This window comes from Lissotriton helveticus, chromosome 12 (assembly GCF_964261635.1).
Source record: "Lissotriton helveticus chromosome 12, aLisHel1.1, whole genome shotgun sequence".
NCBI classification, from domain to species: Eukaryota; Metazoa; Chordata; class Amphibia; order Caudata; family Salamandridae; genus Lissotriton; species Lissotriton helveticus.
In genome coordinates this window covers 759,119,305-759,696,020 of record NC_136073.1, presented here as the reverse complement: position 1 = coordinate 759,696,020, position 576,716 = coordinate 759,119,305, and the positions used below count along the sequence as shown (strand labels likewise).

Genomic DNA, 576,716 nt, shown 5'->3' with positions numbered 1-576,716 from the left:
TGCTCCGTTCCTATAATTTCATTTTGAATTTTGCAGCATTTTTCAACCTGAGATAATATATAGGCAAGTCAACCATTGTAAATACACAGGGGCATATTACCAACGATTAGCGATATTTAACGCTAACTAGGCTTAGCAACAAATTTTTTATCGCTAAGCATCGCCAGAAATTATCGCTGAGCAACGTTTATCTCCAACGCGATACATTTTCCGGCGATAGCGTGAATATTGCTGAGAATACAGCGATATTCATGCATTAGCGACAAAATGCTCTTAGCCATGTTATCCACCTCATATTGGATAACATGGCTAAGAACTGGTCAGAGCAGGCATTAGTTTTTGGCTATTGCGGGAATATTTCCATCGCTACACCTGCCTTGATAATAGCCGATAGCGACGGTTGGGTACGCCCACTTTGCATGTCATTAGCGATAAATATCGCTGACATGCAAAGCGGGACCCAAACCGCTCGCTATCGCCTAAAGCTGTCGCTAACTGCTGTTAGCGACAGCTTGCTAATAGAGCGATAGAATTATCGCCGCTTAACGGCCGGAAACGGCCGCTAAAGCGGCGATAATTGCCTATCACCCTGCTTGGTAATATGCCCTACAAACCGTCTATTAGTTTACAACTTCCTGGCTCTAGAAATCTATTTGGCGATAAGTGTGCAGCGCATAACAGTCACTCACAGGCGAGTCACTTGGCCGCAGAAAACACATTTTCCAAATAACAGTGTCTGTCTTCGCAGTTTCATTTTATAATGAGATATTTTCACGACTTGGTTACAGCTATGACATGGGTTTACCCAGTAAGGTTTGATGTACTGAGCAGTCAACATGGCCCTTTCCATGATTCCATGATGAAAGTTGCATGTATGAACATTGGACAGGGAAGACAAAGAAAAATGTAAAAGAAAGAGAGGATTTAGAGGAGGAGAGAGATAGAAAAAGTAAGAGAAAGTAAGAAAGGAGCCAAAACCAGTAGAGAGATGGAGAAGAAAGCAGACGAGGGAAATACAATAAAGGAGAGAGAGAGAGAGAGAGGGGGGGAGAGAAGAACGACAGACAGACAGAAAAGAGAATGAAGAGAGAATAGACCAGTGTCAGAAAAACAGAAAAAAGGAGGAAAATAAAAAAGAGAGAGAGATTGGGAGAAAACAGAAGATCGATCCAGAGGAATAGAGGGTTTACCCTCGGTTTTATCACATGCACAATCTTGCACTTTATGAGTTCCTCCTCCAGACGATGCCACGTACTCAGTAGCGGTCGGTTGTGGGAGTGATGCCAGGCGGTGACGTGGGGAGGGGGCGGGGCAGGGTATGGGTAGTAAACAGCGGAATACGGACAAATACAGGTACGTAAACATAAAAATAAATAAAACAAATTTTGTTGCGCGCACTGCATCGCCAAATGCAATGCAGTGCGCGCTACGAAATTCGTTTTATTTATTTTATGTTTACTTACCTGTATTTGTCTCTATTCCATAGTTTACTACCCCCCCATCCTGTGCCTCCCCCTTCCCATACCACAGCCCGGCATCACTCCCACTACCGACCGCTACTGCGTGTACTTACAAGTGGTTGTTGCTTACCTGTGGGGAGGTGTGGTGCAGCGGCCAGGGCAGCTGACTTCAGGGCACAGGATTCAGAGTTCGATTCCCGGCTCCGGTGGTAATTCAGCTCAGCACTGTGTGACTCTGGGCAATAGCTCACTTAATTTCCACGATGGCCCCCAGTGCCTTGAGACCCGTAAGGGTGAGTAGTTTGCGCTGTATAAATACGGATTAAACTTTTTTTTTTATCTGGGTGATTTCTAGGGGGCTGCAACGCTCAAAACGGAGAGACTAGATAGTGGCTAGGCAGGGAGACCTCAAACAAAATCATGCCCAGGCCTTTCAACTTGTGGGTATAACCTAGGGCCTGATTGGGAAGTGGACCGCCCGACTAGCTGTTGGCGGTCGCGCCATTGGCATTACAATGCAACTGCCTTCAAGGCGGTTGCAATGTGTTGTATTGCGGTGTGTGCTGCAGGCTGCAGCACATGCCTCAGTACAATATATACACAAATTGAATATCCCTTCACTATGTGGCAGGCACCATGTGGTGCCTGCCACATGGAGCAGGGAAATGTAGGGGGCACATAGGTGCCCCCAGAACCCAAGGCTGAGGGCAAGGGAGGAAGGTGGCCCGCTAGGGGCACCCAAAGTCCGTTTCCGCCTGCCTTTTCATAGCGGGTTAGCCGCCATAAAACGGCCGACGGAAAGGGACATTGTAATCTCTACGGCAGTGCCTGAGCAGGCACCACTACTATTGTAGGGATACAAGTCCCTCCAATGGTTCGACGGCTCCTAGAGCCCGTCGGATCTGTGGCGGTCAGTCTCTCTGACTAAGAAGCATCCGCCCGTCATAATAATGTGGCGAGCGGTAATGCTGGCTCTGTAAAAACAGGTCAGGGACAATCAATATTTGCCCGGCGGTATCGCCTCTTTAACCCACAAAATATTAAACAATGAAGAGGCAGGCGCTGGAGACTGGAAGGCAGGAAACAAGGTTTATTCTCTCCGGAGGAGAACACATCAGTTCGGACAGCCAGTATCGTCACGAGGTGCTCTAACCGCATCTCTGAGGCCTGGCCTCTTATACACAGTTTATGAATTTTATTGCAGGTAACACATTCTTGCAATGCTTTGAAGTATGAAAGGACATCCTCGGAATCTCCCCTTCAGGCCCGTTCCCACACACATTTACAGTTGAAGTCCCCACCCCGGTCACAATAGGTGATGATTCTCGCGCAGCTGGACATTCCGCCGATTCACGGAATGTGGGGGGTTGATCGGATCTCATAGGGTGGGGGCTTTGATCAACTCGAGGGTCCTTTAATGGGGGAAGCTTCCTACTGTACGGGGGGGCAATAAACAGTATCCGCAGAGCTAGGTGGCGGCCTGGGAACGAGGAAGACAAATGGGCACACAGGAAAGGGGTTTGTATCAAAGGGCCTGGGACCATGAAAGGAATGAAGGGAGGTGTCGCGCTGGGAACAGGATGGGGTTCTGAGGCAGAGCTGCGCTGAAGAGGGGTTTATGACCCAAGGCATGTGAGAGTGGGGGGGGTGGCCAGTGCGTGGGGGGGCTTGTGAGGGCGAAGGGCTGTGCTGGGGGCCAGGGGTGTGCAGGGGGTGGTTCTGATCGAGGCACCTAAAATGGCGGGTGCGCACGACAAAAAGTGTGGCATCAGGGGAAAAGGCAAGATGGCGCAGATAATGTTTACCAAAACCGTACTAATTTTCCACAGTCCTCCCTTTAACATTTCCAAGACATCTTGCTGGCCTATTTCCTATCCATGTCTACTGTGGTGGTCATAAGTAAAGAAGTAGGAACCCAGGTGAAGGAGCTACAAACATTACACTTAAAATCTTTCGTCTTAGGAGGCGGGCCTATCGATAAGCTCGTTTGCAGGAAAGTCATAGTAATGCAATATCGGACGAAAACGATTCTGTTGTGAGAGCGTTGAGTACATTTCATAGATGCTTATAGTCATTCGGAATATGAACTGATAGGTTATTACATATGTAAGTTCTTTTCGCATTCGGTTGGAGCACAATCAATACAATGGTGGCTGGGAGAGAAATGAGACGTAGTAAAAACGATAATCAGGGGTGTCATTGTTCGAAGGGGAAGTCCTATGGTCATGGACCATTATTAGTGAGTTCTCAGCATTCTTTGTAGTTTTCTGTTGGCACTGTTGAGCACCGGCAGTGGAGCTATGGGTCCAGCTCTATTCTAGGTCCTGTGTTGCAGGGCATGACCTTTTTCTCGTTTTCCTGGTCAAAAAGGTCCTTTTTTCGCCCTGTGTTGAGTCGATTGTCAAAGAGTTCAGGTAGGAGAAGGGTGTGTGTGAGTAGTCCTTAGGATAGGTCGGAGGAAAAGGGGATGGAGCAGGGCCAGATCGGGAACAGACCAGGGGGGGCGGAAAATTTCAGGTAGGCGGGCCCTTGACCGAGTTCAGAGGGCAGGGACTTTTCGGCACATGTTGATCATCGAGCAGGGGCATCAGGTCAGCCCTTTCCTCTCATTTTGTCGAAAACAGTGCCTCGTCCTGCGATTCCTTACTGTTGCGGTCTCGCCTTGGCCAATGTCGCAGATGTCCCACGATCTGCAGTCAGGCCGCGTGCTCCCACATCCGGTCTTTCCCTCCTCCGACAGTGGTACCCTTAAATGAGTTTGAAAAGACAGTCTTTAGAGAATTGGCAGAGGAAGGTAATCACATAAGTCTATTTCTCTCCCAGCTCCAAGCAACTGAGAAACATCCGTTACATTGGGGTTTACAACCAACATACAAATAATTGATGATGGGCTTGCTGGATTTCCTATAACTTTCCTTCGTAACTATTTCTTTGGTGTTTGTTGGTGTTACATTCATTGTCGTGGTACGAGATCTGGTACTTATTCATTGCATTTTGTTTATTACAGTTACGTCAGTTCTTCTGGCGGAGACCCACTTTCCTAGTACGAGCCTTACGAAGCTATACCGTTCTCCAGGGCTTTATATTTTACGAAAAAGTGCAACGTGCTATCACCATGGTCTGACAGGTATCTTTCTGAGGAACGAACATAGGCTAAACAATTTTCCATTCTATCAATGCATCCTCCCTTTCAGCTAAACATTTTACTTGAAACAGGGTTTATTGCAACAATTTCTTCATTTCGGTCTAATCTTAACTTTGCAAACATCATTCTAATTCCTACATAGTCTCTTACAACCTGACTACTTCATTAAAAACCAGGGGGCTTGCGATAACTATCCGACTCATTCCTTGGGGTGACCGGGGTCTTATGGAAAACAACTAGGAACATAGCAAACTGGGGTGGGGGACTATCGTCTTGCTTTGTGTCATGAGGGTGTTATCTAGCAGAAGGCCACAGTTCAGTTGGTAAGCGTTCAGTGACATTTCTCGAATTCTAAACTCTGTAGCTTGCTCATCGACAAATCATTTCTAGGAACAATGGCTGGCCTGTGTTAGTTGCAAGTCGACCCATCTCTTACAACCGGGGGTGAGGGACATTTATTTAAACTCTCGTCCGGGGCAGCTGATACAAAACTGGGGCGTTCTGGGAAGATGGGGATGTTTCGATCACTTTTACTGTTTGGGTATTGAGACACTTCGGGACGGGGGGGGGTCGTGTTACCTGAGGCATTTTTATCATAAAAGCCACTGACATGTAGTTCCCTTATTACGGGTCAGATTAGGGAACCTCAGTCGTTTTACCTGTCCTTTCCCTTCTGGCCAATTCTAGGTTTCATCAATATTTAGCAGAAAGGAGAGGTAGTAACATGGCATCAAGGTGATTTTTATTTGAGACAAATTTGTGCAAATACTTGCGGTATATGGAGCCAATTGGGTGGTGCACCAGGGGTGGCGGTTTGCCAATTTAGGTGTCAGTCATTAGGTAGGAAGAGTGAGAGTGTGGAGGAGAGAGAGAGAGAGAGAGAGAGAGAGAGAGAGAGAGAGAGAGAGCGAGAGAGAGAGAGAGAGAGAGAGAGAGACGTGCAACAATAGGCTAAATAGTACACGTGCGACATGGAGAGTGGCCGTGTATCAAGATAGGCTATTCAGCGCATTACACAACATGAGACATTACGGGTCTGTGTTAGAATTTCGAAAGCATGCAGTTTGGGACGGACGAGCATTAGGCTGGGTACAGGGGACATGCATTGAGTAAAAGGCACCATTGTGTCGCACTTCTCGCACTCTCGGTCCTTTGACTAGTTGAGTCAACGCTTCAGTCGCATAAAAACATTTTCTCATAGTTTCAGACATACGTGACATGTGCCCATTCACGCAACACGGATTAGGGGTGATCGTGTTTCATCATTTCATACAACTTATTGGTTCTGTCGTTACAAGAGCAGTTTGTGGGTGTGCTTAGGTGCCACCTTGCAGCGTTAGTCCGCTCCATGTATCAGACATGGCGAAGTTTCAGACCTTCTCCATACCTCAGTCGTGATTCCATTGTAACCTGTAGAGGGAGAGAAAAGAGGGGAAGGGAGGGGGACAACATTCGAGCATATCAAATGTACGGGCACGAAAGTCCTTTACTTACCACCTACTCGTCTTATCTCCTCGGGATATAATCCCTGGGGGCTTGGTTTCTGAAGCCAGGGGGGCATCAGTGTGGCAAGGATGGCGGGCGATAGGTTGTTCACGAGGGAGACGGTCAGAGGCGCTTAGTGCGAGGTATCTAGTTTGTAGATGTATCTAGCTATCGAGGTCCTTAAATTTCTTTTTTCAATGCTGTGATTGTCCTAAGGCATATCCTTTCTTCGGCCAACCCTGTTCCCTAGTACCTTTGAGTACCATACCCTTATAACATTCTATCATTTACACCACTTCACTTTACCCGTCCTCAGAAGTCGAGGTCCTTCTCCATGCGTTAGTTCCTGGGCCAGACGCATATTCGGGGGCAGAGTATCGTGCCTTAGATTCGATCCTCAATCCGGGGCTGAGCAACCGTCTTTTAATAACCTTAAAAAGAGAACAAAGCAGGGTGCACAGAAAAACTCTACCGCCGGTCCCACATTTTTTTAAAAAACATGCAATACCTGTTCATAGTTTGGAAAACCTTTATTTGCACAATCGTTCAGCATGTAGATATGAGGGTGCAATCGTATTTGGCCGGACACGGCGATGGCTAAAGTGCGTACAGTAGGGGGGGGCTATTTTGCAGCATTAAAACATGTAAAAAAGGTTTATTCATTCATTTGCAGGAAACTAAAAACGTCTATCAATAGTTGAGGGATCAAGGGGCATTCATTTCATAATTGGAAGCACAGTCGGACTAGTTGCAATCAGATTTCCTATATGCATACCGTGGGTGTGTGTCATAAGCGAGGTTAGGTATCAGTTACACTAATATCATAATAAATCGTACATTGAAACCAACAATTTTTAACGGGGTCCGTTTACATGTTCGTCGAGTGAACCCTCCCTCTTTTTCGTCAAGTGTACAAAGGATCATATACATATCTCAGAGCATCAAGTCTTATTAACTAAAAACACCACGAGGTGTTCGTAAGTTCTCATTGACACCGGCGCCATTTTGGGCGGGGCCGGGTTAGTCCGGAAGTAGCATCAGGGACAAAATGTTTCCCACAAACGGCGGTTGGACCAGAGTCCTTTTCGGCAGTTCAAAAAAACTCGTGCTAACAGAAGGGGTGGCTATGTCGTGGTTATTTCGTTAGCGATCAAGGCAGTTGTTCCTCACCGGAAGCCTGCAGGGGCCGAGGGCTCCGGGGACTTTTGTAGAATCTTCAAGGCTGTGGAGATGCTGTCGGAGGTGGGGGCTCGTGCCCCGGTGGGCAAGCGTCCGAGTTATACTGCAAAGTTACTTTAGCGGCCTAGACCCGCCTTCCAGGGGGCCCAGACGCCATTTTGAGGCCCTGCAGCAGCCGCCCTTCGTCGAGTCTGCAAGAGTGGAAGAGACCTTTTGGGGTGAAGAAATGGAACACTGTGTCGTAGGAGCAGGACATTCGGCTAGGGTGCAACTGTGGCGCCCCCACCTGGGGGGGCGAGGGAGACTCGTTCGCGCCGTCTCCCTCTCCCGGTGCACTCCACGCTGCCCTCTTTCATGGGCATGCATGATGGCCACTCCACATCCCGTGCTCCACAAGTACACTTGAGGGCCATCGTATGTCTTGTGCTGCGCAAGTATGGCCGGCGCCATCCCATGTCCTGTGCTGCGGAAGTATGGCTGGCGGCCGTTGCATGTCCCGTGCTGCGGAAGTATGGGCGTCGCGGTGGCATGTCCTGTGCTGCGGAAGTATGGCCGCCGCAGTGCATGTTCTGTGCTGCGCAAGTATGGGCGCCACCTGGCTGGAAGATTTCGGCGCCGGGCCGGGGCTGGGAAACCTCCTATCCGAGGAGGTGGGAGAGGCTCGTCCGCGTCGCCTCTCCCTCCCAGCCCAACCTGGACCAATTTCAGCGGAGGTATTTGTGATGGCCGGACCGGGGCTGGGAAACCTCCTATCCGAGGAGGTGGGAGAGGCTCGTTCGCGTCGCCTCTCCCTCCCAGCCCACCCCACGAAGAAGAGGATGGGACGGCCATTTCATGCCGGGCCCGTGGTGCCTCCTGGACATCCCACTGGCGATTCGATCGATGGCTGTCAGCAGGCCCCGCCCCACACGTGCTGTGTGTTTCACCTTCCGGATGGGCGTGACCGGTGACCTGTGGCATTTCGGGAACTTCCGGAGTGGGGGTAGGTATTTTGTTTGGACAGGCATGTCTGGGTAATGGGGGTTTGTCTATGCAGGCCTGTAATTGCTTCCTTTTTTACAGAGTGGGGGGGGGCAGCAGAGAGTAATCAATCCCATTGCACTCGAAGTTTGAGTTCATTAATGGAATGTATACTAATCTGTCCGAGACTACTCTGTGTATTGTTTCTGTAGGTTATCCGAAAAGGGTGGCTTTTTGTGTTAGGGAACAGTAGCGGTAGTACGGGGTTCGTCACCGGGTAACTTAGAGCTAGACTGGGTTTCCCGTCTTAGCGTTGTTCGATCTATGAGGACTCAAACATGTCGCTGAAATCGGTCTGGCGAAATCTGTGCCATCGGGCATAATCAAACGTGGTGGTTCTGTGGAAAATTAGTACGGTTTGGTGAACATTATCTGCGCCATCTTGCCTCTTCCCCTGATGCCACACTTTTGTCGTGCGCACCCGCCATTTTAAGATGCCCTGATCAGAACAAACCCTTTTGCATGCCACTGGCCCCCGACATAGCCCTTCGCCCTCACCAAGCCTACACGCTGACCAACCCCCTGCTTACACCTGCCTTGAATCGCAAACCCCTCTTCAGCGCTGCTCTGCCTCAAACCCTCATCCTGTTCCCAGCGCAACACCTCCCTTCTTCCCTTTCATGATCCCCGGCCCTTTGATGCAAACCCCCTTTTCCCCGTGTGCCCGTTTGTCTTCCTCGTTCCCAGGCCGACACCCAGCTCTGCCGATACTATCCCTTGCCCCTCCCCATACAATAGAAAGCTCCCCTCATCAAAGGACCCCCGAGTTGATCAAAGCCCCCACCCCATGAGATCCGATCGAACTCCGCATTCCATGAATGGGCGGAATATCCAGCTGCGCGATACTCATCACCTGTTGTAATCAGGGTGGGGACTTCTACTGTAAATGTGTGTGGGAACGGGCCTGGAGGGGGGATTCCGGGAATGTCTTTCCGTACATCAAAGCTTTGCCATGAGAATGTAAACTGTAATAAAAACCGCAAAACCCCGTATATAAGGGGCCAGGCCTCAGACATAAGTTAGAGCACCCCAGAACGATACCTGCTGTCTGTTTTGCTGTGTTCTCCTCCGGAGAAAATAAAACCTTGTTTCCTGCTTTCCAGTCTCCAGCGCCTGCCTCTTCATTGATTAATAATTCGTGGGTCACAGAGGCAATACCGCCGGGCAAATATCGATTGTCCCCGACCCGACCCAGGTTTTACAATTGGCGTCCCAAGCGTGGGGCCCATCAGCGACTCGTGGATCCAGTGGGAGAGGTCCCGACGACAGAGTGAACGACTGCAACGATCGGGAGAGCTCTTGCCCAATAGACCCTCGTCTGGCAGCCGATCATCCGAACTTCACTAGTTCCGAACAGACCTCTCTCGAGTGATCTACGGTCCTGACTGGGGACCATTAGGAGTGCCGTGAGAAATACGAGAAAAAGAGGACGAACGGGCGCTGGATTCGGAAGACAAGAAACTGTCCATACGGTCCGGGTAAGGTCGTGTAAACACGACGGATTGCGAAATAATTGATTGCTTGATTGTTTAAAAAAAAATACTAGTATTACTCTTTGTTAACTTATTTGGAGATTCACTGTCTGCACGCGGAGAAACAGTAGGCTCTTTCCCTTTTGCAAACAGTGAAGGATAGGTAACGCAACCGTCGCGCCTATTTTTCTCCCCCACTGACTCTATTATTTCTTAACGGTTTTTGGGAGACTCCCTCTCCCTCACTGATTAACTGGGTTCTTTGACCCCGAACTACTGTTCGCAGATTGTCTTCTGGAGATTCTCTGTCTGCAAACCAGAAATAACAGATTCCTCTTTGCGGATAGTGAAAGGGTAGAGGACGCAGACTTTTGCGCCCTACTTACTCTCCCCATTGATCCTACTCTATCTTATTTATTATTGATTGTTCCTCGTTATTAGTTACTCTTTTTTTATTTTTGTTCATGAGGTATTCACTGCCTGCAAACAACGTAGAATAGGAATATTCTGTCTAGTCTTTGCGCCCAGTGATAAGATAGGCAGTGCTGACTTTAGTCCCTCGTTACGAGCCGTCATGTCTGTCTTCTCCCCACTGATTGATAATTGGTTCAGCCCGGACCGTGTATTAGAGGTGGATCATATAGCTCCACTGGAAGGCACCCCTAATAAGGACATGTTCATAAACTATGGATTAGTTACCATAGCCTATAATAAATTGTGGCACAGGTATACCAAAGAAAGTCAAGACAAACAGTGGCCACTGGCAGGATCCTTTGACCTTGATAAAATAGAAACGTTGGAAATAGCCCTTCGCAATAATAAGACAACGCCTATTATGCTCGACAGTCTCGGTATGTGGCGCAGAGAGGCTATGCAACGACAGAGAAAAGACGAGGACAAACCAGGTAGAGAAATATACCGACAGGACAACCCCGGGGCACCACGACCCAAAAGTTATCTCCCGACACTACGCAAAAGACGGCCAGACTTAGGGCAAGACCAATGCGCTTTTTGTAGATATGTCGGACACTGGAAAGCCCAATGCCCGACTCTACTGAGCGTGAGTAAGGGCAGAGGGCCGACAGGAATGACAGGCCGACAGAATGAGAAAAAGCGCGAGACAAAGAAAAATCCGACTCGCACGGACAGACCAGATAGAACTACCACGTTTGATTATGCCCGATGGCACAGGTTTCGCCAGAACGATTTCAGCGGCATGTTCGAGTTTTCCTAGGTCGGACAATATAAGAACGGGAACCCAGCCTAGCTCTAAATTAACAGACGGAGAAAGATAACTTTGGGCAAATAATCACTGTTTTATGTTTGTCTTTGGATCTTGTGTGTCATGCTTTTACTGCCCCCCCCCCGTCTGAGTTTATGTGTACGTAAATCTGCGTCATCCCCCTGCACGTGCTTCCATGTTACATAAACTATGTTAATAGAAATTTTAGCATGAAACAACCTGGAAAGAAAGAAATGGGAAACGAAATCAGTAAGCCACTGATAAACACGAACTTTTATTTTAACATAACAAGCAAAGAAAAACACAATAACGCTAGAAAAACAAGAACGGTAAACTGTAGAACATGAAAGTCAACAGAACATTCGCCCCCCCCACCTTCTGGAACCTTCCAAAGTAGGGTAGGGTTACGGCTACGCCCAACCGGCGGCAACCCATATAAGGCGGGCCCTGCTGCCAACTCTTGGTCAGGAAATCTTAACGTATGGGGGAGCCGGAGAAGAGGCAGGGGCCAGCGGCCTGGGCAGTTACAGGTAGTCCCGCCACATGTCTCCTCGGCCAGCCGCAACGGGCCTGGATAGTCTTAGGTAGTCCCGCCACATGTCCAGAGAAGAACGAGACACCCCTTTCTTTTCCCTTCCGTAACAGCCGCAGCAGCTCTGGACGGCGGGATGTCCTGCACGTACCTCCGCAACAATTTGTCCAAGTTGGGCTGGGAGGGAGAGGCGACGCGGACGAGCCTCTCCCACCTCCACGGATAGGAGGTCTCCCAGCCCCCGGCCCAACGCCGAACACCCCCAGCCAGGCGATGGTGCCCCCTATTTGCGCAGCACAGAACGTGCAACGGTGCCCATATTTTCGGAACACCGAACCTGCAATGACTGCACCGATACTTGTGCAGCACCGAATGTGCGCCACAGGTGGCCATACTCCCACAGCACTGAGCACACGACTTGGGGAGCACCGGATGGGGAGAGACCTTCGTGCGGGCCGATGAAAAAGAGCAGCATGGGGTGCACCGGAAGAAGGAGACGGCGCGAACGAGTCTCCCTCGCCCCCCTAGGTGGGGGCATCACAGCCGCACCCCAGCCGAATGTCCCGCTTCCACAACACGGAGTTCCACCCTCTATTGTTGTCCCCAAAAAGGTCTCTTCCACTCTTGCAGACTCGATGAGAGGGGACTGCTGCAGGGCCTCAAAATGGCGTCTGGGTCCGCTGAAAGGCGGGCCTCGGCCGCTAGAATAACTTTGAGCAGCAATGTAACTCGGTCGCTCACCCACCGGAGCACGAGCCCCCACCTCCGACAACATCTCCACAGCCTTGAAGATTCTACAAAGGTCCCCGGAGGAACCCTCGGCCACTGCAGGCCTCCGGTAAGGGACAACTGCCTTGATCGCCAACGAAATAAACATGACATTGTCACTCCTTCTGTTAGCATGAATTCTAGAACTGCCGAAAAGGACTCTGGTCCAACTGCCGGTTGTAGGAAACATTTTTCCCTGATGCTACTTCCGGACTAACCCGGCCCCGCCCAAAATGGCGCCGGTATCGATAGGAACTTACGAACACCTCGTGGTGTCCCTTTCTACTATACCAACTTAATGTTCTGAGACATATATGACCCTTTTGTACACTTGACAAGAAGAAAGGAGAGCTCGCTCGAGGAACATGTAAAAGAATCCCGTTAAAAATGATGATTATAAATGTACAATGTATTACATTTTTATGTATAGCTGATGTATAACCTCGCTTATGACGCACGCACACGGTATGCATATAGGAAATCTGATTGCAACTAGTATGACTATGCTTCTAAATTATGAAATAAAACGCCCCCGAGCCCCCGGCCAACTGATAGACATTCTGGTTTGCTACAAACAAATTGCTAAAACCTTCTAACGTTTTTATTGCTCCAAAAAGACACCCCCACTGTACGCACTTTAGCCATTGCCGTGTCCGGCCAAATACGACTGTACCCCCATAAATCCACGTGCCATGATTTTGCAAAAATAAAGGTCTTCAAAATAATGAACGGGTATTGCATGCTTATTTTGAAAATATGGGACGGGCGGGAACGTTCTTTTCTGTGCACCCTACTATGCTCTCTCTTTAAGGTTATTAAGAAGATGGCTGCCCAGCCCTGGAGGACGGATCGGATCTACGACACGACACTCTGCCTTCAAGGTACGCGACTGACTCATGAACTCTCGCGTGGAGGAAGACCTCGGCTTCCAAGGATGGGTAAAACGAACGGTATAAACGAGGGAATGTAAAAGAAGGGTAAAATAACACGATGTAAAATGTTATAAAGTACGATGTTCAAAGGTATTGGGGAACAGAGCTGACCCGAGAACCGAAGAACCCTAGAACGTCACAGCGTTGAAGGAGATTTAAGGACCCCGATAGTGAGATACATCTGCTAACTAGATACCTCGCACTAGGCACCTCTGGTTCCCTTTTCACGTTTCCCCGCCCACGACCTATAAGGACACACTGCCCCCCCCGACTCCAGAAACGATATCCCCGGGGATTCTACCCCGAGGAGGAAAGACGAGTATGAGGTAAGTAAAGGACTTTCGAATCCATGTATTTGATATGCGCGAATGTTGTCCCCCTCCCTTCCCCTCCTTTTTCCTCCCTCTACAGGTTACATCAGGGGCCGCAGCCGAGGTATGGCGAAGATCTGAAGCCTTGCCATGTCTAATACACGAAACAGACTAGCGCTGCAAGGTGGCACCTAAGCACGCCTGCAAACTTACTCACTTAGCAAACAAACCCGTAGAACTAGTATGATCTGATGAAAAGTGATCACCCTTAACCCAGGCTGCGCGAATGAACCTATGTCACGGATGAATCAAAACTATGAGAGAATGTGCATGTGTGACTGAAGCATTGACTCAACTGGTCGAAGGACCGAGAATGCAAGAAAGTGCGACACAATGGTACCTCCCTTTTCTTTTTCCTTTTTCTCGAAGCATGTCCCCTCTACCCTGCCTAATGCTCGTCCGCCTCGGACTGCATGATTTCAAGATTCTAACGCAGACCCGTGAATGTCCTTTGCTGTGTAATGCACTAAATAGACTTTCGTAAATACACTGCCACTCTCTCTGTCGCACGTGTACTATTTAGCCTGCCGTTGCACCCTCTCTCTCTCTCTCTCTCTCTCTCTCTCTCTCTCTCTCTCTCTCTCTCTCTCTCCCCTCTCTCTCTCTCTCTCTCTCTCTCTCTCTCTCTCTCTCTCTCTCTCTCTCTCTCTCTCTTTCACACTCCCACTCTTCCGAGCGATTAGCCCCGAAATTGGCAGACTGCCACCCCTAGCACACCACCCAATTGGCTTCAAATACCGCCGGTATTTGCTCAAAACTTGTCTTTAATAAAATCACCCTAATGCTGTGTCACCACCTCTCCTTTCCGGAAATATTTTGATGAAACCGAGAATTGGCCATAAGGGAAAGGACAGGTAAGCTGACTGAGGTTCCTTAAATCTGACCCGAAATGAGGGAACTACATGTCAGCGGCTCCTATTATGAGAAAAAAATGCCTCAGATGACGCGCCCTTCCCCGTCCCAAATTGCCACGATACCCAAACCATAAAGGTAACCGAAACCTCCCCGTCTTCTCAGGACGCACCCAGTATTGCATTCAGTTGCCCCCCCGATAAGAGTTTTAACTATCCTTCATCCCCCGATTGTAAAAGGTGGGTCAACTCGCGACTCACACAGGCCAGCTGTGGCTCCTAGAAATGATTTTTTTTATATATAGGCAAAATTTCAGAGTTTGGAATTCGAGAAATGCCACTGGATGCTCACCAACTGAATTGTGGCCTTCTGCCGACAGTACCCTTAGAACCCAGAATGATATGGTGCCCCCTCCCCCCCCCCATCACAGTTTTCTATGTCCCTAGTTGTCTTCCGATGAGACCCCTGTCTTTTCTAATTTAGTAATCAGGCCGCGAGAGGCTGCATAGGGACCAGAATGATGTTTTACAAAGTTAAGGATTAGACCAGAGCAAAGAAAACCATTACAATGAACCTTGCCGAAAGTGAAAATGTTTAGTTAAAGGGCAGGATGCATTGGTAATAAAAAAAAAATGTTTAGCCTTTTTAGTACCATGTTGATAGCTCACACCACCTTTTTGTAAATATAGACCCCTAAGCGAACGGTTCAGCAGTGTCAGGCTTGCATTACAGAGGTGGGTCCCCCATCAGATGAACTGTCGTGACTATATTAAACAGTTGTGAAGGAAAGTCATAGTAAATCCAGCAGGCCCACCATCGATCATTTATATGTCAGTTGTGAACCCTAATATAACAAACGTTTCTATCCTCATTTACCTGGAGCTGGGAGAGAAATAGACTCATGTGGTTACCTTCCTCTGTCAATTCTCTAAAAACTATCTTTTCAAACTCCTTCAAGGGTACGGCTGTCGGAGGAAAGAAGGACCGGATGTGGGAGCACGTGGCCTGACTACGGACTATGGAACGTCTACGACATGGGCCAAGGCGAGACCGCGACAGAACAGAGCTACAGGACGAGGCACTATCTCCTACAAAATGAGAAGAAAGGGCTAACCTGATGCCCCTGCTCCATGTTCGAATGTGTGCCGAAAGGTCCCCGCTCTCTAGACTCGGTCATGAGCCCGCCTATCTGTAATCTCTTGTTCCCCTAGTTTGTTCCTGATTTGGCCTTGCTCCATCCCCCTTTTTCTCCGACCTACCCTATGGACTATTTTGTACACTCTTCTTCCACCTGAACTTTTGACTATTGATCCCAAAGGACACCGGGCGAGAAAGACCTTTTTGACCAGAAACGCGAGGTAAAGGTCGTGCCCTGCAACACGGAACTTAGAATAGAGCTGGACTCGTAGCTCCACCGCCGGTGCTCCACAGTGCCAACGGAAGACGAAGAATTGCTGAAAACTTACTAAACCTCGAACATTCCTGATCATTTCTGCCACGTCTCGTTTCTCTCCCAGCCAACATTGTATTGATTATGTAACAATCCATCAGTTCACATTATGAAATGTACCCACTGCTCTCACTTCGAATCACTTTCTGCATTGCATTACTATGACTTTCCTGCTAAACAAGTTTATCAAAGTTTATCACTAGGTCCGCCTCCTAAATACTAGAGATCTTAAAATGTAATGTTTACAACTCTTTCGCCTAGGGTTCCTACTGCTTTTTTTCTTATGCCCACCATGATAGAACTGAGTAGAAAATGAACCAGCAAGATGTCTTGAATATGTTAAAGGGAGGACTGTGGAAAATTAGTACGGTTTGGTGAACATTATCTGCGCCATCTTGCCTCTTCCCCTGATGCCACACTTTTGTCGTGCGCACCCGCCATTTTAAGATGCCCTGATCAGAACAAACCCTTTTGCATGCCACTGGCCCCCGACATAGCCCTTCGCCCTCACCAAGCCTACACGCTGACCAACCCCCTGCTTACACCTGCCTTGAATCGCAAACCCCTCTTCAGCGCTGCTCTGCCTCAGACCCTCATCCTGTTCCCAGCGCAACACCTCCCTTCTTCCCTTTCATGATCCCCGGCCCTTTGATGCAAACCCCCTTTTCCCCGTGTGCCCGTTTGTCTTCCTCGTTCCCAGGCCGACACCCAGCTCTGCCGATACTATCCCTTGCCCCTCCCCGTACAATAGAAAGCTCCCCTCATCAAAGGACCCCCGAGTTGATCAAAGCCCCCACCCCATGAGATCCGATCGAACTCCGCATTCCATGAATGGGCGGAATATCCAGCTGCGCGATACTCATCACCTGTTGTAATCAGGGTGGGGACTTCTACTGTAAATGTGTGTGGGAACGGGCCTGGAGGGGGGATTCCGGGAATGTCTTTCCGTACATCAAAGCTTTGCCATGAGAATGTAAACTGTAATAAAAACCGCAAAACCCCGTATATAAGGGGCCAGGCCTCAGACATAAGTTAGAGCACCCCAGAACGATACCTGCTGTCTGTTTTGCTGTGTTCTCCTCCGGAGAAAATAAAACCTTGTTTCCTGCTTTCCAGTCTCCAGCGCCTGCCTCTTCATTGATTAATAATTCGTGGGTCACAGAGGCAATACCGCCGGGCAAATATCGATTGTCCCCGACCCGACCCAGGTTTTACAGTTCTATCTGGCCTGTCCGTGTCAGTCTGATTCATCTTTGTCTCACGCCTTTTCCCTTTCTGCCGGCCTGTTATTTCTGTCGGCCCTCTGCTCTTACCCTCGTTCAGTAGAGTCGGGCATTGGGCTTTCCAGTGCCCGGAACATTTACAAAAAGCACATTGGTTTTGCCCTAAGTCTGGTCGTCCTGTGCGTAGTGTCGGGGGATTACTTTCGGGTCGTTGTGTCTTAGGGTTGTCCTGTCGATATATCCCTTTACCTACTCTGACTTCGTCTCTTTTCTTTCGTTGCATTGCTTCTTTGCGCCACATACCGAGACTGTCGAGCATAATAGGCGTTGTCTTATTACTACAAAGGGCTATTTCTAACGTTTCTATTTTATCAAGATCGAAGGATCCTATCAGTGGCCACTGTTTCTCTTGATTTTCTTTGGTATACTTGTGCCACAGCTTACTATAAGCTATGGTAACTAATCCATACTTTGTGAACATGTCTTTATTAGGGGTGCCTTCCAGCGGAGCTAGATGGTCCAACTCTAATAAACGGTCCGTGCTGAACCAACTACCAATCAGTGGGGAGAAGACAGACATGACGGCTCGCAACGAGGACAAAAGTCAGCACTGCCTATCTTATCACTGCGTGCAAAGACTAGACAGAATATTTCTATTCTACGTTGTTTGCAGGCAGTGAATACCTCATGAACCAATAACAAAACAGTCAATAAACAATCAGTGGGGAGAATAAGTAGGCCCGCAAAAGGTCTGCGTCCTCTACCCTTTCACTATCTGCAAAGAGGAACCTGTTCTTTCTTGTTTGCAGACAGAGAATCTCCAGAAAACAATCCGCGAACAGTAGTTCGGGGTCAAAAACAATTAATCAGTGTGGGAGAAGGAAATCTCCCGAAAACAATCCGTGAACAACCAATCAATCAGTGGGGGAGAAAGATAGGCACGCTGGCTGCGTTACCTATCCTTCACTGTTTGCAAAGAGAAAGAGCCTGTTGTTTCTCCGTTTGCAGACAGTGAATCTCCAAACAAGTCAACAAAGAGTAATACTAGTATTTTCTGAACAATTAAACAATCATTTCGCAATTCGTCGTGTCTACACGACCTTACCCGGACCGTATGGACAGTTTCTTATCTTCCGAATCCAGCGCCCGATCGTCCTCTTTTCCTCGTATTCCTCGCGGCACTCCTGATGGTTCCCAGTCAGGACCGTAGATCACTCGAGAGAGGTCTGTTCGGAACCAGTGAAGTTCGGATGATCGGCTGCCAGACGAGGGTCTATTGGGCAAGAGCTCTCCCGATCGTTGCAGTCGTTCACTCTGTCGTCAGGACCTCTCCCACTGGATCCACGTGTCGCTGATGGGCCCCACGCTGGGCGCCAATTGTAAAAACAGGTCAGGGACAATCAATATTTGCCCGGCGGTATCGCCTCTTTAACCCACAAAATATTAATCAAGGAAGAGGCAGGCGCTGGAGACTGGAAGGCAGGAAACAAGGTTTATTCTCTCCGGAGGAGAACACATCAGTTCGGACAGCCAGTATCGTCACGAGGTGCTCTAACCGCATCTCTGAGGCCTGGCCTCTTATACACAGTTTATGAATTTTATTGCAGGTAACACATTCTTGCAATGCTTTGAAGTATGAAAGGACATCCTCGGAATCTCCCCTTCAGGCCCGTTCCCACACACATTTACAGTTGAAGTCCCCACCCCGGTCACAATAGGTGATGATTCTCGCGCAGCTGGACATTCCGCCGATTCACGGAATGTGGGGGGTTGATCGGATCTCATAGGGTGGGGGCTTTGATCAACTCGAGGGTCCTTTAATGGGGGAAGCTTCCTACTGTACGGGGGGGCAATAAACAGTATCCGCAGAGCTAGGTGGCGGCCTGGGAACGAGGAAGACAAACGGGCACACAGGAAAGGGGTTTGTATCAAAGGGCCTGGGACCATGAAAGGAATGAAGGGAGGTGTCGCGCTGGGAACAGGATGGGGTTCTGAGGCAGAGCTGCGCTGAAGAGGGGTTTATGACCCAAGGCATGTGAGAGTGGGGGGGGTGGCCAGTGCGTGGGGGGGCTTGTGAGGGCGAAGGGCTGTGCTGGGGGCCAGGGGCGTGCAGGGGGTGGTTCTGATCGAGGCACCTAAAATGGCGGGTGCGCACGACAAAAAGTGTGGCATCAGGGGAAAAGGCAAGATGGCGCAGATAATGTTTACCAAAACCGTACTAATTTTCCACAGCTCCGGTGACGAGCTGACTGTCCCACCGCCATCGTAATGAGGCCCCTAGTGTGGTGTAAAGCTTGGTTGGACCCCAGGAATGACACCTGCTAACTTTCCCCACGTGTAAAAGTCACATAACACTGTTAAAGAGGAAAAATTGCTTTCACAGTCTGAATGTATGAGCATCACATCTAGCTATTTGAATGCACCTTTTTAACCAGGGATATGTATGGAATCGGATGGATGTACACATGACGTTTACATGACAGAGGGCGGTCTCCATTTTGCAGTGGCACGCATCCACTCTGAAAGTGTGATGAAGGCCTGTTTGCCACAATGACTGCTTACTCCAATATGTGGGTACAAATCACAACAATTTCAGTATATGTGCTGCCCTTTATGAAGTTCAAGAAAAAATGTGACATCTGCTTGCAACAGAAGAAGGAACCGTCTACCCTACTTGTTGGGGCATAAACTTTGGACACTGAATTGAATATGATTTTTAGTGGGCTTCTGTTCAAGATTCCACTAAATCACTTGAACAAATGCAATAGTACCGGAATCAAGTACAAGATGGCCACATAAATATGGGGAAAATACAATTAATCCCACTGACACAGCCAGTTAAAAAAACTTTTTAAAAATCCACATTTTGTACACACATGATAAAGTATTTGATTAGCCTCGATAACAATCGCTCATTGGGACTTTTCAAGAGTATACTAGAACTGTTTAGGAATGAGGGACTGATATATTATGATGTACTGATTGTATAACTGTAACTTTCAGAAACACGGGGGCATATTCTCAAGCCCCATCGCCACCACAACGTCATTTTCAGTGACGTTGTTGTGGCGATAGGGGCTTAGCCCTATTCATAGGGCAGTGTTAAGCCAGGTTAAGTGGCTTAACACGGCTTAAAACTGCCTTGTGAATAGGGCCCCCTTCACGCTGTTTTTAACGTGAAATGGGCGTGCAGTGGGTGTTGCAGTGGGCGTTCCACCGCAACACCCATTGAGTTTGACACTACGTCCTATTCACAAGGGCAGCGTAAATAGGAGGCAGCACCAAACTTAAGACCAGGGAAAATCTGGTCTTAAGGTGGCGATATTAGGAGAAATGCTTTATTCCTCCTCGTTTTTGCTTTTGCCATGTGTGCTGCCTGGTGCAGCACACATGGAAAAACCAAAATGCCAAAATGCCATGGTTTGTTTATGTACAGAAAGGTGTCCCTTCCTGTAAATAAACAAACCTTTTTTTAAAATGCAGTGTTGTAACTTACCTGTATGCTGCATAAAGCAGCACACACGTAAGTTACAAACTGGCATTTAAAGTGTGTTTATGTGCAGGAAGGGACACCTGCCTGTACATAAACCAACCTCCCTGCTAAGCTCCAGGACTGATGTTTTGCTTGTCAGCTCCACTTGCTAAATTGGGAACTGACTTTTGGTCCTGATTCCTGATGGAAGCAATGTCCAGTAGTGCCTTTTCAGAAATGAGCCTTGCTTGCTGTGGAAGGGGGTACAAATGTGCTGCTGCTGAAGGCCACCGCTTAGAAGAGGTGCACGTCCCAGCTGCCCAGTGAAGAAGTTTTGCACGAAAGACATAGATTTTTCACCTACCTGATGAAAGTGCACTGTGAATGTGAGATGCTTCTGCAGTGTGTCTCTTCAACAGCTCATGCTCACATACTCACACTTTAATTTCGCCCAGGCGAGGTCCCTCTGAAATGGAAAGCGGCGGTACTTCTTCCCCTTCAGAAAAAAACCTTCTGCTGACCCTATTGTAATAGAAAATCGACATCCTATTTCCCTGCTACCGCTATTTGCCAAAATCACATAGAAAGCGGTGAATAAACAACTTACTACTTACATTACTGCGAATGGTTTATATCACCCTACACAGTCAAGCTTTAGAGCTTCCTACTCAACGGAATCTGCCCTTCTCCTGGCCACTGAAACTTAGAGAAGGGGTGCGGATGCAGGACAAACAGCTGCACTAGTATTATTGGACTTAAGCGCAGCCTTTGACACCGTATCACACAAAATATTTCTTCAAAGGCTAAGCCAATGCGGTGTTGGGGGCCTAGCTCTGCGCTGGCTTTTACCCTTTCTTCATGAGTGTAGCAAGCAAGGGGTTCCACAGGGCTCCATATTGAGCCCTACCTTATTTAATCTTTATGTTGGTCCCATTGCAGAAATTGTGGAAAAACACAATGTGACAATTGTGTCTTATGCAGACGATACGCAAATTACTGTTATTCTATCTCAGGACATCGAGGCAGGGGCTTCCTGTTTTTCACTATGCTTAGAGGAGCTAGCCTCCTGGATGTCCAATAATTGCTTAAAAAGTAATGGCAATAAAACCGACGTACTGAGAGTTGGGAAAGCTCCCACTATCTGGTCTTCAGCCTGGTGGTCTGAGACCATGGGGCAAACCCCTACCCCTAAAGCAGAAACTAAAAGTTTGTGGGTATGGTTTGATCCAAAACTGTCATTTGATAATCAAATTAGGAAAGTATTTGGCAAGAGTTTTGGAACTCTTAAAGTCCTATGGTACCTTCTTGATCTCTTACCTATAGGGACCAGGAAAACAATTGTCTATGCCTTGGTCACGTTTCAATTAGACTACAGCAACATTTTATATTTAGTAGCATCTAAAGGCAGTCTAACTAAACTTCATTGCATTCAGAATGCAGCTGTGCTTCTGGTTCTCAATCTCCCAAGAAGAACTTCTGCCTCTAAGGCCCTGTCTATTCTTCACTGGCTGCCTGCGGAGAAGAGAATCATTTACAAGGCCATGTGATATTGCCATAGAATTTTGTGGAATAAGAGGGAGGTTCCGTAAAAATTATTACGACGTTCTGGGCATTACCGAATATGGACGAGTTTGGTATCTACGAACCGTAAATGACGAGTTCGACAAGTGTGCGAATTTTCGCTACACTACCTGCCAGGGTTCGTCTAATATTACGCGTTCATCATCTGAACCCTCGGGTTCCATTTTAGATACGGCATCCATTTTGTTTCTTGCCCTCACGTAGTCAGCGAGCAGGTAACTGTTCGCTCCTTGACCCTCTAGTTCCCAAGCCTTGCGGAAGACGCATATTCCTTTTCTGCGCCTTTATGGCCGAAGGAATGACACAGCAAAGGCAGATGGCACAGCTTGAGGGTAATCTGGTTGTACCGGTCTATTGTGACAGCCTTGCAGGCGATGGATCCAACTCTTTGATCCCACGATCATGCTTCCGATATTACCCCCACACTCTTTTCTCTCCACGTGTCTGACTTCCTTGCAGCTGTTCTTGTCTCTTCTTCTTTGTCATTTACAACTCTAATGGGCATGCCTAATGGTGGGGAGGTGTACTTTTACAGTTGGGAACCGGCATTGCTATTGTAGACATGTTCCGGGATTCTGAACACATGAAAGCGACCTTTTTGAAGTTTACTGTGGGAACTGGATTGTAATCTTTTGTCCACATGTTATGCAATGGCAACGTTATGTATAAAAGAGAGCGACCTACAAACGCAATTTGAAGCAGACTCTCAGAACCTACACACTGTTGTACTTCTTGTGACTTTTGCCTCCCTGCAGTAATAAACGCTGATCTTTGACGCCGAAGGAAGTATCCCGTGTCTCTGTAATTTGTGCGCCGAAACAGGTGTCCCATGAAGGTTATAGGTGTTGTTCCCTGGCACCGCTGGTACTGTTAAAAGTCCAGTCCTTCAGTTGGCGCCCAACGTGGGGCGACTTCAGCGGTACCGGTCCAAAGCCTGATGATCGTGAGGAACTTCGTGTGAAATCTCCGAGGGAAGGTGCACCCCGCTTCATCGATCCTGTTGTCGAAATAAGTGGCCCGAAGTTTTTCCCTGCGAAGATTCCCGCCTCCTGACGGCTGCGACGGACCGATGCCCTGACTGTCGACCTGTCTTCGACGCCTGGCGCAGACCTTACGTACAAGCGAGACGATAGACGGGCCTTCCTGGTGACGCCATTGAAGTTCTGAGTTAAGTATTTTGTGGGTCACTCCCAGTCCTTAGTGGTTGTTCTAGCTTTTTGAAAGCTTTGTTGTTAGCCTTTAAGGCTTTGTTGTACTAGCTCACCGAGCTTTGTAATAGCCTCCTCAGGCTTTGTGGTTAGCTCTCCGAGCTTTGTGATAGCCTTAAGGCTTTGTTGTATTGCATGGTTCCATTGCATTTGTGGTTCTTAGTATTGGTCCTTAGTATTATTTGACAGTTGCAATTGCCAAAAACCGAGGGTTTTGACTTACACGAGGTTTTATTGCTTCGGTAATCCTTGAAGTTTGATACTAGGTTAGTGTGCACAATGCCTAGCCATAGTGGTTTGTTTCGTATTTTCAAATGTTGCGCAATGGACTCCCGGTTGGAGGACTCGTGTCCGATACCTCCAGTTGGAACTCCGAAACATGATCTTTATAGTCGACATGGGGTGGGTCCTATAGTATATAATGATTACTGGGTTCGTTATACAAAGAAAGACGGTGACCTTAGATGGCCACCACATGGAACTTTTGAACTTTCGATTTTAGATAATCTTGAGGCTAAATTATTTTTAAAGAAAGCTAGGCCAGCTATGTTTGATTCTTTTCGGATATGGCGTAAAGAGGCCAAGCAGAAAGAAATCAAACAACTTAAAAAGGATCAAAAGCAAGGGTTTGTTCCGATAATGCAAGCTATACGAGAATGTAAACAGGACAAAGAAGAAAAGGAAATGGAAATCTCTACTAGATTGCATCATATGAAAATAGATAAATGTTACCCAGTTTTGCCAAATAATCTAGAAAAGAAAGAAGAAGATTTGAAGGAGGATTCCTTGCTGTCGTATTTGATGAAATCACCACCTCCTTATGTACAGGGTGCTACTGCACCTGTAGTTCCTCCTGTAGTACCTCCTGTTGTACCCCTTGTTGTTCCAGCGGCTGTGGGTCAGCCCGCTGTTAACCCTACGTTTGTTCCACCACCTGTCCTTGTTCCTACTGCTCCTGTACCTGTATCTTCGCAGACTGTTGTTTCTGCTACTCCGACTACCTTGTCCGTTCCTACTATGCCTTCCTTCACTTCTGGTGTTGTTGCCCCTGTTTTTCTTTCCCCTTCTGTTCGTAATCGTGTTCCTAACTCTGTTGCTACCCTTTATTCACCTCTTTCTGGTCCGTTATTTTCGTCTAATTTATCTGAAACTCCTCAAAGACGGAGTCAGATCCCTAGTGGTAGGGAGAAAGAGACATTAGTAACCATGGCACATAGGTGGATAAAACATCCTGCTAATTACACTCCTCGTGTAGTCTTCGATACGTTTTCTCAGTTTAATGAGCCTACGCAGAGATTCGTATTTGAGGAGATGTGTAACTTTTTGAGGGAAGAATGGTATAATGATGATGTAGATAATGTACCGTCCGACATAATTGAACTTCAGAGTCACTTTTCGAACGGTATGATTATAGGAGACGATGTACGACGTGCCGTGGAACGCTTATTAGCGTTCAGATCCACAGCACATTCTCGGGCGTCATTAGATGATACCACTGAGAATTGGAAAGCGGCTCCTGGTCAGTATCCCATGAGAGAGGTTCCGCCACTGTGGGTGCCTGGTGATCCTAATGCAAACCCTCCGGTTCTACCACATTTTCGAAGGGTATGGATACATCTTCCATGGAAACGATCGGAAGTTTTGCAAGTGAAGCAATCCTTACCCGATCCGCGTAAAAATCCGGCTGGTTATTATAAGGAGTTATCACAACTGGTGGAAGCTTCTATTATGAACCTTGCCGACATCGACATGTTGTTTGGCAATGTTGTACCGCAACCAGTTTGGGCCAAAATTCGTCAAGCCAATCACGCAGTTGAATTAGGGGGTGATTGGGCTGCACTGCTAGCAGCTGATGCATTACAAGTTGGTGGGGCTAAGCCTGACCAGCTAATCTTAGATTTGCCTCAGAAAATCATTACGCTCATGAAAACTCTCATGCCAGCGATGAAGGTGAACTGGGATAAGTTATCAGCTTGTAAGCAAAAGAAAGACGAGAGTGTCTCGGATTTCTTTACAAGGTTTGAGGAAGCGTTTGTCGACCACAGCGGTCAGGACATGGGCACTGAGGGAGGCCAGCGGTTATTTGTTGACAAATTTGTGTCGAATTTGTTGCCTGAATTAAGCAACAAATTGAAGAATTCAGAGAGTGCGTGGGCAGTTTCAACCCCTGCGCAAATACTAGCAACGGCCCAGTATTATGAGAATAGGGAAAAGGAAGAAAGTGATCGTGTAGAAAAGAAAACGAAAGAGCTCAAAACAAAGGTTTTGTTGCAGCAAGCATATCCTCCACGATCGAACCAAAATGATTTACAACAGCAGTATCGACCACGAGCACAGCCCGATAGGATGCAGCCGCGCTCTGACAACTTTGAATATAGATCTTCACTTGGGTATAATCAGTGCGCATATTGTAGGAAAGAGGGACACCTAAAATATGATTGTCTCGCCTTACGGGACCGTCTGAATGGTGTGTCGACACGTGGAAATCGTGGTAGTGGTCCTCAACAGGCATCACGAGGTAGAGGTCGTGGTTCATCCCACAATCAGATTGATCGTCATCAAAATCAATCAGATGCGAATAATTGTTTCGACCAGCGGAATGCGGGGTCAGTCCGATCTGCACAGTATAATGTGGACGATTATTACGTAGAGCATGAGACTGTCGTAAATGACCATTACTAGGACAGCCAACGACAAAGAGAGGGAGTAGTGTCAGTTCCGGTCGATCAGAGTGGGCCTTACGTTGCAGTGGCTACATCGGGTGTAGTTGAGCCTTTTCTGTTAGACACTGGTGCGACGAAAAGTTCCATCATGCATTCGAAACTCCCTGGCGCACCTTTGTCTGGCTTAACAAACGTTTCCGTTGGATTCTCCGGCGCCCCTGTTAGCAACCCAGTCTCTAGTCCTTTGCCTCTTATGATTGGACCTCGTGAGCTGACGGCTCCACTGATTCTATCTACAGGTTGTGGTGAAAATCTTTTGGGCCTGGATTTGTTGAAACGATTATATGCAACATTGTATTGTTCCCCCGAAGGAGTGGAGCTTACATTGGGACGGAGAGTGATCTCTCCAGTGTATTTATCGGTCGATAAATTCCCACCGGAATTGAGTTCCCTCCCTGCGTCCTTATGGGCCACAGGTCCCAATGATGTGGGCCTGTTAGACATTCCACCCTATGTGATTCAATTGACACCAAATGCGCGGTTACCGCGTTTACCTCAATATCGTATTTCTCTTGAGGGCGAACGAGCGCTGTTAGCAATCGTTCATGATCTCATTGGAAAAGGTGTTGTTGAAGAAACTCGTGGAAACGTGTGTAATAGCCCTGTATTGCCAATTCTAAAACGAACTGACCCAACTAAACCTCCTGTGTATCGTTTCGTAATAGACTTAAGAGAGGTGAACAAAATAGTGGTTCCACAATTTCCTGTGGTCCCTGACATTACGGCCTTACTAACAATGATTCCGGCATCTGCCTCCTGGTTCACAGTAATCGATCTAAAGAATGCTTTCTTTAGCATTCCGGTTGCCGAGGAAAGCAGAGACCTATTCGGATTCTCATTAGGTGGTCGCAGTTTTAGGCTAAAACGCGCTCCACAGGGCTACTGTGAGAGTCCGTCAATCTACAGCCAAGCACTTAAAGGTCAACTTGATGCCTTTGTTTTACCTAAAGGTGCAGCTTTGATTCAATACGTTGACGATCTTTTAGTGGCAGCCGATACAGAAGCTATTTGCAAAACGGCTACGGTATCATTGTTACACTATCTACATGACTTACACCACAAGGTATCGCCTTCAAAGCTACAGTATTGTTGTCAAGAAGTTACCTATCTAGGTCACTTATTGTCAAAAGAAGGGAGAAGGTTGACCTCAGAGAGAATTGCAGCGATTTCCCGAATGACTGTGCCAAAAACCCAAAGAGATGTTCGCGCCTTTTTAGGTATTACGTCCTACTGCAGACAATGGATCCCAAATTTTTCATTGTTGGCGAAACCATTGATAGCTCTTACGTGCAAAGATATTCCATCCCCAGTACCTTGGTCTGAAGAATGTCAGAAAAGTTTTTCGGAATTGCGTAATGCGTTGTGTTCGGCTCCTGTGTTGGGCACTCCTGACTACAGTAAGCCGTTTACACTATACGTTCACGAGAGGGATGGTTGCGCGTTGAGTGTTCTGACACAACCTTTTGGTGGCAAGCAGCGCCCATGTGCCTATTTTTCTTTGACTTTAGACCCAGTAGCAAGAGCCTTGCCAAGTTGTTTAAGGGCAACAGCGGCAGCTGCGGCGTCCATTCGACAGTCCGCAGGTCTAGTCATGGATAACATGCTCACGGTAATGGTTCCGCATGCAGTTGACACTCTATTGAATCGAACGAAAACTCAACATCTGACAAGCGCAAGGTTGTCTGGATATGAGTTGACATTGCTGGCCAGTCACATACGGATAAAACGATGTAATGTGTTGAATCCAGCAACATTGCTGCCGATCGACACAGAGTCAAGTGGTGAAGCAGTACATGACTGCTATCTCAGAACTGAAGAGGAAACTAAGGGTCGTATTGACCTAAAAGATACTCCATTGACAGATCCCGATGGTACTTTGTATGTGGATGGTTCTTGTTTTAAGTTGCCGAATGGTGATGTGACGACTGCGTATGCTGTAGTAACATTGAGAACGATTGTGGAAAGTGAAAGACTAAGTCAGAATTCGGCTCAGGCTGCCGAGTTAATCGCTTTGACGAGAGCGTGTGTGTTGTCTAAAGATAAACGGGTGAATGTGTTTACAGATAGCCAGTATGCGTTTGGTGTGGCACATAGTTTTGGACGATTGTGGAGAGAGAGAGGATTCCTTACGTCGCATGGCACGAAGATTCAACATGGTCAGCTTGTAAATGATCTTTTAGATGCACTCACATTGCCTAAACAAGTGGCCATAGTCAAATGTAGCGCACATCAGAAAGTAACGGATGATGTGGGTCGTGGTAATGCGTTTGCGGATGAAACGGCTAAAGAGACGGCTAAAGATTTGACGAACAGAATGTATGTTACGAGCTCAGTGAGATGGCCAACAGAGACTGGTATGTGTGAAGACACATTTGAAAGCGTGAAAGGAATACAGAATGAAGCCACTGAAACGGAAAGGACTAAATGGAGAGAGAGCACGGGAAGATTGGATGAGAATGGATGTTGGGTTGATCTATCAGAAAAGCAGAGATGGATGTTACCGGATGCGTATGTGCTCGCTGTTGTTACAATGGCTCACGGTATGGCGCACATCAACACGAAAGGCATATGCAAGTTGTTGTCTCATGTATGGAAGAATGATGGGATTACTAAGTGCGCCGAGAGAGTGGTTAAGAATTGTATGGTGTGTTTGATGCACAATCCTGGTAAGGGCACCCCCACTCCACCTGGTCATTTTGCCCCTCCTACGTACCCTTTCGAAGTTATCCAGTTGGACTTTATCCACATGGAGAGATGTAATAATTTGAAGTATGTGTTGGTTGTGGTGTGTGCATTTTCTAGGTGGATTGAGGCCTACCCCCTTAAGGATAATACGGCTTTATCCACGGCGAAAATTTTGCTCAAAGAATATTTTCCTCGGTATGGAATGCCTCGGGTCGTATGGTCGGACAACGGAAGTGAGTTTGTTGGGAGTGTGATGAAGAGTGTGTGTCGCGGTTTAGGGATTGTACAAAAATTTCATAGTGCAAACCATCCACAATCAGCAGGCTTAGTGGAAGGATATAATGGCACTCTAAAACTGAAATTGGCTAAAATTCAGGCAACAACTGGTTTATCATGGCCCGACGCTTTGCCTCTGGCTCTCCTGTCGACCAGGGCAACTGTACACTCTCGAGTAGGGCTCAGCCCATATGAGATTGTGTTCGGTCGTCCTGCTAATGTATGGGGAGTCCCAAGACCTAAGGAAGTTGACAGAATTGAATACCCTATGTTGATTGATTATCTCTATGATCTGACTGCTAAATTGAGTTTGATTCATCAACAGGTCTTTGAGTCTCTGCCATCACAAACAGAGGGTCCTGGTCATCGACTTCAACCAGGGGACTGGGTCCTCGTCAGGAACTACGGACGAAAGCGAAACCTTGAACCAAGATTTGTGGGCCCGTTTCAGGTACAGCTGGCTACGAGGACGGCGGTTCGACTACACGGACGCCGGAACTGGGTACACGCTACCCACACTAAAAAAGTCCCGCTTCCTTTGCCATCGGACACCTGGATAAGAAGAGGTCTTTCTTCATCTGAGACCGACACTCCACCACGTTTCGTTCCATTCAGCGAAGCTCGGCTTGTATCTGACACTGTTGTTGACTCCCCTCAAACAATTTCCTCCACGTCAACCTTGGAAAATTTGACTGTTGAACAATCGCCTGAACAATTGAACACTCCTTTGCCGTCCAATCCACTGTTTGAAGATCAGACTCGCCCTGGAAATAGCCGATATTTTCTTCGTCCACGAACAAGCCACAAATAAAAAGATTTTTTTGTTTCTAGGTTCTACATTGCTCTAAAAAAACAGTGGACATTATATATTGTGTATCTTTTTCTTTTTTCGTACAGCCAAGAACATTATTTAGCTAGAACCTACCATCCAGGTTGACCGTAAGGCCGTGCGGGTACTTCCTTCTGTTTAGCAGCTATCGACACAAGGTTGATTTCTATTATCAATTTCTGGGAACTCCCGGGAATTGATAACCGCTACTCAGAACAAAGTGCGTCAAGAACGTCGCGGACGGTCGTTAGGGGATGGAATCATCATTGTCTGAGCTGTCGAAAAGAGAAGAAATGTTGGCGCAAAGATCTGCATTACAGAAAATATGTCATACAAAATGGTTTTTCTCACAAGTAATCATACTGTTTCTCACCATATCTATGCTATTGGTAGGGGGAATATATTATGGGTCTCAATTCTTATTGTCTTCTGCTACACCTACTCTTCCATCTCATGATCAAAATTTCGTTTCTACTGTTTCTCCACACTCCTTTTATCCTCTGCCTCAACACGAACAAATCAGACGTGCGGAATTCAGAAACAACTCTTTTATTCAACTCCTGCATCAGCATCAGTTAGTGGTAAACACTACCAATTGTTGGGTGTGTGGGTTAATGCCACATACCATGGATAAGGGTATTCCGTATTTAGTTCTGCCTTATAGTGCACAAGGGTCAGCTCGAGCATTACAAACTATGTTCCGTAGCGCACTAGACTCCTACCCCCATCGAGAACCACGCTCAGCAAACTCTGGTCCTGGCCCGTACCACAAGACTCTGGCGAGAGCTATTGCAGACTTAGATAGAGATATTTTTGACGCATCGCTCATCCCAGAGGAAGAGATGCGAGCATATAAGGAACTAAGTGAAGCTGAGTACAGCTTATCAGTGGGTGAGAGGCAGCTTAAAAGTTCGCCACCGATATGGATTGTACCTCACCTTGGTAATTTCTGCTTGAAAGGTCTTGGTCGAAATCCGAGAGCTCAGTTTGGGGAGAGTGCTTGTACCGAGACATATGTCTTACCGACACTCTCCTCCCCTGTCTTCCTCCTGCCAAGGGTACCTACTTTGTATGTTATGATCGAGCCTATACGTGGTTACCTCATGACTTCTCGGGTACCTGCTATATTGCAAATCTTTTGCCTCCGACCTTCACTGTGGCCTCTGATTATCACAGAAATAGAATTGTAAGAGGTGTGATTAGCAAAGAAGATACTTCCGGACAAGAAGCGGGAGACTTCTTTAAGGGTTTCCTACCGTTCTGGGGACCGATGGTTAATAGCAGGAACCTGAGACAGTTAACTCGTGTAGTAGAATCAACTGCCAACATAACTGCAAATGCCCTTGGTAATTTGACAGCCGAGCTCCAGGCGGATAGACTGATGACGTTGCAGAACCGTATGGTTCTAGATATCGTTCTAGCAGATAGAGGTGGGGTTTGTAAAGTCATCCATTCGAGCTGCTGCGTATTCATACCTGATAATGCTCCAACGGTTTATCAAGCCATCTCTAAGTTGCACAAAATTTCGGAGTCCATACACGTGGACGAAGGAAATTGGACGCTTCTGAGATGGTTTTGGGGTCTGATATCGACTCGGGGTTGGAAGATTCTGATGATCATAGGAGTTTTTGTGACATTTCTGTTCTCGTGTTATCTTTGTGTGCAATGTGGTCCTGCCTTATGTGGCCTTTGTGCTACGACGTGTATAAGACAGCCTGTTGTCACCAAAGAGGCATTGAAGGACAGAATAATGTATCAACAACATCTGGGTGATCTGATGAGTATCGAAATCGATTATGATTCCGACTAGTGCTTGCCTACATGAGGGCAAAAGGACCGTCTGAGGTTCCGTAAAAATTATTACGACGTTCTGGGCATTACCGAATATGGACGAGTTTGGTATCTACGAACCGTAAATGACGAGTTCGACAAGTGTGCGAATTTTCGCTACACTACCTGCCAGGGTTCGTCTAATATTACGCGTTCATCATCTGAACCCTCGGGTTCCATTTTAGATACGGCATCCATTTTGTTTCTTGCCCTCACGTAGTCAGCGAGCAGGTAACTGTTCGCTCCTTGACCCTCTAGTTCCCAAGCCTTGCGGAAGACGCATATTCCTTTTCTGCGCCTTTATGGCCGAAGGAATGACACAGCAAAGGCAGATGGCACAGCTTGAGGGTAATCTGGTTGTACCGGTCTATTGTGACAGCCTTGCAGGCGATGGATCCAACTCTTTGATCCCACGATCATGCTTCCGATATTACCCCCATACTCTTTTCTCTCCACGTGTCTGACTTCCTTGCAGCTGTTCTTGTCTCTTCTTCTTTGTCATTTACAACTCTAATGGGCATGCCTAATGGTGGGGAGGTGTACTTTTACAGTTGGGAACCGGCATTGCTATTGTAGACATGTTCCGGGATTCTGAACACATGAAAGCGACCTTTTTGAAGTTTACTGTGGGAACTGGATTGTAATCTTTTGTCCACATGTTATGCAATGGCAACGTTATGTATAAAAGAGAGCGACCTACAAACGCAATTTGAAGCAGACTCTCAGAACCTACACACTGTTGTACTTCTTGTGACTTTTGCCTCCCTGCAGTAATAAACGCTGATCTTTGACGCCGAAGGAAGTATCCCGTGTCTCTGTAATTTGTGCGCCGAAACAGGTATCCCATGAAGGTTATAGGTGTTGTTCCCTGGCACCGCTGGTACTGTTAAAAGTCCAGTCCTTCAAGAGTACTAGCTACCTTTGATTCATGATCTTTCCCTACACTCCTATACGGAATCTAAGATCAAGAGGGACCCATCTGGTCAAGAGGCAGAATGGGAGCTCGATCATTTAGCTATCTTGCAGCAAAAAAATGGAGCACTCTACCTCTGAATCTGAGATCTGAATCAGTGGAATGAACCCCCTGGGGGGCAACTAGCCCACCAGGTGCTTTCAGTAAGCACCACTGCACTGCGTTGCAGAGAGGTGTTCAGAGGCCACGCCCCTTTTTACAACACTCTGCAACGCAGCTTCGTGGCACTTACTGGAGGTACCTGGTGAGCTAGTTGGCCCCCAGGGACCCTCAGGATTGAAGAGGAATTAATTCCCCAACTTAAACCGCGCCACAGGATGTGTTTGCACACATGTGAATTCAGGGCCCGCCCCCTCCCTTCACCACTGTGCCAACGCGCCCCGTGGTGCGTTTTAAGTTGGGGGATTAACTCCCCTTGAATCCTGAGGGTCCCTGGAGTGCAACGAGCCCACCACCTACCTCCACTAAGCGCCACAGAGCTGCGTTGGAGAGAGGTGTAAAAAGGGGCGTGGCCTCAGAACACCTCTCTGCAACGCAGCCCCCTGGCGCATACTGGAGGTTCCTGGTGGGCTAGTTGGCCCCCAGGGACCCCCAGTATTCAAGGGGAATTCGTGCCCCATCTGCAAACGTGCCAGGGGGCGCATTTGCTGAGTGATGAAAGAAGGGGGTGTGGCCTCCGGCGCGATGCTGGTCTTTTTTTTTTAAGAAGGGGGGCCACATATGGCCCCGTGGACCCCATCCCCCGAGGCCGGCCTGTCTATTTTAAAAAAACTTTTGGGGTGGGGGGGCCTCAGTATCCTCAATTAGCTAAAGAAATCTGCTGGTTCAGACATCCCAAGTATGGTGCTGCCGAGTACCTTAGTACTTTTGATCTGACTAATTGCTACTGAAAGATCACTCTAGCACCTGTCACCAAGGATAGAACAGTGTCCTCAAACTTAGAGGGCCTCAACCAGTTCACATAGTGCCCTATCATGTTGCAGAATGCTCCGGTCACTTTTCAGTACTTGCTCAGCCGTGTGTTTTCAAGATTGGAAGAGTTCAGTATGGCATATCTACATGACAATGATGAATTCTCTGAAGCATCACAACTACAGCAGGTTTTCCAGTTGAAGTTGGACATATTGACCATTAAGATAATGATCTGCTTCGTTGGTCAGTCCCCTATTGTCTTGCTGGGCATCACTTAGGCAATGGCAAGATTCGTCCCCTATAGATAAAGGTAAAAGCAGTACTTTATTGGGAGACTCCCACAACACAGAGACAGGCGAGAGACTTTTTGGGGCCTCACTGGCAACAAATGAAACTTTGTGGCTAACTGTGAGACCACAGATGCCTGTTTCACAGCCCTGATTTCTAGGAAGAAGCTCCTGAAAGTAACCTGGACTGAAGAATGTCAGATGCCTTCTGATCACTTGAAGGCACCACTATACAATGCACCTGTGTTGAGAGTTCCTGATTATAAGAAGTTCTTCATCTTGCAAAGGATGCTTCCTGTCAGGGAGTCTGTGGTAAACTCACAAAATTAGAAGTCAGGAAAGTATTTGGCGGCTTTTATCAGTTTCAAATTACTTCCTTGGGAGCAGAATTTGGGTATCTTTAGCCAGAATGCTTTCCCATTGTGTGGTTCAGACCTTACTCATTTCATGAGTGGCACCTTCCTAGTAGGCCTGTGGGAGCAGAGTAGCTACCAGCCAGACTGCATGGACGCTTATTTGCTGTAACACAGTCCCATTACCCAGATTAGGCTGATCATGAATACAATAATCTTGTTTTATTTGATATGTAGATCTGTTTGAATTATTGGCAAACTTTTCCTTCGGGTATGCACTCTTTTTTCACATTCTATGACCTCCACTAGTACAAGCTGGGAAATACTCTTAATGCAAATACCAAGATTCATTGATTGATTGATTGAATGCACTTCCACACTCCTTGGAATCCAGGAGTATTCTGCGTGGAAGCTCAAAATTTCTGAAATCTTGTATGAATGTATGAGATTTCAGAAATCTTGTAAGACTTGGTGGCCATCTTGGGTGCAGCCCTATTAACCCCTTCGCTGTGGGGGTAATTCCCCCGCTGTGCTGGGGGGCGAGCACAGCGCCCGCATGCTCGTCATGAGGCACGGCGCTCCTGTGCTCATGACGAGCTGAGCTCGTCACAGGTTCACCGGCTCCCGTGGAACGCTCAGCACAGCAGGGGAATTCTCTCCGCACCTGAGCGTTCCACGGCTCATGATGAGCTGAGCTTGTCATGAGCACCGGAGCACCGTGCCTCATGATGAGCTCAGCTCGTCATGAGCATGATAAAGGCTAAAATTGCACCTATTGGGACCAAGTTGCTTGGCTTCCTGATCGCTTGCTAAAGAGGATACACTTGTTTCTCTGGCATTATGTTCATGTCCCAAATCTTTGGGTCTTTCTGCCATGTGTCACTTCAACCGATCTCTCAGTTTCTAAAGACAGCCAGTTCCAGATGTAAAGAAAAGATCATGGTAAGAAGCGATTCCACTTTTCTGAAAAAGGGTGTCACACGCACATAGGGTATAGCCGAAAAAAGAAAATTTAACAAGGTGAGGACCACCATTTTTTATCAATGCCACCCTCCCTAAAAAAGTGAGAGGGAGCGAGTTCCATTGTGCAAGCCGTACTTTAACTTTTAAAAGTAGGGGAGCATGATTAGGATCATATAGATCTTCAATCTTTGATGACCCCCCTAGTATCCAGACGCCGCTTCGACTGCTTATTTACAGAGGTGGCCATATCTGGGAGCACAATATCAGCCCCGCAATTGCTAAAAATCACGTTGGTTTTCTTCTTGTTAATTCTATAGCCCTCTAACTCCTGATACAAAGAGAAAACTTCAAAAACGTACTCTTGTGACCTCCGACTAGGTTCAAGAAGAATCATGTAATCCGCGTAGAGCTTTATTTAAAAAGGGTTTTTGGGTCATCCACATCTTGCATTTTTTATTTAACTGACCACATTCCCCGAGTTAAAAGAAGAGGGTATGGGGCAGGCTTCCAACATATTACAATTACATCTTTTATTTGGCAGAATGCAACTGCTCAATTAGCACTTAGTACTTTATACAAGCAAAGGAAGGTGGTTTGGCACTCCCCAACCTGCGAAATTAATACTTTGCGTATTTTGCACAATATATGTCCAGATTTATGGTGAAACACGAGCTAGACTCTTAAAATATATCCACGATTGAACGTGTCTTGCCTTCCCCTCGACTGATATTCTGGTTTAAAAATAAGTTGAATCTTAACATCATATTGTTTATTAGTTATTTCCCTGGTTCTACAATTCACCGTATTTATGGGCTCTTTCTTTCATGAACTCATATGCTTATTTGTCGTTTCTATCAATCCAGATGATTACGGATGCGCACACCTTTTTGTTCTATTATGGGACAGCCTTAGGCTTTGTTGAATGTTAATTGTTCTTTGTATTGTGTGTATTTGTTTTCCCATAGAGTTTCCATCTCTATCGTCGTTCTGATCTTCCTTGTTTTTTTCCCGATCATTCAATCTTTTTTGTTTATGCAGCTTTTCTTTTTTGTTCACCCGGCTTTTTTGCAATTTATGATTCATGCGGGCATTCCTCTCCCCTGATGGTGTATGGGCCTCACACAACGGGGCTTCTCTCTGTGATCCAATCATGTTCACTCCTACTCTGTCATTTTTAAGGGCAAACAGTTGTATTCCGCTTGGTCATATTTTTGATGGCTCATATTGTTGTAATTCACTTAGGTCGCTATTTTCCTTACTTTGATTAGTGAGAATCTTTTTCCTCTGATCTTTGCAGAATAGTGGAAAATACTTTTTTTTTTATTTGATTTTGGGGAGATGATTCCCAGTTGTTTCTTTATTTGGGTTGGGACTGATTATGCTATCTGTCAGTCCTAACAATTGTTTATAGGGTCCAATAGTTATTGAATTACTTTTGTTCTTATTTCTTGCCTTACGTAATCTTTTTCTCTGCTTTTTTGTAAGGGTAAATGGTGGAGAATTTGATTGCTCATCTCCTTCATCCACTGTATTCTCTTCTTCAAGCAAAACCATACATTTTTTATTAATGCTAGATATCTCCTTTTCTTGCTGATCGGAACCTTTTACCGCCAATACGATTTGCATTTCCTGTTGTCCAGCCTGTAAGTTCAATGATTTCGGTTGTTCCAAATTACTGGGGAGTTTGGTGAGGGATACCTACTAGGTAATTGCATTTGTACAAAGGACAGCATTGGCAGGACAGTGTGTAACCATATTCCTCCCACCCCACAGGTGACAGTGCGTATGCGGTCCGTGATTTCATACTGACTCCCTACTTGAATCCTGATATCGCTGGGGAGCGGAGGTACAACAGTGCCCACATAGCAACCAGATGTACCATTGAGCTGACCTTCGGGATACTCAAGAGCAGATTCAGATGCCTACATAACAGGGCACTACAATACAGCCCCCAGACATGTTGTAAGATAGTGGTAGCATGCACCCCCACGATGAACCACAAAACAACTGACAGCACACACGTGGGGATCGACCCGCTAGTCGTCATTGTGGTGTTGGGGCCCTAGGCCCACATGCTGCATGAATGACCACACTGACACAGTTGTAGGGTACTGGAACTGGCCCCGCGTCCGTGCGCCCGGACCCTTTTATTTGCAGGGACACCTGACCGGTGATGCCTATGAAGGATGTGTGTATGATGTGAGGTGCAAACACAGACAGAACACTAGAACGTGCCCAGCAGGACATTACAGGTGTGACGTGCAATGTTCCTAAGGGCATTTAGTAATTCCCTTCTTGCTGAGGAAGGTAGCTCTGGCCACCTGACAGGTTCAAACTTTAGGCTCCATGACAGATTCGGGACAATCTGTAGGCTGTAGTGTGCCGCAAAAACACACCAGCCCTCTGTTATACTTTATCAAATGGAGATCAGCCAACACCCCCCTCCTCCCCACCCCACAGAGGGTCACTTAAGATGCACAATGCAAAGGGATAGGACTGTAGAAGGGGAAGTCGAAGTAGCACCTAGACAAAGCAAATTCTAGAAAACGCATGGGGACAAAAGCACAGTGTGCTGCTGAAAGCACATGGGAGAAAAAGTAAAAGTATAAGTTAGCCAAAGAAAAAATATAATATATTCATTTAAATGCCCCGGAATAAAAACAAGGAGCAAAAGTGTGGAGACGCATTGAAAGAAGAGTGGTGCAGAGCAAAGCAACGAACCAAGTATAGTATGTTTGTATTGCGGCGGTGCAGGGCTTATTTATATTTTATGTAGCGCGAACATTACCCAAAGGTGTCAGAGCGCTTTACAATAGAACGAAGCAAGTTACATAAGGTATTGGTGATGAAGTTTACAGGACTGGCGACTGGCGAGGAAGGGTCGAGGCAGGGAGCCGCAGCAGATGCCCAGACTCCTGTGATTCTCGGCAAATCACTTAATCTCCCCGTGCCTGAATGTGTAATGTAAATAATACGATGCTCACATAAAGCGCTCCAATACCTTCGGGTCGAGCTCGCGCTATATAAAATATGCAACAAAAAAGAAAGGTGAGGCGGGGCACCTGATGTACGAGGAGGGCGTGAATCGAGCTTTAATGGCACTTTGAGAATGTGGGGAGACAATGAAGCCACGCACAGTGTTCGTGTCGAAAAGTTTGGGAGGCGCAGCCTAAAGAAAAGGAGGTGTGCCCGAATGTTGGGGGCGTGTCGGACAGCGGAGAAGCAGGAGTAGTTTAGAAGTGTTGCATGCAGTCCGCGCGCATGCGCCTGAGGTGCTCAGATCGCAGCGGTTGCTGAAAGGCTGCGCACCATGGCACCTTTGCTGAAGCTCGACACCCTGGTCCTCCTCGGTTTATGGTGTTTGCGCAGCAGGGTGTCCCAGGCGGCGGCTGCGAGCCCCCGCAAGGGCGCAGCGGAGCAGTGCGGGCCGAAGGTAAGCCGGGCGCGCTGGCACTTGATGGCATGTCTGTCCTGCACCAGCTGGGGAAGTCCGCTGGCCCGGGCATGCCTTCCTTGGATCACCTGGGGAAGTCCACAGGTCGCGGCTGTGCATAGCGCTTTGATAGAAGGGGTGTTTTGGGAGCTATGTGCCCCGGCTGTGCAGAGAACACCCGGACTGTGGGACACGCAGAAAGAGCCCGGTAAGTGGAGGGGGGGTGTACGTGCGTGTGTCTATGTGTGTTCCAGTGTGTCCGTGCGTGTGTCTGTCTGTGTGCGCGTGGGTCTGTTTAAGGGGGGTGCGTGTGTGTATGCAGTGTGTGTGTGTCTGGGTATGCGTGTGGCTGCATATGTGCGCATGCGTGAGTGTGGCTGTGTGAGTGTTGGCACACGGGAATATGAGGCACGAGAGGGGCACTGCGCCGTGCGCGCCCACAAGGTGAAATCTGCACTCGTGCCCCTCTCGTGTCTACATTCCCAAATACGGGCAACAATAGGTCTCTCGATGCTCGACCTAAAAATGGTGTTTAAACTTCAAATAAGCCATGCTAACTTAACACGCAAGCAGAAAGAGGCCCATAAACCATACTACAGTTCCCTTTGTTTCAGATGGTGCTGTGGACGTAAAAGCACACATTAATGTTATGTCCTGACTTGCACTTGTCATGCATTAAATTTCACTGATTGAAGTTACATGGGTCCCATCTGTCTGTATTTTATCTTTCCTGATGCGCACATACTGTAAGGGGCTGGCTGGGTGTAAATGCACCACTGTAATGTGCATGTGACTCCATCTCCCATAATGCATTGCTGTGTGTGCTTGTGTACCTGCACTGGACTTTTAGTTTTGTTCTGACTCTGGGTTGCTCCTGGGTGTGTGAGGGTAGGAGGGGGGTATCAGGAGTATGATGGCATGCTTCTTACCTTGTCTTGGTACTGGGGGTTCGGAGCTGTCCAGGTCAGCCATGCCCATCACACTCTCTGGAAGCAGGGTCCCCTCAACCAGTTCCTCTAGTGGGTGGAGTCAGTGGCAGTGGAGGTCCCAGCACCAGTCTTCTTGGCCTGCTCCAACCTGGCAGCCACCTTCTCCTAGGAGCACTGGCGCATATTGTACCAGCGCTTCCTTAGATCTTCCACGCTTCTGTGGGTGACGCCAACTGCGTTTACTTTGCGCTGGATACCAACCCAAATCCTCCGCTTGCGTGTCTCAGGCACCCGCAGGGACTTTTTTCCAAAGAGGTGCTCATGGCTTATGACCATTTCCTGGATCAGGACCTCCAGCTCAGTTTCAGAAAACTTTTGGGGGGTTTTCTCTGTGTTTCCCCCTGCTGCTGTTTGTCTTGGCTGGCCCTGTCTCCAGTGTCTGCCATTTGTTGCACTGCAGAGATCCCTCACCTCCACTCCTACTCTCTCACTGTGCTTCAGAGACTCAGGTGCAGCATGGGTAGTCACACTTCCTGGTTGTGATGTCATCAAGCTGCACCTGAGTATCCGATTCTCAAATTTGCGATTTTCGCAAAATTGCGATTTTTGGGAATAAGGAATCACTATTTGAAATGTCACAATGAAAATAGCGATTTTTACGGATTCGCTGTTTTTTTGCGATTCTTTATTTACATACTGTTTTGCGATTCTCAACTTGCGATTTACGAAAAATCGCTAATTGAGAATCGCAAAAGGGGAGTTTCATACATATGCCTAAATGCTAAGTCATTCCTTTTTGCTAAGCTTTTCTGAGGTTGCTTTTTGGCAGATGCTATTGATAAAAAAATATGTTTGCATATTTGAAGAAGGTTGTCAGCAATGTATGGTTTAACACATGTTGAAAATCAAGCACTGGCCTTGTAGCCATGAATATACATTAGAGACTGAATATTTTTTACATTCAGCATTTTTTCATCAGGGAGCAATCACAAGCAGGCAGTGCCACCTATCGCACCACCTTAAGACATGGTTACAACTATATGGATCTGGGGGGGGGGGGGGAGAGTGAGAGGGAGAGCGAGAAAAAGAGAGAGAGAGACGGAGAGAGAGAGAGAAAGAATGAAAGAAAAAGAGAGAGAGAAAGGGGAGAGGGGAGAGAGAGGGGGAAAGAAAGAAAGAGAGAGAGAGAAAGAGCAAGAGAGAGAGAACGAGATAGGGAGAGAAAGAGGGGGAGTGAGAGAGGGAGAGAGAGAAAGAGAAAGAGAAAAAGAAAGAAAGAAAGAGCGAGAAAGCAAGAGAGTGGGAGAGAAAGGGAAAGAGATAGGGAGAGAGTGAGAGAGAGAAAGAAGAGAGGGTGAGAGAGAGAGAGAGAAAGAGATAGAGAAAGAAAGACAGCAGGAGAGAAAGAGAGGAGAGAAAGAGAGAGGGAGAGAAAGAGATAGGGAGAGAGAGAGAGAGAGTCAAAGTCAAAGTCAAAGTCAGAAGATTTATATAGCGCGCTACATACCCGGAGGGTCTCAAGGCGCTTGAAGAAGGGTGGGGAGTTACTTGTCGAATATCCAAGTTTTAAGTTGCTTTCTGAATGCTAGATGGTTCTGAGTGAGACGAAGGTGAGTGGGGAGTGAGTTCCAGGTTTTAGCTGCGAGGTAGGAGAAGGATCTACCTCCCATGGTGGTTTTATTGATGCGAGGTACGGTAGCAAGGGCTTGGTTGGAGGATCGTAGCTGGCGGGAGGGGGTGTAGAAGGAAAGTCGTGTGTTGAGGTATTCGGGTCCAATTTCGTAAAGTGCTTTGTGTGCGTGGGTTAAGAGTCGGAAAGTAATCCTCTTATTGACGGGGAGCCAGTGGAGGTTTTTCAGGTGACTAGAGATGTGGTCTTTACGCGGGATGTCTAGTATGAGTCTGGCTGATGCGTTCTGGATGCGTTGGAGTTTTTTCTGGAGTTTTGCGGTGATACCGGCGTATAGGGTGTTTCCGTAGTCCAGGCGGCTTGTAACCAGTGCATGGGTGACCGTTTTTCTGGTTTCGGTGGGGATCCAGCGAAATGTTTTTTTGAGCATGCGAAGAATGTTGAAGCAAGATGATGAAACGGCGTTTACTTGTCTGTTCATAGAGAGTGAGGAGTCCAGGATGACGCCCAGATTCCGTGCGTGGTCCGTCGGGATGGGTGCTTTTCCAAGGGCCTCTGGCCACCAAGAGTCATCCCAGGCGGAGGGGGAGGTACCTAAGATAAGGAGAGAAAGAAAGAGAGCAGGAGGGAAAGAGATGAGAGAGAGGGAGAGAAAGAGAAAAAGACAGTAAGAAAGAGAGAGTGAGAAAGAAAGAGAGCGGGAGAGAGAGAAGGAAACAAAGAAAGAGAGAGCGGGGGAGAGAAAGAGAGAGACGGAGGGAGAAAGAGAGGAAGAGAGACGGGGAGAGAGAAAGAGTGAGAGAGAAAGAATGAGAAAGAAAAAGAGAGAGAGACGGCGAAAGAGAGAGGGAGAGAGAGGGGGAGATAGAGAGAAAGAGAAAGAGAGAGGGAGAGAGGGAGAGAGAGAGAGAGAGAGAGGGGAGAGAGAGAGAGAGAGGCGGGAGAAAGAGAAAGAATGAGAGAGAGAGAACGAGAGAGATAGAGAGGAGAGAAAGGATGAGAGAGAGATAGAGATAGAGAGAGAGAGAGAGAGAGAGAGAGAGAGGGAGAGAGAGAGAGAGAGAGAAAGGGAGAGGGAGAGAGAGAGAGAGAGAGAGAGAGAGAGAGAGGGAGAGAGAAAGGGAGAGGGAGAGAGAGAGAGAGAGAGAGAGGGAGTGCGGTGGACGGCGAGAAAGAAGGAGAAAAGTCGTCATGGAAGAAGAGGCTGAGGTAGGCAAAGAGAATGAAATAATAAAAGTGGAGAAATAGAACGGCGGGAAAAAAAGATTTACCTATTGGTGCCAAAATAGAGTATCATACTAAAGACATGAGCCAAAAAAAATCATAATAAAAAAAGGCAACAGTAATATTAATAAGTAACATAATAATGCCGATATAATAATGATGAGACTGCAATAATTATTTATAATAATGATAAGTAGAAGAAAAATGTAATGATGATTCCACTATAAGTAAAGATATTTTATCTTTCTATTTATTATTTTACTGGTTTTTTTTTATAACGTTCTAATTCTTAGATATGAATGGGTTCAGGTCTGATCTAATCATTGAACCCGAGCGGCGCCTCAAACTATTGTGAAATCAGACGGGTATTCAAAACAAGCGTTTTTTCTCTTCATTTCTTCATCAGTGTCGCGGTAGGGTCGATATTCTGTTCGTCTCGGAGTGGTGTGCCAATGTTTACCACTGGCACTGCCCACTGTGGTAAGCAGTAGTGCCGTGCGTGGTATCCATGGCTTCAAGGCGCCGCGTCAATGTGAAATTCATATTTAACGCATGAAAGAGGCTGGCAGGCGCCCACATCACTGCACACGCACAATCCCTTCCAGAGGCCGTGTGCCCCTGCTCGGTGGGTGCGACCCCCGTACACAAAGGCCGCAGATGTCCCTGGGGCTGGGGGGTGCCAGGCAGGGTTGGCACGGAGCGCGCTGGGCTTTGATCCTGTGCCCGCACATGCCAGGCCTGGCCTGCGGGGCCTAGACAGCTGCACAGGTCCCGGAGTGTGGGCAAACATATGCTCCATTTGGGCGGGCGAGGGCCCTGGCCCGGGGTAGCTGGCAATGCCATGGGGGCTGGACTCCGCTGACAGGCAAATGTGTTTACATGTATTCCTCGCAGAGAGCGTCTGCCGATGTGGTCTGCGCGGTGCACCTCGGCGGGCTCCTCCCGACCTGAGCAGGGAGACGGTGCCCCTGGGCATGGGATGGCAGAGTGACGGCAGCAACCTTACACAGACACACGGGCGAAAAGTGCACCCCAAAAACACGATTTAAAGCAAAACCAAGACCCCTGCTGCGCTGCTGAACAGCCCCTTTCTGTGTGAGCACATCGCTAAATTCCTATCATTTGATAGTTATATCATTATTACTGTATTTGTTGATATTATCATCTTTTTTTGTTAATAAGATTATTAGCACTATTCCATTTAGTGGCACTTATTAAAAAACGAGTTATAATAGCATTTGTGTTACTACCGCTCAAAATGCTCTTAGTATGTTTGTTTCTATTATTAATATTGTTCTATTTATTATTAAACGTATTGTGTCCTACTATTAATATGAATAGTATAGATGTTATTACTGTATTTCTTAAGATTATTTCTAATTTTACTTTTTTTGTCTTCTGAATTATTTAGACATTGCCTTTGTTATTTGTATTGCTAATCCGTACTATTTTATTGTTATTAATATATGTGGAATTAATATAGTTACGTTATTAGTTTGATTGTGTTATTATTACTTTAATTATTCCTCATGATATGTTTGTGTACGCTCAGAGATGTTAAATAAAAACGTGTATTTTACGCTCGACTGAAAGAAACTGGCTTTCAACAGGGGTCATATACCATAGACACACATTGCTATTAAATAATACAGGTTATAGAACGCGGTGCATATTGAAAGGTTAAATTGACGCTGGCGAACTTTCTAATATCGCATATTTGCTTGAGCTTGGAGACTTGAAAACGTCATAAGTGAGATTAAACTGGACATGAATCCTCTGATTGCTCAATGTCGGGGAAAAACATATGATTCGCATTCAGTTTTCGAAATATTTTTTTGTTTGTTTGATTTTGCATTGTTTTCAAGCCTTAAAAAAAATATACAGATGGGGAAAATGCATACAGTCTACTTGTAAATGTACGTGCATATGTTAGGGTTCTATATGGGAAGGGCACGCACTCAGACACGTCCAAAACCCAACGACCGGCTTCATCACAGGTGAACTATAGATATGATTTGAATTATATTCATTTTCCTCTGACCGTTTGCACACAGCGTGCCACACACGTAATTTCCGCTGTGCCTTGAAAGAATGGGATGCTTAGCTTTATCTATTTATGGGCAAAGCAGTAACCCTCTTACAATTCCATATTTTTCATTGAGTGCGTTTGATTTTTTTATGGCAGACTGAAAAAATATTTTGGAGAAAAAACACATCTTGTTTATACCTGACAATAAAAATGTCCCTGCACAAACCCGATCCAATGATTTTTTAGTGCCTTCATTTTCATTAGCACGGCGTCTCTGATCGGTTCGCGTGAGTGCACACACATAGACAGTGTGAGAACAATCACGCACACATATACACTTACAATTGTTTTAATTGATTTCGTACATAACGTATACACATAATTTGGAAAAGAGCGTCCTATTTTGTCCTTTATATTTTCACTATACCATGGGAATGTAGTTATCTTTCTAAAAAAAAAATAATGATAATGTAATAAAAATGTCGCGACGTTTCCCCGAAAAGATTAGAAACATTGGGATTTTTTCTGAGTAATAAACACTATTTGCTACTTTGACAGTGCTTAATTCTTGAAAATTCATTTTTCTCTACTTCCTTTTTTTCAGGCTGTAACATTCTTGAATGGCCACTCGGTGGCGCCAAAGGCTTTGATTCTTCCAAGGACGCACCTGCGGGTTTGACCTTTAAAAGAGATTATTCTGAGCGGAAGCTCGTTTCCCATGTCCACAATTCTCGGTTTGCATCGTCTTTGCAATTGGGATCGTACACACACAATCAGTTTAAAAGTTCGATTTATTGTAGATGTTAGTTGGAGACTTCCAATGATCATTTCATAGTTCACACAGCACGGTATTCGTGACGTCCAGTTTTCCGTGCCTCGAGCGTAAACACGTGACGTCACATTGCCGAAACCTGGCTGCTGGATGTACGGATGCCCTCAAGGGTACACGCCGAGCACTTGGACTCATGGGAGTGACCCGCGAGAATCGGTGAATATAACATACTTTACTAGACACAGAGAAATACAAAACACTCAGGGCCTCATTTATGAGAAATGACGCATCGCTGCGTGAAAGCAGCGATGCGTCACTTCGCAGTGCGCACTCCTTGCGACATTCCTGATGCGTCATATTTAATGTATGACGCATCATGTCGCAAGGAGTTACGGATACGTCAGTATTTCTGACGTATCTGTAAGCGCAAAAGTGACGCATTGCTGGAGTGTGTCACAAAAGTGACGCAACTCCAGCAATGCGCCCTTTCACATGGGGCAAACCCCATGTGAAAGGGCCTGCATCAGTCTTACGCCTGCTGTGAGGCAGGCACAAGATTTTGTCGCAACGGCGTCCTAAAAGTGACGCAGTGAAATCTCATAGATTTTACTGCGTCACTTCTACGACCCTTCCTTGCGTCAATACGCCCCCCTTGCATACATTATACCTGACGCAGGTTATAATGTGGCGCAGGGGTTTACAGAGTGACGCATCTACCTAGATGCGTCACTTTGTAAATATGGCACAACTAGGCTCATTTTTTACGCCACTGGTGCGTCACAAAAAGTGAGGCACCGGCGGCGTAAAAGTGACGCACAGCCTCATAAATGAGGCCCTCAGTATTTGGTGTGGCTACCTCGATTCAGATGAAGGAAACATAATAGCAGTTCTAAATTCTGTAGAAGACATCCATATGTATATGTCTAACCATGACAGAATGCAATAAAGATAAAAACATCAAATGAAGAAAGTAAAACGAACGGAGTGGCGAACTGACTAGCAGGTACTGGAGGAATGAATTGTGAATTGTAATGAGCCATAAGACAGTATCGTAGATAGATAGATAGATAGATAGATAGATAGATAGATAGATAGATAGATAGATAGATAGATAGATTTATTTATTTGAGGGCGAGTAGACAGACAGATAGACAGATAGATAGATAGATAGATAGATAGATAGATAGATAGATAGATAGATAGATAGATAGATAGATAGATAGATAGATAGATAGATAGATAGATAGATAGATAGATTGATTTGAGGACGAGTAGATAGATAGATTGCTTCATAGATAGATAGATAGATATATAGATACATAGATAGATAGATTGATTTGAGGACGAAGATAGAGAGTTCGATAAATTGATTGATTGATAGACTGACAAACAGACAGATAGATAGATGGATATATTTGAGGACGAGTAGATAGATAGATAGATTGATTGATTTGAGGGCGAGTAGATAGACAGCTAGATAGATAGATAGATAGATAGATAGATAGATAGATAGATAGATAGATAGATAGATAGATAGATAGATAGATATATAGATTGACTGATTTGAGGACGAGTAGATAGATTGCTTGATAGATATATAGATAGATAGATAGATAGATAGATAGATAGAAAGATAGATAGATAGATAGATCGATAGATAGATAGATTGATTGATTTGAGGAAGAATATATTTATATATATATATATATATATATATATATAGAGAGAGAGAGAGAGAGAGAGAGAGAGAGAGAGAAAGATTTGAGGCCGAGTAGGCAGTCAGTCAGTGGTGGAAGATTCCCAGGCTTTAGATAAAAATAGACCGGTCCATTCAGCTCAGATGAATAGAAGCACCCTATGTGCTGTTGCTAAGCGACCTTCCTTCATATGAAATACATGCATTGATATCTATTGCCACCAAATTGAAATCATGTATGTGTGCACACGCCCATGCTTGTATGAGGTACACGTGCACGTTTGTTTAGGGCAGGACAGAGAAAACGCAGGTGGTCCAATCACTCCTGTCATTTAGGACGAGTGCAGTAAGACATATACTTTCACAAATGGATTATCACAGTTTGAAGGTCATTAGAGCGTCATCAGTACAGGTTAAGTGAAGAAATGATTGTTCAGTGCCTGATAAAATTAAATTTTCAGGCTATTTAAAATGGAGGAAAAATAGGTATATGGTGATAAGGCCTTCTTAATTTAATGTTATCTCACTGCACGACTTGGTATCCGACTGTTTTCAAATGCCTTTTCATAACCTTAACACATTAAAAAAGAAACAAAGCAAAAACCATGCATACAGAAACACAGAGTGTAGAATGCAATTAATCACCACTGTCAAGGAAGGGAGGCGGTCTCACGAAGCACTGAAGGCTGCACGTCTCACGAGAGACATCACACTGGCCGCATCTGAGTATAGATCGATTCACTGGAATAAAAACAACAGAGTTAAAAACCGAGTTATAGCTCTGGCGCAGCCTTCAGGGCCCCTAAAGGCGGTCAGTTACGGCCATGGACACACACAACACTCAGTGTAACTCGGTGTTCATCATAATGATTCCTGTCAAATGTTTTATGTGTCGATGCTACAGGCAAGGAAGAGTTTTGTTCCTGGCGGGCAATGTGAGTTGTGTGTTAAAAACCCAAACCGGCGAATTTCAGTGGTTTTACGCATCTAACCAGATGCATGAGTCTGTTTTTAGCGCTTTTTCCAGAGAATCTCAGAGGCATATTATCAAGGACCGGTGTTAAAATTATCGCCGTTTTATCGGCAGGAAACTGCCGATAAATCGGTGATAATGGGCTTGATAATACGTCCTTGCTAATTCCCATAGAAGCCCATGTTCTGATGTTAACATGGGCTTCTATGGGAATTAACAAGGGCGTATTATCAAGGCCATTATTGCCGTTTTATCTGCCGATAAAACTGCGATAATTTTAACACCGGTCCTTGATAATATGCCCCTCAGTCTTTGATATTATATACTTGATTTTGTACCCTCAGTGCAGGTGTTCGAGGAAGCCAGGGCCCCGCCCTTAAGCCCAGTCAACTGTGGCTTGCCCTCCCCTCCTGTGCATGGCTTTCAGCCATGAAAGTGGCGGCTTGCGGCCAATGGAGAAGCTTTAAGGCTTTGGCAAAGTGGGCAATTGTCGTGGGAGTCCACCTTTGGAGAGGCCCCTTGGTAAAGTGTGTTGAACACTGAAAATTCCTGCTGTGATAAAACTGCACATCAAACCAACTTTTTTTTCAAATTTGATGGAGGAGCAGGGGCGGCTTCTCCGCTAAGGTGGAGGAGCGTTGCCAGGGGCGGCTCCTTCACTAGGGCAGAGGAGCGTCGCCCCACTGCTTTCAGAGCAGCGCAGAGGAAAAATAAAATAACCGGACGATATCATTTTATTTTTCCTGTTCCTAGGTGTGGGGAGGACGGGGCTGGCCAGAGTAGGGGCCAGGGGGCGGAGTGGTGAGCACACGTTTAGTAGGCATGACTGTTTGGCCAGCTGTCTTGGCCCAGCCAAACAGTCCTGCGCACTTAACATCTTAACTTCTGCACTGTGGTGCAGCATAGGTTTCAGCCAGTGCAGTGAAAGCATGAAGAAGAAGGCCATTTAAAAAAAAATAATCTCTGCGCTGTTTTTACCCTTTGCGCAAATCAGCTTAGCATTCTTTGGTTGCTGCTCTGCTTTCCGCTAAAAATAAATTCCCCCCTAGCGTGCACGCCTGACAGGCTTACCTATACCCCTCACACTTTAAACTGAAAAATAATGTTTCATTGCCAATTCTCCCTCCTTCCTTCACCTCACCTCTTAATCTCTCTATCTCTACTTCTCTATGTACCTTCATCCTCTCTCGCTTTCTCAGCTTTCTCTACTTCATCTTTGTCTACTCTCAATACATCCAATATATTTCACTCAATGTCCTCTCTCTAAATCTCTCGCATGACCTCGCCCCTGCCCTGTCAATCTCTGTGCCTACATCTATATCACTCTTGATCCCATGTCTCTACCTCAACTCTCTCCCTCCACCTCTTCCTTCTCTCTGTAATTCACTGCACCTTTTCCATCTGACTTCCCTGAATCTCTCCTCCTGCTTCACTTCTCATACGTAAAAAGACAACAGGAGTACAACCCGTAGACTAGATTGAGATCTGGATGTACATGTGTAAAGAGCAACAATATCTCAATAGGTATCACTATAGTAACAGAAACATTTGTATGTACAACATTACAAAAGATCTGGGCAAAGAAAAAAGAGAGACTCAAATTTTTGGTTTGATTTAGAAGTGCATATAGCATCATATAGCATCATATATTTAAAGACATATTTAAACAGTCAAAAAACTGTTTATGATATCAGCACTAGAGGCATATAATGCATTTGGCAACCCAAAGGGGCTTGTGCGCTACGTGTTTATTACCCCTCACCCTATCCCTCCCCCGCCCCGCCCCACAGCACTCCCTTCGAGCCGGTGAACAACCTTTACAACAAAACTTTTACAACGCTCTACCATTACAACGCGGTCATTACAACGCAAACCATTACAACGCATTGCACTGGGGGGGGGGGCGCTCTAGGATAGGGAATATATTTAATTTACTATCCAACACCTTCCCTACTATCCACGGGGACTGGAGTTGGAATAGTAAATAAATAAATCACTATCCAGCGCCTAAAAGCACCATGCGTTGTAATGGTATGCGATGTAAAAACCGCGTTGTAAAGGCAGGCGTTGTAATAGCCTGTGTTGTAACGTCATACATCCCTTCGAGCCACTACTGTTTCTATCTCTCCGTCTACATCATGTCTCTCACTATATTGTTCTCTTTATAGCTCCATCAATTTCTTGTGTCATGCCATGCCCCGTTTCTCTTACTCAGAAGGGCCATAGGTAACCGTCTAGCCAGAGAAGTTCACACAAATAACAAGGAAAAGAGACACAAGGCAGAGTAGGTGAAATTATGAGAAAGTTATTAGATTGTAACCAATGGAATGCAGAAAATTCTCGAAGCTCTTCCATTTTCACTGCTGCAGCAAGAATGCAGGTAGTGAAGGGGCACATATTGGTGATTAGAAATATTCAGCAACTAAAGCTATAATTTGAAGCGCTATATGGGATATTGTACTTTAATATTGTGCACTAGTTCATTAAGTTCCTCACAAGTCTTTAAAGGGAGTAGTGTGCAAGTTAAACATTGGATTCAATATAAAATGCTGTTGCAAGTAAATAACTTAGATCTACATACAAAACGAAATGGTATTAGTGGGCTGGCACACACCAAGCAGCTTGAACTTTGTCCTTCACCCATCCCGTCTTGGTTGCCAACCTCTGCTCTGCCTGGGCTTTCACCTTGCCCAACAGGAGTTGGGCGCAGGACCTAGCCTGCAGCCAGACCTGTACCATACATGTCTGGGGTGTTGCACAGTGAGGTTTCGGCACAACCCTTTGCCATACTTCTGGCCTTCCAAGCAAAGCCAGACACTCATTTTGGTGTTTGGCTTTGCTTGTGCTTTTTTTAAACAGTACATGATTTCAAGAGTTGGCTCCATTTGACAAAATGGTTCATAATGGCTGCTGGCAAGCTTGCGAGTTGCCTCTGGTCCTCGAGTTGCGGACCTAAAAGGGAATTTATTTTTGCTAATAGTGCCTTATATTTTCAGGCATCTATGTACCCCTCACCGCTGCCCTGGTTTCACTCATCCTTCAGATTCTCTTTTGAATGGAAAATGGAAATAAACCATAACTACAGAGAAGCCTATTAATTTTGTGGCATATGCTTGCAATAAATAATAAAAAAATTAACCGTTGTACCAGCTCTTAACTGCCAGACCAGTAGGCTGTACCAATTCTTGTCTTTCTTTTCCTTTCCTTTCAACTGCTTCCTTGCACTTGCCTTAATTCTCTAGTGTTTCTGTCAAGACTTGCTCTCTTCAGCCTCCACGCCTACTTCGTAATTTGTTCTTCCTTCTTTTCATTTTCTCCCCAATCATCCATTAACCAGCCCTCCCTTCATTTGTTAATTTTCTTTTTCCACTCTCTCCGCTCACATTCCCCCCACATCCTTCATCACCACAAATTCTTCGGCATCTACTCCCTAGGGTTCCATTCCCCCCGTTCTGTTTTCCTCACTATCTCATTCCATTACTATCCTTTTCAACTGTCAAACTTCTCTTCCTCTATACCATCCACTCTCCATCCACCATCAATCCTTTCTCACAACTTCCAATCATATTCGCCTTCTCTTTCACCATGTCACCATCATCTCCCTCACCCTTCTTCCCTATGTATCACCCCTTTACCTCATCCCTCAACTTTTAACCATGTATTTACTTTCTTTTTCTCCTTTACTTCCCATCTCTCAGTACTTGTGACCACATCTCTCCCCCACACTTCATCACCATCCCCCTTCTTAGAGCCTTATTTATGAAGGCTTGTGACACTTTTATGCGGTAGTTGTGTCACTTTTCGTGACACAGCAGCGGCGTAAACAATGTGCCACGTTGCGCCTGATTTACAAAGTGACGCATCTAGGCAGGTGCGTCACTCTGTAAACCCCTGTGCTACATTATACCTGACTGAGCTACAATGAATGCAGGGTGGGTGTTCCCCTGCAAAAAAAGCCTTGTAGAAGAGGCGCAGTGAAATCTATCAGATTTCCCAACGCCACTTCTATGACACCACTGCGTCAAAACATTACTGTCCCATGGCAGGCGTAAGGGTGACGCAGTGCAATGTGAATAGGCCTACCCCACGCATTGATGGAGTTGCGTCATGCTTACGACACAACTCCAGCAATGCATGAGTTTTGTGTCGACAGATACGTCAGGATTCCTAACGCATCTGTCATTGCTTGCGACAAGGAGCGCCGTACAGTAAATACAACGCATCCATGGTGTCACAAGGAGGGCACAGTGAAAAGTGCTGCATCACTGCTTTCACCCAGCGATGCAACACTTTTCATAAATTAGTCCCTTTGTTTTCTGTTTCCTTTCATTTACCCCGTCAGCTCATCACCCTCTTGCGTTTCACTCTGTCTTTTTCTTGTTCCTATGGCTGCAATTACCGTAGCCAGTGGTATCTCTGCATGGAACACCACTTGTTAGACGCTTTGGAATTGGGAATAACTAAGCAGACATGGAATGACCATTTAGAATTCTGCCGAGTTGTCCCTACTCCGAGGGGTTTAGCTCTCCATTCACCACCTGCTCTCAGCATGAGGTAAATGGGTGCAGTGGCGTCTCTCTAGGGTGGGGCTGGGTGGAGGGTGCCTGGGAAGGTGATGGAGAGAAAGCAAAGAAAATAATATATTTGACATGAGGTAGCAATGCTCCTCCTGTCCAGAGAAAAAACTTGTCAGGTCAGGGACCTGACATCGAGCAGCCAGAGTCTCACTTGATTTCACTGTCCGGAATTACCTTCAAATAAAATAGTGCCTGGCACTTGCGAAACACTGGCCCAGGGCGTGATGGCGTCCAGTGCTCCCACTCTGCCCAGCTCCTAATCAGGATCTAGTCTTTTTCATTGCCTCTTTTCTTTCCTCTTCACTGCCCCCTGCCCCCATCTGAGCTCCCCTTCTCTCTCCCTCCTTTCCTTTCTCTCACACCTTGGTACCCCATCGTCCCTAGGTTAACGCTCGGCCTCCTGAGCTGACAGCACAGCCAAGGAGGGGCAGGTATGCACATTTATTTCTCGCCGAAGAGTGCACGCTTGGTCACAAAGCAGTGCTTAATTTGTGCCGGTGCTTCCCAGTGCTCAGCACCGGCAGTTAATTGTGAACACTTGCGCATTTATCAGTCTGCACCATGGAAGCACTGTTTGTGTAATTTGGAGACAAACACAATAGCAGCTGTTTATTAGACTAATATACATAAAAAACAACTAATATCTGCCACCCAAGTTATTTTTTTTAGCTTTGGGGGCCTTGGAATATTCTGAATTGCCACACTTGTAGCAGTGTAACGGTTAGTAGTTGTGTTAATGGCAGCGATGGCAGGGGCAATGGGTGGCGCAAGCCGCAGTGGCGTCCTAACGAGAGCCCTGGCACTTATTTTTGTAACAAATTAAGCACTGTCACACAGAAGTGCGGTTGCTTTTCTTCGGGGTTCCCCGTTTCAGGAGCCATTCTCACAGCCTCGTTCTCAGGTCGTCTGCTGTTCCCAGATGGCAGATGCGCGAAGGTGCGCGGTAAACCCGCATTTCCCACAGCTACTTGTCTGCAGGAAAGAAAAAAAAACATCAACAGATGCACCAGCTTTCCCGGGCACAAAGGCCCCATTGTACACAAGCGGGTCCTCCCAACACTCGAGGCTGCTGAAGCAGCGTGTGAAGGGCGCCCCGCCCACTCGGACCTGCCGCCACCACTTCCGCCGCGCACCCCCAATCAATTACAAAGCAGACGTACCTCGTAAGAACGCCAAGTGTTTGGCTGGCTTTTATTCACCGATCACGGGACTCGCAGGTAAGAAACCCTGATAACGTAACATCGCACGCTTGGAAATATCTTTCCGGCCTTGTTTGCAGCTACTGAGCAAAATGTGCTTGCTGTCATTTTTTTTAAAACTATGGGGCAGATTTACAAGCCCCTTGCGCAACTTTTGCGTCATTTTTAACATGGCAAAAAATGACGCAAAAGTGGCGCAAGGGGCTTGTAAATCTGCCCCTATTTTATTATGTCCCCCCCTAAAATTGGAAACCCAAATGTGAATTCTTGAACCACAAATCCAATATTATCCGTCTAAAATAAAGGAAAAAAAACGGGTGATTGTTTCCACCAGCGCTGTATTGAAGTTGTTATTTTATATATTTGGTTAACTGTAATGCGTCACGTAAAATAAGACCACCCCATCCATCACTTAAGTTCTTACGGCAGATTTACAAGCCTCTTGCGCCACTTTTGCGTCACTTTTCCCATGTTAAAAGTGACGAAAAAGTGGAGCAAGGGGCTTGTAAATCTGCCCCTTAATTAAGTGTTCACTGTGTCAGACCCAATCTTTATAAACTGACTAGCTTCCTTTCCTATTTGTTTATCATAACAGGGACCCCCTGAATCCAACTGGAGTTCCTAGGACAGGGCAATAACAATTTAAATGAAAATATTCCTAGGCAACCACTAACCTGTCGAGAATCAGGTTAAGCATGGACATTTGATGAACAGAAGCCTCAATATACTGACAAAAAAAAGTTTTATATAAAAAAAAATATATATATATATTTATTGAGTAACAAAAACCATGTAATAAAAAACATTAAAAAAGATGGCTTCCTTTCCTGCACAGTGCCATCAAATGTATCTGATGTGGCGGTTGGAATAGTGAGTTAGACAGGGATGAATTTCAGCAGGTCCAGGTCCTGTTGCACGAACCCTAATGTGTGTGTTTCCCTTTAAAGCCTTATGCTGCAGAACGTTACATTATTCTTGTCTATAAAACGTAAAAATGATGACAAGAATATCAAAATCTGCATGTAACCTGCCGGTCGCGATCAAAAAGGGTGGCAGCGTCCATTCAACATTCATCCTTTCGAAGTTGATGAAACGAGAAGAGGGTGACTAGGTGACAATCAAGCCTGACTTTTGTAAGTGCCTATGGAAGGATGTACGTTGTTACAACGCATGCTTTTACCACGCATGCTTTTACAACGCAGGTTTTTCAACGCAAGTCGTTACAACGACTTGCGTTGGGTGGTGCTGAATAGTGAATAGTTTAATTTACTATTCCAACTCCAGTCCCCGTGGATAGTAGGGAAGGTGTTGGATAGTACATTAAACTATTACCTATCCTAGAGAGCCCCCAGCACAATTCGTTGTAATGACTTGCGTTGAAAAACCTGCGTTGTAAGGCACTGCGTGGTAAAAGTTGCGTCGTAAAGGATGTTTCCCCCTATGGAAATATGGCACGGTATGGACAACAGGATATATCACTATATAACAGACAATGCTTTTATTAAGCTTCCGCGTTTGTTTCTGGCGTTCCAAAGTTCGACCTTGCAAGCAGAAGTAACCAGGAGGGAGTGGCATGTGAGCGAAGCAAAAAATGACTTTTAACTTATGATAGGGTGACCAGAGTTTGAAAAACAAAATCTGGGGCAGGCCCGACAAAAAAGTAGGACTAAAGGATGATAATGAAAATTAAATGGAGACATAAAAAAGAGTGTATGTAGATATGCGTATACTGGATATTTTTTATTTTCCTCTTGTCAGTGTTTTGCTTCTGGTACAGATATGTCACTCGTCACCTTCTACAACCCCCTTTTTATTCGTCAGTCATTGGGTACAAACATGGCAACAAGTGCAGAAGCTCTCCCATTGACCTTTTTCCTGTGAAGGGAAAAGGTCACGTTAGTCAAATACATTCAGTAAATAACTACATTTGCTCCACCTGTCTTCATCCACCTTCTCCTCTCCCTTGTCACCATCCGGTTGATAGGTTAAAGAAAAAAGGACAAAACAGGTTAGTGGCCCCTCCGCCCCCCACCAGGTAAGGGCAGGGGCTCCCCCATGGGTGCTCAGGTGTCGTCGTTGTTGTCTACATCTGATCTGTCCAGTGCAGCATAGTCACGCAGGAGGCTGTGGATCATCTTTCGGCACACCAGGGTCGATATCTCCTTATTCCCTATGACCAGGCGGTTTCTGGAAAACAGAAGAACATCTTTAAAACAGCACAGGAGCCTCCAGCAGTCCTGGAGGTCCCCCAGTGCATGTGTCCCTGGGAACAGACCATACTTCACAGAGTCCATAGTGATGCATGACATAGGTATCCAGGCCCTAAGCTCCATGCCTAGGACCTTCAGCAGGTTCCGTGCCCACGCACACTCCCAGAAGAGATTGTAGGTTGTCTCGTCCACGGTGCATCCGCTCGAGCAGGATCTGTATCGGTTGATTCCTCTTTGCATGCTTGAAGGCTCACACTGGAAGTCCTCCTTGGATGGCCACCAAGGCAATGTCTTTGTGCTGGTTGGTCAGGTGATTGGAGGCGACGTTCTCTCTCAACTGGTCCACTGTGGTAGAGGGGAGGGCATGATCGGTTCGCTGATGTCTCTTGCATTTATCTGGCATTGAACCATTTTCTGAGACCACGTGGCTGGTGCAGCAGCTTCCAGCCCGAACTCCTTGATGAACTTCTCCACTTCTTTGTAGAACCACGGGGTCTCCCAGTTGTAGGGGATGGCACTCACCCACTCTGCCCATTCGAGGAGCCTCCAAGTCAGCAGCAAGAAGAATCGTGCTATCAGAAAGCCAGCATGGCTCTATTTAGGTCCTCAGGTTGCTTCTCACGCAGTGGCACATAAAGATTCCCCTCAGGATGGTGGCAATGTCTTGCACTCCCTTGCCTCCCTTGTCATGGGTCTTGAACATCACCCTGTCCATCTTCAAGCTCCAGATGAAGTAGAAGATTATTCTAGTGGTGGCCTTGGCCGTACGGGTCAGCAATGGCCACATTTGAGCGACGTACTAGAGCACTGGCAGGGTTTTGTTCCACAGGACCAAAAACTTCCCTTCGATCGTCAGCTTCCGGAGGCTCCAAAGTCCCAGCTTATGGTTCGCCTTAGCCAGTCTCTCTTACCCTATCGCAGAACCAGACTCCAAGGATCTTCAGGAAGTTCTGCTTGATGGGGAATGGAAGTGAGTCTCTGGGTGGGGTCCGGTGGCCGAAGAATAGTGTTTCTGGTTTGGCGCTGTTGATCTTTGCTCCTGATGCCTTTTCAAACTCAATATAAGTCCTCTGCAGCTCTTTCACAGATGGTCCATCCGTGCAGAAGACAGAGACATCGCCCATTTAGAGGGAGCACTTCACCTCGCCCTTTCCGTTGCTTCTTGGCACTGCCACTCCTTTATTTATTTATTTATAAAGTTTTATATAGCGCAAATTTGATCCCGAAGAATATCAGAGCGCTTTACAAATTGAGGGAATTAGGTAACATCAGTACGAGAGTCAAATAGGGAATATACATAGGCAATGCAAAAATTGTGCAAAAGAAAAGACCAATATAGGCCATGGCTAGGCATATAATGTGCTAGGCATTGAAAACATAACCGCAAGAGGAGCAAATACAATAGAAAAATACCAGAGTGACATCCATTCTTGAGGTGTGTCCGAAGTGCTAAGAGCTGACAATCGCTCTTCTTATGAAGGTAGGTATTTGTTCATGAGGAATCTTTTTGCTTCCAGTTTGAAAGCGCCCTTGGAGGAGATTCTCCGGATTTCCGGTGGAAGAGAGTTCCAAAGTTTTGGAGCAGATCCCGAGAACGCTTGTTGACAAGTTCTGTTTTTGCGGAAGACCTGGGGTTTCAGGAGGAAGGAATTAGCACTCCTTGATGGTCTCCCGCCTCCGTATAGTTTTAACTTTTGCGTCAGGTAATTGGGGGTTTTGAAGTGGAGGGCATTGTGCGATAAGCATGCAATCTTTAGTCGAATTCTAGCTTCATAGGGCAGCCAGTTTAGAGATTTCATGACCGGGGAGATGTGGGCCTTTCGCTTGGTGCCCGTAATCAGTCTGGCCGCAGCGTTCAATGAAGCCTTTAGCGGAGCCAAAGTGTATTTGGGGCGGCCGCATAAAGTAGCACTGCCATAGCCAAGCCTCGGTAGAACAAGCGATTGGACCACCTGCTTGAAGTCGGCTTGAGGTAAGAAAGGTTTGAGGTTCCTGAGAGTTCTCAGAAGGTGGTTAGCTCCCTTGCTTATGTTGCTGATATGGGTCTTCATATTCAGGTGTTTCTCCAATGTGATTCCTAGCGATTTAGCTGAGTCAATAATGCGGGGGGAGCAGTTGAAAGCTGTGAGTTCGTTGATCCAGAGGTCAATATTGGGAGTGTGTTTCGGGGTAGAGATTAGGAGGAATTCTGTTTTGGTGGTGTTTACAGGAGGTGGTTCTCTGTTAGCCAAGTTTGAGTAGTCAGTAGGGTGGAGTTGAGTGAAGTGATGTTGTCTGGGTAGGAGATTTTTTGATGTTCTTGTTCTGTCGGATGCATTCGGCGAGGAGCTCTACCATGCAGATGAACAGAAAAGGGGAGAGCGGGCAGCCCTGCCTCACTCCCGACAGGATAGGGAAGGGGTTGGTTTTTCAGCCAATTACCAACGTTGTGCTAGAGATATCTCTAAACATTGTAGTCAACACGTCTCAGAAGAAGTCTCCCAGTCCCAGTGTTCTGGCTGTCTGGTCCATGAATTCATGGGAAACGTGGTTGAACGCCTTTTCCTGATCCAGGCTGACCAATGCCATTGGAACCTTGCAGCTCTTGAAGTACTTGATCGTGTCCCGGTCCAGGGCCAGACTGTTTGCAATTTGCCAAACAGGTATCCCACAGGACTGGTCAGGGTGAACTATCTTCGCTATAACTCTCTTTAGGCAGTTGGCCATCACCTTCACTAAAGTTCTGTAGTCCACCTTAAGGAGCGAGATGGGTCTCCAGTTCTTGAGGTCTTCTCTCGCTCCCTTCTGTTTGTACAAAAGTGTTATCATGCCTTCACACAGGGATTTTGACATACTGCCCTGGCGCACCGTTTCCTCGTAGAGGTCCAGCAACTCCGGCCCGATCAGGTCCTACAGTTCGACATAAAGTTCCACTAGGAAACCGTCATTTCCAGGCATTGTGCCTTTCTTGGAGGTCATAGCAGCCAAGTACAGCTCTACCAGGGTGAAGGGCGTGTTCAGGCCCTCTCTCCCTTCCGGACCCAATGTCTTCGAAATGCCCTATAGGAAACTATCCACCTGGGATCTCTCGGACTACTTCGGTTAGTAAAGCTCGCCATAAAAGTCAGTTACAACTCTCATGACTTGCTCTTTCTCACTTTGGAGGTTGCCCTCCGAGTCCTAAAACTCTACCTGCAATGTGTGGGCCAAGTGAAGTTTCTTGAAGAAGATCGAATTGCACTTCTTGTCCTTCTCGAGGTTCTCGGTTCTGGTCCGGAAGATGGCTTTCTTGGATTCCTCCCTACAGTGCTCTGTGAGCCCTTTTCCGGTTTCCTCCAGTTTGGCATCCATGTCCCATTCCCTGAGCTCGAGTTCATACAGTTGCTGCAGTTTGATCTGCAGCTTCCTCAATTAACTCTTCTTTTCCCGTGCAGCAGCTCTGCTTGCATCCTGGAAAAAGCTCCAGAACCTATCCACCCAATCCCACCACTCGCTGGTGGAGTGAAAGTAGTCCCTCATGTCCCTCCACTCTACATATGCGACTCTGATGTTTGCTACTAACTCCTCTTTTTTCCAGCCCCACCCACCATCTCTACCAACAGCCTGGATGTCACATACATCCCTGCAGAGTCTGACCCAGTGCGTCCATCCATCTCTACTATATAGTTGAAAATACCACCCATCAGAATGGCCCTGGAGGTCATGAGTTGCATCCTGAACATCTCAAGCCGCTCATTCTTCTCTGGGGAGGGCATGGACATTGATGAGGTTAACAGGCTCATCAGCCCATGTGCCGTCCACAACCAGCACTTTGCTGTTGACCTGCTCAGTGACCTTCTCGGTGGTGAAATGCCTCCCGTTGATAAGAATGGGACTCCAGATGATTTGCAATAGTTTCCTCCGGACCAAAACAATGGCCCGTGCGTCCAATGCCATTCGAGCTGGCTGTACGACTGGGGTTATGGAATCCTGCATTCCTGCAGAAAACAGATATCTCGATTCTGGGTGGCCAGGAAGCTCAGTGTACCGACCCACCAGACCTGATCCCTCCCACTCCTGATGTTTAGGGTGAACAATGATACATGTAGTAAAAAAGAAAGGTTTCCCTTTAGGATCGTTTAGCTAGAGGGCCAGTCACGCCACACTAATCAACTCGCATACACGACAATTCACCGATCAGAAATAGAAACAATAAAGCACTTACAAAGAAAATAGCAGCTATATTAAAATATATCGCAATATTTATTTCTTATTAAAAAAACAGCAATGAACCCTAATACACAAATTCATTAAAAAGTTTTTACAGAAAAGGTTTTTATACAACACCAAATTGAGAAAATTTGAGCTCTTTGAACGAGTCGCCGCCATAGTACATGGGAAGCCGGCATCGGAGCAAGCTGGTTGTAGGAATAAAAAGCCATAACCATATCGTACTCTGGGCCCAGAATTAAACAGTACATTGCGACAAGGTCCGTGTGATTTTAATAAGGTGAATTTCGTGAGAATATTGGAGATAGAAACATCCCTACTGGTGGATAATAATATATAAACACCGTGTATCAAATAAGAAGAGCTAGCTTCTAGGTGGAACGATTGACCGCATAAGGAAATCGATTCAAAGAATAGATACTTTATTGAGAAAAGATTCTATTTTCAACATTGCAGTACCCTCCCTCTTTTAATTAAATCGAGGAGTCTTTCACTTATGTGCGATTGCACGGGTTACGCCAGCCAAAAGGAGATAGATATTATATTTGTCCTGAAGAAGGTGGTCCTATAGATCTAATACCACCGAAACGTGTTGACACCTTAGCTTATGTTATATTCGGAAAGGCCAACAGTGTCATGGTGATAGGGAATCAAATCTCTTGCCATCTGTTGTCCTAAATGTATCTGAAATAACACTATCAAGACAAAGTTTATTGTCTGAATGTCTCCTGTCCTTCTATGATTTTTTTTTTCTCAGTTTGGTGTTGTATAAAAACCTTTTCTGTAAAAACTGTTTAATGAATTTGTGTATTAGGGATCATTGCTGTTTTTTTAATGATAAATAAATATTGCGATATATTTTAATATAGCTGCTATTTTCTTTGTAAGTGCTTTATTCGCCTTGGTCCTCCTCGATCTCTCCGCCGCTTTCGACACGGTGGACCATGCCATCTTACTTTCCCGTGTCAGAGCGGCGGGAATCAAGGGCTCGGCCTTGGTCTGGCTATCCTCCTGAGTGGCCGCACTCGAGCAGTCCGCTTGGGTGACTATTCGGCGGACTTCCGGCCAGTACAGTACGGGGTTCCCCAAGGATCCTCCCTTTCCCCTTTGCTATTTAATCTGTACATTGCCCCTCTTATTTTTGCTCTTCAACAGCTGGAGGTCTCGGTTTATAATTATGCGGATGACCTCCAGCTCATTTTTTCTTTATCCTCCTCCCCTTCATCAATATCCAATTTTCACTCTGTTATGACCTTCATTCAGGACTGGATGAATCACAACCACCTGAAACTCAACCCCGATAAAACGGAGTTGATGTTGACGGGTGATTGCTCCAGTCCATGGTCCTCTCTCTTTTGGCCCCCTTCCTTAGGTCCCCCACCTACTCCCTCCTCCTCTGTTAAAACTCTCGGTTTCAAACTCAATGACCGTCTCTCCCTTCACTCCCAAGTCAGTGCGGTTGTGTCTTCAGCTTTTCTTTCCCTCCGGACAATTCGCAAAGTCTCTAGGTTCTTTTCCCCTTCTGCTCTCAAACGTATACTCCTGGCGATGGTGACATCCCGCTTGGACTATGGCAATGCCCTTTATTGTGGCATGCCGGCGTACCTCGTGAGGCGTCTCCAGCTGGTCCAGAACCAGGCGGCCCGCCTGGTTTTTAACTTATCTAAATCGCATCATGTCACCCCCCTCCTTAAATCCCTACACTGGCTTCCCATACAGCAACGTGCCCAGTTCAAGCTGGGCTGCATCATTTTCAATGTTCGGGCTGGCTCTGCCCCTGCCTTCATCACTTCTGCAATTCACTCTTACACCCCGTCTAGGGAGTTGCGCTCATCCACCCAACAATTCCTCGTAGTCCCCCGCTTCAAACGAAAAAAATGGGGAGGCTCCAAATTTTCTACTCTTGCCCCTGCCTTCTGGAACTCTCTCCCGATCCACTTGAGATCCTGCCCCCAGTATTCCCTCTACCGCAAGGCACTTAAAACTTTTCTTTTTACTCAGGCCTTTCCTTCTTAAATGCCCCCCTGGCTTCCTAGTCTTTTCTGTCCTTCGGGTTTTGTAGTACTGCATAGCGCCATGGAACCGCTTGGTGGACGTGCGCTCTAGAAATATTTTTAAACTCACACTAAACTCAAACTTTATTGTTTCTATTTCTGATCGGTGAATTGTCGTGTATGTGAGTTGATTAGTGTGGCGTGACTGGCCCTCTAGCTAAACGATCCTAAAGGGAAACCTTTCTTTTTTACTAAATGGTGTTTGGGCACTCTATTCCCTTTGGCTGAAAAGAGCCCCTCCTTGTTTTTTGATGAACAATGATACAGCCATTGACTCAGCGCTAGCAGTCAGTGTCTGGTTTCAGAACCTTTCTGAGGGGAGGGCTACTAAATCATGGGGTGCTGGACCGCCTGCAGGCCTCCTGTCTCCGGTGCTGCCTCTTGTGGGATCATGATGGAGATCTCTGCAGCAACTTCTTCCCACTCAATGGGATCCTCTTCGTCCTATTAAATAAACATAGGAGGGACCCTGAGAGAGCCAATTCAAAGGGAACATCCCACCAGGGGAAGAAACGTACTATGTAACGTGAAAAGGATGTCCCCAAAAATCTATAAAAATAGGACAACAGTTCCAAAATATAGAAAAATTCCACCCACAGAACAGCTCAGTTGAATTTCATTGTTTATTTTTCACTATTCAATATTTTATCATTTATCTTCTTTTGTCTTTTTTGGAAAAGATATAAAACAGAACACATAGTTCAAATTTAGTACAAATACAAAAAACTTAACAGTAACCTAATCTCATCTAAATAGCACATAAAAGTTCATCCCAGCCCATAATTTACAATATTCAAAGAGATATACAAATAAAAGTTCACACTATATAGGCCCAGCAGCCAAGAAACAGTCACATGAAAACCAAATATCCTGGAGGCCATTCTCTGCCAACCATCACTGGCCTTCTACTGAGAAGGCCCGCGTTTGCGCCGTTCGTTGACATGAATGATCGAGTGTAGTATCCATCACCAAGTTAAAGTCCCCTCCCACCAGGATTGCTGCATCGGGTGACGTCAGTACCTCCCTTAAGGCCTTAAGGATAAAGGGCTCTTGTTGATTATTGGGGGTGTAAATGTAAAATGTATGTTTCCCAAGTGGATTCTAACTGCAAGTAAGCGCCCTTTTACCTCTGCTTTTGTAGAAATGATTTTGCCGGGGAAATTTGCCCCCAGTAGTATTGCAACGCCATTCTTTTTAAAGGAGCCTGAGGACCAGAGTTGTTGGGGGAAGCAACGCGAGCATCTGCGTGCTGTGTCCCCCGATAGCAGATGCATCTCCTGCAATAAGCATATGTCCCCTTCCGAGTTCTCCAACAGTGACAAGATCGATGTTTGTTTGACAGGGTGATTGAGGCCTCTAGCATTAAGGCTTACTATCTCTAGATCTCTATCTATAGTGTGTTTGTAGACGTGGGGGTATATTCACTATGCTTGGTCTATTGGAGCTGCATATCAAGGGACAGAAAACAAACACGCTGGCCTGTGGTTGGCTCAGGGATCTTTCAGAGACTGGTGCTGGCAAAAAGAAAAAAAACTTGTTACCCAAAACTAAAGTCAAACCCCCAAAGCTCCCAATTGTAATTTCGTGTCAACAGTTCATCATGATAGGATAGCCCAAGGGAGTCATGGGCCGATGAAGGCCCAATGTTTTCTTATTCTTCTATCCACTCGTGAGTTATTATAGAGTTATCCATAGTGGATTGGGCGTAGGGTTAGTGGGTCCCCTAGACCCGGCATGGGCTGGTATTTCCTAACAAAGATGTAGGTAAGTTCAAGTGGAGACCAGTCGTTCTGATGATATGGTTAGCAAATTAATGACTGCTTCTCTTTCTTTGGTGATCATTGCAGTGTCTGGTTTGAGGCTGGAGGAGGGCTTCCCAACTTTTTGCCAGCGAGGGTATTCGTTCTTATAATTCTCAGGGGTTTGCTATTGTGATCATGTTCGGTGGAATCTGTGATGCCTAGGACCTCCTGGGCTTCTTTCAGGAATCGGAGCTATCTCAGCTTCCCCTCATACTGAAAGATGATCCGGAAGGGGTGCCCCCATGAGTATGAAATTCCTTGCTCTCTTAGATGATTTGTAATTGCACGGAATTCTTTCCTTTTATACAGCGTGGTCAAGAATAAGTCTTGGAAAAAGGTTGGTGAGTGTCCTTGGAATTGTTCTGGGTGGGTGATCCTTGCTCTGCGTATGATCAGCCCTTTAACTTGGAAGTCATGAACACACGCTAGTATGTCTGTCGAAAGGGCTTTGTTCCGTCTGGTTGGGGGGCACGCGATGCACTCGGTCTATCTGAATGTCAGTACTGTGTTCATTACTCCTAACATAGCAAAAGAGGGCAAGAATGTAGGCCCTTATATCCTCTTCCTCAGCTCGAGTCGGCACTCCTCTGATACGAACATTATTCTTCTAGAGCGATTTTCCAGATCTTCAGTATGAGCCTGGAGATCTATGTGTTGTTCCCTCAGCCGGATGATTTCTTGTTGCATCATTTCAATCTCCTCATCCCTGTTAGTGCCTTGTTCCTCCAGGGCTGCCACGCGGTCGCCCACCTCTCCCAGGCCATGTCTTATCTCCTTCAGGTCGGTTGAGAGTTACCCTTTCATTCCTTGGAGGTCTTCCCTAAGGGATGTGAACAGCGCTGTCATGAATGCTTTGGTAGCAGGCCCGTCCGCGCCTTCAATTATGCCCTGTTGTCCATCTTTGCTGTGGGCTGCCCCTGCGGGGGTATCCAACCCAGGCTGCTTTAGCAGCATGTCTTTCACCGATCTTTCTTTTTCCGTCAGGGCTGTGGCCATGGTGGTTTCTGTTTGCTGCGGATCTCTCCCCGCCCTTAAAAGAGTGTCAGTGTGGCTGTGGTCTCTCAGCCCCTATTTGCTACAAATGGCATTGTCTGGTGTAAGTGGATTTTGGTGGGTGTACCCGCTTAGCAATGCTTGGCAGCACCATATCCAGATCAGGGAACTCTGATTGCTGCCTTGGAGTTTGGCGTGCTCCTGTGCTCAGGTCGGCGATTTGTCCCCCTAGGTAATTTCAAGTGCCCTTCACTGGCAGCCTGCTAGCCCTCAGGTATTGGATGGGTAGGCCACTGTTGTATCTCATCAAGTGGGGATTCTTACCTCGGGCCTATTCCGGCACTCAAGAGATTATGTCACCGGCAGCTGTTGATGGCTTAGCAGGCGTAGGGGGAGAGGCCTGTTCTCTCCTTTGTTTGTTTCAGGTAGTATGTTTACCCTGGGATGGCGCCACTCTGTTTCTGGACTTGAGGTCTTTATCTGTGGGCTATTTGTGGCAGCAGATCAAAGGTTATTGGGCCTCACCGGCCTGTCGTTGAACTTCAATCACGGTCACTGTTTCTCAGAGGCCCAACGCTCAGATCTGGGGCCCACTGGTGTGCCTCGAGGTAATCATTTGAGAGCTTGATTCGGTGAGACTCAGAAGAGGACAGAACAAATTCTTTCTCGCAGACGCTCCGTACTTGTTGGCCCAAATGCACACTACACTCCTTCAAGCCCGAAAGCTGTGAAGCTATGTTTCCCATCATAGGCCTTGTTGGAGCAGATAGAGCACCCTTCACCCCGTCAGCATCTCTCAGGGGGAAAGCCTTTGTTGCGGCGCTCCACCGCTGGTGTTACCCCGCTTGCTCTCACTCTCTGGAGGGGGCATTCATCACGGAGCTCCGTCACAGACATGGCTCCACTTGCTCTCAGTCTTCATCTACACTCACCGCCAGGATTGGGATTCCTGATCCGAGGCAGTGGAGGGGTCCTTACTCATTGAGATTGGGGCCCCTTTCTCCTGCTCTGTAACGCTGTGTCAAGACAGGCTCAACAGATTTTGTTCACCACCATGGGTGCCCATCGCCTCACGGCCTACGGAGCTGTGCAAGCCACTCCCTCTCAGCGCTGCAACATTGGCTGAAACTGGCATCTCTGCACTATCATGTTGGAATCTGAGCTCCAGCGACAGGCTTGTTTCTCTGCTTCTAATATTCTTTAGGCTCATTATCAGCTCTATCCTGGTTGCAATATCATCAAGACGCCTCTGGGCATTCGTGCTTCATAAATCACATCATTCATCACACATTTATTTCTACGGTTCGTGTTTCCAGACTCCATTTTCAAACTAGTTCAGGTTGCAACAGCAAGAAGATCAATGCAAAGTTTCTTTCTCTGCCTTCCACTGCTGGACAACAAAGTTCATATACGGTTCCTCGAAGATGTGGAAACAGTTCAATTACTTCCTTAGCCCTCTTTCTTCTTCTGTGGAAAAGTCCCTCATTTTATTATTTTTCCACTCAGGACTAGATTATCTTCTTTTGAACAAAAGCTTTTGTTTACAGTTCACAATTTACATCCCTTATAAGATCAGAGCAATTTCCTCAATTACAGCTGCAAACGTTCAAGATGGAACTCTGCAATCTCTTGAGCTGGTGGCTGATGTCCAAAAAATGGAAGTGTAAGATCTTCCGGAATCAAGTTTCGCAAACCACTCAGTCTTGGCGGATTTGGCACAGTCAGTGTCAAAACTCCTTTAGCTTCTGCTCCAGGGACCAACAGTTCAATTTCAATGATCAGACCTGATGTTCCGAGCCTCACTCTTCCAGAACTCACTCTCGCGGACCTCACTGTTCCCGGCATCTGTAACCAGGTAAGTTCAATCCAGGGCAGCATATCTACGGCACGGTACTCTCGCCTCCTACATCTCCTCAAGCTCCCCTCTGATTGTTTTGTGTCACTCTGCTCTGATTTGGATGTTTCAGATACGGGAGCAAGATCTCTTTCAGGTGCAAGTCTCAAGGTCTGCCTCCCCTGTCTCACAGGCCACGATTCTCTTGCGACTGCTGCTCTCTTTCACAGCACTCAACCACCTTCCACAGTTTCTTCAGCTGAGCCAGACTCTAGACTACTTGCAATGTTGCCATCTCCCTCAGAGTCAATACGTGGGCCTTGTGTAGCGTGACCCACCTCAGCTTGACCTGGTGGGTGACCAGCCTCATCAGGAACCCCCACAGCTAGGCTTGCCCCCTCCTGTGGTCTCACAACCACACCTGGATTTCCTTCGAGGAGAGGAGCTATTTCTTCCAAGGGTCCTGAAACTCTGGGTATAGGAGGCGTGAATCCAGCTCTTCAAGCCTCCGCACTTCACAGCAGTGTTTATTACCAGGATTACCTGATACGGACCTCGCAAACAAGCATCAAGACAATTCTTCCTCACATTTTCCAGACCAAAACCCAGTCTCCTGGACACAAGTCATGACAGAGGTCCTTCAAGGTCTGTGCAGTCGCAGCTTCAACCCGATGAGATACAGAATGGACTACGTCTGCCAGTCCTTTGTAATAATCATTTTTATCAATGCTGTAGATGGCACTGCAGGCAAGCGCACAGCCCTTCCCATCAAAATTTCATGCAGGGATAAACCAGACCTCCTATCTGGGATATTGCGCAAACTCATCAGTACCAAAGGCAACGCATCAGGCCAACTCAGTGACGTCGAGGAGCACACTTTTGCCATTCTCATCTTTAAGGTTCCATTGACCTGCTCCACAATGCCAGACACCTCCAGCCTGTAGCTACAGTGTAATCTTTAATAAACCTCCAAGGCAGTACACAACAGCTTCATGAGCGCACTATAGAAGTGAGTCCCTCTGTCTGACTCCAATGAAGTTGGAATTCCGAACCACGGAATCAACTCTCTAAGTAATAACTTGGCTGCTGTAAGGCTATCATACCTCCTAGTCGGGTATGCTTCCACCCACCCTGAAAAAATGCACACCACAACCATAATGTACCTCAGCCCATTGCACCTGGCCATCTCAATGAAATCTAGCTGAATTTGTTTGAAAGGACCCCGACCTCCCAATGTGACTAAAAGCAACCGCAGTTTTCTTTCCAGCATTCATCTGTTGGCACGTAACACACTTGTGACATACTACCTCTGCAAGCACACAAAATGTTGTGTTAAACCACGTTTGAACACTTGCACCATGGCATCTCTCCCAATGTGAACTGCTCCATGAATCTGTCTTGCAATGGGCTCAATAGACAAACTTACAATACTGCTCTCCTATCTGTTGAAACCCAAATGCCATCTTCTCTCTTTTCACAACCTGCTTTATTCCAGCCAGCTTCCTCTTGATGAGACACTTCTCCCTACAGACGCTTGATCTCATCCCAAGTGTAAGGGTGGGCGTAGTTGGCAACTGGAAATTTTCGCTCCACTAACAAAGACCTCATATATTTTTGGTCAAATAACAAGTATCTCTGTCCTTACATGCTAAAATACATATAGTCATTTCACAAAAATGAAAGTGATAGTTTAGCAAGCAGTGAGAGATGTGATGATTTTGTAATCCTCCCTAACCTAGGGAGAGAACCAAGCAGATGCCTTGAAAACAAAGAGCACATCTTGCTAAACGTTTCAGTGATGGTCCCATCCTCCTAGGACCACCCCAAGCACAGTTATTATTGGGCAAAAATACAATCCCAACCAAAGGCCCTGCAAAGCATTATGGGACAAGATTAGCAGTGGGCAGTGAATATTATAGTGTCCAATATCAAAATAATTCTACAAAGTCAAATGCAAAAGCATTGAATAAAGCTGCAGTTCCACTAGTCGTTACTAGATGTCCCTCACATCTAGATGTCCCTCACGAGTCAAATGCAAAAGCATTGAAATTATTACATCAAGCTGCAGTTCCACTAGTCTTTACTAGATGTCCCTCACAAGTCAAATGCAAAAGCATTGAAACCATGAGCTGAGAGCTAATACTAAAAATTCTACAAAGAGCTGAACTGTAGCTTCATGAAAGGGTTTCAATGCTTTTGCATTTGACTCGTGGGGGATACATAGTAACGACGAGTTGAACTGCAGCTCTTTGTAGAATTATTTTGATATTGGATACTATAATATTCACTGCCCACTGCTAATCTTATCCCATAATGCTTTGCAGGGCCTTTGGTTGAGATTGTATTTTTGCCCAAAGTAACTGTGCTTCGGGTGGTCCTAAGAGGATGGGACCACCACTGAATCGCTCAGCATGATATGCTCTTTGTGTTCAAGGCATCTGCTTGGTCCTCCCCCTAGGTTAGGAGGGACCCCAAAATCATCACCTCTCTTGATATTTCAATTTCAAAGTCCACTTTTGTGAATTGGTTAAGTGCTTTTTAACATCTGCAAACTCAGAGAGAGGAGTGGAGTTCATTGCCCAGGGTTACCCAAGTGTCTGCTATGGCTAACATCATGCTGAGCTCCGTTCTTTCACCTGAGTTATCCCCATTAAAGATGCAAGCATGAACAGCACAAAAGCAGGCAACTTCATTTGCGTACCTGTTACCCACAGTGATAAAATCCTCCCCCATCCCATGAGCAGCACACTTTACCACAGCCACTTTCTTTGGTCACTGTAAGGCTTCCAACACTCGTGTTACATAGTCCCCATTCCTGATAGGAGATCCTGATTAAGTTAAGACCCCCCTCTGTGACCATAGCTGTCCGAAGTCATGAACCACACCAAAACTGTACTGGCTATCGGTATAGATGATGACTCGGATTTGATCAGAAACAAGGCATACGCGGGTCAAGGCAATGATTTAAGCTACTTGTGTAGAGTGTAATCCCTGTAAACAAGCAGCTTCCAAAACTCCAGAAATGGTACAATCAACAAAGGCTGCTCTCAAGTAACCCTCATTGTCTCTCAGACATGAACCATCAACAAAAAGGACTTAGACAGATGCAAGCAGTGGTTCAACAACAATGTTGGGTCTCTGTAAAGAGTTCAGTCACATCCAGACAGTCATGGTCCTCACAATCATCCCCCTCAACACTTGGAATAGTGATTAAGGTAGCAGTATTTAATACAGATCATCTTTCAAGGTAACATTCTCGGAGGCCAGCAAAATCTGTTCATACCGGGTAAGCCTGTTATTAGTCAACGGTTGTGTTTTGGTTCTCGTCATCAGCAGCTCAACCGACCCAGGGACACCTTGTGTCCATTCTCTGCCAAGTGATTTAAGAGAGCGATGGTATCATCCCTACAAGCCTCCTCGGTCTAAGACGCAATCAGGAGGTCATCAATGTACTGCACAAGCACTGAGCTTTTCGGCAGCACCAAGCTCTCCAGATTCTTTTTCAAGATCTGGTTAAAGATAGATGGACTCTGAGTATACCCCTGTGGAATATGGCACAATGTTAATACACAGTTCTCCAGCCGGAAAGCAAATCAAAATTGGCTTTCCTCATGTACGGGTATTGAAAAGAATGCTTGACACAAATGAATCACTTTAAACTATTCAGCTTCACAAGTAATTTGGAATAGGATCACAGATGGATTCAGTGCCACAGGACAACATGGAATCACAATCGCATTGACCCTTCTCAGGTCCTGAATAATCCTGTATTTTCCATTTGGTTTCTGCAATCCCATTATAGGAGAATAGCACGGACTTCCCATGATCTTTAGAATGCCCTGTTTAATCATGGACTCAATCACTGGTGTAATTCCCGCCACCGTTTCCGGGGTCAGGTTGTGCTAAGGCATTCTTGGGAATTCAACATCTGACTTGATCTGTATACGAACTGGCTTACCTCCTCGAATTAGTCCTATCTCTTCTCCTGGGAACTCCCACACCACAGGAGAGACAGTGTCTCTCAGATCATATGCCATGTCATCCACTGTTAGCACAGGGTACATGTCTACACAATTTTTATTTTTTAATTTTTTTTATTTTATAGAGTTTTATATAGCGCGAACTGGACCCAAATCGGGTATCAGAGCGCTTTACATAGCACCAGTTGCATTACATGAGGTCACATTCATTTTTTGTTAGGCACGGGGAGATTAAGTGATTTGCCCAGAATCACAGGATGTTCAGCATCATTGATCGAGACTCGAACCCAGTTCCCCAGATTCGAGGTCGGCCGCCCTTGCCGTTAGGCCAACTCCTCTCCCCTGAGCAACTCCTATTCTACCGTTGCGGAATGAGGGGAAAATAGGGCAATTAATTCTTCAGTGATAAACAGAGTTTAGATACCACATTTGGGAAGAAGGCAGTAACAACCCTACAAAAGAGTTTACTTGACATGGGTCGAAGTAGGTGCAACCAGAGCAATGTGCCTGTAGTTCCCCAACCCTACAAGGAAATAAGCTCAAACCAAAAACAATCTCCAGAGTAAGCAGCTGCACAAAGAATACAGGGTCTCAAACATCATTCCAAATACATATCCTACACGGTTTACAACCATTACAACGCAACTTTTACCACGCAGTGCTGTTACAACGCAGGTTTTACTACGCATACCATTACAACGCATTACACTGGGGGGCGCTCTAGGATAGGGAATAAGTTTAATTTACTATCCAACACCATCCCTACTATCCACGGGGACTGGAGTTGGAATAGTAAATTAAACTATTCACTATCCAGCACCCCCAAGTGTAATGCGTTGTAATGGTATGCGTAGTAAAACCTGCGTTGTAACAGCATGCGTGGTAAAAGCATGCGTTGTAATGTCATACATTCATCCTACACAGAAGAAAAATTGTTGAAGGAAAGCTTTCATGAGATCATTTAAGTGTAGCAGCACAAGGGGGTGCAAAACAGAAACTGCTCCAGGTCAGATTCATTGTGCCTAGTTTATCACTCATTGGTTAACGAGACAGCACCATTAAGAAAATACTGAATCAAAGAAAAGAAAATACCTAAGACACTTAAATCAAAGTAGGTCAAGGAAAGACCAACTTCACCGAAAGGTTGTCTAGCTGCCAACACACCACTTTTGCCAAATACCAATTTGCTTAGGTCTTAAACTCCAAGTGTGAAGAGAGAGCGCAGTCGAGTCAATACCACTCTCTCGTTGCTGCCAAAGAAGATCTTTCATGTAGAATATATTAAGAGCCTGCATGCTTTTGGAATTCAGGCGTGGATGGCAACCAATGATGGTGTGAACATCCATCCCTGTGTTTGGAATGAATATGGACATTTTTATGCCACTTTTAAATCACAGACAGGAGTTCAGAATAATATTTGGAATGGTGATGAATGGCACATCGCTTTAAGATCGCTTCCAAGCTGTGTTTTTGAGCGTCTGGATTTTCCAGCACTTGAGTGGAGGTTGTGAAAACAATGAGGAATTAGACAGAATTTCACCTCAAATCCACGTGTGGGATACCGCACAGCATGGGATAAATAAGAACCACACTGATAAAGTTATGATGACAAAACAAGTTGGATGGGCTGATCGAGTGCTTTTAAGACATATTTCTTCAATACAAATATACGATTTGATAAATGAAGAGAAGACTCTGTCCTGGTGATCGTTTTGGAAGTTTAGAAGAGGGACTGTTCCAACATGAATTATATTATCGAACTGGACGGATGTGTGATAGAGATACTTATGGTGTGCTTCTTCCACATCTTTGGTATTTCGTGAGAGGAGGCAAATACTGAACTCTAGAAAGTGCAAGAGCCATGCCGTCCTGTGCTTTGGAGAGCATCCAAATGACTTCTGTGAATTATTTCTATTAGATGCATCCATCCAACTCTAAAACAAAATGGCGGTGTTTATTTGGAGCAACAAGCAGAGATGTGATATAGCATATTCCAATCAATCCACAACACCTTTGAAATCTTTACAAAGCGATCTACTTGCTTATACCATTCAGCAGGTTTCTCCCTCAGCCGAGGAAAGTCATTTGTGAATGCTCCTAAATCACCCCTCCTCCAAAGCACATGTACATACCCTCGGCTAGGTACCTCTCGCAATGGGTAAGCCTCAATTCTTGATATGCCCCCTCACAGCAGAGGTGTTTCCCCTGTCACCTTCTAACATTCTTCTTCTTCGACCTTCTTTCTTCCCATTTATCAAGCATGCTCCATGTGCTTCCTCCTACGATGAACTCCCAAATGTGTGTCTTCAACCTTATGACCCTTTTCTCTTCTAGTTCCTGATCAGTGTAAGTCAGCCTGTGGTTTCCCTGGAGCATTTTCGTCTTAGACAAATCCACATCATAATTTTGAGCCAATTCTGTCAGTTTCTCATGTGCCCGCCTTGGTTTACGGTAGGGGTGGGCGTAGCGCTCCGCTCCGTCCACGGAGTGTGCGTGGTGTTGCCTACTTCACGATTCGCAAAGTAGATGTAGTAGGCAACACTACGTACACGCCATGGCAGAGCGAAGTTTCCTGCCACCCGCCTCCCTCCGATGCGAGCGCCCACACATGCGCATTTGTCAGGAAGAAGTGGCGAGAAACTAGGAAGAGGGAGTCCCGGGTCGTCGCATGTCAGGTAAGTCGTTTTAATTAATTTTACAATGTTTAAAATCATTTCGAGGGCATTTACAAGAGGGCGGGAGGGAGGCGGGCGGCGCGTAGTGGGGCTACGCAAAGTGTGTGGGTGGGCGTAGATTTCCCCCCACTTCGTGGTGCTTCGCGTAGCCCCACTACGCCCAGGGTTAGTTTACGAGTGATCCTTTGCGACAAATAACAATTCATCCTGTTCATAAAGTTCTATCCTTTCTAAAAGCAAGCTTCCACTAATTATCTCATCCACTGCTGCTTTTAGCCTCACCAGATCTAACAATTTCACTTTCACTGTAGCTTTAATCGTTCCCTGACTTGAGACGCTACTCTGTCCTTTTTTTCCACTACTCTGATTCCCTTGTCGACCCCCCCGAAGCTGTTGTGCAGAAACAGAATATTGAGTAAAACATATAGAGTAGCACAAATATCGAGTCATTAATATCGTTGTTCAGAAATATTGACAGCAAGAATATCGTGGTCAAGAATATCAACTTAAGGTAAGTAATATCGATTTTAAAAATATCGGAATGTTTATTATTGTTTACAAAGATATATTGGTTACAAATATTGTTTTTTTAAATTAATTTTATGCATTTTAGTATATATTTTATATGTATGAGATGTATGTTTTTTGTATAAGACTTTTTTGTATTTTTAATAATGTGTTAGATTTTTAGTAGTTATGCATTTTTTTAAATTAGAATTTCAAATTTTTAGTTCCGTAGCAGGTTGTTGGTTTATAGGGGAATAGGGTGGGAAGTCATTTAATTATATTAAATTCATTGATTATTTCTTATTTATTAATATTTGTTTAATTGAGATGTTATAGTGTAAAATGTGTAAAGTAATGTATTATTAATTAATAATTGGTTGTTAATTAATTTTAATTAATTAATTGGTAATTAATTATGGTCATCATGTAAAAAAATTTAGGTGTGTGTTGTGGTGTTTATAGGTGTAAAGGGTGGGAAGTAATTTATTTTTAGTTTATGAATTAATAATTGGCTGTTAATTCATTAATTGGTAATTAATTATGGTAGTTGTGTAAATAATTCTAAGTGTGTGCTGTGGTGTTTATAGGTGTAAAGGGTGGGAAGTAATGTATTCGTTAATTTATTAATTAACAATTGGTTGTTAATAATCTTAATTAATTGGTCATTAATTATGGCAATTGTGTAATTCATTTTTGGTGTGTATTGTGGTGTATATAGGTGTAAAAAGAGGAAAAGTATATTATTTATAATTTATGAATTAATAATTGGTTGTTAATTAATTTTAATTAATTATTTGGTAATTAATGTTGGTAATTATGTAAATATTTTTAGGTGTGTGTTGTGGTGTTTATAGCAGTAAAGGGTGGGAAGTAATTTGTGTTTAATTAATTAATATATAGTTAATTAATGTTAAATATTTGATAATTACCTTGGGTAATTGTTTATTTTTTTGTGTTGTTTTACTTTTAAAGGGGTAAAGGGGTAAAGGGTGCGTATTACATACATTTGAAATATTTAATTATTAGTTGTTAATAGTAATAGTTTTTAATTTAAAAATACGTTTTAATTGTGTTTTATTATTTTATAGTTGAATTTAGGTGTGTGTTGTGGATAATATAGTGTTAAAGTGTGTGTAGTCAATGTTTATTAGCTGTGTTTAATTAATAATATTTTTAATTGATTATTAATGATGTTAATTATGGAAATAAATGTAATTAAAAATGTTGAAGTGTTTTCTTATCAGTGTGGAGTTGTAGGGATGTAGGGTAGGAAATACAATAAATATATTCATGTTTTAATATTTTTTTTGTTTATAAATATTTTCTAGTTTAAAATAATATTTTTTTATAAATTTACTTATTTTATTTTATATAATATGTGTAGGTTTTTGTTATATGTAATTAATATTATAATGTGTTCTTTTTATATGTTTATTAGATTTGATTTTTTAAATATTGTTTATTGTTATGATTTAAATATATATATATTTTTTTTTAACTGTTTGAGTGTGCATAGTAATTTTTGTTTCTTCGCTATCCAACACTTTCCCTAATGTTGCACTCACTGGAGTGGGAATAGTAATTTTTACCTCTCCACTATCCAACACTTTCCCTACTGTTGCACTAACTGGAATGGGAATAGTAATTTTTACCCCTCCACTATCCAACACTTATCCTATTGTTGCATTCAGTGGAGTGGGAATAGTAATTTTTACCCTGTCGCTATCCAACACTTTCCCTACTGTTGCAGTCTTTGGAGTGGTAATAGTAATTTATACTCCTCAGCTATACAGCACTTTCCCTACTGTTGCACTCACTGGAGTGGGAATAGTAATGTTTACCCCTCCGCTATCCAGCACCTTCCATACTGTTGCACTCCCTGGAGTGGGAATAGTAGTTTTTACCCCACTGCTATCCAACACTTTCCTTACTGTTGCACTCACCGGACTAGGAATAAAAATGTATACCCCTCTGCTATCAAAAAAGTATCCTACTGTTGCATTCAGTGCAGTGGGAATAGTAATGTTTTACCCCGCCGCTATCCAACACTTTCCCTACTATTGCACTCTTTGGAGTGGGACTAGTAATTTTTGCCCCTCCACTATCCAACACTTTCTCTACTGTTGCTCTCACTGGAGTGGGAACAGTAAATTTAACCCCTCCCTTATCCAACACTTTCCCTACTGTTGCACTCACTGGAGTTGCAATCGTAATGTTTACTGCTTCGCTATCCAACACTTTCCTTACTGTTGCACTCACTGGAGCGGGAATAGTAATTTATACCCCTCAGCTATCCAGCACTTTCCCTACTGTTGCATTCACTGGAGTAAGAATAGTAATTTTTACCCCTCTGCTATCCAGCACTTTCCATACTGTTGCACTCACTGGATTTGGAATAGGATTTTTACCCCACTGCTATCCAACACTTTCCCTACTGTTTCACTAACCGGAATGGGAATAAAAGTTTGTACCCCTCGCTATCCAAAATTTATCCTACTGTTGCATTCAGTGAAGTGGGAATAGTAATTCATACCCCTCAGCTATCCAGCACTTTCCCTACTGTTGAACTCACTGGGGTTGGAGTAGTAGTGTTTTCCCCTCCGTTATCCAGCACTTTCCATATTGTTGCACTCTCTGGAGTTGGACTAGTAAGTTTTACCCCACTGCTATCCAACACTTTCCCTACTGTTGCACTCACCGGAGTGGGAATTAAAATGTTTACCCCTCGCTATCCAACACTTATCCTACTGTTGCATTAAGTGGAGTGGGAATAATAATTTTTACCCCGCCGCTATCCAGCACTTTTCCTACTGTTGCACTTTTTGGAGTGAGACTAGTAATTTTTACCTCCGCTATCCAACACTTTCCCTATTGTTGCTCTCACTGGAGTGGGAATAGTACATTTTACCCCTCCCCTATCCAACACTTTCCCTACTGCTGCACTCACTGGAGTTGGAATACTAATTTTGACCACTTTGCTATCCAACACTTTCCTTACTGTTGCATTCACTGTAGTGGGAATAGTAATTGTTACCCTGCAGCTATCCAGCACTTTCGCTACTGTTGCACTCAATGGAGTGAGAATAGTAATTTTTAACCCTCCGCTATCCAACACTTTCCCTACTGTTGCACTCTTTGGAGTGGGAATAGTAATTTTTACCCCTCCGCTATCGAAAACTTTTCCTACTGTTGCACTCATTTCATTTCATAAAGCTTTATTCGGATCATAAAAAACATGTCCATAAAAGCACATACAGTTACAAGGCAAGCATTTCATTTAAAAAGAAAAGAACACACAGTACATTATTTTCCAGTGCGGGATGGAATAAATAGTTAAAAAAGAAAGTTAAAAACACATACTTTTCCTAACACCAATAGCCTTGAGTAGGAAGGTAGCCGTAAAAAAGCAAATGTCCGGATGATGCATATTAAAAAGCAATTTCATAGATTCAATAATTGTTCTTACTCCAAATCTTTTCAGGATGGGCTTTAGGTAGATTTTACGTAATTCGCTGTATAGTTTACAGGTAAAAAGAAAGTGCATAGTACTCTGTTCCGTCTTATAATCACAAGCACAGGGTCCAGTAGGGCGTATTTTTACATTAGGGCACGCAACCAGATGATGTGCTAATCCCATCCTCATTCTTGTAAGTACAAACTGGTGTGAAACTCTGGTCACCTGCGTCAGATACGGATGAAATCCAGTAAACACATTCAAGCTATTGTACAGCTTACACGTAGTTAGTTTTATTTCTTCCAGAGCGCGCCTCTCTATACAGAAATTCAAAAACACAATTTTCAAATTTGATTTGGAGTTGTCAGATGCACAATACCGATCATTGATCACATTGTATCCAAAGACTTTTTGAAAATTATCAATGATATATTTGATCCACGGGATCTTCAGGTGCTGGTCCAAGGAGAGGCAATCCTCAATGATAGCTCTGTTTAGTGAGGTGCCTTCATTCAACCAAACAGAGCGCCACAATAATAAAGGTCTTAACATGATTAGATCATTCAGAAAATGGGTCCCCGTTTCCTTATGAACCAAGATGTTGGAGGTAGATTTGGGTAAGCACAGGAGCCTTTTCAAGAAGTTATTCTCCTCTACCTGTAGGCACCCGACAGATGTCACACCCCAAACCCCTGCCCCATAAAGGGCCGCAGATAGACATTTTGATTGAATTTTTTTTAGCATATCTGCTATGCGTCTATTCCCCAGCTTCTTGGCAAATACAAAAACCCCATTGGCACTTCTAATCATCTTAGTTTTAACTGCTTTGTGTTCAATATCCCAGCTACCATTTTTTGAAAAATTAATCCCCAAATAACAGAAGTTGTCTACTTTTAAAACCTGTTCGCCTTCTATAAAATAATGAGAGTTGACTTTCGTTTTGGCTCGGCCTGGTCCACACTCCATCACATAGGTTTTAGTCCTATTAATCACCAGTTTCCTGTTTTTGATGAACTGAACAAACCTGTCCATCAAACGTTGGAGACCCAGGGGGGTCCTGGACAGCAGCACAGAGTCGTCCGCATAGAGTAACACTGGAATGTTAAGGTTGTTAACTCTAGGTACGTCTGCCGAAACTGTCTGCAGGACAGAATCCACCTCATTTATAAAGAGAGTAAAAAGTAGGGGTGCTAAAACGCACCCCTGCCTGATTCCCCTCCCGATCCTAAACTTGCTTGTACATTCCCCATTAGGCCCATACCGGACACTGGTACTAAGTTTTTCATACAGGCGTGCCAAAAAATAGACTATACAGTCGGGAGCTCCCATATCAATCAGTTTAGCCCACAATAAGGCGTGGTCTACCATGTCAAAAGCACTGCTTAGGTCAGCAAAACATAAGTATAATGACCCTTTTTTGGCCTGGGTATATTTCCCGACCAAAAGTTCTAAATTTAAGCACTGCTCAATTGTGCCACGTCCTTTTCTGAATCCAAACTGACTATTAGTTAAAATCTCATTCGTCTCTGCCCATTCCTCTAATCTGGCTAATAGGACTCGACTCATAACTTTAACAGATGAGTCCAGTAGGGATATTGGTCGATAGTTTTTTGCTTCGCCCCGGTCTCCCTTCTTATAGATAGGGATGATTATTGATTCTGCCCAAGTAGATGGTATTTTAGAGCTAACTGCTGCATTAAAGATCTTAACCAATACGGGGCCCCAGATCTCCGGGGCGGTCTTATAAACATCTATGGGTACCCCATCTGGTCCTTGGGCCTTCCCTCCCTTGCTAGCTCTTATACTGATCATAACTTCCTCTACAGTGATGTTTAGGGCAGCTATAGTAATCTGGGTTGTGGGGAGCACTCCGGTATGTCCAACTTTTTTAAGCTTTTCAAATGGTGCTATGATTAATCAGGGAAGTCACTCCTGGGTGCTGTAATCACTAGTAATGGTGAGTGATAACTCACCTAATCATGCACTGTTCACTTAGTGCTCCGCACTTTAAATAATGTCAAATGTTTCACCACTTTACACTTGGTTTACACATATGTTTTCACATTTATTAAACATATTTCAATCTTGTTTTTCAACCTTTTTGGTATTTGTTATTGACATTCTTCATAACAATTTCCATATATATACAAATAAATCAATGGTACATTGAAATTATACATATAACATGCTTCTTTTCATTTTTCAAGTGTTTGTCGTTTGGCCCAATGCATTTCGGCACGCAGGTGGTGCCTTCATCAGGGGCAATTCTAAAAGAAATGAAAAAGTACTGTGTGTGAATGACTGGTGTTTAGTGGGTCATGTTTTTTTTTTATATATTAAGTCAATAGCGTACCTGAAATTCACTGTTGGTGTTCTGGTGTGATCGGCTAATGAATTCTATAAGCAAAAAAATGCTTGGTTGGTGGCTGTTTATTTATACACGAATTATGAGTCAAAATGCCATTATTAATTGAGACACATACCTGCTTGTCGTGTTCGTTATAGCTGTAATGACAAGCATATCTCAGAGTCAAATTACCGGTGATATGAAAAAATTCAAGGTAGCAGTGTTCTAAAAGTTAGACACCCTACCTTATCTTCGTGGTGATTCTTCATCTAAGGGTTTAAAAACGGAAGCGCTATGTTATTAACGCATATCAGATAAGTCTTTCCCAGTACAAGAGAAACTTTCGTTTATAACCTGTACCTGAATTCTCCAAAAATATCGTCCGTCACGAAAAGTAACCGCTGCCCTGTGGGAACGCGTTCAAATAAGCTGTGTTGGTAAACTCCATTAAATTGTGGCGTTTTGCACGCTGTTGTATGTCTACCGAAAGTAAAAACGGACTTCATGAGCGAAACGCTCAGAAAGATCATCATTATGGCCGCCATATTAAAATGGTGATGCTATCAGTGATATCACTTGTGTTGGTTATTGTATCACTTGTAAATAAATGAAATGTGCTTAGAGTAGTTTATAACCATTACGGAAGACAGATAGCCAATATGGGTGACCATCTAAAGATGTTCAAACGCGATTTTGGAAGATGTTGGATTAAGGACGAAGCATAATGGCATTGGTGTTTACGGTGTCCTGATTGTGCATCTGTCATAGCGTGATGTGTTTAGGGTATATGTGTCGTGTCCATAGTTGGCATAGCAATAAAATATACTTATGATTTACTCGACAATAATCTGCACTAAGTGAACAGTGCATGATTAGGTGAGTTATCACTCACCATTACTAGTGATTAGGGCAGCTATAGGCCATCCTTTTCCATTGGAAACTAATTTGTTACCAGAGTCAAATATGGTGGAAAAATGTTGTATCCATGACTCTATGCTCACAGATGTGAGCTCTGGAGCCTTCTCATCCTTGAGGAATGGGCTATTTACCGTGGTCCAGAACAAATTACAATTCCTTTGTTCTGCTGCTTGGCTTAAGTTGTCCCACGCTTCCTGCTGTAGCTCAACCTTTCTGAGTTTAAGGACCGATTTAAAATCTTGCCTAAGTTGGATCACTAAACACTTGTCTCTTGGTTTGGCTGCTAAAGCTTCTTTAAGATCTCTCCGGGCATTAGAACAAGCATGGTCAAACCACCCCCTATTTTGTCTATTCGTGTGCCCTACCCTTTTGGTAAACTTCTTGCTGATGATTGAATTAATTCTATCAAAGTGATCAATACTGGCAACCACTGTTCCCTCCTGTTCGAGAATTGCCGAGATTTCCATCAAACAGCTATTAATGATAGAATCAGATGTTTCATCGGCTTTTTCTCCCTTCCACCTCATCCTGACACCGTTTGTTCTGTGTGGTTCAATATTAACAATTGTACCCGTATCAGGAGTGGTGGTAGGTTTCCAGATCTTAGCTTCAGTGGTTAAACAGTTATGGTCACTCAGCATCACATCGACCACATTGACCTCAGAGCACATAGGGGTTAGGTTGGAAGACATGCATATAAAATCAATAACAGTTTTAGCCCCCCTCCCTTTGAAAGTTGGGATACTTTCTCCCAGATCATTCTTTACATTGTCCATGATTTCCATGTCATAATCTATCAAAAAGTTATTCAAGGTTTCACCATACAAATGATGAGGAAAATGAACTTCAGCATCCCCTGAGTGATTATAGACACCACATAGATTCTGGGATGATAAGGGGCAAACAGATACATTAAAATCCCCCACAAAAATAAATTCATAAACACCCTTAAAATTCTCTACAAGATTACACACTGCTTTGTGTAAATCCTTAATAACTGTGTGCCTAGTACCATCAAATATATTATTGTAGAAATTAATCAGCAATATATTTCTACCTGCTTCTTGTGCAAGCCATAGGATTTGGGAATGAACCCCCACTTTTACATACTTTTTTACTAAAATAGGTAACTTCACTGAAATTAAAACTAGCAGTCCTCCTTTTGATCTGCCATGAGGCGAAGCCAAGGCGGGAGCTCATAAGAAACAAAGCCATCACTGCCCTTGAATTCTTTACACCATGTTTCCTGTAGGCAAATGATGTCAAATAAGCCGATAAAATCTTTCCATCCCAGCATTTCCTCTTTGGCCATCAGACCTGCAATATTCCAGCTAGCAAATATAGCAAGTTACCTTAGCCCTTTCATGGCTGACACTGGGCGTTCCATCCATAGATACGGACATGTTGTCATCTACATTAAAATGCTCTATGTTAAGCTCTGAATACTCCTCTTCTCCCCCAATAGACATGCATTCTACATTCACATTATTAGTCAATTCAGCTACGGACATAGTTGGTTCTCCAGTATCATCTCTCACCTGAACTGAGTTACTCTTATGTCAGTCATTTTGATCCAGAAAACTCAATGACTGAAACCTATTCTGGGTTGGAACTTGGTAACACATCCCGTTAACAGGTGACATGATACTATCGCATACTGATGGAAAATTAGGAGCATGTGTTATAAATCTATTCCCACCAGGGACCGAATTCAACATATGCATCGGCGAAATAAGAGAGCCATCCTGGGGACCGAAACAAAAGGTGTGTGGCCCTGGTCTGTTTACCATAGATTGATAGTTATTATTATTCATTAGCCCCTCCCAGCTATTTACTGAGTGCAGCCTATTTAAATGGTTGTAGAAATATCCCAGTGGCCTTGCAACGACATCTGTCTCTGACTGCGTGATTGAGGCCGCTCTAAGGAGGACCGTCGCAACGTGTTGCGGATGTTTAAAGTTAATAATCACGCAGTCACCCCCACAGGTTTTTCTGGTGTTACCAATCCAGTTGACTCTTCTGATAGAAATGATTTGATCAGAGTAGCCAACTGGATAACCACAGTGTCGATTTAGCCAAGAGATAGCTTTATTTTTTAGTGAATCCGCCGGCTCTTGGGTGTGAGGGGCCTGTGTTATGGATGGGACATTAGTTAGAACTACAACGTAGGGTACACATTCAGGTGGGAGGTCTACGGTGCGCTTGCTTGTTCTAACAGGACCCCTAATACTCCTCCCTGTGGCAGCTACAGGAGCTGTCACAGCTGGTACTAGACCTGTCTTCTCCCCGTTTAAAGATAGTGTTAGTCTTCCTTCCTGGTTAGGGATAATCTGTCCTACACTAGTTGATCCTTCTCTCTGCAGCTGGGAAGGTCGACCCTTATCCTGAACTACAGGGCATGTCGATACAGGTCGCTCTTTGGATGGTTGTTTCCCAGCAGTAACTATAGCAGGTGAACTATTTATGTTTCGTGGTTGAGCCCTTTCCGGTGTCGTTACTAAGATTGGGGGTGTTATATCTTTAATAATTGACACGGTTTTATCCAAAATGACAGATTGCTGGTCAACCGCGTCTCTTAATCTCAACACTTCCCCACACAAACCCTCGATTTTGGCTAACAAGGGCTCTACGATCATTTTAAATTTATTATCAATAGTGCTCACCAACAGATCTAATTGGTCGGAATCAATGGAAACACAGCTTTCTTTAATTAGAGCCCCAATATCCTCTGAATTGTCCTTGTGAATTATGTCCTTTTTGGATTTTCTACCTGAGTGATGGTTTCCCCTTTTTGGAGCAGTTTTCCCACATGCTCTCATTAATCTTGTGGCCCTCATAGACTGGTGGGGAGTACCCACACAGGTATCACCCAAATCATCTTGTGCCACAATCGCATTATCGGTAGCCTCAATTGGATCTACAACGAAACTGATATTGTCCGTCTCAGTTGCTATAACATGATCTCTGGGTATATTAATGTCCACATTGTTAGAGTCCAGAGGCACAACCAAAGGGGGGATTTCCGAGGTACTTTTCCCTAGAGATTTCCTCCTATCAGTGTTTATTCTGTTTACTACCTTCAGTAGATAGTTATCAGGTAAAGTGGATTGTATAGACATATTGGGTGATAGTTTAGGAGATTGTCAGCAATAAATATAAAATAAGATGAAGTTAAGTTCACTTGAGGGTACTCACTAGTAAGAATAAGGGGGGTGACCCGTCCCGTCCCTGGTCGTCCCCGGACGGCCACAGACGGCCCGCCCTCTGCCCGGGCTCAGCCCGGCAGCGCCCGCGTGCGTCCGCGATGCGGAGAGAGCCTCCGCCTTTTTTCAGCGCCTCCGGGCGCGTGATGACAGGAAGCGGGTGGGCTGGCCTCGTGAAGCCTGCTGGGAGCTGCAGTTCCACCTCGCAGCGTCAGGGACCCAGCAGCTTCAAAGGCAGTAGCAGCGGCAACTGTGGTGGCCCCCCGGCGTCAGGTACGAGTTTTCAAAAATGCCCTCGCTCTCCAGTGAGAGCCTCCGCCTTTTACAGCGCCTCTGGGCGCGTGATGACAGGAAGCGGGTGGGCTGGCCTCGTGAAGCCTGCTGGGAGCTGCAGTTCCACCTCGTAGCGTCAGGGACCCAGCAGCTTCAAAGGCGGTAGCAGCGGCAACTGTGGTGGACCCCCGGCGTCAGGTACGAGTTTTCAAAAATGCCCCCCTCTTTAGAGTGGGAATAGTGATTTTTTTTCCCTCCGCTATCCAACACTTTCCCTACTGTTGCACTCACTGGAGCTGGAATAGTAAATGTAAATCCTCCGCTAGCCAACACTTACCCTACTTTTGCAATCACTGGAATGCGAATAGTTATTTTTACCCCTTTGCTATCCAATACTTTCCCTACTGTTGCACTGATTGTATTGTGAAATGTAAGTTTACATATTTTTCTAATAGTTTAGTGCTTTAATTTATTATACATTTTTGTTTTTTATATTTTAAATCATTAATATATATATTTATTTATTATATTATTTTACATTTTCAACATTAATAAAAATAATAGTTTATTCATTGTTTTGAAGTAAATATATGTATAAATTATTGTTTGTGTGTTTCTTTTTTAATACGTTTATTTGTTGTTTTATTAAAATGTATATTAAATGTATTTTATTTTGTTAATATTATATTTAATATATATTATTTTATTGTATATTTATATAAAAGTCGATATTTTAAATATCTATATTTTGTACACCAATATTTTTTAGTTGATATTTTTTTACTTACCTGTTTAAGTATAGGAGTAAATATTTTTGTTGTCTATATTTTTTACTCAATATTTTTAACATCAATATTTTTTACATCGATGTTGTGTCAGTGAATCCGAAGCTGTGGTCTGCAAGACATGCTGTTTTCCAGAAACTCCCTGATCTGTACCTACCTCTGATATCCTTACCATGGGCCCTCTAACTGGAGCTTCCCCCATTCCCAGATCTGAATTTGAGTTTGCTAGGGACACTGATTGTATTGTACTAGACCCAACTCGCACCCTCGTAGGGTCTGAGGTTGCTGGCAATGGGGTACTACCTTCTACAGGGACCAAAAATGAACCATTTCCATTTGAAATCATATTTTCTTCTGGAGTGACCCAATCCTGACTCACATTTTCTCCTGAACTCAGATCATATACCAAAACTACAGGTCTGATGGTGACCGGTACCATAAGGACTTCCGGCAACTTTATGGCAGTGTTAATTCCACTTGACTCTGCACCTCCAATTACTGATATCCCTGTCCCTTCTGCGCCTGTTCAAATCTTCCTCAATGCTCCTGCACTATGGCCTATCTGTTGTATTACCATTATTTTCATACCCGCATTTGCCAATTGCCGTCTTCCTTCTTTTGAATGTGGATTAGATGGTGGAGGACGCTCTGCGAATATTCTGTCTACAAGCTGTCACCAGTATCACCCCCATCATCTCCATCTAATTCCTATTCCCAGTGACTCCTTCCTTTACCAACAGTGGGTACAACCTCTCTCCCTCGAAGGTGTCTACTCTCCACCTCTTCAACTGTGCATCTTATCATGCATCCTGATATGCTTTCATTGCCTTCCTCCTTCTTCCTTGACATGTTTCCCTGTTCTTTGCCTGAGCTGCTCACATTCAAGCATCTAGTGCCCCAAACTTTGTTGGTCTGGATGGAGGACGTAATGAAGACATCACTCCTCTCAACTGATACAAAACCTCTAGTCGAAATGACCCATAATGTGGAAAAGCCAAATCTCCTTCCTTCTCAGTAATCTTATGGCCAATTTTCCGTGATCTCGGAACTCTACTAAGTCAACCTTGATCATGGCTACAGAGGAGATCCGCAAAGTGATGGATGGAGGGGGTAGAACCGTTCTCATCCTGCTTGACCTGTCCACGGCATTTGATACCATAAACCATGCTGTACTGTCATGGTAGCTGAAAGCAGTAGGTATCAGAGAAAAGGCTCTAACCTCATTAATATCCTTTTTGGCATCTAGGGAAAAGCTGATTCATTGGGATGGCCTTAAGTCAGGTAACCTCTGCTTCCCATGTGGAGTCCCTCAGGGCTCTGCCTTGTCCCAGACACTGTTTAATTTATATGTCACACCACTGGCAAGACTAATTAAAGACCACTCTCTCGTGTTGGTGTCGTATGCAGACCACACCCAGCTGGTGGTATCAGTCATGGAAAGTGTGGACAACACAGCTGTCAGGTTCCATAATTGTCTAATCCCGAAAGTCTAAATGCAGTGATGTCATGGATGAACTCACATTTTTTAAAGCTCAACACTGAAAATACTGAGGTCATTGAATTTGGTCAGAAGCCTTCCGTATGGAGCCAAATTTGGCGGCCTCTAGAGGCCAGGAACTGTCCTATCCCCGTGACCAAGGCTAGGTACCTTGGATTTATGTTTGATAGGGATCGAAAACTCGCTCAACAAATTAATCAAGTATCTTCCGCTTGCTTTTTCACACTGAAAGTTCTGCGCAAGTTCCTGCCATTCATCCCACTTACCCTAAAGAAAACGGTAGTTGGATCCCTGGTTCTTTCCAGAGTCGACTACTGGAACGCCTTCTATCCGGGGGGCAGATAAAGGTCAGATTACCAAACTCCAATCACTGCAGAATGCGTCTGCTCGTGTATTACTTAATCTCCCCAAACATCACCCCACGTCTGCCAGCATCAAACAGCTTCATTGGCTTCCGGTGCGGCAGAGAGTGGATTTTAAGGCCCTCTGTCTTGTACATAAAGACCTGTATGAAGGAGTAGCTGTGGATATTCAGCATCTATTTCTACGGTACTTGCCACACCGTTGTATTAGGTCAGCCAATACTGGGCAGATCCTGGTCCCTAGGATAAAAAGAGACAAATAGGGAGGAAAACTGTTCTCCTACAAAGCGGCCAAACTGTGGAACTCCCTCCCTCCCCACCCAGATCAGAATGCAATCTAACAGAGTTCTTTTTAGAAAATCGATAAAGACGTGGCTCTTTCCTTAGCCTGATATACATTAGCGTAGGCTTTGGTGCTCATCTTCCTCAGCGCTAAGATGCCTTGGCAATAGTGTGCTTTATAAGATATCAGTCAGTCAGGTATTACGTGACCTATGTAGGGGAGACAGGGGAATGGTGACTCGAGAGGGTGAGGAAGCACCACCCAATGTTACCCAGCACATTACATGGCAACGAATGTAGGACTCCATACTATAGGGTTGTTAAATTAAAGTGGACCGCCCTATGGTCAGACCAAAATACAGGCAACACGCTAACCATTTCAATGTGTTTGTTGTTGGTGTATATACCGTCCAGCGTGTGACCAGCTATATGGGTGTGTTCATCTACAATCTGTCTCAGCCCATGGCCTGCGAGATTGTCGTTCAGCTTAGCAGTGTCAGAGTCATTGTTCACTTCCAAATGGAAGTTAAAATCCCCTAATACCGTAAAGTTGGGGGTATCGAGGCAGTATTCCAGAAAGGTCTGCAGTGCGCTGATGAAAAAAGCCCTTGTCCCTGGAGGCCTATAAATAAGTAGCCCTGGAAATAGTTCAGAGTTGTTAGCTTTAATGCTAAATGTCATCGCCTCCGCCTCCAGTGGCAATGCTGGCTGGGTCCTAACCATCCTTGCAGATCCCTATCCTCTCTGCATGTGAGACAATATAGCCAGATGTTACAGCTACATTCCAGTCTGGCTCTAATGCAGGGTTAGCCTAAGTTTCTGTTAGGAACACAAGATCCGGATTTGCAGTTTGAATCATACATTCCAATTCATATTTGTACCTTAAAGCATCGCATGATTAAAACAATTTTCTCAAGCGACTCTCTTCAACTTTCCTGACGATCACCAACCGATCCCAATGCAGTGATACACCAACTGACCCATTGCAGCACGGCATACTCTGATGTCACCCTTTTCCTCCTCGCAGCGGCTCACCCTCCTTCACAATCTCCCTTTACACATTCGCTCTCGCAATCATCGAAGAAAGTAATTGTCTGCCTTTCTAAAAGATCAATAGAATTCAATCACTCAAGAACATCCACGCACCGTGACCCTCAACCTGCGCTGGTCACTCGAATCAATGTAATCCACACGATTCTAACAAATCCACTCACACAAAGTTCCTTGTCTCAGGCGGATTGTCGATAGTGCTTCACGACTTCCCAACAAACCAGTGGTCAGACAATTACAACTAATCGGTGTTCTCTACACCATAAATATAGAGCCCAAGATCTTAGGTTACTCTTGAGCCCGATAACCAAAACAAAACAAAATGTTTGGACCACGCGCGTCTGGTTTGAAACCACATTCAGTCGGCTCTCATCCCAACTCCGCAAGACATCACGCAATCAAATCATCAATGCAATCTATCACACAACGCATTCCTATTGATGCTCACTCTTCCGTTCACCGCTGTTCTTTCCGCACCATCATCTCCATCGCTCTCCGCCAAAATCCGTCGTTCTTTGTTCTTGATCATTGGGCAATTTCTTGGGCTCTACGGGTCTAAATCTTTTCTAGAGTTTTCTAGATTCTCTCCTCACTTCAAGAGACAACCATCCTACACTGCTACCAACTGAAGGAGCTGGGTTCGATGTTCTAGACTTACCCTGGAACCTCCTGGCCGATGTCTCTTTGCTGTCTGCTTTAAAGTGAGGAGGAGAGAAAATTATCATTAGCCCAATTATGCATTACAGTTCCAATGAACCATGATTCAGAAGAATCACAGACTCCTGATTCAAGTTTAGTTATTTTATTAAAAAGCAAAGAACAGCTGGACATACAAACACCTCAAAATGAGGATGTAGAAATACATTGGAACTAATACAAAGCCAAACCTACGATTGAAGTTAAGACGATGCAGCATACACAGAATAACCAATTCTAGAATCAGGACGCAGAATATAATTACCCCGACATCAAGAGGCCCCTTCATCGGAGGTTCGTAGGTAAAGAGCATTAGTCTGTCCCTAGTCTATCATTAAAGTGACATCCCTACTTAGCATTTCCCAGGCAAGTACTGAAAAGGTGTCAGTACGTGAAGGCTTCCTAAGAAGGCAATTCACTTTGGATGGGTCAGGTAGCATGAACCTACAGAGCGAGCTCTAAGATGCTTTCTCTCTCAAGGCAAGGCAGATGCCTCCGGACTCTGTCCCTAACCCCAGTAGAAGGATCGATTCAGACGTCCCATCAGACTATGCAATATCATCCCTCCCACTCAAGACACCTCCTTGTAGGTATCTTTCCATCCAGCAGCGATGCTCCTGGCCTTGGCTCGATTACCTTGATTCCCAGGCTCTCTCCGGCGAGAAAAGAACACCGTCCCACATTATCAGTATTGCTGTGCAATGTATCTTTTCCTCCCTAAGCGACTTCTAAAACAAAGACATTATTCTAGATAACAAAGATGTGTTTCCCAACCTGCAACAGAAACGTGATGAAAGAACAGGTTCTGCATACACATGAATTCTACTAGCAAATGTAGCTCAAGAGCAGCAGGGAGAATAACACATTGGCCTATAGAAATCGGCCAACATAAAAAACAACACATTCTTGCATTAAGCACACATATACATGATAATTGTTACTGAGCACATTTAAATCAGTGTGTTACATAAGCAAACAAATAATAAAGTTCAATAGTCACATATATAATTCTTCACATTAAGATTTTTATCTAATCATGCATAATTGAAATGCAGCTTTCTCCACGGTGTACGAAAATATGCCTATCACTTCACTTTACACGTTATTACAATACACAATCTAGGGGCACCAAGGTTAACACGATAAAATATAAAATGTGTGTGCGGACTCCCCATGATTATAATTCACCCCTACAGCGACAGAGCAATCTGCGCTCTATCATGATACAGGCAGAGCAAACATGTATGCTCCATACGTGGATGGCAAAACACACAAGATGATGGACGGAATGTTGCACAATGGCAAAACATTCACCCCCAGCCACAGATCTGGGTTTAATCCATCATTATTTTGCTCACCAAGCCACCCCAGTTCAGACATGGCCATATGCAGATCAGTCTTGACCCTGTGCCTCATGGGAAGAGTCCAGCCCGAACTGCCAAGTCATGTCTTCCCTGGACTGGAATCAAGCATCCTAGGACTGGTTTCTGGCTATCAGCCGTCTTCAGCCAGGATAGCTTGACTCCAGTGGCGTAGTGAGCATGGGACCCACGTCTGGGCATACCCTTCCCACATAGGGTGAACAGCAAAACACACAAGATGATGGACGGAATGTTGACCAAGCCGGTTTTATACCAACGCGAAATACGACAACGAACATACGCCGACTGATGCGGCTCCTTGAGGGAGACCACTTCGGGGCCCCCCACCCAATGATATTATGGGTGGACATAGAGAAGGCGTTTGACAGCCTCGAATGGGAATACCTCTATAAAGTGCTGAGGCGTTTCGGTGTGGGAGAGGATTACTTGAGATGGACAACGATGCTATACACCTTGGCGGTGGCCAGAGTGAAAATGGGCACACTAATATCGCCTCAATACTCGGTGGAAAGCGGTACGAGACAGGGATGTTCACTATCTCCATTGCTCTTTGCATTGGCAATGGAGCCCCTGGCGATGACAACCCGGACGGGGGGCCACTATGGGGGATTACAGAGTAGAGTTGGGCAGCAATACATATCGTTATACGCAGACGATCTCCTGCTCTTTCTCGAGGACGCCGAGGGGTCCATGGTGGGAGCCGACAATCTGTTAACAAGCTTCGGTGAAATCTCCGGCCTAAAAGTAAACTGGACCAAGGCGTGTTTGTTTCCAGTACGCCAATGCGAGACCCAGCCCTCCATGACCAGAGAGGTCAGATGGGAGCCCTCTTGCCTGAAATATCTGGGAGTGTACATCTATCACACGCCAGCCGACGTATTAGAGGGCAATTTTGGCCGTGGAATACGAGTGCTGAAGAGCAGTATGACCTTTTGGGCTGCTCTCCCACTGTCAGTGGCGGGCCGAAGAGCGCTATTGAAAATGATGACGCTCTCAAGGCTACTATATTGCTTCAGAACATTGCCAGTGTGTATTCCTGCTGCTACTTTCTGACTTCTGAGGTCCATGATAGTATCCTTCCTTTGGGGGACAGGACGACATAGAGTGGCGCTAACAACGCTAATAAGACCTAAGACGGAGGGGGGACTAGCGGTCCCCGATTTCGAATTGTATTACTTGGCAGCTCAATTGCAGACCTACACGCAGGAGATTGCACGTGAATTCTGGGGACCGGAGCATAAAAGGGGCCTAGGCATACCTCGTCACGTTCTTTCTTTTACAGTGCTGCAGCAGAAATTAGACCTTCGGGATCTCACACAAGAAGAAAAAGCGATTAGATTATGTTGGAACCGCTCGCAGCGTAGAGCGGGGGTACTGCACCCATACACCCCTGAAATCCCTCTAGGGATGCTAACGGCATTGCCGCATGGCGGCGATTGGTCGCAGCTACAGGATTGGGAGGAGGCCGGAATCCAGGTGCTGGGGGACCTTGATGAGGACGGGCTGCTATTGTCGTTCCCAAACACTCCTTGAAAGGTTTGATCTACCTAGAGGGGGCTTTCTGCTGCATTCAGCACTAACGCAAGCAATACAGGCACATTGGAAAGAGGGCTTAACAGAACCAAGAACAACAATGGCTTGCCAGTATGCTCTGATGGCGGCGGGAACGTTCAAGGCGGTCTCGTGCCTTTATTCCAGGATGTACACTAAAGAGTAAGTAAAACTGCACACCTATGTTTCTCAATGTAAACCCTGTTGTGTTCCAATAAAATAAATGTTGTGTTTATGTGCGTGCTACCGCTATGTTGAGTGATTAGACCACTGTCACTCAAGTATATAAGACATAAAGAAGGCTCTGGATCACCACAGCCTGAAAACGGTGTACAGCAAAACAGACGACAATCGGGTCGTCTCAATATTTGTAAGGATTAGTTGAACATGTTAGCTATTAACAAAATTCACAACATTTTTTACCATGTGTAAACTTATTCTTTTATATGTACATTTTGAATGAAAAACTCAATTCATATGATTTATTTGCTGTAATCACAACAATACAATGACATATCAATGTGATGCTGTCTGCGATACTTGTTTGAAAAAACAATTCAATCAATGTCTGGAAAAAGAAATAAGAACAGAAGTGAATAAAGGAAAATCCCAATGCATTTCAGGTTCTAACATATGAACCCTTCTTCAGGGGCAAACAAGTATAGTTCAGAATCCAGCAGTGTATTCACTGATTACTCCACAGGAAAACCTACAACACAAAAATCAGGGTCTGTCAACTCGTAGTTTTAAGTGCTGCAAACATGCAATCTACTGAGACAATTGCCTTTTACACCGTTTTGAAATAGAATTTGCACTCATGAAAAAAGAACTGATAGAGAAAGACAAAGGAGTTGAAAGATTTCGAAAAAGGCCAAAACGGTGTGAATGTATTCGTGACTTGCGTCTACAGAATGCGTGATGTTTAGTGATGTTATATTCCAGATAAACTGTGACCCGAGTACGTGCCACCAAGATAATCCCCAAAAAAGTTATTCGATAAAAGACATGCTTACCAATCTTCACGATTGGTAGACCGATGTCGAGGGAAAACCTCTGCAATGCAGTCAAGACGCTATAATGTCACCCCGGTTAAAAAATGTTCAAGGGGCTGAAAACAGTTTGTGCTCTGTAATCCCAAAATAAATAGACACTCAAAACCTGCAGATTGAGCCAGAACTGGAATCCTAGTAAAGTGATATGTAACGCTTACCGCTTGTGAACAATGTGAGGCTCGCACTAAGGGCCATATGTAGGTAATCTACATTTACCGATTCTAAAATACCGAATTTTACCGATTCGGTATTTCAGAATCGGTAAATGGTATGTAGGAAACAATTCAGTAAATATTACCGAATCGGTACGATTCAGTATTTAAGATTCGGTATTTACTGATTCGGTAATTCCCATTCATTTCTATGGGCCTGGAGGCCCATAGGAATGAATGGGAAGCCATTCACAATTACCGATTCGGTAAATACCGAATCAGTAATAGGGGGCACATATTCAAGGGTGGCAGGGTGTCACATTGACACCCTGTTGCACCCCTGAATCGTGCATGTGTGCACATGTGGCAGACATACATGCCCTAAGGGCATGTATGTCTGCCACATGGCACTTTAAAAAAAGCACATAACGAATCCTGAATGCAAGAAGGCACTCACTAGAGTGCCTCCTACATAGCTTTTTGGATTCGGTAATTACCGATTCCTTAAAATAAGGAGGGCCAGATGTAGGTAAATATATTTTACCGACTCATAAATACCGAATTTTACCGATTCGGTATTTATGAATCGGTAAAATATAAGGAGGGAGATGTAGGTAAATCCAGATGTGGATTTACAGAATCTGTAAAAGTCGGTATTTACCGATTTGGTAAATACCGACCGGTAATGCCCATTCATTCCTATGGGCTTTGAAGCCCATAGGAATGAATGGGCATTACCGATTCGGTATTTACCGAATCAGTAAATACCGAATTTCACAAGGGTGCAGGGGGTGTCACTTTGACACCCTCTAGCACCCCCAAAACAGGTTCGGGTGCCATGTGGCAGGCATACCTGCCCTAAGGGCAGGTCTGCCTGTCATATGGCATAGGTGTGCATGCACACATGTGCATGCACACCGGAATCGGTACTTTACCATCAAATTGAATTTGATGGTAAAATACCGATTCTGTAAGGCTTGTGGGACTCAGAAGAGTCCCACCTACATATCAATTTTACCGAATCGGTAAAAATACCGATTCGGTATTTTACAGAATCGGTAAATTTACCGATCGGTAAATTTACCGATTCTGTAAAATAAGGGCCCTACATACCATTTCTCACATACCGGTCGGTAACGGCCGAAAATACCGATTTTCGGCCATTACCGACCGACCTACATCTGGCCCTAGATGTCTGAATGTGTCTGAATCAACCCCCACTCGTAGTTGGTATTCTTGAGTGGAATGCTAAAGGTGAAGGTAAATCACCATCCTAAACACGAAATATAAATAAAAAGTCGCGTTAAAGAAACTAAGCTGAAAGGAGAAGATAAATCTTTTGTTTTAGTTGCTAAATATAGTACTAGTGAATTAAATTTACTGTGTGTCTTTCAGTAATCTTCCCTCAGTTCCATGTAGGCTTCTCCGCCGCATTAACTAACAAGCTATCCCAGCGTGCACTGCGTACTTAAAGACACATTACCGCTGTTGCTCTGCAAGTGACAGGGTTCGAGACCCAATACTAGGAGATGGTGTACTGTGTGGTGGAGGAAAAAAATAAATAAATGAAACTCCGTTTACTGGACATTGGCAAACACATGCATAAAAATAACCTACTAACTGACCAAATGAAAGTGACACAGAAGTGTAGTAATACAATCTAGTACTAAAGAGGTCTACCTTTAATGAAAACTTTATTTGTCCGAATGAGCACACGATCGGTGAACAGGGATCAGCCAGTACGAGTGTGAATAGTCTGTTATATGGGTGAATATATATGCAGATTATAATGTTACATGAGTCCCCGCGTGATAAAGGGAAAGTTTAAAGAAAACCACTATTTAATAAAATAAATGAATTAGGTAACAGGAGGCTAATATGTGTGAGACTAATTCATAAAATGCTATGAAATTAAAAGAGGATGGTGAATAGAAAATGAAAATGTAAAAGTTGTAGATAGATAAGGTGGATGAAATCACGCGAGTGCAAAATCTGTACAAAGATACATATTTAAAAGCAAATCAGTATATTCGCCTCACAAGAAACATAACATTTCATAATGGTCATTCAAACCCGCTGGTGCTATTGTTCCCAACAGTTTGATCCAGTGTGTTTCTCTGCGTGCTAGAATAGTGTGAATGTCTGTTCCTGACTGTGGAAAAATACGTTCTAATACTGTGAAGCGAAGTTGTGGTATGGAATGAGATGCTTGTGACCAGTGGACTGCTAGTGGTGAGGTTGTGTTATGATTTCGGATGCGACTTTTGTGCTCTACTATTCTGGTCTTGATCTTCCGGCTGGTTCTACCAATGTATACTAAACCACAAGGGCATTTAATGGCGTATATCACTTGATCCGTGTTACAGTCTGATGTGTGACGCAATTTTAACTGCTTGCCTGTTTGTGGATGTGCAAACGCATCTCCCAATATCACGTTGCCACATTGTGCACAATTGTGGCATTTCCTCATCCCCATGTATTTGACTGTTGGTTTTGTCTTTGATTTGAGTAGTTCCCTTAGATTTCTAGGTCTTGTGTGAGCAAACAGAGGGGGACCTAGGAATAGATCTTTGAAGTCAGGTTCCTGGTCAATGATATCCCATCTATTTCTTATGATGTTCTTGATTTTACTGGCTTCAGTTGAGTGCTTTAGTACAAACACTTCACGTTTCTGAATCGCTCTTGACTGTGGCTTTAATAGTTCATTCCTTGATTTAGATGCGATATTTGTGACCGCTTCTTCCAATATTGTTGAGGGGTACCCCCTTTCCTTAAATCTGAGGCATTGAGCTTGTATTTCTTTGTCACACATGCTGTTGTCAGATGTTATTCTCTTAATTCTCATGAATTGGGATAAGGAAAGATGTTGTTTTAGTGTATTGCACTCGTAAAATGCAGAGCGCTGTTGACGTCTGTGGGTTTTCGGTAAACAGAAGTCACTAATCCTTCATCAGTTTTTATGATTTCTATATCCAAAAAATGGATACGTTGTCTTTGTATGTCAAACGTGAATTGTATTCTTGAATTTTGGGTATTCAAGGTTGTAATGCATTCTTCCAATTGCAATTGTGTGCCTTTCCAGATGACTAGGATGTCATCTATATATCTGAAGAATGCTACTGTATTTGCCTGCCAGTTAGGGTTTGTGAGGATGTGTTTATGTTCAAAGAAAGCCATGAAAATGTTCGCGTAAGACGGGGCTCCAGGAAAGCCCATGGATGTACCAGTACGCTGTAAATAAAAATGATCCTTCCATTGAAAAAAACTGTGAAATAGTGCAAAAATGTAAAAGTTCCAGTAGAAAAGTTGAATGTTCAATGCTCATGTCTGAGCTTAGAAGTCTCCATTCGACCGCCTCCATCCCCTCTGCATGGGCTATGGACGTGTAAAGAACAGTTACATCGATGGTGCATAAGAGAATGTCTTCAAGAAAAGCTGATTTGATGTTATCCAGTTTCAGTAGACAGTCAGTGGTGTCTTTCACATACGTAATCCAGTTTTGTACCAAAGGTTGTAAAAAGTGATCCAAATAGTATCCCACTGCTTCATGTATCGAGTTGCACCCAGCCACAATGGGTCCAGTGGCGTATGCTCAGACGTGAGTCCCGTGCTCTCCACACCACTGGAGTCAAGCTATCCTGGCTGAAGACAGCTGATAGCCAGAAACCGGGCCTAGGATGCTTGATTCCGTTCCAGGAAAGACATGGTTTGGCAGTTCGGGCTGGACTGTTCCCATGAGGCACAGGGTCAAGGCTGATTTGCATGTGGCTATGTCTGAACTGGGGTGGTGTGGTGAGCAAAAGAACGATGGATTTAGGCCCACATGTCTCTGCTGGGGTGAATGTATGACATATCACTGGAGTCAAGCTATCCTGGCTGAAAACGGCTGATAGCCAGAAACCGGTCCTAGAATGCTTGATTCCGGTTCAGGAAAGACATGGTTTGGCAGTTCGGGCTGGACTTTTCCCATGAGGCACAGGGTCAAGTCTGATTTGCATAAGGCCATGTCTGAACTGGGGTGGTGTGGTGAGCAATAAAACTATGGATTTAGGCCCGGATCTCTGTACTGGGGTGAATGTATGACATTGTTCTGCATTCTGTCCATCAACTGTTGTTTTTGCATTTGTAACCCCGAGTGGGACGGGTATGCTCAGACGCCAGCCCAGTTCTGTCCATCAACTGTTGTTTTTCCATATGTGGATGGAGCAAAGGTATTGTGCGAGGGGACTAGGCAGTGATTGTCCGGTAGTAGGAACAGCCTGGATCCATTCCTGCTTTGAAGGTGCTAAGGGACTATAATCTATTCCTGGATAAACAAAACAGGGTCTTGACTCCTAACCCAGCAAGGCTAAGCCAAATATCAAAAATAAAATAGGGTACCCAGTAATTAGGTTCTAACTAGATAGGCAATGGAATACAGTCACACTGTGGGATTTATTAGGGTACATAAATTGTACATCTAACTGTGTTTTGTTGGCAAAGGGCCATACGTTATTATCAGTATTTATGTTTGATGTATGTGTATGTTTGAGTATAGGGTGAATGGAATAGTCAAAGTTTTGAATGGTTGAGTTGTACAATTGTAAATATGTATAGTGAATATATGTTATTGTAATTGTTTCTTGATTGTATATTTTGTATATGCACAAAAAAGTGGTTCTCAGAAACAAAAAAGTAACAAGAGAAGTGACTAGTGAAACAAATAAATAAATAAACTAGTGACGTTATATATAAAAAACAGACCGTTATGTTTTAATTCATATTGGTCGAAAAAAGTAAATCCTTTAAGTTAAAGTCCAGTACTGGCATTTGTGTTGTTTATTATTTTTTTTTTTATAATCTATTCCTGTCACCACTGCCAGTCTTTCCATGCATGATTAGAAGATAGTTGTCACTCTAAAAGTGGTGATGCACTTTCTGTGCTGTTCCTGAGCTCACAGCTATATCCTGGGGTCACAGCCTCTTACACAGTAGGTCCGCACCCAGTGAACACACATGGTTTCCATCATTAGGGAGGCAAAACTAAAAAGAACTGCAGAGGCAAAGCACAACTTTACCAGTAGTCTAGCACATATCAGGGGCACCTGCTCTCCAAAGCCACTTCTGTCATAGCAGTTTCCTTATGCCTCTGCATTCAATGCCAATCACTGCTCCTTAGCGCCTTGACCTCATTCACACCCTCCAACTTACACATATGTTATGTTATGTTATGTTGTCTTGTAAAGCGCATGGCTACCCCAGCAATGGGGCGTCCCAGCGCTGTAGACCACTGGGGAACCCGTCCTGGCTTTCCCTGTGAGATGATCTCTGCTGGGTATCTCCAAGGTGAAACCAGGCATCCCCGGTGTATGTGGGGGGCCGTTGTGGAGATGAGGCAAGCTAATGCCCAGAGTTGCCGAGTGTGATCCCTGGTTAGAGTAGGCACCGAAGCGAGAATTATCGAGTCCGCTGACCCTGGTCCGTGACCCTGCCGCATCGGGAATTGAACCCTGGTCCCGGGCCGTCCTCTGCTTCCAGGTCTGCCGCCTCTAACCAGTGAGCCACACCACATATATATAAAAGTGCATACACACATGCACGCACACACCCATGATATTCTCCACATTTTTCCAAATTGTCAGTTTCATGATATATTCTTTACTATCAGCTTACAAACATTTATTTTTCTTTGGCATAATATTGACAACAAATATATTGTGATACCCTAAAAATATTGAGGACACAAATATCGACTTGACATTCTTTGTACTACAAAAATATCAACCTCAAAAATATAGTAGACCAAAATTACATGAAAGACTATAGAATTTAAATTATTGAGCAATACATTAACTTGAAAATAAAATGGACAAAAAAAGCAGACTCAGCACCAATCAATTTGAATTACTGATAATAGTTCAAATAGCATCAAGTGTCCATGATGACTTGCAATTTGCAAGATCCAAGCGGTGTCTTTGTAGTATTAAAAAAAGTGTTTTCTTTATTGGTCAATGGTCATTTAAAATCGTTTTGCGAGCATACGCCGAGTCTATTGCTGCTGCCCACCTTGCCACTTTTCGATGATGTATATTGAGCTATCTTCATTCTAAGATGATGTATATTTAGTCATCTCCATTCTAGGACCAATACTGTGTCATTAGAACTTCACTTGATCTTATAAAATTAATTGTGAACAAAATTTGATTCTGAAAAGAACACAATTTAGAGCCCTGAAGAAGTCTCCTATTAGACAAAATGCGTTGGCTACATGGGTTAATGAAATTTGTTAATATTGGATTTTAAATTGCAATTGACCAATAAAGAAAACACTTTTTTGAATACAAAGACAACGCTTTTATATTGCAAATTTCTTCAAGTCATCATGGACACTTGATGATATGTGAACTTTTATCAATAATTTAAATGGATGGGTGCTGATTCCGCTTTGTTTTTCCTTGTTTTGGGGGTTCTTCCCCAATAGGAAGTGTAGGGAAGGTGCACTTCCTGGTCTCTGAGTACCATCACAAATACCAGTTAGCCTCGTGTAGTGACAGGTGCAAACTTTTGCCTCAACCCTCTTTTTGTGCTTTTTCATTGAAAAGAAAACGACTTGTATAATATATACGTATGATAAAAAAAATGCATTTTAACTTAAAAAATAAAATAAATATGTAACTTTGAAATTAAGTAAGATAATAAACATAATATATAAATAAAACAAAGGTTCAGTAAACAGGTATAATAAATCAGAATGACTAATAATGGTTAAAAATTGTTTTAATCGGCATGGCCGGGCTCCAACGAAGTTGGCTTCCTGACTCGGGAGCTCCGCCGGGGCCGAGCTCTCACCCGTGAAAATCCGGACATAATCCTCTTGTCGACCATTCGGCTAGTGGCCCCAGCCTGGCGCTTCGTGGCGGCATCGGGGTTGCCCACTCCGGGGCCTCTACCCGCCCGCGGCTCTGTGGGAGCGCCTTGGCCTGCTGCATCTGGAAGGCCGCCGGGAGCATTGGTGCCGCGCCTCCGGCCCAGGGAGATACGCGAGGCCCCAGCTTGGCGGCCTGCGCGATGTACGTGAGGCGTGCGCAAGGGCTTGCGCCGGGACCTGCGCTGACTTGCTGAGCATAAAGGGAGTGATGGCGGCGGCACGCAGCCTCCGGGGGGCCCCAGCTACATCGGAGGCCGCTTCGGAGGCGCCGGAGACCCTCTGAACAGGGGAAGCGTGGACCGGCCTACTGTCTGCTTGGGTCTGTGGCTGCCGCGAGATGTGTTCACCCTGACCCGGGTGCCTGGCAGTCCTGCCCAGCCCAGAGGGGCGGCGGGAGCGGAGAGTGGCGAAGAGGGTCTGCAATGGCGCCCACCAACCTTGAGGGGTTCCTCCACGCTGCACCTGGGCTGCTGGGGTGCCTTTGGCGGCATACAGGAGAAGTGGTGAGTGCCTGGGTGGAAGCGCACGGCGGATCACACCTGAATCCGGCCCGAGACTCTTTCGAGCCGTGTGTGCAGCATTATTGATGGCCCTGGGCCCAACACAACGGGCAGAGGCGGGGGCGGAGCGCTGCGGGACCCCGGCGTGGGTGCGCAGTCAGCTTGAGGGAGTGAGGCGAAGGGTGCCGACGGGATCTGAGAGGCCGCCATGCAGGAAGGCGCTGTGGAGTAATCTGGAACGCGCACCGTGTATGGGAGCAGGCGGACGAGCCCACAGACTGGCCGAAGAGGTCTGCACCAATTTTCGCTGACTGAGCAGCTGAAGGGAGGAAAGCTAAGAGTTATGGCCACCGGCCGGAGTGAGGGGGGCCCCTGGAGCTGGTCTGGTGCCTGGCTGCTGTCACCTGGGAGGCTCTTTGGTGAGCTGGAGTGTGACCTTTGACAGTTGCGGGTGGGTTGAGTGGGCCACCACCATGAGACCGAAAAATACTAGGGCCGCACAAACTAACAAGCTGGACAAATACTCAGTCCAGTTGGGGACCCCTCAGGCCGGCGGTGCATCCGGAGACCAGGCTGCGCCTAAGGAGCCGTCCCTGGCCTCCATAATGACGGCGATACAGACGCTGGACACTAACCTAGAGACTAAAATCGACAAAATCTCCATTGAAGTCAACCTTCTCCACACACACCTCAGTAAGACATCGGAGAAAGCCAAGACAAATGAAGCTGACATAAGGGAGCTCCAGGCCTCCTCGAGGAAACTCGAGCAACGGGTGAACGAACTGGTGCATCAGCGCCGCCAGGTGGCCCTGAAGTTGGAGGATCAAGATGGGAGGGCCCGCAGAAGCAACATCCGCGTGGTTGGCTTCCGGAGGACTCAGAGGGGCCTACTATGGAACTCTTTTTGGAGGAATTGATCCTCACCCGCCTGAAACCTAAGCGCCTATCCAAGATCTTACCATCGAACGCGCTCACCGCGCGCCAATCCCTAAGCCCAAGCCTGGAGCGCCACCCAGGACAATTATAGCGAAAATCCTGTACTTTAGGGATAGAGACACTATCCTCCAGACAGCCCGACTGATGGGTGATTTGCAATACTTCACGCTCTAGGTGCATCGCGAAAGACTCTCATTTACAGGAGTGAAAGCGGCATTGCAAGACAGAGGCTTCAAATATATGATGCTCTTTTCCACCAAGCTCAAGGTCATTGCGGGAGGCAAATCCTTATTCTTTATGACACCCTCAGACGTTCAGGACTGGCTTGACGGGGAGTCGTCCCGAGCTCCGGACCGAATGGAGGGAGACGTCTGGAGAGACAATCCGGCTGCCTCGCCGAGCTCTGCGGACGGAAGTTCGGATGTGGAAAGAACAAGTCAGCGCTCCTGGCGATCAAGGTCTGCTAGCCCAAAATAGGGGACACTTCGAGAGGCAGCTGACCACTAGAGGAGGTGGAACAGACGACATGGACCACTACGAACTGTAACGTATTATGTGCTCCTGGGCGGGAATGCGGGACCCAGTTTCTTTGTGGGTCCTTAGTTTGGGGGGAATGTCATTTAATCCTATAAATACTTGTGGCCTTACATAGAGTCAGGCTGAGACTGGTATAGACCCTTTCCCCCCCTTCCATGAACATGTGGCCCACGCGGGGAACATCCTTTACGACACGGATGTTACCCCGCGCTACCATTACGACGCGTGTCTTACAACGCAAGTCGTAACCACGACTTGCGCTGGAGGGCGCTCAAGGACAAGGAATAGTTAATTTACTATTCCAACAACTTCCCTACTATCCACGGGGACTGGTGTTGGAATAGTAAATTCAACTATTCCTAAGACCGCACCCTACAGCGCAAGTCGTGGTAACGACTTGCGTTGTAAAACACGCGTTGTAACGGTACGCGTGGTAATAGCCCGCGTCGTACCGTCATACATCCGGCCCACGCTGATCTTGGTGGGGCCGAAGCACTAATCTGCCAGTGAGAGGCACGAACATTATGTGACTGTGATTCATTATTGAGGAATGTATGCATCTTTGGCGATCTGTTTGGTTATGGGGGTGGGGCACGTGCAGCGGTTAGAGTTGGAGCCGGTGCACTTTTCCCTCTTAAGCAAGCTATTCAGGAGGGGGGAGGTTGCTCACTCCTGTGTTGGGTTGGGCGAAAGGTGCTCTGCTAATTGGGGATGTGGGTAGTTCAAAACCTATGGAGCAGGAAAGCAGGGAGGGGGGTGGGTCACCAGTTTCAGGGTGAAGGATTGGGGGGCGTAATTGGGGGACGGGGAAGTTGGGGGGGGAAGTTTGGTAAGGTCACACCGAGGTCCTACAAATGTACTAGAAAATTGTTTTGGGAAGCGCAGGAACAGATTTATAGTCACTTGTGTAGATGGCTATGAAATGGGATAAAAGTCTAAAGGTGATTAGCTGAAACGTCAATGGGTTGGGGGACAAACTTAAGAGAAGTATTGTGCTGCAGTTTATTAAGCGACACCTCCCTGATGTAGTTTTATTACAGGAGACACACCTGATGGGAAACACATGCTACGCACTAAACAGGTGGGGGTACACCTTAATGGTGCATGCTGGTTTTACATCCGGGTCCCGGGGGTAGGGATCCTTCTGCGACAAAATTTTCCAATAATCATTGATCATACAGACGTCGACCCTCTGGGGCACTTTGGTGCTATCTCAGGGAAATGGGAAGAATGCAGGCTTAACTTGGTAACGATTTACATTCCACCGGGCCTCCAGACGCAATCGTATCACGAATTTGGAAAAATGTTGCTCTCCCTCCCAGAGGGGCAGCTCCTAATAGGTAGGGACTTCAATGCTGTAGTATCAGGTGACTTGGACAGACACCCAGCCAGGGATATTGGGGCGGGGCAGATGTTGCTCCCAAACCTCATGGAGGCGTTCGGACTCATTGACCTCTGGCGTCTTCCGACACAAAGACAGTAAACTTTCTTCTCTGGCCCACATCACACTTTTTCACACCTAGACTATCTGCTGGCACCAATGCACCAAGAAGTTACGATCCGTGAAGTTGCCCATATGGCACAAGGTATTTCGGAATATTCCCCTCTGTGGGCCCACGTGACAATTGGAGACCGGAGGGATGGTTGTGTGGCGCTGATCAACGCCTGGTACATCCCGGGTGAGGACACTAAAAATAAACTATCCCAGTCAATTGACCGGTACTTCGAGGAGAATGTTGGGACTGTAGAATCCTCAGTAGTCTTGTGGGAGGCTTTTAAGACGGTGCTGAGGGGGGAGGCCCTCTCGGCGATAGCTGGCTGCCGTAAAGAACGGGAAGCACAAATAACCACCATAGAAAATGATCTTCTGGAGCTTGAGGGTATTGCGCAGAGTGGCGGGGATCCAGACACGCTCCATCAGATTCAATTAAAAGCTGCAGTGTACAAGACCTTGGCCACTGACGCTGCTAAGACCTTGGCGAGAGACGGGGAGGGCAGACTATATGACCAGGGAGACAAAGTGGGCAAATTAATAGCATGGCTAGATAGGAAGCAACAAGCGCAGAAAGTTGAGGCCGAGCTCACGGTGGACGTGGTGCCGTCATTACGGAACCCCACGAGATTGTTAAGGAGTTCGCGACACACTTTAGAAAGGTATACACTAGGAGATCGGAGCGGTCAGAAGAAGACTCTTAGGCCTTACTGACCGACATTACTCTGCCAACCCTCTCCCACGTGGAACAAGAGGCCCTAGAGGCACCCCTCACCACTGACGAACTGGTCAAAGCCATCCATGACCTGCGACCTGGGAAGGCTCTCAGACCCAACGGTCTTCCTATTGAGCTTTACAAGCGCAAGCCTGACAGCATTGGCATACACCTGAAACATATGCTCGAGGACAGTAGAGAGCAGGGAATTCTGCAGAGGGACCAGCGAATAGCCACAATCGTGACTATCCCCAAGGAGGGGAAACCTAGAGAGTTGACTGCATCCTATAGGCCTATATCGCTTTTAAATGCCGAGCCGAAAATCCTGGCTACAGTTCTTGCCAACAGGCTTAAGCCGGTTCTCAGTACATTGTTACACCCAGGCCAATCAGGCTTCATGCCCCACCGTAACACGGCATTGAACCTGCGCCGTCTCCACAGAGTATTGGGGCGCTGTCACTTGCTACATGAGGATGCCGTGGTTGTGTCCTTGGACGCAGCAATGGCATGTGAAACGCTAGACTGGCCTTACATGATGGCTATTCTCCGAAAACTGGGATTTGGTCCGAACTTTATTGGATGGGTGCGCCTCCTTTACATCGCACCTCTAGCCCAGGTGGTGGTTAACAACAGTCTCAGAGGTTTTCACACTAGAAAGAGGGACAGGACAGGGGTGCCCTCTCTCATCTTTACTGTTCGCCCTCTCCCTAGAACCGCTGGCCGCCTGGATTAGACAGACTCCCTCCCTGAAAGGGCTCCGGTGGGCGCACGGATGGGAGGACAGGATCTCGCTCTATATTGACGACATCCTCCTATACCTTACAAAACCGCATGATTCCATCGCAACAGCATTAGATTTTTTAATAGTTTCGGGGAATACTCTGGATATAGCATCAACTGGGGAAAATCACTCATTTATGTTCTCTATGGCGCCCCCCCTCTGATCCCGAACGGCTGCCCAATTCAGATAGCCACAGAGGGCTTCACATACTTGGTAGTTTTCATCTCCAAGGACAGGGCCACCTGGTACGAGCGAAATCTCTTGCCACCCTACAGAGGCTCAAGCGAGATACTGCCACCTGGAAAAAGCTTCCACTGTCCCTGCTGCATTATTTAAAATGATGGCGCTGCCACAATTTCTATACACCCTCCAAAACTACCCAGACTTAGTCCCGCAAAGGTACTTTGCTGCAATCGAGGCCACATAGAGAGACCTCCTCTGGACCGGAATGCCCCGGATCTCCTTGCAAAAACTCACGCTCTGGTGGTTTGACATGGGGGATAGCGCTCCGAGACATTCGGAAATACTACTGGGCGGCACATCTCTCGGCCATTAACCAGGGCACCTACTGTGCTGGGAATGACCCGGGATACGGGATGGATAAATGGCTCCTCCCGGGCGGGAACTATGAGGCCGCCATTTACTCCAGACCATGTAGGTACAGTCTCACGGGACCTACGAAGCATTCTGTACAGCTGTGGCACATAGTTCAAAAGTAACTGGGTTGGGCTGGCAAACTTACACTAGCAACGCCACTCTGGGCCTCCGAAAAACTGGGCACACTTAGCCGCACTAAAGGATTCCGCAATTGGGACCTGATAGGAATATCCCAGATCAAAGACCTGTGGGGCCCGGATGGGATAATACCATTCGACACTCTCCTGCAAACTTATGACCTAGCCCGGACAGAACACTTCCGCTACATGCAGGTCAGGCAAGCACTTCAAGCCAATATCACCCCTGGGATCAACTACCAGAGTACTTCCCTCTCAAGGACAGACTGCTCGATGGCCACCTCTCGCTCACATATAAAAAACTCATTAATCACACCCCGGACCCGTTACTAGCTCTCAAAGGGAAATGGGAGGCAGATGGTCTCGAAATCGATGAGGAAGAATGGTGAATAGCAATATCGGCGAAACTAAGACTGATCCAGTTGAAGAACCTGCACCGAGTTCATATGTCGAACGGGAACACAGGCTTCCATTGAAAAATGGGTTATTGGGGAAAACCATGCATACTGTGATGGGCACCCCATGGTGCCTGCCACACTATACATGGTTTAACAGGGGGGTCCCATGAGTACCCCCACAGGCCCCAACCGGAGACCTCAGGGTGAAGGGGGCCTGCTACGAGCCCCCAAATTCAGATTCCAACAGCTGTTTTGTGTCGGGCAAACCGAATCGGATCAGCTGTCCGAATCAGTCATCATAATCGCTCGTTCAGAAACCATGTCCATAGAGATGTACCGATCGGCTCCGATCAACTCGGTATGTCCGAATGCCATTTGGAACTGATTCGGACCACCCGAACAGTTTCCTTGCATCATAATCGGTCATCCAGAAAGGTATCCGATTAGGTCAGAAACATAGATTCCGAATCGGATTCACCGAATCCGAATCCCATTCGGAGCCTTTCCGGACGACATCGTAATCAACCCTTTAGTTGGAAAGAGAAGGGAAAAAGTGGTAGAGTTCCAACCAAGTCATTTGTTTGTCAGTACCTGTCATGCTGTTTATAGAAACATGAACTCTCCTCCATAATCAACAAACATCTATAAATTGGCCTTTTTGCTCTTGACTGATAACAACACTCTCATACTTTGCCAGGATGACAGTCACATCACTGATTCCAGACTGCAGTTTTCGGTGGCCATTATTGAGCCACTAATCACTTCTGTGGACCATCTGGAGACCATTTGTGACCTGAAGGTCTCTAGATTGTTGATGCTCTTGTATTCACCCAGATAATATGCAACCACTTTAAAAATCGCTTATATCAAAGCAAAGCATTTGATAAAACATGCTTCTGACCAGTACAAACTACTAGAAGATAATATGATTACGTTTTTAGCTAAACCTGAAACATGGTTTAAAAAAGACTCACATACTGATATCAGTAAAGCTATTGCCCCACCACAACTCCAGTCACTATGTTAATTTCTGAAAGGTGGACTTTGGCATGGTTTCTGGCTTAAAGGTCAATGTGCAGAAGACTGTCATGCCTGCAGTGTAGGTAGCACATAGGGTTAGAGAACATTCCGCTATTCAGGCCGATTACTAATGATTGGCATGGTTGGCAAAAAGTAATATGGATGTATTTGCGCATGCGTAAGCACCACGCATGCGCTACAGGCTAGTGTTCGAGTGATAAGCCCGCCCTGGACTCCAGGAAGTGCTTCGCGTTCAGCCAGTTAGTGTATTTCCGTTCCGGGTTCACTTCGGCGTCCGAGGAGCTAGGAGAGTTTGGCGTGCAGGTACTTTGAGGTGCATTTATTCGTCTATGAAGCGGCTCGCTTCTGGATGCATTCTTATGTTTTCGTTTCCTCGTGTGAATTCAGTTTACCGCGAATTGCGGTGACATTCTAAGTTGGTTCCGGTTTTTTGCCTCGAGGATATTAGGAGGTATCCCTTTATGATTTGCGTCCGGGTTGTCTTGTGACTAAATTCTAGTTCTTGGAGATTTCACCGGACATCGTTACGGAGCACCTCTTCGGTGCTCAGGGTGAGTGACTTTAACTTACCGACGAAAAGCGAGAGTAGTTGAAGCTGGGACTACAAGTATTTAAAAGGTGTTGTTTGTGTTTAAGGGTACAGACATTTCGTACACAGTCCATTCCAGCACGTTACAGAGTTCCTGTTCTTCTTCTTGTATTCTTTTTGGTTCTTGATTCAGTGAACTTCCACAAGGTACATTATAAACTCAGCACATATCATTTAGGGGAAGACACAGGGAGGGGATTGTTTTCACTATTGTCTCTTATGTATTTCTGCAGTGTCATAGCGGAAGATACCATATTCCCCTGCGTGGAAGAAGACTGAGGAGTGTCTGTCTTTTCCTCCCCCTCCTACCCTTGTTTTGTTCCCCTGTGTTCCCCTTGGTTACTTTTCGGGTGTTAGTGTTCTGTCCTGACGCCCGGGAGGTGACGGGGGGGAATCGGGGTGCTTAGCATCGTGGATCCAGGACACTTCCGAGACATAGAAGGTGCATGCATGACAGAACGCGAAGCCTTTATGTACAGCGTCTCCTAGGTGTCATGGATCTTACGCTGCAGGACGTAGCTAGCATGGTGGGTAATCTTCAGAGAGAAACCCAAAACATTGCCGACAGGTTGGCGGCCTTGAGTGCACATGATGGGGACAGAGCAGGGACCAGCAACGCAACCCCAGTAGTGCAAGTGGTCACACCCCATTCCATCCCTTTGGCTCCGCCTGAAAGGTTTTATGGAGAACCCTCTAAATGTGCGGCTTTTCTGACACAGTGTCAGTTACATTTTTTATGCAAAGCTGCCTGTTTCCCTAATGATCAAGCCAAGGTGGCCTTTGTATTGTCATATCTCGGAGGGTCAGCAGCTAATTGGACCATCCCATTGATAGAAAAGGATGATCCCATGCTATTGGATTATGAAGCGTTCCGAAGAGAACTGCGTAAAATGTTCGACAAACATACCTTCACTCATGCTGCAGATACGGAGCTACTACATCTGAAACAAGGGTCCAAAGATCTAGTCACCTACATCACCACCTTTAACAGATTAGTGGTAGAGGCTGATTGGCCTGCTAATAAGAGAAGCGCTCTTTTTTATAAAGGCTTACGAGATGAGCTCAAAGATGAGTTGGCTCATGTTGTAGACCCTCCAGCAACCTGTCCTGAGTTAATTGATCTAGTGGTGAAACTAGATCATAGATTGGGTGAAAGGAGAAAAGATAGAGTAAGATATGATTATTCTAGATACGGCCACAAAGAAAAGAAAACAGAGACTGATACTAAGACCGAAGAACCTGAACCCATGCAAATAGGGAGCATAAAAGGTCCCTTGAGTGAGGCAGAAAAACAAAGACGTAGGGTGAACCGATTGTGTTTATATTGTGGCAAAGCAGGTCACTTCCTACGAGAATGTCCTGTCAAACCCAAAGCGTTCCGCAAATCGGAAAACTAGCAGACCCTAAGGTAACAGAGACCGTACCGCCGGGTCCATTGGTTCAAATGGTCTCCTCTTTGTTGAACAATAAAGGACATTTTTTTATCACGTCCACACTAGCATGGTTGACGCAGTCAGTAACACAGGCAATAATGATAGATTCTGGGGCTTCGGGCAATTTTATGGACTATCAGTGGGCCATTGCCAATGACATTCCTACTGAACCTAAAAAAATCCCCGAGGAAGTATATACCATAGATGGGAGTCCTTTAAAATCTGGACCCATCACTCATTCCAGCATCCCATTGGATATGTGTATTGATCCCTCACACAAAGAACAGTTAACTTTTGATTTGATTGAATCCCCCCAGTTCCCAGTGGTCTTGGGTCTTCCTTGGTTGCGTCTCCACAACCCTCACATAAATTGGAAGACCACTAGCATTACGTTCCCGAAGCAAGATGAACAACCAACACCTTTCGATAGTGTTCCCGAACATATCTCTTCGTGCAACATGATTGCCAACCTCATACAAAGCACTATACCTGTGGTGTCAGAGTTCCTTACTGCTGCAGAGCAGGGAGAACAACCCGATTTAACTCTGCCTCCTGTGTACCAAGATTACCAAACCGTATTTGATCAAAAACAAGCTACCTGTTTACCGCCTCATAGAGCATATGACTGCCGAATAGACCTACAACCTGGCGCTCGCATACCTACCAGTAGGGTATACTCCCTTACGGAAAAAGAGAATCTTTATTTAAGGGAGTATCTTGACACCATGTTGGAACTAGGGTTTATTCGGCCATCTAGATCCCCAGCCTCTTCGGCTTTGTTTTTCATCCCTAAACGGGAAGGGGGTTTGCGGTGTTGTATAGACTATCGCTCATTGAATGACATCACTATAAAGAACAAATACCCCTTGCCGCTCATCTCCTCTCTGCTCGACCAGGTGAAGGATGCCCAATGGTTCACGAAATTAGATCTACGTGGAGCCTATCACCTGGTTCAAGTCAGAGAGGGCGATGAGTGGAAGACAGCCTTCTGCACCAAATACGGGCTGTATGAATATTTAGTGATGCCCTTTGGACTGTGCAATGCTCCTTCAGCATTTCAATACTTCATCAACGAAGTGCTGAAGGAGTATCTTGACAGGCACGTCATAGCCTATATTGATGATTTACTGATATATTCCAAATCTTTGGAGGACCATGTAGGTCATGTGAAGTCGGTTCTTCAGCTATTACAGGAAAACAATCTTTTTTGTAAATTAGACAAGTGTTTCTTTCATCGCCATCAGGTTGCCTTTTTGGGTTTCATAGTGTCTGCAACAGGTCTGCGTATGGACCCGAGTAAGGTCAGTGCTGTTCTAAATTGGCCTCCTCCCAAAAACGTGAAGGAAATCCAACAATTCATTGGGTTTTCAAATTTCTATAGACGTTTCATTCACCAGTTTTCAGATCTAGTGGCTCCTATCACAAAGTTGTTGAGGAAAGGGGTGCCGTTTCAATGGTCAGAGACTGCGGATAAAGCCTTTAACATGCTCAAGACCGCCTTTACACAAGCTCCTATTCTCAAACACCCCGATCCTTCCAGTCCCTACATTGTAGAGGTTGATGCATCACAAGTAGCAGTGGGAGGGATACTTTCTCAAGCTGACGCTTACACTGGTGAATTGCATCCTGTGGCCTATTATTCCCACAAATTGACCCCAGCGGAGGTGAATTATGCTGTTGGTGAGAGAGAGCTCTTGGCCATTAAAAAGGTATTGGAAGAATGGAGGCAATATCTCCTAGGGACAAACCATACCGTCACTGTCCTAACCGACCATCGTAACCTCCAGTATCTGAAGTCGGCCAGAGCTCTGTCCATGCGACAGCTAAGATGGACTCAGATTTTTAATGAGTATGATTTCAAAATACATTTCAGAGCGGGGAGACAGAATGGGAAGGCTGATGCCCTGTCCCGTCTGGGGTTCGATCCAGTCCCGTCAGTTGAGAAGCCTCCTTGTATTATTGCTCCCCACAGATTGATTGGAGTGTTACACACTGAGGAAGAGTTTCTCGTACAGGTGAAACGTGCACAAAGCGAACCCACTGCTAGAGACATAGCACAGCAACAACAGGCCATTGTCATAGACGACCTTCAGTACATACAGGGAGGGTTGTTTATTCCCGCATCACCGCTACAAGAGCAAGTTATGGAATGGTGTCATTCTCATGGGGTAGTGTAGCCTCCAAAGGAGTTTGTTATAGAAGGTAAATTAATAATTTTTAGCTTAGTTACAGGTAACTTAGTCAGCCTGAATAAAGTTAATTCGTTGATAGTTATATGGACAAATAAAAGACTAACTAAAGAAAACAAGATACAACAATGAAACAGTGCACTTTTGAACAAAAACTATTAAACATGTGTATAGGCAAAAAATAGATTTTATCAAATTCAGTCATCAAGGGAAAAATACAATACAGAAAAATATGTGCAGCAGGAATACAGGATGAAAGTCAGAAGTAAATCAAAATCACTGTAAAGCCTGTGGAACACCTATCCAAAAAGATGTAGACAATTTTCTTTGGATAAGGTTGGGAGTCGACGTTTCGGTCTTTATAGGTAACTCTCTAAGACCATCATCAGGACGAAGGTAAATTAATATTGTAACTCCCTATTAAAATAGAATAAAACAATTTCACTAAAACATGAAAATTAAATTCGACATTTCAATTTTAGCACTATACACATGATTGCACCCACACTATGCCTCCAAAAGCACTTCAAGTCCTACATTAAACTAAGTACATGAAACAACAACATTAACACAAAAATTACACTGTAGACAAAACACCTAGTGCTGTACAATTTATATACATAAAGTGGTTAATTACAATTATTTGAGTCATTCTGAAATCAGACTAGTGACTTTGAGATATCTAGCCTTTTCATGTAATAGCAGTACGTTAGTGCTAGTATACAATCTATTAAGTTCTAAATGTATGACCTCCTATAACACGATATAGATTTTATTATTGTCAATGGAGAGCACATACTGTTCATTTTGCTGTGATACACACAAAATAATATTTTAGAAACCTTTCAGCGAAAAAGGACTCTCTTCCTAAGTTAGGAAGATATGGTGCATTATGCACCATATCTTCCTAACTTAGGAAGAGAGTCCTTTTTCGCTGAAAGGTATCTAAAATATTATTTTGTGTGTATCACAGCAAAATGAACAGTATGTGCTCTCCATTGACAATAATAAAATCTATATCGTGTTATAGGAGGTCATACATTTAGAACTTAATAGATTGTATACTAGCACTAACGTACTGCTATTACATGAAAAGGCTAGATATCTCAAAGTCACTAGTCTGATTTCAGAATGACTCAAATAATTGTAATTAACCACTTTATGTATATAAATTGTACAGCACTAGGTGTTTTGTCTACAGTGTAATTTTTGTGTTAATGTTGTTGTTTCATGTACTTAGTTTAATGTAGGACTTGAAGTGCTTTTGGAGGCATAGTGTGGGTGCAATCATGTGTATAGTGCTAAAATTGAAATGTCGAATTTAATTTTCATGTTTTAGTGAAATTGTTTTATTCTATTTTAATAGGGAGTTACAATATTAATTTACCTTCGTCCTGATGATGGTCTTAGAGAGTTACCTATAAAGACCGAAACGTCGACTCCCAACCTTATCCAAAGAAAATTGTCTACATCTTTTTGGATAGGTGTTCCACAGGCTTTACAGTGATTTTGATTTACTTCTGACTTTCATCCTGTATTCCTGCTGCACATATTTTTCTGTATTGTATTTTTCCCTTGATGACTGAATTTGATAAAATCTATTTTTTGCCTATACACATGTTTAATAGTTTTTGTTCAAAAGTGCACTGTTTCATTGTTGTATCTTGTTTTGTTTAGTTAGTCTTTTATTTGTCCATATAACTATCAACGAATTAACTTTATTCAGGCTGACTAAGTTACCTGTAACTAAGCTAAAAATTATTAATTTACCTTCTATAACAAACTCCTTTGGAGGCTACACTACCCATTCTCATTACATTTTACCCAAGCCCCCAAAGGTTTATTGGGTTGCTCACTGATATTTCCTATTCTCATGGGGTGGCGGGACATCCAGGCTATAAAAGAACCTTAGAGTTGGTTAGGAGATACTGTTGGTGGTCCCACATGGCAAAAGATGTACAACATTTTGTACAAACCTGTCATGTCTGTGCACAGGGCAAGTCCTCACATGAAGGGTTAGTGGGTTTGTTACTGCCCCTTCCTACACCAGTAGCACCCTGGCAATCAGTTTCCATGGATTTCATCGTGGAATTGCCGAGAACACACAGGGGCAATACTGCGCTGTTAGTAGTAGTAGACATGTTCACCAAAGCAGCTCATTTCATCCCGCTACCAGGTCTCCCTACTTCTGCAGGGTTGGCGGGTGTGTTTTTGCAACATGTGCCACGACTCCATGGTCTTCCGTCTGTCTTGGTTACTGACAGAGGCTCCCAGTTTATTTCCAAATTTTGGAAACAGTTATGCAAATCACTACAAATAGAGGTACGTCTGTCGTCTAGTCACCATCCTCAGACAGACGGACAGACTGAACGTGTAAATCAAAGTCTTGAACAATTCTTGAGGTGTCAACTATTGCAAGACCAAAAGGAGTGGGATGAACTGATTTGGTTGGCGGAACTGTCATATAATAACAGCCACCACTTTTCCACCTTATATACACCCTTTTATGCTTCATACGGGTTTCATCCTAAGGTACTCCCTTTCCCTCCATTGAGGCCTTGTGCCATTCCAGCTGCTCAAGAGTTAGTATCACATTTGCAGGTGGTCCATTCTACCATACATACCAATCTTGACAAGGCCAAAACAGAGTATAAGAAGACTGCTGATGCACATAGACATGCAGGACCCATGTACCAACAAAACGACAAGGTTTGGTTGTCCACTAAATACCTGGCATTGAAGGGAGCATGTAAATTGAAACCCAAGTATATTGGCCCCTTTTCTGTACTTAAGATCGTCAATCCGGTGGCCATCAAATTGAGCCTGCCCCCTTCAATGAAAATTCATCCTGTTTTTCACGTCTCATTGTTGAAAAAGGTGTTTCCTGATACTCGTCTTCCTGTTGTTCCTCTCTCCTCTTCAGTTGAGTCGGATGTAGAATATGAAGTGGGTGCTATATTGGACTCTAGGAGAGTGAGGAGTCGCCTTCAGTATTTGATACACTGGAAGGGATTCGGTCTGGAGGAAAGATCGTGGGAACCCGCCTCTCACGTACATGCGCCCCGCTTGTTGCGAGCCTTTCACAGACGGTACCCCCACAAGCCCAAACCGGTGGGGGCGTTGTGGGAGGGGTGTTCTGTCATGCCTGCAGTGTAGGTAGCACATAGGGTTAGAGAACATTCCGCTATTCAGGCCGATTACTAATGATTGGCATGGTTGGCAAAAAGTAATATGGATGTATTTGCGCATGCGTAAGCACCACGCATGCGCTACAGGCTAGTGTTCGAGTGATAAGCCCGCCCTGGACTCCAGGAAGTGCTTCGCGTTCAGCCAGTTAGTGTATTTCCGTTCCGGGTTCACTTCGGCGTCCGAGGAGCTAGGAGAGTTTGGCGTGCAGGTACTTTGAGGTGCATTTATTCGTCTATGAAGCGGCTCGCTTCTGGATGCATTCTTATGTTTTCGTTTCCTCGTGTGAATTCAGTTTACCGCGAATTGCGGTGACATTCTAAGTTGGTTCCGGTTTTTTGCCTCGAGGATATTAGGAGGTTTCCCTTTATGATTTGCGTCCGGGTTGTCTTGTGACTAAATTCTAGTTCTTGGAGATTTCACCGGACATTGTTACGGAGCACCTCTTCGGTGCTCAGGGTGGGTGACTTTAACTTACCGACGAAAAGCGAGAGTAGTTGAAGCTGGGAGTACAAGTATTTAAAAGGTGTTGTTTGTGTTTAAGGGTACAGACATTTCGTACACAGTCCATTCCAGCACGTTACAGAGTTCCTGTTCTTCTTCTTGTATTCTTTTTGGTTCTTGATTCAGTGAACTTCCACAAGGTACATTATAAACTCAGCACATATCATTTAGGGGAAGACACAGGGAGGGGATTGTTTTCACTATTGTCTCTTATGTATTTCTGCAGTGTCATAGCGGAAGATACCATATTCCCCTGCGTGGAAGAAGACTGAGGAGTGTCTGTCTTTTCCTCCCCCTCCTACCCTTGTTTTGTTCCCCTGTGTTCCCCTTGGTTACTTTTCGGGTGTTAGTGTTCTGTCCTGACGCCCGGGAGGTGACGGGGGGGAATCGGGGTGCTTAGCATCGTGGATCCAGGACACTTCCGAGACATAGAAGGTGCGTGCATGACAAAGACGCTGTTGTTTCCTCTGGACCGGATGGTATGGAGGCCTCTCGAGCAGCTTCCAGACCTGGGGATCTGTTGGGAAATGAAGAGTATGTGATATCTGGACATCATGGTCACGCACACAGAGGCTTCTCGCCTCCACTGGAATGTAGATGGGGTTTTGGGGGCCTGTCGAGTTCGATCAGGTTCTGGAATAAATTGCCCCTGTTAGTGATGGGTAGGGTGGCAGTCGCCAAAATGTTTTTCTCCCTCACTGTCTCTATCTGATACAAAATTCTCTGTTCCCGCTTCGTCCACAGGTTGGCTCTGTTGGTCCTTAAAACAGACATGGAGGACGCTGACTTGGCTATCCCAGACATGCAACTCTATTATTTCACAGCACATTTGCAGCATGCCACTCTGTGGCTTGCAGAGCCTGACAATTGGGAAAATATACTTTTCCTGGATCAGCTTTTTGAGGAAACATTGGCCTGTTAACTGATGCGCGGGGGCCGATCGGAGGTTCCCATCCCATATATGGTCAGGCACACTGTCACGATATGAGAGACGGTGGTTAAGAAGGTGCTTTGCAGGGCTCCCTGTGAAAGGGATCTGGTTCTTTGGGATCTGGCACCGTTCTGCGCAATCAACTTTGATATGTCTATAGGCCAACAGAGGGAGGGTAGTTGTCAACTGGCCGGGGACTTGTAGCCAGGTGAGGTTTTTCTTCCTTTCGTAGATACACAGGAAGCCTTTCATTTACCGCCGGGGCATTTCCTACACTATGCTAAACTGAAAAACGCGGCATAGGAGGTGTGGAGTGGTTTTCCAGTGCCACACAGCACTACCAGGTGGTGGACGACCTGCTACATTGGGGGAAGGGCATACATCTGATTACTCTCTTCTATAAGGCTCTTCGGGGAATTGGACACAGCCTCCCTATAAGGCTCAGGAGGCATGGGAAACTGAGATGGGAGAGCCCATAGTGGACGCGGATTGGGTGCATGCTTGTGAATTGGTGAAGACTGACACCTTAACATGATAGATCCCACTAGGGCAGTGAAGTGTACGAGTTGTGCAGAGATGGGTGCCACCTTTTTGCATAATTCCTGGGCATTTGCTGCTGTTCAGGGGTTCTTGAGTGTAGTGGTTCCCAAGATTGAGGTGGCTACTAACCTCACAAACCCCTTTACTCCTGGGGCCTGCCTCTTGGGTATGGTGGCAAAGCCCAAGGGTCGAAAATTCCTCACAAAATTTACCAGCTCACACTCCTCCTGGCGAGGCCGGCGGTGGCGATTGGGTGACTGGGACCCAGGGCGCGCAGGTGTTGTTCTGGCTTAAATATGTTCTTGAGTGTGGGGTAGTGGAGGAACATCACTTGTGCCTGTCTCGTATGGATGAAAGGGCTGATGATGATGGGGTGGCTTCGGGGTTACTGCTAGATAGACTTAATGGTGGTGAGGGCTCAGACTCTGACTCTGTATCATGGGACGAGAGGTGGAAACTGTGTGTTTTTCCTAAAGGAGCCATGGCTGCCAAGTGAGGTTCTGATTTCTATGTGCTGGTCTAGTTCTATGTCTTGCTCTATGTTACACTGTATTCCTCATTATGTACCCTCAAGATATGCCATTTCATGATGTATTGCGAAACGTATCATTGGAAACTGATATAATACTTTGTTATGCTGTGAAGTGTATTTACCTGGATCTTTTGCGCTGGTTGTATTGTTCTTTATACTGAAAACTACTAAAACAAAGTTTAAAAGAAAAGAAATTGTGAAAAGTGGAGGTGTGGCATGTGGCTCTGGTAGCAAAAAAGAGCTGTTTGACAAGCTCATTAAACAAGCTAATATCAATTCTATGAGATGCTGGGCATGACTTCCAAAGCTATCTTCACCTGTACGACTGACATACAGACTTTTCAAGTAAAAACCGATTGATATGTGTGCAAAACATAACTGATACCCTTGAAGTTTGTGAACATCCACAGACTGAAAGCTTTAACTTAGATAACTATACCTGCTGAATTTCTATGGTTTTGTGTGTGTACAATCTGAGCCTAACTATAATGTTGCTGTAACCTTTGTTTTTTTTTCAGTGAATTTCTAAGGATTTTGTCATTTTATTCCCCAACTATAACGTCCTTTTAACCTTTGTTTTTTTTAAGTGAATTTGTACTTTTTTTTAATGCTATTCCCTAACTATAATGTCCCTGTAACCTTTGGTTTTTTAGTGAATTTCACTGTTTCTTTTCATATATTTGTACTACAATTTTACTTATAAGTTAAATTCATATTTTTTACAAGTTTATAAATAAATAGTATTCACACATTTATTCTTATTATACATTTAAAAAGTAACAATTCACAAACCAAGGTAAGGTAACGTATGTAGTCTTTCTATAAATGCATTACACCCAGTCTTTCTCTTTTTTTAATTCATTTTATGGATCTGCTGATCCAAGGCGATGCCACCGCAAATCCGCTGTGATTCCAGGACCACACCAAAACTTTAACTTCTCATTGCATACAGTGAGTCTTCACCTATGCACTTTGCAAACCACACCCCAAATCAGTTATTTGTGTTTATTATCTCTCTGGAGACAGAGTAAAAACCACTGCTCCATCCAGTTTTTTAGCTTTTATTTAAAAGTACAGAGTTTTAAAATCAGGATGTCTTCTGCTGAAGACAGGAGACAAGGGGAAGAGCAGGACAAAGAACAAGAAGACATACCAACTCCAAAGAAGTCCCTCGACATTTGGAAATATTTCTCCATCCCTTCAGGAGAATTGATATTTGCAGCAAAACAATGTTGAGGGGTACAGAGTAGAAGTATTCACATTGCACGTTCTCTATGTTGAAACACCTGAAAACCATATGTAAAAGGATGTATCACAGGATGATGAGAGAGTGGGAAGCTGGTGCCTCATCATCAGCAGCTGGACGTCTGTGAGACCCTTACCACCTGACCAGATGGCTATCATCCCCGCTGTTTCACCAAAACTCCAAGACATGGTGACTCATTGTGGCAAATGTCATCTGTTGCCCAGTTTATGGATGCTGTCAACAAGCATAATTGTAATTTTATTTCACCTTACCCTTCTACCTTCCATTCCTCTTTAAACACAAGTAGATATCTGAAAAGCAAATATAGAACACATTTAGCTTTACACTACATACTATTAGATTACAAACCATAAGCAAGTGAGTAGCTACATAAGTGGTTATGGCAGTGTGTAAGAAGCTGTGTAGAAAAGTGTATGGGTGTAAAATGGGTACATAAGTGGCTGTATGGGTGGGTAACTGATTGTGTGAGTGGTTGTGCATATCTCAGTGAGTGTTTCAGCGCCTCTGTGAGTGTGTCACTGGATGTGTAAGTAGCTGTGTGGGTGTGTGACTGTGTGTGTGTTGACTGTATGGGTGTCTAAATGGATATGTAAGTGGCTGTATAGATTGGTAACTAGCTGTGTTTGGGTATGTAACTGTATGTGCAAGTGGCTCTGTTAGTGTGGATACAGAAGTGCTGTGTAAGTATGTAGGAGTAGATGTGTAAGTGCATCTGTCACTGTATGACTGAGTGTGTGAGTGGTTGTATGGTCTTGTAAATAGGTATATGAGTGACTGTATGGGTGGGTGACTGGGTACATAACTGCGTATATAGGCGTATAAATGTGTGTGCAACTGACTGAGTGCTAGGTACATGAATGGCTGTTAGGTGTGTGAGTGGTTGTGACAGTGCTGGTATGGGTGTATGAATGACTTTGTAAGTGGATGTATAGTGCGAGATTGGTTTTATGGGTGTGTTTCTCTGTGTTTTTAATCATTGTCTGGCTATATCAGTGGTGGGTACATACGTACTTTTGTGGGAGTGTAAGTGCCTATCTGACTGTGTGAGTGGGTGCAAATTACATACTATTAAATTACATACTATGAACAACCACCCACCTCTAATTTCAAACACATTCCTTCAAACTGACTCAATAAAATAACTATATATAGCAGTCCTCTTCTTCCTTTGCTGCTCACTATACTTTTAGATAAGGTTCTCATCTAACTTCCCTTCTATTTTGCCTTTTAGTGTAGTGTCTAGAAGCTACACATTCTCTTTCAGCTTATATACACTCATAGTTTTTTTTTATTAAATATACTTTTTTATGGTAAAACCTAATTAACATACCTGTAACATCTCTCTATGGTTGTCCAACTTTTATTTTATTTTATGTTAATATCTGTTTTTCACTGCAAATCTCAAATCAGAAATATGGCAGTCCTCCACTTTCAGTACAAAAATACCAATAAAGTCTACCCTTCCCACTGTGATCTGACTCATACTCCTTAGCAAATCACAGACATCCTTTCATCTTTTATTTTTGTTATACCTCTTCTAAATGGTCACTATTTCCGAATCCTTTCCATGTTTCCTGTAAAGAAGCCCAATTTTGGAGGTTTTTCATGAATCCGCGGAACCACCGGGGGGGGGAGGGGGGTCAGCAAGGCCCCGTGTGCATCTATGGCAGATCTGTGGATCCACACGAAAGTTCTTAAAAGCATTAAACAATCTGCTGTTAATGCTTTTCATTTATATTTTATTTGGTTAAATGTTGTCAATAAAAAGACATGCACTCCCTACTGAGCAATATTTGTACACTAGACTGCTTTTCAGTTTCACACTGCAGTCTCTTTTGTTCCCTTCTCCCCACACTCTATTAGCTATGTCATGTAACCATGTTTCCCATAGTCTCTGCTTACCAGTAGGTCAAAAGTTCACAAGTCTTTCAATAGCAAACTGGCTTCAAATTAAATATAGCAGGTGTGGTTGACTGTTTGCAATCCCAAGCATATCCCAAACAACATCTTTTTTTTATTATTTCAAAGCCAATCACAGGGTTAGTTTTTTTCTTCTTAAAGTCATTACCTAATTTTAGTGCCCTGCACACCTCCACTGTACAATGAAAATTGTTCTTTTATTATTCACTTGCTGTCCTCCATTATAGCTGTCTTTCATCTTCAAAACTTCCTCATTCTGCTGCAGCCTTTTCTTGTGTGCTGCTCCTGCTTGTCTCCAAAAAGGTCAGAGTCTGGATTGTGGGCCATAGTTTTGTGGTTTGGGCCAGAGAGAGTGCTAGAAAGAGTGGCATTGACAGGGACCTAGGTTTACATAATGTCGACATTACTGGGGTTGACCAGAGAGAGTTTATTTATTTATTTATTTCTATTTATTTTATTTATTTTATTTATATAGCGCGTTATAACCCAGGGGTCTCTAAGCGCTTTGTCAGGGTCCACGCAACCGAGTACAGAAAGCAGCTGGTCATAAATTACAGGCCACCCCACTCTTGCTGAAAGAGCACTGTTTTTAATTTCTTCCGGAAGGACAACAAGTTGGTTTCCTTCCGCAGTTCCATTGGCAACTTGTTCCAGAATGCTGGAAGAGTAAAGGAGAAGGCGCGACCACCCACGGTGGCCAGTCTACAGCGTGGTTGAGTGAGGAGGGTAGCTTCTGCAGATCGTAGCGCCCTCTCCGGCCTATAAGGAATCAGGTGGGATTTCATATAGCTTGGCGCCCTTCCATACAGGGCTTTGTGCGCAATGCACAACCCTTTAAACATAACCCTCTGCTTAACTGGCAACCAATGCAGTTCTCGCATGAGGGGGGATGCATGTGTGTTCCTCGGCTTTTTGAAGATAAGTCTTGCAGCGTCATTCATGACAACCTGCAACTTGTCCAAGAGTTTTTGCGGCAGCCCTATGTATAACAAGTTACCATAATCCAACCTGGCTAGGATCGTGGCAGAGACCGCACGCCTCAGGGTGGAAAAGGACAGCAACGAGGAAATTTTCCTGAGTTGTCGAAGAAGGCCGACACAAGTACCCACAACAGCCGTAACTTGCTTCTGCATGGACAACTTGCCATCCACATGGATGCCCAAGCTTTTAACAACGGCCGCAGGTTCCGGGGGTGACCCTAGTTCTCTTGGCCAGAATTGATCATTCCATGGGTTGCCAGCGATGGTAATTGGCAACACCTCGGTCTTATCAGGATTGATCTTTAAGGAATTCATGGACATCCAGTTGGCTGTGTACTTGAGAATGTTTTGTAATCTTGCGAAAGCACCCAGACCATCATCCAATTGGATGATGATCTGGGTGTCATCCGCATAGTTGTACACCTGACAGTCCACCCGGTTAAGCAGCAGAATCAGAGGCTTCAGGTAGATATTGAATAAAAGGGGTGACAGGGCAGACCCTTGCGGCACCCCGCAGGTGATCGATGTTGTGGTGGAGAGCAGATCACCAAGCTGCACTCTCTGTGTCCTCCCCTGGAGGAATGAGGAGAGCCAGGCATGTGCTGTGCCCTGAATGCCGAAATCCCTCAACCGCGACAATAGTTGTTTATGACAAACGGTGTCAAATGCCGCGGAGAGGTCCAACAGCACCAGGGCACCTGGAGTTTTCTTGTCTGCCCTGTTCCTCAGTTCATCCAAAATAGACAACATAACAAGCTCCGTGCTGTGATTCGCACGGAACCCAGCCTGGTTCGGCTCAAGCAGGACGTTCCTCTCCAAATGTTCCGACAAAATGGTAAGTACATGTTGCTCTACCACCTTCGCCAGGAACGGTAGCTGAGAAATTGGCCTGAAATTTTTCAGACATTTCACATCCGCCCCCGTTTTTTTCAACAGGGGAATCAGCCGGGCCTCCTTAAAGGATGACGGGACTTGTCCTGTTTGTAGAGATGTATTCAGAAGGCTCAACACGTCTTCTTCTATACCAGGCAATGCCAGTTTGAACACTTCCGGTGGGCACGGATCTGCCTGGGAGCCCGACTTGACCCGCCCCATAAGAAATGTCAACCTCTCCTTCGTAATCAAGGGTAGGGCAGTTAATGGGGTGGTCACTGGCATTCTAGCAGGAATAGTCTGTGGAGGGCAGTCAATCGTGGGGGTCGCTAAAATGTCGGATATAAGGTCCGTAATCTTGCTAATAAAGAAATCTTGAAATTTTTGGCAGTCCTCCTGCATGAACTCCATAGTCTGCTCCTTATTTTTCCTAAGTTCCGTAAGGACTCTAAAGATTTCTTTCTGGGGGTTCCTAGCAGTTACAATCCTCTCCTCAAAGAACTCGGCTTTCCTAGCTATGATCGCCTGCTTGTAGCTAGCGAGTGCCTGTGTACACCGGCTCCGGGAGTTGGAGTTATAGTCCTTCCGCCAAGCTCTTTCCACTTTCCGTAACCCCCGTTTCTTCTCCCTAAGTGATTCGTTATACCATGGGGCCCCGGATCCTCTGTCCACTAAGTTCATCCTACGTATTGGTGCCACACAATCCGTAGCCTTCCTGAGTTTATCTAATAATTCCTTTTCGAGGACATCTGAATTCTCTTCCCGGTTGTTAGATGGTGGATAAGTTAGGAGGTAATCTACCATTTTATCTCCGTTGATGTTTTTCCACTTTCTTACCGCCTTCCAGCCTTCCCCGGACTTCATTTTTAGTTCATCCAACAGGATCTCGCCCCTCACCAAATGGTGATCGGACCATACGCACGGCTGGACAACTACCGAGCCCTGCGCTGGAGTTGTCATCCAGACCAAGTCAAGGGTATGACACTTGACATGTGTCGGGCCCCTCACTTGTTGGACAAAATCCAGTGATGTCAATGCCTCATCAATCTGAAAAGCTTGTCCTTCTTTCGGGACTTTTTCCCAATGATAATTGAAATCACCCATGATGACCACCTTATCATACCTTGAGCGTACATCCTGGACCAGTCTCAGGAACAAATCCGAGAAGTCCGGCGATGCCCACGGGGGGCGATAGACTAAAAGAATGATCATACAGTCTGTCCCCAGCTTCAACTTAACGCCCAGCACCTCAGCACCGCCCATACTTTCGGCCAAAAGTCTTTCGCCCCGTAGGCGAGAGCCATAGAGCAGGGCCACACCACCCCCTCTCTTAGCATCCGCTCTATTATGGTACAGCACCGAGAAGTGAGCTGCTATAGAAGCTACAAGATCTGGCATCGAGGAGTCCTCTTACCACGTTTCTGTTACTCCTAATATATCCAGTTCCTCGTCCTCCAGTAGAGTAAAGACCTCCAAATTGTGTCGCTGAAGGGAACGAATGTTAAGGAGGCCGTAGTTCAACCCACGAGCCTTGTACACGTTATTCCGACCTGGATTTGTCCTAGGTGCTTTCAGTAGTCCTTCCTGGCAGAGTATGACCACGCACCCCTGACTGAGAGGTGTCTTGCCTAAATTAGCTTCCCACAACTCACCTCTGTTATAGGTAAGACGCGGACCAGGGATCATGGCCCCGGGTCCCGTTTGATCACGGATGGGCACAGATGGGCTCACCTCTGGCGAGCCTCCGGCGTGCCCATGGCGCGCCCGCTGCGCGCGTGCGCGCTTGCATAAGACAGGTTTAAGTAGCGCCCGAGCGTGCGAGGGCGTCAGGCAGCAACTAGCCTGCAGACAAAGATGGCATCCAGACCCGGCACTTCCTCCCCCAAGATGGCTCCCACCCCAAGGTACCAACTAACGGCCCGCTAAACAGCGGTGCAATTAGGTTATTTTAAATGCAAGTATGTCCTAACACAAACCCCAATTAGCGCAGGTCTCAAAAGTAATATTAAAGGCCCTAAGTGCCAGAATTAAAAATTATCGCGTTTAAAAGCGCAGTACTCTCGCGCTAGTCCACCAAATATGCAGCGTTTAAAAATGAACAAGCAGCCTTCAATAATAGCGGCGCTTACCTAAAGAGTTAAAGTTGCATCAATTGCAGACTTTGGTTGAACACATTGCCGATTGCCAGCATCCAGACCTCATGATTGTAAACTGGGATGGCAATGACCTAGGCACAATTACTGTGTAGTACTGGAAATTCCAATGAAGGATACCTTTGGTAAATTAATGTCACTTTTCCCACATACTGCTTTGGTGTTCTCCAACATTTGACAAAGACAGAAGTGGCAGTGGTCAACTCAATTTTCTCTGCACATAGAGAAAACCAGGAAACATGACTATAAAGCTGCTTCAGCATTTTTCAGAGACCACAACATGGGCTCTATATACCATAACAACTTATGTGTCAACTTGAATGGAACATACAGAGAAGACTGAGTCCATTTTAAAGAGACAGGCAACAGGGTGTTCCTCAAGAACTTCAAAGACTGCATTATGTTCTATGTGTAAGTATCATCTACACAAACCATACACACATAGGCTCTTTTCAGAGCCAACCCGTTTCGCAAACACTGGCTCTTTTGTTTTTCAAATCTTTTTTCCAATTTCTCATTTGGTTCTCTGGATCTTATGCAGATCCTGAGCAAAATAAGGGGTCTGCCCTATCTTGCAGGTGGACCCCTTCCCAACCAAAAGCACACATTCAGTACAAAACAGCAACACATTTAATACAAACATATTCTGTTCCAATTTATAGGACTGTACCACTGCCTGTGTGTAGGTATGTGAGTAGATGTGCAAGTAACTGTGTGGGTGCAAGAAGAGCTATGTGGGTGTGTGAGTGGATATGTTAGTGGCTGTGTAGGTATGTAACTGGATGTGAGACTGGCTGTGTGGATGTGTGAGTAGCTGTCTAGTACCTGTGTCGGTGTGTGAGGGATTTTCTGGATCTGCAATAGGGTGTGCAAGTGGTTGTATGGGTGTGTGAGTGGTTGTGTGAGTGATTGTGTGAGTAAGTGGTTCTGTGAGTCTATGAGTGGGTGTGTGAGTGGGTGGATGACTGGCAGTGTGGGTGTATGAATGATTGTGTGGGTAAGTGGGAGTGGAAGTGTGTGGTGTGTGTATGTAAGTGACTGTGTGTATCTCTGAGTGGTGTGTGAGTGGGTGTGTGAGTGTTTTTCTGTATGGGAGTGTAAGTGGATGTGTGGGTCTGTGAGTGGGTGTGTAAGTGGCTGTATGGGTGTGTACATGGGTGTGTGAGTGCCTGTGTGGGTCTATAAGTGGGTGTGTGAGTGGTTTTCTGGGGTTCTCCGAGTGGATGTGTGAGGAACTGTATGGGTGTGTGACTAGGTGTCAATCGGTGTGTCAGTGGTTGAATGGGGGACTCAGAGAGTGAATGGGAGAGTGAGTGGGTTTTTTTGACTGGGTTTCTGAGTGGTGTGTGAGTGGATGTAGGGGTGTGTGAGTGGGTATGTCAGTGGTTTTTCTGTATGGGTGTATCAGTGGGACTGTAAGTGGCTGTGTGGGTGTGTAGGTGGCTGTATGGGTGTGTATGTGGGTGTGTGAGTGCCTGTGTGGGTCTCTGAATGGATATGTGAGTGACTTTATGGGTGTGTTTGTGGGTGTATGGATGTGTGAGTGTGTGAATGGTTGACTGGGGGTGAGAGTGTGTGTGAATGGGTCTATGAGTTGGTTTATGTGTTTTTTAATTGGGGTCTAAATCTGCAGATCCGCTGCAGTTTCCACAGGGGGGCAGCACTGTGATGGATCTACAGATCCTCGTGGGCGCAAAAGAAATCCCCAATTTCTTCCCCATGTAAGGTCCCGCACATACCCCTCCAGCAGACCCATGGGGTCAGGAAACTTCTATCCTGATCCTGTATACTCTATTACTACTTTATGCCCCCCTCTCCCATAGGGAACTGTGTCCTTATGCACAAAATGGTGGCTGCAACTTTTCTCTCGGGTTGTGAACAGCATTGCTGTTGGCGACTGTAGCGGCTCCACAGTGGATCAGCGTCTCTAGATATAGATAAATCTTTTTACTTTAATAACTCCAAAACTTCTGAACAGATTGACCCAAATTACAAAAAGCACTCTATCTGGACATACATCCAGCTTTCTGACATATTTGGTGTAATTCCGTTCAGCGGTTTGGACTGTAGTTGTGTCTAAAATCCCTGTGGGTACTTGCATGGGGAAACGTGTTTTGGGACCCCCCTTTTTCTTGGCCCCCCACTTGACAAATCATACTGACACTTTCGAGACAGCAGCTGAAGTGAGTGACAAACTATTTTTTTTTTAATTTTGTGAAGATTTGGCAAACTTCTCCAAAGTTATTAATAAACTCAAAAACCCTTTAACTACCTACAGGGAACTGGGATTAGGTAAATAAAATATATATATATATATCTATATATATATCTATATATATCTGTATATAGATATATATATATATATCCTTCAATTCCGTTGTACTGAAGGTTCCTCACAATCCTCACAAGAGCGGATACAGGCTTATATTTCTATATATTGACCACAAGACCTGTGGCCCCTCCCCCTCTGTGCACGGCCGAAGGCCATGCGCAATGTGGGGTTGGCTGCCTGCAGGGTGCTGGCCACAGGGCTTGGACACAGACCAGGCCCTGCTGCCAACCTCTCACCACACACGGCAAAAGGCTGTGCACAGTGTGGGGTTGGGTTTACGTATGGTAATAATAAAATACTTTATGTACAAAAAAACTGAAACTCACTGAAGGAAACAAAGGTAAAAGTAATGTTATAATTAGGTGAAATGTTCGGTAACAATGCAACATTTTAAATAAAATAAAAAAAACAGAGAATAACTAGTTATAGTTATCTCAAAGAGCTATTACTCATGCCCTAGGCTAACTATAACTCACACCCTCCATCATGAAAAGTCTTTGCATTAATAATTTATTTGCAAATGTTGTAATGATATTATCAATGATGTCATAAAAGATGTCATAGTGAAGTAGAATGTGGGGTAATTAGGAGTGCATAGCGAGGGGGTATTCTGAATCTGGTATACATTCTTCATCTGGGAAAAGGAGAGCGAGCAATGCATTGAGTTTGTTACTTGCCTTCACCTTCATTAGGTTCAGGCCCACCCGTGCATAACTGAATGCAAGTCCTTTTTTCCTGGATATTTGAACAGAGTAATAATTGGTCTTCTCTCCTGTTGATCTGTCCTTCTGTATAGTAGTCAATGTGGGCACAACCGAGGCCTAAGGAGTTCATAACAAGAATTCCGAGTAGATGTCTGCGATGGCTGACCCACATGAGCTGACAGACCTTCTGAAAGATTGATTGTCACAACAACAACTTCCTCTACCCCGCCAACCTTCACCACGTGGTCTCTACAATGATTGTGTCTTAACCATGATTTGCTTTACCACACATTCCTTTACCACAAATTTTCGTGGTTAAGGAATGCATGGTAAACGCCTATCCGTGGCTAAGGTTACCACCCCATCCCTCTCCCCCTGAGCCCTAAATACAACCCCAACCTCCTAAAAACTTACTAGAACCCCCCTACCACCTAAAAACTACCCCAATCCCCCCACCCCCTAAAACCTACCCAGAACCCCACCACCCACTAAAAACTACACCAAATCCCTCCACCCCTTCAAAATTACCCCAAACCCCCACCCCCTAAAAACTACCCCAACCCCCTAAAGACTACTCCGAACCCCCCACTCCTTAAAAACGACCCCAAACCCCCACCCCCTAAAAACTACCCCGAACCCCGCCACCCACTATGAGCTACCCCGAACCCCCACCCCCTAAAATCTACCCTAAACCCCTCCACCCCCTAAAAAATACCCCAAACCCCCACCCCCTAAAAACTACCCTGAAACCCCCACCCCCTAAAACCTACTCCAAACCCCTCTTACCTGTCCTGTTCGCTTTCCGACGCTCCTTTCTCCCCGCCCATCCCGAACACTAGACCGACTTTGCCTTAACCACGCACATGCGTGGTAATGGCAAAGTCACTGTTTGGGCAAGTCGTTGTCGTAGTTCGGCTTGTGGGCTTTGGGAACTCGTGGCTCTGGCCTCGTTGTTCCGTCTGTTTCCCCTACTGAAATAATCACCATTTCATAGCTCTGCAAGCTCAGGAAATGGGCACAGGGTTTCTGGCCCTACAATGAAGGATTGGGATGTTCATCTGGTGGACCGCTTTTTGCATAACTGTAAAAATATTAGGCAGGTGATGGTCAATAAATAAGGAATCAATTTTTCCGTAAAAATATATGTGTTTGTAGATATTAATTTTCATCTTGAGTTTCTAATGATCACAATATTTTCGAGTGTTCATTTTGTTGAATTTATGCAGCCTAATGTAAATGCTAATTCAATACCATATAGGCAAGCAGACTTCTGCCTGACCCGCGCAGACTTCTGCCTGACCTGCTTCGCCTAAACATTTTATAGCCTGGTCATCTTGTGTTGGTTATTGTTCTTATAAAGTGATTTTTGAGCAAACACATTTCAGCAATTTGAAAGCCCTTTCCAATGTGCATTGTCACCCATCAAAATCCTTATGGTATGAAAAACAAGAATCCACTGTTTCAGTACTGCAAGTAATTTCTGAATCATGTTAAATCCTGCAAAAAATCATATTCTCACACTGTAGGTAACACATAGCCTTTGCCTGAACAAACAAAGGCCCCGCTGTGTGGAACGATGGCTATCAAGCCCTGAAGCAATAGAACTATGCCTCCATCCTGAATAGTGCTTTAAATGGTCAGCTACTGTCCGGCACTGAGTAATTGAAAGGGAGAGTATCGGTACTTCTCAGCATTGCTGCAACACATTTACTAGAAGAGTACCTGCACTTCTCAGGAGCAACCAGGCACTCTAAATAGTGAGTACCTGCTCTTCTTTATTTAGATTTAAAACACTGACCCAGACTAGAAACCATAAATGCAGGAAAGAGAAGAAGAGGATCCAGACAATCTCCTCCTATGATTCTAAGATCTGGAACTCCTTCCCAGTCCAATCAACCAGGCTCCATCTCTTAACCAATTCGGCATTAAGGTAAATGCTCCCCTTGTCAAGCAACACCTTGTCACCAGAGGCGGGCGCCACATCCAAAAGTGGTGAGGCGGGGGCTGGGGCGAAGGAGCACAGGGGGGAGTTGAATTATTTAAAAAAAAGAATGACTTACCTTAAGCTGCCGCGCCTCCTCGCGTTCTTCTTTCTGGTCCCAGAAGACACTGGGACAGGATCACAGACTCCCTGTACAAACCTCAGTCTGCACTCATGCTATAAGAGCAGCACTAGGATTGGCCTGAGCAGGTTGAAAAGATGCTCGCTCAGGCACAAGGAGTCTATGCTGTTTCTTTAACCCTGCTGTTTAATACAGGTGGGTTAGAGAAACCTAAGTGTGCTTGTGTGTTTGGGCTGCCAGAGACGGCCGGCCAAACACACATGCGCACTAAGAGAGTGGACTCCACTCCTACTCCGTCCTCCTGTTGCCCAGACCCTCCCTACACACACTGGGTGAGCCGGCTGCTAAAAAATAAAGCAATAATGAAATATTGTTTTATTTTTTAGCTGTTGGCTTTAAGCCAGTGGGGCTACGCTCCTTCGCCTTTGAGGATGAGCCGCCCCTGCTTGTAACAGAGTACCCACCTGGATGCCAGACAACAACTGAAAAAGTTCCACCTCCCACTGCTTCCGAGCTCAAGCATTTCTCACCTCCAGCTAAACCACTGAGATCACTGACCAACCCTGCCAGTTAACCTCACCCTAGCACTCTTCTACTGCCCACTGGAGATCTCTGTGGCTGTACTCCAGTCCCCCTCTCACTCCTCTTCTGTGAATCTACCCATTGTGAAATCCCACATTGTGCACAGCCTTACATTAGTTTGTAGCTAGGTTAACACTATATTAGTCATATATGCAGGGCTTTAAGTGGGGAAAAAACAGGGGTGCTCTAAAAGGGGCGTGGCAAATTTCTTAAAGGGGTGTGGCCTATCCAATTAGGGGCGTGGTCTAAATCAAGATAACTAGCATTGTGTGCTTAAGAAAATCATGAAGTCGCATCCAGCAAAGGATAATAAAATAGGCCAAACAGTATATTTATTAAGTATAAACCATAAAATACCAAACACTCAAAAAAAACATTTGCTATTTCCATACTTAGAATTTAAAAACCATCTTCACTAAAGTATGTGTTATTAAATTCTGAGTTCAGGCAGAGGGGCAACTAGAGCCAAATTTCAGGGGTGGGGCTGAATCTTTAAGCAATAGTCAGAGTGCAGCTGCTGTGGCTCTTAGAAGGGGTGAGACAACAACAATTCTTCATTAATATGCAAATGGTCTTTAAAAGACCTGTGAAGTGCTCGGTGCGGCTGTGTGTGTGCCCAGGAAGCGTCTCATCCTGGGCTGCCACACACGACGGGGGTCTGAAGCCCTTTGAGTCCAATGGATGTTGCACGCCTGAGTTCAGGGATACCAGATTCCATAAGTCTATCTTGTCGTTATGGGAATATATGCTGGTAAACATGTCACACAGCATTCCCCATGTTATCCTATGGGCAAGATAGCCTTTCAATAGTAAACGAAATTGGCAGTATTTCACTATCAAGACATGTTACCCACACTAGTAACACCAAACAAAAACCAGGACATCTGCTCACCCTACCTTTGACCTTTGAGGCCCAAAAATAGAGCCCCCTTGAGCCCCCTTTCAAGGCCCCCCCAAAAAACTGGGGGGCTCAGCCCCCACAGACCACCCCACTTAAAGCCCTGCATATATGTCTACCCATATATTTTAATCCGAAACGGAATACCCCATTATACTGCATGAGTTATATCGCATGAAATATTATAGTTCCTGGTACACTGATCTAACTGCTAAATTGCAAGGTAAAATAGATGTTCCACTTATATTTACTCCCATGGTAAGCATAGAGTCAAGAATAGCAATTATGTATTTATTTTGTGATATAGTGATTGGTGATATGTTTGATGCAACATTATTATCAATAGAGATGATCAAACTCAAGTCAAACACACCAGCCCCTCTATGAAAACATCAACTACAAAAATGCACAACAATTGAACTTTAATGAATTACTCACAGTGCTGTGAGTAACTAAAAAATCTAAAATGAAAAAATCCTTCGAAATGCTGGGTTCCTTTGACAGTAGTTTTTTTTTTTTTTACATAGTTCGCACCGCAGCCGCTCACTACCCGAAGACTTCAAAAAGCGAGAAGGGCTTATCTGAAAAAAATTAATAGCTCACTTTCCCATTTATAATGACTCAAGGATTAATGACGTAATCCCATCAAAGTTCATCTGCCTGCATTGTACCGGGCAACGGCAAATAAACAGCGCCTCGAGCGCCATGCGGCAAACCCTGGGCGCCATTGTGGTTGTGTCGGGTGGCTTGCCCCAGAACGAGGCGGCTCATTTCTCTCCTGCTGGGTCCTGCAAAAAGGGGGAAAAACAAACTTTGCTGCTCCCGGCGCCCAAAGGTCAACCGGGTTCCATTGTGTGGGCGCTGTCCGAATGCGGATAACACTTTGTCTAATTATCCAGGGGTTGCGAGAATGGCTGTGGTGCTTTGTTCCTGGTCTCGGGGTCATGAAAATGAGAAAGAAGGGTCACAGGCTATAAAAACCCCTTTTAAACCAGGCGTTTTGTCCTGAGCCGTGAAAAGATTTTCTTTTTTTTAAATCAGGAAACTGGTAAAACAGCACGAGGGCCCACGTCTTGTTCGACTACGATCTTTGTCCTGCTGACTTGGGCCGGCAAATGCCTCTTCAGCTGAAGAAACTGAACTTTTGGTTAAAAAAAATGGATTGAGAATAATTCATCTATATGTGGAGCCAGTGATTGAAATGGTAAAATGGAAGTGCCGGGACCCTGTACCTGTTTGTTTCAGAGAAGTGCCGGTACCCTCCAATGAAAGCTATTACGTCTCTCTTGAGAAGTTAGGGTAACCTATACCAGAGTACCTGTTTGTTTCAGAGAAGTGCCGGTACCCTCCAATGAAAGCTATTACGTCTCTCTTGAGAAGTTAGGGTAACCTATACCAGAGTACCTGTTTGTTTCAGAGAAGTGCCGGTACCCTCCAATGAAAAATATTACGTCTCTCTTGAGAAGTTAGGGTAACCTATACCAGAGTACCTGTTTGTTTCAGAGAAGTGCCGGTACCCTCCAATGAAAGCTATTACGTCTCTCTTGAGAAGTTAGGGTAACCTATACCAGAGTACCTGTTTGTTTCAGAGAAGTGCCGGTACCCTCCAATGAAAAATATTACGTCTCTCTTGAGAAGTCAGGGTAACCTATACCAGAGTACCTGTTTGTTTCAGAGAAGTGCCGGTACCCTCCAATGAAAGCTATTACGTCTCTCTTGAGAAGTTAGGGTAACCTATACCAGAGTACCTGTTTGTTTCAGAGAAGTGCCGGTACCCTGCAATGAAAAATATTACGTCTCTCTTGAGAAGTTAGGGTAACCTATACCAGAGTACCTGTTTGTTTCAGAGAAGTGCCGGTACCCTCCAATGAAAGCTATTACGTCTCTCTTGAGAAGTTAGGGTAACCTATACCAGAGTACCTGTTTGTTTCAGAGAAGTGCCGGTACCCTCCAATGAAAGCTATTACGTCTCTCTTGAGAAGTTAGGGTAACCTATACCAGAGTACCTGTTTGTTTCAGAGAAGTGCCGGTACCCTCCAATGAAAGCTATTACGTCTCTCTTGAGAAGTTAGGGTAACCTATACCAGAGTACCTGTTTGTTTCAGAGAAGTGTTGGTACTCTCCAATGAAAGATATTACGTCTCTCTTGAGAAGTTAGAAAGATATTACGTCTCTCTTGAGAAGTTAGGGTAACCTATACCAGAGTACCTGTTTGTTTCAGAGAAGTGTTGGTACTCTCCAATGAAAGCTATTACGTCTCTCTTGAGAAGTTAGGGTAACCTATACCAGAGTACCTGTTTGTTTCAGAGAAGGGTTGGTACTCTCCAATAAAAGCTATTACGTCTCTCTTGAGAAGTTAGGGTAACCTATACCAGAGTACCTGTTTGTTTCAGAGAAGTGCCGGTACTCTCCAATGAAAGCTATTACGTCTCTCTTGAGAAGGTAGGGTAACCTATACCAGAGTACCTGTTTGTTTCAGAGAAGTGCCGGTACTCTCCAATGAAAGCTATTACGTCTCTCTTGAGAAGGTAGGGTAACCTATACCAGAGTACCTGTTTGTTTCAGAGAAGTGCCGGTACTCTCCAATGAAAGCTATTACGTCTCTCTTGAGAAGGTAGGGTAACCTATACCAGAGTACCTGTTTGTTTCAGAGAAGTGCCGGTACCCTCCAATGAAAGTTATTACGTCTCTCTTGAGAAGTTAAGGTAACCTATACCAGAGTACCTGTTTGTTTCAGAGAAGTGCCGGTACCCTCCAATGAAAACTATTACGTCTCTCTTGAGAAGTTAGGGTAACCTATACCAGAGTACCTGTTTGTTTCAGAGAAGTGTTGGTACTCTCCAATGAAAGCTATTACGTCTCTCTTGAGAAGTTAAGGTAACCTATACCAGAGTACCTCTTTGTTTCAGAGAAGTGCCAGTACTCTCCAATGAAAGCTATTACGTCTCTCTTGAGAAGTTAGGGTAACCTATACCAGAGTACCTGTTTGTTTCAGAGAAGTGTTGGTACTCTCCAATGAAAGCTATTACGTCTCTCTTGAGAAGTTAGGGTAACCTATACCAGAATACCTGTTTGTTTCAGAGAAGTGTTGGTACTCTCCAATGAAAGCTATTACGTCTCTCTTTAGAAGTTAGGGTAACCTATACCAGAGTACCTGTTTGTTTCAGAGAAGTGCCAGTACTCTCCAATGAAAGCTATTACGTCTCTCCTGAGAAGTTAGGGTAACCTATACCAGAGTACCTGTTAGTTTCAGAGAAGTGCCGGTACTCTCCAATGAAAGCTATTACGTCTCTCTTGAGAAGTACAGGTACTCTCGCTCTCAAAATAAAAAGTTCCGGTACTCGGTACCAGCCCATTTAAAGAACAGTGTAGGGCTCCACCAAATACCTAGGGCATGGAAGAGGGTATCCGAAGATACGAGCAGGTGTACTTATGATGCTTCTGGGCCCTCCCTCCTTAAGAAGAAGCCATGACAGACAGCCTAGTTGGAGATTGGATTTTATTCCATCCCATCTTCTCCATGTTTCTACTATGGCCTCATTCCAATACCCCAGTAAACCCGATTGGGGCGCAAATGCAAATATGCACTAGAATTTGGAATCTAATGCACAAGCTTTGCACTTTCTTCACCCTAAACAACAAAAGCTGATCATAGTCTGCATGCATTTGCTCACGTCATGCTGCACTTCTGCTCATCGCTTCACAAAATTGGGCAGTAAAAGCAACCGTTAGCGAACGCTAGTTCTGTTACTTTCAGCCAATTTTGCCTTTTGCTAGTACGGCATAACGAGGATTGATATATCCTGATACGCTAATATCGTGGACAGAATATCGAGGGACAAAATACAGTAAGTGCATATAGAGGAAGTGCAGATTTACTATTCTTAACTCCACATCTATACGTCTGGAAGGTACAGATATGTGAAGATAGATATAAAGGGGCAGATTTATGATGACTGGTGCATCCCTGCAAATCAGCAAGGATGCGCCAGGTAAGATGCGTCACACAAGTTTACCCGTACGCCACCACAGATGCACCGCATTTACCCCGCGACGCATCATGGAGCAAGCATAAACAGATGTGTGACGCATCTCCTGTCAGAAGGGTGGCGCATTGCTGGAGTCGTGTCGCAAGCACGTGGCCTGCCCATACATAACGTGGTGCGTCACGCCCTACGCCTGCTTCAAGCAGGCGCAAGGTTTTGACGCAGCGACGTCGGAAAAGTGACTTGGTGGAAGCTTGTAGATTTCACTCAGGCACTTTACTGAGGCCTTACTACGCCGGAAGGCCCCCGTGCCGGAACGCCCACATAAAACCTGACGTAGGTTTCATGCGGCACAGGGCTTTACAACGTGACGCATCTCCTTAGATGCGTCACGTTGTAAATAGGGCGCAACGTGGTGCATGGTTTACGTCGCTGCTGCGTCACAGAAGTGATGCAACAGGGGCGCAAACGTGGCACAAGGGGCTTGTAAATCTGCCCCAAAAAATGTATACTCACTTACATTTCAATATTTTGCACTCCGACATTGTGTCTACGAAGCTTGGTGCCATTGTGAATCCTACTTCAAAATGCTGGGGGCATATCTGTCTTTCAACAGCATTTTACATAGTGGCGTTTTTACGCCCACACTTACAATGTTAACTGTGGAACTACATACCCCTGAAAGCAAATGTTGCTTACTAAAAAGGCTGGGCTTCCTTCCCTGAAGGATCATTTTCAAGGGAGGTGGTGAAAGAGGAGGTGTTGGCATCTAGGATCGCCTGGCTCACCATCATCATGTTTAATTGTCTCACAAACCGGATGAAACAGATTTGAAAACCAAAAACTAGGACATTCACAAACAGGAGAGGGCCTACAATTTCACATCGATAGAGAGGCCCATAATGCCTTAATTGATAGAGTTAAGCAATGTCGAAAAATGCAGAAAACGTGGCCCTATGGGTACCTAAATTCAGATTTTAGACACAAAACCATGTGTGTTAATAAATTGCTTTCTGTTGGTGGCTGCTAGCTACAATGGAACACTTGAAAGCTTACCTTATTATATGTTCAGTAGACGTCTAATAACCTGAGACATGAAATGTATCAACATTTTTTACAAAAAATACTTGCCTTGCAAATTCACAAACCTCTACTGACTGTCAATACATACCTGACATTCACACCAGGCACAGATGTACAATCAGGCGCACTGTCAGATGCCAGGGAAGCGCTGATTTGCATCACTTCATTGTCACATATCATTAAGTTAAGAGGACAAGTACACATGCAGGATGCCACTCCCACTCCATGAACTCACCTCCTTAACTGGCTCGATTCCATGCTGTTTATAAAGGGAGCTCAGTTATTCTAAGGTTCTCCCAGGGCTAGGCTGTATACTAAGGTAGCTCATTTATTTTAAGGTTCTAAGGTTCTGACACACAGAAGTGCCTTTGTGGTGTGATGGGTACTAACAGAGATGTCTCTGCTGATTGGAGACCAACTGGGCTTGGAAGCTCCACCATTTAATAAATTCCCTTCTCTACTCAGGAGTTGTTGTTCATAAATAAAGAGGCCCGGATTTGTAACACTTTGAATATCTAAATCCAGCACAAAGTATTTGGTTAGATTTTTACTATCCAATGTAAACCAAGATTTGCATTGGACGTATCCCAAAGTAAAGCAACGTTGTGTTATGCACTACTTGGTGCTGGGTCAAGGGGTCGTTCCGTGGGTGGAACATGGGTGTTCCCATCCAGCCACTCAAGGGTTTTGATGTAAATCCCTGTCTGTTGACATGTGTATGCCAGGATTTGAATCAAAACCTTACGCCTCCTCGAGGCAGGGCTAATGAGGAGAAGAACATCCGGCCCAACTCCCTTCTTCCACTACCTGCTAAGATCTTGGAGAGACATCTTAATCGCCACTTGATGGCATTTGTGGTGGAACAGGGATGGTTGGATGTGTCACAGTTTGTGTTCCAGAAACATCATGGAACTGAGACTGCTTTGGGGGTGGCTACAGTTTCTATTAAGCGGCTAGTCAATGAAGGGCAGGGCACAACTCTGATCCTGTTGCATCTGACACTAGCCTTTGATACTATCTCCCCTTCTTTATTGACTTATCGCCTTCAGGAAATGGGTGTCACAGATGAGGCCTTAAATCTTCTGTCCTAAGGGTCACTAAGACAAAAGGGTCTTAGTGAACCACTTCCAGTCGGACTCGTTTTCCCTCTCAAATGTGGTTCCACAGGGTTCATCTTTGATCCCTACGCATTTCAACCTCTATGTCTCTCCCCGTGCCAGGATAATCCATTTCTTTGGGCTACAAGCAGTTTCGTATGCTGATGACACTCAGATCATTGTGTTGATTCAAACGGACGTGACAATTACTGCAGCTAATTTCAATCTTTGCTTACCAGCAGTAGCAGGGTGGATAGACAGGAACTTACTAAAGTTCAATGGGGAAAAGGCAAAGGCATTGTTTTTTGGTGCTCAATCGTCCTTGTGGATTAACATTTGGTGGCCAGTTTAATTGGGCATCCTACCTGCCCCTGCAAAAAAGGCCAAGAACCTTGGGGGAAATCCTGATCAATGAGCTGTTGTTGGACGATCAGGTTAAATATTCTACGTCAACCTGTCTCTAGCTTGTAAGAACTTTAAGAAAAATGCTTCCTTTTCTTTCCTTCGCAGCTCAGAAACAGGTTGGCTTGGCGCTGGTCATGTCAAATATTTACTATTGTAATGCACTCTATTTAAGCACCAATATTGGCACTCAAGCTAAACTTCAGGTGTCGCAGAATATGCTGGCATGGATCATCTTAGACATTCACAAGTGCCAGTCAGTGTACAAAGGACTATTTGATCTGCAGTGGCTGTCTGTCAAAGAGCACATTATGTTTAAGGATCTCTGTATAGTACACAAGGCCCTTTACCAAACCAAATCTGAAGGAATTAAGGTGGTGTTCCAACGGTACTCACCTGGTAGAAATCTTCAGTCAGCACATTTTAATCTAGTTAAGGTGCCAGAATCCCTAAGATGAAATGGAGAGGCAGAGCTTTCTCAGTCGCAGCATCCAGACTATGGAATTCGCCCCACCTTATCTGACTAGTAACACCACGCACTTCCTTTTTAGAAGATCTCTAAAGACTAGTTATTCACTTTATAGTGATTTTATTGTCTTTTATCATTTTTGTATCTATGTACAGTTGTCCTCAGGGCTTCCTGATCGCCATGATTATTGCGCCTTGATGCCTACGACAATTTGCTGCTCTATAAATTTTTATTCTATTCTAAATGATTTATTTTCTCAATATTTTTCCTACTTTGCATTGTGCACCATACATATAAAGTGGTAAAAGTCATGAAGGATAGTTTATGTATTGGAAGGTTTTCCTTTCAGTACAAAACGTATGCCTTCGAGAAAGAACACACCCTTGCACTGTAGAACAAGGGTCTGTACATTGGGTCATGACATCCAAAGTGCAACACTACCAAAGGGTGAGAAGAAATGTGCCATTTCTTTGTAGATATGGTGCATTTCTTCTCTCTCACTTCAATGCAAAAGCCCTGTTGTGCTGTGTCAACAATTGGTAAATCAGGGCTGGAGTTTGATGTACTCCATCAATTGGTCCCAAGAAAGATGAATACCTCATTAAGCAGTTTGATTATTATTTAGTTTTGATTTACTTTGCCGAAAGGCAAATTTAAAGGCATTCATTAGTATAATCTTTAAGAAATGTAATTGATGCCAAAATATTATCCCTTGTAGGCCCCTTACTTGATATAGTGTATTGAGACACAGGCAGGTTTCCTGACGAAATGCATCACACATCCTAATGCTACTGCAATTAAGGATTTTGCAACAATTCACGTTCTAGTTAGGGGTGGGCGTAGAGCTCCGCTCCGTCCACGGAGTGTGCGTAGTGTTGCCTACTTCGCGATTCGCAAAGTAGGCGTAGTAGGCAACACTACGCACACGCCATGGCGGAGCGAAGTTGCCTGCCACCCGCCTCCCTCCCGCCCTCTTGTAAATGCCCTCGAAATGATTTTAAACATTGTAAAATTAATTAAAACGACTTACCTGACATGCGACGTCCCGGGGCCCCCTCTTCCTAGTTTCTTGCCACTTCTTCCTGACAAATGCGAAAGCGCGAGCGCCCGTGCATTTCTCGCGAGAAATGCACATGCGCGAGTGCCCGCGCATCTGCATTTGTTAAGAAGAAGTGGCGAGAAACTAGGAAGAGGGAGCCCCGGGGCGACGCATGTCAGGTAAGTCATTTTATTTAATTTTACAATGTTTAAAATCATTTCGAGGGCATTTACAAGAGGGCGGGAGGGAGGCGGGTGGCGCGTAGTGGGGCTCCGCAAAGTGTGTGGGTGGGTGTAGATTTCCCCCCACTTCGTGGTGCTTCACGTAGCCCCACTACACCCACTACGCCCAGGGTTAGTTCTAGTGCCATTACTTCTTTTATGGTGCGGAGTGTCGAGAATATATATCCATGAATTGAAAAACAACTCCACACTGATTATCAAGCCCTCGGATAAAAGGGGCAATATTGTCCTGATGGATCAAAATACGTACCCATCTGAGGTCAAGAGGCAGTTAAACAACACCATACATTTTACTTGCGCCAGTGGGAATCCCATGATGGATTTAGAAAAGGAGAATGATCTTTCATTGAAAATGTGGTATAAATCAAACCTCCAGGATTGGGAGGAATACAGTATCTTAGGGTGGAACAAGCTAGGACTGCGACCTTTTATCTTCTCCCTAAGATACATAAGAAAGTACAGAATCCACCAGGAAGACCCATCGCAAGTTCTGTTGGGTCTTTATTGGAAAACAGCTCATGCTATTTGTATTTGTATTTACAGGAATATGTTGTCAACTTGTCATGATATCTAAGAGACTCAACATATTGTTTGAAAAAATTAAATCACATACCATGGAAGCAAGACTATGTAATGATTACACTGGATGTAACATCACTATATACTTCCATTGACCATAATGAAGGAATTTGGGCATGTGAGCACTTCTTGAGAGACCGACCAATAGAGTGGCTTGATCATACTCGGATGCTACTGGAGATGTTGAGGTACCACCTTACCCATAATATCTTTGGGTGGCAAATATTATTTGCAGCAGCAAGGCACAGCAATTGGCACCTCCTTTGCCCCCGCCTATGCAAATATATTTGTTGGATGGTGGGAGAAGAAGGTGGCGTGGGCCGATGAATATAACAAACTTACTCAGAAGGTTGCCCTATGGACTCGTTGTATAGACGACTTATATTTTATGGGAAGGCAATGAAATAGATTTGGATATCTTTGTGGAAAGACTGAACTGTAAACATCTCAATTTACAACTGACAGCACACAGTCATACTCATTGTGACTTCCTGGATGTGGATTTGACTGTGATCAATGATAAATTAACAATGAAAATACATAGGAAATACACTGAAACTAATTGTTTGTTACATAGCAATAGTGGTCACCCGGGTACACTTAAGTGGAGTATTCCTTACAGTCAAATGCTAAGGGCTAGGAAGATTTGCTCAACTGATGAATTATTCAATAAAGAGATTACCAATATGATTACATGCTTCAGCACAAGAGGATATTGCAGGAATGTCTTGGAAGATGCAAAAGGAGAGCAGCTGATAAAACCAGAGAACAGTTGCCATACACAAAGGGTAAGAGCAGTAATAGAAAAGATAATATGCAAAAGAGGCTGTTTTGGGAATTCAATCTGGCACATTCCAGCATTAAAAAAAGTTTACATAAGAACTGGCATGTTTTAAAGAAAGATGAACACCTCAAAGACTTTGTAAAGATGGGTCCAAGAATAACATCAAAAAAAAAAAAAATATCACTGGCAGACATTTTAGCTTCCAGTCATTTTAATCCTAGTAGAGAAGAAAATAATTTGTTATCCGTGAATATCAGACGTTTCATAAAATGAACCTCCTGCAAGGCATGCAGATATGGACTGAAATGTAAGAATTATCAGACATTTGAGGGGCAAACTAACAATCAATGACAGAATACACAACAGCACAGATTATGCTATTTATGATCTGAAATGTGGATGTAATATATTATATGTAGGAAGTATCATTAACAAGTTAAAAATCAGGATACTCCAACATATAAGACTAATCATAAATGGTGATAAGAATTACCCAATGTCTTGTGAGAGATGTCATAATCCGTCTCTTGATACATTTAGATATTATGGAATTAAACACATACGTGCCCATCCAAGAGGTGGAGATCGAGAGAAGGACTTAAGAAAACAAGAATCATGACTCATAATTACCTTGGGAACCGAGACCCCACCAAAAGCAAAGTCAAAGTCATACTTTCTCAGCTTTTTGGCCTTGGCTCTACCAGCCAGCGCAATACACTAGCCCCCAGACGGGACTGGCTTGCAAATTCGAATGTAAGCCCCCATCCAAACAACACCCCAGCCCAGTACTGCACGTCAGCCCTGGGTTCCTTGTGACTACCCTGAGAGTTTGTTATCAGGGTACCCAGCAATGGAAGCAGAGGAAGATATCTCTCTCCCTGATCAGAAAGGAACATTAGGTGTGAAGAAACCTTCTCTGTCTACTATTCTTCAATTTTTACACCTGCAATGCACGGAGGCTCAGGAACATCATGCACAAACCAGGGCAGGCAGCATGACATTACAGCAATCACAAACGGAAGTGTTAGGCAAAGTCGTAGTGCTCTCTTCGGAAGTGGCTGAACTCCAGCAGCGAGTAGCAGGGATTGAGGACATCTGTTCAGCTGCAGTAAAGTGCATTAAACTTCAAGAGGGACAGTTGTTGTGGGTCCAAAGTAAAGTTGAGGATCTGGAAAACTGGCAGAGGCGAAACAATTTAAGAGTCTTCAGTTTACCAGAAGGGAAGGAAGGAGATGATCCCAGGGCTTTCATTGTTAGCCTATTCCAGCAGGCATTTCCAGATCTGAAAGACTGGAATATGGATATGGCATGTAGGTGTACTTATATGTAAATGTAAATGTAGGTGTACTTATATAGCGCAAACCTGTCACCCAAAGGGCATCCTGGCGCTTGCTTAGGGAACCCGTCCTGGTATTCCCCTGTGAGAAACCCCGGCAGGGTGTCCACAAGGTGAAAGCCAGGCATCCCGCCGCGAGGGGCCGTAGTGGAGATTAAGCAAGCTATTGCCCAGAGTTGCAGAGTGTGACCCCGTGATTCGAGTAGGCACCAGAGCGAGAATTGTCGAGTCCGTGGAATTTTTGAGCCCGAGACCCGCCGAGGCGGGGAATCGAACCCTGGTCCACGGTCGATCTCAGCTTCCGGGTCTGCCGCCTCTAACCACTGAGCATGCACAGGCAATTCTTTCTAGAAACCAAAGCGAGAAGGCTATTTATCTTAGATTAATAGAAAGCCGGCTATGGGTAAATCGGGGACTGATTGAGAGGGTAGCTGCCAGTTGTCAGAAGAATGGAAAATATCAATATGAGTATGGTGATAAAGGCAGGCGACTTTTAGTGCACCAGATCTCTGATAAGAGGGCAAGAGGCACTATAAAATGTATTTGGGGGACTGACCGGGTGGCGTATACCTAGACGTATTCTATAGCAGAACAGTTTAGGACCTTCATTATAGTAAACCAGCTGACTCTGAATTCCTCATTATTAATCAATACGTGCAAGATAGCCTTTTGCCCCAACTCGATACCCAACTAGAATCTACACTTCAGGATGATATTCTTATAGTGGAGATTGAAGCTGCCAAGGGGCTCTGTCAGTAGGGAAAGCAGCTGAGGATGATACAATACCATCAGAGTTTTGTAAGGTATTCAGGGACATTCTCATACCAGAATTAAATGATCTATTTGCTTATAAGTATGGCGGATGGGATGCTCCGACATCTTGGGGGCTGACAAATGTGGCTGTGTTCCTAAAAAAAGACAAAACACCGGAGGAAAGAGGCTTATACTGTTATATATCTCTGATAAATGCGTATGCCAAGGTATTTTCTAGTCTTGGCAATGCGATTAGCGTTCCTCCTGCACACCCTGGTTTCGGAAGAGCAACACAGGTTCATCCCAGGTAGGGACACTGTTATGCACATTACTACTGTAATAGCAGCATTTGACATAGTTGGAAAAATGAAAGATCAGATTGGCATGTTTATGCTGGACACCGAAAAGGTATTTGATCGGGGCACTTGGGAATCACTCTTTTTACCAATGGAAACATTCGGACTTGGAAGCAGGTTTATCATATTAGTTCAGAAGCTGTATAAAATCCCTTTCACAAAGGTCTCAATGGGCGGTGTGTCGTCTCCTCTATTTTCCAACCATAGAGGTACACGTCAGAACGTGCTCTTTCCCAGTTATTATTCGCTGTCCATATAGAACCATATGTAAGACATCTTTCACTGAATACCAGCATTCAGCCAGTTAAACTGAATTAAATGGAGCTGAAAATATTGGCATATGCTGATGATATTGCTGTATTTGCCACTAACCCACTGGGTTCGATGGCGGTCATATCAAAGGAGGCAGAACTATTTGGCTCATTTTTGGGCTATAATCTTAACCTATCCAAAACACAGACAATTGTGAACCTTCAACTGCCAAGTCCATCACCTTGGGTCACCAACACAGCTACATACTTAGGTATCAGACTTAGCGGCGTTGCTGAAAAGACTATCTTGCTTAATTATGAGCCCCTTCTGAAAACTGTAATTAATAAGTTACAAATCTGGCATCGGCTACCCCTCAGCATTCTGGGGCAATGCAATAACATTCAAATGAATACACTCCCCAAATTTCTCTATTTATTTCACATTATTCCTCTTTGGGTTCCAAACTCCTTCTTTAAACACTTAGCTGAAGTGAAAGGCATTTTTATCTGGAGTTATAAACAAGTCAGGCGAGCAATAAGGTTTATTAAACTCTCTTATAGGCAGGGGGGATTCAACCTACCAGATTTTAAAGCAGACTACCTGGCAGCGTTCGCTGGGTGAATACAGAGCCTATTAAACGAGAACAAGCATGGACTATCAATGTTTAGATACCATTTAGCATTAGGTCTCAATATCAGATATACACTCCATAAACTGACAGATCCCAATTACTTTAAGTGGGTCAGATTCAAAGTAGTCCGAGACATAGCGAGGATTTGGCAGAAGATCTGTCTTTAGTATTTTTTGCCTTCATTTCATATTTAAAATCGTTTGTGAGGTAAACCTGTTTTACCGGATATATTCCAGGTAAAAGTCAGAAAAGCATGGAGACAGTCGGGGGTATATAATCTCGGACATTTATTTGATGATTGAGGATTTCAAACTTTTCCGTCACTATGAGGAGCTTAAGGGTTACCGCATCATTCTTTTTTTATAAATATTTGTAAGTGAGAGAATATTTGTTGTATGGTCGTAAGTTGACTATTGATCAAGAAGTACCTGAAATCCTCACACGTTTATATCTGCTTCTGGGCAAAATTACTATTAGTTCGTTCTACCAGCACTAATCTCATATGCTCCAGATGATAGCTTGGGGACAGCTGCAAAGTGGAGCTAACATCTCACAACCAAAATTACAGCCATAGAAGTCCAAGAGGCTCTCACCATGTTAATCAGTCGGTAATATCTGTCTATCTCAAGTGACAGCAATTTAAAACTATTCACATGCTTTTTGACACACCTAGCTGTATCTCAAAATGGGCACAGTCTCGTATCACTGATAAATCACACTGTCCGAAGTGCCGTTTTTTTGCAGCTGACATATGTCATATGTCTATTGATTGAGCCGTTCTTACTGCCTTTTGGGGAGGGATGATCCAATTTCTAACAACCCATCTGGGGGGCGAACTCAAATTTACAAAAAAAAGAAATCTTAGTAGGATACAAGGAAGGTCTAGACGGGCACCATAGCTCATTATTAACGATTGCAATTGTCAGTGCCCAACTTTGTATCGCTAGGGCTTGGATCAGCCCTCTTCTGTCTAAAATAACAGGATGGTGGGCAGTACTACGGCAGACATATGAATGCGAACAAGCAGTTGCTAAAGCAAGAGGCCCTCGCTCAATAAAAAAATTGGAAAAGATCATGTCCAGATTGCGGTTTGATTAACATTATTATTTTATTTTGGCTCGATCTATCTTCTGTTTTTCTTCTCCCTCTCCCCATTTAGGGGGAGACGGAAATATAATACTTTTTCTCACTTTTACCCTCTCTCAAAGTTCTTTGTCATATTGTTACATTTTGATTACTTATATGTAACCTGCCAATGCTTTGGCGATTGATGTTATCAATTTTTGACGCCCAACATAATTGAAAAAAAAAATAATAATAATTAAAAGGGAACCAAGACCCCATGGGGTCGTAATGCTGGTATTTAATTATATGTGCATTTATGATGGCTTGTCATAATTTTTGTAGTTCACTTTATTCCTGCTTATATTAATGCATGGCTTTAATAAATCTGAGATTAAGTGAGTTGATCAGCAGACCCTCAGACCCATGCCATCCGAACTGAGGATCCTATGTTTGTGACTCAATATTCCATTCAGGTTATCTGTTGGAATATAGCCGGGGTCCAGAGTAAACTTTCTGATGGTGACTGGCTGGACATGCTGAAGAACTTTAGTCTGATCTGTCTACAGGAAACATGGGACACCAAGGGTTGTTTGTATCTTGATGGCTATTCCTCACACTCAGTTTTAGCCACTGGTTCCTATAGTGGTCGCGCTAGTGGTGGTCTCACCACCCAAATTAAATTAGAATATAGCTGTAAAGTTCAGGTGATATATTCGAAATGTAAAACCATTTTGGGCACCCTTTTAATATTTCCTAACCAGACCCCCCAGGAAATAGCGGCATGGATTAGCAAATTTAGCGGCACTTTATTTTACTCCTAATCATTCACTTTCAGCATTAAAACAATGGAAACTGTTTTAGCAGAGTATTCCACTTTGAAATAGGCCCTGATGTGAAGTCATTTCCTTTGATATCCCTTCCACTACCCCAAGCAGTTTAGTGAATTGACGCCCATGCTCTAGTTGGCTATGTTGTCCCCTCACCTTCCATGTCCAATGTGTCTGTATTTAAAATATATCTTGATGCATTGAGACAACCCATACTTTCATAAATTTTAGCAACTTCTGAATTAGAAAGGTTTATTCTGTCCTACACGGAGAGACGGGCAGCTAAACTTAGGGTCGCCTTACTGGATGTGGCTGAAATTGGATTACTGAAACGACAGTAAAACCCTGTATCTTGTTTTTAGTTACAAAACAAACGGCCGCCTTTTGACTCGGGTTGGCAGATTTTTCACCCCCCATGCTGGCAGACTTACTCCCTCTGACAAGGCAGCTGTTGAAAATTCACCTTATGAAGGATTAACCAGCAGTGCACAGGAGGGTTGTCCATTAAAGTTGCAGCATCCACCATGGGAAGAAATACTTTGGTGGGTTTCGGCCTTAATGTTTTATCACCAAAGTGGCTCCTCCCATGGGGGGTGCAGATCCTCTGCTGAGTAATATCCAACGCTGAGGAGATTCCGCCAGTAACATAGCATAATTATTTGTAAAGCAAATGTTCACCCAAGGGCAACTTGACGCTGAATAACAGATGTTTATTGTTACCCAACTCTGTGGTTTAATTTTATTGACCTCAGAAAGATGAAAGGCTGAGTGGACCCGCCGGGATTTGAACATGTGACCATGAAGACCCGGCTTAACCATGGCCACTGGGAAGGTCACGCGAAGTGGAAATGCAAGGTACGCACCACATATCAGCCTGGATTTGACACAGATTTGGGGCGCCATGACTACCTTTCCATGAAGGCCCACCCTGCCTCATCCTCCCCAAACTGACCCACACATAGCTGCCAAGGTTTTAGATTGCGATGTGTGACATTTTCATAATTCCAGTGAAATTATGAGTGACATTTCAACGACTACGAGTGACACTTTCTTGGTTGCAAAATCAAGCAACAAAATCAAGCAATGAAAATGAACTCTTTAATGTTGCTGGCGAGTCTATTGCTTAGTATTTACATTTAAGTAACATTGCTTGCAGGCATAAGTTTCTCTATGGATCTTGGATAGTGAATACATAAAAGTATACGGCTTGATTAGAACACGCCCATTAATTGCGATCCCCCTTCAAACACCTGTTTGTCCAGAGACCGAGATTGTAAGTGTTGTGATGCCTATCACACTCGTTAATTACCCTTTGTTCGATTTCAGCAAAGCAACCCTGCAGGAATTTAGCCAGAGGAAAAGGCATGGTATGTACATGACAGGCACATTTTTGTGCATTAAGGAATACAATTAACATGTTATTGCCCAAAAAAAATCTGAATTGTCAACAAGTATCAAGTAGATAAATAATTGAAATAAAGACTCAGCCAGCCTGTCAGGCCTCTTTAAGCTATTTTATTCTAAGTTTGAAACTATTAAAAAAACAGTCTAACAGAGTCTGCGTTTCTCATGAATTAAGAGCATTGAACCTTGGGTTACTGCTCTTCTTCTCCCCACGTCTCGCCCTCTAGCTATCCCTCTACCCCTTTTATTCCTCCTCCCAGGCGTCCCTCCTCTTCCTCTCACTTTCATCCTTCTATACACCGTTCACTCTTTCTCAAGTCCTCTTAGTTCTCTTCTCCTCTCCTTTTTAGCTTCTGGCTCCCATTCCCTCTGCATCTTTCACTTCCTCCCTATCTTTCACTTATTCCTTCCAACCTCTCTTGCGCATTCACTTGCTGCACTTCTCCTTTGTCTTCCCTTCTCTTCTATCTTTGTCTCTCATTTATATTCCATCTCCCCACCTCTCCCCCTCTTCTCTTCCCTCCTCTTTGCCCTTTTCCCCCACTTCAGCTCTCAAGCTCTCCCTCCCCCTCTCTATTTCCGCTCGGGGAACCTTTTATTCATTCTCCTCGCATCTCTATTCTCCTGTCCCACCGCTCTCTACATCTTGTACTCTTTCTCCCTTCTTCTCATATCTCTTCTGCTCCTCTTTTCCCCATCTCAACCTCGTTCTGCCCCCCTCAAGGCCTCTCCCTTCCCTCCCCTCTTTAGCCTTTGCCTCCTTTTGCACACCTAATTCTTCTATCCCATCTCTCTTTTGCCATCTCTATCTTCCTTCCCACCCTCTCCAACTCAAACCTTCCATTTCTTTCCAACCTTCCCCTTTCTAGCTCCTTCACTCTTCCTTCACATCTCACCCTTTTCTCCCCTTCTTGTCTCTTCACCTTCCCCCCTCCTCCAATCTCTCTTCCCCTGGCCTCTACATCCTCCTGCCCTCCCCGTTTGAGTCCCCTCATTCTTTCTCCCTCTCCCTCCCTTCCCCCTCCAATCCTTTATCTCACGTCTCATTCGTAGTTCCTTCAACTCTTACTTATCATCCCCACCCCCCTCCAATCTGCCCATCTTTCCGTCTCTCGCTGTTTTTTCTTCATTTAAATGCCCGCAGTTGCCGCTGGTCCCTGGATATTGTCAGCTGTCTGTCACATCAGCCCCCCCTCCTTCGCTTGCTCCCCCACAGGATGCTCAGGCTGTCCGAAATCTCTCTTTTCCGGCATCTATCAGAGAGTCACCTAGGAGTGAAGCCGCCCGCCTGTTCCCCACGAGGGCGACATGCAGGCGTTGACACGTGGGGCCGACATTCCAACATGTTGGGCGAGTTCTGCTAAAAAGAGACCTCCCCCCCAGCTCCTGAAACATTAGAAAGACACATCTGCTACCGAAGCATGTACATGTCAGCCACTAGAGCAGAGCTGTACTGTCAATACAGACCTAAAAGGGGCCTCCCTCCATGAGCTGACCAACCGTTCAAATTTCGCGGGCAGTTTTGTAAAATCGCGGCATTTTCACAAAACTGCCGATTTTGCAATTTTTTGGAAAATCGCGAAATCGCGAAATCCTGGAGGGTCTGCCTAACAAACATAGACTACTCCTCATCAATTTTTATAATGCAGTTCCCCCAAAAGATGAAATAGAAGTGATGGCTAGCCTTAAAAGTTTTATGGATGATTTCTTTCTATTAGAACCCCCTTTTACCCTAATCATGTTGGTGGTAGATTGTAACCTGCACCCGTGCCGCTCCCGTTCTTACAGCCAGGAATCTGATTTTGACGGGCCATTTGTAACCCAGGCACACACTCACACCAAGGGGAAGAGGCTAACAACCTTATCTCTGAGTTTAATTTGGTGAACTTATTGGCGAGCAAACATGATCTAATTGAGGCCTAAATGCCCACTTTTGGGAGGGGGGGGGGCACTGTAGTGTGATTGATTATATTTTTTTTACCGGTTGTCTGTTTGCCACACTTTTAGACTTTGAGGTTTTTCAACACCATCCGGGCGACCATAACCCAATAATTGCATCATTGTAGTGGGACAATAAAGTGGTGAGCTCCACCCCTGCTTACCAGGCACCCACTACACTGGCTGATCAGGGGTGTAGGATAAAGTGGGCCGGCATTGTCCCATCGGCTTTCGCCAAATACCTGATTGTCTCGTGTCATGACGATTTCCAGACCTGTCTGTCAGATGTAGAGCCACCACCGAGGATCTTGGCGTCATTTACTAATATCTGCAGGTTTATTAAGTCGCCACCCCATTAAAATCGTTGCCTCGCTGACCACCTGTATGGTCAGATGGTTTGACAGACAATGCTATAGAGCCCACAAGGGCCTGTGGATTCTCTTGCATGCTAAGCCCCGCTGTCAGGAAAAGGTTAAGAATGCCAGGGCGGACTTTAAGAAAGCCTGTAAAGATCATAAAGCCCAAATCAAAGCAGAGACCTGGGACAAATTGGAGGTGGACAGTCAGAAACGCAATAGGACAGCATTCTGAAGGTGTCATCCACTCATCGCTTTTTCATGGGGGATCATTTCAGGGCCATTTATAGCCTTGAGGGAGAGCCGGAGCCTGTAGTAGGCCCCGGACAGACCGTAATCTAAATTTTAGCCTCACGGAGGTCAGGGATGCCATTTCCCAGTTGCCTATAAACAAGGCTCCAGGGCCTGATGTGGTACCTGCTGACCTATACAAGGATTTTATAGACCTGTGGGCTCCGATACTGACACTGCACTTAAATTCTGCTGTATCTAGTCATCTTCAATCTACATGGTCCCAGTCTATAACAGTCCCTGTCTTTAAATAGGGCAATAGATCAGACCTGGCCTGTTTTCGACCCATTTCCCTCATAGACTCGGAGGTGAAAATTATTGGCAGAATTTTATTAAACCCCCTCATGGATTGGGCCGAGGCGCGAGGCTTATTGTCTGACCTCCAGTATGGGTTTCGCCCTGGTCGGAGAACAATAGAACATACCTTGAACCTCTACCTTTTAACTTGCAGGTATACTAAGGCCAAGAAGGGGGACATCCATCTGGCCTTCATGGACCTCAGCTCGGCATGTGATAGAGTTAACCGCTCTAAGCTCTGGTCGATGATGGAACGGATGGATGTTGATATAGTTTTAATTAATTTTTTGCGTGATTTGCACAACGGCCTCTCTGCCAGCGTTAGGTATGGCCCCAATGGGGAATACACTGAGTACTTTAAATTTCAGCGAGGGGTACGACAGGGTTGCATTTTAGCTCCTTTCCTATTCATATTTTATATCAACAGCTTAGATCAGGTCCTGACTGTTGCGGGTGTCGATGTCCCCAGAGTAGGTGGCAGTCCCATTCCTGCCTTACTATATGCGGATGACACAGATTTAATGGCTAGTACTGCTAAAGCCCTTTTTATAAATTTTATGAATAGTCTTGACCTATCCACTAATTTCTCTAAATCGCATGTCATGAACTTTGGCCCATCAAAAATAAAAACAATGAAATATGTAATTGAAGGCCAGCTCATTACAAGGGTGGATAAGTTCAAGTATCTGGGGATTCAACTGGATTCGGAGCTTAACTGGCACTCGCTCATTAATCAAAATGTTTCCTCTTTTAGCAGGGCTATATTCGGTGTCAGGGATTTTTCCGTCGACTGGGGTGCACACATATCCAATTGGCTCTGGGGATTTACAAGGCTACATATATCCCCTTAGTGTGTTATGGCAGCGGAATCTGGGGACACGGCCAGGTTGCGCCACTTCAAGTGGCAGAAAGATGTTTTTAAGGAGTCTCCCAGGCATTTGCCAAAGCACACCCTATGAAATAGTCCATGAAGAACTTGGTATGGATTACTTAGTAGATCAGCTCCGACTTAATCCATTAAAACTCTGGAACTCGATCTGAATAAAGGAGGAGTTGGGTTTTGGTAGATTAATCTTACACGACAGCTTACAATTAGACAGGCCCCTACAGATTCCATGGTTGACGTATGTGGCAAGCAGTTTGTGGGCTATAGGGAGGCCGGATATGTTTGATAACACCACAAGCATAACCCGTGCCGGTGGAAAATTAGTCGAATCTGCACTTATGGACAAGTTCAGGTCAGAACGCGAAGATGTTGCTTTAACAAAACACTCTATGCGACATACACGGTTGGTGAAAACAGTTAGTAACATTGAACCTTATCTGACCTGGGACATACCTCACCATCAACACTGATTGCTGACCAATTTTAGGTTAAACTTATTTCATCGACTGGTCCCTTTTAATCGTGGTTGTTTCAAATACTAAGACCATCCCCCATGCAACTGCAATATCATCTCGATTAATGACACATTACATGTGGTTATGTTTTGCCCAAAATATAGTTACCTACGTCACAATTTTATACGCCCAATTTTATCACTGCTTAATTTTAACCAAGTTAGGCCAGCCTTACGTTTTTCTACAGCTTTTGAATTCACCTTTTACCTTTTTGCTTTTTTCTTGTGCTCTTTCTGGTGAGAGTTTTAAAACATGAATGACCATGATACTGATATTCTATATGTTGTTTTTAAATGAAATGTTTTGTCTTTTATGGTTTTATCTACAAAATCGAATAAAGATTATGATGATGAGTTTATAAGCATAGTGCTAATAACTATGCTGATACAACAATATAATTTGATGTTGAATTACACTTAGGTACGTTTGTGAAAAACTGTCCTTTTTGTTGAATTTTCCCTTGTAAATGTAAAACAAAACTTAAAAAGGGTTCTAACAAGATCGTTTCTCCGGCTAATACTTTCAACAACAAAAAAAACAATAGGGATGAAAGCCCCTTAAGAAAATGGATTCAAGCAAAGGGGGGGGTTAAGACAATGGCCCTGAGGCTGTCAGGGGCTAGCCCGGTAGATGGTGTATGTATAAGAAAGGGGTGGGCTCCTTCCTCTAGTCTAGAGAGCCTAACTTCTTCAGCTCTTATAACGGATAAAGAGGAGCATAGGATTGAACCTGGTTATAGTACAATGGAAGCTACTCAAAACTTAGTGGCAAAGATTGAGTCACCAACGCCCAGCAATACTGATTTTGCTTCCATTAATGCTATAAATTGCCTCATTGATGTGCCATCTGTTTCTGACGTAATACAGGAATCAGCCCCTCCTACCTCCTCTGTAGATTTAATACTGAAAACACTTATGGATCAGAGACAAGAGGGTCAACTTCATTTTCTACAGTTGAGAGAAGATAACACCAAGATGCAGAATTCATTGGTAGAGCTATCTAGTAAACTTGGGGGTGTCACTCAAGAAATTGAAGAATTGAAGCAGAGAGTAGCGGAGGTAGAAGAGGGACCTACTCATACCGAATCCCTAACTCACCAACATACAGAGCGCTTAAATATTCTTGAATTATAACTGGAGGATGTGGAGAATCGCTCAAGAAGGCAGAATCTTCGACTATTCGGAATTCCCGAAGGGGTGGAAGGTGCTGACCCTAGGGCATATGTTGTCAAGCTGTTCCAGAAGGCCTTCTTGGACTTGGCGGACTGGGATTGGGACTCTCAATTACAACAAGTACATAGACTGCCTTTAGTACAAAGGAATAAAGATAGCAAATTTCCACGCCCTTTGCTGATCTATTTCGGCAATTTCCTTCTGAGACAGGCAGTTTCACTAAAAGCAAAGCCAAATACTCCTGTAGTAGTGGACGGTGTGAATTTCTTTGTGCGTTTAGATCTGAGTAAAAACACGATGGACAGAAGATGGAAACTTTGTCAATTAATTGATTCATTTAAGGCTTTGGGCTGTACTGTATATTTACAAGAGCCTGCACGTCTTAAAGTGATTAAGGAGGTTCAGGTGTATTTCTTTATGGACGTAATAGAGGCAGGACATGCCCTTGCTAAACTTAGTACAGGAAGTAGGGATTAAGGATACGAAGGTTTTATATGTATTTCTGAGAATGTCTAGATAGGAAGTAAAGACATATCTATCATTTATTATTGTCTGTAGCTTGTTGCAGCTGTAAAATGAGCTGTGTCTTTTAGAGGTACCAAGCAGCCTCCTTTCTTTATTCTTCTTCTTTTGTTGTTTTTGTCTTTCTCTTCTTTCCCTTACGTAGTTTTTTCTTTTTCTGACTTGGCTGGGGTAGGAGGTTGAAGCCTCCTGGCTGCCACCTCACTGTGCTGCCATGTCAACGGCAGCTGGGTATAGAGGGAGGTTTTTCTTGGGGGGACTAGAGGGTAGTGGGGCTGCCTGGGGGGGGCAGGGTGGGGGGGCAGTAAGGTGGAAAAATGTAATGCAAGAGGTAGAAAAGACCGAATAAAAAAAAGTAAAACTTGTTTTTTGAAGTACTTAAAAAAGCAGAGGAAATGTATTTATTTACGGTCTCAATATGATTTTGATTAGGTGTCTGGCTTGGAATGTGGCCGGTCTTAATAGTAGGCAAAAAAGGAGACTAGTGCAGGAAGAACTCAATATGTACAAGCCACATTTGGTAATGATATCCGAAACTCACATTGGGTTTAAAGATAGAAAATTACTGGGACAGATCGGATATGAACTTATTGTCTGCTCTACGTTGGGTGCCTCAATTAGAGGGGTTGCATTATTGAAAAAGAAGCATTTATGATAGAAATTGTTAAAACGGCTGCTGATCCTAGAGGCAGATGGGCAATTGCTCAAGCAAAATTTGAACACTGTACATATGTATTTTGCGTGGTATATGGGCCTAACATTGACGAACCAAGAATGTATGATTTGTTAAATATTGAATTATTAGACTGGGAGGGGGAACTATTGATCATGGGGGATTTTAATTGTGTTATGAGCTACGTGGCAGATTCCACAAGGCAAGGTACATCACAACGTATGCGCAAAGTTAGGGCTGCGATATGGGAAATATGCCGGTTACACAATCTGAAGGATGTATGGCGATCCAAGCATCCTAATGATCCAGGGTTTACTTACTACTCAGCCCCCCACAAACTTTGTTCCAGAATTGATCTGGTATGGGCAACGGATAGAGTTATGGAAGGATGTAATATACAATTGTGTCCTAGGATAACATCTGATCACAATCCTATACTCCTGGAATTTAACATATGTAATAAGAAACGAGAGGTGCGGCAATTTACATTCCCTAGATCACTGATTTCTGACCAAATATTTATCTTACAACTTAAAGAACACATTAAGGAATTCATAGACATCAATCTAAATTCAGCAACAACAATAATTGTCTGGGATGCTTGCAAAGCAAGTATAAGGGGCTTTGTCCAACAATATGTATTCAGAAAAAACGCGGAGGCTAGGAATGAAATGAAACTTATGACTTCTAACATTTTGGCTCTGGAGCTGAATCTAGCAGCAGCCTTGATAGATGGGAAGTCTAATACTGATAAGTTAAGAATGGATCTGGTGAAACTACAATCAGACACTAAGAAGACCCTGAGGGAGAAAAGCAGTTTTAAACTTCATAAGTATCACTTGACACAGTATGAGAGCGGAGACAGAATTGGAAAGGTGCTCGCTTATAAAGTAGCCGATAAGAAAGCTAGGACTAATATTAAAATAATTAAAGGCAGCGACATGACTACTTATGACAAACCTGATCAGATACTAGAACAGTTTGTCAATTATTATTGCAAATTATATACTCCAGAAAATGTTCCTACTAAGGATGACATACTATTATATATTAGCTCTTATATGAAGGCACAGCAAGGCAAGGAAGCTGTTAGACTGCTAAGCTCAGAGATTACACCTGATAAGATTGAGACTGCATTTTTGTCTCTTCCCTCGGGTAAGGCAGCCGGGGAAGATTTGCTCCCTATGGAACTCTATAAAACATCTTTTCAGGAATTACTTCCCCTATTTAAAATGGTTGTAGACTCAATTGGTGGAACTGGCAGGGCTCCCTCTTCGTGGAGAACAGCCAAGATAGTATTCTTTTTAAAAAAACAAAAGCCTGCAGACGAGTGTGGGTCGTATAGACCAATATCGCTAATCAACGAGGATGCTAAGGCTTTTGCTAAAATATTGGCAAATAGACTCGCACCCCTCATGCCCGAATTGGTCAACACTCAACAGCATGGATTTGTTACAGGACGTGATACTACCGCCCATATTAATATGGTCATCACGGCTTTCGATGTAGCATCAATCAATCCCACCCTACTCGGAATGATTATGTTAGATGCTGAAAAAGCATTTGACCGAGTGGGGTGGGATTATTTGTGGGCTGTGCTGGAAGCCTTTGGTATTGGGGGAATATACCTTGGATGGATTCGGTCATTATATTACCAACCAATGGCACTGATCAGCTATGCAGGAAGGAGCTCTCTCAGATTCCCAATTGGAAGAGGAACCTGGCAGGGGTGTCCTCTTTCACCCCTGCTGTTTGCATTATCACTGGAACCATTCCTCAATGCACTTCTAGTACAAGATGATATCAGTCCACTCCAGCATATGGGGAATAGTTTAAAAATTACAGCATACACGGATGATGTCGCGATTTTTACTACTGACGTAGTTAAGGCTATACCTGTAGTAATAAAAGAGGCGAAACGATTCGGAAATGCATCTGGATATAAATTAAATATAAATAAAACTCAGATTATTGCTAACTATAATCCATCAGTGTCGGTACCAGGTCTGTGCACCAACGCAGTGTATCTGGGTGTCAAAATATCTGCAAAGATTGAAGAAATAGTAGCCCTTAACTATGATCCACTATTGAAGGAAGTGGCTAAATCTTTAAAAAAAATGGCATAAGATACCGTTAAGTCTGGTCGGGCGTATAAACCTAATAAAGATGAAAATAACACCCAAATTTCTCTATCTATTTAGATCGATCCCTTTACCGCCTAATAACTTTTTTTTTTAAAAACTCGATGGAGTCTGTGGCAGCTATATATGGGGCTATAAAAAAGCTCGGAGAGCAATAAATCTTCTAAAGCTCCCAATCGAAAAGGGGGGATTAACGTTCCCCGACTTTAGATTATATTTTTTTGCTTCTTTTTTTGGCCGGATTCGTAGCCTACTGAGAAATGAAAACTTCTTATTTTTTCATCAGTTCATGTTAGGGCATGACAGTAACCAATTTATGGCCCGAGTGAATGATCCAAACTACTTTAAACGAGTCAAGTTTAAGACTGCTAAGCATATCGCACAAATTTGGAAGCAAATTATGATTCTTGATAAAATGTCCTTTTTTAATGCTGAATTAAGTCTATGGGGGAATCCAGGACTTCCTGAAATCTTTTCAGATGGGGAAGGGATAGCCTGGTCTAGCTGTGGCATTAAAACTTTGGGAGACCTCTATGGACCTGATGGTCTATTAGGGTTTCCATCACTTAAGTTAATATATAATCTGAATGATAGGATGTATTTTAAATACATGCAAATTCAAGATTTTCTAGTCCGGAGAATGAACATTAAAGAAGTTCGACATTTGGATATTTTACAATGCTTATATTCAGATAGGACCAAGTCACTTATCAGTAAAAGCTATTGTCTTTTGAGCCAGGTAAAAGGAGACGACTGTGGTAAATTAGCATCCAAATGGTCCGATAGGCTAGGATTAAGTATAACTCCAAAGCAAATATCTGCTTCTTTTATTCAGCTTAACCGAGTAGTACAGTCTTCTAGTATGAGATTGCAGTCTTATAGAACCGTTTGCCAACTATATTATACTCCTCAAAGAATCTCTAGTTGGGTACTCGCTCAAATGAACGCACAAGCTGCCCTAAATGCAAATTAGAAGCTGCCAATATTGTTCATATGCTTTTCTCATGTCCGGCGCTATCAGAGTTCTGGAAGGGTGTTGTAGGTGTATTAGAAAGGAAACATATCATATCTTCGCCCCTCTCAGCTCATTTGATTTTATTAGATCTGCAGGAACTGAATAGCCCAAACAAAGATCTGATTTCTATTCTATTTGCTTGTGCAAGATTAACTATAGCTAGGGCATGGATATCTCCAGACCCACCGCACGTCATGGAGTGGTGGGCTCTGGTAAACAAAATACATACTATGGAGACAGCACTAGCAAGACTAAGGGGGCCTAACCCTCTGAGGCGAAAAGAGGGAGTATGGGACAATTTATTCGGGCAAGATTAATTTCACAAGACTTTACTTGGCCTCAGATACTAAATTAAGGCCCATTCAGATGTAGGTTTGTTATCGTGTATTCTTTTTTCCTCTGCTTCTTACATTTTTAATTTTTATTTATTTATTTAAATTATTTTTTTTGTTTGTCTTTATAATGCTTATGTACATTTTGTTTTTTCCTTGTACAATTATGTTATGAATTGTAAAAGTATTTATCTTATTTTGCCTCTTGCGATATCAATAAAATTGATTTTAAAAAAAAGTAAATGGTGGCATCTTTAGTGAGTTTACAGTATATTGCTTATGTATACTTTTAGATCATTAAGCACTTTTGCAGTTATATGCACTTTAGAACTTTATGCACTTTATGATTATCGGGTACTATGTAGAAATACTAGGTATATATCACAGGATGTCAAAATGATGATCGTACCCTGAGGAGGCAACTTGGCAGAAAAAAATTAGTACAATCTTGAGAAAAGAAAGGACGTTGTTCCATTGTTTACAGTCTATGCACTTTGCACTTTAGAAAATATGATCAGAAAACTCTGTGAAATTGATTTATTTTACTTTTGATCCAGCCACGGTCGGTAGAGGGAGTACCTGCGGGCGGTGACGAGGGGAGGGGAGGGGCAGGGTGGGGGGTAGTAAACTATGGATTACGGAGGTATACCGGTAAGTAAACATATAAATAAATAAAACGAATTTCGTTGTGTGCACTGCATCTCCAAATGCGATGCAGTGCGCACAACGAAATTAGTTTTATTTATTTATATGTTTACTTACCTGTGAACCTCCGTAATCCATAGTTTACTACCCCCCACACTGCGCCGCCCCCTCCCCACGTCACCGCCCGGCAGGTACTCCCTCTACCGACCACGGCTGTTTTGATCTGATATCATGCATTTGCACTTTAAATGGGTTTATACCTTGTTGACTATGCAGGGTTAATAACTCAGGATATTTAAATCATGACATGACTTGGATGAAGAAATGTTGCTGAAATATTTGTTGTGACTTGTGACTATAACATTCAGTGAAAATGGCATGCCTTAATTAGGAACTAAGTTGATGCACTAGCACTTTAACTGGGGTTTTATGTTTTCTATAAGACATAATGAGAGCATTTGGTTTGAGATAAATATGAAATAAACATATACGCTGAATTAAGATCTTGGTCTTATATACTGACTAATCGTGAAAGAATTTTGCACTTTATATTATATTGCACTTCATATTATATAATGTGTTACACCTTGAGCTGATGGAGTATTTAGACTTGAGCAAATGAATGTTTATGACAAAGGAGGGGTGTTCTACCCTATTTATAACTATGCATTGTGCACTTTAGAGATAAGGAAATGATATGAAATGTATAATTTATAATTAGGATCTAAATTTATGCATTTACATTTTTTAATTGTGTTTACATATTTTATATGGCACACAGTTTTAAAGCAGATATAATATTATGTTCATGTGTTGTAAAAAAGTTAATAAATTGAGAGTAGGATATATAATCTCAAAATATAAATATGATGCGCTGAATATAATGTCAAATATTATCTGATGTTTAATGTGCAATGAGAGAAAATCTCTTTATATTTCCACATCTTGTTAGAATGCCTTGGAATAAGAATGTGATTGTATTTAAGTTTAATACGCATGTGTGCAATATTGTCTGAATGCATAAAGAACTAGTGCTTAACTCAGAAGATGTTGTGGGATTTAAATTGTTACGTGTTCACAATATTGAGGCTATAGACACTAGTTGGTGGAAAATGGAGAACGCTAAATGCCACAGTAATGGTTGAATTGTGGCTCTGGGGTTTCGAGGGCTGCTAAGACTGAGAAAGGATTGAATAATTAAATATGGCTCACTGTCGTATCGGGCTAGGCCCAGTAGAAGGCACAAGCCATAACACGCCATCCATATACTTTTATGATATTTTGCACTTAATTAAACTTCTGAACTGGCATTTCACGAAATACAATAAAATTATTACGTACTGGATTCCTGTGTGAAGAAGTATCTGTGCTGTGCCAACGTGTCAGAGGTCTGGGAAGTTGACTGGGCATAAAAGAAAAATATATAAAAATATATCTATATATACACATGTGTGTGTGTGTGTGTGTGTGTGTGCGTGCATGCGTATGTGCATGCATGTATGTTTGTGTGTGGGTGTGTGGGTGTGTGTATGTGTTAATATATTACCCAGTGGCAGTCACCACTGGGTAGTAATAGTTTGTATCGTGTTTCCATAGGATATGCATTTTTTTGCTTTGACTTTATCTTTAGAAACTTGACAAATCGCCACAAAACTTTCCAAAAAAGTGCTACTTTTTGACTAGTTTGTGCATGGAAAGTTTGGGGGCGATCCATCTTGCGGGGGTCCCAAAAAGCTTTCCCTAATTTATTGCTCCATCAAAACTTTAGACACAGCTACAACTCAAACTACTGAATGGATTCACACCAAATTTGGCAGAAAGCTAGATCTTGGTTCAAAAAGAGTGCTTTTTATGACTTGGTGTAAATCCATTCAGTAGTTTTTGAGCAATTAATGCTGAAAACGTTGTATATTTCTTGCCACAGATGACCATACAGAGAGTGGTGGAGTGGGAGATGCATGCAACAAGCTTGAAAACATGCTTTCTGATGAACTACTTCACAAAAAAGAAAAAAATAATTCCCAAACAGCAAGCAGTTGTGGAAGAATAGAAGAAGCCAATCGGGGATGTAGCAAAAAGGCTATGCTAATAGGAGGGCCTAACTCAAGCTGAACAGCCTGAAACAAATAAAGCCAGCGAACAGAAAGCATGCAAATGTGAAGGACAAAAGGCAAAGTCATTGGTAAGCATTATGCAGAATACATTTCTAGGTCAGCTTCCAGCATGCCCCCAATATGCCTGTGCAACCAGACAGCTGTGTTTTCTGGTATGCTTTGACCTGAACATTGCCTCTGTGTCAATGAATGGGGATATCAACTATCAGAGTATGTGACTATAAATATTAAACATTACTTTTAGCACGAGCTATTTCAGTGGTTGCAGCCGCGGCTCAGGTAGAACGAGAATTCAAGCCCTCGGGAAGGGGGGGGGTTGCTTCACGGTCAATGAGTAGCCGATTTCTTTTATGCAGAGCACAATCCACTGTACAATGGACCATTTCTGCACAATCTTTTCTTTCCGTGCCCCAACATACCCTACATAGAACTAAATGTTAACTCAGAATTCTTTTGTACGATCAAGGTAGAACAACAACAATCTTTTTGGGTCCAGACTGTGAAGTCTCTCCTCTTCTTGAGAAAGATGAGGTGGGGCAAAGAAAGTAAACAAACTGATATTTTGGCCTAAATGAAAGGGTGCCACCTCTTTCAGAAGGAAGGAGGCATGGGTTCTCAGGCTTAGTTTGTCTGGAAAACAGTTGCATAAGCAGAAGCACAGATAGTGCTTGCAGTTTGCTCACCACCCTGGCCAATGTGATGGCCACCAGAAAAGCCATCTTGATGGTGAGTAAACAAAGTGGATAATTGTTTAACGGCTCAAAGGGCGTGTACAAGAGAAAAGTCAAGACCAGACTGAGGAATCCAGTCACAGTGGGTGACTTGAATAAAGAAAGTTGGTCGGGGAACCGCAAGAAAGCCAAAATGGCTGACAGGTAACCTTTAACCGTTCCCAGATTAGAGCCCTGCTGGGCCTCAGAAGAAGCAAACAACAAAACTTGGGGTAAGGTGCTGAAAGAGGGTCAATGTTCTTGGAGGCACACTATGCTTCAAACTTGTCCAAGTGGCATGCATATACTGTCTTGGTGGAAGGACCCCTGGCTGCCAAGATAACATCACAGACTTCAGAAGGAAGGTCAAAGGCTGTCAACTGTCACTGCTTAACCTCCATGCATGAAAGTGGAGGGTGCGAAGGAAGAGGTATAAGGCACTGCCTTGGTGCTGTGATAGAAAATCCTCCTGAAGAGGCAGGTTGATTGCAAATCGATGCTCATGCTCAGGAGCTTTGGATACTAGATATCTGTGCTCAATCCGGAGCCACAAGAATGGCATGGGCCCAGTCATTCCTGAACTTCTTAACAACTCTGGGCAGGAGTGGTATCGGCGGAAAGGCATACAGAAGGTCGAATCACCTCTCGAGATGTAAAGCGTCTCCGAGCTTGAGGCACCTTGGAAACTCCAGTGCACAGAACTGCTGACATTGCATGTTTTTAGCAGTGGTAAACAGTTCTAACCAAGGCTCTCTCCAATCTGGAAATAAACCCTATACCACCTCCGGATGGAGACACAATGCATGTTCTGCAAGGCATAAACAACTGGGTTTGTCTGCTCTGGCATTCAGATAGCCCGCCAGGTTTTAAACCCATAGGGAAATGCTCTTACATTCCAGCCATGTCCAGAAGTCTAGTGCCTCTTGACAGAGGTTACACACCCCACCCTGCCCAATTTCTTCGAATACAAGAGCAGTGGTGTTGTTTATAAGCACCTGCACCAGCCTTTCCTTTATCGAAGGAAGAAAGCTCCAACAAGTTGATGTGGAGCCTGAACTCTGTAGGAGACCAGAGTTCTTAGATCTAATCTGATCTCCACTTCTGCCAGGTGGCCTCCTGAGCCCAGGAGTGATGCATCTGTCACTACAGTCATCTATGTTTGGGGAAGGGGTGGGGGGTGTCTGCCACGACCCAATCACAATTTGTCAGGGACCACTAAAGGCTTGACTTGAAGTTCTCTCCATGGTGTGGACCAGGTCAAAGAGATTCCCCTGATGCTGCATCGACAGGGACTTTAGGTCCCACTGCAGAGTCGGCATATCCCAACGGGCATGTGTCACCGACTGGATTCAGGAGGTCATCAGGTCCCACAGCCTCAGAGTCAGTCTCACTGAAATCCAGGATAAAGGCTAAAACATCGGAATCATAGCTAGAATATTCTGGACTCACCATGAAACTGCACTGTGTCCAGAACAACTAAGATGAAAGTGAGCATCTGAGAGGGATTCAGGTGTGGCTTTGGTACGTTGATAGTGAACCACAGCAAATGTAAAAGGTCCACTGTTGTCTGCAAGTGCAAGACGACTGTCTGGGATGAGCCCACCTTCAACAGCCAGTCATTGAGGTAGGGAAAGACTGGAACCCCTAACCTCCACAGATGTGCTGTGACCACCGCCATCACCTTGGTGAACACCAAAGGGGCACTTACAGGGTCAAATGGGAGCACAGCAAAGTCATAATGCTTGTGGCCCACAGTAAACTACAGGTAATGCCTACGGGTAGGCAGGACGGGGATGTGGAAATAGAGGTCCTGCAAGTCCAACACTACCATCCTGCCTCCAGGATCGATAGCAGGCATTACCTCAGCCAATGTGAACATTTTGAACTTCAGAGGGGATCCTCTGGTAGTGACTCGAGTGGCAGTTACCCCAACAATCGCAATCAACGACACCCTAATCCCAATCAAGGGTATAACAATGGGCAAATGTTTCATGGGCCACCACAGATGATGCCCCCATGGCAATACCCTTTCTACCCACAAGGACCGCCACAGTTCTATCCAATGAACCCCCCTTTTTTAGACAGAGGTTGGGGCAGAGGAAGAGGGCGCAAGCGAGGAGGGTGTGAAGTGGCAAGACCAGACAACCACGCCACCATCAGTGAAGACCAGGAGCACAACCAGGGGAAAGACAGTCTAATTGTAAACCACTCTGGCAGGGCTCTTACCCCCATTGAGACCAAAATTCTAGAAAAAGGCTTAGGCTTCGTCCCCACCCCTACCCCTGACAGCTTTAATGAGATGTGTGAGATTGAACAACTGTTCAGGAAGGTACGGTTACGTTCCTTCTTCCAAGATAGATCTGAAAGTGAGAGAACTGACACTGGGCTACGAAAACTATCTACATTCACACCAACAGACAACATGGTTCCGCCCGAGATACTGGCCTTTGAGGGGGCGGTTCTGAGGAGCCTGGCAAACAAACCTGCTGCTAGCAGCTATAACAATCTGAATACAGCTGAGAGACAGGCAGTCCAGTCTTTAGCCAATGACACCACCATTGTTATCAAACAGGCTGACAAAGGGGGCGCCACTGTTATCCAAACTAGCTGTGATTACGACACAGAGTGCAGACGCCAACTATTCAATACCACTCACTACAGACCCCTGGTAGTGGACCCCACCAAATGGCTTACAACAACCATAGCTAGCCTAGTCGTGGAGGGTGTAACTGACCCAGTTACACCATACTTCTACACCCTCCCCAAAATTCATAAGGGAGTGACACGGGTCCCTGGGAGACCAATTGTCTCAGGTATCGGCTCACCACTGGAGCCGCTCTCCAAATTTTGTGATTCCTTTCTGCAACCTGTGGTCAGGAAAATACCCTCCTTCTTACAAGACACTAGGGATGTGCTCCGTCTAATAGAAAACATCAAGGGGAGGGAGTTGACCTCCTCCTAACAATGGACGTTGAAGCACTATATACGAACATCCCTCAGCAGGCCACTCTGGAGGCAGTTGAATCTACCCTCCTACATGAAGAGTGGTCTTCACCCACTCCAATCTCCTTCATAATGGCCTGTGCTGCTATAGCCCTAACAGAGAATTTCTTTCAATATGGGACACAGCTTTACCATCAGATACAGGGGACTTCTATGGGCTCTACCTTTGCCCCCAGTCTGGCCTGTATCTACATGGCTACTTTTGAAGAAAACACTATAAGGGCTGCTCTCAACGCCTTTCTTGGCAACATAACTCTTTGGCGCAGGTACATAGACGATATCCTCGTCCTATGGAGAGGAGACCGCACGACCTGTGAGGCGTTCTGTGCATGGATCAACCTACAGAACCCATTCCTGAAATTTACTGGTACCATCTCAGAGACAGCCATCCCCTTCTTGGACCTGAGAATCCATCTAAACCAAGAGGGACTGAGCACGACTCTATAAACACCAACAGGAATAGCCTACTGCTATATGAGAGCTACCATCCCAGAGCCCTGAGGGACAATCTCCCCTTTGGGCAGTTCCTCAGGGTCCGCAGGAACTGTACCACTAAGGCCGACTTTAAACAGGAGGCTAGTCTCCACCAACATAAATTACAGGACAGGGGGTACCCTACGAGGCTCATCCACAACTCCTACAAACGAGTCCTGAATAACCCCAGGGAATCGTTGTTAGAAACACACCTAAAAGAGTCTGAAGAACTAATCACCTGTGTGACCTGCTTCACCAAGAACTCGACCTATATCAAGAAAACAATAAACAAGCATTGGAACATCATCAATTCAGGCAGCCTAGATATCCCACGCCCCAGGTTTGCATTCAAACGTACGTCTAATCTTAAAGACGCATTGATCCACACGAGGCCCAAAAAACAGAACACCAGCACTCAGAGCACACTTTGGGGCCTTCCACCAATAGTGGGCCATTTCCCATGTGGGGGATGCCGTGTATGCCCACAAACAAATCAATGCAAAGAAATCAGGCTCACTGAGACGTTTGTTTGGCACCTTCGAAGGCATACTAACTGTAATAGCACCAGATGCATCTACATGCTCACTTGTCCCTGTGATAAACACTACATTGGAATGACGATGAGACAAGTGAAGCTGAGAATCACAGAACATAAAAGCAACATTAGATGCTTGAAAACGCATACCAGACTATACGAACATTACACACAACAGGGACACCCAGCGGACAGTGTTCGTTAGCTGGTACTGGAAGCCCACCTGTACATTACCTCCCAGGCGCTGTTCAGGATTGAGCAGAGATGGGTCCATCGGTTGAGGTTAGACATAGTGGGTCTCAATGATTCTGTCCCATGGTCCAACCTAGCACGCTAGACTATGGGCTATACCCCTAATCCGCCCTGGTACTGCTATATCCATATACTGTTTTTGATTACTCGGGTCCAGAGATACCGAACATTCCAATTTAGAGACTTTTGCCTCTACCCACCCACACTTGCACTCTGACTTGCCACTTTTCATACCTAGAGACTGAGCGACCACATTATAGAACTTGTTGCCAATATTACCCTAAAGGGGGAAGGAGGCTAATACGAACCTTACCATACCGTTTTAGCCTCACTGACCACCCTTTGGAATTTAATTTATTTTAATTCATTTTAAGTGACAATCACAAAATCATTAGGGTCTTGGCACATTTGAGCTTGCGGACGGCCCCCTTATGGCAAATTTGACCATCGCGGTCTGTTTTTCACACCTAAGATGGCCGCCACCTTTGCACTCCCGTGAGGGGTGCTCTGCTTGGGTCTTGGTGTGCACTCTCCCCTATGCGACGCGCATGCGCAGTACTGGGTCCGGATGGCCCCGCCCCCCTCGGATCGGTTGTGACGAGAGCGACATGGCCATAAGAGCAACGGGGGGAACCCGGACTCGCTACCAGTCGCTCTCAGTCCTGACCAGACGCTGTGGGGGTAGGTGTTGACGGCAGTGACCACACGCCGCTCCGGTGAGTAAATAACAAGACCTTGATGAAGCGCAGAGTCCGGGATCATTGAGGTAACGCTCCTGGCATCATGCGCCCCACCTTGTGGTTATTACCTGGCTGCCTATGGATGAGTGGGTGCGGGGTCCGAGGTAGTCTCACGGTCCCTGGCCGGCGCTATTACCTCACCCTATGCTTTTCTTTACCGGCTGGTGGGCCCGGGTCCTTCACTGTCTCTCCCTCCACGGGTTCCCCCGTGTGATGGTGCTAGGACGGGGGCGGATCCGGGTACTTCAGGTGGAGTCTGAGGCATCCACACGGGGGATCCGCCGCCTTAACCGCTTCTGTGTGACTCTGGGGCACCTATGCATATCATTATGAGCATTTACGGGGTTATACACGAGAGCGACGGCTCTGCCCCGAGTAATACCTGGTGTGCCCTGTGAATACACTCGCACAGATGGCCTCCCGTTCCCTCTAAAGGTTTCTTGTCTGCTCTGCATCCTTTCTCCCTTAGGTACCTTACTCAAAGGTGCTGGTTCCATGGGAGCAGACTGCGGGGCACCTTAGGGAACATCTTAGGGTAAGCATCAAGATATATCACCCTCCTCTGATCTCTTGAAGAGGTCTTTGTCTTCGTCCTCTATATACTTAGAGAAGTTAACCACCAATGTGGGTTTTTCTGAACCATAACCCACATTTTTTAATTTTTTAATGTATATTCACAAGTGTGTTTATAAAGCGTAGAGAACAGAGTACCTGGATAGGAAGGGAGCACCGATTGTACTTCTCTGTTTTTTGCTCTCTTTCTTTTTCTAGGTTGCATTACTAAGGGCAGGACCAAACGGCCTGCATATTCACCAACCTCCATAAGGATGTATCATTCACTGTGTAGTACTTTGCACTTAGGTCCTGACGAATTGCTATGAATGCAAGAAACATGTTGACCTGATCAGAGGGCAGCAGATATCTTTACTGTGAACCTTATACCAGTACATATCTCCACTCCCACCTTTTAACAAAGGGAGTCAACTACGCTAATAAATTTCCCTGTAGATTGACTTACCTTTTTTAACTCACTATCACTTCACGACTACACAATCACTCGCCCTCTTACACGCATGCAAAATATGGCAGGAACAAAAGTTCTCCGGTAAAGAGCCCCTTCGCGGGTGCCCGTCAGACATTGCAGCGCCAGTCTGACGAGAAGCAGAACCCATATGATGAAGCATGACACCTAGCTTGCTGGGTGTGTGAGGGTTTTAGTTCCAAAAAGGGAAATTCCCCGCCCTTTTTACCTTTTTTCCTTCTACGCTTTACTCACACCTCTACTCACATCGGGGAACTTTGTACCCTTCTTGTGTTGCTGTTCTTTCGGGCATGTACACTGGACCCCGCTAAATATAGTCCGTCTATGGTTCCTCCCTTTGTTGATATATAACATTCTGAACTTCTCATTATAATTATTTTGTAGTGAAGTGTTATCTGGGGCTTTAGCGGTACCCTCGACCTCCGTCCTGGTGTAAAGGGCCTCAAAGTGTTTCTTCCAGACATCAGCCGCAATATTAGGTTCCATGGACTGCTTCCCTTCACTACTTCCTGTGTTAAACTATATTCTAGAAGGTCTTCACATAATGAATGGATAAGGCCCTTTTCAGAGAGTCCCATTTATCATCTCTCTTTTTTTTTTTGCTTCAGTGGTGTTGACTTTGTATATTGCCCTCTTTTCTTTAATTAGGTACCTGTCCTTAACATTGATTGCATCTAGCAAAGCTAGCTTGGCCTTCAGACAGCTATCATTGAACCAGAAGTGCTTGGCCTTTTTATGCCCTTTTGTGCAATTGAGTAGAAAGAACATATCAGCCAGAGTAGAGGCCAACGATATGCAGAGACCACCCGATGGCCTGTAGTTTCCCCTGTTCCAAACTATTCTGTTTGGTGCAAATCCCGCCCACTGCGTGTCCTCCCTGGCCCAAGTTCTTGAAACATGCATATGTCATGTTGGTCAACAAAGCTCCCCCAGTCAGGGTTGTCCAATTTATTTCTAAGGCCCATAACATTCCATGATAGGACCCATAGCTTGGTTGGTTCTCTGTGATTATCTGAGAAGGGTGTCAGCATTAGGTGACATGAGTTCCCTCAGATGGTCACTTACACTCTTCGCCACAGGTCTTGTAAACATTTCACTACTATAAATGGAGGTCGCTAGGGATTTTGGGTCCACTGGGTTTTCTAGAACATTAGCCTGCACAGAGGCTTGTGAGGGTCTCGTCTCGTATTGTTGAGCAGCTGCCCCATGTCAGTGTGCCCTGCACATCTTACATGCTTATCCCAGATTAATTGTGTTGTTACAAGGTGTTCCCACACTCCACCATTTCTTGCAAGAAATGCGCATGCGCAGGCGTGTGTGCATGCACAGTTTTCTCAAGGATTACCGATATGGGAAGGAAGAGGAGTGTAGCCCGTGGAAGCCGCAGTACAGCGGTAACTGGTTTTAAATGTATTTTCATTAATGTTGACTTACTTGTTAACCACTTGGCTGCTAAGGGTGTTCGATGAGCTCCATTGACTTTCCATTGAAATCAATGGAAAGTCCATGACGAGTTACCCTTGTCATTAGCGCTGAAGGGGTTAATAGGTGGAGGCAGGGGCTGGCCAACTTCGCTACGCTGCGGAGTGTGCAGAGATTTGCCTTCTCCGCGTTTTCCACGGAGAAGGCAAATCTCCGCACACTCTGCGGGCAGAGCAGAGTTCTTCGCCTGGGGTTAGTGAAAAGAGCTTGAGACAACACATTTTACGGTTTCAAACTCATAGATGTGGGGAGTACTGTCAACAAAAATATAGATGCAAAGGAATATTTTACACAAGATGTTGTTTTGGATTCCCATGAGCTGTTATTTCAGATGGAAAAGTGAACAGCTTTCTGCCTGCAGTCAGACATACACTGACATGGAGATTACAGAAAAATACATACAATCTCAGAAGAGCAGAGGCTTCAAAATATGTTAATGACTACGACCCTGTTATTCTGAACATGTGGAATGCAAATATGGATATTTGTTGCAGGCAACTCCATCGCTGTTGCTTGCTACATAACTTAATTTATCACAAAATCAGAGAAAACAGAAATATAAGAGATGTGGGAAGAGATTTCTGCAGAAAAATCTTTAGCCCACTCTGCGACCCCAGTTGGCAGGGTATGCTCAGACGTGAGTCCCTTGCTCACTTTGCCACTGGATTCAAGCAAGCCCAGCTGAAGACGGCTGTAATGCCAGAAACCGGTCCTGGGAAGCTTGATTCCGGTCCAGGGAAGACATGGCTTGGCAGTTCGGACTGGACTGTTCCTATGAGGCACAGGGTCAGCCTGATTTGCATATGGCCATGTCTGAACTGCGGTGGCGGAGTGAGCTAAAGAACGGTGATGGATTAAACCCAGATCAGTTGACTGGGGGTGAGTGTTTGTATTGTCAACGCTCCGTCCATCATCCCCTTTGGTTTTTCTTTGTTCGCCCTGAGTTGGCAGGGTATGCTCAGACGTGAGTCCCTTGCTCACTTTGCCCTGGATTCAAGCAAGCCCGGCTGAAGACGGCTGTAATGCCAGAAACCGGTCCTGGGAAGCTTGATTCCGGTCCAGGGAAGACATGGCTTGGCAGTTCGGGCTGGACTGTTCCTATGAGGCACCGGGTCAGACTGATTTGCATATGGCCATGTCTGAACTGGGGTGGCGGAGTGAGCTAAAGAACGGTGATGGATTAAACCCAGATCAGTTGACTGGGGGTGAGTGTTTGTATTGTCAACGCTCCGTCCATCATCCACTTTGGTTTTTCTTTGTTCGCCTTAAGTTGGCATGGTATGCTCAGACGTGAGTCCCTTGCTCACTTTGCCACTGGATTCAAGCAAGCTCGGCTGAAGACGGCTGTAATGCCAGAAACCGGTCCTGGGAAGCTTGATTCCGGTCCAGGGAAGACATGGCTTGGCAGTTCGGGCTGGACTGTTCCCATGAGGCACAGGATCAGACTGATTTGCATATGGCCATGTCTGAACTGGGGTGGCGGAGTGAGCTAAAGAACGGTGATGGATTAAACCCAGATCAGTTGACTGGGGGTGAGTGTTTGTATTGTCAACGCTCCGTCCATCATCCCCTTTGGTTTTTCTTTGTTCGCCCTAAGTTGGCAGGGTATGCTCAAACGTGAGTCTCTTGCTCACTTTGCCACTGGATTCAAGCAAGCCCGGCTGAAGACGGCTGTAATGCCAGAAACCGGTCCTGGGAAGCTTGATTCCGGTCCAGGGAAGACATGGCTTGGCAGTTCGGGCTGGACTGTTCCCATGAGGCACAGGGTCAGACTGATTTGCATATGGCCATGTCTGAACTGGGTTGGCGGAGTGAGCTAAAGAACGGTGATGGATTAAACCCAGATCAGTTGACTGGGGGTGAGTGTTTGTATTGTCAACGCTCCGTCCATCATCCCCTTTGGTTTTCTTTGAACTGGAATACTATGCATTCACGAACGGGTCTATGAGGTATATATGATAATGTTTGTCTACAGGGAAAAACGCTATATATTGGAATACACACTGTCATGTTAATGTGTCATGTCGCAAATATTAATACCACAAGGGGTGGTGATGGACAGAGTCTCTGAATTAAGCAGAGTACTCTCACCCAGTCAAGAGATCAGGGTTAGATCCAAAACCGTTTTTTAGCTCATTGCACCATCCCAGTTTCAGAACCTGGCTGTATGCAAATTAGTCTGTCCCTGGCCCAGTGCATCATGGGAACAGGGCAGACCAGACTACAAAAGCCAATTCTTACACTGGGAAGGAAACATTAATACTGCAAGTCTTATATCAAATAAAAACGTTTCATTAAAAAACACACGTTTGTTTAGATTTGTGTAGTAACTACAGATAAAACTGATGAATAACTTGTAGTAAATGCAATGCATAGTGTCACTTATAGTTATGTACTGTGCAGCTTTGTTTTTTGTTTTTTTACAAACTATATAATTGGTTTTCCCCACTGTTCAAAGATGATGCTTCCTACAGACCAACGAAGTATGAAAGCTGAGAACAGTAAAAAAGGGAAAATGAAATTTTTGCTTTATTGTGATATAGTGTTACAGTATAACCAATGCATATTGTTATGTTTCTTTAATTAGGAAAATGAAATACTAACATATATTTATGTTCTTTTTCAATAGTGACTGGAGTTAAACATCTTTAGATGTCTCAAAGCTCTTCTTCTGCCACAGAAATGTTGCTCATAGAAACCCATGGAGAGTGTTTTTATACACGGAGACCACTTGGCATAGCTTGTCACCACTTGGTTTTGCCCATTTCGTAATTAAAACGTTCAGTACAGTTCAGAACATTTACATTGTACAACTATATACCAAGGCAGAGTATTGTGCAACCACTCACACTTACACTGATTGCATAGATCATATAGTGCAGTTCAGCAAATATACATTGTAAATCTATACACCAAGGGAAATACTTGTGCTTCCACTCACACATTCACACATACACTGATTACATACATCCTACACCCAGTCACTCACCTATTCAGCCATTCATTCATCAGTGTCACAAGTAAAAACACACCCTCTCACTTAAGAGTACAGCGTCTACTACATGATCTTACTAACCCATACAGAAATGCACACACTTAGTCACTTACTAATACAGGTACAGAAAAGTGCACTCATTTACCTACACAGTAGCTTATACAAGCAGTAATACATGCATACAATCACTAACATAGTCAGTTTCCCATGTACTGATACAGGCAATCACTTGCCATACAGTTAGAAAGACATCCACTCACAAGTTTAAACAGTGACACATACACTTATTTACTTATCTAAACAGCTACAAACACAGTCAGTCAATTACATATACAGTTAGTACCACACATATTCGACATTACATACAGCCACTGACTAAGTCAGTTTGTCACCTACACAGGCACTCACACAGACAATTAGTAATTGATACATACATTCATGCACCCACTTACTCAACTATATAGATACCCACACACCCATTTCCACACAAATACAGACTGTACTGTGACACACCCAGACACACAGTGTTGTATGCACTACCACTCCCAGGCACACACTGATACAGACACTAACACACCCTTCAAGTTTATTTTATTTAGCAGAGTTACTTAAAACCATTGCTACAGATATCTCATTGCACTAACACACCCAGACATACTCATGCATAGACTTACGCACTCAGGCAAACACTCATTGATACACTAATACTAATACATCCACCCACAAACTAATAGATACAGTAATCTACCAAAGCATTCACTGACACACCCATAGACACTCTTGGGTATACACGGATACACCCAAGCACACACTGTTATATACACTATTACACCCATACACACACTACAGCCACTGTGCCCAATAACACACTGATTCAAACACTGACAAAGCCACTGGCTTAGCCACAGAGGTACTTACACACACACATTCACTCACCAATATAAGTACTCATACAGTTAGTTATTCACCCACACAACTTCTCACACTGCCAGTCACCAACGTATAGTCTCTTACACCTCCACTCAGTCAGATATACTGCTATTTACATAACTTATACATACACTTACCTACCCACTCACTTATGCCTACAGTGACTAACACAACCAGACACATACACATACTGACCCACCCAATCACTAACCCATACAGGCACTAACACATGCAGTGTCTCACCTATGTAGCCAGTCACACAAGAACTCACTCAATCATACAGTCTCTCTCACATTCATTAAGTTATCCATACTGGCGTTCACACAGCATGTCACTTACTCATACAGGCACTCAGTCACCCATATAGAAAGTTGCACACACAGTCACTCAGTCATGCAGGCACTCATACACCCAACCATTTACTCAGTCAGTCAGTCACACAGCCATTATCTCACCTATACAGCCACTCAGACAACCAGTTACTCAGTTACACAACCAGTGACACACCCACTCTCTCAGCCATATAAACAGTCGCACACACAGTCACTCAATCATGCAGGCACTCACACACCCAGTCACTTACCCATACAGCCACTCATACAGCAGTTCACACACTCATACAGCCACTAATATACCCACTGTTTTACTCTTACAGTGAACCACCCCCCCACTTGTTGACTCAGACAGCAACTGATATAGTCACTCACTTGTGCAAGACACTCAGTCAAAGAGCCACTCACACCCAGTCACTCATTCCTAGAGCAAAAACATATGCAGTCGCTCACTTATACACACTCACCCATGAAATCACTCATTCATGCAAGCAGTTAGACACCTGATCATTTCCCTATACAACCTCTCTCTCACCCATGCAGCCAGTCACATAGTCACTGATTCAGCCATAGAGGCACTCATGCATTGATTTACTCACCCATACACCATCTCAGGCAGCCTCTTACACCCTCATACGAAAACACAGTAACTCGATCACTCATACTGCTACTTTCATACCCACTATCTCATTCTTACATTAGCTCATACACCTACTCATTCACTCATAAACCCAGTCACAGACTCACTTACTCGTTCTGTCACTCTCACACTAATACTGGCACTCACTCACCCAGTCACCCACTCACATAGTCATTCACACACCCACTCACTTATACAGACATTCACCCACCCGGCCAGTAATTCATACAGACACTAATACACATAGCCAATTATTAATACAACCACTAATAGAAAGGCTCACTTAATTATCCAGGCACTTACACAGCCTTTCACTCGCCCATACTGGCACTTACACAAGCAGTCACAAACATATACAACCAATCCTCTGTGTGTGTGTGTGTGTGTGTGTATATGTGTATATATATATATATATGTGTGTATATATATATATATATATATATATATATATATGTGTGAGTGTATATATATATATATATATATATGTAACCAAAAAACGCCCAGAAGCTTGAGGTCGCACAGCACTGCAGGTGAGTAACAACTCTATTTAAACCAAGCAGGCAGCTTAACATCCCTTTGAAGTCCATGGCCTGACGTGTTTCGATGCCGCTGTTTGCATCTCCTCAGAGGCGTCTCCTCAAAGGGATGTTAAGCTGCCTGCTTGGTTTAAATGGAGTTGTGATCAAGGCTACTGTGACGTAGCCGAAACGCGTCATGCTGGCGACAAGGGGTCAATAAACCACCTCTGAATACAATCTATGCGCTGTGGAGTGGTCTGTACCTGTCCTTCTTTGCTGGAAGTGTTGTCAGAGAGAGAAGTGAAGCAGGAGTGAGAATCGGATATATATATATATCTATATCTATATATATATATATATATATATATATATATATATATATATATATATATATAGATATATAGATATATAGATATAGATATTCTATTCTGTTCTATGCTCTGTACCTCAGCCTAGTCGGGGAGGGGATCGAATGAAGCTACTCAGGCAGAAGGAGTCACACCTCATACTGTCGTTAGATACAAAGGCCCCTAATGGCCTCAACTTAACGGAAGACTTGAGTAATTTCCTATGATCTGCTACCTCAGTATTCCTATACCGTCTCTGTCTATCCATGTTTAGTAAGTACCCCTTGATTGTTTCCACCTTCTATGTATCCAACATTTGAGTAGCCCTTCACTGTCTTTCTTTATTCTTAGAGGGTCCATTTTTTACTGTTACCATCCTGTTTTCGCATTTACTACGTTGGTCCATAGGGTGTATCTTCTTTGATTTAGTCACCGGCTGGTGACTTGACTCTTTGTACATATTGTATATAACATTATCAATGGATTTTTGATCAGGCAATAGTATTGTCAATGTGTGTCATTTCTATAGTGGATATTAATTATTATATATTTAGATTGTTCTTTATTGATGATTTCTTCACTGTATGCTTCCTTTGTATTCAAAATATTTAAACTTAATAATACTTTTTGATTGTTTGGGTTTCCAAACCCATTTAGAAAAATGTTTTTTGGCCCTCTTCCCCTTTTTTAATTTCCTTTAATATTTTATTTATCATTATTCTCCTGTGTTAGGTTGTTTGTTTTTGACATACAGGTGATCTTAGTTTCAATATTATACTGTGATCATGATTCTAAATTTTTGGGTTGATGTCATTATGACACCTTTGAAATGTACTATGGAGAACATTTTTTGACTGTTTCCATATTTAGGGCACTATGCCGTTATTATGTACAAGAGAAACTTGTGGTCTCTTTTCTATATGGAAAGTCTTATTTTTCTCCTATTTTCATTGTGATTCATGAATTCTTCATTTATTTGTTTCAACCCACTATTTGAGTCAATTTGGATGTTCACACTGTACTAATTTCTATCAGATAGTCAAACAAAAACATAATAGTCTATTTTCCTTATTTTTAAAAAAAAAATCTTTTTGCACTTGTATGCATATAAGTCTTTTCACTATGTTTAGCCTGTAACACAGAGAGGGTGTGTACACTGTTTTCCATTGTCCCACTTTTATTTTTACTATTTATATGTTTGAATCACTTTGAGCGCGCTATGTGAACAAGCTCCCTAGTGGAGTGAAACGCGTCATCTTTCTTCAATTAAAACACCATTCTGCAACTCACTTGAGGCTTCAGTGTTCTTTGGGCATATTTGTCGCTGCATTACGTGAGGCTTTTGGAGGTCTGAAAACCTTGTTCACTCCGTCGTTCATTGGCGGAGCAGGGGCTGCTTTCTTCATAGATATATATATATATATATATATATATATAGATAGATATATATATATATATGAGATAGATAGATAGATAGACACACATACAGTTTATCTTTTTTTGGACCATGAAAGGCAGTTCTGACAAGAACCTTTTCTTCTTTTTTCTGAAAATGTTTTTCAGTTTTTTTTGGTTTTCTAATATTTTGTTTGTATTTTTTTAAATGGCACCGAGGGGGAAAAAACATTCTATACACAAACAAAAAACGGTGGAAAAACTGGTGTAAAAGAAAGAACAGCTATGTTTTAGACAGTGCTGTTTCTAAAATCACATCAACTGACTACTCGCCAGCTGTAAGTGCTGTGTTGTACCACAGCTCACAAAAAGAGATGGACTAAAAAACATAACAGAGGAGATCATACTGTAAGCAATTTTTTATGTGTCTCTGTCCTAAGAAAAAGTAATGAAGGGGGTTGTGAGAGAGGGACAGAGAGGAAAATCAACCGATTTTTAAATCCTGCCCTCACCCACTATATAGTGACATGCTTTATCATAGGGCCGCTTACGACGCACAGGTGCAGACCAACATGCTGGACGGAGCGCTGATTTATTTGGTTAGGTAAAGAGAGAAGAAAGAATAAAAGAAAGAAGAGTTTCCCTCATGAGGGCTCACTGCAGAGAAACGTGAGCTAAAACTACCTAAGGAGACACCACCAAAATTCCTTTATTATTGGTCCACATTGGCAGGATTAAAAAGTTAAACGGTGGGGTATACAAGAGGATTCACCACTCCTTACCCCCGCCCCCCACTGCATGTACGGATAAGTTACTTACATGTAATCCTAGTTCTCTTCCAGGGGTATCCTCATCAAAGTCATAAGCACTGAATATTCCCGCCCACGTGCTGGGATCCCGGAAACAATATAAAAATATATATGTAAATCACATATAAGTAGCCCCACATATGTGTATGCACATATATATATTTTTCTCACACCACTGCAGCCCCAAAAACTGAGGCTAAACAATGTAATTACTCATACATGCACTGAAATTAGCAAGGAAATAAAAAACACATTAGATCAAATAGCCCTTGAACTTTGTGTTTTAATGAGCAAAAACACTCATAACTCCTGAAAATTGATAATAAATAGACATTGTTAGCCACAGGCTGCATTGAAAAGCAATAGCATAGAAAATGAAAGCATTTTCAACAAAAACTGGCACCGTGCCTTTAAGGCAGCCATGACCCCTGGGTTCCCATCATGCTTCAGGGGTCACAGTTAGGTCAGTTGTTCTTTGTATAAATCTGATGTCAGGGCTCAACCATAAGCTAGAAACACACAAATCTCATTTACCTGGGGAGGCGGGTGGGTTGCTTATGACTTTGATGAGGATACCCCTGGAAGAGAACTAGGATTACAGGTAAGTAACTTATCCTTCTCTTCCAGGGGATCCTAATCCATAGTCATAAGCACTGAATAGAATAGCAAGCCCATCAACCACCTGCAGGTAAATGAGAAATACATGACCCAACCAAAACAAGCGTAACAGCCGAGAAACTCAGCCGTTAAACAGATTCTGCAAGGAGGCCTGGCCTACCTGACTATCTGCTCTAGTGTCAGAATCAAGACAGTAATGTCTGGTAAATGTATGAACGGACCTCCAGGTCACCGCCTTACAGATCTCAGACATGGGCACATTATGGAGAAAAGCAGCAGTCGCAGCTCTACCTCTGGTGGAATGTGCCTTGGGAGAAAACCCTAGAGTCTTCTGCGCCAATTGGTAGGCAAGCTTGATACACGAAACTATCCATCCTGAAATAGAACGTTTCGAGGCTGCGCAACCTGGTCTGATCGATCCATAGTTGACAAATAGTTGATCAGACTTACGTATAGACTTGGACCTATCCAGATAGAATTTTAATACCCTTTTCAGGTCCAAAGAATGCAAAGCCCTCTCAGCTGGAGTAGAGGGATTGGGAAAGACAGCTAGAGCAGACTTTACTAAAAAAGTAGTTTCAGATGCACAAAATTGCCCCAAGATGCTTTTTTCAGTTGTAAAAAAACTAACAGGTGCAGACTCTATTCCTACGCCTCCCGCGCTTGACGCGGTTCAATGTCAATCCTTAGCTGACTTTTTTATCAAGAAAATCGACATGATTTATGATCTTTTCACCCCGTCACCGGTGGTGACACCTTCTGCATCTGGCTCTATTCAGTTATCTGCTAGTGTCGATGTTGTCGCCAAACTCTCTGTATGGCAACCACTAGACAATGTTTCTTTTTCTTCTTGTCTAAACAGTGTGCGCTCTGGTTCCCCGTGCGATGCACTTCCGGTTAAAATATTGACACAACTAGATTCCTCCACCCATCAGATCTTTGTTAAATTGCTAAATGCCTCACTTACTGAGGCATATATCCCCCAGCCATGGAAACACGCTATGGTAGTGCCCTTGTTAAAAAAGACTGGTGCTGATATTTTAAATCCCGCGAATTTTCGTCCTATATCTTTGCTGCCCATCTTTTCTAAAGTGTTAGAGAGACACATTAACACCCAGCTTACTGAACTGGTGGAAAGTTCTGGTTTCCTACATTCATCCCAGTCGGGTTTTCGGACTCGCCACTCGACCGAGACAGCCCTCCTTGGGGTGACAGAGAGTCTCCGACACGGTGTCGATCAGGGTGAAACTATGGCGCTCATCCTGTTGGATTTGAGCGCAGCTTTCGACACCGTGTCACATTCCATCCTCCTCGACTCTCTGCGGTCTCTTGGTGTGACTGGTATGGCCTTAGCCTGGGTGGCCTCCTTTCTTGGGGAGCGAACCTTTCAAGTGTTCTCCGCTAAGGCGGCATCAGCGGTCTGTCATTCAGCGCGGGGTGTCCCCCAGGGGTCAATACTCAGCCCCCTATTGTTCAATCTTTATGTAAAACCCTTGGCTAACATCGTTGAGCAGGCGGGGCTGACTCTGTTCTCTTACGCGGATGCCACCCAGATTGTCTTCTCCCTATCAGGGCGAGACGAGAATAACCCCTCTGCACTAAAATCTGGCCTCACTCTTGTGGCTGACTGGATGCAGAGGAACTGTCTCAAACTGAATGGGGAGAAGACAGAGGTGGTCATTCTGGGAAAAAACAAGAACCTCTGGGGCCCTCAGCACTGGCCAAATGAGATGGGTTCACTTCCTGTGCCCACACATGCTGTACGTAATTTGGGCGTCCAAATTGACGACAAGTTAACAATGAAGCAGCAGGCCACTAAGGTCGCAGCAACCTGTTTTTCTACTCTTAGGTGGCTACAAAAGATCCTATGGATGCTTCCCATTCCTTCCCGTAGAACGGTCGTCCAGGCATTGATAACATCCCGCCTGGACTATGGTAACATACTATATTTGGGCGCTGATGTAGCCACTGTTAAAGTACTGCAGGTGGTACAAAATGCTGCCGCGCAACTTTTGAAGAATGTTCCTAGAAGAACTTCGGCATTATCTGCTTTGCATGACCTCCATTGGCTTAAGGTCTCTAGTCGCATAAAGTTTAAGACACTGTGCTATATGTTTAGAATCAAGGAAGGTATTGCACCTACATACTTACAAAAGCTGGTGCAACCTTACAGGCCCAAACGTACTTTACGATCTTCGGAAACTGGGAATTTCATTGTACCAAGATTTAAGCTGGTAAGGATGGGGGGACGCTCCTTTTCCTATCTTGGTCCTAAATATTGGAATGCCCTTCCTACAGCCCTTAAATTAGAGACCAGTATTCTTCGCTTTCGTAGAGCACTGAAAACGCTGTTGTTCACATAAGTAGTTGGTACCTGTATGCTGGCTTATCTGACATCTTCTTCTCCAGTCTATCCCTAGCGCCGGGAAACCCACTGTGGGTAGCTGTGCGTGGTAAAAAGTTCAAATAAATAAATAAAACAAATAAGAAGGTGGGCAGAGAAATGGTCTGATTTACATGAAAATCTGACACCACCTTAGGAAAAAAAGACGGATGTGTTCTCAGTACTACTCTATTCAAGTGAAACACAGTATAGGGTTCCTTAGAACAGAGAGCTTGAATTTCGCTCACCCTACGAGCTGACGTGATTGCTACCAAAAAAGCAGCTTTCCAGGAAATATGCATGCAAAGTAGCTTTATGAATGGGCTCAAAAGGGGGGCCCATTAATTTTGATAGCACCAGGTTCAGCTCCCAGGGTGGAGAAGGAGGGCGCACTGGAGGGTACACTTTTTTCAACCCTTGCAGGAAGTCCTTTACAGCTGGCAGCTGGAAAAAAGAAGGTTGTGAAGGTGATCGCCTATCGCAGCTAAATGCACCTTAACAGAATTAAACTTTAGACCTGCTTTAGCTAGATATAATAAATAAGGAAGAACGACCTCTTCCTGACCCTTAATAGGATGATGACCATTCTGCATACACCACTTATAGATGCGCTTCCATTTACAGGCATAAGAATGTCTTGTGGAAGGACGTCTCGCTTCCTTCAGGATGGACATGCAGTCCTGAAGCAATCCTAGATGGCCGTATTGTATGACCTCAGGAGCCATGCTGCCAAGCTCAGTGACGGAAGGTTGGGATGATGAATCCTCCCGTTCATTTTGGATAACAGGTCCGGTCCGCAGGGCAGCCTCTTGTGAGGAGTCATTGACAGGTGAAGCAGGTCCGTGTACCACCATTGTCTCGGCCAGTCGGGGGCAATGAGGATCATCGTTGTGCACGAGTGTGTCAGCTTGCTCACCACCTTCGGGATCAACGGAAAGGGTGGAAAGGCGTACACAAATTCCCATGACCAGTCTATCAAAAGGGCATTCCCTTTCGATCCTGGATGGTAAAATCTTGAGGCGAAGTCTCGGCATTTGGTGCTTTCGTCGTCCGCGAACAGATCTATGGTGGGACGACCCCAAGACTGGAAGATGCCTTCCACTACCTCGTCGTTGAGAACCCAGTCTTCTCTGTCTTCGAAGTGCCGACTTAGCGCATCCGCCCTCACATTATGTTCTCCTGGGAGGTGGACTGCTGTGACTGACAACTTGCGAGCCAGAAGCCAATGCCAGATGCACTGGGCTTCCAGTGAAAGAGTCCGTGAGCGTGTTCCCCCCTGCTTGTTCAAGTAGTACATTGTGGTGGTGTTGTCCGTTTGTACTAATACTGATGTTTCTTGAATCGAGGGCAGGAACGCTTTGAGAGCTAGGTGGACTGCTCTCAACTCCAACATGTTGATGTGGCCGTCTTGCAAGAGTTTTTCGACAAAACGCTGCAGAGAATCCCACAGGGATCTGTCATAACGTCCCAGGAGGGCTTCCGCATTCGAGACCTTGAGAAATGAGGCTGAGGTGTTACAGACTCTTCTCCCCCACGAATCCTGAGATTTCGTTTCCTTATCCGGAGGCACTGTGGAGGAGGAAGCTACCGCACTGGATTTTCTCGCCGCCGCTATAATCACCGAGTCTGGTGGTGGATCGGCCCTGAGGAAAAGAAGGGTCCCCTTCTGGCGAGCGGTACTTTTTGAGAATCCTCGCTGGGGCGGCCTTGATCGTCGCTGGAGTGAGGAATACCTCCATCACGGGTTCTATAATCCCGGGTGTCAAAGGTAACAAAGGCTTGGGTGCAGTACTGTGATGCAACGTTTCAAAGATCACCGAGGTTTTGATTTGAGGAGTTGTCATGGGCACCCCCAGTTTCAGAGCACCTCTGCCCAAAATGTCTTGAAAAGTGAAAATATCGTCTATTGGAGATATTCTCGATGGAGGACTGTCCGTCAAGGTCGGAGAATAATCTCTATGAGAGCGGGTCGGGGAAGACGAAGAAGTAGTTGGAGATCTGTGTTCCCGTCTCCTGCTCCTAGATCTTGACCTTCGTCTACTGGTGCGCACCTGGGAGCGTGATCATTCTCTGGGCTGCAAAACTTGCCTGCCTTGATCCGCTTGCAACTTGGCCGCTGTTTCCTTGTCTGGAGCCCAGTGATGAAGAGGCCTATTCCATCTTGGAGATAGCCTGATGGGAGGCGACTTATGTGTGTGCTCTGGCCTTTTTCAAATCATCACTTTCTGTGGCCATGGCACCGCCGCAAGTAGGAGTGGGTAACATCCCAAATTTGGAAAGTCACAGTAAAATGCCGGCCAGATTGGGAACTAAATCAGGCTGGCTAGGTACTCCCACCGGAGTCACCCCAACTGCCAAACAGCCATTGCTGCTCTGCACAAACCCCCCCCCACTGCTGCAGGCCCCGTCACTGCAGAAACACTGCCTTGTATCAACATTGAACCAGGGGCACCCGCCCCCGCCGGCCCACTCATCGGTGCCCCCTTCACTGGCCCCCTCCACCTAGCCCTGAGGAACCTAGCACCTCCTCCTCTACGCCTGGCCTTAGTGGACCTCTCCCCTCCATTCCTACTGGGCTGCCTCTTAGCTTTCTTAGGCACGGGGAACACTGCCTTAGAGGCCAGTGTCGCCCACCTAGGCCTTTCCCCAGCCTCTCCCTGCCCGCTTGAAGGTGGGCGGTCCTTCAACTCAGCCAAGGATTGGTCCATGGCATTCATCCTGTGCATCATAGCTTCCGTAAGCTCCTCCAAGCATGTGCGCTTTCCACCTATTTGTGCCCTCACTGGCATCCCTGCACACCCTTGTCTGACTGCCCTAAATGGACCCTCCAAGACACGTCAGGTGGAAAACCTTCGCTGAAGTAGAATGGTTCGAAGTGCTGCATTATGAAGGTAATGACTATTGGCACTTACAGGTAAAGCTTAGGGTAGAGCAAGGGCTGCAAAGAGACTGAGTGACTACACTGCCTTTGGGGTACCCTCAACGCATAACCACCCTTAAAATTGAGGGTAGTTTGAAATTGCTTAACGACCTGATGGCCAACCATATGTCCTTAGGTAAACCCGAGGAATGGGTGAATGTCCTGGTGATTGAGCAGGTGGTATACTGTTTCATGGTAAAATCAGGAACTGGGTCTAAGAAATGTGATTATGAGAAGGGGGTAAGAGAAATGGTTGGTTCAACAATGAGTGTAGGAATTTAAACTCGAGGGTACAGAAATGAGAAAGACTGCTTAGGAAAAGGCAGGATAAGGTAGCAATGGAGAGCCTCCACTCAGCAAAACTTGAGTATAAAAACAAGTTGAAAGAAAGGAACTCGGAGTATATGGCTAAAAATTGGCAAACTGTGCTTGAAGTGATAGGCACAAACATTAGGACATTTTGGCAATTGGTGCCGGAGGGAAATGTGCAAGTGGAAATTAGGTGTCTAGTGGGAGAAGATGATTAGATTAACCACTTGAGCAATCTGTATGGTAGTAAAAGGTTAGATGAGAACTGGGAGAATACGATTAAGGGTGGGGTAGAAATACAGCGGCACTTCTCCTTACAGAAGATAAAAATAAACCATCCAATCTCTAAAACTAACTAAAGCAGCAGGACCAGATAATCTACCAGCAATGATATTTTAAAAGAATGTGAATTGGTGGGCAAGCTACCTAAATGTAATTTTCCAAAGTCTTGTTTTCCGGGAACTCTCCTGAAAACTGGAAAGGGGCATTAGCTGGAAAATTTATATAAAGGAGGATGCCACACAGCCCACGAATTATTGCCTAATTTGTTTGTTGGATGTGGGGGAGAAAGTATTTTCAAAAAAACTGTTAGCCGTAATGAAGGCCTGGGTAGAGCAACACAACCTAATTCTGATAGAACAAGGCTGCTTTAAAGAGGGCCACTCAACAATAGATCATTGCCTTAGTTTATGGCAATGGAACAAAATGCAAGTGAGCTGCGAGGCAGATTGTTTTGCTGCTTTGTTGATTTCCAGGCTGCCTTTGATTTGGTTGATTGTAAGCTACTGTAGGATATGCTGGGGAGGCTCGGTATCAACAAGTCTCACTAATCCAGGAATTGCATTAGCAGAACTGAGCCTGGGTAATCTCAGATACCCAAAGGACATTATCAAAGAAAGTACAGCTAAAGAACGGTCTATGCCAGGGCTGAGTCCTGGCCCCCTACTGTTCTCATTATTCCTGTCAGACTTACCAAATGCGTTACGTAATGCTGGCGGTTAATTACTAAGATGGGCGGGACCCATATCCCATGTCTGCTACACACTGAATATTTGGTGACAGTGAACATGATGGAACTGGGTCTGTAAAATAAATTGGACGTTTTCCACAAATATTGTTTAACCCTATCGCTGCTGCCGTCGGCCGTTGGATGTCGCGCGAGCTTCCTCCCTGGTGCTGCGCACATCCAACGGCCGACGCGGCCGCACCCGTTTCTTCGAACGTTCAGCACTGGCGCTGAACATTCGAAGCAGTAAACGGGTTAAAGAAATGCCTTACAGTCAATTTGGACAAGACTAAAAATATGGCACTGGGGAAAGGAAAGAGAAGTTGTTAATTGGCAACTGGGAAAGTTCAAAGTTGAGGTGATGGACAAATATAAATATTTGGATATGTGGTTCAATACCACATTAAGTTGAAGGGCCACATACAATCATTAAAAGCAACAGCACTATCCTCAGTATGGGGCCTAAAACAATTTGAACGTAAATATGGAGGTCTGTCTATACGCCCCATATTGTCAGCTTTTAACACAATGGTTCGCCCACAATTTCAGTATGAGGTGGAGGTATTATCCTTAGGCGGTACATTGAATTGGAGCCTTGAGGAGGGTAAATGTGTGAAACAGCTCCTTGAACTTCCACCCTCAACTATGATCCAGGTTGTGAGGATAGAATGCCAACTAACAGCCTGGAGTTACCAGGGGCTGCAAGCGACACAGAGTTTTTGGCAGAGACTGAGTAGAGAAGGGACCCTTAAAATATCACATCTTTGTATAAGGGAAATAGAGGAAAGTTAACTGAATTGGGCATCCCAATTTAGACGCAAGCTAGCTAAGATCTATGTTAAACTATCATTAGAGCCAAGTCAGTGGAAATTAGGGCAGCAGAGACCCAAGCAGGAGATATGTGCTATTATAAGAAAAAATGCTAGAAAGGGGGATTTGCTCTATTGGGCGAGTAAACTGTCCACTCAGTTCTTAGTAAAAGGCTGGAGCAATTATCATATGTACCCTATATTGAGTCCCTGCTAAATCCTAAGCTTAGGAATGTCATATTGAAATTTAGGGTTGGACTTAATCCATGCAATGCAGTCAGGAAAATAAAAGTTGCATTGAGAAATGAACAAGGCTTGTGTATATGTTGGCTAAAAGTAAAATGTAACGTCCCCCATATTTTATTTGATTGCTTGTGGTTCCTAGATGTACAGACGGCGTTCTTAAAACCACTTTTTATTGCTTATAAGATTATTAATATGGATCGAGCCCTCAGTCTGTTGATAAATATGTGATTTTTTAAATGTAATATGTGCAATAGGAAGATTTTTAATTGTAATACAGGAATCATTAAAAGAGCTGCTAATATAATTTAAAGGGCCGAGTATGTTTGAATGAGATTTCTTCCATTACTTTCTGTCCCATTGATGTTCTTGTATGTATACAGAAATGTGTATTTTACTTTAAGTATTACCATATTAGTCGTGAGTTTAAAATCTATGTATGGATGTTTTTAAAATAATATTCATAGACTTTGGCCTAAATAATCATGTCAGAGTTAGGGTTACACACTTAGAATTAGGAGATACTTAAGGGTCATGGGTCATGGTTAAGGGTCATCAGTGCATGTATGAGTAATTACATTGTTTAGCCTCAGTTTTTGGGGCTGCATTGGTGTGAGAAAAAATGATATATGTGCATACACATATGTGAGGCTGTTTGTATGTGATTTACATATATGTTTTTATATTGTTTCCGGGGTCCCCGCACGTGGGAGGGAATATTCAGTGCTTATGACTATTGATGAGGATCCCCTGGAAGAGAACAACATGTTTCAGCCAAATTGAATTGCCCTTCTGGGTCACTGGCCTATTTCAGGGTAAAGATCCCTCACAACGTAGGTCTATATCACCATGTGATCAATTGATAGTGATAAGTCAACCTTACTTTGTTTTTCAGTAACACATTCGCCAATAGTATCTGTAAAAGAGAAATGAAAATCATGAGTGATCCCCTCTAAACCCTTACGAATATATGAAGATAGTTCCAATCTAATTTATAGGGAACACATCTATGTTGTTCTCCCAACCCGGAGTATTGCCATAAATACACAATATGCAACCAACACTAAGTGAAGACAGGGACTCATCAACCATGAGCACACTAGTGGCTAAAACACAGAGGTCTTCACAGTGAGGCTACCATTAAACACCCACTGCATCAGTGATACAGCCACTCACGGACCCATAAAGCCACTAACACAACACTCACCCACATATACAGCTGGTCACACATCCACTCACTCACCCATACAGCCACTCACATACATACCCACTTATTCACCCATACAGCCACATGCGCAGCCATTTACCCACCTATACACCCACCTACTCACCAATACAGCCACTCACAACACTACACTCACTGACTACAGTGCTGGATGAAGGAGAGTCTTGTTCAAATCCAGATGCCCCTGGGCTGTCGCCCAATTAGCCTCTGTGACCTGACTTCCCACTGGTGCGACACCTGCTACCCCTGCCATCATGGCCCACCCTGGCTGGATCCCCTAAGGCCCGGACCCTTCTAGGTGCACCACTAACCTCCTGGCCTTTTTCAAATCATCACTTTCTGTGGCCATGAACCACCACAAGTAGGAGTGGCTAACATCCCAAATTTGGAAAGTCACAGTAAAATGCCGGCCAGATTGGGAACTAAATCAGGCTGGCTAGGTACTCCCACCGGAGTCACCCCGACTGCCAAACAGCCATTGCTGCTCTGCACAATCCCGCCCCCCCAGCTGCAGGCCCCGTCACTGCAGAAACACCGCCTTGTATCAACACCGAACCCGGGGCACCCGCCCCCGCGGGTGCACTCATCGGCACCCCCTTCACTGGCCCCCTCCACCTAGCCCTGAGGAACCTGGCACCTCCTCCTCTACGCCTGGCCTTAGTGGACCTCTCCCCTCCATTCCTGCTGGGCTGCCTCTAAGCTTTCTTAGGCACCGGGAACACTGCCTTAGAGGCCAGTGTCGCCCACCTAGGCCTTTCCCCAGCCTCTCCCTGCCCGCTTGCAGGAGGGCGGTCCTTCAACTCAGCCAAGGATTGGTCCATGGCATTCATCCTGTGTATCATAGCTTCCATAAGCTCCTCCAAGCATGCGCGCTTTCCACCTATTTGTGCCCTCACTGGCATCCCTGAACACCCTTGTCTGACGGCCCTAAATGGATCCTCCAAGACACGCCTGGTGGAAAACCTTCGCTGAAGTAGAATGGTTCGAAGTGCTGCATTAAGAAGCTAATGACTATTGGCACTTACAGGTAAAGCTTAGGGTAGAGCAAGGGCTGCAAAGAGACTGAGTGACTACACTGCATTTGGGGTACCCTCAACGCATAACCACCCTTAAAATTGAGGGTAGTTTGAAATTGCTTAACGACCTGATTGCCAACCATATGTCCTTAGGTAAACCCGAGGAATGGGTGAATGTCCTGGTGATTGAGCAGGTGGTATACTGTTTCATGGTAAAATCAGGAACTGGGTCTAAGAAATGTGATTATGAGAAGGGGGGTAAAAGAAATGGTTGGTTCAACAATGAGTGTAGGAATTTAAACTTGAGGGTACAGAAATGAGAACGACTGCTTAGGAAAAGACAGGATAAGGTAGCAATGGAGAGCCGCCACTGAGCAAAACTTGAGTATAAAAACAAGTTGAAAGAAAGGAACTCAGAGTATATGGCAAAAAATTGGCAAACTGTGCTTGAAGTGATAGGCACAAACATTAGGACATTTTGGCAATTGGTGCGGGAGGGAAATGTGCAAGTGGAAATGAGGTGTCTAGTGGGAGAAGATGATTAGATTAACCACTTGAGCAATCTGTATGGTAGTAAAAGGTTAGATGAGAACTGGGAGAATACGATTAAGGGTGGGGTAGAAATACAGCTGCACTTCTCCTTACAGAAGATAAAAATAAACCATCCAATCTCTAAAACTAACTAAAGCAGCAGGACCAGATAATCTACCAGCAATGATATTTTAAAAGAATGTGAATTGGTGGGCAAGCTACCTAAATGTAATTTTCCAAAAAGTCTTGTTTTCCGGGAACTCTCCTGAAAACTGGAAAGGGGCATTAACCAGAAAAATATATAAAAAGGAGGATGCCACACAGCCCAAGAATTATTGCTTAATTAGTTTGTTGGATGTGGGGGAGAAAGTATTTTCAAAAATACTGTTAGCCGTAATGAAGGCCTGGGTAGAGCAACACAACCTAATTCTGATAGAACAAGGCTCTTTTAAAGAGGGCCACTCAACAATAGATCATTGCCTTAGTTTATGGCAATGGAACAAAATGCAAGTGAGCTGCGAGGCAGATTGTTTTGCTGCTTTGTTGATTTCCAGGCCGCCATTGATTTGGTTGATTGTAAGCTACTGTGGGATATGCTGGGGAGGCTCGGTATCAACAAGGCGTTACTCTCACTAATCCAGGAATTGCATTAGCAGAACTGAGCCTGGGTAATCTCAGATACCCAAAGGACATTATCAAAGAAAGTACAGCTAAAGAACGGTCTATGCCAGGGCTGCGTCCTGGCCCCCTACTGTTCTCATTATTCCTGTCAGACTTACCAAATGCGTTACGTAATGCTGGCGGTTTAATTACTAAGATGGGCGGGACCCATATCCCATGTCTGCTACACACTGAATATCTGGTGACAGTGAACATGATGGAACTGGGTCTGTAAAATAAATTCGACGTTTTCCACAAATATTGTTCAAAGAAATGCCTTACAGTCAATTTGGACAAGACTAAAAATATGGCACTGGGGAAAGGAAAGAGATGTTTTTAATTGGCAACTGGGAGAGGTTAAAGTTGAGGTGGTGGACAAATATAAATATTTGGATATGTGGTTCAATACCACATGAAGTTGAAGGGGCCACATACATTTATTAAAAGCAACAGCACTATCCTCAGTATGGGGCCTAAAACAATTTGAATGTAAATATGGAGGTCTGTCTTTACGCACCATATTGTCAGCTTTTAACACAATGGTGCGCCCACAATTTCAGTATGGGGTGGAGGTATTATCCTTAGGCGGTACATTGAATTAGAGCCTTGGGGAGGGTAAATGTGTGAAACAGCTCCTTGCACTTCCGCCCTCAACTATGATCCAGGCTGTGAGGATAGAATGCCAACTTACAGCCTGGAGTTACCAGGGGCTGCAAGCGACACAGACTTTTTGGCAGAGACTGATTAAAGAAGGGACCCTTAAAATATCACATCTTTGTAAAAGGGAAATAGAGGAAAGTGAACTGCATTGGGCATCCCAAGTTAGACACAAGCTAGCTAAGATATGTGTTAAACTATCATTAGAGCCAAGTCAGTGGAAATTAGGGCAGCAGAGGCCCAAGCAGGAGCTATGTGCTATTATAAGTAAAAATGCTAGAGAGGAGGATTTGCTCTATTGGGCGAGTAAACTGTCCACTCAGTTCTTAGTTAAAGGCTGGAGCAATTATCATATGTACCCTATATTGAGTCCCTGCTAAATCCTAAGCTTAGGAATGTCATATTGAAAATTAGGGTTGGACTTAATCCATGCAATGCAGACAGGAAAATAAAAGTTGCAATGAGAAATGAACAGGGCTTGTGTATATGTTGGCTAAAAGTAAAATGTAACGGCCCACATATTTTATTTGATTGCTTGTGGTTCCTAGATGAACAGACAGAGTTCTTAAAGCCACTTTGTATTGCTTATAAGATTATTAATATGGATCAAGCCCTCAGTCTGTTGATGAATATGTGATTTTTTAAATGTAATATGTGCAATAGGAAGATTTTTAATTGTAATACATGAATCATTAAAAGAGCTGCTAAAATAACTTTAAAGGGCCGAGTATGTTTGAATAAGATTTCTTCCATTACTTTCTGTCCCATTGATGTTCTTGTATGTATACAGAAATGTGTATTTTACTTTAAGTATTACCATATTAGTCGTGAGTTTAAAATCTATGTATGGATGTTTTTAAAATAATATTCATAGACTTTGGCCTAAATAATCATGTCAGAGTTAGGGTTACACACTTAGAATTAGGAGATACTTAAGGGTCATGGTAAATGGTTATCAATGTCCTGCGTTTATTGCACTCTTTTCCTGGCACCACTGATGTGGTGGGGCACTGTTGTACTTGTACTGTACGCTTTCTTGTGTTTTATTGTGCTTTGTTTTAACTTATTGATGTACTATTTTTATTGCTCACATTTTGAACAATATATTTTTATTGTGTTGTTGTCTTTTATGGTTATGTTAGCCGAATAAAGTATACGGAATGAATGAATGAAAAATGTAACTATTTTAGATTGCCTATTATTTTTTTCATTTTGGGGATATGTTTTTACATACGGATTGTAATAAGTTTGGTTTAACCTTCCATAGTCATGAAAAGGAACTGCTTACACGACAGACAACTGCTAATATCATAGTTGATATTTTAAAAAATGTGCAACAATTGTTCCCACAACTGAGTTTTTATCTGAGATGTGCAGTCCAGAGCAATCCAGGAGAATCCAGGAGAAATATGAAAGGTGTTATTCCTTCATAAAATGGTCAACGGTAAACTGCTGAATACAAGAGTACAGTTATTCATTTTAAAAACGGTGAAAAGTAAACTGCTGAAAATTAAAGTACTGGTAGTCATTTATAAAATTGTGAAAGGTACGCGTTTGAATGTAAGAGTACACTTATTAATTCAGAAAATAGTGAAAGGTAAACTGCTGAATAAGAGAGTACTGTTATTCATTCGTGAAATGGTGTAAGGTAAATTGCTAAATATATAAGAGTGCTGTTAGTCATTCATAACAGATGATAGGCAACCGGCCAAGTGTAATAAAACCACTATTCATTTGTTAAATGTTTGCAGGTAAGCTGTTGAATATAAGAGTACAAGGTTACTCAGTCATAAAATGGTGAAAGGTAAGCTGCTGAATATATGAGTACTGTTATTAATTCATAAAATGTTGGTGGGTAAGCTGCTAAATATAAGATTACTGTTATTTATTCATAAAATTGAGAAATGTAAGACTCTGTAAATAAAAGTGCTTTTATTCGTAAAATGATGAAAGGTAAACTGCTGAATATAACAGTACGGTTAGTCATTCATAAAATGTTGATAGGTAAGCAGCGGACTATAAAAGTACTGTTATTCATTTGTGCATTGTACTAACTTTGTTGTGGTGGTGTAGGCGGGCAGTTAGGCCTATCAGAGGTTAGTGTTAAGCATTTGTTGTACTCGAAGAAGCAATAGATGAGACACACCCTCAAGAAAAAATCTGAGACCAATTTTGCATACAAATAGCAAGTTTCTTTATATATGTTTTGAGAAACAAGACTTCAAAACAGAGATATACTTTATACAGAGATATACTTTATACAGTTTTAAAATACCACAATAAATACTTTGTAAACTGTGGTAGTTGGAATAAAAAGGCAGTGCAGTTCAAAGTATGCAGTACTTTCAGTATCTAGGCACATAGTGGTTGATACCGTCAAATATTTACCATTGCCATCAGCGGAGGAAGCTCGGGAGGCGGATAGCTTTCCTGGAGTTTAGTAGACCACTAACACAGTTACCTTTGCGGACGCCGTCAGCGGGTCACTGTAGTTCTATGGAAACACCTCCAACCCAGCGGTCTCGGTAGCTGGGATGAAGGTGAAGCCTCCGATGGTGGAGTATTGCTAACGCAGTCTCCCTTGTGGTCACTGGAAGGAGCACTCCACCGAGGAGTTTCGAAAGACCACGCTACTTGGGACGGTCGGGGGTCTTCTTCACCGCCTGGATGAAGATCTTGGAAGGACCAGGAATCGGGTAGAGCAGGAGGCGAGATGCACCTGGAGCAGGAGTGCCAGGAGTCATGGGTGCTGGATGTTGGAATACCCTGAAAGCGGTCAGACCACAGGTGGGTTGCCGGGCAGACCATCACGAAGGAGAGGCAGTTGTGACAAAGTTGCTGCTTCCACCGACGGGGCCACCAGCAGAAAGGTAAGGGCTCTCAGAGCAGGGCTGTTTCCAGCATCGTCATTGTACTGAGAGGATTCCTTGAAGTGATGGAAGCGTACTGCAAAGTTTTGTTACAGTGGTGAGTCACGTCAACACAAGTGCTGGTCCTCCACGAACGTAATTCTTTACCTGCAGTCGCCAGGGACTACAGCCTTAAATCCAAAGGGTTGGTTTGTGGCAATTTGCGAAGGCTGGATGGACTCCAGGGTTTCTTGGAGGCCTTGGAGGTTTCAGTAAGGACAACTGGTCTGGTTGTCGAGTCCGTTTGCAGCTGGCAGGGTTTTTTCTGAATTCTGTTGCAGCAGGGCTCAGTTCCTGGTCTGTCAGCTGTCTTCTTCCATCGTCTTATTTTTGTCAGTCGAATCTGAAGTCTGATTCTCAGGGAGCCATTTAATACTGAATTTAGGGGTGTTTTCAGGGTGGCTAGGTAGTAGCCAATTGGTTGCCTACCTGTAAGGTGCCTACAACCTCTTTATGCTCACTCCACGTGGAGGGTGAGCATACCCTGACTCCTAATAGGCTACTGTTCCTATCCCCAAGATGGTGGATAGTGAAAAGTGTGGTCTACCTCGCCTGCCCCACCTGAGGGGTGGTCCAGGATGAAGGTAGGCCCACTTCCTACTTTACCAAAGTTCCTGCCAGTCCTCCCACTGAAAGTGGAGAAGGACTGGGGGGGGGGGGGTCGCTATCTGCTTCTAAAAGCATAGGGCTGGCTGCAGGGTTCAAAGGCAGCATGTCCTATGAAGTTCCAGCTTCTGCCGAGGCAGATTATGCAAGGGAAGAAGGTGCGAATGCCTTCAATCAGAGCAGGCATTGTCTCTGGATCCTGAGAGCTCTGGCTCTCTACCCAGGGGCCAAGAAACATGTCTGGTGAGGGCAGGCTGGCTAAAACTAGACAGGGACAACACCAGTGGACGGTAGGTTTCAGGGGACCCTCTAGCAGGGTCTCCTGTGTGAATTTATTAATAAATCGAATACTGGCATCACTAAGGGTTTATTAAGACATGATGTTTGGTACCAAACATCTTAGAAATCAGTAAAGCCATCAAGGAGCTAGGAAACTCATGCTGACAGGTATCCGGCCCATGTGCTCTTTATGGCTTCTCTGTTCACATACAACACCCATAATGGACCGGACAATGTAAGGGCATATCTGCTCACGCTGGTATGCCCTCACATAGTATATAGGGCACCCTGCCTTAGGGAAGAAGGCCTGCCGTAGGGGTGACTTTACCTATATTGTTTGCTCCGTGAGGGTGGAATGGCACAGTCTGTGTGCCATGTTGACTCCTGCACCCGGACACGCAGCCTGCGATAGCAGAACCGCCTGGTCCGGGTGATGGGTTCCTAGGGACCTTCTTCTGTCCCCATGCCCAGGGTACCATGTACTGCCTCTTACAGGTGAAACGGGAGTTGTGCCAACCGTGGTACAGTTACTGAGAAAGGAGATTTGGCACTGGGAACCTGGTTAGCAAGGACCCAGTGCACTTAGAGTTCGAAATTACATCAGAAATCAGGCAAAACGTGGGGGCTAACCATGTCAAAAGAGGCACTTTCCTACAAGTATTGTTAGTCATTTGTACAAGGTTTGCAGGTAAGCTGGTGAATATAAGACTACAATGTACTCATTCATAAAATGGTGAAAGGTGAACTGCTGGATATACGATTACTGTTATTCATTCATAAAATGTTGACAGAAAAGCTGCTGAATAATATAAGAATGTTCTGTTAGTCATTCATAAAATGGTGAAAGGTAAGCTGCTGAATGTAAGAATACTGTTATTGGTTAGTAAAATGTTGCCAGGTAAGCTGTTGAATAGAGGTATTGATATGCATTCATAAAATGCTGATAAGTATGCTGCTGAATATAAGGGTATTGTTATTCAGTCATAAAATGTTGACAGGCACGTTTTTATTTGGACTTAATGGCACAGGAGTTGTACCATGTGATGCTGTTTTGCTGCCAGTGTGTGCAGTCATACTTGTGCGCGCCTTTGTGTATTCTGTTTAAATACCTGCACATAGAAACTGACAAAATATGGTTGCTCTGTGTTTATTCACAGTGACTGACACGGTATTGTGTGTTCAAGGTGATCTTGGAAAATGAATCCAGGAACCAACCCTTTCCTTCCGTGCGGTGTGATCTGAAGAGTTGGATTGCATTCCGAAGCTTAGGCGCTGTACTTGGTATTCTGGCGTTGTCTTTGGGTGGTGCATTAAGACACCTTCTGGGGAAATAAAATCCTTAATTGACTACTCCTTTAGTTGATTTTTTGTTTTTCTTTGCGCCTTTTTCATTTCTCGGCTTTGTCCAATTATTTGTTTTATATTTCCATCCACTTTCTTTCTCTGAATCCCTCTTCCTAATTCCTCTCTTTAAATCACATCTTTCTATTTTTTGTTATCTTCATATTTTTTTTCTATTGCCTTTCTTTACCAATTTCTCGAGTTCACTAGTTTCTCTTTCATATTATGCGTCTTACTCATTCTTTTCCTCTGTCTTATGTATTTCTTTCAGTTTCACAGGGCTTATTTTATTTCTTGAAAGTTCTCTCTCATACGTACTTTATTCTTTATTTGCTCTCTTTGAGTTCTTTGTCGCTTTCATTCTATCTTTCTCTCCGTCGTCTCTCGTTCGTTTACCTTTCTCTTTACTTCCGTTGTTAATATATTTTTCTTTAGTTCTGTTTCTGCCTCTCTCTCTCTCATACACACCGTTCAGGCTTTTTTTGGATTTCGTTTTTGTCTTACTTGCTCCTCTTATTTGTCATTCTCCGAGTATCCGTCCTTCTTTCGTTGTTTGCCTCGCGTGTATTTGCATTGGTCACGTTTCTTGTTTTATAGTTTTTTTTCTTCCCTGTCACACATAACTCCTGTTCCCTGTTGCTTATGTGTAAAACGACCATCTTCCAGCAGTAACGTTAATTATTTCAAGGTGAAAGACTGGTAGTTTTGCCTTTCTCAAGCGAGTTGTGTACCGAATTACGCCCACGACTATGCCGCCTGCATTTCATTCAATGAATGCATTCACCTCCCCACCCATTGATTCATGTATTCTTCGCAGACATCAGCGGGATGTCGGTGTCTAGGGGTACTGAACACATTTGCCGTTCATGTGAAATCTTTTTCAGGGAAGTAGGAAACTGAACACCTGCCAGTTGATCGCGCTGTTTTCAGCCATGGTCTCACAAGATTCTGGATTTTATTCTTTTCACAAGATTCTGGAGTTTATTCTTTTTAAGTACATTCTTTACAGCGCTTGAACTTCCAGGCGGAAGCTTCGAAGCGATTCTGAGGTCACGGGAACGTGAACGGAGGGGACCGCAGAGAGGTACAAACGGTACCACAGGTCCGGGATCACCAGTGGAAGCTGCAGATAAAATACATTTTGGCTACTACGAGATGCCAAGTGGCAATCGGAGAGAATTGTTTGATTTTTTGCACCTGGCAGGAGTCTGTTCGCGCAGATAGAGCCCTGGTAACAGAAATGTACGGACCCTTGTAGCTGTGGGGACAGAGGCGGCTTAACACTGCAGGAATGCGTTTTATGTCCACCCTGCAACAATTAAAAACGGTGGCCGGCTCCTGCCTTCTAAAATATACAGTAAGCCTGAGGAACAGTGGGGGATTCAGATCGGCAGACATCGGGTGTTTGGGATCGACATGACATCGGAATATTAAATGCATTAAACAAATAATAGAAACAGAAAGGTGCTGTCCACTGAAAACATGCCACACAAAAAATCAATAAACAAAGTTGTTGTGAGACTTTGGATAGCGTTGATGAATTGTTAAAAAGGAAAATGTCTAATAGTTCGAAAAATATAATAAAAGGGAAGCCAACTGTAGATAAGGTGCTGTCTGGGGGAAGTGAGCGTGCCCTGAGCTGTTATTTCGCTAGCAATGTGTTAGTTGGCCTTCTGTTTTAGTGGTTGGATGCGCGACGGTTACGCTAGGAAACATGAAAGACCCAGCTCTGAAGAGAAAAAATACTGTCACCCAGAACATAAGTGATTAAAACGTGATTTTCCCATGCGCCTATCTTCTCTGGGTGTGAGGGTGTTTGCTGAGGGAGGAGGGGGATAACCGTTCCCTTGTAGTGGGATCAGTAAATTAGCGAGGGGGAGGGGGGTGCTGAACGGATTTCTTTAGCCATAAAGGGAATCCCTGAGATGAAAGCCTCGCCAGACACACAAAACACAAAGCGATCGCATACGGCAAACGTGTACTTCCCCGACAATGAATGGGTTAATTGGTTGTGCTTGTGGTGTGAAAAGAAAAGAAAAAAAAGTGTCTGAGAAAGATTTGTTTTTATTATTTTTCGAGCATCTGGAAAAGTGGTGGTTAATGAAGACTTGCTGGGCTGTATGCTTCCATGTAATAAAGCATCGGCCTGCACGTTCTGTGCACACACCGGCGCCTCTGTGCACTCGACACTGTGCACTGGCGAGACCACACTTACGAAGGCAGACTCATGGCTGATGTCCAAACTGAAACGCTTTTTAACAGGTCACTGCAGCTTTTAAAACTCATTTTTACCCAGACCCCGAAAGAAACTGCCGTGCAGGTGCTAAATTGTACCTGCACTGACACCCAGTCTGTCATGTTGCGCATTTTGGGCAGTCGCTGTGTGTCGTGTCCTAGCGGATCTCCGGTTCAAAATATACATTTGAGATAGTTGACAGAATAACTAGGCCGGTTCATGGGCCCGGAGCAGAGATATCTGTGTGCGAAGTGCGTCCACTCTATCCGTTATGAAGTCAGTGTTGGCGAATGGAAAATACAGTGCATAGTTACAAATGATGCATGCACTTTCACATAGCGTTATATATTTACATTATTCGCGTGCAAGCTGCAGAATGCCGCGCACAAGGAGCAGACGGACTCCACCTTTCATCTTTCGAAAAAAATAAAATGAGTATACCGCAAAACACTTCGAGGCGCTAATATTGTACTGTTTGATAAGCACTACGGGGCAGATTTACAAGCCCCTTGCGCCACTTTTGCGTCACCTCTACCATGTTATAAGTAGCGCAAAAGTGGCGCAAGGGGCTTGTAAATCCGCCCTTACGTCTTGAGAAGTACATGCAGCGCGCGCTATGCGCGCATATCGTTCATTGAATACTGGAATGGGGCGCGTGGATGGTGCTTGTGAGATGCAAGGCCGAGAGCTCCCTGCGAAGGCAGCGAAGTACCCGGCGAACAATAACCCGCAATACATATTTGATGAAATGTGCACTTTACTAGCTTCAGAAATGTGTTTGTACCCTTAATTGCAGATGCTTCTATGGCCGGGTCTGGGTGAAATGTGATTGAGAGCAGCTCGCCCACTCTACGCTGCTTTTGGGCTTCGAAAACACTGCCCTTTTGGCTCTTAGAAGCAACTTGGGGTTTCTGCTGTGCTGTGCTAGGCCCGAGCCTTGTGCATAGCACGATCATGCCAAGGCGCAGTAAAGCGCTTGCGCTGGGTGGAAGTCCACGCGCGAGGGCGCACGTTCCTTCATACATGCGATGCGGGTTACTGGAGCCTGTGGCGCGCCAGCACCGCTCCTGGGAGGCGCGCCAGTGACAGGCACGCAGACCCTGGCCTGTTCACACGTGCGGGCGGAGTGTGGCGCTGGCTGCTGGAGGCGTGAATGGGGGGGATAGTCGGCGTGCCTGCTGGCTGGGCGCTGCGAGTCGGGGGCGGGCAGGCGCTGGCACGTTTCTTCCTGTTGTGGGGGTGTTCCGGTGCTTGAGTGTTTATTTTTTAAATTTATTTATTTAGTGCATTTTTATAAAGCGCGGACATTACCCGAAGGTGTCAGAGCGCTGTACAATAGAGCCAGTTACGTTACAAGAGGACAGTGGAATCACAATACGCAACATTACATACTAAAAATAAAGGTTACATAAACACAAAATCCAACAACGCAAGCATGATAGAGGAATGTACAGGAAAAAAAATAAATACAAATTGACAATGAGAACTTCCAAAAGGGGCTGAGCATGAAAGTATTAGTTCTGATGGTGTCTTTGAAAGAGGAGCGGATTTGAGATCAGCTTTGAAGATCCGGGTGGAGGAGGTGGCACAGAGCAATGGGGGAAGTGAGTTCCAGATTCTCACTGCATTGCCTGAGAAGGATTGTGCCAGCGATCTTTCCCTTTTGAAGACGGGGGCTCAAGCAGAAGCTTTTCCGCATTGCGCGAGGGTCTCTAGCCTCAGGACAATTTCAGTTTGTTTGCCAGGTAACGAGGGGAGGATGTGTGCAAGGCTTTGTGCGTGATGCAGGAAATGGAGGGAGGGTTCGTGGCTGCTTTGTGGTGAGTGTGCAGTGTGTGATCAGCGCTGAGAGCTGTGAGTGTGAGAGGGAGGAATAGGTCGCATTTGAATAGTATGGCTGAGTGTTAATCGGTGCATGCTTGAATATTGTGAGAGAATGTAGGTGGCTGGGAAATGTCTGCAAGAGTAGCAGCAGCCTTTTATTTAGTAAAGTATTAATGCAAATGATTGCACCATAGAAACAAAATAAGATGAGGTCTGGTTGAGGCTGCTGTGCCTGATTTGGGGAGGACGCTGTGTGCTTGTGCGTGGAGGTGGGGTGTCCGTGTGCTGCCTTCGTGAGATTAAGGAGGGCTTATTCCTGTCTGTTAGCAACAAGCATTGGCAAAGCCAACAGGTTTCACCAGTGTAAGATGTATTGCATATGTCAGAAGCCATGGTAGAATGCAGGAGGCGAGAAGCTGATAGGAAGCAGGAGGCATGACCAGTAATAAGCCAAGAAATGAGTGTAGTGCACACCAACCAGTTTTTTTTTTTTACAATTTACAATTACCTTTCACTGACAATGCATGCACGCTGTTACCTAAACCTAACAAGCATTTGCAAGGCAATTGGCGATGCCTTTGGGACCTTATATGTATTTAGCTATGCAGCACATTAGCCTGGGTGCTGAAATATCTACTGGTCTTTAACATGGAGGGAAAGTAAGCACCAAACTGCGTGACACACCAGGTAAGGGAACCAATGGAGAGAAATATTGCATTCAGCGGGAAATGGTATAGTCCAAAGCTCTGTTTTTAATATAAAATCAGGGTCTTCGGTGGTCATATCACTGAAAATGCAAGATTTGAAAAAAATATGATTGTCTACGGGTGCTTGTGGAAGACAATTTCTATGGACTGGAATCTAGAGAATGCTAAAGTGATTCTGGTATTTTACTGACCTCTGCTGGTCGATTTCTATCAAGGAAGTTAAATAAAGGCAGTTGCCAGAAAAATGTAAAAAAGAAAGCCCCTCAGCAGAAAGCAATACTGGTATTTTACTGACCTTTGCTGGTCATTTTCTATCAAGACAGTTAAATAGAAGCAGTTGAACAAGCAGAAAGCAATTCTGGTATTTTACTCACCTCTACTGGTCGTTTTGTATCAAGACAGTTAAATAGAGGCAGTTCAACAGAAAAAAAGTCCCTAAACGGAAGCAGACAAGTCCAAGAGCTGATCTCCAGAGCCCACAAAGTACATACACATTTAAGTATGTACTTGACCTAAAAAGTACAGGTGTCAGGATGCAGATGCTTGTGACTTTGTGTGGGTGGCTGAGTGCTGATGTGTATATTTGTGTGGGGAGGTTGTCGTAGAGCCGACTGTTGGAATTGTGCTTGGGGATTTTGGTTGGTGATGAGTGTTGTGAGAATAGGAATATATAGGAGCTGACTCAGCACATGGGCGTGCTGATTGGGCATGAAATGAAATGAAATGAAAAACATATTTATAGAGCACTAGCAGCTGCCCTAAGGCGTCCAGGCGCTAAAAATTACCATCAGTGCTAAAGAAAAAAGGGGGTGAGTCAACACTATTGATTGAACAAAAAAGTTTTAAGTTTCTTACGGAAGCTCAGAAGGTTAGAGTCTGCTCTAAGATGAAGTGGTAGGTTGTTCCATATTTTCGGGGCTTTATATGCGAAGGATCGACCTTCGGCCCTCACTCTATGAATTCTTGGGATTTGGGCTAGAAAGGCGTGTGAGGATCAAAGAGCTTTGGTGGGTTCATATGGCGATACCAGAGAGTGATTGATCTCTGGGCCTGATTTCCAGTACGCCTGATGTGCAATGCACAGAGATTTAAACTTGACTCTCTCCCTGATGGGGAGCCAGTGTAATGCTCTTAAGCCAGTTTGTATTGAAGTTCTCCGAGGGGTGCCAAGTAAGGTGCGAGCTGCACAATTCTGAGTACGTTGTAATTTTTGTAGGGTGTATTCCGGCGCCCCAAGGTACAGAGCATTGTTAAAATCTAGGCGGGATTGAATTAAGCCCTGAATGACTATCTGTCTTGCCTCAAAGGGGAGAAGTGGCAGGATTTTTTTACCATCCTTAGGAGGCCAAAACAGGTCACAGAGACTTTAGTTGCCTGCATGTCGAAGGTCAACGATTTATCTATTCACACCCCCAGGCTTTTGATGTTATCTCTAGGGGTGGGAGCTGTGCCCATGCTCAGAGGCCATGACGTCTCCAAGGTGGAGGGAGTTGGGGGGCCTAGAAGCATCAGCTCAGTTTTGTCATCGTTGAGCTTCAGACATGATTTAGTCATCCAGCTCTTGACGTGCTCGAGACAGGTTGTTAGATTGGACTGCGGTAGTGGGTTACTCCTTTGTGCGAGAGAGCCCACTAGCTGGGTATCATCCGCATAGGTGATGATGTTAATACCATGCGGACGTACTATTCCAGCCAGCGGTCTCATGTAGGCATTAAAAAGCGTAGGGCTCAGTGAAGAGCCCTGCGGAACCCCACATCCCAGAGGCTTCCTCGAAGAGACCGATGTGCCTTCAAAGACCTGGAAGGTTCGGTCTGATAAAAAAAGACCTGAACCACTCCAGGGCTTCACCCGAGATTCCCATATCGAAAGGCGGTCCAGAAGTATTATATGGTTGACTGTATCAAAGGCGGCGCTCAGATCAAGGAGGATCACTGCCACTGACCCGCCCTGATCGAGTATCCGCCTAGTCTCTTCTGTCACTGCCAACAAGGCTGTCTCCGTGCCGTGTTTTGGGTGAAAGCCAGTCTGGGAGGTGTCGAGCAGGTGGTTATGCTCGAAGAACTGAGTTACACTGATGTTGATGTGTTTCTCTAAGATCTTGGTAGCCCAGGGAAGCAGTGATATCGGGCAATAGTTGTTAAAATTAGTTGGATCAAGGGTGTTTTTTTTTAACAATGCTCGGACCATGGCGTGTTTCCAGGACTGTGGAACTATCCTACTCGTGATAGAAGAGTTCAACAGCTCCATTAGATTGGGAAGAATGGCTTTATTAACTTGGGTCAGCATCTCAGGGGGAGCAGGGTCACAAGGTGAGCCTGATTTAATTTGGTTTATTAAGGTCTCAAGGGTGTCAGGGTGCAGCATAGGGAAGTGGTCCAGAGAGTTGTTATGGAGGGAGACCGCTGATGAGCATGTATTGTTAGAGCGTGGATGGTGGCTAGGTGCTGACGTGTGTTTGAGTGGGATTAGAGAATACTCTTGCAAGTGACTGTGCAGGGGTCTGGGTGCTGACTTGTGAATGGGTATGTGAAGATCGCTCGATTCTGATGCGAGTTTGAGAGATGGCTGTGTGTGGACTGTTGTCTGTGTGGGTGGCTGAGATTATGTAAGTGCTGAGTTTTTGGTGAGTCTGTTTGGATGTGATGGGCTGATACAGGGTGCAATGTGCAAGCAGGGTGGCTTTTGATGACAGTTGTGGGTGTGGAGAGGTAGTGCTGTCTCTTGGAAATGAGAAAGGGTGACTGGATGGTGAATAATGAAAGCAGATATCGTAAATGTGTGTTGGTGGGATGACTGCATGTCATGTATGGGGGTGCGCTGTGTGCTGATGGTTGTGTGTATGTGGGGGTAGGTAGATGGGTGATTAATTCTGTGAGCGAGTGTGAAACTGGATGGGTATTGACACTTGGTAGTGTGATCGCTAAATGCTCTTTGTAAGGGAGTTTGAGGCTAGGATGGTACACAATAATGTGATTTAATCTGTGTGTGTGTCAGAGCCTTGTTTGGAGGGCCACAGTGCAAGCAGGGGTTATGGGGCCCAACCGTGGGGGTTGAAGCCTTTTACTCCTGATGTCTTAGTGACAGACTTACTATGGATCCTGAGTAAAAGGACCAAGGCCCCGTTTAGCGCTTGACTCTCAGTAATAGCGTTGTTCGAGCAGTCGAAGCCTCCATCAGGTGGGAAATATGACATTCACAAACAACTTCCATAGTCCCCCTGAGGAGAGGGCACTAGTGCTTCTTAGGCAGTTTCCTATGTCCCACTCACTCCTCACTCTAGCAATATTGGTTATTCCCCATTCATTATTGGGAACATCCAAAGTAAGCCCCACTAATACTCTGAGTCTCAAGAGTTCCACTCAGACGCGGTCTTAAAGTAAAAAATGTTCCAAAACCGTAGCGATATCTACCAAGCAAGTTCCTTCAGGGACCACAGTCCTTAAATCAGTGTTACCCACACCTGTAGGATCACAGTAACTGGAGTTCCTGAGTGCGCCCCCTCCACAGGTACTGAAGTGGCAGTAGCTGGTTCAGGTGAGTTCACTAAGTGGCCCAGGCAGCCTGCACTCATCGGTCGAGCTCCTCACACACGGTCGTGCCGCTGCAACAACTAGAGGCTCTTCATGGCTCCTCCAAGCTAAGAAAATTCTTTAGTCTGTTCCACTTTTCTTGGTATCCAGAAGGTTTGGGGTTGTGCAAAGGTCTTGATGCTGATCCTCTGACACAGTGCTGGTCTGCAGGGGTCCCTACAGTGGCCTTTCTCTTCCAGTGACAATCCCAACCAGGTCGCGTTTCTTGCTTGATCCTGGTGACCCCTCTGGCATACGGGTCACCTTCCCTCCATTGCAGACAGGTTGCAACTCGATCAGCACAGCACAACCCTTCACTATAGTCCTGCCTGGTGTTAGAAATTGGGGTCTCTAATTGACAGAGGTATGCTCCTTTGTCCAATTAGGGACCCTTCCTTCTAGTCAGGGTAAGGGAGTTACACACTTTAGGTAACCTCTGCTCTTCCCCTTGGTAGCTTGGCATGAGCAGACAGGCTAATCCCAAAGGCAATGTGTAAAGTATGTGTACTCCAAACACACAGTAACATAGTGAAAACACCACAAATGGACACCACACGAGTTTAGAAAAATAGAGTATCTGTCTAAACCAAACAAGACCACAAACCAACATACAAGATATACTTTTAGAGCAGTTATTTTAAAAAAAAAAGAACTTGTAGAAACAAATAGCTTCACCTGGGGCTATTATAACATTGTGACAGGCAAAAATCTAAAGTACGGTGCGGACTGCTAGATGTACTTTGTCACACAGACCCATAAACAACAGGACTTGAACACTGAAGTTAGCTGATTTGCCGGTGTCAGGATACGGAAGATATTACAAACTGGGATTCCAAATTGTTTTTACAGCGCTTTTACCTGGAGGCGCTTTCTTCACGGACACTTCACCTTGCCCTAAGGAACCTCGCCGCCTGTGTGTGGGGCTGGATTCTGGCTGCTGCAGGGAGGAGGAACTGCGCAGGACGTGGGTAAGCGGTTGCAGCAGGGCTGCGAGCGTTGCAGGGACTCCATTGCCCAGGAGTCCCTGCGTGACCGGCTGAGAGCTTCCGGTCCGCTCTCCCTGTTGGCCCGCCCACCGCCCGCTGGAGGCTTCTTAAAACCCTGAATCCACTCCTTCCTTGGGATACCAAATTGTTTTTACAGCGCTTTTACCTGGAGGCGCTTTCTTCACGGACACTTCACCTTGCCCTAAGGAACCTCGCCGCCTGTGTGTGGGGCTGGATTCTGGCTGCTGCAGGGAGGAGGAACTGCGCAGGACGTGGGTAAGCGGTTGCAGCAGGGCTGCGAGCGTTGCAGGGGCTCCATTGCCCAGGAGTCCCTGCGTGACCGGCTGAGAGCTTCCGGTCCGCTCTCCCTGTTGGCCCGCCCAACGCCCTCTACGTCCACTATATTTAGGATTGATACTCCCGCAGCGCGGGACGCAGCCCGGGGCAAAGACCGGGCTAAGAGCGGGCCGTTTGAGGCCGTTCGAGGACCAAGAGGACTGGCCTGGCCCACCCTCCTTGGTTCGTGTTTGCTGGCCTGCCTACTGTTATCATTAAGTACATTGTTGGTACTGTGATTCATACTTATTATGAACACACAGGGTAGTCGCAGTAAAACTGCCATGGGGCTGAGTAAGCCCAGCGGGACATTGGATGATTTTATTGTGAAGACTAACTTGGCAATTGACGTTGAAATCACTAAAATGCAGAAGAGGGTGTCATTAGAGCTTGACGCTGCACCTAGGCTTTCACAGACCTTTGCCCATTCCAAAAAATCTTCTCTGGGGAAAATTGCGTCTGCTGTATCACCACAACATGCTTCTTGCCCACCCTCACTGTTAATTCATGCTGATGTTCACCATGTTCCCCTTTCTCTACCACTAGAGCCTATACCCATTCCAACTGCTGTGCCCCCTAAAACTCCCGAGGGAATCGTGCCCACTGCCATTATTTTGCCGGACAAACCCGACCCTCCTCCCCCCGCAGCGAAAAATAAAAATAAAGATGGGCCAATTCTAAAAAAGAAAAGCTACGCGAGGTCTGCCTACGCTCGCAGGAAAGCTAAAATCGCAAGGTTGCAGTTCTTTAATAATAGGCGAACACTACCCACCACGGGGGAGATCATAGAAGCGCCAAATTTGGATAGCCACCTAATAGGGGGGGGGGGGGGCAATGAACACAGCAATCTTAACGTAGTCCCTGACCCTACTTTAGGGCCTTTTTCCACACACGACGAGAAACTTATAGAGGGAGGGCAAAGTGAGCCAGGGAGGGATAGAGACAAGGGGAGTGATGACGAAGATTTTCTTAAAACAGTTTGGGTCACATTAAAACAGTTACTGTCGCCTTTGGAACTCAGACTTTCACGTATCGAGAACAATCTCTTAGAGATGGATAAGACCTTAGTCTCCCTGGCCACTTTTAGCCTAAAGCAACTGGAAGCAAGTTTTCCTCGTATTGCTGAAGGTACTCCCCAGGATGGTGATGATGGTATCCATCTGGCTCCAGTGACTGACGTTAGTCCCCCTGCCCCTGCAATGGTGCCCCTTGTCTTGCCTCCACCCCTACCTAAACCTACCCCAATACCCAAACCCCGGTCTAAGCCAAATGTTCTAGATCCCTTCATACCAAAACTCTCAATACCAGTGACAAAAGGCCCTGAGAACGTGACTTTACCCAAACCAGTCCCTAAGGTTGCCCACAAGCCCAATAAGATTAACATGCCTCCTACTGCACGCATAGCCAATCAGCACCATGGTCGCCAGAACTTTCGTGGGGGTTATATTGATCTCCCTCCTGACGCCGGACCCTATGTCGTTGTACTGGCTGGTGTACCAGCACTTGACCCACATTCCATGGAGACCCAGTGGTCCCTAAAGAATAAGGTGATTCACTGGCTTAATGTCAATAGGCAGCTTCCTAACGCTCTTAGGAGTAGGGTTCTAATGGTTAGGAGAGTGCCATGGGTGGGTCCTACACATAAATCCATCCCTGGCGACTGCATAGTGGTTTCATTTGCAGACCCCCACACAGCCCAATATATCAGTTCATGGGGTTCAGGTGATATTGATCAATCCATTGTCATCAGACCCCTTACTTTTTTCTATCCTCCAAAACAGATTGTCGAGCCACCTGGGGCTTGGTCAATAGTTCACAATCGCAGATGGAAAGGACACGGGGATGGTTGGCAACCCATTAACAACTGGTGGGAAGGAGCGCCCACTATGAATAGGTTTGAGTGTCTGGATCAGGTGGATTGACTGGGAATGAGTGTTGCTCTAATCCTTACCAATGCCCATAATCCCCCAATGGAGACTGACTCGAGTGAAAAATCAATGCCTAGATCCCAAGTTCCAGGTCACATTGGGCTAGACTTAAACCCCCCTGAACAGCACAATCTCACTGCCCAGGTTATACGACAGGTAGAGCCTGCACACTCGCAAGATCTGAAAGGCATAAAGGGGAATGGAGGGCCTCATCCACAGGGACATAGAAACCCAATGCACTCTCTTCTTTCCTGGAATGTAGCAGGCCTTGGTAGTAAAATCACCCACAAACCTTGGCTGGAGATTGTGCAGAAGTATGGCATCCTGTGTCTTCAAGAAACTTGGCTTACAGAGGAAGCCCACTTGTTGGGCTATCGAACCTTTCACTCTCCTACTGTGCCATCAGCCCAGGGTCGCAACAAAGGGGGCTTGTGCACATACATCTCGAATGTAGGGGATGTAAAAGTTTGCAATTTTCACTCCAGTCAGTATTTCCAAATTATATCATTTAAATGGGGCACTTCGCAAAGGGTGGTTCTTGTGAACTTCTATAATAACTTGCCAATTAGTGAAGTGGAATCAAATATGAACATTATGATGCATCATATCCACAAACTGAGAGAACAAGGTACAGGGGATCATGTAATGTTGTGGGTGGGTGACTTCAATTGTACCATCTGCCCGTCTTGTGAGCTAGGTTTGTGCGGCCTGTCCGATCTCGGGGAGGATGGTTCCTTGCACTTCTCCCACACCAACATGGGGTCTCTCCTTAACAACGTTATATTTACCTTTGACCTCACTTTTATCAACCAGGCAAGCTCCCCCCCCGGTTCCCTTTGCCCCAACGTATAATGGAAGAGGTTGTAAAACCGCAATTGATTTTGCGTTGATATCACCAACTCATCCTGATTTTATAACCTACTGGGAAATTGGGGATGACCCTATGAGCGATCATTACCCCATCACCTTCGGGGTAAAACTGCTGGGGGACAAAGCAAACGAACCTAGCAGGGTTTCATACCCATATGAGGTTACCCTAACTAAGACTAACGGGTATGTAATTAAATGGGAGAAAATGAACCCAACATCCTTCTTTCAAAACCTCCTATCCTCTTGTTCCACGGACATTCTTGCCTGCTTAGAGGAAGATACTGATCCAAAGAGCATTATGGCTGCTTTTTCTAACATACAGCGTCACATAAAAAATGCACTTACTAGGAACTATAAGGATAATGGGAGGCATACCCGTGGGTGGTTTGACTCTAGATGTACATCTACATTGAAAAATTTAAAGAAAGCTCTGTCCGCTGATCCAAAAAATAGGGTCCAAATCCGTCAGGCGAGACAAGAATATAAGCTGGCTATCAAACAGCGGAGGGCGACACTGAAGAAGGAGGCCTGGGAAGCTTTGGGGGAAGCCGCTAGGAACAAGGATAGCAATGCCTTTTGGAAAGTTATAAGATCTGTCTATAATTTAAGAGATAGAGATAACTCCGTGGAAGTAGCTATAACGGGTGAGCTCTGGGCAGAACATTACGGTAACCTTTATTCTAATAATACCCAGGGGAACGCCCCGAACCCATGTAGGGCGGTTTCATCTGCAGATAGTATAACACAGGATAATCGGCTAACTGTCTCCCCAGCACCCCCTTACCCGATTGAACTGGTATTTACTACCTTAGAAGTTGAAGATGCCCTTAGGGAAAGTGCCTCAGGCAAAGCCCCCGGCCCTGATTACACCCCAGTGGATGTTTATAAATCAGAGCCGCATTTTTGGGTTCCTTTGCTTACAAACGTATTGAATATGGGAAATAAATGCGGGTTCATTACCACCTGGTCGGACGCGATTGTAGTCCCCATATTTAAAAAAGGGAATAGGGACGACCCTGCTTGTTACCGTCCAATATCGCTATTGGACGGACTTATGAAAGTCGCAGGAAGGATACTTCTCAAGAAAATACAACACTGGGAAGAAGAGAAAAAGGTTATCTCGGAGTTCCAATATGGGTTCCGAAAGGGACTAGGGACACTTGAGCAATGTCTAAATTTGTCCCTATTAGTCTCTAAGTACACGCAGGCTAAAAAAGGGGAACTATTTGTAACCTTTGTCGACCTCAGCTCCGCATTCGACTGCGTGGACCACGTGCTGCTCTGGTCGACGTTGGAGGACATTGGGGTGGATTCAACTATTCTCACATTCATTAAGGAATTATATAGAGACGCAGGGGCTAGAGTAAGGTTTGGGACTCAGGGGGAATGTTCACAAAAATTTGCCATAAATAGAGGAGTGAGGCAAGGCTGCATACTTGCGCCCTTGCTTTTTACATTTTATATAAATTCTATTGCTGAGAGTTTATTAACTCTGTCAAGCGATTATCCGGCTGTCAAGGGTAGGCCCGTACCCATTCTTTTATACGCCGACGACGCGGCAATCATGTCAAGGACAAAAGTAGGCTTGCAGAGAGCAGTAAACGAATTCTCATCTTATATGGGTAAAAGAAACTTGAAGGTGAACATTTCGAAAACTTTCTCCATGTCCTGCTCCCAAAAGACCAATAGACCCCCATGCTCAATATTTTTGGACCAGCAAAAGATTGCCATAACAGACACATTTTGCTACCTGGGCATTGTGTTTGATAGGTGGGGAAGGTGGAAACATGCAGTGTCAGCCAGGAAACTCGCTTTCAGTCGTGCCATAGGTGCTCTACGAACCTTTGCAGGCAAAATTGGGGGTAAACCCATTCGAGAAATGATACAGATCTACCGGGCAAAGTGCATAGCCACGGCTACATATGGCGCAGGTCTCTGGGGCTTTGAGAATGTGTCCTCTTTACAAACTTGTGAGAACATTTTCATTTGTCACCTACTGGGCGTGTCAAAAACTACGTCGACTTTTATGACTCACATTGAGACTGGTGTTAAATACCTTAGCGACATCATAAAAATATCACCCTGTTTGCTTTGGCACAAGATTTGGACTACAGAGGAGTGTAAATTGAATAGAAACCTCATTAAAGACTGCATGGTTCTTGATGGTGCAGCAAAAGTCAAATGGCTGCGACATGTACAAACGATGTTTTCTAACATTGGACACCCTGAATTTTACGATGACCCAGAGACTTTACAAAGCATGACTAGGCCGGCCCTTAAAAAATCACTAATTACACACCTGGAAAGTGCAAGATGGGACATAGAGAAACTTAAAGGTACAATCCTAAGTTATCAGCAAATTACCCCTACTGAAGGCTTACAATCTTATCTTGGGATCGAAATAGCACCCTATCCTCGCATGCTTCTGACTAGGCTGCGCCTAGGGATTTTCTTCCGTATGGTCACTCTACCGAAACAGAATGATTGGACCTCGCTGAAATTAATATGTCCATGTGACGACCATTCAACACAAAGCAATATTCACATCATGTTCTTTTGTAATCTGTATACTAGCCCCAGGAAACTATTCCTTCTACCCCTACTTAAGCGCTGGGGGACAAGAACATGTAAATCTGCATATTTGAAATTATTGCTTTTAGAAGATGTGGATGTTATCTTTGCTGTTTCTTGCTTTTTGAATTCAGTGATGAAATTTAGAAATTCAATGTGTTAAGTAGTACACGTCAATATTGACCAGTGGAATACGAGGCCCTTTGTCCAATGATTGCTTGTAGATTTTAAATCTTAGAGAAATGTTTTAACTATTTCGTAACTTTGCTCAAGTGAGTTTAAAAAAAAAAAAAATGTCTTTTAATTCTTGTGCATAAATTGTACCTGTACGCTTTTATGATTTTTTTTGACCAAATCGAATAAAGCTTATTTTGATTTGATTTGATTTGATTTGAACTGGGATTCAACTTGATTAACCCATATTGTGGCTTGATTTCCCGAGCTATTAAATCTGATTTTAAATACGGAAGAAATTCAAGAATATTCTACGCAATACATTAAGGCCTGATGAAAGTCCTTTGGTCAAAGGATCGAAACGCGTTGGCTGATGGCCAGTTTTACTCTTGTCAGAAACAGAAAGAATTGATGAACCTAAGGATACAATTTTGACTTCATTCCTGGTGCACCTTCCATTTCTGAAGAGACTTCGCTTATTCTGGATGTCAGCGGTGCTAAATGGTGGCAAGTGCCTGAAGCAGATGCACAGGACTCTGAATGAATATAAATAGGGATTGATGTGCTGAACCTTTGGTCAGCAACTGTAAGGGGTTTCTTCAGTCCATAAACAACAGTACCTTGGAAACAAAGTCAGTAGACTGTGCACGGCGTCGTGGAGGTTAGGCGTCAGTGCTGAGGGGAGGCCGGTTCCTGGTTGCCAAGGGGGAGGCGAGGCGTCGAGTCCATAAGGAAGCGAGGCACCGAATCCAGGACAGGGGAAGTTAGGTGGCGTCGGAGGTGAGGTGTCTGTTCCGGTGAGGCAATGCGACATCGAAGAGTTCATGAAGTCATCCTTGTTGGTTATTGTCTCCATGATAACGGATGCAGGCGCTGGTGGTGATGGTATTGGGGCGAGCGCTGGAATCTGGAAGGCCGATAACTGAAGCGTCGGCGGGCGTCGGCGGGCGTTGTAGATGCGGTGCAGTGCAACGTTCACTTTGAGAGTGATGCCCCAGGCCTTGGTGTAGGTCGCAGCATCACTGGCAGGAATACTGAAGGCATGGGAGTTGTTTATCTTGCTTTTCAGCAGAAACCACACAATTCCCAGAGTCCGGGAACCGGAATGAGGGCCCTTTTGAATACAGTAGTCCACAGAGGAGTCCAGATGCTGGTCAGTGGGTTGCAGGTGGAGTCGTTGTGTGCCTGAGATTTCAGTACAGGAGGCCAGCGCACACAGGCCCTCGGAGATTCTTCTTCAAGCAGGTCCATTGCAAAGTTCCAGTCTTTGTCCTTTCCTTGACAGAAGCAGCAGCAGCAGTAGGCCAATCCAGCAAAGCACACACAGCAAAGGGACAGCACTCCTCCTTGCAGATCTCCAGCTCTTCTCCTTGGCAGTGGTTCTTCTTGAATCCAGAAGTTATCTAATTCTCTGGGGTTTAAGGTCTAATACTTATACCCCATTTTCTCTTTCTTCACTTTGTGGCCGATGGTCTTTGAGCCCAGTCCAAACCAGTTCTGTCCTCTCTAGTGCAGCATGACCACAAGAGATGGAAATAGCATTGTGCAAGGGAGGCACAGCCTATTGAAGTGCAGTTGAAACACCTCCCAACACTCTAAATGCAGATAAGGTCTATTCAGCCCAGCAATGAGTCACCCAGGAAAAGTAAGACACACCTCAACTCCCCTTGTGGCTGTCTAAAGTGAATGCACATCCCAGCTGCTGTCATCCCAAAATCAAACAGTCAATACACAAACATTAGAGGCACACAGAATTGTTAAACAAGAAAATGCCTACTTTCTAAAAGTGGCATTTTAAACACACAAATTAAAAAACATTTCCCTAAAAAGATGTGTTATTAAATTTTAAGTTCAGAGGCCAAACTCCAAATCTTTATCTTGTCCTTATGGAAAGTTATATATGTAAGGTGTTACAAAGCAACCCCCATGTTAGCCTATGGAACAGGTAGACTTTCAATTGTGAAAAAATGAAATTGGCAGCATTTCACTATTTGGACATCTAAAACACACCTGCACATGTCCTACCTTTTACATACACTGCACCCTGCCCATGGGGTACCTTGGTCCTACCTGAGGCTTGCCTTAAATGTAAGAAAAGGGAAGGTTAGGGCAAATCATGGATAACCAATCATAATTTACACAGAGAGCATATGCACTTTAGCACTGATTAGCAGTGGTAAAGTGCCCAGAGTCCTAAAGCCAACAAAAACAGGTCAGGAAAAATAGGAGGAAGCAGCAAAAAGTTTGGGGATAGCCCTGCAAGAAGGGCTTTTCCAACACCTGGCATATGGGGTGCTGGCTCACCACCTTACATGGGCTATGCCCAACTCGATACAGCAATCTGTCAACAGTGGCCCCTCCTGGCGTAAGGGATAGCTGGTCCTTCACTGCACACGGATGATGACCCATTCGGCACAATGATGATCATAGTTCACTTCATGGCACCCTTCCTGGCATACGGGCTTACTGGTTCCTCACAGCACAAAGGCGATAACTTGTTTCTCACAGTAACGATCATGGCTAACCTCACGGTGGCTCTCCTCAGGCAACAGTTGCTTACTTTTTCCTGCAAATGAGCAACGACCTGATTGGTGCATTAGTCGTCTCCTCACACCTCGCCTCGGAAGTCCACTCGACATAATTTCTCACTAGACCTCGCTTCCTCCAACACTCTCCTCTTCTTCACAGGGCACACTGGTCTTGGCAAGCAGGCAGGCACTGGTGCTCCAGGCTCCGGTGCAGGGGGTCTTAGAACCCCTGGGTGATGTTCCCTCGCCTAGGTAGGAGACTAGCAGGCCTTGGCCACAAATCCTGGTCACAGACGGAAGCTAAGCAGAGCTTCTCCTCCTTGCACAGCCTGTCTTTTTGCTTTACAGTTGACAATTTTTGGGGTTTCAAGCTCCTGTTCTTATAGCCCATTTCCAGACGCCAAATGTGACTTAGGGTCGGAGTCTTAAGTTTATATTGAAGGTCAGGTTCCTTGTGCCCACTCCGCCCTCTTTTTCTCCAGAAAGCAGTCTATCACAGCAGGAACGACTCCAAAGCTGATAGCCCGACAGCACAGGCCATGGGAGTGACTAGAATTCACATTGGATGTCAGCCACAGTAATACTTACCTACATGTATCTAAACAGTCATCTTTACATTATAGCAAGAAAACGGATGTGGTGATGGAAAGATTCATATGCTACTCTAGGAAACAACGTTCAGACGAATCCATAGAGGATAATGTGTCTACCCTTAGGTCACTGGCTGTGACTTGTGATTTTCAATATATTACGTATGGGCAGGTTTTAAGGGATCAAATTCTTATGAAAAAAAAAATAAGATACAGGAGAGACTGGACCACTTCATACATGTCCATCTCTTCTTCCCACTTAGTTTCTTGGACAATAGATAGCTCTAAGCCAAGTTGACATCATGTACCGGGAACAATACTTCACATTCATCTGCGTTTGCCTCACTAAGATCACCCACCGGCAATGGTAATCTAGACATGCAATTAGCGTGCACATTGACCTTACCCGGCAGATACTCTCACTGATACTGAAAATTCAGCAATCTAGAGGCTAATCTGGTTAACCTTGCAGACACAGTATGCCCCAACCTGGTGCCATCATGTGCACAAGATGCCTGTGATCCGTCTTGATAAATTTGGTAACTCACAAAAAGGTCCAACAATGTTCAGCTTCCCATACACAAGCCAGACACTCCAGCTCAATCATGGCATCGTTTTTTTCAGCATTTCGTAAAGCTCTTGATGCATACACCACAACCACTCCTTGCCGTGGTCCCGCTGCATCAGTACTCCACCCAAACCACAGTTACTGGTTGTAGGAAAGTAGGATATGCTTATTATGGTTACCCCCACTGTTTGCTTGATGTTACACTGTTTTGACTAGTCTGACTGGGATCCTGCTAATCAGGACCCCAGAATATCTGTTTTCTCCTTAAAATGTTATACCATGTACTTTGGTACACTCCAGATTGGATACTTGGTAGCCTTATAAGTCCCTAGTATATGGTACCCATGTACCCAGGGCATAGGTATCCCAGAGGCCTGCCATGGGCTGAAGCATGTATTATGGCACCCACGAGAGGCTACGAAAAATTGAACCACAGGTCTGCTACTGCAACCTGTGTGAGCTGGTGCTTGCACCACTACTCTTTAGATATAGGTTCACTATCTCTATAGGTCACTACACTTAAAACCTATAAGTCACCCCTATAGCAGGCCTTAACAATTCTGAAGGTATGGTTCTGGGTTTTATGTGAGAGGGTAGCCCTGCATGAGCAGGGCCCCTCTGCAGCCTTCGGAGACCATTCTCCCAGGTTGTCTGTGACTCAGCCAGACCTATAGGTAGAGGTGCCTTATAACCTCGCGGTAAATGCTATCTCGAAAACGCCTGAAACAAAGTATGTTGTGTTTGGTATCAAACACCTTGGAATCATACCTCCACACTGGTAACCGGCATGGAAGGTATGATTCCACCCTTCTGAAGCAAGCTTCGTGGGGTCACTGGTCTTTCCGGTGCCAGCCTTCTCAACCCGGTCAGCACAAAATGGATGGTGCCAACCAGAGACACATTTCTGCCCTCCTGCTGCTGAACCAAGCTTGAGCAGAGGAAGGCAGCACCATAGGCATCCTGTCACAGGGAGGTGTGACCACCTCCCAGACAGGATTTAGTGTACAGTGCCTGAAAGTTTGCACCTGGGGCACATATGGTGTCCCTGTGCATAGTCCAGCTCAAACCAATTCTGGGAGCCGTTGGTTCCAGCTCTGGCGCAAAACTGGACAAAAGGACATGGGAGTAACCTCCCCTCTGTACTAGGAGGGTCCTCTGAATCTCTCAAACCCTCTCCCATGGGTACATAAGGGGTTAACTGGCTGTAAGACTTTAGATTTTACATAGACAAGATTCTGCAACAAGAAACGACTGACCTTCGACCGTCTGGACACTCTGGCCTTCGCTGGACTTCGACTTGGCCCAACTTCATCTCCCTCTCTGTCCAAAGCTTTGTCTGTGGCCTTGCTCCATACAGGCTCTGTGCAGGCCCTGTGGTGCACTAAGGACAACTGAAGAATCTCTCTTGGGGTGAAGGAGTCACTCCCCTGCATGCGCAGGCACTGTAACACAACTGACCAGTCTGCTGATCCTGAGCTTCTGTGGACTACGAAGGCTCCAGCAACACAGGAGGTGGGTTCCAAAGTTCTCTGAGGTTGAGCTGCCCTCTCATTGAATTTGAGTCCAGTATCCCTTGTGGGGACTGCATAACTTGAACCCCTGCGTAAAGTATACTTTTGCAAGTGCATATGCTTGTTGGTAATTCCAGAGTTTGTGCATTGGTCTCCGTGTAGTCCTGATCCTGAGCAGTATTTCCACCAAAGAACTCCAGCCTCCTCGCACCGAGTGCTTCTTGGGCTGGTACTTTATGATCTTGCTCGAGGTCCCCTCGCGACTCCTGGTCATTTGGCCTGTGGGTCCTCCTGAGGGTCAGCTTGGATCCTATTGGTTCTTTCTGATTGCACCAGATGCGCCCTGACTCTCCATTGCTTGGTGAGTCCCCTGGACCTTGCTGGTCCACACCGTAACCTGCTTGACATTCCTGAGTGGGCTGCTTTTGCCAAGGCTTGTTGGGTTTACAGCCAGACACCGACCCCACCACACTCGACATCCTTTGTGGGACAGCTTGCTTCTAGCTCTAAGTTGTCGTCGATTTCTCCTGGTCCTCGTGGCTGCAGAGTCAAGCATCCCTTCTGCGCACCTGAAGCACCCAATATCGGTGGGCATTTGTTCACTGAGCCCCTGGTCACCCTGAAGTGACGCAGACTCTGTCCTCTCATCTTTCAGGTTCCTTCCAACACAAATCCACCCTTGCATTCCAATGGGCACTTTCTTCCTTCCAGGGCAGCAGCTCTTCTTTGCAACCCTCCATTGAAAACAACAGCAGTTTAAGACACCTCACCAGATAGGTAACTCGGGTACTATGGTATCCACGGGTGGGGTGGCTCTCCAACCTCTTATGTTCCCATGGGTTTCTTCGAAGTCCACAGAGAAGGGTCCTTACACTTTAAAACTGTAACTGCGACTTCCCCATAGAATTGAACGGAGCCCGCTGTCGTGTTAGCACACTGCACCCGTCCTCCTTGGGGTCCCTTTCTACTCACCTTGGCTGGTTCCTTGGGGTCCCAGTGATTCTACATGTTCTAGACCCCGTCTCGACTCCAGTCATGGTCTTTATACCACTATTTTAGTATAAGTTCTGGTCTCCCCCTGGAGCCCACTGTGTATTGTGCTACTTACAACTGTTTATTTGCAAAAGTATTGTGTGCTTTGTGTTGTATCCTCATGTAGAGGATACTAGAGAGTGTTATATAAATAAATACATATTTTTATAGCTACTATGTGGTTCTCCTTTCATTTAGTTAATACTAAAGGTGATAATCTGGTAAAACAAGCTGCTTAACATTCATTCAAGATTACGTCTGAAGGCTGCTCTCCACAGCTAGCACTAGGATAGCTTTCTAAAGGTTATCATTGACCTCATCATCATAAGGGTCGTTTGGACTGGTGCAATATGTCCACTTTAATTAGTGGACAGCATATATCAGGCCAACTTCTCACACTGGTAACCACCATCACCACACACTGCTCCCAACAATGAAATATAGTGCATTTACAATTAAACCTTTCAAAACATGAAAAGCCGTGGACATGCTATCAAACGTAGCAATTTTTTTCAACAAATATCGGAAAGGATCAACTTCTGATGCATATTTACGGATAAACTTGGCACAGAACTCAGTCACCCAAGGAAAGCAACTCATTGCTCTTTGCTGTTGGGAACAGGTGCATTGCTGATGTATTCCAAATGATTACTCTTGGGTTTAATGCCAGCACAGCTGATGCAGTGACCAAGATACTCCACTTCACGTCTTAAATTTATATTTGTCTGAGCGTAGCATAAGCCCTTTGGATGATAAAGCCGTCAAAACACTCCTCAAATTGCAGTCATGTTCATCAGCATCCTTACTAAACACCAATATCTCATCTTGGAAAGCGACAGCTCCATTTAAAGCTTCCAGCATTTCTTTAATTAGCCTTTGAAAGATCGAAGCTGGGCTAGCTATGCCAAATGGCATATGGCAAAACCTAAAAAAAACCTCTGCAGTGAGGAACGAAGTACGATTTTTGGATTCCTCATCTATAGAGACTTGATGTTATGCTCTAGCTAGGCTTAGATGTGAGTAAACTTGTGCCCCCACCAAAGCGGTCACCATCTTAATAAGATTGGGCAGAGGATGTGCATGTACCCTGATAGCATTGTTGAGACTGTGAACCAGGCTGAAGATTTCACCAGTTCAATGATGCTCTTCTCAAACAAATTCCGCAACATATCTAAGTTTGACCCTGTTTGACAATGGTACATCCTCTGGCACCAATAAATAGCATTGTCATACAATTCAATATGCTGCTTTAAGACAAGTTACTTACCTTCGGTAGTGCCTTTTCTAGTAGAGACATTATCTAGTCTCAGATTCCTTACCTTTGAATTTCCCAGGCATCAGACTGGTTCCAGAAGATTTTTCTTTGAGCAATACCCCTTGTGTGCCGGTAAGTGGCATTGGTCAGCTCCATGTGACATCGCCGGCATTGTCTCTGCCATTGTGATATCTGCGTCACCTATTTAGGTGCTACCTCATGAGTTAACATCAGTAAAATTTCAGGACTTTCTACGCCAGGAGAGCCGAGCCATGAAACACACTGACTTTGGTGTGTTTCTGAACAACTAGAGCCCTGAAAGGGAAAAGCCCTGACCCTAAAAACCTGTTGCAGTGTGGGGAGGATAGGAGAAGTGGTAAGGATTCTGCGGCTAGATAATGTCTCTACCAGATAAGGAGTTTCCGACAGTAAGTAACTTTTCCATCTGATAGAGACATCTGGCCACCTTTGAATAGATGCCCAAGTAATACCATCCCCAGTGGAGGGACTGTGGACAAGTTTAGACCAGGAAGTCCTGCAGGTCGAAGCGGCCAAAAAGGCCATCCCTTCGGACTTGACAATCCAGAAAGTAGTGTTTGGTAAACATGTGCAGGGATACCCATGTTGCTCCCTGACAAATATCAAGGACTGGAACACCATGTTGCAAAGCCGTGGTAACAGCCTTAGCTCTGGTGGAATGAGCCTTCAGGAGGCTGCTTTTAGGCCACATTGTGTCAAATGTTGATGCAGAGGACGGCCCATCTGACCATAGTCCTCTTATGTACAGCACAACCCTTCTCAGATCCAAAATATCCCATGAAGAGTTGGTTGTCCACGCGAAACTCTTTAGTGCAGTCAAGGTAGAATGCTAATGCTCTTTTTGGGTCCAGGTGGTGGAGTTGCCAGTCTTCCTTAGAGGGGTACAGAGGAGGGTAGAACGTGGGCAAGGTGACCGACTGCCCCATGTGAAATGGTGCAACCAAGTTTGTAAAGAAAGAGGCCCGAGTGTGCAGCACCAGCTTATCAGGGAAGATGGTCAGGTAAGGAGGCTTGGATGACATGACAGAGCCTGTAATTCGCTCACCCTCCTGGCAGAAGTTATGGCCACAAAAAAGGCTGTTTTATTGTGAGCAGCTGGAGGGAGCATTGTGCAGAGGTTCAAATGGAGCACACATCAGGAAGGTGAGAACCAAATTAAGGTCCAACTGAGGTATCACGCAAGAGGCAGAAGGAATAATATGTACAAGCGCCTTAAGAAATCTATTTACAATAGAGGATTTAAACAAAGAGGGTTGGTCTTGCAGCGTCAAGAAGTGTGACTGGGCCGAAAGGTACCCTTTGGGAGTGCCCAGAGCAAAGCCCTGCTGGGCAAGGCTCAAATTAAAGAGAAAGACTTGAGAGAGGGGAGCAGAAAGATGATCAATAGATCTTTCTGTACAATATTTTATAAAGTTGTGCCATCGGAAGGCATACACTGTCTTGGTAGAGGGATGCCTGACTGCCAAAATAACATTACAGACTTCGGGAGAAAGGTTGAATGCTGTTAACTGCTGTGACTCAGTCTCCACGCAAGAAGGTGTAGAGTGGAGGACCCTCCCCGGCTGCTGCGACAGAAGATCCTCGCGAAAGGGTAGCCTGATCGGAGTATTGATGCTCAGTTGGAGAAGCTCGGAATGCCCAGTCTGGAGCCACAAGAACGACTTGGCCCAGGTCACACCTGATCTTCCGGAGCACTCTGGCCAGTAGCGGTATTGGTGAAAAGGCGTACAGGAGGCTTTCACTCGAGACAAAAAGTGTCGCCGAGCGAGTGCAGCCTTGGAAGCTCCAACGTGCAAAACTGCTGTCATTGTGCATTCTTGGAAGAGGCAAACAGATATAACCAAGGCTCTCCTCCCTGCTGAAAGAAACCTTGTGCCACCTTTGAATGAAGATGTCATTCTTGATCCGCTAAGCATCAATGGCTGAATTTGTCTGACTTGGCGTCCAGAGAACCTGCCTGGTGTTGAACCACCAGGGAAATGCCCTGCTGTTCCAGCCATGTCCAGAGACGTAGGGCCCCTTGACAAAGGGTCTATGACCCCACCCCTCCCTGTTTGTTGCAGTACCACATGGCGGTGGTGTTGCCCATGAACACTTGAACCAGCTTTCCCTCGATATAAGGAAGGAGGGATTTCAATGTCAAGTGAATCTTGGAGCTCCAGCAAGTTGATGTGGAGTCTGGATTCCGCCGGAGACGAGAGGCCTCTGATCTCCACCTCTCCCCGATGGCCGCCCCATTCCAAGAGTGATGCATCAGTCACTACTGTGAAGTTTGGTTGGGGAAGGAAGAGGGGTCTGCCTCTGATCCAATCACAATCTGTTAGGTAACACTGCAGGTTCTGTGTAGTTCTCTCATAGATCTGGACCATGTCAGAGAGATTCCCCTGATGCAGGGCCCGAATATGCCATCTGACATGTCATCAGCAGGATGCAGGAGGCCATGAGGCCCAACAGCCTCAGAGTCATTTTCACCGAAATCCAGGACAGAGGCTGAAACATCGGCATCATAGCCTGAATTTCCTGGGCTCACCATTTGGGAGGATAGGCCCGAAACTGCACCATATCCAGAACAGCTCCAGTGAAAAGGAGCATCTGAAATGGGGCAGGTTTGACTTCAGCACGTAGATAGAGAACCCCAGTGAGTGCAGAAGGGTTGCAATAGTCTGGAGGTGGGAGATGACAGCCTGGGGCGAACTCGCCTTCAACAGTCAGTCATCGAGATAGGGAAAGACTGGCACCCCTGATATGTGGAGATGAGCTGCGACCACCACCAGCACCTTGGTGAACACCCGAGGGGTGCTGGTCAGGCCAAAGGGGAACACGGTGAACTAAAAGTGCTTGTGGCCTACAGTAAACTGCTGGTTGCGCTGATGTATGCTCGGACGCAGGCCCTTCTTTCTTCGGGAGCAGAAAGAAGTGGGAATAGCAACCCCAGCCTACTTCTGGTGCTAGAAAACAAACTCTCTATGGCTCCCTTGGCCAAAGCCAGGTGATCATTCAGCAGCCACTAGTAAGCTGGAGGAATGGAGAGAGGGGTCGTTTTGAAGTACCCCCCTGTCCGACATGATGTTTTGTCAGTGGTGGAGGTGATGGCTGATCCTATACCCAACTGGCAGCCCATGATCTTGAAGGGCCAGGTTAGGAGGGTTTGGAGGCTGATGGGGTGGTGGTGAATGACCCGACCTCTGGCCGCCTGACCCACGGAGTTGGAAAGAGCTGCGCCCAATGCAGCGCAGAGGTTATTGTACTGGTGCTGCTTGGTAACTGGGATATGGCTGGTGTTAGACCTGGCATCTTTGGCGTGGTTTCCCCCTATCTTTTTGCCTCTACCTCCTGTATTTTTGATGCTGTGTTGGATTTCGTTTTTGCTGGTTTAGATGCTTTGGGCACTTTGCCACTGCTGTTCAGTTTCAAAGTGCAAGTGCTCCCTGTGTAAATTGTTATTATGATTGGTTACCCATGATTGACATATTTGTGTCACCAAGAAGTCCCCAGTAAAGTGCCCTGAGTGTGCCAGGGCTGGTGATAACAAAAGCTACTAGTGGGCCTGCAGCACTGATTGTGCCACCCACATGAGTAGCTCTAAAATGGTGTCTCAGGCCTGCCACCGCAGTACCTGTGTGCAGTCTGTGAACTGCCATGTCTTCCTGGTCAGTGTCCCCACTGGCCAGGCCTAACCCTTCCCTTTATGTACACATTGGTCACCCCTATGGAAGGCCCAAGGTACCCCCTTGGGCAGGGTGCAGTGTATGTGAAAGGTAGAGCATGTACTTGTCCAGGTGACATGCTTTGGTAGTGAATTACAGCCATTTTCGATTTTCACTATTGTAAGGCTAACTTGCCCCATAGGCTATCATGGGGAATGCTGGCTACAGTGGCTACCAGCATATCTTCCCATATGAGCAAGATAGGACATAAAAGCATGGTATCCCTGAACTCAGAATTTAATAACACATCTTTTAGGAAAGGTTGTTTTTAAATCCTGTGTTTGAGAACAGCAGTTTTAGAAAGTTGCTGTTCTCTTGTCTGACCTTTCTGTGTGCCTTGGCCTGTTTGTGAATTGGCTGTCTGGTTTGTGAGTGACAGGGGCTGGGAGGCTCCCAGAGTCTGAGTGGGCCATCCCTGGGCTGAATAGCTCCATCTGCATCTAGAGTGGTGGGAGGGGATAGCACCTGGGCCTGAATAGGGCTGTGCCTGCCTTCCACAATGCTGGCTCCACCTCCTGCTGGGCGGCTGACAACACTGCCCCTCTCTCTGAAAGGAAAGGAGAGGCAAGGAAAACAAAGTGCTCAAGGAACACCCAGAACTGGTTCCGACCGGCTCAGAGCCCTCCTGCACAAAGGGATCAAAGACTTTTAGGGATATAAGTTTAGGACCCCTGGCTACAGAAAATTAGATCATCCTGGAAACAAGAAGGAACCTCTGCCAAGGAGAAAGCTGGAAGACTGAAGAAGAAGGACTGCCCTGCTGTGTGATGCTGGACTGACCTGCAGTTGCTTTGCTACCTAGGAGAGGGGAAGGACTTTGTTGTTGCTTTGTCCCCTTACTTGAAGGAATCTCCAAGGACCTGTTGTGAGCTGGCTCTCTGTTTTGAAGTCCCAGAAACAAAAGGACTTCACCCCCAGCTTCACTGAGCTCTGCTCTTAGAGCTCTGTCCTTCCTAGAGTGCTTGGGCCAGTTGTGGTGCCTCTGGAAGTGGTACTTGTGTTGGGAAGCTGGAAACCAAGATTTGAGAGACTTTGCTACAGAAAAATTATCGCATCGCTCGCTTGCGGAGCGTTTTCCCGACAGTGCGAGGAAAGTCCTGCCGCTACGAAGGCCGAGATCGTTGCAGCGCCTGTTGCCGCTGCCGGAGACGTCGCACCCTTCATTTGCGGGAAGATTACTATCGCTGCGAGCATCGTCACAGAGCCTGTCATCGCTGGGTAAGATCGCCGCATCGCTTGCTTGCAGACTGCATCACGTCGCTGCCAACATCATCGCAGAGCCATCGCATCGAGGAGCTGCGAGAGGAAGATCGCCGCTGGATCACGCATCGTCACCCCGGAGATCGTCGCAGCCCCTACAGATCATCGCCTCGTGCCTTTGCAAGAACAAACTTCCTACGGAACCTACGCACCGGAATCCATACAAGTCATCGCCTTCCTCCCCACACAGACCGGATTTGTCGCAACACGCCCGCTGCTGCAGCGGGGCTGTCGCCAATGCCTCCCCATGGTCTCAGGAGCAACACATCGCTTGTTTTCCACCGCACCAGCTTATGCTTTGGAACTTTGTCGAATTTAACGGTACTATTGACTAAACGTGACGCAACTGTGAACTTTTCACGCAACTATGGATTATTTTTATCGCAACTTTAAGAACTCTTTCGCAACCATATTCTTGATCTGTGTATGTTGGATTTTTGTCATTGTGGTCTTGTGTAGTTTAGATTAAATACCTATATTTGTTTCTAAACTGTGTGGAGTCAGTTTGTGGTGTTTTCACTGTGTTACTGTGAGTGTTGGTACAAATACTTTACACATTGCCTTTGATAAGCCTGACTGCTTGTGCCAAGCTACCAAGGGGGTGAGCAGAGGTTATCTAAAGAGTGTTTCCTCCTTACCTTGACTAGAAGCAAGGGTCCCTATTTGGACAGTGGTACTTACCTCTGCTAACTAGAAACCCCCAGTTCAGCAGCTGGTGTGACTAAAAGCCCCTTCCGTAGCCTAGAAAGGGGGGAAAAGCAGAAGGTGGCGTATGGCCACTGATATTCCCACAGACTTGGCCGCAACGCGTGAGTCCTTAAAGCGCTCCAGGGCCATGTCTGCTTTGTCTCTAAAAAGGAGGGTGCCATCAAAGGACATGTCCATGAGAGAAGCCTGGGCATCCCCAGAAAAGCCAGAAGTTCTCAGCCAGGCATGGCGACGAACAGCCACTGTTGTTGAAATTGCTCTTCCCAGTGAGGGGGTCATTACAATCCACAACGAATGGCGAACTTTGCTGCTTCTCTCCCTTCTAATACCGCTTGGGAGAGGATGTCCCGACCTGTATCAGCACTTGTGCAACCATTTACAAAAGGGAGTGGGTATAACAGCACAATAGGCATGCGGTATTCACCGACCACAATGCAAGGCTGGCGAAAGAAAATATTTTCGTACTCCGACCATCCAGCTTCTTTGATTCCCTGACCGGGGTGAGGAAGGGAACGTGCCCGGTGAGGTTGAGGTTTCGACCACCAAGCTCTCGGGATAGGGTGGTAGGTGAGGAAATTTGGGTCGCTAGGTGCAGGGCGATGGCAGCGAGCAATTGTCTTATTCACAGGAGCCCCTGTGCTGGGCTTGGACTGGGTTCCTTGATGAATGGGAAGAGGGTTTACCTGGCTGCACAACCTCCGTCAAGATGTTCATCTTGACTTCCATCGAAGGGAGCTTAAGGTCCAGCATCTCAGCTGCCCTTCTCACCACGATAGCATAGGAAGCTTCCTCCTCTGTAGCCACAGCAGGGGGATAAAGCAGGCCAGAATCTGGAGAGGTATCTAGGCTACTGGCCTCCCCCAAGGCCACTCAAAGTCCATATTGTATTGATACTGGTCTTGTAAAGGGTCCAGCGACCCTCCCAATCTTCCTCCATTCCGAGTCCTTCAAAATAAGGCTGAGGAACTGACCTAGGACACAAGGGTGCCATCAGCACCCAAATCGACGCTGATCTGACTTAGGGTTGTCGGGGATTAGAATAGGGCTGGCGCCAGGGAAGGTTGCAGTGACATGACCGGCGCTGGTTCGGATACATTACCGAATCCATGGGGTGGTCATCGGCGTCTGGGCCAGAGCCGCCAGTGCAAAACACGATGGAGCTGTCTCTGAGCCTCCGGGGACTGAAGACGCAATGGGAAGGTCAGTCCATCCAAAAATGAGGCACACAACATTATAAAATTCTTTGAACTTTGTGCGGGTCTGTTAGAAATGGGGTTGCCAAGTCTACAGGGGGTAGCATGGAGCAGAGCGGGCAGGCCAAACTTCAGAGGACATGTGTAAAGCGTCCACGCAGTACTCACAGACGACACACCAGGCACACCACAAAAGAGACACGACACCGCTTCTGGTTGGAAACAGAATAAGTGTTGTATTATCTCCAACCTGCAAAGGTAAAACACAACAATAGCAGTAATCACAAGGGGCGCCAACTGGCGCCAGAACAATGAATGCAAAGGGGGTTATTTACATGGGAAAGGGGCAGGAATAAAAGGTTAAGTCCGTAAGTCCATGGCTGAAATAAAAACGTGTTATCATTGGCATGAAACCTTAGGAGAATACGTGAGGGAAAGAAATACTAATGCTGAAACCCAAGGTCAATATCGCAGGGCAAACTCAGTCCTTAATCCTTGGCCTCACCTAGACGTAAGCTGTAGGCGTAAACTAAAGCATTAGACATAAAATACACACTAGGTATGGAGGCATAGCCACACAACAGGGCCTGCATCCGCGTCTCCTGTGAAAAGAAACAGGCGGCACCTGGCCTTAACAACTGGCATAGACCTGCAAATGTAATATCAGGCCTGGGCTGGCATAATTACGCCCACCCTGGGGCACATATCTTTGGCACAGAACATATCAACAGTGGGCATAACACTAGGTATAACACAGCCGGCCTGGCCTTAGCACCTCCTGCAAGAAAAGAAACAATGGGTGCATAACATTGACATCGGGCCTACAACCTCAGTAGAGGGACCTCTGGGCGTCAGGCAGGAGCCTTATCCTTGGGCAGGAATCACGGTGCTCATAAGAATGGCAGAGCACACATCCACATTGGCTCAACTAATCATAAGTAGGGGCGCAGTGACCTAAGCACCCAGCCTTAACCGAATAAGGGCTCAAAAGCACCTCCCGGTGACATAAAAACACTAGGCACCCAAGACCTGCATTCCCCCCCCTCAACAGTGGTATCGCCCATGAGGCAGGACCATCTGCAGCTAAACTTCCATAGCCTGACTTCCCCTATTGGCCTGGAATCAGGCAACTCACTACTGCAGGCACAACCCAGGTCCCTAAACCACCCGGGGCCCCCACCTCCGAGTCTCTGTCCTGGGTCTACTGGCCCAACGTTGCAGGGGCACCTGGAGAACAATACTGTTCCTGGGGGCGGCAGTGCACCACGGAATGCTGGCACCGGGGGTTGGGCACCGACAGTATGCCCCGATACACCCCCCAACACAGTCTGTTTGAGCCCCACACTCACCGGGCTCTTGGCAATGTCTCCACGCTTCTGCTCCTCGCTCCGGGCTTCCTGGGCAGTAGGGTGGGAGGCAGGCTCCGACAATGTGCCTCAACAGACAGACGCAGACACTGCCCCCGAGCGGAGGTGGAGTAGGCTCCTGCCTTATTTACAAGGCTGAGAGGCGGCAGGATCTGGCACCGTAGCGCTTAGGAACACAAAAGCAGCCTCTTCCAGCTGCGCAGCGCTAGCCACCACACAGCGCTTCTCCTCAGCCCAGCTCCTCATACAGCGCTTCTAGATCACAGCGCTTAGCAGGCAGCACTTATCCAGGGCCAGGCAGCCCTTCCAACAGTCCAGTGCTTGGTTGAAGCGGCGCTTTGCAGGCACACACAGCAGGCAGTACAGTTCAGGCCCTTCAGGACTACCCAGGGCTTCTGCAGCACAGCGCTTCCAGGATTATAGCGCTTTGGCACTCAGCGCTTCCTCCAGGCCCAGCACGTCCAGGAGCACAGCGAAAGGGAGGCGGACAGTCCCAGCAGCAGGCATCGGGTAACACTCCTCACCTTCTGGGTGGCGGGGTCCCAGATGCTCCTTCCCTTCTGGGCGCTTCTTTGCGCAGCGCTTGCGTAGTGCAGGGTCCCGGCAGCTCCAGGGACCTAGGGGGGCCCTCCTTCCTCAGGGGCCGGGGGGACAGAGCAGTAGGCACTACTGGGCCAGGTCAGCAGGTAGTGGAGGCATCATCAAAGCAGGGTGGTAGGCTTTCACCATTCCCACTGCAGCGTGGCCCTCCTCCCACACGGCAGCCTGAACTCCTGAAGTGGGGCTTCACAAGCCCTGGGGACAGTAGGGGGGTCCTAGATGGGTGCAGGGCCAGCACACAGGTCCAAGTGGCAGTATCCCCTGACAGCAGGTCCTCTCACATTCCTGTCCCAGCTCTGTCTCTGCCCATCACATCTCTACTGCTCTCCCTATACCAGAAAGGCTGGAATCTTCTAGAAGGTACCTCAAAATGCTGGGATTGCTGGGTACCAGACAACTAGACCGCTAACCCACCTCAGACAGGCGAACTAGTTCTAACTGGCTCAGCGGGAGGAGTAGAGCACCCTGGGTGCCAGGCTTTCCCTCCAAATGCAGGGGTGGCTGGGTACCTAACAACTAGATTGCTAACCTCCTGCAGTCAGGTGGCACAACGCATAGCCTTGGCAGCCATTTTAAATGCAAAACACAAATGCAGCATTTCACCAGGGTACATGTTTACAATGGGGGAAAATAAATGTACACACCATTGCATTGCATTTAACATTAACATGGCGTCTCACACCACACATGGCCTATTCGGTAACCTTCACCATGGGGGAGACATCTCAAATTAGGGGGGCGAAAAGCGAAATTTTTTGGAGGAAAAGGGCCAAGTCCAAGAAGGCAGGGAAGCGCAGAGCTGACAAAGGTATAGGATCCATTGAACGAGGCCTAGAGTGACAAGGCTCCTCCGTCGTTTTGGCCAAAAGACAGGGAGAAGTTGAAGCACACTTCGACTCCTTGTGCTTCTTATGCCTCTTACCTGACCTGCTCAATGACTTCAAGTGGGAGGAAGAGGACTTAGGATTCCCGGAGTAGTGCCCAAACCTTTCTCTTGACCAGGACCAAGAACGAGACTCCCTCAAAGCATTCAGAGTCATAGTCCGGCAGTCGGGGCACGACTTCCAGTCATGGTTGCGCTACAGGCACCAAAGACAAATCATGTGTGGATCTGTCACCAACATGGGACGTGGCAGGCACCCCATGGTTTGAATTCAGAAGTCTTCTTTGACATATTAGGAAAACCTAAAAAACAAAAAATGTACAACAAAATGACAAAAAATGCCTGTCAAAAGGTGTGAAGTGTCAGAGGGTAGCTCTCTTCGTGGATCTGTGCTTGCTGGCGCAGAAAGAAAATAAATGACATCAGAGTGCCGAGTTGGCGCCTATATGGGTGATGCAGACGTCACAACGGCAGAGACGATGCCGATGACGACACACGGAGCCGACGGACGCCACCTACCTGCGTGCAAGGGTATTGCTCCAAGAAAAATCTATCAGATCCAGTCTGACACCTGGTAAATTCATAGGTAAGGAATCTGCGCTAGATGTCTTTATCAGATACCCTGGTATTCCCCCAGCTTGTCATTGAAAATGTCAGGAAATGGTTGTTTTAACTTTTGAATGAAATCAGAAACACCTCCAGTATGCACACCTGCAGAGTTTTCACATGTGACATTTGGGAAGGTCCAAATGGTGTACACAGGAGGATCTGCTCTCGGGTTGTATCTGATACCCATTTTCTCCTGGTGTGGCCAACCCAACAAAGATTGCCCATTTTAAGCTACATACATTTTCCCATAAGTATGACGCCCACAAAACTATGATAGCCCAAAATTACCCAACCAAATCTATTTTATGGCCTGTGTACCCACCAACAGCTACATCTGGAGGCAATAACACTTTATTAGGCCATTTCACTTTGACTAAATCATGGGCTATGATAGTGTACCAAATCCATGAGTCCACTAATACATGTACACACACACACACACCATCCACTACAATGTCACATGAAGGGAGTTTAGTTACACATTTACCCGCACATATATTCAATACGGTGTTGATGTCCTGTTCACAATGGTCATATACAGAGTGATAATCATCATAAGTTTGCACAACACTAACTCTCCTGAGTACTGATCTGCACACTCTCCCAAAATGCCCTCTCTTGCAGCACCTGGAACAAATATCATCTATTGCAGGACACATTTTAGAATTGCCCAAATTACTACTACTGTGGCACCTGTAACACAAAGCTATACTTTTTTTCCCTTCAGGTCTTTGCCATTTGGTCTTCATTCCAGGCTTTTGCGTCTTCTCACTTTTTTGCACTACGGATTGCTTTGACTTGTCCCCATCTTTAAATACAATATGCTCCTTCTTCTTTTTATTACCCCTTATTTCCTGTACAAACTTTTCAGAATGCTCAATAGCCTTAGTCACCTCGATAGCGGCACTAAGTGATGTGTTCGAAGTGGTCCATAGTCTCGCCTGTATTTTATTTGTTCTCATAAGAATTTGATCCCTTAAAACCTGCTCATATATAATATGTTTGAAAACACAAGTCACAGCCTAAGAGTAGAAACATAATCCTCTATGGATTTATCGGAACGTTGTTTACTAGAGTAGAATGTTATTCTTTCCATCACCACATTAGTGTTCTTGCTATAACGTAAAGATAACTGTTTGGATGCATATTGGTAAGCATTAATATTGCCAGGGTTAGCCAAAACCAGAAGGTTCTTTAATTTTTTTAACCCAGTACCTCCCAGACAATGTTTAAATAGTTCTAATTTCCTCTGTAGTGTGCACTACTCCCCCTATAGGACCTTCACATACGCCAAAAACACAGCCTCCCCGTCTCCCAGTCTATGGGTGGTTCGCTGAAGTTGAGAGGAGAGAGGTGGCATAATACTAGACATAATGCTGTACAAAAAAGTCAACCCCCCAACAACCAGTATACACAAGCAAAGTATACAGAAACTGTACAGTAGTTAAACAGGAACTCGCTGAAATGCAGCAGAACGTTGAGAATGCACACAAGTCACAGTATATCACTACAATAAAAAATAGTGACCACAGTCACCAGTAAATGGGTGTGCGCATCACAGTAACAGGACACGCTTGTATCCAGAAAATCAGCACTTACCAAGATGCTGTGCGCGTCTCTGTAGAGAGACGCGCTAGCAATGTAGGAAGTAAAACACCTACCAAAATGGTGTGCTCGTTACCGTAGCGAGACCTACTTGCCAGTGGCGGCTGGTTTTAATGGGCGAAAGGGGCGTTGCCCTCCTACCATCCGTGAGAAGAGAGAGAATGATGAACAACATTGAGCAGCTTTAAATTAAGCACTCACTGCTTCCTGCTAATTCGAATAAAAATTCTAGTATTTTTATTTTTTTTAAGGAAGGGGTGAGGTCAGAGAGGAGTCCTCCGGAGCATGTGCTTGACGGGGCGAGGGCTATTGCTCGCCCTCGAGATACACATGAGGAGAGTAATGTCAGCCTGAAGGGAGGGGCCGGAGGAAGCGGCAATGGCTTCCATTTCAATGGGACGCTTCTGCTGAAGCCCGGGCGTTTTCAGCAGAGCGCCATTGAACTAAATGGTAAGGGGCAGGGCTGGCCTACATGGACAAAGTGAAGGGGGTGGCAACAACAGAAGCACTCCCTTCATGCTGATTGGATGTTGAAAGCTCGGGGAGTGGGCTGTGGAAGAGGCCGTCACAGCTTCGATTTAAATTCCTGGATAGTCAGCGTGTAGCAGGTGTTCACGCTGGCTGTCCAGGAGGGAAACCAGCACTGGCGCAAAGTATATACTGCAGGCACAGTGGATTGTTGCCCGGCTGGGGTGAGAGCAAGTTTGTTTTATATTATACGTGCACCTGTGCTATCTTTGTCAAAGAAATGGCGTGCCTTGACCTATGTTGATTTATGTGTGACATGAATAATCCGGCTATAATGTGTTCCATTTTCACAGATGTCATGATTCATGAAAGGTGGCGAGGCGATTACTTCTTTTTAGACTTTCATACATTGAAGTTTTTTTAATAATTTTAAACAAGTCCCAATTTTGTCAGCTCTAGAGAAGTGGAGTGCACAGGATCACTCAATTGGTTGAGTGGGAAACCTTGAATAAAACTACAAGCTCATCGTCCTACCTTCGTTAATTTTTTCACCAGACCCATTGTGCTTATTTGTCACTGTGGTGTGAGAACCGGCAGGTACAATGAACCTAGAAATCAGGAGAGGCCTGCTTGTGAGCCCCTAGATGTTATGTAACACTCTGGATGAATGGCCTGCATTGTAAACTACGATACCGGTTGTCAGCACGTGTATCGAAGATAAAAATGTGACTCTGGAAACCCTCCACGGCTTAGTCACAGCGCAAAGGCTACAGTACATTTTTTCCTTATTAAGCATAGAGGGAAAGCAATTTGCCCAAAATTACATGATTATGACTTATGAGCCACAGGCCACAATTTGAACTTGGTACATTCAAAAGTAGGTAGTACTGTGGCCAGGGCTTTAACCCCTTCCAGGCTGATGACGAGCTCAGCTCGTCATGAGCGTAACCTGCCGTGCGCTCATGACGAGCTGAGCTCGTCATGTAACGCGGTAATTTTAAAATTGCCGCGTACAGCGGGAAAAGCTGCCGCATTGATGCGGTTAAGTGGGCCGGGTCTCACCGGGTCTGAGCACCGGCAGTTTTTTAAAAGGTGCCTCGAAACGGGTCTCTATCGGGCTCTGTTTTGTGCCTGCTGTCACACTGCAGTCGTTTTTTCCAGACTGCAGTGACAGCAGGCACATCGATGTGCGCTGCTCACACTGCTCACTTCTCACTAGTGGAGAAGTTACGGCATGACTTCATGCCAGGTGAGGGTTGTAGGGGAAGGGAAATCATTGAAAGTGATATTCTCTCCGGATTTCCCTTCTCCTTTTGAAACTCAGGAGCACAACATTGTCGTGGTGTCACCAGGCCTGGCTTTAAGTGGAAGCTTTTTCAATATTAATACAACAAGCTGCTCATTTTTCTAATGCAACTAACAACCATTGGCAAAGTCAATAGTCCGGACTTCTTGTAGGAATGATGTTTCTTGTTGTATCATATATCTGGATGCAATGACAGAAACAGCAAAATACAAGTCAGGCAGTAGACTTTGCTAAGCACAGATTTTTTAGCTTACGTGTTTTAAGCCATGCCCTTAATTACAATGGCCACGACCCTTTGAGAGACCCCCCAGTTTTTTTATCCCACTTAAAGCCCTGACAGTTGCGCTTATATGATGTGAAGAGAAAGCCTTTGGCAGCACCCTAATGCTTACTGTTTAAAAAGCTGATTTAGTGAGCTTTCGAAAGTCTAAAAGATATCATAGTTGTCCGAGGTTGTGCATGTGTTTACTTCACAATGCACTGTCTGCGTTTCGAAATTGGCGCTTTTATAGAATAGATCCGATTGTAGGAGCTGTTGGACTCCTCTTTCCATTGCAGTCGCTCGGCTACAGATGCCAATGCAATTGTGCACCACGTGTCAACCAGGAATGCATGGGTTAGACACAGGAAGTCGAACTATTGAAAAGATATATATAATTATTTTTGCAGTTTTATATAAGTATTGGAGCACTTTACATTAGCAAGTAGTTACATTACACATGGACACATTCACCTATTTAGATGATACAGGACTCACTTGTTAATCACAGCTAATAAAGCAGATTTGCACACCACAGTAACCTAACTGTTGAACATATTTAATGCAGAAGGATATGGGGTATTTTGTTACGTGTTTAACTATTTCAAGTCTACAGATTCACAATTGCTTTATAAACCTTCTTGCACTCTCAATTTTGCCTTAAATGCTCTATTTGCCTATTCTTTTTTTCAAAAACGTATTGCGGCGTAGCACTCATCCACTACTTTTCTGCCCTACCACTTTCAAATGTCACCAGCCGCCACTGGTACTTGCCCCAAACAGCTCCAAACTGTATGAAACTGCAGCCCTCAGCAGTAACGAGGACAAAGAAAGACCAGTGAAATACACAATGGAACAGCAAACGCCGCAAGATCCAATGAAACGGCTAGTACCAAAATCAAAGTGTAATAAATGGCGGTTAACTGTTGGGTTCTTCAAACAATGAGAGACAACCTTGACTTCCCCAAAACCAATGGTGTCAGTAAGCGTCACAAATGTTTGGTTTTTTTGCCTCTCCCTTTTGTATTATATTTGAGTATTTATTCAGGTTGTGGATAACTGGCAGGGGAGGTGAGCAACCTGTGGATAATATTTTTTAAATGTTTTGGATAGTGCGGTGCATTATGCCTGAGTTGTCCTTCTCATTGCTATACCTGTTCTAAGAAGAGAATGTTATTCTGAAGTACAGAGATAAGTATATGTTCACCTTCTGAAAATAAGATAGAAAATAATACACTCTGTTCAACTGCCTGTGTGTTAAACATCATTTCTATATTATATACATATATAGTTATCTTGGCATGGGAACGATGCTCCTGTTAGGAAACATAGAAATATTCCTATCTACCTACCTCCTTTATTATGCAAACACAAACACCGCTTGTGTAGATAGGTAATTTCATAGTAGACATAACCTTTCATTGCATCACACGCTCCACTGCATGTTATGTGTTACTGTGCATGCATTCATTCCCGTATTCACACTGAAATGAACGTTTAGCAAATATGGTGGCTCCCTTGAAGAAAATATCTTTTATGTATTTTTAGATGAGGATGTGTGCGGCGGTGGGAGTATAGAAGAAACCATCTCCATGAAGTGCCTGTCACATGCAAAGTGATACTTTATGTTACAAAACTACATTCTTAATAATTTAATTAAACGTTATTGCATGGTTAATTAATTGCATTGTAAGAAGTAAAAACAACAAAATAAATCAGAGACATAAAATGTGCAGGAGTTGCAACCGCATCTCCCTAAAACTAAAAAATATAATTAAAAAAACAGTAAAACCAGGTAGTTATGGATTTGTGAATTTTATTCCCATCCTACAATATTCAATGAGTTGATAACAGTATATGGATTTGTTTCAACACCAAATACAAACATTTCACGAAGCAACAAATAACTGTGATTGCAACTGTGATTATATAGCACCTACTACTGTCAAGGCGTTGGAAGCGCTTTACTCCAGTAGCACGATACCCCGGAATCCACGTTTAGAGGTAAAGCCAGTGGTTATTGTTGCAAAATGGGATGCTTCATATGTTCAAGAGGAAAACAGAAAAGAAAAAGAAAGTATCCTGAGAATGATCACTTTTCAAGCAGGTGATGACTGTTGCAAAGCTAGATATCTGTCAAACGAAATGGCTGGCATTAGACAAGCTGCCACCACTGCATTAGACAGAAAATATGTACTGTGCACTGAACAGATACATGGGACCCTCAAAACAGAGAGCACAGTACCAAACTCAATGATAAAATGGATATTATTTAAATATTTATAGCACAGCATAATATGAAGTATCTTATGTTGATCCAAACACAAGCATTTGCAAACATATATAAACGTCTGCACTTTGAGGTATCCCCTTATTTGCGCATTCATGATGTATGTAGCCTATATATAGCGCTGCATGCGCCAGTGTTCGACAGAGGACCTGCCATCAAGTTCATTCCTCCCAGCTGTACAGCCATGGCAGTCTGAGTAAAAGGGAAGGAATGCGGCCTTAAGCCACACCCCCACAAGACCAGATCACGACCACGTAGGAAGCAAACTTCTTGTATACTATCTCCTTTTCTCTCTCTCTTATTCTCTAACATTTCCCTTTTCACTCATTCTCATTCTCTTAGCAGGTCAGTGGATAAGGGGACAGCCAAACATATATACCATGTAACTGTATCCTCGACAACCACAGCCGCCCTGTAATGATAAAGCGATGTTGCTTGTTTGTATGTGTAAAATATCTATAAAAAATACTTTGAAATAAAAGGGAAGTGTTAGACCTGTCAGCCCTAGGGTGGTCTTCCCCATTTGTATCGCCCTTGCCTTGTTTTTTCCACCACCTTTTTCTGTTGGACCTAGGTCTCAGGGCACCCTACCACTGCTAATCAGTGCTGAGGTGCAGGTGCTCTCTACTACCAACATGGCTGCCACAGGCCCCTGCTACTGCAGAGTGATCTTTTCAGTAGCACCCTAGTAGCCAGGAGCTGGCTGGGACATTAAGATACTGTAGCAACACCAGCTCGCCTTTTCTGCCCATAGCTAGACTGTGGAAGCTCCTGGAACCTTCCGGAATAGGGGAGGGGTCTCATTTTGCCGCCTTAGAGAGTGGTCACCTGACCTAGGGATATTTAAGGTAAGGAGGGAAACCTTTTTGTCAGTTGGGGCATCACTGGACCTGGGGGAACCTACGCAGGAGTCCTAGGCGGTAGGGCCTAGGGGAGAAACCTATACCACTGGAAGTGATTGGGCCTAGGCACTGCCTTCTAAGTTGAGTAAGGGACTCTACCAAACCCACTGATACGGCCCAGCGTGGGGGGAACCCGTGAACCACCTGCCGTGATCTACAGGAACCAGCCTGACCTTAAGCCACCAACTCAACCCCCCTCTATTGCCTATCCTCCAAGGAACTACCTGAGAAGGGCGCAGAAGCCATTAAGAAGAACACCTATTTACAAGAAGGACTGCTGGGGGATCAACCAGGTATTAGCGCTGCACCATCTACGCGCTCCCCTGCTCAACCTGTGCCCCCCTGTGCTGTCCTGTCGCAGTTGTGGTCCTGAACTGCCTTCCAAGCTCTCTCCTGCTGTGCCCCCGAGAAGAGCTGAAACATTAAGTACTGTGGGCCGCTTAAGCGCTGTGAAGTCCCGAGCGCTGTACTCTCTAAGCGCTCTCCTGCTGTGCCCCGTTGTAACGCCATCCGGCTTCATCGCGCTGTGTTCCCCCCAGAGTGCTAAAGTGGGGCGATCTCTACCTCCCCAATCACTGCCGCAGCCCGGTACCTGGGGTCAGGTCTTGCCGGGGCGAAGAGCCGCCGTTATCACCGCTGCGGCCCGGGGATTGCTGGCGCTGCCCCCTTGTCGTCTGGACGCAGTCTGGGCCTCGCGGACACCACCAGGCGCTTGCCTGGTGAGGTCCCCGCTGCAGTGGGCATCGTCGCGGCGGCCCCCGGAGCCAAGAGAGGGCCGCCGTAGTGAAGCATTAGGCCGCGCTAGGCCCTGAAGCTGCCACCACCCTCACGTGATGGGTACGTCAAGCCGCGTCATCGGCCGCGCCCCCACCCTTGCTGCCCTGCCATTGGCTGGCTCTGCCGCACCTCTCTGCCGGCGCGCTGGGATTGGCGGCCAGCGGGAGAAGCCCCGGAAGCCCCGCGAACCTGTCACATTGGAAAGGGGGCTCGCAGGAGAGCGCAAGCCCCCTCCTTTTGCTGCAAGGCCCGGATCGGCCCCCATACTGGACTCCACCACCATCGTGGGCTGCGAAGGCCTCCCCGGGCCCGATAGTGCAGGCCCCATCCCTGGCGGAGGGCGGAAGTTCCCGGGAGACGCAGGGACTGCCCAGGAGCCTCAGTTGTCGAGAGAGGCAGTCCCGCGACCGCCCCTCCCCGCAGGAGACTGAAGCCAGGCCCTGCAGGCCCCAGTAACCACCCTGATCGGCCTGCTGGCCAGGAGACCTAAGTAAGTGGGGGAACTGTGTGAAATAATACAGGACTGGGCCTGAGACTGCTCAATTAAGCCCAGTTGTGTAATCCCAAGTGACTTGTGACCCGGATCTTACCAAGAGTGTTCCATTTAAGTTTTGGATGCCCATGATCCCAAGGGGAGGTGTAGGTTGCCTGGGCTATACTCCCCTGTTCACCTCCAATGAGTTATGCTGGCAGTAGCCCATAATGCAATGTTTTCAATTACCCATAGGAATTGTTGTTCCCTTTACTAAAACTGCTGAGGTCATTGTTGATGTTATGCAGACCTAATGAGATAACGCCTGTGTGTTGAAGGAATGGTTTTACTGATATCTATGCCGTTATAATGAAATGTTGCCTGAGTCCTATGAAGTGGATTTACATCTGCCTACAATGAAATGTGCTATTGAGTTAATGCTGAATTGATTAATTGATTACCCTGAATGATTTGCCAGCCCTGAATTTGATCTAGATAAAAGTGTACTGATTTTAACAGACCAGCTGGTGTGGTGCCAGTTATTGTGTGTGTTTCCTGTCTCAGTGGGTGTGTGTGCTGCACTGCTACTTTACACCTAAGCTTTCGGGTGCCTTCCTGCTCGCGCCAAGCTACCCCCGTGGAATTGGTGATCCTCCCAGGCTCACAGGAAGGGATGCTTGAGGTTTCTTCAATGTATCAGCACAGCTAGTAGTTACAGTGACTCAGCAGAGATGTTTTCAGGCATGGGCAAAGTAGGCTCTGGCCCAGGGCTCCAGCCATTCAGGGGGCCCCCTATTAGAGCCAGGTCTGCTCTGCTCTGCAGAGAGTCTTGCCCAGACAAACCCAAATCATTCTTAAACAGATTCTTTCAAATACCGTTTTTCTTTCATTTATTTTTTAATGTGAGTGACCTGTGAGAGTTTATTGCAGACATTTTGCAGAGAAATGTGGCTTTTATGTTTCATGCAACATCCATAAAAAAGCTTCTTTTAGATCAAAAAGACCCTCACATATTCATATGTCACAGACATTAATTGCAGTATTAGTGAGCTGCTGCAGTGTTACAAAAATTTCAAACTTGAACCGGTGTGCCTGTGCAGTGTCAGTGATCTGGCCAAAGAGGGCATGAAATAGCTGAAACTGGATTATAAATTCAAAGCTGTTGCGCACAGGGCCTCTAAAATCCTTACGATGTCCCTGCCTCACAGTTTGCCAGCTGGGCATCTGCCACAAGACACGAAGCCCTTTAAACCCCTTAGGGACTGCCCAGCCTGTGCATTTGCCAGCGGAAGAACAAAAGTTACTTACCTGTAAACTGTGGTTCTCCAGTATTGGTGTCTTTCATAGATTCACATGCTTGAATATTCCCCGTCGTCGAAGTGGGAGTCCCACGGTACATAAAATAGCAGTAACATATGCATGTATACATGAAAAAATATCATAAATAAAATATACATACATATACTGTAATAAAAAGTAAATTCCAAAAGTACCATGGAACATAATAGGCCCATTGAAAAGCCTAAGGGAGAACCCACTTTAGTAGCATATCAGTGTTATTATGTGTTTGTCCACATTCCAGCCAATCAGGCTGTAGCCTCCTCTAGAACCTTCTCCTCAGGAGCCCAAGTCCTCAGATTTTCGTAGCACAAGTAAGTAAAAGTGCCTGAGGAGAAGAGAGCCTCTGAGGGGAGGATGGGAGGGTCGCATGTGAATCTATGAAAGACACCAATACTGGGGAACCACAGTTTACAGGTAAGTAACTTTTGTTCTTCTCCAGTATTAGGGGTGTCTTTCATAGATTCACATGCTTGAATAAGAGTAGAAAGCAGTAAATCATCACAGAAGTCATAAAGGTGACATAGCAAGCAAGTAAGGTAATATAGCAGACAATATGCAATAAATACCAAAATATTATTAGAAAAAAACCTTTATGACTGGAGGCGGGTAGCAACAGAGGCTCACCTTTACTGGAAAAGATTCCACAGCACCGCTTGACCTACTGCCGCATCCGCGGCGTCTGTTGATTGCAGGCAGTAATGTTTAGTAAAAGTATGGCTGCTCGACCAAGTAGCAGCTCTGCAGATCTGTCTTAGGGGTACCCCCGCAAAAAGGGCAGCCGAAGTAGACACCGCTCTAGTTGAATGAGCACGAACTGGAGCAGGAAGGGGCTTCCCAGCCCATTGGTGGCAAAAGGATATGGTAGAGGATATCCATCTGGTGATGGTCTGTTTGGTAACAGGTTGTCCTTTGCAAATTGGGCCATACGCCACAAACAATTGATCTGACTTTCTGATAGTTGCAGTTCGTTGAATGTAGAATTTGAGACAACGTTTCACATCTAATGAATGCAATGACCGCTCAGCTGGAGTTTGCGGAGCAGGAAAGAAAGTTTTCAGGATTACAGGTTCGTTGAGATGAAAGTCACTGGGAACCTTCGGGATGAATTTAGGATTAGTTCGCAATGTCAAAGCCTCATTGGAGAATTGCAGGAAAGGAGGCTGTATTGTAAACGCCTGGATGTCACTGACACGTCTTGAGGATGTCAAAGCGAGCAAGAGAGCAATTTTCCATGTGAGAAATTTTAGACTTGCAGAGTGGATAGGCTCAAATGGAGGTAGAAGTAGTTGAGACAAGACCAAATTTAAGCGCCAAGCAGGTGGAGGGCGACGGATAGGCGGAAACATCCTAAAAAGGCCCTTGTAAAATTGCTTAATGATTCTCGAGGAACATAGAGATGTGGAACCATCATGGCGTAAGCGGGAAATCGCCGCCAGGAACACTTTAAGAGTTGAGTGTGACAGTCCTGATCTCGCCAGGGATAAAAAGAAAGGCAAAATCTGTTCAGGTTTTGCAGTCATGGGGTCCAAATCTTTGGTGCGGCACCAGACACAGAAACGCTTCCATTTTAATTGGTAGGTTTTTATGGTGGATGGAGCGCGAGCACGTGCTAGCACCTCCCTGCAGTCCTCATCGATATTTAAACGTGCAAATTCATTGTACTCAGGTTCCAGGCATGGAGTTGGAGGTATGCTGGATCCGGGTGACAGATTTGTCCCTGCTTCATCGTGAGGAGGTGAGGTAGAGGATGAAGCGGTAACGGGTCGGACAGCGAGAAGAGGAGCAGGTCCGTGAACCATGGACGCCTCGGCCATTTGGGCGCAATCAGGATGATGCGGCAAGGTTGGATCCTCATCCTATGTAACAGGCGAGGGATCAGAGGAAGTGGAGGGAAAGCATAGATGAAGTCGTTCGACCAATTGATCGAAAATGCATTTCCGCTCGACTCTCTGTGGGGATGCTGACTTGCAAAGCGTCGGCATTTCCTGTTGGCAGCAGTCGCGAAAAGATCCATCTGCGGCTGGCCCCACCGCCGGAAGATGAACTCGACGGTTGGTTGGTTGAGTTCCCACTCGTGATTGTCCGATGACGCTCGGCTGAGTAAGTCCGCCAGAACAATGGCCACACCCGGCACATGAATGGCTGTGAGATGAATTTGACGTTGAATCGCCCAATCCCATATTTCTTGTGCCAGTTGTGAAAGAAGAAGAGACCTCGTGCCGCCCTGCTTGTTGAGGTAGTGCATGCTGGTGGTGTTGTCCGTCCTCAGCAAAGTGTGTCCCTGCACTAACCTCTGGAAGGACTTCAGGGCTAAGAAAATCGCCAAGAGTTCCAGGCGATTGATGTGCCAAGTACGTTGGGTCGCTGTCCACTTTCCTTTCACAGACATGCCGTCGAGATGCGCTCCCCATCCCTCGAGAGACGCGTCTGTTGTAAGTGTCAGAGTTGGAGGTTCGTCTTATAAGGAACGGCCCGCAGATATGTTTGGAGGGTGAGCCCACCACTCTCGCGCTTTCTGGATGCGAGGTGTTAGAAGGACTTTGTCCTCGAATGACCCTGACACCTGTTTCCACTGCTTGTCTAATTCCTCCTGTAGAGCCCTCATGTGCAATCTGCAATTGGGGATCAGGTGGATGCACGAGGAAGCCATGCCAAGGAATGATTTGAACATTCGGACAGAAACGTACATTTTTGGTTGTAGGAACTGCACCATCTTTACCATGCGGTTCTGTCTTTCCTGGGAAACGAACACTTTCCCCTGCCGAGAATCTAGCGAGGCTCCGAGAAAATCTCGCCTTTGCGACAGATGAAAGTGTGACTTCTGGCAATTGATTGAAAGCCCCAAGGTTTGGAAGAGGGAGACGCAGACTTGAGTGTGCTGCTCCGTTAGGTGAAAAGTTTTGGCCTTGATGAGGCAGTCGTCCAGGTATGGGTAAAATTGGACACCTTGGAGACGCAGGAAGGCAGCTACCGGGGCTAAGATCTTGGTAAAGACCCTCGGTGCTGATCGAAGGCCGAATGGTAAGACTTTGAATTGGAAGTGAAACTATCCGACTGTGAAGCGTGGATACTTCCTGTGTCTGGGGTGAATTGGCACATGGAAATATGCGTCTTGGAGGTCGATCGTTGAAAAGAATTCCCCTGGATTGAGATAATTCAGAATTTGAAGCAGAGTTAACATCTGAACGGTTTTCGAAATGATAAATTTGTTTAGGGCCCGTAAATCTAAAATTGGACGCCATTCCCCCGACTTTTTCCTGACTAAGAAAAATCGGAAATAAAACCCCTTGCCGCGTTGACCTTGCGGCACGACCTCGATGGCTCCTTTTTTGATCATCAATTTCACCTGGGCCAAAAGTTCTTTGAGGTGAGGTGAGGGTGGCCCCGCAGGTGGATGGGTGGGAGGGAATTTTGTGAACTCCAGGGTATGTCCTTTGGAGATAACGTCTAAGACCCATTGGTCGGAGGTGATTTCGGACCATTTGCAAAAGTATTTTGAGATGCGACCTCCAAGATTCACAGGCGGCAGGAGAAAGGAACTGAGACTGTCACTGTTTTTTATTGCTTGAGCCACCTCTATAAGTTGTTTTCCATTGATATGGTCTCGTGGTGGACTGACGATTTTGGGATTGGTAGGAACCCCTCTGTCGGTTATCGTTGTAGGTGTTGTATGAACAATATTGACCTGATCCTCGAAAAGTAGAGGAACTTCCGCCTCTACCTCGCGCCCCCCGAAAGGGCCGTTTCTTGTACTGGAGGGTAGCTAAGGACTTTGCCTTGTCGGTGTCCTTCTTTATCGACTCCAGGGCATCATCTACGTGTTTGCCAAACAAAGAATCCCCGTCGTACGGCAAGTCAAGGACCTTTGCTTGTACCTCTGGACGGAAGGTGGTAGACTTCAACCAGCCTTGACGCCTCAAGACTTCAGCCCCAGCCAATTGACGGAAACCTGTGGAGGAGATGTCAAGCGCGCAATCAATAATTTCAGATGAAATTATCTCTCCCTCCTGAATAATGGCCTGCGCTTCTGCACGGACGGCATCGGGTATTTGAGGAAGCAGTGCGGCACTCTCGGACCACATCTGGCGGTCGTAACGGGCCAAAATTGCTAAGGTATTAGCCGCTTTCACAGTGGTAGCCGCCATGGTCGTAAATTTTTTACCTATAGAGTCCAATTTGCGGCCTTCATGATCAGGAGGAGACGTGAGTGGTGTAGCAGGATTACGGGATCTTTTCTGTGCTGCTTGAGTTATAACAGAATCGGCCTTTGGTTGTGAAATCAAACAGGCAGGGGAAGTCGGACTAGCCTTGTACTTCTTGTCCAATCTGGGCAAAACTGCAGGTACAGAATTCGGATGTTCCATTAATTTAAGGCCCTCCTGCCAAATATGGTCAATGAAAGGTATTGTGAGGGTTTGTCTTCGCGATACGTCCTTAAAATCGTATAAGAAACATTCACTGTCATCTTGTTGTCTTTCGATTGTGAGATGAAAACGCATCGCAGCACGGACCATCAAATTATGGAAATTTGCAGTGTCCACTGGAGGCGATGCTAGTGGTGAGGTGGGCGGAGTGGAGGGTGTGTGAGCCCTGTAATCATCCCACTCATCCATATCGACGTCATTGTCGTTGTCACCCGTGTTGTGAGGGTCAGGATCCTCGTTGTCAGTGTCTGGACGAGCACCCCCTGGTGACGCAGGTGCGACAGGTAAAGGTGCTTGAGGAAGTAGTGGTTGAGGTTGTGGAGGAGGTGGTGAAAGCACTGGAGAGGCAGGCGTATATGGTGGGAATCTACGGTTATAGTCATCGAGCATGAGCTGCAAGTTCGTGACCAAAGACAAAGGTATTTGGGTAACCGGCTCCGAAGTAAGTGGTTCAGAGTCCTCAACTGGAAATAAATTGTTCCCATCTTCGACGTTTTGCACTTCGTCACCCTCATCACTATACTCTTGACATTTAATGTTAAAATCAGATGGACTAGATGCCTGATTGAAAATTTGCTCCACCTCTGAATCATTTCCGGATTCTTCCTCACCAGACTGAAACAATTGTTCTGGAAGATGAGTCCCACTTCTCACTGGACTCAGTTGAATGAGAAGAACTGTTCGTAAAGAAGAAGCAGTCACCACTGTAAAAGTGGTAGCTGTAGCTAAAGGTTGATGAGTCGACAACGAGCCCGTTGACGTCAATGCGGCAGTGTTAGAAACAACCTGAGGCGTCTGTGTCGTCGTCACTGATGAAATCGGCGCTGAAATCGAAGGTTTTTTCTTCTTCGTCGACGAAGATTTCTGTTCCGTCGAGATTGGAGCCTTAGCCATCGACGATGATGTAGACGTCGACGGAGTCGTCAACGAAGATATGGTGGTCGACGACGAAAGCACCGTCGACGAGGCAGCCGCCGACGATAAAGGGCCCGTCGACGAGATGCTTTTGGACGACGATTTGGTCGTCGTCGGCGAGGTTCGCGTCGACGAGGGGAGCGTCGACGATGACTTCTTCGTCGACGGTTTGGCCTTGACACTCGTCGACGAGATCTTTACAATAGACGCGATGGGTCTCACCTCCTGGGCCATCGTCGACGAGGTGATCGTTGTCGATGTCGCGCTGGTTGACACAGTACATGTCGTCGTCGACGTAGAGGCCACCGTCACCGACTTCGTCGTCGCTGAAGACGTCGACGGACGTGTCGACGAGCCCGTCGACGAGGCAATTCCAGATTTTAAAGTGGAAATTGAGGCTTTGGGCACAGACGTCAGAGAGCCAGGTCCCGTAGACGTGCCCTGAAGCAAATCCTGTGGGGAGACAAACCTGGAGGATTCCAACAGTCTACTTTTCTTCAGAAAAGGAGATGGAACCTCAGTCTCAGACCGACGCTTCTGAGAGGATTTTGAAAAGCCAGAAGATAAACTGCCTACCTCAGAAAGTGCAGACTCTGAAGTCTTCAACCTCTGTAGCCACAGAAGGAGACGGGCCTCTCTATCCCTCAGAGTCTTGGGTGGAAAAGTGCGACAGTACTTACAATTCTTCACTTCGTGGTCTGGGTAGAGACAGTAAATGCATTTACTGTGTGGATCCTCATGGAAAAGGCGCAGTTTACCACAAGAAGGGCAGGCTTTAAATAAAGATTTCTTATTAGAAGACATTTTCTTGAGAAAAACAGCTTGAGTTTGAAGAAAAACTGAGCAGAGCTCAGGGAGACTCCCTTCACACGACGTGCGGTAGAAAATCTGAGGACTTGGGCTTCTGAGGAGACGGTTCTAGAGGAGGCTACAGTCTGATTGGCTGGAATGTGGACCAACACATAATGACACTGATATGCTACTAAAGTGAGTTCTCCCTTAGGCTTTTCAATGGGCCTATTATGTTCTATGGTACTTTTGGAATTTACTTTTTATTACAGTATATGTATGTATATTTTATTTATGATATTTTTTCATGTATACATGCATATGTTACTGCTATTTTATGTACCGTGGGACTCCCACTTCGACGACGGGGAATATTCAAGCATGTGAATCTATGAAAGACACCCCTAATACTGGAGAACTAGAATACCGCGCTTGCTGACACTCAATCGACATGATACTAACCAATGTATTGTGTAAGAAAATATCATTTAACACGAGAACAGGACCGGAAGTCACTGACAGCCTAGCAAATTATTGTGATAAATATCTCTGTGCGCTGTACTGTCTGTGCCTCGATCCTTGGGTCAGCTGACCAGCCTTCGGCCACTCTCTAGTCAAAGATATGGTCAGGAATACCAAATTCCAATTAAAACTACTCCATAGCCTCACGCCTTCCTTCCCAAAACAAGAGCCTAAACTGGCCAACCAAGCCCTAGTCATTTCATGAAGAATGGCTGCAGAAACACTAACAACTACCTAGCCCAAATCTTACCTGGCACCCCTCAAAGCAGTCCTCCATTCCACAGCCTTTCCATGCAATTACAGCAAAGTGAGGGACCCCCCTGCACTGCCTGAGATTTTGAACACTGGGCCATGCTAGCTAGTGGTTCACTTCTGCACCCAGCAGCTACTTCTGGGTCATCTGGAGAAAATGCGGCAAGTCTTGCAGAATATGGCCACGTAGTGAGGTGGAGAGAGATACAGTCTATACAGGGCCCTGCCTTTAACTGGTCTCCCACCTTTGCAAATGCCTGCCCTCAATAACTTCTACTTGTGAGCGCTGCCTTAGATCCCCAGGTTGGCTTCCGATGGATTATCCCTCAGCTTTAGACTTCATAGTTGCAACTCAATTCACAAAAGTTTCAGCTTGCTGGTAGAACTATAAATCTGGGAACCCAAGCTCTGCTCAAGCTAACTCTCCCAGATTAACAAAGCCCCCAACTCGCAAACATCCATAATCTAGATATGCGTCAGTCACAAGAATGCAGTATCACTACATAATCTACAGATCACGACAATCACCGCCTTTAAACGGGTCCTCAAACAGCACTTTCTAAAAATCCTTATGTAATCGGTACCCACCACACATGCCTGTATCCTTGAATCAGTAAGGCAAAGATATCTGATTCTCCTGGATGACCCTAATTTATGTTTCAATTCTTACATATGCTTATTTATTGTTGCACTATGCAACACTGTAAATGCCTGTGTCCACGGTGCTGATGCACTAGGTAAGACCCAAAATATACAAGTATCCTTCAATTGATATTGTTCCTAGATCTCTCCAATCTTGCCTTCCACACCAGTTCATGTACCACTCCTCTCACCATACTCAAAGAGCCGAGCACAATTAGCCTGCCATTTCTCTCTGCACTTATCTTCAACCTTAATTTTGTAATTTAACTGCAGCCCTTAGGATCTCTTAAGAGCTTGATCTATATCCATCAAGGGGTTTTATGTCTGTAGGATAGTCTTAAGTTCTCCTATTTCTTGCTCGTGGCAGCGTATCTCTACTCTACCCTGCTTGCTCTAACATGATGCCTGACTACGCCGAACCCTCCGTATAAAAGCCTTTTAGGTATCCCAGAAGGTGGCTAAAGAGGCAGATCCTATAGTGTCTAAAATAAAAATCCTGCCTATCCTTCTCCAGAGTCTGGCCAATTCCTAAATCGAAAAGAAGGGCTCAGTTGACAGTCCACCTGGGATTTTCCCATTGAGCAGGAAGTTCCACAAGCATGGTCATGGCTGAATGGACTGAGATGTGCCACGACAAGTGCTTAACCTCTCTGCCCCCCTTTAGTCCAATCAGGAGAAGTAGCCATACTGCTTACTATGGTATGTGTGCCCTCTCTGATTACCTATTCGATGCCGCCACACGTCCATCAGATCCATATCTTGCAACATGCTTTTCGAGGCTTGTCTGGTCTTTGGTGTATGACTACAATCTCTTTTGGTGGATCTATCGAGATTGTTATCCAACAAGGTGGTACAATCTCTCCCAACAATGATTGGTATTGGGAATTCCAATAAATTCCACTCACGGTTGAAAGTTAGGATGGTTCATTCATAGTAGGGCCAGAAAAACTTGCACACAGAAAGGTATAATTAGCCCACCTCATCTGCCCAAAAACATCTTCGAATATTCAGCTTGGTCAGAGATGGAATACTGCTCTATCCACTTTTGTTTTGAAAACAGATCCCTGCTTACTATCGCCACTTGTTGGGTCTCTTGCAAGATCATGGTTTTGGTCATAATATCTTCCAGGTACTGAAACACATACCTCAACCTCCCCCTAGAGCTGAGCCCCTTTACAATCCAAGTTAATACACATGTAGAAAGGTAACCCCCTAAAAGTGTACTTTGAGGTCTGGGTATAGGGAGGAAAAGCAACGAAAAGAATAAGTGAAGTACCCACTTGACCTGTATTTCTTCCATATAGCTAATAAGGGCTGTTGGTTCTGTTCTGACGATACTGGGGAAATTGCATATGCGAGGTTATTCATACAATCACATTTTTTATTTTATTTTCATATATTTTTACATTTTTCCCCCCAACTGATTCTTTTACAATTAGAGACATTCTTTCCAACAGTCTAAAAATACATTCCATGGTTCATTCCATGTATTGTGACATAGTTGTTGTACCAAGTATCATACATTTATATAAAATCTTAAAATCATCATTACAAGAAATGCAAATTCCCTCACAAATCGTCCTCTCATTCTGACATACACTCAGACACTAACATACTAAACACATACTGCTGGCTCAGCGTACTACACATATGTGAAAACAAGCCTCAACAGTGGTAGAAAGAAAATTGTTATCCGCTGTGATGTTATGGGCTGGGATCTTTTAATCCTAAAAGGGGTTGACGTACATTTCGGTGTCGGCTTAGAGTCTATCACCTTGTTGAGGACTACATAACAATAATATTGTCACTTCTAGGGATGGGTTTGGAAGGAAGAATCTATTTGGAACAAATTATACATGGAATCAGAACCAACAAATATACACCAGAAATGCGGTAAAAACCTTTAAAATTGCAATGTGAGAAAGTATCTCACATCAAAACAAAGATTACGGCGCCGGATTGGGAAATTCATCTGAACCTCACTAAGCAAAGTACTAAACTCTATCAAACTTTTCCACAAAGATGTAAAAATAGACAGCAATAGGAACATACTGCCATACAAAAACTTCAAGGCGCTGTTCAAAAAGTAGGCAAAACATGCTCTGAAATATCCAATCGAATGGCCTCTGTCGAAACTCGCACAGAAAATCTTGAGTCCGATGTCAGCAAGCGCCAAACCCAAGAAAAAGAACATGAAGGTATTATTAAAGATCTGATGCAAAAAGTAGAAGATCTTGAAAACAGAGGCAGGAGAAACAACCTGCGCTTTCTAGGCATTCCCGAAGGCGCGGAGGGAGCAGACCCAAGGGGTTTCATGGCCAATCTCCTAAAAACAACTTTTCCTGAACTTCATACCTGGGACATGAGCAGCGAAATCCAACGTGTGCATAGCTTCCCTTTGGGACTCCCCAAAAGCAAATATCAACAACGAGAGAGACAGGGTCTAGAAGAACACTCTCCAACCCCTATTTATATTATGCTACAACAACACGAGAGTGCCTATTGGGATACACTGAAAGTACACAAGTGACAATATCCCTACTTACTAAAGACCATTATGTGAATAAACTAGTGTTATTTAAGTAAGGTCAGAAAGGCCAGGAAAGAAAATAAGGGAAGAAAAAATTATTTCTTAAAAGAACCCTCACTCACCCTAGTGGTGACATGCTTCATCATGGGGTTCCCACAGGAGGGACCGACTGCCCCCTCTGCGTGCTACGACGCCTGCAATTGCAGCGGAGCAGGAAGAATGAAAAACTTATTCTTGTGAGACAAAGTGTATTAGTGATTGGTGTGCGTGTTAAAAGATCACAACTATGCCCAAAATAAACTTTATTAGTGGGCCAGTCGATCGCATTAAAAACAGTGGGGACACGTGAAGGTTTGTTATTAGAACCACAGTGTCCAAGTATCAGTAGGTCGACATGTTTCTGCTGTGTATTGCATTTTTTGCTCAGCTTTCTTCAGGACCAATGTAAAAAATAGTCCCCGGGGGTCCACACTCACTAAGGCGTGTCACCACTAGGGTGAGTGAGGGTTCTTTTAAGAAATAATTTTTTCTTCCCTTATTTTCTTTCCTGGCCTTTCTAACCTTACTTAAATAACACTAGTTTATTCACATCATGGTCTTTAGTAAGTAGGGATATTGTCACTTGTGTACTTTTAGTGTATCCCAATAGGCACTCTCGTGTTGTTGTAGCAATCCCCAAAAGCAAACATAAAACTCCACAATATCCAAGGGACATGTTGGTTAACTTCGGGAACTTTATTTTAAGGGAAGCAATCTATGACATTGCCAGACCTACTAATAATAAGGAATTCAAAGGCTATACCTTCTTCGCGCGTCCTGATTTCGCCCACGCCACAGTAGAACGGAGGTGGAAAAGAAATGCGTTACTTACCTGTAACTGCAGTTATCCAGTATTAGTGTCTTTCATAGATTCACATGCCTGAATCATTCCCCGTCGTCGAGACGGGAGCCTCCGGTATATAAAAAAGTAATGTCCTAGAGACATACATAGAAAAGAATAGGCCCAAAGGTCTCACCTTAGTAGCCTATCCACGTCCTTTTGCAGGAAGGACCAAACAGAGCAGGCCCCAAGGGTCCCACTTTGGTGGCCTATCTGGGTCCTTTTGTAAAAAGGACCAAATAAAGTAAAACAGCCAATCAGCTACTACCTCCTTCTAGAACCTTCCTGCCAGGAGCCCAAGTCTCTCAGATTTTCGTACGCACCAAGCTAGTTAGGCGTAAACTCATTAGAGAGAAAGGTGAGCCCTGCCATGGGAGGCGGGAGGGTGCATGTGAATCTATGAAAGACACTAATACTGGATAACTGCAGTTACAGGTAAGTAACGCATTTCTTATCCAGTATTTGGGTGTCTTTCATAGATTCACATGCCTGAATCAGAGTAGCGAGCAATACATTATGCACATTCTGTATGAATATCAGGTATGATTATGTAGATAATACATATCACATGACTATAAAGCACGAATGCAATGACATAAATACAGTAAGAGAATGTGCATACCAGTAAAGGATGGAGGGATGTAGTAGGGCTCACCTCACGAAGCACTGCTCGGCCCACTGCAGCATCCTTCATCAGCTCAGTATCCAGGCAGTAGTGCCTGGTGAAGGTGTGCGGGGACTTCCACGTCGCCGCTCTGCAGATGTCCAATATCGGCACTCCAGCGAATAGCGCCTGAGGTACTGGGTTTTTAAGAACCGGCACAAAACCGGTAACCCAGCGGTGCCAGGGAATCAACACCCAGAGACCTCGGGTTCTTCCTGATCCAGACCTACAGAAACTTCAGAGTCTTCTAGGTGAAGTCAAAGATTAGTTTATTGGCTGCAACCAAGGTAACAGGTGTCCTAGAAGTACAATACGGGCATGTTCTCAGGAGACTGCACACTTTTACAAAGTCGGGCTTCTCTTCTTATACACTGTTTTAGGCCTCGGGCAAAACATTCTTGGTTGTAAAGTAAATCGTTGACATATTTCCAATACAAAGAAAAAGCAGAGTCATGATGACATGTCCATATTTCACTTTGTGTTGCCTACAACAAATCATTTGGCAAGGCCCAACATTTCATCAGATATCACTGGACCCCTAATAAAAACGGGCACCTCCCCACCATAAAGTAAGTGAAGCGAAGGAGTGGAGAAAGATGTGAGCGAGATATGGCAGGTGTGCGCGCTGAAATGGTTTTATGGTTTGTTGAGCCTAGATGCTATCTTGCTCGGCCACTGGGAGGGAACTGACCTAACGAGTTCGGCCTGGGGCAATGGTTTCAACTTGTACTGAGGTCAGGGAAAAGTCGATTAAGGAGTATGTGTCCTTGTGGAATTGAAATCAACTGGATTAAGGCCTATGTAAAGGGCAACATATAAATGAAGCCAAGGTTCAGAACGCAAATGGTGATTTCGAGGTGAAATCACCACTCGAATCTGCTGAAAATATATGTACATGATGTACTCGTCATTCTCGGTCTATTGATACCAAATTTGTGAAACTTCGATGAAGTTTTAATTCTCGAGTTTCAGAACGATTTATATGAATTCTGAATCTTAAGAACCACAGACCCTCCTTTTGCCCTTACATAGGCAATTAATCTATCCTCATGTTAGTCTGAGTCCAGATCTATATTCCTGAAGTCATTGAGATGTTGCTGTAACATCATTCTAGTACTTAGTTCATCTCTTGACACAGGCTTCCTTACACATGATGTAGCACAGAGGCCACATATTGCAGGAGCACACTGTATGCACAGACAGAACAGGAAAAGAATGGCTAAGACCATCCCAATGACCATTAGAATTTTCCATCCCCAGGCAGATATCAGTTCCCAGAACCATCCCATTAACGACCAATCTCCTTTATCCACATGAATGGATTCAGAAATCTTATGTAGTTTGGAGATGGCCCTGTACACGGTTGGAGCATTATCTGGGATGAAAATGCAACAACTAGACTGGATTAATTTGCATACTCCACCTCGGTCTGCAAGTATAACGTCCAAAGCGACCCGGTTCTGAAGGGTCATAAGTCGATCCGACTGGAGCTCAGCAGTCAGGTTACTAAGGGCACCAGCAGTTTCAATCACGGTGGATTCAACTACCCTTGTTAATTGCCTTATGTTTCTACTGTTAGCCATGGATCCCCAGAACGGCAGAAAACCCTTTGCAAAGTCCCCAAATTCTTGACCTGCAGTGTCTTCTTTACTCAAGACACCTCTAACTACCCTTGTCCGGTGGTAGTCTGCCGCTGCTGTGTAGGTGGGAGGCAACAGGAATGAAACAAAACATGAGCCCGAGAAGTCAGGGGGCAACCATGTATAGGCTCTATCATGGCAGATGAAATAGGTACCCTTAGCTGCTAAAAATGCAGGGGAAGTCTGAGACCCAAAAACATACGTTTTTGTACAGACACTTTTCCCTAACTGTGCTCCGGGATTCTTGCCAATACCTTGCAGACACAGGTTACCCTGATGGGGTACAATCCAGATCGGGGAAGACCTCTTTGCTTGCTGTTTCTCACTTAAGGTAGCTCCATATCCGGTCACGTTCCAACCTACATATGCCCGTAACTCATCATCCGAAGTATCTTCATAAGAAATTACTTCCTTGATCATGTCGACTATACCTTTTACTAGGGCGCTAGTCTTGAGGTTGTCTTTTACAGAACGTAGGGGTTGGATTTCTCGTGCATATATGAACATTGTCCTATATGCCCATACTGAACCATTGTGACTAAATGGCAGGACCAAATAGGGGATACCTTTATCCGTAGTGTGAGGCATAAGGCCACAAACCCAACAGTTAGTTGTGTTCATTACCAGTTGGTGTTGGTGTAAAAGCTGAACAAAGGAGTTATTAATGAACTCTAACCGTCTATTGGACTCGTGGTCAGGAAGGGGGTGAAAAGAATGAGAGGAAACAGTAGGAGGAGGTATGGGTGGTGCAGTTGGCACATGTGTTACATGGAAAGAGAATAAAACATAACTTATCAAAAAGATCATTACGCTGGACAGCATAAAAATACACAATATTATAAAACTTTTCTTTGTCATCGTGTTACATAGTTTCTGCTTAAAGTTCATTTGTTTGGCAGGTTTCTCCACATCAGGAAACTCCATCCTCTCTAAGGTGCTGCCCGCGACGAGGAGGTTGATTCTGCTAAGGAGTGCTTCTGTCAGTCTAGGGCAACTCCCTTGGACCGACCAGAACCACCGACCTAACGTCGTTGGCTGCACTTCCGAAGACTTTAACCAATCGCGGCCATAGCAGCGGAACCCGGATGGCGGTTCGAAAAAACAAAAATAAGCAAGTTACCTAGATGGGAGATCTGCACTTTCAAAAATAGTACTTGGGGGAAAAATAAGTATTTTATTTGTCCATGGATTTTAGTCTCAAACTGTAAAAAGAATCACTTTTGTTAGTTCGTTTTCCTAGGTCGCAAATTGTAGCGTCTTTTTCCTGGTATTGTCTGGTCCTGAAACAGCAGTTCAGGCTCCAAAGAGTTCAATTGTTCTGGTGGTGGCACAGTCTCTTGAAAAATACTCTCGCTTTCCCATTCAGGGTTAGTTCCTTTTACACGGTCATCGCTGACAGGTATGACACGTGGCACAGCGGCAAGCTCTGAGTCAGTGCCACCTTTCTGGACCCACTGGTCATGTGGCGGAGGTGAAGGGATTCTCTTGCAATGGACCCCGTGGATCCAGTTGGCCTTCCCCTCCACTCGTACTGCTGACCTCGTGAAAAGAAGGACGAGGTGCGGCCCGGTCCACCTGGGCTGGTCATTTTTTGTTCTTTGAAAGGTGCGGACGAGAACCCAGGAACCGGGGTCAATGGCGTGACCCGGAGTCTCAGAGACCGGAGGCAAGGTGTTGTGGACCTGTTGATGCAAAACACGCAATTTAGCCGTCAATTCATACAGGTAATCAAGCAAAATAGGGTGTTGCAGCTCGCTGAATTTTGTGGGCCTAGGCACTCCCCATATGTTGGCTGGCCGGCCAAAGACAATTTCATAAGGGCTGATTTTCACTCGCGAATGCACAGTCATTCTGGTGGATAGGAGTGCTAAGGGTAGAGCGTCAGGCCATTTAAGACCTGTGCTCGCTTGGATTTTGGCCAATTTAAGTTTTAGCGTGCCATTGTAACATTCTACTAATCCAGCTGATTGGGGGTGATTTGCAGCGTGGAACTTCTGCCTAATGCCTAGCCCTTCACACACTCTTTTCATCACACGACCCACAAATTCACTTCCATTATCAGACCAGACCATTCTAGGCATTCCAAACCTGGGGAAGAACTCTTTTACAAGGGCTTTTGCTGTGGACAAGGCAGTATTGTCTTTTAGGGGATAGGCTTCTACCCATCTTGAGAAAGCACAAACAACCACGAGCACGTATTTCAAGTTGTTGCACCTCTCCATATGTATGAAATCTAGCTGCAAAACCTCGAACGGATACGTAGGAGGTGCAAAATGACCAACTGGAGTTGGGGTTCCCCTACCAGGATTGTGCTTCAGACATACCATGCAATTCTTGACAACATTCTCTGCACACTTGGGAATCCCTGAATTCTTCGACACTGGGGCCAACAACTCGCAAATCCCTTTCACGCTGATATGAGCCATTGTAACCACTGCAAGCACATATGCATCGGGTAACAACCATCTCTGACGCTCTGCCAATTCAATCCAACAACCATTTGTATCCATTCTACCTGTACTCTCTCTCCACGTGCTCAACTCTTTCTCCGTGGCCTCAGCTTGGATGGACTTCACACTCTCTATCGTGTCCTCACATATTCCAACATCACCAGTCCATCTTTCTGGGCCTGCAACATACATTCGGCTCATCACATTCTTTGCTGTTTCTTTAGTGATTTCATCAGCAAATGCATTTCCACGACCAACATCATCAGTCACCTTCTTGTGAGCACTGCATTTCACAATCGCCATTTGCAGGGGCCAGGTCAGTGATTCAAGAAGCTCATTCACCAACTGACCATGCTGAATCTTAGCTCCATGCGAAGTCAGGAATCCACGTTCTCTCCACAATCGTCCAAAACTGTGAGCCACCCCAAATGCATACTGGCTGTCGGTATAGACAGTCACTTTCATTCCTTTAGACAACACACATGCTCTCGTGAGCGCAATTAGTTCTGCAGCTTGAGCTGAACCATGTGGTATTCGTGCAGTTTCAACAACTGTGTGCAAAGTCGTGACAGCATATGCTGCAGTCACGTTCCCATTTGGGAGCTTAAAACATGAACCATCCACCCATAATGTACCATCACATTCAGTAAGAGGAGTGTCAAATAAATCCACTCTGCCTTTTGTCTCTTCCTCTGTTGTGAGGACACAATCGTGCTGTTCTAAAGCGTCTTGATTCTTCTGCAATTGGTAACAACGTGGCTAGGTTTAGGGTGCTGCACCTCTTTATATGCACATGGCTCGCTAGCAGTGTTAATTCGTAACTGGACAGTCGAGCACTAGTTAAGTGCTGTGTCTTGGTCCTATTTAACAATGTGTCTACTGCATGTGGGACCATCACGATTAGTGTATTATTCATCACTAGACCAGCAGACTGTCGAATAGAAACAGCTGCTGCTGCCGTGGCTCTTAAACAACTTGGCAATGCTTTAGCTACCAGATCCAAAGTCGAGGAAAAATAGGCGCATGGCCGCTGTCTACCTCCAAATAATTGAGTCAGCACAGACAATGCACAGCCCTCCTTCTCGTGGACATATAATGTGAAAGGTTTACTGTAGTTGGGGGTACCTAACACCGGAGCTGAACATAATGCTGTGCGTAATTCGAGAAAACTTTTCTGACACTCTTCAGACCAAGGAATGGGATTGGGTGTATTTTTACACGTTAATGCCACCAAGGGTTTGGCCAATAACGAAAAATTTGGAATCCACTGTCTACAGTACGATGTAATGCCCAAGAAAGCACGCACTTCTCTCTGTGTTCTTGGCACACTCAATTTCGCTATTGCCTGAATTCTTTCTGGGGTCAGTTTCCTTCCCTCCTTCGATAAGAGGTGACCTAAGTAGGTCACTTCTTGTCGGCAATATTGAAGCTTGGAAAGTGACACCTTGTGATGCAGATCACACAGATGACGCAGTAATGTCAATGTGGCCTTTTTACAAATTTTCTCAGTGTCTGCAGCAATGAGCAAATCGTCCACATATTGTACAAGAGTGGCACCTTTTGGCAAAACAATCGTGTCAAGTTGTGTTTTCAGAGCTTGACTGTATATTGAGGGGCTTTCACAGTAGCCTTGAGGAGCGCGTTTAAAGCGGAAGCTTCGACCTCCTAAACTGAAGGAAAAAATGTCCCTGCTCTCCTCAGCAATTGGAATGCTGAAGAAAGCATTCTTTAGGTCGATTACCGAAAACCACGAAGCAGAAGCTGGAATCATGGTTAATAATGTGGTAATGTCGGGGACAACTGGGAATTGTGGCACAACTATCTTATTTACTTCTCGAAGATCAATCACGAATCTGTACACAGGTGGCTGAGAAGGGTCAGTTCGTTTTAAAACAGGCAGAACAGGACTATTGCAAACATTGCCTCGTGTTTCTTCAATCACATCCTTTTCAATCAATTCGTAAACAATCGCTAGTAAAGCTTTTTCGCCCTCATTAGATATTCTGTATTGGGGAATTCGTGGCATTTTGACATTCGACTTCAATGTTACAACATAGGGTGGAATTTCTAAAAGACCTACATCATTAGGGCCAGTAGCCCAAAGAATATCTGGGAGAAGTGACAATTCTGCTGGAAGTGCATCTCTCGACAGATACATGGAAGAAACCACTTTCTTACCTAAAGTAAGTTGTACTCCCGAAGGAGAACAGTACAAAGTCGCATACAGTCTTTTTAACAAATCCAATCCTAGCAAATTTTCACCACAACCTGTTGTCAGAATAAGGGGTTCTTCGAATTCACAAGGACCAACAGAAAGAGATAAAGGGTCAGAAATCGGATTCCTAACTGGGGCGCCAGAAAAACCTACTGAAACGTTCATTTCGCCAGACAAAGGTGCGCCAGGGAGTTTGGAGTGCATAATAGAACTCTTTGTAGCACCAGTATCCAACAGAAAAGGTTCTGACACACCTGATGTAATCACCTCAACGTAAGGTCCACTCTGATCTACTGGAACTGAAACAACTCCCTCTCTTTGTCTATGGCTGTCCTAGCAATAATTATTCTCCCACTGCTCATTTTCTGTGTAATACCCATCAACATAGTATTGAGCTGTTCTGTCCGATACGTTATTCTGCTGATCAGACCTGTTCATAGAGTTTTGTGGCGGAAGGGGACGTGCGTCCTGAGGGGCGTTTCCACATCCTCTACCTCTAGGTACTTGCTGACTGCCACGACCTCTAACACCAGGAACTCCATTTGCACGTTGTAATAGAAAAGGACAATTATACTTGAAATTACCCTCTTGTTTGCAATATAAACACTGGTTGGGGCCTACACGGGGTTGAGTATACTCGAATCTTTGCAAGTTTCTCCGATACTGTTGAGGCTGCTGAAAAGTATTTTGGTAGTGATTCTGACCATTATAATTTTGATTACCACCACCACGTGGCAGATAGGCTTGTTGTAGCAAAACCTTCGTTTTTAGTTCTCTAGTTTTCTTCTCTACTTTATCTTTCTCATCTTTGTCTCTATTTTCGTAATATTGTGCAGTAGCCAATATCTGGGCTGAAGATGAGACTGCCCAAGAACTTTCTGAATCTTTTAATTTTTTACACAATTCTGGAAGCAGATTGTGCACGAATTTATCGACAAACAATCTCTGACCACCTTCTGTGGTCATATCTTGACCGCTGTGGTCAACGAATGTTTCTTCAAATCTGGTGAAGAAGTCTGAGACTGTCTCTTCTTTCTTCTGCTTGCATGCAGACAACTTATCCCAATTTACGCGTATTGCAGGCATTATCGTTTTCATGTAATCTACTATTTTACCAGGGAGTTCTGCTATCAAGGGCTCAGGCTTGGCACCACCAACTTGTCGGGCATCTGCAGCAGTAATATTAGCCCATGTGTCACCTAATTCTTGATCGTGATCTGTATGGCGAATTTTACTCCATAAAGGCTGTGGAACAACATTCCCAAATAACATATCGATGTCGGCTAAATTCATTATACATGACCCAGCAGTTTGTGACAACTCTTTATAGTACCCTGCAGGATTTTTACGCGGATCTGGTAATGTTTGTTTGAGTGCTAAAACTTCGGCTCGCTTCCATGGGACATGTACCCAAACACGCTGGAAATGTGGCAGAATAGGTGGGACAGCAGTCGTGTCACTCTCTCTCCATTGTGGGGGAACTTCTCTCATAGGGTATTGTCGTGCCTTTTTCCTACTAGATACACTAGGTTCAGGTGGTGACTCAGAACTGCTCCCCTTACTCCGATATGATAACAACATTTCAACTGCTTTCTCCACATCTGGACCTACAATCATACCCTCTCCGAACTTAAACCGCACATGACACATCTCTCGTGGGATGCATTCCTGATCATTGTCTTCTAAATCCTCGCAAAGGAAAACACACATCTGTTCGAAAACATATCTCTGTGTCGCTGCTTCCCATTGATGGAAGACTTCCATGACAGACTGTACATCATATTTTACGGTATCCATGACCCATTTCTGTGCTAAACTATTCAGTGAATCTCTCTCTTGATAATCAGGTAGTTGACTTCGCAACTGTCTTCTTCCCATGTTAGGGGTCGTAGTAGGCGACCCGAAAAGAGGTAAAAGAAGGTTAGTAACAGTGCTGGCCATTTTCTGCCGAATGGAAGGTGAAACTGAAGGACAAACAGATGGAAAAACGGGGTGAGACAAGGCAGGGGCAGAGATAGCAGAGGAGGTATCAGGGGAAATAGAGGGGGCACTAGGCAAAATCGTAGAGGGAGCATTATGAGCCGAAAAGAATACAGTAGGTAAAACCGTAGAAAACACAGGTGAAACAGAGGTGGTCGGTGGGCCTGGAGGAGGCTGCACCGAAGAAGTAGGAGCCAGCTGAAGAACAGCTGATGGGTGCTGTGGAGGAACAGGAGGTGTATTTTGCGCAACTAAAGGTTGCGGGGGTGCTGTGGCATTCTGCACATAGGGGGTGGTGAATTTAGTAAATGCGACATTAATGGGTCTTTTTCACGCTCTTTTGCTGCCTCTTGCTGAAGAGACGGCAAAACTGGATAACACTTATCTATTGCCATTTTACGTTGCCTGTGCAACTGCTCATTCATCTGTTCTTCTTCATTATCTTTAAACTGCACTGCAGCTTGCATTACTGAAAGTCCCCCTTCTCTCTTATTTTTCTTAGCTAATTTAATTTCTTTTTGTTTGGCTTCTTTGCGCCATAGGCGGAAAGAGTCAAACATCGCCGGCCGGGCTTTCTTTTTAAAGAGTTTTACTTCAAGGTTGTCTAAGATTTCAGAATCAAAGCTACCATATTGGGGCCATTTTAGAACACCATCTTTCCTGGTCTATTTAATCCATACTTCGTTGTAAGTGATGGGGCCTACCCCATGTTTCACATATAGCTCGTAAGTTGGAGTTCCAACTGGAGGAACCGGACATGAGTCCTCCAATCGGGAGTCCCTATTATTACCACCAAGACAAAACAAATTTCCAAGTCTAAGACTAGGCATCCTCGCTCTCTAGTCTAGTTCCAAACTTCAAAGGATTATCGATTACGATATTTCTCGTGAATACACGAGTCCTTCGGTTTTGGTGCTTGCAAGTACCAACACAAACCTTTGTATCCCAAAAGATACCCAAAACTAAGTCCAACTAAGGACTGGGAGACGCTCCACTTATACTTAACTGAAATATCGATGACGTCACCAGAAGACTCGTCTTAGTGTTTCGCTCTACCAAACTTCAAGGGTCCAAATCAGGGCGATAGCCAGGGCAGCAGTCCTTGTAGCCGTCGGGAAGCGGGGAACCTCGCAGTAAAGACCTTCGGACCACGTCGACATGCAGGGGTCGATGAGGTGGTTGGCCGTCCTCCGGAATTTCCACATGAAGCTCCTCACGATCTTCTGGCTGACTGGTACCACTGGAATCGCCCCAAACGTTGGGCGCCAACTGAGGTACTGGGTTTTTAAGAACCGGCACAGAACCGGTAACCCAGCGGTGCCAGGGAATCAACACCCAGAGGCCTCGGGTTCTTCCTGATCCAGACCTACAGAAACTTCAGAGTCTTCTAGGTGAAGTCAAAGATTAGTTTATTGGCTGCAACCAAGGTAACAGGTGTCCTAGAAGTACAATACAGGTATGTTCTCAGGAGACTGCACACTTTTACAAAGTCGGGCTTCTCTTCTTATACACTGTGTTAGGCCTCGGGCAAAACATTCTTGGTTGTAAAGTAAATCGTTGACATATTTCCAATACAAAGAAAAAGCAGAGTCATGATGACATGTCCATATTTCACTTCGTGTTGCCTACAACAAATCATTTGGCAAGGCCCAACATTTCATCAGATATCACTGGACCCCTAATAAAAACGGGCACCTCCCCACCATAAAGTAAGTGAAGCGAAGGAGTGGAGAAAGATGTGAGCGAGATATGGCAGGTGTGCGCGCTGAAATGGTTTTATGGTTTGTTGAGCCTAGATGCTATCTTGCTCGGCCACTGGGAGGGAACTGACCTAACGAGTTCGGCCTGGGGCAATGGTTCCAACTTGTACTGAGGTCAGGGAAAAGTCGATTAAGGAGTATGTGTCCTTGTGGAATTGAAATCAACTGGATTAAGGCCTATGTAAAGGGCAACATATAAATGAAGCCAAGGTTCAGAACGCAAATGGTGATTTCGAGGTGAAATCACCACTCGAATATGCTGAAAATATATGTACATGATGTACTCGTCATTCTCGGTCTTTTGATACCAAATTCGTGAAACTTCGATGAAGTTTTAATTCTCGAGTTTCAGAACGATTTATATGAATTCTGAATTTTAAGAACCACACGCCGCAGACGTGGACATGGCTCTAGTCGAATGAGCTTTGACTCGTGAGTCTAAAGGCCGTCCTGCCTTGTCGTGACAAAAGGTGATCGCAGAAGAGATCCATCTTGAGATACTCTGCTTTGTCAGGGGCATGCTCAGCCGAGGTCTACTAAAGGCAATAAAGAGCAGGGATGACTTTCGAAAATGTTGTGTCTTATCGATGTAGAATTTGAGACATCTCTTTAGATCTAGAGAATGTAGCGTTCTTTCTGCTGCCGTGGTAGGATTCGGAAAGAACGATCGAAGCACCACTGGTTCGTTAAGATGAAAGTCCGAGGGGACTTTTGGAATGAAGCGAGGGTTAGTCCGCAGAATGACTCTGTCCTCCCTGAATTGAAGAAAAGGATCCTGGATGGATAGAGCCTGCAATTCACTGACCCTTCTGGCAGAGGTTAGCGCCAGGAGGAGGGCCGTTTTCCAAGAGAGGAACTTGATCTCTGCCTTATGGATGGGTTCGAAGGGATGCTTCATTAGTTGATGAAGAACCACATTGAGGTGCCACGATGGAGGAATTGGTCGTGGTCGTGGAAAGGACCTGAATAGGCCTTTTAGGAATTGTTTGATGAGCCTGTCCGCCCACAAAGATGGTCCCGTAGCCGTCCTTGTGAACCTTGAAATCGCCGCTAGATGCACTTTGATGGATGCATGTGCAAGGCCTGATTGCGCAAGATGCAACAAGTATGGCAACAGCTGCTGTGGAGTGGCATGGAAGGGGTGCAAGCCATGATCCACGCACCAGGAACAGAAACGCTTCCATTTTAGTGAGTAGGTTTTGTTAGTGCTGACAGCTCTAGCTTTCGCAAGGACATCTCTGCAATCCTGCGGGATGTTCAGGTGGCTGAATTCGCGGTATTCAGGAGCCAGGCTGACAACTTCAGAGAGCTCAGGTTCGGGTGTAGAACCTGTCTTTGGGACATCGAGATCAAGGCTGGAAACTGCTGTAGGCGAAGAGGGGGCCGGGCAGAGAGGCGATGAAGTTCCGTGAACCAGTGCTGCCTCGGCCAGGACGGAGCAATGAGGATCAGAGTGCAGGGTTCCGCTTTCATCTTCCTGAGAACCCTGGGTATCAGTGGGAATGGTGGAAAGGCGTACGCAAAGACGTTGCGCCATGCGATGGAAAATGCATTCCCGAGGGTTCCTGAGTGGTGATGCCTGCTTGCGAAGCTTGGGCATTTGGCGTTCTCTCTGGTGGCAAAGAGGTCTATGGTCGGGGTGCCCCACTCCTCGAAGATACGGTCCAGCACCTCCATGTCCAGTTCCCATTCGTGGGAAGGAGACATCTCCCTGCTCAGTGCGTCCGCCAAGACGTTGTCCTTGCCCGGGACGTACTCTGCTTTCAACGCTATTCCATGTTCCAGAAGCCAGTTCCAGATTTTTTGCGATTCTCGAGATAACGCGATCGAACGCGTCCCCCCCTGTTTGTTCAGGTAGTGCATCGTCGTGGTGTTGTCCGTCCTGACGAGCACTGGGGAGTGACGAATGCGTGGAAGAAACGCCTGTAGAGCCAGGAAAACCGCTCGTAACTCCAACACAACAGATTGATATGGAGCTTGGTTTCCTGTGTCGTCCATTTGCCGTTGATCTGGAGATCCTGGAGGACTGCTCCCCAACCTTCCAGGGACGCATCCGTAGTTATTACGTGTGGTTCTGCTAGGAGCAGGAACGGTAGACCCTTTGACAGATGGTGGAGTGATGTCCACCATTGCAAGTGGTTGATAATGGGTCGAGTGACTCGTATGCGGTCCTCGAAAGATCCTGTGGCTTGGGTCCATTGCTTTGTCAGTGCCTCTTGGAGTGGACGCATTTTCAGGCGGCAGTGGGGAATGAGCAGTATGCATGAAGACATCATGCCCAGGAGGGACTTGAACGTGCGGACCGGAAGAGTCTTCCACGAAGCCACTGCCTTGGCCAAAGAGATGAGTTTGATTTTTCTCTCCTGAGAGGGGAAAGCCTTGACACGCTCCGTGTCCAGAGTCGCTCCAAGGAACGTGATGACCTTGGTGGGTTCCAGAGTCGACTTTGCGGTGTTGAGGGTCAGTCCCAGGCGATGGAAAATATCCAGACAGGCGCTGGAGGATGAGGCTGCGGTGGTCGCTGTTGGTGCCTTCACCAACCAGTCGTCCAGGTATGGAAACACCTGGTGGCCTTGCTGACGAAGAAATGCTGCCACGGGTGATAGGCATTTGGTAAATATCCTCGGGCCGATTTGAGGCCAAATGGAAGGACACGAAATTGGTAGTGCTGTCCTGCCACCGCAAACCTGAGGAACTTCCTGTGACCTTTGAGAATAGGTATATGGTAGTAGGCGTCCTGAAGGTCTAAGGACGTCATGTAGTCCCCTTTTTCCAGAAGACCGAGGATCTCTTGCAGAGTCACCATACGAAACGATTGTTTCTTTAGGAAGACGTTGAGAGCCCTGAGATCCAGGATTGGTCGCCACTTCCTTCCTTTTTGGTGGATTAGGAAGAAGTGAGAGTAGAAACCTTGTCCCTTGTGGGACCGTGGAACTCTCTCGATCGCTCCCTTCTGCAGCATGGAAGCTATTTCCTGAAGAAGTAATCGTAGGTGCCTGTGAGATCGTTGGCCCGGTGGTGTTGTTGGGGGAATAGAGGTGAATTCTAGGGAATGTCCAAATCGAATGAGTTGGAGTACCCATCGATCTGTTGTTATAGCTTTCCAATTTTGTAGGAAGTATTTCAGTTTCCCTCCAAGTCATAAAGAATGTAGTGGTGGAGGGGCTAGCCGGGGAGACAAGTCATTGTCTGTTGCCAGCAGGTCGTTTTTGGCCCTTTCCTCGGTAATTGGATTTGCCGTAGGAAGACTGTCGTCCCTGTTGAGGTTGTCGCTGTTGAAATTGCGGCTTGGACTGTGAATATGAGTACGAAGACCGATTTTGATAGGAACCTTTGTACGTAGGTTGGCCTCTTCCCCTGTTGCCACGAAAGGACTGGATCCGGAATTGTAGAGTACCCAGGGCCTTGGCGGTGTCCGTGTCCTTTTTAATGGTGGTGAGGGCCGCGTCAATCTGTTCACCAAACAGGTGCTGGCCATCATAAGGCATATCTAATATCCTGGTTTGCACCTCCTGGCGGAAAGTGGTGGCCTTGAGCCAACCCTGTCGCCTCAGGACTGCAGCCCCTGCCAGTTGCCGGAAACCAGTCATGGAGGCATCAATGGCACAATCGATGATTTCTGAAGCAGAGGTCTGGCCTTCTAAGAGAAGTGAATATGCTTCCTCTCTGAGATCCTCCGGCAGATTGGAAAGATAGGGTGCAATGTCCGCCCAGAGTTGGCGATTGTAACGGCCCAGTAGGGCAATTAAATTCGCCACTTTCACCGTCATGGCCGACGTGGTAGTGAAGCGTTTGCCAATGGCATCCAGTTTCCTGCCCTCCTTGTCAGGTGGCGTCGACAGAGGCGAGGCTGGATTTCGTGAGTTCTTCTGCGCCGCTTGAGTCACCACGGAATCTGCTTTGGGGTGACCTGTTAGGCATGCCGGTGCCGATGAGGTGGCCTTGTATTTCTTATCAAGCCTGGGCACCACCACCTGTATAGAAGCAGGAGTTTGCATGATTTGTTTGCCCTGCTTCCAGATGTAGTCAATAATTGGGATTGACCTTGTGGTCTTCCTAGTGGGCTCCTTGAAGTCATAAAGGAAGCATTCAGTTTCCTGAGTTTCCATGGACATATGGAACCTCTTGGCTGCCCGCTCAATGATGTTGTGGAATCCACCGATGTCTGCGGGTGGAGACTCCGAGGTCTGTGGATCCGGAGAGGCTGGAGAATGTGCCACATAGTCCTGGTCTGCATCCGGGTCCGATTGGTCGTCATCGACTTCCCCTTCCTCCTGTTCCCTCTCTTCTTCGTCAGATGAGGGAGCGTCCTGAATTGGTACCTGTGTCCTTTCAATGACCAGGGGAGTTGGTCCATGGCGAGATGAAGGAGCTGGCGCCTGTGCAGCTGGAAGTGCAGGCGCAGAAGGTTTCTCCGGGAACCTTTCCTTATAATCCTTTATGAGGAATTGTAGGTCCGAGACGATGGATGCGGGGAGACACACCATAGGAGTAACCTGTGTCTGGGATGGAGGTTGGACCTGTTGTTGTAGAAGGTCTACTTCCTCTTCCTGCTCCTCGTCTGTGGTTTGGCACTTCAGTACTAGTTCTGATGGACTAGTAGCCTGCGTAAAGGAGTCCTCGTCCGACTCCTGACCTTGTAGTATACAGGCCGGAGGTAGTTGTTGTATCCTACCGGGCGATATCTGACACGGCGTAATAGGCCGTTTAGTAATTTTCACCATGACATGGCTCACTTGCGGGGGAAATTCATCCATGGCGTGGGATAGGAGTGCAGACTCCTTCCAGGGTCCTGTAGACGTCGATGCTGGAGTCGACGGTGTCATGGTAGGTATTTTCGTCGACGGTAATTTACTCGTCGTCGACGGTGGCTGCGACGACGGTGTTTTCATCGACATCATTTTCGTCGACGGTAAGGTCCCCATCGTCGACGTTGTACTCGTCGTCGACGGCTTTCCCACCGTCGACGGGATGATCCTCGTCGATGAAGAAGACTTCGTCGACGACGTTGTTTTCGTCGACGGCGTCGTCGTCGTCGGTGTCTTCGACGAGGGTCTCGTCGTCGACGACGATATCTTCGTCGTCGATGGAGTGACCGGGATGGTCGACGGCGTAGGTCTACTCGCCGATGATGAAGGCGTCGTCCTCGTCGTCGAGGAGGAAGCCGACGATGCCGTCGTCGTCGACACTGTCGTCGTCGATGTCGAGACAGTTTTCTGCGCTGAATGCACCATCGACGCTGTCGTAGTCGTTGGGACCAGCGGCTGCTTCCTGGGGACAGGAAGGTCCTTGCCAGACACAGATGGCTTGCCCTCTGAGGACTGTTTAGAAGTCTTCATAGGAGGGGTGTCTGTGGGGCTAGGGGAAGAAACCCTTGGCCTCTTCAAGGAAAACTGCGACGCGCCAGACACACTCTCACCTTCTGACACCAAGTCATCAGTCTTGGTTTTGAGCCTGTTGAGCCACAGCAGAAGTCGACCTTCTCGGTCCTTGAGGGTCTTGTTGGAGAAGGTTCGACATATTTTGCAGTCCTTTGCCTGGTGGTGAGGGTAGAGGCAATATAAACATTTGTCATGCTTATCCTCAATATGAAGTCTTTTCTTGCTGCAGGAGGAACAAGCTCTGAAAAGACCCTTCTTCTGACTATCAGACATAACTGTAGAAGACAGTTAAATTCGTTTTTTGAAGAAAAAAGAGAAATTCCTGAGGAGAACTCAGGTGGAGACTCCCTAGCACAACGTGCGGTAGAAAATCTGAGAGACTTGGGCTCCTGGCAGGAAGGTTCTAGAAGGAGGTAGTAGCTGATTGGCTGTTTTACTTTATTTGGTCCTTTTTACAAAAGGACCCAGATAGGCCACCAAAGTGGGACCCTTGGGGCCTGCTCTGTTTGGTCCTTCCTGCAAAAGGACGTGGATAGGCTACTAAGGTGAGAACTTTGGGCCTATTCTTTTCTATGTATGTCTCTAGGACATTACTTTTTTATATACCGGAGGCTCCCGTCTCGACGACGGGGAAGGATTCAGGCATGTGAATCTATGAAAGACACCCAAATACTGGATAATGAGGCAACTGTTCACCCCATTTGAGAAATGTGGAGCAACCGTGTTCTTACAAAATCCGGCCCGTCTCAAAGTCATCTATAAAGGAACAACCAAAAGCTTTATAAGCGAAATCCAAGCTGAATCCTTCCTGAAAGAAATCACAGAGATTACCAAGCAAAACATCGGAAACTAACAAAAAGACTTTAAATAACAAGAAAAAAAGATTGAAGGACTAAAACATTAAAGAAATGAACATTTACATTAGAGGACTCAATACTAATGGCACGATGATCAAAGACTAAACAGAGGGGGAAATTGTTTACTAACATGTGGGTAGATCGGATAACAAAGTGAACTAATATATTTCTATCCTTCCTACCCAAGATGCACTCACTGATGATCAGGCCACGGGGCATGCTGCAACGCACTGTCTTCACTGACGCCTACACCTGGGTGCCCTTGACCCAGGACGTCTCTATGGGAGGTGCGGGGAGGCTGGGGGGTTCAAGGGGAGGACGGAGTTGGAGGGGGACAGGGGGGAGCACATATAAAAGGGGGGGAAAACAGAGCCAGAACTAAGTCAGGAATCACTTTTTCTATTTTCTCAATACTAATGTCAGAAAGCAGTGTAATCAAGACTAAATCAGAACTAACATACTTCGAAACCTATAGCAAGCTGAGGACACAGGCACAATACGAGCTTGGAAACACATCACTATGGGGAAGTTGACGATACGTACCTGGAATGTTTCGGGCCTCTTAGATAGAGCTAAGCGCCAACGCCTGAGCCAGATAATATATCAAAACCCAGTAGATATTATCTGCCTCCAAGAGACGCACCTGCCCTGGGATAAGAGGGAGCTACTTAAAATTAAGGGATATAATGTATTAGCCTGTACTACACAAACGTCTAATGTAAGGGGGGTAGCTGTACTTGCTAAAACTTTCCTGGGACACGCCACCCATAAATTGGTAGACGGCCAGGGCAGATGGGTTATTATTAAACTGGGCCTCGGTATTACTATTTGCTCTATCTATGGCTCTAATCAAGACGATCCTACAATATTTGAGACACTTGAGCTTGAACTTGCAGCTATACAGGGCCCACTAATATTATGTGGGGATCTGAACATCTCCCTAGGCCCCCAATTCAACGGCCAGACACAGCCACACTATACCGGCCGCAAGCCACGAGTCTTTAAAGCTATTAGTAGACTCCACGATAGCTTTGGCCTAAGCGACATATGGGAGCTTAAAAACTATCCTGATCCCGGCTACACATACTTTTCCTGCCCTCATAGCAAATACGTTAGGATTGATTATTTATTCACCACAAACGATCTGGCTGGTCACGCTACTGTCATTAAAGAACCTAAAATCATCTCTGACCACAACGCACTAACCCTCACAGTCAATATTTCAACCGCTAAGAGGGAACGTAGATGCTGGACTTTTGATAGAAAGTTGCTAGCTAACAATGATTATATCAGACACATCAATAGTTGGGCTCAAGAGTTTTTTGATATAAATAGATACAGTGCCTCTAGGACGGTAGTGTGGGATTGCTTTAAAGCAGCTCTAAGAGGTGAAACAACGAGCTACCAAGCTGGATTACGGAAACATAACAGTATGGGGTATCATCAGAAATTGGTTGAATTGGCCAGGGCCGAGGAAGAACATATTACGCAAATAGCGCATGGCGAAAATGGGACACATGCTATGTATCACCTGTTAGTTTTAAAAACTGAGCTTAACTCTGGCCTGACTCAGAGAGCTGCTGAGATGTATAAAACACATCGGAAAGAAGTCTATGAGAATGAGGAGAAGGTTGGCAAACAACTGGCATTACATACACGCCAAAAAGTCTCATATAATGCCATTACAAACATACAATCAGGAGGGCAGACGTATACACAAACACCTGATATAATCAACACTTTCCAACAATACTATCAGAGTCTCTATCGAGATGATAATATGACCAGTAGGGTGGAATCAGATGTGTTTTTGAATAATCTTTTAGATCATCCTGAGGCAAGTAATATTCTCGACGACAACTTCAGGGAAGACCAGGAGAAAGAAATCACACTAACAGAAGTTCAGCTTGCCCTATCCTCGCTGGCCTCCGGGAAAGCCGCAGGCCCGGATAAAATCCCCCTGGAATTATATAAGATCCTTAGCCATACACTAGGTCCACTTATTCACGATCTATTCTTAGGTATTCAATGGAGCGGTACCTCTCCTATGTCATGGAGAGAAACAAACATAATTATTTTTCCTAAAAAGGGTAAACCTCCTGACCAACTATCATCCTAAAGCCCAATTTCCCTAATCAATTCTGACTCCAAATTATATGCTAAAATAATGGCCATCCGGCTGGGGCGGGTCATCGAACATCTGGTCTCCCCATGGCAGCATGGGTTTATCCCCGGCAAAGGCACGACAGATCACACTCGGCGAACCATCTCCTTGTTCGATATAAAGTCTGCAACGGGAGGCCAGATGTCGATGATTCTCCTGGACGCCGAGAAAGCCTTCGACCGGGTGTCCTGGAATTTTCTGTGGGCAACGCTGACCCGGTATAATTTCGGCCCCAAATTTATCAAATCTATAATGGCTATGTATATTGATCCTAATGCAAAACTACAAATAATGGGTTCTGAATCTAGTATAATTAAAGTATCCAGAGGCACACGTCAAGGCTGTCCCTGTTCCCCAATATTATTTGCCCTAGATATAAACCCTTTAATCTTGAAACTATTAGAAAACCCTCTAATTACACCTATAGTGGTTAACCATTTCGAAACTAAGGTATTGGCCTATGCCGATGACATTGCGGTATTAACATCCAACCCCAGCGAGGCAATGTCTGAAATAGAGGCAGTTACACAAAGTTATGGCCTTTATTCTGGGTATTCGCTAAATAAAGAAAAAACAATTGTGCTGTGCACGGATAATATCACCTGTAATGACCGTAGGAAAGCCGACAAAGCTACATATTTAGGTGTCAGTATAAGTCCTGATGTCATACAGATCCCTAAACTCAACTTTGAGCCCTTACTAAATATTATAAGGAAAGACTTAGATCGGGTAAATAGCTTACATTTATCAATAATTGGCAGGGGAAACTTTTAAAAATGAACATCCTCCCTAGGGTGCTGTATCTCTTTCGAGCCATTCCCTTGATCCCTGATGATAAGGTGTAGGAGAGTAGGGTCTGCAATCCTATGATCACCCAGATTTTTGCTTTTTGCTTCACTGGTTTACGACTTTCCCTGGCTGTGGGCCTGCTAATCAGACCCACAGCCTAGCTGTTCTCTCAATCCAAATTGTACCCAGGTACTGAATTGGCACTGGGCCCTCTCAAGTCCCTGTAACCAGGGCTGAGGTGCACCCAGAAGTCTCCCAGGGGCTGCAGCATGTATTATGCCACCCCTGGACTGACTAACTAAATCTGACACAACTGGCTGCACGACAGCTGGGGCAAGGAGGTGTAAACACCCTTTGCTATAGATATAGTATTCCTATATCTAAACCTAAATGGACACACAGATCTCCTATCAGTCACTCCTATGGCAGGCCTTAACAATCCTGAAGGCAGAGTGCTTGGAATCGTGTGAGATAGTGCTCTGGCATGAGCTGAGCCTGTCAGCGGGTTTCGGGATCCATCCCTTAGCCGTTTCCATGATATCGCATACCATATACTCTTAAGTGCATTATAATCCTCGCGGTTATATGCCAACTCTGGTATCGCTTTATCAAAACATGTCGAGTAAGGTGTCATACGAATTGGAATACTAACCCCTCGCCAATTCTGGCGACGGGGTTAGCATTCCACCCTTCTAGAGGGGCACGACATGGATGTAACCTGTAACCCCGGTTAAAGTCAGACAGAGCCTTAGCATCCACAAAATGGATGCTGCCACCGAGACACAAGTCTGCCCTCCTGCTGCTGGGAGTCCTCCCAGAGCAGGAGGCAAGGACAAAGGGTTTCCTGCCAGGGGCGGTGCCAGCACCGTCCCAGACAGGGTTTTGTGTATTCCAGGTAGGCAGGGCTACAGAGGAAGGTGACTGCAAGTGGCACCCCGGTGCTCACTGTGCATAGGCCGGCTGGAACCAGTTCCAGGGGCACACCAGCCCCTGAGCTGGGGAAAGCCCGCCAAAGGAGAGGGGTGTAACCACCCCCCTCCTGGTCCCACCCATAGGGCAGGACTTAGTCGCGTGCCAGCCCCCTTTTCCAAGATAAAGGTAGGAGCAGGCCCCCTTCCAAATTAGATCATCTTTGGAATCAAGACACAACTTTCTACGAAAGGACATCAAGATTTCTTCTTCAAGATTCTCCCTTGTGACTAAGGAGTAGTCACCCTGCATCCGCAGGCACCATCTTAAGAACACTGCGGTCTGCTGTAAGTCCTTCCTCCGGAATCTGACTGCCCAGCTCGACGAGAACCGGCTTCCCTGGCACCTCTGACCTCTACCCACCTCTACAGCCAAGCTGAGAACCGTGGGTGCGACGAGACCTCGAGGGACCGGCCATTTTCAAGACTGCACGACTTCTTTCCAGCACGACCGCCGAGGGATCCTCTGGTGAGTGCTTTGGGGTCCGAGACGCCCCGACCCTAAGCAGCGCCAGCACCGAAGTTCAGCCTCCCAGCATCTCCACGATCTGCGTGGGGCCCTTCTGCTTTTTGCTGCTCACCGCGTTGTTTGGCTACTAGCCCGCTGGCTTGTGGCCTTCTTAACGACGCCCGACGACATCACTGCTGCTGGTCTGGTTGCTCCAGACTGGCCCTTGCTCCCTTCCAAGAGAGGAGCACCCCGGACCCTCCTGGTCCACTCCAGACGCCATTTTAGGTCCACTGCGTGGGCTTGAATTTGCCAAGACTTGTTGCCCCAATCCTGGGTCCAGCGACGTCGACAGCATCAACCATCGAGGGACAGCTCGTACCTCCATCCTGGTCGCCGACAACGCCTCCTGGTCCGTGAGACTGCAGAGCACAGCGTCACCCACTCACCTAGTCGAGGTGACTACCATCCGGTGCCCTCCTGGTGCCACCTGACTACTGGCTAGTAGTCACGAACTTGGTCCCCTCTGCTTTCAGGTGTCATCTATCTTCGATCCAGGCTTGGATCACTCGAACAATCTTCACTGGTCGCCTGCCAGCAACTCCTTTCCTTCAGGCTCCTGGTCCGTCAACGGAGAATCCCGACGTCTTTTCAGACCTATGCAGCTGCAGCCCCTGGGCTAGGTAACTTCGGCATTTCGGTGGCTCAGGATAGCCTCACTATCCAAGGGTCCAGATCCACTTTCATTTTTGACCTACCTAGTCGGGTTCGCCCGAGAACACTAACTTTGTGAATTCTAGTTTCCATAGACTTTGTCCCGCATCCCGCGTGAGAGTGCACACTCTGCACCCGAGTTCCCTAGGCCTCCTGCTAGTAATCTAAAGGTTCAGTAGTCCAGCCCTAGCGATCCCAAAGCCTCTGAGAATCGTTACTTACCTGCTAGTAATTCGCATTCCACTTTTGTAGTATATGGTTTTTCGTGCCCCTAGGGCATTTGTGTAAATTGTGCGACTTAAAGTATTTTCGTAAGAGTTTTGTTGTGTGCTTAGCTCCCTGACTCATAAAGAGTTCAGGGTAGACTTGTTATAAATAAATACACTTTATTTTCATAACAACTTGTGTGGTGTCCTTTCACTGGGTGTTCAAGGGGTAATGTGATGGTAAAACAGCTGGCTTAACACGCCCTCTAGAGTCTTAGCCTTAGACTGCTCGTATCCATGCTACTAGGATAGCTGGTCTATACGGTTGACTTACAACCAATCATCAATAAGGGTTGTTTGGACTGATACATAGTGATCACTAGAATAGTGAGCATTGCATATCAGGCCAACTTCTCACATTGGTGAGCAGCGGTTGGGATTTGAGCTTGCTGTTGTTTTACCACACATATCCTAAGAATATCTTGTGAAAGATCACATAAGTACTAAAGGTACATATAACTTAGCTTAGAATACTCTGAGTTCTACTGAACCAGCTGTTGTAGCTCCTAGGGCCTAGCACACCCTAAACTACAACTCTAGCAAGGGATCAGTAGGCAAACATATAGTGTAGGTAAGTGCACCACTTACACCTCACTAGAAAAGCATGTCTACCCAAGGAGAATCTACTGAGACTCCCCTTGTGGATATTGACCCTCCACAGGTCAAATCAAGATATGCAGCTCTCAGTTTCCAGGAGATGAGACAAGTGTGTACCTCCAGGAAACTGAAACAGGGGTCTAACCCCACCATTCCCTTTTTGATAGGTCTCTTAGAGACTTATGATGCGAGAAAGATTTCTCAGCTAGATGGGAATATGCCAGCCTTAGAGGGTACCTCTGGGGATCCAGACCTCCCCAACACTGCCAATGCAGTTGAGGAGGAGGATCAAGAGGAACTCTCTGGGGATGAGGTAGACAAAGGTCTTGAGGTAGTCAGAAGGCTAACCAGGGCCAACTTAGACTTGCTCGGGCTAGGATCTGGGGGACCCCCAGTACTGACCCTAAGTAGGCCTAACCTTGGAGTTAGGAGAGATAGATCTCTTTCTAGGGACTCCAATAGATCTCTGCACTCTAATGCCTCTTCTCAGAGGAGAAGGAACTCTCCCCAGAGGAGATTGACTTCCCCTCAGAGAATGGAGCATGAAGCTAGGATGAGACAGGCTACTCTGAGGATTGAAAGGGAAGAACTTGCCCTGGCCAAAGAGAAGCTTGCCTTTGCTAGAGAGCAGCAGATGAGTGGGTTAGCTCCCACTGGTGGCAGCAATCTCCCAAGAGATAGAGAGAAGGGTTTAGATACTAAACACCTGACAAAAATAGTGCCCCCCTTTAAGCAAGGGGATGACATCCAGAAATGGATGGCTGCTTTGGAGAGGGCCTGCACTGTGCAGTGCATTCCCCAAAGTCAGTGGGCAGCTATACTGTGGCTCTCCTTTGATGGTAAAGGTAGAGACAAGCTCCTCACTACAAGAGTGGAGGATGCTAATGATTACCAGGTCCTGAAAAATACACTGGTTGATGGGTTTGGTTTAACCACTGAGCAGCACAGGTTGCTGTTCAGAGACACCCAGAAAACTCAGTCTCAGGACTGGTCTGACTTTGTGGATAGTGCCACTAAGGCTTTGGAGGGCTAGTTGCTGGGTAGCAAGGTTACTGATTACACAGGGTTGTACAATCTCATGATGAGAGAACAAATTTTAAATAATTGTCAGAACCAGTTGTTGCACCAGCACCTTGTTGATTCAGATCTGACCTCTCCCCAAGAATTGGGAAAGAAGGCAGACAAATGGGTCAGAACAAGGATCAAGCAGAACCAGAACCAGAACCAGAACCAGAACCAGGGTGGTCAGAAGAAAGCAGACCAGAAGGGTAATACTAAGAGTGAACAAAATGACCAGAAGTCTTCACCAGGTCCCCAACAAACCAAAGAGGGTGGGGGTCAGGCTTCCCAGAAGAAGAAGACTCAAGAAGGCCAGTCAAAAAGGTGGTGCCAGTACTGTAAAAGTAAGTCTCACTGGTTTAGTGAGTGCACCAAAAGAGGAGGACAAACTCCTACCACTACAGCCCCTAAGGCAACTGCACCCCCTAGTACAGTCAGTAGTGGTAGTGTACCTCCCAAGGCAATAGTTGGGTTAACCTTGGGAACTGAGGGGTCTGACAACGTAGTTGGCACACTCACTCAGGCTGTCCTTGTCTGTACAGGGGATATGGATATATCCCCTGATATAAGTCCCAATACTTTGGGCAAATACAGGCAGACACCTTTGATTAATGGCAAGATGGCTCAGGCCTATAGGGACACTTGTGCCAGTGTCACCATGGTGACACCTAACTTTGTGGACCCTGGACAGATCATGCCAGGTACAGATTTCCTGGTGACCAATGCCAGCAACGTCACTACCAGTCATAGTATGGCGATTGTGGCTTTCTCCTGGGGTGGAGTGAAGGGTCAAAAGAAAGTTGTAGTCAGTTCAGACCTCCCAGTGGATTGTTTGTTGGGCAATGATTTGGAGTCATCACAATGGTCAGAAGTGGAGCAGAGGACTCACATGGAGATGTTAGGCTTGCCAGCACATGTGCTTGCTGTGACTAGGTCACAGGCCAGAAGATGCCCCACTGAACAGGTGCTGGATCCTGAAATGATGGACCAGACACCTTCCAAGAAGAAGAGCAGTAGGGTTAAGGCTTTGCCTTCCCCCTTGCCCCAGGTTGAGGATCAGGTCTCTGAGGAGGCTGATCTGAGAGAGCTGAGGGAAACTGAGCCTAAAGAGCTTGAACTTGATCAAGTTGAGTTTCTGGGCTCAGGGGGACCCTCCAGAGCAGACCTGGGGAAGGCACAGTTAGACTGCCCTTCCCTTGAACCCCTCAGACAGCAGGCTGCTGCTGAGGCTGCAGGGAATGCCACAGGTGCCCACCGGGTATACTGGGAAGATGGACTCCTGTACTCTGAGTCAAGAGACCCCAAGCCTGGTGCAACCAGGAGGCTGGTCATCCCCTTGTCTCTGAGAGGTTTCCTTCTCACCTTGGCCCATGAGATTCCCCTTGCAGGTCATTTAGGTCAGACAAAGACTTGGGACAGGCTTGTCTCACACTTTCACTGGCCCCACATGAATGAGAATACCAAGGAGTTTTGTCGCTCCTGTGTCACTTGCCAAGCCAGTGGTAAGTCAGGTGGCACAACAAAGGCCCCCCTCATACCACTACCTGTGGTGGGGGTTCCCTTTGAAAGAGTGGGGATTGACATTGTTGGTCCAATGGAACCCCAGACAGCATCAGGACACAAGTTTATACTGGTGGTGGTGGACCATGCCACCAGGTATCCTGAAGCTATTCCACTTAGGACCACTACAGCACCTGTAGTGGCAAGGGCCCTAGTTGGAGTGTTCTCCAGAGTGGGCTTCCCTAAGGAGGTCGTTTCTGACAGAGGTACAAACTTCATGTCAGGATATCTGACTGCAATGTGGAAGGAGTGTGGTGTGAACTACAAGTTCACCACACCCTATCACCCACAATGCAATGGGCTTGTTGAGAGATTCAACAGGACCCTCAAAGGGATGATTCATGGGCTACCTGAAACTCTTAGGAGAAGATGGGATGTCCTGATCCCCTGCCTCTTGTTTGCTTACAGAGAGGTCCCACAGAAGGGGGTTGGCTACAGCCCTTATGAGCTTCTGTATGGGCATCCTGTAAGAGGACCCCTGTGTTTGGTGAAGGAAGGATGGGAGAGACCTCTCAAAAAGCCTGCAACCAACATAGTGGACTATGTACTTGGTCTCCGCTCCAGGATGGCTGAGTATATGGAAAAGGCATCTAAAAACCTTGAGGCCAGCCAAGAACTCCAAAAAGCTTGGCATGACCAAAAGGCAGTTCTGACTGTGTACCAGCCAGGACAGAAGGTGTGGGTGCTGGAGCCAGTGGCCCCAGCAGCTCTCAAAGACAAATGGTCTGGGCCCCACACCATCATTGAGCAAAAGGGAGAGGTTACCTACTTGGTGGACCTTGGAACTCCCAGGAGCCCTCTTAGAGTGCTCCATGTAAACAGGCTCAAGGCATATGTTGACAGGAAGGACATGAGCTTGCTCATGGCCACAGATGAGGGACAGGAGGAAGAGAGTGACCCTCTCCCAGACCTGCTCACTCAGAATCCTGATGATGGATCAGTAGATGGTGTTGTCTTTTGTGGCAGCCTCACTGAGCATCAGCAACAGGATTGCAGGCAAGTTCTGCAATCCTTCAGACATATGTTCTCTCTGACACCCAGCCAAACTGATTGGTGTACCCATGATGTTGACACTGGAGACAGTCTGCCTGTCAAGAGTAAAATCTACAGACAGCCTGATCATGTTAGAGACTGCATCAAAACAGAAGTGCAGAAAATGTTGGAGCTGGGAGTCATTGAGCCCTCAGATAGCCCTTGGGCTAGCCCAGTAGTTCTAGTGCCAAAGCCTCACACCCAGGGTGGTAAGAAAGAGATGAGGTTTTACGTAGACTACAGAGGCCTCAATGCAGTCACTAAGACTGATGCCCACCCAATACCAAGAGCAGATGAACTTATAGATAAATTGGCTTCTGCCAAGTTCTTAAGTACATTTGATTTGACAGCTGGGTATTGGCAAATCAGGTTAGCTGAGGAGGCCAAACCCAAGACAGCATTTTCTACCCCTGGTGGGCATTATCAGTTTGTGGTAATGCCCTTTTGTGAGAAGTTGGCCTGATGTGCAGTGTTCACTATTCTAGTGATCACTATATATCAGTCCAAACAACCCTTATTGATGATTGGTTGTAAGTCAACCTTATAGACCAGCTATCCTAGAAGCATGGATACGAGCAGTCTAAGGCTAAGACTCTAGAGGGCGTGTTAAGCCAGCTGTTTTACCATCACATTACCCCTTGAACACCCAGTGAAAGGACACCACACAAGTGTTATGAAAATAAACAATGTATTTATTAGAATCACAACAACCCTGTACTCTTTATGAGGACAGGGTGCTAGGCACACAACAAAACTCTTACGAAAATACTTAAGTTAGCACGTTATACACAAATGCCCGAGGGGCACGAAAAACCATATATTCTAAAAGTGGAATGCGAAATTACTAGCAGGTAAGTACAGTACTACTAGGCTTTGGAATCGCTAGGACTTGACTAGGGAATCGTTAGATTACTTCTAGGAGGCCTAGGGGACTCGGGTGCAGAGTGTGCACTCTCACGCGGGATGCGGGACAAAGTCTATGGGAGCTAGTAAAGGCAAAGTTAGTGTTCACGGGCGAACCCGACCTGGTAGGAAGAAAACGACAGTGGATCCTGACCCTAGGATAGTGAGGCTATGCTGGGACACCGAAGTGCCGAAGTTACCTAGCCCAGGGGCTGCAGCTGCATAGGTCTGAAAAGGCGTCGGGAATCTCGTTGCCGGACCAGGAGCCTGGAAGAAGGAAGTTGCTGGCAGGCGACCAGTGAAGGAAAGTTCGATGGATCCAAGCCTGGATCAAGGAAGAAGGAAACCTGAAAGCAGAGGGGACCAAGTTCTTGAATCACTAGCCAGTGATTAAGTGGGCACCAGGATGGCACCGGGCGAAGTCACCTCGACTAGGTGAGTGGGCGACGCTGGCTCTGTAGATCTCACGGACCAGGAGGCGTTGTCGGCGACCAGGATGGAGAGGCGAGCTGTCCCACGATGGATGAAGCTGTCGGCGTCGAAGTTACCCAGGATTGGGCAACAAGCCTTGGCTAATTCAAGCCCACGCGGTGGACTCAAAATGGCGTCTTGAGTGGACCAGGAGGGTCTGGAGGGCTCCTCTTCTGGAAGGGAGCAAGGGCCAGTCTGGAGCAACCAGACTAGCAGCAGTGATGTCGTCGGGCGTCGTTCAGGAGGCCACAAGCCAGCGGGCTAGTAGCCAAACAACGCGGTGAGCAGCAAAAAGCAGAAGGGCCCCACGCCGATCGTGGAGATGCTGGGGGGCTACTTCGGTGCTGGAGCTGCTCAGGGTCGGGGCTTCTCGGACCCCAAAGCACTCACCAGGAAATAACTCGGCGGGCTTGCTGTGCAGAAGTCGTGCAGTCTTGAAGATGGCCGGTCCCTCGAGGTCTCGCCACACCCACGAATCTCAGCGTGACTGATGATGTAGGTAGAGGTCAGAGGTGCCAGGGAAGCCGGTTCTCGTCGAGCTGGGCAGTCTTGATCCGGAGGAGAGACTTGCAGCAGACCGCAGTGTTCTTAAGATGGTGCCTGCGGATGCAGGGTGACTACTCCTTAGTCACAAGGGAGAAATCTTAGGAAGAAGTCTTGAGTTCCTTTCGTGGAAAGTAGTTTCAGGATTCAAAGATGATCTGATTTGGAAGGGGGCCAGTTCCTACCTTTATCCTGTAAAAAGGGGCTGGCACGCGACTAAGTCCTGCCCTAGGGGTGGGACTAGGAGGGGGGTGGTTACACCCACTTCCTTGGCGGGCTTTTCCCCAGCACAGAGTCTGGAGTGACCCTGGAACTGGTTCCAGCCAGCCTATGCACAGTGAGCACCGCCTACCTACAATACACAAAACCCTGTCTGGGACGGTGCTGGCACCGCCCCTGGCAGGAAACCCTTTGTCCTTATCTCCTGCTCTGGGAGGACTCCCAGCAGCAGGAGGGCAGACTTGTGTCTCGGTGGCAGCATCCATTTTGTGGAGCTGAGGCTCTGTTGGACTTTAACCGGGGTTAGGGGTTACATACATGTCGTGTCCCTCTAGAAGGGTGGAATGCTAACCCCGTCGCCAGAATTGGCGAGGGGTTAGTATTCCAATTCGTATGACACCTTACTCGACATGTTTTGATAAAGCGATACCAGAGTTGGCATATAACCGCGAGGATTATAATGCACTTAAGAGTATATGGTATGCGATATCATGGAAACGGCTAAGGGATGGATCCCGAAAGCCGCAGACAGGCTCAGCTCATGCCAGAGCACCATCTCACACGATTCCAAGCACTCTGCCTTCAGGATTGTTAAGGCCTGCTATAGGAGTGACTGATAGGAGATCTGTGTGTCCATTTTAGGGTTAGATATAGGTATACTATATCTAAAGCAAAGGGTGATTACACCACCTTGCCCCAGCTGTCAAGCAGCCAGTTGTGTCAGTTTAGTTAGTCAGCCCAGGGGTGGCATAATACATGCTTCAGCCCCTGGGAGACTTCTGGGTACACCTCAGCCCTGAGTACAGGGACTTGGAGAGGGCCCAGTGTCAATTCAGTACCTGAGTACAATTTGGATAGAGAGAACAGCTAGGCTGTGGGTCTGATTAGCAGGCCCACAGCCAGGGAAAGTCGTAAACCAGTGCAGCAAAAAGCAAAAATCTGGGTGATCATAGGATTGCAGACCCTACTCTCCTACACCTTTGGTTTGAAAAATGCACCTGCCACCTTCCAAAGGTTGGTGAATCAAGTCCTCACTGGGCTGGATGACTTCTGTGCAGCATATCTTGACGATATTGCTGTCTTTAGCTCCACCTGGGAGGATCACCTGGTCCACCTGAGGAAAGTGTTAGAGGCTCTGCAAAAGGCAGGCCTCACTATCAAGGCCACTAAGTGCCAGATAGGGCAGACACAGGTTGTATACCTGGGCCACCTTGTAGGTGGAGGCCAGGTTCAGCCATTGGAGAGTAAAATACAGGCCATCCAGGACTGGGCTCCTCCAATCACCCAGACTCAGGTTCGAGCTTTCTTGGGCCTGACTGGTTATTACAGAAAGTTTGTCAGAAATTATGGGTCCATAGTGACCCCTCTTAATGACCTGACAAGCAAGAAGATGCCAAAGAAAGTTCAGTGGACAGCAAGCTGTCAGAAAGCATTCAATGACCTAAAACAGGCCATGTGCACAGCACCTATCCTTAAGAGTCCAGATTACTCCAAGCCATTCATTGTCCAAACAGATGCTTCTGAGTTGGGTGTGGGAGCTGTTCTGTCTCAGCTGAATTTTGATGGTAATGACCAGCCTATTGCTTTCATTAGCAGGAGGCTGACCCCCAGAGAGAAAAATTGGTCAGCTATTGAGAGGGAGGCCTTTGCTGTGGTTTGGGCCCTGAAGAAGCTGAGGGCCTACTTGTTTGGCACTCACTTCACCATTCAGACCGACCATAAGCCCCTCTTGTGGCTAAATCAGATGAAGGGTGAAAACCCCAAACTGCTTAGGTGGTCCATTTCCCTACAGGGGATGGATTTTACAGTGGAGCATAGACCTGGTACTGATCACAGCAATGCTGATGGGCTCTCCAGGTATTTCCACTTAGAGCAAGAAGACTCACCTGGTCAAGGTTAGTTTATTGTCCCAAAGTTTGGGGGGGGTCATGTAGGAGAGTAGGGTCTGCAATCCTATGATCACCCAGATTTTTGCTTTTTGCTTCACTGGTTTACGACTTTCCCTGGCTGTGGGCCTGCTAATCAGACCCACAGCCTAGCTGTTCTCTCAATCCAAATTGTACCCAGGTACTGAATTGGCACTGGGCCCTCTCAAGTCCCTGTAACCAGGGCTGAGGTGCACCCAGAAGTCTCCCAGGGGCTGCAGCATGTATTATGCCACCCCTGGACTGACTAACTAAATCTGACACAACTGGCTGCACGACAGCTGGGGCAAGGAGGTGTAAACACCCTTTGCTATAGATATAGTATTCCTATATCTAAACCTAAATGGACACACAGATCTCCTATCAGTCACTCCTATGGCAGGCCTTAACAATCCTGAAGGCAGAGTGCTTGGAATCGTGTGAGATAGTGCTCTGGCATGAGCTGAGCCTGTCTGCGGCTTTCGGGATCCATCCCTTAGCCGTTTCCATGATATCGCATACCATATACTCTTAAGTGCATTATAATCCTCGCGGTTATATGCCAACTCTGGTATCGCTTTATCAAAACATGTCGAGTAAGGTGTCATACGAATTGGAATACTAACCCCTCGCCAATTCTGGCGACGGGGTTAGCATTCCACCCTTCTAGAGGGACACGACATGGATGTAACCTGTAACCCCGGTTAACGTCAGACAGAGCCTTAGCATCCACAAAAAGGATGCTGCCACCGAGACACAAGTCTGCCCTCCTGCTGCAGGGAGTCCTCCCAGAGCAGGAGGCAAGGACAAAGGGTTTCCTGCCAGGGGCGGTGCCAGCACCGTCCCAGACAGGGTTTTGTGTATTCCAGGTAGGCAGGGCTACAGAGGAAGGTGACTGCAAGTGGCACCCCGGTGCTCACTGTGCATAGGCCGGCTGGAACCAGTTCCAGGGGCACACCAGCCCCTGAGCTGGGGAAAGCCCGCCAAAGGAGAGGGGTGTAACCACCCCCCTCCTGGTCCCACCCATAGGGCAGGACTTAGTCGCGTGCCAGCCCCCTTTTCCAAGATAAAGGTAGGAGCAGGCCCCCTTCCAAATTAGATCATCTTTGGAATCAAGACACGACTTTCTACGAAAGGACATCAAGATTTCTTCTTCAAGATTCTCCCTTGTGACTAAGGAGTAGTCACCCTGCATCCGCAGGCACCATCTTAAGAACACTGCGGTCTGCTGTAAGTCCTTCCTCTGGAATCTGACTGCCCAGCTCGACGAGAACCGGCTTCCCTGGCACCTCTGACCTCTACCCACCTCTACAGCCAAGCTGAGAACCGTGGGTGCGACGAGACCTCGAGGGACCGGCCATTTTCAAGACTGCACGACTTCTTTCCAGCACGACCGCCGAGGGATCCTCTGGTGAGTGCTTTGGGGTCCGAGACGCCCCGACCCTGAGCAGCCCCAGCACCGAAGTTCAGCCTCCCAGCATCTCCACGATCTGCGTGGGGCCCTTCTGCTTTTTGCTGCCCACCGCGTTGTTTGGCTACTAGCCCGCTGGCTTGTGGCCTTCTTAACGACGCCCGACGACATCACTGCTGCTGGTCTGGTTGCTCCAGACTGGCCCTTGCTCCCTTCAAAGAGAGGAGCACCCCGGACCCTCCTGGTCCACTCCAGACGCCATTTTAGGTCCACCGCGTGGGCTTGAATTTGCCAAGACTTGTTGCCCCAATCCTGAGTCCAGCGACGTCGACAGCATCAACCATCGTGGGACAGCTCGTACCTCCATCCTGGTCGCCGACAACGCCTCCTGGTCCGTGAGACTGCAGAGCACAGCGTCACCCACTCACCTAGTCGAGGTGACTACCATCCGGTGCCCTCCTGGTGCCACCTGACTACTGGCTAGTAGTCACGAACTTGGTCCCCTCTGCTTTCAGGTGTCATCTATCTTCGATCCAGGCTTGGATCACTCGAACAATCTTCACTGGTCGCCTGCCAGCAACTCCTTTCCTTCAGGCTCCTGGTCCGTCAACGGAGAATCCCGACGTCTTTTCAGACCTATGCAGCTGCAGCCCCTGGGCTAGGTAACTTTGGCATTTCGGTGCCTCAGCATAGCCTCACTATCCAAGGGTCCAGATCCACTTTCGTTTTTGACCTACCTAGTCGGGTTCGCCCGAGAACACTAACTTTGTGAATTCTAGTTTCCATAGACTTTGTCCTGCATCCCGCGTGAGAGTGCACACTCTGCACCCGAGTTCCCTAGGCCTCCTGCTAGTAATCTAAAGGTTCAGTAGTCCAGCCCTAGCGATCCCAAAGCCTCTGAGAATCGTTACTTACCTGCTAGTAATTGGCATTCCACTTTTGTAGTATATGGTTTTTCGTGCCCCTAGGGCATTTGTGTAAATTGTGCGACTTAAAGTATTTTCGTAAGAGTTTTGTTGTGTGCTTAGCTCCCTGACTCATAAAGAGTTCCGGGTAGACTTGTTATAAATAAATACACTTTATTTTCATAACAACTTGTGTGGTGTCCTTTCACTGGGTGTTCAAGGGGTAATGTGATGGTAAAACAGCTGGCTTAACACGCCCTCTAGAGTCTTAGCCTTAGACTGCTCGTATCCATGCTACTAGGATAGCTGGTCTATAAGGTTGACTTACAACCAATCATCAATAAGGGTTGTTTGGACTGATACATAGTGATCACTAGAATAGTGAGCACTGCATATCAGGCCAACTTCTCACATAAGGTATTTAAAGCACTAGAATCTTTTATGTCTAAATTTATGTGGCAACAGGGCAAAATTAGAAGATCTCTGAAGCTTCTGTCACTGCCTCAGAACAGAGGAGGATTAGCAGTCCCTAATATTTTGTTTTACTTCTGGGCTACATTTCTCCAATAATCCTTTTTTAGAAGAACCCAAGTCTGCAGTACCTCCATCCATTTATGAGCTATCTCTTGGACAGAAGATTAAAGGTCTCTTTTTGAGGCAAGTGGAGGGAAGCTATTACAAAAAGAATACATTCAAAGTTATCTCTAACGCATGGAAAATTTGATCCAGAATAACTAAATATATGTATATTCCAAAGTTCAATAGATATACTCCCCTATGGCACTCTAGCCTACTCCCAGAGCTAGGAAATGATGCGATTTCAAAGAAATGGGAATCCTTAGGAATTGCCTCAGTAGGCGATATGCTGGGAGTGAACCCTGATACTACCTTTGCAGACCTACAACAAAAGTATCACCTACCAAATGGGCACTTCCTCAAATGTATCCAGATTCATACTTTGCTTAAACTTAAAGCTCCCAATATTAACCTAGGGAGAATTGAAATTATCGATACTATAGCTAAAAAAACTACATGAATAGGTACAATCTATGGCCAACTACTGGAGAAACTACAGGATGACATAGAACATACAGAAACCGCCTGGGCTGACAAACTTGACAACCCAAACGTAGACATTGATATGAGTCTATGTTTATCATCAAGGCTACTTATGTCAGCTAGCTTAAAAGCCCAGACATATAAGACCATATATAATCTATATTTTATCCCTGCCAAGCTATATGCTTGGGGCAAAAGGGAGAATGACCACTGCCCTAGATGCCTTAACGGCCCTGCAACATTAATACACATGTTCAGTGAATGTGACGCATTAACACTAATTAAAAGAATGATTAAAGAATTCTGGGAAGAAGTGTTCGGTCATAAAATACCTGACTCCCCCACTCTGTATCTGCTAGGTACCGATAATACACTTAGTTTGAATAGAGATGAAGAGGCAAAGCTCTTTATAGGCTCTGCAGTTCTCCAGATAATACTAGCCGCACGGTGGAAAGATTCAGAGCCACCCAGCTTTCAAATGTGGTTAGCTCGTTTCCTTGGTGTCTTCAACCAGGAAAGTGCCATCTTTGCTACTAGAGGGCTAAAATCCGCTAAGCGTGGCAAGGCGATTTGGCAGCCCATCACTAACTGGCGGAGGGGGATTGGCTCAGGGATATGATGAACAACTCAAATGTGTCTACATGTGTGAGCAATAATTATTGTCATGGAGAGGTATTTTTCTTTTTTTTTTTCTCTCTCTTTCTTTTTTTTTCTCTCTCACTACCTCTCTAAAAATGTTAGAATGTGTCATATATGATTGTGCTTGTTTACCATGCCGTTTCAATGTATTTTGACTCCTGTATTTACTGGCTCTGACAAATAAAAAAATTAAAAAATAAAATTGCAATGGGTTCCCATGTGTAGTGCCCTAACACCAAGTAAGAAACAAAGTAAGGCTGCATGAGAAAGAGGAGTGCTCCATCTCCCAGGGGTTCCAAGAAGGGCACTGCATAAGGTTCTCTTTTCCTATTTACAGTGCAGTGGGTGATTCTTAAAGGCATAGGCTGTGTATTCAATGAGAGGTGAAACATAGCTAATGTGCCAGGTACGTATACCACCAGAGACTCTCATGCATCCGTGCAGTTAGCAGAGGTAAGGCACTTACTCATGTTCCCACAGCTACGCACCCTATCACTGGGTGCGTGAGTCTCTAAAACATCGTATCCTGACTCAAAAGGCTACTTACTCTTCATTGTTGTTGTTTTTTTCTTTATAGTGATGGTTTTCTTTAAAGTGCCACTGCCTTATGGTTCCTAATACTAGGATACATGTAAAATGTGCTTTATTCAAATTAAATCTACAATGTACGATTTCCTATGTTATTCAATTTTTTGCTCACTATTACCTTAATCAAGTTCTGCATACTTTATGGTTGTATATATGTGTAAGTGCCACGGTTCTTAAAAATACAATTTAACTGGAGAAGCCCCTGGTTCAAAATAGAGGATGTCCTATTTGATAAAGGAAGAGGAAGTAGTCTATTATTTTTTCTTTAACCAATTGGTAGAGTAATAGGTCTCTGGGAGTAGAGGCATGCGTTGTAAAGTGTCTCTAAGTGTGCCAGAATGATGGAGGTCCTGTCTAAATATACTCAAACTAACCTCTTAATGCTCATAAAAAGCAGCAGACCTAGCCATACACCTATTGTTCATGTCTGGCTAACAGCGAACCAAAATATACTCATGCACTCTAGCTTACATGGAAAAGTACAATGCAAGTAATCAAAGATAAAATATCTAGGCACTTCACTTATTCTTGTTCTTTTCATTCTAAGTTAATAGCCTTAACCCATCTCCATTCGGTCCTAAATTCATACAAGCGACACCTGTTACAATGAAACTGCCTAAGAGCCATATCGTAAATACTTTGGAGGAAAACCGGTGACCAGGAACAGGGCCGGACTGGATACTTAAACAGCACAGGCACATATTAAAAATTCTGTCCCAATGGACAGACGTGCTAACACTTTCAAGTTGCCGCAGGGATCTGTAACGTGCACCACCATTCCTATAGGCTGAAACCGTCCTCGAAGTGTCAAAACTGGCCTTCTGGGGCTCCAGCCTCCCGGGGGATTGCCTGCTTACCCAGCTGGCCAGTCCGGCCTTGACCAGGAAGACTAAAGACATTTATGGACATTTTTCCCAATGCTTCTCTACTCGACCCATGATATCACCGCTCAACCCAGAAAACACTCCCATCATTAATTGACATTTTTAGATGCCATATGAATACCGAACAGGACGAGAAAATTTACAATATTATAGACTGCACCCTGTCACACCTGCCTCCCTCACATTCTGCCTCCACACTTTACCCATATTCTGATACCAAATCCTAAAGCCGTCTCAGGGGTTGACATCTTTTTTGATAGACAATTAAAGCATCAACTTCCTTGGATAGTTGGGCATTTCATTCTTATACATTATGCAGAGCATAGCCAGAAATATGAGCTGGTCCTTGGCACCTGACTTATGGAGTTCATCCATTTTCCTGCCCAAATCCCACTGACCCCGTTCTGTGGCTGTTCAGACACCTGACCTGACAGTAAAGGTGAATCCCTCACTAGTAAAAGGACCATTCTCTAATGCAATGCCCAGGATGAACTCACTCCTACGTAAGACAAAACGTTCACCAGAATCTTCCTAGGCTTTTGGCAATAGGGTTTTCTCTTGAACTGATCTCTATGAGCTCTCGGAATCTCCTGCTTGAGAATTTCTTTGAGCCGGTCTTTGAGGACCGTATCACTAATGGGTGTTGTAATGAAGCTCTTCGTGTCCCCCTTTTCCTCTGCCTCTGGGACATTAAGGATTCAAAATGTATTCCTCTGTGAATGATTCTCTATCCTTTCCAGATCTTCTCTAAAAACTTGATTTTGCTTTGCCATTATGGTGATACCTGTTCCATTCTTTTGAATTTCTTGTTCAGCCTGGGAAACCACCTCTTCCAGAACCCTGGTGCATACAACCACCTCATCCAGTTTTTTTACTCAGGGCCTGGCAAGAAGCTGGAATCCCTGTCTGATTGGCATCGAAACTTCACAATCTATTTTTGATCTCGGCCCTAAGGCCCAGCAGAATTGATGCCAATGATCCATCGAGCTACCCGGACCCCTCAGTCTCATCAATTCCACCTGTAACCAGAATGCAGGCCATCTCCCCCTGTTGCTCTCCTCATTGGCTGGGCGCCCCTCCCTCCTCAAAGGGAGAGCAGGGGCCTTGAATCTATTACTGATATTTATCTGGGGATCCTACTGGGTGGGGCCTCCTGCTGCAGAACTGACTTGTCTTATGGTGGATATGCTTGATGTTCCCATGTTATTCATGCCTGGAGAACTTTGACATGTCCCGGCGGTTTGCCTTTCATCCCCAGAGATTGCAGCAGAGATACCCTATTCGTCACTCTGTGGAACAATGGATGAAGCCATAACCCTAAAAAAAGAGTTTAAAGACGGGGTAACTTGAAGCTGGGCAGTAACCTTTTTCCTGCTCCTACCAGCAACTCCCGACAGTGTGTTAGGTTGACCAGAAGATCTCCTGGACCCTGATCTTTATGCCTTAGAAGCAGAGCTTGCAGTACCCTTCCTGAAGCAGAGACCTTTTTTAGGGTAATTTTAGAGCCCACTGGAGGGCAATTCACACCAGTCTTGGAGTTAAACCTTACCTCAGAATCAGCCCCAGAGGGGAGTCATGGTAGAAGTGCACTTAGGGATTACCTCAAACGCTGTTTTAGGGAGGAGCCTCTCTGATCCATAGAAAAGGCAGTAAGAGGAGGTTTACCTTCCTTTAGCCCCCGCAGAGCAGCTACTGAGGCCAGAGCGCCTTCATGCTCACCCTGACTGTAGCTACATGCTCAATTTCAAAGGAGGAGCTACAGGGTTTTACACTTCCCCTACTTTAATCCCAGGCCTACTTCTGCTGACTTGCACTGCTATGTGGGAATTGAACAAGAGCTTTTTTCCATGCTGCAGCTCCCGCGGTGCATCTTCTCAGCGAGAGCGGAGAGTGCTGGCGAAGTCACTAGGAGCATGAAGCTCCAGCAACAATGCCCACCAACTCTCCCATTCACAAAAAAAGTCCTTACGGAACCATTGCGGATGCTCGGATTCTGAGACCGCTGACAAAAAAGGCAGTGGGCGGAGTAGGTAAGCCTCTGCATCCGTCACCATCTGCGACAAGCTAGTGTTCAGCCGCCGTGTTTCCCCTCCAAAGGCCCAGATTCAGTGAAAGGGTTGGTAATTAACCCCCGGGGAGGGGTCTCTAGTACAGCGGGGGAAATGGAAAAACATCTGGTTGCCCTTTTTCCACCTCTACATGAAGAGGTCAAGCCAGATTTAAGAAAGCTTAGGGGATGGTTGAGTGGGATGTATGACGTTACAACGCAGGCTATTACAACGCCTGCCTTTACAACGCGGTTTTTAAATCGCATACCATTACAACGCATAGTGCTTTTAGGTGCTGGATAGTGATTTATTTAATTTACTATTCCAACTCCAGTCCCCATGGATAGTAGGGAAGGTGTTGGATAGTAAATTAAATATATTCCCTATCCTAGAGCGCCCCCCAGCGCAATGCGTTGTAATGGTTTGCGTTGTAATGACCGCGTTGTAATGGTAGTGCGTTGTAAAAGTTTCATTGTAAGTGATGTTTACAGGTTGAGTGATAGGAACTTCCCTCGTCTTATGGATCTGGGAAAGAACGCCCTGGTAGCTAGTATTATAGAAGCAGATATCTAGGCACATCTGAAACGAACTAAAAATGGGAAGGCAGTGAGCCCAGATGACATTCCCTCTGAGCTATATAAGTTATCAAAGGAAATTATCATAACTGTCTGGGGAAGAACAAAAGTTACTTACCTGTAAACTGTGGTTCTCCAGTATTGGTGTCTTTCATAGATTCACATGCTTGAATATCCCCCGTCGTCGAAGTGGGAGTCCCACGGTACATAAAATAGCAGTCATATATGCATGTATACATGAAAATTATAATAAATAAAAAATATATACATACATATAATGCAATAAATTGTAAATTCTAAAAGTACCATAGAACATAATAGGCCCATTGAAAAGCCCAAGGGAGAACTCACTTTAGTAGCTTATCAGAGTCATTATGTGTTGGTCCACATTCCAGCCAATCAGGCTGTAGCCTCCTCTAGAACCTTCTCCTCAGAAGCCCAAGTCCTCAGATTTTCGTAGCACAAGTAAGTAAAAGGGCCTGAGGAGAAGAGAGCGTCTGAGGGGAGGATGGGAGGGTCGCATGTGAATCTATGAAAGACACCAATACTGGAGAACCACAGTTTACAGGTAAGTAACTTTTGTTCTTCTCCAGTATTAGGGGTGTCTTTCATAGATTCACATGCTTGAATAGAGTAGAAAGCAGTAGATCATCACAAAAGTCATAGAGGTGATACATCAAGCAAAGAAGGTAAACATATTTAGACAATATGCAACAAATACCAAAACATTATTAATAAAAAACCTTTATGACTGGAGGCGGGTAGCAACAGAGGCTCACCTTTATTGGAAAAGATTCCGCAGCACCGCTTGACCCACTGCTGCATCCGCGGCGTCTGTTGATTGCAGGCAGTAGTGCTTAGTGAAAGTATGGCTGCTCGACCAAGTAGAAGCTCTGCAGATCTGTCGTAGGGGTACCCCTGCAAAAAGGGCAGCCGAAGTAGACATTGCTCTAGTTGAATGAGCACGAACTGGAGCAGGAAGGAGCTTTCCAGCCCGTTGGTGGCAGAAGGATATGGTAGAGGATATCCACCTGGTTATAGTCTGTTTGGTAACGGGTTGCCCTTTGCAAGTTGTACCATATGCCACAAACAATTGATCTGACTTTCTGAAAGTTGCAGTTCGTTGAATGTAGAATTTTAGACAACGTTTGACATCTAATGAATGCAATGACCGCTCAGCTGGAGTTTGTGGAGCAGGAAAGAAAGTTTTAAGGATTACAGGTTCGTTGAGATGAAAGTCACTGGGAACCTTTGGGATGAATTTAGGATTAGTTCGTAATGTCACAGCCTCATTGGAGAATTGCAGGAAAGGAGGTTGTATGGTAAACGCCTGGATGTCACTGACACGTCTTGAGGACGTCAAGGCGAGCAAGAGAGCAACTTTCCACGTGAGAAATTTAAGATTTGAGTGTGACAGTCCCGACTTTGCCAGGGATAAAAAGAAAGGCAAAATTTGTTCAGGTTTTGCAGTCATTGGGTCCAAATCCTTAGTGCGGCACCAGACACAGAAACGCTTCCACTTTAATTGGTACGTTTTTATAGTGGAGGGAGCGCGAGCCCACGCTAATACCTCCCTGCAGTCCTTGTCGATATTTAAACGTGCAAATTCGTTGTACTCAGGTTCCAGGCATGGAGTTGAAGATATGCCGGATCCGGGTGACAGATTTGTCCTTGCTGCATCGTGAGGAGGTGCGTTAGAGGATGGAGTGGCAACGGATCGGACTGCGAGAAGAGGAGCAGGTCCGTGAACCATGGACGTCTCGGCCATTTGGGCGCAATCAGGATGATGTGACAAGGTTGGAACCTCATCCTGTGTAACAGGGGAGGGATCAGAGGAAGTGGAGGGAAAGCATAGATGAAGTCGTTCGACCAATTGATCGAAAATGCATTTCCGCTCGACTCTCTGTGGGGATGCCGACCTGCAAAGCGTTGACATTTCCTGTTGGCAGCAGTTGCGAAAAGATCCATCTGTGGCCGGCCCCACCGCCGGAAGATGAATTCGACCGTTGGCTGATTGAGTTCCCACTCGTGATTGTCCGATGATGCCCGGCTGAGTGAGTCTGCCAGGACATTGGCCACACCCGGCACATGAATGGGTGTGAGATGAATTTGACGTTGAACCGCCCAATCCCATATTTCTTGTGCCAGTTGTGAAAGTAGGAGAGACCTCGTGCCGCCCTGCTTGTTGAGGTAGTGCATGCTGGTGGTGTTGTCCGTCCTTACCAGCAAAGTGTGTCCCTGCACTAACCTCTGGAAGGATTTTAGGGCTAAGAAAATCGCCAAGAGTTCCAGACGATTGATGTGCCAAGTTCGTTGGGTTGGTGTCCACTTCCCTTTCACAGACATGCCGTCGAGATGCGCTCCCCATCCTTCGAGAGAAGCGTCTGTTGTAAGCGTCAAAGTTGGAGGTTCGTCCTGGAATGGACGGCCCGCAGATATGTTTGGAGGGTGAGCCCACCACTCCAGCGCTGTCTGGATGCGAGGTGTTAGATGAACCTTGTCCTCGAACGACCCTGACACCTGTTTCCACTGCTTGTCCAATTCCTCTTGTAGAGCCCTAATGTGCAATCTGCAATTTGGAATAAGTTGGATGCACGAGGAAGTCATGCCAAGGAATGACTTGAACGTTCGGACAGAAACGTACAGTCTTGATTGGAGGAACCGCACCATCTTTATCATGCGGTCCTGTCTTTCCTGGGAAACGAACACCTTTCCCTGTCGAGAATCTAGCAAGGCTCCGAGAAAATCTCTCCTTTGCGATGGTTGAAAGTGTGACTTCTGGCAATTGATTGAAAGCCCCAAGGTTTGGAAGAGGGAGACGCAGACTTGAGTGTGCTGCTCCGTTAGGTGGAAAGTGTTTGCTTTGATGAGGCAGTCGTCCAGGTATGGGTAAAATTGGATACCTTGGAGACGCAGGAAGGCAGCTACCGGGGCTAAGATCTTGGTAAAGACCCTCGGTGCTGATCGTAGGCCGAATGGTAGAACTTTGAATTGGAAGTGCAGCTGTCCGACTGTAAAGCGTAGATACTTCCTGTGTCCGGGGTGGATTGGCACATGGAAATAAGCGTCCTGGAGATCGATTGTTGAATAGAATTCCCCTGGATTGGGAAAATTCAGAATTTGAAGCAGGGTTAACATCTGAAAAGTTTTTGAAATGATAAATTTGTTTAGGGCTCCTAAATCCAAAATTGGACGCCATTCCCCCGACTTCTTCTTGACTAAGAAAAAGCGGGAATAAAACCCCTTGCCGCGTTGACCTTGCAGCACGACTTCGAGGGCTCCTTTTTTGATCATCAATTTCACCTGGGCCAGAAGTTCTTTGAAATGGGGAGAGGGTGGCCCCGAAGGTGGACGAGTGGGAGGAAATTTTGTGAATTCCAGGGTATGTCCTTTGGAGATAACGTCCAGGACCCATTGGTCGGAGGTGATGTCGTACCATTTGCAAAAGTACTTTGAGATGCAACCTCCAAGATTTACAGTCGGCAGAAGGAAAGGACTGAGACCGTCACTGCTTTTTGTTGTTTGAGCCACCTCTATATGTGGTTTTCCGTTGGTAGGGTCTGGTGGTGAACTGACGATTTTGGGAATGGTAGGAACCCCTCTGTCGGCTATCGTTATAAGTGTTGGACGAACGATATTGACTTGATCCTCGAAAAGTAGAGGAACCTCCGCCTCTACCTTGTGCCCCCCGAAAGGGCCGCTTCTTGAACTGGAGGGTAGCCAAGGACTTCGCAGTGTCGGTTTCCTTTTTGATCGCCTCAAGGGCATCATCAACGTGTTTGCCAAACAATAATTCTCCGTCGTACGGCAAGTCTAGGACTCTTGCTTGTACCTCTGGACGGAAGGTGGTAGACCTCAACCAGCCTTGACGCCTCAAAACTGCAGCCCCAGCCAATTGACGAAAACCCGTTGAGGAAATGTCGAGTGCACAATCAATGATTTCGGATGAAATCAACTCCCCCTCTTGTATAATTGTCTGTGCTTCTGCACGGATTGCATCAGGTAGTTGAGGAATCAATGCAGCAACTTCGGACCACATCTGGCGGTCGTGACGGCCCAGAATAGCCAGAGTATTAGCCGCCCTCACCGTAGTAGCCGCCATGGTTGTGAATTTCTTCCCTATAGAATCCAACTTGCGGCCTTCCTGATTAGGAGGAGATGTAAGTGGCGTAGCAGGATTGCGTGATCTTTTCTGTGCAGCCTGAGTTATTACCGAATCTGCTTTAGGTTGAGACACCAAACAGGCCGGGGAAGATGCCGGAGCTTTGTATTTCCTGTCCAATCTGGGCAAAACTGCAGGTACAGAATTTGGACGTTCCATCAATTTAAGGCCCTCCTTCCAAATATAATCCACAATAGGTATAGTGTGGGATTACCTTTGAGATAGGTCCTTAAAATCATACAGGAAGCATTCACTTTCATGCTGATGTTTTTCGACCGTGAGATGAAAACGTTTTGCAGCACGGATCATCAAATTGTGAAAATTTGCGATGTCCACTGGAGGCGACGCTAGAGGTGAGGCGGGCGGAGTGGAAGGTGTTTGAGCCCTGTAATTGTCCCACTCATTCATATCGACATCATTGTCGTCGTCATCAGTATTGTGAGGATCCGGATCCTCGTCGCCAGTGTCAGGACGGGCACCACCCGGTGACACGGGTAAAACTGGTGCAGGTGTTTGAGGAAGTTGAGGTTGAGGCTGCGGAGGAGGTTGCGATGCTGGAGAGGCAGGTGTAGAAGGCGGAAACCTGAGGTTATAGTCATCCAGCATGTGCTGTAGGTTCATGACCAAAGAGAGAGGTATCTGTGTGATTGGTTCCGAAGGCACTGGTTCCGACGCATCAACAGGAAATAATTCATTCCCATCTTCGACATTGTCCACCACATCACCCTCATCACTATATTCCTGGCACTTAATGTGTAAATCCGAAGGACTGGTAGCCTGTTTAAAAAATTCTTCCACCTCTGAATCGTTTCCGGATTCTTCCGCACCAGACTGGAACAATTGGTCTGGAAGACGAGTGCCACTTCTCACTGGACTCAGTTGGATGAGAGGAACTGTCCGCAAAGAAGAAGCAGTAACCACTGTATAGATGGCAGCTGTTTTCGGCAAAGGTTGTTGAGACGTCAACGAGCCCGTTGGCGTAAGCGTGGCAGTGTCAGGATCAGCCTGAGGCGGCTGCGTTGTCACCACGGAGGTAATTGGCGCTGAAATGGAAGGATTTTTCTTTGTCGACGAGGATTTCTTGGCCGTCGACGAAATTGGAGCCTTCGTCGTCGACGATGACGTAGACGTCGACGGGATGACAGCCATCGTCGAAGCCGTCGACGATGGGATGATGGTCGACGGCTGTGCCGTTGACGAGACAACCGTCGACGGGCCCGTCGACGAGGTGCTGCTAGAAGACTTGATCTTCGTCGACGGTGTTCGCGTCGACGAAGGAAGCGTCGACGATGACCTCGTCGTCGACGGTTTCTCTTTGACGGTCGTCGACGAGATCTTCACAATAGAAGAGATGGGTCTCACCTTCTTGGTCGTCGTCGACGAGGTGATCGTCGTCGACGTAGCGCTGGTCGACATTGTACATGTCGTCGTCGACGTAGAGATGGCAGACACTGATCTCGCCGACGCTGAAGACGTCGACGGGTGCGTCGACGAGCCCGTCGACGAGCCAAAACCACATTTTTTAATGGAAGGCACGGCTTTGGGCGCAGACGTCAGAGAATTAGGTCCCGTAGACGTGCCCTGAAGCAAATCCTGTGGGGAGGCAATCCTAGAGGACTCCAACAGTCTACTCTTCTTAAGAAAAGGAGAAGGAACCTCAGTCTCAGACCCACGCTTCTGAGAGGATTTTGAAAAGCCAGAAGATAAACTGCCTACCTCAGAAAGTGCAGTGTCCGAAGTCTTCAACCTCTGTAGCCACAGAAGGAGACGGGCCACTCTATCCCTCAGAGTCTTGGGAGGGAAAGTACGACAGTACTTACAGTTTTTCACCTCGTGGTCTGGGTAGAGACAGTAAATGCATTTACCGTGTGGATCCTCGTGGAAAAGGCGTAGTTTACCACAGGCAGGCTTTAAACAAAGATTTCTTGTTTGAAGACATTTTCTGATGAAAAAGAACAGTTAAAGTTGAAGAAAACTGAGCAGAGCTCAGGGAGACTCCCTTCACATGACGTGCGGTAGAAAATCTGAGGACTTGGGCTTCTGAGGAGAAGGTTCTAGAGGAGGCTACAGCCTGATTGGCTGGAATGTGGACCAACACATAATGACTCTGATAAGCCACTAAAGTGAGTTCTCCCTTGGGCTTTTCAATGGGCCTATTATGTTCTATGGTACTTTTAGAATTTACAATTTATTGCATTATATGTATGTATATATTTTTTATTTATTATAATTTTCATGTATACATGCATATATGACTGCTATTTTATGTACCGTGGGACTCCCACTTCGACGACGGGGGATATTCAAGCATGCGAATCTATGAAAGACACCCCTAATACTGGAGAAACATGTTTACCTCCATTTACCTTGGGAATGATGAGATACCAGAATCTTAGAAAGAAGCCACCTTGGTGTTAATATTAAAACCCACCAAGGACCCAAAAAAGGCTGAATTATAACTGCCAACTTCAATATTAAATGCAGAATATAAGGTATTTACTTGTTTTCTTGCCAGTAGACTGGCCAGTCTAGCACCCCAATTAATACATCCTGATCAGGACAGCTTTATCCCTAAACTGCAGATCTAGGAGTTTACACTACAGCTAACTCGCACAATTGACCTTGCCTCTACCTGTTCAGATTCATTGGCTGTAGTTACATTAGATGCAGCCAAGTCTTTAGACAGAGTTTGTTGGGAATATCTTTTCGAGGTCTTACTAGTCATGGATTTCAGCCCGATCCTTATTTCAACCCTTCAGAAATTGTATGGAGCCTCATCGGCATAAATCTTACTTAGTGGGGCATTGACTAGGTAGTTTGGTATTTCTAGAGGTACTAATTCCCCTCTCCTTTTTGACATCTATATTGAGCCATTTGCCCAGGGTTTCAGGAGTAGGATAGCTCTGTACACTGATGATCTTATAATCTACACAGAAGACCCAGCTAAGACATCCCTAGAGTGGAAGAGCTAGCAGAGGAGTTTAGGTCTTCCCTAAATAAGACCAAATTAGAGGTTATGTGTTGGAATGTAAAAGGCCTTGATAGGAAGGCAAAGACAGTGATCAAATATGTGGGTATATCGAATGTACATTCTCTGAAGGAAATCCTGATACATAATTTAGGGAACGTGGATAGAGACATTGACCTCTTGCTCACTAAGTGGAGGAATCTCCCACTAACTATATATGTGCGGTTTAATCTAATTAAAATGTCCATTCTTCCAAAATTGACATATCTCTTGAATTGTATTCCGCTCTCTTTTCCTAAAACTCTAATTGGAAACATCCAGGGGAAAATAACAACCTTTATGTGGGCCTCTGGGGCAGTCCGGGTCTCTTGGAAAAAATGTAGGCATAGATTTGAAAAAGACGGCCTTGCATTGCCAGATTTGAGGCAGTACTGTAATGCATTTCAGTTTAAGAATTGTAGGATGCTGGTACAGATTCCAGATTATTCAACCTGTGGTCAGTTGGTAACAACAATGATTAAAGATCTAGGAACATCTGGTTTTCTTTACATGTTTGGGGCCCCAAAATACTTTTAAAAAGGTCTGCTAAAGGCTATTCTCAGTCTGTGCTACAGAATTAGAAAGACTTAGGGCATCAAATATTATTCAGACTTCTCACCTATTAGGGACTCTCCTGACACCCCGGAATGTCTATTAAATAGCCCGAGCCACCCTGAGAGGGATGCTGGTATAACAGGCTGATACTAACAGTCCAGGCCTACTACCCTGGGAGATGGTTAACACCAAGGGGTGTCCATCTAGATTTAAATATGTGCGGCTGATCTCTAGGTTCATGAACGGAGACCAGGAAATCGAAGGCCTCTGGGAGATCAAGTCAAGACTGCAGGATACGCGGCATACAAAAAAAAAGTCTCCATCTGATACTGGAAATTATTGGACACTGAGGAAGAAAATCTGAAGGCTCCATATTTGTTTTGGGCAGGGATGGTACCCTGGTCAGAATGACAGCGTTATGGCAAATATCCCTATATTTACTATACCATACTGTTAAGCCTGGTAACCTAAAGAGGAATCTTTTTTTAACCTCAATAGGATATTTTGGACTCCCCAAAAGATTGTAAGGTTTGCAAAAAAAACTGATTACTGGATGCTGAAGACGTGGTTGCCCCGAAGCCAATGACGAGCATATGTTTTTCAACTGTATTTCGCTATCCAGCTTCTGGGAGACTGGGAGTAAAATCATGGCTGGAATTTTGAGACTCATTTGAGGTAAACTCCACACTTGTTCTGTTCGATGTCGACACTACATCATACAATCGGCTCCATAGATTTCGGCGGTCTCTACTATTCTATTTGTGGCTTCTCGCTAGGAGGGAGATCTGCAAAAACTGGCTAAACCGTACACCTTTCTCCCCTGATGCATGGTTGAAGGCCATCCATCGGATATGTAAATTACATCTTGAGTGTCCCTGGTAGGGCGGACACCATTTGGGACAGATTCTTGATATGGGAAGGTATGGTGGATATGCAAAATCGATCGGTCCTATGATTACACCAACGTGTCAGTGTGATCTGGGTGTCACAACCCATTTTTTGGGATGCTTCAACTTTATTCATTAGGCTTGTGGCTGGACTCAATTGCTCTTTTACTTGAGGCAGCCTTTTGCTTGGTGATACTCGGTCTAATAACAACAACAACAAAAAGCAAGCATATCCTTCCAGCTATTTGTCTACCTAGTTGCCTGTCTGCCTATGTATCTATCCATATTTCTATCAATAAATCTATCCATCTATAGGTATAGGTATAACCATCTGTCTACTCAGTGTTATAACAATGTTTTACCATTCACCCATCATAAATTTGTAAAAGAATTAGGGCGAGGGACAAATATTTTTGCTGAATGCCAAGGTTGCTCACTTTGATTCCAACTTAGCCTCTTCCATCCCCTACCATGCACTCCTTGCCCCTGTTTGTCCATTTCAAATCCACTTTCTCCCTTTGCACTGCTGTTTCGTCTTTATCTTCCTTCTTTTCCCCTTTTGTATTTTGTCTCTCTTGCTCTGGGCCAAAGTCTGATGAGGAAAAATAAGTGCTGGTCCACAAACATGATGGGCCCCACCTGCAACCACTGGCTCAAATTAAGAACTGCAGTAGTAACTAGTGCAGGGTGCTCTGTTGTTCCGTGCATGGGGTGGCTATGAAGTTATTTAGAATGTAATTCCATTTGTTTTTAATAACATTATTGTGACATAAATAACTGTTAAGAGAAATACTCGTCCAGGGCAGCACAACGGGAACTAGGGGAAGAAAGAATAAGATGAAAAAATAAGAAGAAAAACAAAACACTAAAAGAACTAGACCATGAGTAAGAAAAAAGAGAAAAACAAAATGAAAACTAAGATAATATAAGAGCTAATAATACCGTTTTTCTGTGCAGTAAATTCTTCAGAACACAGTAACATCACCTGGAAGTAGAGCAATGTTAAAAAAAGTTAAATATGGATGATACCAATTATTTTCCAATTATCATCCTGTAAACTCCGTACAGCACAGAGGGGCTGAAAGAGTAGAGGGTATGGCGCAATGGCCAGCGCTGCCGACGTTGGAGCTGGGGAACCGTTTTCGAGCCTCTGCCTCGGCTCAGCATCCTGTGATCCTCGGCAAACCGCTTAACCTTCCCATGCCTAACACCACCCCCCCTCCCCCAAATATATATGTGTCCTTGCGTAACGTAACTGGTGATCATGTAAGGCGTTCCAATACCTTCGGGTGGAGGTCGCGCTATATAAATCTCCCCCCAAAAAAGTGTTGATAGCGTCTTCTGTCGAATGTTGTTACGCTCAGCACTGCGCCTATGCAGCGGTTTATGAAGACGAAGCCCCTCTGCGGCGCCTCCGCTTCGGATTAGCGCGGAGGAGCACAAAGGAATGCTGTTCGCCACAGACCCCAGGGTCACGTGGGCTGCGGGCGCCTCGTCCCGCGCGCCTCAGCCCGTCCGCAGCGCAGCTTCCACCGGCGCCCGCTCCAGAAACAGATTTCCCTTCACGCGCTCTCAGCCTCTGCGGCTTCTCCTCCCCCGTTTCTCACACGTCGCCTCAGTCACACGTTCACTACTTAGCGAGATGTCAGGAGGTGTTCGCTCTCTATACTCGACTGAACGAATTAAAGCCAAAAAAGACCTGCTGCGAGCGCTTCTAATCAAGGACTTCGTATTGGAGCTGCGAATAGGAGTGGTCGTTCGTATGCACACGTGCGAAAGAAACGCCCACGAGCATCACAGTTACGCTTACCGGTCATGTAGGTTTAATTAAACAGGATGATTGATGGATGGACAGACGGATGGATGCAAGGATGGATGGTCTCTAGACGAATACACGGTGGTTTGGATGGGTGTGTGGATGGACAGATGGAAGGACAGAGTCCTGGAAGGATGCAAGGATGGTTAGCTGACTAGACAGACCAGTGGATGCACATAAAGCAGCGGTGGGAATGGAAAAAAACTTTACTTCGGGAACCCATACCTTTGGTGTGAAGCTGTGGCAAGAAAAAGTGAATGGATTCAATGAGGCTGGAGACAAGGAAAGCAGTCTGTCAGTCAACTGATTCATAAGAAGAAAAAATCTCTGCCACAAGAAATTGCCCACTGGTAGAAACATGGCAGTAAATCAGTTTTGCTTTAATTGGTTGCCAAGGCTCCATTATTAAATATCTTATGGGTAAAGGCACCATCCCAAGCCAGAGAGCTCTGTGTGACCAGTACATCTCAGGAAATAATAATAATAAAGTGTTGCTGCTCTGAACAAAAAGCAGAGAACGCGCAGGCACTGCTGAATTGTGTCCCAATGTTGGCAAATCACTTAAAGACAAATTCAACATATTTCACTGGGACTGGATGGATCCCCAATCCAGCTTAATAAAAGCTACTGGATCTCGGATCTGACTGGATCCCCCTTCACTCCACCACTGATGTAACAAGCATTTGCAATGCAATAGGTCTCGCATTTACGCGAGTTTGAGCTATTAACATTGCAAATAATGCGTTTTATTTTTGTTTTTGTTTTTAAAACATAAATAAAAGGCAGTGTCATTTACAATGCCAATAGCTTAAACCTGCGTAAATGCGAGGCCTACTGCATTGCAAATGCTTGTTTCCCTACTCAGGGAGAAACCTTCCCCAAAACGCTGACCTTTAAGAGCAGATCCCAACAAGGGTAGTGGGGAGAGACGATAGCTCGAACAGTGCTCCGAGTGGGCAGTGTAAGTACTGAGTACTGAGTATGTAGTAAACATTAAACAAAGGGTGTTGTATGTTGCATGTGCGGGGGGCACAGTCTGCGCAGTAGGGTCTCTTACCTGTTCCCGTGCAACAAATAGCTTCCTCTCGCGTTGGCCCCGCAGATACCGAGACATTGTGGCATACTCCTGGGTTAGGTGACTGGCCCGCGGTGACTACTCGCCGAAACCTAGCGCAGGCACTGGCTTACCTGTACAGTAAATACTTCCAGTTTCTTCCCAGCCTGTCGGCTCACAGAAGGCTAGTTAGAGCTTGCACAACCACTTTCATGTATATCTCTCTCGGAGAAAAAAAAGTAATGAGCTTCTCATGTAATATTGAGCCTTGAAAATCGAATACTAAATGTCAGGTGCCAATGCGAATAAAATATAATGTTAGAGAAGCTATGTCGGTATTTGTGGCCGACTCCGTTATAGTTTAGTGGCCTCATTTCAAGTGCGAAGTGTTAGTCTACTTACTCCTGGCTTTGTAACAATAAGGAGTGCATTCTGGGTCTGGAAGTTTCACATAAAAAAATGAATACATGAATTGTATATCTTAGTATGCAAAGAGCTGTCTGGGAAGAAACCTGGACCGGCTGAAACAGTCACACATTCAAAGGGCATCTATTTATGGTTTTTATTTAGAAAGTTATTGCTGTTTCTATGTTCCTATTTACACTTGAAAGAGCTCCATGAATTGAGTGGAACGTATCGGAATTACAATAATTCAAATCACGTGAGTCACGGAGAGAACGTAACAGAACGCGAGTCACGGAGAGAATGTAGCAGTGCGAGTTTAAAAAAAAATGAATACATCGATCATCAGCAGTTTCTTTAGATTTTACGCTAGGAATGTGAGCTCTAAAGGAACAAAGCCATCACGTTAATATGGTCACTAGTGTGTCACGAGTGCAGCGGGGGCATTGTTTGAGCGCGTGAAAGTGAAAGCACGGTGGGAGCGCGCAAGACGCCATGAGCGTGCACATCTGCTGTCCGGGCGCAAGCTGAGATCGCCAGAGAAGACACGCCGTGAATGTGCACATCAGCTGTCCAGGCAAGTGCACATCTCCTGTCCCCCTTCGGACTGAAAACCCACAACAATAGATCTTGCCAAGGCGAGCAACGCATGCGCTGCATCGCTAGGCGAGACCTAAAAATGGACAGAAGAGTACATTAGGGGCATCCTACCCAGTGCAACCTTTCAGCCAGGCTCTGAAGAAATATGATTGCATCACTCCCATCCTGACGGAACTCCATTGGCCACCCTTGTAGGCCAGCAGCATCTTCAAAACAAGCTGCATTATTTATAAAGCCTTCGTGACCAGCATCCCGCTTATCTTGCAAACAAGGTTAACATCTTTCTTGGCTCTCTGCATACCCATAGCCAGGTCACTATCAGACTGCAGCCTAAGCATAAGAAAGAAAAAAAGAAGAAGGCAGGTCTTTTCCATCAGTGCAACCAATATCTGCAACAACATCCCAATATCCATCATGTCTTCCCCAACACTGCTCCAAGTTTGGAAAGTGTTAAGACTCACCTCTCAATTATACTACATCACAATACATCAACCGCCCACAACCCAACTTCCTCTCATATAATACGTAGTATTTATGCAGAGTCACTGGAATTCTGCAACAGGAAAGGCCCATATTATGTGGCATGGCTGATTAAATTATGCAGCAAGGAAAGGCAAATGATGCAGTATAAACGGCACATTTTGTGCCAGTATAGCTTCATTATTTTGTAATTTTTACTTCTGGTAAACTGTCTTGCAGAGGTGTCGCCTCATTACTACCAGTTTAACAACCAAAAACGTCAATAGGCAAAGTAAAGATGAACAGTGCACTTTTGCGAACTGCTTTCACATGTGCGCGTACACGTTGCAACGTTTTTAGTACATTTTGCTCAAATCTGATCATTATGCAGCAGATGATGTGGCAAATACTACAAGTTTATAATTATGTGGAACATACCTGAGCTACTAAATCACATAATTCAAGTGGCCCTGGCTTTATGCCTGGCTTTGGCTATGTACAGCACAGCCTTTTGGCTAGGTTGTGCCATCAGAATACAGTGTACATACATACATACATACATATATATATATGTATATATATATATATATATATATATATATATATATATATATATATATATATATATATATATATATCCTCACTCCTCAACACCAACAGTCCAGCGCACTCACAGGCAGGTGCGACTCTTAGCGGGGGTGCACCCGCATTAATACGCCAGCTCCTTTTCCTTTTCGCCTCGGCTTCCGCCAAAAAGGAACCGCACTCGTAGGGACTTGTTACCATGAGTTTATTTCAGTAACAGAGCAAAATAAACAGACGCATTTCGGAGTAAACCTTTGTCTATGTTTACCGGAACGCCATGCAACCACCGTATTTAAACATCATCACTTCCGATGTGAACACCAAAATAGGACTAACATGTTTATCCGTAGTCTCTTAAAGTCAGCGCCATCTTTAAATAGCAAACTGCTTAACTTTCAAGCATATATATATATATATTTACGAAAATCCATAAGCGAATGCAAATACTTAATCAAGCCCTATATGGGCAGCCGTTATCACGTTCTCATGGTATATATAGAGAAGAGTCCGGTTGGATCCAAGGGTGGATCGAAGATGTAGAGTACCTGAAAGCAGAGGGGATAGAGTCTGGGTCACTAGCCAGTGACCAGGATGGAACCAGGAAGGAACCAGGCGATGTCGGGCGCAATCAGGTGGTTGTCGCGAAGCTTGTCTCCGCTGCCCCGTGGACTCTGGGGCACCGAGGATGACCTGGAGTGAATCACGAGCTGTCCCACAAAGGCTCTCGCTGTCGGCGGTATCGGCTTCCGGATCGGAGTTAACAAGCCTTGGCAAGTGCAACCCACGCAGGATTGGAAAATCGCTTCTTACTCGGACCAGCAAGGTCAGATAGATTGCTCCTTTTTAGGGGAGCGAGGGCCAGTCTGGAGCAACCAGACTAGCAGAGTAAATTCAAGGATTCGTCGGTACTGGGGCCACTAGCCAACGGTCAAGCAGAAAAATGCAAAAGGGCCCCACGCAGCACTCGGTGAGTGTGGAGGGGAGATCTTCGGTGCAAAAGCTGCTCGGGGCTGGGGCTTCTCAAACCCTAATGTACAGCTTTGAGGGAGCCTCGGGACCTAGACGGTCAGCACATCGTAGTTTTTCCAAGATGGCCGGCTCCACGCTTCACGTCGCCTCCACGGGTCTCGGATTCGCTGGGACTGTGGATCGGCTGTTAGAAGTCAGGGAAGCTGGTCTTTTCGATCTCTGTCACTCGAGTTCCGGCGGGAACTGCAACAAAGCAAACCGTTGGGCGCTGGATGGTGCCTGTTTGCACAGGGTGGTCACTCCTTCACCACAAGGGAGATTCTTCAGTCTTCCACGTCGAGTGGGATGTTGAAGGGTCCAGAGTTCTGTATCAAAGTTTCAGTCAGGATAAATCTAATGCTCATGGGCACAGCTCCTACCTTTATTCCAAATCAAGGGGCTGGATTACCTGCTACGTCCCTCCTATGGGTGAGACCCAGGAAGGGGGTGGTTACACCCCTATCCCTTTGTCCAGTTTCGCGCCAGAGCTGGGGCTGGAGTGCCCCAGAACCGGTTTGACTGGAGTTTGCATGGGACACCTTGTGTGCCCCAGGCAGTGTCTAGTTTCTTTCAGCCCTCCCTGCTCCAATCCACTATCTCCTGTCTGGGGTGGTGTAGCACCTCCCTGTGACAGGAAACTCTTTGTCCAAGCCTCCCCTGCCAGGTTTCAGTCAGCAGCTGGAGGCCAGACTTGTGTCGGGGCAGCAGCATCCATTTTGTGACGCTGAGGCTCTGGTTAGAATTAACCGCGTTTAAGTAAAGTAACATGTGTTTTCCCTCTAGAAGGGTGGAATGCTACCCCCTTCGCCAGAACTGGCGAGGGGGTAGTATTCCAAAGTGTATGACACCTTATACAACATGCTTTGATAAAGCCAAACCAAAGTTAGCAATAACCGCGAGGATTATAATGCACTTAAGAGTAAATGGTATGGCAATACCCTGGAACAGCTATAAGGAAATGGTTCCGAAAGTTGCAGACAGGCTCAGCTCATGCTAGAGCACCATCTCACATAAAACCAAGCACTCTGCCTCCAGGATTGTTAAGGCCTGCCATAGGAGTGACTTATAGGTATATATGTGTCCAGATATAGGTTTAGATATAGGTATACTATATCTAAGCAAGGGGTGATTACACGACCTTGCCCCAGCTGAGTGATCAGCCAGTTGTGTCTGTTTGAATGGCCAGCCAGGGGTGGCAAAAGATATGCTGCAGCCCCTGGTAAGCCTTGGATGCACCTATGACCTGGGTACCTATAGTGCACTGTACAGGGGCTGATAAGGTGTCCAGTACCAAATTGGTGATGTACCTATAGTACATGGATATGAAATTAGAAAGAGAACAGCAGGCTGTGGGTCTGATTAGCAGGCCCACAGCCACATTAAGTCGAAAACCAGTGAAGCAAAAAGCAAAAATTGGGGTGACCATAGGAAAGCAGACCCTACTCTCCTACATAACCCCCCCCCCCCCAAACGCAGGGACATTAAACTTAACCTTGACCAGATAAGTCTTCATGTTCTAAGTGGAAATACCTGGAAAGACCATCTGCATTGCCATGGTCAGTCCCTGGCCTGTGTTCCACTGTAAAGTCCATCCCCTGTAGGGAAATGGACCACCTGAGCAGTGTGGGATTTTCACCCTTCATCTGATTAAGCCACAAGAGGGGCTTATGGTCTGTCTGAATCTTGAAGTGAGTGCCAAACAAGTATGGTCTCAACTTCTTCAGGGCCCAAACCACAGCAAAGGCCTCCCTCTCAATGGCTGACCAACGTTTCTCTCTAGGGGTCAGCCTTCTGCTAATAAAAGCAATGGGCTGGTCTTGACCATCTACATTAAGTTGTGAAAGCACAGCTCCCACCCGCCAACTCAGAAGCATCTGTTTGGACAATGAACTCTTTGGAGTAGTCAGGACTCTTCAGGATAGGTGCAGAGCACATGGCCTTCTTCAGGTCATCAAATGCCTTTTGACAGCTAACTGTCCACTGAACCTTTTTAGGCATCTTCTTGGATGTCAGATCATTCAATGGTGTCCCAATGGACCCATAGTTCTTTACAAACTCCCTGTAATACCCAGTCAGGCCCAAGAAGGCTCTGACTTGTGTCTGGGTAGTTGGAGGAGCCCAGTCCTGTATGAAACTGACCCCCACCTACTAGGTGGCCCAGGTACACAACCTTGCTCTGCCCTATCTGGCACTTGGTAGCCTTGATAGTCAGGCCTGCCTTTTGCAGGGCCTCCAGAACTTTCATCAGGTGAATCAGGTGATCCTCCCAGGTGGAGCTGAAGACAGCAATATCATCTAGATATGCTGCACAAAAGTCATCCAACCCAGCAAGGACTTGATTCACCAACCTTTGGAAAGTGGCAGGTGCATTCTTCTAACCAAAGGATATTACCACATATTGATAATGTCCACTGGGGGTTGAGAATGCTGTTTTGGCCTTGGACTCCTCAGCTAACCTGATTTGCCAATAGCCAGCTGTAAGATCAAATGTGCTCAGAAATTTGGCAGAAGCCAACTTATCTATGAGCTCATCTGCCCTTGGAATAGGATGAGCATCTGTCCTAGTGACAGCATTGAGACCTCTATAGTCCACACAAAATCTCATTTCTCTCTTTCCATCTTTGGTATGAGGTTTTGGCACAAGGACTACTGGGCTGGCCCAGGGGCTCTCTGATGGCTCAATAACTCCAAGTTCAAGCATTTTCTGCACCTTAGCCTTTATACAACCCCTGACATGGTCAGGTTGCCTGTAGATTTTATTCTTCACAGGCAGACTGTCACCAGTGTCCACCTCATGGGTGCACCAGTTAGTTTGACTGGGTGTAAGAGAAAACATATGTCTATGAGGCTGCAACACTTGGCTGCAGTCCCATTGCTGCTGGTCGGAGAGGCTTCCTATCAAGGCTACTCCATCCACTGAACCATCATCAGGGTTTTGGGATAACAAGTCTGGGAGAGGGTCACTCTCTTCCTCCTGTTCCCCATCTGTTGCCATGAGCAAGCCCATGTCTGCCCTGTCCACATATGCCTTCAATCTGTTTACATGGAGCACCCTGTGGGGGCTCCTAGGGGTGCCAAGGTCCACCAAGTAGGTGACCTCTCCCTTTTTCTCAAGTATGGTGTGGGGTCCAGACCATTTGTCTTGGAGGGCTGCTGGGGCCACTGGCTCCAGCACCCACACCTTCTGCCCTGGCTGGTACTCAGTCAGAACAGCCTTTTGGTCATGCCAAGCTTTCTGTAATTCTTGGCTGGCCTCCAGGTTTTTGGTTGCCTTCCCCATGTACTCAGCCATCCTGGAGCGGAGACCAAGTACATAGTCCACAATATCAAGCTTAGGCTTTTTGAGAGGTAACTCCCACCCTTCCTTCACAAGACACAATGGACCCCTTACAGGGTGGCCAAACAAAAGTTCAAAAGGGCTGTAGCCAATCCTCTTCTGTGGGACCTCTCTATAAGCAAAGAGTAGGCAGGGTAAAAGGATACCCCATCTTCGCCTGAGCTTTTCAGGTAACCCTTTTATCATTCCCTTTAGGGTCTTGTTGACCCCTTCAACAAGCCCATTGCACTGTGGATGATAGGGTGTGGTAAACTTATAGTTCACTCCACACTCTTTCCACATTGCTTTCAAATATCCAGACATGAAGTTGGTACCTCTGTCTGAAAGTACCTCCTTTGGAAAGCCCACTCTGGAGAAAACTCCAAGTAGGGCCCTTGCCACAACAGGAGCTGTTGTGGTCCTCAGGAGAATTGCCTCTGGATACCTGGTGGCATGATCCACTACCACCAGTATAAATCTGTGCCCAGATGCTGTTTGGGGATCCATTGGTCCAACAATGTCTATCCCAACTCTCTCAAAGGGCACCCCCACCACAGGTAGTGGTATTAGGGGGGCCTTTGTGATGCCACCTGATTTGCCACTGGCTTGGCAAGTGTCACAGGAGCGACACAACTCCTTGGTGTTCTCTGACATGTGAGGCCAGTGAAAGTGAGGGACTAGTCTCTCCCAAGTCTTATTCGGGCATAAGTGTCCTTCAAGGGGAATTTCATGGGCCTAGGTGAGAAGGAAGCCCCTAAATTGCAGAGGTATAACCAACCTCCTGGTAGCACCAGGCTTGGGGTCTCTAGCCTCTGAATAAAGGAGCCCATCACCCCAATACACTCTATGGGTACCTTGAGCATTCCCAGCAGCCTCAGCAGCAGCCTGATGTCTGAGGGGTTCAAGAGAAGGGCAAGTTAACTGAGCCTGCCCCAGATCTGCCCTTGAGGGTCCCCCTGTCCCCAGAAACTCAACCTGATCGGGTTCCAGCTCTTCCAGGACAATCTCCTCTTGGATCACAGAATCATCCTCCTGAGAGGGCTGATCCTCAACCTGGGGCAAGTGGGAAGGCACTGCCTTAACCCTCTTGCTCTTCCTCTTGGGTTGTGATTGGTCTTTAGTTTCAAGATCCACCACAGGTTCAGGTAGGCACTTCTTGGCCTGGGACCTGGTTACAGCAAGGACATGTGCTGAAATCCCTAGCATTTCTGCATGAGTCTTATACTCCACTTCTGACCATAAGGAATCCTCTAGATCATTGCCCAAAAGACAGTCAACTGGGAGGTCTGCACTCACAACAACTTTCTTGAGGCCAGTTACCCCTCCCCAGGATAATTTAACAACAGCCACACTATGTGTAGTAGTGGCATTGCTAGCATTGGTCACTAGGTAATTCTCACCTAGTACAATTTGTCCAGGGTCCACAAAGTTAGGTGTCACCATAGTGACACTGGCACATGTGTCCCTGTAGGCCTGAGCCAGCTTCTCATTAATTAAAGGCGTCTGCCTATACTTGCCCAAAGTATTGGGACTCATAGTAGTGGACACAGACATGTCCACATCATAGAGCAGAACTGCCTGAGTAGGAATTCTGACTAGGCCAGACTCCATCTCAGTACCCAGGGTTAACCCCACTATAGCCTTGGGTTGTGCACTACCACTGCTAACTGTACTAGGGGGTGCAGGTGCCTTAGGGGCTGCAGTGGTAGGTACTGGATTTTTCTTAGTGCACTCACTACCCAAGTGAGAAACTGATTTACAGTTATTGCACCAAGGTCTCTTTGGGCCATCATTCTTCTTCTTCTTGTTTCCATTCTGGGATCCACCCTCCTTATTAGAATTATTTGGGGGGCCTGAAGAAGACTTCTGGTCTTTTTCTTTCTTATCTCCACCCTTCTTGTCTGCCTTCTTTTGATCACCTCCATGGTTCTGGGGTTTCTGCTTAACCCTTGTTCTGACCCACTTGTCTGCCTTCTTTCCCAATTCTTGGGGAGAGGTCAGATCTGAGTCAATAAGGTGTTGGAACAATAGCTGGTTCTGACAGTTATTAAGGATCTGTTCTCTCATTATTAGATTGTACAATCCTGTATAGTCTGAGACTTTACTTCCCAGCAACCAATCCTCCAGAGCCTTAGTGGCACAATCAACAAAATCAGTCCAGTCCTGAGTCTGAGCTTTTTGGGTATCTCTGAACAACAACCTGTATTCCTCAGTGGTTAGGCCAAACCCATCAATAAGAACACTCTTCAGGACAGAGTAGTTTTTATCACCCTCAGGTCTAACAGTGAGGAGCTTGTCTCTCCCTTTCTCAGAAAAGGAGTACCATAAGATTGCTGCCCACTGTTCTTGAGGAACCTGCTGTACCATGCAGGCTCTCTCCAGAGCAGTTATCCATTTGTGGATGTCATTCCCTTCCCTATAGGGGGGCACAATCTTTGTCAGGTTTCTAGTATCTTAGGACCGGTCTTTCTCTTTGGGAATAATGCTGCTACCAGTGGGTATTTCCCCACTCAATTTTTGTTCCCTTGCTAAAGCAAGTTTAGCTTGGGCCAGGGCTATCTCTTCCCTCTCTATCTGGAGTTTGACCGCTCTCATCCTGGCCTTATGCTCTTTTCTCTGGGGGGAAGTCATTCCAATCCAATCCAATCCAATCCAATCCAAAAATTCTTTATTTCGGCCATTAAGACCATAAAAGATTCATTAAAAACATTAAAACATTTAAAAGACATCCTCATAGAATAAAAACATGACATAGTACATTCCATAGATAGTTCATTTCCCTAAAGAGTCTGGACGCGGGTACAATTTCATTACAATTCATATCAGTATTCAGTCTTTTGGTATTTTCCCCCTTATCTGCCACATGGCCATTATTAACTTTGCAACTGCAAAGACAATGTGGGGCAGGGTACTTGTCTTCAGCATTCTGTATGAATGCAAGTAGTTTCTTATGCCCAAGTTCCTACACAGAGGCACTAGCCAATATTTCCTCGGTCTAATGTAGGCCGGGCAAAAGAACAGAACGTGAAATTCTTCCTCATCATGGCTTTTGCACCCAGGACATGTTTTTTCATCCCGCGTTGTCCATTTGCAAGTAAAAGTTTTCAGGGGCAGGGTGCCTAGCCTCCATTGAATGAACAATTTCCTTGCTAAATTGGGAAATATGATGTCCATAAAACCTTCAAAATGATAAGAATTTTTGGAGTCCAGGAAATGTTCGGTCAGGGTGCCGTTATTAGGTGCACACACCAGAGAGACTAGACTTTTCTCCTTAAATATTTCCACCAGCCTTTTACCAGGGACCCTTTGACAGCCTCTTTCAGGGTCCTCCCATAACTCAGGGAGTCCCAGGCGATGTAGTTCTCTCTTAATAAAGGTCAACCACGGGATTCTATCACGCTGGTTGAGCTTCATAACATGCTTAAGGTATTCCCTGTAATGTGCAAGTTCACCGGTGGACCAGAGCCTGTGCCAGAACCTCAGTGGTTTTAGTTCCAATTCGCACCCTAATGTGGGGAGCCCCAGATCTAGTCTTAGTGGTAGCAAGGGTGTGCCTTGGGGAAGAAGTAGAAGGCGTCTGAGGAAGTTGTTTTCTACACTGACTAGTTCTGCCCCAGCTTTGTGACCCCACAACTCACTACCATATAACGCGGCCGCTTTGGCTTGGGTTTTATACATCTCCACGGCTGGACTGATGGGTTTGAAGGTTGATGTATTTGCGACCTTCAGGATTGCACCCGATAATTGGGACAATTTTAACCGAGATGTAGCTATCTGAGGGCCCCATGATAATTTCTTGTGTAGAGTTACCCCCAGATACTGAAACGTTTTGACCCTTTCTAGCCTTGCAGAGCCCAGTGTTGGATTAGGCCTAGTTGTAAAAGAGGGGTTAAATATCATGAATTTGTTTTTTTCTGTATTAATCTCCAGACCATGTTGCCTGCAGAAAACACCAAACCCATCTAATATCCGTTGAATCCCCATCGGGGATTTGGAAAGCAGGAGGGTGTCGTCGGCAAACATAATAGCCGGTACCCTCCTGCCTGCCAACAGGGGTGCGTCATTGTCCCTAAGATTGTCAAGATGGAGTATGACACTGTTAACAAAGAGGCAAAACAGGGTCGGCGCAAGAACACAACCCTGTCTTACCCCTCTGAGAACTGGGAACCTAGAGGACAGCGCTCCATCCCTCCCACACCTAACCTGGGCAAAATTGCCCTCATGGAGCCTAAATATAGCATGCAGTAGTTGAGAAGGAACACCCAGCTCTTTTAGGACCTCCCATAGTTTCTTGCGGGGAACCAAGTCGAATGCGGTCCTCAGGTCCACGAACACCATGTACAGACTCCCCCCCTCGATCCTCACTGTTTTCCAGTAGATGAGAACAAGGCGGAAAATCTGATCCACGGTGGACGTGTTTTTCCTGAAGCCCGCCTGGAGGGGACTAAGAATCGCGTTATCCTCCATCCACTCTAGAAGGTGGTCCAAGAGAAGGTGAAAAAATAGTTTTTGGGGTACGTCTATAAGGCTGATCGGCCTGTAGTTGGCTGGGAGCAGAGGAGAGCCCTTTTTGAAAATTGGTACTATCTCTGCCCCCAGCCAAGTGCAGGGGATCTCCATGCCTCCCAGGATGGAATTAAAAAGAATTAGGAGGTACGGGCCCCAGATCTCTGTATGGTATCTAAACAGATCGCCAGGCAATCTGTAGAGTCCCGGGGCCTTCCCTAACGCCAGTCTCTCTATGGCTCTAACTACCTCACCCAATGTAAATTTTAGTCCATCTGCGGGGTCAGATATAACATCAAGGGCCGCCTCATTAGCAAATTCAGGAGTATCTTGGTACAATTTGCTAAAGTGGGCTTCCCAAACCGAAGCAGCAATGTTTGGCTCCACTGCTGTTTTTGGTTCTCCTGAGCCAATGTTAACCAGAGACCAGAATTTTCTAGAGTCCCTCATTTCTAGTGCTAGGGAAAGGTCCTACCATCTATTCCAGTCCCATTCTGATTTTGCTTGTGCCAGGGCTTCCTTATATTCGCGCCTAAGTTCAGCAAACGTATCTTTATTAGTACCTAATTTTATTGTGGAGATCAGCTCGGTCTTGATCTTTTTAAAAGTGGAGTTGTACCAGGCTGAGGTTCGAGTCTTTGTCTTCCTTGGCACCACCACTGGATAAAAAACCTCTCCTAAAATTCCCACTAAATCTGTGTGGATTTGGGCTATTTTCTCATTAAAATCTGTGGCTCTGGGTTGATTGATCAGTCCATCTATTTCATCTAGCTTAGGGAGTGCTAATTCATAGATTTTAGTTATGCTCTCTTCTGAATTTACTAATTTCCCCCATCTTACCCTGCGTCTGTTGGTGCTAAGAACCAAATTCCCTAGATCTTCACTGAGGTCACTAGATGGCAACCCTACGGGTGAACCATATCTAGACAGAGGGCATTATGGTCACTGGCTGTTCTTTCTACAATCCTAAAATCCTGGACCTTTGACCACAGGCCTGTATCCACAAAAATGTAGTCCAGGCGTGATTCGTGGTTCTTCCTGTTAAAAGTGCACTTTGAAGGGGTGTCAGATGGGGTGCGCCCGTTACAGGCCCTCAGAGCAAAATTCAAAGTCAGGGACGTGATCTGCAATGCTAAAGGGGACCATGATTTAGGATGAGGGGATTGGCATAGGGGGATCCCCCAATGGTCATCTTCAGCAGTTAGGGCGCCCTCCTTCAAACCTTCAAGGGGCTCGAAATGACAATTAAGGTCTCCGCCCATCAATATCTTGCAGTCAGTGGGAAGTTGACCCAAAAATAATGAAAGATCGTCCAAAGTGGGTGATTCCATGGACGCACTGACTGGGCGTGAGTACACATTAACAATTGCCAGATTGAAGGCATTGGGCCATTTAAGGAGGACACACTGTATGTCCTCCGAATAAGTGGGTACTATCTCCGCGTTACAGCCAATATGACTGGCCACCCAGACAGCTAGTCCACCCGAGGGCCTCCCTTTGCCATTCCACTTAGCGTTGATGTAGAAGGTTGCATAACCTGCTCTAGGGAAGTGTTCCCTGGCCCAAGTCTCCTGAAAGAGACAGATGTCGCTGCAACCTACCAAGGAAGCCCAGTCATCTGTGTCTAGTTTGTTTGCAATACCTGCCAAGTTCCAGGAGAGGACCTTCATGGTTCCAACGGGTGTCTTAGGTACCGACCCCATGGTTTTCACAGCGGCAGCACCTAATGATGGTAATTCAGACCTATTTGGTAGGATTCCCTGATGATCAGGAGCCACAGATATTAGATTTGGACCGGGTGAATACGGGAATAAGTTAACTAGTTGACCCCGGGAACTGCCCATGGTTATGCTCTCCCGGGGAGATGCGTGAGGGTCTTCAATGATAAGATCGGTTACCTCTTTACCTGTCCCCAACCCAGTGGTTTCAGGAGCTACACCTTGAGTATCCCCAATATATGCACCCTTTTGGAGTCAATCAACCAGATCAAGGCAACTGTATCTGTTGGGGTGAACATAATTGCTAAGGAGAGGGGTGTCATAGCGAGTAGGCCTATACCTTGACCCGTCAATGGCAAATCCCACCCTGGTCCAGCCGTCGTCCCTCCCCATAGTCACATCTCGCACATTGGGGTAAAAGAACGACAGGGGGACCAGTTCTATGGAAGTATTCCCCGGACTCCCCAGCCAATTGCAAATATACGTAGCGACCTGAGAACTCCCAAAACTTATGATTATACAATCTCCCCCCTTTTTCTTGACAGTATACCCAAGCCATGGGACCCTTCTAACCATCAATACTTCACCTCGAAGATTAGGTGGTAGGGGCCTTTGAACGTTTAACCAGCTGATAACTTTATTACGTAGGGAGTCGTAAGATTCCACCACATTGTTGGAGAGCTCAGGAACCCCCATCAAAATAGCAGTATAAGCCGCCGCCTCAGGCGGCAAATTAACTACTTTTTGCCAGTTAAAGGTGTTACCTAACCGATTGGGGCAGTCAGCCATTACGTTAGGCGGTCTGTCCTGTTCCAGTGAGGTAGCCGGAGTAGGTAACTTCGACCTCCTGACGGGTGGGACCGGGGGAAATTGTCTAGGGAGGGGTACAGGGGCAGGTAGTGATGGAGCGATTGTGGGGGCAATCTCCGTGGGAACAGTTGTTGGCAGAATTGGAACCACGGTAATAGAAGCACTGGGCGGGAGAGAAATCCCATCATTAGTCCCATTTACTCCATTTGTGCTTAGTCGCAACCCTTGCTGATCAGCCCCATTTCCACCTGATCTTTCTAGTGCTAAACGTCTAGCCTCCATACAATCCAATTTTAAGGAGAGGGGATCCAACAGACTTTTAATGATGTCAGTAAGTGAGGAAATAATACGCTCTGCGGTGTCTGGAAGTCCCCCTCCAAAGAAAAATGGGCCAGTGTGCTGAGGTATTGGGTTGGTGGGGTGGACTGCGGAATACGCCATATCAGAGGAAGGGGTTCCAGAGGCGTCAGTGCTGTCATCAACGGTATTTGGGGTGGGATCTATTTTAGCCCTTTTGGCAAATGTAGTCTTCCGCGATCTTTTCCTTTTCGGGACAGCATCCTCTTGGAGACCCATATAATCCGTTTCCGTAGGACCATTCCCCAAGTACCTAGGTGGAACAGTCTGTAGTGTGGGGGAAGATGCCACCCTGTCGGTGGTATGGACAGAGTCTCGATCCCTAAATGAGTTAGACGGAGTCCTCAGCTGCTGGAGAACTGACTCTATAGTTTGATCGATGCTGTCCATGAGTGATAAGTGAGTAGCATCCAGCAGTTGTGACGATCTACCATTAGAGGAAGACCCAGAGGAAGCCAGGTGCGAACTTTCGATCCCTTCTGCTATTTGTTTTTCTAAGACTATGAGCCCCTTATTTACCACAGTATTAGCCTTAGTAAGGAAATTGTCCAGGGTACCTGTGACCATAGTAACCGCCTTGCTTCTTGTTTCCCTCGTTGCCATTTGTTCAAGCAGAATTTCAGAATGGCCAGGCAAAAATGTGGGAATCGGTTGGTGTGGAAGACGAAAAAGTAGGGGGTTGGCCCGGTCCGGTCTCTCCCGTCCTCTAATGGCCTCAAACGGCCCGCCCTTTGCCCGGGCTTAGCCCCGGGCTGAGTCCCGCGCGCGTCCCGCGTCGCGGGATTAGGAGCGAGATTTTATCGCTATGGGCAGTGGGCGGGGAAACCGAGGGAAGAGGCAGCAGCTGGGTGTCAGAGAGCCTGCTGGACCTCGCAGTCCCTCGGTGTTGCAAGTTCTTAAAAGGCTCTCCCCCAATCAAGGTGCACACACAGCAGCAAACGTCAGCCGGTGTTGAAGTATCCCACGTCGTCCTCTATCCACGAAAGAGCAGGAATTACGACCAGGAAGACCCACACACAGTGAGCGGCACCCGCGGAGCGGGGGCCGCGAAAGGTATTTTAAGGGTCCGGGCGGGGGGCGGGGACACCGAGGGAAGAGGCAGCAGCTGGGTGTCAGAGAGCCTGCTGGACCTCGCAGTCCCTCGGTGTTGCAAATTCTTAAAAGGCTCTCCCCCAATCAAGGTGCACACACAGCAGCAAACGTCAGCCGGTGTTGAAGTATCCCACGTCGTCCTCTATCCACGAAAGAGCAGGAATTACGGCCAGGAAGACACACACACAGTGAGCGGCTCCCGCGGAGCGGGGGCCGCGAAAGGTATTTCAAGGGTCCGGGCGGGGGGGCGGGGACACCGAGGGAAGAGGCAGCAGCTGGGTGTCAGAGAGCCTGCTGGACCTCGCAGTCCCTCGGTGTTGCAAGTTCTTAAAAGGCTCTCCCCCAATCAAGGTGCACACACAGCAGCAAACGTCAGCCGGTGTTGAAGTATCCCACGTCGTCCTCTATCCACGAAAGAGCAGGAATTACGGCCAGGAAGACCCACACACAGTGAGCGGCACCCCCCTTTGAGAGTTCCTTGAGGCATTAGAAAGGTGATTCCCTGGAAGTGGATCTCTCTCTTCTATTGCCTGGGAGTATTCTGCTATTGAATCTGGGGAGGTGCTGGCCCTCTCCATTTCCATGTAGGTTCAAGTTAGTTTGGCTAAGCCTCCCAACTTGTACCTGGATATCTACTTGATCCTGATCTGACTCATCTGAATAACTTGATTCTGGGTTCACCTCCTCATCTTCTACCTCTGGGGTGGTGTTCTCAGTATCTGGGGGGTTCACTCCTTCTCCTGAATTACCTGAGGGACCTGCACTAGCCTTCTCAAGATCATCCTTCTCTAGGATTCCTATCAGGATGGGAATGGTAGGGTTGTGACCCCTTTTCAGCTTCCTTGTAGCACACAAGGCACTCAAGTCATTGAAGCTGAGTTTGTCATAGCTGGAAGGTGCCTTGGTAAGGTCACCTACCACAGGCAGAGCAATGGGTTGCTCACCTGTGCCAGACATGACTCTAGTGAGGTGTAAGTGATGCACTTACCTACACTAAGTGTTTTACTACTGGAACCTTGCTAGTGAGTTGTAGGCAGGGTGTGCTAAGCCCTTTAATCTACAACTACTAAGTTCAGTAGAACTTAAATATGTAAGCTTTGTTTATATGTACCTATGGTACTTAATGTGATCTTTCAAATGATAAAAAGATTGCAATGGTAAAACAACAGCAAGCTCAAATCCCAACCGCTGCACACCAATGTGAGAAGTTGGCCTGATGTATGATGTCCACAATTCTGGGGGCACCTTGTATCAGTCCAAACAATCCCTTATGGTGGTGGTTGTAAGTCAACCTTGTAGACAAGCTATCCTAATGGTAGCATGGACTAAGCAGTCTTAGGCTAAACTCAAGAGGGCATGTGAAGCCAGTTGTTTTACCATATGCAATCCTGTAATATCAAATGAAAGGACACCACACAAGTTATATTTTATAAAAATATATGTATTTATTACTAGAATAATCCTCTGTACTCTTTAGGAGTGCATAAGCACAAGCGTTTAAACAAAAGCACAGTTTAACGATGGGGGGAACATGGCGGCAGCTAGCTGAGCTGCTGCAGCGCTCCGCTCTGAGTTCCCGTTCGGTATTACCGACCGGAATGAGAATGCTTTTCTACCGGCCGAACATGTTGTGAGCTTGATTGCTACTTGCCGTGTAACTTAGTTTACCTTGGTTTACTTTGCTTCTATTTTTTGGGGGGATTTGCTGCTTCACTTCACTTTCCTGCAAGGCGGAGTCCTCGCTGAAGGAGGTCATGTGTATCGATGGGGCGTGCCAGCCCTGCAAGGCGTCTGCGGCGTGTATTACCGCTCAGCTCCCGCCTCCTCAGCCCAAGCAGCAGTTCCAGTTTGGATTCAAGCCGTTCCCAGCCCAGTCCTTGCAATCGAGTTTCTCATCTTTCTGTCTGCCGACATCAACGCAGGGCACGCGGCAGGCTGCTTCAGGCTTGCTGCTCTGGAACTTGGCAGCGCTGGAGCTCCGTCGTGGAAGAAAGACCCGAAGCCTCCTTCCGGGACTCCGAGGTGGTGCAGGGAGGTCCAGCTCTAGCTCCAGATCCAGTTTTTTCTTACGTACCGGTAAGGGACGGCTGAAGAGGGTGGAGGAGGAGGAAGCTATCAAGGTAGGATTTGAGGAGGGAGCTGTCGCAGCTGGAGCTGCGCAATCTGAGGTTCAGAGGGAGCAGAGGGGGCAAGACGTCTATGGCTGTGACTGTGAGTCAGTACTTGGAGACCTGGAGGCTCCCGGCTTGCTGCTAGCCTCGGGTAGCTTTTCCAACCTAAATCCAATACAGATAGATAGAGAAGTGGAAAAAGGTACTCCTATTAGAGAGATTAATAACGCTGGTAAACCAGGGACAGAGTTGGGCATAAGATCAGAGTCCTATAGCGGCAGTAGCAATCACCGGGTACTTGACTCACGTCATATAGTATCGGGTACCTCCTCAAAGAAGAAGATATCATCATACCTATCCGGGGAAGTTAAAGCGAAAAGGGCTTTCACCTGTAAATTAGCAAAGAGCTCTAAAACTCCCAAAGCAGCAGCTAATTCTGGATCCAAAATAACACCATCGTTGCGGTCTTATTTCAAGGCAGTTCCGCAGATTGTGCGCCTTTCCGACCAGCAGCTTTTCGAGGATTCCTCTAATCTAATGGCTTCACTGGAACCCACAGAGTCCAGTGCACCAACTATTCCGGAAACCGAATTAACCGTTTCTTTCATGGCAAATGCCATGCAGGATAAAACTGAAAATGTTGGGGGGGATGTTATTTATAACAATCCCAGTGAGCCATCGCTTTCCCAATGTGGGACTGAAGAGGTAGATGGAGTGAGGGTTACGAGTGGATTCAAGGGGGAGGCCGTCAACAATAAAGCTGGCCCCTCAATTTCGAGTGAGATCCCAGTGGGGACGATGATTCCTTCCCCTACTTCTACCGCTACCACTACCCAGGTGGTACAGCCCCCGCATCCCCCTGGGGAACTGACTCTCTTATCTTCCTCGGCAATAAATATACCATCGCTTGAACCACATTTGGAACCTCACCTATCCCCACGGCCATTTGGGCTTCTAAACAATAATGTGCCTTCGGAAGAGGATGGGTTACGGGGGGCGGCAGCTTTTCCGGATACCAATATCGGAGATGGAGTCAACCCAGCCTTGACCTCATATTTACAATTAATGTTCTCATCTTTGTCAGCAGACATTAAGAAAGGATTTGAGGCGTCATCTTCCATTCAATCGGAAATTCGGAATTTTTGTGAGTCCTTGGATAACAAAGTTGGCGCTCTTGCATCAAGAACTGAAGGACTGGAAGACACAGTGTCGGGTCTTTCATTGCATTTGGACGAAGCGAAGACAGACATAGTAAAGCTCAGGAAGGAGGATCAGATTCTGTCGGAGAGATTGGAGTCATTGGAGAACAACGCACGTCGGAGTAATCTCCGCATTCTTAATGTCCCAGAGGGCAGTGAAGGGTCCGACATTAAGCTATATATTATTCAACTGTTAAAAGACTCCCTGAAATTAGACCAATCGGTGGAAGAACTGTCTGTGGATATCCAACGGATCCATAGAGATCCCTTCAGAAAAAACCCGCAAAGGTCAAAGCCGAGGAAAATATTAATGAATTTCCACACCTATACTCTCAAAGAGACTATCTTAGGTTTGGCCCTCAAGCAGAAGTCTCTAAGCGGGAAAGGCTTCAACTTTCAAATTAGGTCAGACCTTTCGAGGCAACGCTAGATAAACAATGGGAGTTTGGTAGAAGACTTGAAGCCTTTAGGTCCCTAGGGACAGTAGCCCAACTAGTCTTCCAGGCTGCCTTGAAAGGTATGCATAATAACACAATGCATAACATCAGGTCAGTACAGGCAGCAGATGATCTGTTGCTGTCTTTGGGGAGAGAAAAAGACAAAAACAAAAATAAGGGGTATTTAAGTTAAACTAAGAACATTTTTGGCAGAGTAGTATTCTTGGAGGAGAAAAGCTAGCTTAAATTTAGATTGGGTTGAGGAGGTATAAAAGAAACAAAACAAAAAAAAAAGTAAGTAAAAAAAAAGGGAAATAATATATTAAAAAAAACTACATATATACTATAATATGCACAATTGGTTAAGCTACCAAAGGAATTATAAATATTTTATGAAAATTCAATACATATGACCTTGTTTCTCCTCTCTTTTGAAAATAGTCTTGATCTTCCCTTCTTTACCTCTTTCTCTCTTCAAATATGATTAAAGGTTTAAAACCACACTGGACGGGAACTCAGTAGGGGTGCTATCTTCTGGATTATCCAGATAGATAGAGTAGGGGTTTCCCATGGGAGGGGGGTGGGTTTAGGGGAGCACGGGGGGGGGGTGTTACGGGGGAAAAATTCTTTAAAAAGTCCTCATTTTCGGCTTAGTTTTATTTTTTTAGGTTTTTGTATTGGAGAGCTATATGTCTAGAGGCAAAAATCTGTTCTAACATCAAAGGTCTTTCTGTGTCGGACATTGGTAATGGGGTGGAGAGGAGGATGTTCCTATGGAGAAATTAAAAATTCTGTCCTGGAATATAAATGGCCTGCGCACTAGCCCAAGAAAATGGAAAATATTGCAGTATCTGCGTGATTTAGATGCTGAGATACTTGTACTTCAAGAGACCCATCTTACTGAGTCTGAGATTTCCCCTATTGTCAAAAAGAACAGATGGACCGATTTCTGTGTGTCTACTACACAATCTTTAAATTCCAGAGGGGTGGCGATCATCTTTAAAAGATCTTTAAAGGCAAGGCTAGTCGATAAACTTGTTGATCCAGGGGGCAGATGGCTTATTGTCTCTGTAGTGGTTGCGGGGGCTCCGTTTACCATAGTGGGTTACTACGGGCCTAATCATGATGACCCTTCAGTTTTGAACACCGTTTTTTCCCACCTGCTTTCTTATCCGGAGCCAACGATACTGGCTGGAGACTTTAATATAGTCCTAGACCCCAAAATTGATAAATCCCCAAATAATAGATCAATAGTCCCCTCTAAAACAAGGGTCTTTTTACTGGATAAAATGAAGGAATTCGGCTATGTAGACATTTGGAGGTTAAGATCCGGGCTTCAACAAGGTGTCTCATTTCACAACTATAAATACCACCATAAGTCCAGAATAGATTATATCTTGATTAGCCAGCAACTAATTAAGCATGTGCAAAACATCTCTCATCTCCCTTTCCACGTATCCGATAACGCGGCTATATGTTTAGAATTGAGTGGGATGTTAAAAACCCCGCCTAGAATATGGTTGTTTGATCGGTCATTACTTACTACTCCCGATGATATTACTGTTTTAAAAACTGAAGCACAATTTTTTTTTGACAACAACAATTGGTCAGCTTCCCCAGGCTGTGTATGGGATGCATTTAAAGCCTTTTTACGAGGCGTAATAACAAACAAGGCCTCATATAAAAATAAAATCTATAGAGAAACTGTCACCTTATTGGAAGCTGATATGGCTAGGGTACAAAAGAAAATCTTGTTGCATCTGGCCGTTTCCCCGGAAACTTTGAAAGGTTGGCAAGATGAGTTATCGACCTTAAAAGGAGAGTTGGGTTCAGTTTTAAACGCGTGAGTTCTTCAGAGATGGGAGGCCACTAAGCTAGCACATTTTGAATATGGAGAGGGGGCCGGGAAACTTCTGGCTTGGAAAGCCAAAACTGATCGTGTTAGGAACAACATAGCTCAAATCAATGTAGATCAGGTGACTTATTCATCTGATGCTGACATTAGAAGTGCCTTCCGTGATTTTTTTTAAGAACATCTACCACGAGGACAAACATATCGAAGCGAAGCAAGTTGATGATTGGTTGAACAGGGTACCTCTTCCCTCTCTTTCATCTGAACAGAGGGCCATCTTAGATAGACATATATCGCAGGAAGAGGTTAATCGCGCCATCTCAGATAGCAAGAAGGGTAAGGCATCTGGCCCTGATGGCCTCCCTTCAGAGATTTACCTGTCCTTGGCATCAATAATAGTTTCCCCTCTGACCTTGCTGTTTAATCAGATCTTTCGGGCAGGGTTGTCTCCCCCTAACTCGTGGAATGACGCTTCTATCACTTTGATTTTGAAGCCAGGTAAACCAGCAGTAAGCTGTGAGTCTTATAGACCGATTTCCATCCTGAACGCGGACTACAAGCTTTTTACGTCTGTTCTTGCTAACAGATTAGCTGCAGTGGCACCTTCTATCTTACATCAGGACCAGCGGGGCTTTGTGAGAGGCCGCCAATTGTTTGAATTAACTTATGATCTCGTGGGAGCTATAGACATGGCGACTGTGGACTCCCTTCCCCTTGCTGTCATCACGTTGGATGCCACCAAGGCCTTCGACAGGGTGAATTGGACATTCCTGTCGGGGGCCTTGGATAAATTCAGCATCGGGGAGAGCTTTTGTAGAGCGGTGAGTCTACTTTATCAGAGGCCTACTTCCTCTTTATTGGTCAATGGCGAACTGTCAGCCCCATTTAACATCACTCGGGGTACCCGGCAGGGCTACCCCCTCTCCCCGCTCCTATTTGACTTATATATAGAACCCTTCGCCCAACGGCTTAGGGACGATTGCAACATCAAGTCTTTTTCTTATAGGGGATGGGAGAGGAAGGTGGCCCTGTATGCGGACGACATTCTCATCTTTTCATCAGACCTCCGTACCGCTCTCCCCTCTGTAATTGCTCAGGCTTATGATTATGGTGAGATATCCGGATATCAAATCAACGCATCTAAAACTGAGATGATGCTGTGGAATGACCCTGAGCCGGTGGCAGGGGCTCAGTTGAGTCATTCTATGCGTTACCTTGGTCTCACCATCGTCAAAGACATAGACAAAATTGCAACGCTAAATTTCTCTGTGGTAGCAAGAGAGTGTAGAAGACTAATGAAGTCCTGGTCTTCACTCCCGCTTTCTATTCTGGGTAGAGTTGGCCTTGTTAAAATGTCTATTTTGCCCAAAATCTCATTCTTGTTTAATACTGTCCCACTTTATTTCGAGCCTTCCATCATAGCAAAATTGCAAAGTGATATTAGTTCTTTTATTTGGAATAATCGCACATCTCAAATAGCATGGAAAAAAATCAGGCGTAGGAGAGAAAAAGGGGGTCTTGCAGCCCCAGATCTACAACTATATGCGTGGGCTTTTCAATTCTCCCATGCCAGGATGCTGCTTAAGACGCCTTCGAACCTGGGAATAGGTTCTATGTTTTCTGCATTACTTAGAGGAGAGGGAGTGGGCCAACAGGGTTTTTTGTTCAAATTTGGGGATCCTAAGTTTTTTAAAAAGGTGAAGCTGAAGATTCTGTTGGGACTGACAAAAACGTGGGTTAAGCTAAGAAGCTCCATAAAAGTGGGCTACTTTTCAGGCTGTTCTCCATTGTGGGATTCTCCGGGCTGTCCGGGTTGGCTTCTCGACAGCCTGGCAACACCGTTGAGAGTGGCAGATCTGGAGGTCTGCGGGGATCTGTTTATTAACGGCTCTCTCCTCCCTTGGGATACCTTACTAGCCAGAGTTGGGCCCAGTCTCTCCAGATTCAAATATCTTCAGATGGCGAGTTGGGCCCGCTCACAGAGCTTAGTTAGGGGGAGATACCAACTTGGAGGTGAGAGCAGCTTAGTGTCCCTGATGCTGGACAAACCTCCGGTAAGCAAGGAGATTTCAGCCTGGTATAATTTATTGTTGGAAGAAGCAGACGGCAATTTCATCCTACCGGAGACTTTGTGGAGCTCTTCCTTTATCGACCAGGATCTCGACAACATCTGGCACTCTTCATTTAAAATCTTGTGGAACACTGTGAAACCAGCTTGGCTGCGCAGGAATCATCTTTTTTCCCTACATAGGGCATATTATTCACCACAGCGGTTATCGAAATTCTCAACAGATTCCCCTGTAGCCTGTCCCAAATGCGGGTTGTCAGCTGCCTCTGACATACATATTTTCTTTGAATGTCCTTTGTTGCTTTCCTGCTGGGATTCAATTAGCAAATTCCTGACAACATCCCTGGGCCTAGCAATCTCAATTAATGCAATGACTGCAATTTTTGGAATATGCTTAGGAGTTAGAGGGCCTGCTAAAAATCTTCTTTTCTACTGCATGTTATTGGCCAGAAGAGAAATTTGTAGAAAATGGAAAGATCCAGCACCTCCCACATTCTTAGATTGGCGCATTTCAGTCCTGCAAACATCTAAACTCGACCTTACAAGATCTGGCAACCCCGATAAACGTAACTTTTGGCTCCTCTTGAATTGGAATTAGTCATTGCTTGACTGTGGGGTTTTCTTTTTTTTTCTTTTCCCACAGTCCTATGATTAAGTTGCTTGGTCTACTCCTCCTCGTCTTCGAAATACCCAGTGTCTCCCCCGAACGGCACTGGGCATCGAATTGCAGCAACATTACCCTGCTATGGTTATATTGTGGAGCTTTATGGAGAGGTGTGATAATACTGAGTGCCAATTCCGGCCTGATGTTCAAGGCACTACCAGTATATCTGAGACAGTATATTCCTCTCCCCTAGTGCCTGATGCGATATACCAAGGACGAAAATGAGGACAATACATTTTTTTTTTTTTTAAAGCACAGTTTAACATATGAAAGTTGCACAATTATGGATGAGGCCGGTGGCCACTCAAACCATATACTAAATAAGTGGTATAAGTATCACTTTACGAACAGTGGTAAGGCCTGGGGCCTTGGGAATCGCTGGGACTACACTGGACTAACAGCAGTTAGGACGGGAGTAGCCCGCGGGAATCGGGTGCAGCGCTAAAAGCACACGCATGCACCAATGCAAGGGCAATGGTGCGTAAAAGTTACAAAGTTACTGTTTTAGAAGTCTTCCGACTAGACTAGAACTTAGCCACTTAAAACTAGGACACTAGAGGTGTAAACCACTACAGGAGCACCGGCGTTCATGCATTACCTCACCCACAGGAAGCGGGTGCATAGGTGCCAAAGTGTGTCGGGTTTCGTCGTGGAGTTGTATGGAGCCTGGAGTGAAGATGCTGCAGGCGGCCAGGAGAGAAGAGTCCGGTTGGATCCAAGGGTGGATCGAAGATGTAGAGTACCTGAAAGCAGAGGGGACAGAGTCTGGGTCACTAGCCACTGACCAGGATGGAACCAGGAAGGAACCAGGCGATGTTGGGCGCAATCAGGCGGTTGTTGCGAAGCTTGTCTCCGCTGCCACGTGGACTCTGGGGCACAGAGGATGACCTGGAGTGAATCACGAGCTGTCCCACAAACGCTCTCGCTGTTGGCGGTGTCGGCTTCCGGATCGGAGTTAACAAGCCTTGGCAAGTGCAACCCACGCAGGATTGGAAAATCGCTTCTTACTCGGACCAGCAAGGTCAGATAGATTGCTCCTTTTTAGGGGAGCGAGGGCCAGTCTGGAGCAACCAGACTAGCAGAGTAAATTCAAGGATTCGTCGGTACTGGGGCCACTAGCCAACCGGCAAGTGACCGGACCAACGCATCAAGCAGAAAAATGCAAAAGGGCCCCACGCAGCACTCGGTGAGTGTGGAGGGCAGATCTTCAATGCAAAAGCTGCTCGGGGCAGGGGCTTCTCAAACCCCAATGCACAGCTTCGAGGGAGCCTCGGGAGCTGCACGGTCAGCACTTCGTAGTTTTTCCAAGATGGCTGGCTCCACGCTTCACGTCACCTCCACGGGTCTCAGATTCGCTGGGACTGTGGATCGGGCTGTTAGAAGTCAGGGAAGCTGGTCTTGTTGATCTCTGTCGCTCGAGTTCCGGCGGGAACTGCAACAAAGCGAACCGTTGGACGCTGGATGGTGCCTGTTTGCACAGGGTGGTCACTCCTTGACCACAAGGGAGATTCTTCAGTCTTCCACGTCGAGTGGGATGTTGAAGGGTCCAGAGTTCTGTATCAAAGTTTCAGTCAGGATAAATCTACTGCTCATGGGCACAGCTCCTACCTTTATTCCAAATCAAGGGGCTGGATTACCTGCTAGGTCCCTCCTGTGAGTGGGACCCAGGAAGGGGGTGGTTACACCCCTTTCCCTTTGTCCAGTTTCGCACCAGAGCTGGGGCTGGAGTGCCGCAGAACCGGTTTGACTGGAGTTTGCATGGGACACCTTGTGTGCCCCAGGCAGTGTCTAGTTTCTTTCAGCCCTCCCTGCTCCAATCCACTATCTCCTGTCTGGGGTGGTGTAGCACCTCCCTGTGACAGGAAACTCTTTGTCCAAGCCTCCCCTGCCAGATTTCGGTCAGCAGCAGGAGGCCAGACTCGTGTCGGGCAGCAGCATCCATTTTGTGATGCTGAGGCTCTAGTTATAATTAACCGCGTTTAAGTAAAGTAACATGTGTTTTCCCTCTAAAAGGGTGGAATGCTACCCCCGTCACCAGAACTGGCGAGGGGGTAGTATTCCAAAGTGTATGACACCTTACACGACATGTTTTGATAAAGCCAAACCAAAGTTAGCAATAACCGCGAGGATTATAATGCACTTAAGAGTATATGGTATGGCAATACCCTGGAACAGCTATAAGGAAATGGTTCCGAAAGCTGCAGACAGGCTCAGCTCATGCTAGAGGACCATCTCACATAAAACCAAGCACTCTGCCTCCAGGATTGTTAAGGCCTGCCTTAGGAGTGACTTATAGGTATATATGTGTCCAGATATAGGTTTAGATATAGGTATACTATATCTAAGCAAGGGGTGATTACACGACCTTGCCACAGCTGAGTGATCAGCCAGTTGTGTCTGTTTGAATGGCCAGCCAGGCGTGGCAAAAGATATGCTGCAGCCCCTGGTAGGCCTTGGATGCACCTATGCCATGGGTACCTATAGTACACTGTACAGGGGCTGATAAGGTGTCCAGTACCAAATTGGTGATGTACCTATAGTACATGGATGTGAATTTAGAGAGAGAACAGCAGGCTGTGGGTCTAATTAGCAGGCCCCCAGCCACATTAAGTTGAAAACCAGTGAAGCAAAAAGCAAAAATTGGGGTGACCATAGGAAAGCAGACCCTACTCTCCTACACCCTATGTGCTGACATAATCCCTTCAAGGAAAGCAATTTTCCATGAAATGTGTTGCAATCAGGCTGATTGGACGGGCTCATAAGGGGCCTGCAGAGGCATGAAAGTACTACGTTGAACTCACTTTTTCAAACCCTTCAAGAAGTCATTAAAAATAGGAATTTCGAAAAAAGAGGGTTGTGACGGACATTTTCTATAGGCAATAATACCAGCCAAATGAACTTTAATAGAACAGAACTGTAAGCCTGATTTGTCCAGATAAATCAAATATGGAGGAACAACTTCTTTTTAGACCTTCATAGGCCCAAAGTTCTTATCGGAACAGATACAAAATCTCTACAATTTGAAATAATAAGCTGCACACATTGATGGTTTTTTAGCCTCCTTGAGAATGTTCATGCTTTCTTGTGGAAGATTCAAATGTCCATATTGTACGAGCACAGGGGCCATGCTGCCAAACTCAAAGAGGAGAGATTGGGATGAATTATCTGAACTCCGAAATTCATGAGAAGGTCTGGTCTGCATGGCAGCTTCATGTGTGAACACTCCAACAGGTGAAGCAGGTGTGTTAACCACCAGTGTCGGGGCCCCTCCGGAGCTATCAAAATCATTCTAGCCTTCGAGCAAGACAGTTTGATGACTACTGATAGAATCACGGGGATCAGAGGAAAAGCGTAGAAAAATTTGCTGGACCAGTCAATCCACAGGACACTCACCAGTGCCCCTGGTAGAAAGTACCTCGAGGCAAAGATTGGGTATTTTTTGTTTTCTGCGGTTGCGAATAAATCTATGTTAGGAAAACCTAACATGCAGAAGATGCTTTGCACAACCTCGTTGTTTAGAACCCACTTGTGATTTTCCTGAAGAATACTGCTTAGGGAATCTTCTTGAATATTTTGAGTCCCTGAAGATGGGTTGCAGTGATGGTCAGGTCTCTGGCTAACAGCCAAATCCAAATTGTTTGTGCTACGCAAGACAAGGCTCTGGATCTTGTTCCCCCTTGTTTGTTCAAATAGTACATTGTTGTGTTGTCTGTCCGAACAACTAGGGATTTCAACTTGAAAGATGAAAAAAAGCCATCAGTGCTAGATGGACCGCTCGTAGCTCAAGGAGACTTATGTGATAAGTAATTTCTTTCAGGGACCAGGGTCTCTGGATTTGACGATGATCCCTACGTGCTCTCCAACCTAATAGAGAGGCATCTGTTACTGCTGTCTGAGAGGGAACATCCTGATGAAAAGTCATCCATTGAAGGAGAGTTTTCGCCTTGCACCACCATTTGAGGCACTGGTTAGTTTTGCGGGAAAGTGTGATCTTGTCCTCCCAGTTGTCTGAGTACTGCTCCCACTGATCCTCCAGACATTCTTGAAGTGGTCTCATGTGGAGACAGGCGTTTGGTGTCAGACATATGCACAATGCCATCGAGCCCAAGAGAGACAACAATTTTCTCACTGTGGGTTGAGATGCTTTCATGAGAGTGACATTTCGTACAGATGGATAGCAGTCCCTCCTCCGAAGGATACACTTTTGCTTGTATGGTGCTGATGGTGCCACCTAGATAATACATAGACTTTGCTGGAGAGGAAGTTAATTTGTTGCGGCTGACATTCAGGCCTAATCGGTGGAGAATACCGATTGTCATCCGAAAATTGAGTTTTGCTTCTTGTTGAATTGAAAACCTTGATAAGCCTGTCATTTAGGTATGGTTAGACGGATATATGGAGTTTCCTGAGATGGGAGGTGACCACTGCCATGTACTTCATAAAGGTTCTGGGGGCTGATTTGAGGCCAAAAGGAAGAACCTTGTACTGGTACTGATAGTGACCTACAACAAATCTCACAAATTTACAGTGTTTTCTGACTAGCAGAATGTGAAAGTGCGAATCCTTGAGATCTATTGAGCATGGATGGATTTTGGGATAAATTTGATGAAATGCTAGCATTCTGAACTTTTCTCTCCAAATCCATTTGTTGGCGAGTTTCAGATCAAGCATGGGTTTGAATTTGTGTTTGTAGTCTTTCTATTTCACTAGAAAATAACAGGAATTCATCCACATGCCTTGTTGATTGGGAGGAACGATTGCCACTGCTTACTTCTGCAGGATATTCACTTCCGATCTGAGCATTTGTAGATCTTGAGTTGATGGCTTTGGTGGAATATTTGATGAAGCGCTTGTGAATTGAGACAATACACATTCTGTACAATATTCAGAATGTCAGGTGTCTTTTGTGATACATTTCCACTCTGTCAGATATTGAGAGATATCTTCCTCTACCGGAGTGGGTACGGAAGAAGGGGAAGCAGTGATTCATTGCTTGGATCCTGCAGGAGGCTTTCCTGCTTGGGCAGGGTGGTGGACAGGTCTTCCCTTGGGTTGACGCCTTTGTTGCTGCTGGAAAGATATTTGTGGCTGCTGTGGTGGTGACTTTCAACAATTGAGGTATTTGACCCCTCTGCCGGTAGAAACATCTTTCATAAGACTTGTAAGTGTATTATTAAATATCAAACTCAGAAACAGCTGTGGAACACACACATCACAGATTCTGAATGGATCATAACCAATGCTTTGGTGACAAATAGCTAACACATTAAAAATTCTGGTGGGCCCATGGCTGGCATTGCTGACTGCAGCTGCCTCCTTGCCAGTCCTTTTTGGGAAATCAATGGTTCCTTTTTAGGTCGAGCCTAGAAGCAGCGCGCATGCACTGCTGTAGGAATCAGCCTCTTGATATCACTTCAGACTTTGTAGAAGCTAGTGCGTGTGGTGCTCACACGCTATTGGCCTTTGCGACTGGCTTTAGCATGCAATTAGCTAAAGGCATGTGGATGTCCCCAGCTATTTACTCCCAGAGCGTTTTTCTCTCTGGAGCCAGCAACGGCACGCAGGGGTCATCTGTTTTTAATTAGCATGGCCGCACTTGTCTACCACGCAGTCTCTCTCCCCCCTCTTGCAGCATCTCCCTCATTTACTCAAACCACTTCTGCTTTCCCCTTATTAACAGCATTTTTCTTTGACAGGCTGTAATGAATGATTTGTCACACGTGCCCAGTGCACCTTCCTGTAGGGACTCACACTCTTATAAAACGGTCCACGCCATCCCGCGTAAACTTCAGTGCGCATCAGCTTTTCACCGTAGAAAGGCAGATTTTGTGAGTGTTTTTGTGCACGACGTGTTTGCTGCGGAGCGTGTGCAGTGACAAGACCATATTTGTATGATAACGGTTCTCTGTTCCAGGCACAGACATATGTTTTTTGTCTGCGTACAAAGCAGTTTGAAAGAGTTAGGCTATTTATAAACCCCTGGGGGACTCGTATGCAAAATGGAGGGTGTCAGAGGTGCTCCTCCACCCCCTCGCCTCACCCTGCGCAAACCGCATCTGTCAAGAAGAATGAGTGTTACACCCTGCTAGTGTGAAAGTTTCTGAATGCTCTGGTAGTTGGTGTCTGTTGCTGTTCATGCACTGCGCCATGTACACTGTCACAACAGACCGATAACAATTTATTTCAGGAAGTGCTCACGCATTCACCACATCTGAACAGCTCAACCGGCGACATACTCACTTTAGATGCTGATTATGACAAAACAAGGATGGTAGAGTTCTATGCCAGGCTTCACTCCAGGGTCAGTTCGTGTGCTTCTCTGCAATTCTGGCCACTGTTCCGTAACCTGTATCGTCACGATCATCTAGAAATAGACTTACTCTCATATGTAGTGCTGCACATTTACGTTTTCGAGTACACTGCCCTAGGCCTTCCAGGACTTCTTCGTAATTCATAGGTCCCCTCTTTCATGTAATCAAACAAGGTCTTAAAGCTGTATGCTGTACTGCCTGAGATGGCGACAGGTCTCTTTCCTCTGGTAGTCCGGGGCCTTTCTCTGTTTTGAGATTTTGATGAGTTAGACGCCACGTTGCACGCCAAATGCAGCTCGCATAGGCCCTTCCCAGGCGTCGCTTGTCCCCGGACTGGCCTTCTCCTACTGGGGAACTATGTGCGGTTACCCTCGATCTGCGGCTTGTACGGGGATTGTCTGCCGTTGCTTGGTGAATTTCAGCTCCACACAAGAAGAGATGTGCCCGGTGTGTCAGGAGCCGCATTTTAATTCTACAGGTCAGCTATTCTTAACTTGTTGACCTCTGTGGCCTCTCACTTAATTACTACTGGAAGCCGGAGACCCCCGCGTAAACAATTGTATAACAATTTGAACCTAAAAATACAGAAACAAGTATACATCGAGCATACACAAATTAAGAAGTATTTTATTTAATTCACAAATGAAAAACGTGAGAATCAAAATTATAATTTTAATGCAAAAGTTTAATCTTTTCAAAATGTAGTTTTATTTCTAGAACACGAGGCAGCATGCATGCTAGCCACTAGTATCTCACGTTGTCTTTTTCCCCATTAAGCATGCTCTCTTTTTGTCAACGCATAGCAGTGCTGCTTCAGTTGAGGCCAACAGTTGTCCCTACTTAAAAACCGCTTGCTGTACTTGTTCTACTCCCACAAATCAAGAGAATACGGACTTCATTTTTAGTTTTCAGTTTCAAATGCCTTCACATTTAATGAACGTTTTAAAACTTTTAATTTTGCTTTCCATTGATGTACTGATAGTTAATTTTCGAAACAGTTGCAGGCCTTCTGAGTAAAGGTCTTGTTAAGTGAAGATATCACCCCAAAACAGGTAAGTTCTGAAATAGGAGCCCACGTCCAGTAGCTCTTCCTCCTCCGAGTTCCAAATGCAGCTGAACTATTTTTGGAGTTGGAACCCAGAGAGGAAGAAGGCTGGAACTTGGAATACATTACAGATTAAAACACAGGTACAACAGGTAAATGTATATGGTAACAAAGGTAGGACTATGTTCAGCATAAGAATACATTAATCTACATTAATTACACTACAGGTCTACAGACACCTTGCAATCCAGCCAGCGGCCTACTAAGAACAGAGGAATGAAGATGGGTCACTCATCTGACAGGACTCTCTCCCAGAGGTGCACTCACCGGGTGAAAGGGTGTTTGCTGTTTTGAAGTCCAGCGGTGAGAAAACCTAAAGAGAAGAAATGAAGATATTTCTCCACGTTCTGCCTCTGTCATGTTGGTGCACCATTTTGGCACAAGCCCAGATTTACAAGCCTTTGTGAATCTGGGTTTGCATAAAAATACATGGGTGGATGCACAGGAATGCACATGCTCAAACCACTCCTTCCACAAAAGGACTTCAAGCAGGTGGTACAAGCTCTGGTCCTGCCGAGGCTGGACTATGGCAGCGCGACACTCTGCGGCCTGCCCAAATACACCCTGGCACCACTAAGGGCATCACTGAACGCTTGCGGCCAGACTGGTCACAGGTACCAAACGAGGTGAGCACATATCTCGAATCCTGAAAATCTCTTAAATGGTCGCCTTATGAAGCGCAAATTCAGCTAAAGATTGCCGTTCTAACGCACAAAGTCCTGCATTTCAAAACTCCCAGGTACCTTGCCCAAAAGCTTGAATTATCCTGTGGTGGTAGAGCATCAAGAAGCGCTATCACTCTCTTCCCGAAACCACCCATCCTTAAGAAATAGAGAACTGCTCTCTGGGCCTTCTCCGGTGCTGCTCCAAGAATTTGGAACTCTCTTCCACCGGAAGTTCGCAGAATCTCTTCAACGACCATTTTCAAACTTGAAGCCAAAAGATTCCTAATGAACACATCTTTAACTTAATTTGGGCTTGGCTCACTTGCTCGAAACCACTATTCCTACAACCATTGTACCCTCATGTGAAGCTGTTAGTCTTTATTGCATTTTGTGTCCCCCTTCGTAGCCTGTTAGTTAGGTTTTTCATATCATTCTCTGTGATTCACTTATCTGGGAAACATGCGAGTATTCCTGTTATGTATTCATATATGTTGTTGATACTGGGTCTATGCTCTTTTTTTCGCATTGTATACCCTCTTTCTTAGACTGTTACATACTCGTTTATTGTACTATTTTCTTTGTGTCATTTGTCTGGAAACTATGCATTTATTTGTCTGGGATATATGTGATTATTCCTGTTATATATTCTTATGTGTGGTCAATATTGGATTTAAGTCCTTCCTCCCTTCCTTTGTAAAGCGTTCAGATATCCCTCGGGATCTTGTTCGCGCTGTATAAAACTTTATAGATAAATAAATAAACTAAACCTGTAATGCCTACTCAAAGCAAAGTAACGCAAGTCAGGGTTATGAACTGCGTTGCAATACTTTGTATTTACTAAACTATGCAAAGCCATGCAAATTGACTTTGCGTGGATTAGTAAATGCCAAAATGGATTTTGAATCAAAAAAGGGACACAACCCCTATGTAAAATCTTAGTAAATCTGGGCCTAGGTCTTTAGCACATGCCTTAATAACTGCGAGTGAGCCAGACATAAATGAATGACTAGTTCTGAGACTCTCTCTCTCATATAGTAAGTTCTTAATGTCACTGTAATTAGAAGACACTCTGCTATTTTGTGAGGCGGTAGCACGCTTAAGAGACTGTTTGTTATTTAAGCGATTGCCTAATATCCCTGGGCATTAGCCTTGATCCTTGAAAAAGTCAATTTATTTCCATTGATGGCTACACCAATGCCCCAAAAATAATTCGCTAATACCCCTGACAGCTGCTTTGTAAATGCTCGCTTGACTTCCAAATGCCCTTCGGGAATTCCAGTGCTTAGGGTGGTCATAGGGAACAGGAGTGCCTACCTGGTGAAAGGAAACAATGATGGCTACCCACCTCAATCACTGGAGAATTCTCCTGTCTCTGTGACCCTTTCTCAAGGGTATTGTGGCCCCATGGCCACACCACTAAAACTGGTCTGAAGAGCTCACCCACATAAACTAGTGTTTAACTTTAGGGGATGGTGGGATGCCCAGTGGCACAATGGCAAGTATCCCATGGGGAATATAGGTGAAGTCTTGAGCCCATTCATAAGTGTCTCTGCCTTCCGAGGATGAGTGTTTGGAGGTATGTGTGGAGACCTCAAGCTATGGCTTTTTGAGTAGGGCCGGAGATAAAAACAGGATCACAGATTAGAGGTCAGTCTTGCGATATCTTGAGCTCTTCTTGTAGCTCCTTGCATTAGGTATTTCTCTAAACTGACAACAATTTGATATTTGATATTTATGGGGTTTTATAAAGCGCGAACATTCGCTCCCAGGGGAGCATCTTGGCGCTGAGCTTGCGAACAGTAGGTAGATGAAAAATGAAGCAGGTGAAACGATGAGACTAAATGGCTGCCAGTACGGAGGTATCTGATTGTTGGTACACCCATGTCTTGAGGAGTTTTCTGAAAAGACCCTCCTTTTCAGTCAGTCTGAGGTTGACTGGTAGGTTATTCCATGCCTTGGCTGCCAAGACAGTGAAAGATTTCCCACCCTTGGTTTTGTATTTAAATCTGGGAATCAAGATGAGGTTTGTCCCAGATGATCTCAGACATCGCAGAGGATTATAACGCACAAAGCGATTTGTAAGGTAGCGGGGACCTGTGTTTTGCATGGATTTCAAAACGGTGAGAAGCAATTTAAAAAGAATTCTTTTATGCAATGGTAGCCAATGCAGAGCTCTTAATGCTGCTGAAGCTGATGACCTTCTGGGAAGTTGTAGGACCAGTCTCGCCGCTGCATGTTGTATACTCTGCAGCTTCTTAAGGGTGGACTTTTTCACTCCAGCCATTAATCCGTTGCAGTAATCAAGTCGGGAAAGTATTAAAGCTACCGCGACTGATTTTCTAGCTGCAATGGGGAGGAAATCAAAGAATTTTTTCAGTGATTTAATGAGACCAAAACAGCGTCCAGCCGTAATCCTGATGTGGTCATCGAAAGAAAGGAGTGAATCAAATTGCACACCTAGATTCCGAGCTGATGTTACTGCACTGGGGGGGGCCTCCGATCCCAAGGGCCACCAGTCTTTCGGACAGAAAGATAGATCTTTACCCAGCGGTATAATTTCTGTCTTCGCACTGTTGCATTTAAGATGGTTTTTGTTCAACCATTGGAAAACATCCGAGAGGCAGTTTTTAAAACGAAGGTCTGCATCTGGCCACTTTTTATCGATGGTAACGACAAGTTGTGTATCGTCGGCATAAGACGTGACAAGGATCCCATGAGATTCTATCACAGCGAGAAGGGGGGCCATATAGATGTTAAAAAACAATGGCAATCCAATACATTAGCACTAGCTCTCAGATACACTGCCGGGCAGCTTCGGTATGCATCAAGTGAATCTTGGAAAATGTCCTCAATTTCTACACAGTATCTATCCCTGGCTGACAGGAGCAAATACAAATTCCAAACTCTCTTTTTTGTTTTGGGTTATGACTGGTTTGTGAGGTGTTGGTATATTACACGCACGCTATTCAAACCACAATGGTTGATCGGCAGGCTCATCAGGATATGATGTATGATTTGGGTGTGCACTGACAAGAGATGTGCGACAAAGAGGCACAAAAAGTAAATTGTATTCCTTTGAATTGATGACTGAGGAAGTCCTGAGGATAATGGCGACGTCTATTTCATCAGGATCTTTATTAGACCCATTACTGCCAAAAATCTGGAAATTGTTACTGAATGATTTGTACCCATCACTAGTAAAGATCTGTAACCAGGGCTTTAAATGGGATGAAAAAACTGGAGTCTCGCTTAAAGGGGCTTGGCCGATATAATTAAGGGTGTGACTTTAACATTTATGCTAAAAATCTGTGCTCAGCATAATGTGCCACCCAACTGGTATTTTGCTGCTTCTGTTATTGCCTCCACATATATAATACAACAAGTAACATTACACCTACCACAGGCCAGGATCATTGGCTTTGTCAAAGGTTGTTAGTTGCATGAGATAAATATACTACATGCATACATTCAACTATGGCTTCATTGTATATAATATTGAAAATGCTTTATTTCTTGCGCGGGAGGTTGTGGCGTAATGGCTACCCGCTGATAACTTTGGAGTTGAGCATGCAGGTTTGAGTCTCAGCATCCGCTCAACATCCTGTGTTTTTGGGTAAATCACTTAATCGCCCGTGCCTACCAAAAAAATAAATGAATATGTCCTTGTTGGTGCTCATGTAAAGCACTTCGAGTTTTGCAATATAGAACTGCAAAAAGATAAAACAGTGAACTGCTGTAGAGTTAACATTTAATTTTCATTCTGAGAATGAGGGCGAAAAAGGAGAGCCCTATGGGGACCCGTCTTGGCACCTGCTTTTAAGAACTGCCGGTGCGCATAACCCGGCCCACTTAAAGCCCTGTCTGTAACCAGTCATTAGAAACTAACAGAGTTCCTTGCACCTGGAAAAAGTGCTAAATGGGTGTCAGGTAGGTTCTTGTGTTTTTAGCCACCTCCTGCTCCCAGGAAAACAAAAGCTGGGTGTCATCAGCATAAGATATTACTTTTGCTCCTGGGTCTCAGCAATTAGGGCAAAAGGAGTGAGGTAGATATTAAATAAAGTAGGGCTTAAAGTTGAGTCCTGAGGAACTCCAAATCGCAGTTCACGCAAATCAGACGAAAAAGAAGGGATCCTCCAGAAATGAGGCAAGCTAATCGTCTGCCAACACAACTCACTCTATTGAATATGATTACTAATCTCTGATCTCAATCCATTTACAAAAGCAGAAACAAAACCACAGATTCCATCTTTCACTTCTTTTTTGACTCCGCTATGTCTTTTATAAACATCCATTAACCTCTCATAATACTAAGGCCACCATCCCTGTGATGTTTGCGATTCCTAGGGGGTCACAAATTGCGACCAACCTCATTAATATGCATGAGGTAGGTCAATTGCGATCCTCTAGGAATCGCATAAAGTGTTCAGAACACTTTCATGCATCTCGTTTTCCAATTTCCTAATTGCAAATCGCAAGGAATCGCAATTAGGAAATCGCAAAACGGGGCCTTCATACATCTGGCCCTAAGAGCTTAAAAACTACAAAACCTCTTTAGGGTACCATCAAAAAGGAGGTGCTTTTACGTAAACCATCCTCTGCTACCAACATTTGTGTGAGCCAAACTCCAATAATTTTCTGAGCACCAATATCTTATGCACCCATATTTTAGCTTGGGCAGTTTGGCTCCTCTGGTCTCTCGTTGATCTAGCAGCAAGAGACTATCCTCCTCATCAGTGACTCACTAGGGCCTCATTACGATGACGGCAGGACCGCCACTGACAGCCCATCGGTGGCAGTCCCACCATCATCATACTGATTCCCGTCCGCCACATATGGATGGCAGGCGGTTGGGTGGTGGTCAGAGTGACCGAACGCCACAGATCCGACAGGCTCCTCGGAGGGATCTTGGATCGCTACAATGGTGGCGGTGGCTGACAACACAACTGTAGGGATTCTGATGTCCATCCCTTCCGGCCGTTTCATGACGGTTTACCCGCCATGAAAAGGCTAGCGGAAAGGGACATTTGGCCCATAGCGGGCCACCTTCCCCTAACCCTTAGTTCTGGGTTTTATGGTGCACCACTCCATGTCCCTTCACCATGTGGCAGGCACTGCATGGTGCATGCCACATAGTGCAGGGATATGTATAGGGTATATTTTCTGTACTGCGGCATGTGCTGCAGCCGGCAGCACCCACAAATCAAAGAATACACGGTGCGACCGCCTTGCAAGCGGTTGCATCGTAATCCCGAAGGGATGTCCGACCGCCATCCTAATCAGGCTAAAAGATAGCATGGTAAAATTCAAAATAGAGAAAGAGACTTTTTAATTACTGAGCTCTAGATCAAAATAAAGTGTATAACAAAAATTTTAATATAAGACATAGAGACACATGCAGGGCTTGCCATGAAGGTTTAGTTAGAGAAACATAAAACCATAGCAAAATCCCTATTTAGGCAATTAAATCGTTCCAGATGCTGTGTCAACCCCATAAAGAGCACTGACAGCATCCTAGGTGAGGAAAAGAGTCTCAAAATGAACAGACACAGTCTCAGTAGGAAAATAAAAAGTCGCCCAATAGTCAGTCAGTGAAACCAATGTTATTCAGTTAAACCAAAAAAGCACAACAAGTACAAGTCATAGGAAAATTACATCATACAATCATTGTAAAATCTGGCAACAAAGCTTACAAATACAGTAGAAATATAAAAAAAATCTGAAACATCCCGTAAATGTGGCCCCATAAACATTAAAAATCATAAGATAACAAGTCATTAGAACTCTGGGGGAGACACGGACCTTTATAGGTAAAGGGCCCTCCACATCCATAACAGGTTCTTGGTTCCAACGGCATTGACCGGCTGAACTTTCACTACCTGCTCAAGCACTGCCCACATATGGGCTGCCCTTACCCTCGACAGTTCCTCAGATCTGCCCCTGGTCAGCATATCCACCATCGACATGCCTGGGACCTGCAGGATAGCCTCACATAGCTTAGTAGAGGAGCAACCCTGTATAAACTGGCCTGGATGTCACCCGCAGCATCAGGCAACGTGCATGTACTCGCCAAGTCTCTTAACCATGCATAAAATACATCAACAGACTCATCTGGCAGCTGCCTGGCTTGAAGCAGCAACAACCCCTCATAATCTGGATTTGCAAGTGGTTCAAAATGATCTGTGAGTGCTTGCTTCAGGGTATCAGAGGTGCGTGGCGGGCCCCCCTCAATGACCAACTGACCTAAATGGTGGATAGCTGGTCCCCCTAAATGTAAAAGCATAGGACGCCCCCAGTTCGCATCCAGGGCAATGGCAGCAAAGTAGTTCTCCAAACAATCCACCCATTCCTTCCACCTTTCCACCTGAGCTGAAGGAGGGCCATCAAGCAGAAATAGCTCTACAGGGGGAATGGCCGACATAGCAAAACACGGGGAGTCACAGCAAATAAACACTACAACTCAACCCCTCCAAATTTTGGCCCCTCCACACAAGTAAAGTCCCGGGACCACCGCACAGCAGCACAAAGGGGGTACCAAACAAACTAGCACCAGCCCAACAGGAAACAGCAAAATACTCAACTGTGTATCACCTCCAGAGTCCAGCACCAATATGCCTGACCTTCCTCTCCACAGGCCAGCACCACGCAGCCAGGCGACAGGCAGCTGCTCACCCCACGCAAGGAGACAGCAAGGTGAAATGCCTCAAGACACCAGCAGGAACCAGCAAAAAAACGGACTGTGTCTGTCACCTCCACATCCAGCACCTACCACACAGCCAGGCGAAAAGCAGCTCCACACAAGGAACCATCAAGGTGAATTGCCCCAGGGACACTCCGGCAACCCCACAACCGATGAGCACGTCCCAGCCGGAACTGTTACCTTCGCAGCAACTCCTCAGCAGCTCAACAAATTGCCACCTTAGCGGCGTCCCACACAGCAGGCCACGCCCCTCAGGAATGACCGGGGCCGACCGAGTAGCAGAGGAAACCAGGGGCATGAGCGAAACGCTTCACGAGGAGCACAAAGCCAAAACGCTAACACAGGGACTGGAACATCCTGCAGGCACGTTCCCCGCCCACCGCAGCACAGCCACAGACTGTAGCACAGCAGCAGAACAAACACTGAACGCGGGAACAACCCGCTTCGTCGCTTGTTGGTATGTTCACATGACAGTATCCGTTGGGTAATTGTCAACAGTAAAGTGCTAGACTCTCCGGATGCTCTTCTCACAGCTCATGAGATTACCGAGCCACTTTAGGGCACACACCGGCCCACCCCATGCATTACAGATGTGACTATCGTCACGTGACCCCCAAAGGGGGAGGTTGCATAGCAAATCACCAGTAACACATCACACCATTGTTGGTAATTAAAAACATTACGTGGAATACTTGTCTTGTGCAAGAAATGATGACTATAGTGTTGGTAACAAACAATATATGGTGTCAAAATCTGAAAAAGCAGCACATTGTTCTAAATCAGACAGTATGCTATTCACAGTTTCAAAGTCCCAATCATCACAGAATGTACTGGAGGTGATGATATAATTAAAAGAAATTTTAAATACATATAGTTTTTTCAAATGTTCAGTGGGACCAAATACTTCATAGGAAACCCTCTTTCAAACTATTCCTTCAGGAACCAGAGCTGCTCTAATGTTCACTAAGGACAGGTCTCTTCTTTCACGATGAGTTAGCATATGAGGTTTCAGGACCAAGTTCACATGTTGTACTGCGGAGAGTTCTGGGAGATAATGTCCATTCAGAAGCAAGAAAAAGACAGTCACTACACCTATCCAAAGGTCGGTGCACAGACATAATATCGACTCCAAAATATCGTTTGGACAGAATATCGAGTTTAAAATATCGTTTGGACAAAATATCTACAGGACAGAATATAGACAGCCAAAATATCGTTTTTAAGGTAAGTGAAGTAATATCGACTGTAAATAATATAGAAAGTGAAAATATGTAAGTATATAATATAGATAGTAAAAAAAATTGTTTTTATTTTTAGGGTTCAGGGTCAGTTTTGGGTTTTTGGGTAAAGGGGTATTTTTAGGGTTCAGGGTCAGTTTTCAGTTTTTGGGTAAAGGGGTATTTTTAGGGTTCAGGGTCAGTTTTCAGTTTTTGGGTAAAGGGGTATTTTTAGGGTTCAGGGTCAGTTTTCAGTTTTTGGGTAAAGGGGTATTTTTAGGGTTCAGGGTCAGTTTTGGGTTTTTGGGTAAAGGGGTATTTTTAGGGTTCAGGGTCAGTTTTCAGTTTTTGGGTATTATTTTATTATATTTTGTTACTATATATATATGTTTTAATAAATATGAAATAAAAAAATATTTATTTAACTTTCATTAATTATTTAATTATTATAAGTTATTTAAGTAATTTTAAGTATATTTTAGTAATTAGTTATTAATATTAATTTAATTTAACACTGTTTTTAGTAAATACGATATTTTTTACAACTATATTTTTGTAAACGATATTTTTACCTCGATATTTTTGTACTTACCTGTTTGTAGATAGAAACTCGATATTTTGTCTCTCGATATTTTGTCAACGATATTTTTGATGGTCGATATTCTGTCCCTCGATATTATTTCAGTGATCCCCAAAGGTCTAGGAACAGTATACCAATTTCAATCCAGAGCAGTAGCCAGGGAGAAACAAAGTATTTTTCAGCCAAAGGTCGATGTTATATACTTTTTCTTTGTGGGAAACAGAAGCTGGCGGTGACTCAGGTTCACTCGGATCCAGAGAGAAGGTATCAAAATCGATGAAATAGCCAGATCTGTTCAATATATCTTTGGTAGCTCAGTAGATTTTGTTGAACTGGCAAATGACTTGTTGTGAGTCATATTCACATTTATGTTGGTTTTAGGCCGAATTGAAATCTGTTTCATTTGTATTTTGTGGTTGTTCAATTTCAATAGACATGAGTTCCATTCCATTGTTGACAAGTCTGTTACTTCGTAGAGTAGAATCTTCAAACGTTATTTGTCTTTCTGTCTGAATTTCCTGTATGGTAGCGAGAAGAGATCGGCAGCTACCCAGAAGCCCACCGGGCCTGCTATTCCGTATCAGCCACATAGTGTGGTTTCATCAGATCAATGGAGACAAATCTCTTTTCTTTTTTGCCGGCAAGAGGCAGAAGGAGTACTGTTCTCATTCAGTCGACAGCCAGGACACACACAGGCGTTCTGTAAGATGGCCCAAATTCTTTTTTGTCCACAATCTTTTCTCTGACCAGGTCACGAATCTTTGGGACCGAGGCAGGTCTTGCCGGAACAGCTTTCACTTCCCCAGTGGAGGTGCGTTTTACTTGGACATTGCTTCGTAAAGCCCAGAATTCACTGAGTTCCTGTAAAATAGCCAAACGATAACTGATGTCAAATGCTTTTTTATCCGCCACTGTGCTGCCACAACCGAGGTCAGGTACCCACATTCTCGTTTCAAACAAGACCTTGTATGGAGTACAGCCTCCCAGGGAGCTTCCTGGCATGTTATTAAGTGCCCCCTGGACCCCATATAGGTTATTGACCCAACTACCACCCGAGCCTAATACCCTTGCTGTTAAGGATTGCTTTCAGTCCCATTTCTTCCTTTCCACAATCGCATTTCCCTCTGGATGATATGGAGAAGAGTACCGCAATGCCACAACCAAACTTCCCACGGCTACCTTGTAAGCCTGAGAGCTGAACGTGGGGCCACGGTCAGAATGTAATGTGCAAATTGCGTAGGTCCCTATGAAGACTCCCGAATCCTTTATAACAGTTTGGGCGTAAGCTGAGCGCTGAGGCCAAACACACAGGTATCTAGAGCATGAATCCACTGCCACCAAGATATACTTGTAAGCCCCATCAGATTGTAAGGGGTCACAGTGGTGCAAATAGACACATGCAAGAGGTCTGTGAAATCAGTAGTGTTGTTTGTGGTGGACACGCTACAGAGGAACCCTTCATCTGCTGACAGGTGTCACATTTAAAGACATCGCCCTTGGTCTGCTTGGTAAGACCTGACCACCAATACCATTGTTTCAACAATTAAACTGTTGCAGTGACACCTGCATGTGCTGAGCCAAGACCCTAGTGTGAAACTAGTTTCAAATCTAATCTGCGATCCATGTTTGGTATTACTCTATCACCCACTCCTGGAATTTGAGCATACAGAATATTATGTGCAACTAACTTGCAGGAGTACTTGAATGGAAAACCTTTTGGTAAGGCTGTGCTGTTTTTGCTTGAAGCTATGGCAGCTACTATTACCCGCCGTCTACTCTCGTGTGAGAACAAGTGATTGCAGCTACAGAAACAGTTCTCACTGTCGCCTTGGTGGCTTCATCAGCCAATGAATTCACTTTAATGTGCATGTTGATGACTCAGTGTATGAATCATGTGAATCTGCGGCAAGCCTTTTTTTCAGCTCTGCCACTTGTTCCCAAAGCAGTTTATGCTTTACTGTGCAACCGTTTCAATCTACGAAAACATTCTGGCCCCAGTAGTGAAGATATTCATTGTATGACTGGACACAATAAAACGAATCGCTCACAATATGTGTGGGGAATTCTCGATACTTATTTGTTTGTGCCAGTATCGGCTTTTAGTTCTGCCAGCTGAGATGTGCAATCTCTTAGAGACTGCGTCTGCCCACTGCTAGGATGGAACTTGCTGTCCCGCATACGACCCTTTACAATCGCACATGCTACATTGTATTGCTGTTTACTTTCTATGGCTGGCTGAGCTGAACCATCAGTGTAAATTATATATTCATACTGATCAAGAGGCATTATTTAATTCTGGAGAGGATATTCTTGTTTGTACCGCAGAAATGTTTGCATTTTTTATGTAAAATCAAATTTGTAGCCTACATCTGTTGCAGTGAGCGAATTAGCCCATTATATCCATTGTGGATGTACTGCTTTAGCATTAGGAATGTTTGCTCTCGTAACAGCCTCTAAGGTTGGTACCGTAGTCACAACAATTATTCGTTCCCCTGAGCCACTGCTCTTTCTTTCACTACAGCAGTCTGTACTGCTTTCAGGATTTTTCAGTTGATGCAAAATGCATCTCAGTGTTTGTGTACAAATGTGATTTGTATGAAATGGGTACAGTTTCACCTTCATTGAAGGTGAGGTAAGGGTACCCGGATTGACCCGCGATTACACGGATCACCAAATTTGCAGTGTTTACACATGCATGTAAGTGTTTGAAAGCTATCATGTGAGCTAGTAGGGAACAAAGTATCTCTGTGTGTTCCTGTGTCCAATGTTGAACTGAGAAATCAGGTCTAATTACGTTGTAGAAAGGTTTCACTCTTACTGCTTAATCCAAAATGTATGCTCTGCCAAAATAAAGGAATCCTAAAATGGATTGAAGTCTTTGGAGGTTGGAGCAGTGCATACTTTTCTAAAATGTTTGATGCCAGGCTTTTCCCTTCACTTGAAAGCTCATATCCCAAAAATGATTGAGATGGGCAATTTTTCATTTCTTTTTTTTTTTTATATTTCTTATTATTGAAAATATAAAACAGCAAGGTAAAGAATATATTACACAAAATATCAATTCAAATGGGAAAGGAATAGTCATTACAAATAAAATCAGCAATCCATATACTAAAGGGGAAGGGGGGGAGGACAAAAGGAAAATCAATACACATATAAATAGGCAGTCAGAATGTGTGATCAGGGGGAAGGTGGGACATCAGTGTTATTTGCAATAGGCGGTGCACAAATATCTCCACGGTAGGTATTCCAGGGTCCCCATATTCTACACCACTTCCGGGGACGACCCCGGGCCAAATACACCGTTTTTTCTCGGAACATGCACCAGTCCATATTTTCCTACCATAATGCAACTGTAGGTGGCTTTTGGGATCCCCACAATTGAGCTATATCGCGCTTGGCGATCATGGCTCCCAGAGTCGCCTATTGTGTCTGGGCTACGTTATAATCCGTGGGTTCCCAGACATTCAATAGACATCGCCTAGCCTCTGGTAAGAGGGCAATTCCCGTTACTTCCTTCATCACATCATGTACCCCACTCCAGTAGGCGGCAACCTCACGACATTCCCAGATAATATGAAGAAATGTCCCCATCTGGCCGCATCCTCGCCTGCACAAACCCTCTTCAGAAAAGCCCATGTGTACCAATCGGGGGCCCGTGACATATACCCTGTGAAGAATCTTAAGTTGAACCAGTCTGAGTCGAGCTGGTATCGCAACCTCCTTGGGAGAGGAGATCGCAGATAGCCAGTCCTCGTCATCCAGTTCAAGGCCGTCACGGGTCCACAAGTCACGAAGATGCAAAAGGAGATCCGACCTATCATTTATTAGTTTTTTATAGACTAAGGAAATAGTACTATCGGGTACATGACCGTCTAACAATCTATCTTCGAGCGGGGACGACTCCGGAATTCCCTCCCCCACTGGAAAAACCGACCTCAAAGCATGTCGAACTTGAACATAACGGAAGTACTCTGAATCAGCTAGTTCATACTCCTTCTTTAGCAGTTCAAACGATTTAATCTGGCCCTTCACCCAGAGGTCTCCCACCTTACTGATACCGATGAGATCCCACTTATCAAAACCCTTGGTCTTCCACAGTTTACCCAGTTTATCAGAGCCAGAGAGCGGGGTCGCCCGAGTCAAGCGGTCTTTCCACCCCATCGAACTAGTTGCATCCCTCCACAGACGCACTGCCGTCTTGGTAGGTCCCGACAAGTCCTTAATCACCAATCTAGAATATAGTGCCCTGTAGTTGTTACCCCCAGGTAACAGCCACTTATTCATTGCAAAGGCAGGGTTCAATACGGGACCATACGTAGCATGATTGATGGCTCCCAATTGAGACGCCCAATAGTAACGTTTTATATCAGGGAGAGCGATCCCCCCGTCATACCATGGGAGCGTTAATTTAGCAAGCGCAATACGAGGTCTACCATCCCAAATCAACTTCCTTTGAAGACCCTCGACTGCACGGAAATAGCTGGCCGGAACTACATCAAGAGTGTTTTGAAGTGCATAGATAAAACGAGGCAGAGACATCATTTTAAAGAGAGCCGCACGACCCAACGGTGAAAGCGGAAGCTTACGCCAACCTGCAACATCTTGTTTCAATCTAGACAAGGGAGGGAGGAGGTTATGCTCATAACGAGTCGTGGGGTCCAATGAAATGTAGATATCGAGGTATTTAAACCCCGTGTGTGCTATCTGGATGGTACAATTATTTGGGAGAAGTGGGACATCACCAGAAAGGACGTAAAGATAGGACTTGGTCCAGTTAATGATTAGACCGGAGTTCCTGCCGAATGAATTCAGAACATCGCACAATACTATCAGGGATTTTCGGGGCGAAGTCAAATACAATAAGATATCATCTGCATAAAGCGAGATGCGATCTTCAAACTCCGGAGCCCACCGAATACCCTTCATCTAGGGCTCCCACCGGATCCACGCGGCGAGGGGTTCAAGAGCTAGAGCGAACAAGAGCGGTGATAGAGGACAACCCTGACGAGTTCCCCTCCCAAGACCAAACGGAGCCGAGACTCGGCCATTCACAACAATTTGCGCAAGGGGGTCCTCGTAGAGCAGCCGCACCCAGCCGATAAAACCGGGTCCAAACCCAAACTTAGCCAGCGCAGCCCATAAATACGGACATTCCACAGTTTCGAAAGCCATCGTGGCATCCAACGACGCCAAGATGGCCTGCTCACGCAGCGTCGCAGCTCTCGCAAGAACACCGTGCAGTCTCCTAAGATTCAGGGCAGTATTTCTATGCGGGATAAAACCGGATTGATCCGGATGTATCAAGTCGCTAATTACCGTGATCAGTCAGTTAGCCAATACTTTTGCAAGGGTCTTAGGTTCCGCATTTAAAAGGGATATAGGTCGATACGACGCACACTTATCTCTCGGATTCCCTTCCTTATGAATCACCACAATAGTCGCTAAACGCTGATCACGGGGAAGAGAGCCACATTCCCGAGACTCCAGAAACATATCCCGGAGATAGGGAGCCATCTTGTCAGGGCGCAACTCGCAAAGTTCGATAGGCAGGCAATTGGGACCCATTGCTTTCCCCGAACGCAAGGAACGAATCGCAATCGCCACTTCATCAGGTGTTATAGCGGCGTCCCTTTGGTCTCTATCAATATCAGAGAGACTCAGTAAAGCAATATCTTGCAATAATAGACTTGAGTCCTCCTCCGGTCTGTCAGACACAGAGGAGTACACAGATTAGAAGTGATCTGCAAAACACTGAACTATCTCCTTAGGGTCATAGATCCGAACACCAGCATCTGTCTCAATCACAGGCACCACCCGATTAGCTCGATCTTTCTTATCCAGCCACGCAATCAATTTACCAGCTTTGTCGCCCACGTCATACAGATGTCCCTGCTGTTCCCTACTCATAGCCTTAGCCGCATCGGTAACCAATGTCCTGTACTCAAGTTGTTTGAGTTGCAGAACATGGGTCTTAGCACGGGTGACCCCCCGCTCTAGGTCAGGCTCCATGTCAGCGATCTCTGTTTCAAGCCTAACCACCTCCTCATCTCTCCGTTTCTTAGCACCCGCTATCAACGACAGGGCCTGACCCCTAAGGACGGTCTTGAAAGCCTCCCAAAGCGATACCGCTGATGAAACAGAACCCTCGTTTTCCAGAAAATACAGTTCAAGAGATTTAACCAGGGCAGCGGGAGTTGTAGGGTTTCGGAAATACCAAGGATTAATCGGGGCAACCCGTCCCTCGGACCCGGAATCTAAATCCATCCGCAGCCATAGTGGAGAATGATCTGAAATTCCCCGAGCTAAATGCTTGACCTCAGTGACAGAAGGAGCCTGCGCAGCCGGTACCAAAACATAGTCGATCCTGGAGAGGCTACCGTGAGCGCCCGAATGAAACCTATACTGCTGTTGAGTAGGATGTAACAACCTCCAACAATCTACTAGACTCAAAGTGTCAAGGAATCCCTGGAGCCAGTTTTGTGAACCCTTTAGATCTCTGGGCGGGTGTCGATCGGCCACCCCGGAAACCACTGCGTTAAAATCACCACCCAGAAGCAGTGACCCCTCAGGGAGAGCCAGAACGATCCGCCCTAAGTTCGTGAAAGTAGTTGATTGCAGGCCAGGGGGGACATATACCGAGACCAGAGAGAGGGTACGGCCCTCCCATCTTCCCGTAAGAGCGACGTAGAACAATGGAGTCAATCTCCAGCGGGAGAGAATTCTTAATGAGGATTCCAACCCTTCTAGAGCCGGAGGAAAACCAAGCATGCGCAACCAGACGATAACCCCTCCTATTCATAGCATGACAAGTATTACCAATCAAGTGCGTCTCTTGAAGAAGGACCACATCAGGGGAGAGACGTTTCAACAGTTGCAACACCACCCCACATTTTATCCTATCCCCCAGCCCATTCACATTCCAACTCATTAGTTTCAGCCCTCTACCCCGCATCCCGAAGAAGAAAGAAAATCCAACCCCAGTAAGAACTCAACACCTCGATGAAACGATTTAAGGATACAGTACCTTGCAAGAAAACATACACACACCCCAACAGAACCTCCCACCCCCCCCCAACATCCCGTTACAAAGCCCCCCACCCTGCACCCCTGCGATAGACTAAAAAGCCACCCAAACTTGCAGTGTGTCTGTCGCCCCCACATTTAACTAAACTACAAAAAGACCCTCAGAGGAGGAAAAAAGACCCACCAATAGCCCCGCAACCCCCCAAATGTACATTAAATCACATATCAGGATTATCGAACCACAGTCCAAGGTCCACGAAAATAACCCAGGAACCAAGCAACCGGCGACTATTCTTGTTCCGCCTGTCCGCCCTCTGCTCCGCCAGATCGCTCCTCCGATGGATGTTGATTAGGTAGAGTGTCTAGCCAGTTGGCCACCACCTCTGGTTGATCAAAAAAATAAGTTCGCTCAACATGTTCAATCCTCAACTTGGCCGGGAACAGCATGGCATATTTGAGTCCCATATCACGCAGTCTTCGTTTCACCCCCAGGAAACCGAGTCACAATTTTTCATTTCTTAAAGTTACATTTGTAGTCCTCTGAGGCGAACTCCAAAATTATGTTTTTTTCCCTGGCCAAATGATCCAATGGTTCATCATCTGTCAGATAAATATCATCAACATAGGACAATGCCTCCTCATCAAAATTTTGAAGTAACCCTGATACTCTTGCTGAGAACAACCCGGGCTATTCTCATACCCTTGGGGCAGTCTACAAAATTGACACTGCGAGCCTAGGGCTGAGAATGCTGTCAAATATCTGCTCTCATGCGCTATATTTTGGCAAAAGAATTCATTTACGATATCTAATGTTGTTTTGTATTTTTTTCGCACAATGTTATTCATTAATGGGGCACTGTGTGCATTTTGTACTGCAAATGTTTTTGTGTGTGTGTTCAAATGTCTGTAGTCTAAAACTAGATCATATGAATTATCGGGTTTCATTCTGGGTAACAAAGGATTATTCATGGAAGAGGTGCAATTCTCTATTACACCTTGGTATTCAAGTTGATATAAGACCTTCCATACGTGTTTGTTTGCGTCATGTTTTATTGGGTACTGTCTCTGTGGAGTATTTTTTAATTGGAATTTCATGGTGAAGTGACTCAGCATCCCACCCTACATGATTGCGGTATAATGCAGGGGCTAATGCTACCGCCCACTCCTTTGAGTATAAATGTTTCAGCAATTCTGGAACGAAGTCGGAGAAGGCGGTAAAAGAACAATAGTTACTTACCTGTAATCTGTGGTTCTCCAGTATTGGTGTCTTTCATAGATTCACATGCCTGAATCATTCCCCGTCGTCTGAGTGGGAGTCCCACGGTACATAAAAAAGCAATAATATGCTATAAATACATAGTAAATACCAATAAAGACAAACCAGGAAGTAAAGTAGCCAAAGCTACAGTAGAAAAAACTTCCACACCTATGACTATCCTAGTCATTTTGTATAGTCCAAAATACAGCCAATCAGGCGCCAGCACCCACCAGAAGGTTCTCCCAAGAGGCTCAGGCTCTCAGATTTTCTCGTAAGGAGTGAAGGTAAACCAATATAGCCTAAAAGCCTCTGAGGGGAGGTGGGCGGGTTGCATGTGAATCTATGAAAGACACCAATACTGGAGAACCACAGATTACAGGTAAGTAACTATTGTTCTTCTCCAGTATTAGGGGTGTCTTTCATAGATTCACATGCCTGAATCAGAGTAGCTAGCAGTACATATCCGTGCTAGGCAGACGCCAATTGTAGTCAAGCTTGTCAGCATATCAGTCATATAACAGTGCAAACTGAAAATACACATATCATTTAAGCATAGCAGAGTGCAATCATGCAAGCATGTGTAACAAATAGAACATAGGAAGCGTCTGACAGCAGTAAAAGGAGGTGGGAAACAGAGGCTCACCTTAGTTGAAAAGATTCCGTAGAACTGCTCGACCCACAGAAGTATCAGCTTCGCTGGTTGCCTCCAGACAATAATGTCTGGTAAATGTATGGCGACTGGCCCAAGTAGCCGCCCTGCAGATCTGCTGAAGGGGAACTCCAGCAAATAAAGGCGTAGATGACGACATTGCTCTTGTAGAGTGCGCTCTAGGAGCTGCTTGCAACGGTCGTCCTGCTTGTGTATGGCAAAAGGCAATGGCAGAAGATATCCATCTCGCAATAGTCTGTTTAGAAACTGCCTGCCCCCTACGAATTGAACCATAGGTGATAAATAGTTGGCCAGAACTGCGCAAAGCGGATGTTCTCTGCAGATAAAATTTAAAGACACCTTTTAACGTCCAGCGTATGCAACTCTCTTTCCGCCGGTGTCTGCGGGTTAGGAAAGAATGACTTTAGAATTATAGGTTAGTTGAGGTGAAAATCCGAAGGTACTTTGGGGATATACTTCGGATTAGTGCAGAGCATTACAGAGTCACTTGTAAACTGCAGAAAAGGATGGTGAACAGTGAAAGCCTGGATATCACTGACTCTCCTGGAGGATGTTAAAGCCAGCAGCAATGATACCTTCCACAAGAGATATTTCAGGTCTGCCTTGTGGATGGGTTCGAATGGGTGACGCATGAGTTGTGCCAGGACCACATTCAGATGCCACGCCGGAGGTGGACGGCGTACTGGAGGGAACATTCTAAAGAGGCCCTTAAAGAATTGTTGTATAATCCTCACAGAATAAAGGGAATTGGTCCCATCCTGTCGATACCTTGAGATCGCAGCCAGAAAGATCTTCAAGGTTGCGTGAGACAGGCCTGATCTTGCTAATTGCAGGAAGAAAGGCAGAATCTCCTCCGGCTTTGCTGAAAAAGGGTGAACCCCGGTTGAGCGACACCAGATGCAAAAACGCTTCCATTTAAGACTGTATGTCTTTATGGTAGCGGACGCCCTTGCCTTGGCCAGAACCTCTTTGCAGTCTTCCGGGATATTTAGGTGGGCGAACTCACGGTACTCAGGTGCCAGGCCGCTAATCTCAATGATGTTGGATCCGGATGGTAAACCTGTCCGTTCTGAATGCTGAGTAAGTTCGGGATTGGATTCAGCTGAATCGGTTTGCACTCCGACAGAAGAAGGAGATCTGTAAACCAATACTGGCGTGGCCATCTGGGAGCAATTAGAATCAGTCGGCATGTTTCCCTCTTCATTTTCCGCAGGACCTTGGGGACTAGTGGAATTGGTGGAAAAGCGTACGCATATGTCAGAGACCAATCTATCGAAAACGCATTCCCCTGAGAGTCCTTGTGGGGATGCCAGCTTGCGAAGAATTGGCATTTGCTGTTGGTCTTTGTCGCAAATAGGTCTAGGTCTGGTCGACCCCACAGGTGAAAGATGCGCTCCACTGTCTGCTGATGCAATTCCCACTCGTGAGTGGAGACCGTCGTCCTGCTGAGTGCGTCTGCCAGGACGTTCTCTGTTCCCGGAACATGCACTGCTTGAAGATTTATGATGTGCTTTAAAGCCCATGCCCATAGGTCCTGTGCTTCTTGGGGCAGGAGAAGTGATCGTGTTCCTCCCTGCTTGTTGACGTAGTGCATGCTTGTTGTGTTGTCTGTTCTCACCAACACATTGGCATCCTGAATGATTGCACAAAACGCCTTGAGTGCAAGAAAAATGGCTCTCAGTTCCAGACGGTTGATGTGCCACCGCCTTTGTTGAGCAGTCCACTTGCCGCTGATTGTGAGGCCTTGAAGATGCACTCCCCAGCCCTCGAGAGACGCATCTGTAGTGATGGTAAGGCTTGGTGCCTCTTGAAGGAATGCGCACCCCTGCTGGAGATGTCGCTTTTGTGTCCACCAGAGAAGAGAATTCCGCATGAGCGGTGTGATCTTGATGAGATCTTCGAAGGTGCCGGAGACCTGTAGCTACTGTAGGCTCAGTTCTTCCTGAAGCGGTCTCATCCTGAGGCGGCAGTTTGGTATTAATGGGATGCAAGGAGATACCATCCCCAGAAAAGACTTGTACAGTCGAACTGAAACTAATCTTTTTGATAGCAGATTCTGCGCCATGTGTTTTATCTTCATTTGCCTCTCCTCCGAGACAAAGGCTTGGAGCTTTTGGGTGTCCAATGTTGCTCCTAAGAAAGCTCGTCTTTGAGAAGGTTTCATTTGGGATTTGTCGAGGTTGACGGACAGACCCAGAGACTGAAACAGGTGTAGACACTGTTGTAGATGATAATGTGCAACCTCGCGAGAACTGGCCTTTATAAGGCAGTCGTCTAAATATGGGAAAATTTGAATTCCCTCCAGCCGGAGGTGTGCCGCCACCGGGGCCAAAACTTTCGTAAATACCCTTGGCTCTGACCGTAGTCCGAAAGGTAGGACTTTGAATTGGTAATCCCTGCCAGCCACCCTGAAACGCAGGAATTTCCTGTGGCGAGGTAGAATGGGGATATGGTAATATGCATCTTGGAGATCTAAGGTGACCATGTAATCTCCCGCTGCCAAAAGATGTAATATTTCCTGAAGCGATAACATCCTGAATGTGAACTTCTTTAAATACTTGTTTAGAGCGTGAAGATCTAGGATCGGGCGCCGCTCTCCGTTTTTCTTCTTTATTAGGAAAAATCTGGAGTAAAACCCCATTACCCTCATCTTCTGAGGTACGCTCTCGATCGCTCCTTTTTGAATCATCAATTTGATTTGGGCAAACAGCTCCTTCAGGTGAGCTGGAGGTGGTCCTTTCGGTGGGACATTTGGAGGAAATTTCTCGAATTCTAGGGCATGGCCCCTGGCCACAATCTCCAGGACCCATTTGTCTGACGTTGTCGACAGCCAATCTGAGTAAAATTTTGATATTCGTTCTCCAATTTTTTCTCGAGAGTGGGGCTGTGGTGGTGGCAGGTGAAATGTCTCATTGGCGCTTATCCTTTCCACGGTAATTTGTCTTTCCCCTGTTCTGGGTATAAGTAGACTTTCTCTGGCCTTAAGATTGGTAGCGCTGGGTGTGAAAGCGCTGATTGCCTTGTCTGTAGGAGGATTGCTGGTTGTATCCACCTCTGTTGGAGGACGATCCCCGTCCTCTCGCTCCTCGAAAGGGCGGCTTGCGGAATTGAAGGCTGCCCAAGGATTTCGCTGTTTCCGTATCCTTTTTAATCATCTGCAAGGCTTCCTCCACTTGGGGGCCAAACAGATATTCACCATCATATGGCATGTCCAATACCTTATTCTGGACCTCTTGTCTGAAGGAAGTGGAACGTAGCCACCCCTGCCTACGGAGAACCGCAGCGCCCGCTAGTTGTCGAAAGCCAGTTGAGGCTACATCAACTGCTGAATCAATAATCTCTTCTGAGATTCTCAGGCCTTCTTGTAGGATTTTCAGCGCCTCAGCCTTGGAAGGCTCAGGAAGGAGGTCAATGAACGGTGCGATGTCCGACCACATCTGTCGGTCATATCTTCCTAAAATGGCCAATGAATTAGCCGCTCGAACAGTCGTAGCCGCCATGGTGGAGACGCGCTTCCCAATAGACTCTAGGCTTTTGCCATCTCTGTCCGGCGGGGCTGTAACAGGAAAGGAAGGGTTTCTAGCCCTCTTTTGGGCTGCTTGGACAATTAGAGTCAAGCTTTCGGCTGTCCAATGAGGCACGCAGTTGATTTGTCCGGTGCCCTGTACTTTTTTTCCATTTGTGGCAGGACCGGAGGAATGGATGCCGGGGTTGCCATGACCTTTATTCCCTCCTGCCAAATAAAGTCAATGATGGGTATAGACTTGATCTGTTTTCTGGGCTGATCTTTAAAGTCATATAGAAAACAGTCCTGTTCCATATGTTCCATATCAATGTGGAAGCGTTTAGTTACACGCTCCATCAAAAGGTGGAAGCTGCCCATGTCCACCGGCTGTGAAATTGAGACAGTCTGAGGTGAAGGAGAAGGAGTTTGCACCTGGTATTCATCCCACTCCGACTCATCCTGTACCTCTCCTTCTTCTCTTTGATCATCTTCATCCGAAGACTGAGGATCCGCAGGCTGATTGAGCGGTGTAGGTGAAGAAGGATTTGCTGGTTGAAAAACTGGGAAAGGCGCTTCAGTAGCCGGAGTAACAGGCACCGAGCATAGACTTCGACGTCGAAATAGGCTTCGCCGACGGTACCGGCTTCGTCGACGGAATGGACTTCGTCGACGAAATGGGCTTCGTCGACGGAACGAGCTTCATCGACGGTACAGGCTTCGTCGACGTAACGAGCTTCGTCGACGGTACAGGCTTCGTCGATGGTATAGACATCGTCGACGGGACAGGCTTCGTCGACGGGATGGCATCCGTCGACGGATTGGGCTTCGTCGTCGACGGTACCATCTTCGTCGATGTCTTCGTCGACGGTGGTAACTTCGTCGACGGAGCGGAGCTCGCCCACGAGCCCGTCGACGGTGTCTTCTTCTTCGTTGACGGTAGAGCCTTTAGAGGAGTCGACGACGAGGCGTCAACGATGGCCGTCGTCGACGAGAGAGGTCTAACAGATACATAGACCATAGTTGGTGAAGAGGCTGCCGTCGACATGATCATCTGGGGCTTGGGAGATGAGAATATCACTGTCGACGTAGATGCAGCGTCGACGGAGGTCTTCGTCGACGATGAGACAGTAGATTGCGTCGTCGACGATGAAGAAACAGCCTGAGGTGAAACTTTGACAACTGTCTGAGGCGATCTTTTGATGGAGCGTTTTTGAGGTGCAGAAGAACCCTCCATGTCCTTGCTTGTGGGGATAGCCTTAGAAGTGGAAAGCTTGTCAGATCCCTTAGAAGGTTGATGTTTTTTAGCAACCTTAGCTCCAGGAGATGGCAATACCTCAGACGCAGGCCTCTTTCTAGACGCTGAAGTGGAACCAGAGTCAATACTGCCAACCTCAGAGACAGGATTATCAGAATCCTTAAGCTTTTGTAGCCACAAAAGCAACCTACCCTCTCTATCTCTGAGAGTCTTCTGAGGAAAAGTTCTGCAGATCTTACAGTCCTTGACTTGGTGATCTGGGTATAGGCAATAAATACATTTCTTGTGGGGGTCCTCTTTAAAAAGCCGGAGCTTACCACAAGAATCACAGGCTCTAAACAGAGATTTCTTTGAAGACATCCTTGAAGAAAAGATCCAAAAGGAAGAAAGAGAAGAAAACTGAGCAGAGCTCAGGGAGACTCCCTTCACACGACGTGCAGTAGAAAATCTGAGAGCCTGAGCCTCTGGGGAGAACCTTCTGGTGGGTGCTGGCGCCTGATTGGCTGTATTTTGGACTATACAAAACACGCTTTTTTAATGCCGCAATTGAATTCGACCTTCCTCAGACTTGGGGGCCAATCAATTATTGTACCCCTTTTTAAAAAGGGTTCAGGGTCGGAGGCATGCAACTACCGTCCCATCTCCCTTCTTGATTCATCGATCAAAGTACTAAGTAGAGTCCTCCTAGACAGACTAGAAACATGGGCGGAGGAGGAATCTATTTTATCACCAGTATAGTATGGATGCAGGAGGGGGATTGGTACGATGGAGCAATGCATCAACCTTGACCTTATTATTAATAAATGTACAATAGTCAAGGAAGGAAATCTTTTTTTATGTTTTGCCGACTTAAGCTCTGCTTTTGATTTGGTTGAACACTCACTTTTATGGCCTGTTTTATTAGATATGGGTGCACCAAAAGAGATTATATATTTCCTGACCAGACTATATGAAACCATGACATGTAAGGTGCGCTATGGCCTGGCCGGTGAGTGCACCCCGTATTTTAAAGTTAACAGAGGCATAAGGCAAGGATGCGTTTTAGCACCACTTTTTGTTTTCCTTGTTTATTAATGAGATAGATGCAATACTTAGAACGTCCGACGTGGATGCTCCTCTAATTGATGGTAAGCCTATCCCAATTCTGCTTTAAGCAGATGATGCGGTCCTTTTATCACGCACCCAAAATGGCCTGCAACGTCTTATTGACAATTTTCATATGTTTATAGCCAAACGGAAATTGTTAATTAATAAAGATAAAACTTTTACAATGACATGTGGGAAGACTAGACAAAACAGAACCTTCTTTTTAGAAAATGCTAGGTTAGAACCAGTCAAGAAATGTTGTTACCTTGGGATTACTTTCTCCGGTGACGGGGGATGGACTAGCGAACAGGAGAGTTTCCAGTTAAAAACGATTAGGAACACCAATAGTGTTTTCAGATTTGCTGCCAAATTGGGGAAATGCAGAATAAAAGAGATGATCCATATCTATATTATGAGGTGCTTGTCATCTGCACTGTATGGGGCAGGTGTATGGGGACACAATACTAACAGCTGCAGGTTGATCCAACATCAGGAAAATCTTTTTCTAAACCGCTTACTATGTACCCCTGCATCGTCTTTCAATGAGATCATTCATAAGGAAGTAGGCTTACATTATATCAGGGATCTAGCTGCCCTACGCCCACTGTCCATATGGCGGACCATATGGTCCAAATCCGAAACAGAATTTACCCAAGGTGTAATTAAGGATTGCCTAAAATTGGAACATTGTATGCGTATCCCTTGGCTAAGGCACATCCGGTTCTGGTACAAGTCAGTTTTTGACTTTGACCCTTTTTTAAATATAGAACTGGGTGTTCCCTTCTCAAAAAAATAATTGAAGGAATCCTTTTTAGAACACGTAGAGAAGGCCAGGGCTGTCGAATACGCAAATCAACGTACATATGCATTTTATCAAGAACATAATGTCAAAGAAGGTTTCCAGCACTATCTGACAGTCGTCACAAGAAGCTCCCACCGTTTTGTATTGACACGGTTGAGATTAGGCACTGTGCACCACCTAGTGTCCTTCCCTCATATCGGACGGAATAGCATCTTACCTTGCCCATGTGACGGGATATCCAAACAGAGTTGTTGCCATTTTATGTTTTTCTGTATATTTTATATTTTTTTAAGGAAATTGTACCTAAAGCCCATATTTTTAAAATATAACAATAGAACAACTAAAGATGCTCTGCGGTTAATGTTGGAACTGAACAGTACGGATATATGTTTTTATGTAGCTACCTATATTTTAAAATGTGTTTCAAGAAGGAAATCTATTATTGTATGATTATGAATTATATGATTCCTCTTTATTTTATCAAGAGAAATGTGTCCGAATACTGTTACTAGCACAGGTAACTTTAAAATTACATTTTTTTGAATCAGAATTGCACATTCTAGATGAAACTTGCACTAATGTCATTAGCATAGGTCACTTTAATATTGCACTTTATAAACTGGGACTATATATTTTAGATGATTTTTATACTAGTGTTTCTAGGAACTAACGTAAATAACTATCCCTACAAAGGCAAGATTGACTATATTGCGAAATTTGCACACCTGTAAAATGTTTAAATTTATCTTGTCTGTGGGGACTAATCTTATGCCCTTGTACAGTATGGTAATTGTATTTCCTTAAATGTACTACAATGTATAATTTTATTGTCTGCTATATGGTTATATTTTATATACCGAATAAAGCATTTTGAATTTGAATTTGAATTTGACTAGGATAGTCATAGGTGTGGAAGTTTTTTCTACTGTAGCTTTGGCTACTTTACTTCCTGGTTTGTCTTTATTGGTATTTACTATGTATTTATAGCATATTATTGCTTTTTTATGTACCGTGGGACTCCCACTCCGACGACGGGGAATGATTCAGGCATGTGAATCTATGAAAGACACCCCTAATACTGGAGAATTACTGTTTCTCCCTTTGGACAGTCCATAACAAAACTCAGGGGGCTAATCTTTTTCGGCTAAAAGGATGTCGTATCCAAAAGACAGGTTCTCCCAAAAGAGACAGTTAACTTTCCTGGGTATGTCCCCCTCCATATGGAGTGTTAGTTCATATAACTTGTGTGGGACACTTACCCTAGTATAAGGTGTCTCCACCGTGATATGTTCATTCAACAACACTGTCACCGGAAATTCCATCAGGTTCTGGCAAGCTATTGTTACTTCTGCTGCACTGTCTAGCATGGTCAGAGCCCATTCCCCGTTCAGAAGTTGTGTCCTCAACAGCCTGGGCATTTCTTTTTTTAAGGCCTGCTACTTTCCTCTTTTTAAATTGAGGTTTTGATTTTGGTTTATCTTCTTTTTTGATATTGTAGTCTGAAGTGTGATGTGTGTGTCTCTTGGCTTGGCTTACTCTTCTGATCTGTGTTCTGACCGTCCTTCCCGCTCTGATTTTTTCGATGTACCCTGAAAGGAACGAGACAAACGTGTATCAGTATTCTGATACCTATCAGGTCTTCTAATGTTATCACGTTTCTAAGGTTATATCTCCTGTCGGAGGGCTCCTGTTGATTGCGATGCATTTTGATTATTTTTTTGTTGTTTGTTATCCCATTTCTTTTTAGAAGGATCTTGTGTTTGCTTAGTGTTATACTTTTCAGGATTTCCCATTACTTGTGGTTTCATAGGTCTAGCTCCCAAATGATCTCTACCTAATTCAGAGTATCTTTGATAATTTTCTGTAAATCCTGCTCCTGTTGTGCAAGAGTGCATTCCCTTAGGTGTCTGCGTCCAGCCACTGCTGCTGCCTCTCCTTTTCTGTTTGCCAACATAATTGTAGATACCTGGGAAAAATTGCCTATTAATTTCATCCCTAAGTTTAGAGCAGGGTCTGCGCCATACTCATTCTGTATTTGCCTTAATACTTCTGGTATCACTGATATTGAAGGGGTGCCATGAACCCTGGTATAGATGGCAGCGAATTTACCCCAAGTGGTACAATCCTCTATCGGGGGAACTATCCCCATTGGCAAGCAGATTGTCAATATTCTGTGTTTTTCTCGTGGGCCTGTTTGTGGAAACACTGCCTCTATTTCTATTTTTTATTTTTTTATTTTCTGAGCTATCCAAAATGGCATTTGCTCAAGTTTATGGACATTCTTCCCATGACTGTGTTCAATCAATCAATCAATCATGCCATTTGTATAGCGCACTACTCACCCGGGAGGGTCTCAAGGCGCTTGGGGGGAGGGGTATGCTACTGCTCGAACAGCCAGGTCTTGAGTTGTTTCCTGAAGGCGAGATGGTCCTGGGTCAGCCGAAGGTGGATGGGGAGGGAGTTCCAAGTCTTGGCAGCCAGGTAAGAGAAGGATCTTCCTCCGGCGGGGGCTCTTCGGATGCGTGGTACGGCTGCGAGGGCGAGGCTGGTGGACCGTAGCTGGCAGGTGGGTGTGTAGAAGGTCAAGCGGTCGTTGAGGTACTTGGGGCCCAGGTCGTGGAGAGACTTGTGTGCGTGGGTGAGGAGCCGGAACGTGATCCTCTTGTCGACGGGAAGCCAGTGCAGGTTCCTCCGGTGGCTGGAGATGTGGCTGCATCGGGGGACATCCAGGATGAGTCGGGCGGAGGCGTTCTGGATGCGCTGGAGTCTTTTCTGTAGCTTGGCTGTGGTTCCGGCGTAGAGGGCGTTTCCGTAGTCCAGTCGGCTGGTGACGAGTGCCTGGGTGACAGTCTTCCTGGTCTCGGTCGGGATCCAGCGAAAGATCTTGCGAAGCATACGCAGGGTGTTGAAGCACGATGAGGAGACGGCGTTGACTTGTCTGGTCATCGAGAGGGAGGGTCCAGGATGAAGCCCAGGTTGCGTGCGTGGTCGGTTGGCTTGGGTGCGGTGCCCATGGCTGGGGGCCACCAGGAGTGGTCCCAGGCGGAGGGCGAAGATCCCAGGATGAGGACTTCCATCTTGTCCGAGTTCAGTTTCAGGCGGCTGTCCTTCATCCACTCGGCGACGTCTTTCATCCCTTCGTGTAGGCAGGTTCTGGCGGTGTCGGGGTCTCTGGTGAGGGAGAGGATCAGCTGGGTGTCGTCGGCGTAAGAGATGATGTTGAGGTTGTGCTGGCGTGCGATGGCTGCGAGAGGTTTCATGTAGATGTTGAAGAGAGTGGGGCTGAGTGAAGATCCTTGCGGGATGCCGCAGATGACTTCGGTGGCCTCGGAGCGAAACGGGGGGAGGCGGACTCTTTGTGTTCTTCCAGCGAGGAACGAGATGATCCACTCCAGTGCCTTCTCTTGGATACCGATGTTGCTGAGGCGCTGGACTAGGGTGCGGTGGCAGACCGTGTCGAACGCAGCGGAGAGGTCCAGGAGGATGAGGGCCACTGTTTCCCCCTTGTCGAGCAGGGTCCGGATGTCGTCGGTGGCTGCGATGAGGGCGGTCTCGGTGCTGTGGTTGGCTCTGAAGACGGACTGCGAGGGGTCGAGGGATCCGTTCGTCTCGAGGAAGGCGGTCAGCTGTCTGTTGACGATCTTCTCGATGACTTTAGCAGCAAAAGGGAGGAGCGAGATGGGGCGGAAGTTTTTGAGATCGGTGGGGTCTGCTGTAGGTTTCTTCAGGAGGGCGCTGATCTCGACGTGCTTCCAGCTCTCCGGGAAGGTGGCGGTGCTGAAGGAGGCGTTGATGATGTTCCGGAGTTGGGGTGCGATGGTGGAGTCGGCCTTGTTGAAGACGTGGTGTGGGCAGGGGTCGGTCGGTGATCCGGAGTGGATGGTGTTCATCGTGCGGGCTGTGTCTTCGGTGGTCACCGTGGTCCAGGTGCGAAGGGTGGCGATGGGGGGCGTTGGTTCGACGGTTGGGTGCGTGGGTGGGGCGCCGAAGCTGTTATGGAAGTCGGCGATCTTGCAGTGGAAGAACGAGGCGAGGGAGTCGCGTTCAGTGTTTGTGGGGTGATTTTCGTAGTGGTCTCCTGTAGTTGACCTGCTGGGGTAAGCCTTGCAGGCTGAAGTGTGAGTGTTCTCATAACGAACGGTCAGATTTCTGTAAATTTTTATTATTTCTTTATGAAGTGGACGTAAGCTGCTATTGGCAATGTGTCAACTTCTGGATGTGATGTGTAAGCAGCCAGAACCTGCCAAGTCGCTCCGTCTCTGCTGAGCGGACAGTCTTACTTTTTCTGTGGTGTGTGGGAGGGCGTCTTTAAACCAATTTATATGCTCTTGGTATGTGAACTGAACTTTTATGTCCTCGTATGGACAGAAGCCTTCTGGTATTTAATCCGGAGTATAAGAATGAAATGTATTTGTGCGTGCATCTGCAGGTGGGAATTTGACCCATCAATAGAACCTGAATGACTTGTGTGCCTCAATCACGAATTTTACAGTCCCTCCAAGTGCTGAGAGACCACAATTATCTAATTTTGCGGCAAGTGCATTTCTGACATTTTCTGAAATGTTTATTACACCTTCCTGCTCTGTCCATCCAGCTGCATTTGTATGAAATATTGCTCCTGTGTTTTCTTCGAAAGACATTGTAAAAATAGTTTCAAGTAAAACAGGATAAGGTTTTATGCACAATGTAGGAAGTTCATTGGCCAGGCTAGGGACATTAGACGCACCACAGGGGGCGGAGCCAGCATTGCGTGGGGAAAGCCCAGCCCTATTCAGGTTCCAGGTGCACTCCTTCCCGGCCATCAACATGCAGATCTCCCATCCTCCACCGGGACAGACCCATCATGACTCATGGAGCCAGGCTCACCAGTCAGCTCCAGCCAATCACAAGCCAGACAGCCAATTCACATAATTTGCACAGACAGGCCAACTTCTAGAAGTGGCACTTCCACACTAGGTACATTAACGCCGCACACATCATCGCGCAGCATTTAATCACACGAGTCCGCACATACCAAACTCGAGTCTGCACACCCCACGCATCAGGAACTACCAGGGACACATACATTCCCCATGCATTCCTAATTCCTATGGGAGGGCAGGCCAACCTCACCACACGCACTTAGAGTGCGTACGCACTTTACACTGGGACACCGTGAAAGTGCGCAGAAGCCAAAAAATAACTAGCACCAAATCACCATGGAAAGCAAAAAGTTTAGGGGTGAACCTGCCAGAAGGGCCAAGTCCAACAAGCACTATGCTCTCGGTACACGGGATCCAGAAAGTAGTGTGCCCTCGGTACACTAGATCCAAAAAGCACTGTGCCCTCAGTGCACAGGATCCATAAATCACAGTACCCTTGTTGTACTGGATCCAGAAAGCACTAAGACCTTGAGTCACTTGATCCACAAAACACTGTGCCCTCGGTGCACTGGATCCAGAAAGCATTGTGCCCTCAATGCATGAGATCCAGAAAGCTCTGTGCCCTCAGTGCGCGTAATCTAGTAAGCACTGTGCCCTCGGTGCACTGGATCCAGAAAGCACTGTGCCCTTGTTGCACTGGATCTAGAAAGCACTGTGCTCTCGGTGCACTGGTTCCAGAAAGCACCGTGCCCCTAGTGCACAGGATCCAGAAAGCACTGTGCCCTTGGTGCACTCGATCCAGAAAGAACTGTGCCCTAGGTGTACTAGAGCCAGAAACACTGTGCCATCTGTGCATTGTATCCAGAAAGCACTGTGCCCTCAGTGCACTGGATCCTGAAAGCACTGTGAAGTCGGTGCACTGGATCCCAAAAACACTGTGCCCTCTGTACATGGATCCAGAAATCACAGTGCCCTCAGTGCACTGGATCCAGAAAGCACTAAGGCCTCAATCCACAAAGGACTGTGCCCTCGGTGCACTGGATCAGAACAGAACTATGCCCTCAGTGTACTGGAGCTGGAAAGCATTGTGCTCTCGGTGCACTGGATCCAGAAGTCACTGTGCTCTCAATCCATGGGATCCAGAATGCACTCTGCCCTGGATCCAGACAGTACTATGCCCTCGGTGTACTGGAGCCAGAAAGCAGAGCCCTTCGGTTCACTGGACCCAGAAATCACTGTGCCCTTGGTGCACGGCATCCAGAAATCACAGTGCCCTTGGTTCACTGGATCCAGAAAGCACTAAGGCTTCGATCCACTTGATCCACAAAGCACTGTGCCCTCAGCGCACTAGATCCAGACAGTAATATGCCCTTGGTGCACTGGATCCAGAAAGCACTGTGCCCTCAATGCATGTGATCCAGAAAGCACGGCGCCCTTGTGTGCTCGATCACGAAAGCACTGTGCCCTCAGTGCACTAGATCCAGAAAGCACTGTGCCCTTGGTGCACTGGATCCAAAAATCACTGTGGCCTCGGTCCACTTGATCCAGAAATCACTGTGCCCTCGGTGCACTGGATTCAGAAAGCACTGTGCCCTCGGTGCACTGGATCCAAAAAAGGACTATTCCCTTGGTGTGCTGGATCCAGAAAGCACTGTGCCCTCAGTGCACTGGATCCAGACAGCACTGTGTCCTCGGTGCGCTGGATCCAGAAAGCACTGTGCCCTTGGTTCACTGGATCCAGAAAGCACTAAGGCTTCGATCCACTTGATCCACAAAGCACTGTGCCCTCAGCGCACTAGACCCAGACAGTAATATGCCCTTGGTGCACTGGATCCAGAAAGCACTGTGCCCTCAATGCATGTGATCCAGAAAGCACGGTGCCCTTGTGTGCTCGATCACGAAAGCACTGTGCCCTCAGTGCACTGGATCCAGAAAGCACTGTGCCCTTGGTGCACTGGATCCAAAAATCACTGTGGCCTCGGTCCACTTGATCCAGAAAGCACTGTGCCCTCGGTGCACTGAATTCAGAAAGCACTGTGCCCTCGGTGCACTGGATCCAAAAAAGGACTATTCCCTTGGTGTGCTGGATCCAGAAAGCACTGTGCCCTCAGTGCACTGGATCCAGACAGCACTGTGTCCTCGGTGCGCTGGATCCAGAAAGCACTGTGCCCTCAGTGCACTGGATCCAGACAGCACTGTGTCCTCGGTGCGCTGGATCCAGAAAGCACTGTGCCCTCAGTGCACTGGATCCAGACAGCACTGTGCCCTCGGTGCGCTGGATCCAGAAAACACTGTGCCCTCGGTGCACTGGATCCAGACAGCACTGTGCCTTCGGTGAACTAGATCCAGAAAGCACTAATGCCTCGATCCACAAAGCACTGTGCCTTCGATGCACTGGATCCAGACAGCACTATGCCCTCAGTGTACTGGATCCATAAAACAATGAGCCCTCTGTGCACTGGATCCAGAAGGCACTGTGCCCTTGGTGCACTGGATCCAGACAGCACTGTGCTCTCTGTGCACTGGATACAAACAGCACTATGCTCTTGGTGCACTAGATCCAGAAAGCACTGTGCTTTCGGTGCACTGGATCCAAAAAGGACTGTGCCCTCAGTGCACTGGCTCCAGAAAGCACTGTGTCCTCGATACACTGGATCCAGAAAGCACTTTGCCCTCAGTGCACAGAATCCAGAAATCACAGTATCCTTGGTGCACTGGATCCATAAAGCACTGTGCCCTTGATGCACTGGATCCAGAGAGCACTGTGCTCTCGGTGCGATGGGTCCAGAAAACACTGTGCTCTTAGTGCACAGGATCCAAAAAACACTGTGCCCTTAGTGCACTCGATCCAGAAAAAACTGTGCCCTAGGTGCATTAGAGCCAGAAAGCACTGTGCCCTCTGCGCTTTGTATTCAGAAAGCACTGTGCCCTTGGTGCACTGGATCCTGAAATCACTGTGCCCTCGGTGCACTGGATCCCAAAAACACTGTGCCCTTGCTGCTCTCAATCCAGAAAACACTGTGCCCTGTATACAGAAACCACTGTGCCCTAGTGAAGTACTGTGTTTTTCAGAACCAGTACCGAACCGGTAACCCAGCGGTGCCAGGGACAACACCCTAAGACTTCGGATACTTCCTGTTTCAGACTACAGAAACACAGAGTCTTCTAGGTGAAGTCAAAGATCGAGTTTATTGGCTGCAACCAAGTAAAAGGCGTCCTAGAAGTACAACACAGTGTATATTCTCAGGAGACTGCTCAATCTTACAAAGCCAGCCTTCTCTTTTTATACAAAATATTACGCTTTAGGCAAACATTCTTTACGTTTCGGTTGATCATTCACATGTTTTCACTACAAAGGAAAAGCAGAGTCATGATGACAAGCCCATATTTCAGTTTGTCCAGCCCACAATAAATTATCCGGCAAGGCCCAGTTTTCTCATCAGATATCGACAGACCCCCGATAAAATCGGGCACCTCCTCCTTGTAAAACAAGTCATAAAGTAGGAAACAGGGACAGGTGTGTGCAAGATTTGGCGTGGTTTGTGTGCGATGAAAGGTTTATGGCATGTTGTGCCTTGATACTATCTTGTTCGGCCACTGGGAAGGGAAATGACCGAACAGGTTTGGCCTTGGGCAGTGGAGTCAGCTCGGCCAGGTCACCGGGAAGTCAGCAAAGGTGTACGTGTCCTTCAGAAGCGAGTTTGTCCTTAGTCATTGGCCTATGTGAGGGCAACTCACAAAATGGCTGCCGTACACAAAATGGAAGCCGAGGGTTTAGGACGAAAACTACGGTTTCAGAGTGAAATCGTCACTCGAACATGACGAAAATGATTGTACATAGACTACTAGCCATTCTCGGTCTTCTGATATCAAATTTGTCATGCTACGATGATGTTTATAACACGGGTCCAGAATTTTCAGTACTACAGCCCCTCCTTTTGCCCTTACATAGGCAATAACCTACACTCATGCTAATCTGAGTCCAGGTCTATATTCCTAAAGTCATTGAGATGTTGCTGTAGCATCATCCTATTACTTAGCTCGTCCCTCGATACAGGTTTCCTTGCACACGATGTAGCACAGAGGCCACACAGTGCAGGAGCACACTGTACACACAGACAGAACAGGAAAAGAATGGCTAAGATCATCCCAACGACCATCAGAATTTTCCATCCCCAGTCGGATACCAGTTCCCAGAACCATCCCATGAACGACCAATCTCCGTTATCCACATGAATAGATTCGGAAATCTTATGCAGTTTTGGAGATGGCCTGGTACACTGTTGGAGCGTTATCTGGAATGAAAACACAGCAACTCGATTGGATCAATTTACATACCCCACCTCGGTCTGCAAGGATGACGTCTAACGCGACCCTGTTTTGAAGGGTCATAAGACGATCCGACTGGAGCTCAGCAGTCAAGTTACTAAGGGCACCGGCAGTTTCAATTACAGTGGATTCAACCACCCTTGTCAATTGCCTTATGTTCCTGCTGTTTACCATTGGTCCCCAGATCGGCAGAAAACCCTTTACGAAGTCCCCAAATTCTTGTCCTGCAGTGTCTTCTTTACTGAAGACACCTCTAACTTTCCTTGTCTTATGGTAATCTGCCGCAGCTGTGTAGGTGGGAGGCAACAGGAACGAAACAAAACATGTGCCCGAGAAGTCAGGGGGCAACCATGTATAGGCTCTATCATGACAGATGAAATAGGTACCCTTAGCTGCTAAGAATGAAGGGGAAGTCTGAGACGCAAACACATATGTTTCAGTACAGATACTATTCCCTAGCTGAGCTCTGGGATTCTTGCCATTACCTTGCAGACATAGGTGACCCTGATGGGGTACAATCCAAATCGGGGAAGATCTCTTAGCTTGCTGTTTCTCACTCAAAGTAGCTCCATATCCGGTTACGTTCCATCCTATATATACTAGTGTCTCATCTCTCGGGATAGTCTCGTAGGAAATATCTTCCTTAATCATGTCTACTATACCCTTAACTAGAGCATTATTCTTAGGATTGTCTGTTGCACAACGTAGGGGGTAGACTTCATGTGCGTAGATGAACATCGTTCTGTATGCCCACACAGAACCATTATGGCAGGACCAGATGAGGAATACCTTTATCCGTGGTGTGAGGCATAAGACCACACACCCAACAGTTAATCGTGTTCATTACTAGTTGGTGTTGGTGCAAAAGCTGAACGAAGGAGTTATTAATAAACTCTAATCTCCTAGTGGATTCGTGTTCAGGAAGAGGTTGAAAAGAATGTGAGGAAACAGTGGAAGGAGGAGGTATGGGCGATGTAGTGGGTGCAAATGTCACTTGAAACGAGAATAAAACATATCCTATAAAAAACATCATTACACTTAATAACATAAAAATACATATTATCAAAAAGCGTTTCGTGGTCATCAGTCTACATATTCTGGCCTTAAAGTTCGTAGTTTTGGCAGGTCTCTCCATCTCGAAAAACTCCATCCTCTCTAAAATGCTGCTCGCGATGGTAGGGTGTTCTATGCTAAGGAATGCTTCTGTGAGTCCAGGGCAACTCCCTTAGACCAACCAGTACTGTCGACCTAACGTCTTCAGCTGCACCCCAAAGACTTTGGGCAACCGCGACCCTACAGCGGAACCCGGATGGTGGTTCGAAAAACAAAAATAAAAAAAGAGTTTCTCAGATGGGAGAGCTGCACTTCCGAAAATAGCAAAGAAAAGGAATAGTTTTATTAGTTCATAATTCTCGGCCTCAGATTATATCTTTTCTTTTCAGGTACTGTCTGATCTTGGAAAATGAGTTTAGGCTCTGTAGTGTCCAATCGAATTGACGGCGGCACAGCTGCTTGCAAGAGATTGTCACTTTCTTTCTCTGTAATTGTTCCTTTTATACGTGCATCACTGAAAGGCAGAAATCGAGACACAGTTTCAGTCTCTGAGTCAGCGACGCCCTCCTGGACCCACTGGTCGTACGGCAGAGGCAAAGGTACCCTCTTGCAGTGTACCCCGTGGATCCAGTGCTTCTTTCCTTCCACTCGAACAGCTGATCTTGTTGACAGAAGGACGAGGTAAGGGCCGGTCCACCGGGGCTGGTCGTTCTTCGTTCGCTGAAAATGTTTTACCAGCACCCAGGATCCAGGATTGATTGGGTGTCCTGGAGCTTCAGAGACCTGAGGCAGAGTATCGTGAACCTGTTGGTGTAAAACACGCAATTTAGCCGTCAATTCATACAAATAGTCAAGCAGTACAGGGTGTTCGATTTCACTGAATTTCGTCGGCCTTGGCACTCCCCATATGTTGGCCGGTCGGCCGAACACAATCTCATACGGACTAAGTCACACTCGCGAATGCACAGTCATTCTGGTTGATAGGAGTGCCAAAGGCAGAGCGTCAGGCCATTTAAGACCAGAGCTCGCTTGAATTTTGGCCAGTTTAAGTTTTAACGTGCCATTGTAGCATTCTACTTGTCCAGCTGATTGGGGGTGATTTGCAGCGTGAAATTTCTGGTGGATGCCTAGCCCTTCGCATACTTTCTTCATCACTTGACCCACAAATTCACTCCCATTGTCACTCCAGACCATTCTCGGCATTCCAAATCTAGGGAAGAATTCTTTCACAAGGGCTTTAGCCGTGGATAAGGCAGTGTTGTCTTTCAGGGGATATGCTTCTATCCATCTTGAAAAGGCACAAACAACAACAAGTACGTATTTCAAATTGTTGCACCTTTCCATGTGGATGAAATCTAGCTGCAAAACCTCAAACGGATACGTAGGAGGCGCAAAATGACCAGCTGGAGTTGGGGTTCCCCTACCAGGATTGTACTTCAGACACACCATGCAATTCTTGACCACATTCTCCGCACACTTAGGAATTCCAGCATTTTGCCATACCGGGGCCAACAACTTACAAATCCCTTTCACACTGATGTGAGCCATTCCATGGGCCATTGTAACCACTGCAAGCACGTACGCATCGGGTAACAACCATCGCTGATGCTCTGACAACTCAACCCAACAACCATTTGCATCCAATTTACCCGTACTTTCTCTCCACACACTCAATTCTTTCTCTGTGGCTTCAGCTTGAATCGACTTCACACTCTCTATCGTGTCTTCACACATTCCAACGTCACCAATCCATCTTGCAGGGCCCGCAACATACATTCGACTCATCACATCCCTTGCTGTTTCTTTGGCGACTTCATTAGCAAATGCATTTCCACGACCAACATCATCCGTCACCTTCTTGTGTGCACTGCATTTCACACTCGCAACTTGCAAAGGCAAAGTAAGGGATTCAAGAAGCTCATTCACCATCTGATCATGCTGAATCTTAGCTCCATGCGAAGTCAGAAACCCACGTTCTTTCCACAATCGTCCAAAACTGTGAGCCACACCAAATGCATACTGGCTGTCGGTATAAATGGTCACTTTCATTCCTTTCGACAACACACAGCGCAATCAACTCTGCTGCTTGAGCTGAATTATGTGGGATACGTGCAGCTTCAACAATCGTATGCAAAGTTGTGACAGCATATGCTGCAGTCGTATCTCCATTCGGAAGCTTGAAGCATGAACCGTCCACCCATAATGTACCATCACACTTCACAAGCGGAGTGTCCTGAAGGTCTATTCTCCCTTTCGTCTCTTCTTCTGTCCTGAGAAAACAATCATGCTGCTACAATCGGCAACAACGTAGCTGGATTAAGCGTGTTGCATCTTTTTATGTGAACATGACTCGCTAACAGTGCCAACTCGTAACCTGTCAACCAAGCACTAGTTAAGTGCTGTGTCTTGGTCCTGTTTAACAATGTGTCCACTGCATGTGGAACCATCACAATCAATGTATTGTTCATCACTAAACCAGCAGACTGTCGAATAGAAACAGCTGCTGCCGCTGTGGCTCTCAAACAACTCGGCAATGCTTTAGCTACCGGATCCAAAGTCGTCGAAAAATATGCACATGGACGCTGCTTGTCTCCGAATAACTGTGTCAACACTGACAATGCACAACCCTCTTTCTCATGAACATACAATGTAAAGGGCTTACTGTAGTCGGGGGTACCCAACACAGGAGCCGAACATAATGCATTGTGCAATTCGGAAAAACTTTTCTGACACTCTTCAGACCACGGAATGGGATTCGGTGTATCTTTACAAGTCAATGCCACCAGAGGTTTGGCCAACAGAGAAAAATTCGGTATCCATTGTCTGCAATATGATGTGATGCCCAAGAAAGCACGCACTTCTCTCTGTGTCCTTGGCACACTCAATTTCGCTATTGCCTGAATTCTTTCTGGGGTCAGTTTCCTTCCCTCCTTCGATAAGAGGTGACCTAGGTAGGTCACTTCTTGTCGAAAATATTGCAATTTCGAAAGAGACACTCTGTGGTGCAAATCACACAAATGACGCAACAACGACAACGTGGCATCTTTACAGAATTCTTCAGTATCTGCAGCAACAAGCAAATCATCAACGTACTGAATAAGGGTAGCGCCATCAGGTAAAACAATTGTATCAAGCTGTGTTTTTAAAGCCTGACTATATATCGATGGGCTTTCACAGTAGCCCTGGGGAGCGCGTTTGAAGCGGAAGCTTCGTCCTCCTAAACTGAAGCCAAAAATATCCCTGCTCTCCTCGGCAATCGGGATGCTGAAGAACGCATTTTTCAAGTCAATCACCGAAAACCAAGTAGCAGAAGCTGGAATCATGGTCAATAGTGCAGTGATATCAGGAACAACTGGAAATTGTGGCACAACTATTTTATTCACCTCTCTGAGATCAATCACGAACCTGTACACGGGTGGTTGGGAAGGATCAGTACGTTTCAAAACAGGCAGAACCGGACTATTGCAAACGTTACCTCTTGTCTATTCAATTACATCTTTTTCAATCAAATCGTAAATGATCGCTAGCAACGCTTTCTCACCTTCACTAGAGATCTTGTATTGGGGAATGCGTGGCATTTTCACATTTGCTTTCAATGTCACAACATACGGCGGTATTTCCAAAAGACCCACATCGTTAGGACCAGTAGCCCAAAGAATATCGGGAAGAAACGACAATTCTGTCGGAAGTTTGTCCTTTGACAAATACATTGGAGAGATCACTTTCCTACCTAGTGTAAGTTGTACTCCCGAAGGAGAACAATACAAAGTCGCATACAATCTTTTCAACAAATCCAACCCTAGCAAGTTTTCACCACAACCTGTCGTTAAAATAAGGGGTTTCTTCAAACCTGGTGAAGAAATCCGACACCGTTTCATCTTTCTTCTGCTTACACGCAGACAGTTGATCCCAATTCACACGCATCGCAGGCATTAGAGTTTTCATGTAATTAATGATCCTACCAGGGAGGTCTGCTATTAAAGGCTCGGGTTTAGCACCACCAACTTGTCGGCCATCTGCAGCAGTAATATTAGCCCATGAGTCACCTAACTCTTGATCATGATCTGCATGGCGAATCTTTCCCCATAAAGGCTGTGGAACAACATTCCCAAACAACATATCGATGTCCGCTAAATTCATAATGCATGAACCTGCAGTCTGTGACAACTCTTTGTAATACCCTGCAGGATTCTTACGGGGATCAGGCAATGTCTGTTTAAGGGCCAAAACTTCGGCTCGCTTCCATGGGACATGTACCCAAACACGCTGAAAATGTGCTGGAACAGCATCAATGTTATGAGCGGCATCAGCCTGAACTGCTTCCTTCCATACAGGAGGAACTTCTCTCATGGGATATTGTCTCACCTTCTTCTTAACAGAGGAATCAAACAACGAGCGAGAAACGCCTTCACTCCTGAAGGATAACAACGTTGCAACCGCTTTCTCAACATCGGAACCCACAATTGTCCGCTTTTCAAATTCAAACCGTACGCGACTCAACTCGGGTGGATTAGGCTCCAAATCATTTTCCCCTAAATCCTCACACAGAAAAACGCACATTTTCTCAAAAACGTATCTCTGTTTCGGTGCATCCCACTGATAGAAGACATCCATAACAGACTCTAGGTCATAACCCGTTGAGTCAGTAACCCATTTACGTGCCAAATAATTCAACGTTTCCTTCTCTCTAGAATCAGGCAGTTGACTATGCAACTGTGTACGCTCTGAGGTAGGGGTCGTACTTGTCGCCCCAAAGAACGGATATAGAAGACTTGTGACAGTGCTAGTCACTCTTTGTCGGACAGAGGGAGAAGTCGATGAAAAGACAAGCGGAAAAGCAGGGTGAGGCAAGGCAGATGCAGAGGCAGTGTCAGAAGGAATACCAGGAGTGGGAGTCGATATAGTAGTTAAAGTTGTAGGAAGTAAAGGCAAAGCAGACGTCAAAGGCGGTGATCCTTGAGGAGGTTGCACCGGAGGAATAGGAACCAGCTGAAAAAGTGCTGGATGCTGTGGAGGAGCAGGAGGCACGATAACCAAAGGTTGCGCAGTTAAAGGTTGCGGAGGTGCCGTAGCATTTTGCGCATAGGGGGGTGGCGAACTCAATAAATGCGACATTAGGGGAGCTTTTTCAAGTTCTTTTGCTGTATCTTGCTGAAGAGGCGGCAAAACTGGATAGCATTTATCGATCACCATTTTACGTTGCCTGTGCAACTGCTCACTCATCTGTTCCTCTTCGTTATCTTTAAACTGCATAGCAGCTTGCATTATCGAGATACCCCTTTCTCTCTTATTTTTCTTCTCTAATTTAATTTCCTTCTGTTTGGCTTCCTTACGCCATAGGCGGAAAGAGTCAAACATCGCCGGCCGGGCTTTCTTCTTGAAGAGTTTGACCTCGAGGTTATCTAGTATTTCCGTGTCAAAGCTACCATATTGGGGCCATTTTAAAACACCATCCTTTCTGGTGTATCGGATCCACACTTCATTGTATGTGATGGGGCCTACTCCATGTTTCACATATAATTCATAGGTCGGAGTTCCAATCGGAGGAACCGGACACGAGTCCTCCAATCGGGAATCCCTATTATTACAACCAAGACAAAACAAATTTCCAAGTCTGCTAAGACCAGGTATCTTCGCTCTCTAGTCTAGCTTCAAACTTCAAAGGATTATCGAATACGATATTCTCGTGAATACACGAGTCCTTCGGCTTTGGTACTTGCAAGTTCCAAATCAAAGATCCCGAAGGGATACCCAAACTAAGAACCAAACTAAGGACTGGGAGACGCTCCACTTATACTTAACTGAGGTATCGATGACGTCATCAGAAGACTCGTCTATCGTTTCGCTCTACCAAACGTCAAGGGTCCAAAACAGGGCGATAGTCAGGGCAGCAGTCCTTCGTAGCCGTCGGGAAGCGGGGAACCTCGCAACAAAGACTTTCGGACCACGTCGACATGCAGGGGTCGATGAAGTGGCGGCCTTCCTCCAGAATTTTCACACGAAGCTCCTCACGAACCTCTGGCTTGGACCGGTACCGCTGATATCGCCCCACGTGGGGCGCCAACTGAAGTACTGGGTTTTTCAGAACCGGTACCGAACCGGTAACCCAGCGGTGCCAGGGACAACACCCTAAGACTTCGGGTACTTCCTGTTTCAGACTACAGAAACACAGAGTCTTCTAGGTGAAGTCAAAGATCGAATTTATTGGCTGCAACCAAGTAACAGGCGTCCTACAAGTACAACACGGTGTATATTCTCAGGAGACTGCTCAATCTTACAAAGCCAGCCTTCTCTTTTTATACAAAATATTACACTTTAGGCAAACATTCTTTACGTTTCGGTTGATCATTCACATGTTTTAACTACAAAGGAAAAGCAGAGTCATGATGACAAGCCCATATTTCAGTTTGTCCAGCCCACAATAAATTATCCGGCAAGGCCCAGTTTTCTCATCAGATATCGACGGACCCCCAATAAAATCGGGCACCTCCTCCTGGTAAAACAAGTCATAAAGTAGGAAACAGGGACAGGTGTGTGCAAGATTTGGCGTGGTTTGTGTGCGATGAAAGGTTTATGGCATGTTGTGCCTTGATACTATCTTGTTCGGCCACTGGGAAGGGAAATGACCAAACAGGTTTGGCCTTGGGCAGTGGAGTCAGCTCGGCCAGGTCACAGGGAAGTCAGCAAAGGTGTATGTGTCCTTCAGAAGCGAGTTTGTCCTTAGTCATTGGCCTATGTGAGGGCAACTCACAAAATGGCTGCCGTACACAAAATGGAAGCCGAGGGTTCAGGACGAAAACTACGGTTTAAGAGTGAAATCGTCACTCGAACATGACGAAAATGCTTGTACATAGACTACTAGCCATTCTCCGTCTTCTGATATCAAATTCGTCATGCTACGATGATGTTTATAACACGGGTCCAGAATTTTCAGTACTACACTAGGTGCACTGGATCCAGAAAGCACTGTGCACTTGATCCAGAAATCACAGTGCCCACAGTGCACTGGATCCATAAAGCACTAAGGTCTCGATCCACAAAGCACTATGCCCTCGGTGCACTGGATCCAGACAGAATGAGGACCTCGGTGCACTATACTTGGAAAGAATTGTGCTCTCGGTGCACTGGATCCAGGAAGCACTATGCCCTCAATGCATGAGATTAAGAATGCACTGTGTCCTCTGTGTACTACACCCAGAAAGCACTGTACCCTCTGTGAACTGGATCGAGACTGCACTATGCCTTCGGTGCACTGGATCCAGAAAGCTCTGTGCCCTCAGTGCACAGGATCCAGAAATCACAGTGCCCTTGGTGCACTGGATCCAGGAAGCACTAAGGCCCTGATTCACTTGATCCACAAAGCACTGTGCCCTCGGTACACTAGACCCAGACAGTACTATGCCCTCAGTGCACTGGATCCAGTAAGCCCTGTGCCCTCAAAACATGGGATCCAGAAAGCACTGTACCCTTGGTGCACTGGATCAGACAGACCAGGCTCTCCGGGCACTGGACCCAGAAAGCACAGTACCCTCAGTGCATTGGATCCAGAAAGTACTGTGCTCTTGGTGCAATGGATTCAGAAAGCACTGTGCCCTTGGTGCACTGGATAAAGACAGCACTATGAGCCCAGTGCACTGGATCCAGAAAGCACTATGCCCTCGGAGCACTGCATCCAGAAAGCACTGTGCCCTCTGTGCACTGGATCCGGAAAGCACTATGCCCTTGGTGCACTGCATCCAGAAAGCACTGTGCCCTCTGTGCACTGGATCCAGACAGCGCTATGCCCTATGTGCACTGGATCCCCAGAAAGCACTGTGCCTTCGGTGCACTGGACCCCAAAAGCCCTGTGACCTCAGTGCACTAGATCCAGAAAGCCCTGTGACCTTGGTGCCATGGATCCAGAAGGCACTTTGCCCTCTGTGCAATTGATCCAGAAAGCACTGTGCCCTCAGTGCAATTGAGCCAGAAAGCACTGTGCCCTTGCGTACAATTGATCCAGAAAGCACTGTGCCCTCGGTGCACTGGATCCAGAAAGCACTGTGCCCTCGATGCACTGGACCACAAATCCCTGCGGCCTCGGTTCCCTGTGCCATCGGTGCACTGGATCCAGACAACACCGTGCCTTTGGTGCACTGGACCCTAAAAGTCCTCTGCCCTCAGTGCAATTGATGCAGAAAGCACTGTGCCCTCAGTGCAGTGGACCCAGAAATCACTATGCCCTTGGTGCACTGGATCCAGAAAGCACTGTGCCCTCAGTGCACTGGACCCAGAAATCACAGTGCCTTTGGTGCACTGGATCAAGACAGCACTATGCCCTCTGTGCACTAGTTCCAGAAAGGACTGTGCCCTCGGTGCACAGGATCCAGACATAACTATTCCCTTGGTGCACTGGATCCAGAAGGCACTGTGCTCTCAGTGCACTGAATCCAGAAAGCACTGTGTCCTCAATGCATGGGATCCTGAATGCACTGTGCCCTCTGTGCGCTCGATCCAGAAAGCACTGTGCCCTTAATGCACTGGAAAGCACTCTGTCCTCTGTGCACTGGATCCAGAAAGCACTGTGCCCTCGATGCACTGGATCCAGAAAGCACTGTGCCCTCAATGCACTGGATAAAGAAAGCACTGTGTTTTCGGAACAGTATCCAGAAAGCACTCTGCCCTCTATACACTGGATCCAGAAAGCACTGTGCCCTTGATGCACTGGATCCAGAAAGAACTGTATTTTCGGTGCACTGTATCCAGAAAGCCCTGTGCCCTCTGTGCAATCGATCTAGAAAGCCCTGTGCCCTCTGTGCAATCGATCCAGAAAGAACTGTGCCCTCTGTGCACTGGATCCAGAAAGCACTGTGCCCTCTGTGCACTGTATCCAGAAAGCACTGTGCCCTCGATGCACGGGATCCAGAAAGCCCAGTGGCCTCGGGGGACTGGGTCCAGAGAACACTGTGCCCTCGGTGCACTGTATCCAGAAAGCACTGTGCCCTCGATGCACTGGACCCCAAAAGCCCTGTGCCCTCGGTGCGCTGGATCCAGAAAGCACTGTGCTCTCGGTGCAGTGGATCCGGACAGCACTGTGCCCTTGGTGCGCTGGATCCGGACAGCACTGTTTTCTCTGTGCACTGCATCTATAAAGCTGTTTTTTCGGTGCACTGTATCCAGAAAGCTTGTTGCTCTCTGTGCACTTGATCCAGAAAGCGCTGTGCCCTCTGTGCACTGCATCCAGAAAGCAATGTGCCCTCGATGCACTGGACCCCAAAAGCCCTGTGGCCTCGGTGCACTGCATCCAGAAAGCACTGGACCCTCGATGCACTGGAACCCAAAAGCACTGTGGCCTCGGTGCACTGGATCCAGTAAGCACTGTGCCCTCGGTGCGCTGGATCCAGACAGCACTGTGCCCTCTGTACGCTGGATCTAGACAGCACGGTGCCCTTGGTGCGCTGGATCTAGAAGGCACTTTGCCCTCGGTGCACTGGATCCAGACAGCACTGTGCCCTCAGTGCGCTGGATCCAGAAGGCACTTTGCCGTCGGTGCACTGGAAGCAGGAAGCACTATGCCCTTGGTGAACTGGATGCAGAAAGCCCTGTGCCCTCGGTGAGCTGGACCCTGAAAGCCCTTTGACCTCAGTGAACTGGATCCAGAAAGCACTGTGCCTTCGGTGCACTGGACCCGGAAAGCCCTGTGACATTGGTGCACTGGATCCAGAAAGCACTGTGCCCTCGTGCAATTGATCCAGAAAGCACTGTGCACTTGGTGGAATTGATCCAGAAACCACTGTGCCCTCGGTGCACTGGATCCAGAAAGCACTGTGCCCTCAGTGCAATTGATCCAGAAAGCACTGTACCCTCGGTGTGCTGGATCCAGAAAGCACCGTGCCATTGATGCACTTGATCCAGAAAGCACTGTGCCCTCAGTGCAATTGATCCAGAAAGCACTGTGCCATCGTTGCACTTGATCCAGAAAGCACTGTGCCCTTGGTGCACTGGATCCAGAAAGCACTATGCCATTGGTGCACTGGATCCAGAAAGAACTGAGCCCTCTGTGCACTGGATCAAGAAAACACTGTGCCATTGATGCACTGGATCCAGAAAGCACTGTGCCATTGGTGCACTGCATCCAGAAAGCACTGTACCCTCGATGCACTGGAACCCAAAAGCACTGTGGCCTTGGTGCACTGGATCCAGTAATCACTGTGCCCTCGGTGCGCTGGATCCAGACAGCACTGTGCCCTCGGTACGCTGGATCTAGACAGCACTGTGCCCTCGGTGCACTGGAAGCAGAAAGCACTATGCCCTTGGTGCACTGGATCCAGAAAGCCCTGTGCCCTCGGTGCGCTGGACCCTGAAAGCCCTTTGACCTCGGTGAACTGGATCCAGAAAGCACTGTGCCTTCGGTGCACTGGACCCCGAAAGCCCTGTGACCTCGGTGCACTGGATCCAGAAAGCACTGTGCCTTCGGTGCACTTGACCCCGAAAGTCCTGTGACCTCGGTGTGCTGAAACCAGAAAGCACTGTGCCCTCGGTGCAATTGATCCAGAAAGCACTGTGCACTTGGTGGAATTGATCCAGAAAGCACTGTGCCCTCGGTGCACTGGATTCAGAAAGCACTGTGCCCTCCGTGCAATTGATCCAGAAAGCACTGTGCCCTCGGTGCGCTGGATCCAGTAAGGACCGTGCCATTTGTGCACTTGATCCAGAAAGCACTGTGCCCTCAGTGCAATTGATCCAGAAAGCACTGTGCCCTCAGTGCAATTGATCCAGAAAGCACTGTGCCATCGTTGCACTGGATCCAGAAAGCACTGTGCCCTTGGTGCACTGTATCCAGAAAACACTGTGCCATTGGTGCACTTGATCCAGAAAGCACTGCACCATTGATGCACTGGATCCAGAAAGCACTGTGCCATTGATGCACTGGATCCAGAAAGCACTGTGCCATTGGTGCACTGGATCCAGAAAGCACTGTGCCCTCTGTGCACTGGATCCAGAAAACACTGTGAGATTGATGCACTGGATCCAGAAAGCACTGTGCCATTGGTGCACTGCATCCAGAAAGCACTGTACCCTCGATGCACTGGAACCCAAAAGCACTGTGGCCTCGGTGCACTGGATCCAGTAAGCACTTGCCCTTGGTACGCTGGATCTAGACAGCACTGTGCCCTTGGTGCACTGGAAGCAGAAAGCACTATGCCCTTGGTGCACTGGATCCAGAAAGCCCTGTGCCCTCGGTGCGCTGGACCCTGAAAGTCCTTTGACCTCGGTGAAATGGATCCAGAAAGCACTGTGCCTTCGGTGCACTGGACCCCGAAATCCATGTGACCTCGGTGCACTGGATCCAGAAAGCACTGTGCTTTCGGTGCACTGGACCCCGAAAGTCCTGTGACCTCGGTGTGCTGGATCCAGAAAGCACTGTGCCCTCGGTGCAATTGATCCAGAAACCACTGTGCACTTGGTGGAATTGATCCAGAAAGCACTGTGCCCTCGGTGCACTGGATCCAGAAAGCACTGTGCCCTCAGTGCAATTGATCCAGAAAGCACTGTACCCTCGGTGCGCTGGATCCAGAAAGGACCGTGCCATTGGTGCACTTGATCCAGAAAGCACTGTGCCCTCAGTGCAATTGATCCAGAAAGCACTGTGCCCTTGGTGCGCTGGATACAGAAAGGACCGTGCCATTGGTGCACTTGATCCAGAAAGCACTGTGCCCTCAGTGCAATTGATCCAGAAAGCACTGTGCCCTCAGTGCAATTGATCCAGAAAGCACTGTGCCATCAGTGCAATTGATCCAGAAAGCACTGTGCCATCGTTGCACTGGATCCAGAAAGCACCGTGCCCTTGGTGCACTGGATCCAGAAAGCACTGTGCCATTGGTGCACTGGATCCAGAAAGCACTGTGCCCTCTGTGCAATTGTTTCAGAAAGCCCTCTGACCTCGGTGCACTGGATCCAGAAAGCACTGTGCCCTCTGTGCAATTGTTTCAGAAAGCCCGCTGACATCGGTGCACTGGATCCAGAAAGCACTGTGCCTTCGGTTCACTGGATACAGAAAGCACTGTGTCTTCGGTGCACTGGATCCAGAAAGCACTGTACCATTGATGCACTGGATCCAGACAACACTGTGCTCTCTGTGCACTGGATCCAGACAGCACTGTGCCCTTGGTGCGCTGGATCCAGAAGGCACTTTGCCCTAGGTGCACTGGATCCAGACAGCACTGTGCCCTCGGTGCGCTGGATCCAGAAGGCACTTTGCCCTCGGTGCGCTGGATCCAGAAAGCACTGTATCATTGGTGCACTGGATCCAGACAGCTCTGTGCCCTGTCTGATCTAGAAGGCACTTTGCCCTCGGTGCACTGGATCCAGACAGCACTGTGCCCTCGGTGCGCTGGATCCAGAAGGCACTTTGCCGTCGGTGCACTGGAAGCAGAAAGCACTATGCCCTTGGTGAACTGGATGCAGAAAGCCCTGTGCCCTCGGTGAGCTGGACCCTGAAAGCCCTTTGACCTCAGTGAACTGAATCCAGAAAGCACTGTGCCTTCGGTGCACTGGACCCCGAAAGCCCTGTGACATTGGTGCACTGGATCCAGAAAGCACTGTGCCCTTGTGCAATTGATCCAGAAAGCACTGTGCACTTGGTGGAATTGATCCAGAAACCACTGTGCCCTCGGTGCACTGGATCCAGAAAGCACTGTGCCCTCAGTGCAATTGATCCAGAAAGCACTGTGCCCTCGGTGTGCTGGATCCAGAAAGCACTGTGCCATTGATGCACTTGATCCAGAAAGCACTATGCCCTCAGTGCAATTGATCCAGAAAGCACTGTGCCATCGTTGCACTTGATCCAGAAAGCACTGTGCCCTTGGTGCACTGGATCCAGAAAGCACTGTGCCATTGGTGCACTGGATCCAGAAAGAACTGAGCCTCTGTGCACTGGATCAAGAAAACACTGTGCCATTGATGCACTGGATCCAGAAAGCACTGTGCCATTGGCGCACTGCATCCAGAAAGCACTGTACCCTCGATGCACTGGAACCCAAAAGCACTGTGGCCTTGGTGCACTGGATCCAGTAATCACTGTGCCCTCGGTGCGCTGGATCCAGACAGCACTGTGCCCTCGGTACGCTGGATCTAGACAGCACTGTGCCCTCGGTGCACTGGAAGCAGAAAGCACTATGCCCTTGGTGCACTGGATCCAGAAAGCCCTGTGCCCTCGGTGCGCTGGACCCTGAAAGCCCTTTGACCTCGGTGAACTGGATCCAGAAAGCACTGTGCCTTCGGTGCACTGGACCCCGAAAGCCCTGTGACCTCGGTGCACTGGATCCAGAAAGCACTGTGCCTTCGGTGCACTTGACCCCGAAAGTCCTGTGACCTCGGTGTGCTGGATCCAGAAAGCACTGGGCCCTCGGTGCAATTGATCCAGAAAGCACTGTGCACTTGGTGGAATTGATCCAGAAAGCACTGTGCCCTCAGTGCACTGGATTCAGAAAGCACTGTGCCCTCAGTGCAATTGTTCCAGAAAGCACTGTGCCCTCGGTGCGCTGGATCCAGTAAGGACCGTGCCATTGGTGCACTTGATCCAGAAAGCACTGTGCCCTCAGTGCAATTGATCCAGAAAGCACTGTGCCCTCAGTGCAATTGATCCAGAAAGCACTGTGCCATCGTTGCACTGGATCCAGAAAGCACCGTGCCCTTGGTGCACTGTATCCAGAAAACACTGTGCCATTGGTGCACTTGATCCAGAAAGCACTGTACCATTGATGCACTGGATCCAGAAAACACTGTGCCATTGATGCACTGGATCCAGAAAGCACTGTGCCATTGGTGCACTGGATCCAGAAAGCACTGTGCCCTCTGTGCACTGGATCCAGAACACACTGTGCCATTGATGCACTGGATCCAGAAAGCACTGTGCCATTGGTGCACTGCATCCAGAAAGCACTGTACCCTCGATGCACTGGAACCCAAAAGCACTGTGGCCTCGGTGCACTGGATCCAGTAAGCACTTGCCCTCGGTACGCTGGATCTAGACAGCACTGTGCCCTTGGTGCACTGGAAGCAGAAAGTACTATGCCCTTGGTGCACTGGATCCAGATAGCCCTGTGCCCTCGGTGCGCTGGACCCTGAAAGCCCTTTGACCTCGGTGAACTGGATCCAGAAAGCACTGTGCCTTAGGTGCACTGGACCCCGAAAGCCCTGTGACCTCGGTGCACTGGATCCAGAAAGCACTGTGCTTTCGGTGCACTGGACCCCGAAAGTCCTGTGACATCGGTGTGCTGGATCCAGAAAGCACTGTGCCCTCGGTGCAATTGATCCAGAAACCACTGTGCACTTGGTGGAATTGATCCAGAAAGCACTGTGCCCTCAGTGCACTGGATCCAGAAAGCACTGTGCCCTCAGTGCAATTGATCCAGAAAGCACTGTACCCTCGGTGCGCTGGATCCAGAAAGGACCGTGCCATTGGTGCACTTGATCCAGAAAGCACTGTGCCCTCAGTGCAATTGATCCAGAAAGCACTGTGCCCTTGGTGCGCTGGATCCAGAAAGGACCGTGCCATTGGTGCACTTGATCCAGAAAGCACTGTGCCCTCAGTGCAATTGATCCAGAAAGCACTGTGCCCTCAGTGCAATTGATCCAGAAAGCACTGTGCCATCAGTGCAATTGATCCAGAAAGCACTGTGCCATGGTTGCACTGGATCCAGAAAGCACCGTGCCCTTGGTGCACTGGATCCAGAAAGCACTGTGCCATTGGTGCACTGGATCCAGAAAGCACTGTGCCCTCTGTGCACTGGATCCAGAAAGCACTGTGCCATTGATGCACTGGATCCAGAAAGTACTGTGCCATTGGTGCACTGTGCCACTGGTGCACTGGATCCAGAAAGCACTGTGCCCTCAGTGCACTGGATCTGGACAGCACTGTGCCCTTGGTGCGCTGGATCCAGAAAGCACTTTGCCTTCGGTGCACTGGACCCCGAAAGCCCTGTGACCTTGGTGCACTGGATCGAGAAAGCACTGTGCCCTCTGTGCAATTGTTTCAGAAAGCCCTCTGACTTCGGTGCACTGGATCCAGAAAGCACTGTGCCTTCGGTGCACTGGATACAGAAAGCACTGTGTCTTCGGTGCACTGGATCCAGAAAGCACTGTACCATTGATGCACTGGATCCAGACAACACTGTGCTCTCTGTGCACTGGATCCAGACAGCACTGTGCCCTTGGTGCGCTGGATCCAGAAGGCACTTTGCCCTAGGTGCACTGGATCCAGACAGCACTGTGCCCTCGGTGCGCTGGATCCAGAAGGCACTTTGCCCTAGGTGCACTGGATCCAGACAGCACTGTGCCCTCGGTGCGCTGGATCCAGAAGGCACTTTGCCCTTGGTGCACTGGATCCAGAAAGCACTGTATCATTGGTGCACTGGATCCAGACAGCACTGTGCCCTCAGTGCACTGGATCCAGGGATGAGTGTGCTTTCGGTGCACTGGCTAAAAGTCAATGAGTAATCAATGCACTGGATCACAGCATCAATCTGGCTCAACATACAGGATCCCTGGAGCTCAGGATGCCCATAGCGCTGCAGTGCTTCCTTCTAGACGCCATGGCTGGGCACTAGCGGGCTCCTTGGTGCTGCTCATTTCGTCGAGCTGTGAAAAATCTAACAAGACAACCGGGCTCGTGACTTCGTGCCCCTGAGCGGGTCCCACCGCTGATCCCCAGCCTCCGGCACGTGCACTCGACAGCCCGGACGCTTTCAGTGCAGATATCCTGATATGCTGACCCGAGGGAGGGGGGGGGGGCACAGCAGCGCTCCCCCAGGAGAGGCTTAATTCACTGATTAAAGCCCCCGCATCTTAAACCTGAGCTCGGGTCTCACGGTGGACCAGAAAGGGCGCTAATATTTCAAACATAAACCCAGACATCCACAAATTACAAAAAACCCAATTTAAGTCATCTCAATAAAAACAAATAACAGATACTTTTACGATAGCTCAAGCAGTCTCAAAGGGTATCTCCGGCCCACCTAATTGGCATCATAGTTCAATCCCGCTTCCGGAGCGCCCTCCCCGTCGCGCACACGCACTCGCCGTTTTGTACATGTTGTCACTCGACCTGCTCTAGAGCGTTACACAAAGTCACAAGTGACAGCTCTTCAACTGGGTGCTCCTTGCCTGAAGCCGCCACGGGGATGCTGTTACAAAACTAGAAAATGTGCACATTTGTTTTGGCAGGTGGGGGCTCTGAAATCAGATCACACCTTCCTGTCGATAGTTTTAACAGGAGGAGTGCGTGACTAGGAGAGGGGTCCTAACAGGCGCAGATATTGGGTGCTCTTTACAAATACCAACACACTCAGCCTCCAGAGTCTGCATGGATGTGGGTCCTGTGTCATTAGTTGGCACAGCAGTGCAACCGCAGCCTTTGTCGAGGCGATCCTTACTGCCGCCCACCTGGAGAAGCGCCTCGAAGACTCCGCTTCTAACAGAAGCCACGCACCGTGTCCACTGTGGCTTGTGTGGGCGCTGCGTGCAACTTACACAGTTTTAAAAGAGGCGGGTCTGTCACACACACACACACACACTTTATTTTCCACGAGTTGTCGGAGCCATCTTAAAACCCTGCTTTAAAAGAATCGGGATTAAAAAGTGAGATGATTTTGTAAAAGCGGAACAAAGCGAAATATTTACAGCACTTTGATTATCTGTAGGAAAGACATATTTTCTTATTAAAACATTTAGTAAAAATAGCTTAGGGATGTCTAGTAGAATCCGTATGTCTGTTCTATGTGTATCTATACACAGTTGTAATACATATTTACGTACATATGTATACATTACTTTAAACATAAATATGTATGTTTCGCTATATTTGTAGACATATACCGGCATTTTTCCTTAAATGCCTTACAAAGCAAATAAATATATGTGTATGCCTGTATATTTATATAGTCCATACACACGTACTGTTACATTCAGCCAATGTATATAAATGTACACAAATATCCTTTCAATGCATCCATGTAACGCATCTCAAATTCATAATCTTATAACAGTGTATACAAATATAGGCATAGTGGCATTGTGTTCGTGTGTACATGGTTGCATATGTACATATGCACAAACAATTTAAAGCAAGATAGCTAGCCATGAAGCTTCACACATAATAACAAGGCTACGCACATGTATACTGTGAATATATTTTTATAAAAGATATATCTGCGTACACATCCATATGTATAACTATCTGTGTATACGTACATGCGTATGTATCTATCTGATGTCTGTCTGTCTGTCTGTTTACCTATCTGTCTCCGTCTGTCTGTGATTCTTTGCGATCCGTTTATTCATCCGTAATTTGCCGTGTCCAGCCGTGCACCCTTGTGTCCGTCCATCCATCCATCCATCTACCTCTCTCTCAGTCTGTCTACAGACACACGGACAGTAAACACACCTTTTCCGACCTTTCAGTACATGAATGAATAATACGCATAGGATGTACAGAGTGCAACATGGTCAGGATGATGGGTGGTGGGTGACTGGCAGGAGAGGGCAGTCAGTGTGTGAAGCTTCTCGGTTTCCCGTGCCAGGGAAGGATGCGCGTGCCATCCAGGAGAACCCGAAAATGCCAGCACTGCTTATTTAAAAAGTAAAAAAAAGAAAGCCCTGACATTCGCCTGGAAAATGGGCATGAAGCAATGGCACCGGGCACTCTGCTTAAAATACGCTGCTAAATGAGGCGCAGGATTCCTCAAAAACGCAGCGCTTTCTTCTCGTACCCACTTCACTTGCGCAATGGCTCCTTGTTCGGGTGTGAAAGTATCTCCTTCTGACACCGAATAAAATACCAACTTTAAAAATGTTCTATTGGTTTGTGGGAGGTGGGAAAGAGCCGGTAGCGCCTTCGTATCCATTGGCTGAAACCACCAGATCTGGCATTAGGCCCCTTTTTTGGACCGGTTTACAACCCTCAGAATTCACCGATCTCTGCCTGCTTGGTCTATAAATGAAGGCCTTTAGTTTTACTTCGATCGAAGCGGTTACTCCATAATATCGCTCACAGTATAGACACATATAGCGCTTTTACGTTTCTCTTGGCGCTTAATTTACGAGGCTTTGTGGAAGAGGCCGCTTCTTCGTCAGCAGAATAGCTCGTTTGCGTCCGGCCTGTGCTGCTAGAGCTGCCGGCCTGTTTTTGTGTGCAGCCTCTCAGATTTGCATGTATGCTAATGAGCCGCGATCCCTGCCACTTCCGCTGTGCTCGGCTGCGCGAGCTCCGTCTCTATAAATACATATAGACTGAGAGAGGGGGGGCTCACATATCACTCGACTGCTCTTTAAAAACACCACCGGGCACCCCAATCCAATCAATGCAGGCCTGCCACCGCCGGCGTGGGCAGAAGATGCGGTGACTTCACGTGGGTGCTGCGTGCAGGGGCGCCTCGCTCACGCCCGCACCTCGCGGGATGCGACGCCTCCATTTCTCCTCGTGGGTCTGGTTTCTTCAGACTAGCATCAACCCCCAGCGAGGAGGCAGGAGAGAGGAGCGGAGGTTAGTCAAAAAGAGGCATGGGTGGAGGGAAAGCTGCCACACACACCCCACTGGCATCCCTCGAGCACGCTCGTGAGCAGAGCCAGCCTCCACCACAAGGTAGGTGAGGGGTGCCAACCCAGGAAAACAAACACAGGCTCCCTTCTTCTGGACTGTGCACGCAGAGTGACTTCAATTTGGAAAAAAATATTACAAATAAGGATGACAAACAAAATATTGAAAAAAAAAAAGAAATTCGCATTTTTGGTATTTAAGGATGGGGAGGTATTCGGATAACAATCTCACCAGAATGTGCAGGTTTTTTTTAGTAGGGGTTTTAGGAAGGGGCAATTAAGGGGTGTCTCTTTTTAATTATCATTAGGCCCTCTCTTCGCTTCCTCCCTGCTAATGAGCAGTTCTTTTTCGGAAGGGGGAGAAAAGGCTGGCTCACGTGGTGCCCGGGAAGGCGTGCTAGGAGCGGCTCCCATGGCGTCCCCACAATGGCAGAGGATTTGGGGGAACAAAAGCCCCGGGAGCTTTGGGTTTCAGAACACGTTTCAGACTGCGGCCCTGTCAGACAAGGAGGCTCAGTTTATTAGCGTTGGTAAGGAGAAAAAAACCCGAGAGAAAAAAAAACATACAACTAAGGGGGGCGAGGGAGGAGGGCATGGGCAATTTTCGCTCAAAGCGTCTTTATTTCAGACCCACCCAGGCAGACGTAATCAAGGAGTGGAAAGGGAAAAATGCATGCCAAGGCGGAGGCCGGAAGAGGGAAAGCGAAATTGTTGTTACTTGGCGTGTGATAAAGCAAACAGGGGAGCACCGAAGAAAAATAACAGGGAGTGACGCGGGGGAAAAGAACTATGTTTCAGTGGGCAGGGTGGAAAGTAGGTGGAAGATCCTGGGAGAGAAAGAGCACGAAGGGTCGTACTTTTGACAGGTGACATATACCAGCAGATGAGGGTGGGCGTGGCAAACGGGTGTGCTCCTGCTTTGACGCGAGTGGGGAGGAAAAACAGCGAAAGCTGTATGTCTGACCGCTGACAGGTGTATAATTCATGAAACAGGGCATCATTTTTAAACATTATTTAAAAATAAAGTGGAAGTCTTCCTACTAAGGCAATAGTGTACACCAAGTGTTTACGAATTCCCATTAGAAAGAAGGCATATGAAACCCAACTGTCCACGTTTAAAGTTTAGAGCTCTTGAAAGTCGTCGCCTAACAAGATATTCTGTCGGCCCCACGGGGCTGTTGAAAGCCCGTCCGCTGAGTGTGTGGGGGGCAGGGTGGGGGGCAGGGTGCGGTGTCTGGCGCGCCTCTGACAATGAACTTGAGAGGGTCTCATCAGCATGCAGTAGTCTGCCTGTCAAGTTCAGGGCGCCCCGAGTTCCCATGCATGCGAAGAGAAAGGGGGGATTCTTTATGCATTTTCTACGGGCCATTAGACCCCCCTCTGCCTAACAGGAGGACCCCCACCCCGCCTGCAAACCAGACACCGAATCCAATGCAGCGCCAGGCCCAATCAAATGGACCCATATTTTTGGAATCCTGATATTGAGGAGACAAGATTGATCTAAATTTAAGAACCACTTTGGCATGTTTGGTCACATTTAGCGTTTGCCACCACAATCGCCGCTTCATTGTTTGTGGGTGTTTTCAGGGATTCTGGCTGTGGATGTTATTATGGTGCTAATGGGAAACCCCTACGCCCCACCAGAGCCACCGCCCCCTCGGTGCCTTTCCCAGACGTAGCCTGGAAACCGGAACCTGCCCTTGACGTGTGAAAATCACCGTCCACAACCCGCCGCCCTGCCATCCCTAGGCTCCCATCATACACACACATGCCTTCCTGGATTTGGAGCCCCGTGGGCTTTGGAGGAAGCGCACTGAGCATGCACCAAACCTGTCGGGTGCCTGGAATACTGCCTCCTCCGTTTGCTCCCAATGCCACAGACGCCCATCTCCTCCAAGCAGCCCCCTCTGCCCTCTTAGACCCCCCCCCCTCTGGATACCACGGTGATGCTCGGTCAGGTGGGTAGCTAGGTGGCAGTGTTGTGTTTGTGGCAGAAAGGCTATGAAGCGGAGTGCTGACGCAAGCAAGCGCTCTAAAAGAAATCAGACAAGTCACTGGGGAGCCGCCCTTCACCTTTGCGCCCCTCTAGGGGCACAGAGGGTTGACCTACGATATGGTGAAGGGGTTGGAAAGGTTCGACCCCCATCCCTCTCCTTTTCGAAGTCCCCTGGGCCTGGTACTTTATTGATTTCTCATTAACCCGGATTGCCAATGTAAACTGCTTTACGCCCATCCCTAGGTGCTGGGTTAGGTGACCTCGCTCCTTCTGCATGTAGGCGAGAGGGTGGAGGGGCGGGGAACAGAGGAGGGCCGTGGAAGAGCTAGGGAAGGAGCGAAGGACTCGTCGCGGAAGGGGTGGAGTGGGATGCTGAATGGACGAGAGGATGCGACGTCACCGTGAGCTGCAGCCAGCATCCACAAGAGGGAGGAGAGAGAAGCGACGCCGCTCACACGGCCAGCATCTCTCCTCCTGCCAGGAGCACCGAGGACCTCCGCGGAGCGCCAAGCACGGTGAGTGCCTGCCTCTGAGCCCTGGCCTGCTTCGGGGGTGGGGGCCGGGGCGAGAGAGGGGCTTCTGGGTCACATTGTCCCTCAGTGGGTCCTAAAGGACGGAGTGGCCCTCGCAAAGAGCCGGATCTGCGCCAGTTCTCGAGGAATCCATTTGGAAATCCGCCCCGTTTTTTTCCTGGGTACCAGATGCTCTCACGCCGCCGTCTTCCCTTCCGAGGGGACTGTCCTCGGACCTGCAGGGGCTGCCGGGGCCTGGTGAGGCTGCGAAGAACGGATCTGAGCCCTGTTTACAGGAACCCACTGAGGGAATTGGCCATGCCTGTTTTCTGAGGACCAGACCTTCGAATGGCCCCTAACCTCGAGCGTGGTGTGGGGGTACACTTATGCCCTCAATGCGACCCACCCTTTATAGAAAGGGGTGAGAGCCTCCATGTCCCTCTTCGCCAGGCCAGGATGTCCTTAGCTAAGAGAGGTGGCTGCGGGTGAGGTGCCAGGTATTCCTTTCTCATCATTCGCTGAGTTGAGGAGGGCGTAGATATTAAAGGCGGGTGCGCACAGATCGGGTTACGATATAACCAAAGGCGATTTATCAGTTATGGGTTTGGATTTTCCACACAACTGAGTCCCGGAGAAAACAGCAGAGTTCTGCCCTTTTTTGATCGTGTATTTATATTTTTAATATAATTCTGAATAAGGCATACAACAATGCGAGCTGCATGTTCACACTTGCAACAGAGCTATCTACGGTACCCTACTGTATTTGGCGCAAATGCCACCGCAAATAGGAGGTATCCCTGCAAATACGCACTACCAGAAGAGATGCGTTTTCTTTTTTTCCCTTGGCCTGTATTCATTTTTGAAAAGTACTCAATTTTCTGCACACTCCTGCAGTCTGTACCATTCTCTTGAAGCTGTAATTTCATTTTACACACATAACTATTCCAGCTTTTGTAGGCCTAACATAAAAGGAAACACGTTTATTAATGACATAAACGAGCAAATAAACAAAGTAAAATGACACCCAGGGCGCGCCATAGTTTGTATATTAATTTCAGATGCATTTTTTTGCAGTGGCGTAGTAATAATCTGGCAGAAATAAATCACAGTTGGCCTTAGGTTTGGTGAATTGGTAATTCGTTCTATAGGTGCATTTATGCTAAGCAATAAAAGCTCAGGGTCTGACAAGATGAAGGGCTCCGGGGTCCTTCGAGGCGCTTTAAGCCCCCATTCTTCAAACACTAGCCTGTTGGAGTGGGCCTGAACTGAAGCCTGTGTGGATGCAGGCCATGGAAGGCCAGGGCCTTCGAGTGTCCTGCCTTGGACGGGGCCTGAAACGTCTCCTTGGTGGTCACGCTACTGGTGGCCCCAGGCACCCTGCTCGATCTGAGTTTACTATGAGGATCAACTGTTATCCCACCCGGACCAGGCTTTACTAAGCAGAAAAATGCTAAGTAATGTGCCATGATCGACGAGTCGCACCAGAATAATGTATATCTCACCAGAATGGTGAACAGGTGCATGTGTATAGGATGCACAGAAAGCTGCCGTGCGAACCGATGTAAACAAAGAGCAACATTACAGATTGCCTCAATGGGTGACTTTGTAGTATGAAAAATACGACGTGTGCGCGCGCAAATGTACATATGTGTACGCGCAAATGTATATAATTATGCCGATTTATGCACCCACGAATTATGCTAACTGCTATAATGTATGTGTATGCGTAAAGCTGGATAAATACGCGGGTACATTCAGAAATGAACTCTGTTGCTGTGTCTAAATATATTGATAGATACACACACAGATTGTCTGACAGGCATTTTGCTGTGCTTTCTCTTTCCCTCGCTTTCTACACACAGCAGTACACCATGCCTCGCTGTCCCTGTTTGCTTAGACCTCCCTCCCCCGCAGCCCCCCCAGTTTCCACCATGCACTGTCTCATCCTGGGCCCCATGCACTTTGCACGCAGACCCTTCTTAAAACGTGAGACCCGATGTATATTCAATTGGCCCATCAATCAGACTCCCATTCAGAGGCCAAGCGTGCCCAGACAGTAATTGTGTCTGTTCCCATGACCTCTAGGTGTCTGCGGGCAGCCCACGGCCCGCCCCCTCCCCGCAGCCCTCTCCACCCCAGACAGCAGGCCCCCCACAGAAGCGCTTTCTATGCCTGGGCGCTACTGGGTGTGACTAAAAGCAGCCCGTGGGCGCTGCTGAAGCCGACTCGTGCCCGAAGACTCACCCAGCCACAGAGAACAAAAGATAGATTTGTTTGTTTGCTCACAGCAGCAGGACAATTAAAGTTTACAGACTGCCAAGGCCACGAGTCCATAAACCAGGAGGGTCAATGCACTGTTGTGGTTTGGGTGTTTTCACTGGGCTTTAAGGCGCTTAGTGGAATCCGCAGGATTAATTGATACAGTCTTTTAGGAGAGCAGTGCCTCCCATGAGTTAAGTGCAAGGCCCCAGGCCGCATGGGCACACATCATACCAGTATTTCCCTTGACTGGCGGTTTTCGGGGTTGGCATTGCATCCAGGACGCATAATGCGGATACAGGGCGCTACCATGGGCAGTCTGCTAATGCCCTGGGGCCTAGGCGATGGGCATGTCTGTGTATCAAGTAAGACACAGATGGACGATAGTGCACTGCTGCCTGATACTGCAGCTCCGAGGATGCAAAAGCACATGACAGAGACACAAACGGATCCATTGCTGCCGGCCATAAATATTAATTTAAATCTCCTAACATAACGCAAGTACAATTTTTGATAGACTAATGTAGTTTGTTTTAGTGATGAAGCAATGTGGGGATTTAAATGGCTCGGCAGTCTGCTAAACCGGTCCATGTTTTTCTTTTATTTTGCAGCAAAGACTCGGAAGCGATGGGAGGGACAGGCGTGTTCAATTGCACATTTCTCGGATTTTCTAGGGGTGCGTGGATTCGTGTTTCTGAACAGGTTAGTTTCTGTTGATTAATCGTAGCCCGTTTGTTTTTATTTTAATATTTTCTAACACTATTCTTTACGCTAAACCGCCTCATCTCATACCTGCTAGTTACGAGGTGGTATTTTTCAGTTGGGAGGACAGGACTGGAAAATTTTCTTTACAGATATACCATCCCGATAATCTTGCATCAGTGATATAGTATATTTTACTTTAAATGCTACATTGTTCGAGGCAGCGCTGAGCAGGCACTGCTTACCTGGAGTTCTTTCACTCTTATTTTAGTATTATGCCATTAGTATTATTATTATTGATCGCTATTGGCAGAATCGTTTTTTAATTATTTCCATATTTAATAACGGGGCTGTGTTGTCCGGTAATTATCACCAGAAGGTCAGATATGAAAAAGATTTCAGGTTAGATTACTTAAATGTAAATGTACGTATTCGTGTCCAGGAAGTCTGGCACTGATTGTCCCTCCTGGGGCCTGGCTGGGGCGCCCCTGCTCCAGAGGGATCGTGGATTGTTCCACACCGGTGTAATGACTGTATACATGTGTGCATGGTACTAGCTTTCCCTCTCAATAGACTGTACGAGGTCCTCCATTACTTCCCCTGGAGTTTCGCTCCAGCCTTATTTTCTACCTGTTCCCAAACCAGCGCAGAGCGTTTCCAAGGGAGCAGGCCGTGAATACAGCCACTGGCAGACTGTACCATTCAGAGGGATGGGGGTGGCACCCCGGTACCCATTGTAAGGAGCCTATGATGATATTATAGCTGCTGTCGCTCACTGGTTGGGCAGTGCCAGACACTGCAGGAGCTACGGGTGTGCTGCTCTCCTCCTGGCGCATTCTAAAATGGACTGGCTCTTCCGATATCAAGTCTGGTGGCTTCACTTTAATTATGTGACCTTTGCCTAATCACTAAAGTGTTACACTTGTATGTGTGGGTACAAATAAAAGCAACCCCTCTCTAATCTCCACTGCGGTAGTAATGAGAATGCAGAGGACAAACGCTCTTTCAAAATTAAAATCTCATCTGGAACCCTCACGGGTCCACTGCAGCTCCACTCCTATTTTGTACTGTTTACTAAAACACTGGAATTTTGTGAGCTCCACAGAAAATAGCATGGTAGCAGAGGTCTATAATGGCTGTTACAGAAACCCCCTCCAGCATTCCAATGTTCCCTTTCTCTGTCCTACCCTCAGTGGTTTCCCCTGCATTGGGCTATACCGGGTGTTAAAGGCCATCTCACTTATATAGGACTGAGCTGCATCCTTTGATGACCGCTTTGGGCACAAGGGAGAGCCATAATGATATATGTTTTTTTAAAATCTTTTTATTGAAACATAACAGCTCCATCAAAAGACACATCAGGTAGCAAGGAGAGTGCATTAGTAATTACATAGTGAATGAGTAGAATAAAAATGATATATGTTTTAGTACTGAGGACCGTGTTCAAATTTCAGTTTTGAAAAATCAACAGTCTCAGTTATATTGTAGACATCGGTCATTAAAGTACTAAGTAACTTGCATATCTTCACCCACTCCAACGTCCTATTTTGGAATCTTGGTTCAATGTACGCATGTCTATCACAACAACCATTTGAGAAAGCCAGTGATGGCAAAAGGATACCGATAGTGGTTTCCAGCTAACTGAACTAATGGCAACGTCCAATGCTTTAAGCCAGCTAGCCAGGTTCAACTGCCTGCTTACGTAACATTAATCACGTTTTATATGCACTGCTGGACACCACACTTCTGCTGTTTCTATGCATGGGAAATAACAGCTTTTACTATTAAGAAGTTTGATGGTACTCAATAAACTGACCTCAGAAGATTAGAAGACTGCCACGATCCAAACCTGGAACTTTTATCTTACAACAGACTAACAACAGAGCCTAAATGGCTAGGATAGTAGAGTAGAAAACGTATTCTATCTAAATGGGACATAATTGAAACCAATTTCATAATTCTTAAGTCAAGTCCCTGATTTGTTTCCAGCTGTCCAACTTCAGGAATAAAATTCATCTGGAAATGTAACCTATACAATTACCAGGGATCACCAAGTCCAAATACACCACAATAATATGCAAGTATGGTTGTGTGTATATAGTTAATATTACATGCCCAGTTTTATACAGTGAACAATACTGGTTTTGATTACTTTGAAACCTCTCCATTACTGAGAAATTAAGGACAAAGGCTGAAGGAGATAATGTTATTTTTAGTAGTGCTCTGGGAAATCTGGGATTCAAACTCGGATATCCTGGTCTCAGCAGTGAACTTGTAGTAGATCCCATCTTTAACCTAGTGATAAAACTAACCAGGGGTGCATGTGAACCAGCAACCCTCAAATCCTACAGTTGGTGCTGTAACCTCCCATGCTAGTTTGCACATAAAATAAACATATTAAGGTACAATGACTTCATTTTGCTACAATTATGCTACATTACAATAAAAATAGACTTAACATGTAAAACTTTGCACATTTTTTACAGCATGTCTGAAACTTTGAGGGCCATGCCAGAATGAGGAACGTTTTGGTATTCACTGCCTAGTGGTAGAAGCTGAAACCTCTTTATGCTATGAAAAGTAACCTGAGAGGAGTATTGAAAAAAGGCTGTTGTTTCTTCCGTACTTCGGGGAGACCACAGCTGAATGGCCAACTCCAAGAATGTGTCTCTTCTTTAAACAAACAAAATGTGCTTGGCGACCACAGTTAGTAATCAAAATTGTCCATTAATAGAGAATGGGTCATGAAACAGAAGTGGCTCTCGGGACAGCAGTAGTAGTGGTTAATATTGCCCAGCTCAAAATAACTTATACTTCCAACCCCTGGAGGATGAGTTTACAAACAAAACTCTTCTGAAGTCCGCCAACCCAATGCGCTATATACAAATTAAAAAAAACATAAGATGTGGGGCATGATAGTTTGAAGTAGTCACTAATTTCGAACTAAATGGTAAGATCTTGCATATATCACTTCAGATCTTTTGATTTCTGATGCTGACATACAACGTGTTTCTACCACCCAACTTAGTGGTATTCAGTTCATTACTCCAACATGGTGCAACATACTTCGATTTTAATATGTAATGTCCATAATTAATACTGCCCTGATGCTGTTTTACTACTGAATGACCTTGGCTCTTCCCCAAGTTTCGCCATTAATCAATTGTATTATCTTGGGCCATGCCTAGTGTCATCTTTTGCATCAGTTTTCTTAGGGCAGAGTGTAAGCTATACATTCATCTGGCTGGATGCACATACATGCAAAATATCCGCCTTCCAAACAGGACTCTGTATTACATATGAATCATTTTGAAATACACATCAGATTGTACTGATATGCACACCATATGTAGCTGAAGGATCAGAATAATGCATGTTCTTTGGCTTTGCACCTGGAGAAAGTTCACCAATTTCACTTACTGATGTCACAAGTGTTTTACGTTCATTCCCCTTATATACTTGAATGCATGGGTCTAATCCTGTCCATGTACTAATACATAATAAATGGAAATGATTGACATTATACTTTTGAATTATAAATTGTATCAGTTTCCAAAAAGACATTATGTGACTTTGAAAGTTTAAGCGTAATCACCCAGTAACATATTTTTTTCAGTTACTGTGGAAACAATGTTTCTAGACTTAGAGTGTTATATAAATTTGGCCTCTGCAATGGAGTAATACATAGTAACTTAATATACATTTGATGTGAATAGCAAGGACAAATCTTTCACTGTTCTAATTCCTTTTGTCGTATAAAAAAAAATAAAGTGAGCACATTATGCTATGATCTTTAATGCTTCAATAAACACAGCTATGATAATTCAAAACATCACCTAGTTAAAGGGGGGACGGTATAGAACTAAAGCTAAAACAGGACCCATTAATAATCTTCATAAAGTGGTGAACAATTCAAATAACTGCAGAGAAAAGTATAGCATCCCCTCTCTGGGAATACATGACTTTAAGATAAAGTTGTCAGACATTTTAAATCAGTGGAATGCAAAAAAAAAAACCTACACACAAGTAAATAAAAAAACTCTATTTTACGTCATTTTCAAAAAGTCCAGTTTTTTAATTTTATTTATGAGGATCTGTACAAATTACTTAAAGTTCACTGTCAAAATGTATGTTAAATGCCGTTATTGTTAGAGCTATACATTGGCCAGAAGTGGTCGCAACTGCAACCATAATCCCAGCCCTATCTGAGATGTTTAGTACCCTTTCCACAGTGGTGTGATTTGCCTGCCTTTTTATGCTCGTTAGTGATGCACATTGATGTGTTATTTTCCAGTCTGTTTGTAAGGATAGTACTGAATCTGGTAAATACACTTGAGCGATACTGGGACGTCCACCTCAGGGCAAAAGAACCAGAGCCATGCTTTTATATCATAATATCCAGATAGCATATCAAGTAAATAGACTTAAATTGAATTCAGGATTGTTGTTAACATTGTGGTTATTCTGAAAATCTTGTAGGGCTGTATCACTTGGAGACTTAAGTTGAACACCACTGCCTTATTGCTAATTCGGAAAAACAGTGTGCATTATCAGTGCGCTCAGTACTAGTGAAGGAACCATATTTGAGAATACCTTTTTTAGGCGTTTGATGCTGCACCTTCATCCGTTGTGGATGATGCGATAATTGAGATATACAGTGGGTCTATAATAAGCCAGAAGAAAGCAGCAATGCATGAATAATGACTGAAAGGATTTAGCTAGAATGGCACTGGGTATGCTTTATAAAGAAATGCAATCTATCACTTATTTTGCGCGCTCAAGTCTGAGAAGTGTAGGATGGTTTGTCGTGGTATATTAAAATATTTATGGATTACTGCATGCAAGCATTACTTTGAAATTAAAACTGCAAAACTATAGTTTATGTAATGCCAAGAATGAGCAAGGAGCAACAGTAGATTCAAAGCTCTGTGATAAACCAATACATTCCAAAACACCAAAGGCATAAAAGACTTGGCACATTAACATTTAGGGTATATTTTTCTATGGTGATTTTTTTACATTTTGTTATATTTAAACCAATTTTGAGGAAATGTGGTCAAAGATACTGAAATTAGAACTTCGAGATCTTGAATCTGATCCCTATTCTGAAAATCACTTATATGGCCTGGTGTTAGCAGAGCCCCGGCCACTCACAGACACCTCCCTTCCATCCCGTGGCCTCACATGTACCACCCCCCTCCCCCCAAGGCATAAATCACACAAACATACCAAAACTTATTTTTGGGTTAGAGGTCGTAACAACCCTGGACGTATTTCATTTAAACAAGACAACACATTAGTTTTGTATATCTAAAACGCATAAACCCCCCATAACACTCCATTCAATATTCATATGCCATATTTGTGTAAAAATAATGTTTGTGGATGGCTTACCTTAACAGAGATTCTAATATATAGCCATTCCTAATCCTAAACTAAAGAGTACATACATGTGTTTCTGCGGATCCAGAATGAGCCTACGGACAGGTCATGACTGATCCAACTAGGAGCTAGGTCTATCCCCCCTCTCCCCCCAGAGTGACCTTGCGAGGGAGCCCATCTGCCCCGAAGGTTACCTCCCTTGTGCACCCCCTATGCCCTTTTTCCTCCACTGTATGTGGGTTTTCATTTCCACTCAGTTGAAAATATGACACATCGCAATATACCTATATTTATGATATGGCTGTTTGGGTTCTGGCAGTGAACGCAATGTTAGTCTTTTGAGCGTGTTAAGGAGTTTTGTTTTCCAGATTGTTAATCTGTATGAAATGGGTAATGTTCCAGATACCCTATTTATGTCAGCAGAGCCCAACCCATCTGCAGCAATATTCTTTGTCACTCTTTACTGAATATTTTTACCCTGTAACCAGAGGATGAGCAAAAGCCCTGTTTTTAAAATTCTAAGCACCTTGATACAAATTATTTCAATATTATGATAGGAGATTTTCTTCCAGATAGAGGAAAGTCCACTTTTTTTTTTCTCGGAACGGCTCCAGGTGAAAGCTAAAAACAAGTTTAAAATGTATTGGTGTTTGAGCCTACAACGACCATGTAACAAATGAACTTAAGAACCCAAAAAGTATTTTGGCATTACTGGGGCTCTTCAGAATAGTGCTATTGATATGGGTCTTAAATCGTAAAGGATTGAGGGATGACTTTTTCATTTATTTGTTATATCTTTGGCCATGGAAATTGGGCTAGATGATAACGGTCAGCGGAGGACTTACAACCACACTGAGAAAACAATAGAGCTTTGCATGGTTGTACATAGAAGATTTTCTACACAGCTTTCTTAGTATCGGGTCCAAGTTTTCCAAGAATCAACACACACAGAAATCAGGTTGCAGAGGAGATAAATTATTCAACAGGAATCTGTCCCAGTTGGGAAGCGGGAATAAGACTGTACCCACTAGAATACTCCATACTGCTAGATTATAGATGGCTAAACTCAAAGTAATATGTTAAGGGCTAATCAGAAATCAAGAGGCATTCCAATTACAAACTTATTCAACAGGAATCTGTTCCAGTTGGGAAGCGGGAATAAGACTGTACCCACTAGAATACTCCATACTGCTGGATTATAGATGGCTAAACTCAAAGTAATATGTTAATGGCTAATCAAAAATCAGGAGGCATTCCAATTACAAACTGATTAACTAAAACTCAATTTGCATGCTGCTATTTGAGGAGAAGGTCTGGCAGTGCTTGTAATGTGCATACTCGAAGAAGTAGAATACATTAATTCATTCCTCACCAGTCAGTCACCTAAGCCCAACTGGTCAGGTGCCTAAGATCGGAATGCTACCATCACTTGATTTTCAGAACTCTGTCCCTTTAACCCCTTCGATGCGTTGGACGGACGGGGGCCGTCCGACGTTACGGTGGGCGTGTGCGGACGACGGCCGGGGGCCGTCCGAACCACGCCCACCTTTTATTTCGCCCGCACCGCGGCGGAATTTCCGCCGCGGTTAAAGGGTTAAGGCTTTGTCATGTTTTGGGGACATAATTGAGGGTGGGTGTTCTTGTAATGCCCCACTCTAATCTCACGGATTACCTAGCTCTAAAGGTTATGGAAATACATTTCCTGAAGCCTACCAATCTTTGAAGTGCTCCCAACCCCTGTGAGGCCACTAGAGGATGGTGTTGAGCATTTTACAAAACAACCCCCCCCCCCAAAAAAAAGTTTTATATATGCATCCCCTAAAATAGAGAAGATAAACATTCCATTCGATCTTCTTTAACCAATACTGCACCGCCGAACAACCAGCTACAATAATGATTCCAAAGGTCCTTTTGTTTGATGGTCTCTGGTAGCATGTGGAGGGCTACAAAGGCATTGCTAGATGACCCCCTTTATGAAAAACACAAAGGATGCACAGCTACAGTTTATCATGAGACATTATAGGTTTGATCTTCTGGGCTCCACAGCTAAAAGAAACCTAAAGCCATATTCATTCTAGCTCAGGTAGAGCCTTAAATGTGTACTTTACAGGGACGAGGCAGACCGAAACAAAGAAGCCACGTGGGTTGATGTCACCTCCTCCTTCTGCCAAGACTTAAGTGGCTTAGCCCCACCGCGGACAAGCCCATTTGAATAGCACATTATACAGTAAACTATATCTAGTTGACACATCCAGTGGCAATAGACAAACATGATACCTAAACCCCTTAATGGAATTATGTGTATAGTGAAGCTCTTTACTGAGAGATTTTTTCTTCTGCTTACTGATATTCAAAGCAAAATTGCATTTAGATTAGTTTATCATTCAGAGATTATGACTAAAATCCTTTGATATACAAAACTGACATTTCCTATTAAAATTATGATTGCAGAAGCGCCTGCCTATGCCTTGATGATGAGTATAAGTACACCACAGTGGACCGTTGAGAGTTCAATGGTGTGCATGTTTTAATGGAGAATGTATTTGCTCCAATTGCAGATGGAAATAATAAATTCCATTAACACAGGAATGATGGTAGTGCTACTAAACACTGTCAAGAATAAGTCAGAAATTGATTTATATGTAATTACAAAGTTGCAACTCAGACTCATTTTATTGCCACCTGATGGCCGCCTTTTCGGTGTGAGTGAGAACATCCTTTCTGTTGGCCAAATTTAACAATTTGCAATCAATATTCCTGAGATTATTTAATTGGTCGATAGATTTCATATTGTGATCCTGAAACAAAGGCAAACAGTTACTGCAAGCTAGGCTTCAGCCTTTGATGCATGGCAAAATTAACAATTTGAAATATGTTCAATATTAAACAATATGACTGTATGAGTAAAAAATACCTATTTCCTACAGTTGAAAATATTATCCCACGTGATATTCAACACAGCATGTGCAATCTTTTCATCTGGGCAGTTAACCAAAGAACTAATATACCAGAAAAATCTATGGAAGGAACCTTTTCAGAAATTGAGTAATTAAAGGAGTAATGACTGGACGTATATAGATTTGCTAAGGTCTGAGAGCCAGCTGGAGGATATTCTGAATTTGAGCAATCACAGAGGATTCAACGTAAAGCACACATGCCCAACAGTATCAAGCTCAAGGGAACTCTACAAAAACATCATAAACAGAGCTCCTTATATCATGGTAATTGAACTTTTTTACACTGTGGCATTTAACCCCGCTCATTTATCCTCATCTTATCAGTATTTAGCCCTATGTATTTTTGATCAATGAAAAGTAGCAACTGATATATTTCTAAATTTCATTAGGGATAAATATTAACTCATGCTTAAATGTTTGTAGCTTTTTAGTGTGCTGAGAAGCTGTATGCAATGGAGAAATGCATTCTTCTGAAAATAACATTGTAGCACAATCACATGTGTACATTTGCAAGTTGTTAAAGTTAGCCTAGCAATCTTATCCTTAATTTTAAATCCCTATGCTCCATATCTTCTGACCTGATGATCACAAAGAGACCGCTTAAGGAGATACTCAAGAGAAGATCTGATTTTTTTTATTTTTCCGTTTTATTTTGTAATATGTGTAACAGTGAATCAGACTATTTTATAACCTAAACTCAGTACATATTGAAAACCGGTGGCAGTGACGGTTTCTGATGAGGAGACCTACATTAATGAATGTTTTAAAAGTTCATCAATGGAAGTTTACTCATACCTGAATACAAAAGTAAAATATCACAAATTTTTACTTTGAAATAACCACTGCAAGTATTAATAGGATTTTTTAGACATTACAATCTTGACTGCTTAGATGTTTTATTTGACCATGCTGCCACCTAACTCAGGAGATCTGTTTGATCATGCTGCATCTAATTATTAAATGTACTGTATGAGCATGGTGGCACTGTATAGATTTGGTGTTCTTGTTCAACAGCTGCAACACAACATTGAGGTTTCTGGTTGAGCATGTTTCCTCACCAATTATCAGTAGAGCATGTTGATACAATACATTTGTGGCATTTTATATGAGAATGTTGCAACACTAAATATTGGGTTCGATTTGAACATGCATATTACCTCACTAAATATTTGAGTTCAATTTCAGCATGTCATTACATTGCACCCAGGCAATGGGACTGAAGGATGCTGATACGCCAAACTGTTGGTGTTTGAGTATGATGCATGAGTAAACTTAGGATGTTCTATTTTCCAAGTCTCAAAACTGAACATTATTAGGGGCTTTCTTCAGACGTTTGCCATGTTGAATCTGTGGTGTTATATTTGAACAGGCTTCAAAACGAAATTGTGTGTGTTCTGTGTGTGTTGGCATACTGAACACTGGTAAATATTAGGTGTACTGGTTTGGCTTGCTGCCACACTGAATGTTTGTTCTGTTTGGGCATGCATGCACACAGAAATATTGAGCTTGCTGTCATACAAATTACTACTTGTACTTTTTTATACCATATTGACACACAGAATATTGGTTGTTGCATTTGAACATGTTACCCCATGCACCGCTGGATGTTCTACTTTAACATGCCACCACAGTACACGCCAGTGACTTATTTGAGCATACTGCCACATTAAATATTAGGTCTTCTACTTGAGCAGGTTACTATATGAATCTATTGCTCTGTTAGGCATATCTCCACACTCAATATTAACAACTATATTTGAGCATGCATGTGGCCACAGTGCATGCTATGTCTATTATTTGTAATTTCATTTTATTTACAGTTTGATGCCATGCTAATAGGGCACTACAAAAATTTCATATACATAAAGATAATAGAGTTACAATACAACGTACTGCTTAAAAGAGAACTCAAATCATCCTATATACATCCAAACACCTCCCACTCCTCATAAAGATATTCTAAGATCCAAGAAATTCGGTTATTTGTGAATTGTGTCCATTTAATTTTTAAATTTGTACATGACACGGCACTGACCAGTTAGTGTCCTGTAAGAGCACACTGTGCCACATTGATTCTGAGGTGTTCTATGAGTACAAGACACCACACTGAATTTTATTGTACCTCTGTAAGCTACTGTACGCTGTCTGAGTTTTCTATTTGACTGTGTTGGTACGCTAGTGCTGGCGTCAGAGTAGTGGTTTGCAATTTTCTTTCAGATCCCTTTGAAGAAGCATTTGTTGTTTATGGTTGGCTAGTGTGTCATTTTGTTTGCCTACTGATAAATTCATGTGATTGTTACCATTTGTGCCATGTGGTGAAAGCATGAGCACTCTTTGCCTTTGTTTTTTGGAGATTTCGGTATTTGTCATAATAATGAATGTAAATGTTGCCTCTGGTATATTATTTGGGGTTTGTGGGAGCAGCAGGTACTTCAAAGGGTTGAATGAGTTGAACATAGAAAAAATAGGTGACGGGTGAGGTGGTAGATATTGCTAATAAAAGCGATCAGATTAATTCAATAGTGTAAGATCGGTTTTCAGAGGGGAGTAGATGCATCTTTGGTGCTCTTCTGAATTTCAGTTGGAAATTAGATTTGGATTGAACAGGTCTAAACAAATGATGCATATTATAAATTAAAGTAATTTGAGGTATTATTGTCCCTCTCCTTACTCGTGCCACTGGAATCTGTGAATATTCGAAGCATTTATCTAGTCAGCCAACATATTTGTTTAGAAAAATAAAGATGAGGATTGATTTTACACTTCTCTCTAATCACCAGTAAGGATTATTTTTCCAATAAATATTCTAGTCTACTCTGTTGTTTACAAAAATACAGTATAGATAAAATATGCATCAGAAAGTTTTTTGTTTCCAGTTAGTCAACAGTCTTTAGAAATTATTGAATGGGTTACAGATTGGCAAACCTTTTGGTCTCTTAACAAAGATCTCAGCATTCTATGATAAATGCAGTTGAGTGATATAGGAAAGCCTGTTCCACATATACACCAATTTGTCTAAAACTGATTATTTGTCCTAAGAGTGGATTGAAGAAGGTGTGCTTGCGACCCAGGTGTATATTGTACTGGAAAACATGACAGAATGTAAACTGCCCTACAATACTCATAATTTATATAATATAATAATTGCACTCTAAAAAGAGAAAAGGACGAACTAACTATTTAGGACTGACTATGCAGTGGGTCATTCTGTTGCGAAGAAGACCACCTTTGAAGCAAAATAAGATTCGAATATTTTTAAGGTGGGCTGCTCATAAAATACAGGTGTTTTGAAACCTTCAGTGAACAGTTTTAACTCTAGAGACTACCTTTCACTCTCTTTGGGTTCATGAAAGTTGATGTTGAATCCTTATTTCCTAGAAGATTTTTTACGAAAGCAAAGATGGGGGTCACTTCTCATTAGTACGTGTGTCACGCATTACTTTTTAAACCTCAATGTAAAGTGAAAAAAATATTTCAGGAATAGAAAATGCAAATTTTACATCAAATTTTGTCGAATTGTAGTCGGGCTCTCGACCATCTTAAATAGGATTAATGACGTTAAACACCCAGAACAAACTCAGTGTATGTGTAATGGCGTAATTTTAACAAATTTAGTCAGCGTGCTGTGTGGCAAACAAAAAAGGTCAGTGTTGTTATTCATATAAACGGCTTTTTAAAAATTAAGTATGTTATTATCATGTGTTTACCGGGTCAAAACGTCGGCAGGGCCGCGCCGAGTTACAGTTGACGTACTCGCCGTCAAACAGCAGCTCCTCGCTGTTCACCGCACGTGGCATGGCTCCTCTCCCCACGCTGCTCTGCAGAGACTCTGTCAGGCCCTATCCCGTACCACGAAACAGCAACAGCGCCGTCTGCATTGCTAGAAGCGATTCTATTGGCTAGGATCTTTCACGTGGCTCTGTGCGCGTAATGGCCGTGACTGCAATCCGGTGTGGGGGGGGGGGGGGGGGGGGGGGGGGTTCGGATACTGCTGAGGCTGCCTTGCTGATAGCGCGCGGACCTCAGACAGTCATGTAACAGGCACAACGCTCTCTCTCTCTTTCTTTCTCTCTCGCTCGCTCTCTCTCTCTCACACACCCCTTCTTTAGTCCCACGAGCTGCCATGGTAACGCAGATATGTTGACTTAAAAAGGACCAAGGTATTTTGTTGGGCAAACCCCCCCCACCGTTTTTCCCGTAATAGTAAACATATTGTTGTCAAACGTTTCTTAAAGAGGTTTTCTGATTAAAGCTTGTAAAGCGTTAATAGCCTGAACTTGTTACAGTGTAATTGTCCAGCTCAGACTGTGGTCCAGGAAGGATCTTTTGGAGAAATAAAGGGTATATTGCATAGTATTTAATATGTAAGAAGGGGTTCTGCTTGATCAACCCCGAGACACAGCCGTTGGACTAATATTCCCCACTGAATGTGTTTTTTTATTAGTCGGAGAACAGTAAAAATTAATTTGGCCGTATATTTTAAATCTCCGATTTCTGGAATGATGTAATTCATGTGAATTGCAGCGAAACATTTAAGGCTATTGCTCGGAGAGGGTAGTGGACACAACTGCTATTTTAGCACTAATAATAGCCGAACAGGTGATGGGTCGTATCAACATTAAATCAACATTAAAAATGAGAACCAAAGCAAATACCGGTGCCATAAACCTCTTCAGTAGTATAGGGTCCCTAGCCTCAACTAAAAGGACAACTTTGCAAACACCACGAGAATCTGTTTTTTTACAGTTTTTAAAAAAAACAGTTAGTGTTTTTGGAAACCAAAACGACAGCGCCATTAAAATAGAAATTACACGTCTCCTATGCAACATTTAGCCACCAATGGAACGTCCCTCGCCTGTACTAGACAGGTGCTTTGCGTGTGTTGTATAAATTCTAGGCATGTAACTGACATCTGTGGGTGTCTATCTCGCCGCACGTGAGCGACACGATGGGTAGATAGATATAAGATATTGGGGATGTAAAAAGATGTATTTTAACAAGCGATACAATAATAGGTACTAATTGAATATCAGGCAGCAACATACAGGTTACATATATACGCAGCAGGTCGTTGACAGATATTAGAAAGAACAGCACCCATGTATAAAATCAATAGCCCCTGATAAGAGTCAAACCTCCCCAGAAACAAGCAAACTAAACACTACTTGACTACAGATTCGTGACATTGTAGTCTCTGTCGAGGAACAGGCAATGCGCATAGAAATAACATTCCAGACACTGCACACATTTCGCATACATGGTATAGCAGACACATGACAGGCTCACAGAGTCCCGTTTGTAGGCTCGATGCCTCCTGAGAGCCAGGGTGACGGGAAGATGTTGCCTTGGAAAGAGTCAGACATCAATAAAAGAAACCTGACCTGGGAGGGGGTCTAACGGTGATTACAAAAGGCCCATTTCATAACATGTTCCACTGAGCACTTATTGGCGGAGGAATTGAACAGAGGAAGACCGTCTTGCAAAAAGCGACAGCTATTGAAAGAACGAACCTCTTCTGTTTTCTTGCTACGTGAGAACAGGCAGAGATTTGGCAGTAGAGGAAAACACATGCACGCAAAGAACAGGGCAGGAAATAGCACTGCATGGCATGAATTAACACCTTAAAATGGGTACCTCGCCCCCAAATAAGTATGTATATGTCTTCCTGTTGGCCTGTGCCTTTCCGTCTTTCTGGTCATCTTTCTTAACCCCGTCCATCCATCTATCCATCTATCCTTCTATCCGTCCGTCCGACGGCCGGCTGTCTGTCTGTCCATCCATCCATCACTCTCGTCGCTCCCTCGTCTCTTTCTCTCTCTTTACCTGTTTACATCTCACTCGCTCTGTCATTCTCTGTTGCTCAGTAGTTCTCTTTCTCTCTCTCCCTCCCATTAGCCTCTCCTCTCTCACTCCCTCGTTGATCACTTACTTCCCCCTCTCTCTTTCTTCTCTGTGACTCTCTGTTGGAGCTCTCTGTGTATTGATTGTTTCTATCCAAACCGGTCTCCATTTCATTTATGGACTGACTCCACATGCCCTCTATGCGATCATGAAGGTCTCTTTACCTATCTGTTTATGCAGCCTCTCTTACGTTTTACCTGGCTATTTAGTTACAAATGATTAGAGCCCATTATATTCCTAGAATATTAATTTCCTAGATCATTCTATTTCGGACCCTCTGTCTGAAATCCACTGTGAACCCACCACCTACCCTGTGCCCTTCTTAGCTTCCTGGTCCTTGAAATAATGAATATATACCGAGGCAAAGCTAAAAATGCGAAATATAACAAAGGGGGACGTGGAATCCCGTTCAAACACAGTATCTCAAGACAGGGATAGTATTAATTCCCCAGACTGTCACATATTTCGCAAGGAATCATGTTTCATTACGAAAAGGTCCAATCGGAAAGTGATAACGGGCCAGTTTCTTACGGTTGAGGATGGGGAGACAGGTGACACCGAGGACTTAAGATTGACACTTTCTGTGAGTGTCATTGTAACTATATCACGCCTACCGTGGCCTTGATAGGTGCTAATGCTTGTGCCCTAAGAAAGCAGAGACGTCCCTTATGCAAGTGGCCTTGGAGACTGGACTGAGACCTACTGATGCGGCTTTCAATAAATAGCTCGCGCACCTGACAATGATAAACGGTGCTTTATATAGATATTTAGACTGTAACGTGGCCAGAAAGACGGAGGGAATAAAGCGTAATTTATTTTCACTTACCGTGCAGCAACTGAGCACGGCAGGACAAGGCTAATGCAGTAAAAATCCGAAAGAAAGCTGCGTGCGCCAGTGAACATCCCCGATCCAAAATGGCGCCCATTTCAGTCGGTAGCGTTGGGCCGTGCGCGTGATGTATGTGTTGTGTGCCCTCGAAAGCACAACACACGTCTTGGAGATACGAGTCTGAAGCCGACGTGCCCTGGAGAAGACACACTTCGAGGCACTGGCGTTACACTGTAGCGCCTCCGTTCGGATGGAAAGGAGTACCCACCGGGACAGCGCTTTGCGTTAGGCGTAATGACTCTAGCAGCAACAAGTGCATCACAGGTGACCTTTGAATTGACTCAACGCATGAGCGTGGGTAAAAACGTCACACAAGCAATGCGTGTGCGCGCGCGTACATGGAGATGTGCGCGTACAATTATGCTCCTTCTTGTCCTTGGGTGGCAATAGTCGTGCTGTCAATTGACGCCTTGTGAAGAAGGCCTATTGTGAGCAGTCTGATTAAGAGGCCGAAACGTGTAACACGGGCGAGCGTACCGCGGAGGGCTGAAATCACAACGGACGCGCAGTGTCACACGGGGGTGGCAGCACGGGTCCCCGTCTCAGGCGTGTGCGCGCACACTCATGACCCCCGCATATATGTACTTCACGTGTACCCAGCACACGTGTGTGTGGTGGGGGGATACAGATGACGTGTATGCCCCCAAGCACGCCTGTGTAGGGATACACATATTGTATCCGCCCACACAAGTGTGTGTAAAATCAAGTATCACACAGTTGACGCTGAAGGGCTGCATCTTCACTGAGCAATGGGATTCCCGAACTAACTACAGGGGCCTGTTGCCTCCAAAACTCCCGATTTTCCCCAATACCATTATAAAACCGTGCAAATATCACTATATGTGAATATGACTATACATGATAAATTAGTGAAGTATTAGAAGCCATTTTAGGGCATATCACACAAATGTAACTACTTGAAAACGTTGAAGACATATACATAGATATATATATATACACACACTTACACACACACACAAAGAGGTAAGTAACTCTGGCATATCCCAAGTTTAGGGGGAGAGCAGCTCCTACATAGGCACCCTACAACACCAGCCACACTGAATCTGCACACCTCACATGACCGTTTTTTGAGCAAAGTTTTTAGGCATCGGATTAGCGCAGTCCCACCCAGGTCGAGTTTAAAAACTGATACAAGAATTTCTTTGTGTGTGTGTGTGTGTGTGTGTATGTATATATATATATATATATATATATTCCTATCCTACAATGTATATATTACATAAAAATATACTTCAGAGTGTATTATATATATATATATATATATATGGTTTTTTTTATATATATATATATATATATATATATGTATATTATATATCTGTAAAATTCCATACAGAAGATGATCTCGTGTTAGTGTCTCACGGCAGGCATACCATTTTACTTTATTGTAAATGTTTTTAATTTACATGTCTCTGTTGAGTTGGTAGAGGATATATATGGAACCGAGAAAGATTATGCGGTCTTTTACTTACAGTTAATGTGATTTTATAACGCCCTTATGTTATATAATGTGATGTTTCTTTTAGGACAATTTTCTAAAGAAAAGCATATTATGTTGATTAGTCTGCATGTCTACATGCATGATAAGTATCAGTGTTATCTGTATATGTATCCGACTAATTGACTACGTCTGTTAACCCGAACTATGAGCACACTTAGCCAGTTTGATACACATATGGATTACTTTTAGATGCCGTTTCACTTATTCGTTTGAAATGAATTGTGAAAATGATCCTTCACAGCAATCACAATTTAAATGAAATATATACAGTAGCACACATTTATCCGTTCACGTGCCGGTGCATGTTGGGCGTGCTGCCACTTATGGCTGAAATATATATGAACCTGCGCAATGCACACAATGCTGACTTGCAGCATTACACAGATACTTAAGCAATGTGTCAAGTGTGAACTGACCGCATTACAGATACATCTGTGCAATGCGAGCAGCATGAACTCACTGTTAGGATTACAGGCACACTTGTGCAACGTCGGCAGTCCATACTGACAGCATTACAGACGCGCCTGTAATGAGATTGGGTCGAATTGCCCGCATTACAGATATTCCTGTGCAATGTGATATGGGTGTAACGACGGCATTACAGCTATACCTTTACACTGTTCAATGACATACCGAAAGCATTACGGATACTCCTGTGCAATGTCAACAGGACAGACTGACAGGAATGTGATCAGGCCGAACACCTGTGTAATGCGACCAGGTCGAAATGACAGCATTACAGACACACCTGTGATGAAACTTGATCAGGACTCACGAAAGGCCTCGTGTGCATTGTGACCACACCAGACATGGTCCGAGGCCTGCTCAGTGAGTCAGGACAGACAGACAGACAGCATCATACAAAGCTGTGTGCACAGTGGTCAAGCAGTGCGTATGTGCATGATGGTTGGTGCTGTTTAAAGCGTTGTGTAGCTCTGTTCAAGGTCAAAACATGTCAAATGCGTGAACTTTGACAGTCAGACAATTTGCCCTCATGTGAAGCTTTGCAAGTTAGGATTAATGAAGTCGACGGTATTTGACACTTGGACAGGTTTTTTAATATGGATACAAATAACCTTGTTTTTGTTTAAAATCAAAACGTTATTTTCTCTTACGCTCAAAATATGCAATCGTTACGCACATTCGTAGAGTGGAAGGGCATATTGTATAACGTGCCCTTCAATAAAATGGCGCCATATGACACAGCCATTTTGAGGAAAAACTCCTCTGTAATGCTTAGTAGTGCACATGCGCGGTCGGGTTCCATTCATTTAAACGTGCCTCACATGTTGTTCTCTCCCACAAAGGCCTCATTCTTAATTTGCAAGATATATTTACCTTAAATTGGTCTCGAGCCGAGCCATCGCACGGCCAGCAGAGAGTGATATAGACATACAGTTTGAATGTGGATGTACCACGTTTTATTCTAAAGCCGCCCAGTGAGTAAAGACACGTGAGCTTTCATTAGGACATGATTTAATATGGGGATTACTGTATTTTGTCTGCCAACTAGGCCCTAGGAGTGTATTCTAATGTCAATAAAAATATAATTTAGACCAAATTCCCTACTGCATACTTTATTAGGATATTTTAGGGACTGCATTTAAATTGGAGATACGCAAAGAAAAAGAAGGACGCGAGAGGGCAGAAGTAAGGTGTCCTGAAATGTAATGAGGGGAGAATAAGAGGACGGCAGCTCTGTGCTAGAAAGTTCTTGTAAACCACTTGAATGACGTCGCATAAGAACTGTGGGATTCGATCATGCTGCACGTGCGCGCACAATAAAATATGATATGAATTTGATGGGTCTTTACTGCAATTGATAATGCAACACAGTTAAGAAGAACCCAGTGTTTATGAATGTCATATTGTATTGCATTTTCCGCTAAATATAGCATAGAAAAATGAGATTCACTCTGATTTTGCGCAAATAAAAATAAAAATCACCAATCGGTAAGAAGGGGTTTGGCCTGCCTGTTCATTTTATGATTTGCAATTGGGAAACGTGTATTTAAGATCCTCGGAGGAAATTCCACCCACGTTGCCTTTGTGTTCAAAATATGTAGTAGTAAATAATCATTTTAGACACGTCTTACGCGGATGTGTCATGTATATGGTGCGTCATGTGCCACGCATGAGAAGTGAAGAGGTGTTTATTGTATACAGAATAAATAAAATATCGCAAAGAACAGTAGACCAAGTTAAAATGTATGGTTACCCAGAAAAGAAAAAATATATATATATATATATATATATATATATCCCAAAGAACAGTAGACCAAGTTAAACAAATATATATGTGTGTGTGTGTGTGGCGGCGTGGGTGAAAAAAATGAGAATGACCCACTCCTGGACATCACTGAGTCATAGTATCGGTCCTATTGAAAAGAAACCGACATGAATTTGATATTACATGTAGCTTAGACCCACGTAAGTGAACATACAAAAAAAGGTAGGGGGAAGATGTATTACACCGTATTTTCAACATAACATAATTAATAATGTAGGACCGTTGTATGAGAGTGATGGTGTGTGTATGAGAGTTTACTTCTGTGACTGTAAATATTAACTCATTACGCGACATAATATATTTTTTTCAGCCGTTCTCTGACACTATTTCAGTGTCAATTTTGTAGCTTATGTTTATTGTATAATTGTTTGAAAAGAACAGTTTTGTTGAATGTGGGAAAAGATAAAAATACAGTTATTGGAAAGATACTTCTCACTTTCTCCATTTGTGGCTAGACAATTAAGTTATCTGCGCGAGATGCTTCATTAGTCGCAGTGGGAGAGAACTTAAAAATCAGGTTTTGAATTAAAAAGGCAATTTCCCTACTCCCGCCCTTTTGCAAAGATAAAACCTCCCACTGCTGAGGGGGGAGGTACGAGCGGGCGGGGAGAGGTGACGTCACAGGTCGGCTGAGCCAATCGCGAGGCAGGATAAGGGGGCGGGTGAAAGGATGAATGGAAGGGCAGCGGCCGAGCCTCGCTTAATGTTGAGGCGGCGCCCAGAGAGGCAGTGCGGGCATCAGAGAGCTCCCTGAGGCCTCGGAGCACCCCCAGGGACCACGTCCTGCGGGAACTCTGCCCACGGACAGCGGGCACCGTGCCACCACCTTCTGCTAGCCACCCGTTTATCTACCCGCCAAATCCAGGATTTTTTTTCATTGAATTTCCATGTTTTTCTAATTTTTGGGCATTCCTGCAGGATTGACCACTTTACACGCCAAGGAGACAGGGCCGGTGCCAGCCCCTCGGGCCGCCTTTCCACCCCACTGCTTTGTTGGCGCCGAGGATGGGGCGATGTGTTGCCCGACCGTGGGGGCACCCGAGCTCTGGGACTTGTTCTCCTGTGCCCATGGATGCCAGGCCTCAGTTCATCACGGCCCCCTCTCGTCTCCAGCGGACCCCGGCGGCCTGGTTTGTACCTTTTCAATTATTCTTTCTTTTTAGGGAATAGACAAACAATTTTAGGTTAAAATGTAACATCTACCTATTTCTTTTCCAATTTCTCTCTCTCGTTCTGTCTCTTTCACTCTATAATTCTATCTATTGCATTGATTTGTATAGCTCTGGCTCTTCCAAGCAACGACTTTGTGGCGCTAGATCGTAAAGACTTTAAATATTTGTCCATCCAGCTACCTGTTTACGAATATTGTTCAGCACTATGATTTTGTCAGATAAAATTCTTTAAGAAATTGCTACACTTTTATAATCATGGTTACATTTTATATGGTGATATCAGTATTTTTTTTACTAATTTGTTATATATGTATTTCATTATTTTTCATCGCCGAACGACGTTTTCTTTGAATTTAAAAATGTGTTTCTCCTGTTATCATTTTTTAAGCTAATATGAGTGTCCTTTTGGGTCGCTGGATGTATGAAGCTCATTCTGTAGACATAGCTGTGTTCTCATAACACAGGCCCGTGTATTTTTTTTTTAGCCAACAAGGATGCGCTGGTTCAGTCGCCCTTAGAATGCGTATTTGCTTGTGTTTTGTGCCGGCGAACCAGTCGCTCTTACTGTAATGTATCGCTTGTATTTTCTGTCCCTCCTGGTCCCCCGGAGGACGGCGGCCGAGGTCGATGAAGATGACGGACGCAGCAAGGGTGCGAGTTGCCGCCTTGGTTGTGGTGGGTGGATGGTGGTGACTTGAGGGGTTGGTTTTTATCTTTGGTTATCTAGCTGTATGAGTGATATCAACTCTTCATAAAGCTACATAACCGAAAGTAAAAATAACCCCATTACACGCCTGATGATGTGATGATGATAATGAAGCAAGAAGACACAATTCAGCGAAGAGAGAAAAACACTCCCGTTTATGAGGACAAAGGAAGAAAGCAAAAAGGACACGTACAATGTAAGAAAAAAACATTTAAAATGAAGGGTAGCGATTTACAGTGCGCTGACCGCTCTTGGTACCGGAAGGCACGCGGATTGCGTTTTTGACAGCAGTTGGGTGGGCCTGGCTCAGATAAGAAATCATGGTATTTTTTTTTTTCTAAATCTCCTGAAATGGTCTACTTTACGGCATATTGTGGTACCCGTTATTTGCAGGGAGAGGAAATGAGAATTGAAAACGGGAGCCTGACAAGGTTCGCCTAGGATCACACATGGAGCCGAGTAGGCCCACAAATTGAGCTGAGATTAGGATTGTGCTAGTCGAATATACCGTCAAGCCCAGACAACAACCTCTCAATCTGTACTTTTGTGAAACATTTAATCATATAATCATGTTTTTTCCTTAGTTTTATGACCCATATGTTTACATATTTTATGTGTGTGGTCGTATGGACATATGTTACTGTTTAGGTATTGTTTATATAAAAACAGCAAAAGTTTCAAACCCGTATTTCACGAATATCGCATCATTTTCGTGGAATATAGATGTTAATGGTTAGGCCTGGGCATTACTGTAGTAATCCTTTGATATATACTCTCATTTTACCCTTTTTGAGTGTGTTCTTTATGATCACGTCACAACTAGGCCGCAGAGACATTCCAAGATTATATTTGGTATTGTAGAGCTCGGGTTAGTCTTGGGGTTCGGGAGGGTCACCCTGTGTGTCACTGGGGGGCCATGATACACTGTCCCTCATCAGGGGTCAAATATATGTTTGTGGTGATTTCCAAAAGTCCAGAGAAGGCATCATTGGTAGTAAGAGGAGTTGGCTTAACGGCTAGGGCGCTCGACCTCGGACCTGGGGATCTGGATTCGAGTCTCGGTAACGACGCCAAAACCTCCTGTGATTCTGGGCAAATCACTTAATCTCCCCGTGCCTAAAAATTAACGTGTGTCCTCATGTAACGTAACTGGGGCTATGTAAAGCGCTCTGATACCCGATTTGGTTCGGGTCTAGTTCGAGCTATATACCACTCTGCCAAAAAAATAAGACCACATTTATTACATTCAGGTTTCCTACTGGCCAAAGCCTTAAATGGGTGTATACCAGTTCCTTGTCTTTCTTTAACCCTGCAGTTCTTGCAAAATTAGGTGTGTGCGTGGGGCCACATAGTGAGCTGTGATGTTCCTCAACCCCCTCCAGCAAGTGCACTAAATATCTTATTCCACTGCATATATGGTTTATGCCATGGTATTTTTTATGCCTGTTGGTGAGGCAATTAATCAAAACCAGGTTGGAAGGGTTACATTTGCCCTTGAAGGAGAAATCACTGTGAAGAAGACTCCTGGCCTTCAGGATTGTTGTTTCACTCTAGAATGTCACAATTGAGGCAATAAGCATTGGTATTATTATGTCAGATTTGTTGTGCTAATAATATAGACTTGAAACACTAGTGATAAAGGACAGAATGTGTGTTTATTAGTGAAGTTGTTCAAAATAGAATACATTATTGGGTTACGTTTATTCTGGTCTCTTGTTTGCACACACACATACACATATCAGATGCACATGGAAACCGCCATGGTACTATTCATGTAGTTATCCTCTCATGAATCATGGCTCTTCTTCCACAACTGAACAGAGGTAATGACTAGCATATTACACCCTGCATATCTGCAAATGTATACACACAATATATATCTCTATAAATGTATTCAGTAATATTTTGTGAATTGTGCTACAGTTTAATTGGATGTCCACACCGTCTGTTTCCTAATGCAGTTCTTTTTTTTAAAGTTTATTAGAGAAACAGTAGAGATATAACAATGAATACATGCATATGCCAACAAAAAGCAATACAAAGTACAATGTATATGTATAAAGCAATCTTAGGGTGAAATGACATGCAGACAGAATAATAAAAAGATACAGAACTATGCTTCATAAGAAACTGTATGATAAAATAGGATGGAGGAAAATAAAGGGTGAGAGCATATCATAACTTGTTATCCTAATGCAGTTCTAACACACAGGGTCTAGTATAAAGTTTGCAATTTGAAACATAGGTAAGCACTATATATATTTCCCCGAACTACATACTAGTGTGAAAATCTTTATGACCAAGAAAGTCTTTAAATATCAAAGTCTACACAGTATTTCATACTATGAGACATTGATTCTCATTCAGTCCCTCATGGAAGCAATTATGCTTCATCTATGTTTTATTCTTAAACTTTTAACGAAAACCGTGCTGATGTATGCCACCAATACCTAGTTGTTTCATACCCTAAGGCTTACTTGATCATAAATTGGGTTTCCTTTTATATTTCTGTTGCTCAGTTTAATATTCCAGCAATGTAACTTTCACATTGTGTCTAGGATGTTGCTTCCTGTTGGTTTACTGTATCAGTTGGATGCAAAGCTATTTTTTTGTGTCAGGTTCATGCAAACGTCTGTAAATTATGGATCTCTAGAAGAAATCAATGTGTATCTAAAAAAAAGATTTTATTTGCGTACATATTGATCAGATAACTATGAAGCCATAAGATCTTGTAAATTTGCACAATGAAACTCGTAATTTTACATTAGTGTTTTCCATTTAAAATGTTTTTTAAACTGCACATGTCTATATTTATTCTGTAATTATGCCATTTATTGGGAAGGAACTAGAAAAAAGAGAAGTGCATCTGTGTTGTTAAATTATAGCTATTTTAATGTGTTCCTGGGCGGATGAATGTTTTTGGTGGTTTCTCCTGTATTTGAATACTCATTGCTCTGCAGTAAAATGTTTAGTAGGAGATATCAACCGTGGCTGTACCCTTGAACCCTCTTTATACCCTCCCCCATTGGTAGGCCAGTGCAAGAAATCACTAGTTGCCCCTAGCTTTAGTGTTTCACAAGGAGCCTGTGATGGCGCCTCCAAAGTCCCATGCTTGGAAGCTCTAGTCCTTGGTTTCAGATGCTCTAATGACTCTCACAAGCCGACCAGGTGTCCTCGAAGGAGACAAACAATGCACGTGCAAACCTCATGCATATGTATTTCAACATTCAGTAATCCTGGCCTGTTGTTTTGGGGTGAAGTTTCTCACTTTCCATCCACCGTCAACAAAGGCCTGTTTGCCGCCTTTGTCCATTCATAATGCAGGCATTCATTCGATTGGTAATTTCAAAGATTTCACACTCCGCAACTGGCATCTGTTATTCCATTTCTCTAAGAGTTAAATGTATTATTTACTTTTGTTGCCCAAAAACATGATTAATGTCTTTTCACATTAATGCAACTGTCTCCTGTGCACAAATGCTGTTTTTATAAATTCTAGAATTGAAAGATGCTTCCACAAGACTCAAAATCCTAGTACTCCAAAAGAAAATCTGCAGCACAATCAGCATGTTTTCAATAGTTGAGAATGGGGTTTGCCACAAGTATTCCTTCTTTAAGATATCACGCGATTGGGCTCAGAACACACACGTCTGTTCAAAACGTTAACGTTTACAGAGACAAACAATTTAAACAGAATTTAGAGTTGCTTGGATTATAAAGAAAGTGTCACCAGCTTCTAGTATAGCATGATATAGATTCCACATATACCACAGTCTAATCTTTAGAGTACCATGGCGTACAGTAACTGGATTTCTCCTGTGATAATCCTTGTGTGTGGCAAGATGAGAAGATTTAGGATGCGCTTGATAAGCCTGTGATGTGGACTTGTTCGTAATCTTTTTGTTTGCTTTGGAACTGCCATAACACAACAGGGCTGCATTTCATTAAGACTAAAACACTGCCATTGGTTATTGTGCACCAATTGTATTGGCTGTAATTCCCTTTATCTCCAACACAAGTTAATCACTCCTGAAAGGTGCTTGACTAATTGGATAAGATGTTGCGGTAGACCCCAGCAAGATCAATTCACCATTGTGGTTCGTTTGTCACCCACACTCTGTGTTTGCTTGTGGTTTATCAGCGGGGTTACCATCTTTGTAAAAGGTTCATTTATAGCAAGTCATTGATGAGAAGCCATCTTGTAATCCTAGTTAAGGCATAGCTTGCCGCACATCGTTTTTCCCTTAATAGCTTCTCAGATACGGATATGTCAATAATGGGCCATACAAATATTTAGTGTGTGTGCTAGCATGTAAGCGAAGTCATATATATATATATATATATATATATATATATATACACACATATATATTCAATGAAATATCACTCCCAGCTACCTCTAGCTGTCACGAACTGGCGGAGAAGGAGACGGACCATGTAGATCAGACAAGCTGTTCTTTATTCAGCCAAGTTACAGCATATATATATATATATATATATATATATATATATATATATATATATATATATATATATATATATATATATATATATATATATTGTACCTAGAATTCTGTTATAGAAAATGTAAATAGAATTTAAATCAAGGCCTCCCGGTTAGTTAAGATTAGCATTCCATTTTTTGAAAACTGCCAGCACTGGACAAGGATTTTAATGCTAAGTTTAAAGGTGTGTGTTTAATGTGCTGCTCTTATCATTAATGGTCCAAGTATCTGGAATATAAAGAATTAGGGTAAAAAGTAAAGGTAATAGCACACTGTGAGACTACCCCTAGCACAATGTAGCACTACATTTGCAGCTGACCACCCTACACCTCTATAAATTGCCGGTAATTCATATTTCCTAGCCATTAACCCATGGTGATACCCTTTTTTAAATTTGATTCTTGGTTCCAAGCCATACAGTTGAGAGCAATGTCTTATGGCTTTTCTTCGTCCTGACAATCCCTTATTTTCCGTCATTCAGTAAAATAATGCATCCTTTAAAACTATTTTCTCATCTACAAAACCATATTCGATGGAGCTTCTTCTGTTAGGTTCTTATCAAGTCAGAATGCTAAGGAATCTTGATCTTTGAAATCCGACTACATACTCAACTCTTAATCAATGTTGTTTAGTTTGGTATAAAACTTTGAGCTTAGATATGTCAATTAATTTTAATACAAAATAAATCTAACTGTCCAATGCTTCACCGGTGTCTCAATTCATGAAAGTGTGTGCTGGAACTAATGGAACCAGCATCACAATTATAGTTCTTAATTCACGCCAACAAGACCTCTTTCATTGTTTTGTGACTTTGTCTCACCTTACCGAGCGAACAGGTAATACACTCAGTTACAACAGAGAAACTATTACATCTATCTTAACAACAATGTTAAAATGTTCTGTTTAATCAAATATAAATTGTGGTTATCCTACAAGCCCGAACTAACTAACAATATAACATTGCTCATTCTTTGAAAGCCTAACAAACGTGGGATTTTTCAAACTGTGTATAAATTAAGAACTGAGTCCCAGTGAGATGTTCTCAGCAATTCACTGAAAGAGATCTAGTATAAAATCCCTCATAGTAAGTCAATACATAAAATCAAGTCTGTGCAAATATCTGATACATTTCCAGTAAATTGTCTAGAATTGGTACTCAAATACTTGACTTTCAGACTTTCCAAGTATAAAAAAAACATACCCAAGTGTTACCTTTCCATCCTGGAAAGCAAGAGAGAGCTCTGGCTGATCACCATCAATCACCCTTGCAGTCATCCCACGTTTTTATGTGATTACTATGTGTCAGCTTTTCATCTTTCCCAGTGACAGAAACTGACAGCATTAGGCCCTTTAGAGATCGATTGGACCATGACCAATTGTACCCTCTTCATAGTTCCCAGGTTTCCAAAAGATTACTAACTAGTGCCATTCACATAACCCTGAAGTTAACATTACATTCTTTGATACCTTTAAATCTGACCAAATGTCCAGAATCTATGTCGATTGCTGATGTAGAAAGACTGGCCAATTGCTACAAATTAACATACTAAGAGAAGCATCTAAAAAAAATCCCTCTAACCTAAATAATCTTAAATGATTAATTTATTTCAAAGTTGAGAAGTGCTTACTTTACACGGTATCATTGTTAGTGCTATAACCCAACACCCATTTAACCTGCTATAGTGAGGGGTCAGTCTTATCAGGATCAGCCAAGTGTTAACTTTTCATTTCCTAAGACAAGGAAGGATCTAACATGGGTCTTAGGGTGGTGTTTCATGTTAGATTTAAAGCTAACCACCAACTATTTGCAAGAGTTTAATTTAGATACAATGTGAGTAAATGTATCTGCTGAGTGCTTGCTTTCTGCTTTTAGTACAACCTGCTTACTAATGGGTATGCCTCGAATTCAGAGGATAAAGTGACACCCACTGATAGCAATATTTTTGTGACTCTTGCACTGTTGTGTGTACTTGCAATCAAAACCAATGTGTTACTAAAATGTGTTCCACTCTGCAAAAACATTTCTCATTACTTTTTGTTTTCTTTTCTAGGTTGGTATGTTAGCCCATAATGTTAGCCCATAACGTGATGGTGTCAAGTGAAATCAACAAGGCTTTCAACCCGTAATTTTGATGTCATTGAATTTGATTTTTGAGTTTATTGTAAATCATTGTGGTACAATTTGAAAAGTGTACAAGCATATTCCTTTACTCCACAAACTATATAACAAACACCACACGTCCCTATTGGAGACTTAAGGTACCTTAACAAGGGCATTCAGTTTTCTTGTTTTCTACTTTTAGAGCGAGTGACTGTCCAGACAAAAGATGCTGTGCTTTGATCGTGATGAAGGAAAGTAATGGGCAACAAGACAGAGATGTTGCTTTGTGCACTGAAAGCAGATGTCCTTCATGTACCCACAGATGAGGCGAATGAAACAAAGGGCAATCTTTGCAGGCCTCTTTCATGCAGTAGAAACAGATGGTGTCCAAGGTCGGAAAGATGAATTGGAGCAACAGCGGAGACTGGAACCTTTCTACCAACACAAGATGTTGACAATCTCCGGTATTGACTGAAGATACTCAACAAAGGCATACAATTAGCAGCTACCAATCCTGCTCTACATCAAGGAGAGAAGTAAGTTGTCTAATGCCTTAAGAAGAACTTTAATTTGGTGAGTACTGAATTCATCTCCACAGAGAGAGCGAATAAGGTTGTTCTCAGGTGTCAAACACAACCGTACCTCAAAATAAGGAGAAACAACATGCAAAGAGATAGTTATAGACGAGGGAAGACACAGAGCCCGCTGAGTACACGTTTCTCTATAATTTGTGGGAAAGCGGGAAAACACCAAACATCATCTATTACCAATCCTGTACAAAAGTGGGATACATGCGGTTTTACAAGTTCTTCCTAATATTTTTTCCTAATATGTCTACCAAAACGTACACATGAAAGCTTTCACTCTCTTTGATGTAACTTTCCCATTAACGGAGCTGTAAAAAATTGTCGCCATGTTAAGCATAATTTGCATAGTTTTACATTTTAGACACCATTTCTGCCAAAAACATTTTTTGCCGGAAATTTGCCTTTTAAAACTGTTTTTCTCCAAGATGATTACTTCAAAACCTATTTCTGTAGGATTTTTTTTAATCTATTTCTTTTGTTAAAATTCTTAAAACACATTAATAATATTTTTTACAATCTTATAGGATAAAACTTTCAGCTCACTGTAGACAGAACCTCTTAAGAGCTACATTTGGGCACATTGGAACATTACAAATACCAACGCGCCATCTTTCAAAGTAGGAAAAACTATTGTACTGCGACCATCACCTATTTTAAAGGAAACTAAATCTACACCAAAATAAACCATGTAGGGGGTCGACATAGCTACAAAGAAACAGGTTAACAGAATGCAATTTTCTGTCACAATCTCAAATTGAAAGATCATGAAAGTTGCAGATCAAATAGACCAGAATTTCACAATCACTGCACCAACACCGACTCTCGGTTTGTCAAAACAGGAACATTTTTACCCTCGTTGCTTGAGATAATAGCAATTTCATACCTGTGGGCTGGCAGTCAGCGCATTTCACACTGGGATTATGGTGTAATCAGATGAATAGGCGAACTAAGCTATTTTATAATACCAAGAAGTAGCTCTTCGTCTTTACTGAATTACACGGTCTCTGTGCGGCTTGTTCTTGTTGATTCTGTAATCAGAGTTAAGCTGCCTATTTTCATGTTCCCTTCCATTGTGTCTACTTTAGATATATGTAGGTTCTTTTTCACGTGCTGCAGTGCAAACAGGGCTTGATCCAGTCTTGGTTTGTGACTGACTAGCTTCCTTTTGTTGATTTTCTCCGCTTGGGAGTATTTAGACGGATTGCTTCCTGGAGTCAGTAGTTGAAGTTGTAGATCTTGCAATAGTTCTTGTCTTCATAGATGTTATGCTTCATAGTAGGGATACAGCATTGCTTGGGGCGTACGGTAGACCCCCTGCGGTTCCTGTGCCACGTGGGGTGAACCCAATCCTTCAGCGGGGGGCCCATTGAGCCCAAGAACAAAGAATATCTGTAAGATATGGCCGCTCGTCGCATTTGGCTGGGGTGGCCCATTGTTTTGAGTTACGCCACTGGCATTGCCCTTTGCACCGTAGACACAGCCGGGGATATGTGCACAGGTATGGCTAGTGTTTAGTTTGTGCCTGTGACTGTAGGGAGAGCCAATCATTTCTAGGGATCAGGGCTTATTTTTCATCCTCAGATTTTGATCCAAAGCAAACCTGCAAGAGTTAGATAAAAGAAACAGGAAGTGGCGGGTGGTGGAAAACAGATGCATGAGGTGGAATTAAGGCAGTCTTGGCATTAGTAGCCACCACATGGATTCTAGGAAAATAACCCATGTCTCCAATACTTTTTTTACTAGGCACTGATTACAAAATCAAGGAGCATGCAGCCAAACAAACTCAACATTTTATAGAATCTAAAAAGCCCTTGCCTGAGGTAATGCTGTGATTAAGTAAAGAAGGAAAGCGACATGAGTTGGAGGCCTACATTAGCTGCCTCTCACATAACTGACCATCTTCCCCCAAACACCTCCTTACAATTTCAATATATCCATCTTACCGTGGCCACAAGGTGCCATGCTTGGAGCTAACAAACATAAGAAAAGTAAGTAGGCAAACACAGCATGAAAAGAAAGAAATATAAGGCCAAACACTACGTTTCCGATTCACAAAGGTAAAGTTAGACGAGTAGTAAATGCACTTTGTGAATACCGATAATCTCGAAGTTAGACTTTTGTCTCACTTACCTTTGTGAATCGGGCCCTACATCTTTACTTTAGAATGCTTCACAGGGAAGAGAGTCCAGGTTTAGGGTGAATTGCGATCCTGCATCGGGGTTTCCCCACAGAATCAAGGCACGAGCGGCAGATATGTATATGCCCACATTTGCAATTGAAGGAAACAAGCCGAGGCGATTAAAGTATGCTGCTTTGGGCAGAAAAACCAAGTGCGTAAAAAATACCAAATACAACACATTTTTAGTATTGTGTGATTTATTGTATACAAATTATATCTTTTTTTTTTTACATTTTTCTCATTTGTTTAAAATACATTGGTTCTCCATCAATAGCACTTGTTTGCATAAATATAATTATATACAATATAGGTGTCAAAAAGTATACAACATGCGTTGTTGTGACTAGTCTCAGTAATTCAATGAATACACAGATCTGATATATATCCTGAATATATTAAAGTCTAATTTGTTTAGATTCATAAAGTCATGTCAATCATTATAGACAGTCTTTTCCTATATCCTATATGAACAATGGGCATAATGAAATTATGAAAACTGGTAGTAGGTTAGTACTACGCACGTTTCGGTATTGCCTTCTTCAGGATTCCGTCTCAGTGAACACTATCTGAAACTATGTCCGATGAGGTTCAGATATTTCTAATGGCGATAGGGATGTCAACCCAATATAAAATCTATCTCCTTAATTTGGAAACCAAAGGGGATCATCTATTTCTACTGTTGTTAACAAACATGCATATCTGTGTTTTACTTCAGTGTGCCTGGTAAGTTTATATTCCAGTCAATCCAAGATATGGTCAGGAGAGACTGTGAGGCACCTCTGATATACCGAGGTAGGTAGAATGAACGGGACAGGAAGATTCTAAGAAGGCAAGTTCTCTGCAGGCATTTTGTTGATCTGTTCCTAGATGTGGAACGCGTATCAACCGGCAACCAGCGTTTCAGTTTCAGCATGCCCACATTTGCTTCAGGACCAACAAGATTTGTGGAGCACCATGTGCTTGATCTCACAGTCTGATAACACATAGGTGAAGGGAAGTTTTCACACTTCGCTCCCATTAGGGCATTGACATTAGAACTACAGAACTATGAATCGCAGGGCCTAAACCATTTTAGGTTGCAAGTTGCAACTATTGAAGGTCTACTGCCATTGGTCAACCGTTCGACATGCAGATAACATGCTACAACCTCCACTTTATTGGAACCTACAATGACAGATTACGTTACACAGGGATTACACATACATGACACGATGCACTCCCACTAGCATTAAACTCAGCCAGTGGTTCCTAATATTATAATTTAGCTAGCAAAGTTTTGCAAAAGGAGAGAACCATTATACCTTCACAGAGGTGTGAAGATGGTTACATGGTAAAAACTTCAATTTCAAACAAAAAATAAGCCAAAAATGGGAGTTGTGGAAAACATCTCAGCATAAAACTGTTTTGCAGTTAATTTGCCTTCTACAATTTTTTTTTCGTGGAGTCTATTTTTTTTAAAACCTACCTTCGCTGCCATTTTGTGTAGGGTTTTTGTTAAAATTCACACAAACATCAAAATCCTCTCATTGCTTACAATATTTTGGAATAAAACCTTTTGAACATTTGCAGAGGCACACGACTACACATGACCTCCCACTAGCCACACAACACATGGAGACCAACAACTGCAGAGCACGTGGCCATCAGCAAACAAGCAGGTTGGAGGAGCACAGCAATATTCAACTGGTCATTTGACTCCCACCCAAGTGGACCCTTGTGTAACACAGTGTTCATAAATGTCTGCACATGGACAAAAATAATCTTCTTTTTACACACAAGACCAAGCAAGAGCTCCCACTGTTGAACAATGCTGCTAAACAAGAGTTGACATGCCATGTGTTTTGTCAACCTCACTTAAGTCGCAGCATGCACCCAATATGCATCCCAACACAGAACCATCTTGATCCTCATTGTACGTCCAGGACATGTCCTACCACACATGAGTGTAGAGGGAAAATTCACACTCACTGTCTCTATCTTTATCTATCTATCTATCTATCTATCTATCTATCTATATATATTGACAAAGGCAAACGCCGAAATGCGTCGTCCTTAAGAGCTAGCGCACAATAAAGTTTTGTGCTGTTTCCTAGTGTGCTGTCCCTTTGATTCACGTAGAATTGTGTAGCAGAGGAATCTTAACATATATATATATATGTGTATATATATATATATATATATATATGTGTGTGTATATATTTGTGTGTGTATAGTCCAATACTCACTCAACTGAAAGAAGGAGCCCGACATATGCTGGGGTGCACAACAGGATTTATTCCACATTCATTTCAGCACGGGCTATGCAAAAAGTTCAGGAAACGACAAACATGCGCGTTTCAGCCAGTAAGCTTTCTTCAGTGCTGGTTTTCAAGCAGAGCCTCTTACCTCGGGTCATTTAAAGTCCTGTGATGCTTTCATAGCCACTCCCAGTGGCTTGCTGTTCCAACCCCGCATCTGCTTGCAGCTCTGTTACACCTCTCATGCTCTTTGTTTATTTATATATATATATATATATATATATATATATACATACATATACATATATATATATATATATATACATACATATATATATATATATATGGTGTGTGGCAAAATCACGACAACCGTCTATATTCACACAAAGGGTGACAAAAACATATCACATACCAAAAAATGCATGTCCCATGCTCAGCATACCTTCGCAATCCCACATGACAGAAGATGACTGTCAATAAGCATGAGCCATAAGCTGCACACAGTGTCACCATCAGTCACACTACTCCATAAACTTTCAAAATCGAAATCACCCCATAGTTTTTTCCCCCATTGTTTTTACTTTCTACTTCACAGTCCACTAACGCATAACATTGATAGAGGCGCAGAAAAGTGCTGGCAAAATATATGCCATCACTTAGCTGTGTGACACTACACAAAAGTATGACCATATTGCTATACTACTCTTGACTAAACCCCTAACCCTGTTCCTCTGGAGTAGTGTCCTACACTTAAGCAAAGCCCTTCAATTCCTCATCAACGATAGAGAACGCCAGGCAAATAACCACACAATATCACACCATATGACCTACTGCCCATCCAACGCCTTCACAAACACACACGCGTGAGTTCTGCCTTTAGAAACACCGCCTAACATAAAATGACTCCTCAACTGTGCACACAGAAGACCACTGACTGCACAATTTATTTATGAAATAAATAAAAGGGTGGCAAGATTTTTGCAGCTGGAATAATCACAAGGACTTTTTGTCATTTTTTTTTTACTTTTTAGTGTTTGATTATGCATGAATTTCCTCCACACCAGAGTTAAATATATAAACATGGTTGATGTGTTCATCTTCTTTCATCAAACTTTCCCAGATTTCAAAAGATAACAAAAGCAGGTAAAAGATAATACGTAGGAAGAAGGTACCCGACAAGGGTGGGATGTATATTGTCCATATTTTTAACAGCGTTCTTTATTCTTTTCTCCCAGATATGATAGGGTCTATATAGTGAGTGAAATCTCAGTTTCTCTCCAGGCATCACCAGACAATGGACTCCTTGCTGGCAGTGTTTACTGGAAATACAAGACTGGGTAAAGGTACATTTATGTTTTTTTCACACCGGGTGAAACCTTTAAGCTTCTACGATATAAATTGTTATGTAAGTATACTTTTTTTAGGTACAGTGATAGCTATGGCTGACAAAAAATGTAAGTGCTCTTTATTTGTTTCCGAACGTCCCTTATTATGGTGGCTTTTTGCAGTGGCGTGATGCAAAATAATGGCCACCCTGCAGAATATAATCATGGGCCCCATGATATTCCCATTTTTCTCGATCTCACAGAGGAGTCTTTAAGATTGCCCCCTGCAGTGACAAACCATGAGGGTCTATTGTTGCAGGGGGTGGGGGCATGGGTGGTGGTCTGTACACACACACACACCATACCCGCCAACTCACAAGGTGCTACAGTGTGACTCACGATATCAGCTCCCGTCACATGGTCTTCCGGTGAGGAGCCGATATCACATAGTGGAAGGGAAAACTGGCTGAAAACCTAAGGAAGAGCCTGCCCTCAAGCGCAGCATTATTTTAGACCTACCAACTCACAAGGTGCTACAGTGTGACTCACAATATCGGCTCCTTTCACATGGTCTCCCGATGAGGAGCCGATATCACATAGTTGAAAGAAAAACTGGCTGAAAACCTAAGGAAGAGCCTGCCCTCAAGCGCACCATTATTTTAGACCTGCCAACTCACAAGGTGCTACAGTGTGACTCACAATATCGGCTCCTTTCACATGGTTTCCCGGTGAGGAGCCGATATCACATAGTTGAAGGGAAAACTGGCTGAAAACCTAAGGAAGATCCTGCCCTCAACCGCACCATTATTTTAGACCTGCCAACTCACAAGGTGCTACAGTGTGACTCACAATATCGGCTCCTTTCACATGGTCTCCCGGTGAGGAGCCGATATCACATAGTTGAAGGGAAAACTGGCTGAAAACCTAAGGAAGAGCCTGCCCTCAACCGCACCATTATTTTAGACCTGCCAACTGACAAGGTGCTACAGTGTGACTCACAATATCGGCTCCTTTCACATGGTCTCCCGGTGAGGAGCCGATATCACATAGTTGAAGGGAAAACTGGCTGAAAACCTAAGGAAGAGCCTGCCTTCAACTGCACCATTATTTTAGACCTGCCAACTCACAAGGTGCTACAGTGTGACTCACAATATCGGCTCCTTTCACATGGTCTCCCGGTGAGGAGCCGATATCACATAGTTGAAGGGAAAACTGGCTGAAAACCTAAGGAAGAGCCTGCCCTCAACCGCACCATTATTTTAGACCTGCCAACTCACAAGGTGCTACAGTGTGACTCACAATATCGGCTCCTTTCACATGGTCTCCCAGTGAGGAGCCGATATCACATAGTTGAAGGGAAAACTGGCTAAAAACCTAAGGAAGAGCCTGCTCTCAACCGCACCATTATTTTAGACCTGCCAACTCACAAGGTGCTACAGTGTGACTCACAATATCGGCTCCTTTCACATGGTCTCCCGGTGAGGAGCCGATATCACATAGTTGAAGGGAAAACTGGCTGAAAACCTAAGGAAGAGCCTGCCCTCAACCGCACCATTATTTTAGACCTGCCAACTCACAAGGTGCTACATGTGACTCACAATATCGGCTCCTTTCACATGGTCTCCCGGTGAGGAGCCGATATCACATAGTTGAAGGGAAAACTGGCTGAAAACCTAAGGAAGAGCCTGCCCTCAACCGCACCATTATTTTAGACCTGCCAACTCACAAGGTGCTACAGTGTGACTCACAATATCGGCTCCTTTCACATGGTCTCCCGGTGAGGAGCCGATATCACATAGTTGAAGGGAAAACTGGCTGAAAACCTAAGGAAGAGCCTGCCCTCAACCGCACCATTATTTTAGACTGTCTTAAACGTGACCACATGTTGAAGATACCTTGGCTAAGCTATATAAAAAAAACGTTCAAGACTTTGGGGCCGGCGCACTGCTTTTATAATCCTGCTATTATTACTAAGACCTCAAAAATTAAATTGAAAAAGGATCTTCTGACTTGTCTAAAATTATTCAGTGAGCACCTTGAGATGGTAAGAAAGAGAGTCCCTGAACACTCGCTGCTAGAACGTTCGCTAGGTGTTGAGCCATACCTCTCTTTTTACTTCAGTCACACTAAATTGTTTTATCTCATCAGATTCAGGTTTGGCATCTCGCACTATTTGGTCTCTTATCCCAGCAAAGCCTATTGTGATGCTAAACTGGATCCGTGCCCTTGTGACTCTAATTCTACACAGAATACGCTTGGTTTTTTGTTCTTCCGTCAACTCTATATCAAGCCATGGTGTGATTTCAGTATTCCTCTTCTAATGTTTTTAAATATTAGGAAGTGCCGGCCAGCTCTATATGATCTTCATCTTTTAAACGATGAGTGTATTTCTTTAATGATTTATAAATACATTTCTGCAGCTGTTCGATTGCGTAGTGTTGCGAAACATTCTTCTTTGTGCTGTCTGAATGATCTTTTTCTGGATTTTCTGGCCTATGGGACGGGGGTTCCACGTGTAGTTTATTACAGACAGTTTTTAGCTTATGCTGCTATCTCGTAGAAATATCATTTTATTGAACTATTCTTACTATATCCTGAATATGAATTATTACTGCTTTGAAGTATTTTTACTTGTCTGTATCTCATTTTTAATTCATGTTTTAAATGTTTTCTTTTATGATGCATTCTTTTATGGCTGGAAGTCAGCTGAATAAAGATATTTGACTGACTGACTGATAGGGTCTATTTAGTAAGTGGGATCTCAGTTTCTATCCAGGCATCACCAGACAATGGACTCCTTGCTGGCAGTGTTTACTGGAGATACAAGACTGGGTAAAGGTAAATTGATTTTTTTCACACTGGATGAAACCTTTAAGCTCCTGCGATGTAAATTGCTATGTAAGTATATGTTTTTTTAGGTAAAGTGATAGCTATTGATTTTTCTTTTCCAAAAATGTAAGTGCTCTTTATTTGTTTAGAAAGTCCCATATTATGGTGTCTAATTGCAGTGGCTTAATGCAAAATAATAAGCCACCCTGCAGAATATAATGATGGGCCCCATGATTCTCCCATATTTCTCAATCTCACAGATAGTCTGTAAGATTGAGAGCCCTCACAGTCTGTCGTTGCACCCTGCAATGACAAACCATGAGGGTCTATTGTTGCAGGGGGTGGGGGCGTGGATGGTGGTCTGCATACACACACTATACCCGCCAACTCACAAGGTGCTACAGTGTGACTCATGATATCGGCTCCCGTCACACGGTCTCCTGGGGAGGAGCCGATATCACATAGTGGAAGGGAAAACAGGCTGAAAACCACTGTAAATAGTGGTTTTCCAGCTCGTTTTCTGAGGCTTTGAACTGCAGACGTCCATTAAGGGGCATGAAAACCCCCCAGGATATCGGCACCAGCCTCAGCAAGCTTTTTACTTGGGTGGGGGGGGATTTAAAAGTGCCTTGCAGGTACTTCTCGGCATGAGGCCCCGCTCATCCAAGCCCACTCCTCACGCCGCGAGCTTGCTCTTCAAACTAGCAGGTATGGCACACACACACACACACACATATAAATGTTGAGAAACAAGTCATGAAAAACTGCCATGCATCAAGTTGCTGTGTATGTCAAGAAATAAGTACCAGAAAAGCGTTCTCTGTGACTTAGGAAATTATAGCACAAACTCAGCAATAAGTTCCATTCTTCTGTATGAATTATCGAATGTATGTTACTACCACAAAGTCAAACAACATGCAGTACACTATAAATATATATATATTTTAAACATATATGTGTATGTTTACATACATATATTTATGTATGTAAACATAGACAAGTTTACACTATACCCACACATCCCTACAACCTAAAACCCTCATTGAGCCTACACCCCAACCATCGATGAAATCTTAAATCCCTTCCTACCCCTATAGCCCATCAATCCGTGAAACCTCAAACTACTGTCTATCACTATAACCAACTAGTCCGTAAAACCTAAAAATCCATCACTAATGCAGTTTCTGATAATACACTGATTGCCAAACTTCATTTTCGTGCTCAGTCATCATTTTCTTAAAAGTCATGGATTCGTCACCGTTACGTTACGTTAAAAGTATTTATACCGCGCACGTTCACCAACGGTTTCATGGCGCTCTTGACATAACGGCAGCTAAGGTGGAGGAATTTACTGAAATGCTGACTGATATAGGTAGGTTTTTAAAAGTCTGTGGAAGTGATCGTAGTTAGAGCAGAGGCGGAGTGCAGTTGGAAAAGAGTTCCAAGTAATGGGGGCCATAGCAGAAAAACTCAGACCACCGTGCTTCTTGCGTCTGGTTTTGGGGATAACAAGAAGATTTGAGAGTTGCAGAGCGATGGTCTCTGTGAGGGACATACCGTGTCAAGCAGGAAGTAATGAATGCAGGGGCTAAGTCAGACAAGGCTTTAAAGGTGAAAAAGCCCAGTTTGAAGGTGCGACGTTTAATGATAGGGAGCCAGTGGAGGCTACGCAGAAGAGGGGTGACATGTTGATATTTTGGCTGGCAGAAGATCAAACGGGCTGCCTGATTCTGAATAAGTTGTAACCGGTGGAGATGGATTAATGGAATTCCGGCGTACAACGTGTTAGCATAGTCGAGTCTGGAAGTGATCATCACTAGGATGACTAGAGTTAGGGCATCTCTAGTGAGGAACCTACTGATTTTACGAATCCGCCTAAGATGAAAAAAACAGGATGAGGAGACTGCATTTATTTGAGGTCTCATAGAGAGGTCCTCAGAGATGACCACCCCCAGACTCTTCACAGTGCTAACCGGACTAGGTGGAGGCCCCAGGGAGGGGGGGCAGAAGGTGGAATTCCACGGGTTAGAGGAGCCCCCTACAAGTACCAGCTCCGTTTTTGTGGGGTTCAGTTTTAGCTGACTATGGAGCATCCACTCTGCGATGTTGAGCAGAGTGGTTTGAAAATTGAGACGGGAGGAAGGGAGGGAGTCAATGGGAAAGATTAACTGAAGATCGTCAGCGTAATTAAAAATATTGACCGGGGAATTACGGAGGGAAGCAAGAAGGGGCTGTAGGTACAAATTAAACAGTAAGGGAGAGAGCACGGAGCCCTGAGGGACCCCGCAGGTGAGAGGTAGATAGGGCGCAGAAAAGGTGGATAAGTGTACTGCCTGAGTCCGGTGGCTCAGAGAGGATCTGAGCCAGTCGAGAGCCACCCCCTGGATGCCGGCATTGTTGACACGGTCGATCAAGAGAGAGTGATCGACCGTGTCAAAGGCAGCCGACAGGTCCAAGAGGACAAGGGCCTGAGGGATGTTATTATCGGCACCCTTCCTCAAGGCATCCATGACGGCCACTATGATCACCAAATACCAGTTTCTCATTATAGGTAATCCCACACATTTATTCCAAATTATTAGCTTGTCATTTTATAATACTACATTTGTCATTTTCAACATGACAGTCATTGCCATCATGTGCTGAAGAACCCCATGACTAGGTAGCCATTGTCAACATGCACTCCTTGTAGCCCCGTAAGCCAGCTGCGATATGATGTGTCCTTTTGCCCAATACGCCAGTCTTTCCACAAAGCCCCACTGTTCTCCCATAGGTCTCCCTTGCCATGATTTGTATGTTTCCCTCATTGGACAGAGATGCTATGATGTGTCCACTTCCCATTATGACCACAACATTCTGATGTGCTCCTGTTCTCCATTTGCCAGACAGCCTTACCAGGATATGCCTATTCCTCTGTGTACCAGGCACTCTTTGATGTGTCCATTTGTCCCAATCTTCACTCAAACAGTGATGTGCCCCTGTTCTCATACATGCCTATTATGCAATCATACGCCTAATACCCACTGTGATACCTAAGCCACTAAGAAATCCTGTACCCTATATTCCAGCATTGTTATGATGTACTAGCCTCCTCATATGCTAACCAGTTGTAAACTACCCATTTACCTCACCTTGTAGCATTCTTCTGATATACTTATGCCCTGCGTGTGCAAACCATGGATGAAGTTCCCCCCTCTTTCATGTACCAGCCACATCACTATTTTGTACTATCCCTACATTAATAAGCTATGCCATGAAGTGCTCATATCCCCACAGATGCAGCCATTGCTATGGCACTCATTCCACAGGCTACTTTCCTGACTGTTTTACGTAAGCACTGTTACTACCCCAACTAAACAACAAAAGTCGATTCCTCCTCCCCTGCCATCTACTGGGCTGGCACGCAGCCTCCATTCTTATCTAAGGTTCTTTTACTGATTGCGTTCCAAATCGAATCAATAAACTTTATTCAGTTTCACAAAAGTAAACCATAAAAGTTACATAACATCCATATTTCATTCAAACAAGATTTCATTAAAAAGTGCCTTATATAATATAAAAAAAGAAGCCTGTTACATCCCCTCCTATTTTACTCACGGACAATAAAATGCTTGAAACCTGGACAAACCACATCCCCCGAAAATTGTTGATACCCTTCAAAGGTGAGCGGGTCCTCAACGCCCTGATAGACCATTCAAAATTCCCAAACTACACCTAAGTATCTAAACAAGCCCTGGTTCTTACAATGGATTTTAAATAACCAACAATCAAAAATGTTTTTAATAAGGTCACTGACTACCTTCTCAGTAACATCCTGCCTAATCCGTTATATTGGGACTATCAAGCTGTGCTTTAAGCTGTGGTTGCCCTATTACAACCGTGGATCGTCACTGAGCCAATTTAACATAACCATGATCCTCTAGACTTAATCAACTGGACTGCTCGGCAGTGGTTGATACCGTTGCCCATTCTAGTCTCATGAATACAATTGAGTTACTAGCATAGAACAGTGCGTTATTCTATCTTCTCAAAGAAGATTAAGAGCATCATTTAGCAGTTCTATTTTCACAACTTTTCTGTATAGAAGGTGGTTTAACTCAAATCTCAGTGTTGGATACACTGCATTATTTAATCTTATACCTTGGACTCTGAAGTTCCTGCCCCAGAATCTGAGTCTGGTGGCTCAGCGGACGAATGCAGCTACTTGAGGAGGCTGTGGTAAACCTCAGGATTGTGGGTTCCAATCCTGGATGGTCTATTCAGCCATACACCCTCATAAAGTCAATAAAATGAGTACCATTGAGTTGTGAGACAATACACGTCTGGTATTCGGGGTCAAGATGCCACAAGGGGGGGAGGTGTGCTTTTTAAATTCACATCTAATGTTAGTGTAGCATTTCATTGTAGAAAGTTACTATATCAAGTGGTAGGTGTGGTAGTAATCAATTCTAATTGTACTAAAAGGGTGATACTACTCAGTGCTTTATTTGTAAAATAATAAGTACCAGTAACCAAAGTGATGCTCAGCAACCCACTACCAGCACTATAAAATGTCAGTGTGCAGAGTACCAAGGGTGCACAGTCCTGAGCCCACCTCAGGCCTCTTTTATTAGCTGCCGGGAACTCCCTGCCCCGATCTCTCACTCTTGCAGGTTCTACCTTCTCTCTTGGTGACAGAGGCCCTAATTTAGATCTCAGCGGACCTGTACTCTGTCACGACGGTTACAGATACCTGCTGTCTGAATAAAAATCTCAGGATAAAAAAAAATGTATATTCTGTTGGATGGGATATCTGTCACCGTTGCGATAGAGTAACCCGTCCACTGAGTTCTAAATCGGGCCCAGCTGTCCTGCCTTTCTCTTCCTCGGTTTTTCTGTTTTATGTGTATTTCCCTATTCTGCTCCGTGGAAATGTCTGAAGAGGAAAGTTAAGTGCTGATCCCCAAAAAGTACCAGTGACCCCCACAGGCATCCACTGGCTCAAATTAAGCAATGATACTACTAGAACCAAGGTAATGGAACGTTTCCATAGCAGAATCTCAAATGTTAAAATATACCCTAAGGAGGGTGACACATTCTATATTGTATTAACCCCGTGACCACGGCTCAAATTCCGCTGCGGTGCTGGGAAATAATGAGTGGACAGGGTTCGGACGGCCCCCGGTCGTCCTCCGCACACGCCCACTGTGACGTTGACAGGCATGGGGCCGTCCGACGCATGCAAGGGGTTAAACAGCCGTAGTTCTGACCTCTTTTCAAATGTTGGGTCGTCATGCATGGAATCAGCAAATGGTTGCACAATGTAGAATTCCAACCACTATATAATAATGGCTCCAGCATAGAGCTGGTAAGGTGTTCCATTTCTTCGCAGAAGGACATTGACATAGGTCTAAAACTCAGGAACCTGCTGGCTGTGCTATAGCATTTTTTAAGGTGTAGTCTTTCATTCCTATAGAACAATGGCTTACATCATTCTATTTAAAAAACAGAATCTACATTAGGGTTGTAAGAGGTAGAGGGGATATTGCTAATTGTAACACATCGATTTCATCTAAGTGCACTCATGGGATCTCATAAAAATGCCTTTCAAGAGAAATGTTCTTATTAATAAGTTTAGTTCAATGGGGGGGAAGCTCTCCTGATTAACTGCATATACCGTATAGATATCAGCCATCATTTCTCAAAGCAGTGTGAATCTCAGATGAGCCCACATGGAAGTATGGGGATTTCTAAAATTATAGAATCGTACACATCTGAATTTAGAAAAACTCTGTGTGGCTTGTACCATGCTGTGGTGAGTAAAACTGTAAGTAGATATTCACTATTTAGTTCAGATGTACCCAGAGTTTCTCGACAAGGTTCATCTTGATTTTCAAGATATATGCATGAGATCAATTTAGTTTTACCTAATCTAACTGGCGATAATTACTATTGGGTGATCTGAATAACAAACATAGGGAGAACAGCCATTACAAGGCGGGGATTACCCCGCACTACCATTACAATGCGGGGATTACAACGAAAGTCGTTACAACGACTTTCGCTGGAGGGCGCTGTTGGATAGGGGATAGTTTAATTTTCTATCCAACACCTTCCCTACTGTCAACGTGGGCTGGAGTTGGAATAGAAAATTAAACTATTCCACTATCCAGCACCCTCCAGCGAAAGTCGTTGTAACGACTGTCGTAATCCCCGCGTTGTAATGGCATGCGGGGTAAAAGCCCGTGTTGTAATGACATACAACCCAAACATAGGTAATCCCAGTGTTTAGTTTATGGGGATGGTTGAATGTAGTGGGCATGAACTTCATTTTTGTGGACTGGGAGTTATTTCAGACTTCGACCCAGAGGAAAAGAGAGAAATGTAGAAAAGGCAGGAAAAAGTTAAATACAGGGAAACAATGGCAGAATGCAGGGCTGAAAAAGAGCCTCAAGAGCGATATAAAGAGGCAGAATGCATGCATAAGGTGGTGAAGGAAAAAGGCACAACGTGGAATTAAGATTAGGCAGTATCGATAATCACAACCCATGACACTTGGCAACACAGGCATTCCACATAGTGGTGTCAGGTCTTAAAAAATACTTTGGGCAATTATTTATTCCTAATTGCTGGGTCCCACAATACTGGTTTACCAAAAAGGATACCTAGGATAGTTCTTTTCAAAATGCACACTCTTGATCGTTTAATTTAATCAGTGACATAAGAATGATTTAATCGAAGAAGGCAGAGAAGTGTAAGAATGCTGAGAGTACTGGAAATTGGATGGTATAAGAATACAGACAGGTCTTGCGTCTTCGGATCAAGAAACCTTAAAATTCCAAAATAGTTCTGACAGCCATAGAAATGTGGGGGTGCAACTGGCCAGAAAAGACCTGAGATGTGAAACTGGTTAAAGTTCTGGAGTACCCAACTCCCTGTGGAAATCAGGCAGATCCATGCCGCTATTGTGTTGTGTTTCAAGGCGATGCTTGATCTCGAAGTGAATTTCCATGAACAGTGATGCACCTAGTTGTGCCTTTCAAGCATTCGTGCTCTTGCTTTAAGAATTCCTTTCTGTCTGTAGGACTGCACCTCCCTGTGGACCTCCATTTGTGGTCCTGAACAATGGAATGAGAAAAAAGATATAAAACACCTCAGTATAGGAAGCTTTGGGGGGATAGAAAACTGCTAGAAAATGGTCTCAAAATCCTTTGGTCTAGAAACTGGTTTGCACCTTTGATGGCTCTTTTCTCAGTCAGTTACTTTGTTTCCATCCCACTGGCTAGTTTGACTGCTTGATCCTTTTAAACAATTAGCCTGGCTTTTTGATAACAATACTGTTAGATTAGGTAAAAACTAAATTTATCTCACACATATATCCTGAAAATCAAGACTAACAACACTAGTAGTGAGAAAAGAATATCGAAAGGTCCAAGGTGTGGAATGATACAGATTTTTCATAATTATTTAGTTTTTATGTTGGATCTACTGTGGGGTTTTTCACCCTTATTTGGTTTCAATTTTGGTCTGATACAATCTCATTCCCCAAAGACATATGCAGCATATGAATTTGCAGAATCTGTCTCTTCTAAACTGGTCCTTTTCTGAATCATTAAAAATGTCCAAAGGGTGTTTAGTAGATAGATCCCTTCTGCACAGCATATTATCTTTATTTCATTTTAGATTTTTTTCAACTATAGATGTACAGTCTGAATGGGTGTGATATAATCTCTTCCTGAGAATTTCCCAAATAAAAAGCACATGCCTTGATACAAGCAATAAGTTATGACAGATTAATCAATAGAAAATATCTTACCTTTTTTGTTCTGATTAGTTGGTGCTTCTTCAACTCAGTTTATTCTAATAGCAGTGTCCATTTTCACTTTATGGGTTATTTAATGTCAAAATATTAGCTCGGTCTTCCACATTTTTATGAAGAGACAAATATGGTATAAGGAGATGTAGTCCAATGAGTCAACTGCTAGCTACAGAAACAACAGACGGACTTGTGTATTCTACATTTTGCTAAATAATGCTAAATAATGTGATCATGAATACATCAAGTGATCACCGTGCTTCTCAGTTCCCTTGTTTGCCCAAATTAGCAATTGGTTGGAAAAAAATCTGAATCTTCAACATACAATTGAGGACAAGTGTGAGCTTTTCTCGTTCCCCCTAAACGGTTACTGCACAGATTTTTACAAATAATGACTATTAGGATCAGTGGTAGACCTCAGTGTTTCTTGCAAATTAGTGACTCTCACATCTCATACATCTACTATTGACATACGTCAGTAGTAACTGTATAAAAGGCCGTCTGTGAAGTACCTTTCTTTCCGAAATCAAAGCAGCTGAAACGTCTAATTTAAAAAAATGAATTTAGCCTTCATTGAATTTTCATGTTCTATCATCCCTAATTTCGGATCATCTTGTCTGCCATTCCTGATGCTGGAGCTGTGCAAACAGAAAATGGACATCCTAGAGCAAAGTAAGCGTAAGCAGAATAGACTATAGTTGAATACTTTCAAACTCTGTTATCCTCGATCACAAAATCAGAGTTAGCAAAGGATCCTTCTTTTTCAGGAGCTCAAATGAATTTACTATTCAACGTTTAGGTATTCATTATTCTTCATTATCCTGTACTGCCACTGTCCACTTGTTGGTAGCAGTGTTTTTTTTAGAAAGATTTCTGATGATTTCCCATTGCTATTGCTTCATCCCCTGATTACCTATCATTACTCTTCATTCAACTGGTGGCAATAAATCCAACATCTTTTGGCCTTACTGTCAGGAGGAGATAGCCTTTCTCTTAGCTAAGGTTTTACATCAAGTTCATTTGATAACCAGGAAACAGATTTTACTAATCTTTTGTTTGGCATCAGTAGAATAGCAGTCTCTTTTTTCATGTCACCATCTGTTCTAGATTTGACTTCTTTTGAACCTAGGAAGCTCAGTTTTTCACTAAAAAGCTGAGCTACATATGTGTTTTCCCTTTCTTTATCCCTCCCTTGAAACATTCATTCAGTAACTGACTTTGTTCTTTTGTCTTTTGCATGCCCTTTCCATAGGTTCTGGTTTTAGCAGTATCTGTGTTCTTCAGTGTCAATTACTACTATTTTTCTAGGGCCTCATGTATCACGGCTCAGTAAAGGAAGACACATGTTAATCCCTTTGACCACCTTGGTTTATAGAGGTAAATTGTTCTAGACACATGGCTTACTTTAGGTGGTGCTTTGGAGCTCATATACCGTAAGACACATCACTCACACACAGTAGTCTTTCATCTATATTTGGAGGTGCGTCGTGGGGTCATAATATCATGGTGGAAATATCAATGTGTAACAATATTCAGTCGACATGATCAACTATCACTGTAGGCCTCACTAGGAGTGGCCAGGAGAAAATCCACAGTATTTCCCTTCCCTGCATTTACCGTTTCCGGGGTAATTTCAGTGAATGGGGTGGTAAAGGGGATTTTGAGTTGTTGGAGAATCACATGGAGAAATTGGGCTCACCATGCTCATCTCTGCATTTTTTGTAATCTAGTATGTCACTCAAAGACCACGGTCTTGTGGCAGGTGAGATCTCTTTGGGGGGGTGTTAAACAACAGCGCCTGTGGTCTCCTTGAACTCATAATTCTAATTGGGCCCAATAACGGTTATGACTGGGTCCATCGGATTCTAGTATGTCACTCAAAGACCACGGTCTTGTGGCAGGTGAAATCTCGGGGGGTTGGGGGGGGGGGAGGTGTTAAACAACAGCGCCTGTGTTCTCCTTGAGCTCATAATTCCAATTAGGCCCAATAACGGTTATGACTGGGTCCATCGGAATTAACAGGCCATTTTTTATGAGGGCCAATGTGGTCTAGTTAAGCAAAGATGGAGGTAAGAATAGACAATCCCCATATTAATTCGCCTCAACGCTAAATTGGCAGTCATTACTGATGACTCCCTATTGCTGGAAGTTAATTTTGTTGAAGTCAATGTTCAGCTGTGTAGTCAGAGCGACATCTTTCAAAAATACGAGCTTCATGAACACTTAGACAATGTACAGAAGTTAAAATCATAAACACTAAAATAACACAAACGATATTTGCTCATCATGAGCTTAGACTGCACCAACCAAAACCCCCCACATCCACACATGCATGCACCTTCATGCCAATAAGGGCCAGGTGCACTTGTAGTAGCAGGATACCATATAAATTCCAAGAAAATGACCTTCTCATGAAAACCCCCCAGACAAGCCTCGGTCTGCTGCCTGATGTTCTTTCCTTCTTGGTCAATGACTAGGTCCTCTCCAGACCAGGAAGTAGATCTTCCTTTTCCTCAAGCTCATGTCACGGCAGCAGGGCTTCTTCAAGAGCCCCACACTTGATAATAACCTTGGTGAAAACAAAAACTACCAGGGTTCTTTTCCTTGTCATATATTCTTTTGTTTATAGTGCAAACTACTGGGCAAATGGAGGAGTTGCTGCTGTTATATAAAGTTAAGGGCAATGACAGAAATCTTTTGCAAATCAAGTCAAGGTGCTAGATTAACAATCACAACCCAGGCTAACCAAAGTGGGGAGCACCTTGCGAGCTTTCTGCTAGGACTTTTATAAAGCAGGGGCAGGCAGTCACAATCTCACCAAGGAAATTCCCTTGCAGATGGTGTAGGTTTCATGATAGAACCCAGACCTGCCAACTTGAAAAAAAAGGTGTGTGGCTGGGGGGTGCTTTATGCCAAAAACTATCTGAGAGGCACATCTGACTCAGTCGTCTGCTCCTTTCGGCCTCCTCCTTCTTAAAAAAAAGTCAACAACAAAAGGCTTGATGTGAGGCTCCTGTCGATGACCCAGAGAGTTTTCACAGCCCCTAATGGACATCAGCTGCTTACATCCTCCAAAGATGACCCAAAATCCACTTTTTGCAGTGGTGTCCAACTTGCCTTTCCTCCCACTGTGTGATATCGGCTCCTCATAGTGTGACCTTGTAAAGGGAGTCGATGTCATGTGAGACACGGTGGCACCGTGTGAGTTGGCAGGTCTAAGAAACTCTGCGAATTCTTGGCAGAGCACATGAGTGGAAGGCCACAGGATATGGATTTGCGCTCCCAGAGATTAGACACTCAATTGAGGACTAAACAATCTCCAAGCAGATGTACAAGAAAATCTGCCTAGGTGGTGTAATCGCTCACGCTTTGACTTTTCTGATCATGTAAGTCTCTTGACTGAATTCACAGGCAACCATCACAATGCTGAAACAGCCATAAGATCTCTGCGGTACAGCCCCAGGACTGCTCCAAGGGGAGCAAAGCTGGCATATCTTTGCAGTGTTCAGGGGACTACTTTGGTGCGCTGCATGCAATATGTCTTTGAGGGTGACAGAATTTATTGTTCACACGGTTCCAATTCACCTAACAAGTAAACCCAAACACAGATCACTCACTGTTGGGTAACGATAATGAACACAGTTATGGTGGACTTTTTACCAGCAGTGGTTTAGTTGACTTTACCTCTAGGAACACAAGTACAGAGGCTTGTGCCCATCATGAGGATACCAGCTGCTTTCAACAGTCAGCCATCCATAACCTGATGAGGGTGAAATATCCACTCTTTGCTGTTTGTGGTGTTCACTCTCAGAGAACCAGAGCCTGATTCATTCTTGGTGGAAAAATAAAGACGGGTCCACAGACGTTGAACCATTTGGTGGAAAACGTAGGACCCGCCTGGAAGTTGAAATGAAGGCAACCTAGCAAAGCTATCCAGAAAGTGAGAGAACTTTCATGTCTATATCTACATTTTTTAATTTTAACGGACAAACCACAGGATTGATCAATTTTGAAGATATACATGCAGGTGACAGACCACAATTGGCCTTGGTCTTGAGCCACCCTCAGTACTATTTTTTGTGTGGAAAGACTAAGGCTTGAGTAGGGGGAAGAAAGACTAAACTTGTATAATTGAGATTCTTTTTCCCCGCTGACAAATCCTCAATAAGATGACTTTCAGGTTAATCTTAGGATATTTTGTCTACTTTTACTGTGCTCTAGTTATGTGCATTACTCTAAAATGAAATACTGCTTCTAATAATATGGTTGTCAACCGTAGGCCCACCTCAACCCTGCCTCACCCTGGCACTCATTTATTGCACAATGTTTACTTTCTGTAAAAATGCAAAGATGAATTAATGTTCTGATGTCAAAAGATGAGCGTGCAAGAACTTCCTCACTTCGATCCATGAAAGACGGTTGAGATATAATGGAGCTGTATGGGCATCTAAAGGGGCTCCTAGTGGTGATTATTCCTGCAAGGTCAGGTAACATAACATACTTCTACATCATACCCAAGACATGGAACAACCTCCTTCAACACAAACACATCAGAACCCCCTCCTCACTTGAGTTCCGCAAGAAGCTGAAGACCCATCTCTTTCATATGAGTACATTGGAACCATACACCTACACACCTTGTCCAAGATCCTGGATACCCTCTCAGGTGATTAGTGTGCTATACAAATCAACATAGAATAACATACCACTCACATACCCAAATACTTAGGGCCTGATTTAGAGTTTGGTGGTTGCGTACTCTGTCACAAGCATGGAAAATATCCCGTCCAATGTATTGCAAGTGCCATAGGATATAATGCACTTGATAATGTGGACAGGGCATCTCCCACATTTGTGATGGAGTAACCCATCCACCAAAGTGTAAATCAGGACCTCAGTTACTCTTTCACTTTGTCAATCACTTACTCAATCATTCACTTGCTCACTCAACTACCTACGTACGGACTTCATTCACTGACTGTTATTCACTCACCAACCCACACACCTACACCTCTCTCACATATCTACTCATCCTCATTCACTCACTGCCTTCCTTACTCACTCACTTACTCACTCACTCACACACATCTCTTTTATATAATACAGCATAATAGTTTTCATCCTATTTCAAGATATCCAACATTATCATCTGGTAATGCCGTGCTTTCATTCCAACTAGACATTTCTATAGATGGAATTAAGAACTTCATCAACGTATTATCAGAATGATCTTTCTACTTTTAGTTACTACACAAAAAACCTACCTAAGGTTTTTGACACTTTTTACCCTCCCCTGCTGTGAGACTTTACCTTGGCTTACCTCCCTTTCTATGGTGTTAAGAACCTACACAATCTGTCAGCAGTGTTTGTGTACCACACCACAAATTCCTAACGTGGCCACATTCACCTTCTACGGTAGACATCGTGGTATTCTGGTATCCATGAAAAGATAGACAAAATATTTGTTTAAATTCCCTGTCTCCAGGTGGAGCGAGTACTCCTGTACCATCATGAGACATCATTAAAGTGGTTTATTCCAGGATTATTGCAAAGAAAACGGCCCTAATCAGTGGTAAGTTTCTAAACTAAAGCACAAACTTTATCCGCTCACAACTCAGTTGTGTGTTGAAGGACAGGTCTACATTTGAACTTTCTTTTATTCCAAATGGTTTGAAACAGGCACATTACTACTCAGTGAGTCTCACACCTTGATTGACATAGTCCATGCAAACATAATAATAACCCATCACTATCTTCTACAATATAGAGTTAGGATCTACGGAACTCTGTTAAGAATATGTGAGAAAGCTACTGTGATCTGACATCACTCTATTTGCTGGAGGCAACTAATATATCTACCGCCCAACAACCCCTTATCCACTGAGCTGTTTAAACTCTCATGGAAAGTCGAGTTGCAGGAGTACAAATGGTTTTACTAGAGCTAGTAGATTAATAACACATTTTTAGCATTAAGCCACATATTCTAGTTAATAAGAGGATTTAACATTTGTAAGATTAAACAACTTAAAGAAACCCATCAACACCATTAGACACTAATTCTATGTGAAAGATTCAAATGAACTGTTCTCCCTAATAATTTACTAATTGGTCAAACCCGCAAACTGAATCGAATATATACAATTATTAAATGGTCAAATGGAATTTTTACCAGTGCAGAACCCTGTGCACCAAATTCTTGTTATCACCATTGCAAACAACCGACCCCCGATCTATTCAGATGCTGGAACAATATAGAAGCACATTTGTACCCTTTAATTCTCATAGGTTAGTCGTAAATCTGCCCAGAGTTACACCCTAGGATGAGTGCAGATTTACTAATATATTTTTTTTTAATCACAACGTTTCATTGAAGATTTCTGAAAAGTTGGAAGGGTTGACAAGTCTATATCTGCAACTCCTTTGCAAGTTTATATTTGGTTCAATAGGGAGCAATGTCCACCTAATTAAAGGTACATGTTGTATAATTATACCTGGTGTTGCCTTTTTGAAGTGGTGCATTTCTGTTCCTGCCATAGAAAATATGCTTCCATGTTGAGAAGCCACCTTCCCTTCAATCCCTTCAATTTTTGGAGTATTCCGTTTTCTGCTCACCCTGGAAAAGGATTAAATCCAACCCTTGTCTCCTCCCACCTCTTACAAGGTTGGAAGGGACTGGAGATGATGTTGAGAATACCCACAAAACCACAGGCATCTGGGTGTTTCAAACATGTTCTGTAGCCAATGTGAACATTTACTCCACATCTTTTCAGTGGAATTTACACATATGCAGAATTATTCCTTTTTACGGTTAAATTGCACATGTGTAAAAGGATTATGAGTTCATAGTCACCTTTTTTGAATATCTGGTTGTTGTATGCTGAGCCACTTGACTGGGTTATTTACATGTGAAAATAAAGGGCATTGTGAATCGGGCCTCCGAGTCTGGCCGGTCTTGCCACATGTTCCTCACCACACACCCATGATTGGGGAATTTCCAGCCTTAACAACAAAATATTGAAAACATAAGGGTTGAGACAAACCTTCCGCAGAAAGAATATTTAATATTTTTCTTCAAGAGCACCATAAAATTATTCAGTAAATATATAGCTGGATATCCTCACACGGTCACAGCTAGAAGAGCAAAAATTCAAAATGGCCGCCTCTGCGGATAGCAGACCATGACTAGGAAACCCGCATCAGGACTTGGCTGCCCACATTTTACAAATTAACTGACTACTAAAAGTTATTTAGAAGCCATGAAGCAAATGGACATCTTACTCACAGATTCCTTAAACTGAAGAGAACTTTCTAATGGAATTGCTGAATTGAAGTTGTTTGAATTGGGACAATGCCATTTTGAGACCTTGAGCAGTCTATTTTCTTTCTTCATTATGCTGAACCGAAAGGCATATTTTTTTCTCTTGCCCGATGCACACATTCTACACATCACGCTTTTTGCACCAACCCCTCCGGGGAGCTCTTAACTCCAATAATCCCACAATAAGAGGGGTTTCTGCATGTTATGACACCCTGTGAAAGCTTTGGAGAGGGATCTTTTATTTGCCAGTCTCCTCCACAGCCAGCCACTGGTCTGAATGGGAGACTTTTATTTTGTTTCTGTGTGTGCCTGACTAATTGAGGTGAAGGGCTTGCGTCTGGGAAGGGTTGAATGAGTCTTTTGTTGCTGTTTGCTTTCTGCAGAGTCTGTGGTGAGCTCAGCGTTTCTTAAAGAGAAAGAACGCCTAGCCACACTCTCCTCTCCAGCAATTTCATTCGGACCTGACTTCTAGCAGCCAAGGTGCACATTTTACTATCTTTCAATGGCAGACATATTAGAAAAAAACCATAGCCCATACAGTGGAATATATTTTAGAGATTTATGACCCACTAACGTTTGTGTGAGCAGCTTTTGTCATGAAGAACTGCACACAAGGTACTATAGAGTGGTAAATAAATAACTGCTATATTTTATGTTGCTTTGCATTGCGCTAGCACCTGCTAAAATGTTTAGTAATCTTAGCCTATTTTAACTGAAACTGTCTCCTAATCCATAGCCACAATGTAATTTTCTAGAATATTATTAGCCTTCTCTAGATTGTAGGAACTATATTAATATTTACTTTCTCACTGACAGACATAAATACAATTTTGAGAGAGGTTTTGCCATTTGTTTTGAAGAAACCCGTGCAAACTGGTAAATTAAAAAAACTTATAGGATGTCCCATGACACTTGGAACATTGTGATCAATTGCTAAGAAGTGTCTACATGTTATTTACCTGCAAATATATTATAGAAACCAAAATAAATTTTTAAAAAAAGGGTATGGAACCACGAATTTGAGTTAGAAAACTGTAACAAAACTCAAGAAAAAGGAAAGAGTAGTGTTTTTTGTCCTTTTCTTAAATTACATCAACATTAATTATTTTCAATATACATTTAGTAGACACACGGCATGCACACAGATACATATATCAATATATTTCTGTCACAAGGGTTGATAATGGGGGGCAGGCCATAATGCCATATTACCACATACCACATTTTACTCAAAGCTGGAGAAATGAAGTGGATGAATTGCTCTGCTTGCACATGGTTAGAAAGGTAACAGGTAAAACAAAGTCCATGTTAAACTGGCTTTTATCGTAGTATAATAAATTACTGTCTGATTTCACAACCATATCCTAACTGTGGAAGTGAATCCTATTCTCTTTTTAAACACACGTAAATAGTGCAAACCGTCGACTTTGACTTTTCTGGGCATGGACAGACCCAGCAAGCCCAGGACACAGGTTGCGGCCAATGAGCATGCCCTAAAACCACACCCTGAATCCAGAGCCTGCACACAGGTCACATACTTCAGCAAAGTCAAACTATGACTGGACCTGGGTAGTTGCCTGCCTCAAGGAACTCCTGGACTTTTCTTAGGCCATTCCCAATGGGCTCTTATACAAGCCAGGGTGCCCAGACATCTTCCGCTCTCCCGGTGCACATGCAAGGATTTTTTAGAATGCGTATATAATGTGCATGTCTACCAGTAACCTACAAATACTTGCCCAAAATCCAGGAAGAGGATCACACATTAGCTCCGATGTCTGTATTTTAAATTTCTAACTTTAAAAAAATTAATTTTTATAAATCTCCACATCACAGGCATGCCGTGGTCCAGATGGGTTACGGTGTAGTAACCTTGCCTCTACCGAATATTTTTGTTTTTAGAACAGGGGTCCTGAACATTAAATGATTGATCAGAAGCTCCCAATTGCAGTGGTGGTAAGTACACAAACAAGGAGAGCTACTTCAACATCCTAGTGTCTTATTTTTGTTGTTTGTCCCCCTCTCCCATAGATGTGTATGATACCGTTTTTCCTCCCACCCATAAACATGTTCACATACTTGAGATCTTGAACTGGTAACCCCGCTTCCTGAACTGTGAAATTTCTGATGTGAGATCAAGGCTTCATATAGTTTGACCAGAATTTTTTTTAATGTCTTCTCCCAAGTGGCCTGAGCTATAAATAAATAAATAAAATGAATTACATTGCGTGCGCTGCAACGCAAATGGCATTGCAGCGCGCGCAATGTAATTCGTTGTATTTATTTATGTACTTGCCTCCGGTCGGCCGTATGCCAGAATTTACTACCCTGCCCCTCCCCCGCCCGGCCTCACCGCCCACAACACTCCCACTACGAGACGCTACTGCAACTAATATGGTAGGGTTGTGGCATGTTTAATATGTTACCATAGTGCTAGTGAGTGGTTTACAGGGAATATGCACCCACCAGTGTTTAATTTGAGCCAGTGATTGCAGTTGGGGCTCACCACACTCAGTTTTGGTGACCAACACTTATTTTTTTATATTTTGACCCAGTACAAAAGAGAAAAAGTCAGTGATGGGGGAAAGCAGGAGGAATAGTATGACTGAAAACAGTGAAAAAAGGGCAAATCAGGTACAAAAAGGAACCTGTATGAGTGAGATAAAGAAGAAAGAAGGGTCTGGTGGTAAATGAAGGATCAATTAAAATAAAATTATGCACCCTTGGTATTTGGCAACACGACATTCAGAAACACAAGCAGAGGCTTCTGACAAAAACTTTAGGCTCCAACCCATATTATTTTACAAATTAAGCACTGCTTGACCCACATACAAAGGAGTAACACCCTCCAATTTGCAAACAACACTTCTATAGTTTATACAACCAAAAAGGGCCCCAAAAATTCGTTAATGTACTCCTGCTCAGGGCTAGAGTAAGTCCAGCACCACACATGACCACTCACATGCAATACAACATGCTCTCTTAGAAAATAATCGAGGTAGGGGCTTAATATAAAATCCTTTAGGCAATAATGTTATAATAAATTCATTTATTTAAACTTTAGAAATATCTATAACATTATTGTTGTTAAATAAAATATACATTACAAAATAAATATTGTTCCATTTGAAAATAATTTAATGACATTTTTTAATATAAATGTAACTTTTATTAAAAAATATATTATTAAATGTACACACAACATTTAGTACCTTTAAATATGTAATGAATACATATGAACATTTCACTTCAGAGGAGTGTTAGGTTTTTAAACGAAATACTTTAAAAATATTTTGCTGTACTTAAACTAAGTACATTTTTAATTTAAAATGTACTTAATAGTGCTGTAGCATTTCTTGAAAAATATTCTACAGTTAATTACACATATTAAATTGATTTGCATTAACATTTAATGTACAAATATTTTGTTTTTAAATTAAAAACTTTAGTAAACTTTTACCTATACTTTACCTTAGGGGGAGCTCTGCCCAGATTGTGGAGGTTTTTGCCAAGGGTGCAGAGCGTAAAAGGCATTGATAAATTAGCTATTAAGAATACCTTTACCAATGTTTGCGATATTTTTTACTGCCTCACCCTACATTTCAGGTGGTGGGAACATGTAAGTCTACACTTTTGAGTAACTGTACACTCGTAAAGGGTAACTACCCAAAAGTTGTAAATTTGCACAAAAGTCTAAGAATGTGTTTACACAAGTAGGTTTACTCATGTATTCTCACTACTTTGTGAATAGGCCCCCATTTTTTTTACATAGTCAAGGATTAGAAGAACACTTACGTATATAAAATATTTCATCATAACAAGCAGTTCTTAAAAACCTATTGACCTTCATGATTACTCACAAAATACTCTAAACCAAACAAATCAGTCACTGACATCAACAACTGGGGCCCTGAAATGGAGGTTAAAGATATACTTTCTTGCAAAATACAAGAATCTGTGTTGATAAAATTCTGTTTGAGATATTTTTTATACATAGAGATTCTGACAGGAATAAGGAAGGCGCGTGATAAGGATAAGACAGTTTTCCGAAAGCAACATATCACATAAAATATTTGTGTCATGCAGGACTTTAAGTGGGCCGGGTGCTAAGCACCGGTTGTTTTTTAAATGGGGCTCTGTTTTATTCCCTGGCGGTCCGTTTTTTCCGGACTGCAGTGACAGCAGGCACATCCATGTGCGCGTGCTCCCATAGTTTACTTCTCACTAGTGGAGAAGTTATGGCATAACGTCATGCCAGGTGAGCGTTCTAGGGGAAGGGAAATCCTTTAAAGAGACTAATTTTCCCTCCAGATTTCCCTTCTCTTTTTGAAAATCAGAAGCAGCAACTTTGTTGTGGTGTCACCAGGGCTTTAAGTAGAAGCTTTTTCAATATTATATACAAGGCATAGTTGCTGTTTATTTATCTTATGCAACTAACAACCATTGGCAAAGTCAAATGGTCCGACTTCTTGTGAGTATGATGTTACTTGTTGTATCGTATCTGGATGCAATGACAGAAACAGCAAAATACAAGTCGGGCAGCACACTATGCTGTGCGCAGGTTTTTAGCTACGTATTTTTAAGCCATGCCCTCAATGCCATTGGCCACGCCCCTTTGAGAGACCCCCCCCAGTTTTTTCATCCCGCTTAAAGCCCTGGTGTCATGTGTACGTGTAAAGCATCTGAACCCAATACGACCATATTTGGTATGGGTACATGCATATATTAAACTCAAATGTGTTAAGCCTCTGCACGGGAGAACACTTTTAAACTGAAGCGAGTCAGTGGAACAGTTCAAAAATCATGGACAAGAAAAATGATTAGCACTTGAGCACATATCACTGAATAATCCAGTTTGCCTGAGGCAGCACATTAAGATCTTATTGTTGACAGTGCGAAGTACAGCTGACAAATTTAATAAAATCAGAACAGAAAGTCTGCCACAATCCGCTCACTGCCAAGTGAGGGTCCTCAGGAAGAGCCACAGGTAAACATTCTCATCCTCTCCCTCGATGCAAACCTGCCCAGATGACGACCCTCAACAAAAAATGCTCCAGTCGGGCCACTAGCCAGTTAGCCATGGCAAAGCAAATTTGAGGCTGAGAAAATGTTAGGTCAGAGACAACCTGAGAGGGCCTTTTTCATAGGTGACCACCAATGTCAGTTCTAGCACTCTAAGGAACTAGGCCACTTGGAAACATGATTTATTTACTGTTTCTGAGATGGGAGCCGATATTAGATCATGTGTATCGTATCATGATTTTGAGCTGGCACAAACCATTTGGAAAAGTAGGGCAACAGCTACTGTGCATCAAAGATGCCTCAGAGTAAGAGCTTAAGTGAAAGAGAGGGAGAAAAACAGAGAGAGAGAGAGAGAGACTTGGAGCAAAATGAAATACAGCATTTGATCAGCAATTGTGGTTTTACTGGATTCCAAGACTGTGGCCAGATGCAGATTTTAGCAGATGTGTATTAAGTCACAAGCGGGATCGACATCCCGGTCAGGTTATTATAAGTGCATTAGGATATAATACACTTGTATGTAATAAGGCGGACAGGATATCCAGCATGTTTGTGACAGGGTACCCATCCACCAAACTCTAAGCCAGGCCTTATATGAGCCTATAGTCAAGAAAAATCACTCAATGTTTGTTAAGATCAATCTCCAGTCTGATAATGATACTGAAAATTTGGAAAGACTTTAGCATATTGTAATCTATGAAGGTATAGACAATGTGAGCACAAGTCTTGATAGCACACATAGAGTTGGTTCTCAGTGACTCACAGTTGTTGCATTTTATCCCAGGATAAATGCCCTACTAATGGATATTGTACACAGAATTGAACATTTCAATGTGCAAAGGAATGGGTATGTAAAAATCAGAGCGAGCTACATAAAGGCATTTAAAGATTTTGGGCCTTATTTAGAGTTTGGTGGATGGCATACTCTGTCACAAAGATGGCTGTTACCCTGTACGCTGTATCACAAGTGTACAGCACTTGCAGTACAGCAGATGGGATGTAAATCAGGTTTTTAAAGGAATACCCATAGACTGAAATTTAAATCCAAATAGTATTGCAAGTAATTTTCTCTAGTATCAGATTTTTTTAGTTTGGGGCATTTTCTATGGGTATAATAATTATTCTGACAAAGTATAGCTAAAATTAAAGTCATTTAAATAGACTCTTTGAAAAGAAAAATGTATGAATTGTCTTATAGCTAAATAGGCGAGCGAATGCCATTTCCTCTCCCTAGTGAAAATCAATATCAGACATGAAAAGGAGACCACATCTTTGGAACACTTAAGACAGTACTTGATATTTAAAAATATTTAACTTTTTTTTTAAAAGAATTAAAAAAGAATGTCATGATCAAATCACAACTATCCTATTCCTCTTTCAAAATATCCCCACCCTCCAATCTCTAACTCATCCCAAACCTCTATGACTATTATGAACTTCCAAACAACTCTTTCCAAACTCTTCGCTCCTATCCATCTTTTATCCTATTCATCCAACTAACGGATTCAGAGGTCTACCCCTTCCACCGCTCTCAATAACAATTTATATTTGCCCCTATTAATCCACCACTAATCCACCTTTGGTTTCTGGAGCAGCATTCTACTCGTCAAAAAATGCTTCAGGACCTCATCAGGGGTATTAAGCGCTATATAAATGCAATGACATTATCTGAAGATTTTACCTATTCCAATCACGACGTGCCAAATTAACAAAATCCACTTCTTGGTTATAGCCAATCTTGTGGTCATTTAACGGTATGATTCCCTTTTAAGAATATTCTGCTGGTTCGCATGGATTGTGCTATTTACAGAGCAGGCAGGAAGTCAGCTTGTTCCCTGGACCCACCTTACTTACTAAGCCAATGAATCAACCAGTATCCTTGAAACAAGAGCCATGTTTGAGGCATATATTTTGAAAAGTCAGATAAGAAATTGGCAAGTGATCGGTATAATGTTATTCGTGACCTTAGCTACATTAATTAATCACACCTTTGAAGATTTACATTTTGAGCGATGTGGCTTCATTTATTTGAACAAAAAGCATATTTATTCTCCAAATATTAATAAGGCCTTGTGATCAGAATAAAAAAGAATGAACTCTAAGAAGCAGTAATGTGGTTGTCTTTATATTTTTTCAAAGTCATATCTAGGGACACCGCAAAGCTCAGCAGTGAGGGAATCCAATGAGTTCTAATGTAGCCATATACCCCCTTGCCCAGGGCTATGCAGGTTCTTAGGACAGAATGTTCTAAATTTCAAATGGGGAAAGAGAAAGACGAACATTGCAATGTTGGAGCAGAAGGCTTATACCAGCCAATAACAGCCCTGAGCCATTTCATTGTCTTCAATGGAGATCCAAACATAAGGCAGTACGAACGTGCCAATAATCACCAGATTTTAATTGTATCTTTTATTATTTTGTTCAGGGGTTTGTGCCTTTTGCACACAGTGCTCTTCTGATCCTTCACAGTGCTACATGGGAGGGTGGAGGGGGTTGAGAGAAGCATGTTAAGGTATGGGGAGTCATACATTCTAATATCTTCTGATTTACCTTGTTATAATTTTCACAAAAACAATACAAAATCAGGATTGGAAGAGTACTTATTTAATTAAAGACATCTGAGAACAAGGGGTTATTATATAACCCACTTCCCTATCAAGCATGCACTTAATTAGCTACAGTATGTGCCCTAGAAATTGTGTCCTTGGTGGTTAATGCCTGACTTCCTCTTAGACGTGCAAATCCCTGTTTCCTACTTTAGCTCAGTGTTATCCTCTGCACTTCATTTTCCCCTGTGTCAACTAGAGGCTCTTTTCTATTCCACCGTAAGGCATTTAGAGTTGCCTAAATCAGCATTTATGTCTTACTCTTGTGATGGACATAGCTAACCAATGATTTCCTCTTTGCTGTACTCCCAAAGTTTGACAGTTCCTTGAAGCCCTTTACACCGATGCTATATCAAGAAAGATCTAACATAAATGATGAGAGACATAAAGAGGAACTCTGGGTGGTAACTGTTGGAAGTGCACACATTTTCCCCCTAGTTTGGGTACTCACCATCGTTCTTATTTCTGTTTTGCATAATCTGTCAATATCTTCCGGCTACTAAATGCTGTCGATTTGCTTGACCTTGGTGCCATGGTTGTGTCAAAACTCTAAGGAGAGTGAAACACGTGTCATGAGTTGCTATTACTCTATTCCAGGTGGTGATGGAGGTATTTATTAGTTGAAATGCTTTTCACATAATATGGAGCTACTCAGAGTTCTTCTTCCTCTTTGTCTAAGTTGTGCTAACTACGCGCCTCCTTTATATGACCTCGCCTATGTACATATGTCTAGAGTTTGGTTCATTTTTCAAGTGAAATATAAACAAGGAGGATGGAATGAGTGAGCCTATATTCAGTGAAGAATGCTTTGATAAAAGACGCCAATAATATACTCTTTGCGCTCAAATGAAAAGATCTAAAACAAACCGTTTGTAGAGATCACCAGAAAGAGGCTATGTGATAAGTATGAGGATACAGTTTCTCTCTTGGAATCATTAGATCACATGAGAAACCTTTGCCAGCAGAAATGCTGCCATAGGGCCCAATAAATTCTGCGACTGGTTATCAGGGGAGTAGCTTTTGGTAGGACACCAGGTGCAGGGGTACCGGTACCCAGCAGTCTAATGAGCCGACTATACACTACTTATAGCTGTTTACTATAAAATCAGGCGATGTGGGGCCTGTTTTCATTGCCGGCATTAGGACCCAGGGTACCTTTGTTACACCACTGCTGGTGATGATGCCACCCAAGAGAAAAGCACCACAGAAAATTGGCCCCAGCAATATAAAGATGCTACGTGATATCGCAAAAGTTTTGGGGCAGGCATCTATCAAAGTAGTTCCAAGCCAAATCTATAATTAAAAAAAACTATGGTAGATTTCTTTTTGTGCTCTGAGTGACAGGATTCAAGATCAGAAAGTGATCACGCACTATATACTTATGAGTGTGGTATGTTTCATCTTAAAGGCAGATATCTTGAATTGTATAATAATATAGCCTTCATGTCCGCTGCTGATGGCAATAGTGGTTGTTAAGGGCCCGCAAGCCGAGTCTTTTCAAGTAAATGAGAACACCATGTTAGATAAATAGTGCAGGGAGTGCAGCTATTTACGGCAATGTCCTAAAACATTTGTTTTTTCTATACACTGATTGTTTCCCAAACTAAGGCCTCAGCTCCATATATTAGCTCATATAGCACAGTTCCTGCAGAACCTCTGTGCCTGAATTTTCATTATCTCCTGGATGGTAACAGACTGTAAGAAACCTCCTTCACTAGCTCCTCGAGGTAGAGGACCTTAAACAACTGGAAATCCCAAGGCAGAAGTGTCTACAAGCCTGTAGGCAAGGGCCTATAATGAGGGAGAGGGGATATAACAACTGGCATAGGCCAAGGCAGAAGGGCTATGAGGCTATTAGAACATTCCACCTTCTTAGGGTAGAGTGTCCTAAATTAAAAAGAGACAAACGGAAAGGCACAAATTAGAATGTAGGAGCAGATGGTCTATAGGAGCTATTACTGGCACTGAGCCAATCCATTATCTTGAGTGAAGTTCCCAACATTTCAGTATTCAAATGTAACATTACAGCCTGCTTCTAAGACCAATGCCAGCAATTAAAGCCCCACCACCTCGATTGTACGCTTGTGTGGCAGGTGACATTTTATATACTAGGGACAGGGCCTGGTACAGCCCCAGGATGGAGGCCTATAGAGCTATCAGAATATTCAGAGGGCAAACTATTCTAATTTAAGAAGGGAGAAACAATAGGATTAATATGAGAATGTTGGAGAAGAATCCACCTGCCACTCCAGTGTCTCAAGTGAAGCTGAGCCAGGCCACAGTGTTTAGAGTTAAACACAATTCTTGACAACAGTATAACTCGAGCATGTGAGCTGCTCAGGAGGGAATGCAGAACATGTCCACACGCCTTCAACATCTTTCTTGGTTGGAAAGAGCAGGCTGTGCAGCTCAGTACTGCCATGTACACAGCCGTATGCCAGTGGTACTGTGCTGCTGGTTGTCGCGTATAGACAATGGAGTCTGTACACCAGCATTAAACATTTTGGTCCCATAAACTGCAGGGATTTATAAAGGTACATTGACTTTACCTAAAATCCGTTTAAAGTTATTGGCAAATGAAATAAAACACATTTTACATTGTATTCTAATTTTAGTGATAGATGTTGTCAATTATAATTAATGACTTTCCTACACTAGCAAAAGGTAAACAATTTTCTGGAGAGAGTTTGAGGGGGTGTATGGACTCTGATTTAAAAGCTAGCTTTAAATGAGAATGTTCCATGTGTGATGTCACTGTATATCTATCTATCCTATCTATCTATCATCTCAAATGCCTCTTAATCATCCTGTTGGTTTAACCCTTTATTCCACTATCTCTGTGCTTCCATACATTTCTATCAAGCTACATCATTTTCAGTCAATCCCTGTACCGCTCTCTACTCATCCCTGTCAATCAATGATGATGTTTCTTTGTCTCTCTCCTGGTCTGTCTGGCTATACCTGGCATGATGTGAAAAGAGGTGAAAATAGAAAATTGGAGTAAACATAGAAAGGTATGGATAGGCAGAAAAATTAGATTGCTTTGCCAAAGTTGACATGCCTGGTGGATCGCGGCAGCCATTTTGATAGCCCCAGCTGCAGAATGTTAAAATACAGGTAAGAAACATTTGTTAGATGGTCTAGTGACAAGACTCTATGTTCTGAACATAGACATCATATAGAACGGGAAAGGGGAGCTATATTTCTGATTGGGACAAACATGGTACAAAAGGCGCAAAATTTTCAGTAAGATTTTTTTTTATCAGAGCAGATATTGAAGAAAGCACATATGAACCTCTGGTTAATAAAAATGCCTAGAGCATTCACAGCTTGCAACATGGTAATCAAGATATTGAATTACATGATCTTTCACGCTACATGCAAAGTTGCACTTGGCACAGTTTTAAGATTGCCCACAATAGTAAATAAACAATGAAATCAAAAGTAATTTACAAAACAGCTAAAACATTGAAAGATTCTTTCCTAATTAAACTGTGATGGGGCCCATCTATTTTCTTAACAAGCTTATTTAAGGCCCCTGTTGCTGTGTTTGATCTATTAATTTATATTTGTTATTTATTTATGAAATTTTTATAGCAGGTACCAGGCAACAGAGTAATTTAGGTAGGTTTAGCTAGGCACCAGGCATAAAGAGCATAACACTAAATGATGAAACAACCAGTGATGAAATTAAGAGTATGTTAAATAATTAAATGGATAAAATACATAGGTTAAACCACAGGGTTTGCATAAAATAATCATTGGTTATATAAACAGAAGTGCAGAAGTAGAAAGATGAAGTTGAGAGGTGAGGATAAGAAGGGATATTAATTTTTTTTACTGAGAGCTAAAACTTTTTATGAAAAGGGATCGCCAGAATATACGTTGAGTTCCATTTTTGCAGGGTGTGAACGGGAATGAAGGAATATAGGAGCGACAGAGGTTGTGGTAAGAAGAATGAATGTGATCCAGAAAGACTCAGAATTTATGTAAGACAGGTTGGAGTTAAATGCTCAATTCTAGTTTGTCCATACTGGTATGAGCCATATGGTCCCATATTCTAACAACGGTAGGTCCATTTCCCATATAAAGGGTCTGTGTCACCAATGTAGATGATCTTGGTTCGGGTGCACCCTAAGCCATATCTAAAGTATGAGCCTGTGCATTAGGGAGGGAGCATACCATTGGTAACAGATTGCAGAAGAAAAGTATAGTGTTCGACTGGCATAAATTATCAACCTATTTCCCACTGGCAGGGAGGAGGGGCGGAGGAATGATGGCACAGGGCTGCTAGTGTGAGATGGGTGGAAAAGCATAAAGAAAGCCACATGGCACACTGCCACACCGCTTACAGCTACTGTCATCTCCGTGAATCAAGGAGTTAACTCATTAACAATTCGGAATCCCTTCCACGATAGTTAAACCTGATTTGCATGCATTTGCATAATGAATGTCATTTGCATTCCTGGAGGTTGGCCATTTCTGTGGGAGAAGTCAAAGGGATTGGTGGGGGCAGGTGGTGTTGTGTGGAGGGGTTGGCAAGGGAAGAAAAAGGATGGTTTCATTTTCCCACACTGAACGAGCATTCTTCGCTCGCTTCCTTCCTTCCTTCATTCCATCCGCAAAGCACAAAGAAAGGAAAGAAAGACGCTCTTCCTGGCTCAAGTAAATAATTGTGCTTCTTTCTGTTTGTTGTTGTTCCTACTGCTTGCTTCTGCTCCATCCAGCTCTCCCACTGTTGATAAATTTCCCTCCAGTATTCTGAAAGGACGCTGTATTAGAGAAAAGGGGAGGAGGGAGGGCACCAAGGGGTGGATCCACCATCTTAGGCAGCTGGCATCATGTAAAATGGCCGATCTCCTTGCAGGTACTCAGTGAGAAGCTTGCAGCAACGTAGCTGTGCCCTTCCTTCTCACCGTAGGGTGGGAGGTGGCAGATAGCTCTTTTGACGTTAAGCAGGCTGCAAGATTATAGATTTACAACATGAAAACTCTGCAAACTCAGAATTCTATGTAGCGCAATGTACGCCGCGTGATCGTTAGAATTAAATTGCTCCAGTTGCTCATTAGATGACCATGCCTACTGCCGTGTTAAGAATTGGTGCTTCTCGCGGCATATTAATTAGATCTGTAATAGCGACATTATGGGACAGGATTAATTGGGGACGACGAGAGGCAGGAAGTGGGGTGAAAAATAAGCAACGCGTTCTAGATACTTAAAACATTAGTCTATTGTCAGGTTCATTATTGTCCAAATTAACTTCAAGCTGAAGAAAATAGAATTTATTACAACAGCGGTTAGAAGGAGAATCAACGAGACGATGCATTGTAAGAGGATTTAGATTCTTTTTTTAGTTCTTTTATCTTACAACATCCATTTCCCATCAAAACAACTTTATGAGACTATCGGTGGCATCCATTGCTTTTCCACCTTCCTATTTTAGGACATCTATAGCAGATCTTTGCTTTTTTCATGTGCTATGTCTCGATTTACTGCTTTATTTTTATTTCTTGTAGATATTGAATTTTTTCCAATTTGGTAATTAAGAACCTCGCTGCAGCTTCCAAATCCCCGTCAACTAATCAATGATTCCCTCTCCTCATGTTCACTAGTAATTCTGGTTTACTCATCCTGTGATCTCGTACCGAATGTGGAAATGCTTCTGAACATAACCATTTATATGGAAAATAAACATTGTTTTTAAATGCCAATTTTGTAAGACAGAAAGTAAATGCCTGCAGTGAAAAGAATATCTGTTTACCTAAGTTCACCATTTGAAAAATGATGGGTATGCCATATACAGTGGTAGGGGATGTGATCCGGTAGCTAAACTTCGGGTTGGGTCTCTTGAGAGCTGAGATGTAATCCCCACTGTCCCACAGGATCAAAGAGTGTGATCCTCAACAAATAACCTCTTTCCCAGTGTCTCATTTCTTTCAGCTGACAGAAATGGGAATGCTTAGATGTGAACTAAACGTTGGTATTGTACCTTATACTAAACACGAGATATTTATATTTTCATTATAAATGGAAGATACACAGGAATGGGATTTGAAATCTCCCACAACTCATACATGGACTTCCTGTTCATGTAGAGGAGGACGAAAATACCTCCTGCAGCTTTTGTTACATTTTTTATTTTTAAATATGTCATAATGCAAAAAAATGTGGCTGCATTTCAGTTTGCAAAACAGTTTCATTTGAATATAATTTTACTGTCTGAATTCCCACTTTCGCTTAAAAACGTATTATTTGTCTTAAAATACTAAACTCAATGTATGTTTCTGCACTGATCAATTAATGTATTTTTACAGGTGATGCATTTTCTTCGAGTGTTCGAAGTGGTGAGGAAATATTTGAGTTCTAAGGCTTTAGAAGGACAGCAAATGTTTATTTTGATTTGCTCAAAAAGCTACAGATAGGCAAGAACGGTATAAATAAAATAAAAACGAATGTTCTATTTTTCTACAATAAATATTGCTTGATTACAATTGAGTACAGATGGGCATGAGGTGTTTGCAGAAGCCTGCAGGCAGCTTATGCCCTTTAAAAGTAACCTATAATTTTGCATAGGAGTTTGCAGCACATTTCACATTTTTTAACCAACAGTGATTTTAAAAACGGGTTTCCTTTGTTTAAACCAAGTTGTTTCATAGTAGTGCACTTTTACTGAGAGCATCTTTTCACATGTTCTGTAATGTGATCTTTTGCATACCCCATTAATAGATTGCACATGTCAGTATGCCTTTTTTACGGTTGCCAGTGCCACACCACACGATTACAACAAACGACCGAGACTTGCATCTGTTGTGGGGACCAAGCCAAAGTCCTAGCGCTTTGTATGCCTGTCTTGAACAAATAGCAAATATCATTTTGACAATTGCATTCTTCAGACACAAGGGGATAATCAAACCTGGCAGAATAATCATGTAACTAGCCCTCTTTTTCGTGGAATAAAGTACTATGTCCATTAGTAGAATACAACGGCCTTAAAATCCAGCCAATAGAATTTTTATATAAGTACAGACTGTAGGATGCTCCTAAATTTATAAGGAAATAATACTCAGTTGTTGCACTAACAGTGCTTCGAGGTGGCTTTCTGTCACAAACAAGCCCTTACCAAGTATTAAAATACAGAAATAAAAAATAATTCAATTCCAAAACTCTACTAGATAAGAATTTCTAATCCCTGACTTTTTTTCTTTTTTTTCTGTTGGATTCTATATTTCTGCTAAAAGGGACTGAATTGTGAGCACTGCATTCATTGTACTTCATCAGAAATATGCATGAGAACTTTCTTGATCATAGCATACCAGTGCCTAGTGGAAGCAGTAGTGTTGCCCCCTTATCCTACAGCATTTTAGAGGATTCGGTTCCAGCATTGCCAGCACATATATGCTCTAGAAAGCAGGCACCATGGCAGGTGGGATATGGCCCAGGCTTTTAACCCTTAATTATAAAACACTGCATGCTTTGTGGATCAACTTTATACATTTGTCTGATTGTTGTGGTCAGCCATACATATTTAGCTTTATGATATTTTGTCTAATGCGACTTGCTACTGAGCCCCCCCTCAGAGCACTTATACATCTGTAGTCATCACTGCAAATATTATGGGAAACAAATCTATTCTTTTTTTTGTAAATTTATGTGGACAGACGTATTGTTGTTCTGCATTCTGTACAGTATAGAAGCTGAAATTCCTATTTAATGGGTGCATTCTACTTATCGGCATAATAAGTTAAAAGGGTATGTACATGATGAAAGAGAACGAAAGAGTTTAGCTGGAGACCAAGGGTGCAGTGTGTGGAAAGAGCAGACTAGTTTACACATTCCATACCAGAGTAAGCATTCAGAGATTGATAAGTAAGTCAACATTATTTCAGACTTTAAACACAAAATCCATGTCAAATTTGTTGACTGGATGTTTTTGGTCTAAATGTTTTGTATTTAAAAATATGAAAACAGTTTAGCCCAAAACCTAACACTGAACAGTAACACCAGCATAGCTCCTTCTGCAGCAATGGCTGATGAAACAATGATGTCATCTGCGGCTGAACAATACGAATGGGCTATGAGATCCAGGTATGGGTTCGTTCGCAATCGTGTTGGAAGGGAGCATTGCTATATCCGTCGCACTGTCCTATCCCCATTTTTGCTTTTCAGGCTCCGTGGAGGAATGTTTGCAATATTAGGTCATTTTTTCTACTAAGTACCTCAGAGCTGGAACCCAACGGTCCCCCACCCCAGATCGGGGAAAGAAGTCCTTCTCACGGTCTTTGAGTTCAATCCGTTAGGATAACAAGGCAGTCGGGGAATATGCAAATAATTACCATTTAGATGCACAATATGCAAATGAGCCTCATGCATATTCATGATGGATTCGCAAAAACCCGGTCTCTTTGAGGAAAATACTTTGCACCACTGATAGAAATCTATTCACGGGGAAGGTGTGACAAACACAGGAGTTTATATTTCTGGTGAAAAATCAGTCCCACATAGCCTGGATCAGCCCAAAAAGGCGAGGAAAAAAACAACACATTTTTTCCTAATCTATTGTCTGAAGTGGGGTTATGAGGGAGCAACTCCACAAAATAATAGAGGAGTAGAGAGAATAGGGATAAGTAATTGTAGTGTAAAAACACAATTTTCTCTAAATACAGTGCAAATAAACAGGTAAATGTTTAATTGACATCTGTAAAAATGTACTTATTATCTATGAAAATGTATATTTAAAGCACATATCGATTGTATGATCAAGGCTACCATCATCAAAAATGAAAGGGTATTTATGAAGGAAACATTTTGATCATGTCAATAAGTCATCATGGACAAAAGTTCCAAACACATAATATAGTGACAGCTCGTAGACGTATAGTGCTTGAATGCAAATACTTGTTGTTTAAGGCAAATGTAGAATCAAGAGTGAGCTGTATGGAATTGATCATCAAGTGACTAAATCTGAGAGTTTGGCCAACTTTAAAATGAGATTTTGCATATAGAAGAGAACATAAATACTGGAAAATGTTCAACACAAGCAGGTTATGAATTATTCACCTTTCCCCTCCAAGTCGGGTGGATTCCTGTTCCGGGCTGATAACCATTCCGCCTGCTTGGTAAATTGGGTTTTATCCTGGCAACCCAAATAACATAATATATTACCCAAGGCACCATGAGACTTGAACAGGTGAATACATAGTTCTATGTCAATTGGAAGAAAGTCTCCCAAGTAGACGAGACAGAACACAGTAAACTTGACATTGTATCCTACATTCAATACCATTGACAGAATGCTATAGATGCTTAAGAGATTCTGCGCTTTTAGGACAAAGGCTCTTCAATGATTGCTTAAACAAGAGGCCATCTAGCTATTACTCTGTATGCCAAAGCCATGCAATGGTTTTAAGAAACTATGCTAATAAACTTGCCTTGACCTGTATGCCAAAGTCAGCACATACTGAGGCCAAATTATGTTCAAAAGCACATACAGACACCTTCTGAAAATTGCTTTTCTGTTTCATATGGCACCATCACAATGATTAATCGCGTTATCCAAACAACAATAATTCCAACACTGTTTATGAAATTGTGATCATGATTGTGGTTTCATGCCCTAGACACTAAAGGGCTATTTTGGCATAAAACAGGTCAAGAAGGACAGCAGACAGCCTTGGTTTAGGCAACATGGCTCTCAGAAGAACGCATTTGTCAAATGATTCAGCAGGGACCTTTAGCAAACCAATGGCAACCTCCTCTTAATCCTTCTATGCAATGCGATCTCATCATGGGTAAATATTCAGTATTTTCTGGAATTTTGTTTGTCGCCAATTCTCCTTTCTAAATTTACTTAGCATATGTGGAAAGGCCAGGCAAGTTGATCATCCATTCACTGTATTGGTTTGTGATGTACATGGAATTTATATTTTAAACCATATTCACAGCTCTTTCCTTTATTTTGATCTATTGTTAGGATCTGGGAATCTAAAGGCTAAGAGTTTGTCACATTCAACTGTTTTGAGGTTTATAATGAACTTGACCTTTCTGAAAAAAGAACAGTCACCACTTTTGGACATTTGTGGTAATATATCATCTTTACTAGCATTTTAAGCTAAACGTTGGGTGAGCAACATTCTCAAAATACATTCCTCCAGGTTCGGAAGTTACAATTCCACCACCTCTACAGTTCATCCTTATTCCTCATTTCTCCAGTTCTGTTGATGGTAGCCATTTCATCTTACAGTGATACTTTTTGTATTGTGGTTTTTAATAATCCTGCCACTGCCAATGCAGTTTTTTGTTCTTCCTGTTTATCTGTCTACACAGACACATTATATTTATTTTTTCTGATTTAAATTTGTTATATTAAACCCTAATTTAATTCAATCAAAAAACAACTCATAAAAGCCTTTACGTTCTCAAAATATTGAAAAACAACAAACAGCTCCAACTCAGGCCCAGTAAAAACCATAAAAGGAATCATTTAAATAAATCTAGCATAAGCATCCTGCAACGTGCTACAAGTCACAAGTCAATACAAATTCATTTTCATCTGTTGATTTTCAGAGCCCCAAAATGTAGTTTTTAGTACCAATTAAAAACAATGATGTTAGGAAAAAGAAGTTGAACAAGCAAAGTTTCATAGTCTTTGTTGAGGTTAGGGAAATGTATTAGTATGTTTTTATCATTCTAAAACAACTTTGAAAATAAGAATGCACATTTTTACATGTACCACAAACATGTGAACATTTTCTGAAGAACAAGCATCTTTGTTTAATCCAGTGCTTAGTTTATTTGAACTCTTTTAACATTAAGGCAGATGGAGTTGAATGTGCGATGCATTTGAGTATATTGAAATGGGTGCCTCATTATGGTTTAGATTTTTATTATTCACATTGTATTGTAACTTTTTTTTACAAGCGTTATCATTGTCTGTTGCAAATTAGTGGTGAAAGTAAACAAGTAAATACAGTTTATGGGATAAAACAAACATTGCACAAATAGAAGAAACATCAAGTGGGAAAACATACTTTTATTGACTATGTTAAATCTATTGAACCATCTAATTTCTCAAAAAGTTTGTTACAGTTTAATTTGTTCTTATTTTATTTAGGTAGATGCTTGTTGAACTCTTCCCTTGCTAGGCACCCCAGTTTTTTAGGGAGTTAATTGAACGGAGTCACAGGAAGATAAAGCGACTCAACCACTATTCAAAAAAAGGACGAGTTTATGAAGTGGGCAAACTGGGAATACAACTCAGGTCTACCCATTCTACATCCTATATGTTAGTTGATAGGGTGCTTACCTTGCCTCTGATCACAAAAGGACTGAGTACCAGTGACATACACAGATTCACACAAAATGTCAAAATATCCGTGTAAGTGTGTTTTTTGTCAATTCTATGGAACGCTTGGGATGCTGCAGGGTAATAACCAAACCAGAAAGCCCATCAACCTTTTGTTAGTTCAGCTCGAATAAATAAAGCATATGTATCTGCATTCACCATTGAGATTATCCTCCGAGTACAAAGTCAACTTGATCTTCCATGACTTTATTGTAAGAGCAAACCTAAAGTCATTATTCAATTCACAGAAAATCATGATGGTAATAACTCATTTATTTTTCTGTATAAAATGTAGCTGATAAGTTCTGTAAAGAAGTCACAGGATAATTTAACCGCTACCATGCGAAAGTAAACTAATGAAATATTCAGAGATTCTATCACTTTAACTCATAGTAATCTGAAGAATGGCTGGCACAAGCTCATGAAGCCCCATGGTGAATTTGTAATCCTTTATGATGGTTAGGTTATTGTAGCACTGTGTAAAAAGTAGATAAAAAGGATATCTCCTATGATGTTGTTTCAACCCATAATTCCTGATTCCTTATCCAATCATCTTTCGGATACCACTCTACAATCACATTCACAGCTTCTTTCACAATGAAGGTATAATCCTTCATTTAGCTTTCAATTCAAACCATATCAAATGAGCAGTAACGGAGAGAAAAATACGTCTTTTATCTGTATATATGTTTTCAAGATCACCAGTTGTATCACATTGTTTGTTTAGCCAGACATGCAAACAAACTGTGAACGCTGCTCTGTTTGTGTTATATTTGGAAGCAATAAAAACACTCCTATTGGATTGTTCGCTTAGGGTAGATAGACCCAAAGACAGAGTATAAGCTTTCTCTTTGAAGGACAAAGGTTTAAAGTTGACTGGATGACCACCAAGATCCAACAGAGTTTTATTTACAAAAGGAAATACGGAGCACAGAATATAATGAAAAAAGGTAAACATTTTGCACATTTGTTACATTCCCATGTCTTAATTCTTTTGTGTTTTTGACCCTTCATCTACAACCATCTTTATACTTTTGCTGCCAGGCATCCGAGAACTGCTCTTTTTTATGACGAAATGCCAGTTAATTAACAGAGCTTGATGCATGTGTATTATTCCTGGAGCCCTTCATCAATACGGATGTTATTGCTTGATGCCCACAAAAGACTCCTTCTGCTACTCAGAAACAATTTAGGTTCCACTGACTCTCTTCCCTACTTCAGCTACATAGCCTTTTGTCCATTTATTTTTGCTAGTTGGAGAGTATCTGCAGGGCTGAGGAGTGTAATGACGGATTGGCATTAATGTAATTTGTTAGATTCAATGACAATTGACTGACAATTGAAGAGGAAACATTTTCTGTGGTACAACAGGCGTATGGGTCGGTTCAGTGTTCAAGGTGGACCTGTTTACCTGTTTGTGCAATGGACAGTTACTCACATTTTGGAGTTGCAAACAAGGTCCAAGACTTTGTGGATATAGATACACATCAGCATATGTGATGGGAACACACAGAAGGTGATGGGAGGAATACTTGCAATTTGTCTAATCACTAGCAATCACTTGGGGTAACATCCTAACACATCATTCTTTTGCTCACCATGCCACCCCAGTTTGCACCCAGTCATATGCAAATCAGCCTTGACCCGGATCCTCATGGAAACAGTCCATGATGTGGGGTAATATGTTGAAACGGGTCTCAGGATGCTTGTTACTGGTCCAGGGAGGACCTGGCCTGGCAGTCCAGGCCGGACTGTTCCCATGAGGAGCAGGGTCAAGACTGATTTGCATTTGACTGGATCCAAACTGGGGTGGCGTGCTTAGCAAATATTTAGTGTATTTAACGCATATCTGGAACTGGGGGTAAATGTTCAGCATTCAGTCCATCATCTCTTTGTATTGCCATCAGCAGATGTAGACATGTCTTCAGCCATATTAATTTCATCTTATTGTGATGATACCTGATTTGATAGAAGAAATTTGGGATTTATGTAAGGATTGCGGTTTAATAATTGTGTTGTGATTGCGTCAAGTGTGGATCCAAATTCCAGTTTCAGTTGGTTTTGGCCTGTTGTTACAACACTTCTGGATTTGTTTAACCCCATGGATGCTGGTGACGGAACCACCCCGTCACCAGCCACGGGTGGGCTGTGCTAATGACGGAGTGGTTCTGTCACGGCCGGCCGCCGCGCCTGCGCAGCATTAATTTCGCGCCTGCGCGGCGCGTTCTATTAGGCGGGCGGGGCTGTGACGGAACCACTCCGTCACAAGCACAGCGCGCCCGTGGCTGGTGACGGAGTGGTTCCGTCACCAGCATGGCAGCGACGCGCGGCCCCCTCCCCCCCAGCGCCGCGGCGGAATTACCGCACGGCCAAGGGGTTAAAGATAATTATGAAAGGAAACATCATGTAATGTTTGTGCAGGAAGATCTAAATGTTTGGATAATGCCAGGGACTATGTATCAATGCCAGCCTTTTCATAACAGCTTGAGTGAGTTTGGATGTGCACGTGTTTTTTCTACTCTTTTTGAAGTGACTACAGTACACCGACTTGCTTTTGGGCACTCCAGATAATGGTGTTCTAGAGAAGAGGATTGGATACATAAGCTTAGGGCTTGATCATATGGGTCTAAATCCCATCGAAAGTTTGTTTTTCCAAAGAAGGTTGAAAACTCTGTTAGGTGATGTGTTTTGAAAGTTGTGTGATGTGCATTGTGAATTTTGTTTAAGGGTATGGAAGGAGACAATTTTGACCTAATGAGAATTGTGGCATTCGGGTAGATGCATCAAAGTTTTTTTTTGCGATTCCTAAATTGCGAAAATTAAGGAATCGCAATTTAGGAATCGCAAAATGAAATGCATTAACAATTCGCATTTATTTTTGCGATTTGGTATTTTTCCTTAATTGCGATTCACAATTTGCGAATCGCAATTAAGGAAAACCCTTCCCATTGATTCCTATGGGCAAAAAGGCCCATAGGAATGAATAGGAAGGCATTCACATTTTGCGAATTTCAAATTGCGATTCGCAAAATGTGAATGCAATTTCAAGGGTGCAGGGGGGTCCAAAGAACCCCTCCCTGCACCCCTGAAATGTAATTGTAAATGCAATTTACACACACACACGTGCCCCAAGGGCATGTGTGTATGTACATTATAACTTTCAAAAATGCAATTTGTGCATATTTGACAGTTTTCCGTAAATTAGCATGAAGTTCAACTTCATGCTAATTTACCACTTCCAAATTGCGAATTCGCAATTAAAAAATGATCATGCATTGCATTTAAGAAATCTGGAATTGCGATTTCTTAAATGCAATCGGAATTTTAGAAATCGCAACATGGTTGCGATTCCTAAAATTGCGAAATGTATGATGCATTCCAGATTAGTCAATTGCATTTGCAAACGGACGAAAAATGCGATTCGCACCGTTTGCGAATGCAATTCTCAATGATGCATCTAGGCAATAGAAACTACTTATTTAGATATAGCATTCAAGTGGGCTGATGACTTCATCTACTTTGCCTTTGTGAATTCATACTGCCTCTGGTGCTGCATGTTTGTCTACGTCAGTGTATGAAGCTCATATGGTGTGCAATGATGTGAAAGTTTGTTTTGGCTCTAAAGATTCTACACATATTTTGACAGTGGGGACTGGGCGTTTGAGAATACATTTGAGTCATTATTTCAGGCTAGCAGAATGTGTGGCTGCATTGCAGCAGCAAAGCCTTGAACTTCCATAATAATGCCTCTGTGTGTTGTCTTAAGATGCAACTATTCTCTGGTGAAAAAGAGGCAAATGGTATCCTTTGTTGAAAAACTCACCTATTCATGGTTTCCATGTATTTTTGTTTGAAGTATTCATCTCGGAAAAATTATACCCAGTTTGAACTTTTCAATGAGGGGGATATTGCCTTGCTGCTATGGTTGAAGAAAATCTGCCTCTATACCGAAGTCCATGGATTTGCAAAGACTGGGGATGGATCACGATGAGCGAAACAAGGGATAATGATGTGACTCCAGGCCTTTAAATATGTGTAGGAATACAGAGATGTAACTGAGTTCTTGTTTCTAAAATTGTGTGATTTGCTGTTTTGGCCAGGATCCATAAAGAAGTTTAATCATAATACCAGCATCAGTGTTTCTAATACAATCACAATTATTTCTGACTCTCCAAGGGTACATTTGTATAGCCATTACCTATGCACCTGTTAAAAAAATATACATCACAGTCAAAAATATTCAGAGGGGGCTTATTCTACAGCAGGTCTTTGAAATTCCTCCAATGAAATTTGCCCTTGTTCCTTGCATTATGCATATGCATCATTTAGCTCTTCTTATGCATGCATAAGTCAATTTTGTGCCTACAAGTAAACTTCCATTTCCTTTTGCCAACAATCCATGCTATCTCAAAAATACCAAAAAATACCTTTCTGCTTCACTGGAAGGTAATTGTCATGATGTAAAAATATTAGCAATGCTAAGCCTCTAATTTTAAAGTACATTGAAATGCTAAATCTCTGGAAAGTATACATTCCTTTCAGTGGGATGACTATCATATACAAACCCACAACACATGCCATCTTTCTTCTGACCACTACACAATGAAATTGTGTCAAGTCAAGTCAATTCAAAACTTTTTTGGGCAGCATTGTGGCAGCCATAAAAATTATTCACGAACAGAAAATTATAAAATGATAAAAACATTATACATTATAGCATTTTAAATTAAGATTTAAACAATATATAAAATGCCTCAGCTAGAAGGATAGAATATCTCATACAGTACCAAGTTACAACAACATATCTCATCAGTGGATCGAAGTTTGTGACGACGTGGCAGCCTTTAAAAGTGTGCCCACATTAAAAGACACTTCATCATTATGTAAACGTAATAAGAATATGAGAGCGGGTCTGCAAATTGTGTCATATGTTGAGTGTAAAGCCTTGTGAAAAACAAGAGTTTAGTGGAGTAACACTTGATAGTGAAAGTTTGACAAAAATGATGAATGGTAGTAACTTTTAGTCACGTTAGACACTGTTTTGCTGCAGATCATGTTATTTTTAACCCCCAGAGTCTCTTGCTTATTAATATAAAGTTCACCACCTAATGTATCAATGTATTAAGCTCATAAGAGTGTTAAAAAGAGGATATAAATGGGTAAACACATTTTAAAACACATTTTATGATTCTGAGGTGTAATTTCTTGACACAAGGCAACATTAATGAATTAACTAATTATTTAATTAATTATACAGTGCAAATAAGTCTCTTGGTGACATCAGAGCACTTTACACTGAAATGGGTGTGGATCTAGAATGCTTCTTTGCATAAATCGTCTTCCTCAAGGACCCCAAAGCTTTTGTAAAAGTGATAATTAATGACAAATTCATGGAGTCTCTGGTTTGTAAATGCTGCTTCAAGCTTCCTAAATGGCAATGTGGGGCTAGAACGCCTGTAGTCCATTATGCATTTTGTATATCACATAAAATGAAAGTAGATAAGCTTGCCCTTGGGTACCTTCCAAGATTCAAGAAAACCAGACCAGACCTTTGCATCCTAGGAGATAATTCACCGGTGCATCATAATTCCATTGAATGATGGATTTTGTAATAATTGCTCCTTGTGCAGTTCAGTAGACAATATTGCTATAAACCTATTTTAGCTAATAATTGTCTGTTGACTTATGAAGCGTATGATCATGAGATCTTGCACACTACAAGACCTCTTCAAGGGGTCATCTCCAGATATTGAATTTACAGTTTTTGAATAACACTTTAATCCTGATGTATCCCAATGCCGAAATAAGAAATGCTGATTTGATTTCACAAAAATCGATACCATCAATTTAACAAACTCAGAAGGGGGAAATTAATCTGAGACAGCACCTATGGGAAACATTGGATCTGAAGATTCATTCTTTATAGGTGGTTTAATTTTTGTTTAAAAAGCGGAACACCCACAAATTAACCTGTAAAGGATTAGACATAATATCCCGCCCTTAGTTTGATGACTTTGCTAAAGGTAAACTGCATTTAATATTATATATATATATATATATATATATATATATATATATATATATATATATATATATATATATATATATATATATATATACACACACCTGGCGAAACGGAGCTACAATATATATATATATATATATATATGGCTTCTTAAATAATTTATTATACTTGATGCCTCTTCACCAACGCGTTTCGCCTTCCTCCCGGTGTGGTGCGAGAGTTGTCCTAACTAGTTTCATACACAAAGTCATAGCAATCGATGATGGACTACAATTGTGTGCAGTGTCATGGAGTTTCACAAAGTAGGTGCCATCTTGAAAATTCATATTCAGTCTGTTCCAAGCAATACAACTAGATTCATTATGCTCTAAGTTGTTTCAGAGTTCACACGTAATAACTAAAACATTGTATATCCAAATCATAAATTGATTATTCTTTAACATACAATTGTGTGATGTCACAACTGGCTTGCGTGTAGTGAATAATGGCACCAGTAATAGGTAACCAATGTATAGACAACATTCCTGTTCTACAGACCATTAGTCTATAATAATTGTATGGCCCAAGTGGGCTATAGTGGCAACGGAGTCTTAGACTTAGAAAATGCTTTATTCAATTTTAAATATTATATAAAAGCAGCAAATATCTTAAACAATTCATACATCCATTTTTAACAATTAAAATACATCAAAGCAACAGCCGTCAGAGTACATTAATTTTTACAATACTACAGTTATTTTAAAAAGTGATACTTCTCCTTTTTCTTATTATACATAAAAAAAACGGAATCAATGAATCCAATGACATATACATTTTCCAATAATTGTAAGATTTAAAAGGCCGGTCGGCATTGCCTCCATGCTCTTTGTTTTAAAAAAGGAATAATCCACCTAGCATGTTTGTTAACGTAGAATTTACAAAAAAGGATCACGTGCATTGTGCATTGTATAGAAAGATCATCGCACGGGCATGGACAAAGCCGTCTAGACCAATCATTAGTGGTTGGAAAGGATACTAAGCGGTGAAAACTGTCAAACCTGAATCTAGTCAGGACATATCTATTGTAACCACTTAGACACACTACTAAATATGGTTGTATCGAACCACAGGTCAGGGTCTGTTGGTGGCGAAGCACCGTACTTTTATTAATTTCCAGCCCAATTCTTAAGGATTCGAGATGGTTTAAGCAAAAACCCTTTAACTCTTTTCTAGTCATTGTGCACATGGTACCCGGGTCAGTAAAAAAATCTGATCTCCCTAGATCATTAGACAGCTTTCTTATGTAATTTAACCAGGGGATTTTCCCAGACTGTTCAAGTCCCATAGAGTCTGTTAGAATTTCTCTATCTAGTGCCAGATATGGCGATGTCCAAACTCTATGCCAAAGCAGCGTAGGCTGGATTTTAATCAAGTCAGAAATGTGGGAAATCCCCAGTTCGCTGTGGCAATTAAAAACCGACGTGCTTTGGGGGACAGCAAGTATAAATCTTAAAAAAGCCTTTTCTATTACCTGTATGGCAGAGACATCATAGAACTCCCAGATTCCTGCCCCATACATAACTATACTTAAGTATTTCGCCTGATAAATTTTTAGCAGGATCCCCGGGGGCCTTTTACCCATTTTATGCGAAAATAACATAACTGCCGCAGTCGCTCGTTTAAAAAGAAGGGTCCTGTTTTTAATCGCCGATCTCCCCGAACCCATATCCTCTAATAGAATTCCTAGATATGCAAATGTTTTAGTGGATTAAATTTTCCCATTTTCTATTACCAAGTTACACTGTTTATTCCTCCCCTTGCCACAGGACATGACAAAGGTCTTCTTCGCATTAAGCTTCAGCCCTCTGTTGTCCATAAAATTAATATAAGTATCAAGGGCCCTTTGAAGGCCAAGTTGGGTTCTTGACATCAGTACCGTGTCGTCCGCGTAGAGAAGGGAGACACTGTTTGTTATTAAATTTCGGAGGGTCTCTCGCACTGGCCATCAATTCCACCTCCAAGACGTTGGTATATAAGGAGAAGAGGAATGGGGCCAGTACGCAACCTTGTCTAACGCCCCTCACCACGCGAAACGACTTGGTACATCCTCCCTTCAGACCGTATCTTACCCTAGCTGTGGCCCCGCATATAATTGCCTCAGGAATAAAACCAGGGAGGTCTCAACGTTTAGGCTCTCCAATATTTGCCATAACCTCTTGTGGACAACAGAGTCGAAGGCTGCGGTTAAGTCAACAAACACTGCAAATAATTTCCCCTCTTTTGCATGGGTGTATTTCCCCTGTATTAAAATAAACTTTAAAACTTGTTCAACCATTCCCCTACTTTCCCTAAAACCATACTGCACAGGGCTTAGAATGTTATTATCCTCAGCCCAATGTTGGAGTCTATTGAGGATTACTCTTCCCGCAACTTTCATAAGAGAATCTAGGAGGGATATCGGGCGGTAACAAGCGGGATTTTCCCTATCCCCTTTTTTAAAAATAGGTATGATGACAGACTCCGACCATGTTTTCATAAAACCTTCGGCGCAACATGCATTAAGTACTCTAGTTAACAATGGAGCCCAAATTTCTAATGTAAACTTATATAGATCTATAGGAGTCCCATCAGGACCTGGAGCCTTTCTGCCTTTACTCTCATTTATGGCCATCAGGACTTCCCTATGAGAGAGATAAATATCAATTGGAAGGAATTGGGTAGCAATATCTGCTGTTGAGAGAACTTCAGGAACTGTTACATCTTTAACTTGTATCCCGTACACCTGGAAGAAAAAGTCAACCCAGTAATTCTCGCTAATAGCAATCTCTATTCTAGCTGTCTCTTTAGTGGCAAAAAATGGCGCCTTTACTGCCTGCTAGAAGTGTGAGCAGTCCCTATTAAGGGAAGCTTCATAAAGATTCTGGCAAGCCTGCTCTTTAATTTCCTTCTTACGTTTACTCCTAGTGCTATTATATGCCTGCCTAAGTCCCCTGATTTCATCATAGTCCCTATCTGTCTGTTTTAGAGCAGCCTTTAGGAGAGAATAAGCCCTGGTGCAGGTTGTGTCAAACCAGCCGTTCTTATTGTTGGGTATTTTCCTGCCAGGACGACTCAATATTAATTGAATCACCAGTACAATCTGCAAATACGCAGTCAGAACATCCTTGTGCGTAGTTCTTTCACGTAGGCACCCTAGAATATACAGCTAGATTCATGAAGCCAAATTGCGATCGCAATAGCTGCGAATCAGCAATTGCGATCGCCATTACAAAGAAAGGGATTCATGATAGTGAAAAACCCAAATTAGCGAATTCGCAAAATAAATTTAGCGAGTCCGCAACTAAATTAGCAGAATCCTGGAACAAGCCCATTTGCGAATCGGAAATTGCGAGAAACCATGGATTCTGCAAATTAATTTTGCGAACTCGCTAAATAAACGCAATTGCCATTCATGAAAATTCGCATATTGCGAAAAACGCGAAAATCGCTATTTGCGACGCGCAAATTAAGGAGAACCCAAACCAGGTGGTAACCAGTAATGAAAAAAAAAAATTCAATAAAACGTTAGCAAACTACAAACAGGTGCAGGCCTGACCAAACACATTTAAGGACATGCAGCTGGAGCCTGAGGACTCTCACAATGCCAGGACTCTACATGGTGGTCAGGCGGCGAAGGCTACAGCGAGCAGCACGGAACAGACGTAGGACCCAGGAGCGGATATTCCGTGTGCGGGTCACCCTTCTGGGCCAACCAGGGAGCAAATTTACGCAAAGTACCGCCTAAATGGGGCAATGATCATCAAGCTGATCCGGGACCTAGACCCCCTGATGCAGCACCCAACAAGGAGGACCAATGCCGTTCCCACCCATGTGCAGGTATTGTGCAGCCTGCACCTACTGGCCTCCGGAAGCTTCCAGGGGATAGTCGCTGTCGCAGGGGGGATATCCCAGCCCTCCATGTCCCGCTGCCTAAGGAGTTTCCTGGAGGCCATGCTGACCCGGCTACACCACTACATCTCATTCCCCACCAGCCAACAGGACTTGAATGACACCAAGCTGCAATTTTACAATGTAGCGCAATTTCCACATATAATAGGATGCATTGACTGTACTCACATCCACATCTGCCCACCAGCACAAACGGAATACATGTATCGCAACCGCAAGTCCTACCACTCCCTCAATATCCAGATGGTGTGCAATGCAAAGACAGTCATCACGGACATAGTGGCACAGTACCCGGGGAGCACACATGACTCCTTCATATTCCGGCACAGTGGCATTCACACACGACTGGCCAGGGGAGACTTTGGTGAAGGACACCTACTGGGTAAGTACACATGCCCCACAATATTACACTGTGATAATGTAGCTGCGCCGCACAGGCACTCACCCTCTGCTCCTATCATTCAGGTGACAGCGGCAACGCTCTCCGTGAGGGAAACATCCTTTACAACGAAACTTTTACAACGCACTACCATTACAACGCAACTTTTACAACGCAAACCATTACAACGCATATCGCTGGGGGGCGCTCTAGGATAGGGAATGTATTTAATATACTATCCAACACCTTCCCTACTATCCACGGGGAATGGAGTTGGAATAGTAAATTAAATAAATCACTATCCAGCGCCTAAAAGCACTATGCGTTGTAATGGTATGCGATGTAAAAACCGCGTTGTAAAGGCATGCAATGTAAAAGTATGCGTTGTAACGTCATACATCCCTCCGTGAGTACCTCCTCACACCATACCTCAACCCTGCAACACCATAGCAACGGCGTTACAATGCAGCACACATACGCACAAGAAATTGCATTGAGAGGACATTTGGCCTTTTGAAGAGCAGATTCCGCATACTGCACAAGACTGGTGGGGCCATCAAATACGAGCCAGAGGTCTGCTGCCGCATCGTGGCCGTGTATGCAATCCTCCACAACAGTGCTACAAAGCGCAGGATACCTGTAGACATCTCTGGCAGTGAGTCCGCAGGGAACAACCGACCACCTGCACATGTGCGTCACGCACGCGGTGAGAATCCTGCAGAAGGACACAGGCGCCGCAACCAAATTTGCATGAACTATTTCTAGTGCACCCACTACCCACACCCATTACTTAACTCATGCATGACAACATTAATAATGACATGAGTCAGTTTAAGTTCGTCAGAATTTATGTAATTGTTACAGCACAATAAACTGGGCATTCTGCAAACTGGTACATTAATGACATATTGCGTCATATGTCTGTTCTTCAGGAGGGCATGCTTGTAGCAGCAGCATGGCCACTCATGTACATTTACTATTGTTCAATGCCGCCTCCGGGCAGACGCACCCAACCTCCTTTCTACATCCTCCTCCTGATTGGGCCGTGAGGCAGCAGAGGGCCTGCTGCTGCGGCGGGGTGCTACCACTGGTGGAATGGACTGGCTGCTATGGCTGGATGTAGCCTCACTTGTGTCATCAGCCCCCCCCGCCTGGCCATGGCCGCCAGCCTGCATGCCCTGCACTGCTGCAGACACATGCTCCAGAGCTCTCGCGACGTCCTGGCAGCACTGGACCATTTGGATCTGCATGGCCAAGGAGCGTCGCGAGAGCTGGGCGGTCGCGTTCCCAATTATGTAGTTGGACCGCGTGTATGCTGACAGGCGGGTCAACAGTCGGCGGTGTCTGCGGCGGTTGAGATTCCACTGCCTGTCAATGGCCTGTGTGTGGGCCTCCATAGCCTAACAAAAAGAGGGTTCCTTCTCCTGGGAGTAAGTAATGCTTAAGATCCCAACTGGGGGATGATTTGCAATAAAGGAATGGGTTGCAGTGTTACGCTGATTACCAAATTTACAATATACAAATATACTTTTTGGCCAATTCTTAAGAGTACGTAGGAACTGTACCTCAAAAAAAGAGTATGATAAACATGCAGACAACCTGTTCAAAAAATTTCTAGAGAAAGGGTATCCAAAAACCATGGTTAAAAAGGCCTACAAACGGGCGAAATATTATAACAGAGACAGTCTCTTTGAACCTAAAATCAGACAGGAAAGTGAGGTAAAACCCATTGTGTTTGTGACCAACTTCTCATGCATAACAAACAAACTGAAAAATTGCATCAACAGTAATTGGAAACTATTGAATGAGTCAGGAGAAATACCCATGTCCAAACCTATTTTTGCCTTCAGAAGGAATAGAACAGTAAGAAATAGTTTGGTCCAAACCTATCCAAGTAATAACAACAGGAACTTGATCAGAACTATAGATGGATCAACACCCACGGGCAATTTTGCCTGCGGCAATTGCTCAAACTGTGCTTTAATATCACCAGGGCCTAATATAATTTATGACAATATAACACACAGTCACAAAGCTCTCTTTAACTGCAAAACTCAAAATGTCATATACATGATCAAATGCCCATGTGAGAAGGCATATATAGGTGAGACACAAAGAGAGGTGAGAGTCAGAATTAACGAACACAAGTCAGCGATCCGTACCAGGAGGACAACAGCACCATTGGTAACACACTGGTTGGAAAAGAGCCACAAAATCGAAGATCTGAGATGGTGTGTTTTAGAAGCTATCAATATTAACAAAAGAGGAGGAGATCCAACTAGGAAACGCAAATTGAGGGAACAGTACTATATGTCCAAATTTCAAACTTACAAAACGGGACTGAATAATAGAGAAGAGTGGGAGAGAATCCTTTAATAATAAACACTGAATAAGAAGTGAGATTACGAGTCATTTAGCAAATACTGGAAATAGGTGTAGAAAAAGGCTTATGAGCAGTAATATATAATATGTATGAGTGCCCGTCAACTCTGTTAAGGTCACAATAGAAGATATCCATGAATATTCTCATTCCCATTGAACCAACCAGGGGGGGTGGCTAAACGGAATATTAAATTAAAATTAGTTTTACTCGATAACTAGCTTTCTCCACTCTAAATTGAGGGCATGGAAGGCACAATTAAATAGGCTTTGAATAAGATTAAGGTTCCACGCTTAGTATTACCCCCTTCTTAAACTAACTAAAGATATCGGACATTTGGGGTAAAGATATATATAAAACAGAATTTTGAATATAAATTTCAATAATATGACACATACTTGAAGGCATAATCGGGGTTTAATAAAAATTTCAGAATACAACTCGATCATCTTGTGGGGTTCTGAATAGTAATATAAATATTAAAACCCCCCACTAAGGATGTAGGATAACATAAGGACTGACCCTCGTCCTTCGTTCCCACTTCAAAATGGCGGCCAAAAATAGACGGCGATTGTTTACACATTTAACTATATATAACTGAAACATGTGTATACAAAATAACCCAATTCGAATAGGTCTATATGGGCCATACAAACATTGGGAATGGTAGCCAAGAAACAGCCACTGTAGAGTAGGGATGAGAATACGATAAATGTTTTTCGTTACTTATTCCCCGTTTCAAGATGGCGGCCGCTTTTAAAATCGGCCGAAATACATCGTGTTCAGGTAAAGAATGAACTGATGCTAAACCTGGCTTACTAAAACAGAGGCGCTTAATAAAATAAACAAAAAAGTGTCCAAATACAGATAATGAGAAATGATAGCAGGCTTCCTAATTAATTTTAGTTCTTTTTACGGCATAACGAACACGGATAATAAGAGCAGGTCTTTAGAAAACACATTTCTACAGGATCACTAAGAAATAGACAAAAAACAGTACAGGAACCCATAAGTCTGCAACAAACGACTTGAGGGTGTGAAGTACATGAATAAAAACACACTGCAAGATGGTGACGGGTTTGCTCTATCCATCCCTAAGCACACTCTAATCATCAATAACACCAAACAGGTGTTAAAAATCTACCAATTAAGGAGGGTATGAATACCAAACACAGATTAAGAGCTAGTCATTCGAAACCAACCTTGGGAGGAGGAGGACGCCACGCAGATCAGCTACCAGCTATAAGTAAGTAAGAGAAGGGTGTCTCCACCAAAAACTTTAGCAGCAACTACAGATAGAAACTAGCTCTAATATAGAATAAGTAGTGAATTCTATACTCTATTATTTTCTCTAGAGTGAACAGCTAATTTTAAAAAAAAGCTCAAAGAAAGTGACCCTTGATTCCATGATGAATACATGCAAGAGTTAACCGCTTAAAAGATTCCTGTCTATACAGAGGTAAGGAAACCATGACTTATTATCAGCCCTTAGAGTGAGGCTAGTAAAAATAAAACATATATGAATTAAAAACCAACCAGCAATATCATTTGCCCTGCAGTGAAAGTGGTGGACGGAATAGCATAAGGTAGCTCCCAGAGGCGTCCCCCCTACTACTACAACGATCAAGGAAATAGGATCGGTAAGCTTGAGAATAAGATATCTTTTTAAATATTTTTTAATAATTTTTAAATAACTCTTTGAAAAACCAGAGATGCGGGTGAGGGACAATCACATGCAACACAAAAGTGAATCTTCACCTTAGAGAAATTATAACTTAACTGTGATGATTTTTAACCTGGCTAATTTGTAGTAGCAAAACCGATTAGAGATGGAGAGAATGTTAGATAAATAAAAATAATAAATCTCTGACAAATCGGAATGTGTGTAATTTACTAACAAAGAGACCACCTTTATAATATAAATGTATCCTTGCAATAGGATTGAAGTTGGTCCATTTTCTTCAAAACCCGAGGAAAGTTTTTCAACACATCACAGAAACAAGGTAGAGTTACACATGACTGCTCCTCGTAAATACAACACTCCCTGAATAAATAGAGCTAATTTAAAACTAGACATATCTTTCCTATAGTAGTAAAGAATAAAAGCAACATGAGCAGAGGGATACGGGCTCAGAAATACCTATAACAACGAAACCAGGAAAGACTAAACCTGTGTAAGTTAAAGACAACGATGGGCTGTAAAGAATAATACTGAATATAATGGCCTAGAATAATAACAATAATATATAAAAAAATCTTTGTGGCACGAAAAGCTAATCGTTTGCCTTTTCATGTCAAGAAAATAAAACTAAGACATGGACACTAGACTAGTGATGACAATAATCCACTATACTCTCGCTAAAGATATGAGAATATAGTAACGTACGATCTGGGGTTGCTAAGTGTTCGGGGTTACCAAATAGAGGGAAAACAGTTCAAACATGCGATATAAATCTAAGTGCAACTGTGAAAAAATCTGGACCTAACGATATGTATTATGATGTTTTCTAGAAAATATTAAGCTGTGAACGAGTCCTTGAAGAAGGTGCAGAATAGAAAAAAAAGCACCGAAACGCCGCGTCGACAATTTCGTTCTTGTAACAATTTTTTGTTTTATGAATATGATTATGTAATGTTTATGTTTAAGTACCAAATTAGTGAAGTTTTAAATGTTTTTTAATTATTCCTTGGAAAACCTTTTTTAAATGTGTGAATAAAATTGTGTATATGATTTGTACATACTACTACCTAAGATTACTTATTCTAATAAATGTATGAAAATGTTTTAACTAACAAGTATGCCTCATGGTTTTAATGATATCTTTATGGTCCATACATATTGATTTGTAAATTTGGTAATCAGCGTAACACTGCAACCCATTCCTTTATTGCAAATCATCCCCCAGTTGGGATCTTAAGCATTACTTACTCCCAGGAGAAGGAACCCTCTTTTTGTTAGATTGTTGACCCAATCCTTTTCCTGCCAGAAAAGGGTAACTCCCTATACACATTGTTGAATCTATAGCACAGTTTTTAAACTGGGGAGTATTGTTCTCTTTTCTTCACCAAAAAGGTGTGGCGCGATTAATCACGCGGTTGATCCAAATTAACAATGGACAACTTCAAAGTCTTTAGTTTTTCTGAAGACCAATTCAATAAATTAGTGAACTGTCCGGATAAGAATGTAAGTACAATATCCACAACAAATTCCGATATAGAACAGTGGAAAGAACTTTGGAATTCCAAAAAAAAGATAATCAGGACGGAATTACACTCTGATTTCCCAATACAATACTGCAAAAAGGGAATGATACCCAAAGGATTACAGGTCAGAAACGAGCCTAGCTTGTTTGTAAAAAACGAAAAGTTCATAGAGACCTGGACCTTCATAGCAAATAGGTGCAGTAGAGATTGGCTCCTACTAATCATAGAGACAGCACAAACCACTCTCATTATAGAGAAAGCTGAACTGGACGATATGGAAAAGAAACTTAGGGACAATACCTCAGTAGAGGATGCCAAACAAAAACTGGAGGAAATCCAAAGAGACCTTGATGGATATAAGGATTACCTAATAAATAAAAAAAGCAACAAATTCAGGAAAGACCTTAATTATTATAAACAAGAGGTAGTCTACCCTTACTTGCAAAAAGATTATTTTGACAGACCAAGGGAAGATTGGTCAGCTAAGAACAACAGGCAACCCAATAAATATCAAAACGCCAGAAAAGGAGTAACTTTTTCTGACACTTCATACACCAGTAGTGAGTCAGAGAACGAGTCTACATCAACAAACCACACAGAAAAGGACAGAGAGGTCCAACAAAAACAAAATAGAGACACCCTGAATTTTTTAGACAGGCGCAAGGGGAACCAAAGCCAAAATCCAAACTCGAACCCACGGGGACGAGGCAGAGGGAGAGGATTTTATCAGACCAATCAAGGCCAACAACGTCCTTACATGAAGACCAGGAGTCAGAAAACCTGGGACTAAATACGGACACTAAAGCGCCAATAATTAACTTATCAAATAGGACCATGGAAAAGGAAGAAATCAGTCTGTTAGAAAAAGGGTTGGGTTTTGCGATAGCAGGACCTCCGGTTAGATTCGCAGTAGAGAGGGACCTACAAAATTTCATCCGAAAAGTCAGACTCCACAAATATTTTGAGGGCAAAGATAAAATGCCATCAGATAACAAATCAGGTCTACGCCCCAAATCTGTTTGGACACCCTTGAGCTCAATGGTGAACAAAAATGTAGAGATCTTTGAAAGAGTAATTACAAGGGGTTTAGAGGAGATATTAGATCAAAAAATTTGGGTAAAGAACAATTTGACAGTGGGAGAAAAAAAGGCCCTTAAAATCTGGAAGATGATGATACAATCACCATCAAGCAAGGAGATAAAGGTGGGAGTATAGTCGTATTAGAAACATCTGACTATGAGAGGAGAATGAACCTTCTTCTTGATAATCCCAACCATTATGTAAAATCAAACATGCAAGAATGGCAAGATCTAGGGAAACTCATTAAAAACCTACTCCTCCTCGCCAAGGAGGATGGAGTAATCAACCGAGAAGAATTTGACTTTCTAAATAACGAAACACCCACCATCCCAGCAATTTACGGTTTGCCAAAGGTTTATAAAGATGTCAATGATCCACCTATGCGACCGATAGTTTCAAGCCTTAACTCATTGACTGAACCCCTTAGCAAATATGTGGATAAGTTCATCCAACCACTAGTCACTGAACAACCGGCCTATATAAAAAACACCACCGACATGATAAGTAAAGTGGAGGGCACTGAGTTTAATCCCCTAACACAGTGGTTGGTCACGCTTGACATCGAAGCGCTATGTACAAACATCCCTCAAAATGACACAATCAAAGTGATTAAAAAGATGTTAACAAAGGAAGGGGAAGATCTGACGGAACACTCTACATTCATGATAGATTGCCTGGAACTGATCCTTAAAAACAATATCTTTCTTTTCAAAGAAACCATGTACAGACAAACAAAAGGGACCAGCATGGGAGCCACCTGTGCCCCAAGCCTGGCATGCTTGTACGTGGCAGATTTTGAACAGAAGCATATATTCAACACACTAGCACCTTTCTATGAGAATATATCAAAATGGTCCCGATTTATAGACAATATTTTTTTCATCTGGCAAGGCAATGAAGAAGATCTAATTGAATTCATCACTTGGCTTAACCTAGGGGATGAAAATTTGAAATTTACTTCCTCGTACAGCAATGAGGAATGTGACTTCCTGGACATTAAAATCAAAAACGTAGAGGGTGTTTTGGCAGTGGAGTTATACACCAAACCTTCTGATCGTAACACCATGCTCCATTTCAATAGCCACCACCCAGCGGCCCAAAAAAATAATATACCTTTTGGCCAATTCTTAAGAGTACGTAGGAACTGTACCTCAAAAAAAGAGTATGACAAACATGCAGACAACCTGTTCAAAAAAATTCTAGAGAGAGGGTATCCAAAAACCATGGTTAAAAAGGCCTACAAACGGGCGAAATATTATAACAGAGACAGTCTCTTTGAACCTAAAATCAGACAGGAAAGTGAGGTAAAACCCATTGTGTTTGTGACCAACTTCTCATGCATAACAAACAAACTGAAAAATTGCATCAACAGTAATTGGAAACTGTTGAATGAGCCAGGAGAAATACCCATGTCCAAACCTATTTTTTCCTTCAGAAGGAATAGAACAGTAAGAAATAGTTTGGTCCAAACCTATCCAAGTAAAAACAACAGGAACTTGATCAGAACTATAGATGGATCAACACCCACGGGCAATTTTGCCTGCGGCAATTGCTCAAACTGTGCTTTAATTTCACCAGGGCCTAATATAATTTATGACAATATAACACACAGTCACAAAGCTCTCTTTAACTGCAGAACTCAAAATGTCATATACATGATCAAATGCCCATGTGAGAAGGCATATATAGGTGAGACACAAAGAGAGGTGAGAGTCAGAATTAACGAACACAAGTCAGCGATCCGTACCAGGAGGACAACAGCACCATTGGTAACACACTGGTTGGAAAAGAGCCACAAAATCGAAGATCTGAGATGGTGTGTTTTAGAAGCTATCAATATTAACAAAAGAGGAGGAGATCCAACTAGGAAACACAAGTTGAGGGAACAGTACTATATGTCCAAATTTCACACTTACAAAACGGGACTGAATAATAGAGAAGAGTGGGAGAGAATCCTTTAATAATAAACACTGAATAAGAAGTGAGATTACGAGTCATTTAGCAAATACTGGAAATAGGTGTAGAAAAAGGTTTATGAGCAGTAATATATAATATGTATGAGTGCCCGTCAACTCTGTTAAGGTCACAACAGAAGATATCCATGAATATTCTCATTCCCATTGAACCAACCAGGGGGGGTGGCTAAACGGAATATTAGATTAAAATTAGTTTTACTCGATAACTAGCCTTCTCCACTCTAAATTGAGGGCATGGAAGGCACAATTAAATAGGCTTTGAATAAGATTAAGGTTCCACGCTTAGTATTACCCCCTTCTTAAACTAACTAAAGATATCAGACATTTGGGGTAAAGATATATATAAAACAGAATTTTGAATATAAATTTCAATAATATGACACATACTTGAAGGCATAATCGGGGTTTAATAAAAATTTCAGAATACAACTCGATCATCTTGTGGGGTTCTGAATAGTAATATAAATATTAAAACCCCCCACTAAGGATGTAGGATAACATAAGGACTGACATTCGTCCTTCGTTCCCACTTCAAAATGGCGGCCAAAAATAGACGGCGATTGTTTACACATTTAACTATATGTAACTAAAACATGTGTATACAAAATAACCCAATTTGAATAGGTCTATATGGGCCATACAAACATTGGGAATGGTAGCTAAGAAACAGCCACTGTAGAGTAGGGATGAGAATACGATAAATGTTTTTCGTTACTTATTCCCCGTTTCAAGATGGCGGCCGCTTTTAGAATCGGCCGAAATACATCGTGTTCAGGTAAAGAATGAACTGATGCTAAACCTGGCTTACTAAAACAGAGGCGCTTAATAAAATAAACAAAAAATTGTCCAAATACAGATAATGAGAAATGATAGCAGGCTTCCTAATTAATTTTAGTTATTTTTACGGCATAACGAACACGGATAATAAGAGCAGGTCTTTAGAAAACACATTTCTACAGGATCACTAAGAAATAGACAAAAAACAGTACAGGAACCCATAAGTCTGCAACAAACGACTTGAGGGTGTGAAGTACATGAATAAAAACACACTACAAGATGGTGACGGGTTTGCTCTATCCATCCCTAAGCACACTCTAATCATCAATAACACCAAACAGGTGTTAAAAATCTACCAATTAAGGAGAGTATAAATACCAAACACAGATTAAGAGCTAGTCATTCGAAACCAACCTTGGGAGGAGGAGGACGCCACGCAGATCAGCTATCAGCTATAAGTAAGTAAGAGAAGGGTGTCTCCACCAAAAACTTTAGCAGCAACTACAGATAGAAACTAGCTCTAATATAGAATAAGTAGTGAATTCTATACTCTATTATTTTCTCTAGAGTGAACATCCAATTTTAAAAAAAGCTCAAAGAAAGTGACCCTTGATTCCATGATGAATACATGCAAGAGTTAACCGCTTAAAAGATTCCTGTCTACACAGAGGGAAGGAAACCATGACTTAATATCAGCCCTTAGAGTGAGGCTAGTAAAAATAAAACATATATGAATTAAAAACCAACCAGCAATATCATTTGCCCTGCAGTGAAAGTGGTGGACGGAATAGCACAAGGTAGCTCCCAGAGGCGTCCCCCCTACTACTACAACGATCAAGGAAATAGGATCGGTAAGCTTGAGAATAAGATATCTTTTTAAAAAAATTTCAATAATTTTTAAATAACTCTTTGAAAAAACAGAGATGCGGGTGATGGACAATCACATGCAACACAAAAGTGAATCTTCACCTTAGAGAAATTATAACTTAACTGTGATGATTTTTAACCTGGCTAATTTGTAGTAGCAAAACCGATTAGAGATGGAGAGAATGTTAGATAAATAAAAATAATAAATCTCTGACAAATCGGAATGTGTGTAATTTACTAACAAAGAGACCACCTTTATAATATAAATGTATCCTTGCAATAGGATTGAAGTTGGTCCATTTTCTTCAAAACACGAGGAAAGTTTTTCAACACATCACAGAAACAAGGTAGAGTTACACATGACTGCTCCTCGTAAATACAACACTCCCTGAATAAATAGAGCTAATTTAAAACTAGACATATCTTTCCTATAGTAGTAAAGAATGAAAGCAACATGAGCAGAGGGATACGGGCTCAGAAATACCTATAACAACGAAACCAGGAAAGACTAAACCTGGGTAAGTTAAAGACAACGATGGGCTGTAAAGAATAATACTGAAGACAATGGCCTAGAATAATAACAATAATATATAAAAAAATCTTTGTGGCACGAAAAGCTAATCGTTTGCCTATTCATGTCAAGAAAATAAAACTATTACATGGACACTAGACTAGTGATGACAATAATCCACTATACTCTCGCTAAAGATATGAGAATATAGTAACGTACGATCTGGGGTTGCTAAGTGTTCGGGGTTACCAAATAGAGGGAAAACAGTTTAAACATGCGATATAAATCTCAGTGCAACTGTGAAAAAATCTGGACCTAACGATATGTATTATGATATGTTTTCTAGAAAATATTAAGCTGTGAACGAGTCCTTGAAGAAGGTGCAGAATAGAAAAAAAAGCACCGAAACGCCGCGTCGACAATTTCATTCTTGTAACAATTTTTTGTTTTATGAATATGATTATGTAATGTTTATGTTTAAGTACCAAATTAGTGAAGTTTTAAATGTTTTTTAATTATTCCTTGGAAAACCTTTTTTTAAATGTGTGAATAAAATTGTGTATATGATTTGTACATACTACTACCTAAGATTACTTATTCTAATAAATGTATGAAAATGTTTTAACTAACAAGTATGCCTCATGGTTTTAATGATATCTTTATGGTCCATACATATTGAGTTGTAAATTTGGTAATCAGCGTAACACTGCAACCCATTCCTTTATTGCAAATCATCCCCCAGTTGGGATCTTAAGCATTACTTACTCCCAGGAGAAGGAACCCTCTTTTTGTTAGATTGTTGACCCAATCCTTTTCCTGCCAGAAAGGGTAACTCCCTATACACATTGTTGGCCTCCATAGCAGCAGTCATCCTCTCCATACGGTCTGACATTACTGCTATATTTCGGGCGGTCTTGTCCAGTTGGAGGTGGATAGCCCCGAGATGACGTGCCTGTGTTTGATGCACATGTAGCATACGGCGCTCAATGGAGAGGCCACCTGGTCGGACGTTTTGTCCTCTGCCAGCACGGGAATTGTTAGTGCGCTAAGCCCTCACCAGTCCAGGGCGGCGGGTTGGTTGGCGAACTGCTGCTGGTGTTGCAGGCCCCACTGGTGGTTGTGTGACGGGCAGTGCTACTGCAGCGTGTGGTAGCACAGGGGTGGTACTGGCCACAGGGGCAGGTGGTGTAATGGCCGCTGGTGCGGCAGCTTGCCCTGATGGTCCGGGCTGTGTATCTCCCTCTGTGTCCTCCGTGATGTCCTCAATTACCAGGGCATCGCTGTCTGTGCTGGGGACTTCTGCGACACCTGTGATGTAAAGTGGACGTTGATTAGTGACATGTTTCTTACACTTTTAGGCTTCCTACATGCATGCAGACCACCATTCCCTGACTCGCTGCAGGATTGACTCTTGCTAGACATGTCTGGCTTAATGGGGCAAGATGGTAATTGTGATCAGACTACATGTCCCACAATGCAATAGCGCTTTGCTGGTGTGCTTTGGCTGCATGACTGGGGTTTGATATGGGATGCTCTGGAGTCATGGACATTGTTAGGGGACAGGGGGTCGCAGTCGCATGGCACTTACCTGGTGTGTCTTGGGTGGGTCGGGAGGAGTCCAGCTGGGTCACACCCACGCATGCCTGCGGATTTATTGTGTCCTCCACTCGGTCCTCCAGTGGTGTATTTGGTGGGACAGTGGGCTCCCCTCCACCTGTCGCCACACGCTCCCCCAGCCTCTCCGCAATCTTCTCCTTTGAGGGCCCTCTAAGGTCATACCAGCATTTTTTTAGCTCGTCCACGGAGCGCTGGGTGACCCTCACAGAGTTTACTTTAGCGCGGATGCGCAACCATAGCCGCCTCTTATCGGCCTCGGGCACCCTTCTAGAGTCTTTGCCGAATAGCCGATTGTAGTCCTTGCAGACTCCTTCTATTAAAAATTCAAGCTTTTGCTCCGAAAATGTGATTTTTCGCTTTCCCCCACTGGATGATCCAGCTGCAGCTTCCTCTGACATGCTTGCCACTGGGGTGTCTCAGTTTACTCCTGTAGGCACACTGGAGGGGACCTCTGATACTGCTGCTTCCAGTTCAGGCTCTCACTGCTGAATGAGGGTGGAACCTGCCTACTTCCTGGTTGTGATGTCATCACTGTGCTCAGGATGCGACTTCCCGTTTTTGCGATCTCGCAGTTAGCGAGATCGCAATTTGCGATATCTCTAATTGCGAGATCGCAATTTCAACACGGGTATCGGCCGATTATGCGAATATTTAGCGATTTTCGTGGACTCGCAATCGGCGATTGCGGCCAATTGCGATTCGCTTATTTTAGGGGCTTATTTACAAGCCGATTGTCCCGCCGGTGAGTCACTTATAATATGGGACAAATTGACGCACCGACAGCACAAGTGGCTTGTAAATAAGCCCTATAGTGTTTTAATTTAGTGCTTTAGATTAGTTCACTGTCAGTGACGGCCAGTGCAGGTAAGAGCGGTGCGTTGGGAGGAGGAGGAGGGAAGTTGACAGATGAAGACAAGGGAAAATAAAATGTTAAATCACTCAGGCGCGCAACACCCATTGGGCTCACCGGGCTTCAGCCCCCCCCCGTCGTGTGTGTCAGCCTGGGCTGAGACAGCTTCGCGGCTGGCGACGTCTAATTGCAGCCGCACCCGAGTACTTCACAGGTCTTTAAAATACCGTTTACTTGTAAGTGATGCTGTTGTTGTGTTTTCACCCCTGCTTACAGCCACTCTGGTTACGGCTGGAAGAATTAGCCCCCCCCTCAAATCTTTTTCAGCCCCCCCCCCCAAATTTGTCTCTAGTTGCCCGCCTGAAATCACTTACCTTGTGCACGCGGCATTGCAGACTCAGCGATGTAGTGAGCGCAAGGTAAGTGATTTTCTTTTTAAAATTTTATTTTCCTTCGTCGTTGTCTGCCGACTTCCCCCTCCCCCCGCCTCACCACGGCAGCGCTCTACCTGCACTGGCCGTCACTGATCACTGCATCGCTTCATTGAGTAACATCTACTAACAGAGAACATTCAATAGTGGTTTTTGCTCTTTACAAACATCATGGGGAGGACAAGAGTCAGTGCCTGGCATGTTTGGCACCGCTCTGTTTTGGCTCGCAAGTCCCATGGGATCAAGAGCCGAGCCTGAGCCAAATATTCATCTCAAGAAATCCGCGGTTTGCCCACCTCTACGCTAAAAATGCTCAATTTTTAGACGTTACGTTACGACTCTGAGAGAGGACCATAGTAAATGGATCATCAACTCACTACTCAGAAATGCCCAAATTATCCATTAATTCCATGAGCTTTATTGATGCAGATTCCTTTCCATAACTCAAATTCATTACTCTGAAAGAGCCTTGCTTCTATCAGATCACTACTTTGCCTGACCCATACTTAGATCTCTCCGTTAGTTCGACTTGACAGCTTCGTCGGCCTAACCATTGCTTCTAGAGTGCGGAACTGAGCACCAGTACTAGACCATTACAGCAATTTTTTAATTATCTGCATTTTGCTATAGGCCAAACTAAGCTCCTAAGGTCTGTCAGAATCAGTTGGATGAACATTGAAAGAACAGCTGTAGAAGATATAAGACATTTGGACACTGGAATTAAATACCTCTGAGCCTACAATATCAGACAAGAGCGGCATTCGAGATTAAAGTGGAAGTGTTGACATCCATAGTGGTTGTGTCTGCCTTGCAGGTACAATAGTTGAGTAGCCAAAGAACACACACGTCAACAAAGTGCGCAACAGACTTGGTGATGCATAAAGAAGGAGGGGATAACTGTGTAAAGGAACATCTTGAAGCCGGTTGCAAGCAGTCAGGTGATAAGGAATGATAAAACTACACACAGAATTACCAATATAGATAGTGCATAAGTGTTTTCTGTACCATTCTGAGTTTAACCTCTGGGATGGTGGTATAAAGCATGGAAAGCCGTGTTACGGCATAATTCAGTCAAATGTTTCCACAATCCCGCATGGAAGCTATTGTGTCGGTATACAACCTTTACAACGCAACTTTTACAACGCACTACCATTACAACAAAACTTTTACAACGCAACATCCATTACAACGCATGCATTTACAACGCAGTCATTACAACGCATGACACTACAACGCACACCACTACAACGCATACCATTACAACGCATAGCATTACAACACATTATACCCCTACACTATCCAACACTTACCCTACTGTTGCACCCCCTGGAGTTAGAATAGTAATTTTTACCCCTACACTATCCAACACTTACCCTACTGTTGCACCCCCTGGAGTTAGAATAGTAATTTTTACCCCTACACTATCCAACACTTACCTTACATGCAATGCAATGTAATGCGTTGTAATGGTATGCGTTGTAAATGTAGTATGCGTTGTAACGTCATACTTCCATTGTGTCGGGAGTTCATAGTTCTTAAGCCATGCTACTGATCCCTTTAGAAAAATTATATTTTCATTCCAACTTAATTGATAATTAATGGATATGGGAAAGCTGGAGATCTTCCCAGAGATGGCGATCAACATTTTCATCTTACAGGAGTGTTGTTACATGATCTTTTCATCATTTGATCAATATTATAAAAAAATCACATAAATGATACTAAAGGTAAAGTGCTGATTGTGGTCAATCATATTTTTTGAACAAATCATTCCGGATGAACCTTGCTATCAGCTTGTAGTAGTTCCATATTTTGATTACCTGGACTTACAGTTTAACAAAAGAGGAACCGTGCAGGCAAAAGTTCTCCAGTTATTATCACGCAACACACTTGAAAAAGGGCTGCGGTCCACTTTCAGACACTTTCAGACACCTTACGACAACTGAATCATCAACACCACAGGAAGGATCCTGCAGACCTATGAAATTCCATACCTTAATGTCCCCACAAAGATTTATTCTGGTGGACATGGTGTCTTCACTAGCATTTTTATTACAATCTATGCCTCCCATGGGAGGGCTGATAAAAGAATACCTTGTTTAGTATAGGCCTGACCTGTTTGTGGTCAGACCCAGTGCTTTGGCCATGGTCCACTACAGACGGTGATGAGAATGGCATTAGGCCTTTAGTTCCTTCAATTAAAATCCTTTCAAAGTAGAGAACAGTATTCAGATTGGTTTAGTCCACCATATGCATGAGCACTTTATATCAGGTTTAGGTTGGGTTCAATGTAACTTGCTGAAAACTGAAAAGAGAGGATTGCACCACACTGTTTGTGTGATGGAAACAATTTTACTAGTACAGGTGTGTACAACAGCATACAGAGGTGTGCAGACTGAGGAGTTATAAACATGTTGGCCATAGGAATTCTCCCAGTACCATCCCGCACTCAGTTATCAGAAACTATGAGTCGGTGCCTCATGCCTCCAAGCAAGGTTGGCAAAAATATAAGGCCTGTTGCACAGTACCCGTGTTGTTGGGCCCCCGGGCACTCCTGAGCCACCCGTATGCACCCCTAGTTACTCACTCATGGCAGCCTCTCATCATTCTTGCCCTCCAGTTTCATTAAACGGGTATCCCACATGATCACCACCAGGTCCCCACCGCCTGCAGTCTAGCCAAGGCAATTACATCTGCATCCGCACTTTCAAAAGGTCCATTAGCAGACCCCTCACATAAGGCATCATACTAGCTTTCCACAACAATGCTATTTGTCACCCTTAGTTCTAGACCTGATATCCAGCAAGAAAAACTCTGGTGTGGTCAGCACTGTACAGTCAACCAATTCAGATGTTACTGTAGTTTCCTCATCCTATGCATGTCGGGTCACCTGACAGTCCCACACTATATGGAAAAAACCAGCGTACGATGTACGGCATCGAGGACATAATGAAGATGCCCCTGCAACATACTCCACATACGTTTTGGCATCAGGTAAGGCTGGTGGAAGTAATTAAATTGAGTGTATAAAAACCTAGGGTTCCTAGAGACCTCGTTCACATGTTGTTTGGCCCTCATCCGTTGCGCGTCCGTCAGTGTGGTGTGTAGATCCATCTCCCATCTGATCCTAAACTGTCAGTTCGGCCAAGTAATATTGGAGTGAGGGGCCAGATATAAAGTGTTGACGGCTTTCCTCGCATTGTCATGTGACAGTATGGATTGAAAGGGTGGGGATATGGGTACTTCAGTATGCCCCTGATCCCAATGTGCGGAATTAGCACATTGTATATAATGAATTGGCCTGAGGTTACCCATATGTGTCTCTGATTCACTGGAAGTTCTGCAGGACCCCCCGTCATATAAGTCCAAAGCTAATTGCACTCTCGCCACATTCCTTATATGGGCATCGCGTTGCATCAGTACGTCCACTATTGCTGGCAAAGACCTTTTAGGTAGGTGGGGAACATACGGAGGGTGTGTCCTAGTGATGCATATGTGTCTATACCAGCATCTGCACACTGTACTATAAAAGTGGGTTTCACGTGGCCACTCCGTGCCCCCCCTACAGCAACCACATGAGGCGGTGTCCCCCACCCCCCAGAATACCCAGAACCGCAGCTTGTTCAGCACTCAGAGCTGTCACTAGTCATTATAGTGGCCACTGTATTTGTGCCACTGGAAAATATATCTAAAAATTTGGAGCTCCCAACACCCTGTCTAATAACTGGCTCAACCCTTTTCCTGCTTGTCCCCCAAATCAAGTTCCACAGCACACCATGCAGCTCGCTAGAGAACCACCTGAGGAGGAAGAATGGCAGAGCCTCAAATAAATATAGCAATTGAGGCAGTACTTTGGGTATCGCCACCTAGCCCGGTGGTGATATTGGTAGCCACACCCAAGAGGGGAGGGAATGCCAAATCGAAGTTACTGCCTGAGTGAAATTACCGTCGAATAAATTGGTGGTAGAGTGTCAGCTGTGCACTCCTAAATATTTAAACTTGTCACATTGTCACGAAAGCGGAAATGATGTGTGTATTTCACAGACAAATGAGCACATCATACCCATACAATGACACTATGTGAATCTCCCTGAGGGCTGCACTTCCCACTGTTGGTCTCGCAAGCGCAGCAGCCAGGCCTGTGGCTTCATGGCCAGTGAGAAAATGAATAGTGAAAGAGGACATCCCTGCCTGGTGCCCTTGTGTACCTCAAATTTTTCCAAGGTCAACCTCCCCATCCGGACTATTGCTGTCGGCTAACAGTAGAGCATCTTCACCTATCATAGGAATTCTGGACCTATTCCCATGCGTTCAAGAACCACCAAAAGGTAGGCCATTCTAGTGTGTTGGATGCTTTCTCATTGTCTAATGACACAGTCAGGTAGTTCTCTGAGTTCCCGATCAGGGATCCCAACAAGCCTAACGGTCTATGAATAATGCGAAAGGTACTGCGGTCTGGTATGAAACCATTTTGATCAGAGTACAGTAGCCCAACAATTAACGGCATCAACCTGTTCGCTAAGAGCTTCCCCATTAGTCTATATACGTATAAGTAGGGAGAGAGGCTGATAGGAATCCAATGGGTCACAGCTGGGTTTGGGGAGCACCACAAATATAGCTTCTCTAAGAAACGCAGTTAATATACCCCTCTTTTTCGCCTCCCCAAAACATCGTCAGCGGCTTCAGGGTAAGGGGCGTGATGTAGATTGCGTAATACTCTATTGAGAAGCCATTCATGGCGCTTTATTTTGTGCTATCTGTGCTATAGCCCTACGGATCTCTAATACCTGCATTGGTTCATCCAATTCAACCCACTGCAGCAGATCCTGCCTGGGAATGGGGATCCCTTGTGGGAAGCCCTGAATTTGGTCTTCAGTGGCCCCACCATTTGCAGCATATAACGTACAATAGTAAGTAACACATGCTGTACTAATATCTAATTGGCCATTGAGTATCAAGCAATCTGGGCCATGTATGGGTCACATCAGTGGGTGACATGTTTCTTTCCACAACAGCCATCCATCGTAAGCATTTTACCAGCATGTTTGCCCTCTCCTGGCTGTTGGGCCAGGAATTGCTTGTAATCTAGATTCATGAGCCTGTCAGCCAATCCTCGATACCTCCTCTTAAGATCATGGAGCTGACTCCTACTGTCAGGGCGAAGTGGTGTTAAAGTGTTCAAATCTTGCAAGCCCCTTGCCGTGTCAGAGGGTTCCCTGCGTATTGTCTGTTTAACACACCAAGCTGTAAAAATGCAGTGGCCTCTTAGAACCACTTTAAGTGCCTCCTATCCATGGCTCTTGTCATAGTTAAGCCCTCATTAGTGTCAAAGTATTTGGTGATGCATGCTGCTATAGTGTCACGGGAGAGAGCATCTCGCATTGCCTCTCTGTCCCGAATCGCCAATCAGTATTCTGGCATGTGCCTCACCCCATTGTAGATGCAAAAACAACAGTTGATGGACAGAATGCAGAACAATGTCATACATTCACCCCAGTACAGAGATCTGGGCCTAAATCCATCGTTTTGTTGCTCACCATGCCATTCCAGTTTGAACCCAGCCCTATGCAAATAAGGCTTGACCCTGTGCCTCATGGGAACAGTCCAGCCCGAACTGCTAAGCCAGGTCCTCCCTGTACTGGAAACAAGCATTCTAGGATGCCTCACCCCATTGTAGAGTCATCATCAACGGGCAGTGATCTGATATGGTGCAGACCAGGTACATCACTCGTGAGGAGTGTGAGCATATCTCAGCACTGGGTGTGTGATGGAACCAATGATGTGTTTACCATGCATTTTGGTTCCACACCGTCCCAACAGCACAAGTCTTAACCAGGAAAACACCTTTACCATGGTGCCTTAACAACGAATTATGCATTGTTAAGGCATGTATCGTAAAAAGACATTTTCGTAGTTAAGACTTGCCAGTAAGTCTTAAACCCCTGACCCCTGCTCTTGTCCTGACTCCTAAAATGAACCCCTCCCGCCTGAAAACCAACCCCCTTTTCCCCAGTCCTAAAAACATCCCTGCCCCGGTCCTTAATACTACACCTCCTTCACCTAAGCTCTAAAAGATACCCAACCCCCTGAGCCCTAAAAGCAACCCCCTCCCCTAAGCCCTAAAAACTACCCCAACCCCCTGAGCTCTGAAAACTACCCTGCTGCCCTAAGCGCTAAAAAGTATTAAGATCCCTGCCCCCCGCCCTGACATCTAAAACTACCCCTCCCTCCTAACAAACAGCTCCCTCCCCCAGCCTTTCAAACTACCCCAAACCCCTCAGTCTTGAAAACTACCTCTAACCCCCCCAGCCCTAAAACTGCGTGACCCCCCTGGCCCTGAAACCTACCCTTACCCCCCAGCCCTGAAAACTACCCTTCCCCAAAAACATACAAATGAACCCCCTCCAAAACCCGGCCCCAGCCAAACTTACCCCAGCACGGTGCATTCTCTTCCGATCCTTCCTGCTTCCACTTACCAGCAACTAGACCGTGCATTGCCTTAAGGCATATGCGTGGTTAAGGCAAGCGCGGAAGCGTTTGCTAAGTTGGAACACACGTGGCTCTGTTCGCCTTGTTCCAATTGTTTCCCCTCAGCACTACCAAGTAATAAATCTAGTTGCATGTGAACATCATGTAGTGGGGAGTAAAATCAGTACCCTCTCTCTCCCTGTCAGATGCAATAGCCGGCATACATCATAAACGCACCCATCGTTCCTTTCAGTGGCCAAAGTGTTGTGTGAGCCGGTGGCACGAGGCTTGAGCAACCAGTGTGGTGGACCGGTCTAGGCCATCATCTGGGACACAGCTATAGTCACCTCCCCAGCGATATGGCACCTGCGAATTCCACAGTATGGCCGAAGTAAATTGATTTAGGAAGTCAGAGTGCTGCGAGCTAGGTGCATATGCCGCTATTACTGAGAAGGGGTCCATGTCCAGTCAACCCTCCAGTACTACATATCTACAACCTGGGTCGGTTTTGTGTGACCCTACTACAGACGTACGCCTGGAGGATCCAGATCAACAACCCCTTTGCAAAGGCAGAGAAAGCTGTCCCATATACTGTCCCAATCCATCCCTTCTGCACTTTCTGTCATTCTGAGGCACCAAATGTATTTCTCATATGGTTATATGTATGTGGCGGCATTTAAGATAGGCGTATAATGCATGTCTCTTCCTAGGCGTCGCCATGCTCCGTATGTTCCATGCCATGTGGTTAAATGTAGGGGTCGGTATAGGTGTGGTATCTTCCATCTGTCCTGTCTATGGCCGCTGCACACCTCCCTCTGCCTGTCCCTAATTCTCATAGAGGCCAATGATATTTCCCTTGAGGGAGCCACCACACTCCCCTCAATTTCCCAACCCGGAAATGTGTTGTTTCCAAGAAGTGGGATCCTGTGTGCGTTCCCCCCGTGCCGGGTGATGCATTCTCCAGCTCAGTAACAATATAAATACAAAAATTAACACTCTCGATCTCGGATGGGTCTCTGCAAGTTGCCCTGCCATTGAGATCCCCTTCAATTTTAACCAGGTAAGTAAACATGATTGTAGAGTTTGTGTCCAGTACAGTGAATGTGTGGGTGCGGTGTGAACAGGAAGGCTCTCCGGTTGAGCTGGCCTCCGGTCCTTAAATTAATCTCCCTCTTTATGCCCTCCTACATAACTTCACTTGGGATATCGGCAAAGCCACCATCCTACCAGTGTCCCCAGTGTGGAGTTTACAGTGCAGCTCATGCTATGTCATCTGCAAAGCGACTGGTTAGAGCCAGCTCGCAAATCTCTCCGTACCTCGACGCACCAGATCCAGTTGTGCCAGATTCAGTGTTGGAGCCATGATCCAGTGGCACGACTGTGAAAGGATTCTTGCTTCAACCACCTGTTCTCAGTCTTTGGCCGCTTACTCCAAAGTTGGCCTGCTTTTCGGTTTCCGGTTACGTCTCCTGCCTGGTCTTCAGGCACGTCAGCAGTGGCCCATCGTTCTCATGCAGCCAAGTCCAGGCTTTGTCTGGTGTCTCAAAAAAAGGCATTGCATTACCACTCATCACGCTCAGCTAAGGACGGCATATTTAAGACCCCTGAGATAGAGGTACTGTTTAACCGCAGTGTAGGAGTTACACCACTGTTGAACTTCCGCTGTGTAGTCGAGGTATGCTGTTACTGTGGAACCTTCATACTGCCATGGGCTTTTTGCCCTAAAGTACTGTCATATAAGGTTTTGGTCCTTATAGTTCAGTAGGCGATCAAACACTGGGTGTGGTGCCCGCCCTGGTGGCAGAGGCTTTCCTGATATGAGCGTTCTCACTCTAAAAGTATTTTGGGACCCCCTTCAGGTAAGCACCGTGGTCATCAACCCTTGCTCTGGGAATAGTTTCATATTCTGCCCCTTTCTCACTCTGGGATTCCCATAAATCGGACATTGTTCCATCTCGATCGCCCCTCTGCGTCCTCTGCTCTTAATTGTAGGTGCTCAATATGCGCCTTCATTATTTGCATCTGAGACAGCACCTCCCTAAGGGTAGGGTGCATTGCTGTTTGGACAGCTTTCTTTGATCTGCCCAAAGCAAGGAGACCTCCTATGACACAGTGGCTATCTTAGACTCCAGCGAGGACTTAGTATCCAGAATTGCTGGCAGCATTCTGTCGAATTTCTCTGAATGTTTAGCCAGGGTGGTTTCTAGCTGGTTCACGAGACCAGCCCCAGGTGATGGCAGCCCCGGGAAGTCCATTATGGCTTTGGTGGGAGCAGGCATCAGCTTGGGCCATTTGGGACTCCCCCTCACACAGGAGATCAGCAGTGTCAGTCCTGCCCTTGGGGTTTGAGGCGGTCAGTGCTCCACCAACTGCTCCAACTCGGGCATGAAGCAGCGCTCCTCAACGGCCGCTCACCTTACTGTGCCAATAATGTCCATGGGCTGCCTTTTCAGCGTGCACAGGAGGGCCCTGCCTCATGTTCCCTAGACTCCTCTAGGCTCTCAGGCATCTTCTTCCAGAAGCAAATCTCTACCTGGATGCCTTCCTACACCAACTCTGGGGTTCAGGGGTAGCCACCAACCTGAGCGTTCAATGGTTGGGCCCCGGGCAGAGCGCTGCCCTCCAAGGGAGTCTGACAGTAGGTCCCAGAAGGAAGGATCCACCTGGCGTCTCCCTTCATGCAGATTTGATATCGCCTTCCTCAGGTCTACAGCAGCACACCATACTCTCTGCCTCTATACCGCGGAAGAGGGCAATCGTCACGGTGCGGCTCGCTGTCTCTTCATCCCCTCCTGCAGCCTCTGCTGGCCCTCCTTAAAAGTTTGCCACCAGCACCACGACTGGAAGGCGGGCCACAACTCAGCGGCACCTCCCCACAGCATGCCTCCTCTGGCTGCGGGGTGTGCGGGTCCAACCGAAGGTGCTCTCCAAGGCAGTCGCAGCAGATCGAGGTAGCGCGCTCCACTCTTCATGTTTGTCACTCTGCCTCTGGCTCAGGCCATATCTCTGGCCCATCAGAGAGTGTCCGCACCCTCCAATGGTCAGTGGGATAGTAAATGCAGGATAACAGCGGATTTCCAGGGGCTCCGGTCAGAGCTCATGAAGTTCGACCATTATGGCTGCCATCTTGGCCAAGCCCCATTACCCAGGTTAATATTATATATGTACTAACTAATCTTTTCTAGCAAATTAAATGAAATGAGCATATGTGTAAGTAGTTATAAAAAATTGCTTGCAACATTCTGGAAACAGAGACTGTATATTTAGAAGATGGAAATTAGACAATCTATTTTGTTTATTTTTCATAATATCTGGGTTTGCATTAGTATGTTTTGCTCAAATATATAACAAATGTATGTATGTGAATATATAATCATTTTGTGTGTCTTTTCCCACGGCTTGGAGGCTGTATTCAAAGAATCCATTGTGCTCCTTGCCTTCAGGTGCCCCACCAATCATTTTCTGTGTAAATATACAGGTGTGTCCTATATTATTTTTAAACTGAGCAGGCAAATCTATTATCTTTCTTCTGAACCCGATTTTATAGGATGACATTGTTGGATTTTGTTTTTGGAAAATGCTTTTTACGTTAAATGTATGTCTTCTGTAAATGTTATAGATTGTGCTTCTTGAATTGTGCATTTCTGCTACTACATGTCCTTGCAAAATGTACAAGTTTGTTTTGCTATGGAGCTTTGTGATGGACTTTATACCTGGGCTAAGTATTTACAGTGTTCTATGATGACCCTATTGTGTTGTGCTGTGATTGGCTAATCTGACCCATCTGGAGTATTTCAAGTCACAAAGTTCTAAGCTTTTGTTCACATTTCACTGGTGCCTCCAACCAAGATGTCATCGTGTAAGATAATCTGAGCTAAAGAAAGCATCCCTGTGACATCTCCCATTTTTTGGACCTTTTAGGGCCAGGAAGGTGGTTGGGGCTGACCCACTGCTTCTCCAATGACAAGCATCTCTCTCAGAAATAAATATAAGATGGCCAGTTTGAAGACGTTCATGACGTAATCTACATCAGCCTCAGAAAAAGAGTTGCTTACCTATAACAACCTTTTAATATGATTCATACCTGTGCCACATTGGATTACATGTATTTTCTTTTTTTCTTTCTTCTTCTTTCTCTTTCTCTCTCATGGGCACATACTTTCCTTCTCTGGTCAATTTTCACTGAGGTGCAATTCCAGTCAGCAGTTTTTGCGGTCTCGCTTCCTAAAAAAAAGTCTATTAAAAATGAATGGGGATTTTATGTTTTGGGTCCCCCTCTTTTTCTTGGCTCCTGCTTGACAGATCCCCCTGAAACTTTCCACAAAGTTAAAAAAGAGTTTGGGAAGTTTTGGGAAGGTTTGTCGAACAGCGCCAATGTTATTAGCAAACCAAAAAAGTTATTTCCTATGGAAATGCACATCTAAATATAACTCCCCAGTGACAAAATATAGAATATATGGGGCTAACTATGCTTTTACATTGTTAAATGAAGCACATTTATAAAGATATTTTATATTTTATATTGATGGTTGCAAATATGTTAAGTTTGTTTATATTGATGTACTGTGATATTTGTGGAGAAATTGGAATAATTTTATGTATGTTAAAGTGTGATGTCTTCATTCGATGATTTGTTAGAGTTTGTCTTTCATGTGATGTGGCCCAATGTCAGGCAAACCAGGCATGAGATGAGACATTATCTTCAGCCCCAAGCAACATTGCTTTCCTCATATTTGCTAGCTCATGCCTCCAGCTCAGCAGATATTCAAGCTCTCCCCTCAAGGACCCAGTAGACTGGAAGGAAGAAAACATTTTCAGCCTGTAAACTTTTTTTAGAGAAGAACCAAATCTAGATTTATTCATGAGGCTCTCCAGGATAGCTTCTGAAAATTATAGCACTGGAGGCAGAGTCTGGAGGGAATGTCTTTGAAAATCCCTTCCTAGAATCCCCAAAAAGAAAAGGGTTGGATTTAGAAGTGTTCATGAGGCAGGTTACCAGAATTTGTTTGAAACTATAGATTGGGAACTTTTCATGACAGCAATCAAATGAATTTCATTGCTAATTTATTTAACATCCGCTCAAGGCAGAATAACTTTTCTTCACTTGTATAATCCCTTCCACAAGTTTTGTAAAGATTACAACACATCTCATTTACATGCAGGAATAATTCAAGATGCAAAGCCACGTGGAGAAACTCTGAACTGCCAATTATGGATCATTGTGGATTCAAAAATGAAATTAATAATTGGGTTTTCATTGCAAGTGTTGTTTTAAAAGTATGAAATTCATTTGGAAGCTCACTATATTGTGACATTTATTTAGAGTTAATTGAAGAAATATTAATGCTTAGGATTGTCCATTGTACATCCATGTCAGATTTAGAAGATAGCAATTAACTATGTAAATGAGTTTCCTATAGATTAATTGTATGTATATCTACCATATGTGGATATCCTAAAAAAACTGGGGTTCCTTTAAATTCATTTTATGCCGCCGGTCATCCAAGACCTACAGCGTATCTGTGCAAGCCACACCCTCCACACCCCTGTTCCAGGGTGAAATAACTCCCAATATAAAAAAAAACACAAGGACTGTCCTTGCCAATGCAAAGATAGTATTTACTAACTGTTGGGACTGGGAGAAAAACCTTCAGCATACAATACAGACTAGACTACAACCTTGCTCAGGCTGTCTATTCGTTTTTTCTCAATTGCTACTCGCAGACAGACCTTTTTATACATATTATCACAATGCTTTATTACACATGGTAAATAATAGTTGACTTGCAAGTTACAGATTTAAGATGGCAAAACTCTCAAAGTCATGTGACCTCATAACTCTGAATTCCTGAACTAATCCATTGCACATTCTTCATTATATTTATAACAATGCTTAATGACAGAACATTCTTCTATCTATGAATGTGTGTGTGTTTCATGGTATATGCAATTTACATAAAGTGTGTTCTGGTAGCATTGTGCGCCTAAGACCTTTGTGTGCTCAGAACATAGTTACTTCCCTGTACCCATTGTTTAATCAAGCACCTGTGTGCTCAGGGATAATTGGAACATATGAACTTATTGTCTAATGAGGCCACAATCTGTTTGGAGGCAGCAAATGAGTACCAGTGTGCTTGTGTGCTGATGTCGTAAATGCTTTCAAGTCTATTAAACATGAGTTAGCCTTTACTTAAAACTCTTTTAAGTTTCCGATTCCATTGCATCCTTAAGTGAACTTTTCACCTTGCTCATGTCAGTGTGAGAGTTAAGCCTAAACTGTTTTTTGATCACAAACAACTGTGTTGTTTCTGCTTGTGTTTGATGTTGCGCTATGCTTTTATGTTTCATGTTTTCCAAAGTGTGTTCATTTTTTTAATATCCTACAACATTCCCCCCTCTAGCTGATATTCCAACTACTCCATTCAGATCTTGGCCTGTCCTTGGCACTGGGTGGTACACATTGCTCTGGGAATCTACTACTTGTGTTGGTGTCCTAACTGAAAACTTCCCTCCCACCTTGGTACCTATCCTCCAAAAGTTGAAAATGAGCCTCATAAAGTGTGAAACGTCAGAAGTTAAAAAATAAGGACAGGATCAGCTGTTCACTGCAGCAGAAGAATATGGGAGCTTCAACTGCATTGATCTGTTTACACAATGCGGGGGCTGGCATTGATTGGCTGCTAATCCCCATCGGTTACAGCAAGGAGCTAAGGGGATCAGGAACAGTTCATCCCCCTCTCACCGTAACATATACAACACAAGACCTGTTCCTATGGTGAGTGCACTTCTCCTGATCATAACCAACCAATAATGTTATTTAATTGGACAAGCGGCTGCGGCATCTAGCCATCTTGTGTTCCTGGATCATGGTCACCCTTTTTAGAACGATAATTAAAATGATGCGCTGTTTTCTCTGTGACTCCCTTCTCAGTCTACTCTTCCCCCAAGACCTATCTAGAGTGAAAGGTGAGTAGGATAAATGAAGTAGAAAAAGTGAGAAACGGAGTGGTGGAGCCTCACGGGAGTAACACCATGGAGGCTAGCAGGATGGTACTCGCCTGCTGCCTAGGTTCTCATCATCAGCATCTACCACTCCAACCAAGAAGTGATAGTGTATAAAGAAAGATAATGAAAAAGTAAAGGTGCTGGGGAAACAGTGCCTGCCTGTACACCAAGAGTGGTGTACTGCAGGTTTGGACCCAAAGTGCGGAAAAGCGTGTCAACTGGCACACTAGTCCTGTGATTATAAAACCGAGCTGGATCACACTAGCCAAATGTCCTTTATTCTGTGCTGTGTGCCTGCCCCATTTAAAAAGCCGACATGTTTCATTGCCTATTGGAAACTTACGGCAACTTCTTCAGGGCCTGGGTGTGTCACTCCACCCTGCCCCAAATTACAAAAATGCAGTTTCTCAGCGCTCCAAAGGCATACCTATACCTCGAGAGTGGGTGTGCCTCTGTCACTGTTTTACAGCACCAGTGCTGAGACAACGCTCTACAAACCGCAAGGTCCCGGCTGACAGCTGCAGCATGAGGGCAAAACTCTGTAAAACAGTGACAGAGGCACACCCACTCTCGAGGTATAGGTATGCCTTTGGAGCGCTGAGAAACTGCATTTTTTAAATTTGGGGCAGGGTGGAGTGACAGACCCAGGCCCTGAAGAAGTTGCCGTAAGTTTCCACTAGGCAACAAAACATGTCGGCTTTTAAATGGGGCAGGCACACAGCACAGAATAAAGGACATTTGGCTAGTGTGATCCAGCTCGGTTTTATAATCACAGGACTAGTGTGCCAGTTGACACGCTTTTCCGCACTTTGGGTCCAAACCTGCAGTACACCACGCTTGGTGTACAGGCAGGCACTGTTTCCCCAGCACCTTTACTTTTTCATTATCTTTCTTTATACACTATCACTTCTTGGTTGGAGTGGTGGATGCTGATGATGAGAACCTAGGCAGCAGGCGAGTACCATCCTGCTAGCCTCCATGGTGTTACTCCTGTGAGGCTCCACCACTCCGTTTCTCACTTTTTGTACTTCATTTATCCTACTCACCTTTCACTCCAGATAGGTCTTGGGGGAGAGTAGAGTGAGTAGGGAGTCACAGGGAAAACAGCGCATCGTTTTAATTATTGTTCTAAAAAGGGTGACCCTGATCCAGGAACACAAGGTGGCTAGATGCCGCAGCCGCTTGTCCAATTAAATAACATTATTGGTTGGTTATGATCAGGAGAAGTGCACTCACCATAGGAACAGGTCTTGTGTTGTATATGCTATTCCCCATCCCCTGTTCTGATCTTCCCTCCCACATGCTAAGATTTCCTGCTGACCTTGCCCGTCTTTGAGCACCACTGCACCTGCGCCAGTACTGACACCTGGTCTGCCTTTCATGCTTCCTACATTGGTCTTCTAGGTACCTCCACCTATGGTCAGGAAAGGGTGCAGTTTTCTTGCAAGGATGTCCTTTTCAACAATATTCCAGCTATGGCAATGGAAATATTCATGCTGATGTGTGCAAATTGAATTTTACCATTCTTCATGTAATTCAGTTGAATTCTGAAACTTCACCAGCCATGGAAATACAAAGTTTAGAAAGTTAACCTCACAGTGAAGCCTAAAACTTTCTCTGGTCTCTGAGTGTGATTTGTCTATTCACGATTTTATGATATTGTGGACTCTCATGCAAAGTAATTTACAATGTTTTCATCTCTTGATAAGTGCATTACAAATGATGTTTTGAAAAGTGTGCAACTCCACGTAGTGGACTTCCTTGTTCTTACTTGCCCAGGTTTCATATGAAATCCCTACCCTTTGCCATTTGTGGTGTTTGACAAAAATATGGATTGCAAACTATCGTAGGTGACACATATTGTGGCCAGAATTCAGTGATATCAAAAATTTGTGGAATTATTATAGAATGTAAAAATATAATTTTGAGGTATTCAGCATTATTTTTTAAAATATAGATGTGCACATTATTTTTTTATCTATATTGTATAAACTATTGCTTTTTTAATTAGTTTGATAAATAGTAGCTATTCTAGTGTTATTCGTTACTAGTATTATAATTGTACGTTTTTTTTATCTAATTTGAAGTTGTTAATTTAGTAGCAGGTTATTAGATTTGTAAGGGATTAGGGTGGGAAGTTTGTATGTAAGCTATTCTTTTTTATTTATAATTGTTTTATGTAAGCTATTTTTAAAAATAATAATTAATTATGCAAATTAATGAATTATTTGTTGATTTCTAACTAATTGCTAAATAGTTCATATATAGCAGTTTATTTAATTTCTAAAATGGGTCAATTCATTTTAGATTTTTATATTATGTGTTTTATTTAATAGTAAATGTAATAATTTTCATTCTTCCCTTTCATTATATTATTTATTTTTCATTCATTTTGATCATTTGGCAGTGTTTGTTTTGCAGGGAAGTATGGAGTGAAGTGTTTTAATTTTTAAAAAACTTTTATATTTGTTTCCAATATATATTTTTAATTTGTAATATAAAAGTTGTATTTTTGTATGTAATTTTATATTTTATATATGTATTGAATACATTTATTATTTTTAATATGTTTTAAAAAAGTTTTTAGGGTTTAAATGTATTATTTAAAATCCAAGTGTTCTCTACTGTTGCGTAGATTGGAATGAGAATAGTAAATCTGACCACTTCAAAGTCTAACACTTTCCATAATTTTCTTCTGTTGGAGTGGGAATAGTAAATTTGACTCCTTCAAAGTCCAACACTTTCCATACATTTGCTAACTCTGTAGTGGAAACAGTAAATCTGGACCACTCACAATTCCAAAACATTCTCATTTTTGGCTTTTGTTTAAGTTGGAATAGTAAATGTAACACCTTCAGAGTCGAACACTTTCTCTACTTTTGCTTGGATTGGAGTTGGAACAGTAAATCCGAACAACTCCAAAGGCTAACCCTTTCCCTACTTTTAATTATGTTGGAGTGGTAATAGTAAATATGAACTCTCCAAAGCCCAGCAACTTCCCTACTGTTACTTAGGGGCCCATTAGGATGGCGGGCGGGTTGCCCCCGCCGGCCCGGCGGGGGCAATCCGCCCGCCATCCTCAACAAAATGACCCCCGCCACATTAGGGTGGCTGGGGGGTCCGCGGCGGATGGAAAGTCCGTCAGCCGCATTTCCGACGGTCGCGAAGTCGACCAGCGGAAAAAGTGCTTTCCTATGATGATGGTGTCTGCGAGACACCGCCAACCATATTACAATGCCTGCGGTCCTATGCCTTTCCACGGCGGCAAGGCATACAGTCTTTGCTTTGGGGGCCCGTTGCGGGCCCCCAGGGTGAAGGGGGTGGGGGGTGCACATGGGGGGTACCTATGGTACCCCCCTGCAGTTCAACATACAACATGGCAGGCACCGCTAAGGTGCCTGTCATGTTGTGCTTTGAAACGCACAACATGCATTTTTAGCATTGCGGCGGGCGGTATGCTAAAAAAACGGGATGCACCCGCCACAGTGGCGGGTGCATCCTAATTCCACGCACCGGTACCCCGCCCTTATGGCGGACGGTCCCTTCCCACGACAGGATGGCGGGCGGACAAAGTCCACCCGTCATCCTAATGAGCCCCTTACTTTGGAGTGGGAAAACTAATTCTGCCCCCTCAACTTTCCAACACTTTCTTTACTTTGCTTAAGTTGGAGTGAGAATAGTAAATCTAAGACCTCCAAAGTCCAACATTTTTACTTTGCTGTTAATGTTGGATTGGAAATAGTATCTGACCCTCCAAAGCCCAACTCTTTCCCTCCTTTTGCTTACATTGGAGGGAAATAGTAAATTTGACCCCTCAAAATTGCAGCACCATACCTTCTTATGCGTATATTAGAGTGAGAATAGTGACTCCAACCTCCCTTAAGTCCAACACATCCCCTACTTTTACTTACATTGGAGGGAAATCGTAAATCTGACCCCTCCAAAGTTCAACACTTTCCCTACTGTTGTATAGTTTGAGGTGGGAATAGTAAACCTGTCCCCTCCAGGATCCAACAATTTCCCTACTTTTGCTTATGTTGGAGAGGGAATAAACAATTTGATCTCTTCAAAGTCAAACATTGTTCCTGCTATTGCTTTGTTAGGATTGTTAATATTTATTTTAATTTGTAATTGTTTTCTTAATATTTTTAGATTATTTGTCAAGTTAAATAATTTTTAATTTATTTAATTTAAATGTTGTATCTAATTGAATCTGCGTTTTTGATTGATGGATGGATGGATGGATGATAGATAGATAGATAGATAGATAGATAGATAGATAGATAGATAGATAGATAGATAGATAGATAGATAGATAGAGATAGATAGATAGATAGATAGATAGATAGATAGATAGATAGATAGATAGATAGATAGATAGATAGATAGATAGACTACAGAGGGTGATGATATTTTGGTTACATTACATTTTTCGCCCTATACTTTTTTAGTTTACATGCAAAGTATATGACCACAATATTTTGGCTCCTAATATCTTTTGGCAATATTTGTGTATCACAAAATGTTTGCTTTTGAGATTATGTCATACAACTGCCTTTAGGGTTAGTACTTCATCTTCCCAAACTAGTTCTAACAACACCTCTAATTCAGATTGAATTTCCTGGGTAGATCTGTCCCAAAGAGGTGGTTTGGCCGATAGGCAAATCCGGTCAGATAGCCTTCAGCTTCCTCCTTTTTCTGCATTTCTTTCTATCTTGCTCTGGAATCTTTCTATCAAAGTCTGGTGTTGAAAAATAAGTCTCAGGCCCAAATAAATGGGTGCTGGATCCTACCTCCTGCAACCAGGCACAAATTAAGCACCATCCTACTGCTGCAATAACTTCACATTTTCTCTATCACACTCTGCCGTACTTTCCCTTTTGTCATGTCTAAACAATCCATTTTCTGGCTGTACAAATAATTGTTTTCCCCTGGACTTTGCCATCCTGTTTTCTCATTTTCTTGTCCCTTTAAAGATTGGTTACAGAGAACACAAAATAGTACTCCAACCAATGGCGAGAGAGGTGCTAAATAGCACCTATACAGCTGAGAACATCTATGCTGTTTATTGCTCACTTAATGGATCTCTTAAATCTAGCTGGATAGTCCAGTGGGATAATGCACTTTCTGCTGAGGCCCTTGTGTGTCCTACTGGGTTAACTTAAGGCGGAGCTCTGCCATAAACAAAGAGCGGAAAGCAACTGGAAATTAATAACGCCTGTTATTTGCTGCACTGCACGCCACTAAAGAAATTTAGCAAACTTAAGTGTGAAAAAGAATTAGCATTCTTTCCAACACACAGGGTCATGAGTGTTTTATATTATTCAGTAACGATACACATTCTTACAGTAATGCACCTTACCAGAGATGTACTGTTTCCTGAATTGTTACCACATCTCCAAACATCCGCTTTTGGATGCCAAATGGTTGTAATGAATAAACTGCAGCAGCTTAACAAGGTTTCCCGCCCCAGGGCTCGCCGACCATCGTGTTTCACCACACTACGGAAACAGCCGAGTTTATTTTATGCGTTCTACCTTGTTTGGTAAAATGAATACCATTTTCCGCGCGCGCGAATGTTCGGAGGGAGGCGATTTTCGCCGAGTGGGGAAAGGCGCATGTCACAAGGCCTGGGAAATGGTTAAATCTCACCCCAGACAGCGCTTTTCATAATGAGGCCCAGCTGAGACAGATTTCGCCCGCGGTCCCGGACGACTCACAAACTCTTGATTGTTTAGGGGTTTGTTCATTTTTGTTGCTCCCACCCCCGCTACATACCCCGTCGGACAAAGATGGCATTGTGCCTTTGGACGGGCCGCAGCAGCTTTATGTAGGCCAAAAAAAAAAAAAAGAAAGAGAGAGGGGATGGAGATAAAAAAACACAAGTTGAAGAGGTTTAAAGCAGCTTAGTGCAAATGCCAATTAAAAAACAAACAGGGCGGATTAGCGGCGCAATCAGTGGAATAGACGGTCATTGTACCCGTCGCAGTTTCCAACACCACCCAGCCAAAGCAGTTCGGAGCCATTTTCTTTCATGGGTAACACGATATACAAGCGAGGGTGAATTTGTTTATTACAGTCTCAAACCTCTGCCAGGCATGTTCAAAATGAGGGTCACCTCCCGATAGATTCCAGGCTTTTTTTTTTGTAATTGTGTAAAAAATAGATGTCTTTGCTGCTACACTGGGCCGACACAGTTGTGCGACTAAGTCACAGTGGTATGGGCGGAATTTGATTTGCTGGGCATGGGACAATGACATATGTCAGGTTAGTTCCTAGTGATTTTACTGCAGATGCAACTTTTCTGTACCCAAGAAGGCAGGAATCTTAAGCCTCCATGTTGTTTCTCGCGCTTTGAATAATACGCCGTACTCCCACCTCCATCTTGTTTGTACATGATCATGACTCATCTTTGTCACAAAATGGCTTCTGTCGGTCCGCATGTTACAGCAAGCACTCCAATATAGGGCGCCTATTAGGATGGCGGACGGACCTGCGTCCAAGCCGCCCCCGAGGTGGAGGGACCGTCCGCAGGGGCAGCGGCAGTCCCTCCGTGCAAATTAGGATGTGACCGCCACTCTGGCGGTCACATCCCGTATATTTTACATTTCGGCGGGTGCTGCTTTAAGCAGCTCCCGCCGCAATGTAAAATATGCATGTGTAGCCTTGGCATGCACAACTTGGCAGGCACTGCGTGGTGCCTGCCACCCTGTACATGCCAAAGCAGGGGGGTACCATAGGTACCCCCCATGTGCACCCCTCACCCCCCAACACCCTGGGGCTCGCAATGGGCCCCCAAACACCAAAGACCACATGCTTTTCCACGGCAGAAAAGCCGCCGCGGAAAAGCATGTTTTTTGCCCCATCCTAATATGGCTGGCGGTGTCTGATAGACACCGCCACCATATTAGAGCTTTTCCGCCACGGTCGGAAGACGACTGCGGCGGAAAAGCGGCGGACGGTCTTCCCGTCCGCCGATGACCCCGCAGCCATCCTAATCTGGCGGGGGGTCTTTGTAGGCACCGCAGAGGTGAATCCGCATCCTCCTGGCCGGCGGTGGCTTCCGCCGACCAGGAGGATGCGGATTCACCGCAATCCTAATAGGCCCCTAAGTGCGGGCAATTTTTTTATAAAGGCCACATGAAATTATTGTCCGATAGAAGGCTATGATGTAGGTATCTAAGCACAGTGTGAGTCTGGAAGCTTCTTCGGGGAGTTCCCCTCCCCCTATGACAGCATAGACCATGGGTCTCTCGAAGCTTCTTGAGGGACTACCACCTCCACCCACCACTCCGAAGGCCATGGTGATATGGAAGCTTCAGTGCACCCCACAACATCGACACCGTAGATCCAAAACTGAAGTTGTTGGCCCATTCAGTGTTGCCCAATAAATCCGCCAATGCCAGAACTTGATGGAGAACAACTTTGAAAATGACCTCTGACCTCAGAGGAAGAGAATCCAAAGATGCATGCTGTGTCAAGATTTAATAGGAATTCACTTTTTGCCATACAGATTGGGTAATTTATGAAAATGTAGCCCAATACGGAAAAAAGAGCCAAACTAATGCCGAAAAATCTGAGAAAATTGATTTTAGTTTTGTCTGTTCATATGCACTCCCGTTTCATGCTCAAATAAAAGCTGGCTTTACACTCGTCACGTACACAGCTCAGGACTATCTTCAATCATTTTTAATGAGCTTTCCCCTTTATTTATTCATTCATTTTTATTCGTATTGTTTGTTTTTGTTCAGACTGTGCCTCCAAGAGCATCTCATCAGTGCAAGCATAAATTGAATGCTAATAATTTTACAATAATGACATACCATAATTTAAAAAAAGTGCCATCACAAAGTTACTTGTCCAATTGAGTAACGGGAACTCTGTGAGAACAACCTACAAAGAAATGTTGTAAGATTTTCCAGAAAAGCGGTGTTGGAAGCCTGGCAACCAGTCAGTCACCAAAAGTACCACTTTCCAAAAGTTCGTCTTGCACCTTATTTTGTAGTTTTTTCAGGTCTTCTAGACATAAAAGCTTTATTTGGGCTCATCAGTAGGTCTTGCTTTTTATCCAGGCTTATTAATGTCAAATGATGAACCGCTTTGCTCCTGAAATCCAAACACATGAACGTCTTTAGGGTTTTTGTCACTAGTCAGTTCTTACGTTTCAGCAGAAGCGAGACACAAATCAATGTCCTCCCTAATTGAAATGGGCAGCTGAGTTCTGTAGACATTGGTTGCCAATGGGGAGAATTTTAGAAACCCTAAAACAGAGAACTCCAAGTGTCCTGGCTTGATGCTGACAGCAAACATGTAATGATGCTTCTCTTATGCTCCATCTTAGGCCTAGCGTGTCAGTCTTTGTCATCTTGACGATCCAACCATGTGACTACAACCGTATCTACATAACAACCAAGTATACGCAGTAATATAGACCTGAAATGGGCGACCCATGAAAACTCTATGAAATGGTCCATGTAACTCAGTCTTGAGCTCTCCAGCCCAATTCCCTCGATCAGACCTACTGATCAAACACCTAATCCGACCCCTGTAGAAGAGCTCGCTCCCTCTAAGTCTAGAAGAAATTAAGCTGTGCAGTGTGCACGTTCTAAGCAAGATAGAAACATAAATACTGAGGAGGCAGACGAGGTCTGAGGTTTTCAGGGTAGTAGCAACTAGCTTTAGTTTAAAACAGAAAGTTTAGCAATCATGTTCATAAGGAATTCACTGTGATGCATAGAACTTTCCATCGCCTACAGTTTTTAAAAACCCTTAACCGTGGGCGTAAGTTCCCTCCTGTGTGGGGGGAGGGGGGCCACGCGCGGCGCCGCAGTGATCATGACGAGCCCAGCTTGTCGTGAGGCACAATGCCGAGCTGGGCTCGTCATGACTCCGCCCACTCCCATAGAACGTCCACACAGGTGTGGAATTCACCTCGCGGGGGAGTGGCGCGGCCGTTATGACGAGCTCAGCTCTTCATGAGCACAGCTCCACTGTGCCTCATGACAAGCCCAGCTCGTCATCAGCAGGCGAGGGGTTAAAGGTAGTAATTCACCATGGGACAGATCCTGGTTCAAAGAGACTATACCAAATTGTACAGTACAAGAGTATAAAAATATTATTCTATAATAACATCGTAGCCAGACTATCGACTAACACAATACAGTGAAGATAACTATACGTAGATAAGTAGAGGTTCTCTACACTGAACTTCAGTTTTGCCTCTCTTTATGATATATTTAACTTTGAGGTACCTAGATGAGTAGTTAGGAATTGCTAATCTATTCTTAACAACATACAGTTATTTTGGTGCTTAATAGCCTGACTTAAAACCATTCCAAAGACAGCCTTGGGGGAGACAATCCACAGATATACTGTCATTTGTTGATTTAACATTTTAGGAACTAGCCGAACATTTAAAATATAATTTGTATTACGATAAACTTAAGCAGTGCTTAATTTGTACCAGTGCTTGAGGAGGTGGACACTGGCACTCATTTTTGAGGACGGGGATTTGGCCTAACGGCTAGGGCGGTCGGCCTCGAATCTGGGGAACCGGGTTCGAGTTTCGGTAATGACGCTGAACATCCTGTGATTCTGGGCAAATCACTTAATCTCCCCGTTCCTAAGAAAAAATATGAATGTGTCCTCATGTAATGCAACTGGTGCTATGTAAAGCGCTCTGATACCTGATACTTCGGGTCAAGTTCGTGCTATATAAAACTCTGTAAAATAAAATAAACCTCTTGTTTTGACCCAGAGCATGAGAGAAAGATAGTCATAGATTGGAGAAAGAAGGCGGAAGAGAAATGTAGGAAACAGCAGCAAGGGGACAGGATGAGGATGAAAAACAGCCTGTAAAATGTAATATAAGGGAGCGTGAAGTGTAGGGTGGTGGAAGAAAGAGGCATGAGGCAGAGTCACGACCAGACAGTCTCTCAGCTCTGGTATTGTGGGATCATTATGTAGTGTGGACATCAACCTTGTCTGAAACACACATCTGCCACAGTTGTCAACTTCACACCATTTCAAATTTGATTTGAATAGAGTCAGCATCAGTTCATGTTTCACCACTGCCATTGAAAAGTAGATGATGCTGTGGGACCACCTCACAACATGTCTTCTTTGACACTGTTTTCATTTCTGATCTCTAATGTAGCACCCAAAAGCATTCTGGATATTGTAGTTGCTTGTTTTGAGTTAATTAGAGACACACGCCCATTAAAAATAACTTGTGGGTTTAAAGCTAAGGAGTAGAAACAGTATCCTTGGTATGCAAAGTTATCACCTTAAGACGAAAAGAAATGACTAATGCTGAGAAAAAAAATATGACAGTTGCAAATTCTCATTTTAGCAGAATATGTAGAGGCATTTTTAAAAAAAGGATTATGGATGTAGAAAAGACTAGAGGTTTAGTGGAGACACTAAGGGATACTTGGGTGGAAAGATTTATATGAAATCAGTCAATATGGAAAGAGTATTAATCAATTGTCAATCAATTTTCCGTCTCAATTTGTGGGATACTGAAAATTTCTCAAGATCCTTAGTTAACAAATGATGCAGGATTTAACTATGTCCACTCAATGTCTTGCTTCTTCTTTCCACAGCTTGAATTCCTTATTGCCATTTCATTCTGTATGGAGGATCATGGCCAAGGCGGTATTGGAGAATTGATACCCTGACAACACTTTCTTCCTGTTGTTCTTCAGCGCAAGCATTGGATCTTGCCCATATGGTGTTTCGCTTCAAGTGTATTAAGGTAAGCAATGGCGGTATCTAAAAGCTGTGAAGGAAAGCTGTCAGTTTGATAGAAACCTTGACTCCACTCTGATAAACCATCTGAATAGAGTTTATTTTGTAAAAATGTAAGTACAGGGCTCAGAGGTTTTCTCAAAAGACACCCAGCGATGCTGCAGGACTACAGTTTGTTAGTGTCAAGTTTGCCTAGTTTTGAATTGACCTCTAGAGTTTTTCTTCCCCCCCCCTTACATCAGTGGCGTTACCAGTGCTTAATTTGAGCCAGTGGTTTTCGGTGCTCAGCGCCGGCACTTAATCATCAACACCTGCGCTTTTCATAAGCACCAGTTAAGGACACATTCATTTAAGGGGAGATTAAGTGATTTGCCCAGAATCACAGGATGTTGAGCCGACGCAGAGACTCAATCCTGGTTCCCCAGCTCCAGAGTCAGCAGCTCTGGCCAGGGCACCACATCCTATCCCCACTATCATGGTTAGTACTTGGTTCTGTTTTAGGCGGCACTAACACGAGAATTGGGCCTGTGCAAGCTGCCTCCTTTTTAAAATTAACCACTGGCTATTACAGTAGTCCCACAGCCCCCGAGCTCCAGGGGGTCCCCTCCAGCACTGTTCACGGGCAGGCCCCCGAGATTCTGAAAGGGTCCGGAGCGTGGGAGGGCCCCTCCATGTACTTTGCAGTTTGGCCCACGCAAGTTTGGTTACGCCACTGCCTTATATGTCATGTGCCTTTGTCACAAACATGCAGATTGATTTTCTAACCTGTTTCTCTACCTCAGCATTGTTTGCTCTGATTCTGCCTTTTGCTTCCTCGTTCTTTCTCACTATTCTATCTTTCTATCCCTTGCCTTCTTTCAAAGTCTGATGATGAAAAATACATTTCAATCCCCAGATATTTGTGTTGGTGCCCACCGCTAGCAACCAGATACACAAAAGCATTGACTTTGTGGCTAGGTTGATCTTTGTGACCATGCAGCAAAACATTTTAGTCACCACAAGACCTCTCAATTAATGTGCTTTGCAGTAAGTGATACTGGCTGGAAACTGGAAGGAACCTGTAATTATCTGACTGGTAAATTTGGAAACAAAGCTGTAAGATTTGTATTGATGGATTAAAAAAAACTTTTCACTAGGCAAGAGCAGGGGCATACATTTTATATCATTTTGGAATAGTTTTCAACTTGTGTTATGAAGAAGAATGAAAACATGGAGTAGGAATCCATTACCCTGCCTGGTCCAGGTGTGACATATGGACTTCCTGGATGATGGTTGCTGAGTTAGCAACCTGTGGACACTGTTAGAATGTGAGGTATGTTAATTGCTGGATAAAATGTGACAGAATGCTGAAATACTATTTATCTGCTTTGTACAAAAACCAACAAAACAAAAAAAAAAAAAAATCCAATACAAATGTTCAATTTGCACTATGTTAATGTTATCCATTAATTATAAAGCGCACGGTCACCAAAGGTTTCATGGCGCTAATCATGCCTTGAGTTGTTACATAGGACCCAGTTAATAGGCTAGCCCAAACAGCCAGGTTTTAAGTGCCTTTCTGAAGCCAAGTAGGTTATCACAGCTTCTCATTGTTACTGAAAGGAGTTCCGGAGAGTGGGTGCCAGATAGGAAAATCTGCAACCTCCAACACGTTTAAGTTTCATAGTCGGGACAGATAAAAGATGCAACTATCAGTTGTGAACTGATACAACCTTCATTGTGAAAAGTATATGGTAAAAAAATAAGGTGCAATTGCTGCAGAAACCTTGCAAGTAGATAACACCTTATTTAATTACATAGTGCCCGTTATTCTTAAACTTCCCTTTAATTAATCCTGTTATTGGCCATGTCTGAACTGGGGTGGCGGAGTGAGCTAAAGAACGGTGATGGATTAAACCCAGATCAATTGACTGGGGGTGAGTGTTTGTATTGTCAACGCTCCGTCCAGCCTTTGGTTTTTCATTGCTAAACAGACACCATAAGAACTGAGACATGGAGCGGGGCATGGAGGTGAAGTCATAAGTCCATCTCTTCGCCCGTCCACAAATTAAAGAGCCCTCTCTGTGAATAATGCAGAATTCTTTGTAAGAAGTCCAATATCATTTAGAAAAGGGCAGTAAGTAAAAAAGTAGTACATCAACATCGTTTCTGCAACATACCTTGGTGCCTTATATAAAAGTGAGTGGCACCACTGCCAAAACTATTTTCACTGGTCGGACAACATACCACTTTTGTTGTTAACGTGGATGCCAGGAATAGATGAAGGCACTTGTAAATCAGGCTCCGTGGTCAGGGTTCTTAAAACCTTGTTTATTTTTCTGATTCTGGCAATATGATGCTTTTTGTAGCTTGGACTCTGTTTTGTACACCCTTGGCCCACTGTTTGAACAACACTGTCTTATTGAGGGAGTAGTTTTCCTAATCATTCAAGTCCTTTAGATTTTCCTGTCTGTTTGCTTTCTTTATTTCTGTCTGTTGGGTTCAGGCATAGATTTAGCACTGGAAAACACATTTCCAACCTAAATTTACAAGCTTGAGAGAATGTATGGGTCTGTGGAATCTTAATAAACCTTTTTTTCAAAACTCCAGCACAAAGAATACTGTGTATGGGTGACGTTACCCAGATAAGGGGCAAGAACAATTTGTAGTACTCTTGTGTGTGATCTTTATCTCAGAATTGAGTATTACACTGTATGGGGTTCCTTTATTTAAAAATCTATTTTCAAAGGAAATGTGGCACTGAAATTTGTATACCGCTAAGATAATTTTCAATAAATTCAATAGTAAATTTGTTAGAAATATCCTCCCAGCAGTTATCCGTTAACACCCAACAGTAGGTGTGGAAAGGCGCTAAACAGCATCTGTTGTCTCCAATCAAAAGCCATTTGATGGATCTATTTTATCATAGAGATAAAGGTAAGCGAGAGAAATAATACGCTATGTCGCATAGTTCGAAACTTGTCACAAATGGTGATGGATCACTATGACAACATCCATAGGTGTTGCCATCTCTCTCTCTCTGTTCGGTTCTCCATCGCAATGACACCCAACACTTGCGACTTGAGCTGTGCAGTGCCCGCGATCCCTGGGAGCCATTTTGCGTGCTCGCTGGAGGTTCTGGACGAGGGCCAGCCAACGAGAATGGTGTGCGCTGTGTGGCACAGCAATCCAATCGCCTCCTCTCAAAGAGCGATCATTCCCCCTTTGTTTCTATTCAGCGGCTCTGATTAGAGTGGCAGGGAAGTTACGTGTGTGTCTTCATGCAGACAGTGTGCCATCTGTGGTTCCCAGCACGGCATGGTGTACTGCACAGCATACCAAGTTGGCACCGGAAAGGCGCCATGCAATATGTGCCCATGCAGATCATGATATAGATGATAACATATGGTTTGACATACAATGAAAGGCCAGGCATTGTGTGTAAGATCATCACACTATTATGTCCATTAATATCTATACTCATATATCGGTAGAATTCAGTATGTAATAACCCAGGAAGCTACTCCAGTCATTGTTTCTTACTATAATGGGTCATCTATTTATCACGTAGGTGTTACAACTATATCTGCTGCATATATTTTCTTTATTACATTTTTCATTGGCAAACTAAATAATTCGGTAACAAATTAGATTTTGTAATCTAATAGACCATATCGACGAATGAAAGAATTCAGTAACAGCCTCTAAATATAAAGCAGTAGATTACAAATACAGGAAAATAATATTGCTTTTCAATGCATAATATTCTTTGTTCCTTTTAGCATATTTATAAAATATTGTGTAATCTATTTTGTGAGAGGAGCGAGTATCCCTTGATTTAGAGCATCAGGAAAAGGAAATATTAACACAGAAACATTCTGTAACTTGGAGAATGTTTACAATGTATTTGTGTCAACCTTGTGCGAATCATGGTATAAAATGTGCCAACCCTTCAGTTTGACTCTAAGAAAACTGGTGGTATGTTTTTTTTGCAGTGAACCAGCTTGCAAGTCATTAAATCGGTTGTTTCCTGCGGGCCCAGTTATAAATCAATTGATTTCTTAGATAAATCAATTCCGATTTGTAGCAAATCAAATCGCGTGAATCATGAATAGATGTATTAATTGCAAATTAGGTTTTGACAAAAAATATTTTTCAACAGTTGTTGAAAGAACGCTTTTTGTGAAATGGAATACAATGTTTTTTGCGGTTCAGGCAAAACAGGTATTTGTTCAAAAATATCAAATTTTTCATTTTTGATCAAAACAAATGGCCCAGTCCTGTCAGTAACGTCAGAGGAAAGAACGACAACAGATAATGACGTCACTGTCGGACAAACAGATGCATATTCTCTGCTTGATCTTAAAATGGGAGATTATTTGTCTGACAAAGTAATGGTACAGTGGGGATAATTTCCATCACGAAATCGCCAGGCCATATGGAGTTTGGGACAGACAATATGCATTCTTGTCATATTCCTCTGAACCCCACAATGAGCAAAGATTATTCAATTTAAAAAATGCCCAAAACAAGGGTGATGCTGGGGACAGCAGCCACCTAAATCACATTTGTATATAGAGAAAGCTAGAGTGGCAAAATCGAAAGTCCTCTTTATCTCACGCACAACGAGAACCAAACATCCCGCATGTGCTAACAACCACCGGAAGAAACAAAAGGCACAAGGCTCGCTGTAAAAAATAATTAATTTAAAAAAAAAAGAAAAAAGGAAAAAAAAACAATGCCGGATCACAAACATTCAATATAACTAAACTGAATAGTAGAAAAATGTATCCTGCCCTTAAGTACCTGCAACAATGTAATCATGACACAGCATGCTACACGCTTGTGTGCCTGCATCTATATGTTACACCTATGCACCCACTTTACCAAATCCACTTTAATATCAAGCATGCAAGGAGACCCACCGCAACACACCCACAGTGCAGGCACCACATTGACGACTCATACTATATTTAGTGAATATTGAACAACACCACACTTGTCGCATCTCATCATTGGTGCATGACATTAAGGAAGTATGAGATTTTAGATGAGGATTCTCACCCACGGAATGTGGCATGCATCATTATTGGCCACCTGAACCTACCCTGGTAAGATGGTACTACAAGGGCGGACTAAACCTCAATGAATGGGGAGTTCTTAAGTTATATTATTTTGCTGGATAATACAGGGACACAGTTAAAAATACCTTACAGTATACCACAGGCATATCCTTTATTATTTGGTACCCCAGCAATGATTAAAATGTGAATATATAAAATACTGGATGTTTAGGGGTTACACGGCCCCATCATCCTTTGAAGTGCCAAAATGGTTCTGCCCACTCTAAGAGCCAGATCACTGATCAGGAGGATTGCTCAGAGCAGAAAGGATCCCTCACTCTAATTCTATGAGTGTATGTTTGTGTATACCTATATATTGGAAAGACTGGAATTTCCTAACTCTCCTTATTTGAGACCTAGGGTACAAAAGCACATCAGTTTAGACAATACCATCCATCATACTGGGATGGTGATGATTTGTGAGAAAAGCATTCAGTGACACAACACGTGGGATAGGCTTGTAATGTAAATCACACACACAAACATAACATGTATATCACATGTATAACACCAGGTGGTGGCTGGGAAAAATAGGCTCACATGACACAATATTGGTACAAAGTAATTTTCGTAAAAGGTAAATAAGCGACTGTCCATGTATCCTTTTTGTTGGTGCTCAGGAGGCGGGAGAGCCACCCAATCTTCCATACTTGAAAAAGAAAATTCTCCGCAATATGAAAAGAGATCTTTGAGCACTCAATAAATCAATGTTAATGTAATGGTTACGGTATCCACTGTCCTTTATTTGAGAATCCAAACACTTGACATTGCCGTTTGGGTGTTGAGTTCCTTGCCAACACATGTTTCGTCTGTTACTTTAAATTATAACAGCAGACTTCATCAGTGCTGAAACACAAAGATAACGGAATCATAAGAAATGGGAAAAGGTCAGGTAAATCAGCATATAGAAGGATATTATAGTTTCCAGTCCCATCACCAGGGTCCATCACACAATTGGTGCCTAATACAATCCAGTTGATATTTCAAATACTGGAGTACAAGAAGCATGTGTTGGGGAACGAATAAGAAGTAGAAGAGTGGAGAAGAATTATAGTGCCAGAGTCTTCTAAACTAATTGGTACAAGTGCAAGCTCACCACTAATGTCTTAGAACCTAGGAAAAATGGGAAATGTGTAAATATGCATCCAAAATTATATGTGGCCGCCACATAAATGTGAGGTCTGAACTCACCCTCTAGAGTCTTGAAATGTACGTAAAGGAAAAGTCTGGTACAGTATCCAGACAAAGAAATCATAAATCTGCAATGGGGAAATAACCTATGTTTATTTATAATCCTTGGATAGATATTGCAAGATTTACAAGGTATCAACCCAAACTGATAGCTTACCTAGTATTTCAATAGATAAATGCAAAGACTTTGTGTGCAACATCACTGCATTAGTGCATCTGTAAACAGATAAAGTAAATAACACTATGTAAGCCATTGGACCAGTAACTTCCCAATATCGATGTAACCCCAGTGTCTAAATAGATCGCTGTACCCATACAACTGTCTCCCAATTTGGCTTGATAAGCTAGATGCGCTTTCCGCTATGCCAATCGATTCAATTGATATTTTGAGGAAAAATTAGGACGGCTTCTAACCCCAAACAGTCATTATCCTTACCCGTTTGGACCGGTTAAGCATGTTACAGTTGGTAAATTAAGTATGCATAACCAACATTGTAAAATTTGGCATCACCATATAAATCGTCAGAATTTACGGTCCCCTTGGTGATCTAGCTTACCTTGAGGAGTGTAGCCTTACCCGCTCGTCTCTCGTCCGTGCCGTTTAGCGTAGGTGCCATATTGTCTATCTGATTTATACCGGCTCTTGTTAGTATATGCCTCATTTTCCATAGCAAACATCGCGGCCATCTTGTGATGTTACCGTAGTAAGCTATTTTTGTTAGTGATTTTACAGTAAACCTCGGTTTTTAAGCTTCCCTTTTCTGGGTAAATTCTCAAGTTTTCAAAAAGGATTTTCTCTTTGTGCTCATTGACATTGTGAATTTCAAGAAGGGATCTATCGAATCCAGCCAGTAACATTGAGACATGCAGGCTCAATGTGCATAACTTCGAATCAGAGTTCACCTTTCCTGTTTCCAACCCCTACAAGTCACGTGGGCTTATGGAAGTAGTACATAGACAACATCCTCCTGATTCGGAAAGGATCACAAGAGGAGGCGAAGAATTTCACCAACTGGCTGAATGCGCTAGTTCCATTCTGTGAATAGATTCACCACACTCATTGGAATTTATGATGTGTCTCAGGAGGAAGTGCGGTGTCTAAATCCTCCCTTTCTCTCAATGTGATATGATGAATAAGGAAGAAAGCTTTCAGATGAGGATTCTCACCCATGTAATGTGGCATGCATCATTATTGGCCACCTCAACCTACCCTGGTAAGATGGTACTACAATGGCGGACTAAACCTCAATTAATGGGTGAGTTCTTAAGTTATATTACTTTCCTGGATATTTTTATATATATATATATATATATATATATATATATATATATATATATATATATATATATATATATATATATATATATATATATATATATATATATATATATATATATATTCACAACAGTGAAGCGGGAAAACACAATTTGTGAGGTTATGCATACATATGTGTTGGGGTGCAACTCAGTACATTGTACATTGTAATAGATACAAGTATTCGTTGAGATGATGGAATGCATGTTCATATGGAGAGCAAAGGAGAGGTCTAGGGTTCATGAGACCTCCTCTTATTGGTCGGTTGATGTGCATATCTACACTGTTATTACATAATTTTTCAAACCACGGTTGGTCTCTGTCATGTACATGTGCATGTAGGATCAATTAGCAGGCAAAACGTAAATTATTATAAATGTAATCCAGATTATGGTTGCTGTGTATTCTCCTTCTGGATAAGCATGTCTGTTAACTTTATAGCTCTACAAAAAGAAGACAAATATATATAAAACACCAGCATATGGAAATGTGGTTAACACCTTAGCCGCGGCCGTTTTTTTCGCAGCAGTGCGGCGGTTCCGCGGAGAGGGCCAGGCCGCGTCAGCCATTGGACGTTCGCAGCACCAGCGAGGTAGTGCTTGCGACAGCCAACGGCCGACGGCAGCAGGGAAGGGGTTAATACAGGGCCTTGCAACAATGAAAACTAAGAGTAAAGCTAAAGACAGTGCTGTTGCTCATTCAATAAAAACACAAGAAAATGTATAAGGCATTCTTGAAAACGTACAAAAATGGCGCAAAAGAACAAAAAACCCAGCATGATGAATTTTAGAAAAGCAAAACTGTCAATATTACTAAGGAAGTCTTTAACGTCATGAAAGAACTCCCTGCCTCTTAAAATTGCTCCTTTGAAAAGCGTATTATCGAAATTCTTTAGATCCAGTTTAAGACCATCAAGATAACCTACAAAAAATATGAAAAAACATTCTCTTATCGTTGTGACCTATGTCACTCCCATTGGAAGGAAGAATGAATGAACTCAATCAATTTCTTCCCTTATCTGAATGAGAAATGTGACCTTCCTTGATTCAATAAAGTCTTAATATGCATTTGTCATTTGCCCCACCTAGTAGTTTAAAAGAAATGAAAATTGATCAGCCCTACTGGGACACTTAACAGTTAAACTATAAACATTGAATTGGTTCCACCAGAGTTCAAAGAAGTAGCTGAGAGTCTAGTATTAAAGACTGTTGAACATAGCCCTTCTTAGGGGATTTCCCTAAAATGTTTTGCTTTTTCTCCTCCTGGTTTTATGCTGATTCTCTTTTCGTGCCCTCAGGACTGTGGGTGCTTTTCCACTGTAATGCAATGTGAAAGCGTGTGCACCTTTCCTACTCATGCTAGGAAGTGGTGGTTACTTGATTGGTTTAGGTGTTGTGCCTGTGAGTGCCCTGTAAAAAGCTACACCACATACCCAGGGCAGGTACTGTACTGCCTAATGGTGGGACGCAGCACTGATTGTGCCACCCACCAGCATAGCAATTCAAACATGTATCAAGCCTGCCTTTGAAGGCCCGTAGGTGTGCAGTTGCGCCTCTGCTCAGGTTGGGATTTCTAGCCCATAGCCAACCCTGATCAGGCTTCCCACTACCACTAGGGCACCTCTAGGATAAGCCCTCAGGGGTAGAGCAAGTGGTAGGTGAAAGGCAGGGCTGGTACACATGGGTGTTTACTGCCCAGATAGTGAAAAACCCCCATGTGGGGTTTCCCTACCCAGGAGGTCAGCTCTTCCCATGGGACAACGCATGGGTTTTACTGATTTTCGTTTAGTAGCCTGAGGGCTCTGGTCACTTTCCCACTGTAAATGCAGTGAGAAAGTGCACATGCCCTTCCTACACATGTTAGAAAGTGGTGCTTACCTGAAGTTTTTAAACATGCCACAAGCCTGCCATTGCAGGCCTGTGGGTGCGCACTTGCACCTATGAGGTTTTCAACCATGTGTTAGGCCTACAATTGCAGGCCTGTATGTGCACAATTGGACTTATGCTCATATTGGCTTTTCTAAACCACTGGCCAACCTTGAGGGGGCCTTTCAATACCACTAGGGTTCCCTTTAAGGGGTAAGGAAAAGTGGTAGGTGAAAGACAGGGCAGGTACCCATGTGTGCTCCCTGCACAGGTAGTGAAGAATACCCATGTTTGTTCTCACTGCCTATGAGGTTTGCTGTCCCTCTAAGTTAACATGAGGGAATGGTTTAAATTACTTCAAGCAGCAATAATAGCTTACAGGGGAGCAGCCTCATAATGTTCCCTATCATTGGATTCACAATGACAAACCCTCTCCTGTGGTAAAAAGGGATTTGTCATTAATAGCTTTGAAATGACACTTTTAAAAAAGTGGGCATTTCTCCTCTCTAAAACTAACTGTGTGCCTTTTAGTTGGACTCCAGTCCACACTGGAAGTTGGGTGAACACATCTCTGCATTCCCCGGAGATATCTTTAAACAGTGGTACAAAAGGGGGTGGTAATGGACGGAGCATCTGAACCAATCAAACACTCACACCCAGTCAAAAGATCTGGGTTTAATCCATCACCGTTCTTTAGCCCACTCTGCCACCCCAGTTCAGACATGGCTATATGCAAATCAGTCTGACCCTGTGCCTCATGGGAACAGTCCAGCCCGAACTGCCAAGCCATGCCTTCCCTGGACCGGAAACAAGCTTCCGAGGACCGGTTTCTGGCATTACAGTCCGTCTTCAGCCCGGCTTGCTTGATTCCAGTGGCAAAGTGAGCAAGGGACTCACGTCTGAGCATACCCTGCCACACTTATGGTGGCCAAACTTTAAACAGTGGGCATGCAACTGCAATGACAGTCTTCTGCCATTTGAGGGCGGCACTTAATAGATTCAAGGGCAAGGTTTTGGCACTTAACCTTTGGGAAACCAGAGCATGGCCCCACTAAAGATTAAGATCTGCATTCTATGGCCCCATGGAAGACAGGACTGTAATTTAGGGGAGACAACTGTGGTTCAAAGGAAAACCCTCTGAACCACCCCCAACTTCAAAGGCACATTTCAGTATAACTGCTGGTGCAATACTTCAGCAGGGGAGAGATGTACTTGTGGGGACGAGGGACCGGAGATCCTGTCACTGCATGGTGCACACTGCCAGAGGAATCTGTTATGAACAAGGAGGATTACTGCCATTGGAAGGGACAGTGCGCCCTTCCTGAACAAGGGCTGGCCTAGGCTGACTACTTGCTGCTATGTGGTACACTGAAGTGTACTCTCCAAGGGCTTGTTGGCTTGCCTCCTGTTCTCTTGTAGAGGTTTCAGGGAAATCAAAAACTTCCTGCGAGGGACCCACATCATCTACTTGTGGCACCTTTGGAGCGGTGCCCTCTTAAGTGCCCTATCATCTGCTGGAATCCAACTGGTAGAGCAGCGTGACCATGGAACTGAGTATTGTGCCTGAGACCGGATTGCCTTGTGCAGAGCCCCAAAAGTAATGTCCGCATCTGAAGAGTGTGGCCCCTGCATCATGGTGCCTCAACACACATAATCGTCTTGTTGGTGGTGAGTGGATTCATTGGTTGTGGACCCCGCGTTGCCCACTTCGTGGACCATGCTGCATCTCTCTTGTGTGACAAGCTGTCTGCATGCTTATTGCGTGAGGTGTTTGCTTCACAAGTTTCGACCCTCTGAGGTGAGAGTTTACCCGAGTTGTGCCTCATTCTTCTTGTGTGGCACAGCTGAATTTGCGTCTGTGTATGTGACTGGAATTGTCTGGTGCAACTCATATTAGACATTATGGTTCATTTCCAGGAAGGTGCGGAGGAGTGATTCGTGTTCCGTGGTGTCTAGATTGCCTGGGTGCTACTCTCATTGACGTGTGTCTGACGGGGTGCCTCCTTCTTCTGAGAGGCTCCCCTGCTTCATACCCCTTTCTTTGATAGTTCCTTTTGTGCCCTCAGTGCGGCAGACCAACTGCCCTCTCCTCACCCGGCCCAGATGACTTCATGTTGCCAGGTAGTACTGCCCGAATCGGGTCTGGGTGGTGAATGTAATGGACTAAGGAACACTTCCAAGAGTGATCAGATGCAGGTAAAAAGTATGGTTACCCCCCTGTGCTTTGCAGAACTGGGCTGATGCTGAAAAGCACTGTATGGAATCCCTTGATTGAATGACTATCTCCCTCAGCCTGCTTCTGCTCCTCATACCGTGTGTGAACTTCCTAAGCAGTGGCCAAACCCCCATTTGTCGACTGTCACCTAATTTGCCCTGCTACCTACCCCAACCTTCTTCCCTGGGACCCTGACGGAGTGTGACTCCAGCCGCGATCATCCTAGTCTCAGGGGGAAGGTTTTTTGTCTCCAGCTCGTGGGTGTAGGGTAGTCGGGGTTAGCTGAATGGTGGAGGAGGGCTTGGGCCATGGGGTCTTCTGCATGTGCATTATCAACTGACCTGCCGGATATCAGTTGCACCGCATTGCGGTCCTGTGTGTGTGTGTGTGCAAGTGCGCTCAATACGGACCTGCCTTGTATCCGTTGCACCGAGTATCTGTGCTGAGCAAGTGGGTGGGAGAGACTGTCTGTTATTAATTACAATGCATGGCGGTTTTGCTTTACATGTTGATTCCCTGCCAAAAGAATACAATGTTTGACATTGGTTTACCCGTGCAGCCTTGGCACACAGTGCTGTTTAAAAGTGTTGAAATTATCTCTGTGTACACATTTCTGATATCATTGTGTTCTGGGGCGCACCCTATAAGTGTATGGCATTGAATTACAATAATTGCCAAGATGGGCCTTCTTCTGACAATGTTTGCTCTGGATAAGGGTGCTTGTGCTGGTTATGAGGGCGGGGGGATCTTTTCCAAGTGTGCATATTACTGATGTCATTTTAACACGGTTAGGCCTAGTACTGCAAGTGATATTCCCAAATGCGATTTATGCCCAGATATACAAGATATTAATGTTGTGTTAGTTAATGTCAGTGTTACTTTATTTACATACACCACGTGTGAAGTGTCTTTTGTGACGCTCGGTGTGTTTATTGTGTGTGAGTGCTATGCCAATGCTTTACACATTGCCTCTCTGTTAAGCCTGACTGCTCAGTGCCAAGGTACCCAACGGTGAGTGCAGTTATACAGTGAGTGTAATCTCCCACCCCTGATGGGATTGGTGGGTTCTTCCTGGCTTGGGCCTCGTCTCAGCCAACCAGGACATGGCAGTTCCAACAAAGACACATAGGCCCTTATTACAATGTCGGGCAAACACACCCGTTATGAGGAAGGAACCACCCAACCATAGGTCGGTGGATCTGACAGCCTATTTAGGATGCGACCACACATGGTGCAGTCGCTAACTTCCATTTTCCGATGGGAGCTTGTGCAGGAGGCTGAAACTGCCCGCAGCAGAAGCTACCATTGGAAAATGGAAATCTGTAAATATCCCTTCATCGTGTGGCAGGCACGGTGCAGTGATTTTGAGGGGGGAAGATTAGGTGACCCCCAGGCCCATATGCAGAGGGCCACAGGAGAAAGGGGTCCTACTAGGGCCCCCAAAGTCACTTTCTGACAGCCAATCCATAAAGGCCGACATGGATGGGCTGTCGGAAACCGAGATCATTATCCCGACAGAGAAGCCAAGCCTAGCTCTGCCATCATTGAAGGGATTACCATTCCACTCCTGTTCCGACGGGCTCACAGAGCCCGCGGAAAAGGAGCAGAATTCCCTTGAGATTTTCCCTCCGACTGCGTGGTCAAAATACGGTGGTCACAGGGAAAACTCTGGATATCGGACAGAGAGCCTCCAACTGCTGGTCGGAGGCTCTCAGCCCAACAACCAAATCGCGTCCTTAATATGGATTTTACTTTTACACCTATGCTGATGGCACACAAATTGTGATGAGCCTAGAAAATACTCTCCCAGCGACCTTTCAATGAAAATGCTTGACATTGATCGCTGGATGGCAACCAACTCTTTAACCCCTTCCGCGCTGATGACAAAGCCAGCTCGTCATGGGCGTTACCTGCGCTACGCGGATGACGAGCTGGCTTTGTCATAAACAGTGCATTTTTGAAATTCCAGCGCACAGCGGGAAAACGCGGTTGCGCGGAAGTGGTTAAAGTTTAACTCAGATGAGGCAAAAGGCTTGATAGAAACTATTCTGCACTTTTGACGGTAAAATATGCGTTCTCCGTTATGACTTATCAAAACCATACACAACCTAAGCTTTACATTTGATTGCAATTTGGCTCTAGCTCCTAAGGTCTTTATTTTGATATTAGAAATATTCTTTCTCAGTTTTTTTAGTCAGTCAAGAAAGCCAGTGATTAGTATCTGCTATTCTCACATCTGCACCATGCAAATCTCATGTAGCTGGTATTCCTACGGAATCTTTCCCAGCATCCTCAACGTGAGCCAGCATGTACCATATCACAATAGCCAAGCATGTTACACACATCTTAACGGACTACAATAGCTTCAAGTTCAGAAAACGTTAACATCAGTGTCTTTAACACGCCACACTGCGACAAAATGAAGTGAGGTCCTTTGCTCACTCAAGAAGGGACAAAAAGCGACCAGTCCAACTGCTCATTCAGATCCAGATGAATGAAGCTTCTCTTAATATCCTAATCACCATACTGCTTGGAATTCCCTGCCCTCCCCCTTGATTAAGAATACTTGTATTCATCCTATTTTCAGGAACAAAATGACAACATGGTTATTTAGCAACTAGAACTTTTCCTAGCCAGTTACAAAGAGTGATGGGCCTAATGGAGTAAGCATAAGGGCTGTGTGTATTATAAAAGTGTGCCTACTGGATGCCACAGGGGAATATGAGTTGTCTACCCCTGCATAACTGTATGGTAATTTTAGAGTGAGCCGAATAAAACATATTACCTCAGCAACGCACAGAGCATCTACAGGTTAGTGTGTCAATATAACTTTTCACATTAATGAATTAGCTGTTAGTAGAGAAGCTACTTATACAATTACTAGGTGTATGTAATTTGTGACAAGAGTAGCACATTTAAAATCTCAGCCAAAATACGCCCACGTTTTTCACTGAGAAGGGGTACATTTCAAGCACAAATCACCTTTTATGCTGGATAGTAAATACCTGTACAAGACTTTTCTTCATTTTTGATTGTGTTGCACCAGTCCAAAACCTTGTTTGATACACCCCACAGTGTTCTGCTATTTCCCATTGATTTTAAGATGGTCAAGATGTGTTCTGAGTGCATGAGCTCTGCTGCCCTCTGCTTTTTGCTCTTCCCTCCAATTCCAGGGGGAAGTTTGTAGTAGTTCAGAGCAAAACGAGGGGTTCCATTTTGGGAATGAAGGTAGCAGGGCTGTACCCTCCCCATTTAAACAAATTAGTTAACACTTGAATAATTATAGAAACATTTCTGATCTAGGCCAGTACAAAGCAGAAATTCAGCAGAGGTGATGTTCCCAGGGACTTCTCTTCAATAAGGATACCACCATTCAAATCAAGGCCAGGCAGGCCAAGAAAACACAAATAAGAATTGTAATTTTCATTCAGCCTACTTGTAAAACTAGCACTGTACCAGGAGAAGTAAACCCATTCTGAGAACTTAGATAGCCTTCCATGAAAACCTGGTTTCTTAATGCAAACATCCTCCACATGCTAATTTCTACAGGTTCCTCCACTTTTTCTCCATTATAGGTTCACTATCCACACTTACAGATTCACCTCCTCTTGTCCAAAATGGGACAACTTTCATACCAGCGTGTCTACTTTTGAGGGAAATTGATGAACACATGTTCTTGTCACAGTACTGGGATGGGGTGGAATACCCAGACCATGTCTTTGATGGCTTTCTTTCCCAGGACCCAATTCACGAGTACTGGCTGCAGACACTCCTTCACCATGCTATTTATTCTTTCCACTAAACCGTTAGTTCTTGGGCAATATTATGTTCTTCTGAAAAGATTCACAGACATATCATGCAAGACATTCTTATACACTATGTCAACAGCTGCACCACATTAATCTCGACCAGAGACTGAAATATCTCACCCCAAGATAAGTTCTTTAAGAAATCAACCAACATATTAGTGGTTAGATTGTTCCCACTTCCTACTGCTACCCAACGGGTGTGCTAGTCTACCAGATCTAGAATAAATCTTCCTGCCATTCTCAAGTCAAGCATCCTTTTAGGGTCCCTTCCTGAGGAAGTTCTGAAAATCAACCTATACATTTTCCTTTGGAAATAACTGCTCAGTTTGACTAGCTTACTGCTATCCAGGCTCAATTCATTTAACAAAGCATTCTGATGCACTACGTGATTCCTTTTTTTTCCAAGCTATCTCAAAATCACAATCCCCTTAACTCTTTTGAAAATATTGTCTTTTTCATCACTCTTTTCCTATTTACAATGTCTTGCATCTTCCAAAATAAAAACCAGTACTACATCCACCTTTATAGACTCTGTCTCATCATCTTTATCCTAAGGCATTTGAGAAAACATAATCGGATTTCATGTTTCTCTGGCCAAATCCACTATCTATTTTCAAACTGTAACTCTATATTCCATGGAACCATAATAACAATAATAATAAGGACATTTATAGAGCGCAAAGCTACCCCGACTGGGGTGTCCCGGCGCTAACACGGACAACAACAGAGCAATCGCGGTGCAAATCTAGTCATTACGACTAAATAGCCATCTAGCTACTCATGAAGTAGTACACTCCATTCTTTACAGATAAAGGCAAAAGGTAACGCTTTGTGGTCAACTCGTGTGATTTTTATGTTACAAAATTGAGTAATTGAGTAAAGTGTTGCTTGATGGTACTTTGCATTTGTTAGCTACATGAAGACCTATCTTGTGTACAACTGTAATGCAAGATACCAGCAGGAGACAAGTTTGAGCAGAAATTGTCTCTCTGGCCAATATAACTATCCCCACTAGGCACTTTCTTCTCAACCCAGTCTCCCATGGCAGACTGCGGAATTGTAAGATTTTTTTCAAATTTCAGATTATTCCGCATTCACGAATTTCCTAAGGTTTGAACCTCATAATTAAAATTTCTTCTGGGCCAAGTTTGTACCACAAACTACAGTCCTCAGAGGAAAAACCTGGATGCCTTTTGGCCCAATAGCAAGCACACACCTCGCTCGCTCAACAAGAGAGTAGTGTTCTCAAAACCTTTAGACGTCCTTAAGGTGATTGTTACAATGCATTTGGTTTTATCCTTCAACTAGAGGCCAGTGATAGACCAAATCTATTGATGCTGGCGTCAGTCAAGAGAATGGTGTGTGAGGTGACAAAAAATCTCTTTAAATTGGGGTCTCTGCATATCTCCTCTTTAGACGCCTTAAATTCCTTCTGATACCCCATATGAATCATAGGTACCATTAGGAGGTCTATAATACTGGTAAAACCCCTCATAAAAATCGAGTAGTACTCTGCTAACCCTCAAAAAGGACCTAAGTTCATCCACAATTCTGTGTTCCTTGGCCTTCCTCAATGCCTCAACAAAACCAATTTTGGGCTCCACACTATCTTCTTATAAGGCGTATACTGAGTGCTTTAACAGGCCTTATCCAACATGGTACTTCCTTTTCTTAAAGTCCTTCATCGTTTACTCTCTTCAAAATGTGAGAGGATAAGAGGATATCATCTGGAAACAAAACAAATCTTGGAAGGGTTCCAAAATATTCTCTAGTGCGCGTTGGTACCCTGCAATAGAACACATGCAACACACAACAAGTTGCAGAAATCTTTAGTGATGAGCGATGTAAAAAACAATTGAAAGTTTTGAGAGCAGATTACTGCAGAACCTGAGATTTTTTTAACCTTATTGAGGTGTGCTTTATTTCAGGGTTTCATTGTTTTACTAGTGTCCAGACCCATAAAAGGCAATCACTTGCTGTCATACATCTGCACATCTCTTCTATGTGCTTAAGGCATGTTGAATTAGCTGCAGTGTTCCTGCACCTTTAGTTTAGCCTATGATATTCTGCACTGACTTTCTCTTTGGAGTGGAAGTTAAATGTCGTTGATTCTTTCTCATAAGCCTATTTGGGGGAAGTCAGGAGTGGGAAAGGATTCGTCTCAAAGATCTCAGGAAACACACTTTACATATATAGTCAGGTCTATAATAAAGGCACTCTGAGACCCATATATTGAGTACAATTCAGTAATTTAATTCATCTAAAAGTTATTGACTTTTAACTGCTATGCTAAGAAGTACTACGGTGTGTTGGTCTTTTATATTCAAGAATGTCCATTTACTTTAGTCTTTCACGTAAATATACATTCTAATGTTTGATATTTTAGCTAAATATAAGGTGTTTTTCAGTCCTCTTGCTGACCCCCACCACAGCCAAAGAAAAGCAAAGTTTCTCACATATTTTAATGCTATTCAATGTTTTTATAGCTCAAAATCTGCCTTTAGAATGGCATCATAGCACTTTTCCCGAGTATTATCCTAATCAAATATCAGCAAGTGATCACATATTAACTCACCCCTCCCAGATTACAGCTCAATTATTCCCAAAGGTCATCCACTCACACCATTTCCGGTGAACGTTTCTCCACACCACCACCACACACATTTTCAAGGTTTACTCAGTCACTAAACGTGTGACAATGAACTACCTTTTAAATCCTCACTAGCCAAATATAAGTACATCTGGGTTGTGTTAAAGACCTTTTCAGGTGGCAACCTTGTTACAGCCTTATCGGTTTGCCAGGGCACTAAGGGGCATATTATCAAGACAGGCGATAAAATTATCGCTGCTTTAGCGTCAGAAAACTTCCGCTAAAACGGCGATAATGGGCTTGATAATATGCTCTATGGAATTCCAATTGAAGCCCATGTTAGATGTGAAGGACATCTAACATGGGCTTCAACTGGAATTCCGCTTCCGACTATATCGACATGTGCAAGGCTTCCTTTAAAACTAGGTGCTCATGCTGTTCTAGAATTGTATATTTTTTTCTGTTCCGACTACATGTTAACTAGAAATACCCCTCCTCTTATCCACCAATTGGTTGTAGACATTCAGTCACAGGAAGCACTTGAGCCAAGCATCGCCATTGGTGAAATGTTGCATCCATGGTTACATGAAGTCAACAATAATAATTCTGTCATTTCCTTCTGCATGCTCTTCCTTGTGATCAATCAGCTACCTCAGTCATGTATGTGGTTACTGGTGCATTGATTCTTAATAGGAAACAACAGAAAGCATAGCAGCTAATTCACCGTGAAGGCTGGCATTCATCGATCCAATTCAACAAGATCACAACAGTTTTGGTTTGGGAGTTGACATGTTGTACAACGGGACACTTGGATTAATTGGATTTATGCAATTGAGTTAGTTGGGGTATGGTCCAGGGTGGAAAAACAGCAGATTTTATTTTTTTCAAATTTTTGTTCCCATATTCGGCCAAGGGAACAATCGCTTGTTGGTTTTCTATGTTGGTCTATTATTGGCTAGTGGTGTTATTGCTCTTTAGAACATCAATGTGAACAGTGGTTACTGTGCTCCTCAGTTAATCTACCCTGTGCGTATGCGATGTGGCTCGGGGTGGCTGTAGTTACCGTGGTTTGAAACCATGTCCGTGTCTATGTAGACTGCACCTATGTCTGATTCTGAGATTGTCTACCCCGATGTCAATGTCAGTGTCTTCATGGCCACTGTTACCCACTTCTACCTGAGAAACAGTGATTGTTCAACCCTGTCCACTGCCAGTGTTATCTGTCCCTGTATGTGTATTTGGGATTGTCTACATTGATGTCCTGATCTGTGCCTTCCTGTTCATTGTAATCCCCTTACTATATGACACTAAGGGGGCCATAAGGATGACGGGCAGACTTTGTCCGCCCGCCATCCTATCAGATAACGGGACCGCCCGCCATAAGGGCGGGGGTCCCGTGGGGGGTATTAGGATGCACCCGCCACAGTGGCGGGCGCATACTGCATTTTTAACATTGTGGCGGGCGGTGCTCTCAGCACCGCCGGCCACAATGCTAAAAATGCATGTTGTGCATGTGCATGCACAACGTGACAGGCACCACGCGGTGCCTGCCATGTTGTGAATGCACATGTAGGGGGGTACCATGGGTACCCCCCATGTGCCTCCCCCACCCCGTCATCCTGGGGGCCCGCAGCAGGCCCCCAAACTGCAACGCCGCCACGACAAGGCACCCTCCCGCCTGAATCCTAACACCATATAAACCCTTTTCCGACTGGGGCGGAAAAGCGGCGGATGGTGTTTCCGTCCGCCGCGGTTCCCACGCCATAGTAATATGGCGGGGGGAAATGGGTGGTGGGCGGGCAAGGATGTCGGGCAGATCACCACCGCCCGCATGGTGGTGGCGATCTGCCCGACATCCTAATGGGCCCCTAAGTGTTTGTGTATCCCCATTCCAGTGTCAGTGTAACTGTCTCTGTTTTCCAATGTTACTGTTTTCATTGGGCACAGCATTCTTTTACTTAGGCCAGTGTAATCCGGTGTAATCTCTGTAATTTTGCTTAATGGAAGAGATTATGCCATTATGCTACGCCACAGAATGAGAATTTAATTTGCGGAAAAATCTAACTCGAGAAGCATTGAAACAATGCGATTGGCACAAACTCGAGCAGCATTTTCCAAACGCGTGCAACAGTATTTTAACACGGGCCGTCAACACATATTTGATGGTGATTTTTTACTTTAGCAGACCATTCTGGTAATTTTCTGAGCACAGAACTGCAGTTCCGAATGCGACAGATTTTACAATATGTTAGCCTGAAAATCAACTTGAACATATGTTTTCAAGTTGATTTTTTACTCGAGCAGACTGTTATGGTAATTTCTTTTGCGAAAAAACCACATTTTTCTTTTTTTTTTTTTTACTGGTGGTAAGTGCCACAGAGATTGGGAGGTTACTGTACATACAGTAGAAACGTTCTCTTCTCCCTCTGCCTTGTACTACCCATGATGATTTTGGATTTGGATGTTTGAGTAGAAGCATCACTCTCTTTTTGTCTGCAATATCTGCTGCATGGACACCCTTGGAATGTTTACTTTTTGTGAAAAATCATATAGGTTCAGTGCAGTCATTTGTACAAGTTTGTTCTTTGAAGGGGCAGGCACTACTATTTTGCTCCTTTTTTTTTCTTCATTTTTGTTGGTTTGTTGTTGGATGGCTGGGACTTTTGAGGTGGGGGCCCATGAGGAGTAAAGATTTTTAAGGGATAGTGTTTGTACAATTTTGAGATGGTGGAGACACTTTGATATTATAAACAATTTCTGAATTTCCTTGTTTCTTTTCTGAATTTGTCAAGATTTTCTTTCATATCTGATGCATTTTTACTTTTTGAATCTTTGTCTGTTGTAGGCCTTTGGGTGTATTTTAATGTACTTTTTTCACATTCTTACTGCAGCTTGTGTGCTAAAGATATTTTTATTATTGCAGGGACTTGAGATCGGCCTTGTTTACATGCTAAATGTATTTTTTGCCTGCATATGCCTGTTGGTGTCCAGGAGTCCAAGCTTCATGCGTTGAGACACATTCCTTTGTTCTTCCCCATGAATTTGCCCACCATTTGAATGTGTGTGTGTGTGTGTGTGTTTGAATGAGATGGTTGACTGCATTACTTCAACATTTAATAGCATTTTGAAGGGGTAATTGCTGCCGTGTGCTGTGTGTATTTGGGGTCTTTTAAAGTTTATTTTAAAATGTTCCCATTGTTTTCATTTTGTTGTGCTGTTGAATGTATTGTTGCTGCCTTACTGGTTGCTTACTAGGCCCACAGATAGGCCCCATTACATTTTGGGTGCATATTTGTGCAATCCTTTCCCTGCAGCACTGCAAGTGTTATGATGTAATGGAAGGAAGAGCCTTCAGCCAGGATAGGGACAGCCATGTTTTCTTTGTTTTCCATGTCGCTTGTGGTGGCGGCCCCGTGTGTGTGTTTGCGTGTATATATATGTGTGTGTGTGTGTGGATGGGAGAGAGAGAGGCGTACATTTTGCCTGATATTCTATGCCACCTTCTTTGTTGGCCCAAGCTGTGTTTTCTTGAGCCAATTGGTGTTTCTGATAATTCATAATTTTATTTCTTTTCTACCAGTATTGATATTAGAAGAAGCTCGTGTCATATTTGTTCTTTTTTTCCAAAATGGAATTTTCCTAATGTATTTATTTGTACTTATGACTGATTGTAGTAATCTGTAGTAAACAGTTCTTTTTTATTATTTTGTTTGGTTTTTAGCCTCCCTCCCCCTGCTTCCTACAGGGGTCTCGTGGCCCTGGAGGAACCTCAACAATTAATAATGTATTCCATTTTTGCCTGCCTACCCTTCCACCCTTAGGAGCCCCATGAGCCTTAGACAAGGCCGGACTGGCCATACTGAGCATCAGGTGTTTCCCGGAAGGCTGAAGGGGTGGTAGGCTATTTTTGTTACTGGGGGCCGGTTTTGCAGCAGTGCTGCAATATCGCTCCCAATAACAAACTCAGCAGGACAGTCCAACATAAGGACTCACTTCTCACTCTTGCTGCAGAGTTCCTTGTATACCCAGTAGATTTCAGGCAACAAGAAACATGTCAACATTGATATCTCTGGTGGTATATCTTCCTGCTGGAGACAGACTGGAGTTTTGTTTATTGGTAGTTTTGACTCATCTAATGTAGTGATGAGACTTAATATGCCTGCAGCAAAGTAAGTGTACCATACAGATCACATACCAGTATTTAATGTGCATAGCTCAGTGGGTTACTGCTTTTGTCACAGAGATCCTTCAGTTACTTGCAATTCATAGCTTGCAATAGTAATAAACGTATCACACTGAGCTATGAAGTGCCATCAAAGAGTTGCAGGCACACTGCATGGTACAGGTTTGAAAGTTATGTTTTTCCCAAGTCCTTCATTATTGTAATGTTGCTAAAATGGGTTTATGTGGAAAGAAATATGTTCTTATTAGTAAATCCAACCTCTGTGCTGCGTTTTGAATCCTAAGTTTGTGCTTCGGCCGACCATGCACTCTCAAAAAATACCTACCAGTATGGATGACTTGTAAATCCTACACCTTGTACTCCTATGTAACATTTTCTAAACACTGATTTACATGGGTATGATTCACTGTCTCTGTATGTGTGCGTGATGTAAAGTGTTCTGACTCCCTCCACTGGTATGAGAGGTGCTATAAAACAAATTAAATACAAGTGTGAGGGGCTATGGAGAGATGAGGAGCACTATTGGAGGGTGCTAGGGAGGGAAATCATTAAAGGGCCCCAACAAGATGGATGTATGACGTTACAACGCATACTTTTACCACGACTACCATTACCACGCAATTTTTACAACGCAGGATCCATTACAACGCAGTACCATTACAACGCATGTATTTACAACGCTGGTACCTTTACAACGCATACAATTACATCGTAAGTATTGGTAAGTTTAAAATATTTTTTTAATGTAAATTAATTAAAATTAATATAATTTAATTTAATTTAATTAATTTTTTTAATTTAATTAATTAAATTTAATTTAATGTAATTACTTTATTTTAATGTAATTTAAATTTAATTGTATTTAATTTTTACCCTGTACCCCTTTACCCAAAAACCCAAAACTGACCCTTAATCTTAAAAATACCCCTTTACCCAAAAACTAAAAACTGACCCTAAACCCTAAAAATACCCCTTTACCCAAAAACCCAAAACTGACCCTAAACCCTAAAAATACCCCTTTACCCAAAAACCCAAAACTGACCCTGAACCCTAAAAATACCCCTTTACCCAAAAACCCAAAATTGACCCTGAACCCTAAAAATACCCCTTTACCCAAAAACCCAAAACTGACCCTGGACCCTAAAAATACCACTTTACCCAAAAACCCAAAACTGACCCTGAACCCTAAAAATACCCCTTTACCCAAAAACCCAAAACTGACCCTGAACCCTAAAAATACCCCTTTACCCAAAAACCCAAAACTGACCCTAAACCCTAAAAATACCCCTTTACCCAAAAACCCAAAACTGACCCTGAACCCTAAAAATACCCCTTTACCCAAAAACCCAAAACTGACCCTGAACCCTAAAAATACCCCTTTACCCAAAAACCCAAAACTGACCCTGAACCCTAAAAATACCCCTTTACCCAAAAACCCAAAACTGACCCTGAACCCTAAAAATACCCCTTTACCCAAAAACCCAAAACTGACCCTGAACCCTAAAAATACCCCTTTACCCAAAAACCCAAAACTGACCCTAAACCCTAAAAATACCCCTTTACCCAAAAACCCCAAACTGACCCTAAACTTTAAAAATACCCCTTTACCCAAAAACCCAAACTTATAATATTTTTAATAAAATTATATACTTACCAATACTTACGTTGTAATGGTATGCGTTGTAAAGGTACCTGCGTTGTAAATACATGCGTTGTAATGGTATTTCGTTGTAATGCATCTGCGTTGTAAAAAATGCGTGGTAATGGTAGGTCGTTGTAAAAGTTGCGTGGTAATGGTTGTATACCCAACAAGATTGTTGTACCCGGGTGCACTGTAAGGTCACCATTTACTGTGCCCTAAAAGCTAATCCACTTGAATATGTAATCAAAATTAGCTGTAGAATGCACCATTTTTGTAACTTTTTCCCAAATGTTCTTGGGGGGAGTACTCCCCCCAAGCTCCCTTGGTACTGGTCAGACTCGCTTGTGGTGCTCACTCGCTATACCCCATCCGGGGGCTGATCTGACAAAATTTGCCGGGGCTGCTTTGCGTTCCCAGTCCGGCCCTGGCCCTAGAGAGACACCAGCAATTATTTAGTTAATTAATCTATTTGGTTTGATTCACATCAATCCTGGAGGGACACCAAGTGTAACTTTGCCTGTGTAACGTGCAGCACAAATATAGTTTATGCATGGGTACATTATTGTTAAGAAATTGGGATCATGATTCGTATTACACTGATTAGAATGCCCATTTTTGAGTGACTCCCTGTTTAATTTTTGGGTTACCTACACATGCACAAGACATCATGCACAATACAGAGATGGAGAGAAGATTTTCAATTAGATTACAGTGACACCAGAATCCTCTACTTAGTGCTTCTGCTCATGCTAACCCATACGAGAAGGAGAGAAGTCCCCAAAGAAACAAGTTACATTCAAGAAAATGGCCTGTGAGGAGACGTCTATTGTCAGAGCCACCACAGACATCAAGCCCTCATTCTTTTTCTGGAAATGTGACATACCTGCAGCACTTTCCTCTGAGCAAGAAGAATCTGGGAGGAGGCTCACCTCAGGATCAGCTGAACCATCGCCAACCCCAAAGCCAATTTCTCTCAGTGACTACATTCATGGAGAGCAGTGAGTCTGAAATCGATTTGTCTCACCAGCGAAATGAATCTTCATAGGAAATTCAAAACCAAGAATCACAGTATGCAATCCAAGCTTTTCTGGAAGTTGGAGCAGGACCATGCACATGCTGCGGAGCAGGATGTTGTTGTGACTGCTTCTCCATTGGACACATCAACTTCACGGTTCTCCAAGTCAGTTTCTGAGAATTTTGACATAGAATTGACTAAGATCCACCGTGAAAGACAAGGGAAAAGGAAGATTCCCAAAATTCTTGGACGTGAGGAGGATGATGGACCAGTGATGAACCAGTGATTTTTCGTGTGGAGGGTTCCACATTCTCTGAGTTATAGAGCTCCACCAACACCACCTTTTTCCATTTTTTCAAGACCCCAAAAATCTATAGCAACAACCCCTACCACAGTTACATCCTGCATTAGTGAAGGCAAACAAAACATCCTAGCTCCATGTCAAGTTCTTCAGGCTTCGGCCCAATAAAAAAGCTCTCCTCAGTTTAGGACTTCTTCACACCCACACGAGGAGCACATTGCGGAATGCTCAATTTCACACAAAGAAGTTTGTCGTGGTAAGCCAGTTGGAGATTATGGAATCAGGGGCAACTGGTCCATTTGAAAAAAACATATTAAGAGTGTGTGGGAAAGCACCTCAAGAGATATCTGTGGGGTATCAAGAGGAAGGAGGTGAACTGATAGAAGAAGGTGGTGGTGAGGAAGAAGAAAAGGATGTCAGATTCATACAAAGCAGCCCTGTGGCTGTCAATTGTAATGCTCAGCTATCACTGGCTCCAACTTTAGAATGGTACAAGGGATAGAAGGATACAGTCATGTCAAAATGCCCAAGCAGCCTACCTGTTTCCCATAGGTCACCAGTGGAGGTATCACTAAGAAAACAGACACAACAACCAACTATGAAGACTAAGTTCACCTAGGAGTTGCAGTACCAACAAATCCATAATAAAATTCATGTCCAAAAGGATAGTGCTTGACCTTCTCCCTTTTACCTTTTGTGGAAGGAGGGGTGTGGGAGTTTCAATTTGTGAAGACCCTATGTGCTCAATGTAAGGTTCAAAACCGGACTTATTTTTGCAGTATTGCTGTGTCAGCACTGCACCATCAAATGCTGTAATTGTTTGGCAAAGCTATGAAGGAGAGCGCTGTTTAGTCCATCCAAAACACTGCGTACAAGGGGACCAGTTATCAAGAAACAGATAAAATGTACATCACTGCACACTGGATCATTTTCAAGGTTGTCAAGAACAGGCCACCTACTGGTCTCACTGTTGATGATGTTTTTTGAGGCATTCGGTGGCATGCAACAGTTGTGATGTTCTCCATGGAGCAAATGCACACAGCTCCTGGATGGATTTAACGCCAAACCAAACCAATGTCTTCATCACGTAGGACTCAGCACTGAATTTCTTGCCACTGACAATGGAAGTAATATTGCCAAAGCCGTGGCTGGCGGAGGATTCGTGAGAGTTCTGCAGTTAGCGCTTTGCATAAACATAATTATGCAGGACTTCCTCAAACATGGAGAAGTAGTCAGCAACATGCTGATCCCCTGTCGTAGACTTTGCACAAATTGTATTCATCGGTTCAAAGCCCAACAGCAGTTGAGACTCTTTCATCGTGCTAATAGAGTCCCAGCAAAAGCCCCCATAGAAGTGGTGCCAGCACATTGGACCTTCCCCTGCTACATGCTGCAACATCTTGTGTGCGGCATAGACCTATCGATGATTATGTACTACAAAGAAGAAGGGATGCAAATGCCAAATCCATGACAATGGAGATGGACAAATGGGGCTAGTAGAGTGCCCGATCCAAAATCTACTACCTTATAATATTATGACCCAGGAAGTCAGCAAAGAGAAGAGTGCCATGAGCCAAGTGATCCCGTTGTTGCACCTACTGCAGGTACATTCACAAAAGCTGGAACAAACATTTAACAATGTCAGTGAAGATGCAACCACTTGCTCAACAGCTTCAACACAAATCTTAAGCGGCAAAAGAGATTGTGTACAGAGTACATCTGTGCAGCAATATTGCATCCATGGCCCACAAATAAGCTGGCCACTGTTATTCCCTTGCCAATATCTGATGCCTCAGTTTTCAAGAATAGGATCACTAGAAAGACGTGTGAGATAGAAGAGGAACAATTGCAAATGCAAATTTGAGGCCCTCATAGAACTGAAGTGCAGCTTTCTCTATCTATCTTTTCTACCTTCACTATAACTTGCACCTTTATGGTGCACTGTGTTCTCACAAATAATCTGATTTGAGATGCTATAAGTGTTGTTACGAATGCTACAATGTCACATAGTGTATGTGCTGTAATATTTAAGCGTCTAAGCAATTCATAGTAAAGGTGCAAGTTATAGTTATTGTAGTCGGTCTAGCGAGTTGACAACACGGTGGTCGGAGGTGTGTGAGTTATGATAATTTGAAGCTGGTACATAAATTATAAAGTCAATGTATAACTAATTTCGAATGTTTGTGTAATTAAGTTTGCTTTGTATAGAAACAATAAATAAAGTGGTCCCAATTATAACTCAGTTTTAACTGGCGGTTTTTTGATTGAATTTCAATGGTTTTTATTTTGTGATAAAAAAATGTTTCAAATCGTGTAGTATAGTGTCATCGAGTGGAGTGCTATTGAGTACAGTAGGGGACAGATTCATACAATGTAGTGTTGTGCAGTGGAGTGTTGTAGAGTGGAAAGCATAGAGTGCAGTGGCACAGAGAGGAATGGCGTAGAGTGGAGTGGTGTAGAGTGGAGTGGCTTACAGTGAAATATTGTTTAGTGGAGTGGCGTAGAGTTGAGTGGCATACAGTGGAATAGTGTCCAGTGGAGTGGCATAGAGTGGAGTTTTCGTAGAGTGGAGTGCCATAGAATAGAGTGTCGTAATGTGGAGTGGCATAGAGTAGAATAGCGTAGAGTGGAGTGGCATAGAGTGCAGTGGTGTAGAGTGGAATAGAGTCGAGTGGTGTGGAGCTGAGTCTGGTGGCTCAGTGAACTAATGCCTCAACTGCAGGGGCCTGTGTTCGACCTAATGGTCACAGGTTCAAATCCCGGCGGGTCCACTCAGCCATTCGTCCATCTGAGGTCGATAAAATGAGTACCATTGAGGTGGGCAACGGCAAACATCTGTTATTCATCGCCAAGATACCCGTAGCGGTGAACGTGCGCTTTACAAATACACATGTTATGTTATGGAGTTGCATAGAGTGGAATATCGTAGAGTAGAGCGGCACACTGTGGAGTTGCATAGAGAGCAGTGACGTGCAGTGGAGTGGCGCAGAGTGGAATAGAGTAGAGTCGAGTGGCGTAGTGTGGAGTGACATATAGTAGAGGTGTGGAGTCAGAGCCGTAGAGTGGAGTCCCATAGATTGGATTCAATTACAGTGGAGTGCCATACAGGGGAGTTTCGTAGAACAGAGTAGTGTACAGTGGATTGGAGTGGAGTGACGTAGAGTAGCATAGGGCCGAGTGGAGGGATGTAGAGTGGAGTGGCATAGAGTGTATTAGCTTACAGTGATGTGGCATGCTGTGGAATGGAGTATAGTGGTAGTTACAGAAAAAATCTGTAAAAAAATATAATAAATACACTGTAGTACACTATATTTGTGACATATTGTATAGTACAGTGTAATTTATTTTAAATTTGTTTATAAAAAGATCTAAGTAGCGCAGTACTTTGTAAGTAGCACTGCTTTGCTCTGTTAATTCATTGAAAAAAAGTAAATATGTAAAAAATTGAAAAAACATTATCGTACAGTATATTTGTAAAATATAGTGTAGCACAGAATAGTTTTTTAAGTACTGCAGTACTTCCTGGGTGGTTATCTTAAGGTCATGCATCTGGTTTTAGTGTTACACTCTGAGACCGTTGTACATCTTATGGACAGGATATTTGTAACCTCAAATATAGGGCCTTATTTAGAGCTTGGCAGATGGAATACTCTGTCACAAATGTCTCGGGTGCGGACCGCAGAGACCACGTTGCTCATTGTAATTAATCGCTTTCATGAACATTCGCCAAGAATCTTGGTTTCACGAATATTCCTAAGGAATCTTGCCTTGAAAAAGCCCTCGGCCAACCGGCCATCGGGCAAAAAACGTGTCGGCTGTTTTTTTTTCTGGTTTTTTCTGTTCCTTTTCTCAACGTTACGAGGCGTAACAAAGTAAAGTAAAGAAACATAATAATAAGGATTTTTCCTTTTTCAATCATTTCTGGATTAAGAGGTGCAAACCTCCACCCTCTACCTACAATAAGGTGCGTGGGTGCTTAGAGCAGTGATAGTTATAAAAGTCTTTGCCAAACTCCCAATAAATGACAACTTGGAGTATTCAAGAAAGGTTTGGGGATCATCGCCGAGGGGGTGAAAAATTCAAGTGGGTGACCCCACAAAAACGTTTGAAGCCTCTGAAAGCAGTTCTGCTTCCATATCTATATTGTGCATAGGACAGTATAGACCTGCCTCTAAGTATGTTAGAATCCAAGTGCTTTTTATCGCACCAGATAAATGATAATACTCGGAAGTGCGTTTATTATTGGGTGCGATAAACAGTACCTTTTAAGGGTTTCTGGGGAACAGCATGAAGATTTTGGGACTCAATGCTCAAAAATACATTTGGTACAGTAAGTAATGTACCCTTTTCCACTGTTAAATTTCAGTAGGTTTGCCCTGATGAAATTTAATAAAGGTGGGATATTTAATGTACATGGTAATTACTAGATGCTGTAAATAATACTTAATTCTGATCCCTGCATTTAACAGGGGTTTAAGCAGTGTTGGAAAATACTGACCCACTCACAATCAGGGTCTATGTGTCCTGAATTTAGCAAGCATGGGACACACTGGAGGCTTGCTTTGGAGGTCATCGTGGATAGTCGCTGTTGGAGCGAAGTACTGGTCCCTCTGATGCTTCACAATGGCGGTTGTCGCAGGCTGTGTTTTTCTCAGTGCAAAGAGGTCACTTCATAGTCGAGAGGATTCCAAAACATCATTAACTTCGCTTTGGGTGCAGGAGAAGTACACTATGATGCCAGCCGAGGTCTCAGGACCTGGGGGGCACTTCTTGTGGATCAGAACGGACTGCAGCAGAGGTCAGCAGCATGGCTCAAACAGGTCCACACAGGTCCAGTGGGTGCTGAAAGGATGGGCAGTTGCAAGGAGGTCTCCAGAAGCATGTTGTGTCCCTCTATATCAAACTGAGGGGAACACAACTGTCCTTTGCAGTCACTTCTGAGAAGCCTAGGTTCAAGGCAACCAGGTTCAATCTTCTTCCTTCATAAAGCAAGGTAGTCCTTCTTCTGAATCTTCCCCAGGTCAAGGAACGTTCTGACGACAGGTTCTGTAGGTGCCATTTTTATACCTGGTGCCAGCCTTTGTGTGGGTGAATTGCCTGGCCAAAACTAGCTCAGGTCAGTGCTCCCCCTTTCCCTGATTCTGTCTCAAAACTGCTAGGGTAACAAAGACATGGGCAGGTCTGGTTTTATGTTCCTTTGTGTGTGCTACAGGCACGGTCCTATGAAGTACTATCTGGGCTGGCTGCAGCTCCTCCCTTGCTATCCTGTCAGGAAAAGACCTACTGCCCTCACACCTAGGCCTCTTTTCTCCCAATATCTGGCAAGAATACACAACATATGGGAGGAGAGACATTCACAATCATGTGACCCAGGACACCGGTAAAAAGGCAGAGTTGGTTTGAGCAGGAAAATGCCAACTTTCCGAAAATGACATTTGCAAACGTGTAACTTAAAATCACCATTAAAGAACATTTTACGGGGCGTGGCCAAGCGGGACCCGAGATGGCTGCGTAGTCTCGGAGCTCCGTGTTCGGTGAGCCCTTAATCAATCCAGTTCCTTAATTCTGTGGTCCGGAGAGCTTCCCCCGGGGCCGGAGGTGTTGCGAGATCTCAGCCGCCAATCCGGAGCAGTCGGCGGCCCCTGCAGAGGCGTTGTGGCGGCTAAGCTTCGTTCGGCCTAGTGTGGGCCAGCGAGCCGGGACCTGTAGTGGCGGCTCCGACCCGGCGAATAGTGACTTCCGGTTTGGCCGGAAGCTGGGGCCGCGGCATCAAGCGGATCCGAGTGGACCATCTGGGACCCCGCCGCTGGACTGTGCAGCTCTGCGCTGCTGCGAGGATGATCAGAGCTGAGAATGCAGTGGCGGCAGAGGGGGGCACGGAGGCGGCTACAGCTTGGGTGATCGCCGCGTTTGAATTGATGTGCCGGTCCCGGGGTGGAGAGTGGATCCCCCCCCCCCACCAATTTCGACTAATTTAACCTTCGGGTGTTGTCTCTCTCTGCCCCCCCCGATGTTACTTTTTTTGCTCCAGAGGGGCGGAATTGGCAGGTGCGGGCCCCTCCCCCTCCCTCTCCTTTCTCCTCTGCGGCAACGATTCAGTGACGCTGTTGGCATTGAGGTGAGGGGGCTGTGGGGCTGGACTGTGCATTGTGATCACCTCTGAGAGTATCGGTGGCCTGTTGGAGGCCCCCCCTCTCCCCCCCGGTGGATAACTAGCCATGCATGCTGAATGGACAGCGCAAGCTTCGCTGCATGGCGGAAGACGTCGCTATTAGGCGCGGTGAGGTGAGGAGCATGCGGCTGGCCTCGGAATCGCTTCTGGTACATTGTTGTTGTGTTGCTGGATGTCCACCCCCCCCCCCGCCCCTTTCGTGCTGGGCCCTCTGAACGCTGTGCTGCTGTGAGGGGCCCCACTGGTGTTATTTGGAGATTGTTGCAGATGGAGGTTTCTAGAGGTGCGGCGGCCCTGTTGTTGGAGGTTGGGGCCTTCATCGTCTGGGATTTGTTGTAGCCTTGAGGGGGGAAGTGGTGGCGGAATTGACTTGTGGACACTACTTCCTTGGGCACTCATCAACTCGTGGAGAAGTTCCTCCCCCCCCCCCTCCGTTTGCTTATCCCTTCCTCCTCTGCTGCTTGTTTTCTGGAGGGGCATCTCGGCGCTCATATTATTGTTGGACTGTGCTGTTCATCCTTGCTGCAGTGGTCTCTGAAGGGCCCTTGTTTGGAATTGCAGTTACCCCTGATAGCGCTCTACTCATCTGGGCATGGAGCGGGTGAAGGGCACTAGCACGAGGGGGTCAGAACCAGTTCAATTAAATAAGCTCGACAGGTACACAGTCACTAAAGACATGTCAAAAGGGCGGCTGTCGGCGGACTCGGTGAGGGGTGCGCTGGCTGGGGAGGAACCTGAGCTCTCCCTTAAGGATGTAATGGACACTATATCGGGGGTAAAAACCTCGCCAGAACATAAGATGGATTCAATGGCCATAGATATTAACCTAATCCGTGCAGATATGGGGAAGCTAAACGAAAAGGTAAAGCAGGTTGAACTTACCACTTCCAGTCTTGTGGAAGACGTCTCCCAGTTGCAAAAGGAGGTCGGAGAGCTGCGTGATTCGCGTGTTGCCTTTGACCTCAAGTTGGATGACTATGAAGGCCGCCTTTGTTGTAACAATCTTCGCATCCTGGGTGTACCTGAAAAGTCGGAGGGGCAAGCCCAGACCTGTTTGTCGAGGATCTTATACTCAAGCACCTGCAGCCAAAGGGCCTCAGCAAGTTTTTCGTTGTTGAGCGGGCACACAGGGTCCCGGGCAGCCGTCTCAGACCGGGCGCTCCCCTATGGCCCATGTTGGTCCGAGTCCTGAACTACCGAGACAGAGATGCTATTCTTCAGTGCTCAAGAGCCAGCGCTCCTCTTAAATTTGAGAATGCTACTATTGCCTTCTTTCCTGGCTTCACACAAAGAGTGCAGAAGCAATGTAAATCCTTCTTGTCAGTGAAGCGTGACCTGCGGGAGAGAGGCATGAAGTACTCTATGTTGTTCCCGGCCCGTCTCAGAGTTCAGAGTTGAAGCGGATGGCAGGGCATGTTTTTTTTGATCAGCCGGAGACAGTTTCAGAGTGGCTTGAGTTTCGTGGCCCTCCGGATCGAGCAGACCAGGGAGGAGATGGTGACTCAGAGGCTCAACCTTCCTAAGCGGACGTCTAGCCGTGTGCCTTAGTTGTGTGGGGGGGTGGCGGGGGGGAGGGGTGGGACGTGCTGTATCCTTTGATTCAATGGGGGGGTGAGAGGTCTGACGTTTTGCATAACTGTATTCTAACTGACTTTTTATTATGTCTTTATGGGTGCTGACCGGAGCTCTTATGACCTATCCCCTTAAGTATTTTTCTGTTCTTTCTTTTGAATGTTATGGGCGACAGGCACTCTGCATTTTTCAATGGGCAGTTCTAAGCCTAGTGGGCAGGGCAGCGGGGTGGGGGGGAGTTGGGGAGGGAAGTTTGTTTCACCAGTTGGGTGGATTGTTGTTGGCAACAGCATATTGTACCTGAATAGCATGCAGCAGGCAGAGGATTGTCGCTTTCTTTTCATTCATGATGATGGAGGGTAGGGAACTGAAGGTTTTGAGTTGGAATGTGAATGGGTTGGGGGACAAAATTAAACGTAGTGTATTTCTTCAGTATCTTAAACGCCAGGCACCGGATGTGGTTCTGCTTCAGGAAACACATTTAGTTGGTAATTCATGTAAGGCTATGCACAGAATGGGGTACAGGTTGGTGGCCCATGCGGGATTCACTTTTGGTTCCAGGGGGGTGGGTATCCTGACACAGAAGGCGTTCCCTTTGGTGATAGATTCCACGTGGGAAGATGATAGGGGCAGATATGTTGGCATTACAGGTCGATGGGAGTGGCAGGTTCTTACCCTCCTGTCTGTCTATGTCCCCCCGGGTATGCAGTCCACTTCATTTGCTGATCTGGGAAAGCTTCTGCTCGAACTGCCAGTTGGGCTGTTGATCTTGGGGGGTGACTTCAACGCAGTGATGTCTGGAGCTATGGATAGACATCCTCCAAGTGATCTGGGATGCACCATGCAATGGCTGCCCAACTTTATTGATGCAATGGGTTTAGTGGACGGACGGAGATGGCTTCATCCTGATCAGAAGCAATATACATTTCACTCCGGTGCCCATGGCAGCCTCTCCCGCCTTGACTACTGTTTGGTTCCGGCGGCTCAGGCATCTTACCACACTGAAGCTGTTCATCTCGCATGGGGTATTTCTGATCATTCCCCGCTTTGGTTCCGCTTTGTATCGCATCGGAAACAGCAGGTAGGGTAGCCCCCATTAACCCCTGGTATCTTCGTAACCCCAAGCTTCACAAAGACCTCATTAAAGCTTTAGATGATTACTTCGTGGACAATGAAGGGTTGGTGTCCTCTTACATATCCCTTTGGAAAACTTTCAAAAACGGTTAGTAGGGGTCAGGCTCTGTCACTGATAGCTGGAACAAAGAAGGAAAGGAATAGAGAGGTTGTTGATGTAGAGACTGAGATTGGTCGTTTGGAGGGGGAACTGGAACAGGAGGTAACGCAGGCTAAATTGCATCTTTTGAGCCTTAAGCAATATGATTATAAATCACTGTTCACTGATAGTGCCAGGGCTCTTGGCAGGAAGCAGCAGGGCAGGATTTATGACCTTGGAGATAAGGTAGGGAAACTAATTGCTTGGTTGGACAAAAAGGATTGGGCTGACCGTGTCATCCCAGAACTTATTACAGAGGAGGGAGCCTCGCTTACGGATCCCCAAAGTATTGTTGATAGCTTTGCGGCATACTTTCAAACTGTTTATACCTCGGTCTCAGATCGACCGGAGGAGGACTCTCATTTGTTGCTTCGGGACTTACGGCTCCCTTGCCTGTCCTATGAGGACCGCAATTTTATGGATAGTGCCTTCACAACTGATGAAATAGCCCAAGCTATTCGTTCTTTGAACTCAGGGAAGGCGCTGGAACCAAATGGGCTCCCAATTGAACTCTATAAGCTCAGACCCGATAGGCTGGCTCCCTACCTCAAAGGTATGTTTGTTGAGGCCCGGGAGAAAGGAATCTTGCCCAGTGATCAGAGAGGTGCGTCGGTGGTGGTGATTCATAAGGTGGGTAAGCCCAAAACTGCTTGTGCCTCTTATAGGCCTATTTCTTTATTGAATGCGGAGCCCAAACTTCTGGCCAGGCTTCTCTCCAATAGGCTGGTGAAAGTGGTCAGCGCGCTGATCCACCCAGACCAATCGGGCTTTATTCCCCATAGAAACACTCCTCTAAATTTACGTAGGTTGCATGGCGTGACAGCCAGGGCCCTCACCTTGCAGGAACCGCCCATTATTGCTTCCCTTGACGCAACCATGGCTTTTGATACAGTCGAATGGTCCTATCTGTGGGCGGTCCTGACTAAATTTGGATTTAGCCCTGAATTTATAAGCTGGGTGCGCCTGTTATACACTGAGCCACTCGCCCAAGTAGTCGTTAATAATCGGCGTCCTTTCGCCTTGGTCGTGGCACTCGGCAGGGCTGCCCTCTCTCTCCCCTTCTTTTCTCGCTGGCCTTGGAACTTTTGGCGGCTTGGCTGCGCTGGGAGCCATCTATCCGGGGCATTCGGTGGTCCCCTGATTGGGAGGACTGAGTTTCCTTGTACGCGGACGATATTCTGCTTTATTTAACCTCTTCCGGTAAGTCCCTAATTGTTGTGCGCGACGTCCTGGCCTCGTTTGGTAAGAACTCCGGGCTCTCAATTAATTGGGGGAAATCTCTGCTGTTTGTCCTCAAACGAGAGCCCCCGATCCCCCGCGAAATTGTCCCATTTAGATTAGTACGGACGGGTTCAAATATTTGGGGATTTTCATCTCTCTTGACCCAGTAGTCAGGTACGCCAAGAATCTCCTTTCACCTTTGCAGAGGCTTAGGAGTGACATCACTAACTGGAGGAAACTTCCGCTCCCTTTGTTGGGGCGAGCGGCTCTTTTCAAAATGATGGCTCTGCCTCGTTTCCTTTATGCCCTTCAGAATTCCCTGGATGTAGTACCGGCTAGCTATTTCCGTGAGGTGGAGGGGTTGCAGCGTAGCCTTTTATGGGCGGGCAGACCCCGTATCGCTTTAGCAAAGCTGACGCTCCCCTGGTATGATGGAGGCATTGCCCTCCCATACATTAAACGGTACTATTGGGCTGCCCAGCTGGCCGCGATCAATCATGGGCAGATATAATAGGGCATTGTACTCTAAGCCAACGAAGTTAGATTTGACAGGACCGACTAAGCACGCGGTTCGGATCTGGCATGATGCCACGAGTTCTTTGGGATGGAGGAACAAGTTGACACTAGCTACCCCACTTTTTGATTCGGAGCGACTGGGTAAGCTTTGGAAGACGAGAGTGTTTGATAAGTGGGACCTGATGGGAATCTCTACAATTAAAGACATCTGGAGCAAGGGGAGGATTAAGTCATTTGAGGACATGCAGAATGAATTTGAGCAGACGAGATCTGAATACTTTCACTATGCGCAAATTCGACATTCACTACAGGCGGCCCTGCCTGTGGACGCTGACCTTCCGGAGGCTTCCCCCCTCGAGGATAGAATTTTAGATGGTCACCTCCCCGAAAAAATGATCTCCCTGATCTATAAGAAATGAATTAATCACAGGGCGGACCTACTCAGCGAGTTGAGGGATACGAGGGTGCGAGACGGAATAGAACTCGATGACGAGGACTGGCAATCGGCTGTGTCTTCTCCTAAAGTGGTTGCCATTCCTGCACGGCTGCGGCTCGTTCAATTAAAAATATTACAAAGGATTTATGTTACAGGGCCCCGCCTTGTACAGATGGGTCTGTCTGATACCGGATTGTGTAGACGGAAGTGTGGTCTCGTGGGGACGTTCCTCCATGTTATCTGGGAGTGTCGATATATTGCCGAGTACTGGTGTAAGATTCACAACACTATTCATGAGGTTTTGGGGGTCTCCTTGCTACCAGAGGCGAGGAGGTGCCTCCTTAACATATGGGAGCCAACTGACCTTAACTCCGCACAGACACAGTGGGTCACATTGAGTTTCATGATAGCGAAAAGGAACATTACCCAGCAGTGGGGATCAGAACTGCCTCCCACCCTTGAGACCTGGAAGAGTAACTTAGATTGGAGCTTGTTCTGGGAAAAAATAGTTTTTATGGCAAGGGGCTGCCCTCGAAAGTGGGGGTCAATATGGGGACCCTGGAATAAATATAGAGGAGAGATCTGTGTGCCACCCAGGAACGCCGTTTTTTGATGTACACCCATCCCCGCAAGGTTCCTGACGTGTATGTACTCTTGTTTCCTGTACCCCCGTGGGTGATGTGTTGAACGTGACATTATTCTTCTGTACTGTGTTTTTTACTGATGCTTTGTTTCAATAAAAAAGAATTGTAAAAAAAAAAGAACATTTTAAATTACAATTCATTTGAGTGGAGTACGCATTTCTCTATCTGGTCCCAAACTGAAGTTATCAATTATAAGTGTACTAAGGTAACCCAATGTTAGTCTATGGGAGAGATAGACTTATGGAAGTAATAACGACTTTCGAAGTTTTTCGCTCTCAGGACATGTAAAACTTAAATACACATGTCCTACTTTTTAAATACCTATCACCCAGCCCTATGAGTATTTAGGGCCTACCTTAGGAGTGACTTAGGCCTGGCACAATGTTTCTTTTTGCATGTCAAAATGACCGTTTAAAACTGCACTACATGCTACAGTGTCTGGCCTGAAAGTTGTTTTACAGGGCAATTTTAGTGGGATGTACAATGAGTGCTGCAACCCACTAGTAGCATTTTAATAAAAGGTGCCTATCAGGTGTAGGCCAATTGACCGTGTTCAATAGAGAGAACACAAGCCCTCTGCCACTGGTTAGCTGGGAAGAAAATGCACAGAGTCCTAAAAATCAAACAAACGGGTTGAACAAGGGAAGACAAAAGTCTGGCTGGCCCTGAAGAGAGGTCCCGGTCCAACAAAGTTCGCTTTCGTAATCCATAAAAGTTGAACTTGTGTGTGTAAATCTCTTTATTCATACGAGTAAGACATCCCCAATTAGGTCTATTATGAAGCTTGAGTGAAGTCGTTCCCAGTGCCATGGAGAAGGAGTTACAGGTGGAATTACCATAAACTTGTGGGGTGAATTGGAACCTCGATATCTTCTGATTATTCTTGGACTTCTCCGCGACAATTTGCCATCAGTGAAATGAATGGAAATGTACTTGATGCCCAATTTTCGACACAGTCAGAGCTTACCCAGACCCATTCAACATTTGTTTCAAGAAATCCCTCAAAAATATTGAGGAATAAATGCGTGTATATATGTGTGCATTATTTGGGATTTGCAAATTGAGATCATCGTTCAAGTTTTGCATGAGGCATCTGATTCTCTGAAATTGCCGTAGAGCGATGCTAAAAGTCTGCCAGGTTGGACTTGCTGATCTTCAGTAAAAATACAAATCTTCCTTTGAAACACTGAGTGACAACATACAATAGCATAAAAGTGCCTTGTTCTGACAACAGTACAGGATATGGTTGTGTTTTTAGTGAAAATACCTATTAGCTATGGGTTTTTAAAGACCAGGATGAGCTTCTTCGAAATAAATCGGCTAAAAGATGCAGACTAACACACCTTACTGAGATACTTAGATGCTTAGAGCAACAAAAGATATAAAAAGTATGTGCCAAAATCCCCTGCAATACGTTATTCATGGGGTGAAATAAATAGCAGCTTTTAGGAGAGTCTGCCGAATAAAATACAGATTTTGGGGCTTATTGCTCAAAAATATGGTTTGTACAGTAAATATCGTACACTTTTTCACTGTTAAATTTCAGCAGGTTTGACCTGCCGATATTTAACAAAGGGTGGGATATTTAATGCACACTGTAATTATCAGAAGCTGTAAATACCACTCAACTCTTAATTCTGACCCCTGCGAAAACAGAGTTTTAGCAGGAGTTAAAAAACACTGTCCAAACCTCAATCAGGGCCTATGTATCCTGAATTTAACATACTTGCGACAAACTGGACATGCACTTCGAATATATGGCGGTTCAAAAAACGTATACAGTGCAGTTCACCCACACAATGCAATACGTATAGTTTCATGTCTGATATGACAATATGTTTCATTGCAATGTTGTCTCCTAAACAAAAACTCAAAAAAACAAAAGGACATATTTTACACAAAATAGCGAAGAATATTTAAAGTATTACTAACAAACATGGATTTCAATTAGTTAAAAGACATGCATGTAGAGATTTTGAGGAAGGGGTTGGTGGACACATGGGTCAACATAGAGGGCAGGGAAGAATAGATAGATAGATAGAGTTGAGAATGATTAGATAGATAGACAGACAGACAGATAGATAGAAAATGTCCAGTATTTGTAAAGCGCAAACAATTACCCGAAGGTGTCAAGGCACTGTGGGCCGTCTGGAAGATTAAGCGAGCTATTGCCCAGAGTCACATGGTGCTGGGCTGATCTGCCGCCGGCGATCGAACCGTGAGCCCCCAGGTCCGGAGTCAGTCGCCCTGGCTGCTGGCCACTGCACCACACCAGATGGATAGATGGATGGATGGATGGATGGATGGATGGATGGATGGATGGATAGATGGACGGATGGACGGATGGACGGATAGACGGATGGACGGATGGACGGATAGACGGATAGACAGACAGACAGACGGACAGACAGACAGACAGACGGACGGACGGACGGACGGACGGACGGACGGACGGACAGACAGACAGACAGACAGACAGACAGACAGACAGACAGACAGACAGACAGACAGACAGACAGACAGACAGACAGACAGACAGACAGACAGACAGACAGACAGACAGATAGATAGATAGATAGATAGATATCAGGAATCGAGCACATTGGTTTTGTGGCACCCATCCCATGCATGCATGCCACTACCTCTGTGCGCACACTTTTGTGCGCACATTTTGCCAGCAGACGACACCCCCAGCTAATGCTGTTCGCCCTCCCATATCTCCACAGCCTTCTCGTTCCTTACATTTACTGTTGATTTCCTGCTATCATTGGTGTCCAGTGACCGTCTGAGAACTTCACGATTCGTGCAATAATTCTTGCCTGTTTGAAAAGTGGCCGCAATGCACCGAAAGGAATATGATCTGTGTTTGTCTCGACGGAAAACGAAAGGACTTTCTAGTTCTACACACCGGACGGATCCCATCACGTAAAATCCTCGGGTAAACTCCCGCCAGTTCTCGGCCGCGGCGCGCGCAGCACCCTCTACAGCAGACCGCGTTTCCATCCCCCCTCCGTCCGATTCCAGATTCAGGTCATGCTCAAGGCCGGGACGCCGACCTCTTGACCTCTGGTGAACAGGCTCCCCGAATGCCTTCACAGGCCCGCCAAACAGAGTCACCGCGCACCCCCACCCCATGTCTGCGCCTGCACACAAGCGTCGATCCACCCGTGGGTCTTCTTGGCACACAATGACCCGCGTTCACTTCAGTTTTGCACGGGTAGTCACTCAGCGCAAAAACATGTCAATGTACTTATATTTTAAGGGCTCGAGTGTGCAGCGCTAAATGGCGTAGAGCCACGAAAGAGGTCTCTTAAACTATTATGTATGATTTTAACGTCAAGGCGCCACTCTGTATTATGTATGATTTTACCGCCACTCTGTCTGTTTCACCCCTCCCCCACCTCTGCCAATTATGGGCAATATACATCTCTGCTGCAAAACCTCCATTATCGAACAATAAAAGAGTACTAAAAAAAAAGTGAATCACCCTGTCAGTTACTGTTAAAATAACTTGCCTTTCTGGGTAAGATGCTGGCCCTGCTGTCTGTGCGGACCGTAGTTTACAGGTTCAAAAATTCTGGAAGGGCCAATTTAGGCATACATCCTTCTTAGGTGGATTACGTTACTGAATATGGACATGAATAATATCAGTATACATGAATATCGAGGGGCCAGAGATCGGTAGGGAAGAGCATATGAGGAAGGATAGATTTACTATTCCTAACTTCACCGCGACATACCTTGACGACATGTGCACCGCGCAGGTACATGTATGTGGGGTTACGTAGAGAAGATATACACTTACCTTTTGCCTTCAATATTTAGAACCCCCTATGTTCTGACTTTGATAGTCAATAGGCACAGTGGCGTAAAAGTTGAGGGGGCCCCCTGCAAAGTCAGGGCCGTTTCTACCATTAGGCAAGTCTAGGCGGCTGCCTAGGGCGGCAAAAGGGGGAGGGCGGCAAAATACATGAGTTTGGGCAGGAGGAAATCCCCTTGAACAGTCTTCGAATTCAACGTGATGTGACGTCAGGTTCGGCGCCACGGGCCGTGTGCGCTGCTATGCGACTTCCGATTTCAGTCTTGAAGACTCGACCCGATCGGAGTGGGTTGATCTTTGTAGTCACACCCTGTGCTGACATCAAGGTACCTGTCCTCTTCTAGGAGCATCCGTACCGTTGTCCTGAGAGGTAAGGCCTGGCCCTCGGGTGCTGGAACAACCCATGTGTGCGCTGTTAAAACTTGTCACCGGCTGCGCTTTCCCGGCAGGTGTAATTGGGTATCTTTTTGACCGAATTGTATGCGGGCGTGGTGCCTCTCCACTCCATGTACTCGGACTTTACTCGAGGGCCACAGCCACAAATGAAATATACCAGCTGACCGCTGGCCTATTGTCCCTCCCAGTCCGACCTTGGGGCAGCATCAGTCTTTCAGCTACACAGCAGTCAAAAGAGGCCAACTCATCCCCAGCCCCACCAGCCTTTCAGAGGCACGAGCATAGCTAACCCAGAGACTGGCTGACTGCTCCTCAATACTACTGGCCTTTCTGAAGCGTGGAGGCACGTATCGCAGACACGCAGGAGTGTGATGAGTGTGTCTGGCGTTGACTCAACCCCAACCCTACTGGCCTTCCAGAATCACGAGGGTACCGATCTGTCAGGCAGAGGGGCAACTCGATTTCCCCAACAAAGGACAGACTCTCCGTTGGCCTCTCCAAGCCCTGTCCGCTGTGTTCAGACTCAGCAACAACAGCCTTTTGAAGGCCGCGTCGGGTGACTAGCGCCCTCAACACTTCTGGCCTTTCAGAGGCGCCCCTGGCATGACTGATCCCACCAAGCGCTAGCAGGGTATCGTAGGTCGTAGAATACTGTTATTTAAGAGGTCAGCTTGACGTGTGGTTGACTCTTCCCCAGCCCCACCGACACGGTCCCAAGGGTAGGCTGAATATCAGAGGGCCTCTGATGCGGGACCTAAGCTACGAGACAGCGTGAGGTCCAGCTACATTGACCATGTGCATTCTTGATCAAGGCCAGCTTATGGTCTCTCCAACCTCTCTACGTACAAGGGTGGGGGTCCTGTGTGGCTTCTTTCTATCACTTGGCTTTTCTCTTTCAGCAACCTGCCCACCTCACAGCAACCGGGACCCCTCCCTCACCTTTACCTTGATCTTTCCAGCATCTCTAATCGCCCAACGGGCCCCTGCTTTACATTCTACATCCCCAGAAATAATCTCATAACGAGAAATGAGGCATAATTTATTGAGAAGTTTGTGTGAACAGTGTGTGCCCTCCGTGTCACGTCAGAGCACCAGCAGGTGGAAACAACAAACCTTATTGTTGGGGGGGCCCATTAGCATGTAGTCAGGCAGGGGGATGAAACATATTCAATATTCCTCAGCACAACCCTTGTTCACAAACAATCAATTCCCTTTGAAGGGAAGTCTGAAAACCTAGTTTTCCATAGTTTTCTGAACTTCATGTCCTTGACTTTAGCTTCTGAGCTGCCTTCAAGGGTGTCTCAGAGGAGGAATATCCTTAACAAGGACTCACAGTCACGTTAGCAGTGAGACATTGTGAACTGGACGTCTCGTGTCACTTCCATTTCTCCTTCCCTCCTGCATTCATCTCTTTCTTCCAACACCAGAGCGGATTTTGACACCATACTTCATTCTGTAGTGTATATGCACAACTGAACAAGTTCCACAGCACCGGGAAATGTGGAGGTAGCATTATGAAAAGTGACACAAGCACCGCGGATAAGCACACTGTCTTCAGGGCATGAATGTTGCATTATATTAGCAGACGGTGCAAAGCAGAGTAAACATCCATACATTAAAATAGCTTTAACCTCTGGAACGTGGTCAGCTGTGCTTTGTTCAGTGTTAGCATTACGATGACGCGCTTTCTTGCACGCGCTCAATAATCGTTATTTGTGACTGAGTTGATGGGGTCTTTGACACTATACTTTGGAGGTCTTCAAATTGATTTTTATGACTAATTAACACTCTATGGTGACGATTTTCAATATTAACCTGTTATGTGTCTCCGGCGGTAGTAAAAGGGAGGGGGCGGCATTTCTCATTTCTCGCCTAGGGTGACAATACACCTAGAAACGGCCCTGTGCAAAGTACATGGAGGGCCCCACCGGACGTAGCAAGGAGCTGTCAGGCCAGGGACCCTCTGCTCCGTGTCGGAGGCCCCCCCCCCCCCCCCCCCCGCACCGCTGTAGCTAATGTTACTTCACTGAGTATGCACACCGTTAGGTTGGGTTATGGAGACTGTTAAATTGCACCATAGTCTCACCAGTTATTCCCTGCTCGGTACAGGGGCGTAGCTACCATTGGTGCAGCAGGTGCAGTGGCACCGGGGTCCAGAGATTTGAAGGGCCCATTGTACCCGATGAGTACTGTAGTTTACTGCCCCCAAAGCAGCTGAAGGGACCATTTTCCACTCTTGCACCAGGGATCGCGGCATCCTTACTTTGCTACTGTCTCAATAACACTCTTATAATATGGCAGTAAGTGTCCTAAAAGGCAAGTTATTATTATTAGCTTTTGGGGCTATTCCCACACCTTCAAAATGGATACATATCCGGGTACATGCTCTTGGGCAGCTAAAAGATAACAATACCAATACAGTTGTCTTCCAAATGACCATGGAATGGTGTCCACAATTATTTGGCACCACTTTGGTATCATAGTGCCCTACTGTCTGGCGCAATTGCAGACGCCTCTGTACATTTCATTGGCAAAGTGGGTGGTTGTAGTATGTCCTATTTGCGAAGAGTTGGGATTGCACTTACATATTCTGAAATGTGGACCGGATGTGTTGCAGCAAACTTGTCAAGGCCAAGAAGCAAGCCGATCTCCAACAAAAGCAGTGAAATACCCTCATGAGCGAGATCCCTCCTTGAACCAATCACGAACTTCACATGGCTGTATGTTTATCCGCCGCCCTGCACATGTGACTAACAATGAAGCACTACGGTATACATGTCAATGTTCATTTCAGCTTCTACTGAATTTTTGCCTCTGTTGAAGACCTCCCAGCTCCAAAAGGAAAGGAAATTAAGTAGTTTGCGCAGGATCCCGCAGGATATCTAAGCGGGGAAATTGAACCCAAGGTGGCCTGGATCTGCAGCCAATGACTTAATTCCTAGACCCAATTCCCATTTGATAAATCTCTATAGAAACAGAGCAAGACAAGCCATCAACCCATGGCGGCAGAAAGACATGGGCTAAGGCAATACATCTAGATAAGATTGGAGTCTAAGGAAATTACAGGATGGAAACTGAGGCAAAAAAAAGTTCAAACACCAAAAATAAATTCACGCCACCAGCTTCAGCCCATGAATTCCTACACCAGCGTAGGGAAGGGTGGTGCCATCCAGAAGCCATCAATGCCCCAAGGAACTCTTTTGTCGTTGATGCGTTATTTATGATATCGGGCGATGGGAGGCGGTTGTCTGGTCCATCCTGTATATTTGTCACTGCTCGCCTCTCTTCCCAGACCCCTGCTGTGTCGCGGCTACTGTACGGTTGCTATGGAACACGCTCCGTAGACCATCACTATGCAGCGGGCGGTGGTAGAGGGGGCATACTGCGACTAGGCCCATCTGGAGGTTTCGAGCTCAGCTGTGGGCCTGCCCCAGAAGGCTAGACTGCGGCTGGCCTTTGCGGCACAGGCAGGGCCTGGGAACCCGTTCCCTCAGACGGCTCAAGTTCATGGCCACTGGAGATATTCAGAGGACAATCAGGGGGGGTCTCGGGCATTTGACTCAATTCTCGGGCCGACTCAGCCATTCAGATCCATCACCACCATCCTTGCATACTGATCGCCCCGCCATTCTCCTCCTGACATGTGCGAACATAAATAAATTACCCCCACCGTGCTAGGGTGGAACAATCTGTCCCCAAAGTCCATTCAGGCTCAGACAGGGTCCGCTCTTTGTCGCCATTAAAGCCGATGGAGCACTTTGCAAGGGATACTGTTGCTCTGTCAAAACTGTAAATAAGACACACACAAAAAAAGGGGAGCGCGAGATTGAGGGGAGCCGGCCTAGGGCCTGGTGCTACAGGAACCAAATGAATCCCTAATGACCGGCGCGTACCAACCGACAATGCCAAGGGGGGGGTCGGGCGGTTGGACCCACATCTGCTTTGGCGCGGGCTGTTTGTTGTGCCATTTCTAAACCCGACTGAATGGCATTCAGCCTGGTAAATGGCAATGCCATGTGGGGCTGGTTTGCCTCGGAGTGGAAGCGTGGTCTACTGGTGGCAAGGCCCAGAAGCTTCCAGAAATCTGAAAAGGCCTGTTTCTTGGGCATTTTAGAATGCCATCTCATATTCTGTAACCCATATTTGTCTAGATATGGAAAGCTGTTGAAGTATTGTAATGTTCGCCACCTTGAAGAAAACAAAAATCTATTAGTCTGCAATTTACATACATCAGTTCCTCGCCACCAGCAAGGTACACACTAAAGGCAAAAGTTCCTTTCAGGACGTGTAAAGCAAACTGCTGTTTTTTATCGCTTTCATTGGCATTCCACAGTGGGGGGTGAGTGAGTCTGACACAAAAAGTTTGCAATATTCAAATATATTGAACCGGTCTTCTTCTCTTAAGGACGAGTAAAACCGTCAAGAGCCTTGAAGAATTCTTCTTTTTGGGGGTGCCGCGTGAGCATCATTTTTCGGATGTGTGCACGTGTTTCTTGTTCTATAATTTAAACAAAACCCGAGAGTTTCACATTTTATGTGCTCAACTTAATCCGGACACATCCTCATCATGTAAACAATCAACATTTGACATCTATTTTTGATAAGCGTTCCACTCAATGATGTCCTTTACCTCAAGAAGATACTGGGGCCCATTATCTACCTTAGAAGAATGAAGGGCTGAGTTGCCCAAAGCAGCCTTCCAACTTGTGTGGCGCGTAGGTATTCACTCTACTTAAAAAGGGGCCATCCCATGAAGATAAAAAACACACACTTGTCTTTACTCACTCCTACATCACAGTCACCAACAATAAGCATTCCAGAATGTTCCTTTGTTTGAGGATATCTGCTTGGGTTTTGAAACTTATTGTGACGTCATTCACTTTACGGCGCCTTTAAAATCCCCCTCACATCCTTGGAAGAGCCGAACATGTTTGCTAAACAGGCTTAAGAGTGTAATAACAAGGATATGTACCTATTTTTGACGAAGCCTAGATATCTAAAGGTGTGCCATTTCTAGCTCTGAAAAGAAAATGGTCTGCCTTTTTCGAACTTTCTAGCGCTTATGCTGGTCATCAAGGTCAGACAGAATGCTAAAATGGCCCCTGCGATTTGAACCTGTGACCTTGAAGCTCACACAGAGCTCTTTAGTAGATATTTTGACCGAATGAAGGATTGCAACGTTTTAAATTCCTATTTCTGTTTAAGAACAAGAAAGTACCAGAAATGTCGACTTTGATTCTTTATTCACTGTGCAATAAATGGTAGTGCCGCTGATGAATATACTTTAGAGACAATATTCACATTATTTCTGATTGAATGCAGTAACAGCCCCCTGCTGAAAATAATGTGTTATCTACATGAATTTATTTTGCCAACAAAAACACATTTACAGGTCTTCTTAACCCTTTTACTGGGGCTGTTTTAGAACTTTGGCTACATAAAAACATCAGTTCAACTTATTATACGGCCCAATATGGCTGATTTTTCTGTGGTTAGTTCAAAGCTAAAATATACACTTGGGAGCTTATTTACAAGCCCCTTGGGCACCGGTACATAACTTTTTCCCATGTTAAAAGTGACCCACGGGTGGTGCAACTGACTTGTAAATAAGCCCCGTGGTACCTTACTAGTATCGCTCTAGGACTGTGTGGAAGCTTTGCAACTCGCAAAGCACTAATCTACAAAGAGAGCCATTTTATGTTTGTGTGCCACCACAGTCCTCCATCTCTATGTAATCTAGGCTCTGCAGGACTTCAGAAGCGTTTATACGTGTACTCTTTATTTTTGTATTTATTTTTTATTTTATAATTTTTCAAGTGTTGCTCTCCTGAAACAAGGGTTAGTGTACTTTTACATCATAACAACCAAAGAGAAACTGGTCCTATCCTCAATCCTAGAAGATTCCGTTGGCACCTGTGGTCTCCCTGAAGAGAGGTTGAATCTACTCCGGAAAATAGATCAAGGGTGGAGTTCGATTTTCTTTTTGTTTCTAGTCTCATATTGTCCATGCTTCTTAATTGTTTCTTTCCTCCAAAGATAATCAGGGAAGGTGTGAGGTATGACAGGTTAAATGGTCATTTCCTCTCTCACCAACTCCACATTTGGGTACTTTGGGGCATATTTACAAAGATCTAGTACCTCCGACTGCATCTTTTTTTTTTTACGCAGTGGCGGCGTGATCAGTGCTCCACACTGCTCCATATTTACAAACTGAAGCATTGGGCCCAATGCGTCAGTTGGTAGGGGCCTGTTTCACAATATACCTGCACCAGGTATGTTGTATGCAGGGTAGGTGTTCCCACGTTAAACGTCATGTAGAGCTGATGCAGTGAAATTTACAACTTTTCACTGAGTCACTCTACGACTTGTCTGCATCAAAATGCCTACGCCTTCTCAAACCAGGAGTAAGGATTGACGCAGGGCAATTACCATGGGACTCGCCTCTGCTGGAGTTGCATCAGTCATATGACCAACTCCAGCAATGCGTCAATTTAGCACCAAAAGATGCGTCAGAATTTCTGACGCATCCGTGAATCCTTGCGCCATGGAGCACTGTATTGTAAATACAGCCCATACATGGCGCTGTTAGGGCATTTGCAGCAAGCATAAGAAATTTGGCGCATCAATGCTGATGCATCAAATCTTGTAAATACGCCCCTTTTTCTGCTCAGTCAGATATATGAAGTGTGTGCTTTGCACAGCACGCTGGAAGAGGAGTGGACGCCCAGAGCGACACGGAAATCGAGCATTGGAACCACCAATTCATCAGACATATTTAAGATGTACTCACATAACATTACAACCAAAAAGCTTGAACAAAGCATGGTTTTTAGAACCACTGATGAATGCTAAGTAGACACTACAACAGGCTCTTAAGTGGTCAAAAGCGGTCGATAACATAAAAGAAAAAATCAAATGACCAAGGAAACAAATAACAGGGGGACCTGCCTGGCTTGATTGCAATCTAAGGCTAATTTAATCGATTTCTCTCCACTCACAGACTACCCCTGCAGGCCATCAGCGAGCGGGAACATGGCTGCTGTGCTGCTGAGGCTCCTCTTACGCTCAGAAGCGCCCTCCTACTAACAGGCTTCAGGCTCTAGAAACCACCAAATTGTCGCACAAAAATTGGCACATTTTTGATTTTTGTAAGTGCAAAGATTTTGTGGACATTGTGTGGCTTTTTATGGAGCTAATCATTAAAAAGACACTGGATATTGTTATCACTATGCCACAGAGAAGAGCCACGCTAGTTGTTTTCATGGCAGACCTATCAGCCTTGATTGCTTCCAGGGTCCAACTCCACTCTCCTCAAAGAAACTAACATCACACCATGTAAGTGCCTTATTAATAGATTCATCATCCCCATCATCAACTGTGGTAACAGTAGTAATAATAGTAAAAATATACTTTTATATAGCCAATCATCGTGGCCTTTTTAATGTGCCTTAATGCTGTTATTAGCAGATGCTGTTATAAGCAGAATTACTACCGATAATTATAATATGAATAAAACTATAGCAGTAATCCATACTCTAAAATACCATATTATATATAGAATACTCTTTCAGTGTATTTTTATTTACGTTTTGTAAATCACTGCATGTAACCCCGTAATTACTACAGAACCATGATAATAATAATAAAAATAAAAATTCATAACAATAACAACATAAAGAATTTCTACACAACGCAAATATAATACTACAAATACGTTTTTCAACCTATTAATGTAATAGAATACAATAGCATATTATAAACAATGTTATTTCCATTCGCAATGGAAGTAGCAGCAATCATTATAATAATAATATATTGACACTGTAACAATAATAATTCTGCACAGTTTGGGGACGGTACATGTGGTGATGTCACTGAAAGAGGCTGAAATACAAGTGTGACTGCTGATGTCACTTTCCGCTATATGTATCAACAAACCATTTTGCATTTCCTAAATAGCGAATTTTAAGGAATCGCTATTTAGGAAATGCAAAACGGTATGTATGTACAAAATCGCTTTCCAATAGCGATTCCTTAGCATTCCTTAATTTGAGATTAGCAAATTGTCAATCGCAAATTACCCCTTCATTTCTATGGGCCAGGAGGCCCATAGGAATGAAAGTGCAATTTGCATTTTGCACTTTGCTGATCGCAAATTAGGGATGTTTCCAAGGGTGCAGGGGTGTCTCAAGAACACCCTGCTGCACCCCTGAAAAAGACATTTGGGGGCATATGGCGCACATACATGCCCTAAGGGCATGTATGGGCGTCATATGGCACCTTTGGTTTTTATCAAAAATGATTTTTGATAAGAATTCGCAAATTACCACCAACTAGAAGTTGGTGGTAATTTGCTACTCCTTAATGGCATTTTTTGCATTTTATTTGTTTGATACATTGCATTTAAGGAATCGCAAAATTTGCAATTCCTTAAGTGCAATCGCAAAATAAGGATTAGCAAATTTTGCTAATCCTTATTTTGCATCAAACTTGTTTGATACATTCCATTTGTCTATTTAGCATTCGCAAAGGCCGAAATTCGCAGAATTTCGGCCTTTGCGAATGCTAAATAGCTTGATACATATAGCGGATGGAGACATACTGAGAGCAGAACCACTTAAAGGCATCAGCGACTCCGAGCTCGGAGTAATATTGTAATCTGCTGGTGGAACTTGATAAACGTAGCTTTGTCAGAAAAGGTCAAGTGGCCCTCAAAGTAGTTCACCAACCACAGACGTGCCTCGCCTTGCTTGGAGATGCTACAGGTACACATTGGGGGCTTGTGGATGAAAACTTGCAGGCCCTCAGCTTAAGGTTGTGCTTTCAGTCTGGAGAGAAATGTCCGCACATTGGAAAGAGGGCGTGAAATATGAAATTGTCACTGGCATACATCTTTTCTGGAACATAACTGTGCAATAAGCCCGCCCCTCATATAATCGAGGCTGTGTGCGGTTTGCACCTCGCTCATAATTCCGATTAATTGCAAACAGGATTATTTACAACTACGATTGTTGAACATTTCTGAGCACATTTGAAGGGTTTGTTTTTTCATCCTCCATAGAAAAAGATGTCTCTTTTTTGCATCTGGAGATCAGCCACAGATGACAGGTTGTGCCCGGGCTGTGATTTTTGGCGCGAAGCCGCCCGAGGTGGGCCTGCTGTCTGTCTGTGGTAAATAAGAAATGCTGTATATTTTCTATTTGGTGTATAGATTCCTCCACACTTTTATGCTGCTCGTATTGGAGGCCGAATACCTATCGATAGAAGAAATGTAAGGAGGAATGTGTAATTTCTGCAAACGTAGATGCCGGCGTACGAAACTACGTCTGCCGTGACTGACTCCACGCCCCCCATTTTGCTCGTTTCTCGAAAGGCAATGAAAAGAGCAAACAAACCCGGGCGGCTCAGCCCGGGTCACGCTCCGCCGAAGGCTCCCAGGGCCGCGGCTTTGGCGGAGCGCGCGGGGGGTGGAAGCGCTTGGTACGGCCCAGCTGAGAGGGCAGCTCAGAGGCATGTGATCAGCTTACAGCCCTCAATCCCATGTTCGAGCCATAGGAAATCCCACTAATTGTAAAGAAAGGGCTTATATTTTTTTTCCCTCCCGCGAACCGCTCTGGTGAAAGGCGAGCCGGCCGGCCCTTGGGAGGCTTACTTGTGATCGCCCTCCCCGGGATGGCACAGGCGTGTCCTCGCGGGCTGTCAGGGCGGCAGCGCGCGGGCCCGGAGCGCGTGACCGCGGGGTGCGTTTGCGGACTGACGCATCTACCGGAAGTGGTGATTTGAGAAGAATAGGTGTATAGGCGCTGTCTGGCCTTGAGCACCAGCTCAATCCTGTTCATTTCACCGCCCTACACTCAGCCACGCGGTCGGTAGTGGGAGTACCTACGGGGCGGTGACGGAGGAAGTGGAGGGGCAGGGTGGGGGGTAGTAATGTATGGATTATGTAGGTTTACAGGTAAGTAAACATACATTAATAAAACGAATTTCGTTGCATGCACTGCATCCCCAAATGCGATACGATGCACGCAACGAAATTCTATTTATTTATTTATATGTTCACTTACCTGTAAACCTCCGTAATCCATAGTTTACTATCCCCCACCCTGCCCCTCCCCATGTCACCGCCCAGCAGGAACTCCCACTACCGACTGTAAGGATCCAAGTGCTGTTTCCGCAGGAGTGCCAGGAACCGAAGACAAGCCCAACCCTTCCCCCCTACACCTATTGCACCTATCAAACTCTAGAACACAATGGTGACATGGACGGAAAGGAGGGAACAAAACAAGGGAAGGAAGAGGGAAGAGATTCAGTGGACAGGACAATCCAGCACGCAGGACACAGGTGCTAAAAGAAAAGACTTTGGTCAATATGCAGCAAGAGAGAGAAACGCTACAATATATGGTTCTGCTAAATATGTGTTTACCTAAGGAATTCTTGAAGTCTCCTAGAACCCTGGTAACTACAACTTGCTCACTGGAGTATTCAAAGGACCGGACCTCAACTAATAATGACTCTAGGCAGCCTAAATGGGTAAATAGAAGGAGATATAAAGAGTGTGCCTAATCAGTGCTTACTTAGATTAACACTACCGTGCAAGTCTTACCCTATCTTGATATGCTTCTGTCAGAGGAGGTAATAGAATTGCTCCACAGCCAGCGTGTTCTGAAAACATATTAACAGACTAAGCTTACAGTACTCTGAATACATAGAGGTATATATATAATAGCGCAAGGCGCTTTTACCAGTTCTTCAAGCTTTCATTACTGCAACTGAGGCCAGAATCCAAAACCTGTTGGAAGTCCCAAAAAAGGTGAAAATAATGGATAAGGAGGAAGGAAGAGGGCTCGATGCGGACCACAACTACCACAATGCCTTAGGAGTAGTTGACCTGTCCGTCCAACCCAAGTCTGGCCGACCGACGGAACGAGAAGTCCGTTTTGTACCGCTTTGGCCGCCATAAGTGTGGCAGGATATGCTCAGACGTGAGTCCCTTGCTCACTTTGCCACTGGATTCAAGCAAGCCGGGCTGAAGACGGCTGGAATGCCAGAAACCGGTTCTCGGAAGCTTGTTTCTGGTCCAGGGAAGGCATGGCTTGGCAGTTCGGGCTGGACTGTTCCCATGAGGCACAGGTTCAGACTGATTTGCATATAGCCATGTCTGAACTGGGGTGGCAGAGTGGGCTAAAGAACGGTGATGGATCAAACCCAGATCTTTTGACTGGGTGTGAGTGTTTCATTGGTTCAGATGCTCCGTCCATCACCTCCCCCTTTTGTACCGCTTTGGCCGCCATAAGTGTGGCAGGGTATGCTCAGACGTGAGTCCCTTGCTCAGTTTGCCACTGGATTCAAGCAAGCAGGGCTGAAGACGGCTGGAATGCCAGAAACCGGTCCTCGGAAGCTTGTTTCCGGGCCAGGGAAGGCATGGCTTGGCAGTTCGGGCTGGACTGTTCCCATGAGGCACAGGGTCAGACTGATTTGCATATAGCCATGTCTGAACTGGGGTGGCAGAGTGGGCTAAAGAACGGTGATGGATCAAACCCAGATCTTTTGACTGGGTGTGAGTGTTTGATTGGTTCAGATGCTCCGTCCATCACCACCCCCTTTTGTACCGCTTTGGCCGCCATAAGTGTGGCAGGGTATGCTCAGACGTGAGTCCTTTGCTCACTTTGCCACTGGATTCAAGCAAGCCTGGCTGAAGACGGCTGAAATGCCAGAAACCGGTCCTCGGAAGCTTGTTTCCGGTCCAGGGAAGGCATGGCTTGGCAGTTCGGGCTGGACTGTTCCCATGAGGCACAGGGTCAGACTGATTTGCATATAGCCATGTCTGAACTGGGGTGGCAGAGTGGGCTAAAGAACGGTGATGGATCAAACCCAGATCTTTTGACTGGGTGTGAGTGTTTGATTGGTTCAGATGCTCCGTCCATCACCACCCCCTTTTGTACCGCTTTGGCCGCCATAAGTGTGGCAGGGTATGCTCAGACGTGAGTCCCTTGCTCACTTTGCCACTGGATTCAAGCAAGCCGGGCTGAAGACGGCTGGAATGTCAAAAACCGCTCCTCGGAAGCTTGTTTCCAGTCCAGGGAAGGCATGGCTTGGCAGTTCGGGCTGGACTGTTCCCATGAGGCACAGGGTCAGACTGATTTGCATATAGCCATGTCTGAACTGGGGTGACAGAGTGGGCTAAAGAACGGTGATGGATCAAACCCAGATCTTTTGACTGGGTGTGAGTGTTTGATTGGTTCAGATGCTCCGTCCATCACCACCCCCTTTTGTACCGCTTTGGCCGCCATAAGTGTGGCAGGGTATGCTCAGACGTAAGTCCCTTGCTCACTTTGCCACTGGATTCAAGCAAGCCGGGCTGAAGACAGCTGGAATGCCAGAAACCGGTCCTCGGAAGCTTGTTTCCGGTCCAGGGAAGGCATGGCTTGGCAGTTCGGGCTGGACTGTTCCCATGAGGCACAGGGTCAGACTGATTTGCATATAGCCATGTCTGAACTGGGGTGGCAGAGTGGGCTAAAGAACGGTGATGGATCAAACCCAGATCTTACGACTGGGTGTGAGTGTTTGATTGGTTCAGATGCTCCGTCCATCACCACCCCCTTTTGTACCGCTTTGGCTGCCATAAGTGTGGCAGGGTATGCTCAGACGTGAGTCCCTAGCTCACTTTGCCACTGGAATCAAGCAAGCCGGGCTGAAGACGGCTGGAATGCCAGAAACCGGTCCTCGGAAGCTTGTTTCCGGTCCAGGGAAGGCATGGCTTGGCCGTTCGGGCTGGACTGTTCCCATGAGGCACAGGGTAAGACTGATTTGCATATAGCCATGTCTGAACTGGGGTGGCAGAGTGGGCTAAAGAACGGTGATGGATCAAACCCAGATCTTTTGACTGGGTGTGAGTGTTTGATTGGTTCAGATGCTCCGTCCATCACCACCCCCTTTTGTACCGCTTTGGCCGCCATAAGTGTGGCAGGGTATGCCCAGACGTGAGTCCCTTGCTCACTTTGCCACTGGATTCAAGCAAGCCGGGCTGAAGACGGCTGGAATGCCAGAAACCGGTCCTCAGAAGCTTGTTTCCGGTCCAGGGAAGGCATGGCTTGGCAGTTCGGGCTGGACTGTTCCCAGGAGGCACAGGGTCAGACTGATTTGCACATAGCCGTGTCTGAACTGGGGTGGCAGAGTGGGCTAAAGAACGGTGATGGATCAAACCCAGATCTTTTGACTGGGTGTGAGTGTTTGATTGGTTCAGATGCTCCGTCCATCACCACCCCCTTTTGTACCGCTTTGGCTGCCATAAGTGTGGCAGGGTATGCTCAGACGTGAGTCCCTTGCTCACTTTGCCACTGGATTCAAGCAAGCCGGGCTGAAGACAGCTGGAATGCCAGAAACTGGCCCTCGGAAGCTTGTTTCCGGTCCAGGGAAGGCATGGCTTGGCAGTTCGGGCTGGACTGTTCCCATGAGGCACAGGGTCAGACAGATTTGCATATAGCCATGTCTGAACTGGGGTGGCAGAGTGGGCTAAAGAACGGTGATGGATCAAACCCAGATCTTTTGACTGGGTGTGAGTGTTTGATTGGTTCAGATGCTCCGTCCATCACCACCCCCTTTTGTACCGCTTTGGCTGCCATAAGTGTGGCAGGGTATGCTCAGACGTGAGTCCCTTGCTCACTTTGCCACTGGATTCAAGCAAGCAGGGCTGAAGACGGCTGGAATGCCAGAAACCGGTCCTCGGAAGCTTGTTTCCGGTCGAGGGAAGGCATGGCTTGGCAGTTCGGGCTGGACTGTTCCCATGAGGCACAGGGTCAGACTGATTTGCATATAGCCATGTCTGAACTAGAGTGGCAGAGTGGGCTAAAGAACGGTGATGGATCAAACCCAGATCTTTTGACTGGGTGTTAGTGTTTGATTGGTTCAGATGCTCCGTCCATCACCACCCCCTTTTGTACCTCTTTGGCCGCCATAAGTGTGGCAGGGTATGCTCAGACGTGAGTCCCTTGCTCACTTTGCCACTGGATTCAAGCAAGCCGGGCTGAAGACGGCTGTAATGCCAGAGACCGGTCCTCGGAAGCTTGTTTCCGGTCCAGGGAAGGCATGGCTTGGCAGTTCGGGCTGGACTGTTCCCATGAGGCACGGGGTCAGACTGATTTGCATATAGCCATGTCTGAACTGGGGTGGCAGAGTGGGCTAAAGAACGGTGATGGATCAAACCCAGATCTTTTGACTGGGTGTGAGTGTTTGATTGGTTCATATGCTCCGTCTATCACCACCCCCTTTTTGTACCACTTTGGCCGCCATAAGTGTGGCAGGGTATGCTCAGACGTGAGTCCCTTGCTCACTTTGCCACTGGATTCAAGCAAGCCGGGCTGAAGACGGCTGTAATGCCAGAAACCGGTCCTCGGAAGCTTGTTTCCGGTCCAGGGAAGGCATGGCTTGGCAGTTCGGGCTGGACTGTTCCCATGAGGCACAGGGTCAGACTAATTTGCATATAGCCATGTCTGAACTGGGGTGACAGAGTGGGCTAAAGAACGGTGATGGATCAAACCCAGATCTTTTGACTGGGTGTGAGTGTTTAATTGGTTCAGATGCTCCGTCCATCACCACCCCCTTTTGTACCGCTTTGGCCGCCATAAGTGTGGCAGGGTATGCTCAGACGTAAGTCCCTTGCTCACTTTGCCACTGGATTCAAGCAAGCCGGGCTGAAGACAGCTGGAATGCCAGAAACCGGTCCTCGGAAGCTTGTTTCCGGTCCAGGGAAGGCATGGCTTGGCAGTTCGGGCTGGACTGTTCCCATGAGGCACAGGGTCAGACTGATTTGCATATAGCCATGTCTGAACTGGGGTGGCAGAGTGGGCTAAAGAACGGTGATGGATCAAACCCAGATCTTACGACTGGGTGTGAGTGTTTGATTGGTTCAGATGCTCCGTCCATCACCACCCCCTTTTGTACCGCTTTGGCTGCCATAAGTGTGGCAGGGTATGCTCAGACGTGAGTCCCTAGCTCACTTTGCCACTGGAATCAAGCAAGCCGGGCTGAAGACGGCTGGAATGCCAGAAACCGGTCCTCGGAAGCTTGTTTCCGGTCCAGGGAAGGCATGGCTTGGCCGTTCGGGCTGGACTGTTCCCATGAGGCACAGGGTAAGACTGATTTGCATATAGCCATGTCTGAACTGGGGTGGCAGAGTGGGCTAAAGAACGGTGATGGATCAAACCCAGATCTTTTGACTGGGTGTGAGTGTTTGATTGGTTCAGATGCTCCGTCCATCACCACCCCCTTTTGTACCGCTTTGGCCGCCATAAGTGTGGCAGGGTATGCCCAGACGTGAGTCCCTTGCTCACTTTGCCACTGGATTCAAGCAAGCCGGGCTGAAGACGGCTGGAATGCCAGAAACCGGTCCTCAGAAGCTTGTTTCCGGTCCAGGGAAGGCATGGCTTGGCAGTTCGGGCTGGACTGTTCCCAGGAGGCACAGGGTCAGACTGATTTGCACATAGCCGTGTCTGAACTGGGGTGGCAGAGTGGGCTAAAGAACGGTGATGGATCAAACCCAGATCTTTTGACTGGGTGTGAGTGTTTGATTGGTTCAGATGCTCCGTCCATCACCACCCCCTTTTGTACCGCTTTGGCTGCCATAAGTGTGGCAGGGTATGCTCAGACGTGAGTCCCTTGCTCACTTTGCCACTGGATTCAAGCAAGCCGGGCTGAAGACAGCTGGAATGCCAGAAACTGGCCCTCGGAAGCTTGTTTCCGGTCCAGGGAAGGCATGGCTTGGCAGTTCGGGCTGGACTGTTCCCATGAGGCACAGGGTCAGACAGATTTGCATATAGCCATGTCTGAACTGGGGTGGCAGAGTGGGCTAAAGAACGGTGATGGATCAAACCCAGATCTTTTGACTGGGTGTGAGTGTTTGATTGGTTCAGATGCTCCGTCCATCACCACCCCCTTTTGTACCGCTTTGGCTGCCATAAGTGTGGCAGGGTATGCTCAGACGTGAGTCCCTTGCTCACTTTGCCACTGGATTCAAGCAAGCAGGGCTGAAGACGGCTGGAATGCCAGAAACCGGTCCTCGGAAGCTTGTTTCCGGTCCAGGGAAGGCATGGCTTGGCAGTTCGGGCTGGACTGTTCCCATGAGGCACAGGGTCAGACTGATTTGCATATAGCCATGTCTGAACTAGAGTGGCAGAGTGGGCTAAAGAACGGTGATGGATCAAACCCAGATCTTTTGACTGGGTGTTAGTGTTTGATTGGTTCAGATGCTCCGTCCATCACCACTCCCTTTTGTACCTCTTTGGCCGCCATAAGTGTGGCAGGGTATGCTCAGACGTGAGTCCCTTGCTCACTTTGCCACTGGATTCAAGCAAGCCGGGCTGAAGACGGCTGTAATGCCAGAGACCGGTCCTCGGAAGCTTGTTTCCGGTCCAGGGAAGGCATGGCTTGGCAGTTCGGGCTGGACTGTTCCCATGAGGCACAGGGTCAGACTGATTTGCATATAGCCATGTCTGAACTGGGGTGGCAGAGTGGGCTAAAGAACGGTGATGGATCAAACCCAGATCTTTTGACTGGGTGTGAGTGTTTGATTGGTTCATATGCTCCGTCTATCACCACCCCCTTTTTGTACCACTTTGGCCGCCATAAGTGTGGCAGGGTATGCTCAGACGTGAGTCCCTTGCTCACTTTGCCACTGGATTCAAGCAAGCCGGGCTGAAGACGGCTGTAATGCCAGAAACCGGTCCTCGGAAGCTTGTTTCTGGTCCAGGGAAGGCATGGCTTGGCAGTTCGGGCTGGACTGTTCCCATGAGGCACAGGGTCAGACTAATTTGCATATAGCCATGTCTGAACTGGGGTGGCAGAGTGGGCTAAAGAACGGTGATGGATCAAACCCAGATCTTTTGACTGGGTGTGAGTGTTTGATTAGTTCAGATGCTCCGTCCATCACCACCCCCTTTTGTACCGCTTTGGCCGCCATAAGTGTGGCAGGGTATGCTCAGACGTGAGTCCCTTGCTCACTTTGCCACTGGATTCAAGCAAGCCGGGCTGAAGACGGCTGGAATGCCAGAAACCGGCCCTCGGAAGCTTGTTTCCGGTCCAGGGCAGGCATGGCTTGGCAGTTCGGGCTGGACTGTTCCCATGAGGCACAGGGTCAGACTGATTTGCATATAGCCATGTCTGAAATGGGGTGGCAGAGTGGGCAAAAGAACGGTGATGGATCAAACCCAGATCTTTTGACTGGGTGTGAGTGTTTGATTGGTTCAGATGCTCCGTCCATCACCACCCCCTTTTGTACCGCTTTGGCCGCCATAAGTGTGGCAGGGTATTCTCAGACGTGAGTCCCATGCTCACTTTGCCACTGGATTCAAGCAAGCCGGGCTGAAGACGGCTGGAATGCCAGAAACTAGTCCTCAGAAGCTTGTTTCCGGTCCAGGGAAGGCATGGCTTGGCAGTTCGGGCTGGACTGTTCCCATGAGGCACAGGGTCAGACTGATTTGCATATAGCCATGTCTGAACTGGGGTGGCAGAGTGGGCTAAAGAACGGTGATGGATCAAACCCAGATCTTTTGACTGGGTGTGAGTGTTTGATTGGTTCAGATGCTCCGTCTATCACCACCCCCTTTTGTACCGCTTTGGCTGCCATAAGTGTGGCAGGGTATGCTCAGACGTGAGTCCCTTGCTCACTTTGCCACTGGATTCGAGCAAGCCGGGCTGAAGACGGCTGGAATGCCAGAAACCGGTCCTCGGAAGCTTGTTTCCGGTCCAGGGAAGGCATGGCTTGGCAGTTCGGGCTGGACTGTTCCCATGAGGCACAGGGTCAGACTGATTTGCATATAGCCATGTCCGAACTGGGGTGGCAGAGTGGGCTAAAGAACGGTGATGGATCAAACCCAGATCTTTTGACTGGGTGTGAGTGTTTGATTGGTTCAGATGCTCCGTCCATCACCACCCCTTTTTGTACCGCTAAGACACAAAACCCCTAATGCAATGATCACATCCTACAGTGATATCCCACAGAGCGAATGAACAACATTTCTATCAAATATATATTTTTAGGCCTCGGCCTGCGATGGCTGCGCACATGCACAGTCTCGCTGGCGAGATCTTCTGTCTAGAGGGTAGATTTCACTAGCGAGGTTAAGCCCTGCCCCTCTTTTCCATTGGCTGGCGCCACCGTTCATGCTGAACGGTGGCCAGCCATTGGAAAAGAGGTCCCAGTGACGTACTTCTTTCTCTTTAAGCCCCGTCCTTTTCAGACTGGCTTACATGAGTTACTGCTGTGGTAAAAGGTTTCTTATCTTCTTTTTGGGTCCAAACAGATGGCCCCATACAAAAGATAAGGAACCTTTTACCACAGCAGTAAGCTCTGAAAGAGAAAAGGCTGTTGCCTGCCGCCATTTTAAAACAACTATGGGTCACAGCTCCTAACTGTCTGACTGGAAGCTGGGATCATTACTTATTTAGTTGTCATGTATTCAACCAAAACTCTTCAGTTATTTACCTCACGTTATTCAAGAAAAAAAATGGTTTTGAATCTTTTGCTGCAAGTGGTCTTTTTGATGTGCATAATTCAGCCCTAAAATGGCCACCTTTTTTATTACGTGCTTTTCCGCGGTCGCGGGCATTCTAATTTACATCACTTCACCATTACCCAGCCCTAGTACTTATGTGCATTTGTAGAAGATAGACTATGCTCGTGTTTTGAGACGGCCATCTTAATATAGAAAAAAATGACCGTTTTTGAAACCATTACCGCTATAAAAGGCTAACCTATCGGTCTAAAACCTAGTCATTACATTAGGAAAAAAGCATAATAAATATGTATGACCAAATGTTTTTCTGAGCCATGCAGTATTTTTCCAATGACTACAATATGTAGAATATTTAATTACAGTCACATAAATGAACGTATATTCATAAGAAAGCTTGCTTTCCATATATCGATACTTTTTTCCATGTTCATGCTAAATTAAAGAATACTCCCATTCTCACGAGAAGTTGTCTCTGACGACACCCACTGCAGCCCAACGCACCAGTTCTTTCCAGCGGTGCAGACGGAGCAGCCTGTTTGCTTTCATCAAAGTACTCCAGACCACGCAGAGATCCTATCTTTCACCAGGTAAGGTAATTTCTCATTATAATTTCCCATTATTGATCAGCCCCATTTCTTTCCTTAGCAATTACAGCTGGGTTAGGAGCGGGGCACAGAAACAGCTCTCTCGTGGCGGTCAGTCAGCCGCCATCCTGAACAGACTGGCGGCCGGGAGGAACGGAGATCTGTAACATAGGTATGGTGGTGTACGTTGCTGAGGGTTGTAGACTGACAAACGGGGCTGAGCGGAACTACCTCACAATCACAGTACGAGGTTGCTTGGAGAGTTGAACACTCGTTGCTGACATCGGATGTCATGGGCAGACCATCCTTCTGAGGTCGGTCAGCTATCTTTAAATTGAGTAACAGTAACGCAGATTATTTACAGCGCTTAGAAGTGACAAGAGCGCTGTTATCAATGTTTGCTGCTGTTAGTAGCGCTCTCCGTTACAGGCAGTAACACTCCCAGTAAACACGACCCCTCCAGGTGGAACCGGATGTGCATTCAGTGGCTGGACTCTGGTTGGGGTAATCACAGCTGTGTGTAAAGGACAGGACAAGGGAACTGGACTGTGTGTTGCCCTCTCCAGGGCGATGCATGTCTTTGCCGGGCCTAGTATTAATTAAACAACCCCAGAGCTAGGGGCGAAGCTTTTCCTGTGGCTTCACATATTGATGGGCGAAGGGGACAAAACAGAGAGAACGATGATCTGCACATGATCACACGATGCCGGTAGGGATTTTAGTACACGTGTGACTAGAGAGTGGGCCGCCTGTTTATACTGGTGACACTTGGGCGACTCAGCCACAATTTCTTCTCATGGATTTTAACAGAAGGATCTCTAACACGTCCAAGATAAACTTTCTTGCTGTTACAGCCCGTTACAAGCGTGCCCACTTTTTGTATTGTTATGTGTACATTTACACATGCCTACTTCCTATATATATCTCAGAGTATACACGTGGCTACACAGAGGCCAAAATGGTGAAGAATTTGCTTGGTAGTTTGGTCTGCCCTGTTCCCATGATGCACTGGGCCAGGGACAGACTAATTTGCATATAGCCAGGTTCTGAGCTGGGATGGGGCAGTGAGCTAAATAACGGTGATGGATCAAGCCCTGATCTTTGGACTGGGTGAGAGTGGTCTGCTTAATTCAGACACTCTGTTCATCACCACCCCCTTTTCTGAATCGTTTTTGGCCACTATAGGTGTGGCAGGGTATACTCAGACATGAGTACCTTGCTCACTGCTCCATCAGGATTCAAGCAAGCCGGGCCGACGCGGCTGAAATGCCAGAAACCGGTCCCCGGTAGCTTGTCTCCTTTCTGGTGAAGAATTGGCTTGGTAGTTTGGTCTGCCCTGTTCCCATGATGCACTGGGCCAGGGACAGACTAATTTGCATATAGCCAGGTTCTGAGCTGGGATGGGACAGTGAGCTAAATAACGGTGATGGATCAAGCCCTGATCTTTGGACTGGGTAAGAGTGGTCTGCTTAATTCAGACACTCTGTTCATCACCACCCCCTTTTCTGAATCGTTTTTGGCCACTATAGGTGTGGCAGGGTATACTCAGACATGAGTCCCTTGCTCACTGCTCCATCAGGATTCAAGCAAGCCGGGCCGACGAGGCTGAAATGCCAGAAACCGGTCCCCGGTAGCTTGTCTCCTTTCTGGTGAAGAATTGGCTTGGTAGTTTGGTCTGCCCTGTTCCCATGATGCACTGGGCCAGGGACAGACTAATTTGCATATAGCCATGTTCTGAGCTGGGATGGGGCAGTGAGCTAAATAACGGTGATGGATCAAGCCCTGATCTTTGGACTGGGTAAGAGTGGTCTGCTTAATTCAGACACTCTGTTCATCACCACCCCCTTTTCTGAATCGTTTTTGGCCACTATGGGTGTGGCAGGGTATACTCAGACATGAGTCCCTTGCTCACTGCTCCATCAGGATTCAAGCAAGCCGGGCCGACGAGGCTGAAATGCCAGAACCCGGTCCCCGGTAGCTTGTCTCCTTTCTGGTGAAGAATTGGCTTGGTAGTTTGGTCTGCCCTGTTCCCATGATGTACTGGGCCAGGGACAGACTAATTTGCATATAGCCAGGTTCTGAGCTGGGATGGGGCAGTGAGCTAAATAACAGTGATGGATCAAGCCCTGATCTTTGGACTGGGTAAGAGTGGTCTGCTTAATTCAGACACTCTGTTCATCACCACCCCCTTTTCTGAATCGTTTTTGGCCACTATAGGTGTGGCAGGGTATACTCAGACATAAGTCCCTTGCTCACTGCTCCATCAGGATTCAAGCAAGCCGGGCCGACGAGGCTGAAATGCCAGAAACCGGTCCCCGGTAGCTTGTCTTCTTTCTGGTGAAGAATTGGCTTGGTAGTTTGGTCTGCCCTGTTCCCATGATGCACTGGGCCAGGGACAGACTAATTTGCATATAGCCAGGTTCTGAGCTGGGATGGGGCAGTGAGCTAAATAACGGTGATGGATCAAGCCCTGATCTTTGGACTGGGTAAGAGTGGTCTGCTTAATTCAGACACTCTGTTCATCACCACCCCCTTTTCTGAATCGTTTTTGGCCACTATAGGTGTGGCAGGGTATACTCAGACATGAGTCCCTTGCTCACTGCTCCATCAGGATTCAAGCAAGCCGGGCCGACGAGGCTGAAATGCCAGAAACCGGTCCCCGGTAGCTTGTCTCCTTTCTGGTGAAGAATTGGCTTGGTAGTTTGGTCTGCCCTGTTTCCATGATGCACTGGGCCAGGGACAGACTAATTTGCATATAGCCAGGTTCTGAGCTGGGATGGGGCAGTGAGCTAAATAACGGTGATGGATCAAGCCCTGATCTTTGGACTGGGTAAGAGTGGTATGCTTAATTCAGACACTCTGTTCATCACCACCCCCTTTTCTGAATCGTTTTTGGCCACTATAGGTGTGGCAGGGTATACTCAGACATGAGTCCCTTGCTCACTGCTCCATCAGGATTCAAGCAAGCCGGGCCGACGAGGCTGAAATGCCAGAAACCGGTCCCCGGTAGCTTGTCTCCTTTCTGGTGAAGAATTGGCTTGGTAGTTTGGTCTGCCCTGTTCCCATGATGCACTGGGCCAGGGACAGACTAATTTGCATATAGCCAGGTTCTGAGCTGGGATGGGGCAGTGAGCTAAATAACGGTGATGGATCAAGCCCTGATCTTTGGACTGGGTAAGAGTGGTCTGCTTAATTCAGACACTCTGTTCATCACCACCCCCTTTTCTGAATCGTTTTTGGCCACTATAGGTGTGGCAGGGTATACTCAGACATGAGTCCCTTGCTCACCGCTCCATCAGGATTCAAGCAAGCCGGGCCGACGAGGCTGAAATGCCAGAAACCGGTCCCCGGTAGCTTGTCTCCTTTCTGGTGAAGAATTGACTTGGTAGTTTGGTCTGCCCTGTTCCCATGATGCACTGGGCCAGGGACAGACTAATTTGCATATAGCCAGGTTCTGAGCTGGGATGGGGCAGTGAGCTAAATAACGGTGATGGATCAAGCCCTGATCTTTGGACTGGGTAAGAGTGGTCTGCTTAATTCAGACACTCTGTTCATCACCACCCCCTTTTCTGAATCGTTGTTGGCCACTATAGGTGTGGCAGGGTATACTCAGACATGAGTCCCTTGCTCACTGCTCCATCAGGATTCAAGCAAGCCGGGCCGACGAGGCTGAAATGCCAGAAACCGGTCCCCGGTAGCTTGTCTCCTTTCTGGTGAAGAATTGGCTTGGTAGTTTGGTCTGCCCTGTTCCCATGATGCACTGGGCCAGGGACAGACTAATTTGCATATAGCCAGGTTCTGAGCTGGGATGGGGCAGTGAGCTAAATAACGGTGATGGATCAAGCCCTGATCTTTGGACTGGGTAAGAGTGGTCTGCTTAATTCAGACACTCTGTTCATCACCACCCCCTTTTCTGAATCGTTTTTGGCCACTATAGGTGTGGCAGGGTATACTCAGACATGAGTCCCTTGCTCACTGCTCCATCAGGATTCAAGCAAGCCGGGCCGACGAGGCTGAAATGCCAGAAACCGGTCCCCGGTAGCTTGTCTCCTTTCTGGTGAAGAATTGGCTTGGTAGTTTGGTCTGCCCTGTTCCCATGATGCACTGGGCCAGGGACAGACTAATTTGCATATAGCCAGGTTCTGAGCTGGGATGGGGCAGTGAGCTAAATAACGGTGATGGATCAAGCCCTGATCTTTGGACTGGGTAAGAGTGGTCTGCTTAATTCAGACACTCTGTTCATCACCACCCCCTTTTCTGAATCGTTGTTGGCCACTATAGGTGTGGCAGGGTATACTCAGACATGAGTCCCTTGCTCACTGCTCCATCAGGATTCAAGCAAGCCGGGCCGACGAGGCTGAAATGCCAGAAACCGGTCCCCGGTAGCTTGTCTCCTTTCTGGTGAAGAATTGGCTTGGTAGTTTGGTCTGCCCTGTTCCCATGATGCACTGGGCCAGGGACAGACTAATTTGCATATAGCCAGGTTCTGAGCTGGGATGGGGCAGTGAGCTAAATAACGGTGATGGATCAAGCCCTGATCTTTGGACTGGGTAAGAGTGGTCTGCTTAATTCAGACACTCTGTTCATCACCACCCCCTTTTCTGAATCGTTTTTAGCCACTATAGGTGTGGCAGGGTATACTCAGACATAAGTCCCTTGCTCACTGCTCCATCAGGATTCAAGCAAGCCGGGCCGACGAGGCTGAAATGTCAGAAACCGGTCCCCGGTAGCTTGTCTCCTTTCTGGTGAAGAATTGGCTTGGTCGTTTGGTCTGCCCTGTTCCCATGATGCACTGGGCCAGGGACAGACTAATTTGCATATAGCCAGGTTCTGAGCTTGGATGGGGCAGTGAGCTAAATAACGGTGATGGATCAAGCCCTGATCTTTGGACTGGGTAAGACTGGTCTGCTTAATTCAGACACTCTGTTCATCACCACCCCCTTTTCTGAATCGTTTTTGGCCACTATAGGTGTGGCAGGGTATACTCAGACATGAGTCCCTTGCTCACTGCTCCATCAGGATTCAAGCAAGCCGGGCCGACGAGGCTGAAATGCCAGAAACCGGTCCCCGGTAGCTTGTCTCCTTTCTGGTGAAGAATTGGCTTGGTAGTTTGGTCTGCCCTGTTCCCATGATGCACTGGGCCAGGGACAGACTAATTTGCATATAGCCAGGTTCTGAGCTGGGATGGGGCAGTGAGCTAAATAACGGTGATGGATCAAGCCCTGATCTTTGGACTGGGTAAGAGTGGTCTGCTTAATTCAGACACTCTGTTCATCACCACCCCCTTTTCTGAATCGTTTTTGGCCACTATAGGTGTGGCAGGGTATACTCAGACATGAGTCCCTTGCTCACTGCTCCATCAGGATTCAAGCAAGCCGGGCCGACGAGGCTGAAATGCCAGAAACCGGTCCCCGGTAGCTTGTCTCCTTTCTGGTGAAGAATTGGCTTGGTAGTTTGGTCTGCCCAGGGACAGACTAATTTGCATATAGCCAGGTTCTGAGCTGGGATGGGGCAGTGAGCTAAATAACGGTGATGGATCAAGCCCTGATCTTTGGACTGGGTAAGAGTGGTCTGCTTAATTCAGACACTCTGTTCATCACCACCCCCTTTTCTGAATCGTTGTTGGCCACTATAGGTGTGGCAGGGTATACTCAGACATGAGTCCCTTGCTCACTGCTCCATCAGGATTCAAGCAAGCCGGGCCGACGAGGCTGAAATGCCAGAAACCGGTCCCCGGTAGCTTGTCTCCTTTCTGGTGAAGAATTGGCTTGGTAGTTTGGTCTGCCCTGTTCCCATGATGCACTGGGCAAGGGACAGACTAATTTGCATATAGCCAGGTTCTGAGCTGGGATGGGGCAGTGAGCTAAATAACGGTTATGGATCAAGCCCTGTTCTTTAGACTGGGTAAGAGTGGTCTGCTTAATTCAGACACTCTGTTCATCACCACCCCCTTTTCTGAATCGTTTTTGGCCACTATAGGTGTGGCAGGGTATACTCAGACATGAGTCCCTTGCTCACTGCTCCATCAGGATTCAAGCAAGCCGGGCCGACGAGGCTGAAATGCCAGAAACCGGTCCCCGGTAGCTTGTCTCCTTTCTGGTGAAGAATTGGCTTGGTCGTTTGGTCTGCCCTGTTCCCATGATGCACTGGGCCAGGGACAGACTAATTTGCATATAGCCAGGTTCTGAGCTTGGATGGGGCAGTGAGCTAAATAACGGTGATGGATCAAGCCCTGATCTTTGGACTGGGTAAGAGTGGTCTGCTTAATTCAGACACTCTGTTCATCACCACCCCCTTTTCTGAATCGTTTTTGGCCACTATAGGTGTGGCAGGGTATACTCAGACATGAGTCCCTTGCTCACTGCTCCATCAGGATTCAAGCAAGCCGGGCCGACGAGGCTGAAATGCCAGAAACCGGTCCCCGGTAGCTTGTCTTCTTTCTGGTGAAGAATTGGCTTGGTAGTTTGGTCTGCCCTGTTCCCATGATGCACTGGGCCAGGGACAGACTAATTTGCATATAGCCAGGTTCTGAGCTGGGATGGGGCAGTGAGCTAAATAACGGTGATGGATCAAGCCCTGATCTTTGGACTGGGTAAGGGTGGTCTGCTTAATTCAGATACTCTGTTCATCACCACCCCCTTTTCTGAATCGTTTTTGGCCACTATAGGTGTGGCAGGGTATTCTCAGACATGAGTCCCTTGCTCACTGCTCCATCAGGATTCAAGCAAGCCGGGCCGACGAGGCTGAAATGCCAGAAACCGGTCCCCGGTAGCTTGTCTTCTTTCTGGTGAAGAATTGGCTTGGTAGTTTGGTCTGCCCTGTTCCCATGATGCACTGGGCCAGGGACAGACTAATTTGCATATAGCCAGGTTCTGAGCTGGGATGGGGCAGTGAGCTAAATAACGGTGATGGATCAAGCCCTGATCTTTGGACTGGGTAAGAGTGGTCTGCTTAATTCAGACACTCTGTTCATCACCACCCCCTTTTCTGAATCGTTTTTGGCCACTATAGGTGTGGCAGGGTATACTCAGACATGAGTCCCTTGCTCACTGCTCCATCAGGATTCAAGCAAGCCGGGCCGACGAGGCTGAAATGCCAGAAACCGGTCCCCGGTAGCTTGTCTCCTTTCTGGTGAAGAATTGGCTTGGTAGTTTGGTCTGCCCTGTTCCCATGATGCACTGGGCCAGGGACAGACTAATTTGCATATAGCCAGGTTCTGAGCTGGGATGGGGCAGTGAGCTAAATAACGGTGATGGATCAAGCCCTGATCTTTGGACTGGGTAAGAGTGGTATGCTTAATTCAGACACTCTGTTCATCACCACCCCCTTTTCTGAATCGTTTTTGGCCACTATAGGTGTGGCAGGGTATACTCAGACATGAGTCCCTTGCTCACTGCTCCATCAGGATTCAAGCAAGCCGGGCCGACGAGGCTGAAATGCCAGAAACCGGTCCCCGGTAGCTTGTCTCCTTTCTGGTGAAGAATTGGCTTGGTAGTTTGGTCTGCCCTGTTCCCATGATGCACTGGGCCAGGGACAGACTAATTTGCATATAGCCAGGTTCTGAGCTGGGATGGGGCAGTGAGCTAAATAACGGTGATGGATCAAGCCCTGATCTTTGGACTGGGTAAGAGTGGTCTGCTTAATTCAGACACTCTGTTCATCACCACCCCCTTTTCTGAATCGTTGTTGGCCACTATAGGTGTGGCAGGGTATACTCAGACATGAGTCCCTTGCTCACTGCTCCATCAGGATTCAAGCAAGCCGGGCCGACGAGGCTGAAATGCCAGAAACCGGTCCCCGGTAGCTTGTCTCCTTTCTGGTGAAGAATTGGCTTGGTAGTTTGGTCTGCCCTGTTCCCATGATGCACTGGGCCAGGGACAGACTAATTTGCATATAACCAGGTTCTGAGCTGGGATGGGGCAGTGAGCTAAATAACGGTGATGGATCAAGCCCTGATCTTTGGACTGGGTAAGAGTGGTCTGCTTAATTCAGACACTCTGTTCATCACCACCCCCTTTTCTGAATCGTTTTTGGCCACTATAGGTGTGGCAGGGTATACTCAGACATGAGTCCCTTGCTCACTGCTCCATCAGGATTCAAGCAAGCCGGGCCGACGAGGCTGAAATGCCAGAAACCGGTCCCCGGTAGCTTGTCTCCTTTCTGGTGAAGAATTGGCTTGGTCGTTTGGTCTGCCCTGTTCCCATGATGCACTGGGCCAGGGACAGACTAATTTGCATATAGCCAGGTTCTGAGCTTGGATGGGGCAGTGAGCTAAATAACGGTGATGGATCAAGCCCTGATCTTTGGACTGGGTAAGAGTGGTCTGCTTAATTCAGACACTCTGTCCATCACCACCCCCTTTTCTGAATCGTTTTTGGCCACTATAGGTGTGGCAGGGTATACTCAGACATGAGTCCCTTGCTCACTGCTCCATCAGGATTCAAGCAAGCCGGGCCGACGAGGCTGAAATGCCAGAAACCGGTCCCCGGTAGCTTGTCTTCTTTCTGGTGAAGAATTGGCTTGGTAGTTTGGTCTGCCCTGTTCCCATGATGCACTGGGCCAGGGACAGACTAATTTGCATATAGCCAGGTTCTGAGCTGGGATGGGGCAGTGAGCTAAATAACGGTGATGGATCAAGCCCTGATCTTTGGACTGGGTAAGAGTGGTCTGCTTAATTCAGATACTCTGTTCATCACCACCCCCTTTTCTGAATCGTTTTTGGCCACTATAGGTGTGGCAGGGTATACTCAGACATGAGTCCCTTGCTCACTGCTCCATCAGGATTCAAGCAAGCCGGGCCGACGAGGCTGAAATGCCAGAAACCGGTCCCCGGTAGCTTGTCTCCTTTCTGGTGAAGAATTGGCTTGGTAGTTTGGTCTGCCCTGTTCCCATGATGCACTGGGCCAGGGACAGACTAATTTGCATATAGCCAGGTTCTGAGCTGGGATGGGGCAGTGAGCTAAATAACGGTGATGGATCAAGCCCTGATCTTTGGACTGGGTAAGAGTGGTATGCTTAATTCAGACACTCTGTTCATCACCACCCCCTTTTCTGAATCGTTTTTGGCCACTATAGGTGTGGCAGGGTATACTCAGGCATGAGTCCCTTGCTCACTGCTCCATCAGGATTCAAGCAAGCCGGGCCGACGAGGCTGAAATGCCAGAAACCGGTCCCCGGTAGCTTGTCTCCTTTCTGGTGAAGAATTGGCTTGGTAGTTTGGTCTGCCCTGTTCCCATGATGCACTGGGCCAGGGACAGACTAATTTGCATATAGCCAGGTTCTGAGCTGGGATGGGGCAGTGAGCTAAATAACGGTGATGGATCAAGCCCTGATCTTTGGACTGGGTAAGAGTGGTCTGCTTAATTCAGACACTCTGTTCATCACAACCCCCTTTTCTGAATCGTTTTTGGCCACTATAGGTGTGGCAGGGTATACTCAGACATGAGTACCTTGCTCACTGCTCCATCAGGATTCAAGCAAGCCGGGCCGACGAGGCTGAAATGCCAGAAACCGGTCCCCGGTAGCTTGTCTCCTTTCTGGTGAAGAATTGGCTTGGTAGTTTGGTCTGCCCTGTTCCCATGATGCACTGGGCCAGGGACAGACTAATTTGCATATAGCCAGGTTCTGAGCTGGGATGGGGCAGTGAGCTAAATAACGGTGATGGATCAAGCCCTGATCTTTGGACTGGGTAAGAGTGGTCTGCTTAATTCAGACACTCTGTTCATCACCACCCCCTTTTCTGAATCGTTGTTGGCCACTATAGGTGTGGCAGGGTATGCTCAGACATGAGTCCCTTGCTCACTGCTCCATCAGGATTCAAGCAAGCCGGGCCGACGAGGCTGAAATGACAGAAACCGGTCCCCGGTAGCTTGTCTCCTTTCTGGTGAAGAATTGGCTTGGTAGTTTGGTCTGCCCTGTTCCCATGATGCACTGGGCCAGGGACAGACTAATTTGCATGTAGCCAGGTCCTGAGCTGGGATGGGGCAGTGAGCTAAATAACGGTGATGGATCAAGCCCTGATCTTTGGACTGGGTAAGAGTGGTCTGCTTAATTCAGACACTCTGTTCATCACCACCCCCTTTTCTGAATCATCCTGAACAGACCGGCGGCCGGGAGGAACGGAGATCTGTAACATAGGTAAGGTGGTGTACGTTGCTGAGGGTTGTAGACTGACAAACGGGGCTGAGCGGAACTACCTCACAATCACAGTACGAGGTTGCTTGGAGAGTTGAACACTCGTTGCTGACATCGGATGTCATGGGCAGACCATCCTTCTGAGGTCGGTCAGCTATCTTTAAATTGAGTAACAGCAACGCAGATTATTTACAGCACTTAGAAGTGACAAGAGCGCTGTTATCAATGTTTGCTGCTGTTAGTAGCGCTCTCCGTTACAGGCAGTAACACTCCCAGTAAACACGGCCCCTCCAGGTGGAACCGGATGTGCATTCAGTGGCTGGACTCTGGTTGGGGTAATCACAGCTGTGTGTAAAGGACAGGACAAGGGAACTGGACTGTGTGTTGCCCTCTCCAGGGCGATGCATGTCTTTGCCGGGCCTAGTATTAATTAAACAACCCCAGAGCTAGGGGCGAAGCTTTTCCTGTGGCTTCACATATTGATGGGCGAAG

At 44.9% G+C, this 576,716-nt stretch overlaps 1 long non-coding RNA gene across 1 annotated transcript; it reads right to left on the bottom strand.

Annotated features, from left to right (window-relative positions):
* Positions 1-117,934: 117,934 nt before the first annotated feature.
* LOC144798878 (uncharacterized) lies at positions 117,935-398,995 on the bottom strand. The gene is made up of 3 exons (XR_013603688.1): positions 398,862-398,995; positions 232,199-232,296; positions 117,935-118,436 (listed from the first exon to the last, which is right to left on the bottom strand). It is a non-coding gene; the product is annotated as an uncharacterized LOC144798878 (long non-coding RNA).
* Between the last annotated feature and the right edge of the window lie 177,721 nt (positions 398,996-576,716).